The 419935-nt window shown below is 44.1% G+C and overlaps 6 protein-coding genes, 1 long non-coding RNA gene and 1 other non-coding gene across 19 annotated transcripts; 4 read left to right on the forward strand and 4 right to left on the reverse strand.

Annotated features, from left to right (window-relative positions):
* Positions 1-3101: 3101 nt before the first annotated feature.
* On the forward strand, positions 3102-17073 carry MPV17L (MPV17 mitochondrial inner membrane protein like). Its single transcript, XM_024571321.4, has 4 exons — positions 3102-3495; positions 6735-6805; positions 12210-12239; positions 12412-17073. The coding sequence occupies exons 1-4, from the start codon at positions 3186-3188 to the stop codon at positions 12589-12591; spliced, it is 591 nt and encodes a 196-aa protein (XP_024427089.3). The 5' UTR covers positions 3102-3185; the 3' UTR covers positions 12592-17073.
* A 25795-nt stretch (positions 17074-42868) lies between these two features.
* Positions 42869-164446, forward strand: BMERB1 (bMERB domain containing 1). Of its 4 annotated transcripts, none has more exons than XM_045204378.3 (7): positions 42869-42946; positions 46025-46341; positions 100566-100689; positions 133066-133139; positions 139069-139183; positions 140476-140558; positions 150954-151326. In XM_045204378.3, exons 2-7 carry the CDS (start codon positions 46236-46238, stop codon positions 151145-151147), a joined length of 696 nt encoding a protein of 231 aa, XP_045060313.2. In that variant the 5' UTR covers positions 42869-42946; positions 46025-46235; the 3' UTR covers positions 151148-151326. The 4 variants fall into 4 exon arrangements, with proteins under 4 accessions (XP_045060313.2, XP_045060314.1, XP_053785406.1 ...); XM_045204379.3 differs by lacking the exon at positions 150954-151326 and adding an exon at positions 164080-164446 and having other exon boundaries at positions 42871-42946; XM_053929431.2 differs by lacking the exon at positions 150954-151326 and adding an exon at positions 162112-162134 and having other exon boundaries at positions 42872-42946.
* On the reverse strand, positions 154677-197766 carry MARF1 (meiosis regulator and mRNA stability factor 1). Of its 3 annotated transcripts, none has more exons than XM_024571375.3 (27): positions 197619-197766; positions 194071-194272; positions 191158-191850; positions 190260-190428; positions 189195-189421; positions 187823-187940; positions 183060-183232; positions 181226-181654; positions 180872-181029; positions 180636-180794; positions 179257-179398; positions 178354-178532; positions 177108-177188; positions 174579-174815; positions 174332-174451; positions 173453-173628; positions 171492-171712; positions 170630-170772; positions 170317-170450; positions 168992-169194; positions 167896-168123; positions 164459-164689; positions 162171-162383; positions 160935-160995; positions 160750-160848; positions 158960-159130; positions 154677-157224 (listed from the first exon to the last, which is right to left on the reverse strand). In XM_024571375.3, exons 2-27 carry the CDS (start codon positions 194212-194214, stop codon positions 156980-156982), a joined length of 5154 nt encoding a protein of 1717 aa, XP_024427143.2. In that variant the 5' UTR covers positions 194215-194272; positions 197619-197766; the 3' UTR covers positions 154677-156979. The 3 variants fall into 3 exon arrangements, with proteins under 3 accessions (XP_024427143.2, XP_024427145.2, XP_024427144.2); XM_024571377.3 differs by having other exon boundaries at positions 191701-191850; positions 197619-197741; XM_024571376.3 differs by having other exon boundaries at positions 181226-181651; positions 197619-197741.
* A 4142-nt stretch (positions 197767-201908) lies between these two features.
* On the forward strand, positions 201909-235438 carry NDE1 (nudE neurodevelopment protein 1). Of its 2 annotated transcripts, none has more exons than XM_024571720.3 (9): positions 201909-202059; positions 209386-209511; positions 211216-211369; positions 215829-215977; positions 228842-228978; positions 230511-230690; positions 232045-232136; positions 233192-233343; positions 234036-235438. In XM_024571720.3, exons 2-9 carry the CDS (start codon positions 209426-209428, stop codon positions 234046-234048), a joined length of 963 nt encoding a protein of 320 aa, XP_024427488.2. In that variant the 5' UTR covers positions 201909-202059; positions 209386-209425; the 3' UTR covers positions 234049-235438. The 2 variants fall into 2 exon arrangements, with proteins under 2 accessions (XP_024427488.2, XP_024427487.2); XM_024571719.3 differs by having other exon boundaries at positions 234162-235438.
* Positions 235439-236258: 820 nt separating this feature from the next.
* MYH11 (myosin heavy chain 11) lies at positions 236259-358003 on the reverse strand. 4 transcript variants are annotated; one of them, XM_053929455.2, is made up of 43 exons: positions 357743-358003; positions 344518-344879; positions 332341-332497; positions 308010-308037; positions 294282-294384; positions 292633-292653; positions 290335-290427; positions 287570-287633; positions 285587-285685; positions 282093-282236; positions 274138-274233; positions 271886-272004; positions 270952-271104; positions 269851-270024; positions 268709-268882; positions 267136-267250; positions 266389-266582; positions 264850-264971; positions 264673-264742; positions 264348-264508; positions 262891-262999; positions 261141-261272; positions 260838-261044; positions 259573-259710; positions 258410-258533; positions 257906-258077; positions 256106-256318; positions 254792-254936; positions 252376-252582; positions 250782-250886; positions 250540-250692; positions 250062-250310; positions 248284-248496; positions 247740-247952; positions 247344-247505; positions 246802-246930; positions 246383-246471; positions 245861-245984; positions 245291-245499; positions 244265-244373; positions 243962-244134; positions 239880-239918; positions 236831-236970 (listed from the first exon to the last, which is right to left on the reverse strand). In XM_053929455.2, exons 2-42 carry the CDS (start codon positions 344860-344862, stop codon positions 239888-239890), a joined length of 5838 nt encoding a protein of 1945 aa, XP_053785430.1. In that variant the 5' UTR covers positions 344863-344879; positions 357743-358003; the 3' UTR covers positions 236831-236970; positions 239880-239887. The 4 variants fall into 4 exon arrangements, with proteins under 4 accessions (XP_053785424.1, XP_053785428.1, XP_053785430.1 ...); XM_053929449.2 differs by lacking the exon at positions 239880-239918 and having other exon boundaries at positions 236259-236970; positions 357743-357998; XM_053929459.2 differs by lacking the exon at positions 292633-292653.
* Positions 250092-252952, forward strand: LOC139441122 (uncharacterized). Its single transcript, XR_011651536.1, has 2 exons — positions 250092-250212; positions 250378-252952. It is a non-coding gene; the product is annotated as an uncharacterized lncRNA (long non-coding RNA).
* Positions 358004-364027: 6024 nt separating the features above from the next.
* On the reverse strand, positions 364028-382033 carry CEP20 (centrosomal protein 20). 3 transcript variants are annotated; one of them, XM_024571640.4, is made up of 6 exons: positions 381954-382033; positions 378720-378917; positions 373464-373548; positions 370377-370513; positions 365535-365645; positions 364028-365008 (listed from the first exon to the last, which is right to left on the reverse strand). In XM_024571640.4, exons 1-5 carry the CDS (start codon positions 381979-381981, stop codon positions 365569-365571), a joined length of 525 nt encoding a protein of 174 aa, XP_024427408.1. In that variant the 5' UTR covers positions 381982-382033; the 3' UTR covers positions 364028-365008; positions 365535-365568. The 3 variants fall into 3 exon arrangements, with proteins under 3 accessions (XP_024427408.1, XP_024427407.1, XP_024427406.1); XM_024571639.4 differs by having other exon boundaries at positions 364028-365645; XM_024571638.3 differs by lacking the exons at positions 364028-365008; positions 365535-365645 and adding an exon at positions 365652-367396.
* Positions 368904-369007, reverse strand: LOC112315085 (U6 spliceosomal RNA). Its single transcript, XR_002975850.1, has one exon. It is a non-coding gene; the product is annotated as a U6 spliceosomal RNA (small nuclear RNA).
* Positions 382034-419935: the final 37902 nt, after the last annotated feature.

A 419935-nucleotide genomic window follows, 5' to 3' on the forward strand; every position in this document is an offset into this window, starting at 1 on the left:
TTTTTTGAAAGAATGAAATTATTGAGCTAAATGCTAGCCAGAAAAGGACCAGGTCCTGAGACATGCAGTTGGAACCACCAACAGCAGAGGGCTAGAGGGAAGAGACAAACTTGCTTGCTGTTCTGGAGTTGATGGGCTCTTTTATACGTGAAATTTGGGGAAGAAAGGTTGTTCTGAAAGAATTTACATTGGCTGCATTTTAGTGTGAAGCCACTAAGGTGGTGGTAGCTTGTTACAGCAGCAACAGGAAAACAATACAAGCGGGATAAAAGTAATGAACAAACATGCTTCGGTGAGTAGGAGCCTGTCTAGTGGGGGAGATGCTATGCTGCTAATTTTAAAGATGGAGAAAGGGGTAACAAAGATTATGACTGAGAATTTAAGCTAACCTGGGTCTACGGGAGGAGCTAGGGCCTATGGGAGGAGTTCTTACACTCTGTATCATCCTACGGGAAGAGCTCTGAGCTTACAATAAAGCTCTACAGTTGTAAGTGTCCCTCCACTTACCTTTCTTTTTATTTCTATATGTATTTCTCCATTTTGGTACATTTTGCGGTGTGGGCACGTGGCCTGCCACGTCTCTAAGCAATGGGGTGCAACCTTTTTATTTTTTTCCCAAATAAATCCTTTTGGCAATGAAATAGTTAGTCAGTGTTATTTTTCAGTTGACAGGAGCTTTTATACAATGCAGGGAGCCTCTAGAAGCTGAAAAGGCAAGAAAAGTGTTCTCCTCCAGGGCCTCCAGAGGGAATGCAGCCCTGTGGACCCATTGCAGAATTCTGACTCCCAAAACTCCTAAGACAAGAGGTTCATGTTGTTTTGAGTCACTAATTTGTGGTAACTTGTTGTAGCAACAACAGGTAAATAATATATGGAGAATATAAATAATAAACAAAGATGCTTTGGTGAGCTAGGAGCCTGCCTAGCTGGGAAAATTCTGACAGAAAGATTTGCTTGGAACTCGTGTTGGCAAGGACAAGGAAAGGGGAGTTTCAGAAACAGATAGAAAGGTCGAAAGAACACAGAAATTGACAGATTCCCAAGATTTGAAGACAGTGGGTATATTAGTCAGCTAGGGCTGCCAGAACAAGATACCACAGTCTAGGTAGGTTAAAAAAACACAAGCTATTTTCTCACAGTTCTGGAGGCTAGAAGTCCAAGGTCTAGCTGTCAGCTGGGTTGGTTTCTTCCGAGGCCTTTCTCCCTAGCTTGCAGACCTCCTCCTCCCCACCGTGTCCTCACATGACCTTTCCCCCCCCGTGCATGCTCTGCCCAGGTGTCTCTGTGTGTTCAAAGTTCCTCTTATAAGGAGACCAGTCAGAGTGGAGTAGGGCCTATCCTAAGGGCCTCATTTTTAACTCAATCACCTCTTTAAAGACCCTGTCTCCAAATAGTCACATGGGAGTTAAGGCTTCAACATATGGATTTTTTAGGGGGCACAATGCAGCCCCTAACAATGGGGTTGGCAAATGGAGGAACAGTCTACAAAATAACTGGTTAGTGCCCACATTGGAGAATAAGGCCATGTATGACCATTCAATGCAATGAAAAGTGATTTGGGTTTGGATGTCAGTTTGGAAAGAAGACTTTAGTGGAACAATTGGCAATAATTTGAATAAGGTGTGTAGGTTACCTAATAGTATTACATTGGTTCTTATTTCCTTCTTTGATAATTGTACTATGGTTATGTAAGATGTCAGTATTTCAGGAGGCTTGGGTGAAGAGCATACAGGAATTCTGTACTATGAGGGCTCAGAAGGAGTCACCCAAAGATGCTCCTCTGTGGTATGGAGATTATTCTGAGCTAAAGGAAACTTTTGCTTTTCCCTTGACTACCTAGAAGAACTTGAACTAGTGACTTTGCCCATAATAAAAGATTATCAGAGAAAACCTTTATCGACTTACCTGTATGGCAGGGTAAGTTACTAATTACTGAACAGGCGCTCTCTCTGCAACGACCTTCTGAAGCCACAAGGTGTATTGCCTCATCCTTAGCTCAGCATGTCTCAAGTACCTCAACCCCCCTTTCTATATCTGAACCCCCCCATATGGGGGCCTCTGACTCTCTCATGTATATGGGAGATTGTATGTATTAAATTTGGTTATTTTCCCTTTATAGGCCAATCTCTCATGCCTATCTGACTATTAGACCAGACAAAAGATCCTTGAGGGCAATGGAATGTGTAGTCTCCAACCCCCACCCCTCATCCCCCTGCTTGGGTGAAGATTATATGGGAACTCTGTACTGGTTTGCAGTTTTATTCCTGTCTGGAATTATTTCAAAGTTAAAAGTTAAAAATTAAAAAATTAAGTAAAATAGGGTAAACAAAGGGGACAGACAGAGAGAATGAAAATGGGATTGGAGGTTACAGTGAAGGAAGAAAAAAGGGGGTAGAGTAGCAAGGAGAAACCTGAGTTCCATGAGGTTAGAGATTAAAGCTGCTGTTTGAGTCTCTCATGCTCCCCCTCACCCCTGCTTTTGGGACAGTACCTGGAGGCCCAGCATGTATTTTGGGAGGCAGTATTCAAGGAGTTACATTCATGAAAGACCTCAAATTTTCAATGTTCAATTTGTCTCAAAAGTTAGTGCATTGTGTGTGTTGACACTGTGAATTCTTTTCATGTAAACGTTTAAAACACACTGACATCTTGGTAACTGAGTTTCAGTATACACTCTTTCTATTCTCCACCCCCCCCCACGCCCCACCTGCTCCCACCTCCAAACCTTTTCTGGGGGAGATATAACTCATATACCATACGATTCACCATTTTAAAGTGTATTTAATGCTTTTTGTCCAACCATTACCATTATCTAATTATAGAACATTTTCATCACCCCCCAAAAGAACTCCATACCAATTAGCAGTCACCTAGCACCCCCCAGTCCCCAGCACCCCCCACCCCAGCCCCCGGCTCCTGACAACCACAACTCTCCTTTCTGCCTCCAAGGTCTTTTCTATTATGGACATTTCTTGTAAATGGATCAAGAACGCTGGAGACTTAGCCTCATTTCAAAAGCTCAGCCGGCACAGCGGCTAGTGGCCACGGGATTGGCCGGCACGGACGGGGTGTGCCTGGGCCGCCCAATCGCTCCCGCGCATCTGGAGGAGGCAGGTGCAGGTGGCGGAAGGAGGCGTCGGGAGTGCTGGCGCGGTGGCGGTCGCAGGCTGGCCCCCGTCGCGGGCATGGCGGGCTGGTGGTGGGCACTGCCGCGCGCAGCCGGGCGCTACCCGTGGCTCTCGAACGTGCTGCTTTATGGAGCGCTCTGCTCCGCCGGCGACGCGCTGCAGCAGCGGCTGAGCGGCGGCCCGGCCGACTGGCGGCAAACGCGGTGCGTGGCCACCGTGGCCGTGGTTTTCCACGCCAACTACAACTACGTGTGGCAGCGCCTGCTGGAGCGCGCGGTGCCGGGCCGCACACCGCGCGCCATCCTGACCAAGGTCCTTTGCGACCAAGCAGTGGGCGCACCGGTGGCCATTTCGGCCTTCTACACCGGTGAGATGCCTGGGCGGGGTTCAGGGGACCTGAGCTGGGGCCCAGGCTCAGGATTTGGGGAATTGAGGCAGGGGCTGGACCGGGGATGTAAGCCCTGGTTAGACGGATGGGGGCGGGGGGCGGTGTTCAGAGTCCGGGAGGGGGCTGGAGGTAAAGGCACAAAGGCCGAGGAGTCTGGGGACCAGGGATTAAGAGGGTTGAGGAGAAATTGGGAGATGGCTGGAGAGGCCAGGGATTAGGGGACCAACGTCGAGTGGGTCAGGGATCAAGGGGGTCAGGAGCACAGTTGGGATTCTAGGGTTGTGAGAATTCCAAGGCTGGAGACCACAGGGGGTGCGGGGCATAGGGTTGGGATGGGAGGAGGCGGGTTTGGGGTCCATTTCCCCCTGAAAAAGGCTCACGAGAGTGTCGAGGAGACCCCAGCTAACTGTCATAGCAGCTGCAACCACACTGACCTAGTTGTGGGTTAGCGGTGCTGCTCTTGGGGCCTCCATGGGCCTCCTTATCACTGGTGGACAAAACCTGAGGGGACTTGGCACCATGGGACCATTGTGAGTGGAAGCTGAGATCCTGCCAGGTTTCCCAGAAAATTCAGCTCAGGGCCTTCTCCCTGCTTTGCTAAGATTTTCCTGCTGGGCAGTGGGCCCATCCCCACATCAAAAGCCACAGAAATGTGAGGGGACCCCTGCCATAGAGGACTCTATATATGTGAGGGTCCTGGGAGCCCCCTCCTCGGAAAACTCATGGTCTGAAGGTCTCACCTGGGGAATCTTGCTCAGGGCCCTAAACACCAAAAATAGTGGAAAGAGCTCTGTGGCTTCCATCGTCTTCAATTTCCATAGCCTGGGAGGAATGGGCTGGGGAGGGAGACCCATACCCTAAGAAAATCCAGAGCCCTGGGCTTGGCTTTGGCATTGGGGATCACAGACCACCCCAAGAGGGTCTTGTCAGTGGCTGTAGGTGCCTTCTAAACTGGGTTTGGATGGCCAAGTCACCTCCTTGTAGAAGCCTGTATAGCCCCACAGATCTTACTGGGGCAGGGGCTATACTGGGAAAGGATTCTGTTCCTTTCCTCACAAACGCCACAGGAAACTAGAAAGACAGGATTGCCTGATGTAGTCTCAGCCAACCTCGTGGCCCACAGGGTCACTGAGGTCAGGGGAATGGAGAACCTGAGAGCAGGATCCCCTGGTTTGTCAGATATGTGTCTGTTACCAGGGTGCGACTTCTTTGCCAGATTTGCAGATTGATTCTTTTGGCCTGTTACCAGTAGTCTTGTACACTGGTGAAGAGGTTGGGAGCCAGGGGCTGGGAGTTTGGGAATCAGATTTCCATTTTATCCTCAAACGACCCAGTGAGGCAGGTACTCTTATTATTCCCATGTTACAGATGAGGAGATGGAGACTCAAAGGGGTTTAAATGACTTACCTCAAAACGACACAATTCATGCCATGTTCTCGGTCTCAGTGAATGTTGTCAGTATGCCTGGAATCGAGAGATGCTTCAGTAATAGGGCTTGGGGAGGCCTGTGGTTCAGGCACAAGGCTCCTGAAATAGAGTCCTGCCTACTTGCTTCTTTGTTTTGCTTTTCAGATTTCTGGTCCAGTTTCCTTGTCCTCCTTTTAAAATGAAGGGGGAAGGTGGGACCTGGTGGAGGCACTTCAGACTTGGAAACTGCCTGTATCTAATGGTCCCTTGTGCGTTGGGGAACTTGAGTAGTGAGTGATTAAGAGGTCTGGCTCGGAGTTCAGACCTGGGTTGATCTCAGACCACTGTTAACCTCCCAGAGCTCTTTTCCTTCTCAGAAACCCTGCCATTCTCAAGTTGATGGTTAGGAGGGTCAAATGAAATCGTGCATATAAAGTGCTTAGCACTTAATTAGTGCTGGGTAAGTGGAACGAGGTATCACCAATATTCTTGCTGGGTCTTCTGAGAGTTCTATTGTAAGAATCCCCTGCAAAGACTAAAAAGATTTTATTTCCCCTTCCTCCTAATAGGAGTTGAGGGAAACTTTTTTTAATCCTTACTCAAGAATATGTTTATTGATTTGAGAGAGAGAGAGAATATCGATTGGGGGCTTCCCATGTGTGTCCCAAACGGGGATCAAACGCACAACCTAGTAGGTGCCCTGACCAGGAATTGCACCCACAACCTTTGGTGTATGGAATGATGCTCCAACCAACTGAGCCACCCAGCCAGGACTGGGGGAGAATTTTTAAAGCACTCATTTTTGCACCCTTCCTAAAACGAGGGTTTTGTCCTTGCTCCCTGAATTTCTTTTCAGGGTTGTTGAACATAAATATTTTCAAAATTTTTTTAGGAAGGCTGAATTTTTTCAGGAAGTTCTGCTTTCAAATCATTATTAAAAAGCCTCTTGTTGGAATACCCAGGGTCCGTCAGCCTTTTTTTTTTTTTTTTAATAAAAAGGTAGTTAAGTTTTAAAAATTTTAAACATTTCACAGAAAGTTTGAAATGGAGAGAAGGAAAGTCGCCAATAGTCTCACTATCCTAACATTGCTGGTTTTGTAAATTAGTTTAAAAAAATCAATCAGTCCCTATAGTTTTTTTTCTTTTATTCTCAACCGAGGACATTTTTCTCATTACTTTTAGATAGAGAGGAAGGGAGATAGGAAGGCAGAGAGAGAAACATTGACGTGAGAGAGAAGCATCAATTGGTTGCCTCCAGTATGCTCCCAGATTGGGGATGGAACCTGCAACCCAGAAATGTGCCCTGCCCAGGAATTGAACCCGCAACCTTTTGGTTGCGGGATGACTCTCCAATCAACTGAGCCATGCTGGCCAGGGTAACCCCTATAAGTATTATATGCTTCTATTCTCACTTAATGTTTATCATTCCTTTAAAAATTTATCTAGTTTTAGCCCTGGGTGGCTCAGCTGGTTGGAGTGTCATCCCACAACCAAAAGGTTGCAGGTTTGATCCCTGGTCGGGTTGTGTACGGGAGGCAACCAACTGATCTCTCTCTCACATCCATGTTTCTCTCTCCCCCTTCCCCTCTCTCTAAAAGCAATAAGACATATCCTCAGGTGAGGATAAAAAAATTATCTAGTTTTAGAATGGATGTTATATTCCGTTTTCTGTGTGGACTCAGAAGAGACATATATTGAGTAAGGGATAGTGGTGGTTACTTTACATATTGAAATAGGAAACTTGAACTGTTACACAGTATTCTTCCTACTGAATCTTTTAAAATTCTTTTGGTGTGTGTTTTTGAAAATAGGTATGAGTATCCTCCAGGGAAAGGATGACATATTTTTGGACCTGAGACAGAAATTCTGGAATACATATAAGGTAAGGCAGACTTTTGAAAATGCAACCAAGATGTTTTTGTACATTTTACACATTATATACATTTTAACAAAGATATTCTTAAACTAGGGCTACTGCTGGTTGGTGCAAGGATACAATATTTTGACAGAGAAATCTTACATTTTGATAGCTAACTAAAACAAAACTTGAAGAGTGTCTATATATGAGTGTCTGAATTGTAGTCAGTGTTCTCAATGATTTCTGATGTCCTTATATTTACTGTTGTTAGTGATTATAATTTGGTGAATTTCAGAACCAAGGAGGTTATTGCAAGAAGGATAGAATGTGAATGGGATCATTCCCAGATTCAGAGTCAAGGTTTCCAGGTTGCATTCTGATGATTCCCTGTGCAAGGAACCTTCTTAACATCATAAAGGTGTTTACAGAGAAAGATGATATTTCCTACAGTTATGTCTAGGCCTGAAGCAAGTCACTTCTTGTACTCTTTGCTCAGTACAAATATACACAATCCAGTCTGTCAAATATGTATTAATTAATTCAACGAAGAGTTGTTGAGCAGGGTTCTTAAGACTTGGCAAAACGGTTGCTTTTCACCTCTGGCCTAGGGCATGTTTGGTTCTATTAAATTACAATGAGATCGATTTTCAGGATTATGGAATATATACAGAGCGGCCTAGGTCTTCACACCTACTTAATTCCTTATAAAGAGCAGTGCCAAGCTGCACCTAGCAATTGCCTGCGCTGCTTCTAGCATCTTCCAGTGAATGATACCAAGCCCCAGAACCAGCATCATCCACTTGATGGCTGGAAGGTGGGTGACAGGGAGGATCGAAGCCACATGCTTTCCCCAAGCTCCTCTGCTCAAAGAGTATGCAGAACTCTCAGGCCCATGGGGACACTGAAATGTGATTTTGTTCTGCTTTATTTTGGAAAAAGGAACAAGTTTTCCCATGATGCCATAGATCTTATGGAGATATGTACATCAAACATTTGTAAAAAGAGCAAACAAGGAGGATTGTGAAAGAAAGGGACTCGAGGCAGGGACTTGCAGATGTTCAGGTCCTCCTCCCTTGGTGAAGCCGTACAGGTTACCTTTTTTGCATGTTGAATGCCATGCCAAAGATCTTGAACTCCAGTAGTAGTAGTGGCAAGAAAAACCAAGGAAGGGAGCTATTGTAACCAAGTTCACATAAGAAATAAGGAAGGAGTGGGAATAGGAATAATATGAGAAATATTTGGGAGGTAAAGTTGGTAGGTCTAGATAATTGGAAATTGGGATTATGGACAAGAACACATCTAGGATGACCCACGGGTTTCTGACTTCAGTTACTTGTGATAGGATGTAGAAGGCAGTGAGCCAAGATAGCTGAGTTCAGTATGGGAAATGTTGAATTCCAGATGCTTTTGGGGTACTCAAAGGGAGATTTCCAGATACACAGAGGAGAGCTCAGAGCTAGAGGTGTTACCTATGGAAGAAATTGAGTTCAAACTAGGTTTTGATTGAAGTTTGATCAATGAAACTAAGAGCACAGAAGAAAGAAGCACCCTAAAGGAATCTGTCACAAAGGACTCACGGCCCAGGGGTATGTGAGAGTAGGTAGAACTGGCTCTTGGTTGCTAAGGAATTATCTGTCCAATCCAAGCTCTTCTGGTGAAGGTGGGTAGGACATCCCTAGTTTATTTGTTGTTTACATGTAAACAGTACTTGACCTTCTTGTTTTTTTGTTTTTTTTTTAAATTTTGCACAGATAGCAAGCAATTTCTCCTTTTACTAGCTTCAACATGGTGATTCAGGTATATTATCTCTTAGAAATAAATATGATATTACATTATTTTCTTTTATATAGTTTTTAAAAACTTTGATATGGAATGATTTCAAAATTACAGAAAAGTAACAACAACAGTTCAAAGAATACCCATATGGGGGGCCTGAATGGTGAGCCAGGTCACGTCTGCACGCGGGGAGCTCAGTCTCCCTGAAGAGGGAGGAGCTCAGTTCCGGTCACCAGGGTCTCTGGTCCTCCTTTGACACCTTGTCCCAGAGGTCCTACCGATGACACTAACAGAACTGTGGAGCCTACCATGCACCTTGTCCACATCTGGACCCCTTGGGCCTTGGCTGACCTTTTCCTGGCTTCTCTGTGGAATCTGGTGTGAGTCTTTGACAGCATCTACTATGTGCCAACACGAGCACCATAACAGAGCTGAGGACTTGAAAATAAACTTGAACTCCTGCCTGGCAGAAGTTCACCAGCTGGAGGAAGAGACCAGTGTGTAAAAAGAGAACTTGCCCCTCAAATATCTGATGGGGAAGTCAACACCACCTTCCCTTGCTCTGACACTCCATGCAAAACACTCCTTAAAACAGTTATGTCTGAGAGGCCACCTCAGGGGTCCAGGAACTTGTCCTCTGATAGGTGGTTCTGTCCACCCATGGGCTTCTGCCCCAGCCTCATCTCATGCCTACTTCTCCCCGCTCCATGCCTCAACTGCTCTTGAATTCTTTCATTTCCTGGAACATGGCAGCCTCTTTCCAACTAAGTCTTTCCCCAGACTCACACCTCCCCTTCCTTCTTACCTCAGTTTATACATCATTTCCTAAGAAAGCCTTTTTTTAAAAAATGTAATCCTCATCCAAGGATATTTCCATTGATTTTAGAGAGAGAGGAAGGGATAAAGAATGAGAGACACAGAGAAACATCAATTGGTTGCCTCCCATGCATGCCTCGACCAGGGATGGAACCCGCAACCTTTTGGTGTATGGCACAATGCTCCAACCAACTGAGCCACCAGGCCAGTCTAAGGAAACCTTCTCTGACTACCTATATTCACTATAAAGTCTCCTAACCCTCAGAATTGTCTTGTTGAACTTCTCACAGATGTGGTAATCACTTATTTATGTGAAAAAAATGTCCATATATCCTTTACTTAAATTCACCTATTAACATTTCGCCCCATTTATTATTTGCTTGCTCTATCCATCCATCATTCTGTCTGTTTTTCTGAATTGTTTGAGTTAGTTTATATGTAGAGTTACCATTTACCCCAGGTACTCCAGTATCTATTTTCCAAGAATAAAGATGTTCAGCCCTGACTGGTGTGGCTCAGTTGATTGGGCATCATCCTGCAAAGCAAAGGGTCACTGGTTCGATTCCTTGTCAGGGCACCTGCCTGGGTTACGGGTTTGGTTCCTGAGAAGAAGCCTAGTGATGTTTCTCACATCCATGTTTCTCTTTCTCTCTTTCTCCCTCCCTTCCCTCTCAAATAAAAATCTGTTTGTTTAAAAGATGTCCTCATAACCACAGCATAGTTACCAACTTCAGTAAATTTAACAATGATAGTAATCCTTCTATATCATGTACCATCCATATTCCATTTTTGTCAGTTGACGGTCTAGTGGCCTTTGTAGCATTTCTTTTCCTTCCAGTACAGGATCCAGGTGAGGCTCGGGTAGTGCATTTAGGTCTTATGTCTCTTTAGTCCCCATGAATTGGGAACATTTTGTTAGCCCTCCTAAAATCTATTACAACACTGATATTTTTGAAAAATATAGTCCTCCTCTCTTTAAAAAGAAACCAAATGAAGCATTTGCTTTTGGGGGGTTTGTCTGTCATTTCCTCACAATTAGATGCAGGTGATAGTGTACATTCCTGCCTGGAACGTGCCATCTGTGGTGATGCGTCCTCCTCAAGGATATCACAGCAGAAGGTGTTGACGCCCTTCTGTCCCCGATTGGAGATTTTAATTTTGACTGCCAGGTCAAGGTGTCTGATTTTTCTACTGCTTACTTCCTATTTTTCCTCTTGAAACTGATAAGCAATCTGCAGGGAAGCACTTTAAGACCATGCAAATAACATGTCCTCTTCCTCATCAGGATATCCACCCTACCCCGGTATTTGGCACCCACCTGTAGTTCTGCCCGAACCAGTCTTGGCTGTGGCGATGGTTGCCAAATGATGTTTCCAGCTCCAGCACCGGTCCCGCATTTCCTGGGTGGTGCTCAGCGATCTCCTGCAAACAAATGCCCGCTCTTCTATCTCAGTTGTTTAGTCACCTATTTCTCTATTTATTAGCAGTATGGACTCAGGGATTCTCATTTTTTTAATGGCTTACAATTCATTGCTGTAATTATTTTGGGTGCTTAAGTGTCCCAGACTTGGCCAGTGAGAATCCCTACAAGCTGGCTCCTATGTTCTTCTGACCTATGTCCCCATTTTTAAAAAATTCACCTCCTTACTTTCATAACAAGATGTCCCAGCTCATCTTTTATCTTTACCCCCCCTGCCCCAGCCCTGCAACCAGCCATTTCTCTGAGGAGTCCTTCTGCCTTTTAGTGGGGAATGGGGAGACCAAGCTCTGTGCACTGGATGATGTTACGTCCTGAAAGAAAATTGCTATAAGAAGTAAAGCCAGGTTTGGATGAGTTTACTCTTCTGATGCTTTTTGCTAAAGTAGTAAATTGTTAAATGAGTATATATTTTAAATAGATTATTATTTTTTAAAATTTTTTGGTTTTAGAGAGAGGGAACCATCAGCTTGTTGTTCCATTTATTTGTGCATTCATTGGTTGATTCTTGTATGTGCTCTGACCGGGGATCAAACCCGCAATGTTGGTGTATTGGGATGATGCTCTGACTAACTGAGCTACCTGGTCAGGGCCTATTTTAAATAACTTTTATTGCAACGGTTTATTGTAGAAACTGTAGGAAATAAAAAGTAGTAAAATAAAAGAAAGTAATACCACCTTTATACTATTAGTATAATACTACTTTTAAAGGCTTTAAAAAAAACACACAAAACCTCTAGCTTTTTTTAGATATATTTTACGTACCAAGACCTATATCTTTGAAAAAAATCCATCATCATGATTTTTTTTTGTCAGAATGTACAGGTTAAATCCTGTTAAAATAAGTCTACCTTGAAATATTTTGTAAAAAACAAAAAAGTCAACTAAACTTTTTCTATAGCATGAAATAGTAAAATATATTATTAGCAAATCATCCCATAAAGAATGGTTTGGTATAGTTTTAAAAACTGACTGATGATCCTTTTATAAATATATTCCTTTTGTTTGGGATAACAGGAAAAATGCAATATATAAATATATGTTGTTATTTTGAAAGCAGTTGTCTAACAGAGTTGATTCTGATTCTGGTAGACTTTCCGTTCTGGCTCTGTGACTATAACTAATACCAATGTCTTGTAGCTAACAGCTTTCTCCGCAACTTCCCACCCTCTTCTACCCAAGAGACCTTAATTTAATTGGTTTAGTCTTACATATACTGTCACCTCCGAATTCTATCTGCCTGGTGTTCCTTAATCTTTCATGGAATGAATTATGGGAATTTGTGTGTGTGTGTGTGTGTGATTAAAAAGCATTCTAATACAAACTTCTTTACTTGTTTGTTTTTTGTTTTAATTCCAGAGTGGTCTGATGTACTGGCCTTTTGTACAGGTGAGTTTAAAAAAATTTTTTTATAAGAGTTTATTTGAGCCAAACTGATGACATATGCCTGGGAGCAAGACCTCAAATGCTCCCTATCCAGGTGAGTTCTAAACCACTCAGAGTGCTAACTCCTGGCTTCGATTTACATGGGGCCCTAACATGCTCTCTCTTTCTGTTACAGCTGACCAACTTTAGCCTTGTTCCCATTCAGTGGAGAACAGCTTATACTGGACTCTACAGTTTTCTGTGGGTCACCTTCCTTTGCTATTCACAGCAGAGTGGCGATGGCACACTGAAGTCAGCTTTCGCTTTCCTTCATCTAAAGGAGGCCAGCCAAGTTGAAAGGCCCTCAGAGAAATAAATCAAGGATTACCCGAAAGTGACAATATTTTTCCTTAAATGCAGTAAATTGCCTGCCGATAAAATACTCTACTTACCTGCAGTGATGTGCTCCATTTGGAAGAATTATTATTCCATAGACCCCCTTGTTTCTTAATGATCAATAAGTACTTTAAATTTTATCCAAGCCTTTTCTCCTCATTCTAGCCTGAAAGTACTACTTCTCTAATGTTTTCACTTCTTCAGTACTTTGGTAAATACCAGTAACAGTGGTTAAATGACATTTTGTAATTGTTACTATTTCTAATATTTTAAGGCCATTTAATTATACTTAATGCATTTAATTATTAATGCCTTTTAAGGAACCTGTTTTGATTGTATACATCTCTTTTCTAACATCTCAGGTTATCCCTAAACACTTGGATCTGATTACTTTTTATACCAAATAGTTCTTAATAGTAAAATTCTTTTTTTTTAAAGCTCTTATTTTTATTTATTTTTAGAGAGAGGGGAAGGAGGGGAGAAAGAGAGAGAAATATCAATGTGTGGTTGCCTCTCATGTGGCCCCCACTGGGGACCTGGCTTGCAACCCAGGCATGTGCCCTGACTGGGAATCGAACCGGCAACCCTTTGGTTTGCAGCCCGTGCTCAATCCACTGAGCTACGCCAGCCAGGGCAATAGTAAAATTCTATTTACATAGAACTCAATCAAAGACAAGATTGAATAACTAGGTTCCTCCCCATTCCAATAATATATAATTATTTTACACTGATACTAAAGTTCTATAAGTATATTTTATATCATAAAAAGTAGTGTCTGATTGGTATAGAATATATTTGATTGATGTCTTCTATTTTTGTAATTTTTATGTTAAGTACTTTTTAGCTAATATTTTTTAGTTTTGAGCGTATTCAGAACCCCATTTCCCAGACACATAAAATTTTACTTCTTAAAGAAATATATTGAGTGAAGTTTTGGGGAAAAAAAAGAAAGAATTTTTCTGCCCCAGCCAGTGTGGCTCAGTTGGTTAGAGCATCGTCCTGTAAAATGAAAGGTCACAGGTTTGATTCCCGACACATACCTAGGTTGAGGGTTTGGTCCCTGGTCAGGGTGTGTTTGAGAGGCAAGTGATCGGTGTTTCTCTCACATTGATGGTTTTGCCCCCCTCTCTCGCTCTCTCTTCCTTCCCTTCTCTCTAAAATCAATAAGCATGTCCTCAGGTAAGGATTAAAAAAAATAAGAATTTTCCTTCCTTTGGAAGGAAGAATTCTATTTCATAGGAGGTCTGTACAGAAAAAGTCCAGCCATTGTTTATATAATGAGAATGGTTTGCGTGACATCAATGTAACCTGGCAGCCAAGGAGAGTGGACTGGAATGCGCATGCGTGAACAATGATGACTTCCCTGTACTACTCATTGGGGGCTGTAGACGCCCTTGAGTGAGCATGTGTACTGTGTGGCCAACACATTCAAAATGACTGAGCAAGTAAAACAATGAATCTGCATCAAATTTTGCGTTAAGCTTGAACATTCCTTTGTGGAAACTATTCGGATGATTCAGAAGGCCGCAGCTATAGGCAGCTGGTGATTGGCAGCTTCATCATGACAACGTGCCCGCTCATGTATCACGTCTTCTGCAGAGTTTTTTGGCAACACATCAAATCACCCAGGTGACTCAGCCCCCTTAGAGCCCAGATTTGGTGCCCTGTGACTTCTGACTTTTCCCAAAACTAAAATCACCTTTGAAGGGAAAGATTTCAGACCATCAGTGAGATGCAGGAAAATACAACAGGGCAACTGGAGGCAATTGAGAGAACTGTGTGAGGTCCCAAGGTGCCTACTTTGAAGGGACTGAGGTGTCACTGTCTTATGTGTCTTGTATCCAAAGTGTCCAATGTTTCTTGTATCTTATATCTTTAATAAATGTCTCTATTTTTCATATTACATGGCTGGATGCCTTCTGGACAGACCTTGTATGTTTCCAGGGAAAATAGTTACCCCAAATTTCATGCTGATGTTATATTTTTAAAAATCAGATATTTAAATTAAATTTTTATAGGTAAACAAGAGAAATTTGATCCAGTCTTTCAGATTTACTGTTTGTCTTACCTCAAAACAAATGGTTTTAACAATTATATGAGTATTTCATAAAGTTTCAGCAAATTTCATCTAAGAACTGAACCACAATTCTGTTGCTTCCACTGGAATATTGCACAGATTTAAAGATGTGAAGCACTGCGCTGGCTGGGTAGCTCAGTTGGTCAGAGCATCATCCTGATACATCAAGGTTGTAGGTGTGATCCCTGGTCAGGGCACATACAAGAGTCAGCCAATGAGTGCATAAATAAGTGGAACAACGAATTGATAGTTTCCTCTCTCTCTCCCCTTACTCCATCCTTCCCCTTCTTTCTCTTTAGAATCAATTTTTAAAAATGTGAAGCACTGAAATGTTAATTTATCTTGAGAATTTATATTTAAGATTAATTTAAGAATGTATACTTAAAAATTTTAAGCATATAACTTGTAATATAAATTTATGTAAGTCATAAGTATATGATTAATTAGTTTTATTTTACATTATTGAAACAATGGTAATAAATTTCTAGATAGTTTAATTTTAAATTCAATAACATGGATGGACCTTGAGAATATTATGCTAAGCGAAATTGGTCAGAAAAAGCTGAGAACCATATGATTTCACTCATATGTGGGATATAAAACTGAAACTCACAGACACAGACAAGAGTATGGTGGTTACCAGAGGGAAGCAGGTGGCGGGTAGTAAAGGGCAAAGGGAACCAAATATATGGCGATGGAAGATGATTTGTCTTTGGGCGGTGGGCACGCAATGCAACATGCAGATCTTGTGTCATAGAAATGTGCACTTGAAACCTATATGATTTTATTGACCAATGTCACCCCAATAACTTTCATTTTAAAAATCTAAATTTGTTATTTGTATTATCTTAAAAGTAGTTAATGCCACAGAAAAGCTATTTCACAATACATAAGACAAATGTTGTCATTAAAAATGTATATACAGAGTAACTCTAGTAAGTACTATCTGTAATCTTTTAGCTGAGCTTCAGCATTACTTTTATGATGGAAGAATAGTGTGTACATTTTGTACAAAAGTAATTGGAAAAACAGACCTTGTTTATACTGTGAAAGGGAAAAAGCTTATTATTCATTAAAGAGTATGATAATCTTTGCTCAATAATGTGTTACTCCATACTATAGAAAATATTGATATGTAGCATGCAATTTCTGAATTTTTGCAGATAATACACATTCACTTTTTAATGCAAGTGTGCTTTGCATTAAGTGCAATGTATAATGCAATGTTTGTCTGTTTTAAAATGCTGCCATCCTTGGTAAAACACATTCTAGACCTTCCGGGACTTAGAGCCAGGTAGGTGGACCCCATTCTACCTCCAAATTACCCCATTCTGTAAGACTTCTTTAACTTGGTTGTGTTGCCCTACCGTGTTCTCCTGGTCCTATGTTTGCTCAGGCAAAGAAAAACCTGTAATTCATTTCCCTTAATGAAGTTGAGGTAGACTGGACTTTCAAAGCAACTTAATATGTGTAGAAAACAAAAGGTAAATTTGGAGGATGTCAAAAGAATTTCTTTAAAAATCCCTTATAGAATATGGATTTCTGATTCTCTCATACTGAGCTTGAACTCAGGGATCACAAATCCTGTCTGAGGTCCAGGCATTTGGGGTATTTATCCTGCAGCTATAGTGGCTCCTTCCTGGCATTCGTTCCTGATTCCCTGGTTCTCACTGTATGATGATGTCATTGGCCCTGGGAGCTGTCTTCTTGGCCCTGCTGCTATCATTAAAATCAAGAGTGCCCGGGTCCTATCCTTTTGGACCACTGTTTTCCATTTCTAGTCTCAGAGGTAGACCTCCTACACAAATCGTTGAAAATGGTTGCTTAGTGCAGGGAATCTGCTACACAAATGGATGTGACCACCCTTTATAACAAATGTTATTAAATGGAATGTAAAGAGGATAAACAACACGATGACCATGTTAAAAGAAGTTCATAGTCTAGTTGGGAGTATAAGTAAAAAAAAAAAGTGTTAATTTGGTTCTCAGGACATCTAATCCAATTCATCACTCATTGCTTCATTAGCATCTGTAACAAGTGGTCAATAGAAAGCTTGAATTTTACTCAAGTAATGCCACCCAACTGTAGGTTAGTGGCAGAAGCAGTAGGTACTTTGAAATCATGGTGCCCTGGATAATCTGGGAAGGCTTCATGGAGGAGCTGCCTGAGCTGAGTCTCAAAGGCTGGAAAGTCACAAGACTGGAGGTCTGCGAACTAGAGTGGTGATGGTAGGACCAGGTGAGATACGATCTTGAGAGAGAGCAGTGAGAAAGAAAAGGCATTTAAGTTCTAACACAGAGGGAAATTTCCATCGCCACTCCTCCACTTTGAATAATGTACATGCTTCTATCCAGTTTACTTGTAATTAAAAATGACTTGCAACTTGCCTTTTCATTTGTGGGAAAATTAATAAAAGCTAATTATATTTTATGTATACCATAGTTGGTTTGGTGTGAGAGAATTGGGCAATGTGAGAGTTTGCATGTGTTCAAAATTTTCTAATACCAATTCTGAGAGTGGCATGTGAAAATATTTTCCACAAAATCTGTTCAGTAAGGTAATTCAGTGTACAAAGTAATTGATGATTTGCCTACTATACAGTCTGTGAAATTTGGCATTTAGGGGTTCCTACAAATGAAGGGTGCTTTAGGAAAACTTCATCTTACAATGTATTGATTCTCCTCGGGCCACAATAGGAAAACTAATGAATGAAAAGGATTACAGCTACTAAAAGATATATTGATAGTTCACGGAGGAACACTTTTACAGTCTAGTACTTCATTAATAACTGATTTTGTTTTTTAATACTTTGAAGAATTGTTTTTTATTTTTTCACAATAACACCTATAGAGAAAGAGATTTAATTTTGGTATTTTAGGTTGTATCTAAGTAGGGCCTGCAAATCCACTACGTTAACCAAATTAAATGTAGATAGTCTCTCTGCAGTTTCGAACTCATCCACCATTGCTGTATATGTATATACATATATACATACATATATATATATATATATATATATATATTTACTGTTTTTCTTTCAAGCATTGTCAACCTTTAGGATTCATTTGAAGCTATCAAGAAATATTTTTTTTGCTCCATGGGCAATTTAAATGTAGTTCAGTGGAATTTTATGTGAATTTCTAGAGTGTTTGTCAAAACAAATTGTATCCAGACAGGCTTAACAATATATTCTGGAGGCAGCTTTCCTTTGAAATTAGGTTCATCCTCTGAAAGTATTAGAAAGTTAATGGATTTTTGTGCCTGAAGATTTTGACCTTGCATTAGACACATTTAATCCAGTTTTGTCCATAATGTTTGGAATCTAAAGGAACCAAATCACAGAAAATGCAATTAAAAAGCAATTGAAGTCCTGGCTGGGTGGCGTAGTTGGTCGGATCATCGTCTCGTACACCAAGAGGTTGTGGGTTGGATCCCCGATCAGGGCACATACCTAGGTTGTGGGTTCAATCCCTGGTTGGGGCGTGTACAGGAGGCAACCGATCGATGTCTCTCATATCAATGTTTCTGTCTCTTCCTTCTCTCTAAAATCAATAAACATATCCTTGGGTGAAGATTAAAAATATAATAATAAAAAGTGATTGAAATTTTTCTTTTAATACTTTCAATGGCCAGTAGGTGAAAGGAGAAGTCTGGAGTTTAAAGGAAAAGAACAGATACAGATCTGTGAAAAGTGGCCAACCAAGTGAAGAGAAGAGAATAATAACGGAGTAACATTTGGGGCACATATCAATTAAAAGCTTTCTTTTCCTTTGTAAGCCTGTCTTTCCCTAAATGAATATTTATTCATCCATATTTTCCTCTTTTTCTGACATATGGCCCTATCAAACCCTCTTCAGTTTTCCACCGCCCCCCGCCCCCCAACCACGACCACCCAACCACCCCAGGAAAGCAGAATAATTGTGGTCAGGTTAGGAACCAGAGCATTTAAGTGACATGACAGCCATTCCTTGGGGAGATGGTGGCAGAGACCCCTCACTGGGTCTCTTCTTCCCTCTGGGGAAAGAAAGGGGGAAGGATCAGCCCGAGGGAGCATTTTGAAGTGAGTAAACATTCTGGAGCAGCTTCCATTTGAATTAGGACGTTAACGGATTCTCATGCCTAAAGATTTTGAATTTGCCTTTTCCCTTTCTTTTCAGAGATCACCTCCTGTCTCTGGGTGCCTTTCCCTGCATTCTTTCTGGCCATAGTGCTCTACCTTCCCAATTAGTTCTTGCTTCTTTCCTCACCTCTCAAAACACCTGTTCTCTTCCTGGGGGGGATTTCAGCTAGATGTAGAAAAGTAGGTTTTGGATGACGGTCTTTCTAGTTGAGTTTTTTTTTTAATTGTTAACACAGAGCTGGATAGAATTTCAGGAATTATTGCTGTGGTGGGAGGGAGGGGAGAGAAGAGGGCGCATTTTTGGCAGAAGACATCTGATACACTTTACATTGTGCTGTCCACTTCCCGTTGGACTCAAACCAGCCTGGCAAAGATCATTGCCATGTGAACTTTCCAGAATGGGTGACCATTATCTGTTTGCATATGGTGTTTTCTACCAGACTGTGAGCTGCTGGGGGGAAGAACACATTTCTTATTCATATTTGTATCTGAAATGTCCAGCACAGTGTCCAGTACATAGCAGAAACCCCACAACACTGTTGAATGAATTATGGTAGTTTATGGATTTCTTTGCTGCTTTTTGTCTCTGGACTGGTGCTGAGAAGTCTGGACAGATTGCCCTTCCCTTTTCATCCTCATATGCAGGCAGCTGTCCTGTCAAGCTTGGCGTGTAACCGAAAGCAGGTCCAGCTGGTTGCCTGCCACTACCAAAGTCAATACTCGAGAGGCGGGTGCGGATGTGAAGGAAAGTGGTTATTTGCAGGTGCTGGCCACCTGGAAGATGGGGGGACTCACGTCTCAAAGCCCATCTTCACATCTCAATGGAGGCAGAGATTTTTACAAGGAGGGAGAGAGGAACAGAACAGAGAGATCAAGCGAAGGGATTGAAACGTTTCCTACGTGCAGAGGAGCACAGTCCATTCCAATAAGGCAAGTGGCATTCCGGTGTGCGTCATCCTGGTTTAGTCATCCCAGCCTCGCTGTTGAAGGTCAGCAAATCTCCTACAGCTGGGATACCTGAAGGTGGGAGTCTGCATCGTTTGAAGTTAGTTCCTAGGATTCTTACACAAACCAGCTGTTTACCTATAGTTGCATATTAGTCAGAGTCAGCACTCACAGAAACAATGTCAAAAGCAATGGCGGGGTGGGTTACAACTCCCCATCGTTACAGGCACAGCCCAGACCTTCACCTGTTTCGACCCCAGGCCCAGAAAATTGTGTTTTCTTGGGGATGGTTATGACTCTTGGGCTTTGGTTCCACAGGCCCAACTTGGCACATGACCCTCGAAACCATCTCTTTACTCTTATCCCCAGCTCTACTAGACTGAAGGGTTTGTCTTTGAGAACTGGGTGAAATCATGGTAGTTAAATCACTAAACCCTTTGTGATGGTGATTTTATGTGTCAACTTGATTGGACTATGGGTTGCCCAGGTATTTGATCAAACATTCCGGGTGTTTCTCTGAAGATGTTTTCAGATGAGATTAACATATGAATGGGTAGACTGAGTCAAGCAGATTGCTCTCCCTAATGTGGCTAGGCCTTGTCCAATCTGTTGAAGGCCTAAATACAGCAAAAAGGCTGACTCTGTCCCAAGTAAGAAAATTCTTCCTGCCCATAAACTGGGATATTGGTTCTTTTCCTACCTTCAGACTTGAACTGAAACATAGGCTCTTCCTGGGTCTCAAGCCTGTTGGCCTTAAGGTAGGAACTACAACCTTAGTTCTCCTGGTTCTCAGGCCTTCAGACACAGACTGGAAGGAATCCATTGGTTCTCCTGAGTCTCCAGTCTGTGATTCACCTTGCAGATCTTGGGTCTCGCCTCCATATTCATGTGACCAATTCCTTTTAATGAGTCTGTCTATACGTCCTATTGGTTGTTTCTCTGGAGAATGAGTACACTCCTGTTTACACATGCGAATATTTGGTCATTTGTGGTTTCTGCAGTGTGGTTGTCCATGGGTAATAACCACCAGCTCACAACTATCACAGAATTACACTCAACATTACTTGCTGGGCCCCCTGGTAGGCTGTTGGCCCCTCCTACTCCACAGCCTCTCTATAGGACTCCAAACCTCTCTGATCTGAAAATGGGAATTCAGCCAGGTAGCTAGATAATTGCCAAATAACAAAACTGACTGCAGTGACAGTGAATGAAAAAAACCGGTTGACAGTGGATGAAACATGCATGGTGTGAATTCTGTGAATGTTGGGGCTGAGAATTGATTTCAGTTAGACTGGAAGCCCTTTTGCCGCTGAGATATTACAAGAGTCAATAAAGCTTCTTAGTGAAGAACTTGGTCAAGGTGATTGATGCTGTACCTATACCGAAGTCAAACAGTTGGCCACACATCCGCGTGGTGGGTGCTGCCTTTGTGGTGTCTGTGGTGGAAACTGTATTGGTGCTAATGTGCCAGAGACCTAGCCCCTCGAGCCATGGATCCCGAACGCTTGTCTCAGATTTTGTGGGGGGAAGATTCAGTTGCTTCATTTTTAAGTTTAAATTTTATGTCTACAATGTGTATATTAAATTTTTGATAGAACATGATTTAGCATATATGAAAAATGAGTTTTAGTTAAGTACAGAGAATGACTAGCTTTTTTGTGTTATTGGTGGTACGAATATTCTGGGAAATATGTGAAGAAAATGAGATTTACATCCTGTAATCTTCCCTAATCATCTTTATTGCAAATACAAGATGTATGCCTTTGCTTTAGATTGAGATTATAGTTGTCCTTATCTGTTTGTGTGTGTGTTCTTTGTCACTTATTGAATTCTCCCAAATGTTTGGTCTGTCTTCTATGTATGTATGTACTCATTGAGCTGAAAATTTAGAATTGCAATCATTCCCAAGTGACTTCTCGAAAACCATTCTTTCTGAGCATAAGGAGCAAGAAGATGCAGGGTTAAGGTCCTTTTATCACAGGCAAACTTGAGCTTCAACTTCAGTTACTGAAGCTGCATTATCTACCTTCTAGTGTTCACGTGCTTCTTTGGCCTGGAGACCACTAATTTTTTCTTTTGCGATTTAAATTATTTACTTCTGTGTTGACTGAAGCAGATTTACCCAAAATTATTCAATGGAGGAACTTAGAACATGTATTTGAAAAGTATGTTGGGTTGTTATGGAGCTGAGTTTAGCAAACATTTACACATTTATTCTGGTTATGAGTGTACGTACACATGTGCCTCAAGGTCACATTAGGTCTTTGTGTGGTGACCCTTTCTCTATTTTCAGCATCTTCAATCTAGGGCCCGTCCTGTCGTTTCAGTATTATAATCAAACTATTACGAATGTAATAGGAGTATTAAGTAGCTGTCAGGAAGTTGATTTGGGGCGTAGGAGCTGGAATTCCCTTCCTTGTACACAACACTTAGCTGTTAGTTCTGTAATTGGACAGGGATAGAACAAATGAAATAAATTATGTGTAGAGCTCAGGTTTCAGGTGTATTAAACTTTCATGTGTCATTCTATCTGAGTGTCTTCTGTGTAAGGGTTGTAAATTAGAAAATTGAAATAAAGACTGACTACTAAACCAAAGTGAAAATATTCCCTGTTCACTTGATTTCTTTGATAGCAGGCCTCAAAACTGAAGATTAAGAGAGTGCTCCTGGAAGGAAGGGTGTGTGTCAGTAAGGGATCCTCATGCTTTTTGGCTGTTTTATTTTACTGCTACCAAAAGAAAGTAGGAAAAATTAGTTTATGCTTGGGTTGAATGCCAGTGAAAATACTTAGTAATATTTACAGGACTTAATAAAGGGACATGACGTATTAGATTAATATACTGAACTATAAGATACGAACCTACCAGGCAGAAATTATAATCTGTCAAATTTTTATGCACTGTCTTTGTCCCTTGGTGATAATAATACTAAAGTAAACTGCAACTTCCAGGCTTTGGGCCAATAATGAATAGTATCAGAGAATTTCCTGCAGGTGATGTGTGAAATTTTTGAATTGAGCTCATGATTTCAAAGCAGTTTACTTTATCCTCTGGGAGAAATTGTAAAGAACAATATGTACATCTTGAGTCATTTCTCATCAGTTTGGAGCAATTATGCCTTTACTTGAAGAAATGAAAAACGTTTCACTATGTTAAAAAAAATAGTCAACTGTAAGGTAAAGGCTAGAGGAAGCAATTTTTAAATGTGAGTGTGTAGAAAGAGTGATGAAAGGTACAGACAAATGTTAGAAGTGAAACGGACAATTTATGTCTAATTCTCCACTATGCTTCTTCCTCTGCCATGGACTGCTTTCCTCGGAACATCTGGCAGTTGCTTGTGTGTCCTCTTGTAGGATGCTGTGTCCTTGCCTCTTAAAAAAAAAAGTTTATTGATTTTAGAGAGAGAGAGAAGGAGTTGGAGGAAGGAGGGAGAGGGGGAGAGAGAGAGAGAGAAACACTGATGCGAGAGAGAAACATCGATTGGTTGCCTCTCCTACATGCCCTGACCAGGTATTGACCCAACAACCTAGGTATGTTCCCTGACCTGCGACCTTTTGGTGTATGGGATGATGCTCCAACTGAGTCACACTGGCCAGGACTCCTTGCCTCTTTTTAATTTAAATTATACTTACTAATCAAATTTTGGGGGGTTGTGTGGGGGCTATCTTAGTATTTTGTCCCCATGCTGTTCCAGTCTGTATGGGCTCTGAAGGCTTTCCTTTCTGTCCTATCCCAGGGAAAATAGGATTTCTCCACACAGTGCAATTTCTGGGCCATGTTTGAGCCACAGATATGTCTGTCTTGCTGGAAGGACAGTGAGAACTCTCATCCATGTAGCTTTGGGACACTGGCCAAAGCTGCTGTTGGCTGAGTCAGTGACTTGGGTGATCTGTGAGCCTTGACCTAGCTCTCCTTTGGGGGGAGGTCCAGTGTTCCCCACATAGAAACTGGGGCGGGGTGGGGGGGGGAAGGGCAGGGCTTTCAGTGCTCCCTCATGACCTCTCCAAGCAGACTCTCCAGCCCCGATCTCTTCCTTTCCAGCCCCAAGGACCTTTCTCCTCAGTCCTGCTGCTTCCATCTCACCTCCCCCTGTTCAGAAATCAGGTCTCAGGGCAAGGTCTTCTGACTCTTCATCTATTCTTTTTAAAAAATTGATTTTAGAGAGACAGGAAGGGAGAGAGAGAGAAACATCGATCTGTTGCTCCACTTACTTTTTTTAAACAAATCATTTTTTAAAAAAGTTTTTGTTTATTTTTAGAGAGAGGGGAAGGGAGGGAGGGAAACATCAATGTGTGGTTGCTCCTTGAGTGCCCTCTACTGGAGACCTGGCCCACAACCCAGGCATGTGCCCTGACTGGGAATTGAATCCGGGACCCTTTGGTTTGCAGGACGGCACTCAATCCACTGAGCCACACCAGCCAGGGTTGTTGCTCCACTTATGTGTGCATTCATTGATTGATTCTTGTATGTGCCCTGACCTGAGATCAAACCTGCAATCTTGGCTTATTGGAGGGTTGCTCTAACCAGCCAGGGCCTCTTTTTTTTTTTTTTTTTTTTTTAAAGTCAAGTGAATCAGTGGGAGTGGAGAAGGAACAAAGAAATCTGTAACTGGCTGTGATTAATTAATTGCAGACACCACTGCGCTCGGACCAGCTGACTCTTCATTTATTCTTCATGAATCTATTAATCATTGTAGAAAGTTTATGCCCCGAGCCCTTTGGGACTTGACTTTAGATACTCAGAGCTAAATTTTTGGATTGTAAGAGCTATTTAAAAGTATCCTTCCATGATGAATTTCCAAAGTCTCTTTTGAAATAAAAAAGCTAATATTGACTGACTTCTGGGTTATCTACCCCACCATCCCCATTTTTAAAACCTGTATCTTACTTCTCCTGAGCTACTAGGGCTGGGAAGGGCCATGTTCCATTAGATGGTGGTGGGGAACTGATGTTGGTAATTCACTATAGGACCTACTACTCATTCATTTATTTATTCATTTATTCAACAAGTATTTATTGAATTGAGTACCTACTCTCTATATTTTTTAAATTAATTTATTTATTGATTGATTTGAGAGAGAGAACGAGAGAGAAAGAGGAATCTATTTGTCGCTCCACGAATTTATGCATTCATTGTTTGATTCTTATATTTGCCCTGACTAGGGATCGAACCTGCTACCTTGCTGACCTTGGTGTATTGGGACGATGCTCTAAACAACTGGTCTGTCTGACTAGGGCCTATATTTTAATGCTGGTTTGCAAAGCCGAGCCCCAATCTCTTTGCCACGAAGACATCCCTGCCTGCACTGGCTTCTATTCCACTTCTTTTCCCCTGACTACATTTGTAGTCTGTACCGCACACTTTAGCACTTAATTCTATATTACTTTGTATTGTAAGTCATCTCACGTGTACTATCTTTTCTCCTAACAAACTGATGCTAGTTAAGGTTAAGGACTACATTTTAGATTTCTTTTGTTCCCCCCGCCTCCGCCTACCCCATGCCTTGCTCAGAGAAGTTCAAGTAATGCTTTGTTGGCTGATTTCTCTGTAAATCAGTACTGACATTGGCAGGAATTGCAGTCATGCATAGAAAGTTCCTGAACCTGAAGAAAGTAGATTTCTTTGACTTTGTTAGTTAGCGAAATAAATAATATGCCGTTACACTTTAAGCATGTGGAGGAGGAAGGAGAGGAAAGGTGGAGGATGAGAATTGAGTTTGAGAGCAGTGCTTTTCAGCGAGGGCTCATTTGGCCCTCCAGGTAGGGCTGCCGAATGTAGCAAATAAAAGTACAGGACACCCAGCTGATTTAAATTTTAGGTAAACAACAAGTAATTTCTAAGTACATTGCAAATATTACATTTTGGACATATGAATAAAAGTTATTTATTACTTACCTGAAATTTAAATTTAACTGAAAGTTCTATATTTTGTCTGGCCAGCCGGCACCCAGGGAACATGTGGCAGTTGTTACAACTGCGGGGGGAGGTGCCACTGGCGCCCAGTGGGTGGAGGGCATGGCCGCCGCTAAACACCCCGCAGTGCACAGGACGGCCCCACAACAGAGTGATCTGGCCCCAGGTGCCAGTCACCGCGAGCTGAGAAAGCCTGTTCTACGGGATATAAATAGCATCGTCATAGGGCGTTTTATCTTTTGGGCACTGTAAACACAGTGCTTCTTAAGGATTTATAAAACCATTGGAAACCTGAAATATGTACACACACACACACACACACACACGGTATGACATTCAAAATACGAAAAAGAAATCTCAGGAAATAAATGAGTTTAAATATCTTTAAAATGGAATTTAATGTTCATCAATCATCTGCAGTTCAATGCATATAAATATATCATCTATATGAAATGGCATGTGGGAGGGGGTACATTTTAATATGTTTGGTATTATGTGGCATAATCCTTTAAAAGAAAGAGTGTCTGGGTTTGACAAAGGTTTAAAAATAGCCCTGCTGAAGTCAGGCAGCACCCAAAGTATTGTTTCTGCTTTGGTCCATGGAGAGAGGCTGTGGGATATGAAGGACATTAGCATATAAGATTTGCTCGAAGGTCATAGTTGAAATAGCCAAGGAAGACTTGAGTGGAGACATAAGGCTATGAGGATAATAATCAGGGACAGAAACCAGAGGCAGGGGAGAAAAAAGTAAAAGCTTTTCTGAATTAGCATGACTACAAGATAATTATAAAGTGCGAAAAATCCTTCCTTTTTCAGTTGTCAGATCCATAAGTCATCTCAGGTCACTCCTCTGACAACAGACACTTGCAATGGCTCTCCATCTCGCTCCAAGGAAAAGCCAAGATTCTAACGGTGCTCTGGGGGTCCCAGCGTACCTCCCTGCCTTGGCCATCGGTCCTCAATTCCTACCACTTTTCTCTCTTCCTCACAGTCTCTGGGCACACTCTTGCTTTTTAGTCTCTGGGCACACAATAGATAACACTGGTTATCTATTGTGGTATAACAAGTTACCCAAAATGTGACTAAAACCACAAACGTTATCTCACAAGTGTCTACAGGTCAGGGGTCCTGGAGTCCTTAGTTGGGTGGTTCTGGCTCAGGGTCTCTCAACAGGTTGCACTTAAAATGTCAGCTGGGGCTGCAGTCTATGAAGAAGACCTGACTGGGGCTGGGGGCTCTGCTTCCAAACTTACATGGCTGTTGGCTGGAGACCTCAGTTTTCGCCAGATGAACCTCTCCATAGGGCAGCTCCCAATATGGCTTTCCCCAGAGCGAGAGGTCCGAGAGAGAGAAAGAGCACTCGAGAGAACACCAACACATGCCTTTCCTGAGTTAGTTTTCAAGTCACACACATTCACTGCTGTCACATTTTACTCCATTCTCTTCTGAATCCAGTCCCCAAGGGCATGAATACCGAGCAAGGATCATTAGGGGCCATCTTGGAGGCCGGATACCACCGGGCCTTTGCACTGGCTTTTCTCAATGATGCCCTCTTGGCCAGCTGCCTCAGTATTTATTATCTTCTTCAAGTCTTTGCCAAATGAATCTTCTCAATAAGGTTTACCCCAACCATCCTGACTAAAATTGTCATCAGCATCCATCCCCCTCTTGTTCTCCAATCCTCCTTACTCTGCTCCACTTTAGTTTTCTCTAACACATAATGCCTTCTACTATCCCACATAGTTTACTTACTTATTATATCATTTACTTATTGTATGTCTCCACCACTCCCTTTCTCCAAGCTCCAGGAGGTCAGGACTCTTTCTTTTGCTCATTGGTGTGTCCCAAGCTCTCAGAAAAACACCTGGCATATGATGGGCACTCAGTAGGTATTGTTGATTGAATGAATGAAGACCATAAATCAGAAATAGTTTATTTAAAAATTAATTTAAAAATTTCTGATGTCTCAAATAGACAACTATAGCAGGATCAGAGACTCTTATCTCAAAAGGAAAACTGGAGCCTAAGCAAGTTCAGCCTTCCACAGGATAGAAGATAGAAATGACAGATTAACTGGAAGTCTTTTACAGACACATGCGGGTAAGAATGTGATGAGATTAATATAGTTATACACTGCTGATGGGAGAATAAATTGAATCGTCCCCTTTTGGAAAGTAGTACATGTTACCAACTATAAAGGGGGCATAGCTTCTAGCATAATAATCAGTTTCTTGGGAATTTATCCCAAAAAGATAATTCAAAAGAAAAATAGACACAGTAAAGTTTATAACAATATCATGACAATGAAAATATGAAGATAATGTGTTCAAATCTAGGTGAATGGTCATTAATCCGATGAAATATCATGTTATCCTAGAAAATGATAAGCAGGAAGAATGGAAGAATTCTGGGAGGGGAAATCTATGTGGCCATACAAATGGTTGCAAACTAGACTCACACCTGGGAATACAGACAAATCTTTTCTGGCCCCAACTTTGGGACATTCAGTGTCCTGTGCACAATTCTTCTTTAGCAGGAATGATTTGGGCAGACAGGAGAGGAGGGGCAGGAGACCAGGACCAGAAGGCGGAGTTGTTGGGCAGTGGAGAGGAGTGTGTTCGTTTTTCACTGTAGTACTTTTTGATTTGGATATATTTGACTTTTTTTTTCTGGTTTCATACCGCTATGGTTGGAAAAGATGATTTCAATCTTCTTGAATTTATTGAGGCTTGTTTTATGGACTATTAAGTGATCTATCCTGCAGATTGTTCCGTGTTCACCTAAAAAAAATTGTACGCTGCAGTTTTGGGATGAAATGACCTCTAAATGTCTATTAAATAGATCTCATCTAATTGACATTTAAGGCCATTATTTTTTTAGTAATTTTTTGCCTAGATGGTTTATCCTTTGATGTGAGTGGGGTGTTAAAAACCTCATATTATTATTTATTACTGTGGATTTTTCCCTCTATGACCATTAACGACTGCTTTATATATTTAGGTACTCCTCTGTTGGGTGCATAGCAGCTTTTAAAATGGCTGATTTGCTGAATTTATTGAATATTTGGCTTTACCTGTGAGGTTTTCCCTTTCTTCTTAAAAAAATTTGTTTATTGATTGATTGATTTTTAGAGAGAGAGAGGAAGGGGGAGGGAGAAACATCAGTTTGTTGTTTCACTTATTTATGCATTCATTCATTGGTTGATTCTTGTATGTGCCCTGACTGGGGATCAAACCGGCAACCTTTGTGTATGGGGACTCTACTCTAACCAACTGAACCACCCAGCCAGGGATCTATCTATCTATCTATCTATCCATCCCTCCCTCCCTCCATCCCTCCATCCATCCATAGATATAGGTATATATACAGATATATATCTAGCTATGGCCTCTGATTTTCTGCTTTAAGAAGACCCTTTAAAAAGCTGCATTAATGGTGATGAACTCCTTTAGTTTTTGCTTGTCCAGGAAACTCTATCTTTCTTTCAATTCTTAATGATAACCTTGCTGGATAAATTATTCTAGGTTGTAGGTTCCTTTCTTTCAACACTTTAAAGATGTCCTCCTACTCCCTCTGGCCTGTAAACTTGTTTCTGAGAAATCAGCTGACAGCCTTATAGCAGGGGTCAAACTCATTTTCACTGGGGGCTATATCAGCCTCACGGTTGCCTTCAAAGGGCTGGAATAATTTTAGGACTGTATAAATGTAACTACTCCTTAACTGTTAAGGAGTTGAAATTAAATTTGGCCCTTTGAAGGCAACCTCGAGGCTGATGTGGCCGCCGGTGAAAATGATTTGACACCCCTGCCTTATAGGGTTTCCTCTGTATATAACTCTTGCTTTCTTCAAGATTATGGCTTTAGCCCTGGCTGGTGTGGCTCAGTGGATTGAGTGCCAGCTTACAAACCAAAGGGTCGCCGGTTTTGGTTCCCAGTCAGGGCACATGCCTGGGTTGCAGGCCAGGTCCCCAGTAGGGGGAGGGTGAGAGGCAACCACACATTGATGTTTCTTTCCCTCTCTTCTCCCTCCATTCCCCTCTCTAAAAATAAATAAATGTATATTTTTTAAAGCTTGCCTCTTTATTTCGAACTTCTGCCATTTTAATTACAGTGTGTCTTGGTGTGGGTCTCTTTGAGTTCATCTCTGTGCTTCCTGGGCCTGAATGTCTGTTTTCTTTCTCAGTTTAGGAAAGTATCAGCCATTATATCTTTAAACAAAGTTTCTGTTCCTTTCTCTCTTTCTTCTCCTGGGATCCCTATAATGTGCATGTTTGAGCACTTGATGTTCACCCAGTGGTCCCTTCAACTATCTTCATTTTATAACATTCTTTTTTGTCTGGTGTTCTGATCTCTTGGTTTCCAGTCGACTGTCTTTCAGGTCTTTGATACATTCTTCTGTGATAGCTAATCTGCTTTTGATTCCTCCCAATGTACTTTTAATTTCAGTTATTGTGTTCTTCATGTCTGCTTGGTTCTTTCTTCTAATTTCTAACTCTGTTGAAGTTCTCCCTAAGTTCCTCTGTTTCAGTCTCAAGTTTGGTGAGCATCCTTATGATTGTTTCTTTGAGTTCTTTATCGCACAAACTATTTCCATTTCATTAGGGTTTTTTTTTTCCTGGTGATTTTTCTTTTTCCTTCATTTGAAAGATATTCTTCTGTCTTTTTATTTTGTTTGACTTTCTGTGTTTGTTTGTTTATATGAATTAGACACCAATGACTGTCACTCCTAGTCTTGGAAATGTTGCCTTATGTACAAATGGGTTGTGTGTGTGTCAGGTGTGTGGCAGGTGGTTGTGGCAGGACGGTAGAAGGCCAGCAGATCCCTAGGGCATACAGGGCGCTGGCCTACTGAGACAGAGAGGTTACGGGTGAGGAAGACACATGCATGCAGTAACACCCTGTTGATCTATCTGCTTCCTTTGTTCATAGGTCTACGAATGAGCTGTTGACAATTTTTAGGAGTGGGTGGGCTTTTCGAATGTTGGTCATTGTTGTTCTTATAGTTGAAGTACAACGGTGATTTTTCATGTCACTGGTTGTAGGTCCAGCTGAATTCACTCCGGGTAGGCCAGAGTGTCTGACTAGAGCCCCTACCCACCCTATGGGGGTGGAGCAGGACATAAACAATGGTGCTCACCAGCCCCTCTGACCCTGGAGAATTCCTGCAGTCCTCAGAGAACTCCAGACACTCTCAAGTCTTGTCTCATACATCTCTGTCTTGTTGGTTGTACTGAAAGTGGTCCCATGCAGAAGCGACCTCTGTGCATGCTATGTGTGCTGAGTAGTTTTAGGAAGCCACTTGGAGCTCAGCGTGCACTTATGGTGCCTGGGGCACCTGCCTGCTGGGAGGAGCAGCTCAGAGCCAGGAGGCCAAGTGGGTGTGGTGACACGCTGTTGTTCTTGCTTGCTGCCTTAGTTTGGAGGCAAAAGGCTCCAGGCAATGTACCTGGGAACTAGCAATAGTGATCTTGCAGGTAGGCCAAAGCCCCCATTAGAGCTCATGCCCACCCTGTGTAAGTGGAGGGGGATGGGAACAGTGGGCCACCGGTTCCTTGAGCCTGGAGAGTTCCCACAGCTCCCAGAAGGCTTCCCAGGCTTCCCAGCCTTTTCTATTTCATCTGTTTTTCTTGTTTGTTGCCAGGAGCTATTCATTCAGGGCTCAGTCATCTCACAAGAGTAATTGCTGTCCATATACATGCATATTTGAGTTTGCTCGTGGGTGGGGGCAAGTTCATCCTCCTCCTATGCCATTGCCATTTAGGAGCTCTCTGTCTGGCTTCAAAAGAAAAAATAAAAGAATCTAAAATATCACAGCATAAGGTGAGACAGATAGTTTTGTCATTGTCTAGTTAAACTGGTTAATGTAGGCAACACGGCTGGGAAATTCTAGTTGTGAAGTAAAATTTTGGACATTAAGCAACTGATTATTTGTCATAGTTGTGATGTGTGTTCTTTCACTATCGGTTGTGTTGGCAGGGCGGCCTTTCAGAACCTGTTTAGTTTCTTCTACATCTTATGTCTTCCATAGAGTAATAGTTGGCTGGTCACATTGGCAAATTTTACCGTAACTATAAGCAACAGAGAATGTGGTGGGAGTGGGAGAAGAGAGTTAACGGTCTGTATAGCAGTAGAGCAGGTGAGAAGGGACAGTAGCTTAGACTAAATATTTGTTCAATAGATAAAGAAATAACAAGCATTCCTGAAAGTCGTGTTGAAGAAGAGAATGAATGAAGTTTCCAGACTTAGCAGGTTTAAAACAAATAGTTGTGCTGGGTCTGCCCTGTTTCCAGCTTTTCACAGTGAACATTTGTCTCTAACAGGGCCGCGCGGGCATTCAGCTGGAGCTGTGGAAGCTCAGAGAGTAATTCTTTTCTTAGTTTGATTACAAGTAAATATTACTTGACACACACAGTCTGGAATACAAGTCTTTCAAAACAGGCCTTTTGTTGGAGGAAAAAGGCAAAAGTAGCCGAAGCAGTGGCGACCCTTGGGCTAAGTAGATGCTACTTAGATTAACTTGACATTTTTCAAGACCTACAATTTATTTTCTTTACAATTTATTTTATAGACTCAAAGAGCAGGTGCTATTTAAAAAGTGTTTTTCTTTACCATGCTAAGTGTGAGGCTATAAACAGTATGAGGATAAACACTTTCATAAAGCCCATTGTTGTTCTGGTTGTAATTTTGGGTGCTAGTGAAAATGAAAATCTCAGGGTCCAAAGGAAGTCAAGAGCTGCTTATTCAGCAATAAACTAGGTGTGGTTGCTCCTGTTTTTTCTATCACATCTTCTCCCCACCCCCACCCCCTCAATGGCTAAAATAAAATTTCTTTGACATTCTGGATGGGCAGTTGCAAACCAATGGCCAGATCTGGCCCACAGAGCGCTTTTGATGGCACCCACAGGGTTTGAAGACTTAGACAATTTCATTAAAAATCTGGGTTTAACCACTATGCTGTATACCTGAAGCTAATACAAAATAATATTGAATGCAAACTGTAACTGAAAAACTTAAAAAAAAATTATATCTAGGTTTCTAACATCTCTTGAAAAGGTCGATGATCTGGTCACCTGGTTACTCTGGTCCTTCACTAAGCTGTAGCATCTGCCTGCATTAGATGGTTCACTGTAGATTTCACTCCGCATTGTCTTACAACCTGCCCGGTATGCTTGTTTCCAGTCCCTGCCTGGCCCACGCATGAATTTGAGTTTGCAACCCCTGTTTTCCATGGTACACTATGCTGGTGGCATTGACCAGATGACCACGTTAGTGCTAAGCTTAGTTGACGATGAATATAATACAGTGAGGTGATGTGGGGCTCTAACAATATTTCCTGCAATATTTCCTGGGTCTGTTGATGTAATGATGAACCTGTTGGTCAGAGGTGGTCTAATTTCATCTTCCTCACTAGTTAGCACATTATATTAATAGTGGTAACATTTGATGTGGTGCAGTGTGATTCAGCTTTTCTATTCCACTCCTCATGGCAACAACAAATGTTTCCTTCTGAGTCAGCATTACCTAGATGCCACTGCTGACCAAAATTAGACCATACATTTTCAACCACATAACTGTGAACAGTTAACAATTGTCTTAATATTGATTGCGTATGTAGGTCGTATAATTAGCCCATGTTTTTAGTTCTGTGATCTATGTATGTCTGCTACAGAGCCAGAGGGGGAACTACAACAGCATGTTCTTTGTTATGGAAGAATCATTACATTGTGGTGAATAGGTAATATTAAATTGGGCTGATGAGTCATATTACAGTAATCTAATATTTCCCTTGCAAAGTCTCTGAGGTTTATGCAAGGAAATCTTTTCTAATAACAAGAAGAGTGATTCTGAGGTGTGTGCTTCTTAGAACCTCAGTTTTTATTTACTAGTTGTGTGATCCGGGTAAGGAGCTTACTTAACCTTTCACAACCTCAATTTATTCAGGATTAAATGAGATCACATACGTGAGAGCTTGACACTGCCTGGCACAATCGATAGTAGCATCTTTTTAATGGAGGTTGATTCTTAAGATCCACAAAAGGGATAGGTTAGATCAGCCTTTCTCTTTAAATAAATATATTTTCCCATGGAATATGGGGTCACATATTGTGTGCATAGGGGATACTTCTTGAGTAGATTTAAGGGGGGAAAAGAAAAAGATTGATTATCTTACCTTCCACACTGAAGCCAAGCGAAGCAGAACATATGTCCTGGAACACACTCTGCTTTTCACCTTGGTCTGTAATCCAGCTGTTTCCAGCTTGTTTTTCTTATTAATGCTGTGGACCAGCAATGGTTTGTTTTTATAGTCCCTGATGTCATGTGATCCTTGTGTTACCTTGTAGAAATAATTCCTATAACTTTATCACTTTGTATTTTTATTCTAATCATTAACATTAAGTCAACAAATATTTAAGCTGTCTGTGCCCCAGGTGCTATGCTAGCCATGAGGGATGGCAGAGCTGAGTAAGGGAAGAATCCTGCTCCGTTTCCTCATGGCCTCGATGAACAGACTCTAGCAAATTACAGCTACCACGTAACATTTGTGTGCCCGCAAATACAAACGAGATTCTGTGCTATGGCCTTTACATAATGTACCAATGGGCATGGTGTAGTGAAGTTGTTGGATGCCTCTCAGCAAGCATTCCACCCTTCTTCCCTGAAGCTCTCAGTTTGTTTGCAGATCCTTACAAAAAGGATCTCACTCCTGGCTCAGGGGGTAGAGCACGTGACTGAGGTTAAGCCAGTCAGTGCTCTTCCCGCCCATGGCTACAGAGGTTGGTTCAGAATGACCATGTGATCTGCAGTAGTCCAATTAGAGTGAATCTCCTAACTTTTTGCTGGGAAAACCAGGACAAAGGTATTCTCCCATTTTTGTTTGGGGTGTTAATACAGATATGAGGAGCTGAGCTGCTGTAACCATTTTATTAGCTTGAAGGGCACAGAAAGAGGAGGGTATCACTGAAAGAATCTCAGAGAAACCCTGATGATTTCATACCCTCTGGATGAGCCTATGCCAGAAGCCTGCCTTCTGCTGGCTTTTCTGTGACTGCAGTTGACAGTTTCTCTTTATTATTTAAGCCATGGTGAATTTGGTTTCTTGTTACTTAAAGCAAAGCATCTTAAAGGATACACACGGCCTCTAGTTTTATGTCACTTCCACTCCTTCACCCCATTTTCTCCAGTCCATCAAATAACCTTTTGGAAGTACTGACTATATCTATACCCTGCTTTAAATCAATCATTAAAGTCAATAGTTCCTTCAATGTTCCCCTGTGGTCTTCTGGATCATGTCCAAATTCCTTCGACTTAAAAGGCAGTTGTGGGTCTTTTCTTTTCTACCTGTCCCAGCCCTTGAATTGCACCTATATTACAGCTTAATTGCAGGATGGCTCAGTGGTGAGCACATGGGCCTTTGTGTTCTACAGACTTGGGTTCAATATACAGCACCAATGTGACTTTAGGAATCTCACTTAACCTCGCTGAGGCTGTGTCTTCATCTGGTTTTTTTTTTAAGGTTCGTGTATGGGGAGGTAGATAACAGAAGCTGTGTCATAGGCTTCTAATGTGCCCGTAGCACCGAGCCAGGTGCAGAGCAAGCTCTCAGTGTCATAGCGATTTTCGTCGGAATTCTCCAAACTCATTAAACTCACATATTCGTGCTTTTGCACCTGCTGTTGCAGCTGCCTGGAAACCTTTTGCTCTTCACCTGATTAACTCCTGTTCATCCCTCAAAACTGAACTCAGATGTCACCTCTTCCAGGAAGCCTTATTTGTCACCCTCTTCATCTAAATCAGTGCTCCTCAGCATTTGTTGCTTTCCTCATCACAGCACTCTTCACAGATGTTGAGTTCCATACATATTTGATTGACAAAATGGGAAAATCATGTATTAACAAATGTGGCTTGTTTATAGACAGCACCTAGCAAAATAGGATATCTCTGAGGAAGTACATAGGACCAGTCCTTGGCTGGAAGTTTTATATTTCTTTTCATGAGACTTTTCCAGTACGTACTTTGTGGGATATGTTTTCAAGAATCTGGTAGCTGTTATCTGACAAAAGCATTCTTTGTTCAAAGAAGTGTGGGAAATACAGGGTTACACAAAACTGAATGGAGTCAGAGCTTTTAAGAAGCTGACATTCAAAGTGAATTCCAAGAGGGTGATATAGAATGCCGTGGCCACCTGCATCAGCCCACGGTTTCTGCCAGCTAATGAACGTGCTTCTTCATGGCTGCACCCTGGCATCCTGGACAGATAACGCACGTTTACCTGGCACAGCACAGGTGCTAAGAAATACTTGGTAAAACAGTAGATGTTAAATGAGTATTGCTCTGTCCAGGGGAGAGATCATTTGAGCCCAAATTAGTTCAATGGTAGTAGAAATAGAGAGAAAGGGGTAGACTATCGGCTAATAAATTTAGATTTAACCTAGGTGATATCAACAAGATTTATAGGCCTAAGTACAAACTTTCTGGCTTGAATGGCTGGCTGGAACAAAAGTGTCCCAGCTGTGGTAGGGAATACAGAAAACAGGTTTTGGAGGACAGTTATTGAATTGGAGGTACTTCTGAGACATTTATTCGAATGGAGTTGCCCAGCAGCGAGTTGCATATACACATCTGGAAAGAGAGATTTGTGAACATTCAGCACCTCTTTGCTCGTTTTGTTATTTAGTTTACGTCAACCCTCTTCCAGAGAGGACCTGACCTGATCCAGTGAGGACCTGCACCGATGATGGAATATTGGAGTCTAAGATTGGGTCTGTATATACATAGTAACTACGGAGTTAGGATGCAAGGGTTTTGCTCCCTGAATGGAGCAATATTGTGGAGCCTCCAGAAATATCAGCCCTGTGTGCAAAGGATGCTATTATTGATCAAAGGATCAATTCCACATGAAACAGTGGGGCGATATAGACATAGCATTTAGCAATTGTGTTATATGATTATTTAAGCTAGGTGCAAATTAGGGAGCATTTAATGGACTTTTCTTCTGTTTCCTCAGTTCATTCATTTATTCAACAAACATTTGCTGAGTCTCTACCATGTGCCATTCGATGTTCCAGCTCTGATGATTCAAAACTGAATAGGACAGCCCTGGCTGGGTGGCTCAGTTGGTTGGTGCATTGTCCCATACACCAAAAATGTTGCAGGTCTGACTCCCGGTCAGGACACGTACCTAGGTTCAGGGTTCCAACCCCTGTTGGGGCACCCACAGGTGACAACCGATTGATGTTTCTCTTTCACATTGAAGTTTCTTTCTCTCTCTCTTCCTTCCTCTCTCTCTAAAACAGTAAACATATCCACAGGTGAGGATTAAAAAGAGTGAATAGAACACATTTCTACTCCATGGGTATATTCTTGTCAAGAGGACCTGCATTCAATCTCAACCAGCCAGTCTCAGAGCCCAAACACTTAACCACAATCCACATCTCCTCTCACAGAGCTTTCCTTTCTTCTCACAGGATCACCATGGTAATAGCCAAGAGGAGGATAATAAATTATTATAATAAATTATTATATTAGTGTGTATAATAAATTGTACACACTTCAGGTGATTATAACTTGGCATGACATTTCTGGAGGGTGGCTTAGTAACAGGCACCAAATACCCTTGACAATGTACATATCTTTTGATATAGTGCTTCTAGGAATTTATCTTAAGGAAATAAAGAGAGTTCCAAAGCTTTAACTGCAAAACTCCTAACAGTTTTATTGATAATCTTAAGAAATTGGGAATAATCTGATTGTCCCCCAAACCAAGGAAGTTAGTTACAGAAATTATTCTGCAGGTAGCAGGAAGCCAGTGGAGGGTTTGCTTTTTTCCTTTTTCTTTTCTATTCCTTTTTTTTTTAAGCACAAGAGTGTCATTGGTGTCTGTGTGTGTTTAAAAGGTAATTTTAGAAGCAGTGTGGAGAATGGTCTCTAGTGGGGAAAATCCAGAAAAGAATGTTGTTGCAATAGTCAAAGGGCAAAGATGGTGCAGAATTGAGCTAAAGCAAGGGAGTGGGAATGGGGGGAACAACTGAATTTGGGAGAGCTCTCCAAGGCTGAGTCCATAGCTGACTGGCCATAAATGGGGGAGAGTGTGAAATACTGGAGGGTCAGATACTGATGATAAATCAGGTATTTTGAACTTAGGAGAAGCAGATTTGGGGGGACTATAAGTATTATTTTGAACATGTTCAGGCTGAGGTTACAAATCCTCCTCGTGGCTATTACCATGGTGATCCTGTGAGAAGAAAGGAAAGCTGAGAGGAGATGTGGATTGTGGTTAAGTGTCTGGGCTCTGAGACTGGCTGGTTGAGATTGAATGCAGGTCCTCTACTTCGGAGCAAACAATATACTCAGCTGCTTTGAGCTACAAGCCCCATCTCATAGGATGTTCTTTAGAGTATAGAGTTAAGCAGGGTAAGTCTTGCAAAGTGCTCAGAACATAGTAACTGCTCAATACATGTCAGCTTACAAAAATAAAAAAGAAAGCACCGTAATAGAAGGAGAGTCCCACATGCCCTGGGAATTTTTCTCAGACTCCCTCCTCACCCTGTAGAGGCACGCAGGCTTGGTTCCACTCATAATAACGTCCCCGGCACAGCCAAACACCTGATCCCACTCACTGAGCACTTTGTGCAGAAGCGCCAGCTCCCTGCTCTCTTGCAGATGCAGGATTTCAGGTCCTAAGCCTTGAACATATATTTCCTCAGCTTCTTTTCTCTCCCCTAAGCCTTCTTAAAGAGCAATACATAGTGTGCTTCCTGGAACTCTCTTTAACTTTATTTTCTTTTCCAAATCCACTCCTCTCGTCAATTTTTCCTAGGTTGGATATTTCCAAGATGTAGGTGGAAATACACAGGAGAGGGACTGGGGCTGGAGATGGCGCTCACACACCACTGGTGTTGAAGCCACAACAAAAAATAGGTTTAACTAGGAAGGCGAGAAGAATGAGAACGTGAAAGGGCATAAACACTGAAGAAACATAACTGAAGTGGGTGAGCGATGGAGAAAGAGCTGGTGATGGAGATGGAGAAAGGAGGGCTGGAACCGTAGGAGTAGAAACCAGGAGACCCAGGAGAGATTACTGTCCTGGAAGCCAGGAGGGGTGAATGTTTAGAGCAGGGACTGGCCCACAGCATTACCTGTTTTTGGAGAGATTAAATAGGATGACCACTGAAAAGAAGCTACAGGATATGGCAATGAATAGGACTGAGAGCAGTCTCAGCAGAACAAAGGGGAAGTTACTTGCCCAAGGTCATGCAACTAGTAAGCGGTGGAGCTAGGACCTAGGTGGTCTGTCTCAAGAGCCCATGTTGTCCAACACTCTGTTCCGTAGGTAATTTTTTTGTGTGCCCACTAAAATTTTAGTAATATGTCTTGTGTGTTTGTGTGTGTTGGAAACTAGTATGTTATTTCATTGTCATAGAAATGAAATACTAAAACCCCAGCTCATACTTACATGCTGAATTCCATGTTCACTTTTCCCTAAGGCAGGAAAGGAGGTTTATTGACACATTTGATCTATTGTACCCATCTGTATTTACCTGAGATGCTCAAGAGACACATCCATATTTATTTTACGAAGACTATGTTCTCCTAAGATGTTGATCATAAGCTTCACGAACAGAACAAACCAACAACATATCCCAGTTGTGATGAGAGAAGAGAGCTGTGATAATCCAAACTCCACATGTTGAAAGTGTGTGGTTCTGCGTTGGTGTCTTTCCTGATGCTTTGAAGAACAGCCGACGTGGGGCAGGCTCCTGGACAGTGCCTGAGACATGCAGCCCAGGCTGATTCTTGAGTTTTCGCGTCCTTCTTTGTGAGTGTCTTTCGGTGCTTCCTGAGGCTCCTCATCTATAAAACTATAACATATCTGCTAACCTTCAGTCTAGGAAAGTGTGGATAATGACGATCTTCATTGAAGGAGTCTGTAAAATTAGAAATATTATTATGATAAATGTCATGACAACACAGAGTTAAATATTCTAGAATTTATGTAAGGATGATCTCACTATTTGGTGATAACAGCATAATACTTAAGCCAACTTTTAACTTCAAGTTATGATAATAATTATCATATTAATAATAAATGACAACTATTGAATATTCTGTGCACTGTGCTAAGTATGTTATGTAGATAAGCCCATTTTATAGGACAGGAAACTGCTCCTTGGAGAGCTTCAGTAGTTGATTCAAGGTACTACAGCTAACAAGCACAGAGTCAGAATCTTCACTGAAGCAGGCTGGCCTCGGAGCTCTGGTCTTACCCTCTAGAACTTTCTTTTCCAAATCTTAAAATTAATATTTCTTCTCATGTGAGTCGTGATTTCTAGAATTCTCACTTTCTAGCAGCAACACTTCTTACAGTTCTTTGAGTCACTGGAAGATGTTTCCCCCCCTCTGCATTAGGATTTTCATTGAAACACAGATGAACTCCTCTCCGTTTGCCCCTCTGTTTCCATAAGCTCTGTGCATGATCGGCAGGCTGTGATTCAGCTGGAATACAAGGCATAGCACCATCCCAATTATGGGGAGTGGGGCTCAATTCATTTAAATGGCTAGCAACTTCTTTCTTTCAAATGTTTCTGAATTTCTAAACATTCTCTAGGAATCAAAGAGAGGCAAAACTGATCAATGATATGCTTTTATAAAAGAATGATCTATTATGAGAAATTGGGGGTTTTAGGGAAGGATCCCATTTTGTGAGGGTAAAAAGAGTTTGAACAATATGAATGTATCCATGCCCACTCCCCTCCCCTTTCTCCACAATTTAAAACAGAACAAAAGACACATCATGGGACCAGGAAATGGCCTTCGTGATGTTTTTTTCTCGAGGACATTTGTACAATTTAAACTTTTACAATCACTGCCAGATACAGAAGTATAAATATAGTCTTGCTAATAGATAGCCTATTAGCTAGTTGCAAAATGGCTACTTCAGTAAAACCCCATGATAATGCTGGACACAATAAATATTCATTGGGAGACAGGAGGGTTGGGGTGGGTGATGGATGGGAGCTGATTCCCCAGACTAATTTTTTCTGAATTGGGCCAGCACAAGGCAGCAATTACCTGGGGGATTCCTGGAATCACTGATGCTTTTCTGCAAATTCCAGTCAGCCACAGAACCTCAAGTGATTCCCTTCAACACACAAGTTGGAATGTACCATCATTGTCAAGTGAAGCCAGACCCCAGCCAGGACCAGGGCAGGTTTGGATTGTGTGGCCAGACCCCTGGAGTTCCCCGCTGGCTGGCTGCACAGACTGGTCTCAGTCATTTCGTCCGCTCAGGATGATGCATTGTGAGTTAAATGTTTAAACACCACTCAATGCCATTTTGGGGGGAGCAGCTTTATTGAGATATAATTTACATGCCCTAGAAACCACATCTTTAAAGAGTACATTTCAATGATTTTTAGTATGTTGCTAGAATTATTCAACTATCATTGCAATCAATTTTAGAATATTTTCACCATCCCCAAAAGAAACCCCATACCCTTTGGCTGTACCCCATTTCTCCCATCTTTCCTCACCTCCTGCCCTAAGCAACCACTAACCTTTCTTTCTCTATAGGTTTTCTATAGATACGTTTTTTTCTGTAGATATAGTTTTAAACATTTCATATAAAAAGAATCATACAGTATATCATCTATTATGGCAGGCATCTTACACTCACAGTAATTTCAAGGTTATCCGTTTTGTAGCATGTATTAGTATTTCATTTCTTTTCATTATCAAATACTATTCCTTTGTAAGGATTGCCACATGCCATTTATTCATTCGTCCGTCAGTTAATGGACATTTGAGTCGTTTCTACCTCTTTGGCTATCGTGAACAGTGCTGCTATGGGCATCCATGCACAGGTTTTTGTGTGGACGTATTGTTCATTTTTCTCGGATATATATGCAGGAGTGGAACTGCTGGATCATGTGGTAGCTATGCTACCCTCTGGAGAATCTGCCGGACTGTCTTCCAAAGTGGCTGCACCATTATACATTTCCCCCAGCAACGTAGGACGGGTCCAATTTCTCTACTCAATGTCATTTCAATAGATTTCTACTGTTATATTCCCAAAAGGTCAAACCTCAGAACATCAGCCAATATGGTGTAATAATAATAACAATGAAAACGTCTAGTATACCTGTACTGAGTTCTTTTACGTGCTGTGCAGCATTATCTCACTTAATCCTCACAACAATCCTCTGGTCTAAGTAGTGCCATTTGAATTTTAAAGGTGAAGAAAGTGAGACTTAGAGAGATTGTGATGTGTCATGCAGGGTCGTACAGCTGGCAGGGCGCAGAGTCAGGGCTGGGACACAGTCCGCCAGATTTCAAAGCCTTTGTCTTTGAAAACCATGCTATTCTGATAAGCTCAGTGCCATGCACACATGAAATTGTCAACATGCTGGATAAAGTATCAAATTACCAAGGTGATATTGTGTTATTTTCCCTTTCAATGAACCAAAATGACAGTTATAAGTGTGTCTTGCACTGGCCCCTGCTGCCTGGCCCTTTGTAATCATCCAGCATCCCTCTGAGTCCTCGGCCTTCCCAGCAGAGTGAGGCACTGAGCCAGGATGAGAAGCCAGGGCTAAGAGAGCCACTTAATAATTCCACGCAGATGGTTACTTCAGCCAGTTATTGAACTTGAAGCATTATCACCCTCAACTAATGCAAACAGACAGGGTTCTGGGCACTGCTGTGGCAGGGACGGTTTTGTCATCTAGGATCACAGGATTGTGTTACTCACACATTTTTAGAAACAGAATTTATTCATTTTTGAATGATAAAACAATATATAGATGTTGGAAAATTCAGAAAACTAAAAAGGAAAAGATTTCCCCCAAATCTCAACTATTAGAAACAACCACTGTTAATATTTTTGTGTATTTACTTCTAATCTTTTCATTTTCCATGCATTAAAAACATTGTTGACTTTTCCTGATCATATAAGTAATACATATACCTTGTAGGAACATTGGAGAATTCAAGTAAAACATTTATTATTTCAACATTCACAGGTAGTTACTATAAATAATCTTGGTGTGTGTCATTTCAGTCTTCCTTCCTTCCTCCCTCCCTCCCTCCATTTCTCCCTTCCTTTCTTTCCAGAGAAGAAGAGGAAAGGGAGAGAGAGAGAAAGAGGGAGGGAGGGAGAGAGAGATTAGTTGTTCCACTTATTTATGCCTTCATTTGTTGCTTCTTGTATGTGCCCTGACCAGGGATCAAATTTGCAACCTTGGTGTGTTGGGACGACACTCTACCCAGCTGAGCTACCTGGCCAGGTCAGTGTTTTCTTTTATTGAATATGTACACATATGTGAACATGTAACAAATTTGAAATCATAGTATTTTTAATTTAATTTCTACCATTGTTCTATGAAGTAATTTATATGATTGAGGTTACAGTGTACAGTTGGTCTTAAACAAAAGATCAAAAACAATAGCCCATGCTTTATATTATAATTTGTATTCTACTTCTCTTTTATGCCTTAATTAATACTGTGTTGTAATGTTTTTCCCATGGCACTTCCAACTCTTTGTGAACATCATTTTAAATAAGTGCACAGTGTTACATTGCACGCACGCCATGATTTAATTAACCATTTCTCTTTTGCAGGATATTAGACTTTTCCTAGTTTCCCACATTTTATATAAATTATAAGAAAACTTTGTGTGTAAGTATTTTTTAGTGCTTCAAGTATTTCTAAGGTAAAGTCCCAGAAGTAGCATCATGAGATCCATTAGATCTGCCTATTTTTTCTTTACTTCCATATATATATGGCAGTTACTATATGTATATATAGTAACTATACATGCATATCCCATATATCACATCAGATCATACATTTCTAGCATTTCAATAAGCATGTCCTCATGTTGTTCCCTACTCATGACCCCCTTAAAAGTAACCATTAGTCTGACTTACTGAAGTTTACCTGTTTTTGAAATTATTCAGTATGTAATCTTCTGCATCTGGCTTCTTTTGTTTAGTACTGTGTCTACAAGATGCATGCAATTTGTTGGTCTTTTTTATTGCTCTGGCTATAATCATAGAAACAAAACACGATAAACGTTAGTGAGGATGTGGAGAAATAGATCCCTTGTGCTGCTGGGAATGTAAAATGGTTCAGCCATTGTGGATAACAGTTTGGTGCTTCTCAAAACATTAAACATGGATTTGCCATAAAACCCAGCCTTTAGAATGGGCACCCAAACCAATAATTACGTACAAATGTTCATAGCAGCACTATTCACAGTAGCCAAAAGGTAGAAACAGCGCAAATGTCCATCAGTGGATGAATGGATAAACAAAATGTGGGGTATTCACACAATAGAATATTATTCACCCATGAAAAGGAGTGAAGTACTGATCCATGATACAGTGTGGATGAACTTTGAAAAGCAGTATGTTAAGTGGAAGAAGCCAGACACAAAAGGTCACATATTGTATGATTCCATTCATTGAAATATCCAGGACACGTAAATCCATAGAGGAGGTGAGGATTGGTGGGTGCCGGGGGATGGGAGGTGTGGGGAAAGGAAGTTAACTGCTTATTGGGCCTGGGTTTGTCCTTCATGGTGGTGAAATGTTTTGGGACTAGACAGGGGTGGTGGTTGTACAACACCGTGAAAGTACACCACCACTAAACTGTTCACTTTAAAATGGTTCATCTTATGTGAACTTCACCACGATAAAAAATTTAATGCAGTCAAACATTAACATTTTTTTTAAGATTTGTGTTTTAACATATGCTTCCATCTCAAAATAATAAAGGTGTTCTTCCATATTATATTATAAAATTTAAAAATTTTTGCTTTCCTCATTTAGGTCTTTAATCTGTCTGGAATTTGTGTGTGTGTATGATGGAAAATACAAGGGTATGATTTTTATTTTAGTTTTCCATTTGGTTAGGCAAATACTTCATCATCATTTATTGACTAGTCTAATCTTTCTGTGCTGATTTATAATGCTTCCTCAGACATATATAAACTTTCCAAATATGTGTAGGTCTGTTTTGGAAATCTTAATTTTCTTCTTATGTCTTAGTCTTTATAATAAAGTTAGTATCTGGTAGTTAAGTACCTTGTTTATTTTCTTCGCCATTGTCTTTCCCATTCCTAGCCTTTGTTCTTCCACATAATTTTAGGATCAGCTTGTCAAAGTTTATTTTTATTTTTTACATGTTGATATTTATTAACAAAAATGGTACAGGAAGGGGTTGGGTCAAAATTACAAAGTGGTAAGTTGTTTTCAAATAAAAGTTGTTTTCCATTGTAGTGTTCCTAGTGGACTATAGCCAATCTAGAAGTCAAATTTTAAAAATAAATTATATTTCCTGTTGAAATTTCAACTGGAAGTGCACGAAAAAGATTGTCATCTTTATGTACCCTGGAGCTATTTAGAAGTTCATTATTAATAATAGCTTTTAAAGACTTTTGCTACCAGTTGCTAAATCATTTTCTTACAGAGCTGGGCCACTTTACACTTCCACGAACCATGTGGATACCAAAAAATTGACCCAGATGACATCTTAAAAACAACAGACAAATATCCCATCTTCCATAGACCCTCCCCCACCTCACAAAATACAATACCTGTTAGTCTAGGGAGTCAGCCTAATAAAAAGCCTAACTCTGGCTTCAAGTGCTGACAGGCCAGTTGGTAAGTGTGAGACTTTGGGCAAATAACTTAATCTTTTTACACCTCAGCTTCATCCTTTGTGAAACAAGGCTGACCAAACAGTATCTACTTCACGGAGTTATTGGAAAGTGTTTAGTATCTATGTCTTTCAATAAGTGCTACTAAGTTTTATCAATCAAGCTTCTGATTTACTTTGTGCTTTTAATGCTGCCATGCTTTGTAAGGTAAAACCCTGGGTTTCCGGGCAGTAATAGATCTATGCTCCAGACAGCTTTTTATACTTGTGTCCCAAATATTTTTCTGTTTCTCTCAAGTTCATGCAAACACATACAGAATTGGCACAGGCACCCGCACACAGACTGTCCCATTTCATATGCAAATTATACACGCAGACGCAACAGGCAGAGATTCTCAAACACACATACACACTCAGCCAAGCACAGAACTCACGGATCCTGGTCCACATTCACGCTTCTGTACACTCCCCACAAAGATGGACCCATCGCCCACCCACAGATAGAGTTGGGCTCACAAATTCCACTCAAAACCTAGCAGCCCGCAGACATATCACAAGCTACATGCAGTGCCAGCCCCATGCAAGACATTGTCACAGGCTCCAGTATGGGCAGGGGCCTTGTTCTTACTTCCTTTGATTTGGTTCTATTTTAGTTGTTTTTGTTGTCCCTTAGAGTTATCATCTCTTTTTCTCCTTACCCAGCCCCCAAGGCCCATTGCGCATGCGCCCTGCATCCCTCCTCCTTCCTGGGTACCAGTCAGCGCTCCACGGCCCTAGCAGCGGAAGAGATGGAGCAGCGTCACGCGCGCCCGGCCCCTTAAAACGCTGCTGGCTGGAGCCGCCTCCCTCCCGACAGTCCGCGGCGGGGATGGAGTAAGGGGGAGAACCATCGACCTGCCCGCGGGGATAAGCGATGGAGTTAAAGCAATCTTTATCTACCCATCTGGAAGCTGAGAAGCCTTTGAGGCGCTATGGAGCGGTGGAGGAGACGGCGTGGAAAGCGGAGGGACTGGGGAGAAGTGAGTATTTCCGAGGAAGGAGGGTACTGTGGGGGATCCGTATGCTGTAGCCGGTGGTCGCGGGACGCGGGGACCGTAGGGAGCCGACCAAGAAAAGCGCCCCCGCAGCGGGGCTTTCAGCGCAGAAGGGGTATGCGCAGCTCTGCGACGCGCTCTCCCAGGAACAAAAGGGGACCCTCTGGGCTGGGCTGCACCTGAAGGCTCGGGAAATCGCAGGGCAGCGAGCGGAGAGCCTGGGGTGGACTCAGGAGTCCCGGATCCGTAAGCTCGCAGCTGGTCCTAGAAAGTAGGATCTTTCTCGCAACCGAGAGAGGAGTCCGTTCTCCGCCCAAGATGCGCTAGGACGCTGGGGCCATTGGACCATCCTGGAAAGCGCCCACGTCCCTGGAGAGGGGGGAGTGTCCGCTGGGTTTCCGCTGTGCCTTTACCCCCACCCCCGGCACGAGGTTTAGGGCACAGTTGAAATGCCCAGCGTTTCTTGCCCTCCTTCTCTTGGATTGCTGGTGGGAAGGAAAGGGTTAGGAGAAGGTTAACCCTGTGCACACCCTCTCCTTTCTCCCTTGACTCAAAGTCTTTGGTTTGGGTGCAGTCCTAGAAGGTAGTTCTGAAACCGACCCACTGTGTTTGCTCGTTCTCTCTCCGGTATTTTGGGTCAACAGCACATCCAAATAAACCAAGGATTTTTGTTTTTAATGAATAGGACACAATAGTTGAATGAAACTCTTGCCCTCAAAGTATGGAGGCAGCCGCATGGACCCCAGGGTCACCAAACCTTTGTGCAAACCCGAGGCGCTTCCCGGTGTCCCTGCCCTTGCATTGCTTGCTCCAGACGGTGCCTCCTGCTGGGCTGGGAAAGGCCCTCTCTCCAGTGCAGGAACCCTCAGCTCCTGCCTTGGCCCTGGGTCACCCGTGCTCAGCACCAATCTCAGAGCTACGTTGGACCAAACTATTGTGAATTTGCTCTTTTTCTTCCTTCACCTGGTAGAAGATGGTGTGTGTGTGTGTGTGCGTGTGTGCACGCTTTCTTCATGCCTGTAATTACAAATTTAGAAAATCTTCCTAGAATGGCTCAGCTGTATTCAGGTCCTCAGGGGTTCAAGTTAAAATCACAATTAACTGACTTAGTTTTGTGCCTGGAACCCATACTGCTCTCAACCTCTCTCCTTCTTTCCCTTATTGACTCCTTTTAAAATCTTGGTCTTTCCTCCTGTTTCATCCTTTGAAAACCCTTTGGCTTTGGTACTTTGGCATGACAGCAGGTCTGAGGGTCTCTGCTTCCTACAAGCTCAAGATAATACCTACAATGGCTGCCTATTATCGATAGGTGGCCATGTACCAGGTGCTGTGTAAGAACTTCAAACGCACCATCTCATCCAATCCCCACAACCTCCAGAGGTGAAAAACTAGGGCTCTCTAGGTAATGGAACTTAAGTGGCAAAGCCAGGATTTGAACCCCCGTTTGTTGGACCTCAGAGCCCCTTTCTGTTTTTAACATGAAGGTTTATTTAGTACTTTCAAGTTTTCAGGAAGCTTTCGAAGTCTTTTGAGAGAGCTCCAGAACACATTTAGTCATTTCATAAGTATGTGGCTGCCCTGGTGGTCTCTGGAGCTCATAGTGGCCTTGAAAGAATGTGCAGAACAGGAGCTATATTCAAATAAGCCCTGGCTCCATCCCTTACTGGCTATATGACGACTTTGGCATATTTCTAAACCTCTCTCTGCCTCCATTCGCTGAAATGGAGATAGTAATAGTCACCTACCTCATAGCTTAATTGTGAATATTCAATAAGGCAATATATGCAGAGCTCAAGATAAGTGCTCAATACATACTGGCTGCTTCAATTATGTTATTACTGCATCTGTAGAAGGAACCTGCTTTTATCCTTTACAAGGCATTACATAAAGCAAAACCTTGGACTAAAACTTCCATGTTTGTCAGTTCCCTAATAACTCCCCAATAAGTCCCCCTTTTATTTTCCCACCATTGGATTAAGAAAATTTTCAAACATGTAGAAAAATTGCAGTGAACACCCAATTCATAGCATCTGAGCTCCTGAAATTTTTGTACTTCTAAGTCTTAGGCTGCCCACTGTTTCAAAGCCCAGCAGAAAGGCGTTCTTGTTCTCTGCTTGCCAAACCATGGGAGACTCTGACTCTTGTATTCTATTCAAGTGTAAGACCATAGTTTCTGATCTAGTTCTGCATGGGTCCCCAAATCTGCTTTTTGCCTATTCAGACTTGAAATCTTCTTAAAGCACTGGCCTGGAGTCGCACTTTTGACTTTTAAATCTGGGGTTGTTACCTTTAGCATGTTTTGATCTCTAAATTCTTATCTACCTACAGAATTGGCATTTTTTGACAGGCTTAATTGGAACTCCCTCTCAATTCCCAGGGGATCTGTGTGTCCACCCCATAACATCTGGGGCCTCCATTAATTTATTAATGAAGTGTGAAAATCAGGGCTATCAATCCTATGGAGTAACAATTGTCAAGTCAACGTTGCGATGCATGAAATGCTGGAGAAAAAGAGAGACCCATTAAAAAGAAGACAGACTCTGTTTAACATCTACACAATTTTAAACATTTTATGTTGAACACTGGGTTTGTGTTACTTAAAAAGAATTGAAAAGGGGGAGGTATTCTAGAACTGGTAATTTTTAGTTAAAGTTGTATTAATTGCTACCTTGAATGTTAACTGTAGTTTTTAGATAGAAGAAATGTATAGTAGAGTAGTAAAGAACGGGAGTTTTGAAGTCAGGGAAGATGGCTCCAGACTAGCCCTAACGCTTTGTTGCTTTGTCACTCTGGGAAAATTTCTGAACCTCTCTGTGCCTCATCTGTAAAATGGGACTGTTTTGGTTCAAATCCTTGGGGGCTTCCTGGCCCCAGGATACAAAGGGCAAGGAGAGGCTGAAGACACTGCTGACCACTCCAGGTAGATAGGTGCCAGGGTTAATAAGCCAGACAACTTACCTACAAGGCTTTCTTGGGCGCCACAAGAAGAGTAGATCTTCATACCCATCCACCAGAATCTTAAAGTTTACATAGAGGCCTTAATGGGGCTCAGTCACATATATTGTCCAGATGGTCTCAACAATGCCTTACTCTCTCAAGGCTACATGCTTGCGATAGCTCCTACTATGGGAACGACGGGCAGAGTGCAACTCCACGGGCAGGGGAGGGCGTGAGGAGCCTCTGTCCAGCTCAAGGGTCAAAGCAGGTGGTCACGTCTTCTCAATGATCTCTTCCAATCAGATAATAATAATAACCACTTTGGGAGGTTGGGAGGATTAAATGAGATAATGTATGTAATTATTTTACTCAGTACCTGGCATGCTGTAAGCACTCAATGCTGAATGGTTGTCATAATGGGACAGAAGTGGATGGTGCCCAATAGCATCGGAGGCGATTATTCCAAGCTTGGCAGTCAGTTTTTCCCTGCATCCCTTTTTTTTTTGGTAAAATCCAGGTAATGATAATATATATGTATATAAAAATCATTATATATATAATCTTCCCCCACGGGTAAGTGTGGGAAATGGTTTCTGAACCCTTGAAAGCCACCTGGTATTTTCTCGTTTGAGAAAGATTCTAAGTAATTGCTCCCATCTGCCTTTGACCGCATTTCTCCACTAGCAGTGATTTTTTTTTTGCTCAGTTGTAAAATGTATAGTGACCTTTCAGTGTGGTTAGATACATAAAAATATTGCTTCCAACCAACTGTAATTAATTGAGGGATACACAAAGGCAAGGTGCTTTTTGACAAAGCACAGAGCTCTTTAAAAGCGCTGTTGGTTGTGGTTATTTCTTGATAGATTTGATTGTGGCTTAAAGGATGATCAAGATTTTGGACAGGGGAGATGGGAGGGAAATTCTATGAGAGTCCTCAGCACTGGCAAAAGCAGAGAGGTAGAAATAAATGTGTTGTGAATAGGAGATTGGGATAAAGAGAAAAACTCAAACAGCAACCTTCCTATGAGCCCAGGAGATAGGACTATTATTTGAAAGTCCAGGGCTGTGTTCTAATTCACAAGCAGATCATTAAATTGGCTAATGTTTCAGGTTTAATGAACAGTGTGGCTATGAATTTCTAGCAATCTATAGTATAGATTCCTGGAAGAAGTTTTGTGTTACTTTCATCTGTTTGATTAAATATGCTAATTTTATTACTTAAATTTTATTTTGTTTTGGCAGGTTTTTTCTTATTACTGAAGTACTGCATGCACTTTATTTAAAAAATTCAAATTCACCTGAAGTATAAAAACAAAAAGTAAAAAATAACTGTAATCTGTCCCCCAACTTTCATTTATTCTTCCAGTGCTTTATAAGTGCCAGGCAGTGTTCTGCCAGGCAGGGGCTGCAGATACGGTGTAGGGGCAAGACAGACGGGGCTACTGTCTGAGCGTCTACTGTTCAGGGAAAAGCAGGACATGGGCTTGGGGTGAAGGTGTCAGCTAACACATAAGCAAACAAATACTATAGTTTAGCTAATAAGTGTTACATGGAAACTAAAAGGGGAGGGATATTTTCCATCCAGTGGTCAGGAAATGTTTCTCTAAGAAGGTGACATTTTGCCAACTAAATGTCAGGGATCCAGGCAGCAAATACAAAGGGCCTTGATGTATTAGAGGAAGAGACAGATGGCCAGGGTGGCTAGAACTCAGAGAGTCCTGAGGGGAGAGAGTGGAGGTGAATCAGAGAAGAGCCGTTGTAGGTGGGGCCTTGTAGGTTGTGGTTTAAAAAAAGTATACAGTTTATTCTGATTGTAGGAGAAGCTGCTGACAATCGTTAAGCTTGAGACTACTAACATGAACTGTTTTTGTTTTTAAAAGGTCACATGGGCTACTGGATGGAGAATAACCATACAGGGCAAGAGGTGATCACTGTGCTCATCTTTGTCTGTAGTCCCCGATTCCTTCCTGATCAATCCCGTTTTGGATAAGCCATAGGAATTTCCTTGAGTGTGAAATGTGTGGCAAGGGGTAAAGGCTGTCTTCTGGGGGGCCGGGCTCTGGGCTAAGACTTGGGAGATGTGTAGTCTCTGCTTGGGGCCTGGATAGCCGACTGACTGTGCACTTATTGCAGGAACTATAGTAGCAGGAATGTGAAGATTATGAATATGACAATATCTAGTATGAACTTTGAATAGACCCAGTTATTTACTTTTTTCTGTGCTTGTTCACAACTCTAAGTTTCATTTTTGCAAGCATTTCCTTCTCATGTGTTAATTGAAGGAAAAATTCACTGTGCCTGTTCTTGGTCTCGGATTAAGTATTAAACACTTATTAATAATAATAGAAGTTAATGAGTTTTAACTATGAGCGGGAGCTTATTAAATTATCATAACAAGTCTATTAGGACAACGGACTCCTTATTCTCCTTTTACATTTGAGGAAACTGAGGCCTAGGAGGTTAAGAAACTTGCTGATGGCCACAAAGCTAGTAAGTGGCAGAGCTGGAGCCCGATCCTAGCCCTCTCTGACTCCAGCTGTTCCTGGCCAATGTCTGTTCCCGGCACAGTGCTAGATGCTGCAGAGATTACAGATGAAATGAGATACAGTCCCCACTCTTAAGGAGCTTACAGATTTGGGGAAGTGTGAGGATACAGATGTAAAGAACACCATCATTTATACTACCGGCAAAATGAAACAAACACTAAGAGGAGGCACAAGTGGGAAACAAGAAGAAGAAATTGGCTCTGTTTGAGGGACACCAGCGTGCCTACAAGGAAGAGTGTTGGCCCTAGTCCTGAAGGCTAAGCAGGGTTTCAATAGGTAGGAGAGGAGAGAAGGGCATTTCAGGTAAGCTGCCAGCTCCAAGTTGGGAGGCAAAGATCCTGAAGTCCAGGTCCATACACTAGCTTTTTTTTTCCTGTTGATTTCTCCTTGGCTCTCTGTCAGGGGACTTGGGGTCTGTCTGGTCCACTCACGTGAATCATCTATTACCTGGATGAGTCTGCAGTTTGGAGACCAGATGGAGGCTCTTTTAGTGTTGCCCTTCAGAACATCACTCAGAAAGCTCCCCCAAGGACGCTTACCCTGTAGTCCATTTAATCCTTCACTCTTCACTTATTCAGCATGCTTGAGGCCTTACTGTGTGCTAGCCTCAGAGGTAAAGAGATGAAGAAGACCCAGACTCCACCCTCAAGGCTTTCTGGGTTCCAGTCTTCCTCCTGCTGCTTCTTAGCCAGTTGCCTAACATCTCTAGACCTCGGTTTTCTCATCTGAAAAATAGAAATGCACTTCACACCATTGAACTAGACACTTAGAAATGGCTAAGATGACACATTTTATGTTACATGTGTTTTGCCACAATAAAAAATGCTATTAAATTATTTTTTAAAGTAGAATAAAAAAGAAATCTTTAATGTACAGGCATAATTCATATAATAACACAGACTTATACTAGGTCCAAGTGGTAGCACTGAGGGATGGTTCTGGGGGATGGGAGAGGAAGTGACCCTTGGAGTAGACTGAAAAGATGAAACACATTTCCTCACTGGGGGGAACAGCGCTCCAGGCAGAGGGAATAGCACTTATGGAGATAGATATAAAACAGCACATTTGACCTTGGAACTGCAAATGGGTCAGAAATGCTCCCTCAGTTCTAAAAGAGTTAGGGAGACAGGAGCAGGCAGTGAGTGCATTTCAGAGCCCAGTGTAAGTTCAGGGGAGGCTGGATACAAGATGGCTCAACTCCCCATTTCCTGCAGGGTCTGGGAAAGGCAGCTAAGGACCAGATTCCTAGAATAGAGTCACATTTGTTAATAACAATTATTTTTTAGAGAAAACATCTCTATGCACTGCTAAGGTCTGTTAGAGGAGCAAAAACAGTGATTCCACGGGAAGTAGAAGAGACTGATTATAAGAAAAAACATGCAGCGGGTACTTCCCATGTGCCTGCTCAGTGCATATGTTTGCGTAGTCCTCTGATTTTCTCCTTATAGAACACCCTGTGGTGGGGGGTGCAATGGAATCATTTATTGCTCTGTTTTACAGGTGAGGAAACTGAGGCTCAGGAAGTTAAGCCAATGTTACTCTGCTAATAAGTGATAGAGCTGGAACTTGGACCCAGCATAGGTGACTTAATTCTTTCTTATTTTCTGGGATTCATCGAGGTTGCTGCTTATATAGACAGATATAGTCATTTGGACAGTTTTCCATGTGTCTTAGTACTAATTCCATTCTCTGGCTCATTAATTTCCTTTCCCATTGCAAACACGTCCCCTGTAAACTTGAGGAGTACATCTTAAAATGAATTTCAAAGTACCCTTCAGGGTGAAACTAGAGTGGGAGCTTGAAGACATTTACAGATATGCAATGGGAAGACCCGTTCTGTTTTGAAGAAAACCTATAGCTTCACAGAGAACGGCATCCCTTGGGTGATCAAAAAAGACTTCACGGACAACAGAGGGGCAGAATAGTCTAGTTTTTCCGAGTGGGAGCTCTGCCTCCATTTGAATCCTGGCTTTACTCTGTATTAGCTGTGTTACTTTGGGCTGATAACTTAAATTCTCTGAATTCCGGTCTTCTTATTTATAAAGTAGAGATAATAACAAGACGTGCCCACTTAGGAAATGCCTCCTAGGCAATGAAGAAGCTGCAGTGAGACAGTGTGTGAAAGCCCTTGCACGGAGCCTGGTGCTCTCAGTAAATGGAGGTAATGGTGTTGATGAGGATATTGATAGACAAGGACATAAAGCAGGCTTTATCTGAGTAGTATGGAAACAACTGTAGAAAAGGAAAAGTTCAAGTGGGTGGACCAGCCTCAGGAAAAGAATGGAGGCGACAACACGCGTGTGTGGGGGTTGTCAGAGGCGTGCACGAACTTGGCTGCAGTGGAGGAGCACAGGAAGCATACGGCTGGTTGAGCAGGGTCACTAGACTGGGCAGATTAAAAATGACAGGCTGTATGGAGCCACTGCAGGACAAGGGACAGAGAATACCGTTTTAGGATGACTGTCTGACAGTGTTTGCAGACTGGGTGAAAGGAGCCCTGGGGGTAAGACCAACCAGGAGGGCTTTGAAATCATCTGATCGTGGGTTCACATGGGCTGGGGTCTAAATTAGCGGCAGTGGGTTGGGAGGAAAGAGCCAGTCAGATATCTGGAAGGGATAAAACATTAGCAGTTGATTACAGAGAGGAAAGAAGGAAGGTCTTGTAAGTGCAGACGATGAGCTAGGTGGGAAATCAGGGTTGTAAGCCTGGGGTCTTAGGAATTTAAGTACATCAGCATCGGCTCTGCCCAGTCTCACTTTCTTTGGGTTCAAAGAGGGTCAGTGGTCATGGGTTTGGGAGAAGGAATAACAATGACTCTTCACATTTGTATAGCACTTTCCAGTTTGTGCTTCTCCTAACTTACTTTCTAAGTTACCCTTCACACGAAAGGGCAAAGAACAGGAGTCGCCATCCCCCTCTGAAGTGGGACAGCAGATTAAGGACTCACTCTAGGGTAGGGGTAGAGCTGGTAAAGACTGAGCAAGGGCCCAACAGTTCAGGATGCACCAGACTAGGGCTTCCGGGACCAAATTTACATGAATAACAAACGAACAATAACTACATTACAAGATGGATTCCCTAAGTATGTCTGGATTCCCTAAGATCTAAATTGGAAAATGACCACAATGCATGACAGTAATTGTTGTGTTCATTTTAAATTCACAAAGAAGTAAAGCATTCATTCATCTGCTTATCCATCCACCCATTCATTCACTCATCCATTCAAGCCTTATTTACTGAGGGCCTCCTTTATGCCAGGTATTGTGCTAAGCTCTTAGGAGCACAGTAGCACTTGGATTAAGGTGTATCTAGTCCGTGCCTTCAGGTGCTTTAAGGTCTACTGGAAAAAACAGAATTACCATATGATCCAGCTATCCCACTTCTGGGTACACACGCAAAGGAAATGAGATGTCTGTACTCCCGTGTTCATTGCAGCATTATTCACAATAGCCGAGATAGAGAAACAACTTACCAGTTCACCAACAAATGAATGAATAAAGATGTGGGTTGTAGATACAATGGAATATTATCAGCCATGAGAAAGAAGGAGATCCTGCCATTTGTTATTTGCAACAACATGGATGGACCTTGAGGGCATTATGCTAAGTGAAATAAGTGGGACAGAGAAAGGCAAACGCAGCATGGTTATCACTTTTATGTAGAAACAACAAAAAGAAAAGAAAGAAAAAGGAAGACAGAAAGAAAGTCAAACTCACAGAAACAGAATAGAAAAGTGGGACAAAATCAAGGGGGAGGGTAGAGGTGGGGGAGGGAGGTGGGACTGGCTGGGGTGGGGTGGAGGGATGGGGAGAAAATGCAGACAATTGTAACTGAATAAAAAAAATAAAATAAAATAAAATACATAAAATTAAAAAAAGAAAAGAAAAGTGGTTGGTTGCCAGGGTCTGGAAGATGAGGAAAACAGGGAGAAGTTGTTCTAAAAAATAAAAAGGTACAAACTATCGGTTATGAGATAAACAAGGTCTGAGGGTGTAATGTAAACTGTGGCGGCTATAGTCAATGACACTGCAGTGCGTAATTGAAATTTACTGAGAGTAGAACTTAGGTGTTCTCACACGCCAGAAAAGGTAAATGTATGACGCAATGGATGTGTTCATTAACTGGATGGCAGGGAGACTTTCCCAATACATATGCCAAGTTACCACAATGTATACTTTAAATATCTTAACAATTTTATTGGTCAGTTACACCTAAAAAAAGCTGGGGAGGAAAGCTCTACTGGGAACAGTCCCTATTTCCAATGATACAAAACCAAAGGGCCAAGAGAGGATGCTGTCCCTCAAAGTCCTTCAGAAACAGAATGCAGGTCGGTTTGCTGACCCTAATGCCTTCTTAGCTAAATGTTGTCCAGAGATTAGTTCCTTTTGTTACAGGCATGTTTTTGCAGGCCCGTGAGAAGACGAGTCCTAACAGGGGCAAACCAAATGTTATGGGCTAACCCAAGGGCAATGATTTGATCCTGTCTTCCTGAAAGTGCCATGACCGCAGAGACCCCAGGTGTCAATTCACTGCTAAATGCTGGACGCCCAGTGCCTACCACACTGCCCAGCACTTGGAAGCCTCTCATTCAATCAATAGTTGCGGAATGTGGCGGCTGGTAATCTGCAAAGACTGAGGTGCAAATGATTTAATCATGTTTTGTAAACCTTCAGAGCCATCCAACTGAAGAATAAAAGTAGTTATTTGGAGTCTTGGTCTCAGTTGTCTGCTCATTTCCTGGTTTAGATGGTTTGTTCCTGATGCTGCAGTTCGATCTGCATTCTTGCTTTGCTGCTTCCTGGGAAGGGCTTGAGAATTTCAGATCAGATACAAAGCAATGGGAACAGGTGCCATTATTGCAAACTGGCAGCACACTGAGAATGCTGTAATGGGTGTAGGTTGGGCTAGGTTCTTTCCCGTGCCGTATTTTTTGATTCTTAGATGTCAGCAACTACAACCATTCACAGTCAGTCACTCCTTTCTGGAACAACAGAAACAAAAACAGCATGGTTACGTTAAATGTACTGGACTATTAAAGGGCCTTTTAATTTCATGCAGAGAACAGTCATCTTAAATGCTGCTGGTGGAACTGTTGAGTCTTCCAGCCTTTTGGGAAAGCAATTATATAATATCTGTTAACATTTAAAATATTAATATACTTTGACCTAACAGTGTGACTCCTGGGACTCTATCCAATGGAAATAAAAACACGAGCATACAAAGACATGTGCAAAAAAAAAGAAAAAGAGAAAAAGAAAAAAAAAACTAGACAGAAAGTGAAGGCCTATCAGTGGAATGGTTGAATAAATTACTGTTCATCTACTATGAAGTGTTATGGTGCCAGTAAGGAGGAATAAATTAGATTAATAACAGTTGTCTCTGAGGTATTACTGATGCGAAAATGAGGTCCAGGAAAATGTATGTAGCAGGATCCCATTTTTGTAAAACAAAATTCTCTGTCTGTCAGTCTGCTCTAGTACATATAATATAGATGGATCGGTGTGAGTGTGTGAAAATCCAGAAGCAGAGAGATGAAAATCTTGCCCCATGAATCAATAGAGAAGGAATTTAAATATAAGACTTTCTGGTTAAAAAGTCCATTCCTTTTCCTCTACAGTTATTAGTAAGCTTCCCACCATGTTACATTCCACTTGTATTCCCTATCTTCAAAAGGGAAAGCCAACTGAAATAGTCTGCGTGGCCCTGTTTTAAAGATCTGGGTTGTCACAGTGCTGACCATTCTCATGTAGAGCTTCTTTCATTGTAGTTCCACCTGCCAGCTCTCTCCTGGTGGTCCCCAGGGCTGAAGAATGAAACGATCTCTCTCAACCAATGATCCTGGTCTCAGGGAGACATTTGAGAAGCTGGCAATAATGAGCAGAGGAAGGAACAAACCAGTTTTTCCTTAACTCAGTGTTTTTCTTCCTGTGGTTATACCCTTTGTCTAGTCTGTTTGGGCTACTATAACAGAAGACCATAGATGGGGTGGTTTATAAACAACAGGAATTTATTTCTCACTGTCTGGAAGCTGGAAATCCAAGATTAAGGCACCAGCAGCTTCAGTGTCTGGTGAAGGCTTCGTGGTTCGTGGACTGTCTTGTAACTGTGTCCTTACATGGCTGGAGAGGTGAGGGAGCTCTCTGAGGTCTTTAATAAGGGCATTAATCTCATTTCTGAGGGTTCCGCCCGCATGATCTAATCACCCCCTAAGGGCCCCAACCTACTCATACCATCACACTGGGCATTAGATTTTAATGTATGAATTTGGGGACAGGGAACATAAACATTTCGTCTGTAGCACCCTCCTCAATCCAGGAAGGAATTAAGAGAACTGAACGCTCGAGATTTGCTTAGTGTCTATGGCGGGGATGAAATGCTTTTAGCAGGCGGCTCTTACAGTGGCTATGATTTTGATAAGGAACCAAAGTACTTAAATTATTTCCATTTTGGCTCCATTTGGTTCTTCGACACCCAGCAGGCCAGGGGAGATGATTTCACCCACATCGTGTATGCAGTGCTGTGTCAATGCTGGAGACTTGCTTCCCACCACTGCAGGATCCATTCACCTTGATCCCGTTCAAATAGACATAAGGAGGGCGTCCCCAGAGCACATCCTGGCGGTCACAACCAGGACAATTGCCATCCAACGTCCAGAATAGCAGCCTAGCAGGGTTCCGGGAGCTAAGAGGTTTGCTTGCCTGGGATCAGTTCTGCCTCATAGCAGGGCTTTATTTCTCAAATGCTTATCCAAAGCCAGGACTAGGTTAGCTTTGTATATTTTTCTTCTCTGTTGAGATAGAGATATTTTTATTGAGGTAAATTTTAAGACCATAAAATTAACCCTTAACCATTTTAAAGTGTGCAATTCAGTGGCATCTAGTGCCTTCACAGTGTGCTGCCATCTCCTCTATCTAGTTCCAAGGTGTTTCTTCACCCCCAAAGGAAACCCCATTCCCATTGAGCAGCCCCTCCCCATGCACCTTTCCCCAGACCCTGGCAGCGACTGCTTTTTGTCTGAATTTCCCTCCTGTGCATATTCACATAAATGAAATGATACTATATGTGGTCTTTTGTGTCTGGCTGCTTTCACTTAGCTTAATGTTTTTCAGGTTCATCTATGTTGAAGCCAGTATCAGCACTTCATTTCTTTTAATGGCTCAGTAATATTCCATTGATGAATAGGCCACATATTGTTTTATCCATTCATCGGTTAATGGACATTTAGGTTGTTTCTACCTTTTGGGTATTATGAATAGTGCTGCTATAAACATTGGTGAACACGTATTTGTTTGAGTGCCCGTTTTTTAAAAAAAATTTTATTGTTGCTCGATTACAGTTGTCCCCACTTTTCTCCCCTATGCTGCCCACCCCCCTATTTCAATCCTCCCCCCACATTGTCTTTGTCCATGGGTCCTTTATACATGTTCCTTGACTTGAACCTTCCCCTCCTTTCCTCCGTTAACCCCCTTCCCCTCCCCTCTGCTCACTGTCAGTTTGTTCTTTATTTCCATATCTCTGTCTCTATTTTACTCGTTTGTGTTTTGTTGATTAGGTTCCACTTATAGGTGAGATCATATGGTATTTCTCTTTCACCTCCTGGCTTATTTCCCTTAGCATAATGCTCTCCAGTTCCATACCCATTGGAACCCATTGGAACAGCATACCTTATGCTGTCGCAAAGGGTTGGAGCTCCTTCTTTCTGCTGTGTAGTATTCCATGGTGTAAATGTACCACAGTTTTTTGATCTACTCATTTACTGATGGGCATTCAGGCTATTTCCAGCACTTGGCTATTGTAAATAACGCTGCTATGAACACTGGGGTGCATAGGTTCTTTCGAATTGGTGTTTTAGGATTCTTAGGGTATAATCCCAGCAGTGGAATTGCTGGGTCAAAAGGTAGTTCCATTTTTAGTTTTCTGAGGAAAGTCCATACTGTTTTCCACAGTGGCCTCACCAGTCTGCATTCCCACCAACAGTGCACTAGGGTTCCCTTTTCTCCACATCCTGGCCAGCACTTGTTGATTTGTTTATGGTGGCCTTTCATTTGTTTATAAAAGGTACCAATGAGATAACACTTCACAATGAGATACAGCTTTTAATTTGCATCTCTGATGGCTAGTGATGCTGAGCATCCTTTCATATGTCTATGGGCCCTCTGTATGTCCTCCTTGGAGAAGTGTCTGTTCAAGTCCTTTGCCCAATTTTTAATTGGGTTGTCTGTCTTCCTGGTGTGGATTTGTGTGAGTTCTTTATATATTTTGGAGATCAAACCCTTGTCCAAGGTATGATTGGCAAATATAATTTCCCGTATGTTTGCTTTCCTTTTCATTTTGCCCATGTTTTCTTTAGCCATGCAGAAGATCTTTAATTTGATGTAGCGCCCATTTTTAATTCTTTTGGGAATATACCTAGGAGTGGGATTTCTGGACCATGTGGTAATTTGATGGTTGACTCTTTGAGGAAGATACCGAGACCTTTGACTTCCACATTCTCTGGCAATTTTACCCATTCCAACCCTTTTCTTTATTCTCTCTTTCCTTGAAGTTTATAATTTCACATAGATAAACAGTTTTGGAAGGTGGTATCTTGTGGTAATCAAATACATACATTTTTAACTAGGGGTTAGGCTGCTTGGGTTCAAAGCTCACCTCTCCCACTAACTAACTGGTTGATTTTAGGCTAGTTATATGGTGTCTCTGGGCCTTCATTTACTCTTCTGTATGGATAATAATAGTAATTCCCATCTCACAGGGGCATGTTGTGGAGTCAGTGTGATAAGGTATATGTAATTTTTTGCACAGTGCCTAGCATATAGTAAACAAATAAGAATATGTTAGCAATGGTGATTTCTGTAAATAGCTATGCTAGTCTCTTAGTCAGCCATACCATAGGCTGGGTGACCCCAACAACAGAAGCTTATTTCTCACAGGTCTGGAGGCTAGCAGTGCAGGATCAAGATGCTGGTGAGGGAGGTTTTATTCTGAGCCTCTTCTCTTGGCTTGTAGAGGCTGCCTTCTCATGGGTGTTCACATGACCCCTTATGTAAAAGCATGAAGAAAGAGGGACAAAGGGAGAAAAAGGGAAGGGAGGGAGAGAAGGAGGGCGAGAGAGAGAGAGAGAGCAAGAGCTCTGATGTTTCTTCTTATTAGGACATTGATCCTATATATTAGTGCCCTGTTCTGATGAACTCAACCTTAATTACCGCCGTAGAGGTCCTATCTCCAAATAGAGTGACATTAAAGATTAGGGCTTCAACATCTGGATTTTGGGGGACATGATTCAGTCTGCAGTGATAGACTTCTTATTTAGGACTGGGAATTATGCTTTAGCATCTCAGCATTTTAGGGTTGGAAGGACATTTGGAGTCTGTCTTAACCTTGGCACCATTGACACTGACGCTTTGGGCTGAATCATTCTATATTACGAGGGCCTGTCCTTTGCATTATGGGATGTTTAGCAGCACCTACCCACTAGATGCCAATAACACCACCACAACCCCCTGCCCCTGCCCAGTTGTGACAACCAAAAATGTCTCCAGATATTGCCAAATGTCCCTTAGAAAGGCAAAATTGTCCCCATTTGAAAGCCACTGATCAAGTCTAATCTTATTTTGATACAGATGCTCCAGTTTTATGATGCAGGCAGGTTCAAAGAATTTTCCTATTTCATCTCTTTGCCTTGGCCCCTAGGTTTCTGCTCTCCTTTTCTCCAGATCTCTCAGTTTTCTGTACACACACGCACACACACACAATACAGGCAATAAAAACTGTTGGATGTGCTCGGGATTAAGCCAAGAGAAACGTGATTATGAGTTTTCTGAGGCATAAAGAAATCTCCCCATGCAAAATGGATTTGATTTTCTCCAAGGCATTTCTGCCTGGGGAAGATTTCTACTTACTGCAAATTGAACTAAAGAAGAAATTGTCATTGTCACTTATAACAAAGAAAATGCCTCAGGTGGGTGGATAGAAATACCCTTCGAACAACAGCCCTTGGCTCTGCTACCAAAATGAGAGGGATTTATGTTGACCCAGAGACGGTTGACTCTAAGTTTTCTCTGAAACATTATCCGTGTCCAAGGACTGACCATTTCTTCTTTATTACCACCCAGGAGAGTGCACAGACAATAATTGAAGCAGAGTGCAGACCAAGAAAGTAGAGCACACCAGGTGACAGATGACATCTTAATTTTTGCAAACTGAAATGAGCACTTTTTTTGGTGGGGTGGAGAGAAAGAATGTCTGGTTGTTGTTGTTTTTTCAATATCCTTAGATGGACTTTTTTAGTATAGATGTGTACATATATGTATGTTTATGTTCGATTGCTTCTATTGCATCGATAGGGCATAGGATAAAAATTATTGCTGGGGATAGTCTAGTCTTGTGCAGTTCCCGACTCAGTTTGCACATTAGAATCCCTTGAATGGCTTTTGACACAGTTAGCCCATTCTTCTCTCTCCCTTCCAAGTGAATTAGGAACCACCCCCCTACCTCCGCACCCCTGCCTTGTCCACAGGGAAATTGATTTTCCCAAGGGCTCAAGCTAGGTAGTAGCAGTAGAACTTGAAGCTACTCATCCTGCATATTCTAAAACAACGAAGTAAAAAGAGCTCCCTTCCTAATAAAGGACTTTCTTTTCCAGACTGTGATGGCCAACACCTGAAAGCCCTCAGTAAAATGAGTGATTAAATCCTCAACTGCAAATTTGTCATTGCTCTTGGGAAAACAATTCAACCCATGGGTCCTGTTGCCCTAGATCAGTCATCCATTTCTAAATACAAAAGATACTATTGCTAGTATTATTAGCAACCATTATTCAAAAATTTGTCATGGATGGAGAGATTCATAACCTGTATTTGGTAGGCCAGCTGCTCCATTAATTTAGCTCTATTCCCAAAGAAAGGAAACACAATCCACTGTATTTAGAAAAAAATAATTATCTATTACCTAATGTGTTTTTCAAAGAAACAGCCTAGTACTACCTGACAATATGTGGGCTGCAGTAGAAATTCACCCATAGTTCTAATGGGGCAGGGAGCAGGAGACAAAGCCATATTTAAGGGATTATGGGAAAAGAATTAATGTATCTTCCTATCTTGCTATTAAAAGATACTTTTCAGAAAAAAGGTAAAATCGTGACTCACAAAGATGTAACAATGAAAGCATGTCAAAGATTTTATTCTACTAAATCAATGCAGGAACCAGGTAGGTGTGATAACTGATTCAAAAGAATCTAAACAGACTGAGTTATAGATCAGGAATATTGAAAGAAGGGGCAAATGAAAGTAAAACTGAGTTTTCCGTGAAGGAGGGGGAAGTCAATCGGATCTCTACTAGACAGGAGAGGATTTGCATGAGTAAAAGAATTATTTTCATGTTATTATCAGTTCCCTACTACTTACAGAGTTGTAAAACACCGCAAAGACAATGAAAGACCAGGGTCGGGCAATTGAGAGAGGTGACCTCCAGACCATGCAGTTCTCCACTGAAGCGCTTTCCCTCCCGACATTACCCATATGCTCTCCTGAAGAGGAAGCAATGAGAATTCAGGTTCTTAGTAACCACAGTTTTCAAACACAAAGAAGGCTACTAAGTTTTTAAGAGTTAAGAAAATTATCCTTTAGAGAAGAAAATGACTTCCAATGAAACATGGTCCATTGAAAGGCGAGGCTTGAAAACAGGGAGTCCAGAGAAGACTGGAAAATGATGCAAAATTAAGCCTGTAAATTATAGATATTCATCTCTTGATGCCAAATGCTGGATACTTTATTGACTTTTTACAGCGTCATCCAGATGTTCAGCTTGAATGAAGCTGACAGTGTATAAACCCAGTACTTGCTGGTTACCCATTTAGCTGCTCTGCAAACTAAAATTATCACATACATATCACATATATATATATACTTTTGTTATATTTATATTACAACTTTTATTTATAATATATATATATATTTTAAGTTCAGGGTCACTACCAAATCATCCTGTGGCCGATAGCTACTAACTCTGCCTGGTAAGCGGATCTGCCTCTCAAAGACCAAGCTGGCTGTTCACACTGACAGTGGCATGCAGTAGCAAATCAACACACATTTGCCAGTTGCATCGAGGTATTTGATTCCTAAGCAACTGAAGAAAGTTGCTTCACTTCCTGGGGAGGTAGGGATACTGGGCAAGCAGTTAACAAGCTTCTAAAAATGGTCTTGGAAGAGAAATTACTTTGGCTTCTGTGGGATTGGAATTAGGTATCTTGATGTTACAGTGTTTACTCAGCAGCCATTTCTATGATCTAAGAATAAAGCACAGCAGCTTGAAGTTGACTGGTGAGTCTAACACCCTCGGTGTTCGATTACTTCCTAGCTTGGCGCTTGCCGCTGCGAGGTGTGTAAAGATCTGGTGACTCCACAAAGGAGCACATCGGAGGCAGGATTTAAATATGGAAATCCATGTAGCCATTTGCCTTTTTGCTGCATTTATAAAATCAGCCATCTGGATGCTCATTGTCCAATAAAATGATCCCTCGTGTGACTGTGGGCTTTTTCTTGAAGGCAGTGTTTCTAAACCATGTTCTGAGGAACAGCAGCTGTTAGTGGGTTTTCTAAGAAAAAGGGAGGACTGTCCTAAGTTTGGAAATTGCTGGGTGAAATTCAGTGACGAAGACTTCTTGACTGCAGGCGTCTTTCATCGGCTGACGCATACTGCGGACCTCCGCTGGTGCAGGAAGCCTGCCTCCTGCCCTCCGTTCTGCCCACTCTGCTGTTGACCAGGGTGTCTTCCACTCTTCTTTTGTGCACCCCTCCCTTTCACAAAAACTTTCCTCCCCTCCAACGCCAATTACAAACCCCTCTATTATATTTTGTTGTTTGTTTTTTACATTTTAATTGGAGTATAATACACTCAGCCTGGTCTTCCCTACCCTCCATCATTCACACCTTCTCTCCCTCCCAATCCAACCCTAGTTCCCTCCACACACCCCTGATGCAGTTACATTGGTCTTCTTCACATCCTCATCTGTAAAATGAGGATAATATGTACCTATCTCATATAGTTTTTGAGAGTATTCAATGAGATAATGCCTGTAGGGCTTTGAACTCAGTCCCCAGTACACAAGAAGAACCTGATAAATGTTAGCTGCTATTATTGTTGTTGCTGTTATCATTATTCTCTTCTTGTGCCATATCGACCCTTCTTTCTTCCTTTCTGCTTAAACTTGATCCTATTTTTCCTAGGTGGTGGGTCCATTCATCTCCCTGCTTCCCCTACTCCCTTTATGTGATGTGGTAATTGACTCTTACTCCACCCCTGTCCCATGTAAAGGAAGGTACAAATAAATGTAGCTTCAAGTCCCCAATGAAATTACTGTCTCCAAGCCTCTCCTACATAGGAACTCAGGAGTTGCCAAAGGTTCCAGCCACACCTCTTCCAGAAGCCCCCATTCTTTCCACCGAACCTCTTCTTTTGCAAAATTCCTACCTTTTTGACCTGTTATACTTCCTGCATCCTGTACAGTTTAATGCTTACTTGTCCTTGCTTTGTTTCCATTAAATGGGGGATTGTCTAACCTCCAGCTGATTGGTCCTTTAGGGCAGGGACCAAGTCTTAACTTCATTTTTAATCTCACTGTACTGCTTAGGCCAGAGGTTGGCAAACTTTTTTCTGAACAGGACTAGATGGTAAATATTTTAAGTTTTCGGGCCATTGGTCTCTGTTGAAACTATTCAGCTCTACCACTGTAGCCCCAAAGCTGCCATAGATGAATACATGAACCAATGGTGTGGTCGTGTTCTTTATAAATTTTATTTATGGACACTGAAATTTGAATTTCATATGATTTTCCCGTGTCATGAAATACTACTCTTCTTTTGCTTTTTTCCGACCATTTAGACATGTAGAAGCCATTCTTAGCTCGTGGACTGTGTAGAAACCGGTGGTGAGGGGGTTTGGCCTGCAGACTTGTGGATCCCTGGCGCAGACAAATGACAGACACGTAAAAGGTGGTCAGATCACAACTGACTTTTGGACTGCTCTAGGAGGAGAATGTTCTGGCTCTTGTGTTTGGCTTTTCCCAACCATTACTCACTGGCTTTTTGCTCACAGAGCTTGTCCTGTAGCTAAGGGGAATGCACTGTCCAAGAGGAGTTTGTAGGGTTTGTAGGTACTCATTTTGGAGGTTTACACACACATGAGATAGGATTATTTGCAATCAACAAAAGTTGACTCTGAATAACTCAGAGGCTGTCCAAGTGTGAGGAAACCCACTGAAGAGACTTCGAATCAGCCAGAATTTTAAAAACAAAAAAGAAGAGAAACTATAAAGATGCAGCTGAAGTACTAAGGATGAGTATTATTTAATGCAACTTTTATTTTATTTATGCCTATGTGTGATTGCAGATTCCAGGCCACTCTGTATACATCTTGGTGTGGATCACATTTAAATAAGCTTGCAAAGCACAGGAAGCTTAAGAAGAAAAAAGGAGTTTATTGGAGACATGTGGTAATCCTTCCAGAATCAAAGAAAAAGCTAAATAACTAGGCCTTAAAAGGAAGAGGAACTGTGACAACTGTAAAGTTCCAGGTGGCATGAAGTTCAGGGTGCTGTCATCAGGCTGAATCAGCCCCACTGATTTGCATCACTGGGACACTGTGCTCAAGACTGAAATACCCAAGAGAGGACAGAGAGAAAGTCTTTGAGTTAACCAGAGTCAGTACATGTTGCTTGCAAATAAGCCTACCTCCTACGTGTGAAACCCCTCGATATTAGAACCTGTAAAAGATGAGCTGAACCCTACAAGATTTCCCAGATCATAGTGCCTCCTGCCAATATTGACCTTTGCAACTAAACTTGAACAGTAGACCCTCCTGGCCACAGGACAAGCTCTGTGAGCAAAAAGTTCTGAATGGTGGTTGTGGGGAGCCAAGGCAAGGTCAAAGCCAAACAAACGTAGCCAGAATATAGAAAGTGTATGATGGCTCAGGTAGATCAGTGCCCGGCTCTTGGCTAGGTGTACTCTTCCATGGAAATACAATGGAAGTGCCTTAACCAGAGATAGGACAACGGATGTTTGCAGAGCAATATCCCTCTACAGATGACCACGAAGGAGTGAAACTGTTTTTTCCTCTTCAATAAAAATAACTAGTGCTTTTAACCTGATAATAAGAGGGTTGATGCTCATAATTTTAATATTGAAGATTATAAAAGAGAGCAAATGTCATTTAAAAGAATTCTGCTGCCCTGACCAGTGTGGCTCAGTTGGTTGGGTATCCTCCTGCAAACTTAAAGGTCACTGGTTCGATGCCAGGCACATGCCTACGTCCCAGGTCCGGGAGCGTACAAGAAGCAGCCCATTGATGTTTCTAAAAATCAATCACTCAATCAATGAATCTTTAAAACAATACTGCCAACCTCAGATAACCACTGAAAACATCCTTTCAGGTCTTCCTCTGCCTTTCTTCCTCTCCTTTATCTCCCCTCCCCTGCACCTGCTCCTCCTCTGAATCATGTTTCTAAAAGAGAGACAAATCACATTTTGGAATCTGGCCCCTTTTCTCACATGTCTTTACTGTGTTAGGGTACACTTCCCTGCATATGGACTGAAGAGAGAGAGTTCTTTTAGAGTGTGAATGGAGGAAGCCTTCAGGCAGAGCTGTATGCAGCTCAGAGCTGGTGAGAAGTGGTAGCTTAAGGGAAAATAATGCTTGACAAATTAGATGTAACTCATAATTTGGAGGTACAGTAATGAGAACAGGATATAACAGAAAGTCTAATCTGATTCAACGAACACATAATTTGATTCATTTTGTGTAAACGGCACTGCCAGCTACTGAGGAAGGGAAGGAAAACGAGATGAATAAGGCCGAGTTGTTTCCTTCAAGGAGCTCCCTGTCTAGTGGCAGAGTGAGTTACAAAGAGATAATGGCACATACCAGCCTGTGGTAAATGCATGAACCAAGTGCAGTGCAGACACAAAGAAAAGAAAACAATTAATATGCAATTTTTAATTAGTTTGTTCTGATACGTTTTCATTTCACAAATGAAAGGGCATCCCATCTATCTTACATTCCAGCCTCACCTGGGTCCTTGCCCACTTGGCTTGCTTTGCTTTGAGTTCCTGGGGCAGGAAACAGTTCTCCTGGGAACTTTTGCAGGATTCTCTCCTTGCTCACCTGGTAAACTCCTACTTCTCACACGTCTAGGTCTCAAATATCAATGCCTGAAAAAGACTTTACCTCTGTTTTCTTTTCCACCACAAAAGGCAAAAAAGGCACACTGTTTTCTTTTCCATCACATCATTATTGTCTGTTTTCCCTCAATTCTGCTAGAGTAGGGATTATGCCTGTTTTATTTGCTTAGCAATTGACAAGTGCTCAATTAATATCTGTTGAATGAATGAAAAAATAATGTGTTCAGTGAGAGAATATACTGTTAAAAAACAAAAGTCAACTGAATAAATTTTAAAGCTCTTACTGGCTTTATTTAACAATTCATGAATCAGGCAGCACCCAATCTAGTAGATGGAAAGGATTACCAAAGAGCTATACAAGGCAAGAGATTTTTATAGGCAGAAGGCAGCAGAAATAAATAAGTTGTACTAGGCAAAAAAAAAAGGGGTTGGTTATTGCAAAGTTACTTTCCTTATAGGGGATGGTAGGTGTTAATCAGGCAGGTGACCTAACTAATGCTGATAAGGGGATTCCTGATGGATTGGTTTAAGGTTCCATTTCTGGGAAAGTGGAAATTGTGATAAAGTCTGGGCTTACTTAGCATAAGTGACTCCATTTTGGGCCTGTTGTCCTGTTTTTAACACACTCTAATGAGAAAAGTGAGCCGAAGCTAGTTATTCCAATTAAGATAGCGTAGGCTCTAACTACCTAACAAAGGGAGATGCTAACAGCAATGTGGGATGCTGGATTGGATCTTGGAATAGAGGACATTAGTGGAAAAACTGGTGAATTCAAATCAAGTCTGTGGTTCAGTGAACAGTGTTGTACCAATGTTAAATTCTTAATTTTGATAAACATACTATCATTCTGTAAGCTGTTAACGTTGGGTGACTGGTACATGGGAACTCTCTGTATTATTTTGCAACTTTTCTATAAATATAAAATTATTTCAAAATAAAAGCTTTATTTAAAAAAGGGAAGGAGATGAGAAGAGGCAAACAACTCAGCCAGCAGACCTGGTCAGTGCAGAAGCTCTAGCTTATAAAGTGTGACTATTAAAGTCTTTTCTGACCTTTGTTTAGAACTCCTTTTACAGATAAGATGGAGATGTAGGTAGATACACTGTGCCTCCTTGCACAACCAAAAGGAGGACAATGACAAATTTAAAAACAAAAAATAACCAGAACTGGCAGAAAATCAAACTGTATGGAAGTCCGACAACCAAGGAGTTGAAACATTCATCCAGACCATTAGGAGGGGCGGAGATGGGCAGCTAGGGTGGAGAGGACTCATAGCAAGGTGGCAGCTGGGGGACCCAGCAGTCCCACATTTTTGTGCAGATAAACTGGGAGGAATAACTGGGTTGTTCCACGCAACCCAGGGTTCCAGCATGGCGAAATAAAGCCTCAAAACCTCTGACTACAACAACCTGTGGAGGTTGTGGCAGTGGGAGAAACTGCCAGCCTCACAGGAGAGTTCATTGGAGAGACCCACAGGGTCCTAGAATGCACACAAACCTTCCCACCTGCAATCAGCTGCAGAAGGGCCCAATTGCTTGTGGGTAGTGGTGGAAGTGACTGAAAGCCAGCCAGCCGAGAGCCGAGCAAGCGGCAATGTTCCCTCTCAGGCCCCTCCCCTACATACAGCACCACAATGCACCAATGTGGGTTGCCCCGCCCTGGCAAATACCTAAAGCTCCACCCCTTGTATGTAATGGACGTTCTGAGACAAAAAATGTGGCCCAAATGAGAGAAAATATCAAAGCTCCAGAAAAAATACAACTAAGCAACGAAGAGATAGCCAATCTATCAGATGCACTGTTCAAAACACTGGTAACCAGGATGCTTACAGAATTGGGTGAGTATGGTTGCAAAATAGAGGAAAAAGTGAAGGCTATGAAAAGTGAAATAAAGGAAAATGTATAGGGAATCAACAGTGAAGGGAAGGAAACCGGGACTCAAATCAATGGTTTGGACCAGAAGAAAGAAATAAACATTCAACTAGAACAGAATGAAGAAACAAGAATTCAAAGAAATGAAAAGAGGCTTAGGAACCTCCAGGACAACTTTAAACATTCCAACATCTGAACCATAGGGGGGCCAGAAGGAGAAGAGGAAGAGCAAGAAATTGAAAACTTATTTGAAAAAATCATGAAGGAGAACTTCCCCAATCTGGCAAAGAAAATAGACATCCAGGAAGTCCAGGAAGCTCAGAGAGTCCCAAAGAAGGTGGACCCAAGGAGGAACACACCAAGGCACATCATAATTACATTACCCAAGACTAAAGATAAGGAGAAAATCTTGAAAGCAGCAAGAGAAAAGGAGACAGTTACCTACAAAGGAGTTCCCACAAGACTATCAGCTGATTTCTCAAAAGAAACCTTGCAGGCAAGAAGGGGCTGGGAAGAAGTATTCCAAGTCATGAAAGGCAAGGACCTACATCCAAGATTACTCTACCCAGCAAAGCTATCATTTAGAATGGAAGGGCAGATGAAGTGCTTCCCAGATAAGGTCAAGTTAAAGGAGTTCATCATCACCAAGCCCTTATTATATGAAATGTTAAAGGAATTTATCTAAGAAAAATAAGGTCAAAACTATGAACAGTGAAAGGACAACAAACTCACAACTATCAACAAATGAACCTAAGGAAAAAAAACCCACCAAACTAAGCAAACAACTAGAACAGGAGCAGAACCACAGAAATGGAGATCACATGGAGGGTTATCAGCAGGGAGGTGGAGGGAGGAGAATGGGGGAAAAGGTACAGGGAATAAGAAGTATAATTGGTAGGTACAAAATAGAAGATGGAGGTTAAGAATAGTATGGGAAATGAACTTACATGTATGACCCATGGACATGAACTAAGAGGGGAGAATGCAGGTGGGAGAGGGTGTGCATGGTGGAGGGGAATAAAGGGGTGAAAATGGGACAACTATAATAGCATAATCAATAAAATATATTTTAAAAATAAAATAATTTTTTCTGTAAAAAAGAAGAAATAGTGGGTACCCCCATTTTTAATCACAATTTAAAAAGAAGAAACATGAAGTTCTCTAACTCCTAAAGCCTGACTTGATGCTAATGGAACAAACCCTGTTTTTCCAACACTACCAGAACAACTTAAGTCAGTCGAAGACTTTTACTAAGATTCTACTGTTCTAAAAACAGTGGAAGTAATCTAAAATAATGAAACCTTGCATCTACAATTAAAAAAAAAACTTTGTCTTCTAGAAGAGGGTCTTTTGTGATCTCAACAGTTTTTTTAAATTCTCAAAAAAAGAGTGTTAAAAATTAATCTCCATTGCTTTATGTTGAAATGATAGGGGCATGTAGTATATATGTTTAAACATATTTCGAAAGTGCAGCTATACCCAAAGCAGACCACAGTATCAAAACTCATGATGTTCTGCTGATACCTGATTTTTTTATTATGTTTTCTAACTTGTAATCGTTATAAGCCATAGCTTATGATTAAATATTAACTGTTTTGGTTGCAGAGTGGTAAAGCCCGAATGTGCTAACAAGACCTTCTCAAACCAGCCTTTGGAGAGGACCAAGGAAAACTGCCAAGTTCCCAGCCTACCTCTCTCTCTCACGTCAGTTTCTCTCCCCTGGCCCATATTAAAATCACCTGTGTCTGGACCAACCCCCCAATCCAATTAGAGAATCTAATCTCTGGGGATAGGCATTAGGTTTGTGACCCTAAATGACTTAGTGTTAAGCTACAAGATCCAGATTATACCATGAATTTCCTGAAGGACTGAGCAGGGGAAATGGAAATCAACAATCAGGAAATTCCATTTGGAAGGTCTCCTTTGAACAGAGAAACCGTGCAGTTGGTGGGATTTGGTTAAAATGAGTATGTTGTGAGGAATCACTCCCATGGGCTCTGTAGCATTAACAATCTCTTGCAGTGATGAATAGGGGGAGAATAGAAAAAGAATGTCATCTGAAAAAAATATGCAAAAATGAGCACTACCAGGGTGTGCAACCATCCTGGTTTGTTTGGGACTGTCCCAAGTTTATCATTGAAAAGTCTCATGTCCCAGGAAATCATCAGTTGGTCACCTACCACTACTATGGTAGGGAGATTGCAAGGGTTGAGAAGGCATTTGCTACACACTGGGGAAGAATACATCTGGTCACCCCTCCGCCCTCCATATCCATGGTCAGGTACTGTGACACTGAGAGTGGCTGCTGCCCCAGAAGAGAAACATATTTATTAAGAATGAGATGGTATATGGGATGCATGATAATTAAATCAACAAAGCAGGGCTAGTGGTAACTAGATGTTAAAACAGAAAACAGCTTTGTTTTAAGGAATACACCTTTGACACGGTATTAACCAACAAGGCATTTAGCCTGTGTAATGAAGCCAGGAAGCCTCTGGCCTGACTTTGCCACTGTGTTCTCTGAAAGGGCTGTGGTTAACGTCTGACTATTCTTTGTAGCATTCTGGCTAATCAAGTTGACATTTTCCTTCCTCTTCATGTGGCTGAACTTAGAGACCGAAGTAATTTAGTGGCATTTATTGCATAGATACTGTCAGTCAGCTTTTAAAAAAGTGTTCATGAAGTCACACTCATTATGAGAACTTAAGCAATACAGAACTGTAAAAAAGTAGAAAGTAAAAGCCATTCCCAACTTCAAGCTGCCATCAGATTAGGTGTATATCTTTCCAGTCTTTTCTGGAAATATGTTAACATGTATTTTTTAATAAAGGGGATTATAGTATGTGTATTAAACAGAGCTTAATTTTTCTCAAATAATGTATCATCAGCATCTTTCTAAGTCAATAATATACAGACCTATTATTTCATTCTTTTGATGGTTGCACAGTTTTCCGATGTCTGGGTATACTCAACCAATTCCCTATTGATGGATATTTAGGCCATTTAACATATTTGGTCTTATAAATGATGCTACAATAAATACCTGTCTCATTTCTGCACATCTGTCCCATTATTTCCTCTGAATAAATACTTAAGAGTGAAATTGCTGAGTTGTATGCATTCAGCTAGGTTTGGAATGTGAACGATACATAAGTGTGAATTCATTTTATGGGGTTCATTTTCAGAATAAATTAAAACTTCCTAACTTGAGGCAGAAAGAAAATGTCATTATTGGAAGGCAACATGATGTAGTAGAGAGAGAAGAAGCAGACTGGGAATCAGAATACCTTGGTTCCAGTCTTTGTTTATCCCTAAATTAACGATTTGACCTCAACAATCCCCTTCACCTTTCTGACTCTTTCCTCCAGTTGTATCTTGTCTCCTGGGTCCTCCAAATAATTGACAGAATCATTTCCCACAATGAAATATGACTCCCTGCTTAAATCCATGAAGAGTTCATGATTGCCTTTAGGACGAAGCTAACTGCCTTAGGTGACCAAGCAGCAGCCTGTCTCTCTAGCTTCCTCTCCCTTCACGTGCCCAGTAGGACCTGTGATCCAGCCCTCCTCACCACTTGCAGGAGGGCTGAGTCTGTCCTGCCGCCAAGCTTTGAGTCAGTTTGTTCCCTCCTTCTGGAACCCTGGTTTCCACTTCTGTGACCAGCTTACTCCTACTTATTCTTCAGTGAATAGTTCAGGCTTCCTGCTTTTTGGAAAACATTTCCTGACACAGGTTGAATAGCTCTCTCTCCTTTGGCTCCTGGGGACATAACGTGTTGCCCAATGCTTCCTCTGTAATGTGGCGCTAATCACACTGCATGATAAAGGCTGGCTTTCCTGTCTAGCCACTCCCATCTTCTGAGGGCAGAAGCCATGACCTGTTTCTCTTTGAGTCCCCAGTCTCCATCCACCACAGCGTCTGACACAGGCAGATGTTTGATAGGTCTTTGTGGAACAAAACAACCGACCTGTCAAATAAGGGATTAGATTCAGTGATACAAAATTCTGATGACATAAATACTACCAGTCTTCCCTCCTTCATTCTCACACTCATCCATTCACCTGTCAGAGTTCATTCCATGCCCTTTGTGCCCCAAACTTAGTGCCACGAGCCAGGAATAAAACAGGTGAGAAGCACATCCATTCATTGCCCTCATGGGGCTGATCACACAAAAAGTATATATAATTTCCACCTGTAGCAAGTGTTCTGAAGGAGAAGTCCAGGTGGGGTTGCCAGATAAAAATACCCAGTTGACTTTGACTTTCAGATAAACAATAAGTATTTTACGTATAAGTATTTCCCATGCAATATTTGGGACATATGCTAAAATTTTTGTTTCCTGAAATCAGAGTTAACTAGGCATCCTATATTTTTTATTTGCTCAACCCGACAACTGGAAGTCCAAGATGCTGTGAGATCACATGGCTGGAGGACCAAGTCTGGGGTAGGGGAGGGCAGTCAGAGAGACGGTGAGACCTGTACAATGAAGGCTTTACCTGGGAGAGGAGCTGGAGAGAGGGAGTGGCCCCAGAGGAGGAAACAGAGTGAAGAGAAGTGGAAAGCAGGCTGGACAGAGCATTTGAGAAAAGGCCCCAGGGGCTTGAGCACAGACATTTAATTCACTGGGATATGGAGAGAGGAGAAGCAATTGGAAAATGAATAAATATAGCACGTTTTTTAAGGAGGGTGCTGTGCAAGTAAATGTCAGGTACAGTGACTCAGGTTATTGATTCTAAGAGATTAGTCAGGGGAGATGTGTGCAGGACTCAGGCCTTCTGTTGCCAGATGTCAAGTAATTCAGACATGGAAGCTGGTACACTGGGCAGCACAAGATTCTTAAACCGTGCAGAGTCATCCCCAATGAGCCTGACTTTGCCTGTAAACATGTAACCGCAGGGAGTTTCAAAAGCTGGAAAGTGTTCTGGGAGGCCCATTCATTTCTACTTAAACATTAAGTACAGAATAACTGATCTGTTGGAGAGAAACCATTCGGGAAATCTTTTCATGAACTAGGAAGGCTTCATTTGTGACATGGGTGAAAAGGCAAAGTGAAGGTGAGTGAGCATCCCAGACATGACCTGCTGGAACCGAAGGGGGGCAGGCTACCCGCACCAAAACCTCAGGGACTGCATTGTGCCTCTCCCCTGGAGCAGTGGTTCTCAATCGGAGCTGATTTAGCCCCCCAGGGGACATTTGGCAAGTCTGGAGACATTCTTAACTGTCACAACTGGGTTTGAGGGTTTGCTAGTGGTATCTAATGGATACAGGCCAGGGATGCCATTAAAGCTCTTCCAAAGTACAGGACAGCCCCCCTACTCCCTAACAAAAACTTATGTGGCTCCAAGTATCAACAGTGCTGAGGGTGAGAAGTCCTGGGATGGAGGGAAAATGTCATTCCAAATCCAATGACAGGAGCGAGGTCCTAGCTCCCCATAGTGTTATGGGTGGCAGGGCCTGGGAAATACTTTTGAAGGTATCCTTCGAGCCACTGTTACTTACAGCAGAAGGGTAGTTGGGTCCCAGCGGGAGGAGTGAGTGAGGCTGGGGGCGTGGCAGGAGGATAAACGAGGTGAGGGAGGGGGCATAAAAAGCTGTTTCTCTTTCGCTACCTTTTCTTGCCTCATCGTTGACAACCTGATCATGGCTTTCACACAATCTCCTCTAATGTATTTCTACCATAGTAACTCTCATCTTAAATGTTTCCCAAAAGATGCCACTTCCCGAGACTATACAGTAAACCCCCCTTATCTGAGGGTTTTGCTTCCCAAGTTTCAATTACTCACAACCAACCATGGCCTGAAAATATTACATGGAAATTTCCAGGAATAAGCAATTCATAAGTTTTGAATTGCAGGCTATTCTATGTAATGTGACAAAATCTCGTGCTGTCTCACCCCTGACGTGAATCCTATCTCCACGCTGCCCATGCTGCTTCCTGACCATTGGTCACATAGTAGCCATCTTGGTTAACAAATCTGTCACGGTATCACCGTGCTTGTGTTCCCGTCACCTTTGTTTTACCTAATATTGGCCTTAAGTGCAGGAGCAGTGATGCTGGCTATTCAGATACGCCAAGGAAAAGCTGCAAAGTGCTTCCTTTAAGTAAAAATGTGAGTACAGTGAATTAAGATGTTTTGAGAGAGAGATAGACCACATTCACATAATTTTTATTGCGGTATATTATTATAACTGTTCTATTTTATTATTAGTTATTTTTGTTAATCTCTTACTGTGCCTAATTTATAAATTAAACTTTATCATAGGTATGTATAAATAGGAAAAAGCATAGTATATATATATATATAGGGTTCGATACTACCCACTGTTTCAGGCATCTGCTGGGGGTCTAGGAATATGCCCCCCATGGTTTGGGGGGCTACTTTTTGCAGGGAAAGCCACCCCACTCGTCCTTTTCCCTCTTCCCCACCCCACCCCCAACTCCAGCTCTTGCTCCTAGTGATGCAACTGCCTTAGCAGTGAGGCTGTTTCATCCTAGAGCTGAATTTCCAGATGTAGGTACAACCCAGCCTCATGGAGCAAACTTGGGGTTCTTTCTGTGTGTGCTTTTAGTTTTTTAAATTTCAGGCATAAGACTAGTGTAGATAAAAACCTAACACTCTTGTGTCTACTGTTCAGATTTGGCCAATGCTAAGATCTTCACTTCAAAACAGTTTTAAAAAAAGAACCTTAAAGAGGTAGCCAAAGATCCCTCTTTAATCTTCTTCCTTTCCAGAAGTGACCTCTATCGTGAAATTAATATGTATCTTTCTTATCCACGTGTTTGTGTTTTTACTGCATTATGTGTTCACACATAAACAATACGTGATATTATGCATATCCTTTTACCATTTGTTTTTGCCACTAAACATTATGCTCTCAGGGTTTATGCATGTTGACACATATAGATCACTTTTTTGAACTACTCAAGGTATTTATATGAATAAACAACTAATTCTTCAAGCAATGTCTATTGATAACATATAGATTATTTTCAATTTTTCTCTATTATCAAATGAACACTGCTGTCATGGCCAACTTATATGTTTCGGGGGGCGCAGAAGCAAGAGCTCAGGCAGTGTGTTCATCTAGAAGTGGGAGTGGGCAGACAGTATGCACAACTTCAATTTTTAATAAACATCGCCAGTTGCCACCCGGCTGGGACTGTACAGATCTCACCTGTCCCGGCAGCCTGTCAGTTGCCATTTCTTTACATCCACAACAAATGACCACAAGCGAGTGAAGCTGTTAAAAGTTTTGTAAGTCTGATGAGTGTGAAATGACATTTGTTATTTTATTTTTTCATTTGCTGACTACCAATGAATTTAAATGTCTTTCCCTAGATTTGTTGGATATTTGAGTTTTCTTTCAGTTAATGCTTACTTCATATCCTTTTGCTGTTTTGTTTCCTACTGTATAGTCAGTTTCATAGGTATTATTTATATTTTATATATTTGTGTATGATAAATGTCTCTTCAGTCTTTGTCTTGTCTTTTCCTTTACATGTTATTTTTAGATCATTGTAGTTTGCACACAGTTGTAAGAAATAATGGAGGTGTCTGTCTACCTTTCACCCAATGGTAATATTTTGCGTGACTGTAGGTTAATATCACAAGCAGAAAATTGACTTAGATACAATCCATTGTAATTATTCAGGTTTCCGCAGGTTTACATGCACTTGCCTGTATGTCTGTGCCTGTGATTAGTTCTATACAATCATATGGTAGATTTGTGTGACCACACTGCAGCCAAGATACAGAACAGTCCATCACAGGGATCCTTCAGGCCAATTTTATAACTGCAGTTGCTTTCCCTGACTCAGTCCCTGGCAACTGCTGGTCAGTTCTCCATTTCCACAATTTTGTCATCTCAAGAATATTATGTAAATGGAAACATACAGTATGTAACCTTCTGAGGTTATCTTTTTTCAGTCACCATAATTCTCTTGAAATCTATCCATGGTGTTGCAGATATCAATGGTTCATTCCTTTTACTGCCGAGTAATATTCCATAGTGTGCACATACCGCAGTTCGTCTCACCCGTTGGAGGACATCGGATTGTTTTCGGATTCAGCTTGGGAAAATTCTGAATAAAGCTGCTATGAAACTCATACAAATTTTGTGGGTGAAAAATAGTTTTAATTTCTCTGGAATAAATACCCATGAGTGCAATTGCTGAGGTACACGGAGGCACATACTTAGCTTTGTAAGAAACTGCCAAACTATTTTATTCTTCTAAGCTGTAAAATTTCTAAGTGTAAAGTTGTTTGCAGTATTCCTTTATTGTTCTTTTAATGGCTACAGAATTCTATAGAGATATACCCTATTTCATTCCTGACATTGGTGATTTGAGTCTTCTCTCTTTTTATCTTTGTCGGCTTTGTTAGAGGTTATCAATTTTGTTGATTTTTTTGAAGAATTAGGTTTTGGTTTCATTGGTTTCTGCTCTTATCTTTATTATTTCCTTACTTCTACATCTTTGAATTTATTTTCTGTTCTTTTTCTTTTTGTTTTTTAAAATTTTTCAGGTACAAACTTAGATTATTGATTTGAGAACTTTCCTCTTTTATAATGTAAATATTTAGTGCTGTAAATTTGCCTCTCAGCACTGCCTTAGCTGCATTTCATATATATTTTTTGTTTTATTATACTTTATTGTTTATGATATTACAGTTGCCCCCCATTTTCCCCTTTTCCCCCCCTCCAACTAGCCCTCCCCGCTCCCTCAGGCAATTCCTATTGTCCATGCCCATGGGTCATGCATATATGTGCTCTGGCTACTCTACCCCTCATGCTGTACTTTACATCCCCACGACTATTCTGTAACTACCAATTGGTACTTCTTAATCCCCTCACCTTTTTCACTCATCCCCCTCACCCCCTCTCATCTGGCTACCATCGAAACGTTCTCTGTACCTATGATTCTGTTTCTTTTCTGCTTGTTTGTTTATTTTCTCTTTTATATTCAATTGTTGGCAGAGATGCATTTATTGCCATTTTATTATTCACATATTTGATCTTCTTCTTAAAGAAGAGTCTTTAACATTTCAATACTGGTTCGGTGATGATGAACTCCTTTAGCTTTTTCTTGTCTGGGAAGCTCTTTATATGATAGCTTGTAATATCATATAAAGTAACATTGGTTACAGTAATATTGGTTGTAGGTCCTTGCTTTTCATCACTTTGAATATTTCTTGCCAATTCCTTCTAGCCTGCAAAGTTTCTCTTGAGAAGTCAGCTGATAGTCTAATGGGGGTTCCCTCGTAGGTAACGAACTGCTTTTCTCTTGCTGTTTTTAAGATTCTTTGTATTTAACCTTTGGCATTTTAATTATGATGTGTCTTAGAGTGGGCCTCTTTGGGTCCATCTTGTTTGGGACTCTCTGTGCTTCCTGAACTTGCATGTATATTTCCTTCACCAAGTTAGGGAAGTTTTCTTTCATTTTGTTTTTTTCCCAAATAGGTTTCCAATTTCTTGCTCTTTCTCTTTTCCTTCCAGCACCCCTATGATGTGGATGCTGGTACACTTGAAATTGCCCCAGAGGCACCTTATACTATCTTCATTTTTTTAATTCTTTTTTCTTCTTTGAAAGAAGAAGAAAAAAAGAAGGAGTTTCTTTGTCTCCTTGTTTTGAAAGCCTCCTTGTATTTGTTTTTGTGTATTAGGTAGAGCTACTATATCTCCCAGGCCTGGTAGCATGGCCTAATGTAGTAGGTGTCCTGTAGGGTCCAGTGGCACAGCCTCCTGTATTACCCAAGCTGGGCACTCAAGGTGTGCCCACTTTGTGGGCTGTGTACACCCTCTTCTTATAGTTGGGCCTTGATTGCTTTTGGCATGTCCAGGATCAGCCACTGCCTGTGTTCTGTCCAGTGTCACACAGCATTAGCTACAAAGTGATCTGCACATCCCTGCTACTTGTGTTGGGATTGGAGGTGCCCAGGAGAGGCTAGGCTGTGGACCAAGACCAGATGCTGCTAGCACTGTACCTGGGGCAACTTAGCAAGGGGTATGTGGTTTGGTGAAGTCAGATGCTGCTTGTTTGAAAGAATATAGGAAAATCTGAAGCATGGGCCAAGACAAGCCATTCATACAGAAAAGCCACTGGAAACAGCTTGGGTGGGCATAAAAGTTGGGTAGTGACCAGAAAGTTGGATTATAATTGGATTAAAAAGTGGTGGGAGTGCTGTTGTGAGGCCCCTGGGCTATTGTAACATAAGGCTGCAGTTTGTCCCACTGTTATCATCTGCCTGCGGCTGTAGGGAGTTGTTAGTTCTGTTCTTGCTTCCAGTAATTTCCAGTCCTGGGGACGAGCTCAGAAGAGTAAAATGGCCGTCATGTTTAACAAGGTCATTTTAGGCCTGCTAGGCAAATGGTGCCACCATAGCAAATGGGGCTGGCTTTGTCCTTTTAGCCATCACTTAACTTTTTTATTATCCCGCTTGCTTAATTTCCTCAGAGAAGCATTTGGTTGGTCTCTGATTCATTTGCACCTTGAGCAATGTGACTTAAGAGGAAATTATGCAACTGCATTTTCTATCCATTTCAGGCATTTCGGTGACTGGTTCTGAGACATTGTTTATCTGCCCCAGTCCCACCCCAAGTATAAACTGCCATTTCTCTTTGTTTCATCCGAGGCAAATGGGGAAATGTTTGTTTTCTTTACAGGAATTGGAAAGGAAGTAAATAAACAACAATAAAAACTAAACTGGAAACTAAAACCAATTTGATGACACCCAGATTGTCCTATGCCCCATTTTAGTCATGTTCGACTAGTCCCTCCACCCACAGACCAGTAATTCTTAAGAGCTGGCCTACAGTGTACAACTAGAGGAATACTTATAATATGGCAAATCCATTATTTGAGAGTCCCTTGCTGATGATTCAGAGACTCTGGAAACTGGAAGATTGTTTTGCCCTTAAGACTATCTTCAAGGATGCTTTGGGTTGTAGGTTACTGGAATCTGTTTGGCTTAGCCAAAGGGAGATATTGTTTAAGGAGTCTGGGGCTGTATTAGTTAGGGTTCTCCAGAGAAACCCAGGGGGAGATGTATATAAAGAAGATTTGTGATGAGGAATTGGCTCATGTGATTATGGAGGCTGAGAATTCTCACGACCTGCTGGGGAAATTCAGTGTGAGTCTGGAGGAAGGCCCGAGAACCAGGGAAGCTGATGATATAAATACCAGTCTGAGGGCAGGAGAAAATAAGGTGAGATGTCCCAGCTCAATAAGTGAAATACAGAAAAAAAAAAGGGATGAATTTCTCCTTCTTAAGGCCTTTTGTTCTAGTTAGGCCCTCAACAGATTGGATGCTGCCCACCCACTTTGGTGAAGGTGATCTACTTTACAAAAATCCACTTGGGGTGTCTCATGAACTCCAGGGTGGAGTTCCATGGAATTCAGAGAGGGATCAGAGCATTTTATGAGTCAAGAGGCACCTTCCTCCACCTCCCTTCGTCCTCTGTCTTTCCTTTATGTCTCCTTCATTCTTCTCTCACAGAAGAGTCGCTTTCCATGGTTTTTAAAACTTGTGGCAAACAGCTACCAGGTTTCTGTTTTAAGACACCAGTTCGATCGAGGTTGGAATCTTAATCTTAATACCAAAGTCTCAGGGAAGAAGCCTGTTGATGCCCTGGGTCAGATGTCTGTACGTAGTCCAGTCAGACAAGGGAGATTAGGGAAGGGTGGGAGTATTCTTGTATGAACACAACCATATGACTGGTTAGAGAAAAGACATTTCTCAGAAAAGGTGGCATCCTATGTTTTTTAAGAAAATTCATGCTGCATTGTGCTACCAACTACAGTGAAATCTTGTTAACCCTTCCTTTGTTTAAATAAAGCTGAGATGGTCTACTCCAGAGCATGGTCCAGGTTAGGGGGCCAGATCATTGGGGTTTGAATCCTGGCCCCAGCATTTGCAGGCTGTGTGACTTTTGGCAAATTACTTCACCTGCCTCTGTGCCTTGGTTTTCACATCTACCAAAGGGTATATAATATATAGCGTTGAGACCATTTAATGTGTGAATATAAATAAAAATGCTCAGAACTCTACTTGGCAAATGGTAAAGGCTTAGTAAATAATACCTATTATTATTCTTACTATACAGTTCATTTCAATTATGGCTTAGATTATTTTTCAGATTATGGGAAAAAAATGCAAGATGTGTGAAAGAGAAGGTTTGTGATTATGGGAAAATAGGGCTAAGTAACCATTGCTAAAGTTGATGATGTCACTGCTACTGCTTTTGGGATTATTACTTGAGTTCTAGATGGCATTTTTTTTGTATGTTTTTAAAATTTTTTAAAAATTTTATTTATTTTTAGAGATCAAGGAAGGGAAGGAGAGAGGGAGGGAAACATCAATGTGTGGTTGCCTCTCACAAGCCGCCAACTGGGGACCTGGCCCGCAACCCAGGCCTGTGCCCTGACTGGGAATCGAACCAGTGGCACTTTGATTCGCAGGCCAGCACTCAATCCACTGAGCCACACCAGCCAGGGCTGTAGATGGCATTTTTGATTTATAAGATCGTTTCTTCTAAACAATCTTATGTAAATAAATAGCAGTTCTGCTAATTTCCTGGCAATAAAAATCAATCATTTTACTAAGTGTATCAGTATAATAAGTTGAAACTTAAAGTCCTGGTTTATAAAAGGCAAGTTACAGAATCTCTTTTCCTGGATGTCTAAAGAATCCTTAACTATGGGAGTCTGAAAACCTTTTCTTAAAGAACTAATAGTAAATATTTTTGTCTTTGAGGCCATATGGTCTCTGTCCCAACTCTTCAACTCTGTTGCGGTGTGAAAGCAGCCCTAGCCAAGACAGACAAATGGGCATGGCTGTGTTCCAATAAAGCTTTATTTATGGGTGCTGAAATTGAAATTTTGTATAACTTTGACATCATGATCTATTATTTTCCTTTTGACTTTTTTTCCAACCATTTAAAAATGTAAAAACCATTCTTAGCCCCCAGGCTGCACAAAAACAGGCAGTGAGCTGGAGTTGGCCCTTGGGCCGGAGTTTGCAGGCCCTGCTTCAGGAGACGGCTGCGTTGGAGTTCTGACTCCGGCAGCAGGGAGAAGCAGGGGACTGCCTGCCTGGGTCCACAGCCCTGCTGCCCCAGAGGCATTTCCACCCCCTCCTGTTCCTCCTTACACACTTCTCGTAGAAGATGTAGAGTATTTGCGTGACTCTCTTGGTTTCATTTCACGGAAAACTCAAGCCGCTTAAGCAAAAAGAGAATACGCTGTGGTATCTTACTCTAGGGGTGGCTGATTGAGAGGCTCAAGAACCTCCTCTATTTCTTTTTATTTCTCCCCTCCTCCATGATGGTTTGCTTTCAGGCTCTACGTGAGAGTTCAGCTGGAAACCGGGCAGCATTTCTCTTCCCCTAAGAATTCATACAGAAGTTCTAGACCTGATTACTTGTGTTTCGTTGGGCCTCATGCCCACCTGAACCAGTCCCAGTGGCTGGGGAAACAGAACTCCACACCTGGGTCAGCCCCATAATCCCCAAGACCTGGGAGTGGTGCCCAGAGCTTGTCATAGGGGTCCTATTCCAAAGAAAGGTGAATGTATGCTGGGAGGCAGAATCAACAAATGTCCCCTACACATTGGGGACATCAATCACACTGTGACATTTAGAATCTAAATGCCCTGAACAAAATGAGTGGAGTTGCTTTCAGGACCAGGAAATTGCCACTCACACCCCCTCTTCTGGAGGGAATTAATTGTCTTCCCTTTGGTAAAATTCCTTTTGCAGGTTCCAGTTTCTCTGGGAGCAGACCTGAGCTTGGCAAACCCAGAACTACAGAAAGGTTTATTTTTCATTTTCTGTGCAGTCAGGTGGCCTGGACTCACAGCACTCAGCTGATTTCAGATTGTTTAGGGGAAGCAGTGACTTGAATAGCTAGCAGCCGGGCTCAGCCACTCACCGCCCCAGTAAAGGAAGACACAGCCCAGACTCCTAGCTGGGCTCCAAATAGCTGTTTCCTGATGTATGCTTTCCATGATTCCTATTTGGGTTTTCCAAGCTCACTGGGTTTTGTTGACAGTTTACCCTGCTCCTCCCCACACCACAGAGTCTTCTTGGGCCTTTCCCCAAATATAATTTTGCCACCTCAACTTTATCCCATGGTATACTTCATTCTGACCCTGTTTTTATTTTATTCTTAGTGACCTAGTTCAGATCCATCCTTTCCATCACCCTTTCCCAAACCGAGATTGTGGCTCTGGGTTATATGTACCTACCACTTTATGGGATGCCAAACAGGTGCGGGGGAGGAAAAAAAAAGCCTTTTCCTCTACCCATCTGAGGCTCTCTTGCTGGGGCCTTATAAATTAGACTGACAAAAGACAAACTAACAAGAGAAAAACAAACAGAAGTTTATGAACGTGTGCCTTGCACATATAAATAGGAGCACTCAGCAATGGGTGGCAAAGGTGGTTAGCACTTGGGTTTACTAAGCATCTTAACAAAAAAGTGCATTTTTAGAGAAGTGACAGGACAAAGGAAAAGGACTTTGATTTTCTTATGGGAAAGAAAACATATGGGAGAAACTAATGGAAGATAAGGTCTAGTTAGTAAGTTTGTTGTGTAGATTCCTCGGGTGCCATCTTCAGGCTAAGGATCTATAGTTATTAAGCGACTAACTTATTTCCTGGTATTGAGGGAGGGGAGACAGGTTTGCAAATTTGTGTCCTGCTTTTAGGCAAATAAGGGGCAGGCAGAGAGCTTTTCTTATATCTTTTTTCCCCTGCAACTGCTTTCAGCTCAAAATAATTCTTATGCCATAGTGGCATAATTGGGGTGGCATATTCTTACCCCTGACAGGGAACTCTCAGGTCACACTCCACAGATAGATACATGAGCCCTGGGCTGGTGTTCCAGACCCCACCTTGTGTGCCTGGGCATGTGTGTCCCCAAACACCCTGCCTCCTGCAACTTGTCTGTCACTCCCCAGGCCAGTCAGCCCTGTCTGTGCGTCTGTCCCACCCTCTGCAAAGATCCACGGAGACTGCGAGCTGCAGAGACAGCTGTGGCTAGGTTGGAAGGGCGGTGAGCATCTGCGTAACTGCAGTAGTGTGTCTATCGATTGCATTTATTTTATTGCATTGCATTTATTGATCACTTGCTATGGCCAGGCCCTGGATGAAGCCCTTTGCACACAGTGTCATGCATGTAACCCTTCAACAACTTTCTGAAGCCATAGCAAGAGGCTAGTCTTCCTCCTTCTATGCTTGCTTCCTTAGCAGTGCACGCTCTCATGCGAAACTGACTTTTAAAAACACCTTCTGTCGCATCACTTCCCTGCTTAAGATCCTGTTTGTCAACCACTGGGAATAAAACCCAAATTTTCCATCACAACTATAGGCCCAGCATCATCTGGTCCCTTCCTGTCTCTCCATCCTATAACATTCTTGCCCTTTTTCAGTTTGCTCCACCCAGTGATCTCTCTGTTCTGGAACAGAAAGCCCAGTCCATCTCAGGGCTTCTGCATCTGCGATTCCATCTGCTTGCAGCATTCTTCCTTCTTCCTTCTTCCCAAACCTGCTCCTTTTGGTCGTTCAAGGTCAGCTCAAATGTCACTGTCTCAGAGATGTCTACCCTGATCCCACTCTCTGCAGGAGTCACCGGTCTTTCTAGCCCATACTTGTATTTTACTCTCTGCGTAGTCTTGTTAAAGGATATTGCTTATCTTTTTACCTGCCATCCCTCTTCCCACTAGGATGGATGCTTCATTTCTGTGTGCCTAGCTCCTAGAACATTGCCTGGTGTATGGTAGTTATGTTGAATAAACAAAGAGCCTTCGAATGACATGAGACCATGTCACTTGCCCAAGGTCCCACAGAAGGAAGGACCATCCAATGGGGCAGAGCCCTGAGCTTTCAATAGGGATGCAGAGAAAATAAAAATCAGTGCCTAGGAAAATTATCCCAGCTAGCTGAACCTTTACCTTGCTTTTGTGCTCCTTTTTTTGTTTTTGCTTTTTAGTGTCTTCCTTTTCTGAAGCCAGGCTGACCCTTGGCCTTGAACACTCAGATTATACCTCTCTTGCAGGATTGTTGGGGGAGCTGGTCTTTGCTGCATCTTCAGTTCCAGCTGGGACACACAGAAGTTCTGGGTTTCTGCTCCACTGGCATGTGACCCTCTTCATCTTTTCGTGAGGGTTTATTTTTTTCTAATTATAAAAATAATTCCCTGCTCTGCCCTCCTGGAATAGCGTTTAACTCCCCACCTCGTAAGTGTGTGCTGTGCTTAGTGACTTCCTTCCAAAGAGGACAAAAATGGGAAGGTGTAGTGGGGAGAATGACTGTGCAGTGGAGTAACCCGACAAACATTACCCAGCCAAGTGACCCAGGTCAACATCAACAGTGACAAGTCATCTCACAGTATGTGCCCTTGATGGAAGGTGATGAACACGGCAATTTCCCCCTGTGGTCTTCCTCCCTCAAACCCATCTCCCCATTCTGATCTTCAGAAAAACATTAGACACATCCCAATTGAGGGACATTCTATAAAATATCTGATGAGAACTCCTCAAAACTGTCAGGGTCATCAAAAACAAGGGACAGTCTGAAAAACTGTCACAGCCGGGACATGACTACTAAATGTCATGTGGTGTCCTGGAACTCCTGGAACAGCAAAAGGATGTTAGCTAAAAACCGAGGAAATCTGAACAAAGTATGGACTTAGTTATTATTTTTTTAAATCCCTTAGTATTTCTAGACCTGATGCTTTTGCCTTCGTGATTGATCTGTCTGTTTAGGGCCTTATCTTCTCATGCTGGGCTTCAACCCAGCATCTCCGTTTCCACATTTGCCTCCCCTCTTCTGCCACGATCCGACTCTCGCTTTGGCTTCCCAGCTTGCAGTCTGTGTTGGTGAACGTTGAACCTGGCCCATCCGTGCTTGCACATAGCCCATATACAAGCCTCTCTGGTTGGTTTTCTCTGATCCTCAAGCCTCCCAAAGCATACCCCAAACCACCCCCATTTATCCCACACTATTCCCCAGTCTCAAACTTTCTGAATGAAAATCTTGTTCTCTAAGCAGTTTATTTCCCTGGTTAATTTTCCAGCCAGTGAGGGATGAAATGAACCACAAGATTTCCAGGCTAAGCAATTTTTAAAAACTGAAATATTACTTAAGACAGTTCCAATTTATTTTCCTTCAGATTCCAATCATTTTAGCTCCACCAAGCATGGTTTAAAGCAGTACCGTCTGGTTCTCTGTCCATTCTTGCATGACCCAAGCCCTTTGCTTACTTCTGAATTGGCTTGTAAACTGGAAGTGTTAGGGAATCTTAATAAAGATCATGAATCACAGCTCAGGATAGATTCATAATTATCTATATTCATGAAGCCTGAGACTGCAGGGCTGGAGGATAATTTTTAAAAAGTGAAACTTGAATAATAAGATGAACCTGTAGAAGTGACAAAAATATTAGTTTATTCAACTTTAATTGGACAATTATCTTATTGTTAATTCAGGATTATCAATTTCCACAGTTTTAATTTAGCACCTCCAACAATTTCCTCTGCATTAGGAAGAACACTTTATTCTTTTGTATGGCCTCAAAGGACCTCAGAAATATGACAGAGCAGTTGGGTGACTCACCAAAGGTCATTTAGAAGTGTTTGGGTGAGGACACCAAGGGATTAAAAAATACCATTATAGATTGTTAAATAAACTGCTGGAACTCATGTGTCATCTCGTTTAAAGTCCACCCTAGAGGTAACACACAGATTATTCAAATAACACCTTTCCGGAGCTCCACCTGGGAATGCAGCCCCAGTCTGTGTTGAAGCCTTAGGAACATCCGCAGTGGTGATGAACCTTTGGTGGAGAGGGAGTGTTATTGTTTGAAATCACTACAATCGTTCGGAGCCAAGTTGTGCAAATAAAGTGGGTAATCAAATCATGGGAACATAAATATGCTAAACTGCTGTTCTTGAAGAGCTCGGAACCTGATTTGAAAGCAGTTGTCGAAGAGATTGTTTATTAATATTTCTTTTTATTTCAGAAAGGATTTAGCAGTCATATGGGAGTCTACAAAAAGTTTTAAAAGGCTTGAGAAATGTTGGTATTATTAGAAGTATAAAGCATTCCAAGAGGATTCTGTGAAGGATAAATTCTGGAATATTTGTTTAAAGGTTCATTTCCGTTACAGTGAGCCTCAGTTCTCAAACTTAATTTGTACTGGTAGGCTGTTCAAGAAGCAATTTGTTAAAAAACTGAATCATTTTTTTCCTTAGAAATAATGTAAATTGAATTAATCCATTCTAGACCCCCAAATGATTCCCTGTTTTAACCTTTCTTATATACAGTACGTGTCTAATGTACTGTTTAATCTATAAATAAAAATTTTAAAAACAAAAGAACATGAAATATCAATGAAAATTTAACATAAAGGAAGTGGCATACAGTAAAAAATAAAAATTTATGTACCCACCATTACAGGTAGAACTTACCTTTAGTGCTGAGAACTATTGATGACTGAATGTGGAGAGGAGGGATGGAGGGCTGTTGTTTGGAAGGGGAGTCTCCTTGCATGTAAACATCAGGTAGCAGTTCTGGGGTTCTTGCTCTCTTGTGTCTCTTTGCTCCACTAGAACTTGCTTCAGGCTCACTGGGCCTATGTCTCACTAAAAACCCATTCAGTGGTGTTTGTTTTTGCTGTTTTAATACTTGCCTGAAGTGAAACACTGCATTGCCATTGAACAGGCTTAAGGACGCATTTGCTACTTCTTTGTCATGGTGATAGTTCTCAATAAAACTCCATTTCTCCCCATTTCCCAAGCATTTCCTTGATTAGTGAAGTAGGAATATCCTCCCTTCCCTCTTTTTCTACCCCTTCCATTGCAAATTGAACAAATTAAGTTCAAGAACTGGAGTATTGGTTATGAAAGGTTGACTGTATTGTTGTGAAAGGTTTGTTGGGCCAAAACCCAAAGTTTGGTTCAACACCTGAGAGTTTTTTCCTATGAACAACTTGGTTGAGAGCCGAATCATTCAAGATGGGAGAGGTTTGAGAACTGAGGTTTGACTGTGCCTTAATATTAGATCTCCCCCCACACACACTTTTTACTCCTGCCTGTGCTGGTCTTCTGGACGATGCAGTTGGGACACGCAACTTTTGGTGTTTCTCATTCTCCTTAGGAAGGTATGGTATGCAGAGGTGTATGAGGCTGGGTATTCCCAATGAAGGGAGCTCTGGGAAGGGAGATAATGTTGGGCTGGGCACTGATCTCCTCTTTCCTTTTCTAGCCCCAGCCCCAGCTGTGATGGAAGTCTGAGGTGGGCTGCTTTCTCCTTTGATGGCCATAATGGTGATGATGAAATGGTGATGATGATGATGGTTGTGATGGTGATGGTGATAATGGTGATGATGCTTATGACAACTGACATTCGCGAGGACCTCACTCTCTTTTTATCATATCTAACCTAACATACAATATCTCACTCAGCCCTCACTGCAACCAATGAGGAACTTGTATTACTATCCCCACTTAATAGGTGATGGATACTAAGGGAGGAGAAGGTTGCATAACCCACTTACCAACTATGCAAGTTGCCATGGAATGAACCAATATGGCAAGCAAGGATTATTAGACCCGCTTTCCAAGTGAGAAAAGGGAAACTCAGAGAATTGAAATAACTTTTCAGGGGGCACAAGCCAGTAAGAGGCAGAGCCAACATTCCAACTTGAGTTGTGCTGTGGGCCACGTGGCTCTGTGCCGTGGCCGCTGGCGCTGCACTGGGTGGTGTGGACAATGCCCAGCGAGCAGGACGGCAGTCTCACTGCTTGGTTGTCCCACTTTCTTCAGTGCATCTATGTCCCTCCCTACAGATCATAGTTTCTACCCTTAAGGATGAAAATGACCCCACCCTGGGATGCTCCACAGCAGGTTTTTTGGGGCCTTCTCTATCATGTAGACTGTAACAGGCTGAATAATGGCGTCCCAAATATGTCTACACCCTAATCCACGGGACCTGTGATTATGTTACTTTATGTGACCAACAGGAGTTAAGGTGTTCCCAGGAACACTACTGAAAAAGTGGGTCTAAACCAGTGATTCTCAACCAGGGACAATTTTTCACCCTGTGATATTTGCAAATGTTTGAAGACATTTTGAGTTGGTGGGAAGATGCTATCAGCATCTAGTGGGTAGAGGCCTGAGGTGCTGCTAAACACCCTGCAATGCATAGGACGACCCCTACAGCAAAGAATGACCTGGGCCCCAAGTGTGAGTAGCGCCGACGGTGGAAAATCCAGGCGGAAACAAAGCACCACACAAAGGTGCTGCGTGGAGGTGCGGTAAAACTCTTGCTTTAGCTTTGGTTCCTGAGCTTTAGGAGTGAGCCTTCATATGATCTCACATTGTACTTCCTTACCCGAAATGTACAGATAAGGAAACTGAAGCTTAGAGAAGTCAAGTCGTTTGCCCAAGGTCAGCGGTTAGAAAGAAGCAGAGCCAGGATTTAAACCCAAGTTGGCTCAACTCCGGCTCCTGTTTCTTAACCCCACTGCTGATTGTGCATTCTCCTAATTACTTTTGTGACCTTGCACAAGTGAGAGGTGGCTGAGAAAATAGGAACTTGGAGAAGCTAAAAAACCTTTTTCCAAGTCACATTAGAGAATAATAACCGTGGCCAAGATTCAGAGGCAAGCCAGTTTCCTCAGCTGCAAAACCTTCCTTGCAGGGCTGATTGTGAAAATAAAGAGACATTATGTATGGGAAGGCACTGGGCCACAGGAGGTATGATCGCTCCCAGGACCCAGCGGCATTCTCCTTCACGAGGCAGGCTGGGGCCAATGGAGCAGCCAGGAGCATCTGAATTAAAAGCAGTTACTTCATCTTCTTGGGAAATGGTGACTCATTAAAAGCAACAGGCCGCTTCCCATTATATTCACATTATAGCGAGAAGGCAAGATGCTTGATATATCCCATAATAAGACGTTTGGGGGTTGAAATGAGTTTCTTCCCTACATGAATGATTGATGACAATAAAAGGCTGGGGTGTCACCAGGAGCCTTTGAAATGCTTCAGGATATCCACTTCCTAGTAACTGGGGCTCAGCTAATCTCCCGCTGGTTAGACTCTGCTGCATCGATGCCGGGAAGACGTGCCTGTGCATACTCAAGGTGGTGAGCCAAGGCCCCGGGGCCTTCACAGAGGGGTGGCGAGGCCCTCTCTGGACCCACCTTTCAGAGCAGACATGGGTCTGTCAGAGGTGGAGGACTGCAGCCTTACCTGGAGGGACAGAGCAATAGCCCAAGTGACCAGAGTCTCATGTTCTCCAGATCTGATGATCCTGATTTTGTGTTCTCCTCCATGCGAGTCTGGCTTCTTCCAGAGAAAGGAAATGTGATGGTAGTAAGAATGATCCGGACCACTCTGTACCGTGCCCGGGTGTTGTGCCGAGTACTTGACACATTATTTTATTTTGTCTCCATAGTAGCAGATCTAGGAGGTAGTAAAGAATACTACCTTGACTGTCCCATTTTACAGAAGAGAGAAGTGAGACTTGGGAATATTAAGTAATGTGTCCAGATCACACGACTGGTGGTAGAGCCAGAACTTGAACCAGCATCTGTCCAAATCTACTGTCAGGGTAGACAGCTGGTGAGCCGAGGGCACAGAGCACTGAAGCAAATTTACCCCGTGACACGGAAGCCACACGCTAGGAGTTCAATTCCACGAGGGCATGGATTTTGTCTGTTTTGTTTCATTCCTGTGGCTTCGAGCAGTCTCTGGTTCAAACAGGTTTTCAATGCATATTTATATAAATGAAAAATAAGAGCAAATACTACCCTTTTTTGCTCTTATTGCAAAATATTACTTTTTTTGCAATAAGAGCAAAAAAGTGTAATATTTGCTCTTATTTTTCATTTAAGTAAATATGGGAGTGGAGGAGTTATGGAGAGAACTTTCTGTGTGCCGGCACTTACATAAATTACCTGGGAGATGCATATGATTGTCTCGATGTTGCAGATGACAGCTCCAAGGCCAGAGTCATCAAATGGGACCAAGGTCAGCATGAGAGCCTAAAGTCCATGCTCATAACTGCCCCCTTCACTTACCGTCTTCAAGGGCTTATTTGGTTCCCACAGTGCCTGCACACACCAACTTCTTTTTTTTTCTCTTTTTCTTTATTTTAAATCTTACTTGAGTAGATAACACTTGCCATGGTAAAATTTCAAACAATACAGCTAGCGGTAATGCACCAGCATCAGCGTCTCAGTGGTGTTAACAGTGGTGGGAACTAAGTGAAGGGTGTGTGGGGAATCACCGTAGCATCCTTGCAACTTTCCTAGTAATGCAAAGTTATTCCAAAATAAAAAGTTTATTTAAATATTCAAACAGTAGAAAAGGGCCCATTAGATGGAAGGTGGTTCTCCTCAACACTGACCCCCAGTTCCCCACATCCTCCCAGGCACCCCCTGTGGCCCTTCTCCCATGTGTCCTGCTGAAGATGATTTAGGGTACTGGACCCTGAATAAATGGTGTGGGACTAAAACAAATGGTTCCACCTTCATTTAATTGCCTCGGTGATATGAGCTGGTTTGAAATAATGACTCAAAGGGCTGATTCACCTTTGGATGAAAACCTTGACAAACGGTTGAGAATTGTCCTTCAGGCCTGAGTTCTCATGTAATTTCCAATGAGAACTCAAGAGTTTGGGCCCACTGCTGTTTGTCACGGGACCTTAGGACCTGCCTCCTGCTGTGTTCTTCCACTTCCTGTTTCACGCGCAGGTGAGGCTGACCTAATGGCCCTCTAAGACCCTCCCAACCCTGAGGGCTGGGAATCCTTTCTACAAAAGCTTTCCCAGGAGGTGGGAGGGGGCTCCAGTGGTACTCAAACACTTTCAGCATCAAACAACATTGAATTACATTGCAGGAAAATTACTCTCTTTTCCCATGATCAACCTTTATGATTACCAGAGAAGAAAGCTTCAATTTGGTGGTTTGCTTTTAATGCCCCTCTAGTACTTGCTAACTTTCTAATACTTGCTCATCCACCTTGTTAAAAAAGAAAAATTAGGCTTCAGTCTGAGCCTTGAGCAGGCTAGTGTCTAGCCAGAATTTGATAACATCACTTAGGTTCCGTCGAATTTATTTTTATGGATATTTTCTAATTATACCAAGTGATAGGAACTTATTATTACAGATGTGATATGAAATTCTCTTTAAGGAGTTTATTTGAGTTTTGTTTGCAGTCAACGTAAAGAAATATTGAGTAAATGGTAGCATAGATGGTGGATTAGTCTGCCCAGGCTGCTGTAACAAAATACCATAGATTTAGGTGGCTTAAACAGCAGACATTTATTTCTCACGGGTCTGGAGGCTTCGGAAAGTCCAAGATCAAGGCACTGGCAGATCCAGTGTTTGGTGAGGCCCCTCCTCCTGGTTTGTAGATGACTGCCTTCTTGTTGTATCCTCACCCGGTGAGGAGCAGAGAGAGGAAGCTAGCTCTTGTGTCCCTTCTTCGTCATGAGGGACCCAGCCTCATGACCTTATCTAACCCTAATTACCTCTCAAAGCCCCACCTCCTAATAGCATTAAATTGGGGGCTAGGATTTCAGCAAGTGAACTTGAGGTGGGAGGATACAAACATTCATTTTAAAACAATGGTACACGGCTGTAATGAATTCTGTGCAGTGACTGAGGTTTTAAAAATGCTGTTCTGTAGCCCTTTGATCTACGGTGTGGGCTTTAGAATCATGGAGACCTGCATCTGAGTCCCGGCTCTGCCACTCACAGGTTGAGTGATTTTGACCAATCACTTATGATCTCTCTGAGCCTCATCTTCTTAATCTATAAAGGGAGGGGAATAATGATTAATACCTACCTGCCAAGGTATTTAGGAGTGTGATGAGCTAGTGCTTGGCTCACAGTAAATGTTTAATGTAAGTGAGCTCTGGAGCATATTCCAGGCGCATCAGTTATGAAGCAGAAACAAAAGCAGGGGTTGATCAGGGGACCCTGGGCTTACACTCCTAGTGTGACCCATTGTTGGAAAAGAGACCAGGGAAGACTTCTCTTTGGTCCCCAGCAGGTTTACCCTTCTCAGCTATATTTAAATTACAAGGTTCTATTATAGATCATTGGCAGCCCTCATTCACATCGCCGCCGCCGCTGCCCCCTTCTCTGGGTAGCTTCAAATTTGCGAGATAAGTGACTAAGCCTGCTGGCGCGTCCCCGTCATGCCCAGTGCTCGGCTCTTGTTTGCTGGTGCTGCAGCACTCACGAGGCACGCATATCCCTGGTGTGGCATTTGGGGATAAAAAGATGGATTTAGCTGCTTCTTCCCCCAGAAGTGACTCAGCTCCTGGAAGCTCAGTGATAGCAATGGCAGTTGGAGCCCTGAGGACTTCTGTGCCTTAGTGCTTTGCTCTGTCTACATAGCATCTGGGCTCTGCCTGGAAATATGCAGTACAGCCTCCCAGAGACTCTCTTCTCTAGCCAGCCTGAGATGCTATCTGTCTCCTCCCAGGATTTGTCCTCCTCATGGACACATCCATTGGCAGCTGTCGGATGCCTGCCTTTTTAACAAGCTCCCCAGACAGTTACCACGCCTGCTAATGATTGAGAACAGCTACTCTCCATGTACCTAATGCAATAGAATATATTCAGTTCTCTCTATTGTTAAGATGATGATGGTAAGTCTTAAGTGGAGAGATAGTTCCTAAATGAATATGACTGATTGCAACAAGGGTTTTGGAGTAGGCCAGATCTGGGGTTACATCTCAGCCCCATCACTTACTCCTCTTCCTGGGCCTAGAATTACTCATGTGTGAGATGGGGATGCTACCAGTATTTACCACCCAGGGCTATTTTGAGAATCAGACCCTGGCATGTGACAAATGCTCAATAAATGTTAGCTATTATTGTTACTGGGTAAACCTGTTCTCTTTTTTTTTCAACTTTTAAATTGGAGAAATGACAGCATCTACCATCTAGAGCAGGGGTTGGTAAACTTTTTCTGTAGAGGGCTAGGTAGTAGATACTTGAGGTTTTGTGGGCCCCACAGTCTCTGTTGCAGTTACTAAATTCTGCTGTGGTAGTGCAAAAGCAGACATAAATAGTACATAAGTGAGTGAGCATGGCCAGTGTTCCAGTAAAACTTGACCTACAAAGTCATGCCAGGGACTGGATTTGGCCCATGGTTATAGCTTGCTGATCCCTGACCTCAGGTGTTGTGAAGAGTAAATGAGATATAGCTTATAATAAGCTTAGCACCACGCCTGGCACAGAGCGCTCAGTACAAAAAAGGATTCCAATTAATTCATACATCTGATTTGAGATCTAGGCTTCAGTCCTTTCTCCAGGGGAAGGAAAGCATCCGTGAGTAAGACTTTTTAAATGGAGGTATCAATCAGCCTCATTCTCTGCCCAGAGTCAAAGCTAAATGTTCATCTCAGCACCTAGAGCCTGACAGTGCCACCCCTCCTTCCTCCCCCAAGGACAGAGGTAAAATGCCTGTCCATGGGTTGTGATTAATTCTCTTGTCACACACTTTGTCCCAGGGTGTTTTGCCATTTTTTTGCCATTTTCATCATCTGTCCCATGGAAATCAGGTTGCCCATCTGAACCATGATGTGGGAAACCCATTTATATCTTCAGGGTCATTAACAATGAGCTTTTGCATCCTAAACTGCATTCAACCCTCACCTGGAGGCTTTATAATGTGGTTAAGGGAAAGAGAGAGAAAGAGACAGGAGAGACAGACCTGGGTTTGAATTCTGTCTATTCAATATTCTAGTTATGCGATGTTGGGCAAGTCACTTTCCTTCTCTAAGCTTCAGATTCATCATTTGTAAAATTGTGATTAAATGAGATAATACATATAAAGCCTCCAGCCCAGTATAACACACAGGAGCTATTGAAGTCCGTTTTACAAATAAGAAAATGAAGCTAAGTGGTAAAAGAGGCTCATTCAAGGACATATAGCCGGTGATTGGGCTCAGATAAGGATCTCTGACTCTGGCTCTGAGCTTGTCGTCACCATGCCCCATCCCCTGGCCACTTCCTGGGATCCCTGCCGCTTCAAGCCAGGGTTGAGTTCCTTGCGCAGTGACTAAAGTTCTTGAAGAGTGCGACATCAATGTCAGGCAGCTTGTAAGCCTGTGACCACTCATTTGTAGTGGGCTAAATAGTGCTCTTTCAAAATTCATATCCACCCAGAACCTCAGACCTTATTTAGAAATAGAGTCTTTGTAGAGGCAGTTAAAGTAAAGATTGAAATGAGATCATACTGGACCAGGGTGGGCCCTAAGCCCAATGAGACAGAAAAGGACAGAGGACTCACAGTGCTATGGGGAAGAAGGCCGTGTGAAATGAAGGCAGAGGTTGGAGCGATGCCGCCACAAGCCAAAGATGGCAAGAGCCACCAGGGTCTGGAAGAAGCAAGGAAGGATCCTCCCCTAGAAACTTTGGAGGGAGTGTGGCCCTGCTGACACCTTGATTTGGGACTTTGGCCTCCAGAACTGAAAAGGGAGACATTCCCGTGTTTTAGCCACTCAGTTCGTGGTGATTTGTTACAGCAGCCCTAGGACTCATAGATGTGAACGAATAGCGGTATTGGACTTGGAGTGTTTGTATGGACAAAGGATGATGGTGACGAGGCAAGGAGTGTGCATTTTGGAGGCAGTCACACACTCAGCTTTGAGCTTTTGTTTCCTTATTTGCAAAAAAAGAGAACATCCTTTTGTGCTGGCTTGTAGTGAGGATAAAGAGATGGCACGGTGGAGTGGGCCAGTGGTGATAATAACAAAGATAATGGTAACTGTTCATTGAGCATGGTGTGCCTCTGTTAATTCAGTTCTCACAACTGCCCTGGGCAGCTGGGTCTCAGTATCCTCATATTACAGAGGATGAAATTGAGTCATGAGAGGTTAACTCACTGTCCAAGGTCACATAGCTGGTGGTGGGCAGAGCTGAGACTCGAACCCAGGCGATCTGATTTCAGAACACCCCCTACTTCCCATCACCACAACCGTACATTGCCCTGTACCCAGGGTTGGTGCTCCTTGAAGCTGTTCCTCCACCTACTTGGAGCCCAGTATACAGTAATGCTCAGTTAGCATTAATGTTTTAATCTTGTTTTTTTTTCTTTAGTCCTTCCTCAAGCCAGGCCTTTTCATTGAGGGGTGGGGAGTGAGGCAGGTAGTTTCAGCTATGGAATGAATGTGTTGGGGGGTAGGAGATTGAAGGGTATGGAAATTTACCAAAAATCTGATGTCTAGTGAAGAACTCAGGGTCAGTAGTTCCCCACAGATGACAAAGCAGTTGCCTGGGCTTTTGGGAGCAGGCCGTATTCTGAGATCCAGGCAGGCAGAAGGTGGCTTAGGGAAGTCTGCAAATCACAGTACCTGGGCAGGCATACTGGGCCGGGGCTCCAGGGTGTAGAAGGGAGACAGGATGAGAGAAAGCAGTTTTCCCATCACTGACTGGGATGTAAAGAAAAGGCAAATGCAGGGTAGCAGAACTGAGGGGCCAGGTGTGAGAGGAGTTAGCAGGTGTAAGTGATTTGGCGTTAGAGTAGAGCAAGAACATCCCCTCCCCTACATCTCCTTCTGTCCCTGGGAAAGGCATCCTTTACAGCACAGGCATTCCCTCTGGAAATGTGGCCTAAAGGATATCTCTTCAATGCACACAGAGATTTAGCTTTGACCATGCTCATCACAGGGCTGTTCATAGTGAGGGGAAACAGAAAACAACCTAACTGCCTGCAGGTTGGAGAAGTGATTCATGATACTGCCATAAATAGAAAACTACACAGCCTTTCACACTGCTGCTGAGCAATAACATCCAAGGACGTGCAGAAATGCTCATGACATGTTGTCAGGTAATAAAATGTGAGACCCTAACTTTATACAGTGAGACAAAAAACAGACCTATAAAATGAAGAATTTGTATGTATATCACTGTATATATGTGTATATGTGTGTACACATATGTGCACACATGTATATACATATATATTAACATTTTTAGCTACTGATATTTTGGTGTACAGGTAAATAATTGTATTTATTATTTGTGTCAAGTTTGTACCTTTGAACATCAGTTTTATCCTCACCCCTCCTTCCCCTGGTAACCATCTCTGCTTTTTGTGAATTTGACTTTTTTGGATTCCACATGTAAGTGGGATCGTACAGTACTTGTCTTTCTCTCTCTGACTTATCTCACTTAACATCATGTGCTGAAGGTCCACCCATGTTTTTGGCAGAATATCCTGCTTTTCCATGGCTGAATAACATTTTGTTGTGTATGCGTACCACTTCCACTGATGGGCAGTTAGGTCGTTTCCACACCTTGGCTACCGTGAATAATGCTGCAGTAAACATGGGAGTGCAGAAACTCACACAATGGCATATGTTGGGTATCTTCAATTAAAAAATACGTGTGTGTGTGTGTGTGTGTGTATTATACATAGAGAGCATATGTTACCCTATACGTGGGCGTCCATTTATAACACATAATTATATAAATTAACGTATATACTAACATATAAATTAATATACGCACACATACATATTGGAAGAATATACACCAAAATGTTAATGGAAATATATCATGTAAAATATATACACACACTTATATGAGGTCTGTCTGGAAAAAGTCCAGCCATTGTTAATGTAATGAGAACGGTCTGCATGACATCGATGTAACTTGGCAGCCAAGGAGAGTGGACTGGAATGTGCTTGTGTGAATAGTGATGAGTTCACTGTATTAGTCAGTGGGGACGGTAGATGCTGTTGAGTGAGCAAGTGTACTGTGTGGTCATCCCATTCAAAATGACCGAGCAAGTAGAGCAATGAATCTTCATCACATTTTGCGTTAAGCTTGAACATTCCTTTGTGGAAACTATTCAGATGATTCAGAAGGCCGCAGCTATGGGCAGCTGGTGATTGGCAGCTTCATCACAACAATGTGCCCTCTCATGCATCACATCTTCTGCAGTGTTTTTTCATGAAAGATCAAATCACCCAGGTTACTCAGCCCTCCTGTAGCCCACACTTGGTGCCCTGTGACTTTTGGCTTTTCCAAAACTGAAATCACCTTTGAAAGGGAATAGATTTCAAACCATTGATGAGATTCAGGAAGATATGACAGAGCAGCTGATGGAGATTGGGAGAACTGTGTGAGGTCCCAAAGTGCTACTCTGAAGGGGACTGAGGCATCATTGTCCTATGTACAATGTTTCTTGTATCTTGTATCTTCTTCAACAAATGTTTCTATTTTTCATATTACATGAAAAATACATTTACATGACTGGATACCTTCGGTACAAATCATATATATGTACATATATGCATGTGTGTGTACACACACACACTCACACACCATATTTTGCCATGGATGATGTACACGTTTTTTGTCTAAATTTTTGAGGAAAAAATAAGGATGCCCATTATACATAGGTATAATGATTACCTACCATGGGTATAATAATCGGTATAATAATGGGTATAATAATCCCATGTACAGGACACACAAAAACATGGGTGCATGTTATACAAGGCAAAATATGGTGTGTGTGTGTGTATATATATACAGTGTACACACACACACATATACTGTTATGGACTGCATGTCTATGCCCCTCACCTTAATTCATATATTAAAGCCCTAATACCCAGCATGGCTGATTTGAGGTTAAATGAAATCATAAGGGTGGGGCCCTGATCGTATAGGATTAGTGTCCTTCTAAGAAGAGATTCCAGAGCGCGCTCTCTCTCTGTGCATAAAGAAGAGGCCATGTGAGGCCATGGCAAGGAGGGGCTGTCTACAAGCCAAGAAGAGAGCTCTCACCAGAAACTGACCCTGCCAGGCCTGATCTAGGACTTTCAGCCTCCAGAACTGTGAGAAAATAAATGTCTGCTCTTTAAGCTGCCCAGCCTCTGGTATTTTATTATGGTAGCCCAAGCAAACTAACACACATGCATATACGCAGTATATAGTATCTTTCTCTGTAAATATGATAATGTATATGTGGTAATATATATAATTATAGTAGATAGTTTTTACATATGGCAATATATATACTAACTCTATAACTGTAAGCTACACAGAAAGAATGTCCATTAAAATGTGGGTGGTGGTTCTCTGTGGGCAGTGTGGATACGGATGACTTTTACCTTGTTCTTTTTTGCATATCTTTATTATCTGAATTTTCTACAACAAACATATTATTTCATTTACGTTTTCATTAAAACGTATTATTGCTATTACTTACACTACTTAGTATTTCTATAAGATAATTAGTAATAGTATTACTATAGAATAGTTATTGTAAAACTTTCTTCTGTCTAAAGTTGAACTTGGTCTTGGAGGCCGGGACAGGGCAAAGTGACCATGGTCAAGGGGAGCAGAGTCTCAGGAGCTGGAACAGGCAGGGGCTGTCAAGCCACCTATATAATCCTGAGCAGGTCTTGGTGAGCCCACCTGAGCCTCTGCTTGCCATAGTAAGTACCGTGGTTCCCACAGAAAATGCGTTTCCCAGTATCCAAAGGGCTTTCTCACACACACACATTTGCAGTGCAGTCTTATCCGTGTGCCTTTGCCATGGATGAAGGTCACTGGATCGAGTCTCTTCCCCAGAATGAAGGAATTCTTGCAAACCAGTGCAGACTCAGGGTCTTGACACCTGTGTTTTGTGTCTCCCACACAGGTCAGCTGGACATCATCTCCATGGCAGAGACAACCATGATGCCGGAGGAGATCGAGCTGGAGATGGCGAAAATCCAGCGACTCCGGGAAGTTTTGGTTCGACGGGAGTCAGAGCTCAGGTTTATGTGAGTATCTGAGGAAGCAGCCAAGAAAAGGAAGGGGGTTTCAGATGGAGGATACCCGAGAACCTAACACTTACTGTTTATTACTGTGTGCCAGGCACTGTGATAAAGACATTAGGTACATTAAAAAAAATATCTCATTTAATTCTCACTACTGCCTAGAGAAGTAGGTATCATAGTCTTGTGTTTTATGATAGCTGAGATTGAATTCAGGTCAGTCTGACGGCAAAGCCTAAGCGCTCTCTGGTATGACTGGGAAGAGAAATGGAAGAAGAGAGAAGAAAAGACAGGACCAGGGGTGGTGCCCTGTGCTGGTGTCGGTAACGCACACACTCTGCATTCAGCTAGACTGAGTTAAAAAAAAAATACTGGATGAGCCACAGCAGTTTACTTAGCCTCTCTGAGCTTCAGTTCCTTCATTTGCAAATTGGGGGAAAATAGTAACGCCTCTCTTCTGGGGTCTTTAGCAACCTCAGAGTCACATGACTTGAGAATCTGTTGTCTACAGAGCAGCACATTCCTGAGGAATTATAGGTAGTCTTTCAAGAGAAACTAATTTTGAAATTTGAGCTCTGGCAGATAAACTGAGAGTTTAAAAACAAAACAAAACAAAAACAGACAATTTAAGAGGGAAACTTCCTATATTGCTTGTCAACTCCCAACACAAACTCCACTTGAAGAAGCAGCAACATCACACCCTCCAGGCACGTGCTAAGCACCCCTCATACATTCTATCATTGATTTCTCTCAATTCCATGAGGCTGGTTATAGGATAATCCCATTTGCAGATGAAGAGACTGAGGCTCAGGGAAGTTAACTTGCTCAGAGCCTCCCAGCTAGCAAATGGGAGGGGGGTGGTTAGGAGTCAGTCCCAGCTCCTGCTGCTTTCAAAACCCATATTCTCATAGCTGCATTATATGACCTCTCCACCCCACAAAATGGACTGTAATATTAACAGCTGTCATTAATGTAGCTCTCTGCATGGGCCAGACCCTGTACTGAGAGCACATGCACAGTCCCTTCTCACACGGGCTCTCAGAGGAAGGTTCTAGAACATCTTCCACTTTACAGATAAGAAACCTCCTCCCTTTCACCTGGGAATAAGATAACCAATACATAAGGGTTTAGAAACAATCCTTCCATCCCCATGTTTTTTTTTTTAAAATAAAAGAATTTGAAGTATTGTACGTGTGGGAGAAATATCATCTCAGACCACTTGTTCTATTAGGTCAGGTTGTTCCAACAACCGAGGTTGCCAAGATTGGACATAATGACTTTGAGATGCCTGGGGATTACCCAGGTCAAGATCAGGGGCAGGAAGTTTTGTTTCTGAGTGTGAAGTGTAGGGGAAACCACTGAACTAGAAATAGAGATTTGGGGCTCTCCTGCATCTCAGCAGTTGCTGAATTCAAGTAACGGGTACAGTCACCCTGCACAAAAAACAGTGACAATCCAAGTATAGGATCTGGGGAAATGCTGACATCTCCATGCTGAACCTCCTTATGCATGACGTTGGGTTGGAGGGGACCACCAACTCTCAGAGTTTTGGTGAATGTGGAATAACCGAGTGTTCGGTGGCAACAAGGTTTGGGATTATCATACTCTATAAATAATACATACCATATGTGTGAAAATTAAAAGTCTTCCTCTGTTTTATCTTTAATTTATAGAAGTGACCTGTGTTAATAGGGTTGGTTTTTATTAGTTCTGGTGGATAGTTTTATGACTATTCTTTTGTTTTATATAAACATCCATCAGGAAATATTAATTCCCTCTTTAAAAGATGATTAAATTAGTGTCTGGGTCTTGCTTTTGCATCTGTTTTCTATTTTTTTGTTTCCAGTTTTTACTTTTTTGGTTCTCAAAGAGTATAGTATTTATGTTCTGTTCTAAAACTATAACTAAGGTACTGTTCTTATCTCTAGATTGTTTCTAACATCAAAGCCACATCACTGGAGCCCTGACTGGTGTAGCTCAGTGGGTTGGGCACTGTGCCACAAACAAAAGGTTGCAGGTTCGATTCCTGGTCAGGGCACATGCCTGGGTTGCGGGCCAGGTCCCTGGTTAGGGGCGTGTGAAAGGCAACCGATTGATGTTTCTCTTGCACATTGATGTTTCCCTCTCTTTCCCTCTCTTTTCCTCTCCCTACTCTCTTTAAAAAATAAATAAAATCTTTAAAAAAGCACATCACTGGCATTTAAATACCCTCCCTGTGTTTTAAAAGGAAGACAGAGAACATGAATTCTGCTTTAAGTTACAGAAACCTGCAGGTGCTTAATAGGGGCCAGAGGTTGCTTTTGATGCTGCAGGAACAAAGGCTGTCTCTTTGCATTTATTGACTTTTTCATTGTGTGTGTGAGTATGCACACACCACGCCTGCATTAACATGCCTAGCACATAGCAAGCGCTCCATGACAACAGTAGCTAACATGTAAGCTCTAGCTCTGGGCCCAGCACTGCACTCAGCTCTTGACTTGTGACCTCACTGAATTTCCCCATCATGCCCATGAGTCTACTTAGGGACCACTTAGGGACAAATGTCAACAGTAGATGCTTGAATAAATTAAATTATCTAAAGGACACAGAAGGATGTCAGTGTGGCCAGGATATAGAAAAGGGCTTGGAGACATTCTCCAGGGCAGTGGCCAGCTTCCAGGCACCTGGCAGCCTCCCTAGTCTCCCTAGCAGCCCACAGACAGCAGTGAATGATGACGATGCCCCCCCTGCCCAGGTCCAGCCTGATACAGTACGTAGCCTTGCCTGGAGGTCCACCCACCTCATCAATCTCAGAGGTGCATGATGGACTCTAAGATGGCCGGGGTAGAGATCACAGCCCATTCAGACCTGGACAAAAACCTCATCCATCACCTTCGGCCTCCCAGAGTAACAAGGCTGGGTGTGGGCTATTGAATTCAGTTCCCTGGATATTTCTTATCATGGAGGTGGGTCTTATTCTTGTTTCCATTTTAGAGAAGAGGGAATTAGAGGATAAGAAATTTTCCCAAGGTTGCATTAGCTAGTAAGTACCCAAGCTAGAATGCAGTCTGACTCCAGAGTGTTTATTAAATGAGTGAATGGGGGGTGGAAGGAAGAAAGAAACGAAGGAGAGAGGGAGGGAGGGAGGAGGAAGGAAGGAAAGGAAGGAAGGAAGGAAGGAAAGAAAGAAGGAAGGAAGGAAAGAAAGAAGGAAGGAAAGAAGGAAGGAAAGGAAGGAAGGAAGGAAAGAAAGAAGGAAGGAAGGAAAGAAAGAAGGAAGGAAAGAAGGAAGGAAGGAAGGAAAGAAGGAAGGAAGGAAGGAAGGAAGGAAGGAAGGAAGGAAGGAAGGAAGGAAAGATGGAAGAAAGAAAGCTCTGAGCATATCTACCAAGGCAATTCCTTAAAGAATATAAGATCCATGAGGGAAGGAATTTTATCCATCTTCCTCACTGCTGTACTTCCCAGGATATTTAACAGTACCTAGCACTTATCAAGCAATTAATATTTGTTGATTGTGGAATAAATTTTTCTTTCACACTCCATTCTTACCCCAACAACTTCCTTTTACACTCCGGCATGTGCATGTGCACATGCAAAACCCTCGGCATAGAGTAAAGAGGAGAAATAGAATTTCAGACCATATCAAGCATTTACTGGCTCAAATAGGAAGCTCTGAGTGACAGAACTGTGACAGCCCTTGGCTAAAACAGTCCCAGTGACTGTAGCTGTAATAACTGGGATGAGATTGGTTTTGTCATACCTGCTCTGAAGTCATCACTTTAATGTCCATCAGCTCCCGTGGAGACTGTGAGTCAGACCATATTTCATGGTTGAGGGTGTCTTCTCATCTTTGCAGTCTCCTGCTGTGTCGACTCTTTCAAGAATGGGTCTAATGGCTGCTGCCCCAACACACCCAATGGTTAGCATTTTTCTTTCATGGGTTTCCCTTTTCTGGCCTTGCCCTTTCCTCTGGGACTCGCAGCCTCTGATGATTCTCCATGTCCTTGGCAGAACTGTAAGGCAATAGAAGAGAGGTATTTACCCATTCCTAGGGAACAGGGCGAACTCATGAGCAGTGGGGTCAGGGGTCATCCTGGCTCTCCCATGTCCTTGGTCTGTGACCTTAGGCACATGTCAGAGTGCTGAGAAATGCTGTTTATCAAAGATACTGATATGCCGAACACGTGTTATCTGGACAGTGTGCATTAGCTCACTTATTTTAGTTAATTGAATTGTCACAAGAACCCTGAGGGGGTGGGCTCTATTCCTTCTACTTGGATAAGGAAACTGAGATTAAAGAGGTAAAAATAGCTTGTTTGGGGTCACCAGCTAGTATGAAGCAGAACTAGTATTTGAACCCCAGGTGTGTATCCCAGAGGCAGAACACTTAACCCTAGTTTATTATCTTTATTCCCAACACAAGGACCCCTTTCTCTTTGTCCAGCTCTTCTAGAATGCACAAACAAACTTCTGGTTGGATGTCCACAACCCTACAATCCCACATTGGGTTTTGTCTTGTTCTAGCATCTTGAATTAAGTGTAGTGGAAATGAAGAGGATTCTACTGAATATGGCTTAGAGCTGTTATGTATCCTTTCTCTGGAGATAAATGATTTGTTTGGAGCCTAAAACGATGAGCTCCAACTTAGAAAGTTAAGGTTTGCTGTAGTGTCCTGTTCCTACAGGGGTCCTCGGGGACCACAGCAGTCAACATTTTTTGAGCCCTTACTGTGGGCCCAGCCCTGTGCTAACTGCCCCCCCCCCCCCACATTTTATATAACCTACGGAAAGTGCTCATCAATGGAAGGACAAATCAGGAGCACCCACAGCATCCATGCTTGCTCTGGATAAGGCCCATGAGGTTGGGTTCAGAGAAGGGTTATGAGGGGCCCCAGCTGGCACATGTCCTCACTCTGCACACACAGTGCATCTTCTCTCATTGTCTTTCCTCCGCTTGTCCTCTGGTTTCCAAGTTGCTAAATGGCATTTAGAGCTCTCCCTTTTGAAGTGTGGAAATTTTCTGAGCTTCATTTGAATGAGTCAAAAACCCTCAGTATTACAAAACTACCCCAGTAATAGGCGTCAAATGTCCAGGAGATAAAGCTTGATGCCTGCTTTGTTCCATCCTTGACCCTCCTGCACGCCCACCTCCTGGTCCCTCCCACTGCTGCCCCATCTCCGTGCCTCTCACCATCCTGTCCTTTGGAGTCTGTCAACAACCTCAGAATCATTTTCTCACCCTAATTCCAGCATTGAATCACACCATTAACTTTTCATAACTCCCCCCGCGTTGCCCGCCTCAGCTCTTCCACATTCTCTCTATATCCTGATCCTGCTGTTTATATGGGTTTCAGATAATTAGGAATCTTTGGCCTCCAGACGGCAGTGGGAGGTGGTTATCTTCATTTTATACCTGCTTGCTGGATTTTCATAAAAGGGATAGTGTGCGCTCTCTTCCAGCTTGCTCTGGGCAGTGGTGGCTTTTAATCTGCGAGTCTGAACTGCTGCTGGCAGGGGAGATGCGTGCAAAGGACAGATTTCAGTAGCACAGCCCTTGAGTTCCAGTATTTTCAGAGCCTGGGCTGGGACCTCAGTGAATTCATTTTATTGAGAAGTACAAAGTGTGGTGAAGAGGTCAAGCCCTAGAACCTGGCAGAGGTTTAGGGTGGGGTGGTAGAAAGCACCTGAGTTGTGAATAGCAGCTTTTTAAATACTTGCTATGCTGAAGAGCATTCTAAGCGTTTAACATTCATTGATTAATACTCAGTACAACCATCTAAGCAGACAACACGCTTTCATTTTGTAGATGAGGAAACTGAGGCAGAGAGAGGTCAGTAATTTACTCAGGGTTGCACAGGTTCCATTAAATAGCAGACAGTGCTGTTGCCCAGGTGTTCTGGGTCCAGAGTCCATGATCTCAGCCTTCATGCTACGGAGTCCCTCAGGTGCCTTTCAGTTCCAGTTCTTCTCACTAAATATGTGGCCTGGAGCAAATCTTGTGTCCTGCTCCAGCTTCCGTATTACCCGTCTGTCTAGTGGGACAATTGTTTCCCTGGCAGCGTTGTAGCAAGAGACAGAAAGAGAGGACGCATGAAAGGAGGTGGCTCTTTTCTAGGAAGGAAGCAAATCAAAATTCTCTTCCTTCTTTTAACAGCTAACTCTGTGCTTTGAGGGAGAGTAGGGAATCAAGGGGGCTTAGTCACAGCCAGAGAAAACCCAGAAAACGCTCCTCTCCTGAGAAGCCGAGGAGTGGCTCTCCACCATCAAGTCCAATTCTACTCCGGGGCCCTGACTTTATTACAATATTATTTAAATTTTTTTATGCATTTACATTTTTTATTTTCCCTTTAATGATCTGATAATTCTGAAGTCTGTTAGGAAAAGCTTCAAGCCAGGGGCAAAGTGAAATGTGCGTTTATGGAACTTGACACCTCTCAGCCACATTTGGGAGTTCTGAGTCACACCAGTTGCACTCTGGGTTGTAAATAGCATCTCCTTAGAACAGGTCGTCGCTGCCAGAGCCTCTGTACTTATCAGGTGGTAAGTGATGCCTTTATTTGTAGAAAATCTAAAAAGCAATTTGTCTTGGACAAAATATACAATATATCTGGGGAGCTGGGGAGGAAGAAAGCCTCAAGAGAAGAGGAAAGCATTGGAGAGATTAGAGAGAAGAAAGGCCCTCCTGAATTTCTGAGCACACTGGGCGGTAGGGATGAGGTGGGAATCTGGGCTGATGAAAAGGAGAAAGGCATGTGCCCCCATGGACAAGCTTCTGTTGTTCCAACTTGCCTTTTGCACTCAGAACAAGCTTCAAGAAAGGAGATTCTTCTCTCTGGGAGCTCTGTCTTACTATAAATGTATTGCATTTTTTCAATTCCAAGGATCTCCTCTGAAACTCCTGGGTTCTGGTGAGCTGGGAGGGAAGTCACCATATTAGACTCTTGTGATGCTCAATATTGTGTCAACTTGACTGGGTCGTGGGGTGCTCAGACATTTAGCCAAACGTTAGTCTGGGCGAGTCCATGAAGTGTTTCTGGGTGAAATTAATATTTGGACCTGTAGCCTGAGAAAAGCAGATTACCCTTTCCAGTGTGGGTGGGCCTCATCCAATCAGTCGAAGACCAGAATATAACAAAAGGGCTGAGTAAGAGGGAACTTTGCCTGCCTGACTGCTGAGTTGGAACACCCATCTTTCCTGCCTTTGGACTTGAACTGAAAAATTGACTCTTCTTGGGTCTTGAACCTGCTGGCTTTTGGACTAAAATTTACATCATCCTCTCTCTTGCATCTCCAGCTTGCCAACTGTAGATCTTGGGACTTCTCCTTAATCCTGTGAGTCAATTCCTGATAACAGTTCTCTTTATATATATCCTCTTTGTTCTGTTTCTCTGGATAATCCTGACTAATACAGCCCCATTTATTCTCAGAAATTTCCATCTGAATACTTCATTTGTCTAGCAAAGACCTTAATCACTTCCTAGTGATTAAATAAAGGGAAATCGGCTCACTGATTTGGTAAAATAGTGTTGGCACTTCATTATCTAGTAAAGATGAACATGTTCTTACTTTATATCCAGGAATTTCTCTCCTGTATATTCCCTAAAACTGGTTTGTATAACGGGGTAAGCACTAGCCTCATATGTCTATTTCAATTTAAATTAAATGAAATTTAAAATGCAGTCCTTCAGTAGTCCTAGCCACATCTCAAGTGTTCACTAGTCAGTTGTGGTTAGTGGGCACCCACAGGAAAGCACACATTTTTGTAGACCATTTCCACCATCACAGCAAGTTCTGTTGGGCATCATTTCCCTGAAGCAACTTCCACACATGAACATCAGGAAGCATATTCCAGAATGTTCATAACTGCAAAAAACTTGAAATTCAAATGTTCATCAGCAGTAGAAAAGGACAAGTCAGTTGTGGTCTAGGCATAGCATGGAATACTATGTAACAGTGAAAAGTGAGCATACTGTGGGGATTAACATGGATGAACCTCAAAAGCAAGATGTCGAGCAAAAAATGTATGTAAAGGTCAGATATGCAAAACTAACAAATATAATTGTGCAGGCATTCATTAGGAATGGATAACTTTACAAACAGCAAGTGTTAGCGCAAACTCAGCATAGGGCTTGCCTCTGAGGGAATGAGGAAAATACGGGGGAATGGAGTATACCAGAGTTTCTCAGGGACATACATAGGTTATTACTTAAGCTGGATGATGGGAATGTAACTGTTTATTGTTCCATAAACTGTGTATATGTATTTTATGCACACTTTTTAATATAGTTCACAAACACACGCACCTAAACACAAACACACCCATACAGGCATGGGCAAAAGTAAGTTTACAGTTGTTTGTATGGAAAATAATACAAGGCAACCGCACATCGATGCTTCTCTCCCTCTCTTTCTCCCTTTCTCTGAAAATAAATAAATTCTTAAAAAAAACTGTGTTTTGTATACTCACAACTATAAACCTACTTTTGCCCACCCCTGTATTTCTTCCAATGTTTTTGTTCTGGTAAAAAACACCTAACATAACATTTACCATTGGGGCCATTTTTAAGTGCACAGTTCATTGGTATTAAGAACATTTGCAATGTTGTGCAACCATCACCACCGTCCATTTTCGAGTTCTTTTCAACTCACAAAACTGAAACTGTACTGATTAATCATTTCCCTCTTCCCTAGCTCTTGCCAATCACCATTCTACCTTCTGTCTCTATGAACGTGACTACTCTAAGTACCTCATAGAAGTGAAATCATACAGTATTTGTCTTTTTGGACACAAACACATTTTTAAGAGAAAAATGCTAAGAAGGGGAAGTTTATGATCATTGATACCTTCACTGAAATGTTTCAGGTACATCAAACTCAGCATGTCCAAGTCCAAGCTCATGATCCCCCTTCCCCCCATACCCCTCTCCTCCAAACTTAGCTCAGCAAATGACTCAGCACTATAGTCTCTACCCGTTTAAACCCCAGACTATAAAATTAGATGCTATCCTTGACCTCTCCCAATTTGCCACCTGGCAGATTCCATCCACCTGCAAATTGGGTCAGTTTTAGCTCCTAAAACAGTTTCCCACAGCCCACTTTTCTCCGTCTCTGTGGCCGCCACCCAATTCCACATTCTGGCTGTCTTGGATCTCGAGAGCCTCCCTGCTGCCCTCCAAGCCAGGGACATGGCAGCCAGAGGGAGCTTCTCAAAATGCACATCAGACCACAGCTTCCAGCTTTAAACACATTCCAGAATTTGTTAGTATGATAAAGCCTATGAGGTCTGCCTGGTCCATTTCCACCTGTTCTCTGTTCTTCACTCATTTTTCACTTACAGACCCCACCCCTGCTCTCCACCCTCACCGGTTCCCCACCTTCCATGCCCCTCCTGCCATTGGGATCTTTGTGTCCCTGCTGTTCCCTCTGCCTGTACCCCCTCCTCCCACCCAACCTCTTTGCCTGGTTCACTTTCTCTCTCCCGGCAGGACCCAGATCCAAAGGGAAGACTTCCTAGCACTTCCCAGTCTGTGTCTTCTCCTGTCTCCCTAACCATGATCTTTTTCTTAGAAGCCTTTCCCTCCATTTATAAATCTATGTCCGTTGGTGTATGTGGTCAACATTTGTCTCACCTCCTAGATGCTGGCCTTGAGGAGGGCAGACGCTGAGCTGTGTTCACTCCCAATGATGTCAGCAGTACCCAGCACATGGCCAAACTTAGAGTAGGGGGTCCATAAATATTTACGTAATGAGTGAGCAACAGTTCACTTCCTTGCTTTTCCAGGGCCTGACCCATTGCGAGAGTTCTCCTGGAGCTGGCCAATCTGGGTATGAAGAGTTGCCTGGCCCTCTGAGGGTTAGGGTAGATTATGGGTCCAGTCCACAGTATTCACACAGAGTGACAGCACGACACAGCAGCTTGCATTATAGACACTTCACTGAGTCCATGAGTTTCCTGTGGCTGCTCTAACAAACTAACACAAAGTTGGTGTCTTAAAATAGCACACACTTATTCTCTTACAGTTCTGGAGGCCAGAAGTCTGAAATTGGTTTCACCGACATCCAGTTGTCTGTGGGACCAGGTTCCCTTCTGGAGGCTTGATCTTTCCAGCATCTAGAGCTGCATTTCTTGCATTCCCTGGCTTGTGGTTCCTTCCTCTGTCTTAGAGATAGCAGAATGGAGTCTCCAAATCTCTTTCTCTGCTCATATTATCATAACCCCTTCTCTCTTCTGTGTCAAAACTCCCTTGTCTTCCTCTCACGAGGACACTTGTGATCACATTGAGGGCCCACCTGGATAATCCAGGATAATCTCCTACCTCAAGTTCCTTAATTTAATCACAACCATAAAATCACGTTTTCCATATGAAATATTCACAGATTCCAGGGATGAGGGCGCAGATATCTTTGAGAGGCATTGTTCAGCTGACCACAGTGGCTACACAATGCATTTACGGGCCCAGTGCAGAGCTGGAGTCTCAGTGACAGTGGCAGAGATGGCCACTGCAAGGCGGAGCAGCAGACACATGTAGAGAACAAATATTGCTTCATCTCATGCTGAACTGTCATCATTCTTTGAAATCTCCCAAAGAAAAAGCAGAGAGAGAGACGGAGACAGAGACAGAGAGAGAGACCCTCAATATGCATGTACAGGGGCCTGACTGCTTGTTTCTGGAAAACTGCTGACTTGAGTGGCAGCAGAGGTTGAGAAGCGCTTGTCTGTATCACTTCGTGGTCTCAACTGAGGGCTCAGCTTTTTGCTCTGTGCTTAGTTCAGAATCAGATAATGCTTGGCTGGGCCTCATTTGCACATTTCTCTTCAGATAAGAACCAGCTCTCTCTTGATATTTCTGGGATAGGATGCTCAAAGAGAAATGGGAGGGGGGAAAGATATAAATAATTTGGCAAAGATGCTTTGGTGTTTTGGGTCTACATAAGCATAGCTGGCCCCAGTCACTCATTAAGACAATATCCTGATTTACATCTTTCACATTATTTAACTGGCTGGTCTTCGTTAAGTGATCAGTTACATAGTTTTGGGTTTTTTTCCTCCTGGATTTCTGGCCCACTCTTGGCCTCTGTCTTTAGCCTCCTAAAATCCTCAGGGGTTTTGAATTTGATTAGGTCCATCTAAGGCATTTCTGGTTGGGTTCTGCCAAAGGCAGGGCAGCCTGTTTTTTCATTACTGGATGTCCTGGTCTTTGACAGGGTTGCTTTCTGATAAAAAGAGAAACCTTCCCATGCTCCAGATTAGATTACATTTACATTTGAATTCTAGCTCTGACATTTATAGGCTCTGCAATCTCAGACAAATACCTTCACCTCTCTGAGCCTCCGTTGCCTCATCTGTCAAATGGGAATGCATCCAATATCTCAAGGAGTGGTTGTGAGGAATAAAAGAGATCATGTATATTAAGTGCCTGCCACAATGTAAGTGCTCATTATATGTTCCTTTCTTTCAAGAAGAATTTGAGTTCGGAAATTAACAAACGCATTGGTAAGAGCAGACATTGGACCCGGGCTCTTGATTTTTGGTAGTAGTTTACTTATTTTGCAGAAGGAACATAGGAGAAGGGAGGAGATTGTAGGGTGGTGTGAAGATCTCTCCCATGACAAGGATGTAGGACTGGAGAGGAGAAGTCTCAAAGGGCACAGGAGATCTCTCTTGAAACAGCAAAGGGTTGCTGTGTGGAAGAGGGAATTTGTTCCTTTTATGTGGAACCAGAGCAGATGCCATAGTGAATCAGATTCCTATCTCCACATAAGAGAGGCCTTTCCAAATACTTGGAGCTTTAACAAGTTGGAATCTTGGGATTTAATGAGTTTTCATACCTGGGAATATTCGAGCATTTATTTATTCCTTCATTCAACAAGTATCTATGGTAGGATTACCATGTGCCAGGTCCAGGGAGGGAGCAATGAACAGTCCGGGGAATGGAGCAATGAACAGTATGGGTGAAGGCTCTGCCCCATTGGTATCCAGGAGAGGAGACAAAGCTGGATAACTTTTGTGTGATAGATGGAAGCTTTAGATGGACAGTGAGGTAGGAGAACAGGAGCTGAGATGTTATGGTCAGTTCTTAAAGTCATTGCCATTATTATTTTTATCTAACATCCCTTGAGCTCTTGCATGTGCCAAATACAATGCTTAATTTTTATATGGATCTCCTGATTTCATCCTCATAGCAGATACTATTATGAGCCACATTTGACAGATGAAGAAACTGAATTTCACAGATATTGAGAGACTTGCCCAAGATCACCCAGCTAAGAATTAGTAAGGCTGGAATTTTAGCTCCAGCAGCTGACCCCAGGGCTTGGCTTTGCTGTGTTCATCCGGTGCCAATCATTACCTCCCCACCCACTGCTCCTTAGAAAGTCAGCCCTGGGGTATGAGGGGTTCCCACCTTTCTCACTCACACTTTTCCTCTAGGCCAGAGCTGATTGGTCCAGATTGTTTCAGTCTGGACCAATCAGAGTCTGTCTCCTGGTCTACAAAGAGATTGGGACAGTTAGATGATGGGAGATTTGCCAACCAAAGATTGTGGATGAGCGGAGAAATCTATCTTTGTAGGGAAGTAGATGAATAGCCCATTTGCTTCAAGAGGAGCAAACAAGAGAGACATGGCCTCTCAAAGCAAAGCATGAACCTGGCCATGACATTTCTGTTCCAGTCCCCAAGCAGCCCAGCTGAACTGTGCCTGTCCACAAGACATTGAGTTGAGCATAAGACAAGACCCTCTCCAGACCCTTTGGAGAAATGCTTCCCACCCGTGGTGCCACAGCCTGGGGAAATCCAAATCCACCACTAAAATGTCTGTGAATTTCCAGGGGGTTCCATTCTCAGGTCTCCTCTGCTTCTAGTCTTGGTTTCCTGGGTTCTGTATCCTACTCCATGTGGGTATGAAACTCATATGCTTTACCAGTTTCCATTACAGCAAAATAACATAAAGCACTATGCTATCCCCACAGACCATTTGAGGAGTCATAGAGCTAAGGACTACAGAAAGGGGTTGCATTGAGCTCTTCACAGCAAACAATTCTAAAATCCACATTTGACATTTCTGGCTAACAAGGTCCTTCTACCGCCCTGTACCAAGACAGTTCCTTCTTTCTTTACCCTTTTCCACCCACAGAGCCCAGTCTCACCACCTTCTTTGCTCTTCTTTATATCAGGTACATGACCTCATTCCAAGTAAGACAGAGTCCTCTCCCTGTCTTATGCAGAGGAATTTCACTCTCTTCTATGGCACCAAAACTTTCTGGAACTCTTAGGAACACTACCCCAGCTGTTTGTCAAGGTATGATTCTAAGCAAAAACCATTTCTTCCCCAAGATAAATTTGGGAACCAGCTGTTAAGGTAATAACATTTACTCCCATTTTCTTACACCTTTACTAAACTATCTTTTCATCAAGTGAGCTTGAGTGGATTTCTGCTCCTCCTAATTTGTGTTGGAATGTTCTATCAAAAACTTAGCTATGCTGAGGACTCTCTTTCCCAGAATCCCTTTCCTATCTGGTCCAGGTTAAAGGGGGGTGATCTGGGAGGCGGAAGGGAAGCACCAGTGTTTACTCTTTGAGGGCACCTGGTTAGATTGGAGATAACCAGACAGGGCCACAGAGGTTCCAGCTTGTCCTCACTCCCTTCCACTTTCCATCCAGCTTGTCTTCCTGACCACCAGGTCTGATGACCAATAGCTCATGTCTTCCAGACACTTGGCAAACTAGGCAACAGCCTCCCATAGATCTGCGCGCCTGCTGTGCCTTGTAGCCCCACCTTGCTAGTTGCAGGTGCCTGACTTGTCAGAGCACCTTGCTGGTGACTGCTCTGTTCCTCCCATGACTGTGGAAGGTCTAATTCCTACAGCTCGTCCCTTGTCCCATAACTCTGGTGGTTCTGCCTCCCTGACTGAACCCTGGCTGACAGCAGCCAGAGACTGGAGGCAGTGAAACTTGCCCATTTTTCACTAGGTTGACAGTTCTCCCAAGAACACTGGTTCTTAATTCTGACTCACCTGGAGTCAAGCAATCACACTGGAATCACCTGGAGAGTTTGAAAAGAAAATGCTGATGCCTGGGTCTTACTCCCAGAGTCTGATTTAATTGGTCCAGGGTGTGGCCCCGTCATTGGGAGTTTTCAAAGCAGTTGGGGTTCTCCCCCAACTCCCATTGCACAGATATCCCCTAAGCCAGGGATCCCCAACCCCCCCAGGGCTGCGGACCTGTACTGGTCTGTGGCCTGTTAAGAGCCAGGCTACGCAACAGGAAAAATTGTCTTCCACGAACCCCATCCCTGGTGCCAGAAAGGTTGGGGACCGCTGCTCTAACCTCTTCCCTGGGTGAAGTAGAAGAATCCTGGTGTCTGTCAGCTGCCTATAGATGACTCATCTTATTTTCATAACTCATTTTTTTCCTGATGCCAATTGGCCTCAGACAAACGGTATAAAATCTGCCCTGGGTTGGCCTGTCTTCTCGCATGGCAATAGGTACGTCTTGCTCCATTAGGTTAGAACCGTGATCAGAATCAGAGTGAAATGTATGTTGCGGTCTCCTGTGGTGTATGAGAGTTCTGATGCCATCTGCTGTCTTCATTATCCCATCCGTCATCGAAATCTGTATTGGCCAAGAAAATTACAATGGCAGGCTTTCTGAAAGCGTATACCCAGAAGTGGAATTTATTCAACAATGATCGCTTTTAATTTGCTCCATTTCAATTCTCCTGTTCTTGACCTCTGAAAAACAACACATGATCTCCTTTTTTATTTTTACTTTTTGAAGCGATCGAGTGAAGAAGCCAAGAGTTGGGAAACATGGAATTTCTGAGGTGCTTCACTGAGGGGTTTGGGGATTAGAGTGTAACAATGATAAGAGTGGTTCTGGAGCCAAACAGTGCAGAAATGTATCCCCAGCTCTAGAACTGAATGACTGTAAAAACCTTAAGCCCCAGGTCCCTCATCTGTACAGTGCTATAATATCAGTTCACACTTTACAGAGTTGGAGTGAAGATTAAATGAAATAATGCAAGAAAATAATTTAGTATAGATCACAACCCCTTATAAGTACCCCCTACACATTAGCTATGAGAATTCTTGGGTAAGTCTTTCTGCAACCTGTGGGAGAGTTTTGAAGCTAGAGTTTGAGCCAAGGCAAAAATTGTCCATTTATAGAATGAGAATGTAAATTTCACTTTGAAAGCAACACTTCAGAAAGTGCCTGAATAAACTGACATTTTGGTTTGACATGAGGTTTCTCCAAATGGAGTTTGTGAGATGTACCAGATCATGAAAAGGGAACTCTGTACCTCCTTCCACCTTGAAGATGGAGATTATCCACAGCTAGTCCATGCCTGCAAGAGTTTGCGCTGCCTCCTAGGCCCTCTATAACTGGCCTTGAGCGGTTCTGAGGGAAAACTCCATCTGCTCCTAGGACAACCTAGAGTAGGTCTGCTTCAGTCCGAGCGCGCTCTGGTGTTTCAGTTCAGGGAGTCTTGCCCAGGGCATCATTAACTGCCCGGAAGAGTCAGCCCTCTGACCATCTGTCGTCTGTCATCACTCTGGTTGGCTTCCCCTTTGGTCTCATTGAGCCATTTCGAGAAACTTTCAGTGCCTCTCTGCTGGCTGCCCGGACATAGTTACCCAGAAACACAGTCAAGGGATCCATGCCGCGGCCAAAAGAAGATTAGACTTGGAGGTGGCACCTGGCTGAGACTTGGCTGAGTGAACTTAGTTGGAACCAGGGTACATGCTGGGATGATTTTAAGTAGTACAATATTTGGGAAAACATTAATTAAGAATTGATTTTCTTTTAGTTGTATTTGTTTTGTTTATATAGAGAGAGTGAGAAACATCAATTTGTTTGTTCTACTCATTTATACATTTGTTGGGTGATTCTTGTATGTGCCCTGACCAGGTATTGAACCCATGACTTTGGCATATTGGGACGACACTCTAACCAACTGAGCTGCCTGGCTAGGATTTATTTTTATGTCTTTTAAGGACATAAAAGTTTTATATAAAAAGTGGTCAATGTAAAGAAAAATATGGAATAAATAATAGTGGACAGGGAATGAGATCTGGCAGACATTTCCAGAGTGATATGCAAATGCCTGATGATTAGGGAACATTACTTAGCCACACTGAGCCAGGGGCATGTGACTGTCGTCTCTGGTGGGTGGTGGGAGATAGTAGGCACAGCCAGAGGCAGCACATAGGGTGATTGAGGTGAAGGGCTTTGCCTATGAAAGAGTTGGTGTCCTGGCTGGTATGCTTTCTGCTGGGTGACCGTGGGCAAATTATTCAACTTCTTTGAAACTCTCTTGTGTGGTGTTTTCTGACACCACCATCAGAGGACAAAACTAACACAATTTAGTAACAAGTTTGATGTCTTTAATCCCAGGGAAAACAATCCGTGGATTGGGGTAGTACAGTGTTTCACAAACAGTGAAGCAATCTTCCTCAGGGATTTTGGGCAAGAGTGAATTTCATAGAGCCTTAGGAGACGCAACATGGAAACAGGGCATGATTGGCTACGGGATCTCCTTCTAAAGCTAGAAGGTCCTGTTTTCTAGGGTAAGCTAAACTGGCCGAAGCTGAGTTGGAGGATTGTGATTGGTGTATGTCAGGTTTTCTCAACAGTGTGTCAGGTGTTTTCTGTAAGTGTGGGATAACATTTAAATAAATTTAAAAAAAATTATTGATTTTAGTTCCACTTATTTATGTATTCATTGGTTGATTCTTGCATGTGCCCTGACAAGGGGTTGAACCCACAGCCTTGGCATATTGAGACAACTCTCTAACCAAATGAGCTACTAGACCAGGGCCTAGGCTGACTTAGGTTTAAATCTGTGATGTGAGCCCGGCCACTGGGGTGGCTCTCATTTTGATATACAAATGAACTTTATCACCACTTCTGACACCAGAGGTGGTTTTCTTCTGACACTAAATATATGTTGCTTTTCCATACTAACGCTCTGATTCTCTGACACCAACTGGATATCCAATAATTCAGTTCAATTCTGACACCATCTACTCGGAGTTAAGGTCTGATCTTGCAAGTTTCAGGGCTCACTCCCACAAGACTGCCCTTAATTTAGATGCCAGTCTTCAGTCCTGGGCCACCACAGTTCCGCCCAACCAACTACGAAGTCAGGGGTTCCCATGAATTTTAGATTTTATCCAGTAGAAAGGCTAGCCCTAAAGGTAGTGGTTTTATTGGCCTCGAGGCTGTTAACCAGCTTTCTATTTAACCTAGAAATCTTATTTTAAGATTGTCATTAAAAAGTCTTGCTGAATCCAGTTCCTTAAATGCTCTGGGAATGAGGTTTACCATTTTACTGATTCCCTCATTAATGTCTTAAATTTTTTTGACAAGTGTTCATTATCTATTTGTATGAGTCACATTTTTAAATTTTGAAAATATGCTTCAGCAAGATCATCAAAGCACCATGCAGAAGTTCAGCACGATCATCAAGACCGCGGAGAACCTCTGTGTGCCGGGCACTGCGCTGGGCACTGCGAGAGAAGACAAAAATGGGTAAGACTGGTCCCTAGAGTCAAGGTTCTCATAATTACTTATGGGGAGATGAGAAGTAGATAAATTAGTCCCCCCATTGTGAGAAAGGGAGAAGCAGCCCCTGGCAGCCAGGAGCTAGCTCAGTACTCCCAGCAAGGCCAAAGTGATCTCCTGTTGAACAATAATGTTGTCGATTGCCAATATCAGACAAGGCCATTCTGAGACTGTGATCAATCAAGACAACAAGACAACTTCACAAGTGTATCTGAAAGCAAATAAAGACATGAACATTGCCTAAACAACAAAACCAAGCATCTCCATAACTTGGTCTGTAACAGTGACTGCTGCTTCTTTACCGTGTTCTCATCACTGTACAGGTGAGAATTATTAAAATGCCCTATCAGAGAATGATCCCACTTTCTGGCAACATCCAGTCCACAGTAAATACCCTCTTCCTTTAATCCATCCCCCAAAACACCCAACACAAGTTCCAATCTAATAATAAGTCATTTCCAACATTCCTTTACTGATATCTTTCTGTCCAGAACTGAGTTAAGGGGCATATAAGCCAGATACCAATTCATAGATGGTGCTGCAGGCTCTCTAGAGCGACGTAAGATGGAGAATATTGGCCCCATCAGCAGCTCCCTCAGAGGGAGGACTTGTGTGGTTGTCAGGAGCTGCTTGGGAGAGAGGCTTTTTTAGGTTGGTGTTCTTGGCTGCAAGCAACATGAATCAACCCTGACTCAAGCAAAACAAAGGATTTACTGGAAAGCTAGTGGTGGAACAGGGGCCCCTAGAATCAAAGGGAGTCTGAAGGACCAGGTTTGGAAAATGTGTAGGAATCAAAAGGGCTCCAGAGGGTTGGCCAGAAGACCAATCTGGCCAGGACACCATTGCGAGTGTTGTTACACACCACAGATCCAGCTTCACCATCCTTTCATCCCTGTGTCATTAACTCATTGGTCAAGGTCTTGGGTAAGAGCTTCTTGTTGGCGGAACTTGAGGAAGAGGGCGTGCTTCCTTGTCTGACTTCTCTAATAACGACTGACACAATGAGTGGGTCCCCACGACTAGGGTTCGGTTACTGAGCACTGGAAAATTCCGACTGTAGCCCATGATAAGAGCAAGGCCTCCCCCGCCCCAAGGGCCATGTGTGACTAGGTGGTCTAAGTGTAGTGAGCTTTGCTATCTGCAGAATTTTTGCTTTTTGGGAGAGGAATACGCTGAATTAGTGTCAGTGCTGGGTTTCATAGTACAAAAAGGAGAGGCTCCTTGCTGCCTTAATATGGACACCCAAGTCAGACTACTTGGATTAGTACCCAGGCTTCACCATTTAAGTAGTTGTATGATTCTGTTTGAGCCACTCAACCTCTTTGGGCTGCAGGATCTTCATCTGTAAAAGAGAGAGGATCACATAGTATCTCCCTCGAAGGGTGGAATAACCCTTATGAGGAAAAACTGAGATAATCTGTATAAAGCACCTATGCCTAGCAAATGGTAAATTCTGAATAAATCATAGCTAGAATCATCATCATCATTATCATCACCACCACCACCATATCATCATTATCATCACCATCACCATCATCATTATCACCGCCACCCATGGTAATCTTTTTTTCACACAGTGCTCAGCTTTTCTTCTAAAAAACCCCCAAAACAGTTGAATAAATATTTAAAGAATGTTGAAGAGGCACCCCCAAATTTTCCCACCTGTTAATTACACCATTGATGTTAAATTTCAGGACTCTTGCTTACCCGTAGGGAGTATTAAACCATGGAGTTTGGCAAATAATACAGACCAAGGCCTCTACCCCCTCCCTTCCTCCCAGCCTGTAGATAAATATTTGCCAGAGAGCCACTCATTATAACCCTACCCTGCCCGGCTTTGGGGAACCTAGCAGAGGATTCTTATTGTTTCTTTGTGGTTCAAGCCCTAGGATCCTGCTTCCATACAAAGGAGGCCACTAATCAATGGTGCTGAGTAAACATGAGGTTGATTTAAATGTCAATTTGGTTATTATCAAAAGCAGATCTGTTTCTGAAGGTGCAGTGAGTGGAATGGGAGCTGTGGGTTGGTCTTATAGACAGCTCCTGGCACAGAAAAGGATGCTGATGGTGGGGACCTTGGTAGGAGGAGTAGGATTAAGCTCCCGGGTGGCCTAGTCCGTGGGCTACGTAGGAGCGGGTGGGAAGAGGGGCAGGGGAGCCTTACCTGGAGTTTGAGGCATGCAGATTGTGTTTCTAAGCTTTTTCTTGCTCCGTTGAAAGAAATGACAGCTTTAGAATTTCTGTACAGTTAGGGGCTTGGTGCCAGCAATCTGTTCACAAGGAAGGGTAGGGGATTTGTCTGAAAGTTGCATTTGCAGCAGCAGGCCCACGTTTTTTCCTCGGCTTGGGTGGTGTAGATCAATCAAAATACTATGATTATCTACCAAATTTTTTACTCTACATGACATGACATGGGGGAAAATGTCTACTGTCCATCTCAAAGATATTTTAAAATATTTGAGGGCTAATGGAAATGATGAGAAGGAGCTAAAGCCATCCCGCAAGAAAGCCGACCCCTTTGGAACAGCCATAGTTTGAAAGCATTTTAAAAGGCTCCTGACTGCAAGGATGAGGCAAAGGATGGGGTACTGGAACAGGGGGACAACTTGGTGTATGTAGGTGGCACCTCTAGCCAGTTTGTTTGGTAACTCTTAGGGTTCTGGAGTCAGACTGTCTTTTTTCAAATCTTGCCTTTATTTCTTGCCAGCTGTATGACCTTAGGTGATTTACTTAACATCTCTGAACCTTCTATGAAGTTATAATGATAGTACCTGCCCTGCAGATTGTGAGAATTAAGTGAGACAGTGCCAGGCCCAGTGCTCAGATGAGTGTTAGCTTTGGTTGGTATTGGCATGACAGAGAGTGAGAGATGGATGTGGGGGCGGGGAGAGGAGTTGGGGAGGAGAGACATCGCACTGGGAGGAACTCAGCAGGTTTTGGAGAATGGAAGGCACAGGAGGGCCCCAGTGCTGAGAGGGCTCAGAATAGAAACTGTATTGATAGCAGCATGCAAAGCAGGATCACTTGAATTACAATGTTTAATTGGATTTCTCTGGGGGGTGACTCACTGCCTTTGATTGATGCTCTTGTCCTCCTGGGGTCTCTATCACGGATCTGAAAATTTTCTACCTGCACTTGTAGTCTGGAGGCCCTTGTGTCAGTAAAAATCCAGGACTGTGTGTACTCCTCCTTGTTCCCCTGTCAGCTTGTCTTCCCCTCTTCATTGCTTATTTACCGCGATGTGTCAGGCATGGGTGACAAGCTAGAACCACAGAGGGAAGAGGCAAAGTCCTTTAAAGGGTACCTAGTTCATTTAGGGAGAAACATAGGTGCCTGGATGATTATCAGGAGGCTGGGGCTGCAGGTAGGAGGAGGAGCTGATCGAGCCTGGGAACATCAGACAGGCTGCAGAGTGGGTGCTGTTGTCTCGAAGGATGCACAGGAATTAGTCTGACACAAAGGTGTTCTGGGATGGGAAAGGGAATTGAAGGGAGCAAAGGCTTGAAAGATGCGGGTCAGGATCCATACAAGCTTGCAGGTGGGCTGCTAGCAGAACGTGAGCTCTGTGGCTGGAGTGAGGCTGACGAGACAAGGGCAAGGAAGGGGCTTGTGCTGCAGCGGCTGCAGTACCAAGATCAGCTGCGTTCACCTCTGAGGAAAAGGGTGGCTCATAGTAATTTAAAACAAAAAACAAAAACTGTTAAAAATTACCCATGTAATACATGCATGTTGTAAAAAATTATGATACAAGGAAGCAAATGAAAGAAATAAAAATTTGTTCATGATAATCACTGTAATATTTTGAATGCAGTCTCACAGCCCTTTTTTCCTATGCATATGTACTTGGCAAAACTGGATCAATATATTTTTTTAAATTCTCACTTGAGGATATGTTTATTGATTTTAGAGAGAGAGAATAAGACATTGATGTGAAAAAGAAACATCTATGTGAGAGAAACATCCATTGGTTGCCTCCCATATGCGTCCCAACCAGGGATGGAACTCACAACCTAAGTATGTGCCTTGACTGGGGATTGAACTTGCAACCTTTTTTGGTGTATGGGACGACGCTCCAGCCAACTGAGCAACCTGGCCAGGGCTGAATCAAGATTTCTTAACCAGCACTGGCCAGCATGGCCCAGTTCCTTGGCTGTTGTCGAAGAGAAAAATTGCTGGTTTCTATTCCCCATCAAGGAACATGCTTACATTGTGGGTTCAGTCCCTGGTGGGGGTAACTAATCGATGTTTTTCTCTCACACCAATGTTTGTCTAGGCACTATCTTGCCTCCTCTCCGCCCCCCTGTAAAAATATAATAATAAATTTAAAAAATATTTCTTAACCAGTTTTTTAAAATATCAATTACATCTCTTCTGAGCACCATTCCTAATGCCTGTGTGGAATTCCATTGTGCATATGTACATGCTCTGTTTAAGCCATCCTCTATTATTGTTGGACATTGAGGTTGCTTCCAGTGTTTTTTTGCTATTGCAAACTAGGCTATATTGCCCATAATCACAGCTAAGTCTTTACAGTACCCTTAACGATCTCCTTAGGATGAGATCCTAGAAATGGAGTCACTAAAGAGTTTAAATGTTTTCAAGCCCCTTGACATACGTTCCCAAAAATCCTCCCCAATTTTCTATTCCCATGGTCAGTCCACTGGCCGTCTTTGTTAATTCTCCTTGGGGCTTTTTATCACTGTCTTCTCAAACTCCCACATCACTAAAAACTTGTCACAGGAGGACTCTCCAGCAGAACTGGAGAGGGGTGAGGCTAGGAGACTGGCCGTTACTCTATCCACGCTGGCCTGCAGCCTTTCCTCCTCCCCAAGCACAATACAGGCCTCCTGGGCTAACACTGCTTAGAAAATGAGGCTGATTTTGAAAGTCTGGTCTCCCTTGTCTTACAGGATTTCCAGAGAAAACAAAGGATACCCCGTTAGATCTGAATTTCAGATAAACAGTGGATCTTTTTTTAGTATAAATATGATCTAAATATTACATAGGGGCATCTTTATACTAAAAATTATTTGATATTTATCTGAAACTCAAATACAACTGGGTGCCCTGCGTTATTATTTGCTAAATCTGGCAGCCCTATCACCTCAATGACTTACCTCACTGAGTCTATGTTGGCTGTGTTTTCTCAATTTTATTTTATTCTCACTTATATTTTCTACATTTCTCAATTTTCTTTTGAGAAAATATTGCAAGCTGGTCAGCAATAACTTTTTTCTCACCCAAGAATGTGTTTATTGATTTGAGAGAGAGAGACATTGATGTGAGAAAGAAACATCGATCAGTTGCCTCCCATATGTGCCCTGACTGAGGATCGAACCTGAAACCTTTTGGTATATGGGATGACACTCCAACCAACTGAGCTACCTGGCCAGGGCTGCAATTATTTTTAAATAGTTGTTGAGTTTTCCTTGTGTAGTTATAAAATTATATATGTAACCAATATCATATTATTGGATATTTATGTTATTTCCTCTTCTCTTTTCCTTTCTGTTCCCTTCTCTTCCCTTCCATTCCCTCCCCTCTCCTCCTTTCCCTTCCCCTCCCCCATTCCTCCTCCTCTTCCATTTCCACCTCCTTCTCCTCCTTCTTTCTCCCCCTCGCCCTCTCTGTCACCTGTTTGGAGCCTAATCTTTGTCCACATCTTTAATTCTTTGTGGGTTACTTGGCCCAAGGCCTCAGGGCTAGGATTCGGGAGACCCAGAGCCACACCCTCTCTCCCCTTCATAGCTCACTGAGCCATCCAATGGGACGTCTTAGATGTCTCAGTCTAGGCACTATCTTGGCAAGCGATTGGGGGATAAAAGTAGAAACTAAGAAATGAAATCACAAAACTTAATATTCCTTCAGTGAAGAGAAGGGTATGAAGGACAAGTGCTATCACAGAAACTGCCAGATTGCATCGGCAGGTGCCTGAGGGAAATCTGCTGGCCAACCTCGCATGCCCTGGGCACAGCCCGACTCCCCACCGGAGCCGGAAAAGAAGGTGGACGTGGGCTCTGGACCTTCCGTCAAGCTGTGGGGCTGGGGAGAGCCCTGTTGTCTTGCCATGTGGCCTCAGTAGCTGGCTTCGATTTCTGATATCTCTTGGAAGTAAAAATTGAGTCAGAAAGCCCCCCACACACTAGGCGCTCAGTAAGTGTTTTCTGGATGGTTGATTTATTGAATGAGTTAGCAAATCAATGAATCAATGATCAATATTCCCCGCTCCGGGCATTGATTTCTTCATCCTTAGAAGGTGAGAGTTCTTCTACCTCCAGCAACTTGGTTAGTCTCTGATTTATTTCCCATGCTTCTTTCTGAAGATCAGGACCCAACAAAAAGTTTCTATGAAGGGCCAGCTAGTAAAAAGTTTAGGTTTTGCTGGCCATATGGTCTCTGTCACAACTACTCGACTCTGCTATTGCAGCGCGAAAGCAGCCAAAGATGATACGTAAATGAATGGGCATGGCTGCGTTCCAATAAAGCAAAATTTATAGACACTGAACTTTGAATTTCATACAATTTTAATGTGTCCAGAAATGGTATTTTTCTTTTGATTTTTTCCCCAACCATTTATAAATGCAAAAACAAGTCTCACTTCATTGGTTGCATACCAAAGCAGGCACCAGATTTGGGCCGTGGGCCATAATTTATCAATTCTGCTGAAAATTCATGAGCAAACACATCTTCCAGGAGGCCCTTTGAGCTCTTTAAGGAGAAGTTCAGAATGAGGGTGCTCTTGCTCCTGGGTGCGCACGTAACGGCCACCATTTCTCTGCACGGACTCTCCCAGACAGATGCTGTGCTGCTCTCACTCGGGAACCTGAGATGGCTCCCGTGTTAAGTCCTTCATAACCCCGATCTGTGTGTGGCAACGCGTCCTACTTGGGTGGTTTCTTCACTGGCACTCGCCCAGGGACACCGCACCACTTTCCACAGCCAGCGTTTGGCTAAGCTGTCCCCTCTACTTGAGTGCCCGGTACCCTCCTCCCTGACCATCCGGATTGTCCCCCTCCAGTAAGTAGAACCTCAAGCTGAGAAGCCTTCCCCCAAACTACCCTGACTTCTGTCTCCCCTGAACTCCAATCACCATGTGGGACTTTCGTACTCCTGGGAGAGAGCTAAGACTGCCAGGGTTCAAGTTCCGATCACTTACTCTGCAACCCGAGCAAGTTCCTAACACCATGCAAGGGAGGGTAGTAATAGTGCTCACCTCACAGGGTTGCTGTGAGAGTTGAGATGATTTGTGTAAAATGCGTGGCCCAGAGCCTGGCGCTGATAGTATAAAAACATTAATAAGTGCCAGCTATGATTATATTTCTCTGTTTGACTTTTTTTTTATAGGGAGGCCATATTTATATAATATTTATATAATTTTAAAAAGACCAACAGTACCCTTTTAGGTTTGAACCAACACTAAGCAATATTCCTGGTAATTATTCCAGGTAAAATTTTAATTGGTACATAACATACACACAGAAAGGGCAGAAATCACGAGTGTTCAGCTTGATGAGTTTTTCAGTGTTGGTAATTTTCTTTCTCAGATGAGTCAAAACAGAGTCAATCTAGAAGACCCCTGGCGGAGAGGATAATCTGTGCTTGAGGGAGGTGACATGCTTTTGGGACAGTGTCACATCCAGGAATGAGGGTCTGCTTACACAAGGGAGGGAGAAGCCTGTTAACACACAGTCTAGACTCGTGCCACAGGGAGAAAACAGGCAGCATGGTCTTCAGTGATGTGCCACAAAGCTGTCCCTTTTAGAGATAAGTCACTGAGCCCACAGCAGGCACCTCTCCGCTCCCTTGGTCCCCAGCATGATGCTGAGATATGGCTGAGCTCACGGGCTCCCTAGAGCTGTCTCAACACTGATCCTCCCTCACAGAGAGCGTTTTAGTTCATTAATCCAAGAACACTAACCAAATGTACACATTCATCATCTCAGTGCCATTAGGTCGGAGGAAGTTGAAATAGCACACGAAAGAGAGACTAATCCTTTGTAGTCCAAGATTTTTCAGGAGTGTCTGCCAGCGGACAGCCCAGTGGGTCACCTCCTTGTCCAGGGTGGAGGGCCGGACAGAAGTAGCCTTTCTTATGTATGTACCAAGCACAGGACTGCCGGCTCCCCACACATAAGCTTATTTCATTTTCATAAAACCCTGAGGCAAAGGTATTATTCCTTTCAACTGTGAGACCCATAGCAGCGTGGGACTTGCCCAACTTGTATAGCCAACGAACGGTGGAACTGAGATCCGCACTTAGGTGTGGCTGGGTCTAAAGCATTTTAATCCATCTACTGCACTTACAGAACAGGGCTCCAGAGATCATTGAAACCCCCCATTTTATACACGAGGAAACAGAGGCCTGGAGAGGGGAATGGCTTGCTCAAAGTCATTGTGGTCCTAATAAGAAATACATTTGGCCTTTGCCCCCAGTTCCTGGCAAAGAGCTCCTGAAACTCTCATAATTTCCTGATTAAGTGTGCTAGGAACATCTTTTATTCTATTTGTTCTTTGACTCTTGTTCCTGACACAAGATTCTGGGAATTTCCAGTGGTCAGAGTGTCTTTTTGTACGTGAAGGATGTGACAGGTGGCTGGGGCCCCTAGACAGGTGCAGGATGGGGTCCTGTCACCAGAAAGACCAAGGCACGATTAGAAGCGTGGAATTCTCAGCCTCATCCCCCATTCTCGGTGCGGGAATAATGCATCATGCCTATGTAATGTAGCATTATTACATAAAAATGCCTAAAATAGGGTGTTTGGGGAGCTTCCACATTGGTGAACACATGGAGGTACTGGGAGGGTGACACACCTGGGGGGTACAGAGCTCTGTACCCCTTTCCTGTACCTTGCCCTATGTTCCTTCCCATCTGGTCATTCATCTGTATCCTTTGTAACGTGCTTTATAATGAATTAGTGAATATAGGTAAATGTTTTCCTGAGTTTTGTAAGCAGTTCTAGCAAATTTCCGAACCTGAAGAAGGGTCATGGAAATCCCCAGTTCACAGTGAGTCGGTGAGAAGTCCTGGCGGCCTGGACTTGTGGTCGGCATCTGAAGTGGGACTGCGTCCGTAGGCTGTGGGGTCTGCGCTAACTCTGGCTGTGAGTGTCGGAGCTGAGTTAGACTGCAGACACCCCGTTGGTGTCCACTGAGAATTAAAGAATTTCTCGCTAGGCAAATCTACACATTTGGCGTCAGAAATGAGGAGTGCATAGAAAATCAGAGTTTTCCTTTTAGTTATAGAGGAGGTTTGCTGTGGGACTTGGACTCAGATCCAAGCTTCACATCCCAGCCCGATGCTCTGTCTCTACGACCAGCTGTTTCCTCTTCTTCCCACCCATCCCAAGACATCCAGCCCATCCACAATTTATAAAAGAAGGACCTAAATAAAGATCGTTTTAAAAAGTCAATCATTTCCTCTGTCTTTCTGCTTAGGCCTTCCCATCGTGGTCTCTGCTGGTTTCCCACTAGGCTCCAAACCATGTCATTTTCAAAGAAATGTTATAAAACAGCAGCGCTAGTCTTCTGACAGACCCTGATCGCCTGTCCCCTCCCCAAGCTGGTAAAATGACCCACTTTCTTCATTGTCCCAGCAGGAAAGGCTGAGATGCGAATGACAGGCTGGCTCTCTTTTCCTCCCTGCAGTGATCAGTTTCTTGGAGATGACATCTCTCTCTGTGGAAGAAGCTGGCAGCAGAGAATGTTAATTGTGCAGGGAATGATTAACGTGGCTCATTCGAAAGTTCCAACCAAGCTTTGCAAGTACTTTGCATGAACTGTTTCGGTGTATTTAATAGCACTGGAAAATTGTCGTGATGTGCTGCTCGCAATGAGCAGGGCATATGTATGTATGTTTTGACCTTTTATTAAAAACACACATATCCACATACACATATCAGTGAACATGCCTTCAGCTACAAGTAACAGCACATCTGATTAATAGTGCCTTTTTAAAAGTTTTTTAAATTACAGTTTACATTCAATATTATTTTGTATTACTGTATTTTTCGGACCATAAGACGCTCACCTAGGTTTTAGAGGAGGAAAATAAGAAAAATTTTGAAGCAAAAAATGTGGTAAAATATTTAATAACATAAATAATATTTCACCAATGTAAATGTAAGCTACATTTCGACTATAAGATACACCCCCATTTTCCTCTCAAATTGGGGGGGTGCGTTTTACAGTCTGAAAAATACGGTAGTTTTAGGTGTATAGCGTATTGGTTAGACAATCATATTCTTTATAAATACCTTCTAGGTCCATCTGTGCTGACACAGAAGGTAAGGTTTTATTCTTTTTATGGCCGAGTAATACTCCATTGTATGTATGTACCACAGCTTCTTTATCCACCCATCTGCTCATGGGCACTTAGGTTGCTTCCAGATCTTGGCTATTGTAAATAACACTGCAGTGAATGATTAATAGTGTTCTAAATCTTGGGTGACCAACTGTTCCAGTTTGCCTGGGACTCAGGGGCTTTCTAGGACATGGAACTGCCATTCTAAAACTGGGATAGTCCCAGGCAAACCAAGGCAGTTGGTCACGCTACTTAAATCATAAGGACATTTAATATTCACGTGGGAAGTCCAGGTGCAGGTGGTCTGAGGGGTCAGCGTAGTATCATCGGGGCAGCAGCTCTTTCCTCATTCCCTTACGCCATCCTCAGCAGTGCCCGCAGCAGCTTCAGGACCAGGAGGGGCAGCACCTAAGACTCTAATCACCTTTCACAGAAGCCCCCCTGGAGGACTTCCTCTTACATCCCATTGGCCCAAAGTGGGTCTCAGGCTACCTCTACCTGTGAGGGAACTTTGAAGAGTGTCTGTCCAGCAAAGGCAAATGGGATTGCCATGAATGGTGCTATAAACTAAATGTGACCCCCTCCCTCCAAATTAGTATGTTGAAGCCCTAATCTCCAGTGGGATGGTATTAAGAATTGGGGCCTTTGAGAGAGGATAGGCCATGAGGGTAAAGCGCTCATGAGTGAGACTGGTGTCCTTATAGAAGAGACAAGAGAGGTCTCCTTCTCCACCATGTGAGGATGTACCAAGAAGGTGGTTATCTGCAAATCAGGAAGCGAGTCCTCACCAGGAACCAAATCAGCTAACACCTTGATCTTGGACTCCCCAACCCTTCAGATCTGAGATATCAATGTTTGCTGTTTAGCCACCTGATCTGTGGTATTTTTGTTATAGCATCCTAAACAGACTAAGATAACTAGCTTCCATCAGGGGCTGCAGACATTGCCTCCTAAACAAATCAGGGCTGTGGAGGAAGGCAGAGGAGGGAGGTCGGTTCTGTGGGCAACCAGCCATGTCAGTGGCAACTCGTACAGCCACATGGAGAGGAGACACCATAGTGAAGTGGTCAAGAACACAAACTTGGGCTAACTCCCAACATCCACTTACCAGTGTGGGACTTTGGGTACGTTGCTTAACTTCTACTTGTTGACTTTTTACTTCCCTTAATGGTGGAACCCATCCCTCCATATTCCAAAAAAAGACCTGACTTTTTATTAGGTGAATGCTCTGATGGACAGCTTGGAGTGTGTGTGGGGTCAGGGTGGGGGGAACAAGCTTCTTCCCTGGGGGGATGTGCAGCAACAGTAGGATTTGCTTTTGCCGACTGAGGTTTGTAAGTCAAAGACCACAAAGGATCCTCCTTTGACTGCGAGGCATTTGGAAGAGGAAGAGAGAGAAAGAAAAGAGATGGGAAGCTGGCAGCAAGACTTGAGGAAAACCACAGTGCTGTCTAATAGGGATTTTTTTATGGTGTTCTGCAGCATGACTCCCCTTGAGAACCTCAGAATCCCATTTTACTTGTTAATGTGTGGTGGATTCGGATGTGTTTGGGAGGACTCAGAATAGTGCTGAGTGCAGTTCTGAGATGGACAGAGGGTGAGTACTAAGGCCAGCCAGAGCAAGTCTGTCACACCTGGGTTACATGTATGAAAAAATTGGTGCGAAATTCACCAAAACACTTGGAGTGGAACAGTGACATGTGGGTGCACGTGGTCAAGGTCGTGCATAAGTTTAGGTTCTTTCTTTGTATTTGTATTTTCTCAAATTTCCACAGCAATCAGGGATCTGTTCTACAGTCAGATAAGAATGGTGGGGGGGGGGGGTAAATGCAGACTGTACTTGAACAACAATAAAATAATTTTAAAAAACTTTTATAAAGAAATATAAGCAATCGAGGCTTTTTTTTTAAAGATAGAACATGTTAGTTCCATTTGTCAAATAAGCTGCTTGTCCTGTAGCATTTTCTCTCTTTTTCTCCCTGTTTCTTTCTAACAGTGGATGATAATAATAATAGGTACCATTTACAAAACTTTACTGTGTATGTCCCAGGCACATGCTCAGTGTTTGACATGCATAGTAATCCTAGGAAGAAGTACTGTTATAATTCCTATTTTACAGATGAGGAAAAAGATTCAGAGACGTTGAATTACTGGCACATGGGCCTTTGAACTGCAGCTGTTTGGTGTCAGTACTCTTGCTTCTAACCACTACCTGTCTCTCTCTCTTTCTTTTTATTTTTAATTTAAAGATGTTTATTTATTTATTGTTAGAGAGAAGGGAAGAAAGGGAGAAAGAGAGAGAGAGAGAAACATGCATGTGAGGTTGCCTCTCGCACACCCCCTACTGGGGACCTGGCCTGCAGGCATGTGCCTTGACTGGGAATTGAACTGGCGACCCTTGGGTTTGCAAGCCGGCACTCAATCCACTGAGTCACACCAGCCAGAGCATCTCTCTTTTGTTCCTTTTGCCGTCTTTCCTTCGCTCATCTCTCAAAAATTATCAGTTAGGACCTGTGTCAATTCCATGGTTACAATCCCAGATTTCTTAACTTTAGCATGATTGACTTTTTGAACTGGATATTTGGGGGGGCTGTCCTGCTCATTGTAGGGTGCCGGGCAGCATCCCTGGACTTTACCCACTAGATGCCTGAAGCAGTCCCCACACACACCCATTGTAATAATCGAATATGTCTCCAGGCATTGTCAAACATGCCCAGGGACCAAAATTGTCCCCATTAAGAGCACGGATGTAGCCTGATCTGCATGCTAGCTGTGGAACAGTGTCTGGGAGCTCCATCAGTTGAACGATCACTGATAGAAACCCATGGGAACAGTTTGTACCCTTCTGGCAATTCCCCAAGCTCATTCGAGGCAGCTGCCACCTGCTAGGACATTCCAGGACAGGGCTTGACAAATGGTTGTCGTGCATCTGGCAAACGAGATGTTCCTGCCTCTTGTCCTGAAAGCTGGGGTGCTGGGATTAGAATAGGTAACACGGGCAATTCTTGACCCACAAAGGGAAAGGGGTCTCAAGCTGGTCTGTAGATGACACTTCTTAATAGAGAGGCAACAGACCAGGTTCTTGGCAAAGACACCATGGAAGGAGGCAGATCAGTGGACTCAGATGAGTTGATTTCTGTTCCTGGTCCCATCCTCATATGCTGTGGGGACAGAGTTGAGCCCTTTGAGAATATTAATGCTTACCTCTGTCTCTTCCTGGGACAGTAGGATGCTGTGTCCAAACTGGCCCACTCCATCCCTTCTCTTGCTTTATTCTTCTTCACAGCATCTGACGTTCTATTGTGTTTGTGTTCACCTGCTGTCTTCTCTGCTGAAATTTCAGCTCCTGCGAGCAGGAGAGGCTACTGTATCCCTGGAGCCTATACGATGGTGAACATAGTAAATGCTCAGGAAGGACATATGGAATGAAGGCATGCACCCCACTCAAGGGGAAGCAATCTGATAATATGTCTCAATTGCCGTACACATGCTGAGCCCTTTGTACTCAGATTCTATAGCCCCCACACCAAATAATCCAACATGAAGAAGAAGCCTTATGTGATTCCATGTTCATCCTACAGTAGCTAAAATAGTGCAAACAACCTGAAAAGCCCACCTAAGTAATTAAGATACAGGCGTAATGAAAACAGACTTGATAAATCAATTGGTGAAATTCCAGGCAGCCATTGCAAATATTGTTTATAGTAAGATGAGTTAATATTGTAGCAGACACATGTGAAACTATACTACATAATGCAAAATTGTACGTGCAACCCAATTACTGAGATTATGGGACTGAGCACCCTTTCGCACTGTCGGTGGGCAATTCGGAAATTGCTGTTAAAATGCACGTGTTCATGTTACTTGACCAGCGGTAACGTTTCTAGGAATTTATTTTTCTAGGGATTTATCCTAGAAATGTATCAGGAAACAACCCAAATGTCTATGAATATGGGAATATTTAAATAAATCACTGTATATCAGCACAATGTAATAGTATACAGCCATTACAAATGAGAAGATTTGCATGTATGGATGTGGAAAGATGCCCGTGATATATCATTAAGTTAAAAAAAATTCAAAATGTTTTTGTATAAGAACAATAATATGATATATGATAGTAGAAGCATAAACACTTTTTAAAATCTGGAGGAACAGGTACTAAACTATTGAAAATCGTTCTCTCTAAAAAATAGAGATTTTCTCTGTCTATGCTGTGAATTTCTATAATGTTTAAAAATTTTAACAACAAGCTAATAAAAGAGTGCACTGAACCTGCCACATGAGCTTGCCCATACAAGCAAACAAAAGCTAGGCATGCGGAGACTGGGAGGAGCACCATCAAGGTGCTATAGTAAGTGGTGAGGTAAGAGGCAACCTTTGTTTTTCTTCTTTTGGGGGAAAACTTCTATAAAGAGCCTGTGTGGCCTTTACAAAGGTCAATGCCCTCCTGCAAATTCTTTGTTGCAATTGGGGTCAAGCTCAGGGTGGAGAATGTTTTCAGATGTAACCTGCTGTGGTGCGATGTCCTGTTTCCCCAGGATGGATGACATTCAGCTGTGCAATGACATCATGGACCTGAAGCAGGAGCTGCAGAACTTGGTCGCCATCCCAGGTAACCATCTGGGCCTCCAGCTGCTCAGAGTCCCCAGCCTGCCCCACCTGGCCTCAGGGCTGGGAGACAGTGTTCATCTACTCTCCTAGCATGACCTCATTTTTTGCAACGAGGTGCTCCCTGATCTCGTGATTCAAACACAACCTGTGTCAGGCAGAGCCGGGTTCAAGTCCTAATTCCCTGACCTTGGGCAAATCTCTTTATCTCTCCTGAGGCTCACTTTCACCTCAGAAAATGAGGTGGTAATAGTAATAGTACCTAGTTCATTGGGTATAAATCTCTTTGTGATAAATGAAACAATGCAAACCATGTGCTTAGCTTGATATCTGGTCCAAAGTAAAAGTCCAGTAACTATTAGCAATGACCACTGTTATTATCCTGCTTGGGAACAGTTACAGCATGGTGGTTACAAGCTGACTGTGGAGTGAAACCTAAGCCTGTCAGTTAATAATGCCATGACCTTGGGCAAGTTAAAGCCACTTTACTAAAATTTAATTTCTTCATCTGTAAACTGGGATAATAGTGGTATTTACCTCATGGGGTTGTAGGGTTAAGGAATGGAAAAGAAAAACATAGAGTGCTTAGCATATTTCCCATGCTACAGTAAGGGCTTAATAAATTATTATTATTAAACAAACAAATTTCTACCTATCCCTCAGGTCACCCCTTCTCCCAAGAAAGCCTTCCCTCCCCATCCAGGCTGAGTTAGGTGCCCTCCCAGGGGTTATTCTTATCAAAGTACTTATCAAATAATTGCCTGTTGACTCATACCTGTCCCTCGGTAAACTCCAAGCTCCTTGGGGGCAGAGATGAGGGCCTGGTGGGTGCTAAAAGGAAGGTGTGCTGAAGGAACAAACACGCTGCCTCAAGAACCTTGCCCCGGCTTTGGCAAGGAGCAGCGCAGACCGCGTCGCACCCTCTCACTGTCGTTTACTCAGATGCTTTTGCCAGTCTATCAGTTCACTAAGCATGTCTCAAGCATATCTGCACTGCTGCTGGCGATAGGCATGCAGTGATGAACAGAAAATGATTCCCTAATTTAAGGAGCTCACAGGTTAGTAGAAAGAGACGGCCTGACGTCCAGTGGATACCTATTATTGAGCTGAAAGTACAGCACAACACACTTTAGAACAGGGCATTGCTCTTAATGCCTCAGCACGAGGGACAGTAGGGGCTGGCTAATTCTCTGTTGGGACAGGGGCCTTTCCTGTGCATTGTAGAATTTAGCAGCATCCCTGGCCTCTACCCATGACATGTCTATAGCATTCCACCCCCTCCAGTTGTGACACCCCAAAATGTCTCCAGATGTTGCCAAATATCTCCTGGTCTGTGGTGGGGGCTGGAGTGGGCAAACTGCCCCCTGCCTAGGAATCACTACTTTAGAGTCCCATAATCTGGGTTTGAATCCGGGATGGCCAGCTAGATGATCTTCACAGAGCAACTTAATTTCTCTAAGCCTTAAATTCCTTGTCTGTAAAATAAAGTCAATACTGCCACCCTCACATGACTACACTGCGAAGTAACATGGGATCACAAATGCAAAGAATAGAAGCATTCAACACATTCTTGTTTTGACAGTGGCATGCACAACCACAGCGGAACTTGCAGATACCACTGCTGTGATGAGCATGCACTAGGGGCCACGCCCTCTGCAGGCCAGCCCTGGGAATGCGAGCGAGTGCACAGTCCTCCCTGAGAAGGGTGACAGCTAATGGGTACGAGGTCTCTTTTGGAGGTGATTAAAATGTCCTAAAATTAGTTGTGGTTGTGGTTGCATAACTGAATAACACTTTGAAAGGGTGAATTGTATACTACATGAGTTCTATCTCAATGAGACTATCACCACAGAAAGGAAAATGTTGAGCATAAAACAGTAAAAGAATGAAGGGAAAATATAGGCAAATTCAGACACCACCCACTTGAAATTCTGATTCAGTTCATGTGGGGCTCTGACACTGGTCATTTTAAAAACCTTCTTATGACTGTGAGGAGCACCCAGTATTGAGAGCCACCAAGCCGGTTCAAGTTTCTCCTTTTATAGGCTCTGCCCTCCCCACCTGGGGTATGTGGCTGAAAGGTACACAACCCATGCGAGCTGATGTAAGCACAAAACAAAATCAGGCAATCACTGCAGCCCAGGGCATCGTGTTAGTTTCCTTGGGCTGCCGCCACCAATTCCCACACACTTAGGGGCTTCAAACAACAGAAATTGATCCACAGTTCCAGAGTCCAGGACTCCTAAATCGAAGTGTTGGCTATTAGACGAAGAATCCTTTCTTGCCTCTTCCAGCTTCTGGGGCTCCTGTCAATCCTTGGGCTCCTTGGCTTGTAGATGTCTCACTCCAATCTCTGCCTCTGTCATCGTGGCCTTCTTCTCTGTGTGTGCCTCTGTGTGTTCTCTCTTCTCATAAGGACCCTGGTCACTGCATTAAGGGCCCACCCTCATGAGTGTGGCCGCATCTTAACTAATGACGTCTGCAAAGATCCTATTTCCATATAGGGCAGACATAAAATTTGGGGAGGTGGTGGGTAATACTGTTTATCCCAATACAGGCATGAAGCTCTGCCCAACCTCACAGGAGTCTGGAACCAGAAAAGGAAAGCTGTTGGAATGTTTTTGGATCTCTCTCTCTTTCTCTCTCTCCCTCCTCCACTCCTCCCTCCCTTCTCCCTCTCTCCTTTGGTCCCTCCTCCCTCCTTCCCTCTCTTCTCCTCTTTCTCCTTCTCTCTCTCTTCCTCTCCCTCTCCTCCCCACTGCACCCTCCCCTCCCCACCTCTCTCTTATTTGGGTGCATGTTCCATTTTATTGCTCTAGCATATGAGCCAAGCAAGCCCACTCCATTTCTTCTCCATGATCTTCCCACATGACAGCCCAAATTCCCAGGGCCTCCAACTTCCCAGGAGACTCCAATGGGCCTCACATGGACTGGCATCTCCCTCTGAGGAGGAAGAATTCCCAGAGCCCATTGGTCACTCATCAGGACGTGTGGAAGCCACCAAGGCAAAGGAGTCATGAATGTGTGGCCACCAGGGCAGCCAAGGCCACCTGAGCCGCCTCCATTTGGGGCCACGGTAGCCTCCGGAGCGCATGTGGAAGTGGGCGGGGGCAGGGCGGGGCAGCGAAGGCCTTCTTTGCCACAGTCACCGTGGTGCATGGCTCACCAGAACCGGGACTAGGGGGAGGAGAACAAGGCACTCTGCTAGAGCACACACATTTCAGTAATCAGGATAAACAATATTTTAAGGCAGTATTAAGATACCAAAGTAATGTCAAAAAATCCACAATGAAGGAAACACCAAAAGTTTCAATACAGGTGAGCTCAGTCCTGATACTCAGTGGGTAGAGGCCAGGGATGCTAAAACTTGCAGCGTGGGGGGCAGTTCTGCATGAAGATCGTGTTCCTCCCAAAAGGCCATGGGCTGCCCTGCCAAGAAGCATAGGTCACGCAGGTCCTAGGGCCAGTTGGCAACAGAGCCTAGTCCCTAACGCCAGTCCCAGCCCTGTTGATTGCCCAGGAAATTGCATTGTCCCAGTCACCTTTATGTGGAAATTCACCAAGCTTTTCTGTTTTCTTTCCTCTCCTGCATTCCTATTCTCCTTTCCTTACCTTCTCCCCTGACTCATTGTTAAGAGTCTTCTGGCTATTCCCTGGACTGGTACTGAATTTAGCTGAAAAAAAAAATGATGCTCAGGTAGCATATCAATAAAAAGATTAAGGAAAGAGAGCACTGAATGGCCAAGAAAATCATGTTTCACCAGCCAAGGTCAAAAAACAATTACCAGCTCCGGGAATGGAAAGAACACACGGGACCCTCCCTGACTTGAGGGCTTCTCAAAGACGAGCCAAGATGCCTCACCCCCCACCCCCGGCCACCTGTCACCACCGCTGTCTTAGAGCTGGCTGCAGAGGCCCCGTCACCTACCCCTGGACATAGAAATAGTATTTCCCTCTCAGTGTTATTGGAAAGGTTTAAACTAGTGATTCCAGGAGCAATTTTGCTCCCCGGGGGCATTGGACAATCTGCTGACAGTTTTTGTTGTCACACCTGGGGGAGGAAGTGCTTCTGGCATGAGTGGGTGGAGGCCAGGGTGCTGCTGAACATCCTACAATGCACAGGACAGCTCCCACAATAAAGAATCATCCAGCACAAATATCAATAGCGTCAAAATTGAGAAAGCTCGATGAAATGAAAACAAAAAGCTCATGAGAATATAATAGCTTTTAATTTATTAAGCACTTGCCATTTGCCCATTTATGATGTATGATTTGCTTTTCCTTCATTAAATAGGTATTTGGTTTTTTTGTACCTGGTTCAGTAAATAGTTGACCTGGTGGGCATTTAATCATTTGCGCCCAGAGTCACACAGGTAGGAGGGGTGGGAGCTTGGGCGTCAATTCTACAGGGAGGGCTCACAGTTGTGATAGGGACCACAGGCCAGAGAAACCAGTTTGGAGGCCACAGCATGGTCCAGGGAGGGGTGGTGGCTGGGACTAACGAGGTGTGCTAGTGGGGATGAGCAGCAAGTTAGAGGGTCACATTGGCAAGCATGTAAACATGTTAGGAATTAGCAGTGTGATGCCAGCAAGCAGTGGGTAAAGTTGGTAAGCTGGTGGTTCTCGATGGCAAGTAGGTGGGTGATGTTGGAAAGAAAAGGATCACATCACCAATCAAGTGGTAGTGCCAGTGGGTAGGTCAGTGGAGCCTGTGGGCAGGTAGGTGATGCCAATGAGCAGGTGGATGGGAGGCAGGTGCCTGGAAGCAGGTGAGTGGTGCCTGCAGGCAGGTAGGGGATACTGGCAGGAAGGGTATGTGACACATACAGGCAGGTGAACTACATTGGCTGGTGGCGTGGAGACTTGGGTGAGTAACTGGTATGTAAGCTGGCACATACCACTTTGAGCAGGAGGCTTCTCCCGTGAGTTGCTGGGAGTGGTTGTATCTGTGGAGGGCTGTAGCTGAGTGCCTGGGAGGCTGGGGGATGCCTGAACTGGAAGGAGATAGAAAACAGGGCAACTATCTTGGGGAGGAAGGTTTGTCATTTCTTTGGGGACCTACAAGTCATTACGGAACCCCTGAGAGAGCTGAGCAAGCAGGGTCCTCTGGTGAGGCTGTGGGCGCTGTTAACTTACCTGCTGAGGGCTGGGAGGCACTCTGCAATGCTGACGAGGGATTTGGGGAATCCACAGGATCCACCGTGGGAAAAGTGATGCTTCCATTGTCAGAGTAGCAATGGCCAGAGATCCAGAGGTTGCTAGAAATTCTACCCCCTTCCCCACTTGCCCTTCTGGTTAATGGGAGAAGTCATTTCTCTCTTATCCAATTATTACATTCTCTTCACCTTTGATTTTTTTTCCTCCAAACCTAGAGGAAATTCTTAGGCAGGCAGGCAGGCGGGCAGACAAGCTGCCCATGCTTTTTATCTTCTGAGCAGAGGGAGCTGAGGTGGGTTTATGTGTCTGCCCTCCTAGTTTTCTCAGTCCTCATTTCAGCCCTGGTTCTTTTGTTTTATCCTGGGCATTCTAGCCCTTGGTACCTGGGACAGGTCTGGTGCCATCAGCATGAAAGCCTTTCATCTGATAGATGGGTTTTGCCCTCACCAAGGAGTATTTCCCTCCCAGTAGCCCCACTGCGCCCTTCTCACCCTCTGCCTTCTTCGGCAGGACCCCCTTGCTGCACTGTTACTGTTTACTGAGCGTTTGCCACATCTGAGCTCTGTGCTAAGTCATTTACTAACATCCCTGCGTTTAAGCCTCACTGGGTGTATTTTACAGAGGAAGAAACTGAAGTTCAAGGAGGTCAAATCGCTTCTCCAAGTTCGCCAAACTAGTAAAATGGTAGAGCCAGGATTCCAACCCTGGCGCCTCAGACTCAAGTGATTTCAACAGTTTCATGTAATTTTTCTTTGCCAATGTTTCCTTCTTCCCAGAAAAAGAAAAAACCAAGCTGCAGAAGCAGAGAGAGGATGAGCTTATCCAGAAGATCCACAGACTGGTGCAGAAGAGGGACTTTCTGGTGGACGATGCAGAGGTCGAGCGGTTAAGGTGGGTGGGCGGTGTGTCCCCATGTGTACCAGCCTGTTGAAGCGCAGCCCTCAGCTTCCTTCCAAACCCGTCATCTGTTCCTGGGACTCACAGGCTTGCCTAACGTCATGGCCTCACCAAACGGTCCCCGCACACTGGATCCAAATGAACCCAGCCTTCTGGCCTGAGAACCCATTTCGCATTCGAGAGAAACTCAAATCCAGCTTACAAAAAGTCTTACAAACAGTGGATCTTCGCTGAATGCCATTCCAGGAAGTGAGCAGGGAAAAATTACATCACATAACACATGAGGGTGCTTCCTACACATTCTCTTCACTGAACTTTCTCTCAATTCATCAAGGCAACTTCTAGAATCTTCTGTTGGCTTCTATAGAAACTCTGTCCCCTCTAATGACTTGCTTCCTTGCCTGCCCTGTTCACTTCCCAGCATTGTTCTATTTTTTCCCCTCTCATTGGTGGTTCTGATGCCCTGTCAGAGTTTCCTATTTGCAGACATGCCCACGTCCTGGATCTGGACAACCATGGGCCCTGGAGCCATGGTGCACCTGAAGACTCAGGAGGAGGCTGGGCTCAGGAAACATGAATGTTAATTCTTGAATATTCTTATCCTGGAGCAAAGCCTTTGGAGCCCTGCACAAGGAGGGGGCCTCATGGGCCTCTTCAATACCAGAGGGCAACTTCCTCTTCATTCTCTGTGTCCTCTTGGGTCATCCCAGGCCCCTGGGATGCACCTTGCCCAGCTCAGTCAGGAGCAAGCTGCCTTTGTTCCTGGGGACCCTTGGAAGAGCTGAGATGACTTGGCCTCTGAGACTGCCACGTATCTTGTGGAAGCAGGGTGACTTAAAGGCACAGGGTCAGGAGAGGTGTCGCCCAGCTCACTGAACCTCTGGCAGGGAGATTGGGTCCTGTAACGTTCTAGCCTCTGCCGTGGGGTCTCACCCATGCTCTGGGTAGGCGTTTACTCCATTGTTGATATGTGTCTGCTTCAGAGCAAGCTCATCAAACACAATATATACATACCATACACATAACACAGAAAATGTATGCACTCCACCCACACATAACACACAACATGCAAGCACCATCCACACAGCATGCATGTATCTACTTACATATACAACACCACCATACATGTACCATCCACACATAACATGCAATAACATACACGCACCACTCACAAAAAATATTACATGCTCCACACACTTAAAACGTCTTGCTTCATTTCATCGATTCCTTGATGCTCTCCTTGCTTACTCAACTTTCCTCTTGTCTTTGTACATCTGTCCTTACAGGGAGCAAGAAGAGGACAAGGAAATGGCTGATTTCCTGAGAATCAAGTTAAAACCTCTGGACAAAGTAACCAAATCTCCAGCCAGTGAGTGCATACATGATTTCTTCTCATCCCATCCAAGAGAAAGAGAAATTGGAAAGAGGTCTGGGTCCTGGAGAAGGCACAACAAAATATGTATTAGAGATCAAACTCATGCACGGGATGTCGGCAGGCAGGGGCAGCTTCATGGGTGTACGACCTGGGTCTAGAAGGGTGCTGGGATTGCATCAGTGTTCAGCTGTTGCTGTCTTAAAATTCTTAAGAATTTTGGAACAAGGGGCCCTGCATTTTTGTTTTGCACTGTGGGGGGTGGGGGGTTCCACCCGCAGGGTCCCCCAGCTGCCACGGATGAGAATAAGTCTACCAAGACACGATCTGCTTGGGGAGGAAAGGTGGCCCATCTCTCAAAGGAGAAGGGCCAGGAGCCTGTTCCTCAATGGGCTTTAATTTGCATAGGAATATAGGGATTATATGTAAAGCTCATCAATCATTGTCAGGCAGTAATGATCAAACAATAGATAACATTCAAAGAACTCTAAGGACTTATTTTGAGTCAGGGTCAGATAGTTAAAGGGCCATAAAACTTTGGGAAAACAAACTCATTTCATATTTGGATCCTTATCATTTAAATTGAGAGTATTAGCAAAGTAGGTTTCATAGGATTTTATGCATTCTTTCTCGGGCCTGATCACCCCAGGGAACTCACCCTTTCCAGCACAGGGCTGCACCCACCTCTGGCATTGTTTGTTTCAGGCTTCAGTCTGGCAGGGGAACTAAGGCAGCCAAGAGATTAGGAGACTTCTTGCAGACACAATGAGGACTCAGGCTGTGTCAAAGCCAGGGGGTGAGGGTCCATCACCCCCTTTGTCTATAGCCCCCCCAAGTCCTTCCCTGTGGGCCCCTTTGTGACTTGATGCTCTCCTTGCTTACTCTGCTTTCCTCTTGTCAGCACTGCGTATCTTAGCTCGTCCCTCCCTTGAGGAATCTTACCTGTCATTGGCTAACCGGTCATCCACTCAGGGCCAGGCAGATGAAGTGAAAGGGGGCAGAGGCGATGCCCCTGCCATGGAGATAAGCTTTGCCTCCTTAATGGCTTAGGGTCCCAAGGTCTCTCACTCAGCCTTAGCCATGGGTGGTTACAGCTTCCGAAACCAGGCAAGGCGGTTCCCAACAGCACTGGGTTCTACAAACAATGTAGCCAGTTCTAGCAGCAGGTGCCATTGTCTAAGATAGTTTGGGGCATTTCATAGGAGGAGTGGGTAGCTTGGAGGTGGAAACTGAGGCTCAGGGAGCTCTGGCCTCTGTTGGTGTTGGAATTTCTGAGGCAGTGGAGCCAGAGTTATGCTTCTCAGAATATTAGCTTCACAAGATACTCAGAGCATAAAGGGTTTTGTGTGAAATAAGTTTGGGAAATGCTGCACATTTGGCCGTCTCTGTGGAGGGCCTTCGTGTTCATCAGCATATTCAAGTGAGCATGGGTCCCGCTGTCAAGGGACTGTCTTCTCTTTGTTGATCCTGCGAGGCTGCTCTCAGTTGTAACAATGGATGCCCAATTCAAACTGTTCCTAGCAAAGAGGGGATTTGGAAGAGCAACAAGAACCAGGGCTTCGGGACTGGACACTGTGAACCCCTCGCTTTCCTCTCATTTCTCATCCATGTCCCTCTTTGTATGTTAGCTTCAGTTTTCTCCTACTACCTAGGTCTTTTCCATGGGGCCAGAACTCCAGAACCATAACTTGGCAGCGGCAAGGCAACAGCACAGATTCTCTCTTCTAGTATCTAAATATATAAATCTCAGGGAACAATTCTAACTGGCCTTTCTTGGTTCATGGCCCCACCTCCTAGGCCCGTCACTATTATCAAGAGGCTGAGATGCTGTGATTGGCCAATCTGTGTCACATGCCCACTCCTGTAGCCACAGGGACATCAGAGGTATCAGAATAAAGGGGGCTGGAAATCTTACTAGGAAGACAGAAAAAAGAATTCTGGTAAGAAATCAGAACACCAAGCCTGCACCACATTCAAGGAGCCACATGTGGGGTCCAAATTTACACTACTTATCTGGTGCTGGAAACCCAAGTTGAAAAATTAAAACTGATCTAAAACCAGTGAAATCTCTGAGACCCCAGGAAAGGAAATGCAAAATTGCTCAGAATGGTCCCTTTGGCATTCCGTAATACACAGTTCACAGATAAAATAATCCCCATGAAGATAAGCGCTCAATAAAAATGTAAAACCAATGAAGAATTGAATCACCGTGAGAGGGGTCTGTGGATACAACGAAGAGAAAAGAGAATGTCTGTCTTCTCCAAAACTAGAAATAACAGGTTATCTAAAAGAGACAATAAGTATATTTAAAATTATTATTTAAAGAGGTAAGAGAAGGACTACAACACAAAATGAAAGAGCAGTATGCTATGAAAAAAGAATAGGTAGATTTAACAATTAGCTTTCTAAAAAAGTATTGTTAATGAAGTAAAAACTCAATGGATTAACTTCAGAGATACAATTGAAGGGAGGATTCATAAATTGGAAGACAGAGCTGAGGAAATTACCCAGAATGAAGCACAGAGACAAAATGATAGAAAATATGAAAGAGAAGGAATAAAACATGGAAGATAGAATAAGAAGGGCCAACTTACATCTAATACACATTCCAAAGAAAGAGAGAAGAGAATGAGTGGCAGAGGTATCTAAAAGGCTATTGAATGAGCATTTTCCAGAATTAAAAGATGTGAGCCCTCAAACTAAAGTGATTTGAACAAAATTCCCATTTGTACATTCACCAAATACTTCTTAATGCCAGACCCTGTGATCGGTTTGGTAGATATTGTACAACGGCAAGGAGAACTGAACAGAATAAGGTCTAAAACTGTGACCGGAAGCTGAGGACTGAAAGCCAGGTAACTCACAGGGCAGTGGGAACAGTCACGTGACCATATAAAGTGCATGCCAGCTCTCCACATCACCTGATCTGTGGAGGTAAAGCAAAGCCTGGCTAGGGGTTGGGATGGACTGGGGCTGCAGACGGTCAGGGCTCTCCTTACCTCACTTCTCCCTCTCTCCCTTCTTCCCTCTCTTTGTGCTCCTACTTTGCTGCAGGCTCCAGAGCCGAGAAGAAAGCAGAGCCCCCACCTAGCAAGCCCACAGTGGCCAAGACCGGGCTGGCGCTCATCAAGGATTGCTGTGGGGCCACCCAGTGCAATATCATGTAGCCCTCATATGGGTGCCCCCGGGGCCATGGGGACCGCCCTCCCATCCACTTGTTTTCATAGCCCCCATTTCGCTGGGGCCCAAGAGCTCTCAAAGATGGAAGGGGTTGAAGGCAAGCCTGTGACTGCCGCCAGGGGCCGTGCGTGCAGCGGGCAGGCCCGGCCGCCCTGTACAGAGTGTAGCAATAGGGAGTTCCTCACCGTCGCATGGCCCTCCCCAGAGCATGCCAAACCCAGGAGTCTGTCTTACCTTTTATCCAACCACCAGGAAAGGTCCTTCCTCAAAAAAGTATATCTCCACTTCTATCTAGCTGTATCTAACCCACCATATGAATGACTTGGAGAGGGGCATGACCCCAGGTGTGTATAGTTGTGACTTTTCAACAATATAGCACCATGTTGGACACATCCCCCATCCACCTTACTAGCTCTGCTGTCAGGCCTGCCTCAAGGGGCACAGCTCCCATCCCCTGTCTGTCCTCTCCCAGGGGCCGTGCCCTGGAGGGCTCCACACAGCCTACATACCTTCAAGACACAGAGGGCTCATCTCTAGAGTAAGCTGGTGCATGGTATCGTGGTCACATCTCCTGCTTCCTCCCCTCCTGTGTCTGGGCACGAGTCACATCAGGAGCATAACAATTCACTCTTGGTTCTTCCTTCCCTGGTGATGGCTGCCCCAGGTATGTGGAACAGAGGGGATGGGGGCCTTGGCTGGGGCACACCCAGGGCTCGGAAGAGGTAACAGAACACTGGAGGCACCAACACTAAGGCAAGGGCAGACAACCAGGGGACCCCAGAGCAGACACTGACCCGGGAGCTCTCCCCTCACCCCAGAGGCCACCAGGAGGTGTGCCAGCAGGACCCCACTCACCAGCCTAAAACACAGACCTCTGTAAACAACAGCAGCAGGCGGGAGAGGTGGCCTGGCCCAACCGTGTCCCATCATTCGGTGGTGTATTTTAACCAGCCTAACAATTCCGCCTGTGTAACTTGATGTACATATGCTACCGCCAGCTCGGCACAGCCCATGTGACCTCTCTGTACAAGTGTGTCGTGACCGGCCTAAGTAGTTAGCATAGCTGAAGATTTGCTGATGTGCAATCATCCACTGAAGAAAATAAAAATGGAAACCGCGTACACAGCACTTTCAAAGCTTTTACTTTTTTCTTGACTATGGAAGTGATCCACGTACATAGGAAGTCACTTTAAAAGTATAGAAAGTAGAAAGAACTTTTGGGGGGTTGGGGTTCTTTTTTTAACACCCAAAATTCCTCCAACTAGAGACCACTCTGACATTTTGGGATAATTCCTTTTAGTTTTTTAAATGCATTTTTTTTAAGTGACTGGCATTATGCTGTACCATTTTATAACCAGTTTTCTCTTCTCACTTAGCATTATATCACTATCATTCTCCCACATCATTAAAAGCTATTTATAAACATTAAACCCTCGTCATAAATATTTACAATGACTGCTCAGTAATCTTCTGGATATACCATAATTTGCCTATTTCCTCATTATCGGACATTTAGGCTGTTTATGGTTCTTCAGCATTATAAATAATACTATGATAAACATCTTGGGGATAAAGCTTCATCTGACTTCCTGATTTTTCCTGAAGATAAACTCCTAGAAGTAAAGTTTTCTGACCACTAATGAGTTGCATTTAAAAAAATATTTATAAATTAAGAGTAAATCTGAATGTCTGCCAAATCACAGGCACTTCAGAGTGACCTCTCGGACTGAGGACCCAAGTCTCGGGTCGATGGCTCTCCCCAGGGGGCAGCACACCCCTCCCTCGCAGCCTCAGATGTGTTTCTACTTCAGTCCCAGCTTGGGTCTGCACGCACGTCCTGCCATTCTGAAGCTGAAGAGGCTCCCTGAGGCCACTGCCAGGGCCACCACACTGGCCTCAGTGAACACTGCGTCCTCCATTGCCCAAGACCCAGCATGAAGCCAAGCTTTAAGAGCTTTCTAGGTCTGCCATAACATATTACCTGAACCAGGGAGGCTTTAAACAACAGAAAATTATCCTCACAGTCTGGAGTCCATACATCAGAAATCGAAGTGTCGACAGGGCCATGTTCCCTCTAAGGCTCTAGGGAAGAATTCTTCCTTGCCTCTTCCAGCTTCTGGTGGCTCCTGGCAATCCTTGGCTTCATCACCCCAACCTCCACCTCAGTCTCTGCAAGGTCTTTCCTCTGTAGGCGTATCTGTGTACACCTCTTTTTATAAGGACACCAGTCATTGGATTTAGGGCTCACCCTAAATCCTGGATTATCTCATCTTGAGTCTTCCCTTAATTACTTCTGCAAAGACCTTATTTCTAATAAGGTCACATACTGAGAGAGAAAGTAGACTTGAATTTTGGGGGGACGCTATGCAACTCACTACACAGATGCTTCTCACACTTGCAATAAAAACTCGGGCTGCAAACGGTCCGGAAGGCCTGACCTCAGACCAATTAAAAAGCAGCCATTCACCAATTTAATGAACCAAAGACCATCGAAACCCTCAAATCCTGCCTGTAGTACATCTGCAGAACCCTGGGGTAGGCCTAACTTATGTTCCTGCTCTTCCTATTGATTTTTTTTTAAAAAAAAAAAACACCATTTATGTAGGCTTTTGCAGAAGAGCAGCAGAAAATAATAGTTCAAGATGCTCCCAGATCATTAGGGCTGTCCACAACACTGGGAAGCCTTGCAGACCTCAGGACCCACAGGCCTGGACTCGCCCCTTTTGGGAGCTGGGGGAGGGGAAGGGGAGGATAATAGCCAGAGTAACATTTGTTGAGAGCGTATCGCTATGCACTGAGCCATGCATCCACATTTTCTCTTCTGCTCCTCACATCAACCCCTCGAGGGAGAGACCCTACCTACTGTTACTTTCACATTACAGAAGAAGTTATCCATGTTCCCATGGATAACTTAGCAGTGGGATCACCATTCAGCATCCATCCCCTGTAACCTCAACAGTCCTGTCTCTTCCCACCAGCCTTTAAACAAATCTCTTCCGTTAAGAAACAGCCAACCTTCCATTCCAACTTCCTGAGCAGCCACCACCTTCTGAGACTTGTTCACCATCTTACTATCTCCATTTTTCTCGTCTCTAACTCCCTCTTCAACCTATTTTAATCTGGTTTCTGCCACTCTCTTGTCACTGACCCCTTTCACCAGGGATGTCTCCATTTGTTTATATAGAGGAAAAAATCTTTTTCTTTACCCATCTTAGGCTCTCCAGCCAGGGCTCTGTAATTGAGCCCAGCCAAAGACAGCCAAACAAGAGTGAGACAGAGAAGTTTATTAACTTACGCCTCCCTCATGTTCACAGGGGAGCAGCCAGCAATGAGTAACGCAAAGAGGAGGTTAGGGCTTGGGCTTATGTACCATCTTAGGCTAAAAGAAAGGAAAAGGGTTTCTGGGGATTCTGGTGGGGGGAGAGGAGAAGGCAAGTTATGGGAAAGTGATTGGGATGGTAGACAAGTGCTGTTTAGTGAGGTTTGTCGTGCAGATGTAAGTCCTGCCTTCTCCAGTGGTAAGGGTGTCCTCTTCCTGGTATGGGAGAAGGAGACACCTTTTACAAATGGGAATTTAGACTTCCTTTATAAATGGAATTTCCTTTATAAAAAAACCCCTGGTGTTTAGAGCTTTGCGTGCATCTGCTGGTTCTCAATGGCCCTTAGCTTGAAATAATCCATGTGCCAAAGAGACACCCTCATGTACATCCACCGATGCATGTCAGCCCTCGTGCTGCCCTAGCTCTCTGCGCCAAGCCACCACACACTTGACTTCCGAGGCACTCCACTCTCTGCGTGTACCTCCCACCACTCAGAAAAACATTGATCCAGTCTTTTTAAACTCTCTTCCTGTGCTCAGGACCTGGCCCTTACCAGTCCGCTCTCCCGCTCTCCTGGTCTTAGATGGCCGTCTGTGCTCTGATGCTCCTGGATTCTCTCTTTGGCCTAGATCTTTCTCCTACACTCAGACCCACGCCTTCGACTGCTTCCTGAAGACCTCCGTTTGGATCCAGAGTAGGCACGTCAAATGTGACATGTCCTAAAATATGGGTCTGCAAACCAGCCCACCACTTGTTTTTGTAAATTAAGTTTTATTGGCATAACCAAGTGCATTTTTGTAGGGATTGTCTATAACTGCTTTTGTGCTACAACAGCAGTTGAGTAGTTGTGGCAGAGACCACCTGGCTTACAAATCCTAAAATATTTGCTCTCTGACCCTTTAAGAAAAAGTTAGCTGACGCCTGTCCTAACTTCCCTGTGTTTTTCATCTCAGGAAAATGTACCATCCAGTTACCCAACATTATCCTAGGACTTGCCTTTGACTTTTGTATTCTTCCTCACACCCAGACAATTTCCAAGTCTTTAGCATCTGCCTCCTAAATTTCTCTAGACTATGTCTACACCACCCCTCCTCGGCTTGGTCAGCCGCAGGAGCTTCTTAACGGGCCTCCTTAGCCTTAGTCGTTCTCCACGCAGCCACCAGGCGATTTCCTTTATGTGAACCCAACTGTCATCCCCCTCTGTAAAGCCATTCCTGCTGCCATTAGGGTGACATCCATGTTCTTATGTGTGACTTAAAGGCCCTCTTGGATCTGGCCCCTTCCTGCATCGCTTTCCTCATCCCATCTGCTCACCTGGGTCCCTTTTTGTGCTGCGGCCACAGAAGGCTTCTTTGGGTTCTTTGTTCTTCTTGCCATGTTCTCTGTTGGCCTCTCTCCTGGACTTTGACATGTTCGTCCCCATGCCAAGAACTCAGATTCCCTGCCAGCTTTTTCTCTCATCCATCTGTGTGCCACTCTGAGGCCAAAGTGACATTCCTAATGTGCAGATTTAACCAGAGGTGTTGCTTCTCAGTCTAAAACTCTCCTGTGCCTCCATCTTGGGTTAAGAGAACAAAATGAGTGGAAGCAGCTGGGAAGGAAGAAGAAACACTGAGTGTCAAGGACAGTGTGTTCCGCAGCATCGAACTTGACCCAGAGGTCATGTGACTTCAAGAACTTTACAAAAAGGGTCCACAGGACTTTGCAATAGAATGGGGTTGGCGTGAGCAGTTTCAGCCAGGTGCTGGCATGAGAGCCAGATGCGTCAGGCAGGGGAGTGCTCCCTCACCCACTGTTTCATAGGAGAAAGGGAGGGATCATCACCTCTATTTGGCAGATAGGGAAACTGAGGCTTAGCGGAGGGAAGTGATTGATTAGCCCAAGGTCACACAGCATGTAAGCGTTAGAGGCAGGACTTAAGTCTGAGAGTATGGTGAGAGCCAGACCCAGGGTGTTTATTTCTCATTTCTAATTCCAGCCGCATCACCACCCCATTCCTTGTGGAGCTGAACTCAATTAGTGATTCACGGCCGCTCCAGCAGTGGCTGAGCCTCTTACAAACGTTAACAGTCCGGGGTGGCTGCACAGCCCTGAGATGCAGGAGCTCACAGCTCAGCTCCTCTGCAGCTTGAGAAGAAGCAGTCAAAACCTGCCCAGTGCTACCAGCCAAGACTCAAATGCCTGTCACCAGTAGGACAGGTGGGCGGGCATCAGAGAATACTGGCTTGAGGAAAACGCCAGGTCACTTTTCCATTTGTTCATGAGTTATTTCCAAGAGCAGCATTAGGTAATGGGTAACACAGAGGTGAATCAGATAGGGATGGTCCTACCTTTGTGCAACTTATATGCTAGTGAGAGACAAGGACATCAAAGGAAGGCAAGGAGAGGCCTCCTCCCCAGTGTTAAGTCTGAACAAAGCCCCCTGACCAGTGGGATTAGCACAAGGGAAAGCAACTGAGAAAAGTGACTGGGGTGGGGCTTGGAGTCAGCCTGCCTGAGTTAAAACCCCAGCGGCAGCGCTCCCTGTGGAAGCCCAGACCGGCAACATGGAGAAAACAATGGGAGGATTAAAGGAGACAATACGAGGGGGGACCCCCCCAAAAAGCAGAATTTATTTATAAAAAATTGTGCATTTATTCTTACATGTTTAAACTCCAGTCACCTTCAAGTGCTGTCCATTTGATGTAATACACCTATCAAGATGTTTCCACTGCTCGAAATAGTTTTTGAACTCCTCGATTTTGATGGCTTTTAGTGCTTCTGCCGTTTCGTATTTCACCTCTTCCATATGCTCCAAGGACTTCCCTTTGAGGACTTTTCAATTCAGGGAAATGGTGAATAGGGGGGTGGGGCACGGAGGTTATGCTGTTTTCGGCCAAAAACCGAAAACACTCAGCCGGGTGGGGGCAAGTGTGCTTGTAAAATCACCCATCATGAAATGGGCAAACTCAGTGAAGAGACCTCACAAAACATTCACTGCAGCCAAATGCAGCCTCTCACAACAATGCCAGCTGGTGCACTGATACAGATGGGTCCCTAAAACATCCATGTAGTGGGGAAAGCCTGTACTATGAGGGGCCGGCCCTCCAGAATATAATTCTGGGTTTTTTTGGGATCCCCCCCTCATATGTGGGAAGGGTATAGAAGATGACATGTCGTAAAGTCGATTATTATTGGTTACATCTAAATGTAGGAAGCTGTGAAATCAAAAGGCTGAGGGTCTTAGAGGGCCTGGGGCTGGAGGGTAGGGAGGAAAGGATAAGGAAGTCCCTCCGGGTCCTGCCCTCACGAAGGTGACAGTGAGCAGACACATGAACATGCTGCAATGTGACAATGTTGTAATCCCCACTCCAGGTACTACCTCAAGATGCCTGTACCTTCCCTGGGGCGTGCGGTCCCACAGTCCCCCCTGACCCTGCCTGGGACCCCGCCAGCTCTCTGCAGTCCTCACATCTGTTCCCATGGTCGTCCCCTCCCTCAGCTCCTGCTGAGTCCCATGTCAAATGGGGCCCTCTTCTCCACTCACCATGGAAGCCACAATGCACAGAGCCTTGGAACCCACAGCTGACTTTCTAGACATTTATGGAGGTGGGAGGGAGTTACATCACAGCCACTCAGAACAGTGAAGCCTGATGCTTAGATTCCCCATTTCCACCAGCTCTGCCACCAGCTGCCATTTGGTTCACCCCGTCCCCAGGCCTCTCCTCCTTCCGCCTTTAGTGGAACCATGGGGCTCCTTGCAGCCTTTGACTACCCTCAACTCTCGGCGCCCCCTACGGGCCCAGAGAAGCCTCAGCTGTGCTGCTAGCCAGCTCAGGGCTCACCTCCCACCCACAAAGATTTATTTCTCGACTGAGAAGATGTCTGTGGCTCATTACTCCTCCTCCCACAGAAAAAGCAGCTACCCCACACTTGGGTTTGATGAACAGTTGTGGACTTGCTCCATCTCACGAGGGCGGAGGTAAGCACAGAGACTGCAGGAACGTGGGAGGGGTCAGCAAACAGAGCCTGGGGTTCAGGGGCTTTCTTGAGGGAGGACACATCTCTGCAGCAGGATGCAGCAGGGAGAGGAGTTGGAGAAGGTAAGGCTGAGGGTGGCATGGGGGCGGGGCCCACTGCCTTGAGGGCCTCTCAGTGTCCCTCACTGTCCCCCATGCAGAGCTGGAGCTCTCTGCATTAGGATTCTCTGAGTTATAAGCGACCAAAACTCAAGCCAAACAGGCAAATAACAAGGGCATTTTTTAGCTCCTGGGCCGGGATGTCCCTGGACCTAGAGTATCAAACAATGTCACCTGGACTTGGTGTTTTTCCACCTCTCCCTTCCACCTCCCTCGTGCTGGCTTTGTTCTCTGGCAGAGTCTCCATGTAGAGCCTGTGGCAACAGCTCCCAACTTCTGGCCTCCCTGGCCTCCCAGAGTAACACTCTAGCAACTTCAACACAAATTTCAGCATGGAATCTCCTGGGCTTGGCTTGGGTGGTGTGGAAATATAAATTAAGGCATATAAAAATTTTAAGAGTTTGAGCAAAAATCGATTCAAGTTGGGCAGCATCCAATGTAGCAGATAGAAAGGAGCTCCAAAGAGCTGTGCAATGAAAGACTTTTATAGGCAGAAGGGAGCAGGACTGAGAAAGTTATTACACCCAGCAAAAAGTGAGTTGGTCATTACCGGGTTATGCTTATGTTCCTTATTGGGGATGGCAGGGGTTAGGCAGATGACCTAACTCGGGCTGACTGAGTGATTCTTCATGGACTGGCTTAAGGTTCTATTTCTGGGAGAGGCAGAACTACAATGAAGTCTCGGTTTGATGTTGTGAGGCTTAGCATAAGTGACTCCATTTTGGGCCTGTTGTCTTGTTTTAAACAGTCCCAGGCCCTTCCCAGAATCACTTGCTGGGCCAGAGGGGTGTGACATTATGACTTCAGTTGCAGACATGATGTCACATCACCCTTAAATCCTACAATGTGTATTGAAGAGCACAGGTGTTCTTTCACATTCCAGTGACGCAATACCATTACCTAGTATTTACATTTTATCAGCTTTCCCAATAATTTGCGTTATGGCCACTCTCCTACTCCTCTATTTCGGTTGTGGCCCAAGAACAAGCTTTGCTTTTCATTGCCACACCTCTAATCTCTTTCAGTCATTTCTGTCTTTCATGACTGACAATTTTGAAGAGCGCAGGCCAGGGGTTTTAGTAGGTGGCCTGCATTTTAAACAGGTTTCCTTGGTGATGAGATATCCTGTTTTGAGAACCACTGCCACGGAGGGGTCTTCCTGCCCAGCCCGCGTCCTGCTGCCACAGGGGAGGCAGGAAGGCACAGCTGGGCCCACATCTTACTCATTGGTGTGCCCACACCTGGCTCAGAGCCTGGCACCCTTGTGGGAGCCTCAGTAAAGACTGGACGTGGGAGCTGTGTAGACCAGGGCCTCCAGCCTGGCTGTGCCACAGAATGACTTGGGCAATGGCTCAGCCTCGCCAGCCTTACTTTTCCCATCTGTAAACCAGTGTGAGGGTGCAGCGTGGCTTGGTCTAGCTGTGTTTAAGGGCCCTTTCAGCTTTGATGCTTGGTTGTTGGCTCTCAGGAGATTAAGCTCAGACCCCCTCCCCCATGTTAGAAGCTGGATAGGGTGTCTTAGGCCTCCTGTGCCAATCACTAACTCTCTCATCAACCTACGGATCATCTAGAAGGTAGGGCCTGTGACTTACTTCTAACAGAAGATGATGGGGGGTCACTTCCTTGATTAGCAGAGTGGAGGAGGGTTCTCCTTGCTGGCTCAAGGAGCTAAACTGTCTGTCATTTTGAGGCAGCCCTCGTGGCAGTGAACTGTGGGTCGCCTCTAGGATTTGCAGCTGACAGCCAACAAAACCTGGGGCCCTCAGTTGGAAGAGGAGGGAGGTGGCAGAGGGTCAGCAAGGGTCAGTTCTCAGAGTCCATGCCTGGCCCTGCGTCTGGGAAGGCTTTCGGGCAGAGGGGGTAGGGGACAAGGCCTTCATATGAGCTGCCTGCAGTGGTGGGAAGAGATGGTGTGTCACCTCAACCTCAGCTGTGCTCCTGGCTGGTTCTCCACTGTGGCGCCAGTTCCTTAGCTTCCACCTACAGTTGTTTCTTCCTCTTTTCCTCCTCTGTGCCCTAGACTCCCCATTTCCAAATCCTCCCTTCCCAGAAAATGTGAATTATTCTCACCTTGCTGAGGAAAGTTCATCTTGTCCCACCCACCTAAAGAGTGGTGGCGGAGGGAGGGGAGGGGGCGGGGTTCTCTCTTCCTGCTGTTATATAATTTGCCAGATTCATCCCAAAGGCAACCAGTGTCCTCACATTCCAACCTAAGCTGTTCCCCAGGGCTGCCTACCTCCCAGAGAAAGACTAGAACTCTCCTAGGAAACAGACTCGACACCTGCCCTGAAAGTATTAATTCAAACAAGCAAATTGGATCTGTCATCTCTGCACCTCTCCCCATAGAGTCGAGTCAGAAAAGGTTGATGTAATCACATTAGCCGTGGGAGACGGGCCAGCTGTTGCACAAGCCTAATGGAAAACAATGTGGGAGAGTGCAAGGCCAAGTAAAGCACTGGTGAGGATCACGCTGACTGGTTTATGGGGTGGCGATCAGGGGTCCTCCTCCCCCAGCCCAGAGCCTGTGATGTGACCTGTCCCAATCTACAGAGCAAGAGGAGGCTATATAGCAGGTCGCTGGTGTGGGAGGAAGCAGGGATGCTCCCGAGCCATGGCTCAGTCTTTGACCACTGGAGCGGCTAAAAACCGGACAAATCTCAAAGCACGATGCTCCCTGTAATTTGGAGACAGATGAGGTTAACTGCGCATGTGGAGGCAGGTCCTAGATCACATCTCCTCTGCATGGACGGGTCTGCTTTTACACAGCCATCTTCTAAGCCACCTTCTCCAGACTGGATGGGAAATGCACAAGGATAAACGTGAATCCCCATTTCAAACCCTAAACTAAGACCCACAAAACCTCCCTGCCCTGCTCTAAGACGGCACAGCGGCAGCTCAAGCTTTTCTGTAAAAGTTTGTTACCACAAGAGAGGTTTTGCAAGGATTTCCAAAGGTCTTCAAGTTTCCTAACGTTGGTCTTTTAAAAATTGCACTTCATCAAGAGGCGATTTACCCAAACGCCCAAGTCTCTTCTAGGTCCTTTGAGATTCATACAAGGGGTGAGCGGTAACAGTGTCATGGGACGGGCTTCACAATGGAAACTCATGACAGAAGTGTCCTCTACGTGGGCTTACTCAGAAAGCACGCCTGGCAGCGACCAAGACCAAGGCAGCCTGCAGAATGGATTTCCTTCACAGGGGGAGAGCCTAGCAGTTATCCTGGCTTTAGAACCGGAGCGTTTTGTGGTTACTGTATTTTCCCCACATGACCACAGCCGAACTAGGTTGGAAACCTTGGAGGGCCCTGAACACCAAGGGCCCATATTCAGTCACCTGCCAGGGCTGGATGCCAAATTAAAAGGGTCTCCAAAACGTCAGACCAATTTGTGTGCCACCTCAGATTTTCAGAAAGGGCGAGAAGCTGGCGGAACCAAAATGAAAAGATGACACGAGTTTTAATCCCTCACCTCACACACACTCTCACTTGGAAAACTCAGATTGGATGCTTGCTTGTAACGTTTATTGACAACTGTTTGGTCCCAACACACAAAACAGCACTTGAACCACAAAAAAAGTGTTCAAACAAAGTAGACAGTTGAGAAAAACATCTTTCCCCCAAGCCCCATTCAAAATAAACAGTGCAAGACGGGAAAGGGGGTTTTGGTGGTAACTTACGTCTTTTTTTTTTTTTTTTTTTTAAGATAAATCTAGTCTGGTACATCTTTCCACCCAGAAATAAAGAATTTCATTGTCTTAATTCTGATACATCATTTTGTCACATCATTTAATTAAGCCTCTGGATAAAAAAATAGACAGCAATTGACTGGCCATGGCAGAATGCATTATGGACACAATGAACTTCTGCTGTACTTTTCTACCTTCAAACAGCAGGTGTTAGAGTCACACATGCAGCCCAGGCTGACTGGCGACTCCAGCGAATGGTGCAGCCACACTCACACGAGAGCACTTAACTTCAGTCTCTTCTTTGTTTGCCACCCAAGAAGCTGCTCTTTGAGACTGTCCCTTGTGACTTGTAATGGTTCCTTGTGACTTGTTTTTAAAATCCACAGTTCTTTACATGAGAGCAAAACTAAAGTCCAAGTGTGCAAACTCAGCCTTATGAAATCTCAGAATAAGGCAACTGATTACTCAACACTAACTATATCACATTGTTTAAAAGCTTCTTTTAAAAAATTGCACATTTGCATTGTACTTCCTGTCACACTGTCTATAGAGGAAATGCCTTCAGCGGGATTCGCAGAGCGCCACCATGCTTAGAAGGCTTTTCCAGTGTAGTTCCGTCTTGATTGGGGCTATGTCTTGAGAAATGGGAATCACTGGCTTCGTAGAAAAGATTTGGGGAACAAAAACCTAACTTGTAAAAATCTCTTTATAGCCCTTATTTTGTGGCATTTTATCAAAATGCTGGCTATAAAATCAGAGCCCATTTTCTGGCTTTCCAGAAATTACAAAAGATAAACATTTCCCCAAAAGAAACCATCTAACAAGTGGAAGACCTTTTGCCAACAGGCTCCGTCTGCTCTATGAATGCATCCGCCTTCTGCCCAACAAATACAACCCATTGTAAGTGTCAGGCTTCTCCAGGAGGGGTGAGAGACTGCCAGTCTGCCTCAGCCACCTCGGGGCGAAGGTCATTCCACAGGGCAGTGCTCTCTCAAAGGCTGGCTTTTCCCGAATACCAACATCAGATACCACAAAAAACCTGAACATGCTTCCAGCAGTGAGAAGTAACTGAGTTAAAGCAGACACTCCTCACACACACAACTATTATACACACTTAAAGCTTCCCAACTGCCAAAACCAGCGCTACGTTGATTGACCTTGGCCTTTATATGTTCAGATAGAATTTCTGTGTGTTCCCAGTGGAAAGAGTATCAATACTGCCCCTGATCTGTAATTTATGCATTGCATATTTTAGAAAATCAGACACTCTTCCAAACATTGCCTCTTGACACACAATAATGTGTGTTGGACTTCAAATGCTGACTTTAAATTCACAACACCAGACCATCTCCTCTTCCTTTACCTAAGGTATATCAGACTGGAACTTGACATAAAAGGGAAGCTTAAATCATCCTCAACTTTCTAGAAAGCTCCTACATGGAACCCCAAAGTGGAAACACTTAAAAATTTTGTGATGAAACCACATTTGTCAACTACAGACATAGTTAAATAAAAAACAAGGCACTCTTACAAGTCACATGGAAGTCAGAAACCTTCACATCCAACCTGAGAATACATTCTTACCTCCCGGCCCACCCTTCTTCAGTGTGTGAACACACAGGGTCACTGAACAGGCTTTGCTTCGAGACACATCATGCATATAATTTATACTGTCTGAAAATACCAGTAAGCAAAGGCTTAGAGACTACATTATGCTACACGGGGCATTATACCACCGATGTGGCTTCATGGAAGTAAAGCTACTTCCTCCAGCTGAGTTCTTACTGCTTCCTTCTTATGGTACACCATTCTATTTCATAATAATTAAGAAAAATTTGGTAAAATATATTAAGAATTCTTTAACAAATGCCAGAAGTTTTTGTTTTTTTTTCCTTCAAATAAGTGGGGTAAAAAAAAAAAAAGAAAAAAAAAAAGAAAAACAGCTCAAAGCTGTGTTCAATGTAAAAGGAACAAAACATTATGGAATATAGCTAAAGATGAAGGAAGTGGCTTCTAGGGGGTTTTCATTAAAACAGCAAAGGCTGGGTTTTTTGAGCCCACTTTTGTGTGTGGAATCAGACAGTGTTTTCCCATCTTAATTCTATGTTCAAAATGAGTCAAAGCTTGGTTATAGGTGCAAAGGAAAAGTTGGCTGCCAATTTTACTCTATTTTTGGGTTGCTTTTTGGCTGGGCTTTCCACAGGGTCCTTGCTGAGCTGCGACTCTGGGGTTTCTGAGGAGGGACAGGGAGGCGCTGGGGCAGCTGCTGAGACGCAGGAGGAGCTGGAGTCAGAGGTCGGCTTTTTGTTATTTACTGGTGCTGGAATTTCAGTGCTCTCCTCTTGGTTTAAAATCACCATTTCTGTAAACACAGACAAGCAAAGAGATTCAGTTCTAAACCTGTAAGAACTATTAGTTTTCAGTTTCTCTCTCATATTTTCACAAAAAATGATATAAAAATAATCCCCCAAATGTCACACTCATGTCTCCATTTACACATTAGCTGTGTGACCGATATTACATATCACAGTCAAATATCTATAAACTACATCTCAGCTCTCCCCGGGATTACAAAGTATTAGAGATCTTCACTTTTGGCTACAAATAAATGGGCAATGACTTCAAAACATTTTTTTCCCAGTTTGGATTCTCTGCCCATTCACTCTCTGTCAGGTACCTAAGGATCCACAGGCCACATGTGACTTACAGACTTTCAGACCAGGAGGGCATCCAGGCCCATTCCACTGATAGAGGACCTTATGCTGTGTGGATGTTAAGGTCAAGGTGGGGAGTAAGGGGGGAGTGGCAGAGTCAAAACTGCCCTAGAAAATCCAGGAAGTCAAATGCAACCGGTTTTCCTGCAATGCGGCAGGTGCTCTTTCTCTAGCCAAGCCACAGGTGTTTGTCTGCTGCATATACAGAGCCAGGTGCTCGGAAGAGATGCACTGTCATACACTGGACTTCCCTGCGCGTGCAGAGGGCTCTCTTACCAAAGGCACACAGAAGGTGAGAGTGGTGGAGGGGACAGCGTAGACCCAGCTCCCTTCTCAGGCTGACACACTCACTGAGGAGAATGGCACACAGAACTGCCCACACCATTCCAATTATTTTCTCTCTCGTCACACGTAAACGCACCCAGCCTACAGCCCCACGGAAGAGCTAGTATCAATCTGCCACCAGCTCTAGTCACGCTCCAGGGGCTGGATCTTCTCGTATCAGAAGCCAGGTGTATGGTCCCCCGTCTCCTATTTTCCAGATAAACAGCCTCAGTTCTTTCCCCGGGCAACAGTGCCGAATGCTGCGTGAAAAGACAACGGCTGTGAAATCCACCCAGTGGTCAGGAGGCTGTCCCTGTGGTCTCCTGGAAAGCCGCATCAGCAGGGCAGGCAATGTCTGGTCACGACAGTAAAGATGACAAGGGAAACTCCTCGTCAGAGGAGGTGAGCCATCCTCTCAGGTCAGGTGATACAGCAGAAAGACAAGAGGCCTTGGGTTCAAGTCTAACTCTGCCACTTCCTACCCAGGCAGTCCAGAGCCAAATTCATCTCTAGTCATGATACAAGCTATGCCTGTCACCTAACCTGCAGAGCTGAGGTGGGAACTAAACGAGCCTGAATCTGTCAGTCCCAGTGCAGGGTCAGTGCACAGAGAGCCAGGCAGCGCCGGCCTCGTCAGCGTTCAACCCCGTCAGCTTCCTCTTCCTTCTCAGATCCCTGTGCAGAGTCTGGGGTCAAGACAAAGGCTGCCCCCTCCCTCCCTGACTCATACCCTCATAAAGCCTCGCACCCTCTGGAGTCATTCTAGACAATCTGCAACAGGTGACATGTATATGTGGCGACGAGTGTGCCTCCTTTACAGCTCAGCTGCATCACTCATGACTCACCATCATTCCCTTGCTTGCTCTCCAAGCCACCTCGGGCTGTAAGCCCAATTTTGGAAGAACCTTAACAGGAAAAGAGGGTCCTAAATAATCAGGACAGGTATTTTGTGCCTGGGAAAGTAGTTTCTCCCCACCTCTATCATACACGGAATATATTGGAATGGTGATTTTATTTTTTAGGCCAACAGAGAAAATCCCACAACATAGAACATCCTACCAGAAGGCTCTTGGGGGTGTTCCTCAAACTGAATGAGATCAGCAGACTGAAGGACAACAGGATCTGGTCTCAGCTGAGGGGACGGCAGGCAGGAAGGGACAGGCGCACAGAGGAGGTCCACAGGGGAGTCGCTGGTCAGGCGGAGAAGCTCCTGCTCCGTGGGACAGGGCCCTGGACAGAGAAGGCAGGCTGTGACTCGACTCAGGACAGCAGTCCGCCACGAGTCTGTGCCTGAGGCTTTCTTTCGAAGCCTTAAAGATGAAAAACATCAGAATGTACTCAGAACTCAAGGTTTAAAAAGAGCCATTAACAGAAAGATCTGGGTCTCCCTCTTTGGTAAGTGAAATGCCACAGGCCAGGACCTCCCCAGTGCCCCATCGGAGAAAAAGGGTTCCATAGTCAGCTTAAGGGAAATAACACACCCTTAGGGAGGGTGAAAAATAGTTAAAGGAGCAAGGCTCAGCATTACAAGACTTGGATCCAGGTTATGTTGCTTCCTAGCTGAGTGATCTTGAGTAAGCTACTTAACCTCTGGGAATTTTAAAGATTTTATTTATTTTTAGAGAGAGGGGAAGGGAGGAAAACAGAGAGGAGAGAAATATCAATGTGTGGTTGCCTCTCGTGTGCCCCCTACTGGGGACCTGGCCAGCAATCCAGGCATGTGCCTGGACTGGTAATCGAATCAGTGACCTTTCAGTTTGTGGGACAATGCCCAACCCACTGAGCCACACCAGTCAGGGGACCTCTGGGAATTTTCATTCCTCATTTGTAGAATGTAGATAACTACTCCTGAAGGTTGTTCTGACATCTGAGAGAGACGAGTTACTTTAAGGTGCATTATAAAATGTAAAATGTTGCATAACTGAGTTATAAACACAGAACACAGTAACACCATCTAATAACTTGCATAGTCCAATTAAGAGAAAATTGTCATACATAGCAATGGATTTGAAAGTCTCAATAAAGTTAAAATTGCTATAGAATGCAAGTGAGCTGACTTCTATCTACAGAGATGGTTCCATGTAAAATCTAAGTGACTCAATGTTGTTTGGAGTAACATTAATGAATTACCGTCAAGTCTCTCCCAGGGATGTCCTGTGACAAAGACTCTCCTTGACCCAACTTTAGTCAAGCTCCTCTTAGCCCCCATCTCCGCTAGACCTTGACCTTGGCCTTCCATGGCTGTCCTATCCTTGCTGGGTCTTAGGAAAGACCTTGGGCAGTCAGTTTATTGTGAATCCTCTAGCCACACTCTCTGATCAAGTCATTCAACCAGCACCCCACCACTGTGATGTCTAAGTCCTTGGCCTGCCTTCAGCAACAGTCCTCTTGGGTTGGTTGGGCTAGAATCCCCCTGCCCCTGAAGTTGCCCTTTAGGTAATTTTCCATCCACTGACACCCTCACTCTGCTCCTTGACTATAAATTCCCACTGTCCTTGTATTCAGAGTTGAGCCTGATCTCTCTCCCCTAGTGCAGCAGAGCTGAACCTCTTGCAATAGTCGTGAACTACTGTTTAACAAGAGTGTCAGAATAATTTTTTCCTTTAACATCTGAGTTGGGTTGACATGTCATCTTGGGAGTGCCAACAATCCCTTAAGAACCTTAACCAGTCAACCATAAAATGCCATCAAATGTAGGTCAGTTTTTTCTGTTACTAACCACATACTTTGAAAAAATGTATGAATACTTAAATAAATGAAAATGACCCACTGACATCTCTCCTACCCCATCCCCACTCCAAGCCGTTTCTCCTAGAATTTCATCAGCTTTGCTTTATCTTTCCTCTTACCATCTCCACCTGCTCCAAGTTTGATTTCCAAGGCTGTGCAAGATTTAGGCACCTCCGGAATCTGCTCAGTAGCTGAGGACAAGTTTGAACTCAAATGACCTAGAGGACAAAGAGCACCTGTCAGAGGGAGAAGTCAGTGAGAGAACCAGGATTTCCGAAGGGGTCGGGGATGGGTGCTTACTTACTTTTCATGTCATTTTTTAACACTACGATCCTCTTATGACCATGCCCTTTTATCCAGACCACCTGCACACAAGACATACTACTGGTTAAGCAATGGAAAAGTAGGGGAGATAAGCCCTAAAATTCAGGAATAATGTGACCTGTGTGTGCCTTAAACATACTAGAATTTAGAACTGAATTAATGCCAAGAAAATATTTTTCTATACTCTCTCTTTACCTTTTTTTTTTAAAGCAACAGAAGCTGGCAGAAACATGACCCTTATAAGAAGCTGTGTAGTCTAAAAATCGTGACAGTCAGCTTTAAAAATATTCTTTGTGGCTTTTAAAAAGATTGTCTTCCAACACCAGTTCTGGTCTATAAATGAAGATAATTCTCACATGACAGCCCTTACTATTTTTTCCAAAAACTAAACACACCCAAAAGAATTAATGGAGATTTCCCAGACCCCCCAAACTAAGTTGGTTATCTTAACCCTAATACAAAGTCCTCTCCCTAATGATGCTGGTCTCTGCCCCCGCAACCCAGCCCCGGGCTCCCGGAGTGCTCCCACAGGCATTTGTCACCAAGCCCCCAATGTCAGCTGCCATGTGCCCTACCCCCTTCTTCCTCCATGATTTTCACTCAGGCTCGGCCCCTGCACAACTCTCACCCTGGCCTGGGCAATCGCCGGAGTCCTGGCCAAGCTCCTTCTTCCCCTCTGGTTTCTCTCAAGTCTACTGTGCACAGCAGTGACTGTGCTATTTTTCACATGCAAACCTGCAGCTCCTCTCCTCGCTCCTCACTGAGTGCAGTTCCTCACCTGGAGCAGCAAAGCCCCCCATAACTGAGCTCCTACCCCACTGTCAAGCATCTGCTCACGCCATCCCCTCTATGTGGACCACGCTCTCCCCACTTCGCCACATGGTTAACTCCCACACAACCTCGACCTGCCCACGGCTCTCCTCAGTGTGCCCACTCTTTGCTGCACTGGCACTGACTCATCACCTGCTGGGGTGTCCTAAACCTCCATTACCCAATACCTTCCTGAGGGCAGGGCCTAGGACTTACTCACTTGGCATAAGGGAATTCAATAAAGGTTTGCAGAATGAAGGAGAAACACTAAAATCATTCACCTTATACAAACGGTATGTTATGAAAGGATCTGTTCAAAATGCCTGACATTTCCGTGCTCTGTTCAGGAGAGTAAGCCTGTGGCTCTCCAGGAAGATACTCTCCAAGAAGCTCGGAAAACACCCACCTGTGGGATTGCTCCCAAGAGCTCCTCGATACTACTGTAGCCGTACGTCTTGGGTTGCAGTGTTTCTCCAACATACTTGGTATAGGCCATGGAAAATTCATGAAGGAAAAGCTGCTGGTAGTGGTAAGTATGAAGTAAAGACCGCACATTCTTGGCAAACAAATACAGACTTGTGAGCTTCACACATTCCTCTGTGTTATCATTAGAGAAAACCTGGTCCAAGAGAAAAACACAGCATTAGCCACTTCTGGAGTGACTGCCCCCCACCCCCAGAAGTGAGGGTCCCCAGCTGAGCACAACAAGGTGCTAGGCACCTGGACTAGTCAACCTGAAAACAGACAATAGGCCAAGGAAGGGGAAGGATTCATTCAAGGAATTCCCCGCACTGCCTCCACAAAAAGATGAAGCCCTGAGAAAACCTGAGTTCTACTGAAAGCCCAAAAAGGCAGCGGTCTGGAGAAATACTGCGTCAGAAAGGAAGAAAACTGGCAAACCTGGGGCCTCAAACAAGACTGACATGAAGGGTGGAGGCAAACGCTCAGGTGGAGAGAGCTTTACCAGACCTGGAGACTGAGGCCACTAAACCTCATCACCCAAAGCGGTGTCCCAAAGAACACAGTGGTGCAGGATGACATTAGCATCGTTTTAAAAAACAACAGCAAAATCAACATGGGAAAATAGCCCAAAGCTCTTCTGTTCTTAAGTAAATTAAGCAAATTTCCTTACCATAAACCCTTTCAGGATCTTTACTATGCACCGAGATTCTACAAGAAAAGGGACATCTACCCACCTCACCTGGCACAGAAAGCCTTCCATCTTGAACACCCATTTACATGCCTAGAAGTAGTGCTCACATTATAGATGGTTAACAGAGCTCAGAAAACGAGCAATTTGCTATTGTGAAAGAAAGCTAGAGCTAGACAATAGTTAAAGTGGTAAAAATAGTTTTTATTTAGGAACAACTGCAATAGGGGAAGAGAAAAAACCTTTGTATAGAACTGGGCTCAATTTCGAATACAGCTGACCCTTAAACAACACAGGTTTGAACTGCACGGGTCTACTTATGTGTGTGGACTTTTTTCACTGAATACCTCTCCGGCTTTGATCTGTGGCTGGGAGTCCGCAGATGCAGAGAGCCAGCTGTATGCATCGATCTGTGCCCTTTTATACAGCAGACACATGTCTGTGCATTTTGGTATCTGTGGGGGTCCTGGAGCCACTCACCTGTGGGTACTAAGGGACAATGTAAGTCTCCAGTCTTTGGGGAGTCAAAAGTGATAAGCAGACTTCTGACTGTGGGGGAGAGGGATGGGGGTGGTGGTGATGCCCTTAATCCCCATGTTATTCAAGGATCAACTGTATAACAAAGAAAAATGGGGATTTATAGTCAAGGAAGGAGGGAGGGTGTTGGTGAAATTCCTAAGATATCATTACTGACATCCAAGGTTAAGGTCTGGTCTAGAGGGCTGCTCAGGGTAGCCTGACTAAAGTTTGGCCAAGGAGAGATTTTTCTGTCAATACTTTTTAGTTATTTAATTATCAATCACATGGTTGTATAAGAACACTGGAATATTATTCTTTTTGTACATTGCTGGGTTTTATTGGTTAGTATCCTATTTAGAATCACTCTCTTTTGCGTGGCCATATTAGGTTTTTGGTCTTCAAGTTGTCTGGCTTCATAAAACAAAGCAGTGAGCTCTGCATCTCCTGTTTTTTTTTCCAAGTGGCTTCGAAAACTTTTGAAGAAGTTGGAGCTATTTGTTCTTTGAGGGTTAGTTAAGACCCAATTATTAACTTACCTGGTCCTGGTGCCTTTTTCAGCAGTAAAATTTCAATGATACTTTAAGTCTCTTTTACGGTAATTGGTCTAATTTTTAACTTCAAGTCAATTTTGATCATTTTTTTCTAGGACCTTCTCTATGTATTCTCTAGCAATTCTTCTAATCATGAAGTGCCATCCTTGAAAAGCTACCTGGGTGACCGCCAGTCAGTCTTCCTTTCTGACCTGCATCTGACCGATAAGTCACATGGAGCCGCCATATAACCCTCTAATTCAGAGAGAGGTAACAACAGCAATACCAGCCACGTGCCGGACAAGAGCACCCCAGGCCAAGGACCAGGAGGCCAGGCAGGGTGTCTGCACCTCCCTAAGCCTCTGTTTGTTCAACTACAAAATGACCAACTGGTCCTTTCCAGCTGTACACCTAACCTAGATCACTAGGTCATCCAGAAATACCCAATTCAACAGTTTCATTACAATGGCTCTAAAGAACCATTAGCACTCATACCTCAACTAAGTAAGGCAGACTCTTCAGAAGTTCAGTGAAGGTCATGTATCCATATTCAAGGGGGTTGAGAGGAGTGCTATGGGTAGCTTCATAATGTCTCTTGAGTTCATCAACAGAAAGATAGGTGTCTCCTTCCCAAGACATCAACAATACCAGCAACTGGGCAGTAAGAGAGCGCAGGGACTTGCGGTTGACCAGCTGGATCTGTTTGCCAGATTCCATATCAGTAACCTGCAAAAGACAAGAATTCAAACGTATCCAAACTCAAGAGAGACAACCTGTGTCATACCCAGCTCAGCTAGTTTCATTTTTGCTAATGAGAACCACAGAGGAAAAACCTCTAATTCTTACTCTTAGACTGAAGTAAACTGAGTGGGTTTGTTTTCATTTTTGTTGGGATACTACACCAACACTTCAAGTGAGACTGGGGCATAAATTATTCTCTTCCCTCCTGCTGGTCCATAACCAGAAACTTCCATCAATACCACCCCCTCTCTTAGGATACTGCCCCCTAAGGGAAGGAAATAAGACTAACCAGTTGGCATCCACTGTCCAAGAGTGTGAATAAAGGTGGCTGGGCTGGGATGGGGGTGGCTACACTGCAGGTACACTCCAAAGGGCTGCTCTACAGAAACGACTTTGCCCACGTGTGTCCCAGGAGCTAGACTGGGGAGGTGACAGAAAGCCCACTCTGACTACAATGCCCACTCTAACTGCAAGGCAAGCTGCATTCTTCTAGTCTATCATTACTTAACAAAAAGCTGGCATTTTCAGGTCTGAGTACATGTCTACTTCTCCATTCTTTCGGATTCTCAAGAAGATAAAGGATTTCCGTTTGTAAGCACATTGGGAGGGAAACCTTGCAAAAAGGACTCAGGTTACCATTTGGGGACTAAACAACATGCAAGGGAACAAGCACTGGGTGACCGAGACCCATAGGCCTTGGGCAGGGGTGGATGAGTCTGTGAATTGAGCCTTCACTGAAATTGGAAACAGGTATACACACCGCTTCAGTATACACACTGCTTAGGTTTGATGGCAAATCAATATTTACTATTATAGCTGTTTTTCCCTTTTTCTGGCTTTCAGCTGGGGTTTTGGGTCCTCAGAGGCAGAGAGAGGTGAGTGGCACTTGAGGAGAGAACCTAATACCACCAGTGTCTTTGGTTCTGACGTTCACCTAGAACCAAGGCAGGAGGCTGGTAGGTACAGCCAGCCCTCCCACCCCCATTCCACTTATCAAGATTATGGATTTGTGGAGATTTACACTACACATTTCCTCTGCAGACATGAGGTTTAATCAATCAACAGATATACGTCCAGCGGAGTACAAGTCATCTTAGATGCCCAGACCATTATTACTACTCCAGCATTTTAAGGAGAAAAAGCAAAAATCCACTCCTTTGATGCTACTTAGGTACATATCTTAATTCTTAATCCTGGCTACGCATTAGAATCACCCAAGGAGCTTATTAAAAAATGCCAATGCTCAGAGCACTTGAGCCACATAAGAATCTCAGGGGCAGGGGTAGAGTCCGGGCACTGGCATTTTCCAGAAGCTCTTTGGGGGAATTCTAGCGTGCAGCTAGGACAGCCTCTCCCATCTTTTCCCGTCTCCACTGCTCAGAGCCCAGCTTCCCAATCACTCACCCTCACTCATGAAAGTCTGTGGTCATGGCTTAGAGTCTTCCTCTCTACCAGCCCACCACTGCCATCATCCTGGGTGACTGAGCATCCAGGGGGCCTGTCCCACACCATGGCCTTTCAGTGCCCCAACTGCCTCATCTCCAACAACATCCTTTCTACTTGATTCCACTCCAGACTCCCTTCCTCAGGGTCACACTTGGGATCTTGTCATTGCCCACTTCCAAAATAACTCATTCAAACCTCTCATGCATCCTGAATGCAAATGGAAGCCTAGAGAAGACTTTGAGTGGGAGGGAAAAAAAAGAGATTTGATGATCCTTCTGCAACTTCACCAGCATTGACTCCTGTTTCTCCCCTCTTGGCACTGGTGTGCCACTACTTCATTAACACTCATGGCAATACTCCGAACTCCTCTGTCCCCATGCCTTTTCATTGTTCCCACCGGGCAAAGTCTCACGTGGAACCCAACAATCTGCTTTCCTGGAGCTGCGCCTAAGCAGCCATGCCACTATTTTCTCCAGAGCAAATGTAAGAGCACAGACTTCCAGTGAGGTCTCCAGACTCCCAGCCTCCCTGCCTGATTTCCTGGTCACTCTTCCACTTACCACCATGACAATTTCAGACCTTCTTTATGCTCTTCAATCTTGAATCCTGTCTCTTTCTTTCTCTCTATGGAGTTACTCTCACCGTGTACTTGACAGAAAAATTGCTCTTGGAAGGTAACTCCCTCCTTTTCCTGGTGACAAACATCAAATTTACCTATATCTGCATCCACTCAACCTCCCTTCCCTTTTATCAAAATGAAAGTACTAATGTCTGAGCTGTCCCTCCTTCCCCTGAATGACAACTCCCACAATTCCTGCCTCATCAGGGCCTGCGCCCATCACCCTTTCTCGCCTTTGTGTATTTATCTTCTTTCTCGAGTAGATCCTTCTCAGCAGCTCTCAGACATGCTTACTTAGCTGGGTCCAGAGGTCACGTTAGCCCTGGTCTCACCTGCCCTCTCAGCAGCATGTGATGCTGCCGGCCATTCCTCCTCCTTGGCCTCGTGTTCCACACCTAATGCTCGTCCTACTCTGTAGCAGTTATGTATTGGTCTCCTGTGAAGGTTTTTCTTCCTTTCATCGAGTAAGTAGATTCTTTCCAGACCTGTGACTGGGACTGCTACCACTCTCTGCTTTCCTTTCCATTTCTTCCTCCCCGTAGGGAGTTTTCTTGGGTCTGTGGTGAATGCAGCCTGAAAACCCTCCAGCTGCTCTGCCTGGGCCTGGGAGGCTCAGTTCAGTCCAGGGCGGGGAAGAACAGGAAGGGATCCTGCCCAATCCAGCACCACCAGCGACAAAGGCAATTCTCAGTCCTAGCTCGCTCCTACACCTACTCCTTACGTGAGTCAAAATCTAGAAGGGAGAAGAGATCTGTAACTGCAGTCTCCTCAAAACTTCAGGGACAAAGACCTATTTAGAAGGATCCAACTGCAGTAGTACTGAGGTCAGTAGTACTGAGACTGATACAACAGAGAATAAACACCCTGGGATAAAATAATGACATCATTAGTTCAAGAAGACATTATTTTGGCAAGGCCACTAAAAAACACACAAAGGCAAGGCCAAAGATCTACACTGCCAAACCTAAATCATATTCTATAGCCTCAAAAAGGTATGAACGGCCCACAGAGCAACGCGTGAAGCAGCAGGCAGTGCGACGTGTGACTACAGAAACGCTACAGTACACACGGACACCCCAATGGGGACTATGCCGCGAGTGTTACTGCATGGGGGAAATCTGTTTACCTTCACGACATGGCAGAGCTTCTGTGTTAAAGCTGAAATTGAACTGACATCATAGTCTTGCAGACGAAATGCGTAACCAAAAGTTTTAGCATATTCTGTGAGCAGATCTGACATCATAAGACAGTTATCTTTTTGGGACCGAAGGAGTTTAACAAACTGAGCAGCTAGAGCTTTGAATCGTTCTACCTCCGTCAAAGTGAGGATTTTTTCTTCTCCACATTCCAATACCTTGGAAAACACACAGGAGGAGGAAAGGAACACTGAAAAAGTTATAGTTGTTCATGGAATTAAATGGCATGAAAGTGTATACAATTAGTAGCTAAAAAGCATATTAGTATTGTTTAATGAATATAGTTTCAATTTTGAAAGATTAAAAAGTTCTGGAACTTGGCTGAACAACAATGTAAATATACTTAACACAACTGAACTGTACACTTAAAAATAATTAACTAGGTAATGTACACCTTACCACTAAAATTGTTTTAAAATGTAAAAAGCCCTTTTAGGGTCAAAAATGGTAAAATTAATAAAAGTCAGTAATACAAATCTGGTTTAAGTTACCAATGATTTATAAGCTAAGCATTTGAATCACCTCATATACTCGTTCCCCCTCCAACATAATAGATTTAGAAAGTATGGAGCTAATGAAAGAATATTCAACTTAAACATTTAAAGTATTTAATCTTCATTTTAAAGCTTTTATTTATTTATTTTAGAGAGGGGAAAGGAGGGAGACAGAGAAACATTAACACGTGGTTGCCTCTTGTGTGCCCCCTCCTGGGAACCTGCCCGCAACCCAGGCATGTGCCCTGACCGGGAATCAAACTGGGGACCTTTTGGTTCATAGGCTGGTGCTCAATCCGCTGAGCCACACCAGCCAGGGCTAATCTTTTTTCAATAACTATCCTAAAACAAGTTTGAAGAATGATTTATTTCTATATTGAAGGACAAGAACCACATTTACCTAAATACTAATAAGCCAATAACATAGCTTCTCTGTTAGAAATGTTTCAAAATTTCATAACTCCCTACTTCTCAGGAAAATAAAATAAAATTTCCCTACATATTGTTCATAAAAAATAATTTCTTCCCTTACTTGTAGAATATCGGGTATGGCTTCAAAAAGTTCAAGTAGCTTGGTAAACCCATAGTGTGAGAGTTTGCACTGCCGGCCAAAGTGGTGATGGTAAGAGGGGATGAACTTATTAAAGGGCATCCGGAAATGGGGCTGGTGCCTCAGCAAGTCAACAACGTCCTGGGAGAACTGTTTTGTCCTTTCTATTTCATCCTGGGTACGTTCTTTAAAAAAACAACAAAAAACAAACAAAACACACAAATCACAATCTTCTTCTACCCATTTGTGTTTAAAATTATACCTCTAGCTAGTCTTATGCATGGATTACAAGAGAGATTATTATCTTTGCCTTCCAAACACACACAACCAAAAACAAACACACTCCTTTCTCTTTGCAGATGGTTTTCAAACTCATTCAAGGGCAGAACACTGGGAAGTCAGGACACTATTATGTATACAATGAAATACATGTACACACACATACATACCTAGGTAACTTCATTTTATAAGCTAGAAATAATTTCTCTAGCCACTCCCCACCCCGTCTTGCACGCCTACCCTATACATAAACATGACATATATACAGGCCTCAATACTTTAAAAATCTAGAAATTATTTCTATGAAATCACACTTCTTAATATTCACATGCTTTTTGTTTATCATCTGATCCTCACTTAAAATTGCTAGCAGAAGAGAGTACCAGGCACCCAAAGTTTAACAAAAAGATACGAGAAAAAGTTTAAACTTACAATTTTGTTTCTATATACTTTTAAACTAGAATTAGAAAAAGGCTGACATGAGCCACTACAGCTCTGACATACTATGACTTCACGGGTATCAGTGCTGTGCAGGGGCACAATGTAAAAGCAGCACTGATCAGTAACAGTGGGAGAACGTGACAGTACGTACATTTATCTACGCCATCTCCCAGACGTCAACTGGAACTACTAAAATATGAAAAATAAAACAGAACATTGACTGGAGTTTCCTTTCCTTCCCAAGTGTGCATATAAAGTTTCTCAGAGTTAGAAAGAGATAAGCAACAGCCATGGTCACTGCCTCTCGACTGGATAAACTGTGGCACGAACAGCCACAGACAGGCTGAAGAGGCCTTGTAAGAATGGTTATGCCTTTCCCCCTAAAAACTAGCTTGTCTGTCTTCTCGACAAGTGGTTGCACCTACTCTGCAGAGCCCAGGAACCCAGTGCATAACAGAGCCATTTTCACACTGCACTCTCCATGGAATCTTCAGGAACCATGGACAAGGTAGAGAAAGGTGCATCCCTTGCATGATGCCAGGTTAAAACCACCACTGAAAGGGACCACTTACTTCCAGTCAACATACCTCTTTTGGGCATACTAATCACCATTTCGTTATCTTGCTGGGACAGGCAGATGGTTGTGTCTGGAATCTCTGATAAGATATCAATCAACTCACAAACCCCATATTCAGTGACTTCCCAGTCCTTTGAGAAACACCTAGATTTTAACCATAGAAACAGATAAAAAATGAGAACTATCACTTGTCAGAATAACTTCATGTTTTACAAAAGAATGCTCCATAGAAAAGTTATATAATTACTTAATTACTTGCAATTTGGGGAAAGAAAAGTATTTTAAAACATTTGCTTTCATATTTTTTCTTCTTATCAACTCACCAATGATAAGCCTGCGAGAACTCTCTCACAACGACCTGTTTGCTGGCTTGGGATTTGAGAAGTTTTAGTAAATCCTGAGTAAAGCGCTTCACCTGGGCCCTGTGCGTAAGGGTCAACAAACGCTTGGAGCCCATTCCGAGAATCTGCAAATCAAACACATGGATTATTTATACTCGTAAAACCTTGGCAGATACTGACTTTCTTGTTGCTGGCTTTTCTCTCTGTTACTGCCCCAGAGCACAGCTCCCTTTATGCATCTGGAAACACGGGTAGGTCAACTGTCAACCATCAGAATGAACAACTGCTCAGGGCCTGGTACTCCCCCCCCCCCCCCCCCCAGTCTTCCCAAATAGTCCAGAGTAGAGAAACGAAAAACAAGTTACCAGTCTGGGTAAATAATTTTGTTTCTAAAGGATAGCTTAAGTTTTCAAGGTCGTTTTACCATTATAATAATAAAAATTAATAGGCATAGACCTCTTAGGAACCCATGCCAGGCTCCAGCCCAGTAACTGGTCCTCAACTCATTTATAAGAAAGGTAAGCCCATATTCACAGCAATTCTCATGTAATAGCGAACAATTGTGGAAAGGTATATGCTAGGAAGAAGGTCAGTCTACGGAGATTAGAAAGAAAACAACTCTCAGTGCTCGAAGGACTTCCTTTAAGTTGGAAGCTCATAGCTTTCTAAAGATTAAGAAGGCACCCTGTGTATGTTTTCTGCACTCCAAAGAAAGCTGTTTTGCTCTGAACTGACTTCTTAGGAATTAATTAGGTTATGGGCTATCCTGGTTCTTTGGCTGAGGTAGCCAGAGTCACAGAGAAGTATTCCCATCTTTAAGCAATAATCCCTTAGCATTTCTTACCTGTAACACATGAGGCACTGCTTCTAATAAGTCAATCAGCTTGGAATATCCATAGTCTGATACCCGGCACTGCTTTGCAAAATGATGGTGATAAGATGGGATGAAATTATTAATCCTTATGACACAGGATGGTTGGTTCTTTAGTAAGTCAATCACTTCTCTACTGAACTGGATCAGCTGGGGGTTACCTACAGGACTTTTAGAACGCAGAAGCCAAGGGTCTAGACAGTAGGGAGAGAAGAACAACGTGCGTAAGGCATAACGCATGACACAAAGCTGAAAGAGAGGATGGTAACTAGCCTTGCACTCCCTTGCTTGAGCTCAGTCAGAACCAAACAAGTCCAACTAGCTGCCTTATTTCGCAGCTCCTGTACTGAAGTTCCATACTATTAACAGGCTAGCCCAACTTATTCATGGGCTGGCAAAGACTTTCCCACTACTTCTCAAAGTCAAGTTGCCAAAGTAAAGCATAATTCACCACAATGTTAACTTAAAGCAGAAGTGAAAATACACAGGAAGTTTCCAGCTTATAAACTGGTTGTATTTCAAAGATCCACTTATAATTTGGTCACATGGACCATTCCCACAGGAACAAAGTTATTGGGTTGGCCAAAAAGTCCATTTAGTTTTTTCCATAAAATAAAAGATACATTTTTCATTTCACCAATGATTTTATTGATTTGGATATTGTGAGTATGTCAGCTATCTCCTGCATGGTATACCATTGATTGTTTCCAATCAATGTCTTGATTTGACAGCTATCAACTTCAGCTGGCCTACCTGACTGTGGAGCATTGTCGAGTGAGAAATCTATAGCACGAAACTTCACAAACCACTTTCAACACGTCTGATCAGTCATGGCACCTTCTCCATACACTGAACAGATTTTTGCATTTCGGTTGCAATTTTACCCTTCTTAAAATAATAAAGTATAATATGCCAAAAATGTTGCATATTTTCTTTCATCTTCAATATTAAAATGACTACACAAAAATTCACCAATTTTGATTATTTTTTTAATGCATGCTGATATGACAGTTGTGACAACACAATCTAACAAAATTGTTTTGAATGAAGCTAAAGACAACTAAGCGCTACTACATTTTTGGCCAACCCATATAAATGGTCATCAAGCAGGTAGTAGCCCAGAAGAGCCTAATTAATCCATAAAGAAGCTAAGAATATTGCCCAGGAAACCACAGAAAGCAATAATATAAAACTAGCATGATATAAAATTAAGAAACTAGTTTTTATATTTATCTTGAATGTTCATATAATTAACAAGTTCTAACAGCAAAAACATACAGAACCCAAAGTGGTCTAGAATTGAGGTGAAAGGCAGGAGGTAGGTAAGGAGCTTTGGTACAAATACAGCTCCCCGGTGATCCATACCTTTCTTCCCACAGGGCAGAGGGAGGTGGGGGGAGAAAAGGAGGAAGTATTTTGAGCTAAAGAGAAGGAAGGGGAAGCATAAAGGCAGCAACTTAAAAGTGTTTTTCACAGGTAGCAGGGTTAGACATCTGCAACTCAGGGAATGACCAGAACTCAGAAACTAACCAAATCCAAATGTCCTGGTCATTTAAAGTTAAATCTGTTTTCACATTTATCAAAATCAGAAATATGAAGCAAAATGAATTTTGAAGGTAAATCTGCACTCAAATATTTTCCTCCAAATATGCGAAACTATTCTAAAAAGGACAGTGAACCATCAAGTTGAAAAGCTTCATAAAATGAGGTAGCTAGAGATTTGTAACTGAGGAATTTGGGTTTTAAATTTTTTACGTAATTTATGCTGGTACTTTCAAAAAGTCTAGTCCTGCCAAACCTTTGTAGTTTAGAGAGCCATTTTTTTAAAAAAAAAGATCAAAGGAGATACACATGGTCCTTCACATTTAAGATAAAAGCCAACAGCCTTCTCTCACTACATGGAGGCTCAGAAGGACCAAACACCTGACCCCTACCTGTGTTTGGAGGAGGGGGCTTGTTGTGAATCCATTTCACTACTTTGACACCATTCTGTGCGGTGGCAATGTTTACACCTGGGACACAGGTGATGAGGTGTTCTAAGGGAACACCTCTTCGGTTTTCCAGCAATATTTCTAGTTCACCAAACTCTGCAGCATAACAATCTGGAAAGCTGACGTTAAAAGAAAAAAGAAAAAGGTTAATTAAAATAATGGAAAAGCAAAGCACCTGCTACACAGGTCTTTATTTTAATGTATCTATTAATAATTTGTTTAAATGCCCATAGTCTGGATATGGAGTTAAAATTAAGGTTGCTGGCAGCCAGTCACTGTGGAATTTACCTCCTTGATGCATTCTGATAGTACTAGAAATTCCTGGACAGTTTTCCAGCAGAAGGGTTTAAAAATGAGGCAACTAAATTCCAAGTCAGTTATTCGTTTTAATGTATCATAGGCCTTAAGGCAACTTAGTCCTGCGCCAACCCCGTTCTACCAGATGACCGATGGTGTGGCTAAGTGGACCTTTTAAGAATACTTTTCTCTCAAATTTTCAAATCTACAACTCTTTGTCTTATGTGTACTCTCGTAGCACTTGTGCCCACTTCTATTACAGCACTTATAATCACCTCTTCTCTGTGGAGAGGAAACTGTCCTACTCATGTCTGTTTCCAAAATTTAGCACAAACAAAAATTTTCTTGTTGAAATACCAAGTGAATGGACCTGTTTTAGATATACTTTAACTGACTACAAGGTGAAGGATGGCTAGGAGGAAGCATTCTACAATACTTGCTTGGGGAGAGGCGTGGACAGGGAGGGAGATTTTCTACAAAGGGGAGAACTGAGCCATCATGTCACAATGGTTCGGACATGTTCACCTTAATAAAGGCACGGTGCCTTCATGTGTCTGCAGGAGACTATGAACCTGGGGCCCAAATGTCTTCAAAGAGAGAATCACAAAAGGAATCTTGTAATAATCTGGATCAAATTCATGTTCACTGCAGAAAAGAAAATGAAAGTCAGCTGACATTTCCTAGTAGGCTAAACAGTAGCAAGGTAATTCTAAGAAGCTATTCTATGACCTTATACAAAAGGATTATTTCTAGAGGGAAACAGGCGTTATACCTGAAATCCTTATTGGGACAATGCTGTCTGCAGACAGGCTCATGATATTCTAACTCTTCAAATATAATTGGGCTGCAATTTGTTGAGGAGCCATCGTGGGACTGGGAAGACCCCAACGGGCTCTGTCGAGCTTGACTGCTGGGTAAGAGACACACCAGTCTTCCATTTCCATGTTCACGGATTGCGACTGTGTCTGTTAGTTTATATAAATCTGACACATTCAACTTGTGTCCAAACCTAAAACCAAGGGGAAAAAGATGCTAACTTAGAACATTTTACTTTGATTATACACAAACACCTATCCTGTTTAAAAGCTACAACCAAGAATATGCCTCTGTCCCTTCAAAGGTAAAACTGGAATAATTCGACTATAAATTCATTCACCACTCTTTCAAGTCCTCTCGGCTCCCTGCCCATTATGATTACATCATTTGGTAGCTATCCCTTAACCCCCATGGAGTTTCCATATATGCCTCACCTAATTTTCTGAAATGGAAAGCTAGCTGGTATGACCTCAACTTGGCTCCCTGTCACTTCAAACCCCTCTACATTACCTCTCACCATCTCTGCTCTGCTCCCTCAGTAGAGGTATGTGCCTTTCCAGCTGCCGCCTTGCCTTACTTATGCTTCAACCTGATGACCCACACTTACCTCTGAGACTGGGTCCCTCACTTCTCCTCCTGAAGTGTCTTTCATACTTGGAGCTTAAAGGCACAGGCTTTGAATCAGGGCAGACAGATGTGAGTTTATACCCTGACTCAACCTGTATGACCATAGTCAAGTTAACACAACCAGTTGGGCCTCAGTTTTCCCATCTGTAAAATGGGGTGACCTACCTCACAGTGATGAATTTGAGGACTAAATGTGATTATGTATGAGAGAGCCTGGTGCATAGTAAGCATTCATTAAATTACAGCTGCTCCAATGGTTTCTTCCCAGTGCTCTACACATTCGCTCAGATTCCCCCTCTACCAAAGCCAGTCTCACACCCTCTTGCCCTCACTCCTCCTATGTCCCAGTCCTGACGAGGCACGTTCTCTTGCATGCTCTCACTCTCAGTCTTGTATGCTCCTGTCTTCCCAATAATGAAAACAGTTGGCCTCTCTGGAGCTGCTTCTGCTGTTTCATCATCAAGTCTGTCAACTGTTCCCTCCAGGATTTAATCCACAGGATGTTTTAGACATGGCTCTCAAGTCACCGGCAGCCTCCTTCTCCTCCCCAAACTTCACACCACTGCCTCAGTTCCCCCGATGTTGGAAGCCATCCCCACACCTGGTAACACTTGCCTCCAGGTTTTCACACACTTCCTGTTCCAAGTGGCACTCCACCCAGTTCTGCCCTTCTCTGTTTCTCCTCCCTCTTCTCTGATCTTATTGCTCCCACGTCTTTCATGATCACCTTTAGGCAAATAGCTGCCTTCTCTTGGGAGCCAACTTCTTTCCCGAGGGACGTCGTCCAAATGTGCAAAGGATGAACTGAACTCTCTACCCAGATATTCCAACAGCTCCCTAAAACTCATGCTATGTCTAAAACCAAGATCAAAAACTTGCTGTACCTCTTGAACATGTTTTCTATTTTCCTAGTTCCAGTTTAACCATAAAACCACCTTCCCAGTCATCCAGTGCAAAAAAACTGAGAATCAAATTGATCTCTGCTTTTTACCTTGCCTACTATATAAAACTAGTTACCAAGTCCTGCCTCACCAACAATTGCAACTTCTCTGGTGTATGGTTCCTTCTGTTCCCACAGCATCTGCTCTGAACTGGGACTGGGGCAGCACTCTCCCCTGTCTACTCCGTCTCAAACACGACTGCCACCAGAAGAGTCTCCCTGAAGCATGGTTCCTGCCGCCACATCCTTCCCCTGCCCTTATTCCTCCAAAACTTCAGGGTTCCCATTATTCACATAAATGGGCAAGCTCCTGTTCTTTCCATCTTCTGTACCCTTACAACATTTTCTTTTTAATGACAGTTTTCTCTGTTCTATATAATAATCTGTGTTTTCCTTTCCCTTCCAGACATAAGCTCCTCAAGGACAAAGGCTGTGTCTTCCCAGCGCTGTACTGTCCACAGAACCTCGGCCTCTCACTCCACTGACACTTGATGAGCATCTATTATGTGCTGGGTATTGAAGATACGGTGTTAGGGCAGATCCAGACCTTGTCATCCTGGAGCTTACAGTCCAGAATGTGCTCAAAATTTTCACTCGATAAATAACAAAATTGATCAGTCAGTTAGAAAAAAATGAAAGTACCATTTTGGGGACTGAGATCTAAATTTGCTAAAAACGGAAGTTTTAAAAAATGCATGTTAATTACAATACTAGAATAAACAAATGAAATTTAAAAATGTGTATTAAAATCAAAATGTAAATCTGAACACTGCTATCTTTATCTTACTTCCTCCACCAAGCTGCTTAAGTTCTTTAAGAGCTTCTACACAGTTTTATCCAATCACCAATCAATACTGGAATTATGGAAGTCATGAATCAGTATTGATTGGGTCAATGAAAAAAATCAACCTAACTTACTTCTTTTCATAGATATCTGTAAATTTTAAAAGAGGCAGACAACAGGCGGGAGCATCCTGAAGAACAGACATGGTTTCTGCACTGTAAGACAAAATCTTAATCAGTTAGAGAATAAATGCTGTGGAAATCAACAAACATGTAAAACTGACTAAAAATAATGTACATACAAAACAAATTTACCAGTTGCTGATGTGTCAGAATTTATTTTCCAGAAAAATTTGAAGAAAGGACTTTAGGGACAAGGCAATTAAAAAATAAGTAACACACTGGGATGCTTCTCTGATTCAAGCACAGGGCTTTCTACTAACTACTCAGTAAGACCAATACCTTGTTAATTTGGAGCAAAAGGCGGAATGCGGAATAGCTTGAAGGTCTCTAGCTATACTGTGGTTCACATGTCAGAGATATGGGAGTTATGAATCCTGTAGTTGAGGGTACATAATCGAATATGATATCATCTCAACTATGGCTTTAAAAAAACAAAAAGCCACTAAAAACATTTAAAGGGAAAACAAAAAGCCAAACTGTTAAGAGTGATTGCCTTTAAGCCATAAGACCGTGGATGATTCTCCCTCCCTTATTTCTTTTGTTTCTGAACTTTCCAAATTTTCTTGTACGAGTATTATTTTTATTCTAAAGGGGGGGGGGAACAATTTACAATAATGAAATACACATCAGAGAAAAGATCTTTAAGAATCCAAACAGATATTCAGGAGTGAGTCCTATTTTACTAGACTCAAAACAGGAAGAGTGAAGAAAGCTTATTCTCAATAAAACCTTCACCAGATTCCTAAATGATATTCATAATGAGAATTATGGGGCTCGGTGTCTATTTGACATTATGGATACATCTGCAAGTTGAGAGCTTGTAGATCTAACCTTTATAGATTAATCCACCTTCTACTAAGACTGGAAAGTAGTATTTCAGACCTTCCAGGCTCACGGACTTCTACTGGTAAGGTCTACTATTTTTAGAAGCTGTTCTGGATATGTAGCATATTTTTTTCACTCCTAAGTGTCTGCCAAGTTTAGGCTGTGCTTCACCTTCGGTTAATGACTTGAACAAGAGTTAAATTATTCTACCCAGCTTATTTCTAACTCCATCAGTTTAGAATAAGCATTATTGCATATGTAATCACCACAGGGGGTTGACATTGTGATAAAATCTATTTTTATAATTTACAAAATTGTGTCAGAGCCAAAATGTTATATCCTGAAATAAATGGCTTGTTTCTTTGTTTTTTACCTCAGTAAAGAGAGTGATTTATTAGCAGCTCCTGTGGCAAGTGAGACCACAATCTTCTTACTGCCAATTTTGTATCTGTGGAGGCTATTCACCGCACTGATTGCTTCTTGTAAGTTTTCCATCTGAACAACAGCCTTGAGCTGATAATCTGTGTGGGGGCTGAGCTCAATACTCTTCACCTACAACAGTGAGAAAGAAAACAGACGCTATGTCTACCGGGAATCTTATAAGTTCAAAACCGAAGGTGAATCATTAAGGGGACACATGTGTGGACTTCACTGAAGTGAGGGAACTTGTCTGCACTAAGTGACCTAGGATGGGTGACCTTCAGGGACGTGGCACTGGTCTGGCCTGCCTGTGTGCTCTGGCACACACAGCTCTCTGACGCAGGCTCAGAGGCCAACGTATGCAAGAGGTGTTTAGAAATCTTCCGACCCTGCAAAAACCTGGGGCATAACCATTTTAAGAATCTGGAAAAGGCTCGCTTTTTTTGTTTGTTTGTTTTTGTTTTTTTTTTTTTTTTTTTTTTTTTTTTTTAGCAAACTGCACCTGAAAACTGAATTAGATACAGTAAGATACTACCAAAGACAGCCAAAATTATTTTAGAATCCTATTTCTGGATTTTAGCAGCGAGAGCTAAAAGCCATCAATGTTTTATTTTCCAAAGTGCCATTTAAATCTCTGCCCATGACCAGAAGTGCTTCTCTGCTAGTTTCTTGCTCTCTGGGGCTGTGTCCCAAAAACAGAATGTATGGCACCACCAAGAGCAAACCAAGCGAGGGTGTTCACACCCGTTTAGTAACACTTCTATTCTGGCTGTGGTTATGGTGTTCAATTAAGTTCTCTCAACTTGAAATGTCAGCAAAGGGTAAAACAAAGGCAAGAACAAGAGTGAAAGGTTACCTTGCCGTGCCTGGAAAATGCTTCCTGCATGAGCTGCTGCAGCTCCTTCCGGGACAATCTGTAGTCTATGTTGCTGACCTGAATGTCAGCACCATTTGCGAAGGGGTCTGAGCAGTCACTACCAATGCTTGAATTTGCAACACTGAAAGCAAGAGGGGATGTTTTGTTCAAAAGGTTTGGAGACATACTCCTGATTAAGACAAACATATTGAAATTATTATTTTTTTATGTTATCCTATTTAGTTTATATCATTTAGGCTTTGTTTGAAACTATACATAGAACTTGCCACAGTGCAATTTGGTCTTCAAATGTGTACTTATTTATTTATTTGTTTTCAGAGAGGGGGGAAGGGAGGGAAAAAGAGAGGGAGAGAAACATCAATGTGTGAGAGAAATACCAATTGGTTGCCTCTCCCATGCCTCCAGTTGGGGACCTGGTCTGCAACCCAAGCATGTGCCCTGACTGAGATTTGAACTAGCGACATTTCGGTTTGTAGGCCTGCACTCAACCCACTGAGCCATACCAGCCAGGGCTCAAATGTGTTTTTGATTTCAACATATATTGATTTAGACTTTTTGTCAAAAGTACTATTAATGAACCCGTATTAGCAACCAATAAATTATTTAATATGAACTATCATTGGATAATTTAAAACTAAAGGTAGCAATTAATTTTCCACTTTGGGCATTTATTCCCAGGAAATTAGCATGTAATACTGTTAGTCATTTAATCTCCCTCAGCTTCGACAAAGCTAGATATTCTTGCTCATATGCTGCATTTCTTCTCCATGTAAGAAAAAGAAGTTTAGTGTGAATTTTTAAATGTAGTTTTAACAGGTCCAAAGTCACCTTCTATTGTGACTCTTCATCAACCCAGCAGAACACCTATAACACTAGAAGAAGCTCACAGGATGCAACATGGCCTTATGGCTCCTTCTGTCTTCCAAGCCTCCAGAATTACCCGGTGTGAGTTTAGAAAGCTTGTAAGGTAAGTGTCACAGCGATCCTTACTTCCTGTATTTATCCTATGAGTAAGAATCACCAATGCACGTCCAGTTGGGGCCTTTTCCTCAACATGATGAAGACATAAGGAAATGGCAAGGACATCTTAAAGTATTTCCCATTATTAGCCAGGAATTCCAGGACAAGCTTCTTTCTTGGACCTCTGCTTACTGATATCCACAGGGAGGAGGGAAAGATGATGAGAAGCACTGCCCCCAAATATTAGCTAAGCTTACCTGAGGAAAGGGGGCTAGGAGAGGAGAAATGAGACTTCTCTTTTACTTTATGTGCTTCCATATTACTTGAACTCTTTTAAACAAACATACTATCCTTTCTATTGCACGTAACCACCACATGGATCAAGAAGCTGGACTTACCGGGAAGACCAAGACGGAGATGTGAGAAGAGGACTGACTTGCCTAGATGCAATCAACTTGCTAAAAGCAGATGGGTAACTCACTTGGAACAAAGTTTCCTCTTTGTTTTTCTTCTCTACAGGAGAACTGGTAACACTCCGGGCACTGAGGTTCTCTTTTCTGATGGAGGGAAAATCAGAGGTCATTTGTTTTCCTTCACATTGGAGAAGCAACTATGAGAGAGTAATTCAACCTACTTCGGAAGTGTTTTGTAAATGGATTCTGCCATCCCGGAGTTTTTCAGTGCGGGCGCTCCTACACTTGAGTTTCTGTGAGAAGGTGCCACCAGCCTCAGGTTGCCCTGCTGGGATTCACTGTTTCTGGTGCCAGTCTTTGACTCCATGCGGCACAACTCCTTAAGAGAGACAAGCGCAGAGGATTTGCAAATTTAAGTACCCAAGGTGTGTCAGAACCCATACAGAAATCATTTGGCTTTGAGCGTCATCAAAAACAAAAATAAAAAAAGGACACACCAAAAGCAAGCAGGCCTATAAAAAACAAAGAACCCAAACCTACCATAAACTTCAGAAAGCAAGAGGTATCACAATTACCTGTAAACTTTTCACATTTGTGTTTTTTGTAGCAGATCCAGAATTTGCCTGCGACCCTTTTCCAGGCAAGGCTTTGGCACTGGAAGATTGCTCACTTGCATCTTTGATGAGGCACAATTTTGGAATCTTAAGTTTTTTGGGAGACTTCACTTTATCAGTAATTGCATTTGAACTATTTGTTTCACAGAGTTCTCTATTTTTTGGAGTGAATGACACAATGATTCTATTCCCAAAGACATCTTCGTTTTCCATTCGCTTCTGAGCCCGTTCTGCACTATCTTGGTTTATGAAGCGGAGGATTGCACTGCAGCCTGTGATGCTCAGCACTTTCCCACCACAATTATCGGACAGGCGTCTGAGCCTATTGCTGATGCTCTTGCCATCTTTATTTGCTGGTAGGTTATAAACATAGAGCAGAGTGTGGCACTGCTGACACAGAGGAGAAGTGTTACAACAGGTTAACTCAAGGGCACACGTTCAATTACAAAATAAGTACAACAACGAGTGAGCTCCAACAAGCTAGTGACCTTGGAGGGGAGGTAATGATTTACATGGGAGAAGGTGAACTTACTTAGACTAAAAAACATAGAAAGAGAGAAATGTATCTGAAGTTATCACTCTAGTGAATGAGACTGGCAAGATTTAATGTTCTGAATAATGTCTTTTTTCCTGCAAATTGAAACAGAAGGGAAAAAATGTAGCTATCGCCAAAAGACTAAAAACTACTTAACAACAGAAATGAATTAGGAGGGTGGCACCAACGACTGAAGTAGGGCCAGACTCTAGTATCCCCTACTGCGGACAGTCCTTAGCATGTGTTTAATCTTGGCTTGTCCCGGGTATCAGGGAATGCAGGGGGACTAGTAGCTCAAGTGCTTGGATCAGGGGCCCTGGGTCCAGTCTTTGCTCTGCTATGATCATGCTGTGTGACCTCGAATGGATTGCTTACTTCTTCTAAGTGCTGTCTCTCCTTCCTAAAATGAGGACTTTGAGTGAGATAATTTCTAAGGCACTTCTGTAACTCTAAAGTTATTTAATTATGTTAAAATTGCACTTAATGTATGGGATTGCCTACTCTGCTGCTTCATCTACACTATAGCTCCTCTCCATCATTATTATTTCTTTAAGAATTACAAAAATATTCTCTAAGCAACTTAAACACAGCTCAGAATTGCAGTAAACATTCCTATCCCAAATCAAGACTATCAGAAACGCTCATCCTGCTGGCAATATGCTCACATTCTCCTATCACGTGGCTTAACAAGCTACAGGTGTAGCAATAACCTCCTCTAACTGTGCACATGCACGATAGGGAGTACTGCTACAGAAAACAGGCTTAGAGGCCTGCTGGGAGCTTACTGTTTAAATGCCTAAAAACTGTCCAATTATGTTGTTTATCTGACTCCAAACACACCAGTAGGTATAAACCATCACCATATTCTTTAATGTTGCTGAACTTGGAAGCACAGGAGTTAATAACTCTTATTTCATTATTCCTATCCATAGTTCCATCCAATGGAACTTATTCCATTACTTCTATCCACCTGACACAAAGCATTGCTAACTTTGGAGACATTGGCAAGTGGCTATTGGTAAGGTGAATCTAAGTCAATTCCCTATGACATTTAAAAAAATAAAAACAACATTCATACATATCAAGTCTTTGTAAACTTGTAAGAGAAGAACTAAAGGTTTTTAAGCCTTTTGTCAAAATCTGGCCAGTCTCCTATAAAGAAGAGCCTTCCCTAGGCTTGGAGAACCCTTTGTTAAGGGCTGTCTTCAGCCTCCCTGACCTAATGCTGGAATACAGCAAAAAGAATGCAAACTCACTTACGGGCATTTTTAGTGGAGACCTGGGGGGCAGGTCAGAAATGAACTCTTCAAATCTGATCAATTCGTTAGCATGATGCAGCAATGCTTCTGAGGCTTGGTTTTTATGGATCAAAATTATGTGGAAACCATGTCTGTGTCTCAGGTCACTAAGTTCCAAGGCAAAATTGACATCAGCTGAAAGAAAAGGTACAACCCAAACCCATCCCCAAACATTAGAAACACTCGACAGACACAGACAACCCTGCTGACATGTACTAGGAAGAAAGGAATGGCTGGACTGTATTCAGAGTTGCTCCTCTATCCTTTCTAGAATAGGAACACATTTCATATCAGACGAATTCACACAGTAAGACAATTTTACCATATACTTATACCAAACCCAAGGACACGCATTGCTTCTATTAGTAACAGGGAACAAACACTAATATTTTGGGGAGTGGCAACTCTGGAAATTACTCACCTTAGATTTTTAAGATTAGCAACATTGGGTCCAGGGTGAAAAATAAAATTACAGATGATATAATATTGTACACAGAGAGCCCTAAAGATTCTACCAAGAAACTACTAGAACTGATAAATGAATTCAGTAAACTAGCAGGATATAAAAGTCACATTTTTACATGCCAATAATGAACAGAAAGGGAAATTAAGAAAACAACCCAACTCACAATTGCTTCAAAAAGAGTTAGCTACCTAGGAATAAACTTAACCAAGGATATAAAAGACCTGTACTTGGAAAATTATAAGACACTGAAGAAAGAAACTGAAGAAGAGACAAATAAGTGGAAGCACATACAATGTTCAAGGATAGGAAGCATTAACATCATTGAAACGTCCGTACTACACAAAGCAATCTATAGATTCAATGCAATCCCTACCAAGATTCCAATGACGTATTTCACAGACCTAGAACAAATACTTCAAAAACTTATATGGAACCAAAATGATTCCAAATAGCAATAGCAATCTTGAGAAAGAAGAACAAAGTTGGAGAAATCACACTAATATCAAACTATACTATAAGGCCACTGTAATCAAAACAGCACGGTATTGGCATAAAAACAGACATACAGATCAATGGAACAGAATAGAGAGACCTGAAATAAACATACACCTTTATAGTCAATTAATATTTGACACAGGAAGCAAGCACACAAATGGGCTAAAGATAGTTTATTCAATAAATGGTGTTGGGCAAATTGCACAGATATGTATAGAAAATTGAAACCACACCACCTTCGTATATCACACATGAGAATAAATTCAAAATGGATTAAAGACTTAGAGGAATGGCTTGTGAAGGTGGGAGTGATGTGGCTATGGGACACCCTGGAAAGATTTTATTGGAAAGACTTTCCTGACTTCTGGCCAAGATGTTGGCGTAAGCAGACATGCTTTGCCTCCTCACGCAACCACAGAAAGAATTACAACTAGACCTCAAAGCAAGTAACACCCAGAACTGTCAGGAAATCGGGCTGTATGGAAGTTTGACAACCAAGGATTTAAAGACGCCACATTCAACCAGATGGGTAGGCCCTCCCAGAGACGCAGAAATGGGTGGAGAGGGGCAGAGATGTGGTGGTGTGGAAGGAGTGGTCCCACATTCACATGAGGTAGATAAAAATCAGGACGGGTATGGGAGCAAGCCAGACAGCACAGCCCAGGGTTACATCACTAGGAAGATAAATCCTAATAACTCCTGGCTGTAAAAACCAGTGGGGGCTGGGGGGCTGGAAAAAACACCGGATTTTTAAGAGACTTTGCTTAAAGGGACCTCATAGAATTAAAACATATGCAGATCCAGCCCCTCTGGAATTCAGCACCAGGGCAACAGCTGGAAGGGCACTGGTAACACAGAGTGAGTGCCAGGCAAATCTTCAGAAGCTGGGCAGCAGTACTGTCCCCTCTCTGAGCCCTCCCCCAACAGAGAGCCACAAAGCAATGAGGCGGGTTGCCCCACTCTGACAGGTACCTAAGGCTCCACCCTATACAATTATAGGAGCCTTTTCTACAATAGCCCACACTACTAAGACAGGGAGTCAAAGCAGCTCTACCTAATACAAAGAACCAAACACAGGGAGGCTGCCAAATTGAGACGACAAAGAAATCTAGCCCCAATGAAAGAACAGAACAAAACCCCAGAGAAAGTACAAAATGAAACAGAGATAACCAACCTATCAAATGCAGAGTTCAAACCACTGGTGATCAGGATGCTCAAAGAACTCGCTGAGTGCAGCAACACCATAAAAAATACCCAGGCAGAAATGAAGGTTACACTATGTGAAATAACAAAAAATCTACAGGGAATCTACAGAGGAGGGGATGAAGCCGGGATTCAAATCAACAATTTGGAACATAAGGAAGAAATAAGCATTCAACCAGAAGAGCAAGAAGAAAAAAGAATTCAAAAAAACAAGGACAGTATAAGGTGCCTCTGGGACATCTCTAAATGTACCAACATCTGAATCATAGGGATGCCAGAAGGAGAAGAGGAAGAGCAAGAAATTAAAAGCTTATATGAAAAAATAATGAAAGAAAACATCCCTAATTTGATGAGGGAAACAGACATGTAAGTCCAGGAAGCAGAGAGAGTCCCAAGCAAGTTGGACCCAAAGAGGCCCACACCAAGACACATCATAATTAAAATGCCAAAGGTTAAAGATAAAGAGAGAATCTTAAAAGCAGCAAGAGAAAAGCAGAAAGTTATCCACAAAGGAATTCCCATAAGACTGTCAGCTGATTTCTCAAAAGAAACTTTGCAGGCAAGAAGGGATTGGCAAGAAGCATTAAAAGTGATAAAAAGCAAGGACCTACAACCTGGATTACTCTACCCAGCAAAGCTATCATTTAGAATGGAAGGGCAGATAAAGTGCTTCCCAGACAAGATAAAGCTAAAGGAGTTCATCATCACCAAGCCAGTATTACATGAAATGTTAAAGGGACTTACTTAAGAAAAAAAAGATCAAAACTATGAACATTAAAATGGCAACAAATTCCTAAACATCGACAACTGAATCTAGAAAAACAAACTAAGCAAACAACCAGAACGGGAACAGAATCACAGAAATGGAGATCACATGGAGGGTTATCATCAGTGGGTAGGGGGAGGGAGGAGAATAGGGGAAAAGGTACAGGGAATAAGAAGCATAAATGGTAGTGCAAAATAGACAGGGAGGTGTTAAGAACAGTATAGGAAATGGAGAAGCCAAAGAACTTATATGCATTACCCATGGACATGAACTAAGGGAGGGGGTATTGCTGGAGGGAATGGGGGGTACCAGGCAGAGCAGGGCCAAGGGGAGGAAAACTGGGACAACTATAATAGCATAATCAATAAAATATATTTAGAAAATGGATTAAAGACTTAAATGTTAGACTTGAACCCACAAAAATCCTTAATGAAAACACAGGCAGTAAAATCTTACACATAGCTTGTAGCGATATTTTTCCTGATACATCTCCTCAGGCAAGGGAAACAAACAATGGGACTACATCAAACTAAAAAGTTTTTGCACAGCAAAGGAAACCATCAACAAAATAAAAAGGCAACCCACTGACAAGGAGAACATATTCACCAATACATCTGATAAGGGGTTAATGTCCAAAATTTATAAAGAACTTATAAAACTTAACACAAAAAACACAAACAATCCAATTAAAAAATGGACCAAGGAACCTGAACAGACACTTCTCCAAAGAGGACATAGAGATGGCAAATAGACGTATGAAAAGATGCTCAATGGCACTAAGCATCAGAGAATTAAAACCACAATGAGGTATCACCTCACACCTGTCAAAATGGCTATCACTAATAAATCAACAAACAAACAAAAAGTGCTGGTAAGGACGTGGAGAAAGGGGAAGCCTTGTGTATTGCTGGTGGGAATGCAGACTGGCGCAGCCACTGTGGAAAGCAGTATGGTGTTACCTCAAAAAATTAAAAGTGGAATTGCCTATGACCCAGGGATTCTACTTCTGGGAATTTCTCTGAAGAAACCTAAAATGCGAATTCGAAAGAATGTAAGCTCCACTATGCTCACTGCAGTGTTACTTACAATCGCCAAGATTTGGAAGCAGCCCAAGTATTCATCAGCACACGAGTGGATGAAACAGCTATGGTACATTTACACATGGACTACTACTCAGCCATAAAAAGGAAGAAAATTTTACCCTTTGTGACAGTATGGATTGACCTGGAGAACATTATGCTAAGTGAAATAAGCCAGCCAGAGAAAGATAAACACCATATGATCTCACTCATATGTGGAGTCTAATGTATGAACTGAACTAACAGCAAAACAGAGACAGACTCGTAGATGGAGAACAGGACGACAGCCCTGGGGCGCGGGTGGGTGGTGGTAGGAGGAGGGATTGAGCAAAAAAGAAAAAGGACTCATGGACCTGGACAACAGTGTAGTGATTGAAGGGGGAGAGGAGTAGGAGGAGGTGAAAGAGGGCATAAGGGGGACGAATGATAACAGAAAAAAATACAATAAAATAAAATTACATTTTCTTTCTTCTTTAACAAAATTATGTTTTCTTTAATAAACTTGGCCCCACAAGAATCCTTACTCAAGTTCCAAGGAGAAAATACAGTGATCCATGTAGACCCATTTCCCCCCCGAACAGTTCTCAGAGATAAGCATAAATATGCCTTATGTATTTCAGCCTCTTAGAAGTACATTTTAGTTTAATGTGTCTGGCTTCTATGATAATTCCCAAACAGTGTGTTTAGCTGAAATGAGCAGATGTTCCCACACTTACTCGACACAAGAACCACAGTGGCTGGGGCAGTGTGCGTATTTGCAAACCTTCGGAGACTCTGGCGGAGTTTATCATCAGCAGCATTCTTCGCAGTAGCATTGATATGGGCAACAGTTACCTGCATTAATTTATGATAAGGACAAATGACCAAAGACTGAGGTGAGAAAATCACTACACCTTCTGCCCACATCTTAACATCTTGTCTTTGAGGAAAGAAACTCTTTCATTATTATTATTGCAACTTGAAATGGAAAAAAATTACAACCAGATCTCAATAATTTCAAATTTAGCTCTCCATAAGAATTAGCTGGTTCCATTATTACTCCTGTTCTCATCTCTAATCTTTTGCTTTTGCACTTCACCCATCCCCCTTTCAGAAAACAGGCAGAGGAAAGGAAGTGAAATTTGAAGGAGTTATTATGTGAGCTCTCAAAATCGCTGTTGCCAATAATTTGGGAGTGGCAGAGGTTTGATATATAATTAGATTTCAGGCTGTACTTGAAGTCACTTGTCAATGCTGTATACACATCATCCATGGCTTTCAGGATCTGGGGTGAGGGGAGGTGGTGGGGGAGGAGAGAAATCCAGTCCCTAGGGAGCTAAAATATGTTTACTCCTATTAAAATGATCAGGCTCACATATAACAGTCTGCAAAGCAGGAACAGTTTGTTTTGAAAGGTGCTGCAACTACATGCAAAACACAATAGAATTATTAGTTTTTATGAAGAACATAAATATATAATTTTAGGCATCAATATGGTATATCAATGGAATTACTTGTCTAAGAGTCAAAAGAACTGGCTTGTTCCAGTTCAAGAGATCAGGCTTTGGGGTCAATCTGGATTTAAATCCTAGTTCATCCACGTACCGGTCATGTGATCTTAAGACAGTTGCTTAACCACTTGGGGGCCCTCAGTTTCATTTGTAAATTTTAAATAATAAATCCTTGTTCACAGAGCAGTTATGAAAAATCAAAGAAAATGATACATATGTAACCATTAAACTGGTAGCACTGGTCACATATAAGCAGCATTATTGATAGATCAGACTTGATTAAATGATTCCTAGTACAGCAGGCCCTCAAATAACAAATAAAGTCATTTCATTTAATGACATTTTGTTTTAACACTCATGAGCTGCTGTAGGAACTTAATTCTTGTTTATGTCAATTGGCCTATGGTAATGGTTTTCCATTAAATGTCATTTCACTTGAAGCTGCAGAACCTACTGACAACATTAAGTGAGGACTTACTGTACTTCGGGAATAACCTTTTGTTAATTTCCTTTATTTGCAAACTTAGCACAAATGCACATTATTGAACAAATTTTGAAATGTAATTCTTTAACAGATAAGCTTTTTTCTTTTTTTTACCTGGCAATTATTAAGTTCTTGAATCACTTCTTTGTTTTCTTTACTGATGTCACACACACAGATGAATTCTGCTTCTCTGTGGCCTTTAAAAAACTTCTCACGGATTCTATGTACAACAGCAGAGGCTGAGCGGCCAGAGGGAACTGAGCAGTTTTCAATATCCCAAAAAACTCCAATGGGGGGTAAGTTTTCCAGCACCTGTCCGGCTAGTGCAACTTCTGGTGACCCTGAAGAAATGTTAACACTTTGAATTAGATATAATGAAACAGAAATGGCAAAATTAGATAGCTAGGTACCTATCATTCTTAGTGGTAGAAAAACAAAATTATTGTGGATATGAATTTTAACTATACCTCACTGTTCGATTTAATAAAAGAAACCACCCTTAAGCTGCCATAGTATCTCCAGTAGAGGAGAGGACAAATCTAAAGGACAAGTTACTTTAAGTCCACAGTAATCCATCGCAAAACACAAGCCATTCTCATGCTGACCACCTATGCGTCTCTGAATACTAACACGTAGGTGAATGGACCCTGCAGCTCTGGGACCTGATTTTCATGCTCCACTCATGCTTGTCCACCTACTCAGTATGAAAGAATAATGAGAAGGTGACGAAAGATGAAGTTTTTACTGTCCTTAGTTTTAACTGACTTTTAGCATGACATTAACATCTGATTTAATATTTTAAAAATATTTTCAATAAATAAAATATCACATTAATTATGTTTGGGAGAAATGCTCTTAGGTTTTCAAATATCCTTTTTCAGCAGCCATTACTAAATCTTTCTAAATACTAAGTCCTTTTAGAGAGTAAACAATTAACATACTCCCCATTTTTCTATACACAGCTTCTGATCTCAAAGAGCCTCAGCCCAATATAAAGAGCAAATGACTTAGTCATCTATAAAAATTTTTAAAAATTTACCAAGAGATAAAAATGGGAACTCACGTACATAGTAGCTTTAGAACCACTAGGACTCTTTTAGAGGCAGTTAAATGCAGAGTTAGTTATCAGATATTAAAAACTATGTAAATATGCACATTTTATACCACATTGTCATTTACCAAATTTCGAAGCAGCTTTGTCTAGACCAGTTGCCAATAACAATGTGGTCTCCTTCCCTTTGGTTCCACAGCCATTACACAGAGGAATAGTAACAGGTGCAGTCTGAGTATTTGGAGGTGGTATATTTGGCCAGACTTTAGCAGCAGCAATTATACTATTTCTTGCCGGCTGTTTTAAAATTTTTAGAAAAAAAGGTTTCAGGTACATCATTTCAGAACCTACAGTTACATATAACTGAAAATGCATCCTAAGTGTTTCTCCTTTCCAACTGCTAGTCTCTAATAAAATGTCTTCTCAAATCATCTTTCCCAGAACTATCAGTGTTCAATTCATAAACTCCCTTCAAGAAGTAGCTTGAAATGATCAGGGGAGACAGTCACAAGATCAGACCTTTACGTTCTGGGGTATGTGTCTGCTGCCACGGAGACCTCAGACACACTTTACATAAAGGGAATTAAAGTCTTCACTTAAACATAGGCGGACTGGGCCAAGTTCCCCACATTATTACAAAAGGACAACACGCAGTTACCTACATTACATGGATACGTACGTCCGTGTATAGTGTGAGTATTGGTTATATGAAATCACAATCGTGCCTCTACCCTGAAGGACAAAACAGAACCTGAGGCATTGCTGAACTAGGTTCACATGTAGAAAACAGACTACAAGAGGCCCAAAGAACATAAACTATATAAATAATTACCCTCTACCTATCTGAACGGTCCCTCCCCTTTGATTCTTCAGGAGCAGCAGAAGTTATGCTCATGGGGAGAGAGCTACATCATGGAAGGTTCTTCAACCCCATGCACAATAAAGGTTTTCAAGACATACCCACTTTAAAATTGTCATTCCTTAAACCTCAGCTGCCCCCGATATATCAAATAAAGAGATACAAACCTTGTTTAGACAGTCTTCGCAGTAAAGGGAGCCCTTCAGACACACCGGAGGGACCACATTTAGGTGCAAAGAGTTGGTGCACAAGTGAGGCGTTAGCTCCGACTGGGAAATGTGCTCTTCCACGTGCCCTGGAGCCCCACTTGAGAAATCAGAACAGGGGAGATAGCCTGCGGAGGTACAGCCCTGGACAGCCGGGAACGGATGCAGCTTATGCACGTTACCATGGCATGACTGGAAATGGAGCTTTCCACAACAGGGCAGGTGTTGGCAGGAAGAGAGATTACTTTCTAGACACATGCTGGGAAAGTCACTTGCAATGCTGGCCATATTGTTCCTAGCTAAGGCATTCTGGAGTGAAGACGCAGACTGGAAAGCGAATCCTGACCCTACCTGACATGTGATTGTCCTGGTGCTTTGCGAATCTAAGAGTGTGCCCGTGTGAATCAATCTACCAGTACCTCCGCCACCGCCACCGCCACCACCACCGCCAAAATGCATTGGTGAAGTGGAGGGTTCATTAGTGCAACGAGCACAGCAGCTTACTTTGGGGACAGTTGGAAGCTGTATTTTAGTTTGCTGAAGAGAATGAGTATCTGGAAGTGGAACTGCTGGAAAAAGTTTAGAGCCAGCATGAAGGGGAGATGGTACATCCTTTAATTCCACAGCAGCTTTCTTGTTCTCCATGTAATCTTTCTGAGGGGAAAAAAAACCAGAACACCAGTCAATTTTATGAGGCCAGTGATGCATCTGGTTACATCCTATTGCATTCAACAACAGAAACAGTGTTCAATCCTGTCTGTACCACTCAATCATGACCAAACAAAATGAAATAGCAGCTCGAACCAGGGGCATCTTCAAAGAGGTCTGTAGGAGGTGAACATGGAAAGACAACCAAAGTTAAGACAGCATTCTTCCTAAACTTTAAGGGACTAGGGGAAGGGTGTTCAGCAAGCCAAGTTAACCGTCTATGTCTCAGTTACCTCCCTCTGATAACTTTCCCTTGCCTCACAGTGTCTCCTGAAGACAAAACAGGTGGTATGAAACAATACAGTCACAAACAGCACTCAATAAAGATGGCTTATAAGCAAAGTGCTTTGAGTAAAATACTTAACGGTCTTGCAGTCAAGTCACAAGGAGTTTTAGTAAGGTCCTCCAGATAAGATTCCAAACAGTACGGATGGCATGCTCAGCCATCTCCCCAAGTGACCCCTCTGTGGAAAAGTCTATAAATGTGCCGCTGAAGACATTTAGCAAACCTGAGGGTATCCTGACCTAAAGCCATAATGCCAACAATTATTCCGGAGCCAGTGAAAAAAGTTAAGAGTAAGCAGAAAACTGTCTGGGAAAAGGTACAAGAGAAATAGTTTGTCGTATTCCTCCAACAGACATAGGAGGCCAACATATTTGTAAAGGCTGCCGCATGGCAGTAGTGTCAGACGCCTGGGTTTGCATGGGATACTCAACAATAAAATAATAGCAAACACATAAAGCTCTCAGCAGAGTCCCTGACCCCTGAAAGGAGATCCAACTGATCAAGAGCTTTTATGGACGAACTGTAGGCACTGTTAAGATGAAGACGATGCCCTTATGCAGTGTTTGAGACATGCTCACCCTTTGGAGCATGGAAGGGTCCATCTGACTGCTATGATTTCATTCCTTATGCTGTGAGTCTACACTCGTCCAGGAGAAATCTGGATTTTCAGATAGACTCTTCCTAAAAGGGAGGTAATAGCAATGGGCTGACAATCCAACAAGCAATGTATTCTGCCCTTTTGGTAATTACAGTTCAAGCTGGAAATGATCACACTGGCATTCTGATTTACAGAGATTTGGCTCTTATGAGCAGGGTTATTGTGAGTTGGTCCCTTTGAACATACTCAATTCTGGATGCCATTGACAAAAATCAAGTTTCTGGATCTGTGAAGTGGAGAATGCAATTCTGTACCATGTAATTTCATGAGGGCCAGATCTGCCATCCCAGGGAAGCTTGCTTGAGCTGCCAACCCTTGTTGTCCCTAAAGTAAAACATTTCTGAAATGACCCAAATTACTGATGCCATATAACAAAGATAACTGACAACCTGAAGAAGACACAGTGTTTGACTTTCTAAAAAAGTATTAATACCTTTACATAAATTCATTAGAAAGTCTCATTTAAATCCCAAATATAACAGCAAAAAGAAATAGAAAGGTGGTAACGTTATATATGAAATGAAATCAGAAAAAGTCAAAATCACTAAGAAAAGGCACAGGAAGAAGTTGGAGACATATTTAAATATTCAAGAGAAATCCTGAACAGAAAAAGACTGTCAATAAGGTCCTATCAATCTTTCCTTGATTATAAGACTCAAAAGTCAGAAGGCTTATACTTTCCAATTTTAATCTTCAAGGTGGATTTTATCTTTGGAATCTGTGACTTTAATGAGAAACACTTCTTCCAAAAATGTTAACATCAAATATTTAAAGCATCTACTGTTGCCCTGACTGGTGTGGCTCAGTGGGTTGGGTGTTGTCCTACAAACTGAAGGGTCACCGGTTTAGTTCCTAGTCAGAGCACATGCCTGGGTTGCAGACCAGGTCCCCAGTTAGGGGTGTGAGAAAGGCAACTGCTTGATATTTGTCTCCCACACTGATATTTCTCTCCCTCTCTTTCTCCCTCCCTTCCCCTCACTCTAAAAATAAATAAAATCTTAAAAAAAAATAAAGTATCTACTGTTACTTAGAGGGGAAATACAGGTGTTAAAAAATTATGCTCTCATTGAGTCAGGAATTATTAATAATGTGCTACAAGAAGAAATATAAGCGGGATACAAGGAAAACTTAGCACAGACTCCAGGGAGAAAGACTGCCCCAGATGGAGCACTCATCTATTTGCACTGGGAATTTCTATGTCCTTAGTCTTGCACATAGTTACCGTTTGGGGACTAAGTGGCAACGTCTGCTCAGGACGAGAAAAGCAATTAGAGAATTTCCAAAGCCATGGCTTAGCATCATTATCTTGTTGCAGCCATCCACGCGTTCTACTGCAGGAGTTCTCAGTTCCGTTTTCTTCCATCATACAGCCACACAAAATTGTTCAACATTCTTTCATCATTCTTTTCTTTCATTCTTCCACCCTGTTAAGAATGAGATTTTAATGTTATCTATATGCATAGGTACAAATTTTACTATGAAAATGTGAGACTGCAACTATATTTATGGTGCAATGGCTCCCAACAAGACAAATCGTAAGGAACAAAAGTATAAGAGCTTTCAAAGAACATTACATGTTACTAAAATTTGGTAAACTTGGTTGACTGTTTATGCTTAAATTCCGACTATACCAACATGATTTTTAAATATCCTCTAATCTTCCACTCCTCATGTTCCATAGTTCTTCCAATAAAAACGAACTCTGGATGAGCCCTATTTCTTTTCTATGAACAGCCATGCTTGAGTGAAGTACCAGACAAATCTTGGACATCTGCCCGTCCCTGAGTGAAACTTCTCATTACTTAGCTAGAGACAACCTCCTCCAGCCCCGAGAAGACTTTTTCTATAGTTTTTCTTAATTCTTCTCAACCATCTCGCCCTAAAGACTTTACTTGTGAGAGTCAAAAAGTTAACAGCAGAGAGCATGTAATTTTCATGAAAGAATTACTGCATGTCCTCATAACCAATTATGTAAGATTTTCAAACTGATTTAAGAGCAAACAATCCCACTGTGTCTTTGATGAGTATGAAAGTTCCGGATTGTGTGACCTCTGTAGACTTCAACTTTGATTCTGCTATAGAACAAATCAAACCAATTTCTAGTTTACTTATGAAAGTACAATCTGGTACCAACAAAAAATCTAACAGGAATTTTAAGTCACATATATGCTATATCCACTCCAATGTAACACTTAAAACAGTACAATAAAAGTAGATCAAATCGATAATAGCTATTGGGCATAAAGGCAGCCTGCCAATGGTAAAGACAACTGAATCTCATTTCCAAGTCGTCCTCGCCATCATACCCCAACCACCACCTACTCTCAACTACAGGGGCCATTTTAAGGTTATTAATTTATCTCTCAGAAATTTAACCTGGGCATACAGAAAAGAATTCCTTTTAGCTATCTCCCTCATAAGATCCTCATTTAAAGTGGTTTTAACATTTACAAAGGAGGGTGAGGGGAGAGATGACTGTACAAATACCATATTTATGGTATAAGAGAGCTGACCATATAAAGCAGGGGTAGGCAAACTGGCCCACCAGCCAAAACCAGTCCACTGCTTGTATTTAAATGGCCTTTAAACTATATGTATTTTACATTTTTAAATTCTTAGAAAAAAGTAATATTGTTTTATGACAAAACTGCATGAAATTCAAATGTTCACACTCATTTGTTTTAACTCCTGTGTGTGGCTGATTTTTATACAATTGCAGACTTAAGTATTTGTAACAGAGACTACATGTCCTACAAAGCCTAAGATACTTACTATTTCACACTTACGTCGAAGCCAGGAAACTTCAATGAATTTTTGGTTCTAGCTCTGAAAAGTCTAGCTAATTTCTCCCCTGTCCACCTCACAGCATTACCGAGGGTGAAAAAATTAAAGAGCCCACCATCTGTTTGTTTTCACCAGTGTATCACCTGTGCCAAGCACAGGGCCTGGCTGCTCAGTATATACTAAGTAAATATTTGTATTTTACCTAGCTGTTTACAATTAGGAGTTAATTTGGAGACAGAGATGAAGTTAACTGCCATAATGTTAGTAAATTACGCTACTTGTTTTTCCTCTTAAATACAACTTTTGTATTTCCCCACAATCTCCTCTACATCATAAGAATTTGGATGTTCATGATATACACAACTTCAACATGTTCCTGCAAACTTCTTCAAGGCCAGTCCTGAAAATGAGCTGACAAGTAGAGTACCATATAGTTTAATAGGCATTTTTACTTAACATTATTTCTGCATTCAGCAAATATTTACTTACTATTTGCTATGTAGCAGGCCTATGCTTGGCACAGGGACACAATGATGAGAACAACCAGACAATGAGATCCATTTATGTCAATTTTTCTCCACGGTAAATCTGTGAGATAGACTCGGGAGAAACTGGCCACATTTTACAGAGGAGAAAATATAAGTTTCTGAAGTTTTGTAACTTGCCCAATTAGAAAGGGAGCAAACTAGGCTTGCCCAATTCTTTCTACTACACCAAGGTACCTTCTGTATTGCTCAACACAGCAATAGAGAGTACACACATATTAGCTTGTTAGTGGCTTGCACCTGGAAATTTTCCCAAATACTCCTGGGAATGCCACTAAGTAACTTAAGAGAGCTAAAGCAAGTTGTCTTTGATTTGAGTTTGTCTCACTTCTACCATTATCTCTTGGAATCTCTGAGCAATTCAGATAGTGTTTGAAAGTACAGATTTGGAAGTCAGACTGCGTGCATATTACTCCCCAATTGTGCAGCTTCTTCTCTGGGCAGCTTTGGATAACTCACAAGCTCTCAAACCTCAGATCCCATCTGTAAAATGGGCCTTATAATAATAGTAGCACCCTCATAGAGCTGTTGTTTGAATTAAATAAGACAACCGAAGTAGAAAATTTAGCAGTGGTTTTCTCTTAACACCCTAAACCCCTACACCACCCCATCCCATTACTTTTTTTTTTAAATAGCTTTTCTATCTAAAATTGCCTTACTTGCTTTATTTTCTGTCCCCGCCACCTGAATAAACTCCACGACAGTAGAGATCATGTTTTCTTACTCATTTTTGTATCTCCTGCATCTAGCACATATCGATAATAGCTCAACGAATGAAGAGTTCCATGAATGTCTACGAAGACCGTTAAGGTTTCAATCTCCCTCTATGCAAGAGTATTTTCTGCTCAGAGATGTTAGGAAGTTGAAAAGGTATAACTGTAACTAGAGAGCTCTTGGTAATACCAGAAAGGTGCTTGGGAAACTGTAAAAGGTATATCAAGGTGTGGCGTTACAATCAATAGTGGGAGTGGCTCAAGCCCTAAGAAAATTCAACACCATCCTTAAAACCAGAGGCTGCACAGCCCAGTGTTGAAAAGCTGGAGCTTGCAAGTGCTCGGCGGAGCGGGGAGTGGGGGGAAGGGTTGCAAATACACCCGCCTCGTCTTCCTCTTAACCTTCCAACTGTGCAAACTCCTCTGGCAAGGTTGCTCTCCATCGGGGAGCACGGAGAAAGGTGCAGGCGGAGAGCCAAACAACCCCAAAGTACAGCAAAGGCACAGCAGTGACAGTTGTGAACGGATACGAAAGGGAGATAACCCAAACTTTTAGTAGGGGCATGACTAGTGGGTCTCAGCCCTTCCCCTCAAGACTAAACCAACCTTCTGCACCCCGGCCAGCAAAAGGCAGGGGAAGGGCGGAGACACTGTCTTTCCTCCAGCCTGGTGGCCCCAAAGCAATGGGTCCATCATGGACTAATTCCCAGCGGTGCCAGCACACTCACCTCATCGGCCAGCTCCACCTTCGCTCACATTCCGACCCCGCCGCCTTCCCCCCGCCCCTCCAGGCCCTTTGTTTTGATTCCCGACTCCGCAGCCCCCGCCGCCGCCGCCAAGCGCACCCTCCACTTCCGCTTCCGTACCGCACCGCCCCAGTCGTAAAACCGACGCCCTTTTCTTTCCCTCGCTCCGCCCCTTCCTCCACCCCTCCCCTGCCGCCATGCCCTCTCCGCGCAGGGAGTGCTGGGAACCTGGGGGGGGCGGGGCCTCGCGGCCCTGCAGCCTCGTCAGGCTCAGTCCCCTCCCGATAAACCTTTAAATAGAGACCTTCCCCGGGGGCGGCCCTGGCTTTTTTGGCGAAAACCCCCAATTTAAGGAGGCGTTTACTCTAGCTTATCGTTGTGGAGTGGAAGGAACCTAAGAGCAGAGAATTAGGGAGTTTTGAAGTGGAACTGAGGGAAAAAACCTGCTAACCAGGATTTAATACAATGCACTTCTTTCCGTCTTTTGAGGAAAGGCGATTTAAATCGGATTTCGATGAAAAACCCCAATGTTGTGGTTTTCTCTCTCCTCTCTTTCTGCGTCTGTCTCTCCATCCTCTCTCGCTCTCGTCTTGTCACGTGATTCTACTTTAAAAAAAAATTAAATGACGCATATTTTTCACAGCATACTTAATCTACTGCAGCCTAGTGGCGAGTGGGGAAAAAAGTGTCAACCGAGTTAACCTCCAAGTCCTTCGGGTCGGCAGGGTTTCTCGCAGGCTTATGACCAAGCTGGCAAGAATAAAGTGTTCTAGGACTAGGTTGGATGTTGTCACCAACAATTAAGAGGTCCTCGTGACTTAAGTGAAAAAACGTGATTTTTAAAAGCCCTGGGCCGGAGCTTGTTATAAGTCCACACAACTTTTCCAGTGGCAGGCTGGGCGAGCAAAAAGTACATCTTGTACTTGAAAAAGCCTCGGGGAGCAAATAACAGCATGTATTTTGGGTGGATAGCTACCTCCTGTTTGGTTCCCCCGCCTCCCCTTTACCTCGAAATCTACTTTTACCTGAGATTTTTCAAAAACAATTTTTTAACTTAGCACCGTGGTCATTTGCAAAACTGCCAGCGGCTCACCAGTTCCTGTTGTAAATTAGAAAAACAAAGCACGCATCTCATATGTAAATCTGGATATAGTTTAGGATGTACTTGCTGCCTACTCCGGAAAAGTTTATTGCCAAGAGACAGATTCACTCTGCAGAAGAATCAATCACTAGAAATTGTCACAATAGCGTGTAGGCCTCCACACCCCATGAGTCTTCGGTGTGAAGCAATTTCATTAGGCAATTCCCAGTCGGTGGGGTGAGTTTCAGGGGAAGCGAAGACATCCTGGGAGACACGCATTGCGGAGGCAAGATCGAACACATAGCCGAAGAGTCCTTTGTGCTTGAATTTCATTTTCCAGTAGGCAGATGACAAGTACACACACATCATCTGCCCACTTAGGTATTTATTACTGCTGAGTAAATCTTCATTGTGTCTGTGTGGTATTTTCCAAGTGGGAATTAGAACAGATGGGAAAGCAACTCCGTTTCTAGCTGGGTGTTTTTTTTTTTTGAGTACCAAATATGCTTTTCTTTAGGGGTGTTTTTCTTTTTCCTTATTCTAGTTGAGTATCTCTGAACACAGACCGTATTAACTGAAAGTATAAAAAAGGAAACTAATTGGATTTTTTTAAATTCTTTTTAAAAGCACTTGTTAGCTACAGAAGATAATAAAGAGCAGATGTATTTTGTTTGACTGCTTGGCATTCTTTCAAAACTAGAGTTGTGCCTGGTCTCGACAGGTTAAATGCAGTAAATAAAAATGAATAAATCATATGAAATGTAACACTAATGAAAAGTCTGAATTACAAATAATTTTTAAAGAAATGCAGTTTTACTGTTTTCTGTAACACGCTAGCCTATGTAGAGTAAGTGTACCAGCTATGGGAAGCAGATAATTATGAACCCCAAAACAATCTGTTATTTGTGAAAGAGTGCTTTACCATTTTCCTTAAGATATATTTTCTTAAATATAGCCTCTATTTCTTTGCTGGGCAAACTCTTTTAACAGGGAGTAAGAGTAACTTTCAGTTTTTTTCCTTGTCTAAATTATAATCTTCATGTTTATGAAACAAGGATGAAGGTTGTTTTTGTGTGCTGTTTAAGCAGCTACAATGCTTTACATTGAATTCAGCTCTTAGACGAACCTGGCTGCTACTAAAGGAGTTTCTCCTGCAGCAACTTCTCTTCCGTGTTATGTTAGGTATAGAGTTTTGAAATGATTAAGTATGATGGGAGGCCTTAAGAGAAACCGAGTTCTCTGCTCATTCATATCTGAACACTAGAGGGAAAAAAATGGAGTAAAGAGCGCATAAAGTTTTAAAGTACACCAAAAATTCCCTTTCATTTTCAACGCTTTATCTAATGACTGTTACCTAAACTCCAGTTCCTAAAGACGAGTTTAATAATGACAATCATTTCAATGTCCTCTCCCTTTTTTAAAATGGAAAATGAACAAAATTGAAAGCCAACTAGTTGCCCTGGCCGGTGTGGCTCAGTTGGTTGGGTGTCATCCTGCAAAGCGAAACGTCAGCAGTTAAATTCCTGGTCAGGGCATGTGCCTGGGTCATAGGCTGGGACCCTGGTTGGGGCATGGGCAAGGGGCAACTGATTGATGTTTCCTCTAGTGTCAGTGTTTCTCTCCCTTTCTTTCTCCCTAACTGGGCCTTAAATAAATAAATAAATAAATAAATTCTTAAAAAAAAAACCAGAAGAAAGCCAACTAGTAGACATGACTTGATCAGGGCCATTTCAGATGGTTATCAATTCGTGCTTCAGTTTATCTGTAAACTGGGGTGATTGTTCCCTGTCCAGAAACCTCACACAATGGCGAGGCTCAATAAAATTCTGCAATGAACAAAAGCCTAAGAGCAAATGTGTCAAGAGAAAGCAATGATTTATTAGCAATTGTGACCAGCATGGAAGTTTTCCCAAAAGACATTTTGGTACTTTCCTTAACCCTGTTAATGTAGGTGGTGGTTCCCTTTTGTGTCTCTGAGCTTCTTCAGGAATTAGTGAGGAGTCAAAACAAAAGAGAATTAGAGAAAGGTCATTCGTAACCATTGCAGGGAGACAGGCGGGATTCTATGAATGTGGTTGGAATCTTCAAAGTACCTAAGATCTTTTTGCCTGTAGTGCAGTGCTGGAAAACACGAGTGTAGGCATCAAACAGACCCAGCTTTAGTCTGATTTCTTACTTATTAATTGTGAGACCTTGGGCAACACATGAACTTCCCACACCTTTGTTTCTCATCTTTAAAATGAAGACAACAAACATGTTTCCTGTGGTTCTCATCATCCTGGTCTCTGCTCCATTGTCATCTCCTGGAGTGGCCTTCCCTGACCATTTTATCTGAAATGACTCCTTCCTGGCCCTTTTCTATCACATGACATTGCATTATTCATAGCACTTATTAAAGTCTGAAATTATTTTACTTTTTCTGTTTGCTGGTTTAGTGTGTTTCTTTTTTGATACTATAAGTTCTTTGACAATAGGCATCTTGGCTGACGTTTACTGTGCTTTAAGCGTGAGTCCTCAATAAATGATTGTTGGTGAACAATTAGGATTGCTGTGAGAATTAAAAGAAAAAACCCAAGTCAAGAAGTCATTATTGTGCCTAACACACATAACCAATTAAAAAAATCATGATCACTTAACAAATACATAGATTATACTTTATGTGTTAGACACTCTTTTACAAACCCTATCAGGAATCCCATCTTATAGATTAGAAAACTAAGTCACACAGAGTACTTTGTCCAAGATCATGCAGCTAGTAAGGGGCAGAGTTAGCATTCAAAGAGGCTTGAAATCAAAGTCTTACGCACTAAATTTTGCTACCTTCGAAGAAGGTAGTAATGTTGAAAATTTTATTTAGTGTGTAAAGGAGTGGGAAGAACATGGGCCATTGCTTAGCCAAAGCGGACCTGAATCTTTGTCCTTTTCTCTGATTTGGGCAAAATGCAAGAACAGAAAAATGCAATCAGAATAAAGGGGAGGGAGTCGTATTCTCTCTAAGTGCATTGGCCCCGCAAGTCCAAGCCTATTCCGCGGGTGTCCGGGGAGTAGCCAGCCTTCTCAAAGGCAGGCCAGGTCCCCGCCCAGCAGCCAGAGTCTACCAACCCTCTCCCGTCTCAGGTACGCCGCGTGGCCGCGCCGCGCCCCGGCCCTGGCAAAAAAGTTTCCAAATCGCGCTGCTCGGCTCTGATTGGCCTAGGCGGACGCGGTCCCGTGGAGGAGCAGCCAATGAGCGACGCGGGCTGCGAGCGGCAGGACAGTGGCGAGGGCCAGAGGTCTGGGCCGCACCGCCCTCAGCCGCCGCTGCTGTTGCGTTAGCCGCTAGTCTTCGTCGCCCGCGCCCGGGTAAGTGCAGAACTACAGGCGCCGCCGGGGGTGAGGGCCGCTGGGAAACTCTTTTGCCTCGCCCTGCCGCCAGATGCACTCTCGGGACCCCCGGCAGTCGCCCTGCAGAGACCCCTCGGCTCTCCTAGCTTGCGCGTCGCTTCCCTGCTGCCGGGACTGCGCCGGTCTCGGGCGCTGGGCTCGAAAATCCCGCTTTTCTGGAGCCTCCCTTCCTAACTTTGTATCTTGCCACCCTTGTGTCCTCGCGCCCTGTTCCTCGCCTTTGCCAACTTTCTTTTTATTGCTGCCCTCCTCCCTCCTTGACTTCCTTGGTCCTTCTGCCCTCCTCGTCTCCAGTCCTCGCAGCCCTGCTACTCTGCCCTACTGTTCCCTCCTACCCGGAACTCCCTTCCGTGACCCCCCTAGACTCTTTTCCCACCCCGTTTTCTGCCCTCCTCAAACTCCGCCACCCCCTTTCCTTCTGCTGTCCCAATCATCCTGTCATCCCTCTTAGCACTTCTTGCCCTCTTCCCCACCCTGATTTCACCCTCATTGCAGGCCTCTTTCCAAATACCTCTTTCCTTCTTCCTCCACCTCCCTCCCTTTGGGAACTTATTTGGAACCGTCTCCTTCCCTCCGCGTTTCTCAGGTCTCTGCTGCAGGGCGGTTCAGATTTCCCCTGACAGCACTTTGGGGACGGATTGGATACAGGATGAAAACGCTTATTCTACAGCTTGAATGCAGTGGCTGGGCTTACGTATCTCTGTGAGGTCCTGGGAAACTCCACTAGCCCCATGACACTGCTTTTGGGGAAGCTGCATTATCTTCTCCAGTCGTCTCAGGTTCTCTGCCTCCTGAGGGGCTGAACTTCCCTCACTTCTTTGTCCGAGGGTTTGTACCAGCATGTGCCTTTTCTATTGTACTTGTAGCCCGAGGACCCTTTTTAACAAGAAATGGCCTTTGTAGCCTGCGCTGGGCAGATACTTGTGTTTTCTGTGCTATTTTTGTCTGTGTATTCTGGGATAGGATGGAATTTTAGGACATGGGTAGGATGCTTTGAAGAGGGATTGAATCCCAGTGACTCCCAGAGACACTTGTTACCTGATATCACCCAAACACACACACACTGATAATCAGTTTTGAAACTTAAATCTTTCCTCTAAGTGTGTCTTTTGTGTAGGCTTAAATCCAGATGATCTGATTCTATGCCCTTAGTGTCTCAAGGGCCTCTGGTTGGTATATTTTCTACCATTTTTGGATAAGTATCTTCTTTTGCCTTAGAACATGTGAGCCCGAGAATTTACACTTCCTTTCGTCACAAGATAATTTCCTAGCACGAACACATCGGTGTATGGAAAGTTGGTGTTAGCCGCTAGTGCCGTTTGCACCCAGTGCTGATGTTAGGTGCTTTGTATCTGCCCCTCCTAGCTGTGCCTGGCATTCGATAGGTGTCCAGAAATATTGGAAAAGGGATGGAGGAGAGGGAAACTTTCCCTGGCATTTTGGTTCTGTAGAATAAAATTACCCCAGAACAATAGCTATTCTGTATTTTTGCCTGGGTTAAAATGTCAAGAGCAACATATGCTTACTGTAAAAATCAACGTATATAGTAGTGTGTCAGGTGCAAGTTCTCATCTTAGTGCCGGCTTTACCTGCATTCTGGTACATCTTCCCCGACCCTTTGTATGCAAAGAGGGAGATAGATTTGTAAATAAAAATAGTGTCCTTAACATAAACATTCTTCCATTTTAGTACATATAATTTTTTTAACAACTGCGTAGTTTTCCAATCAGCCCTCTGTTGACAGCTTCTCCTGTTTCCACATCTGTGAATGGTGTATAGCCTTGCGTGTTTGTCCTTGCATGCCTGTTTTTTAAGCTGATCGTTATAGACTTTGAAAGCACTAAGACAGAAGCTAGACTTGCTGATTCCTGACTGATCTTGCCCCAGTGATGTCACTTCTGCAAAGTGCAAAGCCTGCTTCATAACATAGAAGCTGTTGGAGCACGTGCTGGCATTTGGCACCTTTCTCTCCCTTCCTTTCCCTTCAGCTCTTCCATTTGTTTTGATTGGGAAGGGATTGGCCCAAGGTTGGGGTGGAGAGGACGGTGAGGTAACTCCTGATGGCTTATAGGTGTGTAATGCATCCTGACCAGCATGCCCCAGCTTTCTTCACTCACAGGGGAGCCAAGAGAGATTGCTGTGTTTTTTCTAGTTTTGAAATCAAAGGCATTTGTTTCGAGTGTGTTTTCAGACTTTTCTGTTAAGTTTAGTCATGCAAAACATGCTAAAAAAACATACAGTGAAACACATTTTTGTAGGAATAGTAGATCTAAGTTACAGAAAATAGATACTTTTCAAATCGCTTGTCCCAGTTGGTTCTTTCTTGCATGTTGTAGCACATACAGTTGAGGTACCCATTGGATTTGTCCATGATGCTAGGGCACAATGACGTAATAGTGTATTGAGCACACAAGTTAAGAGATTGAATGCCTGTAGCACAGATGAAATAAATGCATGCAGTATCCGTTTTTAAGACAGTGGGTACAAAGTTGTATATACTGTTAACAAGAGTTAACATCTGCCTGTCACAGTGTCTTTTAAAAGACTGTGGGCCAAATGAAGAAATGAATTTGACTTCTAATCAGTCTGTTTGCAACCCCAGGGAGACCTTGAGCTTGAATTTAAAGACAACCCCCTGCACCCCGCCCTTGCACTGGGTCTAGTTTGCCTCTGCTGTTCACTTGCACCAAAGGAGATGCCCAAGATACAGCGTTTCTGCTCCAGCTTCTTCTAAGAATCCAAGTGATTGTCTTGCTTACTCTTAGAGTTGAATGGCTTGAAAGGGACTAAGTTGTTTGAAGCTGACTTGTTAAATGCCCAGCACACAGCAAATAGAAGGGGATGATAAAATTCAGTAGATAATGCTGGGAGAAGGGAAACTTTGCAAGTCATCTTACCTGCTTTCTGTAAAGAATAATTCACATTAGAACTTTCTGAGACATTTTCATATGGCAAAGGAAACTTATATTTTTAAGACTGCCTTTTCAAAACATAGTGAAGTTCAGCTATTACTTCTTCTCTCTTAGCATGTAGTATATATTTTTCTCCTCCCTAAGGATTGTTTTTAAAATGCATGGCATTTGGTTGAAATGCCAGGCCTGTGGTTTTTGCCCTTTAGTTGAAGGAGTCAGAGATTGTACAAGCTGTGACATAAGCTCAGGTCTCTGCGTAGTTTCTCCCCAGAACCTGAAGTCCAAATCCCAGATCCTCCCTATCAGCATGGTTATAATTAGAGCCCCTCCCACAATGGAAGGGCCTCCTAAAACATCACAAATTCATTTCTTTCCTGAGGGTTCAGTTTTAAGGCTCGCTGGCCATGGTAACTGTTTTAAGAAGCCCTTTTTAAAAACTCATCTGTCATAAGAGTGCAGGTTGAAGGTTATTAAACTCCAGTAACTACATCAGATACTCTTTACCATGTAAAAATGGGGAGTAGGAGTGGTTTCAAACATGGTAGCCTTTCCTCCAACTCCTTCCCATTAAGCAGATGGCACTCAGGTGCTGAGGGAGAGGCTTTCCCCATCCTGATAAGCATCATAGGGTTTACAGATGTAAATTATAAACTAACCTTCGGAGGGCCTCTTGCTTCTTGCCTTTCCTTAATGTCATATTTCCTTCTAGCTAGTGGCCAATCTCTGTCTTCCGTATGTGCATTCATTCCACGGCATGTATTTATTTATTTATTTATTTTACTGTGAAACTCTAAAATCATGTTTATTCACCAATTCACAGAAAGTGTCATAATGACCACCAGCATGAATCAGTTTGTAGGCATTTACAAGCCAAGGCTGAAAATAAATATCTGTCTGTGTTGAATAGCATTTAACAAATTACTTGGAAACAGCAAGAACCTTAATTGTTAGAAATTTAAAGTTTGTGATTCCAACATGGATAAGATCACAGTCATGGGAAGAAGCCCAGCAGAGTCCCGTGATGGGTCTGAGTTCTTCCTAGATTTTTATATACATACAGATGCTCAGCGCCCCTCACTCTGTGTCAGCCCGAATTAGACAGGGAGCTCATTAGGTGGGGGCGGGTGCTGGAAGTGTAAGGAGGGGAGAGGGCATTTTCTCTGGTCTGCTGCAACTGGGCAGCCTCATTCATGGAGCAAGGTGACAATGTGCTCTCCTGAAATTGGATTCAACATTCTACAAATACATACAGTCCTTCCAACAAGATAGTCCACAGCATTTATTAAATGCCTGTTAGATGCCAGACATTATTCTAGGGATGGGGGATATGAAAGACAGAGAAGGTCCCTGTATTCAACAACTGACATTCCAATGAGGGAAGATAAACAAAAACAAAACATATAAAGTGATAAAATTGGAGTTAATGTGATAGTGAAGAGCTGAACTGGGTATTTGCCGGTATTCAAATAAGGTCTCTCTGGGGAAGGCATTTAGCTGAGATCTGAATGGCAAGATGGAAACCTGCTGAGAAGAGATCTGAAGGAAAAGCATTCCAGGCAGAGAGAACAGCAAGTGCAAAGGCCCTGAGGTAGGGTGAGCTTGGTGTGTTCAAGGAACAGAAAGAAGGTGGTGTAGCCTGGGCATAAGAAAGTGGAGGGGTAGGAGGGTGGGAAATGTTTAAAGAAGTGACAGGGACTGGTTATGTTGAACCTTGAACATGATCTTTTTCCTAACAGCAGGAAAAGTCATTGCACATTCATTGTTCCTAGTTCCTCACTTTCTCACCCTACTGTACTCAGACTTCCTTCCGTGCCACACATTTGTCCTTAATAAGATCATTAGTGGCCACACAGTGCTCAGTTCATAGAGTTGCATGGGCTCTGTGCTCTGGACACTATAGATGTTGGTTTGGTGACTGCATATTAGCTGTGATCTGCACTCACGAGACCTTATGGCCTGAGCAGGGAGCACCATACCCAGGTTTACCCTTTCCCGCCACCATCTTAATTACTGTTATTTACTGTGGGTACTCTATTCTATTTATTTTCAGCAAACATGATCTGTCACTTCATATATTAATTAGAACTCTCTTGTGACAGAAATCCAACCCTAACTGGTACAGTTAAGAAAGGGAGTAAATTATCTCTCATAATCATAAATCAGGGACAGCTGGATCTGGGTGCTCAGACAATATCATCAGGACCCAGTCTCTACCTCATGGTCCCACTTTCCAATGTTTTGGCCTCTTTCTCAGGCTGTCTCCTCTCATGATAGATGAGGACTGGCACTCTGGGCTTACCTCCTGCTATCTAGCAAATCCTAGCGGGAAAAGGGAGTTCATGTCTTTCTTTTTCCCCCAGCTTTGTGGGTATAATTGACGTATGGCATTGTGTAAGTTTAAGAAGTACCACGTGATGATTTTATGTATGTATCAATGTATATTGCAAAATGATTATTACGGTAAGGTTAGTTAACACTTCTAAAGAGTTCGGTTTTTGATAGCTCTTAAAAAGACCTGGTTCTGGACACTTACTGGCTTAGCTTGAGTTAGGCCCAGTTATTGTTGGCTCAGCTTGAGTTAAGTCCACACCTGCGCCAATGATTTGTTCAGCTTGCGTGAGGCTGATCCCCGTCATTGGCTCAGCATTGGTTAGGCCCATCTCGGAGCCAGTTACTGATGCTGGAGGCAGGAGTAGTCATGTGCCTTCTCCCAGATACAGAAGATGATGTCAAGTTCCTCTGAACCACATGGGGTGAGTGTAGGGTCAGTTCTCCCAAGGGAATATTGGAGTGCTGTTTCAGAAAGATGGAAGAAGGAATTCTGACCTGGGGAAAAAATCAATAATTGACAGTTTCCTCTACCATTTGGCTTTTCTGCTTAGATAAGTTTTCACAGAAACTGTTCTCTAGAAGAGGGTAGGTGGGAGGGCAAGGGCATGCTTTCTCCGAATTAGGAAAGGGAGAGAAATTAGGAGAGAGAGAAGATGCACATCCAAGTAGTAGCAAATGCAGAGTTAGCAGGAACTGCTGTGCTCGAGTATAGGTATTGTTCAACTCTGCCCGGGATCCAGAAGTTGGTGATTGCGTCCGTGTCATCACTCACATATTTAGCTGAATGGTTTTTACATTTAGCCCAAAATACAGCTTGTTGGTTCTGTCTTGCAAAGTGAGGGGTGTGTTCATTCTTTTGTCCCCAAGGGGACACACAGCAGACTGTAAGCTCCCATGAAGGAAGGAAGGGACCTTGGAGACATCTAATTTGGTTTCCTGATGGCCTTTTGACAGGCTCAGAGCCTTAAATAAATTCAGAAAATAAACTATTACATCCAGAGGCTCTCTCAGCAGGGAGTCTATAAACTGACAACTGTTTATAGAATATGTAATATAGGATAGAATATGTTTCCTAACCTCTGCTCTGGATGTCTTAAAGTCCTCAAAGCCAAGGCCCTATCTCCCACTCCCTTCTAGCTACTGTCAAATTTGTCTCCTTTTCTTCTCACACCCAGTTCTCCAAAATCCCGTGGACTTTCTCTTCCTCACCTCCTACATGTTCCTCCACCCAGTTTATTCCTCCTCTCTCCTCCACTGTGTTGAAACTATTCTTGCTCACATTACCAGTGACCAACATTTTGCTAAGTCTGGTGGATATTTTCCAATCCTTATCTTACCACCTTCTCTGTTTCATGGATACTGTAGAATGTTCCCCTTTCCCCTTTGAAACCATCTACTCCAGGACAGCTCACTCTTCCTGATTCTAATTTCTCTCTGTTTCTCCTCTCCGATTCCCATTTCTTTCCTTGCCCCCCTTTCAAATACTGGCATTCCTCAGAGTTCCATAAATAGTCCTCATTAGATCCTCCAGTGGTTCTGTCACAAGAGAAAGGGAAGCACCAGCTACAAACTCATGACTCTTAAATTTGTATTGTTAGCCCAGACTTTACCTGAGTTTCAGTTCAGTGTCACATCTAGATGTGTCATGGGCATATCAGACTAATAATGTCCCAAACTTGGGTCATTATCCCCTTGCCCTGAAGATTTCCCTTCTGATGTTCTGCATTTCTGCATCTCTGGTGATGGGGACAGTGTTGGCACCCTGTTGCCTAAGCTAGAACCCCAAGAAATGTCCTCACCTCCATCTTTTCCTTGTTTCCCCTCCTCCCAGTGTGGTAAGTCACCAAATCCTGACAGTTTTATTCCTCCGTGGAATGAAACATGCAGGTGGGCTGTATCTTGTCTTGGTTTAGTTTTAGTGTTTTGGCAATGTTTTATCATTTAATCCAATATAAAGTTCAGGAATCCCGCCCTCCCCCCCCCCCCACAATAATGCTCAGCTATTTAACCAGAATAATAATTTTAAAACTTTCTTTCCTAGACACTATGCCACAAGAAGAGTGACCTTTTCTCCTGTTTTCATGATGGAGGACTCTGGGAAGACTTTTGGCTCTGAGGAAGAAGATGCTAGCTATTGGAAAGATCTGGCAATGACCTACAAGCAAAGGTCAGTTCACCAAAGTTCACCCTGCTTTTTCTTCCCGTAATGGTAGCCGCAGTCATTTTGCGGGGTGGGGTGGGGCATATTATGTGAGAAGCACTGTGAAGGCTTAGCACATATTATCTCAGTTAAATCTCAAAACTTCCCCATGAAACAACGATTATCAACGCATTTTACAAATGAGGAAACGGAGCCTCAGTGAAGACCAGTAACTTGCCAGGTCACACAGCCAGTAAGATGCAGAGCTAGAATTTAACTCCAAAGCCTGTGGTCCTAAGCAAACTACTACTTCCCATCTTATTTTGTGGCAGGGTTTTATCAGTTCCCGGATGCCATATCGAGTCAGTGCTTTGTGTGTGAGGAAGGGACTCCCTGTGCCCAGCAAAATGGGTTGTTGCTGATTGTAAAATCTGAAACCAGTGTTTCAGTGCCCATATCTGGGAGTTGTGTGTGTGTATGTGTTCAGCACTGTTTCTTTTATCTCTCATGGACTCCTACTAATCTCTTGTGGAAGTCTTATTCCAGTCCATCAAATTTCTTTGTTCTTAGTTTGACTTAATGTTAAACTCAGGCTGGTGTTAAAAAAAATGTCCCTTGTATTTTAAGGATTGAGAAGCTAGAACTGGGTATTTGGGATGGGGTAGGGACACTTTATGCGTGTCTTACGTGCCACTGAGTTGGTTCCAGCTCCTGGCAACTCTGTTTGTGAGTGATGTCCACCATGTCCTGTCTTCAGCAAACCTACTCAGCTCCTATAGATTCAAGCCTGTGGCTTCTTGTATGGAGTCAGTCCATCTCATGCTTGGCCTTCCTCTTTTCCTGCTGCCTTCTATTGTTCCCAGGGTTATTGTCTTTTCCAAAGAATCCCGTTTCTCGTGATGTGTCTAAAGTAGCTTCAGTTTTGTCATTTTTGCCTCCATTGATGTTTCAGGCTTAATCTGCTCTAGGACCCACCTGATAGTCTTTCTGGTGGTCCAGAGTATCTGTTAGCTCTCCTCCAACACCATATTTTGCATGAATCAATTTTTTTTACTATCGACCTCCTTCACTGTCCAACTTCCACATCTGTACATAGTATCAATAATTGGGAATACAAAAGTGTGGATGATCTTAGCCTTAGAATCTGATGATACATCTTTGCTCTGGTGACCTTCCCTCATTCTTCTGAGTGTCAGCCTTATCTCGATTTCTTGGCTGCAGTCTCCATTTGAATTGATGACTAAACCAAGGTAAGCAAAATCTTTAGCAAATTTGATGTCTTTATTGTCCATGTTAAAGTTGTATATTCTGTTCTATAGGCATGATTTTTATCTTCTTTATGGACACATTATAATGGTGTGATTAGTGACATTTGTGTTATGTCCCACTTCTACTTTGTATGTGAAGAGGATACACAATCCAAAGTATATGTACTACATGTTGGGCTCAAAAATATATGTTGAATGAATGAATGAAGAGTGAATTGATTAAGAAATGTCTCTGGCTCCAGGCATTCCTGGGTTCAGGTCCAAGCTCTGTTTCTGACTTCCTATGTGACCTTGAGACAAGTCACTCATCTTGTCTAAACCTCATCTTTTCATTTGTAACCTGAGGATAATGATAGTTTCTGCCTTAAAAGGTAGTTGAATAAAGCACTGATCCACGTATAAGGCTTAGCAGCATGTAAGTGCTTTGTATATTCTTATTTGACATCTGGGAATTCTGCTGTAGGGCAGAGAATACGCAAGAGGAGCTCCGAGAGTTCCAGGAGGGGAGCCGAGAATATGAAGCTGAACTGGAGACACAGCTACAACAAATTGAAACCCGGAACAGGGACCTCCTGTCAGAAAATAACCGCCTTCGCATGGAGCTAGAAACCATCAAGGTGAGGGGGCGAGAGGAAATGCACTCAGGTAGCGATAGGCTTCTAGTGTGGTGTGTGTGACTGGGAAAGGGAGCCCTGCAGAGTGGGGGGCCGTGCCCTGGGCTCACTCCCACCTCCAGGCCTACTGGGTGGATGTGGTAGTGGAACTCTTTATGCCTCAGGAGCTCTGTGAGAAGCAGATCACACACATGTCCCCAGAGCCATTCTTGGGTTGTCTATAATAACCTAAAAGGCATGTGAAAAGTAAACAGTTTTAGAGTATGGAGTGTTCCTAGAATTGTTGATCATTATATTATAAGGTCCAGGGTTATGCTGTCCAGTATAGTAGCCTCTAGGCACAAGTGGCTATTGACATTTAAATTAATTAAAATAAAATAAGTAAAAACTCAATTCTGCAATTATACTGGCTACATTTCAAGTGCTCGGTAGCCACATGTCTGTAGTGGGTCTCATTATTGGACAGAGAGGCTGTAGAATATTTCCGTCATAACAGAAAGTTCTGTTGGACAGTGCCAGCAGGTTCCTCAACCTGGGCACGATTGACCTTTGAGGCCAGGTAATTCTTCATTGTGAGGGCTGAGTTTTGCATTGTAGGATGCTTAGCAGAATCCCTGGTCTCCACCCACTCGATGCCAGTAGCAGCCCTTCCCCCGGGTGCAACAGCCAAAAATACCTCCAGAGATGGCTAAGTATCTGGAGAAGCACTGCTCTAAAAGGGTAAAGATGGCCTTTTTGGATCTTCTGTAGGGCTTAGCACATGACCACTGAGTGTAACCCTGTTCCCTAGAGACTGGCTGCCCGCCCTCGCTGCCAGGCAGATCACCTCACCAGCTTCATGAACACCAGATGGCCTGAACCCACCCCCCACCCTGAGATTCCTGTTCTCATTAAGTCTGGGTGGGGCCCCAGCATGTCTGCATAGCTTTTCATTTACCGTATTTTTTCAGACCATAAGACACACTTTCCCCACAAATTTGGGAGGAAAATGGGTATATCTTATAGTCCGAATGTAGCTTACCTGGCTTGCTATAGGATTTCTGCTTTAAAGGATGTTATTAAATATTTTACCACATTTTTTGCTTCAAAATTTTTTTCCTATTTTCCTCCTCTAAAACTAGGTGCATCTCATGTTCTGAAAAATATGATATCTCTCTTTTTAATAAAGCTCCCATGTAAATTTTGATGAGCTGCCTTGGGGAAGTGCCCAGGCCCCGCAGTGTGGGCCAGGTCTGGGTGTGATGGAAAGAGATGTGCCACTGGCCCTCTGGAAGCTTCTTGGGGAAGACAAACCTAACCCAAGGAAGCACTTAGGGAAAAGATGCTCAGTTATGTGTGACAGACCACGAGATCCTCCAGAGAGAGAAAGGTCCACATGGGTTGGAAACAGCTTCATGGAACCACTGGGGAGGGACTTGAGCTGGTGTTTGAAGGTGGGGTGGGCGGGGGACACGGGGTGTAGAGCTAGCAGCTTGGTGCCCAGGATTGATGAAGAATTCATCTGGACCTGCCACGGACACGGACAAGAAAGAGCGTCAAGTGGACCTTGAGTCCTGGCTTTACTGATACATGGGAAGAAGTGAGACCAAAAAATGGATTGGGGATTGAGAGATGGGGAGGGACAGAGGAAAGACCCCAAAGACCTTGGAAGCTGAGGAGTAGAGGTCAAGCCTTTATGTTGTAGACCACAGAGCCCACAGTGGCTCTCTGCAGATCAGTCTGGCCCATAGCTGCCGTTGGCTTTGCCTTTAGTGGTTTTTATTCAACATTTTATCATGAAGGTTTTCAAGCACACAGCAGGTTGAAAGCATTTTCCAGTGAACACCTGTATATCAACTACCCAAGCTCTCCCAGTAACCTTTGCCATACTTTTTATTACGTATCTATGCATCCATCAGTCTCTTATGATTTGATGCATTCCAGAGTGAATTGCATGTATATAGACACTGCCTGGTAAATAGTTCAACGTGCTATTAGTAACTAGAGTTGGGGGTTTGTTTTCAGTGTATTCTTTTGATAGTAAAATTTCTATCTTTAATATCAACATTCGAAGTTGTAAGGCTGTAAAAATCTGGAATTCCGATTTCCTTTGAGCATTGGCAGATCTGGCCACACAAGGCCTTCATTCTTCCATAGCAGCAGAAAGCCGAGCAGTGGTTGCTTAGACAGAGCAAGCATTCTCCAGTTCACCCCGTCCCTACTACTGTGCCCCCCCTCCAGCACTGAGAGATAAGTGTCACCTTCTCTATTCCTACACCTGGCCCACTTCACTCATTTTGTTAACAGCCTGACCCCTGCAGGCTTAGTATTTGATCCCTGCCATAGACATCGAGAACTTTAGTTCTTAAATTTAAGAGGACTCAGGGATGGCAAGCTATAGAAGAAAGATCAGTGGTATGGCCAGTAATTTAGAAAGGGAAGGGGGCCCTCCATGGATGCTGAATAAATATCAAGCTATTACTAACTAAGTAACGGCTTCAAAACTGAGCCTTTGAACCTGTAGAAGACCTCCATTCTAACCATGTGACAGATCCATGAGACTCAGAGTATCGAACAAGGAAAGAAATAAAAATACCCAGAGTGCCACCAGCCCCTATTTGTCACCTAAGAGAAATGTATTCAACTGAATAAGCCTCTTGACAACTGGCTTATTCATCCCAAGTTGAATAAAAAAGCCTGTAAGGGATCAGACAGAGCATCTATTGATGCCTCCATCAGCTGACAGCTCATTATAATTAGCCCCAAATGAAAGCACAACATGTCAGCAACAGCTTTTCATGTTCACAAGTTCAAAGGACATCCTTTGAATCATGCTGGTGGAAAAGCCCGTTAACTGCGCCTTCTGAGAACCTGAGTTTGAATTTAGGTTAATAACCTAGGATCCTGCACCCTCCTGTTTTATCTGGAGATGCACTCCTAAAGGGTATGAGGCCATCAGAGCCATGTGTGGGAATTGGCTGTGCCCGGGCCTGGTCTGCCCCTGCTTGCCTCAGTGGGGACGCTTCTGCTCACAGCCAGGAAGTGGAGTATCAGAGGGGACACAGCAGGCTGAGCATGTGGAATGCCCTCGGTGTCCTCACCTTGAAAATCTGGTCGTTCTGTGGGCGTTGCCCTTCACACTGACTGTCCATGCCTCTCTGACCTAGACACCATTACATCATTCTAGCAACAGCTTTGTTTACTCAACTGGGTAAAGAAAAGGAAGGAGTCGGCCTGTTTTTCTTAACTTTCTAATTAGACTTTGGGCCTTTCCTGTGGGAAGTGGGTGTTTTCTTTCATGCGTGTGGATGAAGGAAATATAGTAAGGGTGTTTGGTGAAGATGGGGAGAGGGAGAGGGAGAGAAGGGATGAAAAAGGGAGGGAGATTGACACCTGTATCACCTGGACTGAAGTGGCAAGGGCAGTTTATCTTAGTTGTTTTTTCTTCTAAGAGAACAATCCCAAGTGGCCCAGGTTGGATCTTGGCTCAGTTATTTGCTACCAGTTGACTTTGGGCTAATTAAATAACTGAGCCTCAGTCCCTACATCTCTGAACAGGGCATTAAATGAGGCAATGTAATTAGCCTACTTCACCCAGGGGCTGCCACGCAGTAAATGATAAATGTTAACTGTTAGATCTTGGAAAGCACTAAGCTTCCTTTCATAATTTATAACAGGTTTTTTTTCCTTTTTGTTCTTTTCCTCCCTCCCTCCCTTCCTCCCTTCCTTCCTCCCAGAGGTCCAGAAGTTCTTCTAACTCCCCCATGCTGCAGGGGGAGTGTTCTGGATCACACAGTCAGAACAATTGTCAGACTAAGTACATGATGTCCTGCTCTTATTGTGTGGCACATGCAGCCAAAGTCATTGTGATCCCTGATGTTCTCTTTGTGATCCAGGGATGTCATGTGACATGGAATCATATTGCCCTCATGGACGAGGCTTGGAGAGGTTTATGTGGCTTTCTGTGGCTGTGGACACCTTGAGCAAAGTGATTGCTTTGAAGATAGTTGGGTACTTCTTGACACCAGAGGCTACAAGGACCAGGTTTGGGAGGAGGCAAGGTACAAGATGCTCAGGGGGCTGGGAGGCAGGAAGCACTCCGGACGTGAGAGCCCCATTTTGCCCTCCTCTGTCATGTGCTTAAGAGTCCACATCTGTGGAGAAAAGGTTCTGTGGACTGCAGTTAAGTGTGTACCCTGGCTGTGGCAGGAGGGTGGGAGATGAAGGCTGAAGCTTCTTTAGTGAGTGTGATGGGAGGACTGGTCCCATGAAGACCCTGTGATAACAGATAACCCCCCTAAAGAAGTCAGGATGCTGGCAGGCTGTGGAGAGTGGGGGGAATGGAAGCTCAGTGTCTAAAAAACACATGTCCGCTACAACACGAGTGCCTTCAGTGTTTTAAGGAGATGACAGGGAAGGGAGAGATAACCAGAGCTTATCAGAAGTCTAAAATTGTTCACTCACTGTTGATTTTGTCATTCAGGAGAAGTTTGAGGCACAGCATTCCGAAGGCTACCGGCAGATCTCAGCCTTAGAGGATGACCTAGCCCAGACAAAGGCAATTAAAGATCAGCTGCAGAAATACATCCGAGAGCTGGAGCAAGCAAATGATGACTTGGAGAGAGCGAAACGGTACGTCAGGATGGAGAAAACAGGTCTTGGAGCCTTTTGTTGCTGCCTTTTGCCTCTAACACCCTGGGACCCAGGCACTGCGTTGAGGATAGAGAATCCTGCAGTGAGTGAAACCGAGCCAATGCCCTTATGGATCTTACAGCCTCACAGGCAAATAAGCACAACTTAACTACAGCAGTAAGTCCAGGATGTCACAGGGGCAAGTGACAGGATATCTTAATTTGGCCATTGGTGAGAGTGTGTCTGGCAAGGCTTCCCAAAGGAAATGCCATAGACACGAAGAAGGAGGGGTGCATAGGCGATATTCAGGGGAAGAGTGGGAGGTGAGAATGTTGCAGGAAGAAGGACAAGCATGTGCTACATAAATAAGATGCTAAGGTAAAAAGGAAAGAAGCGTGTTCAAAAACAGTACTTCTTAAATTGATATTCTGTTATTTAGCAGAACACTAACAGTAGTACCTAACATTTATTGAATAACTATGCAGAGCCAGGTGCTTTTTTGTTTAAGAAAACATTTAAAATTTTTTTGATAAAAATTACATACAGTGGTGTGCACAAATGTTAAGTGCGTGCTTCCAGCAGTTTGGACACATGCGCATATTCACGTAACTCACACCTATTAAGACATGGAACCTTTGCATTGCCCCCGCAGTTTGTTGCATTTTTTGGTGGATTTTTTAGGGCTCACAATGTACATGCTGAACTTTTTGGTTTACTTAGTTAATAATCGTATCACTTCAGGTAAAATGCAACAACCTTGCAACCTTATAGTTTCATTTACCTTCTTCAACCTTTATGCTGTAGTTGTAATAGCTATTATTACGTTTACAAATGCTGTGGATTCTGCAACATGTTGTGATTTTTGCTTTAAAAAGCCAAGTGTATTTCAAAGAAATAAAGAATGTAAAAAGATAGCCTTTTATATTTATCTCCATGTTTACTGTTTCTGGTTTACTCCTTTCTGAGGATCTCAGTTTCCCTCTAGTATCATTTCCCTTCCGCTCGGAGAACTTCCCTTAGGATTCTTGTAGTGCACGTCTGCTGACAGAGAGTTCTCCTGGTTTGAGTTTATCTGAAAATGTTTTCACTTGCCTTCATTAAAAAAATTTTTTAATATTTTTATTTATTGATTTTAGAGAGGAAAGGAGAAAGAGAGAGAAACATTAATTTGCTGTTCCGCTTACTTATGCATTCATTGGTTGCTTTTTGTATGCACCCTGACTGGGGATTGAACCTGCAACCTTGGTGTATTGGGACAACACTCTAACCAACTGAGCTACTTGGCCAGGGCTAAAATTCTTTTAAATAGACTTTTTTTTTTTTAAAGCAGTTTTAGGTTCATAGCAATATTGAGGGAAAAGTACAGAGAATTTCCATATATACTCTGTTCCCACACATGTACAAACTTCCCACTGTGGACATCCCCACCAGAACAGCACAATCAGTGAACCTACACTGACACATCATTGTCACCCAGGGTCCACACTTTACATTGGGTTCACGTATGGTGGTGGACATTCTGTGGGTTTGAACAAGTGTATGATGACGTGTTTCTGTCACTGTGGTATCATATAGACTAGTTTGTTTCGCTGCCCTAGAAATCCTCTGTGCTCTGCTTATTCACCCCTCGCTCCCCTAACTCCTCTTAACCACTCATTTTCTTACTATCCCCACGGTTTTGCCTTTTCCAGAACGTGATATCATTGAACTTAAAGAGTATGTAGGCTTTTTGTATTGGCTTCTTTCATTTAGTAACATACATTTCAGGTTCTTCATGCCTTATTCATAACTCATTTCTTTTTAGCACTGAATAATATTCCATTGTCTGGATGCACTGCAATGTTTTTATTCACTTAGAGGTTTTCTGAATGTAAACATGTAAATTAGGCAGAGGAGTGGGGTTCTAAGTAACTAGAGGAAGTATACGAGTACATCATTAGCTCAAGTACACATCATTCCTGTAACTCTTTGTGGCTAGTCCTGTGTGGCTTTGCCAGGTCTCTAGAAACTCCTTGCCCATCTTATGAGCTCACAAAGAGAAATATATACTTGCTTGGATGAGGATTCATCCAACAAAAATTCCACCTTTGATAGTAGTTCCACAGGACATTTTGTGAAAGAACATAATCGTACTCCAAGGTACCAACCCTGAAATGTTAGGCCATGGCTGTAAAGCCCTAGTTTTTCCTCAGGTATCTGCCAATTATACTCATAAAAAGAAAAATGCCTTGAAATAGATGCAAAGACAAAGTACTTCTGTACTAATTAATTATGTTATCAAGATTGTTCTTGATTTATTGGGCATCAAAGGAAACTTATATGTGGCACATATCAAATCACTTTAATGACCAAAGGTGAACAGATTAGATAATTTAAGCCTTAAAATAGTTTTTAGTGATTATGTCCTTCCACATTTTCTTTTGCTTTAGATCACTGATAACATTATGTTTATTCAGGAAAAAATCTATAAATACCAGCATAAGTATAGCAAAGTAGTAGTACATTCTCAGTGTTAATTTTATATCAGATGTTTTGGCCTTTTAGTACACATTCATTTTTTATTTTATTTTTTTCAATTACAGTCAACATACAATATTATATTAGTTTCAGGTTTACAGCATAGTGATGAGACATTTATATAACTAGTGAATTGACCCCTCTGATAAGTCTAGTGCCCATCTGACACCATATGTAGTTATTAAGGTATTGACTGTGTTCCTTCTGCTGTGCTTTCCATCCCTGTGACTGTTTTATAACTGGTAATTTGTACTTTTTAATCCCTTACCCTTTTTCATATAACCCCCAGCCTCCTTCCCATGTGGCAGCCAACAGTTTGTTCTCTGTATCGTCTTTATCCATTCCTCTATCGATGGACACTTAGGCTGCTTCCATATCTTGGTCATTGTAAGTAATGCTGCAGTGAACATGGGGCACATGTCTCTTTTTGAATTAGTGTTTTGGGTTTCTTCGGGTAAATACCCACAAGTAGAATTGCTGGGTTACATGGTAGTTTTATGTTTAATTTTTTGAAGAATTTCCATTCTGTTTTCTATGATGGTTCTAACCATTTTACAATCCCACCAACAGGGCACAAGGGTTCCCATTTCTCCACATCCTCGCCAGCACTTACTGTCTGTTGATTTACGGATGATGGCCATACTGACAGGTGTGAGGTGATACCTCAGTGTGGTTTTAATTCGCATTTTCCTGATGATAAAGGATGTCAAGTGTCCTTTCGTGTGTCAGTCAGCCCACCTGTATGTCCTTTTTAGAGAGATTTCTATTCAGGTCCTCCACCCATTTTTTAATCGGATTGTTTGTTTTTTGGATGTTGCATGAGTTCCTTATATATTTAGGATATTAACCCCTTATTTGATGTGTTATTGGAAAATATCTTCTCCCATTCAGTAGGTTGCCTTACGTTTTATTGATAGTTTCCCTTGCTGTGGAAAAAATTTTTAGTTTGATGTAGTCCCATTGTTTGTTTTTGCTTTTGTTTCCCTGTTCTAGGAGACATATCCAAAATCAGTGATGTCAGGAGTTTATTGCTTATGTTTTCTTCTAGTTTTATGGTTTCAGGTCTTAAATTTAAGTCTTTATTCCATTTTGAGTTTATCTTTGCCCTGATGTAAGAAAGTGATCTAGTTTCTCTCTCTTGCACGCATCTGTCCAGTTTTCCCAGCACCATTTATTGAAGAGACTGCTTTTACTCCATTATGTATTCTTGCCTCCTTTGTTATAGATTAATTGACCATATAGGTGTGGGTTTATTTCTGTTCCATTAATCTGTATGTCTATTTTTGTGACAGTATCATGCTGTTTTGATTACTATAGCCTTGTAGTATAGTTTGATAATCAGATAGTGTGATACCTCCAGGTTTGTTCTTCTTTCTCAAGATTGCTTTGGCTATTCAGTGTTTTATGTAGTTCCAACAAATTATAGAATTATTTATTTTAGTTCTGTGCAAAATACAGTTGGAATTTTGATAGAAGTTGTGGTGAATCTGTAGATTGCTTTGGATAGAATTAATATTTTAAGAATATTAATTCTTGCAATTCATGACCAAGGAATATTCTTTCTATTTATTCGTGTTTTATTCACTTTCTTTCATCAGGGTGTTATAGTTTTCAGTGAACAGGTTTTCACCTCCTTGGTTAAATTTATTCTTAGGTATTTTTTTTTCTGATGCAATTGTAAATCTGATTGTTTTCTTAGTTTCTCTTTCTGATAGTTTGTTATTAGTGTACAGAAATGCATATGGATTTTATATCCTGAAACTTTACTGAATTCATTTACTAGTTCTAATAGGTTTTTGGTAGATGATTTTGGGTTCTCTATACTCCTATCATGTCATCTGTAAATACTGCGAATTTTATTTCTTCCTTTCTAATTTGGATGCTTTTAATTTTTCTTACCTAATTGCTATGGCTAGGACTTTCAGTACTGTGTTGGAAAAAAGTGATGGGAGTGGGCATCCCTGTTTTGTTCTTGATCTTTAAAGAAAGCATTCAGCTTTTCACCATTGAGTATAAACGATGGGCTTATCATATATGGCCATTATTATGTTGAAATATGTTCCCTGTCCACCTACTTTTTGAGAGTGTTTCATCATAAACGGATGTTGAATTTTATCAAGTATTTTTCTGCATGTATTGAGATGATCATATGATATTTATCTTTCATTTTGTTAAGGTGGTATGTCATGTTGATTAATTTGGAGCTGTTGAAGCATCCTTGCATTCCCAGGAACAACTCCTACTTGATTGTGGTATATGATCTTTTCTTGTTTGTTTGTTTTAAATATTTTATTTATATTTATTTTTAGAGAGAGGGGAAGGGAGGGAGAAAGAGAGGGAGAGAAATATCAATGTGTGAGAGATACATTGATTGGCTGCCTCTTGTGCCCCCAACTAAGAACCTGACCTGCAACCCAGGCGTGTGCCCTGACTGGAAATCGAACTGGTGACCTTTCGGTTCACAGGCCAGCACTCAATCCACTGAGCTACAGCAGCCAGGGCACATGTGTGTGTATTAAGGATATTGGCTGGTAATTTATTTCTTTGTGCTGGCCTTGTCTCCTTTTGGTATTTGGGTAATGCTGACCTCATAAAATAAGTTTGGAAGATCTCCCTCCTCTTTAATGTTTTGGAAGTATTAAAGAAGGATAGTTGTTAAATCTTCTTTGAATGTTTGGTAGAAATCACCTGAGAAGCCCTCTGGTCCAGGACTTTTGCTTGTTGTGAGGCTTTTGATTGCTGACTCGATCTTTTTAATAGGAATAAGTCTATTCAGATTGCCTTTTTCTTCTGATTCAGTCTTGGAAGATTATATATTTCTAGGAATTTATCCTTCTCTTTTAACTTGTCCAGTTTTTGGTATATAATTGTTTGTAGTAGTTTCTTATAACTTTTTGTATTTCTACCAGTTGTAACTTCTTTCATTTTAATTTTATTTGATAAGTCTTTATTTCCTGGTTAGTCTAGCTAAGGGTTTGTCAATTTTGCTTATCTTTTCAAAGAACCAGCTCTTAGTTTCATTGACGTTCTGTTATCTTTTTAGTGTCTATTTCATTTATTTTTGATCAGATATTTATTATTTCCTTCTTTCTAATTTTGGGCTTTACTTGTTCTTTTTCAGGTTCCTTTAGGTGTAAAGTTAATTTGTTTATTTGAGATTTTTCTTTTTCCTTGAGGTAGGCTAAATTCACATCTTTTTCCACTGAATTGAACTCAACTCTGTTTTGTGAGAACCTCTCATATATCCTGGGGTCTAATTCTGGATTCTATATTTTGGTCCAATGTATAATTTGTGAATTACTATACCAACACCATAATGACTCGATTAGTGTGACTTTGTTCTGATTTCTGGCAAGCCACTGGTGTACCATTGGTCCCACTCATAAATCACTGATCAAAGCAGGTCATGTCAAGCAGGCCAAGCCATGTCAAGGGGTGAGAAGGTACATATTTCACCCACAATGAGGCCATAGCAAGGGTGTGGATGCAGGGAAGGTAAAGAATTGGGACTAATAATTCAGTCTACCATGAAGAGATTATTCATTCTTGTGTTTCAAAAATAATATACAGAGAGGTACAGTTTTTCATGCAAATTCAAGCAATTGAAAATAGAAATTCATATTATTCCTGTCTTTTTTTTTAAAAACAAAAGAGCATTTTATACACATTGTCGTACACCTTGCTTTTTCACACATCAATAGATCTCGCAGATCTTCCTGTTTTTTTATCCTCCCCACCCAGGTGCATAATGTTACATTGTATGGTTGACCTTATATTGGGTAACACATAATAATTTATTTATCCAGTCCCCTGTGGATGGATATCTACTTCATTTCCATTCTTTTGCAGAGATAAGAATTGCTGTAATGAGTGGTAAGCATTGCTTGGACAGGTGTATGTATCTGTAGAGTAAGTTTCCAGAAGTGAAATTGCTGGGTGAAACACCTATGCATATGTGATTTTGGTAGTCATTGCCCTGTTCTCTACATAGTTGTAACAGTTGACATTTCCAATAGCTGCGTGTGTAGTAGGTCTCTGTTTTCCAAATGGCTTCGCTAACAGTGTGGTTTTCAGACTTTGGGTTTCTGCCAGTCTGGTAGGTGACAGGTGCATTTCTGAAGTGAGTGAACTTGAGCTCCTTTTCTTATATTTAAGGACTCTTTGATTTGTTTTTCTATGAACTTTGTTCATTTTGCCTGTTTTTAAATTGGGTTGTGTTTTCATCAATATCTAGGAGATCTTTTTATATTTGTGATATGAATTTAAAATATTTGGAGTTTATCTTTTGTCTTCCAGATTTTCTATTGTATTTTTTTTAAGTTACTCGATTTCTATGTAGTCAAAATTTTTATTAGTCAGTCATAGTTAGAAGGGCCTTCTACAGTCCCAAGTTATAAAGCAAGTAGCCTGTGTTTCCTTCCAGTAGTATTTTTATATTTTCTTCTTTTTTCTTTCTGTTTTTCTTTTCAGCTTTACTTCTATTTTCTAATCACTTTTTAGTTTTAATTACAATTAATATAAAATATTATGTTAGTTTCAGGGGTACCCCAGTAATGAGTCATTATATAACCTACTAAGTGATCATCTCAATATACCTTGTTCCCATTTGACACCATACATAGTTATTAGAATATTACTGACTGTATTCCCTATGGTGTACTTTACATCCCTGTGACTATTCTGTAACTACCAATTTGTGCTACTTAATTCCTTCACCTTTTCACACATTATTACCTCAACCCTACTCCCATCTGACAACCATGAAAATATTCTGTCTATGAGTGTGTTTCTGTTCTGCTTGTTCATTCTGTTTTTTTAGATTCAGTTGTTGCTAGATAGGTATTTATTGCCATTTTATTGTTATTATTTTTTATCTTTTTTCTTCTTTAGAAGAAAGACCCTTTAACATTTCATGTAATAATACTGGTTTGGTTAATACTCCTTTAGCTTTTCATTGTCTGGGAAGCTCTTTATCTGTTTGTTCTGTTAATTCTAAGCAGTAGCTTTGCTGGGTAGAGTAATCTTGTCTGTAGGTCCTTGCTTTTCATCACTTTGAATATTTCTCGCCAGGGCCTTCTGTTCTGAAATGTTTCTGTTGAGAAATTAGCTGACAGTCCTATGGGAACTCCCATGTAGGTAACTTAACTGCTTTTATCTTGCTGCTTTTAAGATTCTCTCTTTGTCTTTAACCTTTGGCATTTTAATTATGATGTGTCTTAGTGTGGGCCTCTTTGGGTTCATCTTGTGTGGGACTTTCTGTGCTTCCTGGATTTTTGTGTCTGTTTCCTTTACCAGGTTATGGAAGTTTTCTGTCATTTTTTCCAAATAGGTTTTCAATTTCTTGCTGTCTGTCTTCTCCTTCTGACATCCTCATGATGGGAATATTGCTACTCTTGAAGTTGTCCCAGAGGCTCCTTATAGTGTCTTCATTTTTTCTTCTTTTTTCTTTTAGCTGTCCTGATTGGGTGTTTTTTACTTCTTTATATTCCAAATTACTGATTTGGTTGTTAGATTCATCTGCTCAATTCCCTATAAGTTATTCTTCATTTCAGTTAGTGTATCCATCATTTCTGACTGGTTCTTTTTTACGATTTTCATGTTTACTTTTATACGGTTGAAGTTCTCACCAAGTTCATTGAGCATCCTTATCACCAGTGTTTTGGATTTGCATCTAGTAGATTGCTTGTCTCCATTTTGTTTAGTTTTTTTTTCTGGAGTTTTGTTCTGTTCTTTCATTTGGGGCATGTTTCTGTGTCTCATTTTGGCAGCTTCCCTGTGTGTGTTTCTATGTACTGAGCACAACTACTATGTCTCCCAGGCTTGGTAGAGTGGCCTAATATACTAGGTGTCCTGTAGGGCCCAGTAGTGCAACCTGTCTGTTCTTCCGAGCTGGGCACTCCAGGTGCCTGTCCCCCAACCCATGTAGGGTGTGTACCCCCTCCTGCTGTAGGTGATCCTTGATTGCTGTTGGCACATCATTGGGAGGGATTTACCCTCAGGTCAGTCCACTGTAAGGACTGGCTGTGACCACTTTGGAGGATCAGCTGTGTAGGGGCTGACACCATGGAGCAGGACGTACTTCAGAATGGCTCTGGTGCCTACTGAGTCTGCCTCTTGAGTGTGTCATTTGTGGTGGTGCTTCGATGTGATTTGAAGCTGTCCACTGGGTGCGATGGCTCTGAGGCCTTCCAGGAGGTGTAGGCCAAGGTCAGCAACTGCCTGTGTTCTGCCTGGAGCCTCCTGGCATAAGCTACAAAGCTTTCTGCACCTGACTGCTGCTTGTACTGGGCTTGGAGGTGTGCAGGAGAGGCCAAGATTCAAACCTAGGTGGGCTGCCCTAAGTGCCAGGCCTGGGGCCACTGAACAAGAAGTACAGAACACACTAAGGCTAGATGCTACTTGTTTGAAAGATTTTAGGAAAATATGAAGCATGAGCCTAGACAGGCCATTTGTATGGAAAAGGCACTGGAAACAGCTTGGGTGGACCCACAAGTTGGGTGGGGCAGGTCCTCGGGGAATCACCAGGGTGGGGCAAATGGTGTTAGCCAGGTTGATGGAGACTCAGATATAGCACCACCTGCCATCTCTGTTGGGGAGGGTCCAGCAAAGGAATAGCGGCCTCTGCCAGGATTTCATCTGGCAGAAAGCTGCCCCTCCATCTCTCCGCTTGATGCTGGACAATTCAGTTCCTCCCTATATGTCCTTGGTGCCCTTTGAGCTGCTGCCCCAGTGCTGAATCTCAGAGAGAGTGAGTCTGAGTGAGTCCCTGCAGTTTCTTTAAGAGAAGTGTCTGGGACTCTAGAAGCCCTCCATCTCATGCAGCCACAGTCCCTGCTGGTTTTTACAGCCAGAAATTATGAAACTTCTCTTCCTGGCACTGGAACCCTGGGCTGGGAGGCTGGTATGGGGCTGGGACCCCTTGCTCCTCAGGGGTGTCTCCACAACCAAGATAGCCCTTTCAATTTTATTATTGTGATTTTTAAATCCTCACCTGAGGATATGTCTACCAATTTTAGAGAGAGGAGGGGAGGATGAGTGGGAGGGAGGGTGGGAGCGGGGGAAGGAGGGAGAGAGAGAAAGGAAGGAAGGAAGGAAGGAAGGAAGGAAGGAAGGAAGGAAGGAAGGAAGAAAGGAAGAAAGGAAGAAAGAAACATTGATGCAAGAGAGAAACATGAAACATCAATTGGTTGCCTCCTGAACATGCCTTGACTGGATTGAGTCTGCAACCCAGATATGTGCCCTGACCTGGATTGAACCTGCAACCTTTAGCGTACGGGATGATGCTCCAACCAACTGAGTCACTGGGCCAGGGCTCCCTCCTGATTTTTACCTGCCACATGTGGGGGGGGCCAGCCCATTCTGCATCTCCATCCCTCCTACCATTCTCAAAGTGGCTTCTTCTAAATAGCCTTAGTTGTAGGACTTCTGTGCAGCTAGATAGGAGGCAGTTCTGAATAATGGTTGTTCTGTAGTTTAGTTATAATTTTGATGTTCTTTCTTTTTTTGTTTTTCTTTTACTAAGTTGCATTGGTTCTCATTTTGGCCAGTTGTTGAATAGTTGAATGTTAAAATCAGATGGGGTAGATGTCCAAATCATCATTATATTGGGTTGACCAAAAAGTCTGTTTAGTTTTTTCGGTAAAATAAAGGACACATTTTTCATTTTCACCAATAACTTTATTGATTTGGATTATTTTCAGTATGTCGGTTATCTCCCACCTGGTAGAACATTGATTGTTCTCAGTTAATGTGTGCATTCAATGGCGATCAACTCCAACTGGTGTACCCAACTGTGGAGCACCTTCTGGCGAGAAATCTCCAGCACGAAGCCTTGCAAACCACTTTTGACACATTTGATCAGTCACAGCACCTTCTCCATGCACTGCACAAATCTTTTTTTTTTTTTGCGTTTCAGTTGTGTTTTTACCTTTCTTGAAATAATAAAGCATAATATGCCAGAAATGTTGCATATTTTCTCCCATCTGCAATATTAAAATGGCTATACAAAAATTCACCAATTTTGATTTTTTTTTTTTTAAATGCACGCTCATGTGACAGCTGTCCCAGTACAATCTAACAAAGTTGTTTGGATGAAGTTAAAGACAGCTCAGTGCTACTAGAGCCATCTTACGGAAAAAGCCAACCAAACTTTTTGGCCAACCTAATACAGTGAATAAGGTTCTAGAACACTAAACTTTTACTTAAAAAAAAAACCCTTTAAAACATTACAAGTTTATTATAAAATTTTAATAGTTATATTTGGAAAATTAGACAGTCTGCTGCAGAATAATAATTTTTCGGCACCATCAGCAACTTGCTTGTCACGGACCCTATGCTGTACCCCTGTAAAACCGAATGGCTCCCAGTAAGCTGAGGAGGGGGATAACTCTGGATTACTTAGGGCCCAATTGGAAGTAATTAAAAATTAAATCCATTCCTTAAAGGTTATATTATTTAATATACCTAAAAGTTCTACAAAGATTAAAATAGATTTAATATAATTGTATTGTTCTATGTGTTATTATTGCATAGACTTTATTTTTTATTTTTGTGGTAATGTCAAATTTACTATCTTAACCATTTTTAAGTATAAAGTTCAGGAGTATTACCTGTATTCGCACTATTATACAGCAGATCTCCAGAACTTTTCATCTTGCATCATGGGAACTCTGAATCCACCAAACACTAATTCTCCCCTTTCACTGCAGCCCTTGGTAATTACCTTTCTACTTTCTGTTTCTATGATTTTGACCACCTTGGATACTCCACATAAATGGAACCATACAGTATTTGTCGTTTTGTAACTGCCCTGGTCTCTTAGAATAATGTCCTTGAGGTCCATCTATACTGTAGTGTGAAACAGGATTTCTCCCTTTTGAAGGCTGCATAGTATTCCATTGCATGTATGTGTCACATTTTCTTTATGCATTTTTCTGTTACATGATCATTGATCCACACGGGTTCTGCAATGCCAGAAATATCCCTGAAGTTGGTTTTCAGAGTTCTCTGGCATTCCAGAAGCCAGCAGTGGATTTTGAGCAAATACTGAGTTTAAATTTCTGATACAGGTGGAGTTTTTCTGCAGGGTACAGTACCAGGTAGGGATCCAATATTAACTTCATTTTCAGGTGGCTACCCAGTAGTCCTCAAACCTAGAATTGAACTAGCCATACTTCATCAATGATTATGATGCGACCTTTACCACAAATGAAATTCTCACGTGTATTTTATCTTTTTTGTTGTTGTTTGACACGTCAGCCTTAGGGCCATTTGAATCGATTCCACTGTTGTAGTTTTTTCTTTGTTGTTTTTCTTCAGGCACTCCTGGTAACTTTTATCTTATTTACCTCTGAGACCCTTTGAGGGTAGGTTCTAATAGGACATAACCTGGACATAGTAGGATATATTGAATAAATCAATGAATCTATCCCCCTTGCTGTTGAAGGCCCAGAGATATTAAGTTACCCAAGGACATTTAGCTATTTTTACATGAAGAGCCAGGTGTTAACTCCTGGATTCCACTCCCATCTATGCTTCTAATCACTGTGAGCTACAATGAACAGAATGTTAAAGGTCTTCTGGAGACAAACACGGGGTCAGTAATAAAAATTGCTGACACTTACTGAGCACTTAGGTGTGAAACATCTATTGCATGCTTCCTGTATGACTCTGGTTGTTCCCACCCCACCCCCACCCATCTGTGGAGGCACTAGTACTACCCCCACTTTTCATATGAGGAGACTGCCGGCTACCTTTTCTGTGCCTCATAGTTAACAGATTTCGTTATTACAGCACTTCTCAGTGTCTTTAACACAGCGTTCCAGTGAAACGTCTCCCCTCTTCACAAGAAGTGGTTGTTAATGGAGCAGCTAGGCTGGGGTGGGGCATTTTGAACTTCTTATGGTAACTGAGAAATTAAACATGGTCTCTTCTGCTTTTTAAAATGCATATTATTACATTGCGTGTGCATTTTAGTAGGATAGACCGAATACTGTTTGTTATGTGCATCTTCCAGAGAAGGTGGACTCACTGGCATTGACTGACTGGGCCCTGTATGTGGTCCTAATAAGGCCTTGGCTGACTGCTAAGTTTTGTATGCACTTTATCTCATTTAATCCTCAGCACAGCCTGATGCACCTCATGAGCTAAGACAGTGCCTGTTTTCCAGGTGAAGAACCATCCAGGGTCCCAGAAGATTAAGGGGTTCTCAGGTCTGTGGTATCCAGGAAGTACCAGGGCTGGGGCTCACACCCTCATCTCTTGGACCCTTCTTGTCTCCCAGATGTGTAGGCACTGATGGATGTCGCCAATCACTCTCTTGGACAACTTTGCTTTTCTCTTCCCCAGGGCCACAATTATGTCTCTGGAAGACTTTGAGCAGCGCTTGAATCAAGCCATTGAAAGAAATGCCTTCCTGGAGAGCGAGCTTGATGAGAAGGAGAATCTCCTAGAATCCGTTCAGAGACTGAAGGATGAAGCCAGAGGTCAGGAGGCCTGGGCGTTGTTCCGTGTGCCCTCACAAGCATTGTCCCCTCTCCCTGCCCGAGAGCATTGTCTGGTGTTTCCCGTGCTGGAAATCCGCACCCTGCTTGGCACATAGGCTCTCTGGTCAGAGGGTGTGGGACCTCACTGAGCAAGCTTGAGCCTTGGTTCCCACCCCTTGTTGAGAATTGTCAGATGTTCAGCCTGGTAAGGCCCCTTGTGGGTATTTAAACCCACCACCAGCCTAATGTTCAGGAGGAGCGTGAGAGTTTTGTGGGGGGGAAATTCCTGTTGATGGAATTGCCAGCTAGTCCATTATTTTTGTGATTTGATAGCAGCTGATACATGTGGCTTACAACTTCATCGGCATTTGCTCTTTGGAAGCTGGCAGTTCCAGAGGGAGTGCTTTCAAACTAGTATGACATTAGTGCATCATCCAAGTTGGATGCTGTAATGTCATAAGAGATTTTTTTAAGAGTCTCAATTATTTGTTCGTAACATTAACTTAGTTTCTAATGTGTGGCCAATAGAAGGGAGATTAAAAAGAAAAACTCTAGTTTAAAGGGTAGTTGTTCCTAAAGGCCCATCAGTAAGGAAGTGGTTAAATAAATTGCATAGAGTTATTTTGAGGAAGGTTAAGCATTTGTTAAAACTAGCAAGGTGTAGATATAAATGTGGTCGCAGAATACTTGCTAGGACAAACCACCAAAGGGAGAAAGGTAAGTCATAGACAGATGTATGTTTCTGTTTATGCTAAATAAAAAATTACTCGTATTAGATGTTTAATAAATAACCACATACATACAGGGTGAGAGAAAAGTAGGTTTACAGTTGTAAGTATGCAAAACGTAGAGTTTATTCTTGTATTATTATTTATTAATTATTATATTATTTTCAATATGTACAACTATAAACCCACTTTTGCCCCCCGTATACAGTGCATGTATGAAAGTGTAGAGAAAAATATTGGTAAGGTCTCCGTGTTACAGTGATTGCAAGTGGAGAGGAGCATTTGGGGATGGGTCAGGGAAGCATATTTTTCCACTTAGTATTCTACATACCCTGCCACATTAAAATTTTTTTTGAAACAATAAAAGCATTAGTGTATCACTGCTATGTTTAATTATTTTTTAAGATTTTACTTATTTATTTTTGAGAGAGTAAGAGAGGAAGAAAGAGAAGGAGAGAAACATCGATCAGCTTCCCCCCACAGAGGATCTGGTCTGCAACCCAGGCCTGTACCCTGACCTTTCAGTTTGCAGAACAATGCCCAGTCCACTGAGCCACACAGTCAGGGCTGCCATAGTTAAATTTTTAAAAACCTCTTTGTTGTTACTCAAAAGAAAAATCATGTAGTTTTACGAGCCTGCTAGGCATATCCTGTGGGTTTTGTGTCGTTCAGGGTTTCCACCTGGGGTTTCTCATCCTGACGCTGCTTTTCCTTGACCAGTGTGTACTGCTGACGCATCCTCTCCTGTTTCCCCTCCCCATCACCCAAAGCAAGGACTTAACCTGAATCCTTTTCCTGGCCCAGATTTGCGTCAGGAATTGGCTGTGCAGCAAAAGCAGGAGAAACCCAGAACCCCCATGCCCAGCTCAGTGGAAGCTGAAAGGACAGACACTGCGGTGCAGGCCACTGGCTCCTTGCCATCCACCCCCATGGCTCACCGGGGACCCAGCTCTAGCTTCACCACACCAGGGACATTCAGACGTGGTAAGGGGCATGGGAGTTGGGAGAACTTTCTTTGCTTCACAAAGCTTTGCTGGGTGAGAACCCGACGTGGGAGTTGAGTAAGAGAGAAATCAGACCAGGCTAGGCAGCAGGGAGCAAAAGGGGAAGCTCTTTGGGGAGAGCATCGAGGTAAGTGAGAAGAGCCTCTTGGCTGTGAGGCAGTAGAGAGCAGTGGAGTCTATGGTGAACTGGAAAACAGAAGCCCCATCTAGAGGGAGCTCTGCGCCTACCACAGGAAATGTGGGCCCAGCAGCAGCAGTCAGCTCCATTTTTCACCAGAAGCCAGAAATCCTCTTGTTGAGTATGAACACTTTCAAATTTAAAATTTCAGTAACCAATAAAAAGTGTTGTGTCGGTCCAGTAATGTATTCTGCTAGAAATGGAGCCAGTGTAACCTGTGTTGTGTTGTAAACAATGAAGAATTTGGGTTTCACCCCAGCCCTTCTCCTTTGCCGACTGATTAACTGTGAGATTCTTCAGGGTCACTCAATATGAATAATAATAATAGATAGTTACTGAGTGCTCAGTCACTCTCGTTAACATGCTTTGCATGTATATGTGTGTGTGTGTATATACACACACGTGTGTGTGTGTGTGTGTGTATAAAACTTGCCTGTATTCTCACCACAGGCCCAGGGTGCAAGTAATGAAGGTGATACCCCCATTTGATGGATGAGGAGACTGAGGCCCTGAGTTGAGGGCTTGTCACCCAGCTGAGGAATAGCAGAACTGGGATTCAAGCCCAGGCAGGCTGGCTGCAGGGCTCACATTACTGTGTATTGCTTTATCCCTTAGCTTGTCCCCTGGAGTGAAGAGACCGGTAAGATTTCCAGAACCGCAGTCTACAGCAGTGTTTACCACACTTCAGCAGGCACAGGAGTCAGCTGGGCATCTTGTCAAATGCACCTTGCATTCAGCAGCTATGGACAGGGTCCAAGATGCATTTCTAACTTGTACCCAAGTGGTCCTGTGCGGCTGGTCCCTGGGTCCTGCTCTCAGGAGAGAGGCTCTGTTGAGTAGAACCCGTACAAATGTGGTTGGCATAGAGGCTCTTCGTGTTGATCAGCTAGATGGAATTTCTGGGATTTTAGGAGGGCTTCTGTTGATTTTGTTGTAAAAGAGTAACAGGTAAAGGTACGTGTTTAATATAGGTATTGTAAGGCTGCTAAAGTTTGGTCATCAAATAGACTCTTACTCTGAGACAGTTAACTATGGAACAAAACAGGGCAGCGTTCAGAATCCAAGGCAAGAGTAGCTTCCTTTGCCTACGCCCAGGGTTTGCACAGACTTGTGACTGAGGGTTGGTGTTACTGTGTGCTCCCTTTTGCACACCCAGGTCTTGATGACTCCATGGGTGGGACTCCCCTCACTCCTGCGGCCAGGATATCAGCCCTCAACATCGTGGGAGACCTGCTGCGGAAAGTAGGGGTAAGACTGGTTGGCGCCTCCTTGGGGTTTGGTGTGGCTTCTGGGCTGTCCTTCAGGATGGTTGTGAGGGGTGACCTTACCAGTTCCTTTGCCCTTTAACCAAGAGTTCATGAGTTGTAGGTGTAGCTCCAGGTTGGTTGCGTCCCTTAGAATCACAGAAGCTTCTGTGGCTGTTGTCATTGACAAACCCCCAGAGCCCTGACTCTGTCATCACTTTGATCCCTGGGGAGATCCTTCTTTCCCTGTGCCATTTTTCCTTGGAATTTGGGAAGTTCAGATGGTCTCTGTGACTTTATTTTCTTAACTTGAAAAAACTGAGAAACATTTGAAAATTGCCTTCTCTCTCTTTATTTCTCAGGGAGTTAAAGAGAAAATCTTGAAAAGCTAGGGCAGGCAACGTGATAGGTTTTATATTAATTACAGGGAAGGATTCTGATTCTGTGCTTAAGACACACATAGGTATTCTTTGTAATTATTCCTTTTATTTATAAAAGTGATGCTTGGAAGGCCACATGGTTTACCTGTGGCTAGTCTGTCGTCAACCAGAACATATGTATACAGAGCTGTAATTTAATAGGAGCTTGAAACTTCTTTCTTATGTTTTTACTTTGGGCTTTTGGTTGTCCGGTTTTCTGATACATTAACAGGTCTCTGTTTTAAAACATTGCACAGCTAGAGCATAGAGAAGCCAGGGGTGGTTTTAGTGCCCTTTTGGCTTTTGTGGGGTCTGTTTACAGCAAGGCAGAGTCCTTGTTTACACCTGCCTCTCTCTGCACGTTTAACAAGGTAAACAAAAGGGAGTGATCCCCAAAATTGATTTCATATTTCCCATAGGCAGAGTTGGATAATTAGTAGGGTTAGTGATTTTCCAGGAAGCACCTAAATATCTTAGACCAGCGGGTCTAAGAGTTGGATGGGCGTTGGATTCCTTTGGAGCCCCGCTTTGGAGCCCCCGTGCACAGCTCGCTGTTTTAGGTTCCCGTCCGCACGCAGCTCCAGGGAGAGCGCAGGGTTCTTATCTTTAACTTGAGAGTTGAAAACATATTTCTCTCCAGGCTCTGGAGTCCAAACTTGCGTCCTGCCGGAACTTCGTGTACGAGCAGTCCCCAAACCGAACGAGTGGCCCCGCCTCAGGGCGGGGGAGCAAGAGCAGAGATGGCGGTGACAGGCGGCCAAGCAGCACCGGCGTGCCTCCGGGTGATAAGGGGTCAGTACCTTTTGCTGTCACTTCCAGTGGGAGCCTCTAACTTCTGAACTAAAGCCATTTTTTAAAGTTGTAGGATTATGTCAGTGAACCTAGTCCTCTACCCCCATCTCTCAAGACAAAGTTAGGTGGTGTCTTCTGTTTGGGCAAACGGCCAAGGAGAGGCTCGTGTTTATTCAGATCCTGCAGCCCCGGCTCCTGGTCACGCTGTGAGGATGTCCTGTATCAATCACTTGTTTGGGACTTGAGCTTCAAACACAGCTTCCTCCAGAAAAGGATTTTTTCCTTTTCTTTTCTTTTCTTTTCTTTTTTTTTTTTACAAAAACCTTTAGAACCTTCTGGAAACTGGCACTAAATTCCAGCCAGACTAGAATCCTAAAGCCAGTCAACTGGATTGGAGAACAAATCTGACCTCTAATGGCTTCATTTGTTTTCTTTCCTGAAGAAACTCAGGGCAGCTTCCAGCTTCAGTGACTTCTCAGGTGTGCTACCATCTTCCTGGACCCCAAGCCACATAAATTTGGTGGGTCCATGGCAGAAAGATGACAGGAAGTGAAGAATCGTTTTCCGTGGCATGCACATAACTTCTGGACCTTTAAAGTGGGTTTTTTAGAAGGTCTTCTGCACCTGGGCTTTTTGTGTGGCCTTGGGAATGTGAGAGCTAGACAGCCAGTGTCCTTTTCTTCATTTCACAGGAGAGAAAATTGAGACGCAGTGACACAGCTCCTGACTCTTGATATTCAGTCTTATAACTGTTGGCCGGTGATAGTCAGTCTGTAGCAGCTGTAATGTCCGCTTAATTTGGTTTGCTCTGTCTGAAGGTCGGGAAAACGCCTGGAGTTTGGGAAGCCAGCTTCAAATCTGTCTTCACCGTCGCTGCCATCAGCCCAGGGTGTAGTCAAGATGTTGCTTTAGGAAATCCACAGAAGCGAAGCCACTGCTGTCTGTGCAGGAGCTGTTACCTTTCTTCCTCTCTTCACACTAGGTTGTTTTTTTTTTTTTTTTAAGTTAGTTTGAGAAATATGGGCAAGCAGTCCCACTAGCCAATGACTGAGGCCGTCGCCTGTGGCCCCTGGCGGTTGACCTTGTGAAATGTGGTTTCTTAATCCCCAGCCTCCCTGTTGGTGTGCTGCGGAAGGAGAGAGACAAACCGGGCCCTCTGGAAAGGGCTTTGAGGTGTGGGTGCTAAGGCTGCCCCATTGTTATGAGCTGACCCAAGTCCTGATTGGCCTTGAAAGGTGTTTTTAATGTCTGGAGACGCCTTTCAGCGGGGACCTGAGCCCACCTCAGGCTCACCCCAGCCCCATTCAGCCGGAGCTTTCTTCTAGAACAAAGTCTCCCAACACTGTGCGGCACAGCAAGGATCTGTGCGCTGAAATCACGTCTAGGAGTGGAGAGCAGACGAGGCACGTGCTTATTGGAACGGGTGCAGTGCACCTCCCACACTGTTCCACCTGCCTCTCGTTGAAGCTTTTAGAGGAGTGCTTGAGTTTCAGAGCACATTTTATGGGGACCAAGTCAGTGGAAAATCTGTCCTTTTTAGATCTGTCCCGACTGTTAGTTGTCCTGAGCCACGTCCCTGGCATGGGGGTGACCTCCACTTCATGACCCTCAAGGTCATTGGGATGGAGTGGCCTTAGAAATACAGCCTTTAAGAATAGGATTTCATTCAAGGCCATAATGAAATAATCAGGGTGACCCTTCACATAAGATTAACCCCCCAGGATTGTTTTGGAAGCCTCCTTGTCAAAGAAGAAACGAACACAGGATTTTCAGCCTGGACAGGGTATATACTCATCACTGCTTGTTGTGAACTGCTGTCTCACGCTTTCGGTCTCAAGTAAAAAGAAGACATGAATTCAGGAGCATGTGTGTAGCTTAACGAGCTTCCTTTTGTTACTAAATTATTTTTACAAAAGACCAGCAAAAAGTATCCCTGATTTGAAAATGGAACTTTTCAAGTGCTACTGAAATTCTACGGAGAATTAAACTTCAGTGCCTGGTTCATTATCCTAGAAACATGCTAACCTGTATTGGTAAAAAGATGTACTTTTATTTTTTTAAAAGAACAATAAAATCAAGAGAAACTAATTTTCAACTAGTGTGTGGTGGTGGTCAGTAAGTGCTGCTGTGTTCTGTGTTTGCCCGTGTGGTGGTAAAAGACTTTTGTTTTTTTAACCAAGTAATTAAATATTTAAAAACCTACTTTTAAACATTTCCCTTCAAATCAGCTCCCTAGAACTGTATTTGGGATACGTCTGTGTACAGTTCAGGGTGTGTTAGCATTTGGTCTTCCAGCTGAGCCTTCGAGGTTTCCCTGTTCACACTCGACTCAAACCTACTTGAGCCCATGGGGTGGGGGCGTGGCATCGTTTGTGTTGAACTGTTGCGAGGAATCTGTCTGGAACACTCAGGATGAGGAAGGAAAGGGCCCACAGCCCGGTTTCTTACAGCCCTCGCACGAAGAATGTTTTTGTGTGTGTTTTTAAAGGGTTTTTTCAGAGAAAATGAATCCATGACAGAGACCATCTATAAACTAAAATATTTACTCTCTGGCCTTTACAAAGTTTGTCAAACCCTTGTTGGGTGAAGTCTTGTGTTTTGACTTAAAAATTCAAGGAAATGTTGTATTTATCTTATATACATACTGGTTTTGATGGATAAAGACGTTCTTCCTGCTCACGTTCCTCCTTCCTGAGCCTCGGGCTGCCCGTCTCCTGGTGGGAGAAGTCCCTCACACAGACTCACTTAGCATCCCTGTTCTTTTTGCCAGGTGGGAGCTCGGACAATTTATTTTACCTCCCTAGGCCTCAGTTTCTCCCTTTACGAAATAACCTTGACTTCATTGGGTTGCTGTGAGGATTAAACGGGAACGTTCTTTCGCTCTGTAGAAAACAAAAAAACCTACTACATTCTAGTGATTTATAACCTTTTATTTATTGTGAGGGTGTCCTTAAATACAGTCTGGGTGCATATAAAACAGTGTAACATTCCTGCTCTTATCCGTTCGAGCAGTGTCTCCTTTTTAATTCAGGTGGCTATGGAAGGCACTTGGTCTGGGTGAACTGTGCGCATCTGAGGTGCGGTAACCAGGATGGGGAAAGAATTCTCAAACAAGGTCCTACTCACGGGTTAGGGAATGGCTCGGGAGTGGGGCGGGGGGCGGGGTGGGCAGTGGCACCCATTTTGGTGAATTTCTCCCCATTTATGTAAACTAAGTTGCCGGTGATGAAGTTACCATGGATATATTTTTCTAAAAACTCAAAACCTCTGCACAGCCTGTTCACTGGCGGGGAGAGGGTGTGTCTGTGTCTCCTGTTGGCGTCTCTCATTTGGCACACAATTCAGAACTTAAATTGATGCCCTGAACACAGGGCGGTGTTTTCTTATGTTCATCGTGAGGGTGTCTGTGATGTCTGGAATTTGAAACTGGCGTTAGACGGTGCTAATAAGCAGAGTCCACTGGGGGTTGTCTTGTCTTGTTTTCAGCAAGTTGTCTATTCACTGGCTTTGGTTCCGTTGAAGTCCGCATCGCGAGCATCCATTTCCTCCTCCGAACCATCTGCATTTTCAATAACCCTACGTCCTCCAGACCTTCTAGAGGGAACAAAAGAGGTCTCGTTTCCTCGCCTGTGGGTTTTAAGAAAACACACATTTCTTTAGAACAGAAATCTCCCTTGAGATTGTAAAAGGTTTTTTACATGGGGCAAAAATGAAACTCAAACGAGACACAAATACTGAGGTTGACGTCAGCCATCTTGACCAGTTTCAAGGTACAGTTACATCTGATCAGCTGGAAGGGGGCGGGGGGGGGGGGAGTAGGTTCTTCAGAGCAGGACTGTTGGCTTTACAAACAATGCCTGGCCTGGGCATTGGACAACCCACAGGATTCTGGTCTCCTATGGTGACCACGTCCTGATGGGTTTACTCATACACCCCAGGGTAGGTGTGAAGGAGAAATGTCCTGTTCTCATTCTGCACCTTGCCTTCAGAGGTAAAAAAGGGAAGGGTTTTAGGTTTTCAATTGGAAGAAGGTGAAAATGAACAGTAAGGTCAGCCCCGAGAGGGAAAGAGGTCACTGTGCAGATGCTGGAAGGTTGCTCTCTGGAGAAAGGCAGCACAGCTCCCCCAGCTCTCGGGTAGAATTCTCGGGCTGCGTTACCCCAGGGTGGGGATCTCATCTGTGTTTTGTGCACCATGGCAGTCACCATTCTGGGCTTCGAGTAGGTGCTCCATGACTTTTTTTAGAAAAATAAGTGGAATGTGTTAATCCAAGGTGTATTTTAGCTCTAGTTGGTAGGACACCTTTCTGTCCTCACCGTTCCTGTCTCCGTTCCCATCTCCTCCGTCTTGCCTGATGCCCTGAGTTATCCTCAGGTGACCCTGGCCATCCGAAGTGAGGCTTTGCGTAGGAGGCGGGGCAGGCAGGAGGAGGAAAAGTTTATCTACCTGCACTTAACCTTCATGGTTGAGAGAAATGTTTGCCTCCTTTTCAGTGACCACAACAAATAATTGTGTTGGGCTGTGGCCACCTGGCCTTGTTTTGATCTGATTCAGAGGTCAGGTCTTAAATCATTTTAGGATGTCTAAGAAAGTGGACTTTTTGTAAGAAAAACAACCCGCTTGGCTACACAAAGGCTGGGCAGAAAAGCCATGAAGGAGAGCCCATCCCAGGTACTGATACTGTAGTCAGGGACAGCTTGGACAGATAAGGTTGGAGGTGTAAGCATGGCTCAGAGAGTCGTGACCTGCTGAGAAGGGGCGTCCCGACAGATTGGGGTCCGAGGGTGGGAGAAACCTGGGCTGGGAAAACCCACCGGGTGGTATTCCTGAGGTACAGAGGTCAGGAGTGAATACTTGAAGTTGTAGCTGCTCCCAGCTAGACTCAGGCCAGCCTCATTCACGTCAGGAGACCTTCTAAAGCCTCCTGCTCTGTTACAACTAAATTTCCATCACTCTCTCTCTCTAGCAGTGACCTTAAAAGACTTCTCTAAGAATTTGGGTGACAGCAGGGTCTCAGAGCCTTGGGGGAGGAGCAGCAGCCCAGGCAGCTCTTTCTCCTACTTGTACCTCGGTTAGTGGGGTGGCCCGGAGCCAGGGAACAGTGCCTCCCTATGCTTGCCAGCGCCAGGCACTCTGCCTCCTGGAAGAGTCTGAATTTGTTGGTTAGAAGAATTTAATTGATAAATGGCTTCCCTCGATCTAAGGACGAAACTGCCCTGAGTCACTCACTGTCAGTCCCCTGCTTGGGCTCCAGTCCCGTGAGCCTGTTTGTTCTGATTCAGGTGTCATTCTTGAAGGAAAAGGTTTCCAATCCTAGTCAAAGATTGACACTGGCTATGTCTGTCACAGGAAGTAAGGGACCCCTCTAAAGATTTTCTTAAAGGGTCTGGTCCTGCAGAATTTGGATTCTGTTTGTGGACTCTGAGAACTTTGCAGAGCGCTGTTGGCACACCAGGAACCAGCACTGAGATATAAGCACCTGCTGCCCCAGCCAACCCTAGAATTCAGCTAACCCTGCGACCCCAGTGAGCTGGCAGGAGTGTCTCGAAAGCTGTGTGTCTTAAAGGCTAAAAGCTCCTGCCAAGACCTCATCTGGGTTTAAGTATTTGGGAAGTGACAGCAAAGCTGAGATTCTTTGAAAGAGAAGACAAACACAAGCCAGGGCTTGCTTGGCTTCTCAAGGAGGCTGAGAGGAAGACCAGGCCCTATTTGCCTAACTTTATTTGTGAAAAAGTTGGTAGGACCCCAGAGAAGTCAAGGCCTCTTAACTCTGTCTTGTGAAGGGCCCCATGTGCTTCCTGGAGTCTTGGGTATCCATTCCCCAGTCTGTGAGTACGTGCCTGTGAGACTTCTGGAAAAGGCTCTGCCAGGACTCTGCACAGCTCTGTGTGGTGGCGCACGTCCACCCTTGAACGCCGAAAATGCAGTTAGGAGCTAGGCCGTGCTGAAGCCTGACACAGCCCAGCACTTGGAAGGCATCGTGGTGAGCTCTTATTTTCTTTGCAGATAAGGTTGTGAATGCCCAGCCGAGGGGTAACAGATTTCCGGGCTGTGGTACCATGAACCTGTGCTTTGTTAATTCTGATTCGTGAACTAGACCCGCCCGACTGAAGGAACGTGCCCACATTGTGGAGCTGTCGTGCCTGTTCGGTGCAATGTCTTAGCCGGACGAGGGAGGACAGCACAGCCGAGTGGCCCTAACAGTGTAAGAGAGGCCCTCTTATGCAGGTAAGAACAATCTAAGTGACACAGCCTCTAAACTCTCGTCAACACACAGTGAACAGGACACGTTTGGTGCCACGTCATGCCAAAGCGGAAACAGAGAAGGGGAATGGGTCACGACATGAGGTCTTGTGTTGATCTTTGTTGTGATGAAAGACAGTTTTGAACTAAGATGCCTAAGCCTTCAGATTTTGCAGGAATCTCACAGAAATTTGCAAGGGCCAAAAAGGGGGCAGGGAGGGCGTGATGGGCAGAAAGGAAATGGAGACTGAGTGTAACACACAGGAGCCGCAGTGAAGCTGAAGGCATGATACCTGGTGAGTCACTGCTGAGTTTCCTGGGGGAGGGGGCCTCTGAAAAGAGAGAGGAGAGAGTCCTTGGCGGTTATCATCGGACAGACAGGAGGGGGCTCATTTTAAGTGCCTTTTCAATTGTGGAGGCATTTGCTTCAATTAAATAATTACAGGCACTTTTCAGTCAACTTTCCAATGAAGCACCTAAAGCCCAGGCTGTTGCACAAAAGGAGAAGCTACTTTTTTTTTTTAATCAAAAAGCAAATTTCTGTCCTTCCGAGCTGCTTTTAAGAGCACACATGCTTCCTCCTGTTATGCAGACGTGTTCAGGAAGGCAAAGGCATGTGCGTAAGCTAGTTGAAAGATCCACGTGGGAACAGAGTCTCTGACAAAGAACCTGCTGCAAAATCTGACTTAGTTATTACTTGGTCTTTGTTGCCTTTTCTGCCTATAGCAAGAAGGTAGAGGTGGACGCCTTGGGCAGCCCGTGTTGGAGATTTGGTGCACAATGGGGACCCTGGGCAGGCTCTAGGAGGGCTAGTGTCGAGATTTACCTGGCTGATACAACTACGAAACTTGTCTGCAATTCCTCTGAGGAGTTGGCTGGACTTGCTGACCTCACTAAAAGCTCCATTTGGAGAGAAGCTATGCTTGGTTTTAGCTTTTTGTGCATCTAGAAGACTCCGAGAAGGCAGAAAATGTGACTCGTCCTCAACCTGCGCTCTGTGCATGTGCATGTTAGGGCTGTAAGTGGTTTAGAGTGGGCCTGTGTGGCCCAAGAAGGGTCAGTTGTCTGGGGGGGGGACCGACATGGGGTGTGCAGCGTGTCCCAAGAGAAGGGAGCAGTGACAGCAAAGGGGCGAGAGAGTGTGCGTGGCTGACGACTTCCCCACCGCTCAGCCCGGCACTGAGGAGTGCCACCACCAGCAGAGCGTACGCTGGGGGTCCGTGTGGTGAGAGCGGCTCTCCTCCGCTGATAGCCAACCTGGGGCTTGCTCCCAAGCCCCTGCTGGACCTGAGAGGTTAGGCGGGGTTTCCCTTTCTTCAGGGACCCATTAGCCCCTCAGTATGCTGGGCTGGGGGCTCCTTCCTGAATCCTGGTACCCTGAACCAGCTGTTCTCTTCCCCCTTCTGAAAGGGGTTTGGGCTTGCTTTCTCCTTATCTCATGCAGTGGTTCTCAGAGTCTGGAGTCTACAGGCCAGGTGATTGCAGAGGGCTCCTGGGAATGCCATTGGATAACTGAATGCATGGTCAGAAAGGTACTCCCTTTTCAACCCTTAAAATGTCTGATTTTGTCAGAGAAAGTCTATTTGGTGCTCATGTGTTTTGTCACTCACTTTTTAACTGAGAAGTAGGCCTTAAGGTAATCAATCTGTGGCCGTAATGGCCAGAACTCACTGTTGTTTTCACTGTATGTGATTGCACAGGGCCTACTGATGCAGGTGATGCTGGGGTAAAGATAGTGGGGGTGGTAATGTGTGATTGACACAGTTCATTTCAAAGAAAATGTCAAGTCAACAATAGCACAGGTAGTACGAGGCACAGGTGGCTGAGAATGACTAGAGGAACATCTCTGACTCAATGGTTGAAGGTTTACCCTGTGCCCAGACACTGGGGATGAATCACCAGACAAAACCTCTGTGCTCACGGCCTTGCAGGTGACAGTGAAGACTGATCCCGAATAAGTACAATAAATAGGTTACACAGTGACAGGTGGGTAGGAGAGGAGAACTGTAGGGAGAGAGGTCGGAAATTGTAGGGAAGGTAACAGAGACGGGTAAACATCTGAGGGAAAGGAAGAGGGGGAGACCAGGGGGAGAGCATTGCAGCCAGAGGTACAGCGAGGCCCCGAAGCATGTGTGAAGATGTCAAGGAGTAATTTAGGAGGCAGTGGACAGAGATCATGAAGGACCTAGTGGAACCAGCCATTGTAAAGACACTGCTTTGGCTCTGAGGGAGGTGGAAGCCACTGGAGGGTTCCAAGCAAAGGAGGGACATGACCCAACTTTATTTAAACAGGGTTCCTCTGGTGGCTGTGTTGAGAACAGACTATAAGGGGGATGGCACGGAAGCAGGGAGGCCCATGAGGAAGCTGCAGAAGTTATCTAGATGGGAGGAGACGGTGGCATGGACCAGGGTGGCAAGAAGAGGTTGGCTTCTTGATATAGGGTGTTGTTAAGGGAGTTGACCAGGTTTTCTGATAGGTTGGATGTAGGGTATGAGGGAGGGAGAAATGTAAAGAATGATCACAAGATTTGTGGCCTGGGTTAGTGGCAACTTTATCATTCCATTTGTTGAGCTGGGGAAGACTGGGAGAGGAGCTGGTTTGGGGGTGAAGAGGTTCAAATCAAGGCTCAGGTTGGGGCCCGTAAGGTGTGAGCTGCCCATTAGATACTGAGTGGGAATGCCAAGCAGGGTCTGGAGTTCCAGGAAAAAGCTAAGGAGTCAGTCGCTGTAGATGGAATTGCAAGGCCACAGGGCTGGCTGAGATCACCGAGGGAGGAGTGAGCGGAGATGGACAGGAAGAGAGAACCAAGACGGTGCCCTGGGGCAGGCCCTCGGCAAGCAGGCCTGGAGCTGGGGTACTGGCGGAGGAGGTGAAAGAAGCCAGGGAGCTAGGAAGGAAATCAGGTGAGGCTGGTGTCCGGGAAGCCCAGTGAAGAAAGTACCCTGAGGAGAGTGACGGACTGTAGCACATGGTGCTGCGGAGTTGGGTGAGGACCACGGACTGACCACAGGGTTAGAGTGTGTGGTCAAGACCAGGAGGGGAGTGAGGCTGAGAGCATTTTTCAGCTGATGCAATGACTCTGTGAGAGGGAAAACGCTGCACAAGGGAAAGGTGGGAAGTTCTGGAGCAACATCCTTGAGTAAACAAGGAAGGTCTAACAGGCCTTAGGTGCTGGACAGTTCAGCACAGAAAAAGGGGGGAAAGCAGAAATTTGCACAGATGTAGGGAGGTAGGTTGATGGGGCAATCAGAGCTAGTTTATGTTTTTTGATAGTTTCTATTTTTCAGTTAAGCAGGAAGTAAGGTCATCAGCTGAGGTTGGGTGGAGGTAGTAATTTTAGAGGGAAGATGAGAAGCAGGTATCTAAGAGAGTGGGAGGCTGAGGTGAGGGCAGCACTGAGGGAGGTCCACTCGGTGTTAGCCATCGGGAATTCCCAGTGGGAAGGGGCAGCACGGTGTTTGCTTTCCTCACACCACTTAGAGCTGAAGGTGGAAAGTTGGGTTCAATGTGGGTTATGTTTTAACCAAGTGAGGACAACAAAGCAAGAGGGGCCCAGGGTACTGAGGGTGCGTGAAAGGCTGCTGGCAGTCACTGAGCATGGGCTTGATGCTGGTAAGGAGTCGGTAGGGGCTGCCAGAAGATGGAATGAAGGTCCTAGGAGACAGGAAGGTGGCAGGGGGCAGATGATGAGATGCTTAAAGGTCAAGGACTTGAGAGGCTGGAGGAGTGTGAGAGGATGTGACCGGAAGCTCAGAGCTAAACCTTTAGGGAACCAGGTGGGCAGTGGGGTGGGAAGGAGCCCTGAGTAGCAGGATGGTCACCTGCCCACCTTCAGACCCAGCGGTTACAGGGGTGTGGTTAGGGCAAGGTTCTCAACCTTGGGTGACTACCCCCAGGGGACATCTGGCAGTGTCTGGAGACATTCTAAGTTGTCACAACTGCTGGGAGTGCCACTATAGCTGGTTGGTAGAGGCCAGGGATGCTGCTCAACATCTTGCAATATATAGGCCAGTCCCTGTGATAAAAACAAAGAGTAATCCAGCCCCAAACAATCAAGAGTGCCAAGGAACCCTGAGCTAGAGAAAGGTGGTGAAGAAAAAGGCCAGAAGAGAAGGTTCAGGGAAACTGCCTCTCCCTCTCCCCCTCTCTCCTCCTCACCAGGAGGATGGGCAAAGGTCATTGAAGAACACAGACAGTAAGCTCCCTAGAGGCAGGGCCCTTGTGAATGGTGAGGAACAGGAAGGGCCTTGGAAAGAAGCAAGGCTTTGGGGAAAGGGAGCCTTTTTTGATGACACACTGTCATAGTAGGCATCTCAGGCCAACTTAAGCACCTGGCCCATGAGAAGAGCTGCTCCTGGGGCTGGGCCGCCTCACCTGAGCTTGCTCTTGAGCGCGTTCACCTCCCGGCCCATGGCCTCGTTGCTCTCCGTGGCCTCATCCAGCTCCCGCTGCAGCTTCCTGCGGTTGGCGTTGATGCGCTGGGACTCCTCCTCTGCCTCCTCCAGCTGCCTTTTGAGTTGTTTGACCTTCACATTTCCTTTCTCTGCCTGTCAAGGAGAGGCCTGAGGGTCAGGGACCCCCTTGGAGGTCTGGGGGTGCTTGTGGGAGGCATCCTGGGAGAGGCCTGAGGATCAGGTGGCTCTGTGGTGGTGGGAGAGGCCCGAGGTGGCAGGGTACCTGCTCCTTGTACTGCTCAGCCGCCTTGCGCTCGTCCTCCACTTGCAGCAGGACCTCTTTCAGCTTCTTGTCCTTCTGCTTCAGGGACTTGGCAACTGCTTGTTTCTCTCTGCGCACAGGGAGGGAGGAGGACGGCTTTGCAGTCAATATGTAAACCAGACCCGCATCTTGCCCACTCGGGCACTTTTCCTGAGCTCCCTCCCAGTCAGGGCTTATCCCACAAATCCGTCAGATAGAAGACTAGGATTTGTCCTTAAAAAGCAGTGAGGCACTGACACCTGCTGTGACATGGGTGAACTTGAGAACATGTTCTTAGTGAGAGAAACCAGTCATAAAGGCCTCGTGTGCTTCTGTGTACATGAACTGTCCAGAAGAGACAAGGGCGCAGAACGTAGCTCAGTGGGTGCTTAGGGCTGGGGGTAGGGCTGGGGCTGGGGCTGGGAAATAGAGGGTGATGGCCGAGAGGCACGGGTTTCTCACTGAGGGGATGAAAATGTTCTGCAGTTCACTGTGAGGGTGGGCCTATTTAGGATACACTAGAAGCCATGCAGCTGAACACATCCAATGGATGGATTGTATGAATCAGGTGTCAGTGAAGCCACTACCAGATAGAAAAGGAGAATGGGTCAGGATCCTTACAACCTGATGGTCACAGTGTGCTGTGACCTTACAGCTCAGGGAACCATCACTAAAATGAGAAGCCTTCCCCTATCCGTGTGTTAAATGGGTTGTTGATTTGGACTTTGTGTATTGTTAACATGACATTCTGCAAATTTAGGTTAGGAAAAGCCACATGTGTTCCCAGGAATGTTACTTACTAGGAGCAGCTGACATTTCCAGGGCTTCCTCTGGGCCAGGTACAGGCAGAGCCCCTTCCTGCGTTCTCACTCAGTTCTCCCCATACAGCCGGGTACCACTGAGGTTATTTCATAACCACAACTACTGCCTGGAGAGGCTAACTGACCCCGACATCTCCCAGCACTCACAGGCAAGCAGGCTGTCACTGGAGCGCGGGTCCCACCATACCTTGCCTCCTGCTCCACCTGCTCCTCCAGCTGTGCAATTTTGGCCTCCAGTGCCGCAATGGTGGACTTGAACTTGGACTTGACTGCCCCCTCCATCTCCTGCAGCTTGCTCCGAAGCTCCTTGTTCTGCCGCTCCAGCTGCTGCCGTGCACTCTCGTTCTTCTGGGCTGCACTGCGCTCCGTGGCCAGCTCATTGTTGAGCTGCTCAGCCTGGGGAGGAGGGTGAAGGTTGTGAGTGGAGGGCACAGAAGCCTGGGGTGTGCCCTGAATTGACCAACTTCTCCCATTGTCTTCAGCCTTTCTTGGCCTCTGCACCCAGGAGATCCCTCCTTCTCCTCCATCCACCAGCTCTTTCCTGCTCATCCGTTAATGCTTAGCTCATCCAGGCAGCGTCCCAGTGCCACTCAGGGAACCTGCTCTCCTGAGCCTGGCACACAGAGCCTGCAATGCCTGTCCTGAGCCAGTGGGGGGTGTTTTAAACTACAGCCTGTTACAGGGTGGATCTGAGGCATGTGCTGTTCTGGTGCCCAGGCCCACCACCCCAGCAGTTCTGCCCTGCTCCAGCCCCCACCTGCTGTGTGGCCTTCCGGACACGGTCACTCATGGCCTCCATGTTGCCTTGCTCTTCCTCCAGCTCCTCCTCCAGCTGTGCGATCCGAGCCTCCAGGCGGCGCTTCTCGTCCTGGAGCGTGTTCCTAAGGGAAATACAGTCATGTCTGAGGCCTCCAGCCTTCCCTGGGCTTAGAAAACTCCCTCTCCTTGGAGGAGCAATGCCTCGGGGTTGACCTCATTTATAACAGAGGGAACTGAGGCTCAGAGAGGCTTAGAGACTTGTCCAAAACCACACAGCCAGAAGTAGGGAGCCAGTTGGAGTCAGCAAAGCCAGGCCTGGGATGAGGACTAGCTCTCTCCTCCCTGATGTCCCCAGATGCTCCCTGTTCCCGCCATGTGAAAACCCTGAGACCCCTGTTAAAGTTCAGTTGAGCATTCTGTAATTTTCAGCATTAGAATGAGGGGCTAGGGGGCTCTCCTGTGAGTTGCCTGTCCCTCGTCTGAGTCTCGGATCCCCCTTCATCCCTATGCTGTTTCATACCTTCCCGACACACTGCTGGCCAGCTCCTCGGCCAGTTCCTCTTTCTCCAGGTCTGCCTGTTTGCGAGCCCTCTCAGCCGCTGCTAGATCCTGGATGTTGGGGGGCAGGGAGGAAGGAAACCTGTTGTCTGCCAGGGAAGGGCTGACCCTCACCCTGGAATTGGCCCCGCTCCTCACCAGGCCCCCAGCAGTCTCTGTGGCCACCCCTGAAAATGGCTACTCCACCTCTGAGCTCAGGAGGCCCTGCAGACATGTCAATGGAGAAAATCCTGTGTCTTTCCAGGCCCTAACTATGGGGTCCACCCATGTGGAAGATTGGATGAAAGAAGGAAAGCTGTGGATGTACAACCTGGATGCCAGGGGTTGCTGCCACCACATCCCCATCTGAGGTGCTTGGAGTGAGAAGAAGGCTTTATTTACCTCCTGTAGCTGCATGAGGTCTGCTTCTAAGCTCTTGGCTTTCTTTTCATTCTCCTTGGCCGTGGCAAAGATTTCGTCTCTAGAGGCACGGGCGTCTTCCAGCTCTCTCTGGAAGTCCTTCATCTGAGCCTGCACGAGTCAACAGGAAGGACAAGCTGTCCTTACCCAAGTTCTGCTGCCCAAATTGTATTTCCACGCCAATCCCTAGGGTTTTCTGCGATTAACCACAGAGAGTCCCTGTTGCATGGGCACTGCCTGCAGCCCCAGGTGGCCAAGTGGTCATAAGGGGTGCCATTCTGGAGGGGCTCAAAAGGCCTAAGAAACGATGATGTGAACTGAGGGCCTTGGCCAAATGCCTGATGATAGTGTCTGACCCCAGGCAGGAAACAGCCACCTAAAGTGAAGGTGGTAGAAAGCACCAGCTGAACAGGCCCCAGTGGCAGGAAAAGGCCTGAGTCCTCCTGCTGCTGCTGACAACTTTCCCAGCCTGGGGGGAGCGACCCCTCCCTATGCCAGCACCCTGCACTCAGAGCACCACCCACCTGCAGTTTGCGCAGCTGCTTGATGGCTTCCTCCCTGCCCTTGATGGCCGAGTCTGCCTGTAGCTCCAGGTCTTTCAGGTCCCCCTCCAGCTTCTTCTTGGCTGCAGTGGCCAGGGCACGTTGCTTTCGCTCGTCTTCCAGTTCCGTCTCGTACTCGTGGAGCTAAGCGAGGAAGAGTGAGTGTGTACTGCTGGGCTGAGCCGCCTCCTAGAGGTCCTCTCCCCGCCCAGCTGGCATTCATTGAGCACAGCCACCTGTAAGGTGGGTTTTTTCTCATCTCCAGATTGCAGGGGAGAAAAGAGTCTCCCTAAAGCCAGGAAGTGGTGATGGAAGGAAGGAAACAGGCCAACCCAGTTCCCAATTCCCCGTTCGCTCACTTCTCCTGACACGGATTACCTGCCTCTGTAGCTGCCTCCTCTTCTCTTCATTCTGCTCATCCCGGGCCTGGAGATCGCGCTCAAACTGGCCCTTGAGGGCCTGCATGTTGACCTCGAGCCGCAGCTTGGCATCTTCCGTCGCCTGCAGCTCATCCTCCAGCTCTTCCAGCTGGGTCTTCATCTCCTCCATCTGGGTTTCCAGGGCCCGCTTGGACTTCTCCAGCTCATGGACCTTTTACATGAGGGCTGACTTCATGAAAATGCCCAGCAACCAGAGTGACAGGCAGTTCATTCGGGGCGGAGGAGGAGGTTTGCCCCCACAGGATGCATGACTGGGAGTCATGACCAGAGCCTTCCTCTCAGACCCCTGGACTCTGACCCCAGCCCCAACTACTGTTCCCAGCCAGGCCCCATCTTTGCCCCAGCCCAAGGGACTGCCCGCCATCCCCACTGACCAATTAACATGAAAGATGCGCAGAGCCAAGCCCCGAGTGGACTGATAAACAGCAGAACAGGTGGGCTGGTGAAATGCAGACAAGGAAGGATGATAAAGAGCGACTTACGTTCTTGCCTACGTCATCCTTGGAGCTAACCAGGTCCTCCATCTCAGCTTTGAGCATTTTGTTGGTCCTCTCAAGTTCCTCTTTGGCTTCCAAGGCCTCCTCAAGGGCCCGTGCCAGGGACAAGGCCTTGGTTTCCTTTTCCCTGGCTTCCGCCTCGGCTCTATCCCTTTCATCCGCATATTTGGAAGAGATGTTTTTCTCCTCAGCCAGCAACTACAACACAACAGAAGAGGTGACTGACCTCTAGGCATGCCTGAGGTTCAGCTACATATCACTGCAAAGCCTTGAGTCCTGCCATATTTTTCCAGGTGCAGGTGTAATTTAGAAATCTGTGGAAATCATTTATAATGAGCTCACTTTCCAACTTCCAGGCCACCTAATGCAGAGCCAGCATCTGTTGAGTCTGGTGTTTTGAAAGTACTAATGCTGCCCATGTTGGTTGGAACATATTGCTACTGAGGTCAAAGTGACATTGAATCCTACCGGAGGCCAATTATTGTGTTCCTGTTTCATGGCCACAAGTAGCTAGCTCTCAAAGGTGCCCTGTGAGCGATAGCAGGGGAGTGGTGTGGATGTCAGTGGGTCTGCGCACACTTATCCCTTTGCTTGGAGAAGCAGTTCAAAGAACACTCCAAACTGACGTTCACCCACCTTCTGAGAGCAGCGTATTACATACATAACGTCCAAAAAGCAGACTTCCACCTTTCAGCAAATACAGGTAAGTAACAGGGGGTCCCCAACAGCACAGTCAACACACAGACCTACACTGTGTGACAGGACTGAGATAAAAGGGACCTCAGGCCCTTGCAGGGAGGACCAGCCAACAGCACAGAGAAGGGATGGCTGGTCTGGTGGAAAAGGGGAATCAGCATGCCAGTCAGAAGCCCTGTACTCTGAGTCCAGCTGGGGACTCAGAACACCCACACTGCCCAGTACAGCCTTCCAATAGATTTTTAGGATAACCCTGAGTCAATTGCAAACCAAATCATATTTACTAAGTCTAAGTAACATATATTAAAAGTTGGTATTTAGGAATTTGGGTCATACAGGTATAAATGCATTTATCAGAACTCAGTGAGTATACCCTTAAGATTTGTGCATTTTATTGTACGTAAATTTTACCTCAAAAGAAGCAAAATTATGTTATAAAGAAAACCTGCTCTATGATGCTGAGGTATCGAGGGGGAAGTATGTAGGTGTCTATAATTTGCTTTGAAATGCATCCAAAAAATAAGATATAAATGACAGGTTCATATCTTATCTAGAGATATCATCCAGAGTTCATCCAGAGAAACAAATGTGTGATAAAGTGAGCATGATAAATGGTTCAGTATAGAAATCAGGTGGTGGGTATACAGGTGTTCACTGTACAGTGTTTTCAACTTCGCCATGTGCTTGCAATTCCTTGTAATGAAATGTTAGGGGAAAGTGGTATTTAATGGGTAGAAACTTTAAATTACTTGGAATACTCAGTAGGTACTCAGTAACTACTTGCTGAGTGAATAAAATAAACGAATAAACCTCACTCCTTATTGGGGCTAAAAACTAAGGCACGTGACTGGGTGTGCAGATGGCCCTTGTGGTGGTGGCACCTGGAAATGTCACAGCCTTCAAGACTGCCACTCTCCTCGCTCTGACCTAGGAGTCCTGCTGTCTCACGGTCACCAAAGCACACTAGCCTCCAAAGGGATACCGACACAGCAGCCACACTGGATGCTTCGCAGACCTGACTCTCCCAGCTAGCATCGGTGAACAGGGTAGGGCGCTGTAGCCCCTACCTGGTCAAACTTCTTCTGCTTCTTTTCCAGGTTGGACACCAGTTGCCGCTGGTTGTCCAAATCGACAACCAGGTCGTCTAGCTCCTGCTGAAGCCTGTTCTTGGTCTTTTCCAGTTTGTCATAAGCAGCTGCCTTCTCTTCATACTGCTGGGTGAGGCCTTCAATTTCCTTCTGGAACCTCTTCTTGCCCTCTTCCAGGGACTCTATGGTGCTGGCAAAGTCCTGCAGCTTCTTCTTTGAATCGGAGAGCTGAGACGGCAGGGTTGGAGGTGGGGTGAGAGGAGGGCAGTGAGTCATTCCCATCCCTATTCCCCAGACCCTGAGAAGCAAAGACCACCTTCTGCTCACTGAAGAAATTCAACAACAGAGGGAGCCAGTGAGCCAAGCAAAATGGCGCCAATCTGCTACAGCAGAATCAGATCCCCTGATGTACCCTGGAGGCCTAGGGCCCAGAAAAGCAAGGACACACAGCCAGCACCTGGATGTTCAGAGTTGAGATGTGGCGCTCAAGGTTCTGCTTGGCCTCTATCTCCTCATCCAGCTGGTCCTGCAGACTGTTCCTCTCATCTTCCAGCTGGCGCAGCTTGGTGGACACGTTGAGCTTCTGCCGGGTTTCTTCTTGAAGCAGCTCCTACAGAAAGGACACACAGAAGTCCCAGGGCCACACACCCCTAAAGGTTGTGCTCTAGGTCCCTCCAGATGACCTGACTGGATACCCACCTGCGTGTCCTGGAGCTGGGACCCCAGGGATGCCACATCCTTTGCCAGTTTGATCGCCTTCCCTTCCGCCTCATTGAGCATTCCTGTGACACTTTCTACTTCATTCTGAGGGGGCCAAGAGAGTGTGGTGAGTTGGAGCCTCTAGAACAGGATCCTCTTTAAGTAAGAGGAGCAGGTTTTACTCACATGATGCCACCAACTCGTGGCATCCATTGGTTGAGAAATACCCATGAGCCATGGGGCCTGATCATGGTGGCCCCCAAGGGAAGGGCATTGCCTACATGTTGGGAACCCCAGTTCTAAGAACATGTTAAAGCCCCAGACTTTATTGACTGGGTACCGATCCCATGAAATTGTCCTGGATCCTTGCCAAGGTTGGCAAAGATGGAGCCACAGGTCTGACACTCCAGACGCTGCAAGATGCTCTGGACTCGCCCCCTCCCTAGAGTTGGAGAAGGGGCAGCAGATGGCACCTTCGCTTCCAAGGGGCCGTGTCCCCACCACCTCTCTCCCTCACACCTACTCTTTGCCCTTTTGCTGACCCTTATGGCCAAAGGTGTGGTGTAGACACTAGAGGTAAAAAGTCCTCTACTGCTTTCTCTGCTTTTACCCCCACCCCTGGTATCTCTGAGCAGGTCCTTTTGGAGATCATCAGCCTACCATCTGTCCTCTTCACATGGACAATGAGGACAAAAATATCTTGACTCCACTCCTTCAGGACATTGCTTGTATTAGGATAGCAAAACCCCTGATCTCAACTACATGTGGAAAAAAATCATATTTAATGCTTCCCCCGCTCCCTCATCCCTGGCTATTAGCACATTAAAATATTTATCAAAAGTTGGGCCACATCCCAGGAAGGGAAAAGAAGGCCAACTGTCTATTCAAAGCTAAATAAGACCAAAGATAAACAGACCATGTCATTCCCCAGCTCAAAACCCATCAATGGCTTCCCATTCCAGAGTAGAGACCAATATACCTATCAGAGGGCCTCGAAGGCAGGTGCTGTGTCATTTGGCCACAACCTGCCTCTCTAGTCCCATTTTGTACCATATTTCCTCTTCCAACTTGGCATTCAAGCTCTACTGGCCTTAGGCGATCTAATTTCCCACTTACAACTGGGCCTTTGCACGTGCTGTTCTCTCTACCTTATCTGTCAGGCCGTACATCCTTAAGGAAGCCTTTCCTAACTCCTCCCACAGGCAGGTCCCCTTGTTACATGTACCTATTACATTAAGTGCCACCCCTTTCCAGCATCATTTCACACTCATTTTCGTGATTACTAATGCCTTTCCCTCCACTAGGCTAGTGTTCTCCTGGGGCAGGAACAGTGTCTGTCTTCTTCCCTGCTGGTGTGTCAATATCTCAGAATTAAACACAGTGCCTGGCCTAGAGCAGGTACTCAGTAAATACTCGTTGAATGAATGGATTAAGGTTCTTAATGATTAAACTGGATAGGGTGACCATCTCATCTCCTTGGGAATGTAACTAGAGGAAACCGACTTGCTTTGCAGCAAGAGAGGCTGCAGTTAGCCAGAAGCACTGCATCCCTTGCAGAGCAGGTAACGCAGATGTCCCTGCCCTGCCACCTCACCTGCAGCTTGTGGACCTTGTCGTTGAGCTCGGCGCGGGCCCGCTCCCCGTCGCTGCACTTGGACTGTAGTTCCTGCAGTTGCACCTCCAGCTTCTTCTTCTTGTGCTCCACCTCCTGCTTGGCCTGGTTCAGGACCCGCAACTCACCCGCCAGGTCTGCATTCTCCTTCTCCAGTGTCTGCTTGTTCTTGTCCAGGTTGGCCTTGGCCTGGCCCAAGGAGCAGAGGGGAGGGGAGGCATTACAGCCATGGCTGGGGGAATGTTGTAAGATGGGAACCTCTGTAGTTGAGGAATCTGCCTCTGTCCTTTCCCCTCCCTCAGGTAGGTCCAGGGACCTGTGCAAATCCTCAGGGGAGGGACACGGCAGGCTGGGGAACACAGAATCACAGGGAGACTTTCGATTCTGTTTTCCTAAAGCACATCCGACAAACCGGCATCCCATGTGGGCTGCAGCCAACTTGCTGTCATGTCCTAATGGACCCTTCGTTACTTTTTGAAAAATTAGTTGCCAACATTTTAATGAAGAAATGTCATAAAACTGGACTCCTAGCTTCTCTATTAAATAATCTGATGTCCTATATCATGACCGGTGGTGATTACCCAGATGCATACATTTGTCAAAGTTCATTGAGCTATACACTTGAAATTGGTGAATTTTACTGCATATACCTCACTAATTCTGACTTTCAGAAAAGCAAACTGAATATCTGGAAATAGGAGTCTTGCCTTCTTCCAAGGCAGTTATCTGCTGGTTCTAAGTTGTAGCTGGTCCTGTATATGGTGCACCCACACTCCACTTGGCCCTAGTCTCCACCACTCCCTATCACCCATCATATTTATCATCAAATGCACACTGCTTTTTCAGTGATAGTTAAGAGAAAATCATTTTATCTAACCAGCACCTGTAGGCATGTCAATTTCCCTAAGAAAAAATAGTGTTTGGGGCAAAAGCAGGAGAATGGAGGGGGCTTTTTCCTGGGCTGAAGGTTGGGGTGGGGAAAGAAGAAAGAGAAAAGCATGTGGGTCCCAAGGGCAGAGGGAACAACACTTGGCTTTCCCGCAGTCCCTAGGAAGGTGTCGTGCAGTGTTCAGGCAGCCTCAGAGAAGCCATTCCTCTGTCCCAGGCACAGCTGAGCTGTCAGCACCTCAGACAGGGACAAGGTGCCTCTAGGGGAAATGGTGCAGGTTGATAAAAACCCCAGGGGATATGGGCGACCCTAAAGCCTTAGCCCAGCTGAAGACCCCCAAACTGTGGCAAAACCACACATGTGTAAGGGGAGACCAGGTAGGAATGATAATAAACATTTTCCCAACAACCCCATGGGACCAGGGCTCCAAGTCTATACCAAAGTCGTCAGAGGTAAAAACAGGCAGTGCCGGTTTTCAGCGCACTTGAGACGTGGGCAGGAGTCAGAAACCGATGCTGTCTGCGGCTGGCTGACGTTAGCAGCTGAGTCAGTCCGAAGAGGCCTGGCTGCGAACTGGGGGCCTGACTTCCAGCCCAGCCGCGCTCTGACGGCCCTCTGGCGTGAGGACAGCCAGTTACCTTCCTGGGGCCCCACTCTTCCATCCACGAAGTCAAGGGGCCACACACCTTACTGCTGCCCGGAGCATATTTCAGAAGGGGGAATAGCCCCTCTGGGTTCAAAGTATATTAAAAATAACTTGTGAATATTAAAAAGGGAAGCCAATCGAAAGGGGAAACATGTTGTAGTTAGCAAAAGCTCACTTGTCTAAAATATATAAAGACCTGATGAAACACTGAAGATTGGTATTCAGATCCCCTGTGACGAGTGACAAGGGGATGTGGACGAGTGTCCTTAATTACTTGGAGAGCGAGGGGAGCTCAGTCTTGCACAGCGCTTTTCAGTGTGGGGCCTGGAGATCTGCATTTTAACAAAGATCATGGGTAAAATTAAATGAGTGTTTGTGAAACCTTGGAAGAGTGTCTGGCCCATAACCAGTGCTACATAAGGGAACAGGTAACATTATTGGAATGTACAGGAAACGCTGAGAGTCTGATAGAAGAGGAAGTGACCTAGCTCACAGAAAGATGCTTAAACAGATGCAAACTCCTACCACATCTAGGTAAAGCTGCACCCACTTAGTCTAGTTTCTGGGGGACGTAGAAAGTGCAGGGACGCGGGGAAGCCGTAGCACTGAGGGCGATGTAATTAATTCAGATGTTAGGGTAGCAGGATGTCTCAAGCTAAAATGCCCCTGGAAATGAAACACAAGGACATTGTCTTCCTTCACGTGTAAAATGGGCTTAGCAGGACCTATCTCAGGGTGGACTGAAGATTATTTGCCATAAACGTTGGCTGCTGTCATTATCCTTAGAATCTTGTGTAGCCTGTTACACGTCTTAGTACAGACCCTGGTACGGAGTCCTCTGAAACGGTTGACGGATCACTCACCCTCTTGAACTGCTCGAGCTGCTCGGTGAGCTCCTCCACGGCCTGCGTGTGCTTCTGCCTCATCTCCTGGACCTGGGCCTCATGGGATCGCGTCTCCTCGTCCAGGGCCTTCTTCAGCACCGTCACCTCCTGCTCCCTCTTGGCCCTGGACAGGAAGAACACAATCATGGCAACTGGGGTGGGAGGGGGCTCACCTCAGACAGTGTTGGGGAAAGGACCCAGAGCTGACGTTCCCATCACCACCTCTTCCTAGCTGTGTGACCTCAGGTGAGGCTCCTAACCTCTCTGGACCTGGAATTTCCTCAGCTACAAAACAAGGAGTATCTTACCTGCCTGGAATTTCTCAGGGCCAGCAAACAAATACACAAAATATTGTTGAAAGAATTGCAAAATGACTGGCAAAATGTTCTTGAAATACTAATATTAGCTTGTATTTATTGAGCACTAACTGTATACCAGGTCCTGACCTAAGTTCTTTCATACATCATCTCATAATATTCAGAATGACCCTAAGAGGCACGTATATTATGATTTCCATTTTACATACGAGGAAACTAGGCTGAGAGGGAAAGCAGCTTCCAGGTGTTACTACAACCCCTGTATGTAGGACCGGAAATTTAACCCAAATAGTCTGACTGAGCCCATGCCTTTAAATACTGCACTGGGCTTTTCTACATTGTTGGCCAGGTAGGGAGCGAACAGAGTAATGTGCTGGCTTCTAGGCACAGGTAAGTGCTGCAGCGCAACACCCGAAGTGTGGGAGGAGAATCTCAGTGTTGGCACGGCACCTGACGCAGGTGCTCTCCAGTTACATTTCTATGTTTAGTGAATGAGTGAACGACCCAGTTCTGCTAAAGACAGCCTTCATTTTCTAGCAGGCGACCTGTAGCCGTCTTGTCTGTGTGATTACCTGCTGTGAATCTTAAATAAAAGAACCAGTCTGATGTTATTTTAAAACTTTAACACAAAACTTAGATACACACACCTGGCGACTAGAGCCGGGGGAGATCTACTTACACACATACACACACGTGAAAGGACAGGAAGGAAATACCCCCAAATGTTAACAGAGGGGGGACTAAGGGCAATGTTTTTGGTGCCTGCTTTTCTATAGTTCTCAAATCGTTCTCTACGTCCCACTGCTGTGCTGTGAAACAGTGAGATTAAAAACAAGGGCGCTTATGTCAGTTACAGAAAAATGCAGTCGGGACAGTGAATGTAGGGCCTGCGGAACCCTGTGGCTTAGGATTTGCTGGGCGTGCTCCTTCCGCACCATCCCTCCCATCAGTGCGGTGGGACAGCGGCCCCTCTCACCGGAGCTCCTGCTGGGTGGCCGTGCTGTCCAGGGTGTCCTCCAGCTCTGTCTTTAGCGCCTCCAACTCCTCCCCCAGGTCTCGCTTCTGCTTCTCAGCCTTATTCCTTGCAGCCCGTTCTGAGTCCAGGTCCTCCTGCAGGTCTGAGATGTGACCCTCCAGCTCCCGGATCTTCTTCAGGGCATTGTTCTTCTGAGCAATCTCATCGTCAAGCCTGCCAGGGACAAGTCACCAGAATAAGACCCTGGGGTCCCAGGCCTCTGCTGTCTCACACATGCCCAACATTGTTTTCTGACACCAACCAGTCGTGCTCTGGATACCAAACCATGCTCCATCCACACACAGCTCCAAGACACAGTGGATCCCTTCCTGTGACACTGGGCTGCTTGGAGATTTACATAAGACATGAAGCGTTTCAAGGTCTGACATACAAGATGGGTCACGGTCCTCTGTGTGTGTGTGAATGCAAAGCACTGGCCCCAGGCTTGCACAGTGCCTAATTCACGTAAGGGGCTTAATAGTTGCTTTCTGAACATTGGACAATTATTCCTGCTTGGTAACTACTTGTTTGTTCTTTCTTCCCTTTGCTCAAACAGTGAGTGAGTGAGTGCCTGCTACATGCGAGGCCCTGGGCCAGGCCCTGCATGGGGCCAGGTCAAAGCCAGGGCTCGGGGTCTGGAAGGCGCAGTGAGTGCTGGGCGGGCGGCACATGAGCAGCGTTGTCTGAGTGCCATAGAGCTGGGCGTTTCGTGGAGGGCAGCTCCCCCCTGACGTGTGGGAGGGCTGGCCTCTGGTTGTGCCCATGATGGGTGGGAGGGAAGAGCATGAGGGGGGCACAGAGGCAAGATTCTACGGGCCCAGGCGAGGTGAGCACGGCAGCTGTGCTGTCCCTGTGAAGGGGCAGCAGTAGGGAGGAAGCTAAATGGCTGGGCTGGGGTCGGACTGCGGAGGGTGGGGCTGCGAGTGCCAGGCAGAGACCTGGCCTTTCCTGCACAAGCCAGCAGGGTTTTTTGAGCAGGTTCACGACCCACAGTGATGGTTCTAGTCGACCACTCTCTGTCAGGCAGCACGGACAGGGCTGGCCTGGGGACGCGGTCAGAAAGCTCTGGGGCTCAAATCCCAGCTCTGCCTCTCCAAAGCTGGGTGATGGTCACACATTCCTTCACCTCCCCTGGCCCAGCCTCCTCCTCCTCAGTGAAATAGAGACAATGGCAGTATACCTGGCCTGGTATCTGTGAAGATACTGCTTAAAAAAGAGATTAGCACACAGTGAGTAAATAAGTAATATTCCCAGTGCAGGCCACTAGGGTGAAGCAGGCTCAGAGCTGGAAGGAGGGCTGCGTGTCAAAGGGCTGGCAGACTCTCAGGACTGCTGCCTGCTGGCTGTGGGAGGAGCAGGGTGGGCAAAGGCCAGGGAGGAGGCTGGCATTCACAAAAAGGGGACCCTCAAAGGAGGGCCTGAGGGAGAGGGTCATTCCAGCCTCAGACATGTGGTGTTCGAGATGCTGTGCGAGGGTCCCTGTGGAAATGCAGGACTGGAAATGCAGGACTGGGTGTGGACGAGAAAGGCCTGGGCATCCAAAGACAGACACCATGGGAGACTCAAAGAGGGATGAGTTTGGAGGGAAGGGAGGAAAGTCAAAGGCGTGGCTCTAGAGCTGCAAGCAGGCCTTCTGGTGTTCTAGAACGCCTGGCCTGGGGACGTCTTGCATGAGATGGAGGCCTGCCTGGAAGAAGAGGAAGACTGGGGCCGCTGCAGATTGGCAGGGATCCGGGAACACACAGGCCTTGGCCTCACTACCTGGCCAGGGCCGCCTGTAGCTCCTCCTCCTTCTTGGCCAGCTGCATCTTGAGCTCAGCGATCTGCGCCTGCAGGTCGGCGATCTGCTCGTGGAAGTCGCTGGCTTCTCCCTCCAGCTTCCGTTTCAGCTTCTCCAGCTCCTGCCGGTTCTTCTCCTCTTTCTTCAGCCGCACTAGACAAAGCCAGGGGCCCTTCAGGAGGTGGAAGCCACCAGAAAGACTCCTGGAGGATGAGCCTTTCTGCTCAGGCATTCACCTGGAGGAAACTCACGCACATGCACACACATCCCTTGCTGGTGACAGCCACGCCTGCGCCTCCATCCCAAGGGAGGCTAGTCAGTGCTGGTGCAGAGCACCTGCGGTTATCAGTGTGTGACGACTAAGGGTCACTGGGGAGCCTGGAGAGGGTTTTCATTCTTGAAATAATCTGCCATTCTGAAATCTCCTCTCTGATTCTCCTAGTTTTAAAATACTGGCTCAAAGCCTCTTTGGGTAGCTGGCTTACCTTCCAGTTCTGAAATCATCGATTCGTGCTTATTTTTCAGCTTGGTAAGATTCTTGGCCTTTTCTTCCTCTTCTGCAAGATTCGTCGTTAAATCACTAATCCTCTCTTCAAGGAGTTTTCGTTCCTTTTGGGGGAAAGAAAAAGAAATACTGTTGGTTTTTGTTTCTTTCTCCAGGATTTATGTCTCACTTTTAGTAATTTCCAGATGAACGGTTGAAAGGAAAGCCCCCGTTATAACCCAATACAGCCTAGAGTTTGAAATGGTGAACAGAAGTTCCTTAATTTCTAAAAGTTGGCCATTTCCCATCTCATGCCACACCTCCCCTCGTACTTCAATGTTCCAGCCAATGGGGCCCTCTCCCCCCTCCTGTCATATGCCAGCTCTTCCTGCCTGCCTCAGGGCCTTTGCACAGATGGACCCATCTGCCTGGGATGTGCCTCTGCCCCCTCTCCCTATAAATGCTCCTCAGTCTTTAGGTTTCCACTTAAAAGTCACTTCCTCCAGGAAGCCTTCCATGAATAACCTACCTCCACTCCTAGTGCTCTTCTCATAACATGGGGAACACCTCCTTCAAAATCCTGATCATAATGGTAATTAATGGTTATGTGTATTATGTTCTATTTGCTATACCAATAGAGTGTAAGACCCACAAGGGCATGCTCCTCCTTGCCATACATTCCCTGGCACCTAACGGGGCCTGGCTCATGGCAGGTGCCCTGCTGGCATCTAGCTGAAAGAACTGAAAGGAGCCTGTCCTTGGTGGGGCTGGTTAGAGGTGACTAGGGTGACCTACTCATCCTCTTTTGCACTGGGACTTTTCTGGTTTTGGTGCTGAACATTCCACATCCAACGCCTCTCCATCCCAGGCAAACCAGGACAGCTGGTCACCCTATTCCTAACTGGACATGGCCCATGAGAAAGTGGGAGAGGGCCCAGAGTCTCAGGCGTGTTTGCCTCCTTTGCCCAACTTGGGGCTTCCACTCGTCACGGTGTTGCCGAGACTTGCTCTGTGGCAGCCCTGCATCCAGGTGGCCATCATGAAGCCATCTTGTCACTTTGCTTGGCCTTCAGTACCTTTTATTTGGCTAAAAAAGGAAAATACTCTGGAGTCCGTGTCCCTGGTGAGCTTGTCGTTAGAATATAGATGCTCAACTCCATTCACCTTTGACAGTTTATTGTTCTGATCATCCATGACCAGGATGTCATCCTCCAGTTTCTTGATCTTGGCCTCAGCTGTGACCTTCTCAAGTTGTAGCTTCTGCCTTGCAGCTTCCTCCTCCTCCAGCTGTTCCTCCAGGTCCTTTGTGGGAAAAGAAAGAATCACAGCCTTGCTTACAAGTATTCTGATGGAGCCCCGGCAACTAACTGACACAGAGGATGGGCCTGTTGACCCCCCAGTGCTCTGCAGTCTTCTTTCATTGGAAATAAATGTTTGAGCAGGCCACTTTGCTTCATGGAGCCTCAGTCTCCTCTTCTGTAAAATGGGGACAGTAAGTACCATGGTGGTTTTGAAATGCAACCACAAATTATAAGCTTCCTTTCAAAGGTGGAGCCTAATTCCTCTCCCTTTGAGTGTGGGCAGGACTTAGCGACTTGCTTCTGACCAAATCTAGAAGAAATGATGGAGTGTAACATCAGCGCTACAAAAGGCACTGTGGTGCCCTGACCAGTGTGGCTCAGTTGGTTGGGTGCCATCCTGTAAACTGAAAAGTCATGGGCTCGATTCCCAGTTAGGGCACATGCCTGGGTTGTGGGTTCGGTCCCCAGTAGGGGCACAGGCAAGAGGCAACCCATCAATGATCCTCTCTCACGTCACGTTTCTCTCCCTCTCTTTCTCCCTCCCTTCCCATCTCTTTAGAATTAATAAAAGAAAAAAATAATTTAAAAAAGAGGCATTGTGGTTTTCTTCCTCTGTTCTCTCTTGATTCACCCCTTCTAGGGGAAGCCAGCCCTTGGCGTGAAGACACTCAAGCAGCCACACGGAGAAGCCCACATGGTGAGGATTCAAGGCCTCCTGCCCACAGCCACGCAGTGAGCCCCATAGAAGTGCGTCCTCCAGCCCCATTCAAGCCTTCAGATGACTGGAGCCCCAGCTGACCTCTTGACTGTAACTTCATGAGAGATGCTGAGCCAGACCCATTTAGCTAAGCCACTGTCAGATTCCTGACTCTGTGAAATTAATATTTATTTTGGGGGTTTTGTTCTGCAACAATATAATTTACCCCTGACACAGCATTGCTATTAGGACAAAAAATAAAAGCACACGAAAGGCAGGGCAGAGCAGAGTGGGATTTAGAGGGGACCTGTCTGGGCAGAGGGCCATTCCTCTCCAAGCCTTGGTCTCTACCTATCCAATGTACCTCACAGGCCTGCAGTGAGAGTCAAGTGACCTGGTATCCACCAGGGGTGGCCACTGCAGTGCCTTACCAGCATCTGCTGAGCCATCTTCTTCTTTTCTGCCTGCAGCTGCTGGCCCCGGTCTTCCTCCTCCTCCAGGCGGGCCTCCATCTCATGCAGGATCTCCTCCAGCTCCTGCTTCTTGGCCGCCAGCCGGACCCGCATCTCCTCAGCCTCAGCGTACAGCTCTGTCTCTGCCTGCAGCTGCTCCTGCAGCAGGTTCTTCTCCTCGGCCATCTGCATGCCAGGGTGCGAGGAGGGGCAGCCAGTGAGTCCCCCAGGAGCAGGCACTTGGCCCTCCCTCTTCAGCCCATCGTACTCCCTGCCCAGTACCTGTGAGTGCTTCTGCTCCAGCTCCTTGAGCTCACTCTCTGCCTTCTGCTGCCGCTCCTTGATCTTCTGCAGCTCCTCCTCCTTGGCCTGCATCTCCTCCTCCTGCCGTGTCACCTGCAGCAGGGGCTTCACCTACACACACATGGTCAGCCCATCATTTATTTTCATGGCATGAGGGGTACCATCTTGTAATAAATCATATCAGGGCTTCTTAGCCAGGGACAGCTTTACTCCACCCCACAGGGACATTTGGCAATTTTTGGAGACAGTTTCAGCTGTCACAACTGGGGTAGGGGATGCTACTGGCATCTAGGGGATAGATTCCAGAGATGTCGCTAAACATTCTAGAATGTACAACACAGAATCATGCACCCCAAAATATCAGTAGTGCCGAGGCTGAGATACCCTAAATTAAGGCAACAGGAAAAGGTATGCAGTGAAAGGAGAAAACTTCCCCTCCTCCCATTTAGTCCCATCTGATGCAAATTGTTATGTTTCCTTCCCAGGAGAAAAGGAAAAAAAATCTCCACATCCTACCTCCCTATCGAGATCATTATTATCATTGTTAGCATTTCCTTCCAGTCTTTTTTCCTATACATTAAAAACATATACTCGCGACCATGCTGCCAATTCTATGTACTTTTATTACTTAAAATAAGATAACCCACGTGAATGGAAGAGCCATATTGAGTTAATCAGCCTGTCAGGACTGGACATTGGAAATTTGCTGTTACAAACCATGCCACAATAAACACCTCTAATTCCTGATTTTCTTGATCACAGGTGGCTCTCTTAAGTCAGTTTTTAAGATGTTGGGTCTATAGGGATGAACGTTTCTAAAAACCACTCCCCCTTGTTGTTCTTTACCAGACTGACTCTTGACTCCCGTGCTCAAGCCCCGGCCTGGCACTAGGGAAGCCCCTGTACACACACTCTGTGATTTCCTTCACGCACTCACCCTCGTTTGCCATTATCTATTTGTTCCTGTGAGCATCTGCTCATTGTCTGCTCCCCCATTCTACCGGAACATTCATGAGGCCAGGGCCCATGCTGTCTGCTCATGGCTGGATCCCCACAGCACCTGGGCATGCCTGGTGCACAACAGATGCTCCATAAATATTTGCTCAAGGAGAGAGATTTGTGCCAATGTACACACTTAATGGCCCATAAGAGGAAACTGTGTCTGTTGCAACAGAGCATGTCTTGGCGCAACTGGTATGTTTCAGCAGCGATGCTGCAAGAACAAGTTATACCCAGAGAATCAAACAATTGATACATGAACTGCCTGGATGGATCTCCTGAGAACACTGCTAAGTGGGAAAAAAAAGCCAGTCTCAAAAGGTGACACACTGCATGACCTCATTTACATAACATTCTTGAGATGACAAAATTTTAGAAATGGATAGTGCTTGCCAGGGACTATGATAAGAAATGAATGTGACTGTGGAAGGAAGTGGGTGTGGCCATGGAAGACAGCGGGTGTGGCTATAAAAGCACACCGAGAGAAATCCTGGTGGGGATGGAAATTCTCTGGCCCTGTGTTAAGGTCATGGCTGTAACCCATGTGCCAAAGAAGGTGGTTCATCAGACGCACCTCACTGGCCTGGAGAATCGTCAACGGGCAAAGTTTGGTCTCAAGTCCTCAGGAGCACACCCACCGTCACCCATCTCCAGTTCCACATCCAGAGCACCTGGTGTGAAGAACGGGTCCGGGGGTCCTGAGAAGGTGAGTGGGGTCCGGAGCACCCACCTTGGTGAAGAGCCTCCACCACTGCCAATTCCGCAGCTTGAGGTAGGCGGCACAGTTCCTCTGAATCACCTTCATGGCTGTCAGCTGCTGCTGCCTCTTGGCAAAGGCCCTGGGGAGAGGGACAGGGAGCTGAGAGAAGCCCTGGTTGGCGCAACACATGTCTCGCCGTGTTGTTACAGCATCCTGCCCTGTATCATCCTAAAGCAAAACGAGTCTCTGGTACTTGTGACTTTGGGACTTGTACAGAACACCCCCCCCTTCTCTCCAGCTCGGTCGCTTCCAGAAGCTCTCAGCATCTGCACAGGTATGTCGTCTGGGCACAGACCCCTCAAATAATATGGAGGCAAGAGAGCATGGAAGACCCAAGGCTCAAAAATGCCCTGGAATCAGAGCTGTGATCCAAGCAACATCAAGGAAATCAGTCTACGCTACACCGTTCCTAGGGGGACTCTGCACACACCCAGCTGTGCCAGGTCTTCCCCAAAGCTGACAAACCTATTCCTTCCTCAGGTATATTTTAGAAGTCCCAGACCTGACATAGAACTAGCACTCTTACTGTTCAAGGGCTATTAGGTTTGAGAAACCACACAACAGTGGGTACAACCCTCCTCTCTGCCAAATTGTATGTGGGTGAACTTGGAGAATAAAATTGCCCTAGTTAGTCTGGAGGTGGGAAGGGTGGCAACGGAGAAGTTAGTTATGAAACTTAAGTTAGGTCTGTCCCTGGACCAAGAGCATCCCAGTCTGGCCTTGACCATTGTGGGTCCCCTTGGCACTGAATCAGCTTGACACGATCAGGGCTCTGCAGATGAGTGTGATCTGTACCTCATGATAACATGTGCCCCGGACACAGTTACTCCTCCAGCTCCTGCCCTCATCGTAGGGGTGTGACTTTCAAGGACCCTCACCCTCACACAGCCCCCGGCTTCCCAAAACAGAAGGGGCATCAGATCTTCCAAGACCCTGTCATGTGGACATAAGTCCATAGATACAGCTAAATACTTTTTCCTCAGCCACTTAATTACGTTCTCACACTTCTGAAGTGATAAGCAGGCACTGTCCTCAACCCTTTCCGGGCAGTATTTCATTGACTCCTCATAACCAATTCCAGGCAGGAATGAGTACACTCTTTTCCAGCGGAGAGACCTGAGGCTTAGAGAGGTAGAGTAACTTGCCCAAGGTCAGCAGCAAATACGTGGGTGAGAGAGGATGAGAACTCAGGTCTAAAACTCCAGAGCCAAGGTCCTAACTCCTTCCCACCTGCTCTTACAACTAGTGCACATATTAAAACATAGCATTTCTTCCCCCTCTGGAAAAGGCTGTCACTCAATCTGTGGGGGCATCTTACAGCAGATGGCCTCTTAGCTCAGGGAATCAGAACATGAGGCCAAAAAGCCTTCTGAAAATTGTGTTTCCCATCTGTGTTTGTGGGGAGGTGACAGTAGGCGGGTCCTTACTTTCTAGCCAGGTAGCCGCGACACATGGCCTGGAACGCCATGATCACGTCGGTGATCTTCAAGTCTCGCTCCTCTTCCAGGTGCGCCAGGACCCCGGTTCTGAAGAAGATTTTGCTCTGTCCAATCCTGTACAAGTTGGGGTCGAGTTCTAGGGCTTTGATCTGCAGAAGAAAGGAGGACAAGAGTTCCCGTTCTCAGCCGTACCTCGTGGCCAGGGGCTAAGCCTGTTTAAGGAAGGTCACCTCCCAAGCAGCTCCTGGTAGTGCCACCAGAGGCTGGGAGGTTTGCAGCTGGCTTTCGGGGGCAGGGCTGGGGGTGAGCTCACCATGAGAATGCAGGCCTGTTTCCCGTCCATGAAGCCTTTTGGAATGGCGTTCGCGGCCAGGATCTCGTACCTTGAGACAAAGGGCAGAAGTCACCAACCCAGAGCCTCTCCTTCGTTCCTTCCTCCGCTGGCCCTGCTCACCCACCACCCCACCTGTGCCCGCCCCAGCAGGCTCACCGTTGGCGGAACTCCTGGAAGACAATCCTGTTGGGGAAGCCCTGGCGGCAGATACGGATGCCTTCTAACACCCCGTTGCACCGCAGCTGCTCCAGCACCAGAAACGCATCCAGTTTGCCAGACTGCAGAGGCAGAAAGGGCAATGGACCATCAAGTCTGGGACTCAGGGAGCCACAGGCCCCGAATCTCAGGCCTGGATGGCCTACCTCACCTGGCCACCAGGAATAAACAGAGGCACCAGGTGAGGTCTCAGCTGAGGGTTCAGGTAACAACTCTTGTATTTGGTGCTGTTAGCATCACCTAGCTAGAAACCGGGGGCCCCCTTGTCCCTTCCCTCTTCCTTACTTTCTGTCCATCACCACTTCTGTAGCTCCTACCTCCCAAATATCTCCCAATCCACCACTTCTCTCCATTGGCTATCGTCACCGCTGTCCACTTGCCACGATCTTCTCTTGCCCAGGCTGCTGCCTGATCTTCTCACCCCTAGTCCTGTCCACTCATCCCCTCATTTGGTTTCTAAAATGCAAACCTGATCACGACATGCCCCCGCTTTTAAAAGCCCCAGTGGTATCACAGAAGGAAGGCCAAGCTCTGGTCACCCCACAAGGAACCCCGTAATCCAGCCCCTGAATACTGATTCAGCTCCATCTCTTCCCAATTCCTGCCTCACACCATCACACAGCAACGTGAAACCACCTACCTCGTCTTTTCTGGCCAAGACCCTTCATTTATGACCTCCACACTTTCGTTTCACTGGTCCCTCTGCTAGGATGCCCTCTCCACCCTGCCCTGCACTTCAGCAAGATGACGCCACTCCAAGTTCTCATTCTCTAAGCAGCTTTCCCTCAGCCCTGAGGTGCTGGACTGGGAGCCCCAGCTGTTTGGAGTTCTCAGAATTCACCACACTGCATCACAGATTCCAGCTTGTGTGTCTGCCTCTCCCACGGATCTCCCACAGTGCCTGCACTGCTGACATACTGGGCGGGATAATTCTCTGCTGTGGGGCTGTCCTGTGTACCATAGGATGCTTAGCAGCATCCCTGGCCTCTATGCACTGGATGCCTGTAGCAGCCCCCTCCCAGTTATGACAACCACAGATGTACCCAGACACGGCCAAATGTCCCCTGGGTCGGGGGCACAACTGCCGCCAGCTGAGCACCCCTGCACTAAACCAAAAGAAACCTGCAGGCAAGGATGACAATTTATCCAGCATTGTATACCAGCACCTGGCACAGGTAGGAACACAGTAAATATCAATTGGAATAATGAATTAATGAGTGACTTGATACCTTGTACAGCAATTCCAGGGCTTCAAGGCTCTGGACAGCCACCCTTCCTCCCTGTCTTGTTTTGCCTCCAGGATGGGGAATAGGTACCAAATTCAGACAACCTTCCACCCATGCCAGATGGAGCCCTTGGGATGGAAGGTCAGGCCTCCTTCTTGCCCCTCTATCCCCGTCTGCCTTCCCCTCCCCCACGGACCCTGATGGCGCTCCAAGGGCACATTGTGACAGCCCGAGGAGCCGGTGGATGCCTCACCCTTTTCTCGTGGTTGGGGATGATGCAGCGCACGAAGTTAGGCGTGGTGTTGCGCAGTGTGGTCATCAGCTTCCCCAGCTGCTCCTTGTACAGCTGCCCCACCGTGCGGAACATGCCCTTCTTGGTCTTGGAGGCACTGGGCAGCGAGCTCTCCGTCATCTTGGCCATCTGGTCCAGCCCCACGATACGGTCCACTGTGGGGCACATGAAGGGCAGCATCAGCCTCTGGCCTACCCAGGGGCCCTCCACCCCTGCAACAGGCCAGACGACCAGGCCTGGAGGGTAGAGACCCTGGGCCCCCCATTCTTTCCCCTGCCGCCAATGCCCTTCCTCTAGCTATGGGGAAGTGGAGGCGTGGTGGGATTGCTTTCCAACTATTATCTATTTGGGAAATCCTGAGAGCTCCTGAGTGACAGAAAGTGTATGGCAGAGATGAGACAGAGGTGTAGTCTTTCTGACTCCAGATGGGGGAGCTCTAACTCACCATGCCTCAGACGCTGTTTCCTCCATCATTACCCTGATCTCAGGACTTTCTCCCTGGGTTCCAGATGCGGGGTTGAGGGACTCAGAGGTCACCACTCAGGAAGTGGTCGAATGTGTCAACAAGACATCACTAGCACCTGCCACCACTGCCCTCTCCTGCAGCCCGACACAGGCCCGCCCCTCCGGGGAGTGGGCATCAGGGCAGTGGAAGGACGGGGAGGGCCCGCAGGTTCAGCCGTCCAGCTCCAGCAGGCAGGGCCTTACCGTCCTTCCACAGGTCAGCCACAAACTTGTCTGAGGAGGCGTTGAGGAGGGCAGTCACGTTGTCATTCAGCGGGTCCATGTTCTTGGTCAGCCAGGCGGTGGCGTTGTAGTCCACCTGCCAAGAACCACTCCAATGGTCAGGTGCTCCTGCTTCAGTTACGAACTAAGGACAGGGCCCCAGTCCTCCCATTTCCCTTCCAGAACTCCCAAGGTCAGGGAGAACATGACATGAGCAGCTGCCATGATGGGAATCCATAAACTCCAATGAAGAGACCAGCAGATCAGGATTTAAAGGGCCCTGCACACAGAGGCCTCATCTCTATTCCTTGCATTCTCCTAGCAAGGCTTCTCCGGCAGCCCCCTTTCTCTGGGGTCTGGAATGATGCCTATGCCATCCGAAAGGGGAAGAGCTTTGCTGACGGTAAACACCCTCCCTCACACCCTAAGTTCTCCCCTCATCTAGAGAAGGCTTGACAACAATTCGTGTTTTTAAATTAAGTTCGGTGACCTCTTCTCCCCTCTGTGATGAACCTAAGTTTTGAGACTTGGAGATCGTGTATATGGATGTAAACACCTGACCTAACTAATAACCATGGCCAAAGGCTTCATTTCATGGTTGTGACTCTGAAACGGAAAGAGCCAGTAAAACATCTCCGGTGGGCTATTACGGGATGACAGCTGTTCTGGTGAGGGCTGGCCTGATCTGAAAGGGGACTACAGAGAAACCACTCATAAAATGGGGAAAAGAAAGCGTTACCTCTATATTCCTAAAGGAAAGGGTTCTCCTTTAAGTATAGGGTAGAAGTGGGCAAACTCTTTTTGGTAAAGGCCAAGGCAGTAAATATTTTCAGTTTTGTAGGCCGTACAGTCTCACTACTACTCAGCTCCGTCATCATAGCATAAGACAGCTATGACGTCATGTACCCAAATGGGTGTGGCCGTGTGCCAGTAAAACTTGATTCACAAAAACAGGCTGTGGGTCAGAGGTGTGGCAAGGGCTGTATCTTGCCAACCCCTGGCTTAGGGCACTGCCTGTTCCCATGATGCAGTGGGGATACCGGAGAGTTGATAGAACACTGTAAGCTTCTGTAAGCTGGACCAAGCCGAGTCTGTCCACATTATCCAGGGCCCTCAGAAGCCACAGGGGAGGTCCTGCGCGTTAACAGCCATGATGAGGAGAAGGTTGAGGAGGAAGAACATTTCTCAGTGACAATGGTGACAACCATCACAGCACAGGCTGGCAATTGCAAACCTAAGGCCATGGTAAGGGAGATTCCTGTTGAGGCCAGAATGCGGTTTATTGGTCACTCTCTTCCGGCTGGCCCTTCCTGCTGGGTTAAACTTGCAGCAGGAAGGATTTAGAGTCTATACAAGAAGAACTGCCGGGCCACCTTGGGTGGAGTGTATGTATCTTCTCCCTTACAGCTGCTTAGACAAATCATAAACAGGCCTCGCTTGGGATTTGATTTACGCCAGATGCCTTTGGGTTCTGCCATTCCTAAGGCGACCCTACCCTGAGCATCCCTCCTGAGTTCCCTGGGACAGAGAGGGCCCTGGGACATTCCGCTGGTACCTTCCCGGCATAGTGGATGATGGAGAACTCAGTTTTGTCCTTGAGTTGCTTGGGCTTCTGAAACTTGGGGTGGTTGCCCTGCTCTGTGCACAGCTTCTCCACGAAGGACGTGTCTGTGGCCTTGGGGAACCAGCACTCCTCGTCCAGCAGGGCCAGCACACCCGGAGGGTTGTTCTGGGGAGGACAGAAAGGGCAGGATCACATCCCAGGGGCCCAGGTCTCAGTATCGCCAGGAAAAGCTGGCCACCAAAACCCATGCGTAGGCAGCCCCCAAGCTCTATTACCATATCTGCATACATATAAAGATGGATTTATGCCCCTTGTCATTTTGGTCCCCTCCCTGCAAAAACATATCCCCAAGTCCTGTGTCCAATGGACCAGCACTGATATAAGGGTAGGCACAAACAACAGAACATGTTTGCTGCTGCCCCCTGGTGGGCAGCACCACAGCATCACAAAGACTTCACACTTCTGCCTTTGTATATAAATACACCTCAGGGTTCCTTTTAGTAAAGTGCTTCCCTGTGGGAGACAATCTAAACTAAGGTGTCAAGAGCACAGCCTAATTTGCATATGCCATTCCCTCTGCTGGAATGGTCTTCACTCTTTGAAGTCAGAGTTGGGAAGTGCTTCTTGACTTCTCCAAGCAAAACAGACCTCCCTAAATCATTTACCCCATTGTCTTTATCAGGAGTTCAGTTGCTTTATTTGTCTGGTTTTGTTTTCTGCTCCATCAGGAGGGCAGGGACCAAGTTCATCTCATTCACAGTTACATCCTGAGACCCTCAAGGGGGGCCAGCACATAGTAGCTGCTCAACAAATAGTCATTCAACAATTGTGTATTGGGCAACTATGGTGTGCACAGTTCTAGCAGTTTGGGATACATCAGTGAACCAAACAAAGACTACTGACTTCGGAAATAACTTAATGGCCAAGAGGGGAAGGGAAGGGAAGCGAGGGAGGGAGGGAAGAAGAAGTTTTAAAAAGAAAATACCTTTGATTTATAATGTGGGTTAAGGGAGAGTATGACTGAGCTCACAAGGGCCCAGTGCTGGGGGAAGCGTGCACAGACGGAGAGAGAGCAGGGTCCACATGCCGACTGCAAGAGGCCACACGCATGCGAGTGTGACGTGGGCCCTCACCGGCCGCTCGATGAGCTCGATGCAGGGCTGCAGGTCCAGGCCGAAGTCGATGAAATTCCACTCGATGCCCTCGCGCTGGTACTCCTCCTGCTCCAGGATGAACATGGTGTGGTTGAAGAGCTGCTGCAGCTTCTCGTTGGTGTAGTTGATGCACAGCTGCTCGAAGGAGTTCACCTGAGCACAGGACAGCGAGGGAGGCCCCATGAGCACCATGGATGAGGTTGGCGACTCGAGGTCCCCCCATAGAGAGTCCCAGGGCTTGACACCCTATCCACAAGAGCCGGTTCTGCCATTTCAGCACCCAGAGAGGGCTTAGGCCCCAGCAAAGCTGCCTAGAGTTCAAAGAGGCTGGCAGAATTTACCAGTTCCCATGTCACAGGGTCCGCACACACATTGTTTTAAGGATGCTTATCTCCTGCATCTGCACAACGATTGTGGAAAGATAACAAGGTAGGATACTTTATCACCCCCCATTTTGCAGATGTAGAAACTGAGACTCGGAGAAGGAGTAATTCCATATAGATAGATTTTGGATTATCTGTCAATCTCAAGACTTTCCGTTTCATTGAGAACTTCCCCCCAACCCATGGGAGTGAGATCCAGGAGCCATGTGACGTGACATGGAGGAAGGCAAGACCCTCAAAACAGTGCCTGGCTCTGAGGTGACCATGTGGCCCAACCCCGGGAGGGGTCGATGAGACTCAATACCAAGATTTTGATTGGAACTGTTGGAAGCGGATGGGACTGGCTGGAACTGCCAAGGTAGCTGAGTGGCCATTGAGAGCTGTGGCAGCTACCTTGCCACCATGAGGGGAGCCTGCTTGAGAATGGAGCCAGAGTGGAGGACAGTAGGGGGAGACAGCAAGAGATCAAGTCCTGCTTGTTGGATTCAGCTGTACCTCTGGTCTTCTCTGTTTCACAAACCAATACATTCCCTGTTGAATTTGTCTCGTCCACCCTCAGTCTAACCTTAACTAGATAGCCTCCTACCCTACAGTAGCCATCTGCCTGCCTTTCTCCAAAATAAGGAAGTCTCCAAGGGGAAACTTTTTCATCCCAGAAAGCCAAGTCCATATCTGTTGTCATCCCACCAAACTGTACCTCAAAGATCTCAAATCCAGCAATGTCCAGGATTCCCAGGAATGAAGCTCCTTGCCGGTGCGTCTTGTCCAGGGCTTTGTTCACACGGCTGAGTATCCAGCGGAAAAGGCGCTCGAAAGTAGCCTTGGCCAGAGCCTCTATGGCAAAGTCTGCCTGTGGGGGAGCAAGGGAGCACAGTTATTCCCCATGGGCTGCGTTTTCACAGGAACCCAGCTGATGACTCAGGTTTTTAATTCTTCTCCCACTTATAGTAAGTCCTTAAAAAATAACCAACCAACCAAACAAACAAGGAAACTACACCATCTCTGCAACCAGTAGAAAGTAGCGGTAAGGAACAGCGTGGTCAGATCTACAGAATGCCTGTGTGGGTAAGTAAACACTCCCTGCCAGAGAGACCTGGAACAGAGAAGAGCCTGTTCCATCCAGGGGGCCAGCTGGATGTGGTCAGTCCTGTCTCTGGAAAGGGTACACAGTCATTTCCAAAGTCAAATCTTTTAGGTCAGACCTTGTCCCTACCACTAAGAGATCAGGATGAGGTCATGAGTGAAGGACTCTGCTGTTCTTGGTCAGTATTGTATTCTTAAAACCTGACATGGACTTTGAATATTCTAGTGTTGGACAGGTGAGGAATAAAGATATGGACAGATGGGGAAAAAGACGGATAAATGCATTGATGACGTATAAATGGATGGATGGATGGATGGATGTGTGAATACCTGTATGGAAAGATAAATGAACTGATGGATAAATGCATAGGTGGATAGATGAATAGAGGAATGGAAAGATGATGGATGGATGGATGGGCTAAGGTGGATGAATGGGTGCAGGGATGGATGCGTGGATGAACAGATAAACAAATGGATGGATGAGTGGATAGTGGATGGATGAATAGATGGATAGAAGATTCTACAGGAATAAATGGCAAGTGCATTACCTGTTCTTTTGTCTGAGCTTTTTGTACCACATCCCTCCCAACTTTGATGCGCGGGGTAAGGATGCATCTGGTGAAATCTGTCACATTAATTCCCATGAGGTGACAAACTTTCTGGGCAGCTGGGTGGAGAAAAGAAGCATATTAAGTGCATCACAAAGAGAAGCCTTTGAAAGAAAGGCACATCATGTGGGATATTTGTGGTTTGTATATACATTGTTGGGTGTGGGGTTTTTTTGAGAGATGGAGCACGATCGTAGAGAACATAGCATAGAAATTCCTAAAAACTGCTGTCATTAGCGACCTCACCCCAGTGTTTTGCTACCAGGCAATGACAGGGGTGGGGAGGAGGTACGTTCCTCCTGGGGTGTAAGGTCAGATGGATCTAGGTTCAAGCCCTTGCCCTCTTCCCACTTCCCAGCCACGTGATTTTGGAAAAGCCATTCAACTTCCTGGAGTCTTGTTTTTCTCGGCTTATAAACAGAGTTACCTATGCGGTGTCCTGTGGGGCTGTAACAGCGCGCAATGAGGCAAGGTATTGAAAGTGCCTGACACAATAGTTAACGATTCAATAAATATTTGTTCCACTATTCCAAGATATGTGTTGCAGCATTGTTTGTAGTGATAAAATATTGGAAACAACTTAAATGTCCATTAATATGGGAGCAAACACATCAAGGTATTTCTATAAGATGGAATACCACATAGCAGTTAAAGGAATGACTTCCCTTTTTCCCCTTCTCTCTCGACCAGTGGTTCTCAGCAGGGGGTGACTGCCCTCACTGGACAGACACTTGGCAGAGTCTGGTGACATTTTTTTGTTGTCTCTGTAAGTGTTGCTGCTATTGAGAAACCTGATTCAGACAACGGTGAGTACAGGATAGAAAAAAAATCAAGTTGAAGAATGACGTCTTTAGTGCGACATCATTTATCTAAATTAAAAGCACACTCACAGAGCAACACTGTATATTGTTCCCATACAAGTGAGTGAAAGTACGAAAGTAAGACTGAAGGGTTCGCAGTGAGGAACCACCGCGGTTGCCTGGAGGTACGGGGAGGGGAGCGGGGCCCAGTGGGGAGAACAGGGGCTGGCAGCGTTATCTGTACCGTCCTGCTTCACTTCAAAGACAAAGAAGTATTAGAAAATCTTCACAAACCTCTGTTCTGGATGGTGGACTCATGCATTCTTGTTACATCAACATGTGCATTTCTGCATTTAAAAGCTTTCTCTAAAAAGTAATCCCCATGAATATGAAGACTAGTGTTGCATGATAGTTTGTGTGTACAAGGTGGATGATAAAGTGGAGTGGTTTTAGGATTTCCCCCCATCTCTGCGCAAGGGTGCTTTTGGGGTTTCTCTTTCCCTGAAGGTCTCTCCTCAGAGTGAGTAAGTTGCCATGCCTGGAGTGCCGGCAGGTCTAAGGGCGGGGAGGCCCAGGGGGGGCTGCAAAAGCAACACAACCCACAGCCTGCAGCCGGCTCTGTGGAGGCCCAGAGGCAGGTGAGCTGGGGACACAGTCATCCTCCAGGCTCAGCCACCAACACGCACAGTGGTAGCCAGGTGACCTCTTCAAAACATGAAACATTGCTCATCTACAGGTAGGGCTGTCAGATAAGAAAAATACAGGATGCTGAGTTAAACTTGCACGTCAGACAAACAACTAACACTTCTGATTGTAAGTATGTCCTAGGTGATATTTGGGACTATAATTCTATATTCTCTAATATATTATAATTCTATAATCTAATTCCAATACTAAAAAAAGCATTTGTTGTTTATCTGACTTTCAAGTGTAACTGGGCATCTTAGTTTTGCCCGGCATTTCTGCCTGCAGGGAAGCTTGAGGACCGTCTCCCTGGCAAGACTGCATGTGCCGTAAGAAACGGGGCTGTTCTGTCTTGTTTGTCTCTGTATCTCAGTGCCTGGCATATAGTCCACGGGGAAAATGTTTGTTAAACAAAACACGAGCGGGAGCTTTTAGAATGGATGCTCCCTAAAGATCCTTCCTGATCTAAAACTATTAGTTCTTTTCTCCCACACTCTGATTCAAGAACTTCCCACCATAGATCTTTAGCAGTGAAAAGTTAAAAAAAAAAAGAGAGAGAAAGAGAGAGAGAGAGAGAAAAGTCAGTGAAAATAACTTAATTTAGCGCTTGTTAATACCCTGAATCATCTCATCCAGGGGAAAACCGAAGACTGAATGTGACCCTCCCTCCCTCCCATCACCCCAGTTGCCGGGGAGGGACGGCAGCACCTGTGTTATCTGGCATGGACGCCTGGTCTGTGTTTCTTTCCTTCTTGAAGACAATATTGCCAAGCTGCAGGACGGACGACACCACCTTCAATATGGCTGCAGTGGGGAGAGGAGAGCAGAGAAGACACAGCCGTCAACACCACAGTGCTCGGGAGGTTTGGAGTCCAAAAGTCATTGGAGAGCCTACATCTTTCTCCTAAAGAGAGTCAATTCTGAGCTTTTGGGAGAAAGCCCACCACCCCAACTCCCTGCTATTGGGGAGAAACCCTGGCGGGGGGGAGAATATTTTCAGATGACTGCTGAAAACCTTGTGCTAAAATGGAATACCACACTATATGCAAGGGTTGGCAAACTGTGGCCCGTGGACCAAACCCAGCCCATTGCCTGCTATTTTAAATAAAGTTAAAAAAATTTTTTTTAAGACTTACTGATTTTAGTGAGAGAGAGAGGAAGAGGGAGAGAAAGAGAAATACCGATTTGTTGTTCCACTTATTGGTACATTCACTGGTTGACTCTTTGTGTGCTGCAACCTTGGCGTATTGGCACGACACTCTAACAACTAAGCACTACCCAGCCAGGGCTAAATAAAGTTTTATTGGAACACAGCCACACTCGTTCACTTACATATTGTCTATAGCTGTTTGTATGTTTTGGTGGCAGAGTTGAAATGTTGCAACAGAGACTGTACGACCCGCATAGGCTAAAATATTTACTCTCCAGCCTTTAAGGAACATGTTTGTCAACCCCTGCTACGTGTCAGGCCAATGGAAGATTTACTACCAAAAGCAATACAATCGCTGACCCTCACAAACACAAATGCTAAAAAAAAGATACCATATACCAAATGCAACGAGAACATACTATATAAGGCCATTCATGAAAATTTCAAGAACAGGCAAAACTATGCATTAGAAGTCAGAATAATGGTTATTCTTGATTGGGGAAGCTACTAGAAGGGATGTGAGGGAGCCTCAAGGAAGCTGGTGGTATTCTGTTACTTAAAAGAGGTGCTATTTGCACAGGGGTGTCCAGTCTATAAAAGTTAGTCAAATGTATACTTAGACACACACAATTTCCTATATGTAAATTATGTCAATAAGAGGAATTTATATGTGCTTTTAAAAATTTTTGTTTATTTTTAGAGTGAGGGGAATGGAGAGAGAGAAACATTGATGTGCCAAAGATAGATCAATCAGTTGCTTCTTGCATGCCCCACACTGGGGACCCGGCCCGCAACCCAGGCATTTGCCGTGACTGGGAATTGAACTGGTGACCTTTTGGTTCACAGGCTGGCACTCAATCCACTGAGCCACACCAGCCAAGGCTATTATTTAAAAAATAAAACCAAACCCTGTACTTCCCAATACGTGCTGGTTGGGTGTGCAAGATGCTCACATTAGGATGAAGAAGGGGGATGTGTTTTCCCACTTGCTGACCAGGGGTGTCCAGACAAAACACTATGTTCCCAGACCCTTGGACTCCTTCTGACTCCGTACTCAGATCATGTCACTGTTAAAATGAGTTCTGTGTTTGAAATCCGGTAAGACCACGAGTTACTGGAGAGCGGGGACTATCCTATCACCTTTGTATTCCCAAAGCCTAGTCCAGGGTCCAGACACACCTGGGAGCGAGGGGAGATGGATGGAGAATGGATGATAGGTGGAAGATGAATGGCGGATCAATGGATGGATTGATGGATGGATAAGGAATGGACAGATGAATCGACGGATTGACGTATGGATGGATGGATGAATGGAACAATGGATGGAAGGAAGATGGATGATGAAAGATGAGTGGATGATTGGATGGATGGCAGATTAATGTAAATGACTGGCTTTAGATTAACTCAGGTGAAAATCACCCAGAAGTTCCAAAAAGAAATCATTGTGTCCTAGGAATAAATCCTAGAGATGCCAGCCTTCTCTGGTTTCTCAGGCCAAACAAGGGGGTGATAGCCCTTTATAAGAGTGGCCCTCATACCTTAGGGACCTTGGTCCAGCTCAGCAAAAGGAAGGCCCCACCTACAGGCTGACCACTCACCCATACTCTCCCACTCACCAAGGTAGAAATTACTCACCCCAAAATGAACAGAGCTGCTATTGACAGGACACTGCTAAGGCAGTTCCTTATAACAATGACATCTATGAAAGGGGCTTTGTAAACTGTCTAGGACTATACTCTTGGTGTTTAAGCTGCAAGTCTAAACTGGGGATTGCTGAAATGCCTGCAGGGCCCAGGGAAGCGGGCTAGCTCAGGGTTTCTCAGCCGTGGCACCACTGACACTGAGACACTTCTTTGTTGTGGGGCTTGTCCAGGCATCGCTGCAGGACGTTTAGCAGCATCCCTGGCTACGGAGTACATGTCAGTAGTGTTTCCCCTTCCAGAGGTATGACAACCAAAAATGTCTCCAGATATTTCCAGATGTCCCCTGGGGAGCCAACTCCCCCTTAGTTGAGAACTACCGGTTTAAATGAACAAAGGGGACTGTGGGGACTGTGGGGACTCTTGGGGGCCATCACCCCACCTGTAAGGGAGCAGCTGCTACTCCAAGCATGGCCATGGGGGAGGCAAGCCCAACACTGCCAGACTTCTGATTTTTCCAAAGATAATAGAAACCCAGATTTTTATATGAAATCAATCCATATTTAAATGTGCAAGCCAATTAAAACAATTTAAAGGCTGTGGAGGCCAATCTCTCCTGTGGCCTCAGGAGCCAGCAGTTTGCACTCTCTGGTATAAATAATGTGTTTGTGACAGAACAGCTGCCTCTCCCTGGCCACAAGAGATGAACCAACTAAGGCAGCTGGTGGACAGAAAAGTGGCCAACTGGAGGGGGCTATGCAATTGGCGAGAGTGGTGAGGGGAGGCAGTCTGGGGCAGTGGTTGAAAGCAGGCACCCAGGAATTATAAAGTCCTGAGTTCAAACCCCAGCTTTACCTCACTGAGCCTCAGTTTCCTTATCTGCAAAACAGAGATGGTAACAGTAGTACCTGCTTCATGAAGAGGTGATGCAAGCAAGGGGCCTGGCCCAGTGGGTGCTGAACAGCGGTAGTCACCTGTACCAGGCTTAATGGTGGCCCCCAAAAAGATATGTCCATCTTGAACCTGTGAATGTGAGCTTATTTGGAAAAAAGATCTTTGCAGACTTAATTAAGTTAAGGGTCTCAAATGACATCACCTCAGATCAGCCTGGTGGGCACTAAATCCAATGATAAGTGTCCTGAAAGCACGAGAGGAAGACACACAGTGGAAGGTGATGTGACAACAGAGGCTGAGATGACAATGATGCATCTCTCAAATGAGGAAGACCAAGGATTGCAGGCAACACCAGAAGCCAGGAGAAAGAGGCATGGGCTGGGCTCTCCCTCACAGCCTCCAGAAGATGCCCACCCTGCCGGCACCTTGGTTTTAGACTTCCAGCCTCCAGAACTGTGAGAATAAATTCCCACTGTTTTAAATCACCCAGTCTGTGGGGACTTGTTACAGCAGCCACAGGAAACTAATACACTGCCCTTTAATACTGAGGAACAAAAAGTGGGTTCCCGTCAAGGGGCATGTGTACTACCAGGGGTACACAGGATAGGTGACCTTAGGTCACATGTGAAGCTTTTAAAAACATTTAATAGTTAGGTATTTAATCTAATTTATTAGAAATAGGGGCCCTGGCTGGTGTCGCTCAGTAGATTGAGCTCAGGCCTGTGAACCAGTCACTGATTCGATTCCTGGTAAGAGCACATGCCTGGGTTGCAGGCCAGGTCCCCAGCAGGGGGCGTGCAACAGGCAGCCACACAGTGATGTTTCTCTTCCCTCCCTCCCCTTTTCTCTAAAAATAAATAAATAAAATCTTTAAAAAAAGAAGAAATAGTATAACTGGGGCATGCAATTAGTGACTTTACAGAAATTGTTCTTTAACACAAAGCCCAGAGCAGGTGAACTGCAGAAATCCACCCTATGCATAAAAGTATTCTGCCAACAATAATGCGGATGGAACCTGGAAGTGCATCAATTGCAAATGACTGAAGTCTGGGACACGTATCTAGCCTGGGCCTGGAAGTGTCTGAGTGCATGGGTGCTGGAGCCGGTGGCCATGGGCGTTACATCCTGGCTCTGTTCTTAGCGCTGTGTGACCTGGAATTTTGCCATCTGAAGGCCCATAAAAACACTTATCTCATAGGATTGTCATGAGCATTAAATGTATAGCACCTGAACATGGTCAGTGCTCAATAAACATTATTGCTATTATGTCATTATTACTATTCCAGTCCTACACTGCTGTTAGCTCCCTGAGACCTGGGGTGAGTATATCTCCCTTGCTGAGCTCCAGGAAACAGAAGTGCATGGTCACCTAGAGCCTTATGAAGCTCTGAGGCTTCAGCCTGACCCCCTACCCCCACCCCATTCTCATTTTGCCTCTCTGTAAAGGGTAGGGAGTAGCTCTGAATTTATAACTGGGGTTGGTGTACATACGGTCTAAGTCCACGTCCTGTGGACATCAGTCATCTCCACACCCTCATCTTAATGCTTGCTCTATCTGTGTACCATCTGCTCCATTATTTACTGAACATTTTTCTTTACATCCACTTCTCAGAAAAGGGAACCTTAGTGCACTGTTGGTGGGAATGCAGACTGGTGCAGCCACTGTGGATGGAAGTTCCTCAAAAAATTAAAAGTGAAACTGCCTTTAGATCCAGTGATTCCACTGCTGGGAATATATCCTAACAATTTCAAAATACTAATTCAAAAGACCTTATGCACCCCTATGTTCATAGCAGCACTATTTACAGTAGCCAAGTGCTGGAAGCAACCTAAGTGCCTTTTAGTAGATGAGTGCACTAAAAAACTGTGGTACATTTACACAATGGAATACTATGCAGCACCAAGAAAGAAGAAGGAATTCCTAATCTTTGGGACAGCATGGATGGAACGGGAGACTATTATGCTAAGTGAATTAAGCCAGTTGTTGAAAGACAGATACCATATGATCTCATTTATAATAGGAATCTAATGAACAAAATAAACTAACAAGCAAAACAGAGCCAGGGTCATGGAAACAGGGAACAGACTGACAGCTGCCAGGGGAAAGGGGGTGGGGGATGGTGGAAAGAAGTGGGAGGGATTAGTCAAAGAACATGTATGAATGACCCACGGCCATGGACAGTGGTATGGGGATGGACTGTGGGGGCAGTAGGGAGGGGCGGCTGGATGGAGGAGAGCAAAGGGAAAACTTGGGACAACTGTAATAGAATAAACAGGAATAAAAAATAGATTTACCTCACTAGGAAACTAGCTCTATCTTAAGTGAAAAATCAGCTTCCCTTGCTATAAGTACATGGCAACTACAAAAATAAATACAGGGAAAATAAAAAAACATTACCAAATTCTAGCAAGATGCTGGGGCCTGCCCAGGTGTTGGGCCTGGGCTCTACTCCCTGGGGTTAAAGGGAGATTAGCAAGTACCAGAGAGGGGCTGAAGACCTCATAGGTGCCAACTGCTACTCTGTCTTTGAAAGTCATCAGAAAAACTGAAGGAAGCAGAGATGGGAACTATGTCTCAAGGTGGGATTCTGCCTGACTGATAAGGACGTGACTTTGCATTTTATAATATACTGGGCTCCCTATAACCTTGGTTCCCATACCTTGACTCTGACACAGATTTTTAAGAGTTTAAAGGACAAAAACCACCTTCCCACAGACAAAAATGGAACACAGTGAGTCCTAAAATAGGGCTTGGGAGTCCATAAGACCTGAGAGTGAGTCCTCCACCCGTAACTCACTGTGTGTCCTTGAGCAAGTTCCCTCACTTCTCATCTGCAAACCAGGGACAACGGCAGCCTAGTGTGTTGTGATTAAATAATGCACAGAAAGCACCTAGTGTATTGCTTTGCCACCTGATGTCTTCACTTTAAATACAAGCATTTACACATAAGCCAATGTTTTTCTAAAACAATTGAAAGGGCCCCATCATTCTCCTTAATAAGGTCAAACAATAATTTAATAAATCCTCTATAGGTCAATATTTTTTGTTACAGTTCTTTATTATTTTTTTCCTTTTTTCTTTTTTTTAAAATTTTTATTGTTATTCAGTTAGAGTTGTCTGCCTTTTCTCTCCATCCCTCCACCCCACCCCAGACGAACCCACCTCCCTCCCCCGCCTCCACCCTCCCCCTTGATTTTGTCCATGTGTCCTTTATAGTAGTTCCTGTAATCCCCTCCCCACTCCCCTCTGGCTATTGTTAGATTGTTCTTAACTTCAATGTCTCTGGTTATATTTCATTTGCTTTTTTCTTCTGTTGATTATGTTCCAGTTAAAGGTGAGATCATATGGAATTTGTCCCTCACCACCTACTGCACTACCGCCTATACCCTTTGCAACAGCATGGATGGAACTGGAGAGCATTATGCTAAGTGAAATAAGCCAGTTCTTTATTATTTAAATAAAACTGGGCATCATGGTACATTACAAAAGGGGAGGGGGAATTTAGCAATGCCTGGCACACAGCAAGTACTTAATCATTAGCTGTATTTTTTTTTAAAGTGAAAGATTAGAAGCGAAACTGACTCATGTCCCAAATAAAATAAATTATTCTTTGAGGACCATGTCATTCAGAAAGGGGTGCTGTTAACATTGGATTCTGATGTGGAGCCCTGGTCAAAATCCACAAACACCATCCATTTGTCAAATGACCCATGAAACCTTCTTTTCCTGGGCCCCAGTTTATCTCAGGAGGAACTGCCCCTCCCTGTAGCTGCGTTTCAGCAACCTAGTGCTGTTCTGGGGCACCAAAGGGGCATGGGAAGGAAGGAAAATTTTCCACAACCTCATCCTGGTGTTCCCAAAGGAGAATAACCTTGAACAACGGGGCACATCTAACCCAGAAGGAAGAGTGTTCTTGAAGCACAACGTGGAGACCAAGAGCATCTCATTGAGCTATCCTATTCTCAGGGGCAAATGTGCTTCTTGGTCATTGGTTGATGATACTGATCAATATTGGTCTATTATCAGAACTGTCTTTCCAAGAAGAGCCAAAGTAAACCTGCCGCCTCAATTATTCTCTCTCCCATATCCTCTGCCTACATGTTATTTTTTTAAAGGTTTTATTTATTCATTTTTAGACAGAGGGGCAGGGAGGGAGAAAGAGAGGGAGAGAAAAATTGGTGTATGAGAGAACCATTGATCAGTTGCCTCTTGCGTGCACCTGAACTAGGGACCGGGCCCACAACCCAAGCATGTTCCCTGACCAGGAATCAAACTGGTGACATTTTGCTTTGTGGGATGACTCCCATCCAACTACGCCACACAGATCAGGGCTGCCCACATGTTCTTGATGAAGTCAACTACTTCTCTACCTCCAGGTCCAAGAATGGAACAGAGACCTAAGCTACCCAGAACTTTCTACAACCTGGCTACAATGAATAGCTCAGGTATATGAACATCAACCTAGAGCAACCAATAAAAGTCAATGAGATTTCATTTAGGAACTCAACCAGAAAATCCACTTTGCTCTTTTCTGTTGGATGTAAATCCAAAGAATGTAAGGGCTGGAGCTACAGCAGCCATGTTGCTGCCAAGAAGAAGCTACAGCCTACATAAAATTAATGTTGTCAAGAGACCAGGTTCTAGAGACATCCTTTGAGCCCCTAGAACTCCCTATATCTGAATCCAGTATTCCTGAACTCTTTTTAGCTCCGAGTGAATCATTTTCCTTTTTGCTAAAGATAATTTGGGTCACCTGTAACTGAAGGAGCCCTAATTTATGCAGCTACTTTTAAAAAACACCAATAAATCACATAGAGTAATACTCATTTTCCTTCCCCTCTCTTTTTGAGCATTTGGGGAATTCAGAGAGCAGAAATGTCTCCTGACAAGAGAAGAGTCCCTACCTGGTTCCAGTGGAACCAAGAGCTTGAATCCAGGTCTTCCCGCCAGCCCCCAGACTCAAGGTGTGAAGACTTACACAGCTGCTCTTCTTCACTGAAGCCCATGATCCCCATGGCCTCCAAGGTTTCCTGGAACATCTCATCATCCTGGGCAGCTGGGATGGGCACGTAGCCATTGGAGAGGAACGTGTAGTTGTTGAAGCCCTCCAATAGCAAGTCATCTAGACGGAGAGACAGATGGGGTGTGGTCAGGAAGGCACAGCCCTGAACATGTGACAGGAACCTGGTAAAGGGTCTGGGCCATCATAATTTCTTTCCTTTTCCTAAGACTTGGATGGTTTAAAACCTTCCTCCTGCATCATCTCACAGGTGGCTCACCAGCCATCACTGGCCTCATACAGTAGTGCAGGTTGTACACTGCCCCAGGGTACCTGGCAGCTGAAATTCAGCCTTGACTCCACTGGCTAAGCCACGACCCATGACACAGGGCTGCATTTGTCTGGAAGAAAGGACACTTTTATCTCAGTTGCCCAAAGGCACCCTGCCTTCAGGAACAGAGATGTCTGAAAAGTTAGATCAATCTTTACTTACCCATTTATTGTATTTTACAACATAAAATCATACATGCACATGAATTTTAAAAATCAATTACTATCAAAAGGTTTATAATAAAAATACATTCCCTGCCCCACCCCTTCTCCAACTCCTACCTTACCCCACAATAACTGCTTTTATCTCTTTTAGGTGTTTCTTCTGGTAGTTACCACGACCTCTACATATAATGAGCTTAGAATATATATTATTCTGTTTGCATGTGGTATAATAGGAGATTTCTGAATATGTCAAAATTAGATATTCTCTAGTGACTTCCTACTATGGTGGATAAAGATTGAGCTCTCATACCATCCTCCCTCTCCTCCAACTATTTCCAGTTGAATCAATAGACACAGTTTGTATTGGGGGTTGGCAAATCAGGTCTGCTGGCTGTTTTTGTAAATAAAGTTTTGTTGGAACACAGCTACCCTTATTTCCTTGTGTATTATCTATGGCTGCTTTCATGCTACAAAGGCGGAGTTGAATAGTTGCAACAGTGACCATGAGGTCCCCAAAGGCTCAAATATTTACTAACTGGCCCTTCAGCAAAAAAACTTGCCAACTCCCTATGTATATTATTACATCTATTTAGCATAATTTTCTGTAAGATCATGGTTACATACCTTTATTGGTATTCAGCCACCGCCCCTTTCTTCCCCAATTTTGTAATTGCTTCTCTTTTTCTTACTTTCATAACACCCTCACATGCATCAAGTGTCCCCTTTCAGATCAATCTTTCATTAGGATCGATTTTATTATACTTTTGGAGGGAAGTCAGTGAGATACTTCCGTTTTCACGGTCTTTTATGGGCAAGTCACTTGAAGCTACCTAATAAACTCAAGATTAAATTGACCCGAAATGCCAGTTAACTCGAGCTCTTGGATTAACTGAAATGCCTGATTAAAGTCACAAGAAATTTACATCGTTGCCAAGACCTCATTATCCAGATTACGAACACATTCTTAAATATTTTATTTTTTCTAAAAACCTAACCTCTTTCCAGATCTATCATCAATAATACAAATGGTTCCTTGGAATCTTAGTGGTTGGCTGTATCCTTGCCCAATTTCTGGAAGACCAGCAGCAGAACACAAAACTGGACCCTAGGTTACCAAACCACCAAGCTGGTGACTTTGACGCTAAATGAGAGGAGGAGGGACATGAACATTTCTTCCCAGGCCATCCCATAGTGTCTGCGCTGTAACTACTAATTTACCTATTTTCAGGTGTGTAGCATCCATTCAGCATCCTGCCTTTTATCCAAAATTGCTCCAGACCAAGCATCCAGAAGCAATAATGAATGTTGCCCCCCCACATGAACATTGCATTGAATATGCAATGTTGGCATATTGCAACACACCTAATTCTTAACCAAAATAGCTAACCCTGGGCCACAAAAATGGTGGGAAGCTAAGTTTGTACTTTTCTCCTAAGGTTTTAGACTTACACTTAGTACTAGAATGTAGACCATACCCTGTACCTATATTCATTGATATATTCCTTTTTTCAGCTAGGTGGTTTATATATTCTTTTAAGAATTAGTAGATTACTGCATGTCTAGAACATATCATTTCCTAATGGAATGTGGCATAGTTTATATTGTTTATATGCAAAAAATTTTTTTTTCTTAAAACAAACATCAGTATACCTCCTATTTTTCTAAGTAAAGTTTTATTGTAATACAGCTATGCCCATTGTTTCATGCATTATCTATGGCTGGCTTTACATTATGTTCAATGGCAGAACCGAGTAGTTGTGACAGAAACCAGGTGGTCTTTGAAAATCCTCAAAGATTTACTATTTAGTCCTTTACAGAAAGTTTGTTGAACTCTGCCCTACAAAGGCTATTTCAAAGTCTCTTTCAAAGCGTATATGAGGTCTGTCCAGAAAAAGTCCACCACTGTTAATATAACAAGAACGGTCTGTGTGACATCCATGTAACCTGGCAACCAAGGAGAGTGGACTGGAATGTGCATGCGTGAACAATGACAACTTCACTGTACTAGTCAGTGGGGGCGGTAGATGCCCTTGAGCAAGCATGTGTACTATGTGGCCGGCACATTCAAAATGACTGAGTGGGTAGAGCAACAAGTCTGCATCACATTTTGCATTAAGCTTGAATGGTCCTCCATGGAAACTGTGCAGATAGTTCAGGAGGCCACAGCTACGGGCAACTGGCAATTGGCAGCATCATCATAACTACGTACCCACTCATGTTTCACATCTCGTGCAGAGTTTTTTGGCAAAACATCAAATCACCCAGGTGACTCAGCCCCCCTACAGCCCACATTTGGCACCCTGTGACTTCTGCCTTTTCCCAAAACTAAAATCATCTTTGAAAGGGAAGATATTTCAGACCGTTGATGAGATTCAGGAAAATATGACAGGGCATCTGATGGCGATTGGGAGAACTGTGTGAGGTCCCAAGGTACCTGCTTTGAGGGGACTGAGGCATCACTGTCCTATGTACAATGTTTCTTGCACCTTGTATGTTCTTCAATAAATGCCTCTATTTTCAATATTACGTGGCTGGATACTTTATGGACAGACCTTGTATAATAAAAAGTGCTTAGTTCCACTTCCCCTCCAAATTTCTTTAAAAATTGTATCTTATATACTTGCAAGTTTGATAAACTGGCAAATATAGCAATTGTCTTTCTTCCTTCCTGGAAGGCACAGATTGTGTCTAATTGAACCTGACATCTTCAAATCTAATTGGACTTGATTAGTTATCTGATGCCTGACTGGACTGGATGTTTACTATGTCACATAGTAGGTGCTCAGTCCGTGAGAGTGACAACAAAAGGCACACTCACTCACTGAAAGGAGATGAGGAAGGCTGCATCTACCACCCAAAGATATAGTTCTTTCCTTGGCAGGATGTCAGGCTCTTTTTAATAGCCGATGAACTGACCCCGGATTATGGTGAAAGGGAGAGCTGAAATCTCCCAATTCTCGCCCTTGCTGGCCACTTACTTTTCATTTTGTCCTTGGCTCCAGCAATCATATAGTAAAAGATGTGGAACGTCCGCTCATCCCTGGCTTGGCGAATTGCCCGTGACTTTTCTAGCAGATCTGGTTTGGGAGAAGTTAAGAATTCTGGGGATACCATGGTGTTTTCTTTGCCATTGGGAAGGAACCCAACCTTCCCTCCCAATCCCTGTCACAGCTGCTGGGGGGGAAATCTTCAGGACTGGGAGAGACTCCCCGGAGAGTTCTGAGGGGCCTTTGAGAGGCGGCTGAGTCAAGCCATCCACACCCGACTCACACAGGTTGACCCTCTAGTTCTGGCACAGATTCCTTAATGAGACGATTGGGTGCAACTGCCAGTCCCCCAGCCCAGAGAAAAGTGAGGGGAACAGAGGAAAAAGGAGAAGCATAAAAAGACAGGAGCCAAAAGACCCAACAACCTCACCAACTCTGCTGCAGAGCGAGCTGTATTGAGATGTCAGAGTAAACATAATTACCCCTCTATGACTTAGTAATCCCCATTTTAAAGTGTTTTCTATGCATTGTCTCATTTAAGTTTCACAAACTATCCTAGAAAGTAAGTGCGAATAATATTTGCATTTTCCATGCAGGGAAGCGAAGGCTCTGGAAGGCACATCATCTCCCAAGAGCACACAGCTAGGAAGTGGCAAAGCTAGGTAGCTGTGGTGACCAAATTAGCCCAGCCAAGGGGCTGGGCTTCACAGAGTGGGTGCCAGCCCTGGCTGAGTGACCTTGACCCAGCCTTGGAAGGGAGACTGTAAATACGCCCTGCTAATTAATCTAAGGTGAGCTGTTCTGCCGTGGGAGGTGGGGGAGGCAGGCGTGGGCGACCAGGCTGTTGTACCAGATGGAATAAAGGGGCTATACATAACCTCTCATGGGCTCCTAAGAAAAGGTTAACTAACAATAATATCACAGCCACTACGTGTCAGAGGCGCACTTTGGGCCAAGCGCCGGGCCAAGCGCCTTGCCAAGGGCCATGCACACCATTGCATTTAACTGGAGTTTATATACAGCTCCATAAGTAGGTGCTGTTACCATTCCCATTTTACAGGTGGCGAAACTGAGGCTCAGAGAGATGAAGTGACTTGCCCAAAGCCCCACAGTTAATACAGCAGAGCTGAGACCTGGACTCAGATCCATGCCGTTCCAGTCGACCCTCTTATCCAGAGCACCAGAATGCAACCAAAACACTCCCCTGGGTCCTGGGTCCATTATTGCCAAACAAATGCTCCACAAGCAGCCATGAGAAATACAATGCCCTTGAGCCCGAGCAGCACCTTTAATGCTTCTGCACTGATCAGTTCTAAGCCCTAGATGTGGTCCCCAAGTCCAGAAATTTCTTGGTTCCACTTGGCTCCACCTCACCTGCCAGAGTCTCAGGAGCTGTTCTTTGTGTCCTTTGCAGCATGACCGTTCCTCTGGGAAAGCTCTGTTTCTGCCAGTTTCCTATCTATGGGCTGGAGCCAGTCACAAATCAGTTCTCTACGGAGAACAAGGGGTCCTGGTTTTGGCCTCGGACCATGGCTTGAAAAGGATGAAGTTCAGATCACACAATGGCCAAGACTCAACCAGCCCTTACTCTACATCCGGCATGGCTCTGAGAAAGAGCGTTACGTGAATTAGTTCACCTTATTCTTCCAACACCTCTACGAGATAGGTATACTATTATCATCTCGGTTTCACTGACGAAGCACAGAAAGGTTGAGTAACTGGCCCAAGGTCACTCAGCTAGGGAGAGGTCCACCCAGAATGAAATGCAGGTTGTTTGGGGTTCAAACCCAGGGACCACCACATCACAATGCCTGCTATTAAGGGAGAAAGACCCACAGAAAAATTTGTTCTGGAAGGAACCCAAGAGTCTGGGGACAGAGAGGGAGCTTTGTGCCTTTTTCAGGCCCCCTCAGGCTCTGGGAAGGAGGTTGGCTGGGTGGGGCTCCCATGTGGCCCAGGCTCAGCAAAGGATACAGGTCTCAATGTTGGCTCCCACGATGTAACCGGTGACATCAAAGTTGATGCGGATGAATTTGCCCTGCCAACAGGAAAACACAGTTTACGGTCAGTTCCTGGGCCTCAGCCCCTCACGTATCCCTGCAGGCAAGTGGGCAAGGAGATGGCAGGGAGCGTGTGGGGCGGGGAAACCCCACAGGCTCACAGTCTCACAGGGCAACTTGTCAAAAGGAACCACTGTCTCCAAGCTGGTTCGATCTAAGGACTCACTATGACACAGGAACTTGTAAAACACTTTCACAAGTCAATTTCACTTGGCTCTTGCAATGACCTTCAGCCCATCATAGCTATTCCCATTTGAAAGGTGGAAAAACTGAGACTGAGAGAACTGCCCAATGTAATAGCTCTCCTAGGAGGAAGAGCCATGAGGTGGAGGCAGGTTTTGCCACTTCCAGTGGCTGGAGGGCTCCCTCCCTGCTACCTGCCCATGCTGGGTCCTCCATGATGGGTCAGGCCCAAGTTCATCCAGTTGCAAATTAAACCCCCTCTTTGGAACCAGTGAGCATGAATGGTGACTCCAGGAGCCACACTATTCAAGCAAGCCCCACATGGGAGGCTCTGTGGGTAGGTCTGGGCCATGCCCCGGCCCTGGGACTCATCAGATTTCCTTCCCGGACGAAGATGCCCATTGCACCTGCCTCTGCCTCAGCTGAACCACAAAACCATCCTGCAGCCCCGCCCTTTACCTGCTTTTTCAGTAGCTGACAAAGGATCACACCCTTTCTGCCTGCCATGGGAGACATTCCCCTGTATGGACACATCCCCTAGGCTTGCTCAGGCCTCGACAAAAGCTCTACACTTTCCCCATCAGGAAGTAAGAGAGGAGAATGATGGGGACAGCTAAAGTTATTGCAACTGTAACAGAGAATCTACTGGTCCTGTGTGCATCCCTCTCCCTTCCTCCCAAGAAGGCATGGGCACCCACGAGTAGAGGACCTTTTGATGGGTTAACTCTGTGCTCTTATTTATGATGTCTAGAAACGTGGTACTGGGTTGCAGCACACAAATGCAGTGCTTCTCAGTGAAGGCAGCACACCCCCACGAGGATTTGGGAAATCTGGGGGAGTGGCTGATTGGGAAGTCACATCATGGTGGGGGTTGCTCTTTTGTAGTGGACAGGGGCCAAGGATGCTAAGGACCCTGCACTGACCGGGAGAACCCCAGACACCATGCATTGCCCACATCCCCTATGACTATCAAATCTCCTGTCTGCCATTCACGGGAGTACAAAACCTGTTTGGAATTAGCTGACCTAGAACCTAACCCTGTTTTAGATTAAAACATGAAAAAATTTTAAATGTTGTTTTAATGTAAGAATGTCACATCCATGTAACTCTAGAGCAAGTTGTTCTTTGGTTGAGAGCTTTCCCAAGAGTCTGTCACCATTTTGGGAACCCCACCCAGGCATGCGTCCCCAGACAACTGCACCCTGTCTCCGTCTGCGTTTGCAGCGGTCACGGGCCTGCCGATTCTGTACTGAATGCAACTGTACGACTCCTTCCCTGTGTCTTCTTAGGTCATGAGGCCTGAGCACTGATATGCTGAGATTCACATTTTAATTATGAGTTGTTCGGTTTTATTTCTCCTTCATATACAGTTAAGTCATTATGTTGACTTGTCTTCACGTGATGTGTATAGTAAGTGATGTTACCTATAATTGTAATTTTGGGAAAGGAAAGGGGACATTGCATAGTTATTTGTCATAAAAAGTAGGTCTAGAGGGGGGCCGGGCTGGGGACCCCCATGTGAGCATAGAAGACACAGGAATGCTGAGCAGAGGTCTCCACAAAGAGTTTTTCACAGGGTTCCATCCCAGCGAGTGACAGTTAAGAGGGGCACCCACAAATTAGCAGAGGCCCCCAATCATGTGACATCCCAATCAGCATCCCTCATATTGCCAAAATCCTCAATCTTTCCTCAGAATCCCCTCTTTAACATATCGTTCTGACTCTCCTCTGGAAGCCACCATTCAGTTTGTACAACAAAATAATCTTTGTCTGGGCATCACCAACTGCCCATGTGCAGGGTTCTCCTGTCCCCATTAGGCCCTAGTAAGAAAGGAGAGGCCCTCAAAGCCTGGGGAAGCAAGTGTGGGAAGGTGGTGCCTCCTGCCTTGCTGACCATTGGCTCCCCAACTAGACTGCAAGATTCATGAAGGCTGTAATCACATCTAAATTGTTCGTCATGATCCTGGGAGCCTAGTTCAGTATCTGATACACAGTAGGTGCTTACTAAAAATTAACTGAGCAAATTAAAAACAAACAAACAAACAACACAATGGTGTGTATAAAAATATCTACCAGAATTACGGTACACAGTAAGTGTTTAATAAATGTTCATGAAGGATGTATGTGCCTGGTACCAAGGAGGTGCTCAATTTGTGTTTTGCCAAATAAATAAGTATTGGATATAAGTGTCCAGCACATATTAGGTGCTCATAAATATTTATTGAATCAATTATGAATGACAAATGCCTAACAGGGTGCCTAGTACACAACAGATTCTCAATGAATATTTGGGGAAGGAAGGAAGGAAGAAGTGAGCCCCTGCAGGGTTGTAAGGTCAACACAGGACTGAAAACACAGAGCAAAATGTGTGACATGTGCCTCTGTCCCTTCCATCCCAGACTCCCCTTGCAAACACAGACTCTGCTTTCTCAGGCAAGAGATGACGCCGTAGGACCTGAGCCTTTTCCAGAAAACCCACATGGCTTGGCTACTTACGAATCGTGAGGAGTTGTCATTCTTGACTGTTTTGGCATTGCCAAAGGCCTCCAGAATCGGGTTTGCTTGTAGAAGCTGCTTTTCCAGCTCACCCTAAAATTCATTCACATCTAGTTATTGGAGAAAGAGACCCAGGCACTGGTAGCTCCGCCATAGATGGATGCTGTCCCAAAACTCGGCCCTTAACCCACAGGTTCTCCATCCTATCACCTACCTGCTCTGAGACTACAATGCTAATGTCCAGATTTACTCCAGGGTTTCAGAAGAGAAGCAACTGGCTGAGCTCTCTGGTAGCTAGGGCCTCTCTTCCCTAGGAAGGCCACTTTTCCCAAGATAGGGCCTGCTCCTTCATGCAATATCACTGCCACTCAGGACATCTGCACTGCCCGACACCGGGATGTTGTTTATATCACAGCGAGTGGCGCTCCACCGAACTGTGCAGCGCCTGACACGCACTACTGCTCGTGGAGGCCGTCCTGTTGCTGTTTGTGTTTAAGAAGCGACCGTCTTCAAGCTAAACCACTCCTGATGGCCTTAGTGCGATTTTTTTCTTACGTTGCCATTTTTCCTTTTGTGGACTAGTTTTCTGAGGGCTCCTGTGCAAGACTCGAGTAAGGAATGTGCAAAACCCACCAGGAATACTTTTAATGGATGGCAGACCAAAGCTACAAAGCAGGTTGCCTGAGCTCCATTCATCAGGTTAAATGCAGCTGAGACTGTACACAGCCCACTGGCCCTCTCTTGGGGGCTCCTGTGCACAAATGCAGTCATGTGATTAAACGTGGCAGGAAAGTGCCAACGAGGTAAGTCATGCCGGGAAGCGAGGAGCTGCTTGTTGCCTAGCCCCCAAAACGGCGGCTGCCGACTAGCCCAGAGGCCTCCCTGTCCAACCTCCTCCAGGTCTCGCTGGGAAGTGGTGAGCTCTGAGGGTTTCCTCCTGGTTCTGTCTGCTGACGTCCCTGTCCCCTTTTTGGGGTGCAGCAGGGATGGGCTAAACAGAAGCCGGGGAAGGTTCTAAGGGAGAAAGGGTGAGCACAATTTTCCTCCTGTTCCTCTGGTACCAGGAGGGCATTGTGTAGCTGTCCCTAAAGGGACAAAACAGGAAGTTAGTATTCACTTATGTGTCTATTCACATGCCTTCCGCCCTTGCAGCTCCCAGAGAAGATGAAACCCAAGTGTCATCTCTGTGAAAATCCAGCCACAGGGGGAATCCCCTGGAACTGGGGCTTATGGGAATTTATCATGAGAGTCATGGGCTTTCCTTGGCTGGTGGGAAGAAGTCTAAAAAGGGATCCTTTTGTCAGTACAAGCTTGGGGTCCCAATATCCCACAAAAAAGTTCCCTTTCTAGAATGGGAATCCCAGCTGGTAGGGTTGAAATATCCTTCTCAGGAGAGCTTTAAACATGGGGATCTGGTCCAAACTGCTCACTTTATGGATGAGACTGTGGCCCAGAGAAGTTAAGTGTCTTGGCTGAGGTCACACAGGAGCAGATCTCAACCAGAATCCTGATTCTCCTGACCCATCAGTGGCACTGCTGCCCCGGGTCTAACTAAGATGGACTGAGTGTGGTTCTAGTGAACTGGGACCCTTGAGGCTCTCGTCCAGGCTGAGACCCATGTGCCAGCCCCCCAAGCACTGGGTTAGACATGAGTTCACAGATGCAGAGATCCAAGTAAGACCTGGTTGTGTGTCGCATAGCTGGGGCCTTACCATGCCACCAAAGCTAGTGCATCGCAAACCCCGAGACTCCTGTCTCTGGAGCCTCAGGTCAAGCAAACATCATGCAAAGAGACACACACTGCACACGCATGCATGAGGACATACCAGTGCACAGGGGACAGGGCTTGGGGAGAAATACAGGGATGATGGCAGGGCGGAGGGAAGGAGGCAAGCCACAGCAATGCCATTAACTGTCAGTCAAGCCAGGGAAGCTTTAGGGCCACATAATCCTAAAGCATTCAACCAGATGGGATCGATGATTCTAGGGCATTCCAGGTGGTGGACACGGTGGGGGACTCATTCTGAACTGGGAAAATCCATTACAGGCTGGAGGACGATCCTGGGGATTCCTACAGGAGTCCTGCGGGTGGCAAACATGTCCCCACACTCTGCACTGGCATTGGACACCCACAGGACAGTAGTATTTCGGTGCATTTGTTGGTTTGGGTTGTGAAACTTGGGGGACTAGCCCATTCTACCATCAACTACGGGGCTCAGTGGGTGCAACAGGACCATGCAGATCTAAATACACTCCGTGCCTCCCGTACACACCAGGAAAACACTCCCAGTTACTCACGTAGGCAAGAGATGGGCCTTGCTGTGGTTGAACAATACAGTATAAAACAAATGTCAGTGTTATTTCAATTACACATACATCAGGAGCTGGAGAATAGATGATTTCAGTCCCCCCCAGGAAGCCTGCATTCCCCAAGGTAGCTAGAACAGCAGCAACTTCTCTTTGATTCTCTTTCTTTCTTTGTTTTGCTCACTCCCATTTCTAATTTCTTATAGACCCAGGCGTTTCAAAGATTTTGCAACTGCAGGGGCCATGGTGGGATCTTTAAGACCATATCAGATGACATCCTGTCTGAGCTGTGTTTACATGTGCAGAGAAAGATGGGCTCAGCACCACAGTGTGCTCTTGATAAAGATCAGTCATTATTATTAAGTAGTATTATTTCTTATTCTTACTGTTCTAGGGAAAGGAAAGTCTGTGGGAAGCAATGGTTAATTGGCATGCAAACCTTGGGACTACCTCTCCCCAGAGGCAGTTCAGAAATGCCGGACCTTGGGTCTTCTGCATTTGTTTGAGGGAGGAAGATTCCTGAAGCTAAAGCCAGTGCCCTCCCTGGATCTCTGAGTGCCTCTAGACAAGCTGGTCTCCGTGGCTTCTCCCCAGCTGCCTCTGAGCATGGGAAGCAAGACCGGGAATGGCAGGAACCAATCACACCCAACCCATCATCAGGCCTCCATTCTGCCATCTCTCCTGCCCCAAACAGAGGTGCTGGAAAGGTCCTTCAACAGCCCCGTTGCTTGTCCCCTCCTCTGGGACAGATGAGGCAGGGCTGAGGTGGAGGAGAAGGAAGAGAAGGATGGATCCAAGAAGGGATCATTCTAGAAACCTGCTTTTCCTTTTCTTTGAAGCCCTTAATCAAACTGCCTCATTGTGGGGTTATCTGTATGGTTACTTGACGACTCCCCCTATTTCCCACGTATCTGGAAGCTCAGTGCCTGGAATGACAGCATCTCTCAGACTCATCGCTGGAGCACATCGGGCAGTGCCTGGCACAGAGCAGAGGCTCAGTCACCAGCACTGGACCGAAGCCCACATGCTGAGTGACACCAACATTCCCATCCCCTGGGGCCCTGGTGGAGGGACACATGGAGGAATGGCAGGGGGGTCACACACTAGGGGGTTCACAGATTCCCACAAAGCAATGGTTCCCAGCTGGGGTGATTGTGCCTCCTACAGGACACCAGGCAGTGACAGGAGACACGTTTGGTTGTCACCCTGAGGGAGGAGTCGCTACCAGCATCTAGTGGGAAGAGGCCAGGGATGCTGCTAAACACCCTACAGTGCATAAGATGCCCCATGGCACAGAATTGTCTGGTCCAACGTGGCACTGGTGCCACTATGGAGAAACCCTGACGGAAAGCAGGGCTCCTCCCTGTGGTGGGGAGAAGGTTCCTCCCATTTCACAAAACAGGAGCCCTTGGACGATAACCCTGGCTGACGCAAGAGCTTGCTCAGACCCAAACACCACCCCCCAGGCAGAAAAAGACCCCTCTAGTGAACCATCAGGGGAGGAGACAGTTAAACACAGACCTGAGTGCTTACAATGCCGGCCCTCTTAACAGTGCTTGTCCTCAGCTCGGTCAGGCCACTAGCCGAGCCTGGACTCCCCTCTGCTAAGGCACAGCCCCCAGCCAGCGACTGCCACTCACCGTGATGCTTGTGTCCTTCTTGCCCTTGTGGGAGGAAGCCACCACAGCCAGGTACTGGATGACTTTCTTGGTGTTCTCCGTTTTCCCAGCTCCGGACTCACCTCTGAAAGACATGGGGACAGTGTCCCACTGGAGACAGTCTTACGTGGGTGTTCCATGTGTGCCTTTCTGCGGCTCCATGCCATTTGTCAAGTGGGGAAACTGAGGCTGCCTGCAGGGAAGTGACTTGCCCAAATTTGCACTACTGGTAGACAGCAGGCTACACCTCAAACCCCAGACCAGTGTCTTGATCTACTCCTCCAGAGAGGGAAGACGCAAGAAAGAATTCGGATGAAGAGGGTGACAGAGAAAACCAGAGTTTTCCTACCAAGGTCCAAACTTAGGTTTATTTAGAATTAAAAAAACAGATTATATATTTTAGAGCAGTTTTAGGTTCAAAGCAGAATGGAGGGAGAAGTACACAGAGTTCCCACATTCCCCATGTGCCCCCCACATGCACAGCCCCCGCCCCGCACCCACCAATGCTCAACATCTCCAGCGCAAGATACGTTTGTCAAAGTGATGAACCTGCACGGACACATCGTTATCGCCCGAGTCCATAGTTGTTACTTCAGGGTTTATACAGAACAGTTTTACTGCGACTTCTCTACTTACAAGGTATCAGTAGCTTTATTAGAGATGGAAAAACTAGGCAAGAGGCAGCTTTCTAGAAAGGACATAAGTATCTCTCACAGTGTCAGGACCTGCGGTAAAAACTTTAGAAACTCCCCTTCCAGAAAAAAAAGACTGGGTATCCCATTAGCCCCTGGGCAGAAGAAGCCCCTCCGTCCCCCGGAGAACCCCACTCCGATCGATGGTCAGGTAGCTAGCTCAGGGTCAAAGGGTGAACCTCGTGGAAGTAATTCATGCTGAGGTGTAAAAGACTGATAAGTTTAAGATTAGCAGGGTACTGTCTTATCAAAAGAGTCTTCCTAAAATATGAGGGTGGGATTTTTTTTAACCAATATGGCCTTTTTGAGCCAGCTGCCTCTCTTGGCCACTAGAGACCATCGGTGGGATCTGAAGGGTCACACAAGAGTTCAGACCCTGCCTCTGACTCCCACCATTCCTAGTGAGAGGGACGGACATGGCCTCAGCCCAAGCTTTCTTCCTCCGTGTCCTCTCCTCCCATTTTCTCTGTGTGTGTGTGTGTGTGTGTGTGTTTCCGTTCTTTGTCCAGACTCTCTCATTTTCTGAGTTCACTGAATATTCTGAGAGGCATATTCTGAAAAGAGATCATTTTTGTTAAGTCTGGAGAGAATGTGTCCACCCTGAGGTCGGCTCAAGGTTCTCCCTGCTGAAGCAGTGCCACCAGAGCTAGTGTGGTCCCTGCTCTTCTTCCTAATTAGGAAGTAAAAAAATTAATTGGCTCTGCCAAGGGCCCATTAATAACTTTGCTCATGGTTAAAAAAGAAAGAAAGAAGAAGCATGTGCCTTTAATTGCTGGACCCAATCCGACAGGCCCCTCAGTCCAGAAATCAAGTGTATGATCGCCAGGAACAAAGAAAAGTCCCACACACTGTCCTGTCCCTTCCCAGTGGTCTTCATTCCCAAAGGCCACATCATTCCACGTGGCCTCAGAGGCCCCTTGTGAAATGGGAATGGGGGGTAAAACCAAGTCCAAAAATAATGAACTGTTTTTAAATTTTAAGGAGCACATGGACTTTGAAGGTGGAGTAGAAGCCCTGTGAGTTTCACATTCATTCTCTCTTTTATCCCCAGTCCTGAAGGTAGGACATATCCATGTTATTACAGAAGAGGAATGCTAGCCCAGAGAGGGTAAACAACTTGCCCTAGGCCACACAGCAAGGTCAGGGCAGAGTCAGAAAGTCAGGTCTCTGATTCCAATGTAATCAGGACTCTTTTACTACATTTTAATGAGTGATTTCACAACACAGGTCCAACCCTCTAGGAACTTGCTTTCTAGGACCAGAGGAAGGGAGGGAAAAGGAATTGGTATTTGTTGAAGGGTTACTCTACATGAGGCATCGGCCTCACAAATCTGTTCATGTATTCCTTCTGACAACCTAAGGAAAGAGTTATTGACTATCCCCATCACCCACCTGGGGAAACTGAGGCTCAGAGAGCTGAAGCAAAGTGTTAGGTCCCAACTGCTCCTGCTATCTATCACGCAGACAGAAAAGGAAGGAGTGAGATTTGAACGTGGGTCTCCTTGATGCCTGAGCCCATGTTTTATTTTGATAAGTGAGAAGAGGGGGTGGAACACAGGAAAGACAGAGCAAAGCCCTGACACCACTTCACCAAAGAGTTATTTGTACATTCTGGGTGCCTTCACTCACCTCAATAGGCTCTTTAAAAATATAACCAGGGACCAAAAAACCAAGCCACCCAGTCACTTACACCTAAATATGAATTACTTCAATCAGGCTAATGTCAGAACACTTGACAGATGTCCACCCAAACTGGAGGGGCTGGCCTCTGATCAGAGCAGGAGGAAGGAGAGACAATTTCAGTGTGGCCAACCACCCGTAGGTGGTCCAAGCCCTTCAGATCCAAGAGTCAGCAGTGCACACGTGTCCCAGGATCAATACTGCCTCTCTTCCCTTTCCCCAGTTTTCTCATTTCCCTCTGCCCAGACCTCTGCTCTCAACGTCTCCCACCTCCTCACTTTTACAACAAAGACATTGGCATGACCCCGTGACCAAGGCCTGGCCTTCCACCTCGTGGGGGAGGGGGAGTGGGACACAGGCTCTGGGAATCTGCTTCTCCCCGTGTGGGCTGCTTGGCTCCACAGTTTCCAAGTTCTATCGATAAAAATAAATTGTCCTGGGAGGTTCTGCCAAAGAAAACACCCCAAGCTCCAGGCTCAGGGTGTCTGAAGATTGATGTACTCAGGGCTGCTTCAGAAACATGCAGCTTTGCTTTTCTGGCCTCTGACTCTGGGGGTGAAAATACCTTCCTGGTCTGAGCACCCTAATCCTCTGTCCTATTTCTTAGGGGATTTGGAGCCCAGGCCCCTGCTCCTGGAGGAAGACCTGGATTCATGACAATAGACAGCTGTATGGCCTTGTAATTATGTAATTACACGACCACCAAGTTTTCTGAGTCAGTCCAGTGCCAGAGGCTGGAAGGAGCTACCCAATGGCTGCTCAGCCCTCAGCCCCATGCAGAGCAGCCTTCATGGGTGTGCGACCCGGGCAGTCCCACAGGGAGAGCCCCAAGGAGGGTCCCGTGCTTGATTTAATGCTCTTATAGCCATCTAGAAATTTGTAGTGACTTTTAAACAAGGGGCACTGCATTTTTCTATTGCATAACTTTATGAATCAGGTAGCTGGTGCTGGCTCCCAGGGTTGAACACCATTCCCAAGTTCATTTCAGCTGGTGGTCAGTCCTTGGTGGTAAAGCCAAATTGGCTCTGACTCTCAGAGCCGTTCAGTCCCTGGTCCTCATGTGATTCCCACCCCTGCAGATGGCAAAGTCCTCTGGCATCTGTGTGATCCAACTCCTACATACCCTGCAAAGCCCAGTTAAGCACTGCCTCCATTCTCAATACTGCCTGCAGCTCTCCCGCACCTCCTTTCCTTGCAGCATCAATAAGCAAAATAGCACAATGAGCTCTAGGACCTGACTGCCTGAGTTCAAATTCCTGCTCTGCCAGTTACCTGTGTGACCTCGAGCGAGTCATTGAACTACTCCCATGCCTCAGTTTCCTATCTAAAAACTGGGTATACTAAAAGCTTGTATGATTATTATAAGGATTAAATGGGTGAATATATATATATAACATTTAGAACAAAGCCAGGTACGCAAAGATGTTAAATTTTATTACTTAATAACCATGTTCCCCTAATGCTTATATGTTCTGTTTAGATCATTACCTTCAACGTTCAATTCATGTTATCATTAAAATATAAATTATATCATTTCCCCCCCATTGTTTAAGCCAGGTGTTAGCAAACCATTTCTGTGTAGGGCCAGACAGTAAATATTTTAGGCTTTGCATGTCACACGTTCTGTCCCAACTCTGCCTTTGTAGCACAAAAGGAAATGTATAAACAATGGGCATGTTATAAAGTTCCAATAAAACTTTATTTACAAAAATACAGACAGGCACCAAATGTGCCTCACTGGTCAGAGTTCGCTGAGCTCTGGCTGAGCCTTCCAGCTCTTTCCTGTCCATTTTAGATTAAAGGTCAAACTCATTCCCAGGACCTAGGAGACCCCACTCACTCTTCTCTAATCTCATGTGCCCACCACCCTCCTTCTCCCTTAACCTCTCCCATGCACACACACAGTTACTCTGTGAACACGCAGCTTTCTCTCAACCCAGGGCCCCTCGATGTACCAGTCCCGCAGCCAGGGCCTCCAACTTGTTCACACTGGATGAACTGCATGCTAGACCACACAGAACTCACGTCCAACAATTACATTCATTCAATTGTGCGTATCTCAACTACTAATCACCTATAGCCAGCTCTTAGTCCCAACCTGGCTTATCTTGACCACTGATTATTTCCAAAAGCTTATACCCTGCTATCAACTTGTAGATCCTTAAGTCACTTGGCTGATTTTAGCCACAGCCAAGATAAAATTTAATAAGGACAGCTAAGCTGTTGGTGGTTCAGAGGTGACTGAATGTACTTTCAAGTAACAGTTGAAGGATTTGGGGATTCGCCTTTTCGCACTGGCCAGGTGCCTCCTTATCACTGAGGATTGGCTGCATGCAGGGCAGTGTGCGGGGTGGGGGGGCAGCGGATGAGGGGGTCCCATCCGCCATGAACACACATTGCAGGAGGGAGGCAGGCAACGGACAGGGAAGTGAGTAAATAATCAAGATCATTTGAGGTGGCTATTACTGCTTTATCAGGGTGACGGGATTGAGTGAGAGGACCGAGGTGAGGGGCCAGCTGTTGATGGCATAGCTGAGGAGGAGCTGGGCCCTGAAAGATGCAAAGCAGTGCCATGGGAAGAACCAATGTAAGAGAGCACCAGGCGGCAGGAACAGCAGGGGCAAAGGCCTACCATCAGGAAATGCGGGGCACCTGTGGGAGCAAAAGGGGCAGGTGCAGCTGGAGGGTCAGAGGGAGGGGGACGGCAGTGAGTGATGAGGGAAGACAGGTTGGGCTGGATCACAAACACCCTTCTAGGCCTGAGTAAAAAGTGCTGATGTCCCTCTAATAAGTACAGGAAACCACTTTAGTAGGGGATGGGCATTGAGCACCAGTGGGGAAGAAATCAAGCTGCAGGGCGGAGAACGGATTGCAGGGAGGATAATAGAGTAAGTAAATAGTAATCACTGTAACAGCAGTTGATCCTTACTGGCTGCCGGCAGTCACAAGGCAGTGGGTTCTTCTCAGTCTCTTCCCTGAACTCACTCCTTTCATCCCTGCAACAGCTGCCAGTGCAGCACCTACTGAACCCATATTACAAACAGGGAATCTGAGGCTCAGAGACATTAAATGAATTAGGGAGAGGCAATGGAATCTGAGGAGTGGACAGAGGTGACAAATATTTCAGATCACCCTGTCCAGTGCAGGAGCCACTAGCCATAGGTGGCTATTTAAATGAACTAAAATTAAATAATAAAACTCCAGTTCCTTGGTTATATTAGTCATGTTTCAAGTGCTCAGCAGCCATCATCACAGAAAAGTCCTATTAGACCGCACTGTTTTACAGGAAGCAGAACCTGGTGTTGATGTGGTTGTTGGGGGTGAGGGAAGGGTGGGTTGATTTTCATCCTCAGAGCTTCTCCATAAACTCAGCTCAGAGAGGTTAAGCCACCTGTGCAGGGTCACATAGCTATGAAGCTGTCTGGGAGGCACATTCCACCCTACTCCCTTCTGCCCCACACTGAATTCACTCACTCAGTAGATGATGGTTGAGCAATGCTATTTTTCTGCAAACGCAGATGAGCATATTCATTTTTCTACCCAGGTACCTTGGCAGATGACACATGTCTGACCCATGGGCCTGGCTCATAGATGCTCAAAGGGCTCTCGGGTTGCCTAAATAATGCTCCCCTCGCCAAAGATGTCCACATCCAATCCCAGAACATGCAACTAAGTCATCTTCCATGGCAAAATGGACTTTGCAGCTATGATTAAATTTAGGGTCTGGAGATTGGGTAATTTTCTTGGATTATCCTAGTTACCCAATGTGATTACAAAAGGGTCCTTATAAAAGGCTGGTTGGAGAGCCAGAGAAAGAGTTTTGATGCTGCTGCAAGCTGGCTTTAAAGGTAGAGGAAGTGGCCATAAGCCACGGGCTGTAGGTGGCCTCTAGATGCTGGGAAGGCAGGAAACACCAGGTCAGCGGGTTGTCTTAGCATTTACAACTACACACCTAAGTGGCGCTACATCATTCACTCTGAACATTCACTGTTAAGCATTAAATGTGGATTTCTCACCACGGAGGAGGGGAATTCAGCTCCCATTCAACCCTCTCCTCTTCCCCATGGAGGCCATCTGGTCACATACACATTTCCGGTTAGATCAGCACTTGGGGCTTGCATTATAAAGATGACAGAAACGCTACACTTCATCCACTGTAATTATTCCTCTGTCCTGCCCGGCTTTAGTTTTCTCTGGAGTTAATAATTACCTTGTGTTATTATTTTCCAGTTTCTCTGTATATCAATCCCAAACCAACTACAAACTGTCCAAATCTGCCGTCGGTGCATTTCACTGTCTTCATAGCCACCATCACCACCTAAAATTCTTATTTATCTAGTTCACCACCAGGACCCCTGGGGCCTAGCACCTCCTCGCACCAGTTGGTGCAAAATAAATATTTATCGCCTGAGCCTGTCCTTTTGACCTTGGGAGCTTGTTATAAGGAACACTGAGGAAAAAAGCTGGAAAGGCATTTTTGAAAGGCGGATAGGAGGCTCCAGTTTTGTGTAAGGCAATGAGAGCTCCTTGGCACCTTAAGTCAGAACTTGTCACTCACAACTGTAAACACGCAGCGAAAGCTGGAGCAGCAAAAGTCTAGAAAGGAAGCCGGTTACAGTTAATATCTGTTAATAATTCTGTTTATAAGACAATTGGTTGCCTTTTTTGAAATGCTGAATATCAGTCAGAGGTTAAAGGTACATGTGTGTGTGTGTTATCAGGCGCTGTGCTAAGTACTTCCTGCACGTCACATGGTGAGGACATGGCAGAGCGGAGCCCGGGACTCTGTGCTGTTCTGTCTGGCACACTGGCTGCCTCCAGAATGAAAATCTGGCCTGTCCTGGAGCCTCACATTGCCTTGCTCAGGGCCTCCACGTATTGTCACAGCATCCTTTAGGAGTGAAAGGGACCCAAATGCCCCCCATCACTTCATTTCCTTAATCAAGAGTCAGCTAACATGCAGAGGACCCTGGTCCAGGGTGGGCTCACTTCCAGCCCAGGATCCCCAGAAACCGAGACCAGGAAACCTCTTGTCAACTCCCGTAGATACCAGCTAACCCCAGAAATCTCTCTACCACAGGCTGTACTGATGGGTCAGACACTTGGGGGAGGACCAGATACTCTTGCAGCAAAATATTAATCAGAATCTACAGGGTCCTCCATTGCTCCTCCAGCTCATAGTTCTCACCCTCTTTGAACTCCCAAATGGGCCACTCCAGGCCCCTTCCTCTGCTGGAGAAGGCTACTCCCTGACACCCCCCTCCAGAGCCCCACCCGCCAGGCCCTCTTTCCACCCTGAAGCAGAAGGATATGTACAGCTCGGACCTCACAGGCCCTTCAGCGTCCTCTGTGTAGATGACCCATAATGAGCGTTTCCAACCCCGCCAGATCACTGGCTGGCCCCGCTGCCTCACAAACGCTAAGACACTAAATAAAAACAGGTTTTTCCAGGTCCGACACAAGCCACTGCATCAAGAGTTGCTGGGGCTTATCCGGGCCATTTAGTCTCTTCAACCAGGTGCCCAGATACTGATATGCTGCCACGTTAAGGGACAGAGGTCTAGCAGGTCCCGTACCAGGGGTACCTGAGATGTTTTAGGCAGCACACGGTCAGAAAATGTACAGGCTGGGGCAACAGGAAGTTTATGGTTATTAGTACACAATACAGAGTTCATTCTTCTATTTTTATTCATTAATGATTGTATTATTTTCCATGCTAACAACTGTAAACCTACTTTTGCCCCACCCTGTAAACCTGAACAGTAAAACAATGATTTTCACAGACATCACTACCTCGGGTGACACCACAGAAGGAAACTGAGGTTGAAATGCTGGCAGACACAGCCCTAGCCAGGTGACAAAGGCTAACATCACTAGTGATAGGTCACATTAATATCATGCAGATGTCATGTGAGTATCATGAACTCCTGAGCTGGGATGAAGAAGGCACTTCACTCTGCGCCGTTCTTCTCCAAAACCTGCAACCCCGTGTAATGATGAGAACATCAGACAAACCCAACTGAGCACGTTCTGCTAAATCCCTGCCCGGCCCTCTTCAGGACTGTCAAGGTCACGCAGAACAAGGGGAGTCCGAGAATCTGTCACAGCTAACAGGCCTACGGAGACAGGACAACTGAATGGAACGTGGTATTCTGGATGGGACATGGAACAGGAAGAGGATATTAAGGGGGAAATCTAGTGAAATATAAATAAAGCCTACAGTTTAATTAGTAGCCATGTACCAGTGTTGGTGTCTGGTTGTGACAGATGTACCACAGTGATATCAGATGGTAATGTCAGGGGAAACTGACACTTGATGAGTGGGGTTATGGAAAGTCACTGCATTGTCTGTGAAATATTTTGTAAACCTAAAATTATTTCAAAATAAAGATTTTATTTATTAAAAAATGATTGCATTTAAGGAATACTATTAATCTAATAATAATGTGCATATACAGCCAAAATCATAACCATGGTGCCAGGCAAAGGAGGTTGGGGAGTCACAGCTCATGTCCTGCTCCGTCCATTCCGTACATAAGTCAGACACGTAAATTCTTTTCAAACCAAACTCCTGAATCAGGACTCTAAATCGCCATGCACGGTGTTGGCTTTTGTGATCCTACTCCTTGGGAACCCATCCTCAAAGAAACAAGCAGAGGAATTTACAGAAAAAGTTCTGCCAACAAAAACCATTAGTGGGTAAAATTGAAAATGACCTCAAAATGATCTGACACTTGGAATCTGGTTAAGTGGTTCTATAGCTCAGTGGAGGATTAGCAGCCATTCAAAAGGGATGTGTGTAAATGGGAGGGAAGTGTCACAGATGGTCTCTAGCACAACTACTCAACTCTTCACAGAGCTCTAACTCGGGGATCCCTGGAGCTGTGCTGGCAGAGGTTCCAGCACAGTTGGCATTCTGATCCCTAAGCCTCGGTTTCTCTCCTGTGTGCAGAGCCTCCAGCAAGCGAGGCTCAGCGGAACTTCAACTAGTACTGACCACCACCACTGCATCAGAACACTAGCTAACTATTATGGGGTACCTACTAGGTCCTCAGAACTGTGCTCAGTTCTTCCCTACCTTGCTCCTTCAATTCTCCCGACAGCCCTGGGAGGCAGAAACAATTAATATCCCCATTGTACAGATGAGGAGACTGAGGATTGCAGACTTATCCAACTTGCCCAAGAACACATTGCTGACACTCGGGAATGGAACCCAGATCTGTGCCTCCAAGGGCTCACCCCCTAAACACAGCTGCGGCTCACTTGAGATATCCATGTCCTTTCAAAATTGCTCTGTGTAATTAAAAAAAAACCACCTTTTAAAATCCTGCAGACCTTGACCAGAAAGTAGTTTTTCAAAGACAGAATGACAGGGATAGAGGGGAGGGCCTGGCTGGGAGGTAATGCAGCCCTTGGGTGAAGCACCCAATGCAAAGCCCTCAGAAGCCCCACTGTTTCACAAGAGTTGACGCTGGCCCTGCGTGAGTGTCCTGAGTCACCCGCCTTGGAAAGGAGACTGGCCTGAGACCAGTGTCTTCTGCCACAGAGTCTGAGCCACCCAAGTGGGGAGTGCTGTGTCCAGGTGATGAAGCGTCCCCACATCCCGAAGGATCAGTGCACGTATGCGCCCAAGTGGTACTTCTGGCCTCGCTGAGTGGTCAGAGCGATCTGGTCTGCCTCCGGTCTGCACTCTCCCCCGCCTGCCAGGCCCTGCATGACCATCCCCTCACCACGTCCTCCCACCCACCTCCTTTCTCCCTGCACCAGCCGCTTGGACCTTCTGTCCCTCAAAAGGCAACTGTGTCCCTACCTCAGGGCCTTGGCCCTTGCTGTTCCCACCTGAAACTTTTCTCCCAAACCCTGCCCAAGGCTGGCTCCTTCTCATTTCTCTGGGAAGGCTGCAGATCTTTTTTCTAAATCTATGTGCTAAATACAGAAGATGCCAGCCATTTGTCAGTCCCTGTTGTCCACAGTCCACAGTGGGGCATGGGTCAGCTGGGGCTGTTGCTGGCTCATTGGTAAAGCCAACACATGAGGGTTGGGCCTTCACCGGGACTCAAGAAATTTAGCTCCAAGTCTCACTATTCACAAATACTTGCTGTGTGCCTCTGGGAAAAATCTCCTAACCTTTCTGATCTCCTTTATGAAAAATGAGGTGACTGGACTTGATCTATGGGTTTTTGCCTCTATTCTTCCAGGACACACATGATAATAGCTCACCTGGCTGAGAACCAAGCCAAGCCCTATAAGTCATATATGATGTCTTACAGAGCTTGATACTTAGATATACACACACACATTTATGTAAATATGTGTATACTCATTTATACATACATACATACACTCCTTTATATCTATACATGCACATATTACTATTCATGTAATCCTCACAACAGCCCCATGAATCAAATACCATTATCATCCCTACACTTCCCCACTTTATAGGTGAGAATGTGGAGCCATGAAGAGGTTACATTTTATGGCTGAAGATCCAAGCTAGTGAGGGGCAGGGCCAGGACTGCAACCCGGATGGTGTGGCTTTAACCCCCACTCTACAGAGTCTCTCAGTGACATGATCCACTGATGCCCCAAGGCCCCTGCCATGAATGAACCTAGATTCTAGAGAGGTTGACCCTAAAGACATGAGCTGGGAAGTGGAATCTCCTTTGACATACAGGTTGGGCACCAACAGCATATAAGTCATCAAAAGTTAATATTGAAAAATCCCTTGAGACAGCCTTAAAGTAATGCATCTGTGGCTTTGTACGCAAGATCCCTGGAGAGTACCACCCGTGTATAAGTGTCAACTAGACACAGGGATCCCAAGTGTGCAACACAGACAATGCAGGAGAGAGAGTGTGCTTGGCGTGGCCAGATGCCCACACTGTAAGGGGCACATAGAACAAGCCCCACGGGGGGACTAGCAGGGCCCCCTGTCCCATTCTCACCTCACTCTGGCATACGTGGTCCATCAGCGGTGACCTCACCAGCACTAGGTAGGCAGGTGTTTATTTTCTTCCTGAAGAACATTCTGGTTTCTCCTCAGTGGCATGTACAACTGTGAGACCCCAGTGCTGAACCCCACTTGTCATGGCCACGGCCACCCTGATACACAACTCACACTGACCATACAAGCCTGGCTGCATGTCACTGATCCAATCCCCTACCATATTCATCACCCTGCCCTTTTCCCTCCCACTCAAAGCAATATTTGGAATACAAGTGAATGAAAAGGGGTACTGTTACTGAGACCAACTTGAATCTACTTTCATTTCAAATAAAGTGAATCATTCCAGATTTAGATGTTCCATGAAAATTTCTTGCAACTCCTGCAACTCACTGCTGTGTGCATGGCAGGAACAGTGGGCGTGGTCATCTCTGAGGATCCTTCCAGGCCCAAAGTTCTGGGACAGGTGTTGTAAACAAGGTGGCCCACCGGCCAAAGCCAGCCCACAAATAGAATTTATCTGAATGGTGCTCTGTGTGTGTTCATGCAAATTAGGTGTTAATGTTCAAAAATTGGAGATTTCACATTAAAAAAAAAAACTAGATTGCCAGCTTCTATTGAAATGTAGGAGTATCTGGAGACACTGGACCTGCACTCCCCCATGGCAATAGTGGGCTGGAGAGAAGCAGCTGCTGCCCCCTCAAATGGGCCACTTCACCACACTCCCCACTATTCCCTACTGTTTTACACCTGGTCCTTTTCACATATTGACAGTGTTTGCTTGGTTTCAACTGGCCCTTGGGTTACTGCCAACTGTAACCTAGATGTCCTGCAATGGCCCTTCTCCCACAGAGGACTTTTGCTGGGGGGCATTCTCTCACAAACGGGCCTGTTTCTCAGAGAGAACATGGTCCACCTGAATTCAGGACCTTTGCACATGACGGAAACTCTTCCCCTCTTTTCTTTGTCATCTCTGCTGAAATGTCACTTCTCTGGGTGAGACTTTCTGTTCTCCTTGATTATAATTCCTCCTATTATGCAACTTCCTAGTTCCTTACATGTTCCATTCTTTGTATTTTCAATATTTTCATAGCTTGTAATTACAGAGTTACCTGGCTGATTTTTTAAAAATGTATATGCATTTTATAAAAGTTTCTGAAAAGGTGGTGCCTTCACAGGGTCAAATAGTAAATTCAAACAGCACACAAGGGAAGTGTGTGATAATTGTCCTGGTGGCTATCTTCCCTCTTGAGGGATCATGTGTGTTTATGGTTCATGCCTACTACTCATCAGGGGGTCTGGCCCATTAAATCTGTTGAATATACAATGAGTTGTGGCAGGAGTGAGTGTAGGAGGGGCTGGTGGTGTATTAGTTTCCCCTTGCTGCTGTGACAAATTACCACATACTTAGTGGCTTAAAACAACACACACATACATTCTGGAGGTCAGATGTCTGACATGGATCTTACTGAGCTAAAACCAAGCTGTCAACAGGGCTGTGTTTCTCTCTGGGAGCACTAGGGAGGAGCCTGTTTTCTTGTCTTTTCCAGCTTTCAGAGCTGTTCTTCACCTTGCCTGTCATCTTAGGCACCCTCCATCTTCAAAACCAGTAATCTTAGGGCAAGTGTTTCTCACATTCATCACCCTCTGACTCTCTTCCTCTGACTCCTTTGCCTAGTTTTAAGGACTTTGTGACTACACTGGGCCCGCCTGAATAATCCAGGACCATCTCCCTATTTTAAGGTCACCTGATTGGCAACCTTACTACCAACTGCAACCTTCATTCCTACCCCCCACACAATGTAACCTGACAGAATCACAGGTCCCGGGGATTAGGATGTGGAGATGTCTGGGGGTGGAGGGGGCATTATTCTGCCCACCACAGGAGGGATTTCCCTGAATGGTGAAGATTCTCTGAATGATTCGAAGTTGAGTTAATATCTTCTGACCATACACCCAAGTCCTCAAAGAAACAATGACATGAAACAACAAATATGGTGCAGATATGGTTGTTAATTGTGAAATTATAAAGTGGTACTTTTTAATACAAGCCAAGACTTCCTCACCCACAGAGATGGCATCTGCGATTAGATACAATTCTGCATGTAAAGTGTTTAGTTCAGGGCCTGGCACACAGTAAGTGCTCAATAAATGCTAGTTTAAAAAGGGGAGGCTGGCACCAGGTGTCATTGACAATGTAAGGTGCCTGACTCAGAACGAGAACATTTGTTTAACAAAATGTCTAGGGAGCATCACTCCCTAATGAGATATGAGGCAAGGTGCTTGGGATGGTGAGCAGATCAAAGAGCCTTGCCCTCATGGACCTTCTTCTTTATTTAATAGGTTGAATTTCAACTCCAGAAAAACAGAAGAAAAAGCATTTCCACTTACGTGCACAGAATGGACTGATCCTCTCGATCTGAGAACAGAAAGGAAAGAGAGGTGTGAGTTAGCAGTAGCTCTGGGCTGAGGGTCTGAGCCCCCTGGACCTCCCATTCTAAGCTCTTGCACACTGACCCCACTATGGGTGACAAGGGGCCAGCTGGGCTCATTGCCTGGGGCATAGGGGACAAGACCAAAGCCAAGAGGGCAGCAGGACTCTTTTAGATATTCTTCCTGACCCCAAAGTACTGGGGGCAGCCCCAGAAACATTCTAGAGTCTGGCTTGTTCAGGAGGCAGTGACCTTCCCATCCCCACCAGCTCTGGGAGTCCTGGGAAAGCCACTCTGTCCAGATTCACTCCCAGACAGAACACAGACTTTGGATCCAGACAGACTGGGATCCATTTGTCACTTCCCAGCTCTGTGGCTCTGGGCAAGTATTTTTAACCTCTCCATGCCTCAGTTCCTTCATCTGGAATATGGGGTATTGGACACTCTTTGGTTTGAAAATCCACCATCTATTCCCTCTTCTTCCAGGAAGACCAGCCTGTGTTCCTTTAGAAGATGTGTCCCCTGCCCTTCCCCTGCCACCATGTACAGTCTTGGTGGGGCTGCTCCACCAGCTCCCCCAGCCACGAAGTGAGAACGGGTCCCAGGCAGTGTCAATCAGGTCCTCTGAGCTGGATCTAGGACAGGGAATGGACACAGCCACGGGGGGTCTCACATCCTGTCCCCGGAGCCTGAGCAGTTTCTGTCATTTCCTGAGGCTGGCTCCCCAGTCCTCCCATCCCATCTGTGAGCTCTCAGACACTTCTCCACAAATTCCCTCCCTAGATTAGGTGCCAAGTCAGGCTCTGTTGCTCACTACCAGAGAATCCTAGTGGGTATGTGGGCATCGTGAGATTCAAAGTGATTAAGCAGGCATTGCCAATCATCTTCTCTCAAAGTGGCCTCAGAGGGTGGGGCCAGGTTCTGGAACCTGTTTCCTTCTTTATGATGGACACAGGGAGACTTATCAATACCTTTAATCATCAACAAATCAACCATAGCTGAGAAATCAGAGCGTCATATCCACTGGTGGGCAACGGCAAAGCAGCAAGCATTTCTCCAGTCCATTCCTCAGCTCCATTCCCACCATCACAGAGCTCAGCCCCTCAGGATCGAAGGTCTCCTTCGATCTTATAAAACCCTTCCCCAAGCCTCTTCCACTTTGGACATTTCTTAAAGATGTAAACACAAATTTACCATATAACCAATAATTCCACTCCTAGGAATCTACCCAAGAGCCCTGAAAACATATCCTACTAGATTTACAAGTGAATGTTTATAGCAACATCATCATAAAGGCTAAAAAATAGAAACAACCCAGATGTCCATCAACTGATGACTAGATAAACAAAATGTGGAATAGCCATGCCACAGAATATTATTCAGCCATAAAAGCAATGAAGTACTGATTCATGCTACATCCTGAATGACCCTCAAAAATGTTATGCTAAGTAAAAGAAGTTAGACACAAAAGACCACATATTAGAGGCTTAGGAATCTCTAGGACATCTTTAAACATTCCAACATCTGAATCATAGGGGTACCAGAAGGAGAAGAGGAAGACCAAGAAATTGAAAACTTATTTGAAAACATAATGAAGGAGAACTTCCCCAATCTGGTAAAGGAAATAGATGTCCAGGAAGTCCAGGAAGCTCAGAGAGTCCCAGAGAAGTTGGACCCAAGGAGGAACACACCCAGGCACATCATAATTACATTACCCAAGATTAAAAATGAGAGAATCTTAGAAGCAGCAAGAGAAAAGGACACAGTTACCTACAAAGAGGTTCCCATAAGACTGTCAGCTGATTTCTCAAAAGAGACCTTACAGGCAAGAAGGGGCTGGCAAGTATTCCAAGTCATGAAAGACAAGGACCTACAACCAAGATTGCTCTATCCAGCAAAGCTTTCATTTAGAATGGAAGGGCAGATAAAGTGCTTCTCAGATAAAGTCAAGTTAAAGGAGTTCCTCATCGCCATGCCCTTATTATATGAAATGTTAAAGGGACTTGTCTAAGAAAAACAAGATCAAAAACACGAACAGTAAATGACAACAAACTCACAGTTATTAACAACTACGCCTAAAACAAAATCAAAAACAAACTAAGCAAACAACTAGAACAGGAACAGAATCACAGAAATGGAGATCACATGGAGGGTTATCAGCGGGGGAGTGGGAGGGGGGAAGAGCGGGGAAAGGTACAGAGAATAAGTAGCATAAATGGTAGGTAGAAAATAGACAGGGGGAGGGTAAGAATAGTATAGGAAATGTAGAAGCCAAAGAACTTATATGTACGACCCATGGACATGAACTAAAGGGGGAGAATGTGGGTGGGAGGGGGTGTGCAGGGTGGAGGGGAATAAAGGGGGGAAAATGGGACAACTATAATAGCATAATTAATATAATATATTTTTTTAAAAAGACTACATATTGTATGATTCCATTTACATGAAATGTCCAGAACAGGCAAATCCATTGAGACAACAGATTAGTGTTTGCTGGCAGGGGCGGGGCGGGGGGGGGGGGCGGGGGGGATGGAGACACGGTTACTGCACATGACCTTGAAGGATCATTTTGGGGTTCTCAGTTTGTGGTGATGCCTACAGAACTCTGTCCATTTACTGAACACCATTGAAATTTACACTTGAAATGGGTGAATTTTTGGTATGCAAATTTTAAGTAGCTTTTTAAAAAATCATAAATAGAGCCCTGGCTGGTGTGGTTCAGTGGATTGAGCACCAGACTGTGAACCAAAGGGTTGCTGGTTCGATTCCCAGTCAGATCACATGCCTGGGTTGTGGGCCAGGTCCCCAGTGGGGGGTGCTCAAGAGGCAACCACACATTGATGTTTCTCTGTTTCTCTCTCTCTTTCTCCCTCCCTTCCCCTCTCTAAAAATAAATAAACAAAATCTTAAAGAAAATAAAATCATAACTAGAATTTTTTAATTGTCACTATTAAATGTCTAAATTTTAAACAGATTCTTGGTCTGGGGGCTCAGATCCATCAGCTCATTCAAACTCAGCACCTGTCCCAACCCCAGTAGCTTTTCCAGATCTGTGCACTCTACCATGTAGCTCCACGAGTTTTCCCAGTTTAAACTTGGGCTTTTTCAGCATTTTGACTTTTCTAACAAAGACATCATGGAGTAAATAGACTGGCAAGACTTTTCTCTGTATTTTCCAATAAATTGAGTGGAATCAGTTCATTGACCACTTCTTTCAAGTCACTTGTCTGCACCTCTCAGGTCATGATTTCCATCATCTTCTGAGTTTGGCGGACCTGTTGATGCTGAGCATTAGGTCTTCTGAATCTGGTTGTATCATTTTCCAGTAAAACCAACACAGAATAAACAAAGAAATAATCATGGGTAGTCTTGACATCAATGTGAGCTTCAGTCATGGTCTGCCCGTTTTTGACCACGGAGCACATTTTGTCATGGGTAAGATCCATGCCCTGGAGGTCAGACAGGCAGGTTTGCCCTGCACATCCTCGGTCAATCGCCTGAATTTTCTAATGCAACTTTTTCATTCTGCGGACCAGCTAGGTTCACTTCAAAAAAAAAAAAAAGACCCTTGAGACCATCGGGTGCAATTTTGGTTCCTTGAGTTCTTGTGACGAGTGTTTTTGGAACATTTCTTACATTGAACATAGCTGTTGCTTTCACATCATACCAATCTTCCTTAGAAAATAGATCAACCACTTTCTTCTTGGCTCCTTTTTGCTGCCTTTCATAAGGCGCTTGCTCTCATCACCACCATGGTGCTGTTCAGAGAGCGCCAAAAGGCTAACGAGTTGTTCTTAAATCTGTGCTTGGCCCACCACTGGCCTTAGATAAGCCCCAAACTCCTGAGCATGTTATCTAAGGCCTCCCATGCCTGGCTGCTGTCTACCTCCCCGCCTTGGCACCTCTATCATCCTTACTCTTAATACCCCAGGACCCCACCGAGACAACCCCTGAACACATCCCATGCCTCTCTGTTCAGGCTCTTCCCTGAAGGCCTTTCTCTTCTTTCTCTGGCTACTTCCTGGTCTCCCAGTCTCAAAGATGACACATCTTTCAGGAAGCTTCCCCGCTGTGAGGGAGCCAGGGGGTGTCTTGGCTGTAAGTCTCTGTCAGTGCTTCCAAACTATCACAGATAGGCAACATTGCTCAAAGAAATAAGCGCCCCCACCAGCCACCTCAAATAATCCACTGCTGCCTCCAAGCCCCTCCCAGAAACTCTGGAGCTGTCACTGTCCATTCCCAAGACAGAGGCAACGCTCCACCTGCAGAGTCCCACTGCCCCTGTGCTCTTTTCTCTTTGCTTGTGTCTCTGCCCCACAAAACCACAAACCCGTCACAGGCAGAAGCATCCTGTCCTGTCACACATCTCCCTGCTCCTGGAACCCTAGCCTCCAAGCCCTAAACCCTGACACAAAGTTTAGCTTGGTGAGCTTTGAAAAAATCCAACCCCAAACCTAGAAGACATGAGCTCCTTGATGCAGAAGCTCAATATACACAGAAGAAATTGATTGATTGATTGATTGATTCATTCATTCAACAAATACTTTTACAGCACCTACCCAGTAGCCAACACTATGCTAGGTCCCCAAATTACCACGTAATAGTGTCTAACACTTAGCACCTCCTCTGTGTCAAGCATTTACTTGTATTAACTCATTCAACCCTCACATATTCTATGAAATGCACTTTTTATTCCCATATTACAGATGAAGAAACTGAGGCACAAAGAAATTTTAAAACTTGCCTACAATTCCAGAGCTAGTACATGGATGAGGCAGGATCTGAATCCAATGCATACTATTTATTGAACACCTACTGTGGCCCAGACACACTGTCTGACACTTTCCATCTGTGGTCTTTGATCCAGACTCTTTTGGGGTTGAGGGAGCTGAGGTTCAGTAGCCCAAAGTCTCACAGCCACTTCAGTGACCCACGTGGGTTTTGAAGCATTGTGAGTTACAGCCTGGGCTCTTTCTGCTTTCCCAAGACAGTGCAGAGGAAATGGAACATGGGTCCAGAGGGGCCCAGGCTCCAGGGGGATGAAGGAAGGCCTGAGGGACAAGGCAGCTTGGGGAGGCCAGCAGGGACCGGGCAGAGGAAGGAGTGAGGACTACTGCCCAGGCTAGGGAAGCAGCTGTGCTAACCTCTAAGGTGGGAAGAATGAAACCGGGGCAGGAAGTGGCCTCCAGTATGGAAGGATCTGCCTCCCAAGAATTGGATCTCAAATCTGTAGACTTGTGCCTTCACTGCTGCTGCACCTGGTCTAAGAACCATCACTCTTGGCCCAGATCCATCTCCCCACTCTGCCTGTGCCCCATGCCATTCTCACGGGGCAACCTTTCCTCGTGTAAATTTAAAACACTGTGGTAGATATACCTAACATAAAATTTACCATTGTGACCATTTTTAAGTGTACAACTCAGTGGCATCGAGCCTATTCACACTGCTGTGCAACCATCCATCACCACCATCCATCTCCAGAACTCTGTTCACCCTGCCAAAGTGAAATGCTATACCCGTGAGACACTAACTCCCCATTCTTCCTTTCCCCAGCCCCCGGCAACCACCATGCCACTCTCAGTCTCTATGAATTTGACTGTAGAAACCTCATCTAAGTAGAATCATACAATGTGTGTCCTTTGTGACTGGCTTATTTTATTTAGCATACTATTCCCAAGGTTCATCCATGTGTCAGAATGTCCTTTCTTTTTAAGGCTGAATAATATTCCAGTGTACGGGTCTACCGCATTTTGCTTATCTATTCATCTGTTGATGGACACTTGGGTTGCTTCCACCTCGTGGCCATTGTGAATGGTGCTGCTAAGAACTTGGGTGTAAAAACATCAGCTAAACCCCTGCTTTCACTTCCTTTGGGTACATGATCAGAACTGCTGGATCATATGTTTTTTCCGTTTAACTCTTTGAGAGGCCACCATACTGTTTTCCATAGTAGCTGCACCAGTTTACATTCCCTCCAGCAGCGCTCCAGGGTTCCAGCTCCTCCCATCCTCAGGAGTACATTACTTCCTGGTTTTTGATAGCTGCCCTTCCAATGGGTGTGAGGCGGTACTGGATTGCAGTAGAGGAATCTTCTTTCTCATTTATTGGGGTGACATTGGTTAATAAGACCACATAGCTTTCAAGTATACATATTTATGATACATAATCTGTAGATTGCAGTGGGTGCCCACCACCCAAAGTCGAATCTTCTTAAAACAGTTGGATAATGCCACACTCTTGTCAAAACCAGCAGGTGAGTCCTGGTGGCCCTCAATCTCCCCACCACGGCCTATGAGGTCTGCTGTGATGTCCCCCATCTGCCTGCCTCATTGGCACCACTCTCTCATCACCAACACCCCCCCCCACACACACACACTCAGCCCTTAAACAGGGGCTGCTCCTCATGGAGAACACTCTCCCCCAAGTTCTTGCCATGGCCGATGACTTCCCATCATCTCAAGGGCTTCTACTCCCAGAGAGGCCTTTTCTAACTCTGTCCACTGGGGTCCATGCCATACCCTCTGGACACTCAAAAATCAACCTGTTTCTTTTTTTCACACCACTCAGACCCACCTGGAATGACCTCATATTTGGCCCTCTCTCTACTTTAGAAAGCGAGTTTTCTAAACTGTGGAAGAGCTGGCTTATCCATTTTGTTTAACATTGTAGGTCCAGTACTTGGCACATAGTAGGTGCTCAATTATATTTGTTCGATGGAACAATGGATGGATGGATGGATAAATGGGACTGGAGAAGGCAATGCCTGTGTTCCCTGGGGACCAGAGAGGACAGAAAAGAACATGTCTAGATCAGGGAATGTCCATCACATAAAGAAGATCAGGCCTATCCCAGGGCAACATGAAGGAGATGACTGGGGAAACTCCACGTATCCTATGCCCACCTCCAACCAATTCTGTCTCTTCCCTCAGATTACAGATGGACATCCTGGTGACTTGGTTGGGCTACATCCTCAGAACAAAAGGCAGAAGAGCCAAAAGGCTACTTAATTTCTCTTTCTCATTCTCATTTTTTCCACCTTGGGTGACATCTGCCTCTTGGGTTCATGTTCAGGGGTGTGGAGAGGTGCCACTCAGGTAAGTCTGACCTCTGAGCTGATGGCCAAGGGGAGGCCCTTGCAGGGAGAAGGGCCACAGGGACAAACAGGACAGAGGAGGGAGATCTCCATCACCACACAGTCCTGTCTTCCAGTCCAGCTGCATTGATTGCCATTAGGCCCACACGCCCTGCCCCTGCTACAGTGCCTGGGCTGCCCACAACCCCTCAGAAACATGCACAGCAGGGACACCCACACGTGTGCCCAAAGAGAGACACATAAGCTGGCCTCTGCAATAACATCAGTGATAGCAAAAGACCAGAAATAAACCATTTAACCAGTTCACCACCTGCAGAGAAGTGAAACACATTCTGGTACTTAAATTCTGGTATAGCCAAAAAGGGTACATGAGGCAGCCATTAAAAAGAATCTTCATGGACTGATGCAGAACACTCTCCAAGATGAACTAAGCTAAAAAAGAAAAGGCTAGGTAATATTGCGTGTTACCTTTTGTGTTTTAAAAGGACACACACCCCCCTCAAATACTTGTCTATGTGTCAGATATATTATGAACCCGTTCTTGTTACTGGCAACAGAGAGGACAGAGCCTGAGGGACAGGCAACCAGGAAGGGAGGACACTTACTTTCTCTCCGTCTTTTATCCTGTTGATGTTTGTGCTATGAGTCTGTATAAGCGTTCCCTCAACCCACCCAAATTGGTCAACATAAAAGTAGCTTTTATTGCTCTTGAGGACACCATTATAACCATAACTTTTATGAAAGAGAATAGAAAAAGCTGCTGCTCACTGTGCCACGGGCCTGGGTTAAGCCCTTCCTGTACGTGGTGACCCATTGAATTTCCACAGCAGCCCCTGATGTGGGCACTGGCATCGGCCCCATTTTACAGATGAGGAAAAGAGAGCACAGAAGTGAGGCCACTTGCCCAAGGTCATGGCAGTGGGTTGAACTGTGGCCCCAAAAGATGTGCACACTCAGAAACTCATCAGGTGACCTTACTTAGAATAAAGATCTTACAGATGTAATTAAAGATCTCCAGATAAGATCATCCTGGATTTAGGGTAGGACCTAAGTCGATGGCCGGTGTCTGCATTTATAAGAGAAAGAAGAGGGAGCAACACAGTGAGAAGGCCACGTGAAGAAGGAGGTGGAGATGGGAGTGATGTGTCTGCAAGCTGAGGGACACCCAAGGACCACAGGCAACACCAGGAGCCAGGAGACAGGCGTGGGCTGGACTCTCCCTCAGAGCTCCCAGAAAGAAGCAACCCTGCCAACACCTGGATTTTGGACCCCTGGCCCCCAGAACTGTAAGAGAACAAATTCCTGTTGTTTGAAGGCACCAAGTTTGCAGCAATTTGTACAGCAGCCCTAGAAAATGATCACGGCCACACAGCCAGAAAGTGGCAGGCTGGGACTCAAGCCCAGAGTCTGCATGACTCCAAAGCCCTTGCTTTTTGTCATGGCGTTGCTTGGCCTTCCTCAGATAACCCACACTCGTGCACTGGAGGCAATTCCTTCAGCATAAAAACAAGAAAACATTAAACCTTTCATCTCCCTAGCAAACTGGAGAGAGACAGAAGTCAGCGTCGCCCTTCTTGTAGATGGGAGGCACCTGTGCGTTGGCACCGCCACCAGCTCCTTGTGCTAGAATTGAGGGAATGTGCATACCTGTGCCTCCACCTTCCACCCAGAGGGAGAAATCCACGTGGGAACAGAGCAAAATAGAAAACCAGTTAAAAACTGATTCAGGAAGGGCCAGAGGGGCAAGAGAATGGAGGAACCAAGATCCTGTGATCAGAACCCAGGCAGACAGAGAACACCTGGGGCTGGCCCAGACAACTTCCACTATTTTAAGGAGTGATTTTGAGACTGACAGATGGACAAGCTATCTTGATCCACCTGCTTTGGGGAGAGAGGCAGGCTTTCCCAGCAGCCTTGGGAAGGGCCCAAGGCACACAAGATTTATAGGGTCAGAGGCTCATCCTGAGGCCTTTCCTCACAGGTTCCCAGGAGGAGGAGCAGGCTCCAGGGGAAGGCTTGGAAGCTGCCAGGGTGGCTTTGTGCTAGGAGTGACCAGGGGACCTCTGGCCTGGACATTCCCATCAGAAACACACGGCCTGACAGCGTGGGAAGCTAACAGAGCTCTGATTCTGGGCAGAAGAAAGGCTCAGTGTGGGTACTGCTTGCTGACCTATGCGGATCCCAGGAAATTGATTTCCTGGGGATCTCTCATCTTTCCTGAGCCTGAGCTTGTGTCTGACACAAGGCAGTAAAGTCTTCTGAACGTGCAAAGCAGTTTGCCGCTGCCCCCTCCCAATTTTTGCACACACTGTATTTTTCTGCCCAAAGCACCCTCTCTACCACTTCTCCTCCTACTTACTCCATTCCCTTGTTTCTTTTTCTTTTTCCCAGTGAGGTGAAATTCCCATAACATAAAAGGAACCACATAAAGTGAACAAGTCAGTGGCATGTAGTACATTCACAGCTTGTGCAGCTAATCCCTCCATGTAGTACCAAAATATCCACATCAGCCCAACATAAAACCCCACACCCATTAAGCAGTCACTCTCCATTCTGACTCCACGTAATGCCTGGCAGCCACCAACCTGTTTTCTGTCTCTCTGGATCTACCTATTCTAGACATTTCACATAAATACAACAATATAATATATGGCCTTTTGTGTCTGGCTTCTTTCACTGAGCATGATTTCTTTGAGGTTCATCCCTGTTATAACATGTTCCAGAACTTCATTCTTTTTAATGGCCCAATAATAGTCCATCGATAGACACTTGGGTGTTTCTATCTTTTGGCTGCAGTGATAAGTGCTGCTGTGAATATTCTAGTACAAGTTCTTGCTTGAAGGCCAGTTTTCAATTCTTTGGGGTATATGCCCTCATCCATTCTTGAAATGGCATCTTGAGAATCACTTCCTCTACAATACTTCTTCTGACTCCATAGTGCCCTAGAGCTAAGTTGGGCGCTTTTCTACTGCACGTCCCCTCTGGGCTGCCAGGGACAGTGTGTAACTCCAGGCGGGGACCATCCCATTGGCCACTGTGGATGTACATGAGTATTACAACAATCTTCCAGCAGAGGGGGGAAAGTGCCTTGAGAAAGGGGTGCCTTTTTCTAATACTGTAAAGGTGCCCATAGTCCGAATGTTCCCCCCCACGGTGGGACTTAGTTTCACTGTGATCATTGTTTCCCCTCAGTACTTTTTAGGTGGCAAGGGTGCTGATTATTTACAATGGTAATCAATAATTTATCCATGCTATGACAGAGTTTTCCTTTTCCATCTTAGGAAAAATTATGCTACTTAACATTATTTATAATAGCCAAAAAGTCAAAACAATAAAATGTCCATTAACTGGCAAAAGGATAAACAAATGTGGTTTATCCATACAATGAAATATTACTCAGCCGTAAAAAGGGATGAAGCACGGATAGACGCTACAACACAGACGAACTTTGAAGACATTACACTAAGTGAAAGAAGACAGTCATGAAGAACCATGTACTGTATCATTCACTCCCCATTTATATCAAATGTCCGGAACGGGCAAAGCTCTAGAGACAGAAAGGGCATCACTGATTGCTTGGACTTGGAGGTGGGAGTGGAAAGTGACTACAAATGGGCACAAGATTTCTTTTCGAGATGGTAAAAGATAATATTAGATTATGGTGATGGCTGCATTACCCTGTAAATTCACAAATAACCATGAATTGTAAACTTAAAATGGATTTCTTTTTTTTAAAGATTTTATTTATTTGTTTTTAGAGAGAGGGGAAGGGAGGGAGAAAGAGAGGGAGAGAAACACTAATGTGTGGTTACCTCTCGCATGCCCCCTACTGGGGACCTGGCCCACAACCCAGGCATGTGCCCTGACTGGGAATTGAACCAGTGACCCTTTGGTTCACAGGCCGGTACTCAGTCCACTGAGTCACACCAGCCAGGGCTAAAATGGATTTCTTTATTGTACATAAATTATACCACAATAAAGCTTTTTTTAAAAAAACTAAGTTAATTTTATACTATCTCTGAATCAAGGAATCTGATTTCAGAAAAATTTAAACAGATCTATTCATGTTCCAGCAGTTACAAACTGCTTTTAATGCTTGTCCATGAACTCCTGAAGGTCAAGGCCTATGCCTCATTCCAGGTGCCAAGAATGAGACATGAGGCACAGTAAGCAGGTACTCAGTAAGTGCTTATAGATTTGAATCAATCAGTCTCTCTCAAAGGCATCTGAGATAGCAGCCATGCTAAACCCTTGTTCCTGTATCCACAGAGTCACTCAGCAAACATTATGGGGCCTATCGTATGCCAGGAAACACAAAGGTCACCGAGACCTACTTAGCCTCTGCTTCTGAGAGGCCTGACGCTGTATGGGAGACGTGCCCAAAGTGCTACAGAAGGTAGCGTTCATTTTGATGCTCCCTGAGAGACAAAGTCTTCACAGCTGAAGTGACAACTGAGCTACCTCCCAGAGGGTGCATAGGCATCCCCAGGAGACACAGAGGAGGCTCAGCATCCCAAACACAGGGTCTGAGACGCAGCAGGTCAGAGTGGGGAAGAAGCCGACAGAGCTGTGCCGGGCCGGAGCTGGGGTCCTCCACATGGCCTCTGTCTGGTTGAGTTTCTGGGCCCAGAGCCCTGGCTTTGTGTCACACCCACCCCTAAATGTGCCTTCCTCCCTTCTTCTCCCGGACTGGGTGTCTGGCTTCGGACGTGCACGTCGGCATGTGAGCTTTGAGGAGATGAAGGGCTCTGGCGGGCCCTCCCCCACAGCAGCCCTGAAGACTCTCAGGAGACGCCAGCTCCCCACAGACCAGCTATTTCGGCCCAATCCCAAACACCAGCTCATGGTTTATGGCTGGGGAGCCGGAGGCTTGCAGGCTGACCATAAAAGGAGAAAACTGAACAGACCCAGGCTCACTGCTTCTTTCCTTCCTGTGCCAGGCTGCTGTGGGACCCAGTGAAAGGGAGGTGGCCAATCCCATGTCTCTGTGGGTCATTGCTACCCCCCCGCCAGTGAGGAATGAAGAAGACAGCCTCCTCTGAGTGCAGAAAGTGGCTCCCTACCTATGCCGCACACAAGGGCAGATGCCAGACAGTTCCAGACCCAAAGTGGATGTCAGTGCTGGGCCTCAGCCACGGACCCTGACAGATGACAGCTAATGCCTGCTGCACTTGCCCTGACCAGGCACCGTGTTCCCCGTGCACTGTCCAAATCAACCCCCACAACTGGGGAAGGCACAGTTATAATTCTCACAGGACAAATGAGGAAACTGAGGCAGAGCTGAGATTCGAACCCTGCTCAAGAGCCCATGCCCTAACCACTGCTCTATAGGTTAGGGCCCTTCTCTTTTTCTAACCTCCTGTACCCAGAAGAGCTGAGTATCTGGGTAAGCAGAGATGCTCTGAGGGCTTGTGCTGGGCCCCAGTAAGAACTTTCCAGATCCACACAAGGCCCAGGAATCCTTTAACAGCAGGAGCAGCCAGTTGAGATGGCATACGGTATAGGAGGACCAGTATTGTCCTGCTGGCCTCTTGGGCCTCAGCTCCCACCTGTCACACTCTCCCTTCTCCCTGACCCAGGCCCACAACCTCATGGGCCCCATCTCAGTTCCCTTATTGAGACCACATGTCACCTCCCCAGGAGGCTTCTTCTGTCCTCACAGCCTGAGACAGGCCCCCAGGGGTCCACGTCCCAGCTCCCTGGGCCTCTCCTCCATAGCACACGTGTTTGTGTGGTGATCTGATTAATATCTACCACCCCACACTGTGCCCCCAACTAGACCCTCCACAGTGGGTCCTTGATCAACAGAGTCAAATAAAAAGGGACTGTGGAGCCAGATGCCCCCTAAGGTGGGGAGGAGACAGAGGGAGGCCGGGACACACGCATTCCATGAGAAACACGTCCTCACCAAGTGTCAGCCAGAGCTTCCCGAATCCAGTCCCCTAAACATGCCTGCCTCTTCAACTCTATATTTACTGCTTATTTTGAAAAATGAATTCTCCTTAGTTCTCTCCCATCCATCTGTGTAAGATGCCATGGGCAGTCCATACAAGGCTCATTAGAATCAAATGAACCCTTACTCTTCCTCATTTCCTGCCGAAGAACATGAGCTTCTCATGATAACTCGGAGCACCAACCAACTCCTCCCCATGCCTCAACCAAGACTGAGGCAGACAGACGGGGCCAACACCACCACACCTCACCTCTACCAGGTCGGAACAGAGCTGATAGCTACAGCAAAATCTCTTGAAAGGCAGAGATAACATGCAACTGGTCTCCTGCCTGGGGCTGCATTGTGGAAATAGTGTCCAGAGCCAAGTGACTTGGCATACTTGCTGGCTCTACCTTTTGGACAAGACACTTTGCCCCTCAGAGTGTCAGTTTCCTTGCAAGGAAAACAGAGCTAAAAATCCATACTTTTCTAAGTTATGGAAATGATGAAATGAGACTGGCTACACCAAGAGCTTAAAATTTACTCACAGCATGTACAAGAGCTCCATAATTGTTATAATCATCACCACTGCTGTTATTACTGCTGTGTAAAATAGCGGGCTCTTGCAGTGGTTAGAGAAGACAGCACCTCTGTCCCAGTTGGACAGAGTATTAGGCCAAGCTTAACACTTTCTAATGATAAGAGCTGAGCCAGTTCCTTAGCCTTTTGGGGCCTCAGTTTCCTCAGCTGTTAAATGGGGGTGACAGCACACGGCCTTGGAGAGAAGATAAGACATTTCGAGGACAGCCAAAGGTGATACCCCAGGTATGACACTCAGCTCTGGGGCCAAGTCACTTGGTGCTCTGAGCCTCAGTGTCTTCAATCTGTCAAAAGAGGAGGCTGTCCTGCAGGGTGCCAGCAAGGGCAGAGCCGCGTGGGACTCACAGAGCAGTGAGCCCAGTGGGGCATCAGTGTCCTTCCTCTCTCTGCCCGGTTTATGAGCGGCCTCTGGGGAGTTCAGTGAGCATGAGCCAGCAGACCATGGACAGAGGGATCCAGCTGAGTGTGGGAACTTGCAATGATTAGTTTGGATCCTCCCACCTTCCAGACTTCTCTTAAGCTTGGAGAGGGTTCAGCCAAGAGCCTGAGCTGATAAAGGCCTGGGGCTGTTGTTTCTTTTTTAAATCCCCCTGACAGTGGCCATTTAGTGCTAATTAGGTGAGGACAAAACACTCCTGTCCCTATCTTGCACAGAGTGACAAATCCTGTTAGCTCCACTCAACACATCAGGATAAAATCTTATCTGCCTTTCACATCCTTACACCCCTCACCCCAGGGACCCATGGGTGGCTCTTGTCAGGAAAATGTGTTTGCTTTACCCACATTCATCATGCTAGTTTATCAAAGTTAAATAACTCCAGCTTCTTGAGGGCTGATCGTTCAATACCCTGAGATGTAGGAAGGCAGGCCTGCAGGAGCAAACAGCCTTTCATGAGACAATAGGGGGCGCTGTGTACCAGCTCAGCACGACAGACCAACTGGGCAAACCTTAGGCTTGGGAGTCAGATAAATTGAGCTCACATCTGGCTCTCACACTGATGTGACCTTCAGCAAGTTCTTCACCTCACTGAGCTTCAGTTTCCCCAGTTATAAGATGGGGCTAATAACAGCACCTACCTCCAGCATTGGATTACCTGACAAGTCATGTAAACAAAGGCCCACAAGCACATAAACAAAGGGAGGGAAAATAAACCATATTTGCTCCTTCCCAAAAACCATCATCATAAATGCAAAGGGGGAAAATTAGAACTTTGTTGGCCTTCCTGACTTTACAATTTAGTGTGTTTATTTTGGATTACACAGGCAGGCACCACAATAATTTCAGGCCTTCATCTTAAAGATCCTACTCTGGTCCTGTCTGCCTTGTCGGTCTGTATCAAGATGAATTGAGGATAGTCCTGTAAAGCCCTGAGCATGTAGGAAGCACACAATAAAACCCACTTCATGGAAAAGAAGGTGTGAGAGAATTCCCACTGAAGGACACTGGGTTAACACAGGCATTTGGTGCTCCTCCCTCCCCAAATCTTACTAAAATGACAGTAAAGGATTTTTTTCAAAAACACATGAACCAGTTCAGGTGAACTGGAGAGGAGGGGCCAGCAACACAGCCTTGGAAGCCAGAAAGCAGGACAGGTGACGGCTGTCCCAAGAAAGAAGTCTAAGCTGGCAGTGGGGACAGCTGAAAAGCAACCCACTTTCACCACGGAATCTCTGCTTGGGCCCAAACCTCAGCAATTAGCATCACCCAGGGCCTCTGGAAGAGGGTGAAGGAGGACATAAAACCCTAAGGATTGGTTGAAAGTCTGTTGGAGAAGCTGCTTGACACTCCAGGTATCGTCTACACTCCCTGAGGCCAAGTGACTGGCCTGCCACAGTCCACAGAGGAGGCAAGTTTAGTCTCTGGAGAGGGTTAAATACAGCATCTCTGTCCGGGGGGCATCAGAGACCATACTGAAAGAAAGAGGATAGTGTGCAGATTCCAGTTTAAAACCCTTACGCTCTTCTCAAATGGACCTGCAAAATAGTGGTAGGCAGATCTTTCTTTATCCTGCAGACAGAAGATTGCATAAGTCTTCTCTGAAGCATATGTTAGCCCAAGAAAAAAGACTGGAAGATATATCAGAAGTGCCCCAGTGGAATGGTCCAGCTCCACCACCCTACAGCCTAGCTCATCAGCAGCAAGCTCCTCCTGCCAGCACAGAGCTTCCTTCACCTTCGGGGGGCCCATGAACTAAAGCATTCCAGATGGACGGACAGCCAAGACTCGCCAGACACCTGAAAGAAGCCACTAATACGACAGACACACTTTAAAACAGGTAAGAAAATATGCACCCTGGAGGAAAGAGAAACTATGCAGGGAGAAGCATCCTCCAGAAAAAGGACATCACCTTACATGGACAAGGAATGCTTTTTTGAAAGAAATATTCAGAAAACAAAACAGAATTCTTAGAAATTAAAAAAATATCATAGCAGGAATTAAAAACTCAATAAAAGGATTGCAAGATAAAGTTGAAATAATTGCCCAGAAAGTAGAATAAAAAAGATAAGGAGATGAAAGAGACAAGATAAAGAGATGAAAATGATAGGAACAGTCTGGGAGTTCCGTTATAGAAATAAGAAGACTTCTAGAAAAAAAAGAACAGAGGATACAGAGAGAAATAAGTCATCAAGGAAGTAACTCACAAAAACTTCCCAGAATTTAAAGATATGCGTTTACAGATTAGGAGGGCCCCCTAAGTCTCTGTCACATGGGTTAAAACAGACCATGACAAATTTCATCATCCCAAGAGGAGAAACAAGGGTTTGAAAGCTTCCAAAAAGGGAGGGAGGCATAAAACTCGTCACACACAAAGGAGTAAGGCACAGATTGGTTTTTATCTTCTCAAAAATGAAACTGGAGCTAGAAAGCAAAGAAGCAATGCTTTTAAAGTTCTAAAAGAAAACTATTTTCATGTTTAAAATTTTAAGCCCAGCTGAACTATCCCTTAAATATAAAGGAAGCATCAAATCTTTCATATAAGATCTCAATTTGCCTCGCATACATCCTTTCATGAGAGGCTGCTAGAGAAGGTGCTCTGTTTAAACAAGGAGGTAAATCAAACAAGAGGAAGACGTGGAAACTGGGAAACAAGGATCCACCACGACAGCACTGAAGGGAATTCCAAGGATGATAAGGAAGATCCCAGATGTCAGCTACATTCATAGAAGGTACCAGGGCAGGTGGAAGGCCCCAGGGGCAATCAGCTTTAAGGAGAGAATATCAATAGGATCCCCCCCACATACCTGGGCATATTAAAAGGAGAGGAATGCATTTAGAAGGAGAATTGGGGGAAGAATTAGTGATTAAGTATACAGAAAACCAAGTTGGACAAAATAAGACAATTACTAACTCCAGGGAAAGGAAGAAATTGTACAGGAAAAGTAATCCTGAGAAAGTGCAGAGCTCAGCTGCGAATGGCATCTCCACAGTCACAATATAGAATCCATCGAAGTTAATATAAAACTATATTGGAAGTTTATGAGATGGGGCACGTGTGTGCGTGTGCACACGTGTGTGTGTGAGGAAGCGGCAGTAAGGACAAAGCAAGGAGGTGAGTGAGCTAAATCCTAATCGTTCATGATGAGAAGTCAATCGGTAATGCCTAAAACTAGAAAATATCAAGATACCAGCAACAAGAGTTGATACAATCGTGTTATCGCTGGAGAAGTGGAAATTAGAGATGCAGCAAAAGAGGGCTATTTTTCTTAACAGCCTTGAGGAATTATTTGACTCTAAACCATTTTCATGCACACCTTTAATAAAAATAAAAACTGAAAAGGAACAGGGAACAGGGATCCTCTTTAGGCGCCGACACGGAAGACCAGCGAAGGGCAGCGCAGTGCATGTGGAATGCCGCCATGTGGGGGGGGATCACACCTGGATCTGCACACATGTGTAAAACACTCTCGAGAATACCTAACAAATTGGAGACCATGGCTGCCTCTGGGAAGGTGAACTCGGGGTCTGGTGCACAAGGGTTGAGGGGAAATTTTTCACCTTTTGAATTTGAATGTATCATGTCTCCAAAAATAAAAAAGCATAGGAATATTTAAAAAGTAAACATGGCATAATTTACACATAGACATACATATATAATGCATTTTAAATACCTACATCCCTTTCTCCTCTAAGGGGTTTGGCTTCCATTTGGGTAGGAGTGTTAGTGAACTATGTCTTAGGGAGCCCTTCCCCTGTTCCCAGCTCACCCGAGGCAGCAAAGGGTTAAGCCTGGAGCACTGAGCTCCCCACTGCAGTCTACAAGTCAGCATCTTCAGACTGGCCTCTGTCATCTTCACCACACCCATTCTCACCTCCACACCACCCCAGCTCCCCCTCCCACCCTTGTAAACCATCCCTCAAGGCTTGTAAAGCTCCACCCCTCTCAGACAACCCTCCCCACCCATCCTGACCCTGATCCGTTCTTTTCTTTAAAAAACTCTTAATAGTTCTTCATTCATTCATTAACAAATATTAACTGAGCAGCTACTACATGCCAGGTATCAGTAGATGTGCTGGAGCGACAATGATGAACAGACAAAGATGATGTTTGTGGGTCTGATGGAGTTTATGGGGCCTCAGGAATTTAAAGTCTGTGTAATTCATTTCTATATTCAGTAACTGTGTCATCCACCCCTCCCAACCTCACCTCTTCACACCCTTTCTTATTCCACACAGGACTGGAGGAGGGAGCCACAGTTGCTAGTGGTACCTCTCCAACAAGACAGAAAGCTCAGTGTGGATCTCAGCCAAGTGCCTTTCCAGCCTGGGACAGCAACATTGCTCAAAGGAGTCACAAAATGGGCCTACATGTTCCTTGGCCAAAACCAAATTCCCACTTCATAGAAAAAAATTGGGGCCAGGGGGAAGGGAGGGTGGGGGATGGGTGCAGGCAGGCAAAGTAGGTGGGTGGCGGGGGAGGGGGGGAATGGGGACATCTATATTAGTGTCAACCAAAAAAATTAAGAAGAAAAAGAAAAAAACTTTTTCCAAGTTTACACTTGTCTCCATGATTCTTTGGATTTTTTTTCGTTAAAGTCGATCATCACAAGTTTGCCAGAAAGCACTAGGGAACACCAAAATGAATGCATACACAGCAGCTGTTAATTACCATTTAAACTAATGAATGCCCTGGCTTGTGTAGCTCAGTGGATTGAGCACGGGCTGAGAACCAAAGGGGTGCCGGTTTGATTCCCAGTCAGGGCACATTACCTGGGTTGTGGGCCAGGTCCCCAGTGGAGGCCACGTGAGAAGTAACCACACACTGATGTTCCTCTCCCTCTCTTTCTTTCTCCTTCCCTTTCCCTCTCTCTCTAAAAATAAATAAGATCTTTAAAAAAAATAAAATAAAAAGCTTATCTTTTTTATGGGCCTGTGTGCCCACGGATGTCATTTTCTCTTGGGGTTCAAAGCATGCCAAGATTTTCAAGTGATTTTATGTTTCACTAGATAAGTTTGTGGTAAAACATAGACCCGAAAAGGAATGAAATGTGTAAAAACAGAGGGCCTGTCATCCCTGCTCCACAGTTGGAGGTTGTCTATGAAGCACAAGACATCACAGCACAAAAATACATTTCAACGAGCCAACCACTTAGGAATCAGACCCCACGAAGGCACCACCGCCCCCACCGACGCAATGGCTTCACCTTGCTGACTGCTGAGTGTCAGCCTCCACCGTGACGCAGACACAACATAAAGTGACAACTCCGCAAAACTGCCCATTTCCTGAAGGTGAAGAGTGTCACAAAGTCAGCGAGCTTGACTTTGGCCACGAAAGGCCACAAAAGGCCACGAAAAAGTATCAGAGAGTCATCATGAACCGTAACACAGAGGCGGCTCTGAGAGACTGCAGAACACCGCAGGCACGAGAAGGCCTCGGGGAACTGGTGATGCTCAAGTCAGTCTGTAAAAATTACCCTCTTACAGAAATCAAGCACGATATGAAGAATGCTGTATTATGCTTTCACACGATTTTGTCCAAGAAAAAGACAAAAAACAAACAAAAAAAATCAACCCTTAATTAATTTTATACTCAATCTAAGAATCAGCATCCAGTAGCAATTACCATGAAATTCCTGTGGCATGTAAGATAAAATAAAACTATATAATTTGCAATGCTATTTTTTAAGCCTTGTCAAAACCTTCTTCCCCCTTAGTACTGACAGTAGAACTTTGGTCCCTGTTTTAAGTGATATGTTTTCTGGAACCAATTATTTTCAGAGAGTCAAAACCTCCTTCATTTCGTGCCATTCAGCTCAGCGTATAAAAGGTTGCACACCAAAATGTCAGTGGTGGTGATCTCTGGGTGATAGAATCATGGGTGCTAGAATTATGGGTCCCTTTTGCGTTGATATATGTTTTAATACTTCTAGAATGCAAATGTAATATTAAAGGTTTTTTTTTAAGTTATACATATATTTTTAAGAGCACTGTGGCAGTGCCTACCAGTCACTCCCCCCACCACCCTTCCCCATTGCTAACGGAATTTTATTTCATTCTGATTTTCAGGTAAAGTGTACTTAGTGGGAACTCCCTCAGCTCTAGGAAAGAACCAGGAATAGTCCAAATCAGTCAAAAACATCCTCATCTCCTTGTCAATGATATGTTTAGAGGCTGACATGTGACCAAGTTTTAGCTAATTAACATAAGAGGGGGCCTGCGGAGGAGTTTCTGGAAAAGGCTTTTTTCCTTGATAAATAAGAGACACAGGGAAAAAATTTAATCCTCCACTTCCTCCATGTTTTTTGGATATTATCACATGAGGATACCTGGAGCTATGGCTGCCATCTTATAAACATGAGGAAGAAGCCAAGAAAATTCCAAAGAAGTTAGTTTTTGAGCTGCTGAATTAACAAACTCTGAAATCATCAATCTTCAGACTTCTTGTTATGTGAGATAATAAATTCCCATCACTATGTTTCCCGAAACCAAAAGCACCCCAAATGATACACTGTAACTTTGTGATGTTCAGCTTCCCAAAGAGGTGTGTGGACGACCATTTTATACTTGTACATAAAAGGGAGACCACAAAGGATTTTTTAAACAAAGGCACATACCTAACACTTTACAACCTGAGACTGTATCTCCTTAACCCTCCTTGTGAGGCACCATCGGCTGGTCTTTGGAAGTAATGGCAGTCTTGTATCTGGAGTGGTCCAACTCAGGCTATACTCGTGGGGTCTAGCTGACTCTGTCAGAAACTGGGGGCACTTCTACCTAAGCCCCTCTACCTGGGAGAGTATCTCCTAGGCACAGCTGGGATCCCTGCCCTGAGGAGTTTCCAGAACTGGGTCCCCAGGGTTGCAAAGTCAAATGCAGGGGCTGGGCAGTTAACACAAACGAGCTCATCAGGCCAGTTGAGGGCTGGGAACTCTACAACTCACACACCACCAAAGGGGAGGCTGACTTGGGGGACATAGAACCAGTGTTGCTAGACATTCCAATATTTCCAAAACAACACAGAGGTCTGGATTTTTAGGTACAGCCTCCCAATTTTTAAAAGTTGGTGACTAATTCAAATATCCTTAAAACGCCATGTGGACCAAGCCAAACTTACCTGAGGGCTGGAGCCACCCACCAGGGGCCAGTGTGCCACCTCTGGGAGAGTCACACTAAGCAATCACGTAACAATTGTGCACAGCTTTAAAACTGCCATAGACCTTTCCTGTTGCCCTTTCCCAAGTGCAAGCACAGGAGAACTCCTGTACCTCACCCTAGAACCATTTATAGAAATGGAAATCCTCTCATCCCACTCCAAAGACGGATGCTACTGGGATGGGTGCTGCCCTTTTTATTTATTTTTTGTTCTTTAAATTTTTTTTAAATTTTATTTAATCTTTATTGTATTTTTCCATTACCATTTAGTCCCCTTACATCCCCTCCCCCCAGCAATCATCACACTGCTATCCATGTCCATGAGTTCTTTTTCCTTTTTGCTTAACCCCTCTCCACCTCCTAACCTCCCCACCCCACCAGCTGTCCTCCTGCTCTCCATCCATGAGTCTGGCCCCATTTTCCTTGTTAGTTCAGTTTCTTCATTAGATTTCACATATGAGTGAAATCATATGGTATTTGTCTTTCTCTGACTGGTTTATTTCACTTAGCATAATGTTCTCCAGATCCATCCATACTGTTGAGAAGGGTAAAATTTTCTTCTTTTTTATGGCCGAGTAGTATTCCATTGTGTAAATGTCCCATAGTTGTTTTATCCACTCATCTACTGATGGACACTTGGGCTGGGTGCTGCTCTTTTTACTGTGTAACCAAAACACTTTCATTAGGAAAGCAAGGGATTTGCTTTCTGAGGGATTTGCTGAGAAGATACCAAGGGAGTTGAAAAGGAAAAGGTCACAATTTAGAGATGCCTCAGTTTCTTTTTCTTACCTTATTGCATTAGCTAGGATTTCTAGTACAATATTGAATAAGGGGAGTGAGAGTGGACATCTTTACCTTGTTACACAAGGTAAGGGGGAAAGCATTGACTTTCACTATTAAGTATGATGTTAAATGTAGGGTTTTTTGTAGATGCTTTTTACCAAGTTAATGAAATTCCTTCCTGTTCCTAGTTTTCTAGAAGTTTTGATCATGAATTGATACTGAATTTTGTCAAATGTTTTGCCCACATCAATTGATATTATAGTGTGTTTTTTCTTCTTTATACTCTTATATTGGTTGATTTTTTAATATTGAACCAGACTTGCCCCATTTGGTCATGACCTGGGTTTCCAAACATGTTCCGAGACTCAGTTGCCTCTGCTGTAACCTGCAGGTGGAAACACCAACCCTACCCCACAGAACTGTGCTGATGATTAAATAAGAGTGAATGTGTGTGTTTGTGTTGAAGAGATGTGTGCCTGGGCCCAAAGTCCTATTCAATAGAGGCTGGGAAGAAGCCCTACAATAGCCAACTTTCACTCTTCAAGCTTTTGCCACATCAGGCACTGCAAGCACAAATGGTGAGGTAATTCTAGGTACCAATCAGATTAATACTTTTTATTTTAATAGTTATATATTATTTTCAATGTGTCTTTGGAAAAAATGTATATATATGGCTGGTTATGTCCAACGTCAGGTTTTGTGCATGATGATGATGATGATGATGATTGATGATGATGATGATGATGATGATGATAGCTTACACTTAGTGAGTTTTCACCAAGTACCAGGCCTTATTCTAATCACTTGGTCCACAATAGTTCATTTAATCTTCCCATCAGCCTAGCAGGTAGGTCACGGTTACTGTAATCCTCTTTTATAAAAACGGAAACAGGGGCACAGAGCGGGAAAGTAGCTTGCTCAAGGTCACACAGCTAGTGAGTGGCAGGGCTGGAATTTGAACACAGGCAGACCTGTTCTAGAATCCATGCTCTTACTAATATAGTATACTGCTGGCTTGCTTGGGTTTTTTTTTAATCCTCACCCGAGGATATGCTTATTGATTTTTAGAGAGTGAGGAAGGGAAGGAGAGGGAGAGAGAGAAACATCTATCAGTTGCCTCCCTATGTGCCTCAACTGGGGATCGAACAAGCAACCTTTTGCGTTCCAACCAACTGAGCCACCCAGCCAGCGCTACTTCTGTTTTTCACTTAGTCTGAGATAGGTTCTGGGGGGAGGGAGCTCATAAGAAAAATATTTAGTTAATTATATAAGGATATAATTTATATGAAGTGTAAGAACAGGCAAAACTGATGGTGGCAGAAGTCAGAATAGCAGTTACTCTGGGGGCGTCGGGGAGGTATTACTCTACCTATCTTTATTTACCTTTCTGTATAAAGCACCCCAGTGGCCAGTCTCTAACTTTATAGAGAGGCCTATGGGCATTTGCGTTGCAGTAAAGATTGCCATCACTCTCTCCTTTAACTTTCCAACTTGTCAAGCTTTGCCCTGTTCTCTGGGAAGAGTTATGAGTAAACTTTCTGGAAATATTTTACATCTTGGTCTGGGTAGTGATTATACAACTCTAGACATGTAAAAAATAATTTTCAGCTGGATACTTTAAATTTGTGTACTTTATGCATTCTGCCATATATATATTTTACCTCAATGAAGTTTAATAATAATGATACATAAACATGGAGAGAATGTGCAAAGGTCCTTAGTTTGGAAAAGCCTGCATTTACAGTCTTCAACACCTTCTGAAAGATGGATACTATCACCCCCTTTTAACAGATGAGGAAACTGAGGCTGGAGAGGAGAAGACATTTGCCAATAATCTCATGGGCAGTGAGTGACAGCTGGTTGCAAATTTAGGGCTGGTTGGCTCAGCCCCAGAGCTGGTACCACCCTCTTGCCTTCCAAGGTGAGAGCATTACACCATTTACAAACAAATGGCAAGGCCAGGGCCTCGGGCAGCCAGCAGGACTGAGAGCTGGAGCTGGAGCTGGAGCCAGAGAGGGTGCATGCCCGTATTTGCCCAAGCTCTCCGCTCTCACCCTCCGGGCTGCAAACACAGATGTTCAGCTTGCTTTTTTCCCTTTTTCAGTCACAGCCCTCCTGTCACCCAGTGCTGCCTGCCAAACTCCACATTCTTGGCGAGAACAGTAGGTGGGCAGGACAGGAGGGGCCTGGGCAGAACAGCAGTCTCTGGAGGTGGCCCTAAGCCCCTCAGTGGGCTCCCCAGAAGGAGAAACTGTGACCAGGCCTCCACTGTACCCCCAAGGCCAACTTACCTTGCAGCATGCTCCGGTAGGCCGTGTCAGCGATGGCATAGATGTGGGGTGGCATCTCGTGCCTCTTCTTTCCCTTGTACATTTCAACAATCTTCTCTGAGTAGATGGGCAGTTGCTTGTAGGGATTGACCACCACACAGAAGAGGCCAGAGTATGTCTGCCAAACAGAGAACCCAAGCTTACTTCAGGAACGTGGCAGGGAGGAGAGCTTGTACATGCAGCCCACGAGACAACACCCATCACAGCCTGCATTTACTCAGCCCCATTGTGCATGTTCTTGCTCCATCCTCACGGTAGCACAATGAGACAGATGCACTCATATTCATTTTAGAAATGGGGAAACTGAGGCTCGGAGTCCTAATGGGAACTCCGTGGCACCACTGATAAGCTGAATGTGGGGAAAGAAGCAAAGGGCAGGACTGGGTTTCTAGGCCACCTACAGTGTGCTAAATGCCACTGAATTCTACCCTTTAAACTGGTTAAAATGGTGAATTTTATGTTATATGGATTTTACCATAATTAAAAACAATAGTTGTCCTGCCCTACGAAGTTCATAGGAGCATCTGAAAATAATCAGAACAGGGAAAGGGGTGGGAAGCCACTCGGCAACCCCCCTCGCTGTGCACGTGTGAGGACCATCACTGTTATTACTGTTTCCTATTTACATCGGATCTTCCCATGGGTTGAGGTTACAGCTCAGGAGACAAGCTCCAACCTGTCCCACGGGAACTGCTTTCCCCAAAGGATAGTGTTAGTGCTGCCTAAGGCTCTGATGGTCACGAAGCATATCTTCCCTTCAACTCCTCAAGGAGGGACTAAAGGAAGAGAAGCAGGTATTCTGTTTAGGGGTTACATTCAGGACAAACACCAGAGAGGATAAGCAACTGGACCAAAGTCACTAAACAAGACCTTGGTAGTGCCAAGCCCAGCACAGCCCTCTCCCAGGTGTGAGCACTGTCCACTTGGCTGTCTGACTTATGTTCATCCTACAGAAACAATCAAACATTCATTCATTCATTCACTCACTCACTCATTTGTTCATTCAATATGTCTGTCCCAGATACTGTGCGAGGTTCTGGGGTTACAGTAGAAGACAAAAAATACAATGTCTTGCCCTCAAGGAGCTTTCAGTCACAGCTACAACTGAGTGGACAGTGGGAGGGTCCCTGCAGGACTCAACCTGCTAAGAGACAACCCTGTGTGATAGACCAGGGAGCAGGTGGTAGATGGGATTCTTCTAAAGATACAGGATAGGTGGCAAAGGAGAGAGCAATCTCACAGGTTCTCACCATTCCCTTGAAAAGGATAAGAATGTCTAAACATCCACCAACTGTTTATTGAGTGCCTACGGTATACCAGGTCTAAGCTAGATGCTGGAGACAAATAAATCAGCAATACCTCCTGCCCTCAAAGAGCCCACAGATCAGAAGGGGGATGAGGACATTTAAAAATAACATCATAAGAGCAACAATGGAGCCCAAAAGATTAGGGAAACAAAGAAAAAAGGATCCTAACTCACAATGGGGGTGCTTAGGAAAACTTCTGGGGGGAAGTGTTTCCTGTAGTGTTAATAGACAAGAAGGTGTTCAGCTCAGGGGGCAACAAAGGCACAGAGGTGTCAGGCCAAAGATGAAGAAGTAAAAAATGGGGCAGGGGTAAAGTCTGCTGTTTGGTGCAAGCAATATGGTGTTGCTGGTGCCTAAAGGAGCAGAAAAGTGATGGTGAGAGGTAAGTAAAGAGGGTGCAGGACCCATACCCAGCCAGATGAGTCTGCCTGGAGACCCTCCGACCCACCCACGGACACCAGCCACAAGTGCCCTGATGGCAGGGAGCCTCCTCTTCTTCCTCTTCAGTTACTGCACGGGCCTTGGCATATAGTAGGTGCTCACTAAATTCTCACTAATTGAATGTTGAGAGGTAAGTAAATTACAAGTCTTCCCTGGAACAGGTGCAGTGCTGCCTACATCTCTGTGACCTGGGGCCTGGCCCTGGGCCAGCACACAGCAGGTGCTCAGTGTGTGTTTCTTGAGTGAGTGGCGAAGTTGTCTCAGGGCAGGAGCTGTGTGCCCTACTCATCTGTGTCCTGGGCCCCAGCAATCAGCCTCCCACAGAGCAAGTGCCAAGAAAGGCCTGATCATTTGAACGAAGGTCAACCTAGCCCTATGATGTCTCCTCCAGGTCTCAGTTCTACATGGGCCCACCCAGGGCCACACCCACCTCCAGCTGCCATGCCCTTTTTTAGAATGTACGTGTCATTTACAGCCCAAACCACACCACCCCAAGTCTTTGACCTGGAGACAGTAAGTGGTAGAGAATTGAGTACTGGGGACTTGGTTTGAACCCTCATTCTGCTCCTTCTAGATATGCGACACTGGGTAAGTCTCTTAACCTCTCTGAGCCTCAGTTAACCTCATTTGCAAAATGGGGAGGGATGTAATAGCAGCTCCTTCACAAGTTTGCTATTATCTATGAAGATAGCACTCATGAGGCATTTAACACATTGCTTGGTATATAGCAGGCATTCAGTTCATGTTAGTTGACTACATATACTATTCTCCCTTTCTTTCATGATGATGTAAACCTTGCCACCTTAGAACCTTCACACATATTGTTCCCTCTACCTGGAATGCCTTCCCCCTACTCTCATCTTCCCAGAGCTACTGCCATCTCCTTTTTCAAGACTAAGCCTAATTGTCACCTCCTGGACTGAGCTGCACACCATCCTACTCCAGCACCCAGCACAGTGCCAGGCACATGGCAGACACTCCGTAAATATCTGCTTAAAAAAATGAATAAAAGAGAAAAGGTAGGAACACATGACCTTCCTAACTCTATCACCAGCATCTGCAGGAGTACCATTACTCTCCTCCTGTTTGCTGGGATACCTCCTAGAGCTATGCGCAAGCAAGCACTTAATCCAGGCTTCCAAGCAGATCCAAACCTCTGTTCAGTTCAGCAAACCTTTTCAAAGTACAAGGATCCAAGAGGAAGATTGGTTGGGCTTTGGAGTCTGGAGGTTCCACCTCCTGTGTTCAACCGAACCAGCCCACCTGCAGTTGGCTGTGTGTCTGCCACATGTCCCCACAAGCTCCTCTCCAGCTGGTCAAGTTCAGAGGTTACAATAACCCAGCCTCCCCTGTCCCAGTCTGCATCTCAGGGCTCAGTGCCACCACCAGCAGGTCCCAGCTGCAGGCCCAGGGCTTCCCTCTTGTGACCGTATTAGGAAAGGACTCCAGTTTTTCCCTGACACTTTATATGGGCAGCCTTGCAGCCCTGAGCACGGGCTGCTCCCACAGCTCTGTCAGACACGAAGAAGAGTGGTGGAAGGTGGAGAGAATTCAGGCTTGAAGTCACACAGGCCTGGGTGGGACCTCAGCATGGCCCTCATTACCTGTATGGCTTGAGCCGACAACTCTCCTCCATCTGTAACATGATGGGTAACTACACTCTCCGTACCAGTTGCACTGCAATGTCACAACTTTCTGAATCTCTGTCTAGGGATAGACACAGTCCATCAAGAACACACTTTTGCTGCAGCTTTCATTTTAACAGCAAAAGGACTAGAAACCACCTAAATGTGTACCAGTTATGGCAAGCTGCCATTAAAAATAACATATATAAATGCATATATGTTTACATAAACAAGTATACATATATTTGCCTGTTTATAAAATATAGCTGGAAGGCTACATTTGAAATTTGTGACTATGGTTTTTCTCCTTTTTAAAAAATATTTTATTTATTTATTTTTAGGGAGAGAGGAAGGGAGGGAGAAAGAAAGGGAGAGAAACATCAATGTGTGGTTTCCTCTCTCACGCCCTCTACTGGGGACCTGACTTGGCCCACAACCCAGACATGTGCCCTGACTGGGAATCAAACCAGTGACCCTTTGATTAGCAGGCCAGAACTTAATCCACTGAGCCATACCAGCCAGGCATGAAGTTGATGACTATGGTTTTTCTAAGGAGGGGAACTGAAAAGGGAAGAATGGAGATAAAAGAAAAAGATCTAAATACCTTTATATGCTATTTTATTTTATTTTTAATTATATTTTATTGATTATGGTATTACACTTGTCCCAATTTTTCACCCTTTGTCCCCCTCCACCCTGCACTGCCAGAAAATCGAACTGTATGGAAATCTGACAACCAAGGAGTTAAAGAAGAAACATTCATTCAGACTGGTAGGAGGGACAGAAATGGGCAGTTGGGGCAGAGAGGACACGTATCAAGGCAGCAGCTGGAGGAACAACTGGGGAGCAAGACAGACTCACAACCTAGGGTTCAAGTGTGGGGAAATAAAGCCTCGAAACCTCTGGCTATAAAAATCTGTGGAGGTTGCATCAGTGGGAGAAACTCCCAGCCTCACAGGAGAGTACATTGGAGAGACCCACAGAGTCCTAGAATGTACACAAACCCACCCACTTGGGAATCAGCACAGAAGGGCCCAATTTGCTTGTGGGTAGCAGGGGAAGTGACTGAAAGCCAGCTGAGAGCCGAGCAAGCAGCATTGTTCCCTCTCGGACCCTTCCCCCACATACAGCATCACAACACAGCAACCTGGGTTGCCACACCCTGGTGAATACCTAACACTCCAGCCCTTACTACATAACAGGTGCACCAACACAAAAAATATGGCCCAATGAAAGAACAGATCAGAGCTCCAAAAACAGAACTAAGAGATGAAGAGATAGCAAATTTATCAGAAGCGGAGTTCAAAACACTGGTAATCAGGATGCTCACAGAAATGGTTGAGTATGGTCACAAAATAGAGGAAAAAGTGAAGGCTATGCAAAGTGAAATAAAGAAAAATATACACGGAAACAACAGTGAACGGAAGAAAACTGGGTCTCAAATCAATGATTTGGAGCAAAAGGAGGAAATAAACCATTCAATCAGAACAGAATGAAGAAACAAGAATTCAAAAATGTGAGGAGAGGCTTAGGAATTTCTGGGACAACTTTAAACGTGCCTACATCTGAATCATAGGGGTACCAGAAGGAGAAGAGGAAGACCAAGAAATTGAAAACTTATTTGAAAACATAATGAAGGAGAACTTCCCCAATCTGGTGAAGGAAATAGACGTCCAGGAAGTCCAGGAAGCTCAGAGAGTCCCAGAGAAGTTGGACCCAAGGAGGAACACACCAAGGCACATCATTACTCAAGATTAAAAATAAGGAGAGAATCTTAGAAGCAGCAAGAGAAAAGAAGGCAGTTACCTACAAAGGAGTTCCCATAAGACTACCAGCTGACTTCTCAAAAGAAACCTTGCAGGCAAGAAGGGGCTGGAAAGAAGTATTCCAAGCCATGAAAGGCAAGGACTTACATCGAAGATTACTCTATCCAGCAAAGCTATCATTTAGAATGGAAGGGAAGATAAAGTGCTTCTCAGATAAGGTCAAGTTAAAGAAGTTCATCCTCACCAAGCCCTTATTATATGAAATATTAAAGGGACTTATCTAAGAAAAAGAAGATGATCAAAACTATGAACAGTAAAATGACAACAAACTCAGAACTATCTACAACTGAACCTAAAAACAAAAATGAACTAAGCAAACAACTAGAACAGGAACAGAATCACAGAAATGAAGATCACATGGAGGGTTATCAATGGGGAAGGGGCAAGGGGAGAATGGGGGAAAAGGTACAGGGAATAAGAAGCATTAATTGTAGGTACAAAATAGACAGGAGGAGGTTAAGAATAGTATAGGAAATGGAGAAGCCAAAGAACTTCTATGTGTGAGCCATGGACATGAACTAAGGGGGTGGGAGGAATGCTGGTGGGAGGGGGCATGCAGGGCAGAAGGGAATAAGGGGGAGAAAAAAAAAGGCACAACTGTATAGCATAATCAATAAAATATACTTTTAAAAAAGATTCTCTCTTTATCTTTTACCTTTGGCCTTTTAATTATGTGTCTTGGAGCGGGCTTTTCTGCATCCATCTTGTTTGGGACTCTGCGCTTCCTGGACTTGCATGTCTATTTCCTTCACCAAATTAAGGAAGTTTTCTTTCATTATTTTTTCAAATAGATTTCCAATTTCTTGCTCTTTTCCTTCTGGCATGCCTATGATACAAATGTTGGACTTCTTGATGGTGTTCCAGAGGCTGCTTATACTATCCTAATTTTTTGGATCTTTTTTCTTCTTGTTGTTCTGACGAGTTGTTTTTGCTTCCTTATGTTTCAAATCATTGATATGATTCTTGGCTTCATCCACTCTACTGTTGTTTCCCTATAAACTGTTCTTTATTTCAATTAGTGTATCCTTCATTTCTGACTGAATCTCTTTTATGCTGCTGAGGTCTGCACTAAGTTCCTTGAGCATCCTTATAACCAGTGTTTGAACTCTGCATCTGATAGATTGCTTATCTCCATTTTGTTTAGCTCTGTTTCTGGAGTTTTGATCTTTCCTTTCATTTGGGCCATGTTACTTTGTCTCCTCATTTTGGCAGCCTCCCTGGGTTTGTTTCTGTGTATTAGGTGGAGCTGCTATGACTCCCTGTCTTGGTAGCGTGGCCTAATGTAGTAGGTGTCCTGTAGGTCCAGTGGCACAGCATCCCCTATCACCCAAGCTGGGTACTCAAGGTACAACCTTCTCTTGTAGCTGAGCCTTGGTTGCTGTTGACAGATCAGTGGGAGGGATTTACCCAGGCCAGTCAGCTACAAGGACTGACTGTGAGCACTGACCACCACCCTTTCCCCTCCATGGAGGATCAGCTGTGCAGAGGCAGGGTGGTGGTACTCCGATGTGGCCTGTAGTTGTCCACTGGGTGCGCTGGCCCTGGGGTTTCCCTGGATGGTGCAGGCCTCCTACCAGTCTGAAATGATTTGGGGGGTTATATTGATTATATGTGTACATATGCGTACATGACCCTGATAATCAGATGTAACTCCAGGGAACAGGGTTGGGGATCAGGTTTAAAGAGGGGGGACCCTGGCATTTTATGATGCATGCTTCTTATTTTAAATATTCTCCTGTGGTCTTTGCATAGATGCTTTGTGTTCCTGGGGAGGTTTTTTGAAGCAATAACAACTTGAAAGTTCTAGACAGCTGGTTCATGGACTCAACAAAAGGCAGCCTCCAATTGTATTTTCTCTCCACCCTCCAGGACCCTCTGGTACCCAGGAAGCCTCTGCTCATGGCTTGTTCCCAGAGACCCTGGGCGGAAACTCCTTCCAGAGAAGGCTAAGATCACTGCACCAGGAGTCTATGAAAACCTCATCGGCTGCTGGAGTTTGGAAGGAATACCCCTCCTTACCCTGTGGTGTTCCTAGAACAGTGGAATCAGAACAAGGAAAATTTCCTTTTGGGCTTATGTGTAGGGAATCGAGACATGGAGTTGCAATGAACAGGAAGGTACATCCCCCTTTGCTCTCTCGATCATGTTCCAAATCCCAGGGGATCAGTGCAGGATGGAATGTCCCACTGTCTACAGGGACCAGGCAGGTAAGATGTGAGTGAAATGGGCCAGGTATGAGGGGAAAAAAAAAGATAGGCACAGTAATCAATGGCCATCAACACTCGGCCCCAGACTATGGGAGGTGACAGGGAGTTGTGGGGCTGGCAGAAAAAGAGTACACACAGCCCATCTAAAAGGGACTGTTACCTGGTGGCCTAGGTCCAGAGGTTCCAGGTCCTCTGCTGTTTCAAGCAATGCCCGAAACTGAAATCCATCCTTCCTTCCTCTTTCTCTCTCTTTCTGTCTTTCTCTCTCTTTCTCTCTTGATATGTCAAATTAACTCAATTTTTTTGTCACTCACTCTGGGCCAACGGCTTGTGATCTCTGGTTTAGCACCTAGTAGGTGCTCAAGAAATCATAATAAAAGGTTTGATTCCTTCCTTCCATGCACTTAAGGCTTGCCCAACTCAATGTTAGTGATGCCTGTGGCACCATGCCCACCTGCCCCAGCCCACACACATCACCTAGTCTGAGCCTCCTGTCACCCTAGGGCCCTTTGCCATCATAAGTACTCACTCCACTCTGGAGGCAGATGGATCTCATTTGAACCCCAGCTCTACCCACTTCCAGTGAGGGAACTGAGCACATCTGAGCTTCAGTGGCCTGGTCTCTAAAATGGGGTAGTAGTCACTGACTTATAGGTTCGTTGGAAGAATTAAACGAGACAGCAGCTAAAAGCAATAGTCCTGGGGCCAGCCTTTCTGGGTTTAAGACCCAGCTGTTTCTCATCAAGTTATTTAACTTTTCTAAGTCTCAGTTTCTTTATCTTCAAAAATGGGGCTCAATAATAGTAAATCTCTCTTACACAAAAAATAATAGTGACAATAATAATACATTAGTATAAACTCTTAACATAGTAAGAGTTAAATGAGTAGTGGTTGCCATTGCTGTCCTGGGGATGACAAGGCTCCTTTGAGAGTCTAATGGAAGCTAAGACCCTCTCTGCCCAGAAAAAATGTACATATACACAAACTTTTCCTCAAATGTCAGGAGACCGACAAACTCCCCAGCACCCATTCATAAACACTGAGTTTAGGACCCCATGTCTTAGGGGGGAAAATTTTTTTTGGTAAGAACACTTAAACATTCGTTAAGAGGGTGGATCTCATGCTAAGTGCACAGTCCAGTGTGGCTGACTGTAGGCACAGTGTTGTACAGCGACCTCTAGAGCTTATTCACCTTGTTTAGCTGGAACGTCATGCCCGTTGATTAGTAATTCCGTTTCCTCCTCTGCCAGCCCCTGGCAAACACCGTTCCACTCGTAGATTCTCTGAGCAACCGTTTCAGATTCCTCATATAAGTGGGATCGTGCAGTATGCGTCCTTCTGTGTCTGGCTTGATTCACACAGCATCCTGCCCTCCAGGTTCATCCACGTTGTCACACATGACAGGACTGCCTTCTTTTATAAAGCTGAATAACATTCCATTGTATGGATACCACCCTTTCTTTACCCATTTATTGTTTTAGAATCCACATTATATATTTGCACCTAGTGTGTCTTATCTTTCTTCCCTTAGTAAAAAGGCAGCCTTGGGGCCAGGACTGGGCCCTGTGACTGCTCAGCACCCCACAGACAGGGGGCTGGAGAGAGAAGAGCACACACACTTGACAATGGGGCAGGCTGGAGTCTGACCCAGGTCCCTTCCCAGGCGAGTCACGCCATGTCTCTGCCTCAGTCATTGCATGTGCAGTGTGGGACATAAGCTTTGCTCTCACAAGGGTCATAATGGATGGAATGGGCTGGGGAGGACTTGGCACAGTACCAGTACTCATAAGACCACGTCTTCATCGAGCTCCTCCCATCTGCAACCTTTGTCCTATCCCCCAACCAATACCAGGGACAGAGCTGATTGCTACAGAGTCATGAAAAAGTCCAGGTAGAGAGAACCCAACCAGCGACCCATCCAGAAAAGCAACAGAACGCTGGACCAGGAGTCAGCACTATATTCATGCCCCACATTCATGCCCCAAGTGTACCACGAATGGTCAGTGGCAGCTCAGGCAAGTCACTGGATATGGCTGAGCCCCAAACTTGCATCTGTAAGATAAGGAGCCAGGACCCTCTGGCTCCTACAGATTCTTCCAGATCCCAGAGGACAAGACAATTGCCAGGACCTTCTCAAAAGTGCATCATTTAAGGTGAGCCTTACAGAACAGAGGGGAAAGTTCTCTTCATCACCAAGGGCAGAATTGGGCACGCCCAGCTGCCTTAGCATCACCCTGCTTCCCACCTGTTAACCTTCTGTAATCATGTGCTGGCAGAGTAACTTGCCCTCCCCTTGATTTTCTTCATCGTGGACAACGGTTTCTATTTAAGTGATTAAATAGACCAGAAAGGATCAAGACGGGAGAAGGCACGTGGTCATGAGGCTGAAACACTTTTCATCTAATCTGTCCAGAGAAACATGGCAGGAATTTGAAGCTTTGATTCAGTTTTTAATCTGCTGTCAGAAGATATTCTGGGTTTTGGGACCATCATAAACCCCTCATTTTCTTTTTCTGATTTCTATTTTGGACTTGAATTCTGTGTCCGAGAACAGCAGGTGAGATTCACGCACCGGCCTGTCCTCGACTTCCCTGGATAGAGGTGACACATCTTAGATGAGAGACCTGGTCCTGAGGGGGCCAAATTTTCCCTGCAGCTCCCTGCAGACTGGTGTCCTTTGAAGCAACTGTCCCACACTGACAGCCCCAGGTTGATAATATTTTCATAAAAGGAGTACCTCAGACAAAAGGACTTCCCCTGCTTAGCTAGGGAAGTGAGGATGGCCTTTAGCACTCTGAGCCTCTCAGCTTGCTCTCCTGTAACATGGGACAAGCATCTTTATTCAGATAAAATGCGGCAAGATATAGAACCTGGATTAGAGTTCATGTAATTATGAGCTACTCCCCTGTTTTCCCAAGGCTCTTAAAAAAGCCACTGAGCCCTGGCTGGTGTGAGTGCCAGCCTGCAAACCAAAGGGCTGCCAGTTCGATTCCCAGTCAGGGCACAGGCCTGGGTTGCAAGCCAGGTCCCCATTAGGGAACATGCGAGAAGCAACCATACATTGATGTTTCTCTCCCTCTCTTTCTCCCTCCCTTCCCCTGTCTAAAAATAAATAAATAAAATCTTTGTTTGAAAAGCCACTGAAACCCCCTCTGAACTATCCATTAGAAAAATGGATAATCAAAGATGATACATGCATGGGATAGATTACAAAGTCCTTAAAAGGATGTTGGGATGGGGGAGTCATGACTGAGATGGGGGATGCTCAGCACTGACTTGTGCATGGAAAAAAGAGGTCATTCACTGACCTGCAGAGGCTTTTAAATATGCAGACGCGAACCATTGTCACAAAGAAAGACATCAATGACACACCAACTTCTTAACAGCTGTTATCTCTTGGGGGAGGGGTTTGTGTTTGCTGGGCTTTTCTAAATTTTCCAAGCCTTCTATAGTGAATGTGTCTTATTTTCCTAATTAGGAAAAAAAATCAGCAGGACATTTTTAGAGATGATAAAGGGCTTTTGTAATTTTCACATGGCAAAATGTAAAGGGCAGGACCAGAGGGCACAGTGATGGAAGTGCCCGTTCCCACAAGTTTACAGAGGAGCGGAGGACATCGGACTGGCGATAACAAGGATGATGGCAACAACAACATAGCCAGTAATAACGACAGCAGCACCACCTAGCATTTTGAGCACCTACTAGGTGCCAGGAGACATGCCAAGTACTTTCTTTTTAGAGTAATCACCCTGTGAGGCTGTTACTATCCTTGTATTCATTTTGCAGAGCAGGAGGCAAAATTTGATAGAAATTAGGTAATTTGTCTAAGGGATTAGCATACCCTTTCTCAGAGGCAAGACAGACAAAGGCTGGGCTGGGGGACCCACTGATCACCAGTCTGGCATCACAGGGCTACCACGTCCCTCTGTGTCCTGGAGAGCTGGTGCAACCCCACAAGGAATCTGTGCCCTCTTGAGTTACCCAACCCCACCATCTACTCAAACAGAACTTCTGTGACGATGGAAATGTTTTCCACCGGGGCTATCCAATGCAGCACCACTAGCCACAGGTGGCTGTCGGGCACTTGACATGTGGCCAGCACAGCTGAAGAAATGAATTTTGAAGTACTGATGTTTAATTTACATCTAAATTTAGTTAGCCACAGGTGGCCAGTGGCTACCATATTGGACTGTGCAGCTCTGTCCACTCTGATCTGCACAGTCAGCTGGGTCCAGGTCCAATCTGGGCATCCCCATTTGTGACAGGGAGGGCCTCCACAGAACCTAGTCAGATCCCCATGTCTCCCTCGCAGCTGGCTGCCAGGGTGGGCCAGCCTTCTCCAGGAGGTTATGAGATCTTTATTTTCAAGATGGAGAAAGTGCAGAGAACTACTTCCCTGAAATCTGTTGTGTTTACCATGCGCCTTGGCACTCCGCATATGTCATCATGTGGAATCTTTGCACCACCTTCACATGGGAAGGGTAATTATTCCCATTCTACAGATAGAAAACCTGAGGCTTCAAGTGGTAAAACAACCTGTTGAATGTCACAGAACTAGGAAGGGCAGGACTGAGATTTGAACCCAGGTCTGAATGATTCTATCTCACCATATGGCCACCCTCAGTGAGACCTTTGGCTTCCCAACCTGCACCCTGAACACATCTCTAAACCTCTCTTCCCTTAGGAGTACAGGAGGCCAGGAAGAAGGGACTAGCTGCCCCAAGATACTCACATATATGAGTCCTGAGAAGTACCTTTCCCTCAGGTTATGCAGCACGGAGGCTTCGTTGAGGCATGTCAACTCTGCCATGTCCTCCACCTTGGAGAACTTGGGTGGGTTCATCTTCTGGATGTCATCCTTGCCAACTGTTACCTTCTTGCCATTCTCCACCAGCTCCACGATCACCTCATCCCCCTTCTCCTCCTTGATGCTGGCCGCTTCAAAACCCTGCTTCTCCGAAGGGACCCAGACCAGCTTCTTGGCGGCCCAGTCAGCCTGGGCCACTGGGCTGTTGACAAAGTTTTTGTCCACAAAGAGGAACTTCTCATCGTCACTGAGCTGGCCTTTCTGTGCCATGGTGCCTGGTTGGTCCCCTGAGGAATAAGGTGATAGGGTCAGAATAGGGCCAGAACTAAGCCCTAACAACAGACAAAGCCCTCACCTCTCCATGTCTGGGATCACAGTCTGAAGAAATGTTTGACCGCGTACAAGGATGTCCCCTGCAGCACTGTTTACATTGTCAAAGAATGGAAACAACCAGGCCCTTCCAAAAAAGATCTGCACCACTGCCTATTGTTCATCAACATGGCACCAAATACATAAACCGTGATACTTTCATGCAGTAAAATACTATCTAGGGGCTAAGAGGCAAGAAGTAAAACTATTGATAAAATCCCGTGTTGTCAACAGTGTAGAGGCTGGACCTTTGCACACACCGCCCTCAGGATGGAAGAGCATTAAAGTCTGTGCATACCCCTTAACCTGCAATTGCATTTCTAGAAATCTAGCCTAAGGAAACAGTTAAGTGCTAGCAGATATATAAGAATGTACATTGTAGTGCTTTTTGGAATAGCCAAATCTACAGCAATCTAAATGGCCTTCAGTGGGTGAGTACCTCGTTAAATAACATAGAGCATCCAGTCAATAGAATGCTGTAATTCCACTGAAAATCCCAGCTATGGATATTTGTTTACTAAATATATCTTTAAATATATTTAATAAAGTGTCATTTACCAGTTGTAACATTCTCATTGAAAATACACAATTCAGACTTCTGGTCAACATGGAGGTATAGATAGACATGCTTCAGTCCCTCAAACAACGTTAGAAAGAATTAGAACTAGACTCAAAACAAATACCCAGAGCTGTCAGAAAAATTGAGCTGTATGGAAGTCCCACAACCAAGGGTTTAAAGAAGCCACATTCATCTAGACAGGTCGGGGTGGGGCAGAGTCGCTGGGACGGGCAGAGAGGCATGGGAACACCATGTGGTGGGGAGAGGCAGCAGCGGATTGGGATGGTCTCACATTCATGTGTGGTGGATAAAAACCAGGAGGGAGACCTTGGGAGCAAATGATCCCAGCCCCAGGCCAGACCGCACAGCCCAGGGTTCCAGCACCCTGAAGATAAACCCCCATAACATCTGGCTGCAAAAAGCAGTGGGGGTTGGGGCGGCGGAAGAAACTGCCAGATTTTCAGGAAACTCCGCTTTAAGGGCCCGCGTGATCTTAAAAGGTATGCAAACCCACCCACTCTGGGATTCAACACCAGGGAAAAACTGATTCTAAAAAAACAAACTAAGCAAACAACCAGAACAGGAACAGAATCGTAGATATGGAGACCATTTGGAGGGTTATCAGCAGGAAGGTGGAGGGGGGATAATGGTGGAAAAGGTACAGGGAATAAGAATTGTAATTAGTAGGTACAAAATAGACAGGAGGAGGTTAAGAATAGTATAGGAAATGGAGAAGCCAAAGAACTTATATGTATGACTCACGGACATGAACTCAGGGGAGGGATTGCTGGAGGTAAGGGAGGTACGGGGTAGAGGAGGGCAAAGGGAGAAAAACTGGGACAACTGTAATAGCATAATCAATAAAATATACTAAAAAAATTAAATGTACAATTCAGTGATTTTAGTAAAATTAAATATTGTGCATCCATTATTATGATAAATGTTGGAACATTCTCATCACCCCTAAAAGGGTTCCCCTGTGCCCATCTGCAGTCAGTCACTCCCTGTTCCCACCCCCAGCCCCTGGCAACCACTAACCTACCTGTCTCCAAAGAGACATTTGTAATGTCTCTTCTGACATTTCATATAAGTGAAACATACAGTAGATAACTGTTAGCCTCACATTATACTTAGGATAGATTTTTAAGTTGAAAAAATATATAAATGGAATACTCAGCAATACAAAGAAACAAACTGCACCATAAAATAGGTGAAAGTCAAAAGCATTATGCTCAGTGGAAGAAGCCAGACCCAAAAGCCTGCATGCTCTGTTACTCCACTGATAAGGGAAGTCTGGAAAAGGCAAAACTCTGGTGACAGAAAGCAGATTCTGGTTGCTGGGAACCAGGAAGGAAACTGACCACCAAGAGTCCCACAGCGACTTGCAGGGTGTTGAGAATGCCCTGTATCCTGATTACGGTGGTGATCACATGACTGTACACAGCTATGGAGACAGATAACTCACAGGGTACATTTTTTTTTAAATTGGTGAGCTCTACTGTATGTAGATTAATAAAGCTGGTTAAAATATTTATAAGACTAATAATTTTACATGTATGTGTATATACTTTTAAAAGTCTAGAAAACTGCATACTAAAATATAAAACTGTGGTTCTATCTGGTCAAATACAGGACAGTTTGAATATCAGTAAGAAAAATGCAGAAGAGTTGAAAGAGCTCATGTTTAAATCCATGAGCTCATAATGATTTAAAAAATTCACAGGCATCCTTGTAAGATGCTAGGGAACACACCCATTATTTTGAAAACTGGTAAAGAAAGTGGGGGTGTGGTGGGGACCAAAGCAGTGATTCCACCTTTCTTATACAAATTGTCCCTCAGGGAAACTAAATATCTGACCAGGAGAAGTCTGTTTTTATTTTTTTTTAAGTCACTAAACGTCTGTCCTCTCCACATGGGGAGCTCATTGTGACAGCTTCTCTATCTTATTGTCTAGATGTGTCCATGAGGTGGGTGCTGAGGCAGCAGGTTCTGTATAGGCCTGTCCAGTGGCCCATTCCAGACCCGTGACCACACCTGCAGCAGCTGCGCTGCCCTGATGACACCTGCTCTCACCTGGCTCCTCCAGCCGGCCCATCGGCCATCTCCCCTCCTCCAACCACTGCTGCTGTGCTCTAAGAACTAAGGTGCAGGCTGAGTGAGGATGTACAGCCACCAGGACATGCTGTGTGGTTGGTGCAGAAGACAATTCAGTTCCTTTGAATTCACCAAGATAATCCTCACGCCTGGGCCCCAAATCCCGTGGAGATGAAGTAAACCCCACTACCCATGAATGGGTGCTGGAGCTGGGCAGCCGGTCCTGAAATGCTCCAATACTTCTTACTTTTCTGGTTCAGGAGTGAAAATAACACTAATAAAAATGAGAAGCTGATTTGCTCAGAGGGATGGTTATTTCTCCTGGGAGACCAGATCTAGCAACTCATTTTTTTAAACGATAGAGAAATGAGCAAATCATTCCCTAAATCTGAATAATTGCTTCCATTACTCAAAAAAAGAGAAATAAAGAATAGTAGAGAACATACATTGTCCTGGGCTTAACAATCACATTTCCTGTATTTTTCTGTTAACCAATGTCACCTCAATAAATTCAATTAAAAAAATTGTTTTTTAATTTCTCTTGTGACTTAATAAGCCCAACAACTTTCCTCCCTTACTCTGCTTTCACTATTATTAGAAGAATTCCAGCTAATAAATGTAGATGAAACACTAAAACCAGAATGTAGCGATTCTGTAACCCCTAATAAAATAATGGGCCCTGGCAATGACTGAGGGTTGTGAAATCACCGAGGGCTGGGCCCACCTCCTGAGCTTCTGAGTCAGTAGGTCTGGGATGAGCCCAGAGATTTGCACTTGTCTGTCAAGTTCCCAGGGGAAGCTACAGATGCAGGCCTGGGGTCTGCACTTTCAGACCCATGGAGTTAGGGGAAAAGCAGATGGAGGACTTTATGGTGGATGGACCAGGCTGGCACCACCTACACATACTAATTAATTTCAATACCCCACAAAGAAAGAGTTGGTCAGGTATTATGTGTCCCCAGATGGGATGCCGTAGGAAGTGCTACCACCACCAATGAAATGTTCTTACAAAGAGGAAGAGAAGATGGGGCACAGAAGCTGATGAAGCCCCTGATCTAACACCTGTTGACAGAACATGCAGGGCACAGGGAACACACTAATCAACGTCATGGGCATGCAACAGAGTCCAAACAGTGGGAAAGCATAGGACAAATGACTCAGTTCCTTTCACAGCCAAAGTACCAAAAAGGAAGAAGAAGAGGAAGAAGAGGAAGAAGAGAAAGAAGAAGAAGAAGAAGAAGAAGAAGAAGAAAGCAAGCAAGGGAACCTATGGATTAGAAGGGACTTCAGACACATAGGAGAAATGGGAGGAGGGTGGCGATGAAATGAAAATGGCTTCAGTTACGAAAACGACTAAAGTTGAGTGTCAGGTACCTACAGGGAGAATGGTGGGTGTCGTACCATTCTCTCTACTTCTGCATGTTTGAAATGTTTCATAGTGAAAAAGCCGAATGAGTACAACAAAAGATAAGCACTGATAAAGGCAGGGAAAGAACTTCCCCTCACACCAACACCCACATACACCTACAGGGAAGAAAAATCACAAATAAAGGTATATATTGCATTTTTTAAAAGCTATCCTTTAAAGGGAAAGCTTTGAGAAATTAAGTGTAGTTGTCACAAAAAATTTTTTATTTAACAAGCACTCCCAAATATATGAGATAATCGGAGAAATTTGAACATTGAATCATTTTATTTTATATTAGGGAATTTGTGAAATTCTTTGGTGGGAAAACGGTACTGTGATTTCCTCTGTTTAGAGAATCCTTTCATTTCAGAGAGGTTTGGAAATACTGATAGAGGAAATGATAAACTTGGGGTTTATTTCAAAATAATCGGGTCAGGGAAGAAATGAAAGGGGCTGGAGAGGAAACGAAATCGGCTCAGGTGTTGATAAATGCTTGCCCTGTTCTGTCTACTTTTGCATGTTTGACATTTTTACTTAAAAGGAAAAAGTCTGCTATAAAATTTTAAAAAAAATTTCTCCTACTTGTAAACATTGTCAATATTGCACCATCCCCCATTTGGCCTGTACGTCAAACCCAGAGCACAGTTTTCCGGACACCAACAGTGACGGTTAACACTCCAGGACCCTCCCAGGCCCTGGGCTAAGCCGTCAAGTGCAGGATCACCAAGTAACATCACCACAGCCTCTGCAGTTAGGTTTTACGATAAGCTCCACCTTACAGCTATGAAAACCGAAGCTCAGAGAGGGGAAGGAATCTGCCTCAAGCCACACAGCAAAAAAGTGGCAGAGCTGGGATTTGAACCCAGGTCTGATTGCATACAACACTTTTCTGCCTCCCACACAAGCTTGATGGAGCTCAGTGGAGTATTTGCAATAAATGAACTGATTCTTTAAGGCACCTAGCACACAATAACACGTAATAAACATTCAGAAGGGGACCCAAATCAGCTGCACGCCACAACAAAAACAAATCTCACAAACACACTTGAGAAGGCAGATGCAGGAAGGATAGACTGTGTGACTGTTTATAAGAGGTCCAAGACCAGGTAAAACTAACAGACGGTGATACAGGCCAGACGTCACGCCTGGAAGGGTGGGACACGAGGGGTCTTGCGGGCTGATGTCCTGTTTCTTAACCTGAGCGCCAGCTGCACGGGTGTGTGCACTTTGCGAAACTGGGCCAGCTGCACGGCCACAGGTATGGGCCTCTTTTCCGGATATAAAGTACACGTCCATGAAAATTTGTGGTTTTCTTTCTTCTTTTTTCCTTTTAATCTTTAATTATGCTAAAATGCACAGAACACAAAATTTATCACCTTAATGATTTATTTGTACAGTTCAGCAGTGTTAAGTACATCTATATTATTACTCAATCAACAAAAAGTTTTTAAATGGTAGCTGATTATTCTCAAGAGGGCCGGGAGAAGTTTTATTTGTTCCCAGCATCATGAGAACTAAATGGGCTCTCTCTAATTGCAGTGTTGGTGAGCTGTCTTAAAAGTCAGGAAAATAGCAAAAAAAAATACAACCAAAAAAATAAAAGAACACAGGAATCCCCGTGGCCAGGAACCCTGTCTAATCCAGGATCCAGAAACACAAACAAGATCAAGTGCGAAGAGTGGGTCTCCATCCAAAAAAGGAGAGAGCGAAGCTGGCCTGCCTCCCGGGCTTTGATGCCCCTGGCAGTTAGGATGTGTGACATCTGCTTTGGTCACGGGAAAGAAGGAAAAGGAAAGAGAAGCTTGGCTTCACCCTAGGAAGGCGGTTGCCAGAGTGTGCTCCTTGGAGCCCTAATCCCTTAATATTTGGGGTGGGGGTGGGGTGGGATTCAGGGAGGGTGAGACATTCTTTAAAGAAAAAAACCAGTTCTGTGGTCAAATCCATACTCCCTCTCCATTGTGGGGAGGCAGAACACCTATCAGGACATCCAAGGTCCTGGCAGAGCCTGAAAAAGAAAGCTACTTCACTCCTTTGAACCCAGAGCTCCCCAAAACCTGTGGCCACAGACCTCTTTTCCCATTAAACACGGATGAAATCCCACAGGTTTGCCCTTGAGAAAATTCAGTGAACCTAGCAAATTAATAACAAATATTAGTAACCATAGCTGCTAAATTTTATTGACTGCCAGCTTTATCTTATGTAATCCCCTCAAAAACCCCAGGAGAGGTACTGTTACCCTGGGTTACTGATGAGGAAACAGAGGCACAAAGGGGTTAAGTAAGTTCCCCATCATGGCACAGCTAGTTATGGTGAAATCATAAAAATATATTTTCAAAAAGAGCTTTCCTGTTTTGTCTCCCTTCTCGGAAACATGCAGAGACCTTGAGGCCTGAAGGAAATACAGGCATGCATGTGCCACGTCCTGGATGGGACTTGAGAGTGTGAGGGCTCTGGGCAAAGCAGGCTTATTGAGCTAAGGACTTGCCTCAGCGTGCACCCAGAACCTCGGGTTTTCCAAATTTGGAGTAGTGGACAATCGGACTCGAGGCGCCCCCCAGAGCTGAATGAAAACTAGCTTGTGAAGTTTCAGCAGATGAACTAAGCAGGTGATTGCTGGAGGGAATGGGGGTACTGGGTGGAGGGGGGGGAAAGGGGTGGAAAATTGAGACAACTAGAATAGCATAATCAATAAAGTATATTTTTTAAAAATTGCCACAGAGATCAAAGACCACAGTCCTGTGATAGAATTTTCCCTGTGCCGAAGGGAAGCAAGACTTGGCCTGCCACTCCCTGCTGTGGTCTTTAATTTAGAGCGGGGTTTTCTGATCTCAAGGCTACTGACATTGGGACTGATAGTCCTTTCAAGGGTGGGGACAGGGTGCTGTCCTGTGCAATGCAGCCTCTCTGGTCTCCACCCACTAGATAGTAGAGCGTACTGTCCCCCTGCTCACGTCTCCAGACAACTCCAGACATTGCCTGCCCTGGGGGACAAAACTGTCCCCAGTGAAAACCATGGCTTTAGAGTAAAAAGACAGGCTCTCTTGGGAAAGACAAAGCTGAGGACAGTCGCTACTTAGTCAACACCAACCTGGAATGTCAACTGTGAAAGGTCACATCAGATCAGACAGGAGCAAGCTGCCCAGTTGGCCAGACCTCGAGGAGGACCCCCAGCACCTCGTTTCTTCCTCTCTAAGCCCTCTTTCTGCTGCACCTGTCCTGCCCATGGCTTGCATCAGCTCCGAGGGCTGAAAGGCCGCATCCAGATTGTGACATAGGACTGATGAATACTAAATACACTTCATGATCAAGGGCTGCTCTTGAACATTCTCACAAAAGCAAAGGACTGTCACTGTTGGCATTAAGGATGTTCCACATAGCTGTGTGTATCAGGTCCGTACAGAGTCCTGGCTTCCTCCCCAACAACACACTGCTTCTTTCTTTCAGCACAAACAAGCCTCTGTAAGACCACAGGGTTACAAGTCCCAGCTCTGCTCTAAATTTGCTGGGTGACTCTGAGCAAATCACTCTCCCTCTCTGTGCCTTACATTTTTCATTTGGGAGAAAAAATGGGCTGGCCTCACGCTAACATTTTACAGTATCTGTGATTCTGGACCAAAGGGTTGAAATTGGACCAAGTGAGAGCGCTCAGCTGCTTTAGTTTGTTTTAGCACTGGTTTTATTTTCCCCAGAGGAACTCAGGGGTAAAAGGCCTTGCCTCTTTTGCTTCTGCATCAATGAAAAATGAATAAAATACTCCAGAGCCTAAAGAATATAGATTTGTATATGAGGCCTGGTCAACTGCCTCCCTCAGGATTTTACTGTTAAGCCACTGGTGTAAGATTCTGGACACAGACTCCAATGCCTCCAGGGTCAGGTGGGCAATGCACAGTGACCCAGGCCAGAGGTGACTGGGCAGAGCCCTCTCAGCCTCTCCAAAGAGGATGGCAATTTGAGGGCTCTGGATGTGGGCCCTGTATGCCAGATTTTCAAAAGATCTGGAAGTCTAACTTTAGATACAAAACACCCGCCCCAACAGTGAAATCACTGCACGTTGTAAATGCCACGCAGGCAAAATGAAAGCCTCTGGACCTGATCTAGAACACAACCCACCAGCCGAAATTTGAAGCAAAGAAATTAGTTCAAGGCCTGGCCCAGGTATGGGAGCAGCCAAGTGTGCAGAAGGAAGCAGGAGAGGGACGGGACTCCCTAGGTGCAACCATTCTCCGAGCCCTGAACTATCCCTACAAGGCAGCTGGGACTCCAAATCTGTTATTAATAATAGCTGTTATAGTTACTGGGACTCTTCTCTTCATGGGGTATCAGGCAAGGCAATTTACTGTATATATCATCTCGCCATGCCTCGTAAGTGTTCGGCGAGGTGGGCATTATTCATTATTCCTACAATGCTACCAAGGTCCAGAAAGTAAAATAAGGGCCTTCACTTGTAAAAGTTGGAGCTAGCATTTGAATCCAGATCTGTCTGAAACTCAATCCCCTCTTAGTAGAAAATTTCTTCTTTGGTCCTTGGCCTGGCCCCATAGCCACTTCCTCACCAACCACACCCCCCTTGCCATCTTCCAAAATCACCTCCCCTATCCTGCCAAGGAAGCCTGACCTCACCTGAACAGAAAAAAGGTGAGTGGTGAACCTGCTACTTCAAAGTTACTTTATAGCATCTGCCTAACTTATTTAAATACTGTTTTTAAAGTCACTCCAGAAGCATGTTCTTTTAATAAGTAAAGCTAAATTATTTTTTTCCTCCCTATGAAGAGAGCTTGGTTAGCAAGAGGTGTGTTAACTCCTATGGAGGATGCTTTGGGTAGAGAGAGAACTGGTCATTTCTGGCCCTAAAGCCCGGTGGTATTTTGCGTCTTACCGCTCTGGCACAGTACAGCTTAAAAATCGATGTCTAGTCTCCTATGTGGCCATTCAAAGTCTAAACCTACAGGGTCCTTAGGGGACCCTTCAGCAATATCTATCCATTTTAAATGCACCTGATCTTTAACTTAGCAATTGTATTGCTGGGAACTTATTCTGCAGAGAAACTGACATAATTAGATAAAAATAGATAAGCAAGGATGTTCCCTGGAATCCTGTTTATGAGAAATGGGGAGGGAAGCTGGTATGTTTCAGTAAGGGGTTATTTCAGTGAGATGCTATACATCCGTGTAATAGTGTGTGTAGCCAATAAAAAGAAAAACCTCAAAATGTGCTGCCATAGAAAGATGTCAAAAATATGTAATTATGTGGAAAAACTTCATTTACAGAATGCCCATGTCTGTGTAAAAGAAAGATCTGACAGAGAAACGTTTTAGAAGGAAGCACGAGAATACAGGAACCACGATGACATGTAGAGACGGGGGCGGGTGGAGGGGAGCGGCGGCCAGGGAGAAAGGCATTCTGCCTGGAGAGTGGGGAGGAGCTATAATGACCCCAGTGGTCTCAGACGCTGGCCCCTTCTGAGCATCTGCATCATGGGCTGCATGCTCCACCAGTGGAGGGGGGGAATGCACGCCTGCACGAGTGAGCTGGTGGTGTGTCCTACAGCCCTGTCTTAGGGCCATTAAAGAGGACAGATCCTCGAGCCCCTGAATCGCTGATGTAAGTCAGAGACACCTGACTTCCTCCTGCAAATACAACAGGCAGTACTCACTCCTTCCTGCATCTCTGGTCCCACACAGAAGTTCTTTTAGATTCCTGCTTGGCCGTCTTCTCCCAACTCGCCCTCACCTCCATTGTGTGGCCATGGTTAAATGTGCGGGAGAGGGAGGAGACCTCAGAGAGCAGAAGGAGCCAATGTGAAAGCCAAACAGGCTTCTTCCACTCACAGGTGGAAGCTCTTAATGGATGCCTTTGTTATCCTAACGGAGTCACAAATGGGCCAATATGTTGGAATTTGTACTGTTCCTGACACAGGTGAGGAAGTGTGGCTATATTAAAATAGAAGATTCCAGTCACCACCTTTAGCTCAAGTAAGAATTGGGTTTATGAAAAGAGATTACACAAAAGGAAAATTAGGAATAAATTTCTTCTTCCTGGAAAGACCATACAACAGGCTTCCTGGCTCTACCAAGTACTGGCTGTGCCACACTGAGCAAGAACCTTAAAGTCTCTGGTCACGTGCAATATGCTATAAGTAACCATCCACTGAGTTGACCAGGGGCCAGGCTCGGTGCTCAGCCTTTCATGGGCACTGTCTCATCTAATCCTCCCAACAGGTGATCCCTTAGGCTCTGGAGTTAGAGCTAGTTTGTAGAATCCTCATTGGCTAGTGGAGCTATCTCGAGCAAGTTATTCAGACTCCACATTTGTAAAACAGCACCCATAATAATAGCATCTACTCCAAAAGGTGTTTGTGAAGACGGTAAATGATGTCTGTGAAGGATTTAGCACGCCGTATGGCAAAAGTGCTCAACTAATAGCTATCCTCATTAGCTCCATTTTACAGATAGGAAAACTGAGGTTTGGGAAGGCCAGTGTTGATGATTTCTAAATTTGCTTGTGACAGTCTAGGATTCCAATGGATTTAAAATTGGGCTTGGCTTTCCAGAAAAATCTAATTTATATCTGATTTGAGAATTACATGATTGTGCCAAAAGCGGAAATCCACCTGCTTGGATCCACTGTACTGAGGACTGAGGAAAGGAGACAATCCCTACCCCTGTCCCCAAGTAAAACTCCCAAATAAGAGAGGAGTAGGAAGAACGAATTCCCCTTTCCTCCCAAGTGCCTTCTCCTCCAGGCTAGTCCACTTAGTCCTGACCGGGAAGGACAAGGGCAGAGAAATCCCCAGAGTCCCAACCAACAAAGCTGCGATACAAGGCTTATTTGCCAGGGCGCTGGGGATGGCCTCATGGAAAACGCTACCATAAATGGGCATGTATGCCTCAATCTCAGCCCTTGCACAGAAAAGTAATGATAACAACTACCTTGTACGGAATAACACATCTATTTCAGACATGAAAATAAAAAAAAAAACATGGTGTTTACAGGCAGGCCCCAGAAGCTTCTCGAGCAAGGCCCAGCTAGTACATGTTGTGGACCCTTGGGGATGGGAAGCCCACCTAAGGTCATCAGGCCAGTTGATTACCACACCACTGGGGACAAATAGGGCCTTTTATTTTAAATTCATAAAAGGTCAGTTTATGTTTTCTTCAAAGAGATGATAAACACTCGCTTTCTTGGAAACGTTTGGTCCCACCAGAAACCTGACTCCAACCATTTTTGCTCATGATAAAGAAAAAAAGATGGGGGGGGGTAAAAGGAACAGACTTGGCACTGGACAGACCCAGGTATGGGCTCCACCGCCAGCTAGCTGTGCCACACTGGGCAGGTTACTGAACCGTTTTGAGCCTCAGCTGCCTTATATATTAATCAGGCATCATAGTGCTTCCCTTAAAAGGTTGTTGGAATAATTAAATAAGATTCAGCAAGTCGAACACTGCTACAGTGCCTGGCATATAAGTGCTCCATCAGTGGCAGCGACTTCAGTGGGAAAGCGTCAAGGAAAGACCGCTTTTCCTTCCACAGATGTTCAATATCCTATTTTCTACACTGCCATCTAATGATTTTTGTTCAGCATCTTCAAGAGCCCTCTCTATAAAAATTCTAAAGTAGGAGCCTTAAGTAAACCACACAAACCAAGAAGACTGTATCAAATGAAACTATGCAAAGCAGTTTACTAACAGCTGTCCTGCCTTCCCTTTGCCAAACCCTGGCCAGTTTGCAATTTAGTCTATGAGTTCTTAATACTCCAGCTAATTGCTCCCTGTCTTGGGTTTCTAAATAGTTTCTTTTACTGCTTGACAGGTATGGCTTTGAATGGTGCCTTTCCTCAAGCAGCAAAACCCCCACCAGCTCTCTGTGCAGGGCAGTAGCCACGCTTTTACTTACTTCACCCACTTTGTGGGGCATGACAGTAACTCTGCACTGGCTGCTTTGCAGAAAACCCCAGTGCAATCTTACATAATGCACCCGCGGGTCATGGAGGCAAATGCCGACTTTGGCATTGGTCTAGGTATTTGAGGTCCCCGGGGTCAACCTGGATAAATTTTTTTTAAATTTGGAGGGAGGGGGTATGGAAGAAAACTGAGATGTAATAAATGAGCTGGATCATAACCAGGCTGTCTCTCCAGGGTTATCAACAAGCACATCCTCTGAACTGATGAAAAACACTGCCCTCTCTGAATAGTATGTGTCTACGAGTTTTTAACTGAGTTAATGCCTTATCAGCAGAACTAAGCAGTGCTTCCAAATCGATGTGAAGTGACACTTGGTGTGACTACGTGATAGAAATGACTTTCGAGTGACATTCTGCTGCACTCTTTTTGTGCCTAGAATAAAAGAAGCCGGGCTGTGGAGGATGGACCTCTGTCTGAGATTTGCAAGGAAGCACATTTCCCAGATTTGCCTCATAGCAAGACTCTTTTTATTTTTAAGTTTTTCTGGAGATTCTAGTGTAACTGGAGTTGGGCCCAGGCACTGTCTGTCATCTTTCAAAAGTACCCCCAAAGTGCTACTTATCATTGTGGGTTTGGGGAAAATCTCGGGTGATGGGACAGAAAGAAAAATTGTGAACCCACACCCTCTTACCATAGTCCCTAAGAGGAGGGCAAGGAATACACCTCACATCCAGTAGCTCCCCAGCTACTGGATGCCCTGGAAGACCCTTAAACCCCAGACCCAATTCCCCTCCCCCTCACCATGCCACTCTACTTACAGATTTCTCACTGTGTGGGATAACGGAGAAGGTGGATGGAGAGCTCAGATCTGGTACACCTCCCAGGCAGGGGCGTCCAAATCTCCTGGCTCGCATGAGATGCCTCTCTTTATAGACCCGGAGCTACCCGCGGGTGGGAAGGGGGAAGCCGTCCAGGAGGGCGGAGTGGGGGAGGGTCCCGCACTACTCCCTCCGCAGCGCCCCCTGCAGGGCTGCAGAAGCGGGGCTTTTGTCCAGGCCCTCTGGCGCACCAGCGACGCTCAGCGAGGGGCGCACCTGGGGCAGACAAGCAGGGGCAAGGCAGAGGTTCTGGGCAAGGACAAGCCCCGCAGAAGAGTTAGGACAAGTGTTTCATCACCACCACCACCTCCTCCCCCTCCCCTCCGCGGCTCCGGGACTGTCACTGAGATTCCAGGTCCCTGGAGAAAGAAGGTCGAGTGGCCAGCATCTACGGGGGATGCTTGAGAATTGCTTCCCTGAGTCAATTTCAGGCGAAGGGGCTTTAACCGCTTCCTATCCCTGGGGGATCGAGTTGACTTGTCCCCGCCCCGCTCCCCATTGTATTTGCCCGCGCTGTCTGGAAAGGGAGCAGGCTGTGCTGCACAAAGGGTAGAAAAGGGGGATTTTTGGACTTTGCAAAGTGCGAGGCAGAAGCCTCAGACTGTTGGGAATTGTGCGGGAAAGGGAAGTTTTTACTTTTCCCAACTTGCCATCCCCAACCCCACCTACGAGGGAAAAAAAAAATCCCACTGTTGCCACTTCAGACCCCCGGCTGCTCTGTTCGCTGTCTGTGTGACCTCAGGCAAATCGGTTCCCTCCTCAGGGCCCCAGTGCCCGCAGCTGAAACGTGTGTGATAATTATGTGCTGTAATTTGCCAGGTGCAGGTCAGGATCCAAAGAGAATGCGGTGGGACCCCGCGTGGGAGACCTCGCTCCCCTTGCCACTTCCCTTCAACTGCTTCTATCCATCCCAAGAAATTCTTGCAAAAGAAGCAGCTGCCTAAAATTTTACTGCCTCTCTCCCTTTTCGTACCACTACCACTTATCTCTCTCTCCCCTCATTGTTTGACAGCGTTTCTCCATCACCGTTTCTTTCAGTCACTCTGTCCATCACTGTTCCTCACATTCCTCACTGTCTCCAGTCTGAGCCCCTCCGCTGCGTCTCACGCTCTCTGTGCCTCTGGCTGCAACCTCTTTCCCTCTCCCTCTGCCTGGCCCTCCATCTTCCCCGGTCTCTCTCCCCTCGGTCACACGCACGCACACAGGCCATAAAAGGAAGCCGAGGCGGTGGGCTGGCCCCGAGCCAGGCCGGGGACCCGCGGGCAGCCTGGTCGCCCCGCTCCCCGCTCCCCGCTCGGCACCGACTGCGAAGTTCCGGGTCCAGCTCGTCCGCCTTCCCCGGGTGAGGCGGGCGGGCGGGCTGGGGGAGCTGGGCGGGAGACAACCCAAAAAGGGCAGGCGCGGGTTCCTGCCTGCGGAATTCCCGGCGCCGCATACCAGCCCGGGGCTGCCCGCTCCCCCTGACTAAATATGGTGCAGAGAGGCCTTCGGCTGGGCCGGGCGTGCGGGAGGGGCCGCAGATGACAACTCTGCATCGCAGACCCCCTTGGTCCCTACCCCATCCTTCCAACATCAAGCTCACCTGGTATTCACCCCGTGGCCGGCGGCAGCGCCTGCCTGGCGGGATGGGAAGGGGATCTCTCTGCCTGGCGCAGAGCCCCAGCCCTACGTGGGCTCCAGCCACTTTCCAGCCAGACGGTTTGGGGAGAGGGTTCAGAAGTTGAAGACCCTTGCGAGGCTCAGTGCTTGGCATATGCCCCTCTTATTCCACAAACCCTCCCCAGGTAACCAAGGCAGGTGATGGGAGGGGCTTTATTAATACCCCCATTTTGCAGATGACAAAACCGAAGTCTCAGAGGAGTGCCCCAGTGTCTCACTGGGACTGGAGCCCGCCATTGACATGATTCACCTCCCAAGAGATTCCAGGGGAAAATGCCCAGGAGGTTTGAGTTTGAATCTGCAGGTGCCAATTTCTACCTGTGACCATTGGCAAGTAACTTAAACCCTGTCTCGGTTTCCCCACCTGTAACATGGGAAGAACATCAGCTATTCCTGGCTATTAGTAAAGAGTCCTTGAGATGATCCATGTAGAGCGAACATCTTACGGTGCTTCCTGTTAGCTATTATTCCCAACAAACATGAAACTGAGTGGCTCCAGGCCTTGGGGACATAATGGTGAGAGCCTGTCCTGCCCTCACTGTTTGCCTACAGGCTTCCAGTCCCTCTTGGTCTCTTCCTTATCCTTCCAGCACCTGTTTTTCACCCTCCCCCCCCAAAACCCCTCCCCCCACCTAAGCCCTGCCCCCTGTTCACCAGTGGGCCTAAATCATGGTGTCAAGAGACAGTCTTCAGCTGGCCGTGGAAGTTAGGGGTAAAGTTCTTCAGAAAATGATGAATGGGCTGCTTCCCCACGTGCCTTTTAATGTTAGACTCTAAAAGGAATGGAAATTGTCCCTGCATTCGCACAGAATGCCTTGGGGCAGAGAAGGGGAGGGAAACCAAACTGATCACTACTGCCACCCTTCCCCCACCCCCTCCTGGTGCCCTATAGTGGAAAGATAATCCAGGGCAGGCTGTGTTCTTGGCCTCAGAGTAAGAAGCAACATTTTTTATGACTTTATTGATTTATTTTTAGAGAGAGGGGAAGGGAGAAAGAGAGGAAGAGAAACATGGATGTGCGAGAGATACATCGATCAGTTGCCTCTCATACACCCCCAACTGGGGACCTGGACTGCAGCCCAGCATGTGCTTTGACTGGAAATCAAGCCACCTTTCAGTTCGCAGGCTGGCACTGGATCCACTGAGACAAAACAGACAGGGCAGAAGTGGCATTTTTACCAGAGGCATTACCACGGGCACTTTCCAAGGGGTTGTGTTTGATTCTTTAAAGAACTTGGTAAGAAAACACTTAATTTTACTGCATTGTCTCACCTACTCAAGTAGGTACTTTAAAAAATAACCCCCCCCCCAGTTGGTTAGAGCATCATCCAGATATGCCAACGTTGCTGGTTCCATCCCTGGTCAGGGCACATACAAGAAACAACCAATGAATGCATGGGGGAGGGAAGCAACTTGTCAGTATTCTTCCCTCCCCCTCTCTCTCTAAAATCAATAAAAAATAAATTTTAAGAAGTGCCCCCACCCTGCATTTTGCTGTTAAAAAACCAGGTTTGTTGAGTTAAATAACCAGCTAAGGTAGCACAGCTAGTTAGTTGTGGAGCAGGAATTCAAACCCTGCCCACCTGTCTGATGCAAAGTCTGAGGTTTTTAACTCAGAATCTGCTGAGCGCCAGCCAGCAGCTTTAGGATTGTCCTTGAACCTCCCTGGGCCTCACTTTCTCCAGGAAAAGCACAGATGGTCAGAATCTTTGCCTCAACTACCTACTGAGCTGTTAAATATGACATGTGAAGGGCTTATATAAAGCATTTCCTACCTTGCTGGTACATCCTAGAAGTACTCAGGAACGACAGTATGGGCACATAACATTCTATAAATATGACCAGTGTAGAAGCTCAGATGTTTGAATCTTCAGAAGTGCAGTTATAATAATTTAATCAGATACCTCCATTTTATTCCTCATGGCTCAAAAATCCAGTTATTTTAATATTGGAGGAAAGAAAAAAGTTACTTTTTAAAAAATGTTATTTCAACTGAGAACTCTTGAGTACATTTCCCTGGCATGTCTTTTCTGTGAGGTGCCACGTAATGGGACTTTCCTTGAACTCATGGAACAAGATGGCAGAGGAGAAGTTTTTCACTTGGAGTCTTTTTTATCAGGTAGCTTTGTTATTAGTTACTGGCTTAAAAAAGCTCCAAAGTGTAATTGCCTCTAGTTTTTAATATTATCAAAGATTGGGCCCAAGCCTGGTTTACTCCTGCATGTGCTTCACAATGTATTTAAAAGTGTATCAGCACTCAAGTCATCCAGCTCAAGGTTTGCACAGCACTCTGCCTTCTTTGAATAAAGGGACATCGCTCCTCACTGAGAGCCGCTCCACTACAACTCTCCTGCACAAAAGCACTTCTGTTTCACTCACGACAGCCCCATGCCCCTCTGGGTACACTGCAATCCTTGCAGAAGTTACACTGTGCAGTAACCTGCAATGCTCTTTGCTTCATCACCAATTTCCAGTGCTGGTGTCTTTGTAACTCCATGTTCTCTATCTCTATCAGGAAGGATCCTAAGATTTTCAAAAAAGTAGTTTTCCAGTTTCTTACAAAACTGAAGGTATTCTTACCATGTGACCCAGCAAATTATGTTCCTTAGAACTTACCCAAATGAGCTGAAACCTAATGTCCATACTAAAACCTGCACACATGTTTACAGCAGCTTTCTACATAATTGACAAAACTTGGAAACAAACAAGGTGTCCTTTAGTACGTGAACAGATAAACTGGTACATTCAGGTGATAGAATATCATTCATCACTAAAATTAATGAGCTATCAAGCCACAAAAAGACATGGAGGAACCTTAAATGTGTAAGACTAAGTGAAAGAACCCAGTGTGAAAAGGTTACATACTGTATGATTACAGATATGACATTTTGGAAAAGGCAAAACTATGGGGACAGTAAAAAGATCAGAGGTTGCCAGGGGTTGAGAGAAGGGAGGGATGAATAGACAGGAGGAGATATTTTTAGGGCAGTGAAATTACTCTGTATGACAGCATAATGGAGGATACAATTCATTATACATTTGTTCAAACCCATAGAATGTACACCAGCGAGCGTGAACCCTAAAGTAAGCTATAGACTTTGGGTAATAATGTGTCATCAAATTACCCAGGTGACTCAGCCCCCTGCTACAGCCCAGATTTGGTACCCTGCTACTTCTGGCTTTTTCCAAAACTAAAATCCCCTTTGAAAGGGAAGAGATCTCAGACCAGCAGTGAAATTCAGGAAAATACAAAGGGCCAGTTGATGGCAATTGGGAGAACTGTGTGAGGTTCCAGGGTGTGTACTTTGAAGGGGACTGAGGTGTCATTGTCCTATGTACAATGTTTCTTTATCTTGTATCTTCTTCAATGTCTGTTTTTCATATTATATGGCTGGATACCTTCTGGACAGACCTCGTATACCATTCTGGTAGGGTATGTTGATGGGGAAAACTATGCATGTGTGGGAGAACCAGGGTATATGGGAAATCTCAGTTTTGCTATGAATCTAAAACGGCCCTAAAAATACAGTCTATATTTTTTAAAAGGTAGTTTTACCTTTCATTTTTAAAAAAACTAATGAAGGCCACACAATCCTTGCAGAAGTTATTACAAAAATCAAATACCAAGTGGCTGGGAAGCATTGTTCTAAATGCCTTTAAAGGCATATTCTCACAAATATTAATCCTTCGTGTACACTTGGATTTAGGTTGAAAGAACACATCAGATTTTACATAATCATACAGGCATGTGGGTCATATACAAATGTGTTCTTGCACATAATTATAAAGCTATTAGTTTATTCTATGCAAACATATATGCTAAGCTCAAATTTATCATCTTCAAAAGCCACCTCTGCTCCTGCTATGAGTGTTTAGATTGCCCAAGTTTTAAATTTCCGCTTTTCCCAAGTCCCTCTTTAGTTCCAACTCACATACTATTTTTGTGAAAATCCAACTTTCCCCCCGCATTTTTGGGAGATAACGTCTCTCAACAAGCCCATGAAAACCACCAGCAATGATGTACTAATTAGTTTATGAGAGTAACCTGATGGTCCTCTGGATTTATATTTGTCTTTCCTTTATTTTTTTAAATGTCTCTGTCCATGCTTCTTTTTGAATTACTGGACTATAAATTGACAGTGTTGAAAAAATGCGGAGTACAGAAATTTCTAGAGCAGATTTTCTTAGCCCAAGATCTTTCTTTGTGGATAACCATAAAAATCCTATAGTATTTTGAAAGTAGTTGGCTTTGTCTTTAGCAAATATAAAAATATAGTACTAAATAAAACCACACATGGCCTCACTGATTTTTATACTGCACACCCCCAGAGTCTGACACCATCAGCCCCCACCACTGCCACTCTACGAAGAGCTACTGTCCCAAGGTGAGATGGCTGATTGCAAGCACACATACACCAGGAAAAGTTCCCCTTCCTCAACCTTACTCTATACCCTCCAACAGCTCCGTTGCTGGAGATCCCAAAGGAAGGCCTAGAGAGCCATCCCCAGGTTCTGGTAAGCACCTTTGATGACAACAATCACACAAACACCCTCTGCACAAAGGTGAATTGCTTAATATTTTTTTATTACATGTTACATCAAAAGTATAAAAGTTACCTAAGTACAAACAAGTTACAGGATAATGCTTATGAAACTACAATGGACTACATGTGACAATTCTGTTTAGTTTCTATTTTGGTCATTTTTTTATCAGTATCCACAATGCTAAACTCCAGCATTTTTTCTTAGTCTAGTGCTGCATGATTGCAATTCCTGAGGTAAACTTAGTGTCCACTGCCAACATCTTTGGATGTAAACCAAGTCCTCTGAGAAAAATTCAGATATTTATATTCCCATATACAATAGGGTTAACAATTATAATCAGATACTACAGATTTCATTTGAAAATGAAAATAAGCCCTTGGAATATTTCTACATTTTATATATGTATTGTAATTTTAGCCCACCAACAGGGCTTCTCAAAACCCTCTGACTTGTGAAGGATGGTTTAAGGGGATTTCTTCACTACAGCCCCATCGCCGTCCCTGTGGGAGGTGTCTAAGCTAAATGTCAGCGTGCAGGCACCTGCGCAGTTGTGTTCTGAATACACCTTAGGGCTTCCGCCAGTCAGGTGCTGTCTACCGTAATAGTCGGTTTTCAGTGAAACCAGTCTATAGACTCTACATCAAAAAAAATACCTTACTAAATATAAAACAGCATGTGACAGATAATACTACAATGGCTCTTAACTATTATTCTATCCCAAGAATAAAAATGGACATTTAATAACTTTTAGAGCCCAAAGAATTAGGGGGTTGGCCCTTTGATAGCTCCTCTTATAATTGCACAACTGAAGGCCACATGGAGGTTAAATAATGCCAACTTTTAAAAGGTACTTTCTAGCATTCTCCTAAAGTCTGTCCCTTCATGCTGATTCCACATTCTTTGTGTAATAAAATAAACTCTTTGTTTTACTTACAGCAAAATAAAAAGAATTAGTTCCCCCTCTACATTTTAATTAAATCTTCCAGTAGAAGCCAAAATGATCTAAGGAAAGAAAGAGTACATTGTTACCTAGTTTAAAAGTTCAATTTTAGGCAGTAATTCGGATACTTTAATCTAGTCATAAATGGTTATCTGAAAAATAGCTAATTAAAGAAAAAGCAAACTTTATAGAAATTTTAGGTTTTTTCTGGCTTTGATCTTTTTTTTAAACATGAATTTTTCTACAAACCTATTTAATTCCAGCCTGAAGTAAATTTAATTAATGTATCATGCTAACAAGCAGATGATATGGCTCTAAGGATCTGGATTTTTTTTTAGAAGAATGTATAGCGTAGTACAAAACCCTTTCAATTCTCACAAATATAAGGACCTTTAAAATACTTCCTAAAAACAATATATTTTCTTTCAAGTCAAATCCAAAGCGCTAGATGACAGAGTTAGCTTTTATTCACAAATGCAGTAAAATATGAAAGACTAAATATTTTGCAGAAACTCAAATTTCTACAAAGTACAAATATTAGTGATGCAGTTAGTGATGCAGAAAATAAATAAGTTATTTAATACATACAATTTTAAGATAAAAGATGCCCCAAATGGAAATATCATCTCTTCACAGTTTGAGAAATATGAAGATTTTCAATATTAGTATTTTTCCCCTTCTCTTTTCTTAGGTGGCCATCTGAAATTAACAGAAACGAATGTCAATGCTCATCCCAAGTTAAAATAGGCAGTAGGCAGACATAGCTATGTGTATTTCAGGATGTTAATATTTAATATTGTATGAGTTCTTTAGATGATTTGGGACAATGAAAAAACAAATTTTTAAACAGTACTGAAAAACATCAGAAATGTTTAGTACTAGGAACTCTAATTCAAAAATTTTTCTTGACTTTTTTTTTAAATAGAGTACCCCCTGGAGTGAACCCACAGGTAAGCAGCTACAAAGTTCTCTTATGTTATATGTAACAAATGGAATTCACAAGAAAGGACAGGCAGGGTGTTTAATTAGTATTCTGAGGAATGTCAGAGCTCTTCAATTAAAATAAAAAAACCCCACCCGACCTTCTTCAAATAGAAATGCCTCCCAGCCGCACCCTCTTGTGGCAAGAAGAAAACTAGCACAATTTACATTTTCCTACCCAAATCAGAAAACTACCCAAGAAATTGTAAAAAAAGTTCCTCAGCCAAAAACAAAACAACGAAGTTCCACTAGAGTTCAGAGGAGCCCATAGTCCCTGTGACCACCCACAGGGACTATTGCTCCCACAATAGTAAAGAAGGGGCCCTAGTCACTTCTGCTCAATCTCCTCTGTCACGTGGGGGAAAAGGAAAAAGGCAGAAGTGTTCTAGATTAAAAGAACCTGAAGAAACTCAATACCCAATGTGACAACAATGACATGCATAAACTTAATTCCTAAGAAAATGTGAACCACTTACTACAACTGAAAAAATAACACTTTTTAATAATAATTTTTATAACATGAGAAAAATACAAATTTAGACAAGTTGTTAGAAACATGCAATTTTAGCACCAAAAACACATACTGGATTTTTTAATTTTTAAGACAATTCGATTGTACACATAGTATTATTAATTCATAGCTGATCATCCTCAGAAATAATGTAAATACTACAGGTTTGGTTCACAAATGAAAAACAATCTCCCTCAATTTTAGGCGGCTTTACTGGACAAAAGAAAATTAACAGTATCTTTAAGACACAACCATCTTAGGTTTTCTATAAAAGCATTATTAAAAAATAAAGTGTTATTGATGTACTTCTTCACATATGTGCATAAAGTTGAGCTGATAATGATTTTGTATATTATAAAGCATCTGATCTTTTATCTATAGCAAAAACTACTTTGCATCCAATATGACAAACACTAATATCAGCAGCACAAATGAACTGGCTACTATTTCAAAGGTAAATGTGTCTATATACACTCTCTTCATTTTTTCCAGCACTTTGAAAGCTTTGAAAAAAGAAGTGCTTTCATGTTGGCATGCTTTGGACTTGTTTTCAAATAAAAGAGAATTTAAGTTTACTGTTTTACATTTCAGATGGATGAGCTTATGTAGAGATAAGGTATTGTAATCTGAAGAATAATTATTTTAACATCTTCCTAACATTGTCAATGTTGTGAAATAAAACTTATGTGTCCTTCAAACAGTAAGCTAGAGTTGAGAAAGGAAATGGAATGCTTAAACATATTACTAGAACATAATGCAGTTTTTGGCTAACAATTGATAAGTCATTGCACAAAGAGGCCAAGAAAATTTTTGATGATCAAGAAAAAGAATTTGCAAAATCACTGTTCTTCTATTGGTTCAGCAGTCATCCTCATTTCTGAGTCTTCCACAGAGTTTTCCACAGAATAGGCACCCAAAGCTTCATTGACTTGAACTTGACTCTCTGATGTCTCTGGCACTTTATACAGAAAGGACCCAAAGTAATTAATGCACTCTCTCATTCTCTCTACCCCTCCCCATCCCACTTTGCCCATTGGGATATCTTATCTTATATTAATTACTACCAGTAATTAATCCATGACCTTCATTTCAGGAGAATTCAGTTAAAAAATACTTTATTATATTACCTATAACTTTCTTATTAGTCATTAGCCAGGAACATTAAGGAGATTAATTATAAAAAGCTTACAAGTCAGAAAAGTTATTTCTCAAAAGGCTGTATTTCCTCATGGGACTGAAAATACACATGTGATGGGTTTGCTGTGTTAGTAAGTGTTAATGTGTACAATATCCACTGGTAGCAATGAAATAGGGGAACCAGTATTTGTGGTAAGCATAAACAGGTAAAGGCCTTTGGGAGAAAAATTAGGCAGTATTAGACTATTTTAAGTACACATATGCTTTGAACCAGCAATTCTATTTCTAGGCATCCACACGAGGAATACTTGTGTGAACAAAGAAGTAATGCTACACTGTAATGCTGTAAAAGCAAAAAATAAAAAAACACAAAAGTACATCAGTAAAGTGTGATTAGCAATATTATGTAATATTACACAAAGTTGAAAATGAGGGAGAAGTAGATCTACATATATTGACAAGTAAAAAAACAGCAAGTTGTAGAATAATATGTACAGTAAGAGTGCTTACAGGGGTAGGCAAAAGTGGGTTTACAGTTGTTTGTATGGAAAAAGACATGCAAGTTATGATTACCACAATAGCTTTATGAACTCAAAGGAATGTCACACGGTGCACTTGGGCACAATCTCATTAAGTGCTCAAATTGCCATCCTTTATTATTTACACATTCTTGTTGTCTACTTGCTATACTCAAGCACACTTTGGCATAGAGTTCTTATCTACTTTTGCCCACCCCTGTATTATAAAGTCTAATTATTTTTTGAACACTAATGCAGTAATGCAAAATTCAAAAGGAAGGTGAAAAGGGTTAAAAATGTGAAGTTTCTTTCTCCAGTCTCTAACGACCCATATCCCTTCCCCAGACCCAACACATCAACTGATTGCCTATTCTTGTAGATTTTCTATCCAGTGCCTATTTTTCTTTGAGACTAGTGTTTAGAAGTTATATAAAATTCTCATAATGTTAACTGATAGCAACACAGTTTTTACATACACTGAAGAAGGGAGCTTTGGAACAGAGAGCTCTCACCACTGGCATGCTGGAGCTATCAGGGAGCCTAAGGAGCACAAAGGGGTTTTTAAAAAAAATGCCTTTCCCCCTTTAACCTTTGTGTTATAATTAAGTGTTTAATACCCTATTCTGAAAAGGAGTTGCAATTTCCTACTTCTGTTTGTCATCTTACTCAAAATTTTGTATACTTGTGTGTTTTTTGTTTCATGTAGAAGAGCTCCTTTCATTTCTTTTAATTCAGGTCTTGCAGGGATAAATCCTCCCAGTTTTTGTTTGTCTGGAAAAGCCTTTATTTCTCCCTCATATCTAAAGGAACAAAAATCTGGAACACCTCACGAATTTGAGTGTTGCCCTTGAGCAGGAGCCATGCTAATCCTCTCTGTACTGTTCCAGTTTTAGTATACAGGGTGAGGCAAAAGTAGGTTTACAGGTGTGAGTACACAAAACAGTTTATTTTTATACTATTTTTTATTAATTGTATTATTTTCCATACTACCAACTGTAAACTACTTTGCCCCACCCTGTATATAATATTTAAATACACAGAAATGAGTCCTGAAGGATAACCACCAAGTTGCTAATGGAGGTACCTCCTTTAGAAGGTAGAGAAATTGGGGAGTTAGGAAGAGGCAAGAGGGCAGAGGTTAAAGGGCATTTTACATTATATTATTTGAATGTTTAGAGATTTATTCATGTACTTGTGTTTTGTTTTGGTTTTTCAGACACTAATGACAGTTCCTTACCCAATCCCTGAAAAGGGAACCAGGAAAATCCCATATTCTTTAAATGGAAAAGTTACAGGAATGGCAATCAGAGGTGCTGATGCTGCTAAAAATGATCAGCTATAGCCTTTAGATGAGTCATTCGCCTCTTAGTCTTGGTTTTCTCATTTGTGAAATGAGTAGCTGGGAATGATTTCCTTTCCAATGTTCCATCCAGCTCAGAATTCTAAGATACATAGGATAATTCCTAGTGAAGTCATAAATAACCTCAAAAAGGCCACCAGCTTTCAGATCTTAAGCTAATATTTAACATAATCAGTATTGCTCAAAGAAGCCTTGGAAAACTACAAAAGGCCATTCACATTTTAGATGTTTCCTAAAAGTTTATTTCAACATTCAAAATTTATATTTGTTCTGATAATCAGCTGTCTGAACCCCCTAGACTGTCCTTCTTAAAAAGGAAGATCAATTGTCTCCCATAGGAGGACACACTGAGCTCTAAACCATTTAGTTCAGAGATTATCAAATTGAGATCCTATTGCTGATGTAATCAAAACAACTAAAAAGCTCATTTAAAGAGTAAGCATTCTTAAAGAAATATGGACTATTTTCGTAAGATTTTTTTATTTGTAGATATCCACTGCTGAACCACAAAAAGTATCCTGAAAATGCAGAGGACACATAAACCTGTGACTTCTCTATGTTCAACAATTTTGCATTTTTTAGCCTTACAAAAAAATCTGATGACTCAATAAAAAGCTATTTATTCAGTATGCTAACGACTAAGCTGCTCCACAAAGTACAAATTTATATGAAAATCAGGTTTTTAAATACTTCTGTACATAAATTATACCTTAAAATTTTGTCTAGTCATCTACCTGCCTCTCTCAAGATTCTTTTTCCAAAAAGCATTTTGTTTTTTGGAGGATAAATAACAAAGGTTAAAATTATATTAGATATAAATGGAATTAAACTCAAAAGCTCAGGAAAAACCCTTGCAAAGATAAAAAATACTTAAGAAAATATACTTGCTGATAGGTAAATGATAAATCTCAGAAAACTCATACCCATTTGCTTTCTTCCACTAGGTTGTCTACCAAGATTTGGATTTGGAGGCTGAAGTGAAGATCCTTTCAGAAATGTATTTTGGATGCCATCCTTAATTCCATGCAAGAAGTGAGCTAAAATCCCATATAAAAGAGGTCTATTGCAGGAAGAAAAACAAAACCAATTAAATTTGCGTAAATAGGAAAAGCTTAAAACATCTGTGCTTTAAAAGGTAGCCTCTGACATCAAAATAGCCAAGCAATTCACTGGACTTAAAATTTAAGAGTACCGCCCTGGCCAGTGTGGCTCAGTGCATTGAGCAATGGCCTGCAAACTAAAGGGTCACTGGTTCAATTCCCAGCAGGGACACATGCCTGGATTTCGGGCCAGGTCCCCATTTGGGGGTGTTCGTGAGGCAAGCAGCCGATGTTTTTCTCCCTTCCTTCCCCACTCTCTAAAAATAAATGAATACAATCTTAAAATAAATTTAAGAGTACTGTTCAACTCTCAAGATAATTTTAAAACTCAGAGAAAAAATTAACAACTTAAACCTTATCTGAACTGTAATACAATTTCAATCAATACACAGGAATTCAGCTTTAAAACTCCAAAGTCCAAAATAAAATTTCTTAGTACGTAATATTATCTGATACCCACCAGGTATTCAATAAGCACTTACTGTGTTAATAAATCCTTGCCTAGAGATGGTCTTATATCCCAAGAGACACACTGCCTGGTTCAAATCTTGGCTTTGCCACTTGACCTCAGTAAGATTCTCAGTGTCCCCAGCCTATGTCATAAATGTTTCCTCTTCTATAAATGAGGGTAATTGTAGTCCCTACCTCATGGAATTGTTATGGACTAAATGAGTTAATGAAAGTCAAGTGTTTGGAACTGTGCCTAGCACGTATTAAATGGTATGTAAATGTTAGCTATATAGGAGTTGGGTAAGAATATTTTAAAAGCTACTTTACAGCTACAAAACATTTTTGCCTCTTCAGTTTATCCTCACCTTCTGATGTCATAATCATCATCCTGAACTTAAAAATGAGAAAACCACAGCTCAAAGAGAATCTGCTCGAGACTCCCTTAGCTAGTAAGTAAATTGTGTACTTGAACCCCAAGTCCCATATTCTTCCCTTTACAGCACACTGCCTGGGGTTTATATTGTACCCTTGTGCAAAGAGAAGTACGACAGAAATGTTTTCCTTCACTTCCAATCTCATAATTGAAAATACAACTTAATAGATTGATTTTTTGAGATATCTATTTACTAACTTGCAGGTGTAATGGTTTAAATTATGACATTCCTTTCCCTTTAAAAGATGGGAATTCACATTTTAGATGTTTCCTAAAAGTTTATTTCAACATTCAAAATTTGTATTTGTTCTGATAATCAGCAGGTGCCTAACTGCCCTCCCCTTGAGTGTGGGCTACACTCACCTGTAATGAATCAAGGCAGATGTTTAAGTAAAGCAACTTCAGAGACTAGGTCATTACAGCACTGTGACTTCATTGTCTGAGTCACCAGCATGGAGGCATCATTAAAGGCTCAAGAATACTTAGAAAAATGGGCAGGGGGACGAGAAGAAAAGGACAAAACTTGGGGCGTGCCCACAATTTAACGGAACCCCAAAGGAGCCAAAAAGACACTGAACCCTGACCAGTGTAGCTCAGTTGGTTGGGTGTTTTCTAAGGTTGCTCGTTTGATACCTGGTCAGGGCACATGCCTAGGTTGCAGGTCAGTCCCTGGTTGGGACACATGTGAGAGGCAACTTATTGATGTCTCTCCTCTCTCTTCCTCCCTTTCCCTCTAAAAAATAAATAAGTAAATAAAATTTAAAAAAGAAAAGGAACTGAGAATACCATTAGGGAGACAGGAAAATCAAGACAGTAAAGGGTCACAACAGAGAAGTGACAAAAAATGTTTTAAGAAAGAGTGAAGTCATTATTATAAAATGCTGCAGAAACTCAATTAAACTGAGCTTCTCAAATTGGAAATATACAGGGTCCGGCACAAATAATGCCCCTTTTTTTATTACATAAAAATCTTTTATTACATAAGCAGGTAATTCTGTAACATAATAATATCATACTCAAGCACACGGTATGACATTTTAGGTGAAATGTTCAAATTAAAACTATATACCCATATTATTACCCTACCAATTACACTCAAGGAAGCCTTACTTCTGCTGGACGCTAAATATATCTTCCCATTCTTGGTGCTAGAGACTTGGTACAAATTACAGGACAAAGGTGGCATATGATCCCAGAACAATTTCATTCAAAGATTTATAAACTGTAAAGTAGCTTTTTAACTGGTATGTCATTTAAAACATTTTTATGGTAAAACAACTACACCATGAAGTAGAATGAAAAAAATTCAATGACTTTTTTGAAAGAGAAAATATAAGAAATTTCTTGCTAGGAAACGACTGTTTTGGGCTATGTTCCCAGGTGCCTATACACATTTTTTTTTTTGGCCATTCAGGGATCCTCTGGAAAAAGTTTAAGAAACATTGAAGTAGGAAAAGAACTAAGAAACTACTAGAAAGTGGTTACTATTCTTTTTAAGAGCATAGTTTTTTGAAAATGGTGAGGGGAGAATTTAAGATGCAGAGAGGATCACAGAGGGGGCAATAAAATAAAAGCAGAGGGTTGATTTTCCCTAAGTTCAGTGGTAAAAAGGAGATTGAGCAGTAGGCTGGGGTTGGAAGTTGATAGGGTTTTTTTTTTTTAAGAGAAGAAAAGATCTGAGGACATTTCTAGGTTGTGGTGAAATAGTGGGGAGGAAGAGCTAAATCTGAGGAAAAAAATAGTTGATAGAGCAAAAGCATCAGGGAAAAAAAGGATGGATCAAGAAGCAAAGGGTGCCCCTTGGAAAGAGGTAGGGCTGTTCACTCCTCTAAAACTACAGGAATTTTAGCTCCCAAGGACAGAGACTTCATCTGACTCGAATACTGCTGCATACCTTGGATTTGGTGCAGTGCTAGACACACACTAGACCCAAATACATACCTGCTGGATTAAAATAAAACCACCACTATGAGATTGTGACTCCAAAACAACAATATCTGAGCGTTTATTTTTAAAATAATTCTTACATTGTATTATCCTTTGATTCTTCAAATGCATTTAGTTCACGGATGAGAAATTGCCTGTCCAATGGAACTACAGGTTGACCAGATTCTGTGGGAAAAATAATCACGAAAACACTGAGTCTTTATGAATCTCAAAAGCAAATATGGGCCCTGACAAGGCAGCTCAGTCGGTTAGAATGTCGTCCCAATACGCCACAGTTGTGGGTTTGATCCCTGGTCAGGGCACGTACAAAAATCAATCAATGAGTGCATAAATAAGTGGAACAAGAAATTAATGTTTTTTTTTCTCTCTCTCTCCTCTCCCTTTCTCTTAAAAAAAATCAATAAATAAAAAGCAAGTATGATTTTGGTAAGAAACACAACAGATGTACACATTTTTCAGATTTGGAAAATAATGATGGCAGATCCAACTTAAGATTATATGACTTTCAAAATATTTTGTTAAATATATAACTTAATACAGTTTAACATAAATTCACTTTTAATCTAATTTTTGGTTAGGGAAATACTGTTTCCGCATTTAAACTACAATATTAGGCTTCAGAAGTCCATTTCTGAGAAGCCCGTGAATTAAACACATGACAGTACCAATATCCATTTGGTGGCAATAATTCTAAAAATAAAATTAATCCGAATATTAAATGCTGGCAAAGAAACAGGGCAACTGGAAATCTCATACTTTGCTGGTAGTAGAGCAAAAATGGTACAGCCACTTTGAAAAACAGTTGAGCAGTTTCTTATCCAAGTAAGCGCATACTTACAACACACAACCCTGTACCTTTGGTGAATGTTTATGACAATTTGATTCATAACTGTCAAAACTATAAACAATCCAAATGTCTATCAACTGACACAATGGAATGCTATACAGGGGAGAAAAAAATCAACATGGCTAAGTCTCAAATGCATTATACTAAGAGGAAAGAAGTCAACTCAAGTCAACATCCTATATGGTTCCATTTATAGGACATTCTAGAAAAGGCAAATGATAGGTACAGGTAAGAACAGATCAGTGGTTGCTGGGGCGAAGGGTAGGCAAAGAAATTGACCACAAAGGGGCACAGAAAAGTGTGTGTGGGGGCGTGTGATGGAAATGTTCTACATTGCAACTATGGTGGTAGTTACCACTCTTCTACTACCAGCAAACGGTATGCACTTGGCAAAATCCATAGAATTTTATACTAAAAGAGTAAAGTTTTTTGGATGTTACTTATACCTCAGATTTTTTTTAAAAAAGCCAAGGCACTTAATGTGAAACTTGACTATTGTCACTATATTTCATTCTAGGGGAGCTCAAGCCCAAGACAACTAATTAATGACATTTTCATAATTTTCTTTCTGAGTATTAATGGTATTATATAGACATCTATAACAAATGGAGGAAAGTGGAGACATTGAGATTAAAGATTCTTTTTTTTTAAACTAATTTTGGCTCTGGGTTTATTTTTAAAGGTTTTTATTTATTTATTTTTAGAGAGAGGGGAAGGGAGGGAGAAAGAGAGAGAGAGAAACATCAATGTGTGGTTGCCTCTTACATGGCCCCGCACTGGGGATCAGGCCTGCAACCCAGGCATGTGCCCTGACTGGGAATTGAACTGGCAACCCTTTGGTTCGCAGCTTGCACTCAATCCACTGAGTTATACCAGTCAGGGCTAAAGATTCTTAAACAAATAAAAATCATCAGTCTTTATTCTGTTAAGATATATACTTAATGTGAAATAAAAGATCTGTAATGGAAAGTTCTGGCATCACAATGAATTCATTCTCTCTTCCAAAATCTACATTGTGATCTCTTTTCTTTGATCTGGCACATCTCCAAGACGTGAAATAGTTTTAAAGCACAAATTAAACTTCAAACAAGGAAATCAAGGATGTACAGGGTAGGGCAAAAGCAAGTTTACAGTTGTTCGCATGGAAAATAATACAATAATTAATAATAATACAAGAATAAACTCTGTTGCCCCAGCCACCTGACTCAGTTGGTTGGAGCATTATTCCGTACAACAAAACTTGCAGGTTCGATTTGGTCAGGGTGCTTATGGGAAGCAACTGATTGATGTTTCTCTCTCCCTTCCTCTCTAAAATCAATAACCCTGGCTGGTGTGATTCAGTTGGTTGGGCAGTATCCAGCAAACCAAAAGGTTGCCAGTTTGATTCTTAGTCAGAGCACATGCCTGAGTTGCAGGTTCAGTCCCCAGTCGGAGTACTTTAAAGGCGGCAGCCAATTAATGGTTCTCTCTCACACTGATGTTTCTTTACCTCTCTTTTGCTTTCCCTTTCCCTCTCTCTAAAATTAAAAAAAAATTTTAATTGTTTTAATTAATAAATATATCCTTGGGTGAGGATTTTAAAAAATGTATTTAAAAAGAATAAATTTTCACATAGTCACAACTGTAAACCTACTTTTGCCCCACCCTGTAAGAGAGGGGACCCCCAACAAAGCAGAATTATCTTCTGGAGGGCAGGCAGGCTTCCCTGGCTAGGTGAGTGTTCTAGGAACCCATCTGTATCAGTGTACCAACTGACGTTGTTGTGAGAGGCTGCATTTGGCTTCAGTGAAATTATTTTTTTACACAACGCCATTTGCCCATTTCACGATGGTTGATTTACGAGCCCACCTGCCCACACTGTGCTGAGTGTTCAGCAGTTTTTGACCAAAAACTGCATGACCCCTGTGCCCTACCCTCCCTATTCACCTGATCACCCCGAGAGTTTTTTTTTGTTTCCCCAGATGAAAAAAATTCCTCGCAGGGAAATGTTTTACTGATGTGGAAGAGGTGAAACAAAAAACAGCAGAAGTACTAAAAGGCATCAAATTGATGAGTTCAAAATGCATCAAATAGAGAGTAATTTGAAGGTAACTGAAGTTTAATCATTTAAGAATTCACAATTTTTTATAAATAAATTCCAGGTTTTTTGGGTCCCCCTTGTATATTCAAGGTGCTTTTGATCATCTTCCCAATCTCATTTCTACTCCCACCCCAGAAGTAATGCCTATCTTGACTACTGGATATCCTTCCAATTTTCTTTCTTTCTTAAGAAATAAAATTTAACAGAGACAGCGATTTACAGATTCAATGCAATCCCTATTAAAGTACCCATGACATATTTCACAGATATAGAACAAACATTTCAGAAATTTATATGGAACCATAAATGATCCCGAATAGCAGCAGCAATTTTGAGAAAGAAGAACAAAGCAGGAGGGATCACAATACCTGATACCAAACTATATTACAAGGCCGCTGTAATCAAAATAGGCTGGTACTGGCATAAAAACAGGCACATAGACCAATGGAACAGAACAGAGAGCCCAGAAATGTACCCAAGTCTCTGCGGTCAATTAATATTTGACAAAGGGGGAAGAAGCATAAAATGGAAAAAAATAGCCTCTTCAACAAATGATGTTGGGAGATCTGGAGAGCTACATGCAAAAAAAATGAAACTCCATCACCAACTTATACCATACTCAAAAATAAATTCCAGGTGGATAAAAGACTTAAATATAAGTCGTAACACCACAAAAGTCCTAGAGGAAAACATTGGCAGGAAAATCTCAGACATTCCACGCAGCAACATCCTCACAGACATGTCCCCTAAAGCAAGGGACATAAAGAAAAGAATAAACAAATGGGACCTCATCAAATTATAAAGCTTTTGCATGGCTAAAGAAAACAGCATTAAAAATGAAAAGAGAACCAACTATATGGGAAAAACACATTTGCCAATGATATCTCGGACAAGTGCTTGATTTCCAAAATATATAAAGAACTCACATGACTCCACTCCAGGAAGACAAACAACCCAATTGAAAAATGGGCAAAGGACTTGAACAGACACTTCTCCAAGGAAGACATACAGAGGGCCCAGAGACATATGAAAAGATGCTCAGCATCACTAGCCATCAGAGAGATGCAAATCAAAACCACAATGAGATACCATCTCACACTGGTCAGAATGGCCATCATAAACAAATCAACAAACAAGTGTTGGAGAGGATGCAGAGAAAAGGGAACCCTAGTGCACTGTTGGTGGGAATGCAGACTGGTGCAGCTACTGTGGAAAACAGTATGGAATTTCTTCAGAAAACTAAAAATGGAACTGCTTTTCGACCTGGCAATTCTACTGCTGGGATTATATCCTAAGAGCCCTGAAACACCAATCCAAAAGGACCTATGCACCCCAATGTTCATAGCAGCACAATTTACAATATCCAAATACTGGAAGCAACCAAGTGCCCATCAGCAACTGAGTGGATCCAAAAACTATGGTACATTTACACAATGGAATTCTATGCAGCAGAGAGAAAGAAGGAGCTCATACCCTTTGTGACAGCATGGATGGAACTGGAGAGCATTATGCTAAGTGAAATGAGCCAGGCGGTGAGGGACAAATCCCATATGATCTCACCTTTAACTGGAACATAATCAACAGAAGAAAAAAGCAAACAAAATATAACCAGAGACATTGAAATTAAGAATAATCTAACAATAGCCAGAGGGGAGCGGGGAGGGGGCAGTGGGGATAAGGGTTTTCAGGAACTACCATAGAGGACACATGGACAAAACCAAGGGGGAGGTGGGAAGCAAAGGAGGAAGGTGGGTTTGGAGGGGGGGAGGGGGAGGGAGAAAATACAGACAACTGTAATTGAACAACAATAAAATAATTAAAAAAAACCAGAAATTAAAAAAAAATTTAACAGAGATAAAGTTATCTTTCACTGCCCACCTCCCCCCCAATTCTCTCTCATCACGAGAACGAACTTGGAGTTTACCTTCCTAAACCTTTTAAAATTAAATACCATGATTTTACATACATTTGTACATATCCCTAATCAATATACAGTAGTAATATTTTGAGGTTTTATCTATGGTGTTTTGTAATTTTAAATAAAGAATATGTGCATATTTTATATACACATTAAATGTGTATTTTTAAAGCATATCAATAGGAGAAAAGACTGGCAGCAAACACGATAAAATATAAACAATTGTTTATTCTCAGTATCAAAAATTATTTGTGATTTTTCAAAGTATATAGCTAGTGTAAGTGCTTATTTAGTTATCTATTTTCCCTTACAGTACAAGCCTCGTGAGAACTTGTTTAAGGAATGGAAAAAGCCCGTGTGATTTTTATGTTCCAGTCACTCAGGTGACACTGTTTCATAATGGAATTAGATTTCCAAGCTAAATATTTTCTTAGAATTGGTGGAAGGGAAGAAGCAGATTTTGTCTCAGGTGACTAACAATAACCTCTTACCTGCTATGAGGACAGATGCTGTATACTTATATTTGTTGAATTCCAAATACTCCCGAATTAATTCATTAATAAGAAGGTTTTCATGAGACAATGTTGGTCGGGGTTCATTTTCATCATCTAGGGCATTGAAAACTTCAGCTCGAATTCTCGCTTTTAAATGCCCTAAGACTCCCCTTTTTTCCAAGGTATCCTTTAAAACTGTTAAATATAAAACATTAATGCTTCAGTTGTAGAAAAAAATGTCATTTCTAGATTTACTTTAAAGAAAATGGTTTAAAAGGTAAATGACCTTACAGCAGCTTTCAATCTAAACATTGTGATGAGGTGAACAATTATCACATTAGCTACCACAGCCATGCTTGTTAAAAAAAAAAAAAAAGTTCCCAAGTTGCAATGATTTACTATTTTAATATATTTAAGCAAATACAAGTTTCCTTCCAACACCATCACTGACACAGGCTACAGTCTGATACACATTCTTCAGTGAGAAAAAAAGGGGGGACAAAACTACAGTCAGCATACTGGGATCCCAGTGTCTCATATATTTTCCAGAGTGTTTATCACTGCAGACAGGTTCTGTATCACTAAAACCCTGAGGTCTAGAAAGGTGATTAAAGACTACAAGTACACTCCATAAAAGGAAGGATGTGTCCTGTATTTTATATAAAAACTTTCAATATCCAGAACTCTTAGGGAATGGCCCATTCTGAATAAAAAGGTGGGGTTTTTCAAAAATTTTATTTATTTACTTGTTAGAGAGAGGGGAAGGGAGGAAGAGGGAGAGAAACGTCAATGTATGACAGAAGCATCGATTGGTTGCCTCTAGCATGCCCCCAACTGGGGACCTGACCTGCAACCCAGGCATGTGCCCTGATTGGGAACAGAACCAGCAACCTTTTGGTACTCACCCACTGAGCCACACCAGCCAGGGCTGTTTTTGTTTTTTACGGACAATTATGAGTTAATTCCTTAAAACAATAGGAGTTTGAATTTTTAAGCCTAGTTAGGAATCTAACACATTATATCAGAGCCATCTTAAGAAATTGGGGATATGTATGCTGAATGTAACCTAACTTAATGAGCAGCAGGGGTCATTATTACAAATATCAGTAGTTGTGATAATGAGATTAACAATAAATACTAGTAAGAAGAGTGTAGGCATAGGGCTGAACTGGCACCATCCCTTGGAGGGGTATGGAACCTTCTTTTTTCAAATTGTCCCTAATGGCTAAATAACAAATCCAGAGAATCAATACATTTCACTCTTAGTGCCTAGAACATAGTAAGAGCTCAATAAATGCTACCTAGGAACATTATAATACAGTGCTGCATACTACTGGGTGTGATATAGTTTAATACTGTGCTGTGTCCTGTCAAAGGCACCAGGTAAGTGCACAATAATGAAGATTCATAAAGGGAGCTCAGGAACATAGATATTTTTTAAGCTTTGACAAATAACAACAAAAACCTGGTCATATGATTAAAGAGATCTAGATAGACTCTAACATTTATTACCCCTTACTTTAAAATCATTACCTCAAACTTTCTGCGGGTATGTTAAGTACATAGTCACCACCAAATCAGATTTTGTAACAGGCTCATAAAAGAAAGGTATATCCTTATCATATTCTTGGAATCGTAACTGAAACCCTGTTTTCTAATTCCATCCTTGGAAATTAGATGGAAAGACTTTTTTCCCCCACTGGCAAAGATCTTGTCCCAATTACTCTGTATTTGCAGAGCACAGCCTCAAACTCAGCAGAGAAGTGAATTTAATGAAGCTGGAGTTAAGAAACCTAGCATATCTCATCGCCACCCCAGTGGGAGATCACCAACTCGTGCCTCAGTTGTCTTCTCCAACATTAGTTCTACCTCTCAGAGACAGAACCAAGTGGGACAAATGTTAAAGTGCTTAAAAACGTAAATGCTCTTAAAACATAAGTGATCAGCAAACATTTTCATTGGGTTTCTCTCCAACACAAAGCCCATTCAGAACTGGGGAATGCAGAAAAAACATGAAGGGCTCCCTACATCTGTGTAGGATACCCCTAATGCCCAAAGTTCTTCTAGGGTTCCATATTATGTTGCCCTCCCCTCTATTACTGTGCTTAAAACACTGTTAAACGTAACAACTTCTTCACAAAGTGGTTCTTAATCTGGTTTATATCCCTAAAGATCTAAATCTTCTAAAGTTGTATTCAACACCAGGTGCGACGCGTTTCCCAGGGAGAGGGTTCTTCAGTTCACGTGAAGTCTGTTCTTGTGGATAAAGGCATGCCCTTTGTGTGACTGTTCACCAGCCCAGGGCCACAAGCTTACATTTACATCAGTGGTTCATCTCAGAGACTCAACCCCTCCCCGCCAAATCTTTAAGAATGACTGACTTAGGCAGCGCCTTCCCTGAAAACTGGAACTGGTTTTTAACGAGCAGCAGTATCACCCAGTGATTAAGACGTGAGCTCTGGTGCAGCATTATCTAGTTCGAACACTCTGCCTCTATACGGCTAAAGCACTTTGGGCGAGCTATTTCACCTCTCCACACCTCAGTTCCCTCATCTATGAAATGGGCAGAGGATGGTTACATGGAACCAAGATAGCAGAGGGGCTGGGCAGTGCCTGACTGTACAAAGCTCAGTCACTGATAACTGTAATTATTACTACTACCTGTCTGGACATCTGCGTCAAAACTAACGGTGTACAAATGTTATTAGCTTAAGGGCTCTCACTTTTGTGGGACTTTCCCGGAAAAGGAAGAATGGCCAGGCCAAGCCAGGTAACTTTCTACCTCTCGTTTTCCCGATGGAAAATCGGGAACTAACTCGCAGGTTGTAAGGATGTAGTGAGAGACACAACCAAACGGCTCAGGATTGTGCCCAACACCAGCAATGGTTGTAGATGCTGTAAACAGCCCCGCGTGAAAGATCTTGGCCGAGGCCTCGGCTCCAGGCAGGGTCTAGAAAAATGCGTCAGAAGACCAAGGTGCCGGACTGCAGACCTCTCAGGTACCTGCTGGTTGTGCGACTCCTGCTCCAACAGCAAGACGGTTAAAAATTTGTCCCGCGCAACCCCTTCCCTCACAGGGCCCTGGCGCAGCGGGCGTTACGTCAGCCGGCTCCGCAGGCCCTGACGCTGCAGAGCGACCAGCCGGCGAAGCTGGTCCTCCTTTCGTCCCACCCTTTTCACAGGTTGCAGCCTAGATGCATCCCACCCGGCAAGCCTCCCTCGCTCACTCACCAGCTTTCAGTTCGCTGACAGTCGCCATTTTTAACGGCCACCAGGGGCGCGCCTCAGCCTCGCGCACGCGCAGCCCCGTCTCGTTCCGCACGTGGCCTGTAGCCAATAAACACACAGCTCTCCCCGCGCCCCGCCCCGCCCCGCCCCTCTCAGTCTGCTCCCTCCGCGGGTGCGTGGGTGGGGACTCCCAACAACCGTAGAACGCCCTAGGCGGTCCCTGTGGAGGGAGGAGGGAGGAGGAGCAGGGACAGAGGTAGGTCGGAGCTTTTACCTGTGGGTGCTGCTGGCACCTTAGTGCTTCACTTTAGCTCAGTAAGCTTTTCTCACGATCTGCCCACTGCTGGGCTCTGCACCCTCGAGTATTAATTGTTCCTCGTTACCATATATTAAGCCTGAGGTTCGGAAGCTTGATGTTCATCAAAAACATCAGGAAGACTTGTTAAAACAGATAACCCTGGAGTAAATTCTGATTCAGTAAATCCGGGGTGAGGTCCAAGTGACGCTGATGCTGCCGGTCTGGGGATCACACCTTGAGAACCACTATATCGGGTACTTACTCTGAGCCTGACACTGGGTTAAATGCTTTACAAAGGTTAGGTCATTGATTTTTCTAGTATTACTCCCATTTTACACAGAAAACGGAATCTTTGATGACTGGAGAGACTTCACCAAAATCACCAGCAAATGGTGGCGGTGAATTTTGAATTCAGGCCTCTTGCTCTTCAATGCCTGTTCTCTACCACTGATATTTAGTACTACTAGGAAATACTGAGGAGCCCAAGAGCTATTTGTGAAAGTAATAGAAAGAAAAAAAAGTCTAACTTTATTAAACAATTAATTTTAGAGAGAGAGAGGAAGGGATAGAGAGAAAAACATCCATTTGTTGTCCCACTTACTCATTGGTTGATTTTTGCATGTTCCCTGACCAGGATTGAACCCACAACCTTGATGTTACCAGGATAATTCTCTGACCAACTAAGCTACCCCGCCAAGGCCTATTTGTGAAACTCACTGATGAATGAATAAGCTCTAGCAGCCCAAGGAAGTTAAGACAAAGGAACATGGGAATAATGCCCCCAAAACTGCGTGTGTCTGTGATTCCAGTTGTGTTGCCAAGAAGGCCAGTATCTATGACTTCAATCCTAGAACAGTGCTCTTTAAACTGCTGGTCTTAACCCAATAGTAGCTTTTGAAATCTATTTATTAGTGGATTCCAATGAGCATATTTTCAATGAAATGGAATGGAGTTAATAGACAATTGTTTTTTCAAACTTTTGTTTGGGTTATATATGTGTATTTTGATTCAAAAGTTTGTGTTTCAAACTTTTTGAAAGCTGTTTTAAAGTAGAGGACTCCACTGCGGTTCCAAACTAGGTTGATTTTGACCTGGGACACAGATCTGCTGTTACATCAGTAAGGTCCTGTCACACTTCCTTGTTCTTTAAAACCCACAAGGCCTAACTTCCTGGCCAGCCTCTGAAGAGATTTAAAAGGATTAACTACATTCCATGAGCAAAATGAGCTCTTCAGAGGAAAGCATTCCTGAATATACTGATGAGGAACTCAGTATACAGAGAGAGAGAGAGAGACACACACACACACACACACACACGGAAATAAAAATGGGATTTGTTGTATCCCGAACGCGAGCAGAAAATCAAATGGAGACGTGTGGAGTGCACTTAGATGGTACTTTATTTTTTACCTGCGCAGGGGCGAACTCCCAGGGTGCCCGTTAAGGCTGCAAAGGGGAGTCGCGCCGAACGCTCACAGGCTAGCTCTTTTATACGGTGAGAAGCAAGCAAGCAAGTTACAAAAGTGGGAGTTGCGGTTATCTCTGCATAGCTCTGGGGTCAGGAGGAACTATCTGTCTGTCTCCTGTTGATAAGAACCATCTGTCTGTCCCACTTAATTTGTACCCTCAGTTTAAAGATAAGGGTCCAGACCCGAGATGAGTCTGGCACCCAAAGTTTTATGGCCCTCTAATTGGCTGTAACTCAGAATAAGCCCTCTGCAAATCACGTATTGTTTACCTTTACTTTGGCCGACAATGTTGTTTCTCTCCCCTATCTATTCTGGTGACCTTCAAGAGGTTTTCTGCTTAGCAATGCTTAAAATTGGCTAGCCCTCTTTCCTAGCTCTCAACATTCCCCCATTTCCTTGTTGGCACTTATGAGTCAAATCCTTGAATCATACTAATGATGGGGCCACAGGTTAAACAGAGGAGTATAATTAATAAAGGCACACTAATAGAGGAAATCAGGGTAGTCAACTATGGGGACATCTTAATAGATTCCTGCGTTGGTTCTTCTAGATTTTCTCATTCTTTTAGTCTCTGGGTTAAGACCTTGATACTATCTCTAATTATCCCTGAATGATTAGCATAAAAGCAACAAGTTTCTCCTAATGCTGCACATAATCCTTCTTTCCTTAAGAACAATACATCTAATCCTCTCCGATTTTGGACAGCTACCTCTGCTAAGGAGTCTACCAGTCTTTCTAAATCAGCTACCTGATCTTGCAGCAGAGATATGTCCTTAGAGAAAGTCTGCAAAAGCTGCCTTAACTCTAAATCTCCCGAATGAGGGCTGCGGCACTGAGTGCGGGGGACCCTAAGATCCTAACAGTGGCTACTATGGGTATAAGAAGGGGAGTTTTTTTTTTCCTAGTCCTAGAGGGGAGAACAAAATCTGGGTTTCCTGCATAGAGATACACTTGGGGAATTATGTACCCAGTTACACGAAATTCTTGATAAGAAATTGGTGGCAAACAAAGATATATTCCTTGGAGGCATATAAACCAAATGCCCTCAGGGGCTTTCAGTAATCCTGGATTCTTTTCGGAGGAGTGGGTCATGTTCCTTGTTGTTAAACAACGATTTCTATAATCGGCTTACCTAAAATGGTGGTGTACCTACATGGCTTAGTATCCAATTCCTAATATTCATGCAGGCTCAGCTTATAGAGCCTAGGGGTTCACTTCCTCCCCAAACCTGAGCACAGGTTCCCTTAGTGCCACCTGGGCTCACTGAACCTGTAAGTGAGCAGCCAGGGGCAACCTGGAAGCAGCATAGTAACTGGGAGCAGCATACTAACTAAACCATTATCTACTATATTCCCCCCTTTTGATGCAAAAAGTTGTTCTCGGCTCCTTTAGCATCACTATAGAGCTGGCCATAGTTCTGGGTATCAGTAAACTGCCTTAGTTTCTGGTACTGATGCTGATAATTCTGAAGGGCCAGCACCTTAGCTACTGCAGTACGAGTGACTGTGGCTTCTAGATTCTGAACTAGGGTCTGTAGGATGCAAGGCCCTAGGCTTAATCCCCAGAAGAATTATGAGTAAGGGGCCTAGGAATGGTACACCTTGAGTTCTGGACCCTATTACAAATCCCTTCCTGGGCCCTCCTCTTGGCTGCACCCTGCTTCAATCCTTCCTTTCAGATATATAACCCCTTTATAATTATATAAAGGACAATGGGCGAAGGTCTCATCTTCTTGTAACTGCTTCCGGCTGGACATGGACGTTGTCCTACCTAACCTTGGGTCAGGGGTGCCCTGAAAGGGGGTGCAGCACGGAGGTAGTCCTTTCCTGTAAGGGGAAGGACCTTATTTAATCCAAGTCAGTTGGCTGTCACTGCGAAGTTGCAAGCTCGGTGTCCAAAGGCTGGCATTACTGGACAGTTGGCATCCTCGTCGTATTCTGGAGGTGACAGATTTGGCAAGAGAGTTGGAAGGCACAATTAAATCATAATTACCGAATCAGAAAGGCAGGCACCTAGGTAAAGAATGGCTTATCTGGAGGAAGGTGTATGAGACATGCTACACCTATCCAAAACCCTGTGGCTCACTATACTTCGCTCAGGCTGAGGGGAATATATTGGGATTTCCCTCCTTTCAGATCTCTGGGCCCTTTCTGTCTTGGCTATTAGGACAGAAAAGGGAAGATAAGCTCTGAAGTGAAGCCCACAGATCTCTCAAACCCTTTACTAACCTAACTACCTAGTTTAACCAAACTAGCTGAGTCTCAGGGGTAGATGATGAAGATGGGCTCCTTAAGTGAGGCCTATATTGCAACCATTCTCTCAGGTAATGAGGCCATAGTCCCACGCCCTATGAAAACAGAAGGAGGAACACGCAGGTTAATTTACACAACCACTCCCAAGCCAGTCTCTATGCTGGTGAGACTGTCTTTTGGGAAGACATTCAGTTGCAAGGCCCTTGCTGCGATGACATACAGCAATGGCAATTTGACAGGCCCTTCGTGCCTGTAAATTGAACATCTTCGGTAATATTACAAACCCAGTTTCAACTTTCAAATGAAAACAGACTTTCAAGACAGCTGCACGAACAATTCCTATATCCAATACTGAACATTGTGATTGTCCTTAGACCATGATTTTTCTCCTTAAGAGCACCCTCATCGTTATTAAAGAGACTACTTTGAGTCCAACGTTTAATTCTGCCTGTTCGTTTGCATAAACACACCAAGAGCAGCCTGGATCGCCTATGATCTTTAAGTTCGCTTCGCTGGAACTCACTCAGGGAACCTTTAGACTGACTTCAGTCTGCCCCTCAGGGCACAGAAGCAGAGCCACACATCTGCCACCTGGCTTCACCTGTACCAGTTGTTTCACTTAAATCCTTGAGGCTTTCGTTGTGCCTACAGGTTCCTTTTTATCCATCTTTCAGGAAAGCAACCTTCGTTCCTTCCCTGGAAAGACTGCCACGAACCACACAATCAACCAAGGTGCCAGGCTTCTTCCTGTGGGCTTTTGCTAGCTTCTCAAGTCAATCTCAGTTCCTCGGGGCTTCCTGGTGACAACCAGAACCCAGACATGCCTCCTTCAGGCGTGACATTCCAGTCAAAGCATCGGTTAACAAACTATTAATGACTGGTCTTAATGGATTTATGCAGAGAAACCTTATGTCATTACTCACTCCTTCAGAATGCCAAATTCTGGAGGGATCAGGTAGGGAGAAAAATACCAAGTGCGAAGGAAAATCCTTTTCCTTCTGATATCTACTAAGATTGCATCTCTATGCCTTATACCTTCTATTACTGGCCCCACACACTTTCTTTCCAAAACTTTCACAAACTTTTATAACCTTTTACACACCTTTTTACAAACCCTCTTCTATCTTTACAGCTTCCCATAGACCTTCTGCAACATCCACTAACCTTCTGTATCCTTTCATACATCTTCATTTACATATCTTGCACTTTCCCTTGTTCACTTTCCTACAGAGTGTGAAGTTTTAACTATCCCTGGAATCCTCAATTTTCTTTTCAGAGAAGATACAGAACAAAATCTAAAACACAGACGGAGTTCTATAAGAACAGCACACAGGTAGAGGCATCCTCTTGCACCGGTGCGTCTACTGGAGCCTCCGCAGAGACATGCCATTCAGGTCCGGTCTCTTGGCAGAGACATGCTCCTTTGCCTCAGGCTGAAACACACATCAGGCCCAAATGACCCTTCCTGGGTCCTGAGTGGCAAAGGCATTCTCTCCAACCGGTTACAGGCGACCTTCACTAGGTCTTCAGGTGACCCTAACTAGGTCTTCAGATACAGGGGGTTTCTGATTAGAAACGGAAGCAAAATGAAACTACATTACCATAAAACCAGAAAACAAGTAGTTGAGGTTTCCTTTCCTCCAGGTTTAAAACTTTCACAACCTTTCTACATATTTTTGCCCATCCAGATTTAACTACAGTCTACCTTTAATCCCTGCTCCTTTCCCACCCTGGGAAGGACTGTACTTAAACTCAGCACTTAAACTCAGTACGTGGCAGCCAAAAGTCCCTACCAGTACAGGCATCTTCTACTCAAAGTCCCTAGATATGCAGAGATATCCTGCAGCTTTCTTAAGATTAGACCTTGCAAACGCCCCATCAACTCCGCCCTCTGGGCTGAAGTTCCTTTTGGCAGGGCTTGCTGCCAAAGGACTTCAGTTTCCGTGGTTACCGCAGCCCCCGTGTACCGCTGCCCTTCCCTAAGGAAACTACTGCTATCCGAGAACAGAGTGAGCTCTGGTTTTTTCGTATGCCTCATCCCGCAAGTCTGGGCGCACGCCTGTGACCTGCTCTAATATTTCATGGCAGCTATGCATGATGGTTGGATCAGGGGCTGGAAGCAGGGTGGCTGGATTCAAGGCGGCACTTTTCAGGAACTGGACTGATGGGGAATTCAGCAACTGCACCTGGTACTGAGTTAGCCGTGCATTAGACAACCAGTGATCAGGAGAGGATTTCAAAATTCTCTCTATATGATGCTCCCCAATTATCTGCAAATTCTGTCCAAGGGTGAGCTTGGTGGCCTCCTTCACTAGCATGGCTGTGGCAACTAGAGCTCGTAAGCAGGTTGGCCACCCTGAGGCTACTGGGTCCAATCTCTTGGACAAATAGGCCACGGGCCTTCTCCAGGGTCCTAAAGCCTGGCTCAGCACTCTCTTTGCAATGCCTCCGTTTTCTGCCACAAACGGCTGGAACGGCTTTCCTAAATTTGGCAGGTGCAGATACCAAAGCTGCCTTAAGCGCCTCAAAGGCTTGGTTCTCTTTTTCAGTTCAAGTTATATTTCCCTCTTTTCCCCTCGTAAGTTCATGGAGAGGCTTGGCCAATTCTGCAAACCCTAGAATCCAGAGGCGGCACTATCCTATTGCTCCCAAGAACTACCGCACCTGCCTGTAGTAATCTTTCTAGGAAAGCAGCGGGAGATTCCTCCCTCCCCTTCTCCCAACACAATCTTTGCAACCTCCCTATAAATTCTTTCCCTTTCTTCTGAGGTAAATAGAGTCTGACAATCATCCCAGGTTGGCTGGTGAGTCCTAAATATAGTTTCTAGTAGGGAAATTAATCCCTGCGGTTTCTCAGAAAATGGGGGATTCTGGTGTTTCTAATTATACAGATCACTAGTGGAGAAAGGAACATATATCAACCGAGGGGGTGCTCCAGCAGGGGCACCCGGTCCGGGCGGTGCCTCACGGAGTGGCAGAAGTGCCGGAGGTGCTGGGAATACTAGAGCCTCCTCCCCTTCTCTAGTTCCCCCTCGGGTGTGAGGAGGGCTCGAGAGTGTCCCTCCCTCCTCCGGCTGGGTAGAATGCGGCACTTCCCTCCTAGGGTAGGGAGGGAGCACATTCAAGGGGTCTAACATGTCCTCCCCAGGTCCTGGTAGTGGTGGGGGTAGAGTTTAGGCACCCTCCGCCCTCTCGGCGCGGAGGGCTCCGGGAATTTCTTTTTGTTTTCCTCTTCCCGCGGCTAACAGAACTGTTCTTCCGCGGGAAGTACCCCTTCTTAGACATTTCTGAATATAGCCTGGCTTGTCTGGGGCTATATCTACCCACACATTGATGTAAACTATCTGATCGGGGTGTGGGGCTCTATAAACTGTGGCCCGAACTGCAAACAATACCGGGAGGTCGAAAGTCCCCTCTGCAGGCCATCCGACACCAAAAGTCGGCCACTCTAGCTGGCAAAGAGTCCGCAGGAACTCCGGATCGAGCTGCACGCTCACGTAGCCGCGTGCACGACGCTGGAAATCAGAAAAGTTATTCAAGATGCAATCAAGCGGGGAGTTCGGGGGTGGACTCCCGCTGGCCCATTTTCACAAGGGTTAGTTTCACGTAACTGAGACAAGCACAATATCGAGACAAACAGCTAACGAGGTCGGAGGATATTCGCCTCGCCCGCCTGGCCTCTCCTCTCGCGAGGACTTAGGTCTGTCTTAGCTAAGGCTGCCCGCGTAGAATTCGGGTTAAACTCCCAGCCGTTATGCCGTATGACAGACTAAGGAACCGCAGGTTGGGGCCCACGCACACTCCGTAGGCTGATGCCGGTGGAGCCACAGACACAATCACACTCTCATTCTCACTACATTAATAACATACCTCCGACAACATAACACAGACAAACACGACAAGGCCGCGCGGCACAGAGACAAAACCTATATTCGGAAGTGGCGTCCCACTATTCTCCGAACCCCTGGGTAGGGTTCCGGCAGCGTCCTGCCTACTACCTCAGGGCAAAGCCTCCGGAGGACTGAAACCAAAACCAAAACAGGATCCTGACAAATTACTTACTGAGTTCGAACTGTCCACCCAGTCTCCGAAAGCAAAACTCCCAAAAGGGAGATCCCGCTGGGGCCTCCAAATGTTGTATCCCGAACGCGAGCAGAAAATCAAATGGAGACGTGTGGAGTGCACTTAGATGGTACTTTATTTTTTACCTGCGCAGGGGCGAACTCCCAGGGTGCCCGTTAAGGCTGCAAAGGGGAGTCGCGCCGAACGCTCACAGGCTAGCTCTTTTATACGGTGAGAAGCAAGCAAGCAAGTTACAAAAGTGGGAGTTGCGGTTATCTCTGCATAGCTCTGGGGTCAGGAGGAACTATCTGTCTGTCTCCTGTTGATAAGAACCATCTGTCTGTCCCACTTAATTTGTACCCTCAGTTTAAAGATAAGGGTCCAGACCCGAGATGAGTCTGGCACCCAAAGTTTTATGGCCCTCTAATTGGCTGTAACTCAGAATAAGCCCTCTGCAAATCACGTATTGTTTACCTTTACTTTGGCCGACAATGTTGTTTCTCTCCCCTATCTATTCTGGTGACCTTCAAGAGGTTTTCTGCTTAGCAATGCTTAAAATTGGCTAGCCCTCTTTCCTAGCTCTCAACAGGATTGATTGGTTAGTAGTGGTATCATCCGATAATTACCAGTCATTACCACTCTGCGTATGGCAGGCACTGCTCTAAAACCTTTACTAAGTCCTCACCAACAACTCTGTGAGGTAGATACTCACACAGCAATCATCTAAAGTAAAATTTTATCTAAATCTATGTTCTGAAATTGGGTAATACACTGCGTTGGTGAGGATGTGGGGAAACATGTATTAACATTCTGCTGGTACGAGGGTAAATTGGCCCCACCTTCTCAGAAGGCTGTTTGGCAATACCTACCCAACTTTCCACACCCTTTGATCCATCAATTCTGGTTTTAAGAATATATATTATGGATATAGTCACACCTAATTATGAAGGACATGTGTATAAGAATGTTCACTGTAGCACTATTTATAGTAGGGAAGCCTGTCTATCTGTCAGAATGGCTGAAATAAAAATACCTGACAGTAAGAAGACCAGATGCTGGGGAGTACGCGTATCTTGCTGGTGGTAAAACAAAGTAGTATTAGTCACTTTGGAAATCAGTTTGGCAACTGCTTATTAAGTCAAACATGTACTTACCATACAACCCAGAAATCCCGCTCCAAGGTATTTACACAAGAGAAATAAAAACTTATGTCCGTACAAAAGGCAGCATGCAGTAATAACAGATTTATTCATAGTTGCCACAACTGGAAAGGACCCATTGTTTCCCACCTGGTGAGTGGTTATGAACTAGCTGTGGTATACTAGGGAGGACTCCAAAAACATGGAATTAATTTATAAAAAATTATGGATTTATTTTTTGTATATTGATTTTAGAGAGAGAGAGAAACATCGATTTGTTGTTCCACTAATTTACCCATTCATTGGATGATTCTTGTATGTGCCCTGACCAGGAATTGAACCCATAACCTTGGCATATTGAGACAACCCTCTAACCAATTGATCTGCCTGGCCAGGGCAAAAAATTGTGTATTTATTCGTATATGTTTAAACTTCAGTCACCTTCAAAGTAGGCGACTTTCCATTTGATGCACTACACCTATCAAGACGTTTTTTCCACTGCTCAAAACAGTTTTGGAACTCATTGATTTTGATACTTTTAGTGCTTCTGTCGTGTTTTGTTTCACCTCTTCCATATTGACAAAACATTTCCCTTCAAAGAATTTTTTTCATCTGGGGAAACAAACATTAAAAATGTCGCTTATGATGTGAGATCTGGTGAATAGGGAGGGTGGGGCATGGGGGGTCAGGCCATTTTTGGTCAAAATCTGCTGAGCACTCAGCACTGTGTGAGCAGGTGCACTTGTAAATCACCCATCATGAAATGGGCAAATGCATTGAATGAATCTTCATAAAGAATTTACTGAAGCCTCTCACAACAGTGCCAGCTGGTACACTGATACAGATAGGTTTCTAGAACACTCACCTTGTGGGGGAAGCCTGTACTACAAGGGGCCTGTCCTCCAGGAGATAATTCCGTTTTTGGGGGGTGGGAGTCCCCCTGTATATGTACCAAGAAATATCAATCAGTAATAAAAAGGAACAACCATGAATGCATTGTGTTAGTGAAAGAAACAAGACTTACCTTGGCCTGTGTGGCTCAGTTGGTTGGGCATTGTCTCACAGGGTAGGGCAAAGGTTGCTGGTTCGGTTCCTGGTTGAGGTACATGCCTGGGTTGTGGGTTTGGTCCCAGGTCAGGGCATGTAAGAAAAGGCAGCCCTGGCCTATACGGCTCAGTTGGTTCCATTCCTGGTCAGGGCACATACCCAGGTTATAGGTTCAATCCTCAGTTAGGGCATGAATGAGAAGGCAGCTAGTCAATGTTTCTCTCTCACATTGATGTTCTCCACCCCACGCCCCCGCAATGAAAAATGTCCTCAGGTGAGGATTAAAAAATAAAAAACAATAATTAAAAAAAGAAAAAGCAACCAATTGATGTTCCTCTCTTACATCGATGTTTCTCTCCCTCTCTCAGAAAAAGAAAGGAAAAAAGAAGACTTAAAGGCTACATCCTATATGATTCAATTTATGTGATTTTGGAATGGGCAAAGTATAAGGACTAAAAGCAGATCAATGATTGCCAGGCCGAGGATGAATGAAGGGAGCTGACTACAAAGGTTCACTAGAGAGAATTTTGTTTTAATTCTCACCCAAGGATATGCTTAGAGAGGAAAGGAGGGAGAGACAGAGAAACATCCATGTAAGAGAAACATCAATCAATTGCTTCCCATACACGCCCCCACTAGTGATCGGACCCAAAATCTTGGTATGTGCTCTGACCAGGAATCAAACCTGCAACCTTTTGGTGTATGGGACAATCCTCCAACCAACTGAGCCACCTGGCCAGGGCGAGAGAGAAATTTTTGGAGTGATGGAACTATTCTATATCTTGCCTGTGACTACACAATTGTATATGTTTCCCACAATTCATAGAGCTTGTACACTTAGGGGGTAAACTTTACTGCATGTATACTTCAAACAGTTTGACTTTTAAAAAATTACTGGAAATACCAATATCATCAGTAGAGAGACTGGTTAAGTAAATTAAAGTAGAGCCATAAATGAAATATTACGCAGTCATTACAAAGAGGGAGTTCTAAACACATATATGTAATTATCAACAAGATGCAAATGAAGCAGAAGACAGCATAGGAAGAATTCTTAGACTGCACTGCTATTACTGGCCAGCGTCTAGCATCCTGGTTGCCAGGAAACACCTTTTAGCACTTAGGTAGAATGAATAGTAAACCAATGTAGTGAGAAGGAGGGATACATGTCTCACACACTACCTCAGTAGTCCTGGGCTTGGTCCGATAATATTGCCAGGTGTTCCAACAACAAATGAAACACTACATTAGCAAGGAAGGAGGGAAGTCCTTGAAATTCTATGTAGCATTTCCGCTATTTGGAAAAGAAAGTCTTGAAACTGTGCTTTCATTTCAAGACTGTGGGAGAGGGCCCCCAGTGCCCAAAGAAGAAGCTCATAAAGCAACTTTGGTTAATTGTCCACCTCTGGTCACTATCTGTTTTACGAGGGAGTCCCTGATGCTTACAGAAAGAGCCCATAAAAAACTTGGGGAAAGTGCCCCAATTTTAATTAACTGCCCCCCGTCACATATTTGTTTTATAAGATGAACAAATGGAGTCTGGAGCAAGAGAAGGATTTGGGCTAACAGACCCCCACACATACCTACGTTTAGGTAGTCACACACCCCCAGAAAAGCTGGCACCACATTTACCCGTTAATCAATGTATAACTTTTTTCTCCTAACCCACCAACTATATAAGTCCTCAGAACAAAGAACTCACTCGCTCTCTTGGGGGTTCGGGGTCGCTCAGGGTGCTATTGGCGCTCTTGGCTCTCTGGCCACCTGACCTCAGGCCACCTGGGGGCTTGCCACCCTGATCTTCAGGCACTCTTACTTTTGCTCCCTGCTTTGCCCTGAACCGTTACCTTTCACCCCCTACTCTAGCTAGTCCCATTCTCTTCCATGGGAACGGATCACTAAGAAACTGATTACACACTGATAGACTTGCTGATCTGTAATTCTTTACATGCATCAGCAAGAAGAACCAGGTCTCTCCCATCAACACATAGATATAAATTTTAAAAAGCACAGTCCAGGAAACATTATGTAGTATGTCACCAATGGTTTACAGAAATGGGAAATACTAAGTATTTATTTTCATATACATAGGCCACCTCTGAAAAGATATACGAGAAAGTACAAAAATTGCCCCTATGGAGGAAGATGGGATGACTAAGAGTCAGTGGTCAGAGAAAGACATTTTTCAATCCACAGAATAATTTCAATTCAAATTTCTAATTATGTGCATGCATTACTGTGCACAACCAGCTATGTGCAGTTGCTCTTTACTGCCTTGAGTATCTTGACATGCTTAATTCTTAAAATGTGAGAAAGTTAGCACCTCCTTTGACCAATGGGAGTCAGTGGACAAGTCACACCTCAGGTGGACATTTTTGACACATATTCTACATTGTTCCTTAGGGGGTCTCTGTTACATAGCCAAGGTGGCTAAGAAAGGACCGGGAGCCAAAAAAGTCCAATTAAGGGCTTTTCTTCAAGGCGGGACACTGTGATCAGGCAGGCTGAGCCTGAGCAGGCTGCCGCAGGAAGGGAAAGGGTAGGAGCGTTTTTAAGGGTGTGTAGCACACCCTCTGGGGAGGGTGAGTCACCCTGCTGATCTGTCCCTGGTGTCCAGGGTATAGGTATTTATTTGCAAGACAATGTCTTCTGGTCAGAGATGACTAATTAGGGGAAAGAAAGTCTGGGAGATTTATGGGCCTTGTTTCCGGGAAAATCTCAAGGGAGAGGGGAGGGGCAGTGAGGACTTCACTGGTTTCCAGCAGGATGCCATCTATGCCTCAGTAGGGAACCTGGTGGTCAGGTATTCTGCCAGTGACACATACCTTCTTTGTTCCAGCATAGGTGATGGCTTAGGTCCTCCACGTCCCAGTGCATTTTGAGTCTCCAGTGGTATTGAGCCCTAGTGCCCACAGTGGTAACCAGCTCAGTAACACACCATTGCACTGGTTACATCTCCTTTCCTCTTTCACTCTCGGTTTTCTCACTCCAATTTCCTGGAATACTTATTTCTCAAAATAAACTGTTTGCAAATAAATCCTTGTCTCAGGTTCTGCTTTTTGTGTTAGACTGTTAGGTAGGATAGATAGCAAACCAAGGCAGGGAGGAGGAGGGATACATGTCCCACCCACTGACTCAACAGTCCTTGAAATTCTATGTATCTTTTCCATTCTCTGGGAAACAAAGCCTTTGAAACTAGGCTTTCATCCCAAGGCCTGGAAGGCCAGAAAAGGCCCATAGTGCCTAAAGGAAGAAGCCCATTAATACCTTTGTGTATTCAAGCCCAGTCCTGGAAAGCTAGCACAATCTTTAGCTGTCAATCAATATGTAACTTCACCTTCCCCCATCCCGCCAACTATATAAAACCTCAGAACAAAGGCTCTTGCTCTCTTGCTCTTGCCACCCCTGAGCTTGCCACCCTTACCCTGCCTCACCCTGAACCTATGCCTTTCATCTCCCCACCCCCACCTTAGCTAGACTCATTCTCTCCCAAGAGAATGAGAATGGATCTCCAATAAACCCTGCTTGCACACTAATAGACTGGCTGATCTGTAATTCTTTACTGCATTGGCAAGAATAACCGAGTTTCCAGGAGTTTCTCTCATAACAAGTCCAAACTAGGACAATTATATTTCCTCATCACTGAAATTATGAGCATCAGCTTCTTGACACAGGATCATTTCAAAATGGAAAAATGGCTGTTCATGAACTGCATGGAATCTGAAGTCACGAGCTCTTAAGATGACAAAATGGAGATTGTATTGTTGCGTCTCACTTTTGTTTTATTGCTATGCGATTTTGTAAGCCAGTGCAGATCTATGTTACTGATGTTTACAGAGAATGTTCCCAGTAAGGGGAGAAAGAGTACCTAGTGAAGGGGCCTGAAATCTCAAACCACAAGGCCTTGTTTTGCTGTTTTATAATCTGAGTGTGGGGAATTGGCAAATGGAACTGCCTCTTGTTTCTGTAAGTAGTCCTTATTGGACCACATTTTCTGTGGTCCTTATTGGACCACATTTTCTGATGCATGGTCTATGGGTACTTTCACACTACAAGAGCTGAGGACTTAAAACAGAGACCATATGGTCCACAAGCTTAAATTATTTAATTTGGTTACTAAGAAAAAGTTACTGACTCCTGAATTCTTCTATAATTTTTATAGGTAAGGGATATATTATTAACACATCAACTATTATTATTTTCTGAGCAGTAGACACAGCAACTAACATTTATGATGTATGTGTTATTTCACCTCATCCTAAAAACAACTGGGAGGCAGGTATTATTATCCCTATTTACAGAAAAGCTGAGATTTGAAGAGTTTAAGAACTCTGAGTAAATGGCAGATTTGGTACTGGACCCCAAATCCACTGACAATATTCAGCTATTTCTTCCTGAAATAAAGGCATTTCTCCTCTTTCCCCTCCCTCCCTTACTGCTGGGCCTTTGCATGTGCTCCTCCCTCAGCCTAGAAACTTCCTTATGCTCTATCTTCTCCCTACCTAGCTATTTCTACTCCTCCTTCAGGTCTGAGTTTATATCTTATTTCTTCCTAAACTTTCCCTGGCTCGATTAGGTTCCTCTTCTTAGATCTATTTTAGTGGGTGGGAGGGACTTGGAAAGGAAGGCTATAGAAATAAGAGAAGACTTTCCAGTAGAGATGCACCACACCCATCCTACCCACCTTCACACCCAGGCCCAAGGCCTTCTTGGGGGCAGACCACTTCAATACCTGGTCCATGTTGGGGTATAAAGGCTGATTTTCTCACCTCAATTTAGGAAAATTCTTTGGGATCCCATCAACTTCAGATCTTCCTGTGGGGGTAGGCTGATACTGTGTAGCTGTCAAACTTTCTCAGCCCTTTTTTCAAACCATCTCCCTAGGTGTTCTCCCAAGAACCCTCTCGAATAAACTTCCTGTGTGTTGATCTCAATCAGTTGGTCACGGAACTGCAATACTTACCAGCGTTCTGGAGGGTGATTCATCAGTCAGCAATTCCAGAGCAAGGAGTGTTCCCTGCATTACACCTGGAGAGCAGCAGGCACAGTAAGTGCACAGAACGCACACAGTCTCCCTGAGGACTCCCCGGAATTGCACCCCCCCCCCTCCGTTGCTGTGGCAGCTGCCTATCTCTGACTCCTTTTTTCATGTCTGATGCCCACCCCGGACTGCTTTGCAGGACAGAAACTATGCTTATCTTGCTCATCTCTGGTGTAACGAATATTTATAGAATGACAATGAATAAAGTCCTACAAGGCAGCTTATTTCACAGTTGAGACTGACACTCATGGAAGTAACCGGCCCAAAGTGATCAGATTACGAGTGGTGGAGCTGCCCCTTCTCTCTGCTGTAGTGACTGAGAAGTGGAACCCATGGAGATTAGAGGTCACAACCTCTGCACTGCGGCGCATGCACAGTTCTCATACTGGAACACTATCATTCGGGAGGCTTCAAAGTGGATTTTTGCGGGGGAGGGGGGAAGGTGGAGGCAGTGGATATTAACGTCAGTCCTTTAGAGAAAGTAAACAGATCCACTGGATAAAAATGACCTTCTCATGTACAAAGTAGAAAATTTATATAGGCAGAAAGAGGGTGGGATTAAAAGTTAGAAGAGTGACTTTATGGTTAATTAATATTTGACAAAGGAGGCAGGAGCATAAAATGGAGCAAAAACAGCCTCTTCAACAGATGGTGTTGGGAGAGGTGGACAGCTGCGTGCAAAAAAATGAAACTCGATCACCAACTTACACCATACACGAAAATAAATTCAAGGTGGATAAAAGACTTAAATATAAGTCATAACACCATAAAAGTCCTAGAGGAAAACATTGGCAGGAAAATCTCAGACATTCCACGCAGCAACATCCTCACAGACACATCCCCTAAAGCAAGGGACATAAAGGAAAGAATAAACAAATGGGACCTCATCAAAATAACAAGCTTCTGCATGGCTAAGAAAACAGCACCAAATTACAAAGAGAACCCACAGTATGGGAAAACGTATTTGCCAATGATACCTCAGACAAGGGCCTGATCTCCAAAATATATAAAGAACTCACATGACTCCACTCCAGGAAGACAAACAACCCAATTAAAAAATGGGCAAAGGACTTGAACAGACACTTCTCCAAGGAAGACATACAGAGGGCCCAGAGACATATGAAAAGATGCTCAGCATCACTAGCCATCAGAGAGATGCAAATTAAAACCACAATGAGGTGCCATCTCATGCTGGTCAGAGTGGCCAACATAAACAAATCCACAAACAAATGTTGGAGAGGATGCGGAGAAAAGGGAACCCTAATGCACTGTTGGTGGGAATGCAGACTGGTGCAGCTACTGTGGAAAACAGTATAGAATTTCCTCAGAAAACTAAAAATGGAACTGCCTTTCGACCTGGCAATTCCACTGCTGGGATTATATCCTAAGAGCCCTGAAACACCAATCCAAAAGGACCTATGCACCCCAATGTTCATAGCAGCACAATTTACAATAGCCAAATACTGGAAGCAACCTCAGTGCCCATCAGCAACTGAGTGGATCCAAAAACTATGGTACATTTACACAATGGAATTCTATGCAGCAGAGAGAAAGAAGGAGCTCATACCCTTTGTGACAGCATGGATGAAACTGGAGAGCATTATGCTAAGTGAAATAAGCCAGGCGGTGAGGGACAAATACCATATGATCTCACCTTTAACTGGAACATAATTAACAGAAGAAAAAAGCAAACAAAATATAACCAGAGACATTGAAGTTAAGAACAATCTAACAGTAGCCAGAGGGGAGTGGGGAGGGGACAGTAGGGAGGTGGGATTACAGGAATTACTATAAAGGACACATGGACAAAATCAAAGGGGAGGGTGGAGGTGAGGGAGGGAGGTGGGTTCGGCTGGGGTGGGGTGGAGGGATGGGGAGAAAAGGCATAAAACTGTAATTGAATAACAATAAATTTTTTTTTAAAAGTTAAAAGACTGAATTATTTCAGGCAAGTTTACCTTCCTTAGGGGCAGGGAGGGGTGGTATTAGGCAGATTACCTCACTAGTGCTGACCAGGAAATTCCAGATTGATTGGTCTAAAATTCCAAACCCGACCTCCTGTGCCAGGCTAACATTGTGGTTAGGTTAGGTATTAAGTCTTGGTGTGGTTTTCCACAGTAACTCCATTTGGGTCAGGGTTTTTTTTTTGTTTTTTGTTTTTTGTTTTTAAGTTTATGTATTGATTTTTAGAGAGAGAGAGGAAGGAAGAGAGGGTGAGAGAAACATCGGTTTGTTGTTCCTCTCATTGCTTTCATTGGTTGGTGGGTTCTTGTATGTGCCCTGACCCTTGGACCAGGGTGATTCTCTGATGAGCTGCCCTGCCAGGGCAGTTGTTTCTTTTTGATAGAGGGATGAGCCATAACTTTATTGAAAGCCTTGATTACCTAGAGGATGAGGGATTCGGGAGTTCTTGAGGTAACTCTTGCTGAAATTTGTTTGCAGATTGAGGTCAAAAGAGTAAATGTCCCTTACCAAGGTTTAGTCACTTCCCTCCTGGTCAGTGCTCCTTTTCTTAGGAGCTTCAGTGAGAGGCTGCGGAGAATAGACGGAAAACATCCATAGATGGATTTTACAAATTGGAGACAGCCCATTCATAAAAACAGTCTCTCTTCATCAGACAAGTCAAGGCAACTTTTGAAAATGTGGCATGCCATTCACAGCCCTCGAAACTATGGCAACCGAATCTAAACTGCTGATTCAAAGGGATGGGTCCTAATCCTAGGGGAACTCAACTTCCTTTTAGATTTGTTAAGGAGGAAAATGGTACCATCTTTATTTACAATATTGTTGTCCTGGGCACAATCCTAAAAACAATAGTGACTTATTTGTGAAGAAGTACTGATCTGTATGCTAGATACAGTGTGAAACATTTTTGCATGCATCATTTAATGCAGTCCTCACAACATTCCAGGAGGTCATACTATTGTTATCCTGACTTAATGGTGACATGAGGAAACCAAGGTTTAGGGAGGCAAAGTAACTGCCCCAAGGTCAGACAGCTGGGCAGATATCTGGCCATATTCAAACAGCCTGATACCAGGTCTAAGGTTTGCAGTTTCATCCACCTAGCAAGTGGACAGTTTATTCAGTATTCCGGCTAACTATACAAACCTATGACTTATGGTTGTTGTAATGATTTCACAGATCCGTACAATGGGGACTTTTTCTTTTTTTTTAAAGGTTTTATTTTTTATTTATTTTTAGAGAGAGGGGAAGAGAGGGAGAAAGAGAGGGAGAGAAACATCAGTCAGTTGCCTCTCACACATACCCAACTGGGGACCTGGTGCACAACCCAGGCATGGGCCCTGACTGGAATCAAACTGGTGACCATTCAATTTGTAGGCTGGCACTCAGTCCACTGGGCCACACCAGCCATGGCAATGAGGACTTTTTTATGCTAGAATAGAATGCACGGTAAGGATGACACCCTCTCTAATATCTCTTCCAATTTTCTTAGTCTTTGTTCCATTGAGGGCTTCCCTTTCCTTTCTGACCTCCAATCATTGTGAGTATAAAACCAAAGCAGAACCCTGACTGCTGTCACTCAGTGGGTTGCGGATTGTCCCACAAACTGAAAGGTTACCAGTTCAATTCCTGGAGAGGGTACATGTCTGAGTTTGTTATATGCAAGAGGCAACTGATTGATGTTTCCCTCCCACATCTATGTTTCTCTCCCTCTCTCCCTCCCTTCTTCTCTCTCTAAAAAATAAATACATAAATACTAAAAAAGAAAAAACAAAACAAAAAACAAAACAGAGCTAACGGTCAAGTACCTTGTTCAAGGTCACATAGGTGATTTATGGTAGAACCAGTGTTTTAAAAAAATATTTATTTATTCTTAGAGAGAGGGGAAGGAAGGGAGAAAGAGAGGAATAAAAACATCTATGTGTGAGAGAAACATCAATCAGTTGCCTCTCACACGTACCCGACCACAGACTTGGCCTGAAACCCAGGCATGTCCCTGTCTGGGAATTCAATCAGCCACCTTTCAGTTTGCAGGAACTGAAGGGCCAGGTTTTTTTTTTTTTCCTTCTTAAGTATATTTTATTGATTATGCTATTACAGTTGTCCCAATTTTTTTTTCCCTTTTGCTCCCCTCTGCCCAGTACCCCCCTTCCTTCAAGCAATCCTCCATTTTAGTTCATGCCTATTAGTTGTGCATGTAAGTTCTTTGGCTTCTCCATTTCCTATACCATTCTTAACCTCCCACTGTCTATTTTGTACCTACCAACTACGCTTCTTAATCCCTGTACCTTTCCCCCATCCTCCCCCCTTCCCCACTGATAACCCTCCATGTGATCTTCATTTCTGTGATTCTGTTCCTGTTCTCATTGTTTGCTTAGTTAGTTTTTGTTTTTGATTTTTTAGATTCAGTTGTTGATGCTTGTGAGTTGTCATGTTACCATTCATAGTTTTGATCATCTTCTTCTTAAGTCCCTTTAACATTTCATATAATAAAGGCTTGGTGATGATGGACTTCTTTCATTTTACTTTGTCTGGGAAGCACCTTTATCTTCCCTTCCATTCTAAATGATAGCTTTGCTGGATAGAGTAATCTTGGTTGTAGGCCCTCTCTTTTCATCACTTTGAATGTTTCTTTCCAGCCCCTTCCAGCCTGCAAAGTTTCTTTTGAGAAATCAGCTCATAGTCTTATGGGCACTCCTTTGTAGGTAACTCTCTCCTTTTCTCTTGCTGCTTTTAAGATACTTTTTTTTTTTTAATTTTTATTGTTATTCAATTACAATTGTATGCCTTTTCTCCCCATCCCTCCACCCCACCCCAGCTGAACCCATCTCCCTCCCCCACCTTCACCCTCCCCCTTGGTTTTGTCCATGTGTCCTTTATAGTAGTACCTGTAATCCCCTCTTCCCACTGTCCCCCCGCCCCCGCCCCCCAGCTATTGTTAGATTGTTCTTAACTTCAATGTCTCTGGTTATATTTTGTTTGCTTTTTTCTTCTGTTGATTATGTTCCAGTTAAAGGTGAGATCATATGGTATTTGTCCCTCACCGCCTGGCTTATTTCACTTAGCATAATGCTCTCCAGTTTCATCCATGCTGTTGCAAAGGGTATAAGCTTCTTCTTTCTCTCTGCTGCATAGAATTCCATTGTGTAAATGTACCATAGTTTTTGGATCCACTCAGTTGCTGATGGGCACTGAGGTTGCTTCCAGTATTTGGCTATTGTAAATTGTGCTGCTATGAACATTGGGGTGCACAGGTTCTTTTGGATTGGTGTTTCAGGGTTCTTAGGGTATAATCCCAGCAGTGGAATTGCCAGGTCGAAAGGCAGTTTCACTTTTAGTTTTCTGAAGAAATTCCATATTGTTTTCCACAGTAGCTGCACTAGTCTGCATTCCCACCAACAGTGCATTAGGGTTCCCTTTTCTCCGCATCCTCTCCAACATTTGTTTGTGGATTTGTTTATGTTGGCCACTCTGACCAGCATGAGATGGCACCTCGTTGTGATTTTAATTTGCATCTCTCTGATGGCTAGTGACGCTGAGCATCTTTTCATATGTCTCTGGGCCCTCTGTATGTCTTCCTTGGAGAAGTGTCTGTTCAAGTCCTTTGCCCATTTTTTAATTGGGTTGTTTGTCTTCCTGGAGTGGAGTCGTGTGAGTTCTTTATATATTTTGGAGATCAGGCCCTTGTCTGAGGTATCATTGGCAAATACGTTTTCCCATACTGTGGGTTCTCTTTTTATTTTAATGCTGTTTTCTTTAGCCATGCAGAAGCTTGTTATTTTGATGAGGTCCCATTTGTTTATTCTTTCCTTTATGTCCCTTGCTTTAGGGGATGTGTCTGTGAGGATGTTGCTGCGTGGAATGTCTGAGATTTTCCTGCCAATGTTTTCCTCTAGGACTTTTATGGTGTTACAACTTATATTTAAGTCTTTTATCCATCTTGAGTTTATTTTCGTGTATGGTGTAAGTTGGTGATCGAGTTTCATTTTTTTGCACGTAGCTGTCCAGATCTCCCAACACCATTTGTTGAAGAGGCTATTTTTGCTCCATTTTATGCTTCTTCCCCCTTTGTCAAATATTAATTGACTGCAGAGACTTGGGTACATTTCTGAGCTCTCTGTTCTGTTCCATTGGTCTATGTGCCTGTTTTTATGCCAGTACCAGGCTGTTTTGATTACTGTGGCCTTGTAATACAGTTTGATATCAGGTATTGTGATCCCTCCTGCTTTGTTCTTCCTTCTCAAAATTGCTGCAGCTATTCAGGGTCATTTATGGTTCCATATGAATTTCTGAAATGTTTGTTCTATATCTGTGAAGTATGTCATGGGTACTCTAATAGGGATTGCATTGAATCTATAAATTTCTTTGGGTAGTATGGCCATTTTGATGATGTTAATTCTTCCAATCCATGAGCATGGTACATGCTTCCATTTGTTTGTGTCTTCCTTAATTTCTTTCTTCAGTGTTGTGTAGTTTTCTGAGCACAGGTCTTTTACCTCCTTGGTTAGGTTTATTCCTAGGTACTTTATTTTTCTTGTTGCTACATCAAATGGGATTTTTTTCCTGATTTCTGTTTCTGCAGTTTCGTTGTTGGTGTACAGGAATGCCTTTGATTTCTGAGTATTGACTTTGTATCCAGCTGTTTTGACAAATTCAATTATTAGGTCGAGTAGTTTCTTGGTGGAGTCTATAGGATTTTCCATGTACACTATCATGTCGTCTGCAAACAGTGACAGTCTCATTTCCTCCTTTCCAATTTGGATGCCTTTTATTGCTTTTTCTTGTCTGATTGCTGTGGCTAGGACTTCCAATACTATGTTGAATAGGAGTGGTGAGAGAGGGCATCCTTGTCTTGTTCCTGATCTTAGTGGGAAAGCTCTAAGTTTTTGTCCATTGAGTGTGATGTTGGCTGTAGGTCTCTCATATATGGCCTTTCTTATGTTGAGGAATGCTCCCTCTATTCCCACTTTGCTGAGTGTTTTTATCAGAAATGGGTGCTGTATCTTATCAAATGCTTTTTCCGCATCTATTGATATGATCATGTGATTTTTGTCTTTGCAGTTATTGATGTGATTTATTATGTTTATTGATTTGTGAATATTGTACCATCCTTGCATCCCTGGGATGAATCCCACTTGGTCATGGTGGATGATCTTTTTAATGTATTGCTAGATGCGGTTTGCTAATATTTTGTTGAGCATTTTAGCATCTATGTTCATCAGTGATATTGGCCTGAAGTTTTCTTTTTTCGTTGTGTCTTTATCTGGTTTTGGGATTAGGATGATGCTGGCTTCATAAAAAGAGTTTGGGAGTCTTCCATCAGTTTGGATTTTTTCTGAATAGTCTGTGAAGGATAGGGGTTAGATCTTCCTTAAATGCTTTGTAGAATTCTCCTGTGAAACCATCTGGTCCAGGGCTTTTGTGTGTTGGGAGTTTTTTGATGACTGCTTCAATTTCCTCTGCTGTTATTGGTCTGTTCAGGTTTTCTGCTTCTTCTTCATTCAGTTTTGGAAGATTATATTTTTCTAGAAATGTGTCCATTTCCTCTAGGTTTTCAAATTTCTTAGCATACAGTTCTTCGTAGTAATTTCTTACAATCCTTTGTATTTCTGTGGTATCAGTTGTAATCTCTCCTCTTTCATTTTTAATTGTGTTTATTTGGATCCTCTCTCTTTTCTTCTTGATGAGCCTACTTAAAGGCTTGTCGATTTTGTTTATCTTTTCAAAGAACCAGCTCCTGGATTCATTGATCCTTAGAATTGTGCTTTTAGTCTCTTTGTCATTTAACTCTGCTCTGATCTTGGTTATTTCCTTCCTTCTGCTTGCTCTGGGCTGTCTTTGTTGTTGTTCCTCCAGTTCTTGTAGGCATAGGGTTAGGTTGTTTATTTGAACTGTTTCTATCTTCTTAAGGTAGGCCTGTATTGCTATGAACTTCCCTCTCAGGACTGCCTTTGCTGTGTCCCATAGGTTTTGGGTTGTCGTGAGTTCATTTTCATTTGTTTCCAGAAAGTTTTTGATTTCTTCCCTAATCTCGTTCTTGACCCATTCATTGTTTAATAGCATGCTATTCAGTCTCCATGTTTTTGAATGTTTTGGGTTTTTTCCTTTGGGGTTGGTTTCTAGTTTCAGTCCCTTGTGGTCAGAGAAAATGCTTGATATGATTTCAATTTTCTTGAATTTGTTGAGGCTTGCTTTGTGTCCTATCATGTGGTCTATCTTTGAAAATGTTCCATGGACACTTGAAAAGAATGTGTATTTTGCTTCTTTGGGATGAAAAGCTCTGTATATATCAGTTAAGTCCATTTCTTCTAGGGTATTGTTAAGTGACACAATATCCTTGTTGATATTTTGTTTGGAAGACCTGTCCATTTTTGATAGTGGGGTGTTAAAGTCCCCTACTATAATTGTGTTGCTGTCAATATCTTTCTTGAAATCCTCCAAGATTTTCTTTATGTATTTGGGTGCTCCTATGTTGGGTGCATATATATTTACAATGTTTATGTCTTCTTGGTGGATTCTTCCTTTGAGTATTATGAAGTGACCTTCTGGGTCTCTCTTTATGGCCCTTCTTTGGAAGTCTATTTTGTCTGATATGAGTATTGCTACCCCTGCTTTTTTTTCCTGTCCGTGTGCTTGGAAAATTTGTTTCCAGCCCTTCACTTTCAGTCTGTGTAAGTCTTTTGTCCTGAGATGGGTCTCTTGTAGGCAGCATATGTGTGGGTCATGTTTTCTTATCCACTCAGCTAATCTATGTCTTTTGATTAGAGCATTTAATCCATTTACGTTTAAGGTTATTATCGATAGGTAGTTATTCATTGCCATTTTTTCCTACCTGTGTTCCTCTGTCTTTCTCTTTTCCTTCCTTTCCTTAAAGCAGTCCCTTTAGCATCTCTTGCAGAGCTGGTTTGGTGGAGCTGTATTCTTTTAGACTTCTTTTGTCTGGGAAGCTCTTTATTTGGCCTTCTATCTTGATTGAGAGCCTTGCTGGGTAAAGTAGCCTTGGTTGCAGGCCTCTGTTTCTCATTACTTGGAATATTTTTTGCCATTCTCTTCTGGCTTGGAGCGTTTCCATTGAGAAGTCAGTTGCTAACCTTATTGGGGCTCCCTTGTATGTTACTTCCTTTTTCTCCCTTGCTGCCTTTAAGATCCTCTCTTTGTCTTGGAAATTTGGCATTTTAATTATGATGTGTCTTGCAGTGGGCCTCTCTGGGTTCCTCTTGCTTGGGACTCTCTGTGTTTCCTGGATTTGGGTGACTTTTTCTCTCATTAGATTAGGGAAATTTTCCATCATTACTTTTTCAAACAGGTTTTCTATCCCTTGCTCTTCTTCTTCTCCTTCTGTTATTCCTATTATACGGATATTGTTATGTTTCATGTTGTCCTGCGTTTCCCTTATTGCCTCTTCATTATTTCTGAGCCTCTTTTCCTTTTCTTGCTCTTTCTGAGTGTTTTTTTCTACTTTGTCCTCCAGCTCGCTGATCCGATCCTCTGCTTCATCAAGTCTGCTTTTCATTCCTTCTACTGTGTTCTTCAATTCAGAAATTGTATTCTTCATTTCCTCTTGGCCCTTGTTGATAGTTTCTATTTCCTTTTTCATGTTGATATAGTTTGCAGTGAGTTCATTGTAGTTTCCCTGTAGTTTCTGGTAGTTCTCTTTGAGCTCAGAGAGCTCAGTGAGCTTCCTGATGACCATTGCTTTGAACTCAGTATCTGATAGTTGACTTGCCTCTTTTTCAGTTAGCATTCTTTCTGAGGCTTCCTCCTTTCCTTTCATTTGGGAATTGTTTCTTTGTCTTCCCATTGTTTGTGAGACTCTTCTTGTTAGCCTCTGCTTCTTAAATTGATGTATTCTGACTCCTTAGGTTTATGGTATGAACTTCTATGGTAGAATGCCAATGGGATTCAGTGGTGCTGTCTCCTTAATCTCCTGTGCTCACTGGTCTTGAGCTGACATTTATGGGTGTAACACAGTCTTACTCTGGTCTTTTCAGCACTCCAGGTTTTCTTGTCTCACCTGTGGGAAAAAGACGAATGGGGGCAAAACAAACAAACAAACAAACAAAAAAACCGGAAGGAGGGAAAAAGGGAATAGAAAAGGAAAGGAAGGAAGGGAGTAGGAATAAAGAAAGATCGGAGGCAAGCTAAGAAGGAATTTTTTAACAAAAATTAAAACAACAGAATAAATAAAAGAAGGCAGGAAGAAGGAATAAAAAAGGTAAAGGATGGAAGGAAGAAGGAATAAAAAAAGAAAGAAGGACAGAAAGGAAGAAGGAATTTAGGGGGAAAGAAGGAAAGAAAAAAGAAAAAAAAAAAAGAAGGTCTTCTGCTGGCTTTAAACTGGTTAGGTTAGTTCTGCTGGTCGTCCTGTCTGTGGAACGGGAAGGGGTGGTTGGAAGGATTGGTTTCACTTTTCTCCCTTCCTGAGCCACACTCTTCGCTGTTGTTCAGCCTTCAGTCTAGTTCCTCCGGGTCCTTCTGCTCCCCACTAGGCCTTTAGCTCACCAGCTGTGCTGTCCTTGATTTGCACCAATTAGGGGCAACTCACATTCCACCTTCTTGCTCTTTGCTGTCTTAGATGCTAGGGGCTCTCAGTGCTGCTTTGGGGTGGTTCAGCCCCCTACTGGGTCGAGTCTTTCTGGGGAATGCAGTCTCCCCTAGCCCTGCAGCTCCCCTCTGCTGGGCGTTCTGCCCTCCTCCTAGAGAGCCAGTAGGCCCTGCAGAGTTCTATGCGCAGGGGCTACGTAGGAGTTTTTTAGAACCAGTGCTTTTGGCTGTGGTTTCCTGCAGGCAGCCAGGCCGTTGATCGGGTTGTGTGGCCAATCTCCGCTTTGGACTTCGGTTGGTTGCCGATCCCCTGCTTTGGGTCTGTGCGCGGGGGCAGCCAGCCACTGATCCGGTTGCGTGCTCACCCAGGAGCTTTTTGTCTGTGCTCCCAGGCAGCCGGGTGCTTATCAGGGCGCCTGCCCACCCGGGGTTTCAGGTGTGGGCCCCTAGACGCGCGCCAGCTGGGCTTCAGGTGAGCGCCAGGGCTGCTTTTCCGCGCTCACAGTCCAGGGCTGAGGGGGGAGGGGCACCAGAGGCCTCGGCTGCTGCGGAGAGTTCTCTAACTAGCTACTACGGGCCTCTATTTTCTTTTCCTTTTTGAGAAATTCTTCCTATTCAAGCCCCCCTGGTCCAAACAAGCACCTGGCTGCTCACACAGCCCAGCCTGGCTCTCTCCCAAGAATCCTGCAGCAGACCCTGCACCTGGGCTGGGGCTTCAGTTGCCCTCGTCCCCGCACAGGTCCCGGGGATCTTATTGTCCTTAAGCACTCTTCTTACCGTCTGATCTTTTGATGTCCTCTATCTTTGGTCTCCGATCTTCATATATGCTGGAATACTGTTGACTGTTCGCTCTGCTCCTCAGATCAGCTAGGTATTTCACTGGCGTTGAGGGGAAGTGGACTCCGCTCCCACCTATCTTGCCGCCATCTTCCCTACTTTCTTTATCTTTAAACTTTGTCATTTTAATTATGATTGTCTTGGTGTTGTCCTCCTTGGGCCCAACTTGTTTGGGACTTGCTGTGCTTCCTGGACTTGTATGTCTATTTCCTTTGCCAAATTAGAAAAGTTTTCTTTCATTATTTTTTTCAAATAAGTTTTCAATTACTTGCTCCTCTTCTTGTCCTTCTGGCATCCCTATGAGTCAGAAGTTGGCATGTTTGGAGTTGTCCCAGAGTCTTCTTACTCTCCTTGTTTTTTTTAATTCTTGTTTCTTCATTCCGTACTGGTTGACTGCTTATTTCTTCCTTATGTTACAAATCATTGATTTGAACCCCAGCTTCCTTCTCTTCACTGTTGATTCCCTGTAGATTTTTCTTTATTTCACTTAATGTAAACTTCATTTCTTCCTTTATGTTGTTGCCATACTCAGTGAGTTCTTTAAGCATCTTGATCACCAGTGTTTAGAACTCTGCATCTGATAGGTTAGCTATCTCTGTTTTGCTTAGTTCTTTTTCTGGATTTTTGATCTGTTCTTTCATTTGGGCCATATTTCTTTGTCTCCTCAATTTGGCAGCCTCCCTGTGTTTGTTTCTGTGTATTACATAGAGCTGCTTTGACTTCATCTTGGTATACCTGTTACACTGTAAGGGGTGGAGCCTTCGGTATTCACCAGGGCAGGGCAACCCACTTTGAAGCTTTGTGGCACTGTATGTGGGGGAGGGGTTGGGGAGGGAACAATACCACTTGCTTGGCTCTCGCCCTGTTTCCAGTCACTTTCCCTACTTCCTGTATATGATTAGCACCCTTCTAGCTGCTGCCCTGGTGCTGAATCCCAGAGTGGGTGGGTTTGCATACATTCTAGGGCCACGTGGGTCCTTTGTACAGACTCTCATGAGAGACTGGTCATTTCTTCCGCTGCCCCAAATTCCACTGGTTTGTATAGCCAGAATTTATGAGGCTTTATTCCTGGTGCTGGAAACCTGGGCTATGCAGTCTGGCCTGGGGCTAGGATGGCTTGCTCTCCAGGTGTCCCTCCCGGTTTTCATATACCACACATGAATAGGAGACCACCCATTCCACTAGCCAATGCCGCTGCTGCTGCTGCCTTGCCAAAGTCTGGAGCTGTCCTTTCTGCCATGGCTCCCTGGCTCTACCCCTCCTACACATCTGGATGAATATTTCTTCTTCAAATCCTTAGTTGTTGGACTTTCATACAGTTCTATTTTCTGGCAGTTCTGGTTGTATTTTGTTTTGAGGTTAGTTGTGAACCTTTTTATGATTGTGCAAGGAGGTAAAGCCTGTCCACCTGCACCTTTATTTTGGCTGGAAGTGGTAGAGCCAGTTTTGAACCCAGCCTGGCAAGGTTACATCTGGGTAGTCACCCTGCTTTGTTGTCTCTTGATAATATTCTTTTTTTTTTTTTTAAGATTTTATTCATTTACTTTTAGAGAGAGGGGAAGGAAAGGGAGAAAGAAAGGGAGAGAAACATCAGTGTGCAAGAAATACATGGATCCATTGCCTCTTGCTCACCCCACCTGGGGACCAGGTCCACAACTCAGCCATGTGTCCTGGCCGGGAATCAAACTGTCAACCTCTTGGTTTGCAGGCCAGCACTCAATCCAGTGAACCACAGCAGCCAGGGCCCTTGACAAGATTCTTAAAAACACATCCCTGAACCCCTTGCAGTGCTAATTTCCCACCTTAGACACTGCTGCAGGGTCCTGGTTATCTGCACATGCTCTGTTATCACTTGGAACTGGGTATGAATACTGGCTAGTTACATAATCTTGGGCAAATTGCTGTACTTCTCTTAGCCTTTGATGTCCGCATCTGTAAAAGAGTGCAATAATACCTACATGGGATGTTGTTGTGGCTACAATTAGCTAATGCCTAATAAACATTTTTTTTAGGATACTGCCTTTATTCTATTTGTAGTTGGAAAAATTAAGTGGTAAAGAAAAAAACATTCAATCAGCTGGAGACAAGAGAGAAACTGAGTGCCACCCAAAAGTGCTGGCCTCCTCTGGGAGGAAATCCTCTACAGTGAGGATGACAAGCACTACGAGCTAGAACTGGACCCTGCAGTCCAAGTGAGACCGGTAATGCCACCTTTTGAAGTGTCTAAATGCTTCAGCTATGAAACCAATTTTGCGTTCACTTAGTCCAGCTCTAGGGAGGGAATACTGGGTTGTGTGGGACTGAAAACCAGCTATATGGCCATCTTTTATAAAAAACTGACACAATGAGAGCTTTACAAATGTATTTTCCATCTGTCTTTATTTCAAATACTGTTGACCCTTGAACAACACAGTCTAAATGTCAAATTAAAGTTGGGGTTCAAATTAAATTCTACAGAACATTTACAAGAACATTATGCAGAATGTTTATACAGAATTTCCCTAGAAATATTTAGCAAAGCTCTCTCATATCCCATTTGTATGAATTGGGTCCCATTTCTATTCATTTTTAAAAATTTATTGAAGTAAAATTCATATAATATAAAAACCACCATTTAAAAGTATACAATTAGCCCTGGCTGGTGTGGCTCAGTGGATTGAGCGCTGGCTGGCCTGTGAACCAAAATGTCGCCGATTCGATTCCCTGTCAGGGCATATGTCTGGGTTGCAGGCCAGGTCCCTGGCTGGGGGTGTGCAAGAGGTAACCAACTGATATTTCTCTCGAACATTGATGTTTCTCTCTTTCTCTTTCTCTCTCCCTTCCCCTCTCTCTGAAAATAAATAAATAAAATATTTTAAAAGAACTACTACAATTTTAAAAACTACATAAATAAAAGTATACAATTAAATGACTTTAGCACATTCACAATGTCGTGCAACTAACACCACTCTCAATTCCAGAGCATTTTTATCACTCCATGAAGCAACCGCCCTCCATTCTCCCTGCCCCCACCCACCAGGCCCGACAAGCACCAATCTACTTTCTACCTCTTTGGGTTGGCCTTTTCTGGATATTTCATATAAATGCATTCATGAAATATGTGGACTTTTATGTCTGGGTTCTTTCACTTTGCATGTTTTCAAGGTTCATCCAAGTTGTAGCATGTACCAGTACTTAATTCCATTTTATCACTGAATACTATTCCATTGTAAGGATAGACTAAATATTATTTGTCCATTCATTGACTGATGGACATTTGAGTTGTTTCAACTTTTGGATTATTATGAATAATGTGGCTGTGAACATTTGTGAACACCTGTTTTCAGTTCTCAGGTGTATACCTAGGCCTGGAATTGCTGGGTCATATGGTGATTCTGTATTTACCTTTTTGAAGAACTGTCCAACTGTTTTCCACAGAGACTACATTATTTATATAATTATTAGCAAAATATAAAGGTTTAAATTTCTCCACATCCTTATCAGTGCTTGTTTTTTCTTTTTCTTTTTTATAGTCATCATAGTGTCTGAAGTGGCATCTTATATGTGTGTATGTTTATTATAGTATAATTGAAAGTTTCAGGCATACGACACAGTGATTCTACATTTATATACCTTACAGTGTGATCACCACGGTATGTCTTTATTTGCCTTTTTCTAGTGACTAATGATATTGATATTCTTTTCAGGTGCTTGTTGGCCATGTGAATATCTTCTCTGGAGAAATATCTATTCAAAGTATTGGCCCATTTTTAAATTGAGTTCTTTGTTGTGTTTTTGTTTGTGTTGTTGTTGTTGGGTTGTAAAAGTTCTTTTCATATTCTAAATATTCAAGTCTTTTCATCATTCGAGTCTCGATACATCATTTGCAAATAATTTCTTCCACTTTGTAGGTAGTCTTGTCATTCTCTTGATAGTGTTGTTTGGTTCACAGATGTGTTTAATTTTGATAAATCTAATTTACATATTTTTATTGTTATTGTTTATGCTTTTGGTGTCATATTTAAGAAACCACTGCCAAATCCAAGATATGAAGATTTGCGTCTAGATTTTCTTCGAAGTATTTTATAGTTTTAACTTTTATATTTAGGTTGTTAATCCATTTTGAGTTAATTTTTGTGTATGATGTAAGTTCAATGTCCTACCTCCTTCTTTCACATGTAAATATCTAGTTGTCCCAGGATCATTTGTTGAGGAGATTATCCACCCCCCCATAAATGGTCTTGGCACTCTTGTCAAAAATCATTTGACTATTGATGTATTTACAGAGTCTCAACTTCAGCCCATTGATCTATATGTCTATCCTTAACACTTGTACCACAATGTTTGGTTTTGGGACTATGTAGTGAGTTTTAAATTGCAAAGTTTGAGTCTCCCAAATTTCTTCTTTTCTAAGATCATTTTGGTTTTTCAGGGTCCCTTGCAATACCATATAAATTTAGTTTTGCCTTTTCTGTGTCTGTAAAAAGGACATTGCAATATTGATAGGGATGGCACTGAATCTATAGATGGCTATTGTGTTGTATTGCCATCTTGACAATATTGTCTTCCAATCTATAGACACATGATGTCTTTCTACTTATTTAGGCCTTCCTTATTATTTTCAGCAACATTTTGTACTTTTCAGGGCCAGGTTCAGAGAACTAGGGACAGTCCCCATTCCCCAGACCCTGCTGAAATTATTTAAACTAGCTAATCCTAAGCCTGCTTACCCTAAGTCTCCCATTCCTTCCCTTTCAAACTCCAATAAAGCTCTCACCCACAGTTTTCCCTTAACCCTCTGCTTTCTTACCAACCCCAGTGTTTCTCATGTGCCTCCCCCCCACCCATAGCATGGCATGCTCCCTTATGTTGGGATGTGTAGGTATAACAAAGTATCTTCTTTTTACAGGTTAATGTTTTACTTTATTTTTTATTTATTTTAAAATTATTTTTTATTTTTAAGTTACAGTTGACATTCAGTATTAGTTTCAGGTGTGTAAACCAGTGATTAGACATGTATATAACTTACAAAGTTATCACCCCAGTAAATCTAGTACCCATCTGACACCACACAGAGTTATTAAATTATTATTGACTATATTCCTTGTGCTATAATTTACATCCCCATGACTATTCTGTAACATCTGACAATTTGTACTTCTTATTCTTTTCACCTTTTTTTACCTATCTCCCAATACCCCTTCTATCTGGCAACCGTCATATGTTTTCTGTATCTATGAGTCTGTTTTGTTTTTTTTGTCCATTTATTTTGTTCCGTATATTCTACATGTAAGTGAAATCATATGGTATTCGTCTTCCTCTGTCTGACTTATTTCACTCAGCACAGTACCCTAAAGATACATTCATGCCATTGCAAATGGCAAGATTTCATTCTTTTTAATGGCTGAGTAATATTCCATTATGTATATGTACCATTTCTTTTTCTTCTTTTTAAAAATATTTTATTTATTTATTTTTAGAGAGAGGAGAAAGGAGAGAAAAAGACATGGAGAGAAACATCATTGTGTGGTTGCCTCTCACATGCCCCCTACTGGGGACCTGGCTCACAACCCAGGCATGTGCCCTGACTGTGAATTGAACTGGTGACCTTTTGCTTTGCAGTCTGGTGCTCAGTCCACTGAGCCACACCAGCCAGGGCTATATCATTTCTTCTTTATCCAATTGTCCATTGATGGGCACTTAGGTTGCTCCCACAACTTGGCTATTGTAAATAGTGCTGCAACGAACATATCAATGTACAGTGTAAGTCTTTTCAACTTAGTGTTTTGGGTTTCTTTGGATAAATAACCAGAAGTGGAGTTGCTGGATCCTTTTTCGTCTCTTGTAATAGCCTTCATTTTAAAGTCTCTTTTGTCTGGTATATTATTGCTACCCCAGCTTTTTTTTATTTTCAACTTTCATGAAATATCTTTTTCCATGTCTTTACTTTCAGTCTGTAGGTGCATTGAGATCTGCAGTGAGTCTCTTGTAGGCAGCATATGTAAAGATCTTGTTTTGTTATCCATTTAGCCTCCCTATGTCTTTTGATTGGGGCATTTAACCCATTTGCATTTAAAGTAATTATTGATAAATATGTATTTAGTGCCATTTTCTTATTCACATTTTTGATCTTCTTTCCTTCTTCTTAAAGAAGACCCCTTACTACTGGTATGGTGGTGATGAACTCCTTTTGCTTTTTCTTATCTGGGAAGCTTTTTATCTGTCCTTCAATTCTAAATGATAGCCTTCTTGGATTACAGTAGTCTTGGTTGTAGGTCCTTGGTTTTCATCACTTTGAATATTTCATGCTAATCTGTTCTGGCCTGTGAAGTTTTTAGTTGAGAAATCAGCTGACAGTCTTATGGGAGCTCCTCTATAGGTCATTAACTGCTTTTCTCTCACTGATTTTCAGACTGTCTTTGTCTTTAACCATTGGCATTTTAATTATGATGTGTCTTGGCATGGGCCTCTTCAGGTTCATCTTCTTTGGGACTCTCTGTGCTTCCTGGGCTTGTGTGTTTATCTTTTTTGCCAAGTTAAGGAAGTTTTCTGTCATTATTTTTTCAAATAGGTTTTCAGTTTCTTGCTCTCTCTTTTCTCCTTCTGGCACCCCCTGAAGTGAATGTTGGTGTGCTTAAAGTTGTCCTAGAGGCTCCTTATACTATACTCACTTGGGGGGGACTTTTTTGCTGTTCTGATTGGTGTTTTCTGCTACCTTATCTTCCAAATCACTGATTCTATCCTTAGCTTCATCAAATCTACTATTGATTCCTTCTAGTGTGTTCTTCATTTCAGTTATTGTATTCTTCATGGCTGACTGATCCATCTTTATGTTTTCTATCTCTATTTTTGTGTTGCCCATCTCTTTGTTGAAGTTCTCACTGAATCAATGTATTCTTCCCCTAAGTTTGTTGAGCATCCTTATAACCAGTGTTTTGAATTCTGTACCTGATAGATGGCTTGTCTCCATTTTGTTTACTTCTTTTACTGGAGTTTTGTCCTGTTCTTTCAATTTGGACATTTTTTCCCCTCTCTTCATTTTGGCTGCCTCCTTGTGTTTGTTTCTCTGTATTAGGTAGAGGTGCTACATCTTCCAGTCTTGGTAGAGTGGCCTTATGTAGTAGGTTTTCTGTGGAGCCCAGTGGCACAGCCTCCCTCATCACTGAAGTGGGGATCTCCTGGTGCGACCCCCCCACCATGAGTGCTGTGTGCACTCTCCTGTTGTAGTTGAACTTTGATTGCTATTGGCATGTAAATGGGAGGGATTGGACCCCCAGGGATGCAAGGACAGGCTGCAATTACAGTAGAGAAGCTCCTGTGCATGGGCCCTACCCAAGGAGCCGGACTCACTTCAGTGGGGCTCTGGTGCCCACCAAGTCTGCCCCTTGAGTGTATTGTTTCTGGAGGCAGTTGGGCAGTGCTCCAGCATTGCCTGAAGATGTCCACTGGGTACACTGGCTCTGGGGCCTATCAAGAGGTGCAGGCCAAGGTCAGCTACTGCTCACGCCCTGCCCAGGGCCACTCAGCATGAACTACAACATGATTTGCAGATAATTGCCAGTTTTGCTGGGCTTGGAGGTGCCTGTGAGGGGGTAAGCTGCAAACCGAGGCCAGTTGCCAACAGTACCAGGCTAGCGGCTGCTTAGCAAGAGGTACGGAGCACAGTGAGGCCAGATGCTGCTTGTTTGGTGTTTATGGACTTTTGAGAGATTTTAGGAGAGTCTACAGCATGAACCAAGACAAGCCGATAAACTGTCTTTTCAAGGAGATGGCAGTCATCTCCTGATCTGTTGGCTTCACCATACCTGAATAATAAGCAAACCAATATTTTATAACATTCAAGTTAAATGTTGAATAGAGGTAACAAAAAAGCAGGCATTTTTGTCTTGTTCCTGATCTTAGGTGGAAAGCTTTAAGTCTTCATCATTGCATGTCATATGGGTTTTTCATATATGGCCCTTATTATATTGAAAATTTTCCCCTCTAGTCCTAGTTGTTGAGTATCTTTATCGTTAAAGGGTGTTAAATTTCATCACAGGCTTTTTTTCTGCATCAGTTGGGATGTTCATGTGGCCTTTTGTCCTTTTCATTCCATTAATGTAGTAAATGACATTGATTAACTTTTAAAAGGTTTCAGGAATACAAAGGTATTCCTGAAACAAAACTCATTAGATCATGATGTGTAATACATGGATTGGATACGACAGTATTTTGCTGAGCATTTTTGCATCCATATTTAAAAGAAATATTGGTCTGTAGTTTTCTTGTGGTGACTTTGGCTGTGGTTTCAAGGTAATGCTGGTCTCTTATATTTTTGGAAAAGTTTCAGAAAGATTGGTATTAATTCTTAAGTGCTTGATAGGGTTCACCAGTGAAGCCATCTGGCCCTGGGATTTTCTTTATAGGAATTTTAAAAATATATATTACTGCCCTGACTGGTGTGGCTCAGTTGGTGGGAGCATCATCCTGTAACTAAAGGGTCGTGGATTCAATCAGGGAACATGCCTAGGTTGGGGGTCCCATCCCTGTTCTGGCATGTATAATCCCCTGGCCTGGGTATGTATGGGAGGCAACCAATTAATGTTTCTCTCACATATTGATATTTCTCTCTCTCCCTTCTCTCTCTAGAAGCAGTGAAATAAAAAGTCCTTGTTGAGGATTAAAAAATAAATAAAATAATATTTATATTACTAATTCACATTTACTATTTGCTTAGTTTTGGCAATTTGTGTGTTTCTAGGAATTTGTCCATTTTGTCTAGGTTACCTAAGTTGCTGGCATACAATTAGTATTTCTTTTGTATTTTTGTAAGGTTGGTAGCAATGTCCCACTTTACTTTCTGACTTTAGCAAGTTGAGTCTTCTCTCTTTTTTCTTAGTTAGTCTAGCTGAAAGTTTTTCAGTTTTATTCTTTTTAAAGAATGAACCAAGTTTTGTGTTTGTTGATTCCCTCTATTGCTTTTCTATTCTCTATTTTTTGTATTTTCACTCTAATCTTCATTACTTTCTTCCTTCTGCTTGCTTGGGTATAGCTTGAGTTTTCTTTTCTAATTCTTTAAGGTGGAAAGTTAGGGTATTAATTTGAGTTCTTTCATTTTTAATGTGTTTACAGCTATAAATTTTTGTATGTTGTATTTTTATTTTCATTCATCTCAAAGTATCTTCTAATCTCCCATGTAATATATTTTTAAATCCATTTGTTGTTTGAAAGTATCAAGTTGAAAAGTATCAATTTGTTCAACTTGCATATATTTGTGCATTTTCCACTCTTTCTTCTGTTTCATTTCATTTTGATTGGAGAAGATACTTTGTATAGTTTCAATCTTTTAAAAATTTATTAGGACTTGTTTTGTGGCCTAACATATGGACTATCCAAGAAAATAGTTTGAGAAAAGATGTATATTCTGCTTCTTTTGAGTGGAATGTGGTAAATATGTCTGTTAGGTCTAGTTGCTTTATAGTGTTGTTCAATTCTTCTATTTCTTTACTTATATTTGATCTAGTAGTTCTACCCATTATTGAAAGTGTTGAAGTCTCCAACTAGTATTTTTGAGCTATTTTTCCTTCAATTGTGTCAGTTTCTGTGTCGTATACTTCCGGACTCTTTTTAGGCACATGTATGTTTATAATTGTTATATCTTCTATTTTTTCTTTTTATTGAATTTATTGGAGTGACACTGGTTAACAAAGTAATACAGGTTTCAGGTGCACAATTCCACAACACATCATTTGCACACTGTATTGTGTGTTCACCACCCCAAGTCAAGTCTCCTTTCTTCACCATTTATTCCCCTATACCTTCCTCCGCTTCCCCCAGCATCCCTCTCACCCTGGCAATCACCACACTGTTGTCCATCTCCATGAGTTTTTCTCTTTTGTTTCTTTTTCCACAGCCCCTCCACCCCTACCCTGTTATATCTTCCTAAGGGATCTACCCTTTTATAATTATATAATGCCCTTCTTTGGACTCTTTTTGATTGTAACAATTTTTGATTTAAAGTTTATTTGTATGATATTAATATAACCATTCCAACTTTATTTTTGGCTGCTATTTGCATGGAATATCTTTTTCCATCCTTTCACTTTCAATCTATTTGTGTGTCTGGATCTGGACCTAAAGTGAACATATAATTGGTTCATGTTATTTTATTCATTCTGGCAACCTGATGTTTAATTGGAGAGTTTAATCCATTTACATGTAATATGATTACTCATAAGTAAAGACTTACTTCTGCTATTTGTTTTCTATATGTCATATCTTTTTATTCCTCGATTTTTCCATTACAGCCTCTTTTGTGTTAGATAGATATTTTCTAGTGTACCATTTGGAGTCCCTCCTTGTGTATTTTACTTTATATTTTCAATTATTTTCTTAGTAGTTGCCTTGGAAATTACAATTAACATCTTACTTTATGACAATCTAGTTAGAATTAGTGACAACTTAGCTTTAATAGTATGTAAAAATTTTACACCTGCCCAAGTCTAAGTTTCCTCACCTGGACAGTGGGGGTCAGATCAGAGGAGGAGGAATGCCCAGTGCTCAGTGGAGTGCTTCACAATCAATCAATAGCAGCTGATTATTGTGCTTATCACTGTTGTTGTTGATGGTGTTTTACAAACTCCTTACCACAAATGAGCAAATTATCAATCTACTTTTGCCTCTGTTTGCTCACCTATCAAGTTGAGATATTCATATACCTCCTTACAGGATTGTTGTGAAGATTAGATGGAGTAGAAAGTGTTTTGAATGCTGTGGCCACATAGTAAAAGCAGAGTGAATGTTGGTTATTACTATTATTTATTATTTTCTTTATGTCTATGCTTCAAACAAAGGAACTACTTAGAAGAGTTTGAATATGCTCCATTGTTAGCAACCTCCATGTGTTTTTCTTTTCTGTGCCCTCTGCTAGGACACCATCCCCAGGTTCGTGTGTCAAAACCCCAACTGGGTCTCCTCCAGGCCTACCAGCAGCCTTCCCTGGGTGCCAGGGAAGCCTTTCCTCATCACCCCTTTGGGACTTTATCGATCTCTTTTGAGGTGGTTATTTTCTGCTTTGTGTAGAAATTTATTTCTCTCTTGTCCCTGTGAAGGAGCCCCTTTCTCTGCTTTGGGTGACATCTAAACCAGTTAATAGACTCCTGTTACCCTCATGAGGCCAGTGCCATTTTTAGAAGGAACTAGTTAAGTCTTGCTTGGAGTCGGGGAAAGCAAGCACCTCAATCCCTTTGGTATCTCCCATCAGTCTGTTTCCAAGACTGAGAATAAATGCATAGTGTAAGGAGTTATGACTAATAACCTCTTGTCCAGGGAGGGACCTCACCACATCAAAGGCTTCATCATTGCCTGATGGAG

This window comes from Desmodus rotundus, chromosome 1 (assembly GCF_022682495.2).
Source record: "Desmodus rotundus isolate HL8 chromosome 1, HLdesRot8A.1, whole genome shotgun sequence".
NCBI lineage: Eukaryota > Metazoa > Chordata > Mammalia > Chiroptera > Phyllostomidae > Desmodus > Desmodus rotundus.

Excerpts from the sequence above, each read along its gene's own strand:
- BMERB1 (XM_045204378.3), top strand. The coding sequence starts at position 46,236 with ATGGAGTTAAAGCAATCTTTATCTACCCATCTGGAAGCTGAGAAGCCT. Across the intron at positions 133,140-139,068 it reads GAACTTGGTCGCCATCCCAG|AAAAAGAAAAAACCAAGCTG; the intron begins GTAACCATCTGG and ends CCTTCTTCCCAG. Across the intron at positions 140,559-150,953 it reads AGTAACCAAATCTCCAGCCA|AAAAAGCAGCTACCCCACAC; the intron begins GTGAGTGCATAC and ends CTCCTCCCACAG.
- MPV17L (XM_024571321.4), top strand. The coding sequence starts at position 3,186 with ATGGCGGGCTGGTGGTGGGCACTGCCGCGCGCAGCCGGGCGCTACCCG. Across the intron at positions 3,496-6,734 it reads CATTTCGGCCTTCTACACCG|GTATGAGTATCCTCCAGGGA; the intron begins GTGAGATGCCTG and ends TTTTGAAAATAG. Across the intron at positions 6,806-12,209 it reads AATTCTGGAATACATATAAG|AGTGGTCTGATGTACTGGCC; the intron begins GTAAGGCAGACT and ends TTTTAATTCCAG.
- MYH11 (XM_053929449.2), bottom strand. The coding sequence starts at position 344,862 with ATGGCACAGAAAGGCCAGCTCAGTGACGATGAGAAGTTCCTCTTTGTG. Across the intron at positions 247,953-248,283 it reads AGGATGACGTAGGCAAGAAC|GTCCATGAGCTGGAGAAGTC; the intron begins GTAAGTCGCTCT and ends CTCATGTAAAAG. Across the intron at positions 246,931-247,343 it reads AGCAGCTGCGCAAACTGCAG|GCTCAGATGAAGGACTTCCA; the intron begins GTGGGTGGTGCT and ends TGACTCGTGCAG.
- NDE1 (XM_024571719.3), top strand. The coding sequence starts at position 209,426 with ATGATGGAGGACTCTGGGAAGACTTTTGGCTCTGAGGAAGAAGATGCT. Across the intron at positions 215,978-228,841 it reads GACTTGGAGAGAGCGAAACG|GGCCACAATTATGTCTCTGG; the intron begins GTACGTCAGGAT and ends TCTCTTCCCCAG. Across the intron at positions 228,979-230,510 it reads ACTGAAGGATGAAGCCAGAG|ATTTGCGTCAGGAATTGGCT; the intron begins GTCAGGAGGCCT and ends TTCCTGGCCCAG.
- MARF1 (XM_024571375.3), bottom strand. The coding sequence starts at position 194,214 with ATGATGGAAGAAAACGGAACTGAGAACTCCTGCAGTAGAACGCGTGGA. Across the intron at positions 191,851-194,070 it reads TGCCACTTAGTCCCCAAACG|AAAGATTACATGGAGAACAA; the intron begins GTAACTATGTGC and ends TTTTCCCCTCAG. Across the intron at positions 160,849-160,934 it reads GTTAAAAAATGACATGAAAA|GTCATTTGAGTTCAAACTTG; the intron begins GTAAGTAAGCAC and ends TTTGTCCTCTAG.
- CEP20 (XM_024571638.3), bottom strand. The coding sequence starts at position 381,981 with ATGGCGACTGTCAGCGAACTGAAAGCTG. Across the intron at positions 378,918-381,953 it reads TGTCAGCGAACTGAAAGCTG|TTTTAAAGGATACCTTGGAA; the intron begins GTGAGTGAGCGA and ends TATATTTAACAG. Across the intron at positions 373,549-378,719 it reads AGCATCTGTCCTCATAGCAG|AATCTGGTCAACCTGTAGTT; the intron begins GTAAGAGGTTAT and ends TTTTTCCCACAG.